Source organism: Jaculus jaculus, chromosome 16, assembly GCF_020740685.1.
Source record: "Jaculus jaculus isolate mJacJac1 chromosome 16, mJacJac1.mat.Y.cur, whole genome shotgun sequence".
NCBI classification, from domain to species: Eukaryota; Metazoa; Chordata; class Mammalia; order Rodentia; family Dipodidae; genus Jaculus; species Jaculus jaculus.
Window position 1 is genome coordinate 75,147,256 of NC_059117.1, and position 482,785 is coordinate 75,630,040.

A 482,785-nucleotide genomic window follows, 5' to 3' on the forward strand; every position below is an offset into this window, starting at 1 on the left:
GGGTGATTTCTAACAGTAATGCGAACCAGACTGCAACACTGGGTCTTTGTCTTCATGACAGCACCCATTCCCTCATCTTTTCTCCTCCTTTGGTCGCCATGTTCAATCTGTTTACTCCCCAAGAAGTGTGTTTGTGGGAGGAAGAGAGTGTCTCCAGTAGGAGCTCTCCACTCGGATGCGGGTTCACAGGGAGGGCAGGCAGGCGTCGACCACGGCTCCACCCATCCTCCCTCACCTGCTGTGTCTAACCCTAACCCAGACCAAGAAAAGGAGCCGGGCTGGCCAGGCATGGCAGCACACAGCTTTAATCCCAGCACCAGAAGTAGGATGGCTATGAGTTCGAGGCCACCCTGAGACTCCATAGTGAATTCCAGGTCAGCGTAGAAGAGAAATCTGGAAGTTTCATCACACTTGGTGCAAACAGTCTGTTGAAACTATTAAGTAAATGGGGGAGTTCTTACCCCATTTTAGGCATTCATTTTGATAAAATTGAAAACACCCATTGGCCTATGAAAGAGTAGAAATGAACAGCCAGGGAAAATGCAACTGGTCCTTTATCTTGGATCAATTGGGTAGAGCTCACAAAGGTGGCCTAGACCCTGTCCAAATCTGTCTTCTCCTATTGTCATCTGCTAGCTGAGCGCTCCTGTGAGGATCCACCTCCCTTGATGCCCATCTCTCCTGAGCTGTCAGAACCCCACCCACGGACAGGCTTTCTCACCACTCTGGCCAAAGTCCATTTCTCCGGGTTTAAAGCTCACATGATGGTGCTGCTCAGAGCCTGCCTTGGGGCCCTGCCTTCCAAGTATCAGTGAGGCCTGGAAACAAGTAGGTACAAAGCTCCCGCCTGAAGGCCGGCCTTGAGAAGGATGACAACGTCGCAAGCTGCACCAGGGAAATGAGTCTCCTGATTGTCACATAGATGCTGACACCCAGGCTGGCCTTTCCCTTCACCTCTCGTGCCAGGATGGTCTGCGGGTACCAATCCTTCCTGTTCCCAGCAAGAGGGCACAGGCTGTGACCTCACCATCCAGGGGCTTCCAGAGGGATGCTGCGAAGCCACTTGGCTCCAAGAGGAAGTGCTATTGAAACAGCCTCCTACCAGGAGCAGCTGGCGTGTAGGTTGGCATGGACTGGGTGCCTGGCCAAGGCTATTCCCGTCCCGCAGGAGCTCTGGGAGAAGACAAGCAACATGAGGTTGCCCAGAAGATAGGACTTCCCGTGTTCATTGATGGTGTTGAATTGAGAACAAATGCCTTGAAGATGGGGGAGGTGAGGCATTGGGGGTCTCTGACAGCTTCTCAGAGCCCTGTCTCACGGCTCAGCCTCACCTGGCCCCTGTGGCTACAGAAATGGCTCACTGTCCAGAAGAGGTAGTGGTCGTCACCCAACAGCTTCTCAGGCCCCCCAACTTAATAAATGGTAGACCGGCAGCTCAGAGAAGACGTGTGCACTGCCAAACAGGAGACGCAAAGAGCTGCAAAGTGGATTTCAAGATTCTGTTTTTCTTTTGTCTTTGTCATTTTTTATGGAGATAGACTATCTATAAAAAGTTACAATAATCATGGAAATTTGAATAAAAATTGAGAAAAAAGTTACAAATCAGGCTGAAGTGTCGGCTTAGCAGCTTAGGCACTTGCCTGTGAAGCCTAAGGACCTAAGGACCCAGGTTCGATTCCTCAGTACTCACATAAGCCAGATGCACAAGGTGGCACATGCATCTGGAGTTTGTTTGTAGTGGCTACAACATCCTCTCTCTCTCTCTCTCTCTCTCTCTCTCTCTCTCTCTCTCTCTCTCTCATAAATAAATAAAATTCCTTAAAAAGTTACAACTCATTGTAAAATACCTAATTTTCATAGACTAAATATACCTGTACTACCAGCATTCAGCACAATTTGCACCACAATCCTAGAATGCCAGAAGCCTTTAAAAGGTACCTGCCATCTAGTAGCCTTAGTTTCATGCAGTATTGAACTTCCTAAAGATAGAGTCATACTGTGAAAAGTGGAGAGATGGCTCAGGGTTAAGTGTATTTCCTGTACAAGCATGAGGCCTGAGGCTGCCCAAGTTCAATCTCTAGATCCCACGGGAAACAGCTGGATGTGGCCACACACATCTCTAACCGACTCCCTCAGGGGAACAGAGAACCAAGACTCCTCAGAGCCCCGCAATCTGCGGAATCAGGAAAAAGAGGTTCTGGCTCGGCACAAGACCAGACAGAGGGAGTGGGAAACCAGCTTTCTACTCCTGACTCCACAGGTGAGTGTATAGGGCACATACCCGTGCATACACCACACACCACATTGCACACACACACACACACACACACACACACACACGCAAAAATAATAATTAAAAATAAATCAAAGATTCATGTTCTCATTTATAGTTGTGCCAAACATTCTTCATTCAACACTGTCAGTAAGATTCATTCATATTACTATGTATAAGTTCATATTACTATGTATAATTTTTAAAGCATTAGTCTTCATTACTGCGTGTCATTCTTTGATGTGATAATTATGTATTTCCAAATACAGGTGGGTGCTGAGGAGGTTTTGCATTTGTGGCGGTTACAACTAGAAACGCATAGAACCTTCTTGAGTCTTTCAGTGATGCAAGGTTGGATCTCACTGTATCTGATGTCCCACTGTTCTTACTGAGAGATGGGAGGCAGAGACAGGAGAAACCCCACAAGCTCACGAGCAAGCCATCCTATGCTTGCACTGCGAGTAGCAGGAGGCCATGCCTCACATGGCACGGGCAGTGAGGACCTGCACCTGGGGCTGCCCTCTGCCTCTGCACACGTGCCATGGTGTTGCTGTGCCTGCGTTCATACGTGTGAGTTCACAAAGGCAGGAAAAAAAGTGAGGCTGTTGTTTGCTTTCATTTCTTCTTTTTAATTTTTTTAAAAACATTTTACTTATTTATTTGAGAAAGAGGGCAAAGGAGAGAGAGAATGCCAGGGCCTCTAGCCACTGCAAATGAACTTTAGACACATGCACCACCTTGTGCATCTGGCTTATGTGGAGAATGGGGAATTGAACCTGGGTACTTAAGCTTTGCAGGCAAGCATCTTAACCACTAAGCCATCTCTCCAGCCTCCACTTCAACTTTTCATTAATTAATCATAAGTACATTATCATGCTGATAACATGATAGAATGTTATGTTATTAGAATTGTATGTTATGTTATGTGATGTTACTAGAATAGAATAGAAGTGTTATGATCCCAGAGTTCCTGTGTTCTTTCTCTCACAGCAACATAATTACCTGGCACCGGAAGTAATGAACCATATCCTTTTGTTATGATTGGTAAATATTTTTACAGTATTTTTTGAATGAATAAACGAGTCTCTCAACCATTACTCTGCATTTGGGGATACAGAGCTGTCTCTAAGGTCCCGCCTTCTGTCAATCTGGTTGGACCTGTCTGTTCCTTCTCTTCACTCTTTGGTGCCCGTGTGAGTATGTGCTTGCTTGCAAGCACGTGTGTGTAATCGGGTATTATGCTGTGTGAATTTTTAAAATTAACAGTATGTCTTACACATGTTAAAACCATTACCACATAGAGAGTTACCTTTTTATGAGCTGTGTTACAGTCTTTGGAATGGATTTATCACATTTCTGCTGTCGACAATTGTTTGGAAGCACGAAGGATGCTGCCATGAACATTCTCACGAGCGTGCACAAGTGTTCCCTGGTGGTGGGTGTTGGGAGCTCGGATCGCTGGTTCACAGACAGCACACATTTTAAGATATCCACTTTGTCTTCCAAAATAGCCATTCCAATTTGCAATTTCATCAGCAACCTGCAAAGTAGCGGCCTCCGTTACCTTTGCAATGATTCTATGGAACAGAACAAATGCTGAATTCCTGATGGAATTTTACACAAAGCCTAAGTTTTACTCAGACCTCGGTCTCACAAGCCTGTGCTGACATTTGTTTGGAACTTGTCCCCTTGCCAAGAAGTTTCTTTAGCCTGAACAAAATGGAAAGGGGATTTGATCCCAACCCTGGGGCTGCCGTCAGGTTCACGTAACCTCTCCTTCGAAGCTGCGGTGCAGGCGCTTTGGTGCCCGGCACACATTCGAGATGGGGTCCCCAGACGCTTCCTAGGTTGGGGAGGCCTGGGTGGAGTGCAGATGACCCTCCAGGGTTGCTTTCCCTGGCTTCCCCACAGATGATGTTCTTGAGGTCAGGGTACTCTTGATTTTCGTGTCCTTGCTGCCGAAGACCCTGCCCTTGTACCACTGGAGAAAATGGATCAGATTCTTGCCTCTTTTCATTAGTAACTCCCAAGTGGGTCATCCAAGTGGAACTCTTGCGGTAAAAATCCTAATGAGGTTTTGATTCGACTTTGCTAGGACTCATTATGTAAGTGGCTCCAACATGAATAGCATTTAAGTCATGGCTATGCCATCAATAGTCCTTCCTTCCATCAGTTTTTTTTTTTTTCCCCAAATTCATGAAGGCTTTTCTAATTTCTGACACTGTGTTACAGTCCATGGGGACAGCCTCCTCCGTGAGGGCACACATATCTCTGCCCCATATAGTCTCACTTGATGGGAGACAGACATTGGGCCAGGAAATATATCCAAAGATGATGAGTGTGATGGAGCGACCAGGAAGGACCCCAAAAGACTGGGGTCAGAACCCTGACATAGCCACCTGAGTCACCTCCCTTTGTGTCCCAGGATGCTGTTCAGTATGCTGCTCCTAGTGAGGATGCTACCTGTTGGGAGGAGTCATGGCTTGCAGCCTCAGCTGAGGACTGCAGCTTAATTGACTAGGGCCTCATTACAATGTCTTCCTTGGGGTTTCTGCCACAAGATCACGTGGTAGGTGAGATCATCTGAAAATGAAGCTTTTCTGTATATTACACCCTGAAGGAAACTTCAAACTGAGACAGGAAGATAGAGGAAGGGGTGCAGACAGACAGTAACAGGAAAAGTTAGGAGAAAGGACAGTGAAAGACTCTTGGGGACAAGAGGGAGACAGAGGACACATGTAATGCAATGGCTCTGAGCTCTCCAAGGAATCTGGGGCCAGATATCCTTCCTTGTCAGGGAGAAAAGCGAAATGGTAACCTGGGACACATCTCCTGGACTGAGGCCACCTCTGTCTCCTCATTTGCACACTAGGGATTGTAATGACTACTTCCCATTAAACTGGGCTGTGTAGGTGCTTGAACACAATTAATCAAGTTAATGCCCATAGACAGCACTTTTAAAACACCCAAATGCTGGGCTGGAGAAGATAGCTTAGTGGTTAGGACGCTCTCCTGCAAAGCCAAAGGGCTCCAGTTTGATTCCCCAGGACCCACATAAGCCAGATGGACAAGAAGGCACATGCATCTGGAGTTTGTTTGCAGTGGCTGGAGGCCCTGGTGTACCCACTCTCTCTTTCTCTCTCTCAAATAAATAAATAAAATGTATTTTTAAAAATCCAAATGCTTAAAAGCCTCCTTGTTATTGGTACCCATAAATAAGCGTGCTTACATATGTGCGAAGGAGCAATCTCTGTCACGGAGGTTGGTAGGGCTAAGAGATCCGCTCTGGGATACCCAGCACAGAGGAAGCTGACATCTTTCTCGACAATGTCCTCTTTCTCGTTATCTCCAGGATGTGTGTGTCCACCGTGTTCCTCATGTTCTGAAGCTCTCATACATCCCCTCACTTCACACTAGCACCTCACGAGCCTGAATAAGCTTGCTATCCAGTGACCACGTTGACAAGCTCGCATGGATGTAAATGCATGTTCTCCAGAACGAGCTCATTGCTGATCCAATGAGTCTATAGGGAGATGGAACATACTTGCAGGCTGAGAGGACCTACAATGCGCAAGGAAAGTCCCTGTAAGCATCCCCCCAGCTCCTAAAGAGCCTTGGAAGCATTGCAACATGGGGATGATGTCAGACCCAGGACGGCCATTGATGAAAGCCACCCTTGCCAAATACTCCCACGCCTTTATGAACAGCACCTCAAGGACACCCTAGAGAGATGCCTAGCTCTTGGCCTCTGGCTACTAATGTTCATTAGTGAGGGACAAGCTGAGCTGGGAGCCCAGAGCAATGAGCCTGTAGAAGGCAAGCATTCTCCTCACCGTGTTTTTGGATCTGCGGTGCGCCGGTAATGCGTTACAGGTTGCTGGTGCTGTTGAAAGCTGAGATGAGACCTTGGGGGCTCTGCCTTCACCTGTGGATGAGTCCACAGATGGTGTCATGTTGTGGTGACCTCATCATGAGTGGTGGAGTCTTAGAGGTGGGGCTAGGTTGGAGGAAGCGGGTCCCCGGTGTGTATCTTGACAATGGCCTTTTCTTTCACCATGGTACAGCACCTTATAGCCTCGGTTTGATTCACCAGTGCCCACAGAAAGCCAGATACACAAAGTGGCACATACATCTGGAGTTTGCACTGGCAAGGGCCCTGGCATGTGCCCATATTATCTCACTTCTCTCTGCTTGTAAATAAATTTTAAATTTTTCCTTAAAAATAAATAATTAAAATAAATATTTGAGAATTTATTGTTTTCCAAGCTAATGAGAGTAAGGAGACAGTAAGTCGTTCAGTCACTCACAGAACATCTGCACTTTCTCTGCCTTCTTCCAAGCTCTTTCTTTATTTTGTGCCTAAACAGATAACACGCATTCTGGGTCCTTTGTCCTCCCACTCGTTCTTATCACCCACTTGTCCAGGATCCACCTGCCATGGCTGATGCGAAACCCAGAGGCCGTCACAGGTCTGGCCCCATGGGACATGCTGTGTGGGGCTGGGATCACGCAGTGTTGCCATCACAGGGCCCTCACCTACCTGTCTTGTGGGGGAGTCAAAACCATGCTCACCGCCCTCAAGGACCTGATGATGCAAGAGTTTCTCAAAACCAGACAAGGTGGGCTGGAGAGATGGCTTAGCGGTTAAGCGCTTGCCTGTGAAGCCTAAGGACCCTGGTTCGAGGCTCAGTTCCCCAGGTCCCACGTTAGCCAGATGCACAAGGGGGCGCACGCGTCTGGAATTCGTTTGCAGTGGCTGGAAGCCCTGGCGTGCCCATTATTTCTCTCTCTCTCTCTCTCTCTGTCTCTCTCTCCTCCTCCTCTCTGTCACTCTCAAATAAATAAATAAACAAAAAAAAATTAAAAAAAAAAAAACCAGACAAGGTTCTCCATGCCAGCAGGCATCTCTATCTGCAGGTGTGTGTTTTGTTTGTGTGTGAGATCACGCACAAGTGCTTTAGCATATGTAAACACACACACACACACACACACACACACACACACACACACACACTGCATCCTGTGAGGCCATGGGTGTATTGTGTATTAAGAGATGCGTAGGTCTCTGGCTCATTGTGGAAGAGCAGCCGATCACATTTACCTAGATCCTTTTCCTCAGAACAGACACCTTGGGCAGATAGATTAAAGGAAAGGGTTAAAGACGAGACCTGCAGAGCAGACTCAACTCTTAGCTGTGCACGGGAACTTTGAACAAGAAACTCGACCTTTCTAAAGATAACCGTGACCAACACTTGCCCCGTGTTCCTGCGCCAGGCACTTTACACGTTTCTGTCTCTTCGCCAGCCACTTACGCAGCCACTTCCTTGTGCAGCGAGCACTGATTGAGTGCCAGCATCACGCCAGGGGCTGCGGACTGGATGGTGAAGAGGGCAGCTCCGCCTTCCAGCTCAGTGAAGTTAACTCCGACGGTGAAAAGCCAGGCGGGTCCATCCCGCAGCCCATGGGCCACCAGAAGCCAAGAATAGCCACGAATACCATCCAACACAAAGCCATAAACTTACCACTTAAGACACTATGAGATTTTTTTTGTAAGTTTTGTGGGGTGTGTTTACATGTGTGTGGTGTGCATGTACACAGGGTGTGTGCCTGTAATTCCAGCTCTGGGGAGCCAGAGGTAGAAGGCTGTTCCAGAGTGGAGGGCCAAGGTCAGTGAGAGTCTGTAAGGATCCATGTTGAATGTCAACTTGACCTGGGAAGGCTGGCCTGGCCTGCATTCTTAGCCTCTTGGCACGCCCATGAGGGCTCATCTGGATTAGGTTCACCAAGGTGGGAAGACCCACGTTAACCAGGGGCAGCACCATTCCATGAGCCCAGGCCCTGGACCGTAGACAAAAGGAGAAAGGGGCCAGGCGTGGTGATGCGCACCTTTAATCCCAGCACTTGGGAGGCAGAGGGAGGAGGATCACTGAGTTTGAGGCCAACCTGAGACCACATAGTCAATTCCAGATCGGCCTGGGCTAGAGTGAGTCTCTACCTTGAGGAACAAAAACAAAAACAAAAATTACAAAGGAGAAAGGGGATGGGAAGATTCTTCAGTGGTTAAAGGTGCTCGCTTGCAAAGGCAGTCAGCCAGGGGTCAAGTCCCAAGCCACCAATATAAGCCAGATGCAAGATGTGGAGCAAGCATCTGGTGCTTATTTGCAGTGGCAAGATGCCCTGGTGCACCCATACCCCCCCCACACATGCACACACACACACACGCACGCACGCACGCACGCACGCACGCATGCATGCACGCACGCACGCACGCACACATACACGCTAGAGAAAGGAGAGAGCTGGCTGAGCCCTTCACTCTCTGCTTCCTCACTGCACTGGAGGTGACCAGCTCCGCTGCACCGCCCGCCGCCACAGCGCTCATGCCACGACCGCATGCAACCTGACCTGGAGGAACGATAAACCAAAGTAAACCTCCTCGCCCTTAAACCGACTCTTTGCCAGGTAGTTTTGTCCCAGCTATGAGAGAGGCATGCAGAGACCCTGCCTCCCTCCGTGTGCACCCACATGCATGTGCATTCACAAGTGAATGTATGCACACACACACACACACACGCACACACACACACACGAATATAAGAGCTCCCCTGGCATTCTGGCTGCATGGTGGATGCATGGCTTTAATGAAAGCACGCTCCGGTCTTGGCTCTGCTCTACCCCACAACTCAGTAACAGCACAACTGGAGAGAAGAAAATGCCCCTGGGAGTCAGGGGCGCCATGTTCCCAGTTTCCTGTGACTCTCAGGGGCATCTGCGTGAGGCAGTGACCACCACATTGCTTCCCAGGCTCCAACTGCGTGTTGCCATCCCTCAGGACACCTTTAACATTGCTCATTTCCGAACAACCACCCCTAGAAATCTCCCTAGAAAGGGCCCGGAAGTAGGTGTTTACTGGAAGCTTCTATTTGATTGAGCATTCTGTGATCTCAGAGGTCCCTTCTGACTTGGAAATCCTCTGTGTGTATGAAATCCATCATCCCTGCCCTGCCTGTCTAGAGACTGTAGGGAACCGGGAGCGGGTGGGGACGCGGAGGAGCCTCAGCTCGGGCGGGAGGTGACGCGCTGCCAAGAGCTGCTGCGCTGCTGCTCAGTATCTTGGTGAGAATCATAACCTCTTTTTCTCCTTCTTTCTGACCGATTTACGTGACCGTTGGAAAGCAGGCCCCAGAAGAGCCTGTCCCTGCCCTCCCCTCCAGCACTAAATATGTGCACGGCCCTTCAGATCCCACTTCTCTGTGTCCAGGAGGTTTAAGGGGCCTTGAAAGCTGGAGGCCAAAGCAAAACCAAAGGGAGAGGAAGTGTTGTCAGAGACCCAGGAATGAAAAGGGGAAAAGGACAGGATGTTGCTAAGAGACAATGTCAAGCTGGGCCACAGGATTAACGGCCAGTATCAAAGCAAGAACTTCATGGTATGTTCTTGTAGTGAGGCCTGCTCCAAGCCCAAGCCAGTGGAGGCAGATTACCCAAGCAACTCCATTCCAAAATGGACAGAAAAGGCCCCTTTTCTTCTAGGAAAGATAAAAACACCAGGTAAAAACTGAAGGATTAAAAAAGCAAAACAGTCTTACAGCTTTGGGGAAAAATTGAGGAGGCCCTTGACTGTGGGACAGCCTGTGGTCCGATATGCTCATTCGTCACTGCCAAGTAAAGACAGCTCATGACAAGCACTGCAGTCCTTGGCAACCTTTGGCTTAGAGGGTCAAGCATTTTTCCAAGATATATTTGGGAAGTTCTGGGATACAAACTGATTATTGCGATATCTAACGTCACTGTGCTGATGTTTTACATAAATTATTTCGTCATATTTAAACAACAAGCTAAGAATTGCTTTTTCCCTCCTTCTCACAAGTAGAGAAATTAAGTTATTGACAGGCTTGGTCATTTGTCCCCAGTGACTTGTCTAGGTGGGGAATGAAGGTGTTTGGGGGAGATCCTGCCTCTGCCATTGGCTGTAAGTGACTTAGCCTCTCACACTGTTTTCCTGAAGGCAAAGTGCAGACACAACTTGAAGACTTGCTGAAAATAAAGATAATATAATGCTTATAATATAATGTTCCATGATTCAGAAGGCACCATGGTGCTGAGAAGAAGTGACAGAGGAGTGCTCAGCACTGCAATATCTCTGTCACTCCTTCCAAGGTTCAGGGTCCATTGTGGAAGAGGTGGCAGAAAGAATGTAAGAGCCAAAGGAAGGGTAGGACTCCTTACAATGTGCTCCCCCCAGACACAAAATGGCCTGGATGTCCATGACCTCACAGTGTCTGACACTATTTACTCAGACCCTCATAATAGGAGGAAAAGATCATGACATCAAAATAAAAGAGAGGCTGACTGAGAGGGGGAGGAGATGGAGAGTGGATAAAGGGGAAAGTGGGGGAAGGAGGGAGGGAATTACCATGGAATATTGTTTATAATCATGGAAGTTGTCAATAAGATAAATAAATAAATAGTAAAATAATGTCCCATGATTGGCTTTAGACATCATCGTCACTACCATCTGACAGTTAGTGCTTGCAAAAGGAGTCTATACTGGTACCCAGTGAAGAATATGAATATTGGGGCTGGGGAGACAGATGATTCAGGGAGTAAGAATGTCTGAAGCAAAAACATGAGGAAGGGCTGGAGAGATGTCTCCATGGTTAAGGCACTTGCCTGCAAAGCCTAATGACCCATGTTCCACTCCCCAGAATCCACATAAAGCCAAGTGCACTAAGTTGGTTTGTACCAACTCAAGGCCCTGACACTCCCATTCTCTCTTTCTCTCTTCTATCTCTCTCTCTACTAGCAAATAAATGAATAAATATTTTTTAAAAAATATTCTTTTGTTTAAAATACAAGCATTAAGGCCTGAGTTCAAACCCTAGTAACCAAATAAAAAGCCAGAGGCGGCATATAACTAGAGGAGCTGAGGGCTGGAGAAATTAGAGAATCACTGCGTTCTATTGACCACCGACCTAGCTGGAAAAATGTTCCAGCAAGATCTAGGTTTAATGAGTGACCCTGTCTCAAGGGAATAAGGTGGAAAGTGAGCAGGACATGTGACATTCTTACCTGACCTTTGCATACTCATGCACCCCCATGCAAATGCACATACGTGCAGTACACACACACACACACACACACACACACACACACACACACACATACACTATTTTAGTTGCGTCAAATGCAATTTAAGCATGCTACAAGCTAGCAAACTGCTAAACCTCTCTAACAAAATGCAAAGTCGTATTTCTTTTTTTCAGGCCAAATTTGCTTGTTGTCAGGCAATCACCAGCCAGCAGTGGAGAGGCTGTCACATCACTTATGAAGGGCTAGGTGGCAAGCTTAGGAGCTTCAAAGAGCAAGGGTCCGGTTTGGGCCAGAGGCTTGGTCTGAGTGAGGGGGAATAGGTTGCCCCTCACAGAATCCTATAGGAGCTGGTTTAAACAGACTCCAGAGCACTGTCACTGGACAGTCTGAATTCATGGGTGTTTTGTGGCTTCTGGGAACATCTGTCCTTTGGGGACTTCTAACTGGTTTTGATAAAAAGCCTGCTTTTAAAACCACTGGACTGGCTGGGGAGATGGCGCAGCAGCTATAGGAGCTGGTCTGCAAGCATCACAGCCTGGGTTTGATTTCCCAGTACCCATGTAAAGCCAGATGAACAAAGTAATACATATGTCTGAGTTTGTTTGCAGTGGCAGGAGGTCCTGGTGTGCCCATATTCTCTCTCCCTCTCCCTCTCTCCCTCTCTCTCTCTCTCTCTCTCTCTGTGCATCTGGCTTTACATGGGTACTGGGGAATCAAACTCTGATTGTTAGGCTTTTTAGGCAAGCACCTTAACTGCTGAGCCATTTCTACAGCCTCCAACCTCTTTGTATAAGAACAAAAAACACAAAGGTTAACCTTGGCCACTGTTATCAAATGACAGTCCTAACATCCATCTTAAAATATTTCAAACTTGGAAATTTCATTCTTTGTTGAAATATCACTGTGATAAGATGTGTACTGAAAAAAATATGAGCATGTGAGCAGTGTCCTCTTTCTAGCTTTGCAATCAGAGGTGGTATTCTATTTTCATTCTAATTCAAGGATAACTACAGGGTCTTGTTTTAATAGTTTCTAGGAAGGTAAAATAAGAGAACTAATGTCCGACACTGGTAAGTGTTAGGCCCAAAACTCAGTGAATCATATACCCATTATCTTTAGTCCAATTCCATTCACTTATGATTTGTGTGGATGTGGTCAAGTACAGGCGCCTCCCTGGGTTTATTGCTCCTCATCGATGAAACAGACATAGTGATATATACTCAGTGTCATAAACATGAAATGGAGGTCTATTGTGCTGAGATGCCTGTGTGTTAATCAGGGCTGGCTCGTGTTGTGTGTCCCTTGTGGACCAGCTTCATTGTCCTAGAGCCTTCACTCAGGGACCTCCAAAACCACAGAAAGTGTTTGATGATATAAGCACGTCTCTGCCCACTTTGTATCCCTGGAAACACAGCAGCTCAAAGGCATAATGTCCCAGCCTCCTCTTCTACAGAAAGGCATCCCTGATGAGGTAGAAGCCTGGAGGCAGGTGTTGAGAAACAAATACTGCACCTCAGGAGTCCCAGCTTCCCTTGCTCTGGGTGCCATCATCTTCCATGAGGTCCACTGGTCTACCCATAGTGCTAACTGCCCCCAGGCCCCTTGCTGGGTGCTAAGGACAGATGATAAACTGTGGGCTTTAGCTCTGTCCACATGGAGACCATGGACAAGAGAAGCCCACTCCTTTCCCTGGTGCTGAGGCTTGGGGAGGCTGTGTGTGGGAGGAAAAGATGAAGACAAAATGGCATGTCTAAAGAGTGCATGGAAGGTAAGGAGGCGGGGTTATAATGGAAAGCACGGGGCAGGGAGCAGAGATGCCTGGGGCCAGCCTGCTGGACTTCCAAACCCATGAGAAAGACGTGTTAAGGAAGTCAGGGACTCACTGCAGAATTCTCAGTGGGACTGCCATGGCTGAAGGACTGTCATGATCAGACTGGAGTATTTGAAAGCACACTCTGCCAGTCTAGTGGTGGGGAAAAAAAATATGCATCTAGAACAGGAGAAAGAAACAAGGTTTCTTATACCTGAAGTCATAATTGTTCCATCCTCTGGGGGTGAATTCAAGGTCAGTGTAAGAGAAGAGGCAACTGTGAAGTTTCATAGGGATGCTCATTGCTGGGCATTTAGCGACAGTAGATGAGGCACTCAGGAGAGATGTCACACACGGGGCTGGGGACGTAATCCTGGTGCCCGTACTTGCATGTCTAACCCTTTTCCCTTGAAGATGAGCTGGGCCTAGCACTTTCCCTAGCCAACAGAGCATGGCAAAAGTAATGAGGTGTTGGGGTTGGGGAGGTGCTACGACCAGTAATGTCCTTGCTACTCCAGCACGAAGACCTGAGTCCAGATTCCCAGCACTCAGGTAACAGCCGGGGCAGCAGGGTGCACCTGCAATCCCAGCTCCGGAAAGTGGGAGAAGGAAGGTCTCCAGGCCTCACTGGCTCATTGCAAGATCAGTGAGTGCCAGGTTCAGTGTGAGACCCTGTCCTAAAAAAAAAGAAAAAGGTTCACAGTAATCGAGAAGACACCTGACATGGACCGCTGACCTCCACCGGGGTGCGCGTGCGCGCACACACACACTGATATGTACATAAGAAAGGAAAGGGAGGAATGAGCTATGACTCCCATGACGTGTTACAGAGACCAGGACTCCCAGCCCGCCAGCATTGGCCCTCTCTGCTCCTTTCTTCCTCTCCCTGTTGAAGTGAAACTGAAGAGGGTCCTCAGCCACCAGCCCCTACCCAACAGCCCTCCAGAGTGAGCCTGTACACAGAACCAGCCCTGGGTTGGGGCTGGTGGGAGCAGAAATCATGGCTCCAGATGCAACCTCCCTATATCTTGGAAGAGATGCCAACCCAGAGGAGCCAGGGCAAATAAATGCACCTAGCTTCCTGCCCCACAGAAGCCCTGAGGTCAATAATGACACTGCTTTAAGCTTTTATGTTCTGGGCTAATTTGCTACACAGCAACACAGCACTAAGATACTGCCATGTGATATCACAGACTAGAAGAGAGGACGCAGTACGGATAAGCGTGAGTGACAAGTATTGTCACATGTGGCAAGGACAGCAGAGACAGCCAAGGACAATAAGGCAAGAGGAAGCTTTGGCTGTGACAAGTAGGCAGGCGCTGGCGTTTGCCAGGAGTCTGTGTGGGTGGGCTGGGTGGCTGGGTGGGAAAGTCCCAGTGATCTCATGGGTTTAGATGTGTATCTTACGTGATGCCAGCAAAGTTAAACTCGAGTCACTGCTGCGGGTGGAAGTAGGACCTTCAGAGGGTGAACAATAGGATCCTCTTTTGCATTCTATCGCGCATGCAAAATTTGTTTCGCTCTGATGGCTCTGCCTTCCTGATGGACCTTGCTAATGGTTTCAGCAGCTGGCACGGCACCGGGCACGCAGGCTCTTCTCCCAGTGACACCCTTGAACTGTGTCTATTCCCCACGTCACCTGTCGTCTTTGGAGCTGTCTTGGGAATGCTGTGGAAAAGCTACACGTGCTGAGCAGGGAATTTGAAGTCAGAGTGTCCACAGACAGAGTGCCTAGTCTTTCTTGCTCTAATTCTTTCCCCTCCATGACTGGGCTGTCACTTGACACTCTCTCCAGCCTTAACTTTTCCCATTCCGCTTAAAGAGGAAGAAATATGGAAGAACACTTAATGGCTGAGTGGATTTGGGGAAATGAGGGGGACCTTTCTGAGTGTCACTTGCACAGCAGTGTGGGATGGCTGGCTCAGGGGCTGCTTTGAGGAGGGTGAGGGGAGCTGAGCAGGGCTTCCTCACCTGCCTAGCCAGCCCAAACCTCTCTAGAAACTGCCACGCCGGCTGTCGGAGACATGCCACGAACAGCCCAGGGAGGGAACTTGCTTTCAAAAGAAACGGGCAGAGGGAGTCACAGACAAGAGAGCCCGCAGCGGGCCCAGCCCTAAATCAGGACAAATTTGGCACTTGGCAGAGGCAAAGACAAGTTGGGCACCGCCCAGAGTGCTCTCTGCAGGGCCTCACAGGCTCACGACTGTCCTGAACCCCGCTCTCTGAGCAAGCTGCGCCGGGGTTACCCCATGGCATGCGTGCCAGAGTTGTCTGACATTCCCTGGCATGGATTTTTTTTTAATGCCTGCCCTTCCTTCTGTCAATAAAGTTTGTTTCCTCGTTAAGCTCTCTGGAAGGGGGCAGAGCAGATACAGGAACTGGATGAGAATGTTACTGCACTGGATGTCAAACAGACGCTCCGGGGACTTTGTGGGACTGAAACTAAGAAAATGATGCCTTGCTGGAGGCTGGACGCTGGTATGCAGGACACTCAACTATGCTATGATTCTGGATAATGGGCTCCTGATCCTCTGCCCTAGCTTGTGCTGGGAGTGGCTCCATTTCACTGTTGGGCTACAGGCTGAACAGATCGTCTCTTCACAGAAGCCCCCGATGACCTTATGCAATCCCTCTCTCCCGATTCTAGGCATAATTAGCACTCGCAGCAAAGAAACCTGTTATACTGTCTTAAGGCATTCTGATATAGTTCTGCCTAATTTCAGGGTCATAGAAAGAGTGGTAACACCTGGATTACAATAAAATACGATTGACTTGAATTGTGGCTAGTCAAAATTGAGAGCTACCCTAAGTGCCAAATACATAACCAGAGTTGCATATGCAGACATGATGAATACCCCTTATCCAACATCCTGGGGACCAGAGTTTTCAGATTTTGAGTTTTCTGGATTCTGGGATATTTGCCAAGGCTTTTCTGGTTGAATATAGCTAAGGTAAAAGTCAAAACTCCCTCACAGACTATTTAATTCTCAAAATATTTTTGAACTGGGCATTTCAGATTTCCTGTTACTTTTATTTTTATTTATTTATTTGAGAGTGACAGACAGAGAGAGAATGAGGCAGATAGAGAGAAAGAATAGGTGCACCAGGGCCTCCAGCCACTGCGTACAAACTCCAGATGCGTGAGCCACCTTGTGCGTCTGGCTTACATGGGTCCTGGGGAGTCAAACCTCGAACCAGGTTCCTTAGGCTTCACAGGCCAGCATTTAATGTCTAACCATCTCTCTAGCCCTGACTTCTAGTTTTTCAAGTTCAACTTGGAGGAGGAGATGGATAAAGAGGAGAAGGACCAAGAAGAGGAGAAGGTGGCTGTGGTTAAAACATGCCACTGGTGAATTGTTACATTGATTACAATATAATGATATGGTTTGTGATATTTGGTTAAATAAAATAGTATTTAGAAATCAATTTCATTAATTTCTTTTTACTTTGAAAAATATGGCTAAGATGAATGTTTAAAATTATGTATGCTGTTTAAATGCTATCTCCATTGGATGTCACTAGTCCCAAGACTTAAAATGTCAACAGACTTGAAACAGGATCTCTGTAACTAGTAGTAATGATAAAATTCAGTCATGCAATTTAGAACCCCCTCTATCAGTTTCAATAGTCTATTTTTTTGAAAAAAGAAGCAGCTGCCTTTTATTTTTCCACATGCATGGATTCTACACGGACCAACGTGCAAAGTGCATCTCCCTTCCGGCTCAACCTAAATGAATCAGGAAGGGGCAGAAGCCTACCCCAAGCTATCCAATAAAAAGATGGACTGCCTCTGGGCCTGGTGGCGCACACCCTTAACCCCAGCATGCAGGAAGCTGAGGCAGGAGGATCTCAGTGACTTCCGGGTCACCCTGAGGATACACAGCAAATTCCAGGTCATCCTGGGCTAGATCAAGACCCTAACTAGGAAAAGAAAAGTCACTGGAAGAGTCACGGGGTACTTCAGACATTTGAAGGAGGAGCTGAGGGAATGATGTCAGGATGGGAGGTGAACACCGGTGCCATCTCTTCATGTCTCCTTCCTCCATTGGCCACGGGCAGAGGCAGGTGCCAGGCCTGCTTTATTGCCTTGGTACCAACTCCAGGTGGCCTGCTCACCAGCCAGTATGGGTCATGTGTGCATCTCTGGGGCCAATGACAGGCGATGGTGGGCCCAGCTCCGCTGGTCCAACGCTCATCTGCAAAGGTGGGTTAAACTGCTGCCAACACCCAGGAGGGCCAAAGCATTAGAGCCAGGGAAAAAGCTTTTCCCCAACCCAAGGGCATTCGTTCCGAATAAGAAGAGGTGCGCTGAGCAGACAGAACGATAGATTTGTGACGTCTTTCTGAGTGCCATCAGCTTCTCTGGGGGACCTCATTTGACATTAAGAAATGGGACAGGAAAATGACTAAATTATAGTGTGTTTAATTATATATTAAAGTCCTCAATACCAATGTGAAAATGAGTCTGGTGGGTGTCTACGCAGGAGAATGGATTTTCTCCTTGTTTGGGATTTGACTCTCCACTGGCTCATCTTTTCACCACAGCCAGCATCCAAGAGCATTTCTTCTCATTGTCCATCACAGGAGGCCCATTTACACAGATCTCATTAAAATCTAGAAAACTGGGCTCTAGGACTTAATTAGAGGTAAAAATGCAGACACTAAAGAGATCATGGAGTAATTTATAAACCAATCCATCCATGCCCTGGAAACCCAGCGGGTATGTTGAAATACATACATATCTCTAGATTAACCTCGTCCAGAGATGCTTTGAAGAGTGCTCACTTTCCTTATTCCGCCTCCATTTCTAGAGAGATAAGGTATAAGGTTTTCTTCTCTTGTTCTCTTTCAGGCTCCTCAGTTTCATCAATACAAAGAGTCAAAACTCTAACATTTCAGCCAGGACAGTGGGGTCTTGAACCAAAGGGGCAGACATCAATCTCACTGTTACACATACCTAAAACACTGTTGAACTAAGTCAGGTTTCTGGGCTGGGAGGATTTCATCGGAGGGAAACAGGTTGGAGAGAGGGGCTGCCTTGGGTGGCAATTGCAGGCTAGTGTGCACTGCACCCAGTAAACCCGCTCCTGGCGGCTCTCAGAGCTGACGCTCCCACGACGGCCCGGAAGTCAGCTCGGCGGAAGTCTTTACGTACATCGGTTATTAAGTCTTCTTCACCTTGCTGTGATTAGATAAGAGTTGGGATCATTGTGTCAGCTCTCATTGACACAAAGCAAGTGTCCCCTGATTTGGAGCAAGTCTCTTCACTATCCGAGCACTGGACAGCAGTTTTCTAACCTAGGCAGCCTCTTAGGCTTGAAGATCAGTGAGAGTATGAAAAAGTGGCCATTGGTGGTCGAAGGACCTGTTTTCCTTCCTGGAAGGTTTTGTGTTTAAGTAAACCTGTGAATTAAGCATTTTACCCTCCTCATTTTCAACCCCTGCCAACTGGGACGGTGCCTCTCTGGCACCTGAAGCACCCGTGCATGTCTAGCTTTGCAGGTAATGGTGACTCATGGCCATACCCCAGGGTGGGAAGAAAACACACATTAAAACAATCTTTTCTCCAACTGTAGAACAGAGTGTGTCATTTCTGGAACAGTCAGTAACTTCTTACTAAACACCACCAGACTGGTCTTAAAGGGACCATGCCACGGTTTTGTTTGTGTGTGTTTATGACTTTTGTGTCTGGGATTATTTCAGAGCAAGGGGAGAGAGTGAAGTTAGTGATCCATACAAGTATTCAACTGTCCCCTTGCAGTTACTTGCTATGTCACATCTCAGTGTTCATGTGACCAGAGTATCACTTGAATACATTCCTTGAACCAGTCTCTCTAATTGGAGACATCCAAAGTGAGGAGAGCGTTTAGCAATAAAATCCTCAGTAAAGTTTTTCCTCTTGTAACTCTAGTATGCTTCATCTGAGATACAAGAAAAAGTTCCTTTTTAAGATGTGCTAGAAAACTTTATCTTCATGTTTTGAGTATCTGGGGGGGGGGGGTGTTTTTATCCTGAGGTAAAAGAAAGGATAGTTTGATATTAAGTGACTAAGGCTTTTTGCTCTGTAATTAAGCACTGAGCTGGGTGAATCACAGTTATCAGTGACTCCCAAAACACTGGGCAGGGAGTTCAGGGTTCAGAATTCCCTGTCCCATTCTACCCCAGGGTTTTGGGTATGCTGTTCCCATTTCTATGCACCGTGTCCAGTCCCAGTCCCTGGGGTATCTCCTACTCATTTCACAGTGTGACGTCCTGTCCCTGAAAGTGCCTGGCAAGCTTAGTCCTGCTGTCACACTCCGACCGTTCATATGACAGCCTGTGATTCACCAGATCTGGTAAGCACCCACACTTCTCATCAGGACTGTTGTCACTGGGCCGCAATGGTGCGTGCTGCGCTTGGTGCCTCATGGGCACTTCATAAAGATTGCATTGAAGGATGAGTCCATTTACTGACGTTCTGTTCTGCCTGGTGCCAAGTTAAAAGAAACTAGAAAAGTGGGGCCTGGAGAGATAGCTCAGCAGTTAAAGACACTTGCTTACAAAGCCTGTTAGCCTGGGTTTGATTCCCCAGTACCCATGTGAAGCCAGATGCACAGAGTGGCACATGCATCTGGAGTTTTTTTGTTTGTTTGTTTGTTTTGTGGAGTGACAAGAGACACTCCCTCCTTCCTTCCCTTTCTCTTTTTTTCTCTGCTTGCACATAAATAAATAAAAAGTTTTAAAATCAGTAACTAGAAAATATATCCTAGGTAGATGCCACATAAGCTTGAAAGGTTAAATAGTCCAACTTTGGCCTCCAGATAGGTCAGTCAAAACTTTTAACCCTTAACTCAGACTCTGATAACCTCTGTCAAGAGTCTAGCCTCTCACCCTCTCCAGCCCAGCTTCCAGGTCAGGCTCCGGAAGCTGTCGGCGTGCTCTGGTGCTGGTGATCGCCCCTGGACCCTCTCTCAGTCTCTGTCTTGTGTATTTGCCTCCCACAGTGAGTCAGGGCTGATCTCACCTGACTTTCTTCTAAGGTTAGCGTATATTGTTATGTGATTCGATTGAGAAATGCGTCCAGAATTGGTGAAGCACACTTCTGACTGTGTCTGAGGGTGTTACCAGGGAATCTTTAAAAGGGAAGACCCATCCTGAATTTTGGTAGTACTGTCCCATAGGCCAGATACTGGATGGAAAGGAAAGAGGAAAAGGAGAAAGCCAGCTGGTGGAGACATTCCTCTCTCTCTGATTCCTGACGATGGGAAGATAAGTAAAGTTCTCTTTTCTTCGCATCGGGGACTGCAATCTCTGTGACAGAGACAAATTCATCTTCCTTCTCTTACATTGTTTTGTTCAGGTGTCTTGTAACAGTGAAATTACAAGGCATTAAAGGTCATGACTGCTGTGAGTCATGATCCCATATGGGGATGGTAAACATTTAGTCATCAGTAAGACTTTTTAATACACAATGTCCAAACATTAATTCAGGGCTGGGGAGGTGCCTAAGTGGCTGAAGGTGCTTGTTTGCAAAGCTTGATGGCCTGGGTGTGATTGCCCAGTACCCACCTAAAGCCAGATGCACAAAGTGGCACATGCATCTGGAATTTGTAGTGGCAAGAGGACCTGGCATGCCCATTCTCCCTCTCTGTCTCTCTGTCTCTGTCTCTCTCCTTGCAAATAAATAGAAAATAAAAAATTTTAAAACTTAATTCAAAGTCAAACACATAATGAAGCCATGGTGTTCCTGGAAGTGCTGGGTTGTTTGACACGACATGACCTCCCAGCAGTTCTGGTTAGGAGCCGCAACACGCGCACCTTACGGCACGCACGCTGTCACGCTGTGCACACCAGGAGCGCCGTCCTAAACGCTCTGGCTCAGGTTCAAGACTGGTGTATATGATAAACTGCATTGTTTGTGCTGTGCATAAAAAGGTTACTGCTCTGACTTAATTAGGGGAAACAAAGACATAACACTTTCCTACTGTCGTTCCTCAGCACGTAAGTTACCTTAGTATATCTTTGGGTTGGGCTGTGCTATAGTGCTTGGTTTTAAATATTACTGTTCGAGCTGCTGACTTGAGCTTCATAAGGCAATTGTCCAATAAATTTTTGTTGGGGGATGAGAACAGAATTTTCAACAATTTCTGAAACAGTCCTAAACAGTTTTCTGTCACTTTGTATGACATGTTTATGAGAAATGCTCTGCTCAACATGATGATTATGACATCCAAATATTGATCAACCTCAAAAATGTTGAACCAGCTCTGTGTGCTACAGTTTCAGTCAAGATTTAATTATTTAAAAATAAACAAGTGCACATAGCTTACTAATAAGTGAATTTTCTTATATCATTAATAAATGGCAAATATATATGTATATATATATAATCATTTTAGAATAATATTATAATTTATTATTCAATGATGATTAATATACCTATTTTATGTAGCTATATATATCCAAGGTCATGGAAAAATATCTCAGGTGAAACATATCACGAAGGCACAATGTTTAAGAAGTTCTATTTGAAAAAACATGTATTGACAAAATCCAGCTACTATGCTGGCAGAGACATATGGGAAGGTCCCCGTGGAAGACAGCTGAGGCCTTGGCTACCACCACCCTTCAGTAGTTGTACAGGCACAAACCACCTTGGGAATGGGTCCTCCAGTCCCTGAGTAACTTCTGAACCCTGAGCTCATGGTTTCCAGACAGAAAGGAAATATAACTGAAATGGATGCAGAGGATTGGTACCTTGTCAATACCACTTTACAGACAGTCAGAAAGTCATTTGGTGATGTGGTCAGTGGTAAAGCATTTGCCTAGCATGCACAAGACATTGGGATCTATCTCCCAGCAACACACACACACAGAAAAAGAGAGAGAGTCAAAAATTCAATAATACTTTGCTGGAGTGATGGCTCAGCAGTTAAGGAACTTGCCTGCAAAGCTTAAGGACCCAGGGTCGATTCCCCAGTACCCACTTAATATGAGTACTGGGGAATCAAAGCCAGGTCATCAGGCTTTGCAGGCAAGTGCCTTAATTGCTTAACCTGGCACACCCATTCTCTATCTCTCTATCTATCTTCTATCTATCTATCTATCTATCTATCTATCTATCTATCTATCTCTCTATCTTTACCTGCTTCTTTCTCTAATTCTCTCTCAAATAAACAGTAAGATACTTTAAAAATTCAAGTATATAATTTTTATCCATCAAATATTGAAAAATTAGACTTTGAATAGTCATCACAACTAGACTAATGCAGAAATTCTTTCTTCCCTCCCTATTCAATTAAAGTCAGTTATCTGGGTCAAGTGATGGTTTCAACAAACTTAGGCCCATCAGCAAATAGCTGGTCTTAATGTTTGTCACAGTTATTTTTCAGTGCTCAGAATAGCTCAGTCAGGGCTGGAGAGATGGCTTAGTGGTTAAAGCGCTTGCTTGCAAAGCCTAAGGACATAGGTTCAATTATCTAGTACCACTACCCACATAAGCCAGATGCATAAGGTGGCACATGTGTCTGGAGTTGGTTTGCAGTGTCTGGAGGGCCTAGCATGCCCATTCTTACTCTTTATATACCCCCCAATAAATAAATGAATAAAATATTTTTTAAAAAGAATGGCTCAGTCAAAGCTAGCTCTCTGAAGGTCCCTGTTTACTTAGCACACATGAGTTAAGCATGTCCTTCAAGAGGGTCCTCTTATCTTTTGAAAACTTCAAACAAGTTAGATACAGGCCAGTCAGTTCCATGGGCAGAGAAGTGAACTTCCCCTTTGTGGAAGATGATAGCAATGACCTCATTCCTTAACACTGAAGTCCCCTGGGGGTTGTACAGCTGCCTCCCACCTTACTTTTGTCTTTCTTTTGATTTCTATCTTTTTTCCTTTTCTTGCAGACAAGGTCTCATGTAGCCCAAGCTGGCCTCAGACTTACTAAGCAACTGAAGATGACCTTGAACTTCTGATCCTCTTGCCTTCACTACCCCAGCATTGGGATTACCATGCATACCACCACACTAGGTTTATACCCTGCTGGGGATTGAACTCAGGACTTCATGCATTCCACACAAGCACTCTACACAAACTGAGGCATGTTCCCAATTCCAAGTAGACTTCCTTTCTTTTGTCATCTAGGCTTGCTTTCTTGGGATCATCTTATTACCTTTTCTCATGGATAACGTAATGTCTTTTAGATCCATTATGTCCAGGCTCTTAAGATCAGAACTTGCTTGATTTCTTACTTTTATACTTTCATAACTATTTTCTTATAATCCATACTATGAAGATGAGAAAATCCCCAAAACACCTAAGTATAGGAAGCAGGCAAAAGTCACTTCTCTCCCCTGTGGTTAATACCTTTGTATCTCTATCTTATAGCCTTCAAAAATATTATTTATTTATTTTCAAGGAGAGAGAGAAAAAAATGGGTGTGTCAGGGCCTCCAGCTGCTACAAACAAGCTCTAGGTGCATGCACCACTTTGTGCATCTGGCTTTAAATGGGTAGTGGGGAGTCTAACCCAGGTTGTCAGGCTTTGCAGGCAAGAGCCTTAACTGCTGAGCCCTCTCTCCAGCTTCTATCTTGTAACTTTTTTTACATTTGTATTTTCTTTGTTGAGTCAGTTTACATGTATAAGGAGGAAGTTTGTATAAATTAGATTATGTAATAACTATCCTATAATTTTAAAAAGTCCCAACCCTATATTACAAATATGTTTATTTCTGATCAGTTGCTTAACATTTACAGAGTTACTTAGGTGCAAAACTTCCCTGATTCTGAAAACAACACGATGGAGAAGTTGCTAGTAACGTCCCGGTGATAGACCCCGCGGTGGCCATGGGGAGAGCGAGCGTCCCATCTGGTAGCACCGCATCGAGCTGGGCTCGCGTGCCCAGCAGTTCCACTTTACGCTGGAAGCTCAGCTGCTATGCACATCGTGGCCTAGCCGTCTCTTGGTGCTGTTGTCAGTTCTCAGCCGGATTCCCTTGAACTTGACCTCTTCTCTCTTGGGCACCTTTCATTCACTCTCTCTCTAAGCATGTCACGGCTTTGTGTGATCTGTGTGCTACGAAAAGCAGTTTTCTTCTCTCAAGGTTTTTATTTTTATTTATTTATTTTTTTGCTCTGATTAACTTTTCTTTGAGGGGTCTGGACTTTGTACAATCCAGAAGTCCTATTCGCGAAACATCGTAAGTCCTGTGCTCTTAGAAGTAGGCAGATGTTAGGTAACTATGACTCGACTCATTCCTAACCTGGTTCATGGTCTCCTGTTGAACTTTCCCGACAGAGCTTTGGGTGTGTTTTCACAGATTTAAATTCGTCTCTGGAGAAAAAAGAAAGCCAACACGCGGGGGGAGGGGCGATCCAGAGGCAGGGAGCGGGAGGCAGCGGGGCTTGGTTTCTAGACGGGGGTCAGTCTACTGAGCACCCTCAGTCAGACAGGGTCGTGGTCTCAGGGCACGGCCGCGCCACCCAGTCACCACACCCTTGAAAGCACATTGTCTCTGAGAGTCAATCTCAACCTGCACACAGGTGAGCCTCGGCCTTGTTCTTGGTGGAGGCTGGTGTGTCATCTTTCCTAATGTGGGAGCAAAAGGCCAGCACTACCCCATGAAGGCTGGCAGTGGTGGCTTCCCAGCGGGCTTGAGGACAGAGAGCTCCAGGCTCCCCACAAGGCTTGTTTTCTTCCTATAGGTGGGATTTGAGCTGCCACCTGTGACACAGTGAGCCCACATGAGCTCCATTTCTGGGGCTTACCGAGAGGTCCTCATCAAGTAGCCGTCATGGTGCCGCTGACCGTGCTGTATTGCCGCAACACCATGGAGGGAAGGGCGTTGCACAGGCGCGCGGGACGTGGCAGCCCCTGTAAGAGCGATGACGGAGTACAAGCTTGTGGTGGTGGGCGCTGGAGGTGTGGGGAAGAGCGCCCTGACCATCCAGCTAATTCAGAACCACTTTGTGGACGAGTATGACCCCACCATAGAGGACTCCTATCGGAAGCAAGTGGTCATTGATGGAGAGACGTGCCTACTGGACATCTTAGACACAGCAGGCCAGGAGGAGTACAGTGCCATGAGGGATCAGTATATGCGCACAGGGGAGGGCTTCCTCTGTGTGTTTGCCATCAACAATACCAAGTCCTTCGAAGACATCCATCAGTATAGGGAGCAGATCAAGAGGGTTAAGGACTCGGACGATGTGCCAATGGTGCTGGTGGGAAACAAGTGTGACCTGGCTGCACGTACTGTGGAGTCTCGGCAGGCCCAGGACCTTGCCCGCAGTTATGGCATCCCCTACATTGAAACATCAGCCAAAACCCGGCAGGGCAGCCGCTCTGGCTCTGGCTCCAGCTCCGGGACCCTGTGGGACCCCCTCGGGACCCATGTGACCCAGCGGCCCCCCATGCTGGTGTGGAGGATGCCATCTACACACTGGTGCGTGAGATCCGGCAGCACAAGCTGCGGAAGCTGGCCCCGCCAGACGAGAGTGGCCCCGGTTGCATGAGCTGCAAGTGTGTGCTGTCCTGACGCCAGGCTCAGAACGTGGAGGTGCCGGATGCGAGGAGGAGGTGCAGACGGAAGGAAGGAAGGAGGAGGGAAAGAAGGAAGGAAGGAAGCGATGCTGGAGCCTGACCAGCCCAGGGACGATGGAAAGAGGTGGCCAAGACCCTCACTGGACGCTTTGCACAGACTGTCATGAACTGTCTCTGTCGCCACTGGCACCTCAGCCCTTGACCCTCCCAGCTCCCTCTGGGTTCCTATTGGGTGCAGGCTGAATCACAGTAAATTATTTGATGCCCGGGACGCCGGGCGGAGTGTGAGATGCGAAGCGCTGCAGAAGATCAGCTGCAATCACCCAGAACTGCCGGCTAAGCACAGCAATGAGGAAAAGGAGTCTGCCTTCATTCCCACACCCAAAGGGAAACAGCTCCATGATCGACCAGTAATGTCTGCAGCATCATGAGAAAGCACAGCAGCACACGTGCCACATATCTGTAAAAGGATGCGCAGTTGCCTCCTACGTGTCTGGGAGGCTGGCTCATTGGCTCTTTCTAGTTGCAAACAGAACCTCGTGTGACTGACTTTATTTTCCCATCCCCAGGTGTCCCACATACACAAGAGAAATTTCACTTCTTGATTTTGGAATGGGATGGTTCTTAGTAAAGCATCTGAGCTAATACAAGGCAAAGGGCCGGGGAGTTGGCTCGGCGGGTGGGGCGCACAAGTATGGGGACCCGAGTTCCACCCCTGGAATCCACATACATGACAGCAGTGATTCCTGCAGTCCCCGCACTGGGCAGGTGAGATACATGGATCCCTGGAGCTTGCTGGCCAGCTACTCTAGCCTAATAGGTGAGCTTTAGGCCAATGAGAGACCCCGTCTCAAAAAAAGGGGGTACATATGTACCCAAGGGTGACACCTGACGTTGTCCTCTAGCTGCCACACGCACATGTACAGAACACAGACTGGCCTGAAATGACAGTAGTGACATGAGTTAAAGCTTTTAAAGTTTCTCTTGACAAGAGGAGGCAGGAGATAGGATAGCAGTCAGGTAAAATATGAGATGTACAGACATGTGCAAACATACAAAAAATACAAAAAAATAAAAGTTGGTAAGTGTACACTATACAGACATGAGTGAAAATGTTAGCACTAGTGAACTGTCACCAATGTCAAGGAATAAAACAAAATACTTCTTATTGCTAAATTTTGAAGACAATTTCTCCGACTGCCTTCTCTTCGCATAATGACTGGCTTTGCTATACTGGGTAATGGTGCCACAGGCTCTTAGGGTGGGTCTTGCTAGTAGCTAACCCTTATGTAGCAGTTTCTTTTCTTTTTTCTGATCTGCTATAGTGTGTATCTCATACTTACTAGAGACCAAAAGTAATACTCTACTGGTCAGTTCTGCTTTGACAAGCTATTTAATGGCTCTGAGATGAAACTCATTCATTGAATGAGTGTATTTATTTTGGAGGATTGTCAGAACTGTCTATTTGAATAGCACACTATTTTCAAGAGGAGAGGGACTCTTCAAGGCACTGGTAATGCCGCAAACAAACTCCAGACACACACACCACTTTGTGCACCCAGTTTTACTTGGATACTGGAGACTTGAACACAACTCGTTAGGTTCTGCAGATGAGCACCTCAACCTCTGATCCATCTCCCCAGCTCCACCGTTATTCTTCTCATGCACGATTATAACTTTGATTGGGTTAGAGGAACAGTTGGAAACAAACGTCAGAATGGCAAGCAATGGCAACAGTGACAAGAGTTAAAGCTTTGGAAATGGCTCTCAACAAAAAGAGCGACATTTGTTCCCCTCCTACCAACCAGGCTGAGCTGCCAGGTGCAATATGGGATGCTTGGTTAATTTTAATTTCAGTTTGAGATCAGCGATCAGTGGAATATGCTTATAATAAAATTGCTTGTAATTTATCTGAAAATCAAACATTATTTCTGTGGTTTACTTATGCCACCCCCTCCAAAGTCCCTGTGTTGGAAACTTAATTCTTAAATTCATACATTTATGATATTTGGGGATGGACTATTCTGTAGGTCATAGGATGCGTGGAGGTCATGAGACTGGGGCCCCCACGATGACAAAAATGGCTTTAGAAAAGAAGTGAGACCAGGCTTGCCTACTTGCTCTGTCCCTTGATGTGACACCCTCTGTAAATTTTATAGCGCAGCAAGAAGGTTCTCAGCAGGTGCTGAAAACAGTGCAGCCCCTCACCCCAGGGGTTCCCAGCTCCTGGAACACTGGGCAACAAAAACATCTATTCTTATAAATTACATGGCCTCAAGTATTTTGTTTATAGCAACAGAAAATGGACTAGAAATAGACTGCGGCGATCTGTGATGTACGGAGCAGGGAAGATGGCATTGAATTTCAACAGTGACCCCAACGACTGGATGGACAGAGGTTTGTAAAAGGGGGAGTTTCATCATCTCACATTACAGCGACATTATAACTCATCATATTTGTATGGACATCTCAATATTTAAGCAGATTGTCTCCTTGACTCATTTTCTAGACTCTGAGGTACACAGAGCCGGCATGATTCATTATTGCTCTTATCAGACAGTGGGGGATTTGAGGTCTAGGAAGACAAGGTGACTTGTTCTGAGCGACCAGGACCGGGAAGAGGACCCAGCATGCCCCATGGCCATGGTTGCAAAGCCCGTGTTTGTCTTCTGACCCATGGTACAGCCTTCTTGGTAAACACATTCCTCCACCAGAGCTTCCAACATGGGCCGTGCTCATTTTTTATTAAATCAAGTGCTGCGTCCACATCCAAAGACAACTGAAGTGTTCTGTCTTATAAACATTCCCCCTATGTTGGATTTTTCTTCCCAGTTTATCTTTAAGAAAATAAAAACAAATAATTCAAACATTCAGGGGAGAGATTACCAAAACAAACCTTGCTGTTCTTTTCCAGCGCTAGGCAGAGTAAGTAAATGCCGTAATTGGTAGCAAATGTTCTATAGCGCGCATTATCTCACTGTACTCAGTTCACCTCTGATATTCTGAGGAGTCACAGCCATCACTTCCCCACGTTACTGCAGCAGTTTGAATTCTCAATTACACTCCCAATGGCCACTTGGCAGTCAGATATAGTCTGTACGTCTCTTTCCCAGCTCCTGAATCTCATGGAGCTTGTCTCCAAGTCATCATTAATGCATAAGCTGCCTGTGCTTGGATTTCTTTCCGCCTAACAAGAAGTAGTAAGATGTTTATGGAAAGTTCTGGGCTTGGAGACTTTACATGGAAAGTGCTCTGAAAGATGAGGCAGGAGTCCAAACTGACCCCAGGCCAACATCTCTATGAAAGCTGATGGTCTCCAGCCCAATGGTCTAGGGTGTGTGGGAGAAATTGACAAAGGGTGGGTGTCATGAGAGAGATTTTCCATCCTCCTGGAACATCTTTCACCAAGGCAGCAGGAGGAGGAAGTCATTTGCAGCCCGGGTCTTCTTTTGCCCTCAGAATGACTTAGATATGGACCTGCGGAAATGCTTGAAACAGGTTCAGGAAGGAGGGCTGGACAAACTATTGAACTCTGCAGACTAAGGCCAGTTTTCATTTAAAAACTAAGTAGAGGGCTGAAGAGATGGTTCAGTGGTTAAAGACGCTTGCTTGCAAAGCCTGAAAGCCTGGGTTCGATTCCCCAGTACCCACGTAAAGCCAGATGCACAAAGTGGTGCACGCATCTGGAATTTGTTTGCAGTGGCAAGAGTTTCTGGTGCATCCATTCTCATTCTCTATCTCTCTCTCCCTATGAATAACTAAATAAAAAATATTTTTAAATGTTAAGTAGAGAGAGTGAGAGGAAAAGCACCAGAGATATAACTACACAGAAGAGTAAATACATAAGTAAGAAATGTTTTTCTGGCACAAGAAGGGAATTCAAGTGAAAGCAAGAAGAGGACGGAATGTGGAGGGCTCTCGAGAGTGTCACTGAGAGCACCGCCCCTCCCCCCGCCTTGTCTTCACCCTGGAAAGTAGGCCACTTCACTCTCCTTTCTTCAAGCTAACTAGGTGCATCTCCCAGATGCAAGAAGACAAACACAGCTTTAAAAACTCCAGTAGAGGACTGGACAGTTGTCTTAGCAGTTAAGGCACTTTCCTGCAAAGCCTAAAGACCCATACTGTACTCTCTAGATCCCACAGAAGCCAGACATACAAGGTAATGCAAGTGTACAAGGTCGCACATGTTTGCAAGATGGTGCCCATGTCTGGAGTTCGACTGCAGTGGCTGGAGGCCCTGGCATGCCAATTCTCGCTCTCTCTTAAAAAAAAACAAAACACCCAGTAGAGCCTCAGGCAAGAGACTGGTGGGCAGGCCTCCAAGGTTCCCTGTCCCATGCCTGTGGTAGAGTCAGCTTGGTGGAAACCATGTGTGTCTAACCGTCTAGAGAGTTACCAAAGGAAAGGATGGAGACAGATAAAAACAATCATTTTCTGTACTCTGACTTTGATCTGCTTTGTACCAGACCATTATTTTCTAATTAACATTTAATGAACTTACATTATTTTGTGATAGAGTTTTATTTGGAAGAGTCCTTTTATGTACAGATGAATCTAGCACCAGTGAGCCCACACTTTAATGCCCACAGCTGCCTTCCAAGTGGACGAATGCCAGCTTACCTAACACATGAACAGCAGCTACTCTGGCCACAGTGGGTGGGGCCATAGATAATTATCCTGAATGTTACAATAGCACGTTGTGTCTTTGTTTAGCAGCCCATTTCAAGTTCATGAAACCTGCCACCAGTGAGGATCATTGATGCCCACCTACTGCACTTGAGGAAACAGGCACCTGCCACTGGTTGTTATGAAGATTAAGGATCGTGACACACAGGGGTCTCCAACCTATGGCCCATGGGACACATGCGGCCCAGGATAACTAGGGCCACAACACAACACGACATGCAAATTGTGCTTCCTGAGTGTGGACTCCGAGGACAACAGCATCACGTTATAGTGCCACAAAATAAACCTGTGGGTTCTGGCAAGCCCAAGGCCATGGGTCAGACACCTGTGGATGGGCAAGGTTTAGAACCTGCTGAAACAGGGAAAGCAACAGGCAAAGGAAGGTAGTGAGGACGGGACAAGGAAGCTTTTCCAGAGAGGATGTCTCGCCTCACAGTCCCCAGGGCTGGGACAAACATCCAGACACCCAACGGGAGCAGCTGACGGAGGAAAGGGATTATGTCAGGCTGACAGATGCCAGAGGAAGCTTCACCAACCACAGTGAAAAAGCTAGCTCACTCCAGCATCCACGAGAGAGAGGCCAGCACCCACCAGCACCAACATCCAGAGCTCACACTGGCTCTCTGCACACCTACTAGGGTCGGACTCACGATTTGGCCCTGGTGACAGCCTCCTCCAACAGGGATCTGCCTGTGGAGACTTACGAAGGAAGTTGAGTAAAAATTACCTGATTTTAGGGCTGGAGAGATGGCTCAGAGGTTAAGACACCTGCTGGCAAAGCCTAAGGACCCAGGTTTGATTCCCCTGTACTCACATAAAGCCAGATTAACCTCATCTCTCTGTCACAGTGGTTCCAGGTGCACAAAGTGGCTCATGTATCTGGAGTTTGTTTGCAGTGATAGGAGGGCTTTTGTGCTCTTTCCCTCCCCCCCTCCTTGAAAATAAAGAAATTAAAAATATTTTTTTAATATCTGATTCTACGGGATAGCATATATTTGCATTCAAACCACCACAGTGCCACGTGGGACAGAGAGCCAGGCCTGTGGTTCCAGCCTTGAGAGCTGGTCTCTTGTCCCACTCACTGCCTGGGTCTTGTCACAGTGCTCTCTCTGCCTTTGCTACATACTTCTCAGAAAAGTCTGTGTTCCCCTGCTCATGTCGGGGTGACGTCGTTCTGTCTGCAGCTCGTCAGCTGTCTAGAAGACTCGCTGCTCCCCATCCCACGCTCTTAAAGTCCGATTGTCTCTTCTGCTGCTGATTCCACCATGCCAGGCGGTCAGACATGGCTTTTGTGGGTGAGGTGTCAGCTCTGTGGCACTTGGGACCTGTGCTTGACTCCTGCCCCAAGCACACAGTTGTCAGCCCATAGCCGACGCTGGGGGCTGCCGCGACAGAGGCGTGGGGTTGACCAGGCTGCAGAGGCCCGATGTCCTGCAGCCTTCCTTCCTCAGTGGTCCTGACTTTGACTTTGACTTTGCATGATGTTAGGAACCAGCTTTCTATACCATTCAAGGCCAATTAATTGCATTCCCCAAATGAAATTTTCACTGTTGTCCTTAGGGGACGCCTGATAGCCGCAGCACTGGGAACCCCTCTTCCAATCACCGGTGGCAGCCCAGGGGCGCGGTGGAAGCCCGGAGTCACCAGGCTTAGATCACAGACTCTCAGAGGTTGTTCCCAGCACAGGTATGCCCTGTTTGCTGGAACTTCTGCCTCTGGAGCTGGGGCAGTAGGGCTCTGAAGAGCGAGCTGACAGCAGCTTCTGGAGATTGTTTTGAAAGCACGAGACAGCCTGCGATCCAGAGACGCCTGTGGACAGGGTGCGGCCCCCGGGGGGTTCTTCTGAAGCTTGATCAGAAAGCCAGGCACGTGGGGCATCACGGGGAGCTCAGGTAGTGTCCTTCGCTGCTCTTAGAAGCAGTTTCCTCAGAAACAAGGACACTGGGAGAAAAATATATCAAATATTTACCAAGAGCTCAGGCTGAAGCCTTCCTCAGTAGGTTTTTCTGATCCCACCCTGTCTCTCGTTCATATTCCCCTAACCCCTTGGGTTTGTGACTGGCACCAGTCTTGTTTTCACCAGTCTTTGTACTCACTCTTCCCTCCTCCAGAGATGCCCTGCTCTCTGTTCCATTGTATCAAGATGCACTCAAACACACACACACACACACTCATGCATATGGAGGATAGAGAAGTCATCCTAAGGAATGTGGTCCTTATTTTCCAGGACAGGGTCCCTCTTGACCTCGAATTAGGCTAGACTGGTAGGCTAGTGAGCCTTGGTGGCCCTCCCGTCTCTGCACTCCCAGCACTGAGACGGCCCGTGCACACTCGACACTTGTACGTGGATTCTGGGCATTGAACTCGGGTTTCATGCTTGCAAGACAACATTAACCAGTGGAGCTTTCTCCCTGGACTCAGCCTATAATTTGTCTCCAACAGGATGGCTCAACCTAACATCATTCTCCCCCTGGCTCTTCTGTGATTCTCTTAACTTTCTCCACAACACTTGCCACTGCTCATAGCTGTTTTCTCTACTGGGCTGAGCCTGCTGAACATAAATCGAGTAGAACCTTGTTGACAGCAAGGTTCCCAACTCTATGTCTCCGCCCATCTCCCTCTCTATATGGCAGCCTGTCTGCACCATGCCCAAGGCTCAGTTAGGGCTACAGCCTTCTCTTGTCTGGCTGTGGGAAAGATGCTTCCCTCTTTCTCAGGAAGACCAACTTAGAACCTGACTCTAAGTTTGGACCCTGCAGAGCCTCTTGAATGTACATCCTACACAGTACAGTTTTCCAAGGCGATTCTTGCTGACCCTTGGGAGTGGTATTTGGTGGCATTTCTAGGAACTTCTTTGGGACCGTTGCCAGCTCTAGAATCATGCTGACTCTGGGAGTGCAGGGAATCACCGCATCTTAGGATTCAGATGTACTGAGCATCCTGTTTTCCAATATTTGTTTCACACATACTATTTCCCCAGGGTGAAAATCTTGCATGAAAAATGAAAAGGTGGAGGAGCAGAAAGGCATCATGCATTGTTCTGTAACCTGTCCCCGCCCCCCTCCTGTGCGAGGACTCCAGGGCAGCCTGTCATGCTTGTGCGAGGGTCCATGTATGGCATCCTGGAAGGGCCATGAACTCAGTTCATGTCTTCCAAAAGAAGCTCTCTGATTACCCTGAGATGGTAGCTACCGAGCCCTCTCCCTCTGCAGACGGACATGTGCGAGGCATGCTCTTCGCAGCTGCCTCGCTGAGCACTAGCTGTTCCAGGGCAAATCAGCCCTCGTGAACTTTGAGTTGGTTTCTGTCCACTTCTGATCTCACTTCCTATCTCCCCTTCTAATACTTCCTATAAATTCACTTCCCAGATAAAACTCCTTGCCCTGAATCCTTATCTCGGGATCTGTCTCCAGGACAACTTGGGCAGGGCTAAGGCCAGTTTCCCCTGAAGGACCTCTGGTTTCTCCAATAGGCTAAGGAGCGTTGTGGCACTCTAAGGCAGGGTTGTTGGCAGCACTTCATTGTTTGAGCATAGAATTTGAAGCAAAAGTACTTTATGTTCCTTTTTTTTTTGTTTTTAAGGACTTAAGTGGAACTGGTAACCTTAGCCTAGCCAGGGGGCATGCAGGAAATATACCTGAAATCCCAGCCTTCTGGAGGATCATAAGTTCAAGGCCAACCTAAGCTACATAACAAGCTGCTATGCTTAAAATAAAAAGGTAGGGGCTAGGGAAATGGCTCTGCGGGGAAGGGCGCTTACTGCGCGAACATGAAGACCTGAATTCAAGCCCCAGCTCCCATGTCATAAGCCAGGCGTGGCTGCATGTGCCTGGGAACTCATTCCCGAGGAGAGCAGTGATACAGCGCTGGTCAGGCTGGCTGCCCGAAAATAGGTCCCGCTTCAACGAGAGACTCTGTCTCAAGGAAGCAAAGCAGAGGAGGACACCAGCTAGTCTCTCCAGCGTCCAAATGCGTGCTCGCACACAGAGCATGCACATTGGACGGTCCCCACACACTAGACACACATTTCACAAAGAAACCATGGTCCCATTTCACCACCAAACATTTGTACTGGGTCATCATCCCCTGAACTTGAAGCTTTATGTCAGTGGAGTTGGAAGGCAAGAATATTGCCTCCACAGCCATCCATATATTTTCTTGGCAAAAAAAAAAAAGCCTCAGGTGAATTCAAGCCTCTATTTCCAAAGGAACTTGCATGACAAAACACTGGCACTCATCTCTTGTCCTCCCACTTTGACATGCTGAAAGCCACGGGGTTAGAAATGAGCTGACGTGGCTGGAGATATGGCTCAGCGGTTAAGATGCTTGCCTACAAAGCCTAAGGACCCAGGTTCTATCCCCCAGTATCCAGGTAAGCCAGATGCACAGGGTGGCACATGAATCTGGAGTTCATTTGCAGTGGCTAAAGGCCCTGGTGTGCTCTATCTATCTATGTATATACATACATATATATATATATATATATATACATATATATATATATATATCACATAAGTAAATATATATATATTTATATATATATTATATATATATATATATTTATATATATATTATATATATATATATATATCTCACATAAGTAAATAAATAAATAAAATATTTAGAAATGAGCTGATGGGAGAAGGATGGTGTGATGGCTTGGCTAGTAAAGTAGCTGCCTTGCAAGCATGAGGACCTGAGTTCAACCCCTAGCAACCACATAAAATACTGTGCATGGTGGCGCACACTTAGAATTCCAGTGCTGAGGAGGTGAGACAGGTAGACCCCTAGAGGTTGCTACTTAGCTATTCTAACCTAATTGGTGATTTCTAAAAAGAGGTGGGGTGGGTATCTGAAGGCAGAACCCAAGCTCGTCTTTTGACCTCCATACACACAGACATACAAACACACACACACAAGAGAAATGAGCTGGTGGGAACGGATATTTGATGGTTAAAGAATGGAGAGCGAGGGCTGGAGAGATGGCTTAGCGGTTAAGTGCTTGCCAGTGAAGCCTAAGGACCCCGGTTCGAGGCTCAGTTCCCCAGGACCCACGTTAGCCAGATGCACAAGTGGGCGCATGCGTCTGGAGTTCGTTTGCAGTGGCTGGAAGCCCTGGCATGCCCATTCTCTCTCACTCTCTCTCTCTCTCTCTCTCTGCCTCTTTCTCTGTCTGTCACTTTCAAATAAATAAACATAAAACAAAAAAAAAAATTTAAAAAAAGAATGGAGAGCGACGTGTGAGCGCCGAGGCAGCACACACACGAGTTCTCTTGAGCCTCGGGCTAGGCCGAGGAGCTTTCCATGACTGGAGGAGAAAGAACAGGGCACAGTGGTAAAGGGAGACCTGGGCATGGTCAAGCTCAGGTGCTTGCTCTGGGAGTTTCCGCGTGTCATGAGAATCATTCCCTTCTTCCTTATCCTTGCCAACAAAACAGATAACACCACCAGCGTCGCTGCATGGGTTCTGTAAGGATGATGGGAAACTAATATGTACAGAGGGCCTCCAACTAATCTCCTTCCATGGAGATTGTCTGAGTCACGGTTGTCCCCTTGACCGGCATATGAAATCATGTCGACCGACCATGCTACTTCTCTTATTTCATGGCAGAATCAGGATTCAAATTCAGATCTTTGTGGCTGGAGTTCTTCCAATTCACAGCTATGGTATGCCTCCTGGATTAATTTTATATAATGTCTCTGTGGACTACAAGGTGACCTTATAATATCAAATTTTTAAACCATTTAAATATTAAATATGCAAGAGAAATGGTAATATTTTTAGTAAGAATATGCATTCTTTAAGTTTTAAATATCATTACCCCAATTTTATTTTTCTGATATATTTAGAATTAGACTAGAGTTTTTAAAATGAAAACGGTAAAAAGGTTATTGCTAAATAATAGACTTGTCAGTGATATAATGAAGCGTTCATGACTGCTCCCTCAAAGGGGAAAAAAAACCTGCTGCAGTTCAAGTTTCCTTCCTGTTCAGTACTGAGGAGTTACTCATTTCCCTGTTTCTGGAAAAGAAAACACATGTGTATGTAGCACCCACCTCTTGCCAGGAATTGATTTAAAACTATGAAGTAAGCTTGGAAAATGGTTAAAAGTGGGTGACTATGGCTGGGCGTGGTGGCGCACGCCTTTAATCCCAGCACTCGGGAGGCAGAGGTAGGAGGATTGCCATGAGTTCAAGGCCACCCTGAGACTACAGAGTTAATTCCAGGTCAGCCTGGGCCAGAGTGAGACCCTACCTCAAAAAAACAATAAAATAAAATAAATAAACTTGTAAACGAAAAAAAACAAAAGTGGGTGACTGTGCACTCAAATGTGAGAGGGTTGCTTTCCTCCACCCAGAAGAAGTCAGTGTGAATACAGGAGGGGTCCATTTCCAGTCCCAGCAAGAGCTCTGCTGCAGAGCATCTGTATGCTCATTGGCTGGTACACGCAGACTCACATGCACATGTACACAGATGCACACACATAAGCAGCTGGATTAGCTCCAGTATCATTCTTTACTTAGGAACTTATAAGGTTCAAATGTTCAAAGCACTTTCCAGAAATCGCTGGACCTAGAACTGGACTTGCGTGACATGCTGGAATTATTTTATTTTTACTTTCTTATTCATGTGAGAGAGATAAAGAGAGAGACAGACAAATAGAGAGAGAGAGAGAATGGGTGCACCAGGGCCTCCAGCCACTGCAAGCAAACTCCAGACACATGTGTCACCTTGTGCATCTGGCTTACATAGATACTGGGGAATTGAACCTGGGTCCTTAGGCTTTGCAGGCAAGTGCCCTAACCACTAAGCAATCTCTCCAGCCCTATTTTATGTTTTTATTCTTTTAAATTTTATTTATTTATTTTCACGGAGAGAGACAGAGTATGGGCGTGCCAGGGCCTCCTTCCACTGCCACCAAACTCCAGACGCATGCACCACTTTGTGCATCTGGCTTTATGTGGATACCGGGGAACTGAACCTAGGCCATCAGGCTTTGAAAGTAAATGACTTTAATCACAGAGCCATCTCTCCATCCCCACACTGGAATTATTAAAGAAACCATATATGCATGCAAGCACATTTTTCTCTTTTACAAGGTGTCAGCCCCACATATTACACCAGCAGGCTGTGAGTAGACCCAACCAAAAGCATTCCTCAAGGTTTGTGAAGAAAACAGCAACACGTGATCCTATTTGAAGTTCTCATCAAGTATCTGTCTGTTCCTTTTCTATTCACAGACGTCGTGAGATCACAATGTGTCTCCCAATAACACATTCTGTGAGAGGGCAGTGTCTGGGATTGAACCGCTGATGAACTGAGTCAGAACTTTGACTCAGAATATTAACCCTGAATGTGAATTATGATGCTGCAAAAAAAACCCCAAACCAACCAAACAAGCAAAAAACCATAAAACCAGAACTCTTGCACATTGGTCTTTGCTTTCCCTGCAAAAGATAAAAGAGATGCACTTTTGGCTGCTCAACCTTTCCTTCCCAACAGGTACCTTTCATAGCAGCCACACAGGATCTAGGGGACCGTCATTTATTATGTGCCTACTACAAGTCCTATGTTTCAAAGTCGTGCTCAGAGAGGAGAAATCGGTCAATTCTATAGCAAGCAAACTCTTGGCAAAGATTTCTGAGGTAGGGCTGGAGAGATGGCTTAGCGGTTAAGCGCTTGCCTGTGAAGCCTAAGGACCCCGGTTCGAGGCTCTGTTCCCCAGGTCCCACGTTAGCCAGATGCACAAGGGGGTGCACGCGTCTGGAGTTCGTTTGCAGAGGCTGGAAGCCCTGGCGCGCCCATTCTCTCTCTCTCCCTCTATCTGTCTTTCCTTCTGTGTCTGTCGCTCTCAAATAAATAAATTAATTAATTAAAAAAAAAAGATTTCTGAGGTAAATCAGGATTTATTTGAAACTTAAGACAGAGGATGTGGGTTCCAGATGGTTCTGTGTAAGTGCAAACTTTTAAGTCAAGCAACGCTGACCTCAGAGTGTAAGGAGTGCACTTCATGCGGATGGCTGGACCCTCTGTCACTTGCGGACACTTGCAGTGTCCTTCAAGGAAGTGGGGGAAGCGAAGTGCCTGTTGCCGAATCTCCTCTTGGAAATGACTCGCTCTCGAGGCAGCTGTGGATTTCAGAAGGTGGACCCTCAGGGCATGCAAAAGGCGCACTGAAACCCTCGGCCTCTCGGTCCCATCAACAACTATGCTCGGTCACTATGGAACGAATAAATAAATAAAGCAACCTTTGTGTTGGTGGAGAAAGCAAATGTACAACCCAGGCTCCAAGCCGGGAACTCTGATGTTCCCTGACCCACTGGTGCTCATTTTGGAAGGTCTCAGCTGCTCTCAGGAGGGACAGAGGTACGCTCTAAGGACTCGGAAGTCAGCGGTCACTGGCCTGCAGTGCCCGGATTTATGCTCACAGGCCTCATCTCATATATCCTTCTTCCCAGATGGAGACATCTCTCTTCTCTTCTGGAGGATTCTTCCCGCTGTGCAAGGTGCCCATGGGCACATCTCACCTGCCCAGGCAGGCCACTCCAACTTCCCTACGGAGCAGCCTTTCATGTGCTAGGGCTGTAAAATGTTTCCTCCAGGCCGGGAGACTGCTAGTGGTAGGGACAAAGTCTTGCTCATTTGGGCACCTCACAGCCACACGGGATGGAGCAGAAGCAGGGGCAGTGGAAAGGAGGGACACTTGTCCAAGACACCAACACTGTTCATTCATTCACTGGAGAGTTTGTATGCGTGTGTGCATGCGCGCACTCTAAGAGGAACAATGAGGCATGCTTAAAAGTTACCTGGGAATGGTTTGGAATGAAACTCGAAGATTGGGGGTGGGGAGATGACTCAGCAGTTAGAGCACTTGCTGATTCCCTAGTACCCATAAAAACTAGATGCACAAAGGGGCACAAACATCTGGAATTTGTCTGCAGTATCCTGGAGGCCCTGGCATACCAATTCTCTCTCCCTCTCACTCCCTCTTAAATAAATAAATAATAAATAAATAAATTTTTAAAACTCAAAGATCACCCTGCACAGTTCTTAAAAGCCTATACAGTAATATAGATGTACTACGAAATGAAAAGGCATGTTTTTTTACTCTTTAAAAAAAAAAATGCTTGATTTATTTTATTTGTTCCAGAAAGAATGAGAGAAAGAGGCAGATATAGAGAGAAATTGGGCACACAGGTCCTTTGGCCACTGTAAACACACTACAGATGCCACCTTGTGCATCAAGTTAACTTTCACTCATTCTTGCAAAATTAAACAAGATCAGGGTGGAGTGTCTGGTTCAATGGCAGCGCTCATGCTTAACACAGTCAAAACCATGTCAATTCATTTTTCTGTGCCTTGCAGGTAGACCTTACGTTGCATAGTTGTACAGAGTCCCAGCCTACAGTGGGCTGACGTAACCACTTTTCAACTTCAAGACGGTGCCCAGGCCGTACACATTCAACAGAACCCTTACTTGGAGTCTGGAGTTTCCATCCCTGCCACACGCACAGCACAGCCCTCTTCTGTGATGCCGGGCAATGACAGTAGGTCGCAGCACACAGGAGGCCCATGGCCCAGGGAGAGAGGATTGGCACACAGCACTGCGTTGTGTAACCAGCACTTTGTGTACTGTGTTTTGCATCTGTGCATCCAGACATCTGTGTAAAAGCCACCTGAATGTACAAGGGATCCTCAAGACTATATTATAAGACAGGCTTCGAGTTAGGTGACGGTGGCCAGCTTTGAGGCCAATGGGAGTAGTCAGTGCATATTAATCATATGTAAGTCTAAGCTGCAATGTTCAGTGGGTTAGAAATGGCAAATATGCTTTCACCATGTGGTATGTGCAACTCCTGGTAGGCTAACTGGAGGTGTGATCCATCGTGAATCAAAGCACATCTGGAATAGGTGGCTCCCGAGTCCTTTCCTGGTAGGCTAACTGGAGGTGTGATCCACCGTGAATCAAAGCACATCTGGAAAAGGTGGCTCCCGAGTCCTTTCCTGGTAGGCTAACTGGAGATGTGATCCACTGTGAATCAAAGCACATCTGGAAAAGGTGGCTCCTGGGTCCTTTCCTGGTAGGCTAACTGGAGATGTGATCCACCGTGAATCAAAGCACATCTGGAATAGGTGGCTCCCGAGTTCTTTCCTGGTAGGCTAACTGGAGGTGTGATCCTCCATAAATCAAAGCACATCTGGAACAGGTGGTTCCTGAGTCTTTATCACTTTCTTAGTTCTGCTGAGACTCGGGGCTGCTTTACTCTCCTAGGCCCCAATCCATTAACATACATGTTTATTGTCTTTCATATATTACAGATAATGAAGTCAGTGTTTATTTATTTTTAGTTATTTGCAAAAGAGAGAGAGAATGGATCTGTCAGGGCCTCTAGCTAGTGCAAATGAACACTTTGTACATCTGGCTTTATGTGAGTACTGCGGAGCCTGGGCCATTAGGCTTTTCAGGCAAGTGCCTTAAGCCTTAACCACTGAGTGGCCACTCCAGCCACAAAGTAAGTGTTTAAGTTAAACTAAAGGACTCAAAACTCAATATTCCTGACTCTTCAGCCCATGCCCCAAGTTTCTAGACTCAACATCCTTAGTCTACAGATATATGTATATTTTTAAATATAATTTATTCATTTATTTGCAAGTAGAGAAGGATAGAGAAAGAGAATGAGAAAGGGAGACAGAGAGTTGGGTACACCAGAACCTCTTGGCACTGCAAACAAACTCAAAATTGATGGGCCACTTTGTACATCTGACTTTACTGTTTTCTGGGGAATCAAACCCAGGCCTTTAGGATTTGCAAGCAAGAGCCTTTAACCACTAACCCATTTCTCCTGCCCCAGATATATGTAGTTTGAATGTTCATAAAGTCAAAGTTGCTTGATTTCTTGTCTTCAGAACTCAACCTTGTGCCTTTGTACAGATCTCGCTGCATCTGTTCCTGCCATCCAGATCTTCACGTGTAAAGATTGACCACATCAGACCATACCTAGGGTGACCTGCAACTTATGCATAGGACAGTGTCTAGCTCCATGGTGACACATAGTCACTTAGTAAGTCATGACTTAAGAAGAAGAAGATAGGTCAGTAGCTAGGAAACATTCCGTGTAGAACATCTCACTGTGCAAGTATCCACATCACCATCTCCAATAGCTCTTCTATGTAGAGCTCTTACCACCAAGGTATTTCACAGCTGTTTGGGAGATTAGCTCATCCTTATGGGGACGCTGTCAGCCCTGGGTGGCCTTGCACACAGCACGTTGAAGTCATGGCACTGTGAGCATTTTTGGAAGGGGGGGCACTTCCTTCTGGGTTAAGTGGACAATAGAACCTTAATTGGGAAATGAGTCAACCATTCTAAATAGGTATGTTTCTTCTCTGCACTACATTCTAAGTTCTTAACTTCAAATCTCTTGTCTACCATAAAAGGACACTTGGGTCCATTTTGTGAACCTCGGTGATTCTATGTAAATTCAGCTCCCAGCTGCCTTATAAAGACGGTTGCTTATAAAACTATAGTTGGAAAACATTGACAGTGCTTACTGCTAAACACTCACATGACTGAGCCTGTAGTGTGAATTAATAGGTGTTTAAAACACATACACACACCCTGTTACCCTAATTTATTTTCTGACTCAAAGACAAACATTACCATCACTTGGGCCTGTGGTTAACATGAGAAGTAGTTCTTTTGCATTCAAAGGCATGGACATAACAGGCACTTGGCATGGTCCAGAAATGAATGTTCTCTAGAGTTTCTACACACACCTTCCGCAGTGATCAGGTTTCACAGAGCTTGGCACACAACGTCACTCAAAATCTGTCCTGTGGATTCTGGTTCCCATCAACATGGAGTAAGTCTGACCCACCATTTTTCTCCCGCAGATTATGACTTGGGACAAAGCATCTGACCAAAAGCAGCTGGAGGGAGGAAAGAATTTATTTTGCCTCACAGTCTCAATGGGAAGCTCCATGATGGTAAGGGAAAGCATGGTGTGGTGGTTTGATTCAGGAGTGCCCCATAAACACAGGTGCTCGGAATGCTAGGTTCCCAGCTGATGGAGATTTGGGAATTAATGCCTCTTGGAGGGAGTGCATTTTGGAGGGTGAGCTTATGGGTGTTATAGCCAGCTTTCCTTTGGCAGTGTTTGACACACTCTCCTGTTGCTGTTGTCCACCTGATGTCGGCCAGGAGATGATGTTCATCCTCTGCTCATGCCATCATTTTCCCCTGCCATCACGGTGCTTCCCCTCGAGTCTGTAAGCCAAAAGAAACCTTTTTCCACCGAAGCTGCTCTTGGTTGGGTGATTTCTGCTGGCAGTGAGAACCTGACTGCAACACATGGCATAAGCAAAGGCTGGACATCGCCTCTGCCGCAACAAGTGGAAAACGGCAGCGGGAGAGTGTTGTGCTCTCACTCTGGCCAGCTAGAGGCCACTAACCCTCCACTTCCAGCCCTGGCAGCCCACCTCCTCCAGGAAGGCTGCACCCCCTGCATTGCTGTCAGCTGGGGACCAAGCATTCGGAACCCATGAGTTTGTGGAGGACACACTAATTCTAACCACCCCATGAGGCAGGAAGGCTGGGAGGTCAGCACTGGCAGGAGGCGTGCCGAAGGAAAAGCAGCACTCCATGTACCAAGGAGACCTGGAGTCTCCGGGCCCTGCCAGCCTGGGCACAGAGGCAAGGTGCACCTGAAGCCAGCACAACTGGCACAGAGAGATCCGCCCGCCAGGGACCCGCCTCTACCCTGAGCTGTGGGGAGGAGGGAGCTTCAAGGGACCAAGAGGAGGCACAGATGACTGTGCCGTGACCGTTCACTGGGTTTTTCCTTCCTCTACTGCTCTGCCCCACGGACACCCCCAGCCCTGGCTGAGACAAGGACCCTGGCCAGTGGCCACCACAGAGATGGGCAACGGGCCTCTGAGCAGGGGAGAGAGAAGGTCCCTGGGGATTTCCTTTTTGTCCCTCTATTGCTCTATGTCCTTGGTATCAGCCCCAGTTGTAGTAGGTAAAGGAGAGACTAAAACCTCTGCTTTCCAGTAAAAAGACCAAGCTAATGGCTCTTAGCTGGGCATGGTGGTGATGCACACCTTCAGTCCCAGCACTGAGGTAGGAAGATCATAGTGAGTTTGAGGCCAGCCTGGGGCTACAAAATGAGTGCCAGATCAGCTAGCCAGGGCTACAGTAAGACCCTACCTCCAAAAGAACTTTCATAAAACAAGCAAACCCCTGTCAAGTGCTGGAGAGACATGGCTCAGCAGTTAATGGTGCTTGTTTGCAAAGCCTGATGGCCGGAGTTCCATTCCCCAGCATCCACATAAAGCCAGATGCACAAATGGCACATGTGTTTGGAGCTCATTTGCAGTGGTAAGAGGGCCTGGCATGCCCATTCTCTCTCTGAGATAAATACAAATTAAAAAACAAAAAAGGATAATGGCTCCTGTGAGCTAGGAAAACTTCAACACAAACAATATATCTTATACAGCCCAGTAGATCTAAAATATTATCATTCCAACAAACTAGTGTATCTTAGCATTCAATTTGTATATGTGCAAATAGTATAAATATTATCACATACATGTATATACCTGTGTACATATGTATGTGCATATGTGATTGTGTGTTTGCTAATCCTGAAATGCCCTAGCTATAAGAGAGTATTGAGCACATGAAATATATCAAAATTGAAATGTTGGGACTAGGGAACTCTTCAACAAAAGCCTGTGAACCCCAGTTTTAAGTCCCCAGCAACAGACACAAAGGACTGGTTTCCATTCTTCAACCACCCATATACAGCTGATGTGGGAATCTGGTGTTTGTCTGCTGTGGCAAGAGAAGAGAACCTGACATACACTCACTCATGTGTACATGCACACACACATGTGTGCACATGCAAATAAATATTTTTTTAATTGAAATAAGCTCTAAGAGTAAAATCCACATAAAATTTTAAAATGTCTTTTGAAAGGCATGCCTTAAAAATCAACATCAGTCATTTCTTTTACTTTTGAAAAAATTATATTTATTGAACAGAGAAACAAAGAGCACACCAGGGCCTCAAGCTACTGCAAATGAACTCAAGATGTCCATGCCACTTTGTGCATCTGGTTTACGTGGATCCTGGGGAATCTAACCTGGGTCCTTAGGTTTGGCAAGTTAGCACGTTAAACATTAAGCCATCTCTCCAGCCCTTCTAATCTTTCTTTAGTCAAATGACTAGCAGATGTAAATAGTGTGCTTCAATCACATTTGTGTTGTGTTTTTGTACTGTTCAAGAAGCTGAGTTTTCACCGTATGGTACAGCTTCAAGTGCTCAGGCATGCTGTCATGGGGTGTCACTGAGCCTTGAGGAACAAGGAAAGTTGGAGTAGGTGGTTCAAGGAGTACCCTGCTTTCCCAGGGGAGCACTTAGGCGCTTGTGTGAGAAGCCCTAGCTGCAGGAGGAGTGGCCAGGCTCCTGCGGCCTCCAGCTGCCTCTGAGACAGCCTGATGGGAGCTTGGGAGGTCCTCCATGGGCAAAGCTGATGTCAGAGGCATCCCTCTTCAAAGCCAGGAGCCAACAACTTTTGGAGTCTCACAGGTGACCCCCAGGTAAGCAGTATTTACCTGTTAGCATAACATAAAGGCTGGCTGGCAGATAGTCTCTGGCCTGTGTGCTGCTGCCAGGCCCTAGTTGAATCCTCACCAGAAAATGAGGTCTTTGGGCTTGATGGAGGGCAGGATGTTTTCCAGCACTACCTTCTCCCTCCCCACCCTGGTCACGCCGCACGGAGTTTCCACAACAGCAACCCTAGCTCATATGTATTAAAGGCTTGGCTTTTGGCGTGCCTGGGAGGGCACTCATTATTATTCCTGGGAACACTAGTTTGTGGATATCACAAATTCCATTTTCCAATGACAGAAGGGAAGCTCAGAGCAGTGAAGAGATACACTCATCATCAAACGGCTAGGCATTGCTACAGCAGAATCCGAATATGCCAGTGTGGTTCCTAACAAGTCATCCCACTTGTTTTCATATGTGCTTTCACATATCTGTGTACACATTTATATATGCATGTATATAAACACATGCATAAGTGAGTGTCTATATACGAATCCTCCAATATTCTGGCCATATGTGACCGTTTTCCACATTAGCGGGGCTGGCAGGAGCTCAGCAGTGAGTTTGTGCCTCAGCTAACTGCCTTCGTCTCACACAGCCTGGAAGATGAAGCCGGCTAGGACTGAGGAGCTGCGTAGCTTGCCTGCCAAATTCTGCCCATGCCACACTTGGGGGATGACGTTCCATGGAAAGGTGCTACTTCATAAAGGTGACCAGAGACACCTGCCCATCCCCGTGTGTGGGCGAATGGAGTCATGTTCTTCAGGAGGCTTGTTCTGTCCAAGGCAAAGGTCACTTAACACTGAGCCTCTGTTCAGGGAGAGGAGACTCCACCCTGAGAAACACGTCCCCAGCCCCACAACCCCTAGCCGGGCTCCAGGACTTCGGGAGCCTGGGAATGGTCTCTTCTCCAAGGCAAAGGGCAGCCACACAGTCAGCCACTGCTGGTTAATTGAAATAGATACTAATTGGCCGGCCCACAGGAAACCAAGTAGGAAATGATACCAGCTTCCTCAGTCAGGCCTCCTAGGAGGAAAAGCAAGGAAAGAAACTAGGAGATGAAGCAGGAAGGACACGTCACCAGTGAGCGTAAGTTGGGAGGAAAATGGAATGTTGGGAACAAGCGATGAGGCAGCCTGAAGTCATTAGGAACAAGGAGATTGGAGTGTGGGAATAAACTCCGGCACGAAGGGCGCTCCCGGAAGCCTTCCTGGAAGGAATTGCATGAGAACCTGGTGTTTGCACTGCGGGTCATGATCCTGGGGTCAGGAAATCATTTTGGTGAATCATGACCGTTAGTTTTTTTTTTAGTTTTTTTTAACATAAAACTTGGTCAAATAGAATGGAGGATATATTGCTGCTTTGCAGCATAAGTGTTTCTTTAGGGAGGTGGTAACTCCGAGAGTTGGAAACACACCATCCTCTTTTCTGACTTCTGAGATGTTGCTCTGTTATGTCCACTTTCCTGCTGAGGAAGGCCTGTTCTGCTCATCGTGGAGATGGAGCACAACTGTCTCATCACACATCACCCTGGAACCTTCTCACCCTGCCGAGAATGAACTGTTGTGAAGGATTAATGAAGTATTAATACATACATCCCCCAGTTTATACACATGGTGCCCATTAAATCGCCCCCTCGTCTCCTTCGAAACTTATAGTTAACCCTACAGGTCAAGTCCAAGATTTCCAATAATGAGAAAAGTGTGGGTCAGGTTTAAAGTCATTGCCAGGCACTTGCGAGGAGGTGGATGGGCTGAGATGTGAACTCTCCCTTCTGATCTTGATAGTAGTGAGTCCCCCTCCCCTGCCAGGGCTATCACAGTCATTAAAAACTAAGTTTATAAAGTAAAATCATGGATATGTACATGTGTACCAGACAGCTCCATGCTACTGGGATGAACATCCAAACCAGACACAGATTATGGGAGGAAGGGATTTATTTCAAGCTTACAGGTCCAGGGAAGTTCCATCTGCAGCAAAAGACACTGGCTCCCCATTCATAAATACAAGCCAACAACATCAAAAAGCAGCAAGCAGGCTGGAGAGATGGCTTAGCAGCTAAGGCACTTGCCTATGAAACCTCAGGACCCAGGTTCGATCCCCCAGTATGCACGTGAGCCAGATGCACAGGATGGCATGTGTGTCTGGAGTTTGTTTGTATTGGATAGAGGCCCTGGCGTGCTTTCTCTCTCTCAGCAAGCAGGACCCCAGAACTCAAACTTCTCTGAGTACCTTTGGCCTGGAATTCAGATCTGCCCCAAACACACATTAGGGCTGTGAAACAGGAATTTTGGGGTTCCTTGCCAATATACCAATATGCCAACATACCAATAACTTTAGGGTACCCCAGATTCTTGTCTTATGAATTTAAATAATTACAATCACAGACCAGAGGGTAAGGTTTAGAGAGACTATTAGATTAAGAGAAGGAAGGAGAAGACAGTGCAAGAGCTTCTGCCATGTGGAGGACAGGAGTGGTAGAAAGCCGGTGTGGGAAGAGAGTGGGGGGGAAGGTCTCCCTTCATTTCAGTCCGGCTGAGCTGAGGCGAGCGAAGGCTTACCAGAACCCGAAAGTACAGGAGCCAGCAAGAAAGCCTGTGCCCCCATGAGGGTCCACCTTACCCTTACTGTGGTGGCCTCCCCTTCCCGCTTAGGGGAGCCAGAGTGAGGGCCTGGGCTAGGGGCTGGCTCCAGAAGAGGAGAGCCTGGGGACAAGTTCTGGGGCTGAGCTTAACCAACCCCAGTGCCAAGACCAGATTTAAATTCTAGGAAAGGGAACTCCCTCCCAGGAGGGGCTCAGGTTGTTCATGGAAAAACAGGTCTAGGAACTGCTTGGGGCAAGAGATAAGAAGTCAGATCATTCTTTGATCTCTAGCAAAGTGGAGAGAGCAAAGGAAGACTTAGGGAATCCCCGCCTTCACTTTGGGGTGGGGCAGTCACCCTAGCGCCTCAGCTGGACCCCAGCCTTCACCCCAGGGCCGTCTCTCCCACCCAGGTCACTGAAACCCCAGTTACACGCTGTAACAGAACACGCGTGTTCATGGGCACATTCCCACCCACACCACCACCACTCATCACCAGTGTGGCCCCGGGGCTGGACATCGCCTCTGCTGCTGTCCCTGGCGTTCGGCAGGTTCTCTCACAAGAGTGGGGTTCTGTGAGGCAGCGGACCCGAGGCCACACGCTAGCGTCCTCAGGGCTCCTCACAGCACCATGGCCTGCCTGTCACCTTCTAGTGGGTTTCTTCAGTGTCAGCTTTATGTGTGTGTGCGCATGTACGTGTGCTGTTACGTGCACAGGCCCGTGGGGTGGGGGGAGTTGCACATGCATGTCGGTGCATCCAGAGACTGGGTGGCGTCTTAGTCACTCTCCATGCTATTTTTGAGAGAGGGTCTCTCACCAGAGTCCACTGATCTGAGACCAGCTAGCTGGCGGGCCCAGCGTGTCCTCTTGTCTGGACTTCCTTGGTTCTGAGATTGCAAGGTGGCGCCACCGCACCCTACATTTTTGTAAGTGGTGGGAAGCTGAGCCCATGGCCTTCGGCTTGTGGCCACTGTATCCCCTGATAAATATTTCAGCCTCTTCTAATCCTTGCCAAGTGCAGCCTGAATAAACCACTGCTTGTATGTTTCAATGACTTCTCTTGCTCTTCCCATGAAGACTTTCTCTATTAGGTGCTCAGATACTGCCACAGACACAGCTCAGCGTCCTTCTCCCTTCCAGTCCCCTTCTGTATCTTTCCAACACACCTCGTCTTCCTTCCGCCACAGGGCCATGACATACACCATTCTTTCTCTTTGCAAACCAGTCCCCTGCTCCCTTCACCTAGAGAGCTCACCCATGCCAATTCATGAACTCTCTATTACTCTTACTGACTCCTCATAGCAAAGTTCTGAACTCCTTGTAGATAAATGACCATCTCACTTCTCAAGGAATGCTGAGGCATTTATTAATTATAACATATATAATATATAATAATATGTAATTATAGTAGTGTTACCTATAATTTTACATGCATTGATGTGATTATTTTTTCTTTTCAGTGTTTTTGAGGTAGGGTCTTACTCTATCCCAAGCTGACCTGGAACTCACTGTGTACTCCAAGGCTGGCCTCAAACTCATGGTAATCCACCTACCTCTGCTGAGATTAAAGACATGGTTTGTTTTTGTTTTTGTTTTGATTGCCATCAAGTTCCCCATTGGACTATGAACTCCATTTGGGCAAGTATAGCATATATGCTCAGTTCAGAATGAATGGTGGATGGCATTCAACTTGCTTGACCTCTTTGGAAGCAGGTATGGGAGAAACCCCAGGTGTCAGGGTTGGCGCCAAGCCCCAAGTCACATGGAGGCATTCAAGAGCAAATCTTCAAGGGATTACCGAGTCTGGCTTCATAGCAGAAAGAGCTTTCTGAGTATCAATGTTGATGTCTCAGAGCCCTGGTATTTACAGTCCCCTCTTTATTTGGTTTGGACACAAGTCATCCCTTCATCTGTGGAGTCTGCTGTTTCCTTGTTTAGGAGTTTAACGAAGTCTGTCCCCGACAGGCTACAAGCAGCCAGGGAGAGGGGGCTGTCTGCTTTACAGCCCGGAGGGAAATGCTCACTGTTCACAGTTGAGCAAAGCCATAGGATTTACTGGGTGTGTAACTCCACACGGCTCTATCCGTGTGTGTTGTTAGCCTGGTCCCAACTTCAAGGTGTCTCCTTGGCTTTGTGTTTTTTCAGGGATCTGAGGATAAAAAGTAAGAAACAAAATCATCCGTAAGATTGCTCCATGAGTGAAGGGAAATGGCCTGTTGGGCTTCTCGTCCCAGCACCCAAGCGTCCACGCTGAGTTCCTGAAATCGACCACAGCGCCGCTGGCGACGAGTGTCAGGCTAGCCGGACGGAGCTCTGTTCTAGTTTAACGGGCCGAGGGTTCTGCCTGCCCTGTCTTGTTTGATGTCCACCACCTACCTAGGAGGGGATCCATTTGGCCAGGGAGGAAACTGCCACAGAGACAAGCCAAGCTTTTTGCTCCAGACCACACAGGCAGCAACAGGTGGTGAAGGGATTTGAAGCTAGGCGCTATCTTCCTGCCCCATCACTCTTGACCACCGTTTTATCTGCCCCTTTGGGTCTCACATCATTCCTTCCATAAATTCTTTTCTCTTCAGGCATTTATTATGCTTGAAGCACTGCGGATGCAAAGAGAGATAACTTATAGGGGGCTCCACCCCCCAGAAGTGGATGGCCCACTGGGGCCACAGCCACCCCAGCTTCCTTATTGGCATTTTCCTTTCCTTCCATTTGGGTTTCTGAGGCAGGATCTAACTGGTAGTTCAGGCTGACCTAGAACTCATGGTGATTCTCTAGCCTTAGTCTCTCAAGTAATAGGGTATAGAATATGGGCAACCACACCTGGTTCCTTGTAGACATGCTAATTGAGAACTCTGTGGACAAGCCCTGGTGCCAGGAACACCACGTCTGTGGTCAGTTCATGCAATCCTTCAGATTACTAACCCCAGCAGATGTTACTACTGCACCCTTGTGTGGATAGGAAAATGGAGGCCTAGGGTAAAATAACTTACTCAGGAGTCCAGCTAGGCACGTCAGGGCTCCTGCATTCAGTAGCTCACCCAGGCTGGCTGGGAGAGCAGCTCAGATCAACCTCACTTGGTCAAATGTCCACACACAGCACCGAGGAGCAGCGATGGGGAGAAGACACGGGGGTGAGCTTAACTCTGCCCAACAAGCCAGAGAAGGCTTCGGGAAGAACTCAAGGGTTAGAGAAGGAAAACATGAGACTTTGTGGTAACGTTGTCCTCTCTCTTTCTGCCTGGACACACTACACGGTTAGCAGCAGGTTGAAGGAAATGCCAGTCCGCGGGTTAGCATCCCAGACCGGCTCTGCTCTCAGGACAGTATAAAGAAGGACACTGATAATTATGCCAAGGACGCTTGAGGAAAAGCCTCGGCACTGAACTGGCAGTTGCACTGGACCAGGGCCTCCAAGTGCGTTGCGCGTGTGATCTACTTGGTAGCTTGATTATCACTTTCGTCACTGTGTGTGTCCTAGACAATCCCGTCTATAATAGGGTCAGCTATCTTGTTCCTTGAGAAGCTGAGCAGCACCGAGTTTAGACCCGTAAGGCTGGCTTTGTCCCTGTCACCACGACTCGGAGGAGACATGGACGACACATAAACGGGCGGCACTGATTGTGCTCCAGTGAAATTCTGTTTATAAAGTAGGCAGCCAACCAGATATGGTCTGCAGATCATAGCTTGTCGATCCCTGACAGAAAAAAATTAGGGTTAGAAAAATAAGATTATGAAAGCTGAAAACCATATGTTTTCATGAGTAATCATTCCACATGTTAGCATCTTCATGGTTCTGAGAAGTAAAAAGATTTGTTCCATCTTTTTGCATATGCATGTCTGTGTGTGCATGTATGTATGTATGTTTATGTACATAGGCACATGTACATGTGTTAGGTGCTGTGTACATGTGTGAGCATGCGTGTGGAAGGCAGAGGTTGACAGATGTTTTCCTCTACCACTTTCCACCTTATTTTTAAACATGTATTTGAGGGAGAAGGTGGTAAATGTGGGTGTGCCAGGGCCTCCAGCCACTGCAAATGAACTCCCGATGAATACACCACTTTGTGCATCTGGCTTTTTGTGGGTATTGCAGAATCAAACATGGGTCCTTAGGCTTTGCAGGCAAGTGCCTTAACGGCTGAGCTATCTCTCCAGCCCCTGTATCTTATTATTTTTGATGTCTCTCACTGATCCTAGAGCTGGCCAGTGGGCCACAGGGACCCTCATGCATCTATCTCCCCAGAATTGGGGTTACATGTATGCGCCACCACACCCAGCTTTTTTTACATAGGGGCTGGGGATCCGAACGCGGGTCCTCGGGCCTGTGTGGCCAGCCCTCTACCCACTAAGGCATCTTAGTACCAATTTATTTAATTATGATCAACCTTAGTTTCTCAATGTTTTCCGCCACAGAACTCCCTACGACACAATCCTCCCATTCTTCAGAACTGTCCCTATGTTCCTTGCGTTCCAGAGCATACACCTTGAAAACCATCACTCGTGCCTTACAATTGGCAGTGCTCAGAGGCATTGACACAGGCGAGCTATCTTCCGATAGATTAGATAGAAAAATTTCCTTTAGAAATCCAACTTTACCCATGTCCCTCAACCTGGCCCGCTAGAGGTGGTGTTCTTTGCTTACGCAGTGAGCCCAGAAGAAAAGGCAACCACTCCCAGTGCAAGTGCTTCTGTTAGGCTCTTTGCTGACAGTGACTAGGTGTTTTGGTTTGTTTGTTTCATTTTATCTTTTGGAGGTGGGGGTCTTGTTCAACAGACCCATGTTGGTCTTAAATCCTTTGACTCAAGCCAAACTTTTGTCTCAGTCTCCAAACTAGCTGGTACTATAGGCATGTACCTGTACAGAGGAATTTTTAAATTTTTATGTCTTGTATTTATTTATTTCCAAGAGAGAGAAAGTGGCAGGTAGAAAGAGAGAGAATGGGCATGCTAGGTTCTCTAGCCACTGCAAATGAACTCTAGATGCATATGCCACCTTGTGCATCTGGCTTATGTGGGTGCTGGGGAACAGAAACTGGGTTCTTAGCCTTCCCAACAAGTGCCTCAGCCACCAAGCCATCTCTCTAGTCCCCAGAGGTGTTCTTGAATGAAACAGAGAACACCTGGTTATTTAGAAGGGAGCAAAGATAGAATAGAATAGAATAGAATAGAATAGAATAGAATAGAATAGAATAGAATAGAATAGAATAGAATAGAATAGAATAGAAAGAATAGAATAGAATAGAATAGAATAGAAAGAATAGAATAGAATAGAATAAATAGAATAGAATAGAATAGAAAGAATAGAATAGAAAGAATAGAATAGAATAGAATAGAATAGAATAGAATAAATAGAATAGAATAGAATAGAAAGAATAGAATAGAATAGAATAAATAGAATAGAATAGAATAGAATAGAAAGAATAGAATAGAATAGAAAGAATAGAATAGAATAAATAGAATAACAGAAAGTGGGATAAAGGGCTGATAAGATGGCTCAGTGGTCAAGTGCTTGGTGTGCAAGTGTAAGAACCTGGCACACACGTGACAGCTGGGCAATGTGGCACTCCTCTGCAATTCCTGTACAAGAGGATCTGGGGGGATGGCTAGCTAGCTTAGCCAAATTGTCGAACTCCAGGTTTAGTGTGAAACCTTGTCTTAAAAAAATGAGGTGGAGGGGCAAGAGAGATGCCTTAGCGATTGAGGCACTTGTCTGCAAAGCCTAAGGACCTGGGTTCAATTCCCAAATGCCCACATAAGCCAGATGCACTAGGCAGTGCTTCTGCAGCTCATTTGCAACGGCTAGAGGTGCTGGAGAACTCATTCTCTGTATCTCCTCTCTGACTCTGTCGCTTGCAAATAAATAAAAATATTTTTTAAAAAATAAGGTGGAGAGGGATTGAGGAGGGTACTACTAAAATTTTCAATACAGTTATTCATGAAGAAAGCAATTTGACTTCTTTAGCCATTCATAACCCATGGATTCTACAAGGTCCTCCCACAGTCCTTCCTTTTACTGTTGCTGATAACAGTAGTTTTGCCCATTACACCAAAAATGGCCACTACAGTGCTCCTTATTAAAACGTCCAATTCTGAAAGCTGCCCGCCGGGGCTGAGCTAGGACTGTCATATCTAGACCACTGTTCACCATCTGAACGCCAGCACCATACTTATCCGCTTTCCCCCACACGTGAGGCACAGGCTCAGCCTTGGGCCTGGAGAGAGATCCCAGGATGCCTGGGGGATCCCAGGAATGCAAAACCTCCCAGAGCGTCCTCTGAGGTGATGGGATCCCCAAGAAGGCAAATTCCTCCTTTTGTAAGCCAGCCCGGCTCCAGTCCCTGCAGGAATGCTGCGAGTGTGAAAGTGGGCTTAAGGGTGTCTGGACAACATCAGGGAGGGACAGTCATTAGCTCTGGTGTTTGGCCAGGGAATAGAAGGAGCTAGAAGGACATGGGGGGCAGCACGTTAGAAAGTGAAAAGCTCCTGGCTCAGTCTCTCCAAGAGGTGGCAGGGGTGCCTCAGGGGCCACCATCAGGGCCAGCCACTGCTGCTGTGTCTCCCAGATCTTCTCTCTGTTAACGAGGAAATGCGAATGTCTTTCCTTTATTTTTACCATGGCTCGATTGAGCAATCCATTTGAAGCAGTTCATGAGTGGAGGTAGTTTCTGGAAATATGATGCCCCGTGGATTATCATGATGCAGTGACAATCCTCAGAAAACATAAGTCACAGAGTGGCAGAAATAGTTCAGATGGCATGTGGTGGCTGTAGCCATCATGACTGGGTATAGCAGAGAGTCACAGAACTCCTGCCACACGGGGTTACTCCTTCCTTCTTCCCATCTTCTTCCCCTTTCTGTTGCTGCTTGATTCTCTCTCCATCTAGACTGACTCTGGTGGTTCAATTATTTCCCAGTGAGAGGACGCTCCCGGAATTGGAGATGGCAGAGAAGCAGCCGCCTTCAGGATGAAGCTTTCATCTCAGATCCTTGAAGGAGTGATCGATTGGCGAGCACCACGTGTGCGATATTCACTCCTATCAGAAGCTGACGAGCAAAAGGACACAATCAAGCCAGGCTGGATGGAAGTCACTGGGCCGCCTCTTCTCAACCAGTAGCATATGAGCAAAGTGTGTATTGCCATGGGCTTGTGAGATGAAGGGGGAAGGCATCTGTCCCCGTGGGACATGTGGACAAAGACAGGCTTATACACTTGTGAAGATTAGTTTGTTGAATAATTTCCCAGCAAGAGCTATGTCAGATAGCATGGATACCTGTGGTCAGTCCTAACTTACTTTCTGTACTAAATCCTCCCATTTTCTCTTCCTAAGTCCGTTTTTGGCAGCATTTCTAGAATTGTAAGAAAGAGGGGGGAAACATCACTGGAAGAGAGAAAGCCTGAGGTTCCCAACTTGGCTCTACCACTTACTGATTGGGGGCTTGGGGACCCGGCTTTCAGCCCTCTAGGCCTTATTTTTCTTGACTATTCAATGAGGAGGTTTAATTTATTTCACTGGTTTCTTGTGAGAAATTTAGAAAGTGATGCATATCCAATGCCTAGAATAGAGAAGGACTCAAAAGTAGTAACTTCGTATGAGCCAAAGGAGAGTGAACTCATGCTCTCCCTGCAGGGAGCTCTGTCTGTGAGAGACCTAGCCCTGCCCCACAAAGGAAAGCTTATCTTTGGTGTGTGTGGTCCCAAGCAGCAAACCAAATTGACCATCGTCGCTTAAGTTAGGTGGACCAAAGCGGGAGCAGGCAGGGCAAAGATGTGAGGCAGGAGCGCAGCGGGCAGTGGGCTTCCAAGAATCCAGAATTGGCTGTGGATGGATGAGGTTCAGAGCAGTTCTTGTAAACGCAGGGTTAATGGCCCCCGGGGGCACGGTGGGGTCTGGCTCCCCTTATCATTGCTTGGTTTCTTAAAACCCATGACTCAAAAGCAAGCCGTGCTTTTAGCCTGGGAAATCCCTAAAGCGGAAGCTGGGAAGGGGTGTGGGGGGGAGGGGAGGCCTTTTGTGATTTGTCTCATAATGATTCGCTGGTGATTAGAGGCAGTTTCAATGCCGGATTCATGGAGCTGTGTTACCTTGAAAAGTGGAAGCACCCTGCCTTTTCCTTTTCCTGGCTCAGTTCCTCTCCCAGACAGGGCTCCCTCCCTCTCCCACACCCTCTACCTCCTACACAAAGACCTTCAGAACCCTGGCTCCCCAGGGACGCAGTCTGCGGCCTGGGCGCCCAGCGCAGGAGTGGTTTCTGGCAGGTGCTGGTTGATTAAGTTTTCCTTCTGAACAATGGTGACGTTGCCTTTTCCTCCTTTACCATCACCCTCATTAGTCAGGCAGGCACCCATCGTTGTTAGCAAATGCTTGCAGGAGGAGGCTGGTCCTCTTTGGCCAAGAGGCTCCAAGAGTCCATCAGTTAATTATGTTTAAGGAACAAGAAAATCTTTCTGCACATTCTTGAATAGGCTCTCATGCTGGTCAGAGGCTGGGGAGGTGGCTCAGTGGATAAAAATTTTCACCTTTCACTAGTGATAAAAAGAATGAAATAAAAAAGTAAAATATATTTCAAAAGGGGGGTGCTAGAGAGATGGGTTAATGGTTAAGGCACTGCCTGCAAAGCCAAAGGATCCTGGTTTGATTCTTCAGGACCCATGTAAACAAGATGCACAAGGGGGTGCATGCATCTGGAGTTGTTTGCAGTGGTTGGGGACCCTGGTGTGCCCATTCTCTTTCTCTCTTTCTGCCTCTCTCTCTCTCTCTCTCTCAGATAAATAAATAATTATTTTTTTTTAAAAAAGCATGAGTACCTGGGGTCAGATCCCCAGAACCCACAGGGAACCACAGTTGCTGTTGTCTCAGCATCTGAAAGCCCAGCCTTCCTAAAGTGCCAAGAGAGGCAGAGGCAGGAAAATCACCCAGCAGCTCCAAGGCCAGGTGCCCTGGGGAGCACAGTTACAAACGGTGAGAGATTGGCCTCAGAGAGGAAGGTAAGTGCTGTCGTCACCTTCTCGCTGCTGGGACAAAGCACTTGACCAAAAGCAGCTAGTGGGAGGAAAGCTTTCATTTTATGCTTTCAGTCTCGAAGAGAAGCTCTGGGAATGCAAGGAAAGGATGGTAGAGCAGAGGCTGGACCCCTCCCCGCCGTTGCCAACATCGGGTGGACAACAGCAGCAGGAGAGTGAGCCGAACTCTGCCAAGGGGAGTTTGCTATAACACCCATAAGCTCAGTCCCAACAGCACACCTCCTCCGCAAGTCTCCACCCCCCAAACCGTCATCAGCTGGGGACCAAGCCTGAAAGAACACAATGTTTATGGGGACGCCTGACTGAAGCCACTGCATTGAGGACTGACAACTGAAGTGTCTTCTTTGCCCTAGCACTGCCACACACAAACATGCACTTGCACACTCACACACCAAGAAAGACAAAAAAGGAGATGCAGATAGCATGCAAAAGTAAACGAAGGCATCTCTGGAATTATGCTAATAGGCTCTGGCATTCGTCCATGCGGATGTGTTGGAGACAGGTGAGCTGGAATATTCCTTTCCACCTTCCCACTTTCTGTCTGTACCTGTGAGCCTAACTCAAAAGCAGGGTTTTAAAATTCAATCGATCTGATCACAGCATTGTCGTCCTGGGAGCTATGGATGTGGCTGGGCCCTGTCGCAGCCCACTAAGAGCTTCTTCCCGGGAAGAGAGATGATCACCAAGTTGCCTGTGTTACAATGTAACTGCCTTTTCCAAGTGACAGTTTCCAAACCCCACCCTCACAAATTTTGGTGTAAGACCATAGTCAATAGGCTACTGTTTTCTAACTATTTTCTTTAGTTCTTTCCCTCTCTCTCTCTTTTTAAACAAAAGCAGTTTCATCTCTGTAGTTAACTTCGTGCTTCTGGGACAAACTATGTGGCCAAAAGCAGCTGATGGGTTTGTTTTGGCTTACAGCTTTGAGAGAAAGCTTCATGACAGCAGGGGAGAGCATGGCATAAGCAGACTGAACACCACCTCTGCCACAGCAGGTAGACAACAGCAGCAGGAGAATGAGCCAAACTATGGCAGGGGGAGCTGCCTAAAATACCCATAAGCCACCCCCAACAACACACCTCCTCCAGCAAGCCTCCACCTCCCAAATTGTCACCAGCTGAGGACCAAGTATTATTAAGTTTATGGGGGACACCTGATTAAAACTACCACAACACCCATCACTCTGCTCTGGGAACTTATGAGTTGGTAACATGGTCACCCTATTACAAATATGCAATAAAATAGATGTACATGGAAGAATGACTGTTCATCTGTGTTCCACATACTCGGGACACCTCCCAGATTCCCCATGGAGTTATCCCCACAGGACATCGCTGCTGGATGGTGTGCTGCATGGAGGCAAGTGACAGAGCTCCCCAGAGATGGAGGGAATAGAACCTGAGAGCAGAGAGAGCAGAAGAAAGCAGGGGTGGTCACCTCCCAGAGGACTTCAAACAGATAATCAAAACATAAATGTGAGTTCAGCTTGCTGGGAAGTCTTGGGGCACAAGATGTTCTGAACCAAAGAGGCAGAGATTGTGAACCTTTAAGTAGTGGGAGAAAGAAGGAGGAGAGGAGCCAATAGGTCATTCACCCATGAATGTTTTATGAGCGGCTACCTTAAAATCACATATCTGTCTGTCGTTTTCTGTGTGAGGTTGGGAGCACTTAGCAGGAAGGGTGGTACATCATCTTTGCTCTCCCAAGTTGCTTCCAATCTGGCTAGCAAGGGAAACCAACCATGGGTGGAAAACATTGAAAAGAAGGAAAAAGAAGAGAAGGAGGAAAATTACATCTATACAAAGCACATGAAGTTTTAAAATTTTCCCTAAATCGGACTGGAGAAATGGCTTAGCCATTAAGGGTCTTGCCTGGAAAGCCTAAAGTCCTAAGTTCGACTCCCCAAACACACACACGTCTGGAGTTCATTTGCAGTTGCTGGAGACCCTGGTACACCCATCCTCTCCCCCTACCACCTCTCTCATAAATAAATCAATAAAAAGAAAGTATTTAACATTTTTTCCCTAAACAATACGGAGAAACAGTTATACCAATAACATTTAGATTGCACTGGGTGTTAGAAGCCAGCAAGAGATAGTTTGGAGTACATGGGAAGCTATGCATAGGTAATGTGCACATCCTAAGCCATTTAACATAAGGGGCTTGAGTATCTGTGGACTTGTACCCAGGAGGTTCCTGGAATCAACCCCCTGCAGATACAAAGGGAAGACTGTACCCAGATAAGCGCTCAAAGAAAGTGTTTATGGACCAGAATAGCCACGCTGATAAGACGTGATGTGAATTCAGAAGAGAAACTTTGGTGGAAAGTTCAGACTGGGGAGGGGCAAAGGCGTTCTGCAAACCTAGGGCTGAGAGCAAGGAGTGAGAACCGGAGAGCAGAGACGTGGATGGCGGGAGGGACAGCTCAGTGAGCGGAGCCAGAGTCCCTGCCTCCACCCTTTGGCATCTAGGCTGAAGGTGGGCACAGCTTCTAATCCAATCTCTTAGCCCTGTACCCTGGGTAGATGTGAAGACATCTGGGAATTTTGTGAATTCGCATGTGCGTTTTCCTGGTGATATGGGTGTGCTGTCTCCAGAGCTCGCCGCATCCTCCAAGGAGTGACTCGCAATTGCTTAGGAGGCTCTCGTCTTGGCTTTTATCACCCCACATATTCATCTTGTTTCTTTAGATGTCACACTCTTTTTTATTATTATTATTATTATTATTATTATTATTTTCATTACAAGGAGAATACCATTTTAACAAACTGGAAAGAAAGCAACATTTCTGAGTGATTAGATTAACTCCAGCTCACACAGCGAAACCAGCCCTTCCACAAAGCCAAGTTCTAACACCCGCTAGAGCTCTCAGCCAACCTGATCTGCTCCATCAGCCTTCCCCATGCAGTGAATGAACCCGCATCCTCCCTGGCTCCAATGCTGCCTCCTTCACTTGGGCTTTGAGGTCTCAGCTCCTCAAAACACAATCTCTGTATTTCCTCCAGTCACTAACCAGCATGAGGGTGTTATTATTTTTTTTTAACTTTGACACCTGATTTTGCCAGCCATTTGGGCTGTACACAGAAGAGCTGGATTTGACCTTGGGAAAGTGAGCGTACTCTAAATGCCTCCAGGGGCTGAAGAGATGGCTTAGTGGTTAAGACACTTGCCTGCAAAGACAAAGGACCTCAGTTCAATTCCCCAGGACCCATGCAAGCCAGATGCACAAGGTGGCACATACATCTGGAGTTCGTTTTCAGTGGCTGGAAGCCCTGGTGTGCCCATTCTTTCTCTCTCTCTCTCACTCCCTATTTCTCACTCTCAAATAAATGAATAAAAACAAAAGCCGCACTGCAGACAGGGCAGATGCGCAGTGGGTAAAGTGCCGCACAAGCCTGGGGACCCGAGTTCGTATCCTCAGCAGCCATGTAAAATGCTGGATGTGGAAGTGAGCACACGCCACTAACACACTAACAGCACTGCCCTTTAAAACTCAAGGTTGTAAGTTTGCTGCCTGTGTGCAATTATTACACTAACTGTTCTTCATGTGACAGTGTGAAGAAGTCAATAAGCAAGCCTCACACTCCCCTCCTGTCACTCATCCTCTCATGGTCACTCTTGGTTTTTCTTAGGCCCTGTTATTACTGTCCCTACTCAGATAATCTTCTTGAAGCATATATAATACAATGTTACCATGCAACATTTCAGCAGTACACACGATCTTTTTATTGTATTTACTTATTTGAGAGAGAGAAGGAAAAGGAATAATTGAATATAACTGAATTTCATGTTCACTTATGCATGACTTTATCCTTGACAAATAGCAGATGAATATAGAAAACAGTAACCAAATCACCTGAAGGTTGTGGGAACACACCACACATGAGCACATACCTTGAACCATCCATCCAAGTTCATGGGTGTAACCAACCACACCCATAGACAGGGTGTTGTAGAGAGCTCCACGCTGTGGAGGTGAACATTCAAACGAGGCACAGAGCATTGGAGGAAGGGTGTCGTTCAGCTTGCAGAAGAAGTTCCATGAGCAGCCCCAGGAGCTGGCTCTCATTCACAGACTCAAGCAGGGAGAGACACTACCAAAGAGCCAGCTCTACAGGCAAGCACAAATGAACATCCGGGACCCCTCTGCATACTGGCAGACCGGATAATAGATCCACCCCCAAACACACAGTAGGGCTAGACCCCAGGGTCTTCCCCCAGTGACACCTCCTCCAGCCAGGCAGCTGGAGGCGAGCTTTAAAATACCTGAGTTTATTAGGGGGGTCATACATTCAACCTACCACACCAGGTATTACACCTTTCCCTGGAACGTCAGGCGAGGCCCCTCCACCATGGTGCAGGAGCCCCTCCCAAGCAGCAGCCATCCATGTCACTGTCAAGGCCAAGTGCAAGACTTACTGTGTGCTACTGCATGGCGAACCATTTAACACAGGCTCAATTATGTTGGTATTTTTATTAGATTTCTATCGTTTTTTTTTCTTCCTTTCTCTTTTCTAGTGCAAGTTTTTGAACATTGAGTGCCAAAATAAAGATGTCTTAGCCACAGCAATACTAACATTTGAGCTGGATACTTCTTTGCCAAGAGTGGGATATAGCCCTGTGCATTTGAAATAACCCTGATATGGCCTTTATTCACTGGAGATAACAGTGACATCAGCTTTCTACCATACTGCAACAACCAAAAACAATTATAGACATTGTAAATGTCCTTGTGGGCAAGGAGCAAAGTCATTGAGAATGATCGCCATAGTTCTACTTCTCCTAATCCCTGGGGTATTGATTGCACTGTCCTACATAACATTTGGATGCTTAGAAATGTGCTGTATATTAGAGCAGAAGCTACTGTATGCATTATACAAATGCCTGTGTACATGAGTTTATATAGTGTGCTACCACTAAACTGTGCATTGAGCTCACAACCTAATAAAATCATTGATCTCCAGCGAGATCTTTACTTCCCAAGTATATAGATCTTGAATCATACCAGGTCTTATAATAAAAATAACCCTAACATCAGTAGCTAGCATTTGTTATGTTTTAAGAGCCAAGCTTGATACTATAAACATCATTTTCTGTGTTCCATTTACCATTCACAGAAGTTCATTCTGGGAGTCACTGTCCATCACTCCCGACCTCAGCCCTGTCAAAGGAGGAAAGCTGAGACTCTGAAGACTGGAGTGACCTGCTTGATGCCAGCTGTTGCAGTTAACTTCTCCTTGCACCCAACCAAAAGCAGCTGGTGAGAGGAAAGGGTTTATTCTGGCTCACAGTCTCGAGGGGAAGCTCTGTGATGGCAGGGGAAAGCATGGCATGAGCAGAGGCTGGACATCACCTCTGCCACAGCAGCAGGAGAGTGAGCCAGCTAACACTGGCAAGCTAGGGGCTGACAACCCTCAAAGTCCACCCCCAGTAACACGCCTCCTCCTTCAAGTCTCCACTTCCTAAATTGTCACCAGCTGGGGACCAAGCATTTAGAACACCTGTGTTTATGGGGAACATCTGATTCTAACCACCATACCAGCCCTTTACATGAGGAGGGAAGTCTTCAGGACAGGGTCTTAAACTCAGAAGTCAACCTTCTGTCCCCCAGAACACCTCACTTAAGGATACCAGCAACTACTTCCTGAGTACCTGGTAACTTTCCTAAATTAGTAACTGTCACATTCTTTGAAAATACCAAAATGCTTACTCAATGGCACAAAGATCAGTAAAAATGATCTATCAAGACTATAAGGTATGAGCTAATGTTAAAAATAAGGCAGTCAAGGTCTGGAGAGATGGCTTAGCAGTTAAGGCACTTGCCTGCTAAGCCTAAGTACCCATGTTCAACTCTCCAGATCCCACCTTAGCCAGATGTACCAAGATGAGGCAGGTTCAAGGTCACACATGTCCACAAGGTGGCGCAAGCATCTGGAGTTCTATTACAGTGGCTGAGGCCCTGGCACACCAATTCTCTCTCTCTCTAAAAAAATTGAAAAAATAAGGCAGTCAAAAAGAAACTAATTGAGCTGGGTGTGGTGGCACACGCCTTTAATCCCAGCACTGGGGAGACAGAGGTAGACAGCGTTTGAGGCCACCCCAAGACGACATAGTGAATTCTAGGTCAGCCTGGACTAAAGTGAAACCCTACCTCGAAAAAAAAAAAAAAATCTAATTGCATGGAAACATACTGGTGCTTTATTTATCCAGCCACATATGTATCTGTGCTACACACACAAAAAAATACTAGATGTTATCTCGAGGAGCATTGTTACTGCTGTATGCTAGCAAAACAGATTTTTTTTACCTTTTCTTTTGACCTAACCACATTTTTGACATGTCCAGCCCACAAGCATGCATTACTTTTATATACTTTTTAAAGAAACACAGTTTTCAAGAGGGGATTGTAGTCCAAGATTGCACAAGAGATAATAAGAGGAGAACTAGATACTTAATGAGTTCAAGTTGGATTAAATACTAGAAAACAGAAGAATTTGCAGATGTGATTACAAAAGCACAGTCAGTAATCTTAAAGAAATCAGAGGCTGGGAGCAAGGCCAAGGAACTGGAGACAGGAATATGTTCTTTCAGTTTTCAAAAATGAGAACAATGTGGATTCTAAAATCTAGAAGGCAGCGATCGTAGGATGTAGACTCCGATTATTTATATCCATTTTATGAATATGGGGACAAGATTGGGAGCCTGCCCAGGTCCAGGTTGTACTGGTATAACTCCACGTCTTCTTTCCACAGTGTCCTTTTGACAGATCAATAAAGTACTCCTGACATGCTACACTTTAATCCCAGCCAGCGCATCTGATGTTCCTGTGGAAAGCGTAGGCTACACGGTAATTGTAGCGGTTGGACTCACCGGTAACTGAGTTACTAATGATCACTACCCATGACTGTGAACTTCTGAGCGGGTCACTGCACTGATGCGTGGTGTGCACGACCCGGGATGATGGTCACCAGAGTTAGCCTCACGTCTACGCATGGAAAAACGGAGATCTGCGGAGGTGGAATCACATTCTAGCAGCTATGCAGCATCTGAATAGCAGAGGTAAGATTTCGACGCGGACTTTGGAGTTCCTGAGAAGTGACAGGCAGTAAAATGAGAATTCTGAGTGCAGGCCTTGGTCCTTAGCCCAGGCAGCCTGTCGCCGATCCCTCTCTCGAAGGACACAGGACCAGACGTGTCGCGCTTGCCCCACGCCCTGCTCGTGGCTTGCATTGAGTGGTCTTTACAACACCAACATGAGGGGCTTGCCCAGATGCCCTGAGGGACTTTAATCCCCCTTTACCCAAAAATACAGCCCCCAAGGCCACCATAAGGCTCATCTCTTGGCAGGAATGTTCGCGAACACATTGCCTCCTGGAGAATAAGGAGGCCTTCCACCCACATATTTCACAAGTTCAGCAGTTTGGGGCGGGGGGTGGGAATCCTGCTGGCTTGAAAACCAGAGGATTTATCACTGTTTTCAACTTGCTGATGGAAGCTGGAAGAAAGGGGAGAAAGAGGGAGGAGAGGGAACGAAAGAGGAGAGGGGAGCGAGGAAAGGAGCAGGGAGTAGAGGCGCAGAGAATGGGAAGAGGACACGTTTCCTTTGCGTGGTAAAGTCAAATTCCCCTTGAAGGCAGCAAAAGGAGCGCCTGCAGCTGCCCAGCTGTTTGGTCTGCGGTGCAGGGTAAGCACGCCGCCCTCAGCTGGCCCCCGGGAGGCTGCAGGCTCGGAGGGAGCCCCGCTGCCAAACCGCCGGGAACCCTCCTGGGCTCGAGTCCCCAGCCCGGCCTGCTGAGTCAGCCCGAGGAGAAACCAGAAGAATTCAACTGTTTCCAATTTCGCTGCTTCGGCCCGTGCCAGAAACAGGGAGGGCAGGTGAAGGGTGAAGTCCTGAAACAATCAAGGTCACATCGGGAACTGAGACACAGCTCTCAGATCTTTCCTGCCTCTGTCTGTGGCAAGACCGTTGCGTACTGGTGTCATCAGACGGGCACAGGCAGCCCTTGGCATGGAACCCGGGGCTTACGGCGGGCTGCCCTCCCTGTCTGCCCTGCACTTGGCCTCATCTGCATCAACAAAACACTCTGTAGTCACTAAAGCTGACACAGGGGCTGGGGGCTGACCTGACAGATGAAGTGCTTGCTGGCAAAGTCTGATGTCCTGCGTTGAGTCCCCAGTGCCCACGCAAACCCGACGTACAAAGTAGCACATGCGGCCGGAGCCCCTTTACAGTGGCAGGAGGCCCTGGCATGCCCATGCTCTCTCTCTCTTAAATAAATAGATAAAAATGTTTAGAAAAATAAAATTAACTATGATACAGACCATGGAACAGGAAGTTCTGTTTGTCATGTGATACGCTCGTTACAGAAGCACTAGTGTGAGATGACAGTTAATGTCAGTCATTTCTAAGCAGAAAGGATTTTTTTTGGGGGGGGTGCTTTTCAAGGTAAGGGACTCACTCTAGGCCAGGCTAGCCTGGTAGTCTCAAGGTGGTCTTGAACTCATAACGACTCTCCTACCTCTGTGTCCCCAGGGCTGGATTGTAAATACTCTAGCTAATGTGCACAGAGAGCTCCTGTCTGCTGGGTGCACGTCAAGTATTTCACACGAAACCTCCCCGGCGAATCCTGGCCAAGGACCTATGCGGCATGTGCTGTTATCTTCAAGTGGCTGGTCTGTGGCAATGGAAGAACGTTCTTTCCCTGTGTTTATTAAGCACAATGACAGAAGGCGAGACCCCAAACACGCACTAAAGACCATCTTCATGAGCACATGTGAAAAGCACAATACCCTTTCTGAAAGTACAGTCAGCTAGTTAAACACAGATGCATTCTGACGATTGGTTAAACCCATTTCTAAATCAAGCACAGCTATTTGAAATGGATTGGTAAGCAAGGGGCGAACGACATGCAAAAAGTGTCCCTGATGCTTGATTATGTGGTCAGGTTGACCACAGGGATCATCCTGGGGTGTGTGTGTGTGTGTGTGTGTGTGTGTGTGTGTGTGTGTGTGTCCTGAGAACCTGAAACCATCAATCCGATGTGCTAACTGCCACTCTTTTAATGATGGGGATGGGATAATTTCAGACTCTTATTTTGATTCATGCTATTCTCAAATTTTCTGTCCTAACAAGTACTGCTTTTGGAGGATGGGCAGGGAGGGGCCAGGATGATTTCCACCCACCTTCCTGGCATCTCAGTACCTGAAACCTTAATCCTCCTTTCTAGGAAGGTTCTGGAATGATTGCTCAGTCTTCTCTTTGCTCTCCCCTGGGAGCTGCAGCATCCATGAGGCCTTCTGAGGTCAGAACTTGAGCTGGTGCCTCGGCAGTCGAGAGCAGAGTGAGCACCTGGCCTCCGCGGGCGGCAGGACCCGGGAGCGAGCATGAGAGCCACACCTTTGCCGTCAGGGTTCGCCTCATCTGCATATCGACGGCTCAGAGGCCAGGGCCTGCTCAGTACACTAAAAAAATCCAGGACAAGATTTCTACAAAGACCTTCTCAAAGTGACTTGGTAATTGCTCTTGTACCTCTTGTACCTAAAGAGGCCATGTAACAGGACTGAATGCCAGCCCAGTGACCTGCCCCCCGCATGGTATGCGCTTTGGCTAGAATCCACTCGGGACATATTTAGTGAGTACCTGCTCTCATCAATGTATGTATTCCGGTAGTTTTGTAGGTTAAATCTGAAATGCCCCCAAGGCCTGTGCTTCCCCCAGCTGCTGACCTTAGGTCGGGAGGCTGTAGAACTTTTCGAAAGTGGAGCCTGGCTGGTGGAAATAGGTCACTAAGGGAGTGACAACCAACCCCTGGTTCCTGCCTCTTTCTCTGCTTTCTGGCCTGCCATTGTTTGCCGGAACAAAGCGCCTGCCCAGAAGCAGCTGATGGGGGAAAGGGTCTGTTTTGGCTCACAGTCTCAAGGGGAAGCTTCATGACTGCAGGGGAGGATGGCAGAGCAGAAGTTGGACATCACCTGTGCCACAGCAGGTGCCAAACCGCAGAGGAGAGTGAGCTGAACTGTAGAAAGGGGGAGCTGGCTACAACACCCCCAAGTCTGCCGCCAGCAACTTATTTCCTCCAACAAGTTTCCACCTCCCAAATAGTCACCACCTGGGGTCCAAGTGTTCAAAATGCCTAAGGGCATGGGGAGTACCTGATCCAAACCACCACAGCCACGACACGAACGTGTTCCTCCACACGCTCCCTCAGCCATGAGCTGAGCAGCTCCACCATGCACCCCCATGTGATAAAGCGAATCATGAGCCAAAATAAATCTTTCTGGGCTGGGAGATAGCTTAGTGGTTAAGATACTTGCTTGCCTATGAAGCCTACGGACCCAGGTTTGATTCCCCAGAACTTACAACTTTTCACCTGCTGTCAAGTGTCTGGAGGCCTGGGTGTGCCCATTCTCTCTTCCCTCCTCCCTCTTTCTCTAATAAACAAATAAGTAAATTAATTAAAATATATTTTTTCCTTTCTCAAATTATTTCTTCAGGATTTTTTTATGTCATTGTGGTGGCTTCAATGTAATGTCCCCATAGTCTTAAGCACTTCTGATTCAGTTTAATCTCCCTATCTAGTCTCCAGCAGGAAGCCCTGCTGAAGGAAATGTCACTGGCAGGGGTGGTGGGGATCTGGAGTCCAGCCCTAGGTGCTCAGGGTCAGCTGGTGCTTGCCGTCCTCGCTCTGCTCTGGATGTGTGGTGAAGTGCGCCAGCTTCCTCTGCTGTTATAAAGTATTTGGTAGTCTGAGAGATTGATTTGCCTTCCAAATATTAGATAAACCTGAAAGAATTTCCAGAATTTTTAGAAAATCTAATGAAACTGGGTCTAGTGGTAGACACCTTTAGTCCCAGTACTTGGGAGGCAGAGGTAGGAGGATTGCTGTGTATGTGAGGCCACCCTGAGAATACATAGAGAATGCCAGGGGTCAACCCCCCCCCAAAAAAAAGGAAGAAGAGGAGGAATAAGAAAAAGAAAACCTAATGAATAAGAGGAATCTGGCAATGATGCTTCTGAATATGAGTGGAGGGAAATCTATAAGGTAGATCTTAAAAGAGCTTTCTGGGAACCAGTAGGCTCCAGAGAACCTCCACTGCTCTCTAAGAGAACGAATGCACACATCAATATATATTCCTAATGGCTACAGTGAACCCCTTTCACTCAAACTGTTCTCACTTTTGGTTGGAGAATCTGTTCTATGTTACAGATGGAAGAGAATGCAGGGAGAACAAGGACCCATCAATACACCGAGAAGACAGAGCCCACTGTACCAGGAGACGGGTCACCTGCACCTCCTCTCCCGGGCCCGGACGTCAGTACAGGGCAGCGGTGGCATGAGTCCGGCTCTCACGCTAGCCTGAAAACCAGTTGCAGGGAAATGGCGACACTGTGGTCCCTTGAACCCCATCAAATCGAGATCCAGAGTATACAGAGAAAGCAGCACCAATCTGATCTCTATCTTGTCCACCAAGGCTCAGGGACAATCGCAGAAGAGGAGGTGGAAAGATTGTCAGAGCCTCAGGGTGGGGGGAACAGCCGGAGACACCACATTTCCCCACCCTGCAGAGACTGACTAAGGCCTCTTGGTTCCCACAATGAATACAGACAACCCCCCCCCCAAAGACCCTCAGCAGAATTAGGATGGGGAGATGGGGTCTATGTGTGCAACTTTTTTTATTTATCAAAACCAGTTTTAAATGTTTTTAAATAAAAAAAGATGGATTAAGTAAAAAAGACTACCTTCATCACTTAAAAGAGCTCTCCAGGGGCTGGGGAGACAGCTCAGCTGGTAAAAGTGTGAGGACTTGAGTTCGATCCCTAACACCCACATTAAAATCACCAAGTGGGACGGCACACCATGTAACCCCAACCCTGGAGAGGCACAGACAGAAGGATCCCTGGGACTCGCTGGGGATCCAGTCTAGCCTAACTGGACAGCCAGACAAATGAGACCTCGTCTCTAACAAAGATGTACAGAGTTTCTGGGAAATGGCATTCATGGTGGCCTTTCCTCCACATGCACACACACGTGAACACCCAGGCTTTCCATGTGGTGGGGAACAAACAGCCCATAGTCTAGTCTCCCTTCCTGAAGCAGAATCTTCTAGATCTTTATTCAGACAAGCTCCATATGTGGCAGCCTCAAACTGTCGGGAACTTGTGTTAGGGCCCAGGTGACAAAGTCCAATGTCCTGTGGAGCTTGAAAGACCATGGTTTCTACAGATAGAACTTAACCAAGTGGCCATGTGTGGTGGCGCACGCCTTGAATCCCAGCACTGCGGAGGCAGAGGTAGGAGGATTGCTGTGAGTTCAAGGCCAGCCTGAGACTACAGAGTAAACTCCAGGTCAGCTCGGGTTAGAATGAGACTCCCTCTCTCCGCCCCCCCCCCCCCACACACAAGAGCTTAACTATGTGGACACAGCAGGAAATCCAGGAGCGCACACCTGGAAGCTGTGTCGTCGTGGTGTGCTGAACCCTGGAGCACTCTTCTGTTCTCTTTCCTCAGCTCCTACATATTTGCACACATACCCATGGTGAACATGAGTCGCTTATCTCATGAAATGATACCAGAAAATCAAGCCATGAGATGGATCTAGAAATAAATCTTTCTAATGAAATACTTTATATGTTGGCCAACCAGTGCGGGTCATTGTTGCACCAACTACTGCATCCAGTTTGCACCCAAGTCCACTTGTTCTTGAGCTGTTTTTCACTGTTTCTCAAGACCTGTCCCACCCTATAATGACACGATGCCATGCTCTGTGAGACAAGCCCACATCAGGCTCATTCCCCTTCAGCCACAACAAATGCTGCCTACGAGGAAGGGCCTGCGTGCTACTGAAGTTAGGAAGCAGTTGGCTGTAGAGAGGAAGTGTAAAATTCACATGCAAGAAATTTGAAAATCATAACATGCCAAGCAACATGGTTTCCTTGGAGATAAGTAAACATTCTCTCAGGGACAGACCTGAGAAATCGGACAGCTGCATCTATTTATGGCCTCCCCTGCATCCCCCCCCCCCCCCCGCAATGAGATGTACCGAATGCGTGTTCTTTGGTGAGCCTCCGGATGCCCGGCGTGGGGCAGAGCAGCCGCCTCGTTTATGTGACTGCGGCAGCGGCAGCGGCTGGAGCCGTGCCGTCTAACTAGCACTCCATTGACTGAGCAGCTTCTATATCCCAAGCCCCCTCATGTGTAACGTCACAAAGTTATTTCTCATAAGCCTCCCAAAAGCTCATAAAATCATCTCTTCACTGGCTTGACTGATGATAAAATAGAGGCTTAGGTGGCTGAAGAGATTTACCACACAGGTAATAATGGGATTTTATTTTTCTCAACTTTAAGCCTGGCTTTTGAAGAAAACCTGGGCTATGTGGATAAAGTTTTAGGAAAAAAAAATATGAAGTAAGTATGAGCTTTTCAGAACTCTTCAACCTCACTAAAAGTTTTGTTTGTTTGTTTGGGTGGTTGGTTTTTTTGTTTGTTTGTTTCAGGTAGGGTTTCACTCTAGTTCAGGCTGACCTGTAATTCACTATGTGGTGTCAGAGTGGCCTCGAACTCATGGCGATCCTCCTACCTCTGCCTCTTGAGTCCTTGGATTAAAGGCGTGGGCCACCATGCCCGACTCATTTAAAGTTTTACCTATAACTTTTTTAAGGGTTAGGCAGATGAATCAGTGGTTAAAGGGAATTTGCTTGGACAGGTCATTGTCCTCCAGTCACTCATGTGGCACCTTTTGGCACTAGACAAGCTGTCTGGGGCCTATGATCTTCCAGATCCCAGCCAGGTCACTCCATGTTCCATGGTGTCTTCGGCAGTAGGGTCTTACCACTGACCTTTGGTGGGTCATCAAGTACCCTGGCAGGACTCTGCCCTCTTTTGGAAAACCTTGTATTTCTCTCTGATCAACAGCTCATTGTGGATATTCACCACATGCTGGTACTGGGAGTTACAGGCCAGCACCAAAGAGAAGAAGGAAGAAAAACAAAAGTAATATAAATGAGAAAGAAGAGAGAGAGAGAGAGAGAGAGAGAGGAGAGAGAAACAAGAGTGCAATAGTGGCACACAACCATGGTGGGTAACCAACTGCTCTTGATTTGGTTACCTGATCCATTCAATGGAACAGAACCCATACCTGGAGCTGGGAAGCAAGTCAGAACCATATCAAAAAAAAAAAAGCCCACTCTCCATTATCAAGCCCCCACCAAGTGTGGGCTACAAGAGGGCCTACACCTAATAAATTCTCTCTAAAAAAAAAAAAAATGTTATCACATTTATCTTGTGCTGACTTCACTCTCCACTGGGAAATTTGCTTCTCTTTTTCAGATGGATGCAGATCCTGAGGAGAGAATCATCCCATGGCACCTCACCAGGGCCTCAGCTAAAACCATAGAGTAATTGGGGAAATGAGCAAGAGTGCTACTTTCTTGGTGGACCTGGTACCAGCACAAGGGTGAAAGAGATAGACACAGAGAACACCCAACTCCTACCAAACCAGAGATCCAGAAACACAGGCTCCCAAGACCTCATCACTGAAGTAGACCTAAAACGAACCCAACATGGCTCAGGGAAATTTGTAGAAGAGGAGGCAGAAAGATTGTTAGAGCCACAAGCTGGGACATTATGCATAGAGACATTGCCTCTTATCCATAACTAATGGCTAATCCCACAATGCATGACCCACATTCCCCAATGAGGAGGGTCCCTGCAGAGGAGGAAGGACAGGGAGGAAGCTAATGATGGTACCAACATGACTATATACACACTGTGTACATAACTAATAATAATACATATATAGGCATATGTGAGAATTATTAGATTAATACAGAGATCATAGATTAATACAGAGAAGTCAAATGTTAAAGGCATGTATATAGAATGATACCATTATGCTCTTTCATCCCTAGTTTTTTTTGTTTTGATAATTAAAATGTATTCAGTTGTGTTAAAAAAAAAATTGCTTGCAAAGTCTGCCAGCCAAGGTTTGATTCTCTAGTATTCATGTAAAGCAAGATACACCGATTCTCCCCCCACCCCACCTCTCTCACTCTCTGTCTCTTTGTATTCCAAAAGAATAAATAAAATATTATAAAATGTTTTTAGTGAGCATACAAACTAATGGGGTTCTTTACAGCATTTTCTTGCATGCCGATCATATTTGCCACACTTTCCTTCCACTCCCCTCCCCTCCCTGCTTTCCTTGTCTCAAGAAGCCCCCCTTGTGGGTTTTCTCACTCCCATTATCTTCTCTCGTGTTTTCCTCTGTAAAAAGAACTTCCTTTTCCTAATAGCTTCATTTCAGACATCATATATATATATATATATATATATATATATATATATATATATATATATGCATATATACGGTCTTTCTGAGCCTGGTTTATTTTGCTTAACATGACAATCTCTAGATCCATCCATTTTTATGCAAGCGACATGCCATTCTTTACATCTGGAAAAAACTCAACTGTATGTATGTCATACTCTAGATGCGCACGATACACATATAGGGGGTAGACCGTGTTTCCTTAGCCGCTCACCTGCTGAAGGGCAGCTAGGTGGGCGCCATGGGCTCTGCTGTAAGTAGTGCAGCCCACGCGGAGCTGTGCCAGAGCCCGTGCCGGGCGGACGAGATGTCGTCACGTACACGCTCAGCGGTGCTGCGCTCAGGCCATGTGGTAGTTGTACTTTGGTTTTTTGGAGGTTTGCCACACTGATTCCCATAATGGCAGCACTGGTTTTCAGTATGCTCCTTTCAAAACACGGAAACACCCTACCATCCTCTGTTAGATTTCCAGCCGTCCCAAGAGAATATTTACTTTCTTTTTTTTTTTAAAGTATTTACATATTCATTTATTTATCTAAGAGAGATGGGCAGACACACACACACACACACATACACAGAGTGAATATGGGCACATTAGGACCTCTTGATACTGTAAAAACCACTCCAGATGCATGTGCCACTCTGTGCATCTGACTTTACATGGGTGCTGGGGAATTGAACTGGGGCCATCAAGCTTCACAAGCAAACACCTTAGCCTCTAAGCCATCTTTCTAGCCTCCCCAAGAGCATCTTTTCTTACTGAGATTTACTCTTGAACCGAAGATTCCCAAGGTCATGAACTCTACAGACAAGAGCCGAGGACCCTGTGAGCCCGGGACAGGGAGGGCTGTGGTGCGCACCTCGGCTTTGGGGAGGGATTCTTCCTCAAGAAGTCTTTGGCAACAGCAGGTAGAGGTTTTTCAACATTTTAACAACACTGCACCCAACGCTCAAGACTTCTCAAAATAAACTGCTGGGCTTGGGTGACGGCTCAGTGGGTAAAGTGCTTGCTTTACATGCGTGAGCACTGGCGTTGATGCAGACATGTGGCCCTTGGTTGTAATCCCAGTGCCGGGGGGGTTAAGATAGATCGCTGGGGCTCACTGGCTCACAGTCTAGACCAATCCAGTGAGATCCAGGTCAATAAGACATGGTGACTCAATACAGATGGACAGAGACTGAAGAGAGACACCCAGGGTCAACATAGGTGGACACACACATGCATACTTTAAAAAGACTACAGAAGCCAGGCATGGTGGTGCACACCTTTAATCCCAGCACTCGGGAGGCAGAGGTAGGAGGATCGCCAAGAGTTTGAGGCCACCCTGATACTACATAATGAAATCCAGGTCAGCCTGGGCTAGAGTGAGACCCTACCTCAAACAAACAAACAAAAAGACTACAGATATCATGTTTTCTTATTTATTAAAACCAAAGCAACAATCCTTTAATGCCACTGCTCTGATTCTGATTCCATAGTGTTGTATTTAGTTAGTTACTTAATTCTTTATCTATGCATATATGTATGCATATGTAATTCTTTTGCCACTGCAAATGAACACCAACCACATGTGCCATTTTGTGTGCCTGGCTTTACATAGGTTCTGGGGAATCAAACCAAACAGGCTGGCAAAGTTTACGAGCAAGCGCCACTAACTGCTGAGCCATCTTCCCAGCTGGTTCCCTGGTATTTTGTGGAGTCACGGAGACAGTTGTGAAAACAGAGTTGTGTAAGGTGAGCGGCTTCAGGTCCCTGCGGGTTCATACCTGTGGGACGGGGTGGTGGTTTTCTACAGCCGCAGAGGTGCCCTGTGGACCCCGGTGTCCTTGTGTCCCCAGGACTTGTCTCCCCTGCACTGGAGTTCTGAAGCAGTCCAGTTGGCAGAACCACAGACTTTCCTCCTGCTGGACTACTGTGAGTTGAGTTTGGACAAGGATTGTTCTGTTTCCAGAAAATCACAGGGGAGCAAGGGAGGGGAGGCTTGGAAATTCAGCCACGGTTTGACACTGCCTCAGGGGTTCCTGCTCTGCCAATACCCCCAAATCGCAGGCTTGGAACTATCTCTCTGACCTTTCCCAAAGTCTGAACTTTGTTGAAGAGCCAGCAGCATGGGATGTTTTTTTCCCACGCACTGTTCTTCATTTCCGGAATGATGGATGTGAACTCCTGGTGCAAGAGACCCTTCACACACCAACCTGCGGAACGTGAGGCGCGGCGAGATGGCGAGCATTGGTCTACCTTTCTTCCCATACATACTTTCTCTTGTTTCCAGAAAGAAAAGCTCAGAACGACATGTCCAGAGTATTTCCTTGGCTTAAAGGAGGGTTTGTAGAAGCAAATGTTCCCCCAAGGGGTTTTCTGTGATAAATATATATATTTTCTCCCTCACTTAATGAATAATTAACATTGTCTAACACGGAGCTAGGCCTTAATGCCAAGAAGTCATATGCACAAAAGCCCCTCCCTTGCCCTTAAAATAACTAGATTTTTTTTTTCTGAACCCCACTAGGAGGACAGCTTAAAATAAGTAAACATTTGGGTGGTCTGTTGATATTCACAGAGTGCATTTGAAATTAACTAATTTGCTTTTTATGAGAAACAGATTTGAATGCTGTTCAAAGAGCCGCAGCTTGGAAACGAAGCAGTGCAAATTGTCTCGGTGGGTTCTCTGACCAGCCTAGGCTGCTGTTCGGACGATGCGATTGCTGGTGTCCCTGTCATCCTTTTCGAGGTAGGTCTCACTCTAGTCCAGGCTGACCTAGCACTCACTCTGGAGTCCCAGCTTCAGCTCGAACTCACAAACTCATGGCCACCCTCCCACCTCCACCTCCCTCCCAGGGCTGGCATTGAAGGCGGGAGCCACCGCGCCAGCTGCCCAGCCTTAGGCTGCTGTTTAATGGCAGCATCTGCTCTTGAAGGGCAGGAGGGTCACAGATCAGGCAGAGCCTCCTCTCCAGGGGGATTTCAGCCATCGGCAGTGACAGCCATTGCACCTTTTTATATTTTATTTTTATTTATTTCTTTGAGAGAGATACAGAAATAGGCAGGTAGAGAGAGAGAATGGGCATGCCAGGGCCTCCAGCCACTGCAAACGAATTCCAGATATGTGTACCCCCTTGTGTATCTGGCTTGCGTGGATCCTAGGGAGTCAAACCTGGATCCGTTAGCTTTGCTGGCAAGTGCCTTAACTGCTAAGCCATCTCTCCAGCTTGTCATTGTAGTTTTTTTCTCAATTTTTATTAACATTTTCCATGATTATAAAAAATATCCCATGGTAATACCCTCCCTCCCCCCCAACTTTCCCCTTTGAAATTCCATTCTTTATCATATCCCCTCCCCATCTCAATCAGTCTCCCTTTTATTTTGATGTCATGATCTTTTCCTCCTCTTATAATGGTCTTGTGTAGGTAGTGTCAGGCACTGTGAGGTCATGGATATCCAGGCCATTATGTGTCTGGAGGAGCATGTTGTAAGGAGTCCTACCCTTCCTTTAGCTCTTACATTCTTTCTGCCACCTCTTCCGCATTAGACCTGAGCCTTGGAAGGTGTGATCGAGATATTACTCAGTACTCCAGTCACTTCTTTCCAGCACTATGATACCTTCTGAGTCATCCCAAGGTCATTGCCATCTGAAAAGAAAAGATTCTCTACCCAAAGTGAGAGTAGCGTTAATATAAGAGCATGAATATTAAGAGAAGTGCTTACTGGGCAGTTTGATAAGTATAGTATATACATTTATCCAGACATCAGCAGATGTTACACCCCTAGGGCTCATGACTACCCCTGTTTTAAGTTTCAGTATCAGGGATGTGTTCCCCCCATGGAGCGGGCCTCCAGTCCAATTGGAGGGCAGTTGGATGTCTTTGTAGTTTTTATGAACAGTTTTATATACGTGTGTGAAAGGAAGAGAGAATAGGGGTGAATCAGGGCTTCTTGCTGCCAAACTCAGCCCTCATGCCCGACTTTGTGGGTCTGGTTTTACATGGGTACTGGGGAATTGAACCCAGGCCACCAGATTTTGCAAGCAAGTGCCTTTAACTGCTAAGCAATCTCCCCAGCCCAAGCTACAGAATTTTTTAAAAATTATTTGTTTGTTTAAGAGACAGAGAGCGGGGATAAGAATGGCACACCAGAGTCTCCTGCCACTGCAGACAAATTCCAGATGCATGCCACCACTTTGTGCATCTGGCTTTATGTGGGTACTGGGGTATCAAACCCAGTTCATAAGGCTTTACAAGCAAGCACCATAAACAGTGAGCCATCCCCAGCCTGGTAGGTAAGAATATGGAAGATGAAGAAAATAAGAACAGGTGTACTGTACTTTAGGTGCTGACTTCCTGAACCCCAAGTTTTCTCTGTGGCTCTTCACTTAGATTTCCTGTTGCTCTATCTCTGCTCAGGAAGGCTGACCCTGTGCACTGAATTCCTGGGGCCCTGTGGCCAGCTGGTTTCAAGTTGGGCTTTACCAGACAGACACTGACCAGGGAGGCAGAGGAGTTAGCTTTGTATCTCCCTTTCCAGGAAGCCAGGTCTCCTTTGACAATACACCTTCCCCATCTCTTCAGCCCAAGGGAACTTCTGGACTGTCCTTGTTAAGTCTCTGGGTGTCTCCCCACCTCTTGTATGTTTCCTAAGCAATGTCCACACCTCCCTTCATTAGTAGCCAGGCTGGGGAGTTCTGACACATTCTGTTTACTGTCAGGATCCTGAAAAACTACCCAGTAAGCTTCGAGAATACTAGGAGTTGGCCCACTTAATATTGAATCTTTTTTTTTTTTTTTTATTTGAGAGCGACAGACACAGAGAGAAAGACAGATAGAGGGAGAGAGAGAATGGGCGCGCCAGGGCTTCCAGCCTCTGCAAATGAACTCCAGACGCGTGCGCCCCCTTGTGCATCTGGCTAACGTGGGACCTGGGGAACCGAGCCTTGAACCGGGGTCCTGAGGCTTCACAGGCAAGCGCTTAACCACTAAGCCATCTCTCCAGCCCAATATTGAATCTTTAATAATACCAGTAGAGGACTGGAAAGTTGGCTCAGTGGTTTAGGCACCAGATTGCAAAACTTAAAAGCCTAGATTCAATTCCCCAGTACCCACATAAATCCCAATGCACAGCAGGGCAAGCATCTGGAGTTCTTTTGCAGAGGCTAGAGGCCCTGGCATGACCCTTCTCTCTCTCCTTCTCTCTTCTTGCAATTGAATAAAATTAAAAAAAAAAATTCTAGTAGAGTTAACATTTCTTGGTGTGCCCATTCACTATGATAAGCATTTTAAGTGAAGACTCTCAGAAATATCCCTTCTCCTACGACCCTCTCTTTACTAAATTCTGTGTATTAATTTGAAATCATATTCAAGGATCCCTTAGGGGCACTAGGTCAAGGCGGACAAGGGGACCATTTTAGCAGATGTACTTCTTTGTTCAGTGGTTGTGTGACTTGGTCATTAACTCTCTGTGGTAGTTGGAATGGATGTCCCCCAACAGACTCAAGTGTTTTTATTAAAGCTTGTAACTTGAATTTCAAGCTGCCTGGCTGGAGGAGGTGTCACTGTGGGTGGATCCTGGGTCCAGCCCTAAGGTGTCACTGGGGGGCAAATCTGTTTCTAGCCTGAACACATGCAGAGGGCCTGAGCTCTGCCTGGGGTCCCAGGGTGTGCTGGCTTGTGGTGCCGGTGGTCTCTCTGTGCGTGGATTTGATAAAGGGCCAGCTTCTTCTGCCATCATGGAACTTCCCCCGGATCTGTAAGCTTCAACACATCCCTTCTTCCCATAAACCGTGCGGGCTTCGGAAGCGCATCCCAGCACGTGAAGCTGACCGCAGCACTCTGTGCATCTCGAGGCAATGCAAGGCCAACACGGCTGCATGGCTGCAGCTGCAGGTGCATTTGTGTTGAAGCGTACGTGTGTTTTAGAAATACTGAGATGTGATTCCCATGCTGCCCAACTTCATGCTTTCAAACACAAATTCCAGAGGAATTTTTTTTGGTTGAGAGTTGTGCAACCACTGCCACTATGAAATTCCAGACTGTTGTCATCACGCCACATAGATACCCCAACCATTCCCTGTGACTCCCAGCACCCTTCCCCCCCAGCCCACGACAGCCACAAACCACTTCTGGCCCCAGGGGATTGCCTGTCCTTTAAGTTCACATCCATGGGACTATGCACTTCCATAATGGGGTTTTTCATGGAGCATGATAGCTTCAAGTTTTATCTTTGTCACCGAAACTGTCCTTCCTTCTTTGTGATGGCTGGACCCCATCCCACAGCAGGGATATGCCTCAGGGGATAGACATGGAGATTATTTTTTCTGCATATTTGGCATCTGTATGTGATGTACACATTTGTGTATAAGATTCTGAGATGGCATGCATTTGGGGGTCTCTGATAAGTGCTCGATGAACCACAAGGGTGATCATTTGATCAAGATCAGCCAGTGAAGGATTAGGTGTTCCAAGTGATTGGCTCATTCTTGGGATTCATTCCAGTGAGCCAGTGCCCTTTGCTTGACTTTTATGGCCCCATAAAAATGATGATGATGGTCCTCCCCCATCATCCATGACTACACGTTGTTGGGCCCAACGCTATGCAGGTCTCATGCAGTGATGACAGCCACTGTGAAGCCGTGCATTCAGTGATCACTTTGTGTCAGAAGACAGGGTTACAAAGCACTCCTCCCCCATCATTTTGTGCTTATATTATTTTATTTATTTATTTTTAAAAACAGCCTTTTACGGGCTGGAGAGATGGCTTAGCGGTTAAGCGCTTGCCTGTGAAGCCTAAGGACCCCGGTTCGAGGCTCAGTTCCCCAGGTCCCACGTTAGCCAGATGCACAAGGGGGCACACGCGTCTGGAGTTCGTTTGCAGAGGCTGGAAGCCCTGGCGTGCCCATTCTCTCTCTCTCCCTTTATCTGTCTTTCTCTCTGCATCTCTCTCATTCAAGCAAATAAATAAAAAATTTAAAAAAAACAGCCTTTTTATTTTTAATATTTTTATTTTCAAGGAAACAGAGAGTGAGCGGAGGAGAGAGAGTGAAAAAATGGGTGAGACAGGGCCTCTAGCCCCTGTAAATGAACTCTAGACACGTGCCACTTTGTGCACGTGGCTGTAACACGGGTACTGGGGAATTAAGCCCAAGGTGATCAGGTTTTGCAAGCATGCACCCTAACCACTGAGCGATCTCTCCAGCCCTGTCATGTTCTCTCTGCCACCTCCTCCATGATAGTCCCTGAGCCACGGCAGGGGGTGACAGAGATGTCTCACTTAGTGCCGAATGCACTCCTCTGTCACTTCAAGTACGTGCATTTTGTCTGACATGCTTCTGTCTTCTGAGTCAACCAAAGTGAAGCTTAGACTTTTATTCTATTAATGTTCTGGAAAACTAAGCCGATTGCTTGACCTGTTTCACAGGTGCCACGCCTCTCCTGGAGCATTATGTCTGACGATGAGCTGAGCTAGTGAAGAGCGGGCATAGTCAAGATCCCCGGGGCACTACTCGACGGAGAGAACCTGAGAAGAAAGTACGTTCGCATCAAAGCACAATAAACCAATGAGGAGAACGCAGGTATTCTCAAAATTAGGTGGGGAGTGATCAGTGTGACTTTTCTCGATGATGACCTTGACTGGATGTTCCGAGGCTCCCGAGAGTGACAAGTGGGTCAGCTGACGTTACTGAGGCCTTGCTGTGCGCCAGGCATCATCGGATTCTGTGACCGCAATAGCCCTGTGCTCTGGTTGTCCTGGATGCTGTGTAGGTGAGGAAAGTGGAGAGCAGAGAAGTTGCACAGCGTGTGGCAGAGTGCTGGCTTTAAACCTGGTACGTGTGGTGCCGAAAGCTTCAAGCCGGGCTGACTCACCTTCTGACACTGTGAATGGTGCTGTCATGGGCAAACATGGTGGGCCACGTCCATGGTAATCCTGGGACCCATGTGGCCCATGGGTGACAGGTTGAACGTGTTGGTAAACTGTCTACCTGTATTGCAACTTTGGTTTTAGTTTTATTTTCACTTTTGTAGCTATTCATTACTTTAACAAATCATGACAGAGTGGGGACATTGTTCAGTGTTTAAAGGTGCTTGCTCATAAAGTCTGTTGGCCTGGGTTTGATTCCCCAGCACCTATGTAAAGCCAGATGCACAAGGTGGCCCAAACATCTGTAGTTCATTTGCAGTGGGAAGAGGCCCCTGTGTGCCCATACATACACACTCTCTCGATCTTATGCAAATAAATAAGTAATATTTTTAAGTAAAATTAAGTCATATAGTATGACTTAATGACCATTCTCATTCTTGTCTTCTCTTTCATTTGTAACTCCTTCTCTCACATGGGATCCTGGCCATAGTCTCATGGATCATGACCACACGGCTAACTTGTTCAAAGCTGACCTGTTCTAAAGCCAGAACAATTTGCCAAATAGTTAGTTTCAACTCTGTTTCAATCACGTTACTATGGGGTGCAATTGCTCAGGGTCTGTGAACATCTGCTTTGTTAGAAACATAATGTTCTTAACATGAAGCAAGCACATATCTAGCATTTCTTGAACTCAGCAGCAAGGGACCCCACAGGCTAACAGACTGGCTCAAGGGGAACCTAACAAGCTGATAAATATTTAGTCAATTAATAATGGTGGGAGAAGATTACAAATTTTGAATCAAAACTGGTTAATGAATAACCCATAGGTTTTTATTTTCTTCAGGACAAAACCCCGCATCACTAAAGAACAAAAATCAATCTCCCCCCCTTTTTTTAACTCTAGAGTTGGTTTTTAATTTTTTTTTAAGTGCTCCCCCTTTTGCTACTGCAAATGGACTGTGGGAATGCAGACAGGTGACAGCCTAGGTGGTCCACGGGCCCTGCTTCTCCTGCCTGTGCTTCCCACTGCCGCGGGACAGTTGGGATCAGGGGCGCGTAAGCAGCTTTGCATCAGGATTTCCATGATGCCTGGAATTAAAGCCCAGGCCGCCTGGCTTTGCAAATAGGCGCCCTAACTGCTGAGCCGGCACCCCAGACCCCAAATCAATCTTCAAGCAACATCCGAGATTATAGCATCTACTCTGCTTAGCAGTCAAGGTTAGGACAAGGCTACCTTCTCTTAGAGCAGCTGTCCAGCTAGACTCTCTAAGGGTGGACGTGTTTTGTCTTTTTGGTCTAACATGATATCCACTTGCTTGTTTTGTGTACCCACTGATCCCTTGGTATGTGGCTAGGGTGACCAAGGAGCTAAAGTTTAATTTTAGCTGATTCATGTCTAATTTTGAAGAGCCACATGGGTCTAGTGGTGATTGAACAGTAAGTCCTGCAACCTCCAAAGACCCTTATGTGACTTTTAAAGGAGTCAATGTAATATGTTTGCCTTATTTCCAAGTTCAAGGACATTTCTCATCATGATTTTTTCTTCTCTCCTACTTTCCCTTCTCTCAGTCTTTATCTTTTTTTTTTTTTTTTTTTTTTCTGCTGCGAAGAGCGGGAAGGGACTGATCTGTTTACAAACGACTGCCCATGGCGGCTCCCTGCCAGCTCTCAGGTCACACTGATGTTCCTCTGGGGACTGGGGACGCGGGCCAGGCCCTGCAGTCAGGGTGGGATACAGGCACAGCTGCAGACAGAGGCTGATGACGTGTTGTCCCCAGGAGCTGAGGAGTGACTGTCACGAGAAAAGCCCGAGAAAATGGTTCTCATCCCCTGTCCTCGGCGGGCGTTCCCGGATGAGCCGCTCTCGAGCCCAGCTGCAGTGTCGCTCTGCTTGGGAAGGGCCAGGGTGGCGGGGCTGCTGGGCGTCTGTCAGTGAAGGTCACCCAGAGACCTTCGTAAAGAGAGGTCGTGTGACGAGAGAAAGGATAAAGAAGGAGAAGGAAGGAGTGAAGGGAGGGAGGGAGGGGAAAAAAGGGGGGGGGGAGAAAGAAAGAAAGAAAGAAAGAAAGGAGGGAGGGAGGGAGGGAGGGAATAAAGAAATGAAGGGAAGGGAAAAGAAGGAATGAGGCCGAAGCTGGGGAGCTGGAGTCCGTTTAGGGGTAACAGCCCCACCCCCACCCCTGGCAAGTTCAAGCAAAGCATGCTCTGAGCCTACCATGCAGTCTTCACTCTTCAGGAGAAGTATCTGGCTTCTCCTAATCTCTTGTTGCCTAAAGGAGTGCCAGGCCTGTTTATCGTTAAATTCTACTGGAGGGCCTCCCTAGGAAAGTCTTCCCCTTTCCTAAAATTAAGATTCCTGGAAGGATTAAGGCTGGACCTGGCATTATGGCTGGTTCCCGCAGTCCCCATTCACAACCTGTGCATGACCCTAATGGGGTCCTGCCTGCTCTCTTGTCCTTCCGTCTCCTAAGCTAGTAAGAAGCACTCTGTACCTTTCCCTCTGGTCTATGGACTTCTTTGAATTCATAAGACAAGAATCCAAGGACACCCCTAAGTTCTCATATTATATTGATGCATTGGCATATCTTGGTGCATTGAGAGAGGAACCCCAATTCCCATATTATATTGGCACATTGGTCAGGAATCCCCCAAAATTCCTGTATCAAAGTGAGTCCTTTGATAAAGTGCTTGCTATGCAAGCTTGAAAACCTGAGTTCAGATCCTCAGCACCCAAGAAAAAGAGACACTGGAGTGCACGCCTGTAATCCCAGCACCGGGACGTGGGGACAGGTGATGTTCAGCTGGCTCATCCCAGGTGCAGCAGCAGACACTGTCTCAAAAAATAAGGTGGAAAGTGACTGAGGGAGAGAGCTGACAGCTGCCCCTGGCCTTCACATGCATGCACACACTTCTCTTCACATATGTACACACACACACACACACACACACACACACACACACACACACACACACACACCACACACATAGACATGCAAACACAAAGGGGGAGAGAGGATACATGTTGTCTTTATTATAAGATAATGTAAGGATTTGTAAAAATATTTATTTAAAAGGAAGAGAAAAATAGAGAAAGTGTGTGTGTGTATATGTGTGTGCGCGTGCGTGTGCATGTGCGTGTATGTATGTGTGTATGTCTGGGGAATTTAATTTGGGTCAGCAGGCTCTGCAAGCAAACTGCTGGGCATTAACTGCTGAGTCATCTTCCCACCCCCCAGGAAACTTTTAAAAAAGGAGAAGCAATTGAAAACCCTGCAGAGGACCTGGCTTACCTCACTCAGAATGTGGCAGGTAGACTTTCTCTCAGGACAGTTTCCTCTTTGGCTGCATGCAGGCATTTTGGCCCTGACGGGACTCCAACCCCTAGGCTGCCTCTGAAGCCTTTGCACAGCCCCTCTGTGGGCTGTCCAGGCCTCTCCCAGTGCCTCCTCAGGTCCGGAGCCCAGTGGTCATGTCTGGCTCACTCTCTCCTGAAATTTACCTGCAGATTGCCAGTGCCGTCCTCTGGATGTGCTGGTGCCTGGCTCTGAAAGGGGCTTACAGCACGGAGATTACCAGCGAGAAATCTCTTTGCCAGACCTGGCAGCCCTGCAAATCGGACTTCTTTAATCTTCTCTTTCACATCATCCAAATAAGCTGAAGCCCTGTACTGGCAGGTTAAGTAAACTTTGCTAAAAGTCACTAGAGGAAAGCTAAAAGGAGAATCCTGATTACTTTCAGATAGTCTTGAAATTCTGTTCTTAAGTATTCATGAAGCCCCTTGGTACTTTGCAGAAAGACTTTTGGGAGTATGCGTCATTTAAACAAGCCAGAATTTACATTAGCTTTTTAAAAAATCAAATATTTTTTAACTTCTAAAAAAAAGAGTTTTATTTATCAATTTGCAAGCAGAGAGAGGTAGAGAAGAGATAGACAGAAAGAACTGGGCACCAGGGCCTCCAGCCACTGTAACTGGACTCCAGATGCATGTGCCATTTGTGCATCTGGCTTTACGTGGGTATTAGGGAATTGAACTCAGGTCATTAGGCTCTGCAGGGAAACACTTTAACCACTGAGCCATTGCTCCGGCCCCTCACTGGCTTTGTTTTTAAGCTAACTGAACAAACTGGCCATGAGTGTGTTGCTCTACTATTTACTAACTCACCTTCCTGCCTCTCAGGTGCCTTATTTATTCCTTTCAATATCATGCACAGTATCTAGGCAAGAATTTTTTGGCCTTGACCAAGCTCTCAGTTTAATTAATCATTTTCAGAGAATGGGACTGGAAAAGGGACTCATACTTCTAGAATGTGGGGGAACTTCTATTTAACTATACACCATCATCATCTCATTTTCTGCTCAGCTAAGGGTTATTAAGACATCACTGCAAGCCAGCCACTGTGTAAAAGCTTTCAACAAATGGTCCCTTTTAATGCTCACAACACGGGTTCACAGTCATGCTCTATGAAAGACGAGGAAACCGAGGCTCAGAGAGAAGTGACTTACGTGACACATCCACTAAGCACGGGAATCAACCATGAATAAACTCTGGGCATATTTCACCTTGCTCACAGTTCAACAAACACCTGACATCTGTTCCCAGCTCTGAATTTTACCGACCATATGCCGTGCTTTGAATCAGATGTCCCCCATAAACTTGCGTTCTGAACGCTTGCTCCCTTACTGGTGGCCATCTAGGAGGCGGAGCTTGCTGGAGGAGGTGAGGTGCTAGGGTGGGCCTTGGGGTTCATTAGCTCCTAGCTTGCCCCTGTTAGTTTGGCTCTCTCCCGCTGGTATTTGCCACCTGCAACGGCAGAGGCGATGTCCAACCTCTGCTCATGCCACGCTGCCCCCTACCATCTTGAAGCTTTCCCTTGAGACCGTAAGCCAAAATCAACACTTTCCTCCTGTTGCAGTCCGGTGCGCATTGCTGTTAGAAATCACCCAACCAAGAGCAGCTTCTGGGAAAAAGATTTATTTTGGCTTACAGGCTCGAGGGGAAGCTCGACGATGGCAGGGGAAAACAATGGCATGAGCAGAAGGTGGACATCACCCCCTGGCCAACATAATATGGACCACAACAACAGGAGGGTGTGCCAAACACTGGCAAGGGGAAACTGGCTTTAATACCCATAAGCCCGCCCCCAACAATACACTCCCTCCAGGAGGCATTAATTCCCAAATATGCACCAGCTGGGAACCTAGCATTCAGAACACCTAAGTTTATGGGGGACACCTGAATCAAACCACCACATTCCACCCCTGGCCCCCATAAACTGATATCCATACATGATGTAAAATACAATGCATTCAGTCTGACTTTAAAAGTCCCCATAGTTTTTATCAATCCCAATGATGTTCATACATCCCCATAGTCCAAGATCTTTTAACTGAGCCATAATACCAAAAAATAACCTCAAAAAACCCATAATGGCACAGAATAAATATTCACACTGCAAAAGATGGCACTGGGCATAGCAAAGAAACATTCAACCAATACAAGATTTAAAATAACCAAGGTAAACATCAAACTCTGTAGCTTCAAGTCCAGCAACTCCAACCAGTGACAAATCTTCAAGTCCGATAATTCTAACCAGCAACAAGTCTCTGGCATTCCAATTCCACCCCTCCAGCTAGGCTACTCACAGTCCTGGGAAACTTCATCGGGGCCGGCAGCTCCTTGGCAGCCATCTCATGGTCCTGGCATCTCCACTGGGTCTCCACTGCAAGCCACGGTTCATCCTCGTGGCCCCATGGGGTCTCTATGCAGGCAACCAGCAAACCCGCTTCACACTGCCCATGGCCATTTCCAAAACACAAGACCGTGTTGCAAACTCAATGACCCTCTTTCCAGCATTTCTTATACTCCATGATACCAGGTAGGGAGCCAATTTGTTAATCCAGGAGGGAGTAAAGCAGACTTTGAAGATCAGGACTCCTTGAGCACTCAGGCCCCTTCAAAAGAGTCAACATTCTTCCTGTTCCCCAGCACAGGTCAGCTAGCCCAGTCTCAAAGGTTGTAATCTCTCAGTTGCAGCTGAACAGGCAACAGTTCACCCAAAGATTTTTCTTTCTGTGCCATATCCCTCTGCTCACACCAGTTCATTTCTACACAAAGCAACCCTGCACAACTTCTCAGGACATGGGCACAAGAGCAAGCATCTCACACAAACTGCTAGCCCAGTCCAGGCAAAGCTTTTTCTCACCCTCATAAGCCAAACCTCACAGTCCGTAGTTCTTACTGCCTTCAGGTCTTTCAGCTCTGACCAGATTAGTCCATCGAGCTGTACTTACAGTACTGCAAGGCATCTCTTAGGCCAAGATATCAAGTCCTTCCACATTCCTCTTGAAAATCAGCTCCAAAAGGCCAAAGCCACATAGTCAGGTGTCTAGCAGCAATCCCACTCCTCGGTACCACTTTACTGTTGCAGTCCGGTTCACATTGCTGGTAGAAATCACCCAAGAGTAAATTCTGGGAAAAAAGATTTATTTTGGCTTACAGGCTCGAGGGGAAGCTTCACGATGGCAGGGGAAACCGATAGCATGAGCAGAGGGTGGACAACACCCCCTGGCCAACAGGTGAACCACAGCAACAGGAGGGTGTGCCAAACACTGGCAAGGGGAAACTGGCTTTAATACCCATAAGCCCACCCCCAACAATACACTCCCTCCAGGAGGCATTATTTCCCAAATATCCATCAGCTGGAAACCTAGCATTCAGAACACCTAAGTTTATGGGGGACACCTGAATCAAACCACCACACCTCCCATCAGCTGCTTTTGGTTGGGTGTTTTAGCCCAGTAACAAGAAGGTAACTGTTAAACCAAGTAAGTGGTTTGACCTATCGAGGAACCTACTTTCTCACTTGCAAAATAAAAGCAATTATATTTGCCTTCCGTGGTGTAGGAACTGAGACTTGTTGAAGTTATTTCTAAACCTTAAAATGTAACACATGCTCCCCCGCCCCACCCCGCCCCGCCCCGTAGGGAAGACGTTGCTACAAAACTTCCCGCCTTTGGACTTGACCCATCTCCGCTCCTCCTCCATGTCAGCAGGTGTCCGATTAAAGATGGCCTTTCAAATCTAGTGTCCAACGCACAGCCGCTGGTGTAACTCCCGGTTTTGGCATGCTTTTTGTTGTTGTGGTTGTTGTTTTAATTTTACAGAATATACAAATTTTAAGTGATCTAACAGACTGTTTATTATGCTGTTTGTTTTGCATGTGTTTAGAAGTGATGATGGTTTAAATTGATTGTCAACTTGAAAAGACGTAGAATCAGTGTGGGATTATCTAGATTAGTCCAGTCTCTGGGCCCCGCCTGTGAGAGATTATCTGGATTATGTTCATTGAGGTGGGAAGACCCACCTTAACCATGGGCTTCGTTAGTTCACAGGCCAGGCCCGGGGAACACACAGGAGCGCGCTGGCGGCATCCATCTCCGCTTCCTCTCCGTGCGGGGTGTGAGGCTCCCGGACCGCGCCTTCCCCACCCTGACGCGCTGTCACCCGGAACTGTGAGCTGACAGATGCCCTTTCACCCCTTCAACAGACTTTCCTCAGGTCCTCTGTCCCAGCAATGAGAGTGTAACTACTACAGACCTGCAGGTACAAGTGTTGGCATGAGTTTAAAGTGCTTCATGATACTCTTTTTGCCTTATAATGAAGTTGGGGATAATTTTTCTGAATTTGTCTGTCCTACACTTTTATCTCCATTCCAACTTTTGGATGGTCTTCATAATGTTGTTTAATATTTTTATTTATTTATTTGCAAGCAGAGAGAGAGAGAGAGAGAAAGAGAGAGAGGGAGGGAGAAGAGAGAAGATAGAATGGGTGCCCCAGAGCCTCCAAGCACTGCAAATAAACTGCAGATGCATGTGCCACTTTGTAAATCTGGCTTTCTGTGGGTCCTGGGGAACCAAACTCTGGTGATTAGGCCTTGCAGGCAAGTGCCCTGACCGCTGATCCATCTCTCCAGTCCAGTCTTCCTAATTTTGAATGTTTTTTTTTAATGACTTTTCTAACAATGGAAGAAGGAAAGCAATAGGGGCTTAATTCACGTCATTTCTGTGTTCTTGGGACACACCAAGGCCATATGCCTAGAAAGAGAGAGATTCCTTTGACAAATAACCTTGTCTTTTAAATCCAGCTTTGCCAGGGGGAGAGTTTTGGAGGGACATCAAAATGCAGCGTTCCATGGACTTGCACATATAGTACTGATACTTAACTTACATATTCTTCAGTTTGGGGGAAAGATGGTTTCCAGCTCAAACAGTGCCTTCTTGAAGGAAAACTGAAGGCAGGGTACTTGGAGCTGCACTTCTAGACAACACTGCTGAATATGCATGAGTTTTAATTTTTAAATCATTCTCAAATGGACTTCTATGGAGACACCAGATTTAGCATCCTACAGGCAGATCAAACATATCCTCAGGTTTTATCAGAGCCTAGGATCCATGGGCCATGCATTTCCTATAGAGCCCCTTCTGAAGAGACTGTGATAGAATCTGCAATATCAAGTAACTTACAAGCAGCCAGAGGGTACTGAAAGATGCTACCTACATAAACATTTGTTGAAACCAGAGGGGGAGGGGATGGGCAGGCTTGAGACTAGTGGAGTTGAGCCATGGCAGGCCAGATTATATTCTTTTTCATTCAACACATTTGGATTCTTTTTTTTTATTTTGATTTTTTAAAATATGTATTTATTTATTTCAGAGAGAATGAGGCAGAGAAAGCAAGAGAGGAAATAGGCATGCCAGGGCCTCCAGCAGCTGCAAACAAATTCCAGATACATGCATCACCTTGTGCATCTGGCTTTAGTGGGTTCTGTGGAATTGAACCTGAGTCTTTTGGCTTTTCAGGCAAGCTCCTTAACCACTAAGCAATCTCTTCAGCCTTGGATTCTTTTTATTTCTTTTCTAGGATGAACTCTTCAGCTAGTGAAGCAGTGGGTTTAAGGAGCCTCTGGGGCACACTGGCCATATTCACAGGCGCACGCACACAAAAGTCTCTGCTTGGTTCTCCTTTTCAGACACCGTCTGAGGTAGTATAGAAGTAAGTGGCTGGAAATGGTGGTCAAGCAAAAACTATCTATACAAAATTTAACTTGGGCTTCACCTCAGGTGGAGATGTAATAAAATATATACAGTTAAGTCACATTTACCCAGCACACCCTGCCTGTAACCAGGATGAACTTGGTATTAAAAATCCCACCCGCATGTGTAGCAGGACACATCCATCAAGCCCACATGAGGTGAACAAAACTGCTCATCTGTTTTCATTTAAAAAGACATTCAACTTTCCTTATTAAATTCTGTAGGTCTGCTTGGAATAGAACTAATATGTGCCTCTTTAGAGAAAAGAAAACTCCAGAAAACTTAAACCCTTAATCGTGGCCACATGCCATGAAAAGAAGATAAACCATTAGAAACTTGAAGTTAAAAAAAAAAAGAAACCTTTTCTGAAGGGGAAAGAATATCTTGATTGTTCTTGCTGATCAGAAAAGCAAGAGCGATTTCCAATCATGCTTGTTTTACTGACGAAGCCTTGATCTTATCGGATGCAACTTCCTCTTTAGTGGGTTGACGCAGGTTGAAAGCGCCGCACGACCTTCATGCCACCCGCTCCATGCCTTCACCCCGACAGTGCCCAGGAGTTCTGGGCCTTAAGGTTTTCTCTGCCATTTTCCTCCTCTACCACGGGTCTCTTGCACGCATGTGCACACTGAGACACTTTGTACCATGGAAAAACAATATAAATAAATCATGTAATAAAAATGACCTTTCCCAAATCACGTTTTGGCTTGAAGAAGCTTTTATAGCTGTCTCTGCTCTGGCTGCAGATGCCAGCAAGAGTGGAATTTTTACAAGCCCCGCTAGAAGGTGGACGTCCAGCTGAATCCAGTTCTGACTTCAACATGCCTCCTCCGCTTCACGGTTTTATTTTTATTTTTATTTTTTGGCAGCTGGAAAAAATGCATGCTGCCAGTGAACCGGCATGCATTCCGATAACTTCCTTGTCATGGACCTTAAAGTTTGCTGCTGAGAGAAGAAAGTTGTCCCTGAAGGAGGGCCTGGGGAAAAGGGATGGCGAGAGATTGCTTACTTACTGATCGGGGCTGTCCACTGGCATGATGAAGAAAGCTGATGGTGTTGTCCTGGGAATCGGTGAGTGCAGTGACATGTAAATAAGGAAAAGAAGGGTAAAATGTGACATGTGGGCTGGCGCAATGGCTCAGTGGTTAAAGGCACTTGCTTGCAAAGCCTGACAGCCTAGATTCGATTCTTCCACATAAAGCCAGATGCACAAAGTGTCACGTGCATCTGGAGTTCGTTTGCAGTCGCTTGAGGCCCTGATGCACCCATCCATCCTCTCTTTCTCTCCTTATCAAAAATAAATAAATAGGGCTGAAGAAATGGCTTAATGGTTAAGGCATTTGCCTGCAAAGCCAAAGGATTCCTATTAGATTCTCCAGGACCCACATAAGCCAGATACCCAAGGGGGTGCATGCATCTGGAGTTTATTTGCAGTGGCTGGAGGCAAATAAACACCCACTCTCTCTCTCTTCCTCTCTCTCAAATAAGTAAATAAAATATGAAAAAAAACCTTATAAAATAAATAAAATATTACTTTAAAAAGTGACGTGGGAGTCCTTTGATTTCTGCTGACAGGCATGTGCGTGTGCAAACACACACACGCACACATGCACACACGCACGCACACACACACAGAGACACACGTGCACACACACATGCACCTAGGCCGCTCTGGGTGGCAGGGGTGGGGTCCAGTCGTGGGGCACCTTTCTTCAGGTGGCAGACTTTTGAGGAGGCATCAGAAGACCCTCTTTTTGCCCACATGGCCTAACCCACATGTCAAACAACATTCCCCTTAGCTCATTCACAAAGTGAATTCTCAGAAAATCGCGAGTAACCCCGAAAGGATGGGACAGGCTGCAGAGGCGAGAGTGCAGCTCCTCCTTCTATTCTTCGTTTATTTACTTTGTTCCTTAATAATTTCCGAGTTTAATTTTGGCTGAGTCCTTGGGAGCAGGACAAGCACTTGCAGAATGATCCAGGTTCTTTGCTTTTCCAGTCTCTGAGAGTTCTTTTAGAAAGGTGCAAGGAGTATGTTATAATTAAAACACCAATAACATTCTTTGTCCTTCTGTTCTCTAAGAAACCAGCCTGTGAACCATGACTGACAGGAAGTCACGAGCGTCCCCACACGTCCCCTTCCCCTCTTGTTCCTTTTCTACAAGTCTTTTCCATTCTTCTGCTAGTCTTTGCCTCTGAATTCTTCAAATGCTCTTAATTCTCCTTGGTTTCCATCTCTTTATAATTCTCAAACTTCTTCCTTCTTTCCTTCCTTCCAGCACTCAGCCTTCATATCTAGTTTATCATTTTCCAGTTTCTAACTGGGTCTATATCTTTTCCATAACGCCCAGCATGCATGCAGCAACATGAGGGGAATGGAAGATGTAACAAGCATGCCTCCCACCCTTCTCTGCTTCTCTATGCTCATTAAGCTAGAATTGCTGCTTTTCAAGGGCCAATACCATTGGGAACTATTGCAATCTCTACAGGAAAAAGAAAAAAAAAAAAAAAGTAAGACAAGCCAGATTGACAAACCTTGAGTTAGCTATGGGTTAGTGGTCAAATTTCCTCCTGAACCAGAAAAATCACTTTTTTTGTTCTTGGGATGAAGTTGTGAAAAATAGAGGCCTATCCGTGTGTTTACAATTTGAAATTTAGTCATACCTTGGGTGGGGTAGGGCCCTCAGTGAGATGGGGGCTGGGAAGAGGGGTTGTAAGAAGATAACGTGAGGGAATGAGAGCTACACAATTTGTTCATACAGTGAAGTACATAATTAAATAAATAAACACAATAAAGATGGGGAAAAAATCAGTGACAACTATCTAACCAATATCATGTATAAAAATATGATACAATAAAGGCCACTGACTTGCTGGCTAAACCCTTCTTTTAATTCTGCAATATTGTCAATGGTTATCAGACTCCTGCAAATTACAAAAGGAGAATGTCATGTGCATCTTCATAGTAGACTAGGTTTATGTAAAATCATTTCGAATATTTTCATTCACTTATTTGCAAGCAGAAAGAGATAAAGGGAGAAAAGAGAGAAAGATAGAGCGAGGGAACGAGAATGCATGAGCCAGGGCCTCTGGACACTTTAAAGGAACTCCAAACGCATGCACCCTTTGTGCATCTGATTTTACATGGAAACTGGGAAATCAAACCTGATCCATCAGGCTTTGCAAGCAAGTGCTTTTAACCACTGAGGCATCTTTCCAGCCCTGTGTAAAATGTTGTTTTGGGTTAAGTATGTCTTTCATCTGCCAAGTCCTGGAGAGCCTACAAAGACTTCATCCTCCTTCTATAATGGACCCTTTAGGCCCCTCAGAGTCGGGTCTTTTCTCCTGATAATGTGGTGAGAGGAAAGTCTCATGGAGGTGACAGTTTCAGCTTAACTCATGCTGGTTTGGTAAGGAACTGCAACAGGAGTCAAAGCCTTGGCCTCAAGGTGTTGTAATAGCCATACTTGAAGAGACACAGGTGGTATTTCACAGATGATATATTGTTCAGGTGAACCAGCCCAGAGCAGTCATTTTCACAAACCTTTCATTAAAACAAAAAGTAGAAAATAGAAATCTAATCACACTGTGAGCAGCATCGGGACCAGACTCTCACCAGGGAGCTCACGGTGTGAGTACTCAAACTTCGGCGCTTCTCTTGCCTACCTTCTAGTTCTTTCTTCTTGCCAAGTCCAACTCAGACTGTACCTCTCTTCAAAAGATGGCGTGGAAGGCAGTGAGATGGAAGCTGGGAACCTGCCTCTTCTTGTGTCATGCAAGCTTATCCCCTGATAACCGCAACTCTTCCAGAGGAAGTAAAGAAACACTGTCTAAAATGGATGTGCTTAGCTGTGTGGTCCAACCAGCAGGGAAGCCTCTGTGGGAAATGACTGTGAGGAACCGTGCGAGGTACAAATGCACTTAGACCGAGGCATTAGACGCCAGCCCCACATGTGCCTGCAAAGGCCCATTTGGCCTCTGCCAGCTTCCATCTCCTCCCCTCCAGGCTGCCCTGGAGTCCGGTCCCTCCCTCTTCAAAGCTTCTCTGCACTGAGAACGCTCTCAGTTTGATCCTACACCAATATTTACTAACCTTCTTTTCATTATCATCCCCAAAGATCTTTCTTTTAAAAATGAATGGGACACATAGAGAGAGAGAGAGAGAGAATGAATGGGTGTGCCAGGGCCTCTTGCCACAGAAAATGAACTCTGGACACATGCCCCACTTCGTGTTTCTAGTTTATGTTAGGAACTGGGGAATTGAACCTGGCATGTCAGGCATTATAAGCAAGAGCCTTCAAACACTGAGCCATCTCTCCAGCCTCCCCTACCCCCAAGAACTTTTGAAGTCATTTTTTTGCTATTTACCCTCGCCTCAATGAAATTTTATTACTAAAGATAGACTGTACATGGGCATCTGTTTATGTAATGTGTACTTCTGTGTTTTGTCCATAAAAAGTAAGATAAAATTGGCTCTAATAAATATCTGGTGGTGAAGGTGCTTGCCTGCAAAGCCAAAGGACCTTGGTTTGATTCCCCAGGACCCACATAAGCTGGATGGACAAGGTGGCGCATGCATCTAGAATTTGTTTGCAGTAGCTGGAGGCCCTGACACACCCATTCTCTCCCCACCCCCATCTCTCTCAAATAAAATAAATAAAATTAACAAATAAAAAAGAAATAGGTGTCTGATACATTCAAATGAATTTTCGCTTTCTTTTCTTCCGCCTAGGGTATTATCATCTGTAAGAGCCCTGTCTGCTCTCCACCACTGAGCCTGGATTCAGACATCACATGGCCTGAGGGCCAAGTGCTTCACTAAAGCAAAAATAAGTACCAGTACGTCAAATGGCAATTCTTTTAATTTCTCATATTAAGAAGTGTTAATCAAGTTGATGACCCAAATGTGACTTATTCAAATGGAAGTCGCCATCCTCGATTTTCCTTTTATAGTTACCCCTGACATTTTTAACTACTAGATTAGCCCTTTTCCTGTTGTTCAAACAAACAAGTGATCTTGGTCACCTTAGAATGAAAAGTGACTAATTTTGCTCCAGTTCTGACTGCTGAATGTCTGAGAGCTCAGATGGCCCTACTTGTTCAGCCTCAGGTGACAGAGGTCTTGGCTGTCTCACTACGGCAGAGGGACAGGAGAGGCCAGATTTGCCAGTTGCTTCTCTATAACAACCCACTCTCATGAGGGCGTACTCTGCAGACCACCAGGAGCCCATTCTAAGACAGAGGAGTCCCTAGTAATCTAACTCCACTACATTACGTGTCTTCTCTTAAAGCCCCTCTTGTTGGCACCCCCACCCTGGGGACAGGCCCCTTTAGCATGTGATCCTTTGGGGGACATACTACATTCAAACAATAACGACTTTCTAGTAAGACTTCATGAATTTGAAGCTGGGGTGACAGTCCAGTCACTAAAGTGCTTGCCTCGAGCCTGAGGACCTGAGCAGTTTTTCATGACCTGAGTCTCATTTCCCAGTATCAACACAGAGCCAGATGCACAGAGCGGCGCATGCAACTGGAGTTCATGTGCAGCGGCTAGAGGCCCTGGTGCACCCATTTTCCCTGTCTTTCTTCTATTTCTCTCTGTTTGCAAATAATAAAGAAAAATGCTTTTAAAAATATATCTTATGTATCAGTCTGTGAAGAATGACTCATTCATAATAGGGGAAAGAGTCAACGTGGACGAGGAAACACGTCTAGTCCCCCACGTCGTGACATCCAGCAAGCAGACCTCGTGAGTGGGGAGGAGTTAGCTGCGGGCTTATCTGTCACCGCGCATGTCCTCGTCATTGATCTGTAGCGAGTGTGATGGTCCTTAGCCCCAATGTCTCACAAAGGTGCGTGTGTTCAAGGCTTGGCTGTCAGAGTGTCACTGTTGGGAGAGGCTTTAAGGAGGTGGGTCCTAGTGGTGGGTCCTTCAACCACGGGGAGTGTGCACTCAAAGGGGACACTGGGACCCCAGTCTTCTGTTTACCTCTGCTTCTCTGCTCATGTTGCCCATGGTCTTAGGTTTCCATATCTTCCCATGTTGAATCTGATCTTGAACTGCTATCCACAGAACCATGGGTTAAAATAAACATTTTCACTTTACAAGCTGATGATTTTAGGTATTTTTTATAATAATATTAAGCCAACTAATAGAACAGGAGACCAAAACTTTGAAATTTTTGCAGACCTGAGTCTTCAGTCAGACATACATCTTACTGGTAAGAAATCCAAACTCTCTGTGCTCCATTTTCTTGTCTTCAAAATCAGACAAAGTAACACTGAGTTCTTAGCCTGAGACCCAATATCCTCTAAGTGCATGCTATTTGGCCAGGTTACAATGTGCAGGGTGAACTTGAACTCTTTTTTGTAGAGAGATGGCTTTTCAGTCATTGAAACATACCTTGAAGAAATGAACTAGTCAGTTGCCAATACCATCACTTTGGACCACGGCAGACTCCTCTGTAGTGGCTGCTGAGCTTGCATCCCAAGCGACATCACAGTTGTCCCAGTTAGCGTAAGCCCCGTCCGCGACTCGCACAATGAAACCACCTGAGAACTTAGCTCTCAACACCTGCCCTCCTGTCAGTCATTCAGCAGCTCACAGCGCTTCTTCTGCTCCTCTCCACGGTGTTTTATCATAACTCACAGTATTTCCCTGCTGGTGGGTAGAAAACGGTGAAAGATGTGTTCATGTGGCTTATCCAGTGACCACTGTCTATGCAGTCAACTCGCTACTGCAAACCTCGGGCACTATCCAGGGAGAGGAGAAGAGTTTGCTTGTCTCGCTGCTCTTCAGCACTGGGGCAAAATATGCAACTGGCAGAAATAATTTAAAGGGTAGAAAGGTCGGTTTGGGCTTGTGGTTTGAGAAGCTTTAGTACATGGTCGGCTGGTCCTGTTGCTGTGAACTTGTGGTGAGACATAAGTGTCACAGCAAAAGGGCCTGACATAAGGAAGCTGTTCACCCATGGCAGTCAGGATAGAGGGAGAGAGACAAGGAGAAAATCAAATAGGGAAGGATGAGGACAAGGCTGGCCACTGTGACCTACTTGTCCAACCAAGTCCACCTCTGGTGTCCAACCTCTTTCCAACACTACCATCAAATATTGAAGGGATCAAGGAATTCATCCGTTGATTAGTGTTGTTGGTCACTTACCAACAGCACTGCCAGACATGAACATTTGGGGGACATTTCCTTTCAGTGAACAAGACTACTGGTGGTTCCTTTGGGAGCCCTATAAAACTAAAACACATGCATTTCGTTTGGCCATGGTAAGGACCCATGAAAACCTAGGATATATCCATTTAATTGTCTCATCATACTAGCAACATGGTAGCCAAAATCTGACATCTGATAGTTCAAATACATATACAGCTGGGTTTGAAATTTCATTTGATGTACTGACAGCTGTCCATTAGATCATTTTGATCATTTCCACTACAAATGCAGTGTCGGGTCTAAATATTTTCACAGAGACATTTAAAATCTCCCCTATAGGCCAATTGCTTTATTATCCTCATGCTACTAAGTTCATCCTGACAACGTGTGGGCAATGAAGTAGCAAGATGGTTTTCTGGATTCACTTACAGTTGTGTTTGTTTAAGAATTTCCAAGTCCCCAGGCTCAGCTGGTCTAAACAAATCCATCAAATATGCTATTGTCTCAGGCCTCAAGATATCTAAACACGGAAGCCCAAGTTTGTAGATAGAAAACCCTGGCCTCCGGGCTTCCAGTAGCCATGTTAGCTAAACCAGAAATCACTCAGTTAAACATAGAAGGGCACATTCCTAATAATCACATTTGCAGTGTTTCCCAAACCATTTATCTATAAAAGCCCTATGAAAATAAGTTCCATTAAAATTGTTTTCTTCTCCCAAATGAAGTTTAAGACCAGCATATTTGCAGCCACTAGCATGGGCCCTCCCTCAGACCACAAACCCTAAGGACTTCAATTTCTACTGGGCATGACTTTGTTCTCCTGCCCATGGTCACTGGACATTGTTTCAAAACATTTCTGGTTGCCACAACTGGGGGACGTGCTACTGGAGACTAGAGCTGCATGGCATCCCACAGGGTACAAACACAGCCCTGGCTGGGCACACGCTGAGCTGGGCAGTTACGCAGCCAGAGTCGCCAAGAACCCCTGCGAGAATGCCATGTGGGGCTCCAGTGCTGGACGACAGAGTCTTTGCCACGTTGGGAAGGCTCACCACTGAAAATGGCGGCTGGTGTGGCCAAGGAACTGGCTCTTCCATTCCGTTCAATGTCAAATATTATGAAATTAAATTTCTCATGTTTCTACCAATTATTGTGTTGGGCAGAGCAGGGCTTCTGCAGTGTACTATTCCATTTTGCATGTCCTAATTGTAGCGATTTCATAGAGTTGTGGTGAGAATTCAGTGAAAGAAGTAAGCAGGTGGGGCTGAGGAGTGACTCAGGGGTTAAAGGTACTTGATTCAAGACTGCCAGCCCAGGTTTGATTCCCTAGCACCGTCATAAAGCCAGACACAAAGTGGCCCAATGACTGTGCTGTGATCCCAACCTGCTCATGGTAATGGGCCGCAGATCCAGGAGAATGTGGAAGCTCCTGGGCCAGCTAGACTGAGGCCCACACAGTGACAAAACCTAGCCTCCAAAAGCCAACAGACATCCCGAAGTCATCCTCTGGCCTCCAGCTATGCGCCATAGTGCTCATGCATGCGCGCGCACACACACACATACACACACACACACACACACACACACACACACACACACACACAGAATGATAGCTTTAAAATGAAGTAAACCAGGACTAGTGGCACATGTATTTAATCCCGGCACTTGGGAGGCAGAGGTAGGAGAATTGCTGAGTTCGAGGCCACCCCGAGACTACATAGTGAATTCCAGGTCAGCCTGGGCTAGAGGGAAACTCTATCTCAAAAAAAAAAAAAAAAAAAAAAAAAACCCAAATAAGAAAAAGTAAAGTAAGTATGCATTAGACTATTAGTTGCCATTTTGGTAATCAAAGTATTTCTGCAGGTTGAATATCCCTTATCTGAAATGGTTAGGAGCAAAAGTGTTTTGGAGTTTGAAATTGTTCAGGTTTTGAAATGACTGCATATTTATAATGAGATGCTTCCTACGTGGGATGGGAGTTCACACTCAAAATTAACTTGTATTTAATGCCCCTCATACACATCTGTTAAAAGTAATTTAATGAGCTATTTTAATGATTGTGTTCATGAAACAAAGTTTATATTCACTGAACCTAAAAGTCAGGTGCTGGGTTTTCCACTGTGTTATTGCGTTTGGTATGAAAAAAAAGCCTCATACTTTGAAGCAGTTTGGCTTTTACATTTTCATATTAGATATCATCATTCTGTACATGAATTCTGCTAAGAGTTTTCATATATACTCCATGCATGCCCATGTCTCAAGAGCCATCTGTTATAGAACAACTGCCTGTTTAGAAATTCACAGCTGAGTAAATGATTAGTGCCTTAGTTCTGCTCATTCCCCACAGATCACCTCATGCCATTGCCACACGTGACAGTACCTCAAATATTGGGGGTGCCTCCCAAAATCTGTGGACATCAAGACTGGAAAGAAACATGTTAGGCAGCCACCATTAGCAAGGTCCTCTACCTCCAGCAGCAGGCTCGCTTACATATCAGTGCCTCCGACTAGAAATATGGGGGATTTTAAATGTAAAACATACGAGGTCTCTGGAAGCACACTTCTCACTCTCTTTCCGTGTTCTGAAGGCCTTCCCTTCGGAGCTTCCCACTTCTGAGCTTCCAAGGCGGCTGTGGAAGAGGTGTGTCCTTCCAAACCATGCACTGACCCCCGGGGCTTGGTGGGCGCACGAGAGCCTGGCTCTTCAAGGCTGACCCGCGGAGCTGGAATCAGACGCCTCTGCCACTGAGGAAGAAAATCAGTCCTTGGATCCCAGGATTTCTGTGCCAGGGAAAGGGTTGAGCTGAGAAAGATGAGGCGTGCAAAGGGGCTGTCGGAATAAAGACCAGCTAGATTCTTCCCGCCCTGATGTTCGCACCACAGCTCAGCTTACTTTCCTTGAAGCTCAAAGGAAACAAGCTTGGGACTAACTAAGAAGTCGGAATAAAGGTAAGCCCTGTGGCTCCTTTGCCCCTCTTCCTTTGGTTTTCAGACCTCTCGTCGTGTTTGGAAAGGTGCATCCCAGCCATTGTGTACACACATGAGACCTTTCCTCCCTCTTACTTATCGAATCACCTTATCAACTTTCTTCATAACGCCTTTGGAAATGCCTAGCTACACCCTTGCAGGAAGACAGTGGGGAAGGGCACTTTCAAATGCTGTCTTCCAGACACAAAGTGCCCATTGCTTTCACAACCTCACAGTGCCTGATGCTACCTTCACAAGATCTGCATAGTGGGAGAGGAAACTATGATGACATCAAAATAGAAGGACTGGTTGGAAGGAAGAAAGTGGAGAAGGGACAGCAGAGGATGGAGAAAGGAGCTTGTGATCAGGGTACCTCGTGAGTACGTGTGGAGGTTGTCAACAAAGCTGTCCAGTAAAAGGCCGTCCAGGCTCTTGTGTCAGATGTCTGGCCTAACTCTTAGCTGAGCATCTCTGTGAACAGCTACTAGTATATTTGTGTCAGATATGAAGGGGGCTCCATCAATCCCAGTCCCCTCACAAAATCCCTTACAATGTAGAGCCGGGCATGGTGGTGCACACCTTTAATCCCAGCACTCAGGAGGCAGAGGTAGGAGGATTGCTGTGAGTTCGAGGCCACCCTGAGACTCCATAGTGAATCCCAGGTCAGCCTGGGCTAGAGTGAGATCCTACCTCAAAAAACAAAAAACAAAAAACAAAAAACAAACAAACAAAAATTCCTTACAATGTAAAGCTTAAAAGGTTTGGAGAAAGAATTCATTTGACTCAACGCACAAGTCCTTTACATAAAATAGTGTGATTGTTTTGTTTGTTTGTTTGTTTGTTTGTTTTTTTTGTTTTGTTTTTGTTTTTTGAGGTAGGGTCTCACTCTGGTCCAGGCTGACCTGGAATTAACTCTGTCATCTCAGGGTGGCCTTGAACTCATGGCAATCCTCCTACCTCTGCCTCCCAAGTGCTGGGATTAAAGGCGTGCATACCACGCCCGGCTTAGTGTGATTGTTTTTTTCAGTGTAACCTCTGTGCAAGCTCCCATATGTTTTAATCTTCGATTAATCACAATACATAAGTAACATAAGGCTATATAAATAGGTTGTTATATGATATTGTCTAGGAAGTAATGATAAGCCAGGCATGGTGGTGCACGCCTTTAATCCCAGCACTTAGGAGGCAGAGGTAGTTGGATCGCCATGAGTTCAAGGCCACCTAAGACTACATAGTGAATTTCAGGTCAGCCTGAGCTATAGTGAGACCCTACTTCAAAAAATCAAAAAAAAAAAAAAAAAGGAAGAATGAAAAGAAGAAAATCTATACATGTTTAGTAAAAATGCAAGATTTTTTTATATGGTTTTGATGAAATGATGGGTTGGTTTAAACTGTACATGTGGGGCTGGAGACAGGACACAGTAGTTTAAAGGCACTTGCTGGCAAAGCCTGTTGACCCGAGTTCAATTCCCCAGCATCCATGTAAAGCCAGATGCACAAGATAGCCCATGAGTCTGGAGTTCTTTTGCGATGGCAAGAGGCCCGGCCATGCCCATTCCCTCTCTGAATCTCTCTCTGCCATCAAATGAAGAAATAAAAAATATTTTTTAAAATCTGTAGGTGTGGAGTCTGTGGGTATGGAGGGCAGCTGTGTTTATACATTACAAAACAGTAACTTCATGGTTTGGCTCCAGACCGAAGGAACGGCAGACCTTGTCTCATTTTTTTCTGGCTCTGTCAGTGCTTCTCTCTTCCTACATATTTTGTGTAATTTATTTTCATTCATTTGTTCAGCACATGATCTACTCTAGTCATTCTCCTGTGTGATCTGGACTCTGCTAGAGAAAACCCCATGGTCTCCATGGTGCTAGATGAGAGAGCCCCAGCCTCAGCAAGTTCTGCTCTGTGCATCACACTGACGTTTGGGAAAACTGACCCAGGAGTTACACCCTAATTCTGCTGCTGTCTCTCCTCACTCTAAGTTTTTATTTCTTTGGTTATTTAAAAATATTTTTATTTATTTATTTACAAGGAGAGAGAGAGAGAGAGAAGGGGTGCTTATGTGGATCCTGGGGAATCAAACTGAGGTCCTTTGGCTTTGCAGGCAAAATGCCTTAACCACTAAGCAATCTCTCCAGCCCAAGTGTGTTTAATTTTGATATAATTTACCCTGCCAGTTGTGGATTGGGATTATCTCTAACCGTAGCCATATTTTATTTATTTATTTGAAGAGAGAGAGATCCAGGGCTTCCTGCCATTGCAAACAAATCCAGCTGCATGTGCCATTTTGTGCATCTGGCTTTATGTGGGTACTGGGGAATTGAACATAGGCCGCTAGGCATTGCAAACAAATACCTTAATTTGTAAGCCATCTCTCCATCCCTGGCTTTTATTTTTAATTAAACAAAATAAAAATTGTTATTTTAAAAAATTATAAAATTCCCATCTACCACCTTCTTTTTAAAAACATAAAAACCTTTGGACTGGGAAGCAGCCCAAAGGATGGTTCAGCAATTAAAGCCACTTGCTAGTAAACCCTGTCACACTGGGTTTGATTCCTCAGTGCCCATGTAAAGCCAGACACACAACGTGGTTTATGTGCCCAGACTTCGTTTGTAATGGCCCTGGTGTGTCCATGTGCACAATCTCTCTCTCTCCTTGAAAATGAATAAAATATTTTAAAAGAAATAATAATAACAAATTGTTGACAACCTCCATTCATATGCATGACGTGCCCTGATAATAAGCCCCGTCGCCCCCCTCCTTTGTTCTCCCTTCCCCGGCCTCACTCCACTGAGCCCCTTCTGTACAACTAATCCCCCTCTTTTCAGATGGCGGTGACCACTGGGGTGACTCAAACCTCACCATGGCGCCAAGAAGAAGTAACAGGGAGCCTTCAGCACTAAGTGAGACGTCTCTGTCACACCCTGCAGGGCCCAGGGACCACTACAGAAGAGGCGGCAGAAAGAATGCAAGAGCCAAGGGAAGCGGAGGAGTGCTGTGGCATGCTGTCTTCCCGGTTCATATTCATGACCGCACAGCACTGCCATTATCTGTACGAGACCTGCTTCACGTTGGGGTCACTCTAGTTTTCAGGGGGGCGCCCCATACAAAAGGTTTGCCCCTTAAGCAGCAGACTGAACTCTGTGAAACAGACAAGCACATGCCATTTCCATGTCTTCATTCAAGGCACCCTTCTCCCGCTTCATGTGCTCCCTTGTGTGTCCACTAAAGGAATGGCCATGGGTATTTAGTGGACAGACAAGGCATGCCCCATCTTTTCAGTAAGTGAATTGCAAATGAGGGTGATAGGTGGCTTTCTACAGGACTCTGTCTCTCCAGTACATTTGTGCACTTCTCACCCGAGGAGGCGACAACTGAGCCTAATTCACAAGTACACGCATCACCGGGCAAGGGTCTCTCAGCTGCTCTCCTCTTTGTCCAGTGTAGAAGGCTTTTCCCTTTGCTTTCAAGGGTCAGAAGCATCCATGCCTAGGGCATCACCCCTCGGAGGAGCAGGCCTCTCTTCCTGGCAACATTACAGCAGCCGGTCACCTCTCCTCAGTGTCAACTTAAGAGAGAGGAGAAACAAAGAAGCTGTCCTTAGAATGCCTGCGTGTGCCCCTCTGAAGGGCACTGGGAGACCAAAGCCCTTCCTCGCCCGCCCAGCCGCGCGATCACAGCTCACGGGCATGGACACAGCTGCTCACAGCTGCACACAAGATGTTAGCGAGAGCACAGCATCCACCGAACGCCCTTCTCTGGTACAGCTTAACTGATTTCCTCTGAGTCTGATAGTGTGCTCGAGCAGGAATCCAATCAACAAATGGGAAGGGCATTCAGAGGGCAGATTTGGGGGACAGGACAAAGGCCTTTATACGATTCTGCACTCGGCTACCCACCTTGACCCCTCAAAACACATCGAGTGAAGAACTAGCCTTGATGGCAAGTGCGTTCTTAATAAGCCCCAAGCAGGCCACGAACCGAGGTGGAGACAAATGTCCTCATTACTGGAGGGAGAACCACAGCCACCCTGCGCCCCTCAGCTCCTTTACTGACACCAGAGCCCCCACAAACCTGCTCTGTGCGATGTAACGGTCGGCATCTCACAAACTGCACACCAAAATGCATAGGCCAAAAAGGGTAATAAGTAGGTTTTCTACTCATTAAAATATAAGTTCTGTGTCTTGCTCCTGAATGCCTTAAACATACCTGGCAAAGTTTAGTCGTTCAATAGAATATAAATGAGTAAAAACCCACGTAGTGAATGTATGGGCTGAGTCTACCCAGATAAATCAGTAGCAGACCCCAAGGACCATCCTGTGAAAGATGGGGAGGCTGTGCCCAAGCCCAGGGAGAAATGTCTCCTGATTGATTAGCGATGTCTGACAAGGACAGAGGAAGGGTGAGAGCGAGTGTCCTGTGTATATTCCCTGCTTGTGCTAAACAGACACCAACCTGTTCACTCTCCCTCTCAACCATTGTTTGTTTGTTCTGTTTTGAACCTTCCCCTCTATTTCTGAAGCTAGCACACAGGCTGCCATGGTCTAAATCAGAAGTCAACGTCTGCTCGCTCACAGTTCACCTCTCTTCTTTGCCCATTCTCTTCCTCTACTAAGGAGGGAAGAGTAGATAAAATGGCTTGAGGATCTGTCAAAGGAAATCTCATTTTGTCACCTTGGCTCTGCCTCATTGGAACAAAATGATAGATCCATAAGCTGCAAAGTCCAAAACACCAAGAAGAACGGGTTTTACATGGCTTTGATTCCATTTGTAGGCAAATGATTCGTCTAAGTAACCTTATTCCTGAGAAATACAGGGTCATTGTGCTCCCCATGTTAACAAAAAAATACATACTGTTCTTCGCTTTCTCTTGATACTTTTTATTGTTGTTTGGCTTTGATTCCTGTTGTTGCTTTATGGGTTTTGTGGCGCATCTTGTCAAAGAGAAAAACCTTAAGTGTTTAGCCCAGTGCGCTCTCGCGCTCCTGTAACCCCAGCATTTGGAAGGTAGGGACAATGGGATCAGGAGTTCAAGGTCATCCTTGGCCATATAGCAAGCTTAAGGCCTGCCTGGGCTACATGAGACCCTGTCTCCAAAGGAAAAATAAATAAATAAATAATAAATTAAAAACATAAGTATTTACATCTCACACTCAGTAATACTGCCCTGATGTATTCCCACTATCAAAGGCCAAGGGGCAAGTCTTAGCATTACTTCTGAGAAGACATTTCAGAACAGTGTGTTTTCTACAGCTTCCCCCATAAGGGTCCCTCTGAGGTAGCATAAGAGCTTATGGGTAGTGCCCATTCTGTTAGTAATTTGGCAAAATAAACATTCACTAACTGCCAACCACTAATTGCAGAAGCCATGCCAGTTTGCCCAATCTTTGGGCAATTAAGTCCAGAAATTTGGCAATAAAACATAGCCAACTTTTTTTTCTTTAATACACTTCATTTAAAAAATTGTAATAATAAGCATGTATTACTTTATAAATGGAAGGAAATAATTCATGTGGAGCCAAGTAAAAATACAAATGGATATATAATAAAAATGTTCTATTTTTCAAATGACATCTTTCTTTGAGATTAGAAGAAAATGAACTGGAGATTCCAAAGTGGACATTTTTTTAGTAATCTTTTAAAGCCACGAACTAGAATGAGGGAAGCTTATATGTAGCTATGAAAATAAGAGGAAGTAAAAAATGAATCTGATTCCCAAGCTGAATCATGTGTGTTTTGGTAAAATTAGCATGTCATAATATTTGATTTGATGAGCGTCCCCTTTTCCTATCTTTTCTAGAAACTACTGTTACAGAAGTAAATAGAGGAGAGGGTCATCTGGAGATATTTTGATTTACGTTCATGAAGCACCCTGACATTCAGAGACACAAACAAGAGAAAGTCCTTTTTGATTTCAAACATACCCATTTGAAAATTTCACAATCAAATGGATATATCTACCATAAAACAAATGTGAAGACGAGTCAATAAAAGAGGTGACAGAATGCATTAGCTAAGATGGTGGGTTTTAGAGAGTGTGTCATAGTTTAAAGTTGCGTGTGCCAGGACTTGGACTTGAAGCCCCATGCCCACATCAGCAATGTTGTTCACACACTGACAGACCCCTTCAGCCACAAGCTGGAGACAATGACAAAAGCAGCTACAGAAATTCAGCGGTCTGTACCTAGACACAATTACCCACCAAGCATCCATCTCAGGCCCTAATTAGTGCCCCAGGAGGCTAATTTCTCAATTAGAGATTTGTTTCCATGCCAAGGACATCAGGGCAAATTTGTAAAATGCACTCACACCCACTTTGGTTGTTGCTCGAGGGTTCCATGCACAAAGAACTACACAAAAAAAAAACAAAAATGAAAGAATTCTTGTAAGATCGAAGACAGGACAGTAGGATGGGTTATATTGATTGTCTCCTAGACAGGACCTCAAAGCACCTTCAAGAAATTACCTAGATTAGGGCGAGCCTCCGGGCAGGCCTGGGAGGGACTGTCTCGATCGAGCTCATTGAGTGGGAATTTGCCCCTTGACAGTGGGCAGAACAGGTCGGTGAGCCAGGGTCACTGAATGTAGAGAAAATGCTGGTCACTGAGGATCCAGTGTGACTGCGAGTTCCTGCCTCCACGTCTTCCCCACCCTGAGGGACTGTGTAACCTCGAACTGTAAACTGTCGTGATCCCTTTCTCTCACAAACTGAGTTTTGTTATATATTTTGTCCTAACAGAGAGAAGAGAAACAGTAAAGTAGATGAGGAGGAAGAATGTGGGTTCCAGACCTATGAAGAGAATTTAAGAGATTTCAGAAGGCTGGAAAGATGGCTTAGTGGTTAAGGCACTTGCCCACAAAGCCTAAGGACCCTGATTCAATTCCCCAGGACCCATGTAAAGTCAGATGCATAAAGTGGCATGTGTATCTGGAGTTCATTTGCAGTGGCTGGAGGCCCTGGTAATCCCATTCTCTCTCCCTCCCTCCCTCTCTCTCTCTCTCTCTCTCTCTCTTTCTGTCTCTCAAACAAATAAAGTATTTAAAAGATCTCAGAAAACAGCCGTGAGAGTTAGGAGTGGTGGGGAGGCTGCTATTCATGTACCAGTCACTCCCAGACACTCAGCCTGGCACTCAAGCCCCACGGATTTGGCTCCAGCCTTGGGACGGAGGATGGGGGGGGGGCTATCATGCAACACAACAACACAATCTGGCTCTGGGTGCTCCCTGACTCCTGCTTCTTGCTCCCTGGATTCCTAGGGTCAGAATGGGAGGGCAAGGAGAAACCTGGCCTAAGAGAACCCCTTGCTGCCTGGCTTCCAGAAAGAAGGTATTGCTTTTACTTTTTTCCTCGTCTTTCATTGCAGGGTTGGAGTGTTCCTGCTCTACTAAACTGAGAAGACAGTTAAATAATCCTAGAAACAGGTCTCAATGCTTCTGATTTAATATGCATAAGAATAACTGGAATTGCTTGCTGGAATACAGATGGCTGAGCCTTAGCCCAGGGTTCCAAGCCCAGAGGGGCTGTGGCCTGAAGATGGCTTTCTGGCAAGTTCTCGGGTAATTCTGATGCCTGGGAACATGTTTTGGGGACCACCATTTTAAAACAATTCTCAAGCTAATGAAAGAAAGCAAAGGTTGTATTTTGTCTTGTTCTAGGTTTCCTCTTTCACCTGACTAATGTTTTTATAAGGCATAATAAAAGAAATTGCTAGAAAAAAATGAAACAAATGTAAAGGTGTATTTAAAAAGTTCCATTTGAAGATTATTGTTTGACTTCAATAAACACAATTACTGTGAAAGTTTCCAAGTCAACTTTCAGCACTTCCTTGTGGCTCAGATACTCAAAGTGAAGGGACGACCTTGGACCTGGGATCTACCTGGACACTTGCAACCTGATTGACAAGCAGCACTTTAGATATCTTTCTAATCCTTCCTATCTCAGAACTTTCTAGAATCCAAAGACTGTGGGCCCATGCCACAGTTTCCCATGCTGGCAACAGTAGTTAGCAGTCTTTTATTGTTTTTCTTGGCTATACTGACAACGAGCAAGGTGGAGGAAGACATGAGGAACAGCCCTGGGGAGAGGGGCCAACAGCTTTTGGTAGAGGTTTTTCTACATTCTGCCTACACACCCGGAAGCTGGAGGAGCAGGACAGAGCAGAGGTAAATATTCCAAGTCTGCCCCCACCACACCCACCTCCTTTGCCAGCCAGGCCCCACCTACTAATGTTTCCACAGCCTTCAACATGGGACCATGAGCCAGAAACCCAGACCAAGCTTCCAAAGTACGAGCCTGTGGGGCACGTCTCAAATTCAAGCCGCAACAGGCAAGAATAAGACCCTCTTCCCATTTGAGACGGAGATCGCCTGCACGTGAGGCTCTGAGAGACCTAACGAGAGACCCCTTTCTCCATGCTTCTGGACCAGAGAATCTCTAGTTTGTACAACCAATATTTTTTATTTTATTTTTGCTTACTGATTAAAATTAAATAATTTTCAAGCATACAGAGAGAAGAGAGCCAGACAAGGAGAGAGAATGGGTGTGCCAGAGCCTCCAGCCACTACAAACAAACTGCAGACGCATGTGTCACTTTGGGCATCTGGCTTTATATGGGTACTGGGGAATCAAACCGTGGTTGTTAGGTTTGGGTGGCATGTACTTTAACAGCTGAGCCGTATCTCCAGCTCCTAATATTATCTTTAAAAAAAAAAATTGAGGGGCTGGAGAGATGGCTTAGTGATTAAGGTGCTTGCTGGCAAAACCAAAGAACCCATATATCCATATAAAGCCAGATGCACAAAATGCATGTGTCTTGAGTTCTCTTGCAGTGGCTAGGAGGACCTAGAACACCCAGTCTCTCTCTCTCTCTCTCCCTCTGTCCTGCCTATCTATCTATCTTTCTAGCTATCATCTATCTATCCACCTACATATCTGTCCCTCTCCCTTGCTCAAATAAATAAAATCTTCATTTTTTTTTTATTTATTTGAGAGAGAGCAAGAGAGAGAATACACTGCCACAGCCCATGAAATTCAGACACATGTACCATTTTGTGTATCTGATTTTATGTGGGTGGCTAGGGAATTGAAGCCAGGCAAACAGGCTTTACAAAAAGTGTGTTTAACTCCTGATCCATCTCTGCAGCCCACAAGTAATCCTTGCAATGCCATGGATGTGCCTGGAACACCATTTTGGAAGCAATACTTGGAAGGGTTTTCCAGTTCCAAAATTCTATGAATCTATGCCATTCTTCTTTCCCACGCAAAACAGTACGGGGGAAAATGCCCCAAAATAATAGCTGTAATGGCTAGTACAGACTGCTAACTGGCCAGGCGTGAGAACGGGCTGTCTTTGAGGGCGTTGCTAGCTGTGGTTACCGGAGGAGGAGGAGGAGGAGGGCAAGCGCGGCTGAACTATGAGCATTGCCGCCTGTGGGACCGGGGCCCAGGACTGGCGGAGAAGGAGCGAGCAGTGTTCCCTGCACTCTGCTGCCTGGCGGAGGATGCAATGTGACGGGCCCCTCGGGTCCCCACTGCTGTGACCTCCAGGCTAGAATGGACTGTCCCCTCTCAAACTGTGAGCCAAAATAAACCTTCCCTCTCTTACTTGCTTTTGTCAGGACCCTTGTCCCGGCCATGAGAAAAGTCACCTGCAAGATGGCTAAACCCTATCGCAAGGGCTGCCATCAACTACACTTCAGACTAGAGACCCAGACGCTATTCAAAATGCCTTAAATTTACGCCCTCGTCTAACACTTGTAAGTAACCACTTCACTGTAATAATGAGAGTCATTTTGCTCAATAATTACCACATACATCATCTTCTCACTTTATTACTGAGGAAGCGGAGACTATTAAAGGAGCAGAAGGGCTCTCCTCTCAAACTGAAACCTTTCAGGGAGCCCTATGATATTTCTTTTTCAGCCCCAAGGAGAGGGTCAGGCGAGGATGATCTAGCCAGCCCAAGCCCATCTCTATGTGTATTTGATTGCCAGTGTGTGTGCTCATTAGCATATCAAAGCGCCCTAATGAGACTGTAATCTGCGCCTTTGAGTGTTTCAGACTTTCTTTTACGGTCCCTGGACTTAGCTTGGCTCATAATCATTACCTTTTTGATCGAGTTACAGACAAAGGCAGCCTTCAAATTAGGTCTATGAAGATTTATTTTTAATGAGGAGATAATTCCTCTGACAACACAGGCCAGACTGGAGTGAGTCCGATTACACAATCTGGGGCCTGCAGAAAGGGAGGAGACGCTCTCCTGTGCCCTTCTCCTCCTGCAGTGACTTCAGCTGGCCATGATTAACCCCATGCCACTGAGAAGCACAAAGCACCAGAGCGGCTGGGAGGCCCCGGATGATTAAACACTCGCCGATCACGCCGCCGCTGCGCTGCTGCAAGAGCCGGACTTTCCCTTTCAGGATTGGAATGTCTTAGGAGTTGTGATGCAGAGGATCTCAGGGCGCCGCAGAAGACGCAGCCCTTCTCTCTCCAGTGTGCACTTCCCTTGAGTCCCTGTGCAGACCCTCCTGCCTTTTCCTGAGTAGCTCCAATGTAACAACTTGATAATTAACTCAAACCTTTTTGGGATCCCCCAGTGTGCTTTTAATTGTTTTTTTCATTTTAAATGTTTTAAATTTTTTAAATTTATTTGCAGAGAGAGAGAGAGAATAGGTATCCCAAGGCCTCTAGCCACTGCAAATGAACTCCAGATGCATGTGCCACTTTGGGCATCTGGCTTTATGTAGGCACCGGGGAATCAAATCTGGGTTGCTAGGCCTTGCAGGCAAGTGCCTTAACCACTGGGCCATCTCTAGCCCTTTATTTTTCATTTTTGATGTAATAAAATTGAAAAATCCTCTCTTATGCTCATTTTATAAACTGTTCTTTCTCATCATCTTTAGATATTTATATCATCTAGCTATTTATTTTTCACCTTGTATTTTAAAAATTATTGTAAATAAATCATCCGATGTTTATATTTTTAACCTGATAATTTATTAATGCCCTTTAGAGTTTCATATATAAAGTTTCAATTATGAGTTTCTCATGAATTTAACATGTCGTAACACACTTGTCTACACACACTACCACTTACATGTCACGGGTTTTATTTTCAGTCCTAATGCCTTAAAAAGACCCAAAAATGTCTGATGAAACACAATTATGTAATTATATTCAAGACATCCTTTTAGGGGAGAAAAATAATTTTAAAACTCAGAGTAATTTCACATATGGCTTGTTTTTGAGATAATTACATGACATATTGATAGATAATTTCCTAACCTGGCACTTGGACACACAGGAAAATGATATAAAATCAAGTTAGCATGTTGCACTCTGTCAACTTTAAAAGACAACATATTGGTATTCAAATAGACAAAACTCTCTCTCTCTCTCTCTCTCTCTCTCTCTCTCTCTCTCTCTCTCTCTCTCTCTGAAGGTGTGTTTTCAGCACTTCTTCCTGAAAATGGTCCATTGACTATCCAATAATGGACGCTTTGTGCCGGGACCATGCTTGGGGGTTGCATCATTTTGTTTTAGTTTTTAAAATCTACCTAAAATATCCACTCACAAATACCCATTTATCTGCAACTCTTGCACCATATAGAACATAACAAGGGGAGAGGGCTGGGAGATGACTCAGTGGTTCAAAGCTCTTCTCCCCAAAGCTGGACAGCGCTGGTTCAACTCTCCAGGACCCACATAAAGCCAGATGCCCAAAGTGGTGCAAGCATCTGGAATTTGGTTGCAGTGGAAACAGATACTATGGTTCCCATGTTCTCTCTCTCCCCTCACAAATAAATAAAATATTTAGTTTGGGAAACGAACATAATACTGGCACAAAGACATACAGATCAGTGGAAGTGAGTAGAAGACCCAGCTCTAAATCTAAGCGGCTATGGCTACCTGATCTTTGACAAAGGGGCCAAAAATACACACTGGAGAAAAAACAGCATTGTCAATACATGGTGCTGGAGAAACTGGACAACCACTTGTAGAAGAATGAAATTAGACACACTTCTCTCATCCTGCACAAAAGTCAACTCTAAACAGATTAAAAGACCTCAATTTAGGACCTGAAACTCTACAACAGCTAGGAGAAAAGTGGGAAGAACACTCTATGAACAGGCATATTTGGAAAGACTTCCTGAGGAAGACCCCAGTGTCATAGGAAATTAGATCAACACTCAGTCACTGGGACCTCATGAAACTAAAAAGCTGCTGTACAGATAAGCAAATTGCCAACAGAGTCAATAGACACTCACAGAATGGGAGAAAATCTTCACCAGCCATACCTCTGACAAAGGCCTCATATCTAGAACCTATAAAGAACTCAAACCACTGAACAATTAAAAACAAATCAAACAACCCAATCAAAAAACAAGATAGAGATTTGAACAGAGAAAATTCTCAAAGAGGACTGGAAGGATGGCTTAGCAGTTAAGGCATTTGTCTGCAAAGCCAAAGGCCCCAGGTTTGATTCCCTAGGACCCACGTTAGCCAGATGCACAAGGGGGTGCATGGGTCTGGAGTTCGTTTGCAGTGGCTGGAGGCTCTGGCATGCCCATTGTCTCTCTCTCTCTCTCTCTCTCTCTCTCTCTCAAATAAAAAATAATTAAAGAAGAAAATTCTCAAAGGAGGAGATAGAAATGGTCATTACACACTTGATGTTGTTCAACATCTCCAGTCATCAGAAAATGCAAATCAAAAGAACTCGAAATCTGTCAGTCCAGTCAGGTTGGCATTCATCAAAAATTGAATGATAACAAATGATGGTAAGGTTGCGAGGAAAACAGAACATTTGCCCACTGCCGGTGGGAGTGCAGACTGTAAAACCACCGTGCAAAGCAGTCTGGAGACTCCTGAGAAGGATGAAAGCAGATCTACCACTTTCCAGTGCTTCCCCACCCCTGGGCGTGTACCCTCGAAACTCCACTCTTCACCACAGAGATACCTGCTCAGCCATGTTTGTTGGAGCTCTATTCAAAGTGGCCAGGAATTGTCATCAGCCCAGCACCCATCAGCTCATGAACGGTTAATGGGGATGTGGTCTACGTAGACAATGGAATTCTCTCAGCAGTAAAGGCAAATGACATAATGAAATTTGCAGGGAAATGGATGGAGTTGAAAAACATCATTCTATGTGAGGTGACACAGGCCGAGAAAAACAAATGTCACAAGAACTATTTCATCTGTGGTTTCTAAGTGGGATCAGCTAGAGATAGTGCAAATAGTAGTCAGCACCAGAAATATGAATCCAGGAGAGAGAAGAACCAGGGAGAGGGGAGAGGCGGAGTTCCTTGGCAGGTTAGGGAGGGATAGAATATAAGTGTGGGCGGGACTTGCGGGGACGGGAGGCAGGAGAGTGGGGAAGGCATTACACAAAGGTGACACATCATGAGTAAGTTCCTTGGAGACCCTCGCTGTGGCTAGCATTCTGCAGTATATAACTACCAATAACGGGGAAGGGGACACAGCCCAGACAGAAGGTGGAATAGGGAGCCTTATAAAACCATGGACTCTGGCTGGTAAATCCCAGGCCCAGAATCTGGTTGTCCCCCACAATGAGCTGCTGGCCAGAGAGAGACCCATGAGGCCCCCAAACCAATGCAGGCCATTGCCAAAACCCTTGATTACCTGCCAGAACTAAAAGTGAAGACCCTGCTGCCGAAGCCCCCAGGGTGCTGTCACAGGACTGGCTCCCTCTTGGTGAGCCGTCAGCGTGCTGGAAAGCCCTGTGGGAGCTGCTGACTGCCAGCAGCCACCAACAGCGTGAATAAACAGGGGGCCCTGAAGACGACGAAATCACCCACCCAAAACAGAAGTACACGTTTGTGCAAGAGTGGCGCACAGCCTCCTTGGGTAACCAGCAGTTCTCTGATTAGACACGAGGCCTACTCAGTGGGAGAGAACTCCTATCTGGTACTGGAAACCAACTCAGAATCTCATGGTCAGGAAACTCATAGACTTTTGAAAGGAGCCTCCACTGCTCTCTGGAGAAGAAGAGTGGGCTTGCAAACCAAAACCTCTACAATAACTTTGCATCTCCTCTTGAACCCAAGCTGCTCTCACTCTTGGTTGGAAAATCTGTTTTGTTTTACAGAAGGCAGAGAAAAGGGAGGAGAACCAAGATCCATTGATAAGACAAAAAATAATAGCTGACTGCCCACCAAGAGATGTGCCACCTCTAACCACATCTGCCAGGGCTCAGGAGAAACTGCAGAAGTGGCAACATGAATACTGCTCTTTCTGCTAGCCTGACAACCAGCTCCAGGGTGACGGTGGCAGACACAGTGATCAATTAAACCCATCAAAGCAGAACTCCAGAGGCTACAGAGAGCACATCAGTAAATCAGACTGCCAGCAGGCCTTTCTTCCATGGCTCAAGGCACATTGCCAAAGAGGGGGCAGAAAGACTGTAAGAGCCACAGAATGAGTGGGAATACCCTGAGGCACGGTCCCCTGCTGCCACACAGGGACTGACTGAGGCTTTCATGACCCCACAGTGAATACCACAACCCAACAGAGGAGGGTCCCCTTGGTAGCAGGAGCAGGGGTGAGGGATAAAAGAGTATAACCTGTCATAACATATATAAAATAAGTTCATTTTAAAAAGTCCTCCCCCAGGGCTGGAGAGATTGCTTAGTGGTTAGTGCATTTGCCTGCAAAGCCAAAAAACCCCTGGTTCGGATCTCTAGGACCCATGTAAGCCAGATGCACAAGGGGCACATGCACTTGGAGTTCATTTGCAGTGGCTGGAAGATCTAGCATGACCATTCTCTCTCTCTCTCTCTCTCTCTCTCTCTCTCTCTCTCTCTCTCTCTCTCTCTGCCTCTTTCTCACAAGCGAATAAACATATTTTTTAAATCCCCCCCCAAATAACACAACAAGGGGAATTAATTCAAGGCATCATGGTCTCTGTGCCCCTCAATACTGACCATAGCTCCATCACTACGCGAATGGTCGGAAGAGCTGGGTGATAGAGTGGTCCTACGTGAATGTGGCGGGAAGCATCGTGTAGCATTGAAGGATCACTCCAGCCCTCGAAAGAATGATATTAAGTGAAGTGTCTCAAATTCAGAAAGACCCAAACTGCACATTCCCCCTCATATGCAGATCTTAACATGTAACATCTATAAGTAAGTATGTGTGTATGGGGGTGGGGAGAAAATGGGAGTTAAGCCCGTAAAAAGAGAACTGAGACCAAAAAGGAATATAAAGAGACTAGCTGGAAGAGGGGAGAAATGGCTGTATGCGATGCAGGGGGGGGGGGAGCTGGGGAAAGAGAGAGAGGGGAGATAGAGTGGCGAGCAGAATCAAATGTGCATAATGGACTAGACAGATGGCTTAGCGATTAAGGCACTTGTCTGCAAAGCCTGAAAATACAGGTTCAAGTCCCCAGAACCCATGTAAGATGCAAATGGTGGCACACACATCTGGATTTTGTTTGCAGAGGCTGGAGGCCCTGGAGTGACCATTTTATCTTACTCTCTCACTCTCTTTCTCGCTCATAAATAAATAAAACTTTAAAGCATGTGATTCTTTCCAGATCTACCCATTTTCCTGCAAATTTTATTATTTCATTTTTTCCATATTACTGATTAGAATTACATTTACTGGTTACCTTTCAATGTGACTCTGATTTATTTGATTTATTCTTTCATTATTTTAAGCACTACTTTTTTGACAAATATTTACTTATTTGAGAGAGAGAAATCCCACATGGGTATGCTTGCTGTGCATCTGGCTTTACATGGATACCGAGGAATTGAACCCAGTCCATCAGGCTTTACAAGCAAGCGCCTTTGGCCACAGAGCCATCTCTCGAGCCTCAACTTGTGTTGAGGGTGTGGATTTGAAGAAAGCAAACACCCGGGCTGGGGAGACGGCTCTGTGGGTAATGTGCTTGCCACGGAGTCCAGATCCCCAGGCCCCTCACACAAATTCCAGGTGTCTTGCGCATTCCTGTATCTCGGTCTGGGGAATGGATGAAGTCTAATTGAACACATGAGCTTTGAGATCAACACGAGACCCTGCTTTAAGCAATATGAGGGACGGTGGTTGAGGAGGACCTCTGACACCGACCCTGGCCTCTACGTACACACGTGCTCACAGCATGTGTACATGCGCCTGCACACACACACGTGCCCACACACATACAAACATACATCCACACATGCAAAAATAAGAAGAGAGATCCTACCCCTTCCCATCTCTCCACCGCATGGAGAGTGAGATTGTAGACTTCTTAAGTTTTCTTTGCTTGGAAAAAAAAGATTTTGTTACTCAAATCTCCTCATCTATTTTGATTTTCATTTCCTGGTATAAATTTCCTTCACTGGAGGCAGCAGCTGAACTTTGTGGAGTTTCCAGTCTGTCTTTTAATAAGTGCTTCCAGCCTCCATTCCCCCGTGTATTTTGAGTGCCATCTTACCCGGGCCTCTCTGGGAATGGTGTAGGTAGAGACACGGGAGCGGACCATCCTTTGAGACTTCACGTAATACTTCTCCCAGATGGACTTCCTGCCTCACAAAAGGGCTTTTTGTCTCTCCCATGTAACGGGCTCTTTGTCTAGGCTGTATGCAGCATCGCAGGAGTAAAATGTCAGGGCTCTCTGTTTAATCAGTGTTTGATTCTTGGCTCATATTTCAATCAGAGGGATGAAATGCCCATTCAAATGTCGTCGCTGAAGCTATATTTTTCTCCCTTCTCCTGGTCTATGTTATGTGAAGCTCAATAATGTAGAATTTATTTTCAATCTGTACAAATCCCTTGGAGAAATGTGCTTTTGGTTTGCTAAAAGACACACAGCTGTGCCGACACGAGACCTCAAAGGCAGGGCTATCTCTCCTCCACCTACAAGGTCATTAGAGTCAGCTCTTTAAAAAAAGTTATTGGGGGGCTGGAGAGATGGCTTAGCGGTTAAGCGCTTGCCTGTGAAGCCTAAGGACCCTGGTTCGAGGCTCGGTTCCCCAGGTTCCACGTTAGCCAGATGCACAAGGGGGCGTATGCATCTGGAGTTCGTTTGCAGAGGCTGGAAGCCCTGGCGCACCCATTCTCTCTCTCTCCCTCTATCTGTCTTTCTCTCTGTGTCTGTTGCTCTCAAATAAATAAATTAAAAAAATTTTTTAAAAAAAGTTATTGGGGGCTGGAGAGATGGCTTAGCAGTTAAGTGCTTGCCTGTGAAGCCTAAGGACCCCAGTTCGAGGCTCAGTTCCCCAGGTCCCACGTTAGCCAGATACACAAGGGGGCACACGCGTCTAGAGTTCGTTTGCAGTGGCTGGAAGCCCTGGCTCGCCCATTCTCTCTCTCTCCCTCTATCTGTCTTTCTCTCTGTGTCTGTCACTCTCGAATAAATAAATAAATAATGAACAAAAAATATTTTTTAAAAAAGTTATTGGCTTGGAGAGATGGCTTAGCAGTTAAGGAACTTGCCTACAAAGCCCAAGGACCCAGGTTCGACTCCCCAGTACCCCCATAAACCAGATGCACATGGTGGTGCAAGATTTTGGAGTTCATGTGCAATGACTAGAGGTCCTGGAGTATCCAGTCTCTCTCTTTCTCTCTCTCTCTCATAAATAAATTGAAAAAAAGAAAAAAGAAAATTGATAGATTTAAGAGAGAAAGAGAGACAGAATAGGCATATCTGGGCTTCTTTTTTTTTAAGTATTTTTATTTATTTATTTATTTGAGAGCGACAGACCCAGAGAGAAAGACAGATAGAGGGAGAGAGAGAGAATGGGCGCGCCAGGGCTTCCAGCCTCTGCAAACGAACTCCAGACGCGTGCGCCCCCTTGTGCATCTGGCTAACGTGGGACCTGGGGAACCGAGCCTCGAACCAGGGTCCTTAGGCTTCACAGGCAAGCGCTTACCCGCTAAGCCATCTCTCCAGCCTATATCTGGGCTTCTTGCTACTGCAAATGAACTCCAAACGCATGTGCCACTTTGTGCATCTAGCTTTAGTTAGTGGAGAATTGAACTCAGAGGCTTTGCAAGAAAGTGCCTTTAATTGCTGAGCCATGACCCCAAACTATTTCTTGTAGATTACTGGTTCCTAAAGTTCATGTTACAAGACACTGACACTAAGTAATCCTTTTCCAAAATAGTTTGAGTGGGCCCAAGATTTTGAGATATCAAGTAATTTGTAAGGCTTACAAAAAAAAAAAAGAATTAAAAAATCAGTTTGATTCATTCAATGCACAAGTGCCTCAAATTCTTTGGCCAAAGCAATGGTTCACAACTAAGGGCTCCCAGGCCGCCTACAAACTTGTTAGAAATACTGACTTTTGGGTACCAACCCAGACCTATAGAATCCAAACCACAGAGAAGAGGAGAGGCCCTCCTGTGTCCTGAGTGACTTTTGATGTGTGCTCAACCTGAACAGGCACTGGAGGGCCAAGGAGATCTCTCAGGTAGAAAATGATTGTCCTGCAAGTATGAGCACCTAAGTGTAATCCCAAGAATTTAAGAAATAATAATAACTGGATGGTTGGAATGTAAATGTCCCCGGTGTTTGTGATTAAGCTTCCTACTTAGTGCCCAGCTGGTAGGACCTTTGGAAGGTGAAGACTGGCTGGAGGGCCGTGTTGCTGGGGCCTTGGGTGACTGGTGCAACCCACCGTGTGTTCAGAGCCAGCTCCTGCTTGTTGGGCTCGCTCTCTCTTGCTCTCTCTCGCTCTCTCTCTCTCTCTGTCTCCTACAGTTGACATTGTGAGCCGATTGCCAAGTTTCTCTGCACTCTGCTGAAACTTCCCTTAGACTGTCAGCTTGAAATAAACCCTTTCCTCCCATAAGCTGCTTCTGGTTGGGTGATTTATCCCAGCAACAGACGATCACTTCCACAATAAGAATAAGAATAGAAATGACTGGAGATATGGCTCAGTGGCTAAGGCACTTGCCTGCAAAGCCTAACAACCTGGGTTTGATTCTCCAGCACCCACATAAGCCAGATGTCCATGGTGGGCACGGGCACCTGGAGTTCACTTGCAGTGACTAGAGCACCTGGGGTGTTCAAACTTTCTCTGCCCCTCTCTACTCCTGTCTCTCTCTCAAAATACTAAAAATGAGTAAGAATAATGAAAAATAGAGGGAAAAGTAAGGAGACATAGAGGAAGTGGAAGTGGAAAAGTGGAAATAAATGTAGAAGAGTAGAAAGTAGAGGAAGAAGAAATAGAAGTAGAAGCAGGAGTAGAAATGGTAGAAGTAGAAGAAATGTATTTTTAAAAATAGACTGGAGGGATGGCTCAGTGGTTAAGGCACTGGTCTGCAAAGCCAAAGGACCCAGGTTCTGCTCCTCAGCACCCACAAAGTCAGATACACAAAGGGGCACATGCCTCTGGAGCTCATTTGCAGTAGCTGAAGGCCCTGACACACCTCTTTTCTCTCTCTCTCTCTCTCACTTTACCTGCCTCTTTCCCTCTCTCTCAAATAAATAAATAAAAATGAAATATTTTTTAAAAGAAGAAATAAGATCAGAAAAAAGCCACGCGTTGTGGTGGCCACTGGGAACACAGAGGTGAAGCCTGAGGTTCACTGACCAGCTGGGCACGTAGACTTGGTGAGCTCCAGACCCTAAGAGATTCTTTCCTCCTGAGAAATGGCACCCAAGGTTGTGTTCTGGCTACACACACACCTGCATGTACCCACGCACACAAACGCCCTCCCCAACACACACAACCACTGGAAAACTGGGTTCTCACATTGGAACCAGCCTCTAACATCTTGAGGTCACAGCATTTGCGTCTCCTGGGAAAGTATTCATTAGGTCTGGGATATGGCCTGGGCCTCACCACATGCCGCAAACGCCTGCGTGACACAGACGTTGTAGAGCAATGGGCACACACTGAATGGCAAGGCCCTACGACACACCTACCCGGAGCAGCACAGGGGACGCAGACGCACGCTTAGCTCAGTTCTTCTCATAAATGTTATGAGCAATGCGTCTCCTGCGGTCCCCCACCAGTCACCCTTTCTACAGACCTGTGAAAAGATCAGTAATCAGTAGAAATGGTAACCAGATGTTCCTCATCTGGCCGCCACACCAGGTGGCCACGGAGGAGGTGAGGCCAGAAACTCTTGAACATGGGAATTAGTCTTGACACTTACAAAGTAAAAACGTAATACCTACATGATATTGGGCAACTTACATAACCCCTGAGAGACTCCATTTCCCTCATCAGTCAAGTAGAACTTTGGATTTTAGTTGTGCCACGTGTTGTAAGTCACATTCTCACAAAATGCTGGGCTGGAGAGGGAGCTCAGCACTTAAGGCACTTGCCTGCAAAGTTAAGGACCCAGGTTCGATAGCCCAGGACCCAGGTAAAAGCCAGATGCATAAGGTGGCACACGCGCCTGGAGTTCATTTTCAGTGGCTAGAGTCCCTAGTGCGCCCATTCTCTCTTTTTCTCATAAATAAATAAATAAATAAAAATAAATCAGTAACTTTTATAAATGTGTATTTTGTGGCAAATAAATAATTAATAAACTGTGCAACTGATACCATTAAAATAAAGTATCTTGAAACCAGGAAAAACAAAGATATAGAAGCCAAAGTCAGGGCGCCTGTTTTCTCCTACACACCGGGGAAACACGGCACAGCTCACCCGGCTTCTCTTCCGACAGAGTCTGCCACCCACCAGGTGTCCACCCATCACTGGCTGTAGACTTAAATATTTAGAATCACTCTCGATCCTTATATTTTAATAGTATGACTGGACCCAAAAAAATGGTGTTCTATAAAGGTTTTTTAAAATATATTTTATTTATTTATTTGAGAAAGAAACTTGGGGGAGAGGAGAATGAGCATGCCAGAGCCTTTAGCCGCTGCAAACAAAATCCAGAAATATGTACTACCTTGTGCATCTGGCTGACATGGGTCCTGGGGAATGGAACCTGGGTCCTTGGGCTTTGCAAGAAAGCACCTTAACTGTTAAGCCATCTCTATAGCCCTGTAAGAGTTTTTATAATTCCTCTTTATTTCCAAAGATTCCAAAGATGAGGCCTTACTGGCTTAGGCTCCCTGACTTCTGTGGTGTGGGTCCAGGTGACGGGCAAGCTTGTCCCATAGAAAGACATCTGAATTAGACAGACCAGAGAACCAAGACTGGGGACACTAAAGTATGATAAAGAAGAGGGGCCTAAGAAGCCAGTGGGGGTTGGAAAATGGGGTCCAGCTTGAAAAAGAAGCAGAACTGTAAGGAGAAAACAGCCAGAAGGATGGAGAGAGCACTTGGGGATCATGAACGCATTGCGTATCTCTGCCTTTCCCAGGGGTGATCTGAGAAAAAAGCTGACCCTCTCAGCACATCTTTGGAGGCGCTGAAAATAAGCTCAGGTCATCTTTAAGTTCAAGGACTATTGCTATTATAGTTGGGAAAAAAAAAGGAGGCAGGCAGGGCAAGCTGCCACTGTTAACATGATTAAGTCTCAATGAAAGTGGAGCATTCTCTCTGCTCTGACAAATCTGTACCAAATAGAATTTGAAAAATAATTAAATGTAGATTCACACACACAAAAAAAACAATGAATCAAAACTAACATCTGTTGGAGATTTTATATATATGTAAATATATACATATATACATACATATGCATATACATGTAATCAGACCAACACCATATGATGAACCATAGCTAGGCCTCATTCATTCCCCTACTACCCCATCAAAACAAGTCAAATATTTTTTTTAAAAAAAGTATAAAATATTTGAATTGACCTCACTGTAACAGAATGTGAGCCCAAACCCATCTTTTTGAAGTTCCCCACACCGATGGCTTGTCCCAACTCTACCGTGATACATGCTAAACAAGAAAGTGGTGACTTAACTGGAGGAAGTTGAGGACAGCGCAAGTATCAGAGACCACAGACATGGTCCCCGCCACCCCCAGGGTCACAAAATGCAGTCCGCCTGCTCAGTTCTCCAGAGATGTCGACCCTGGGCCCTCGGCAGCGAGTTCTTTCAACTTGAACTTGTTGGCAGACTTGCACATATCTGCAATAGGACCTGTTCTCCTCAACCTCATTTTTTAGTAAGAGAGATGGATTGGGGCTACTTTCTTGACATCTACTATCCGGTCCCCACGGTGACCTGTAGCTGGCGTTTTCTGAGGTCTGCAGTCATGCTAGGCAAAGATGTTTGACCTCAGCACATAATTAGAAGTCCATCTTACATTGCTGCCCAGCACGAGGGCACTCAGAACTGCACCAGGCCATGCAGAAGTCAACATAAACATCTCATGAGCAAGTACCCTTATATGTGCAATATAATTTTAAGTCTTTTTTCTCTTCTACTCTTTCCTTCCCTTGTTTAAATGCTGGTCACCATGCACACCATTGCTGCCGTGGCCCAGCTTGTTGTAAAAACAAAAACAATACTGAAACAAACCCACACTTATCTTCAATTCACTTTCCAGTAATAATCCTATTCACAGGTGGAAGGCTTTCATTGTCAGGCAAGCCATTCTCCAGCATGATGTATTCAGTGGGTAAAATGGATCCTGTCTTTCTTCTGCTTAAAATGCATCAGTGGTTCCTCAATATCCTCAGTAAAAACACCTCGATGCAGGTGAACAGGCTCATTGGTTACCACTCAATGCCATTCTGAGCTCTTGATGCCTTCCACTGCCCCGTAACTCACACCCACGGTTCCCCGTGCCCCAAGGTCTCTCTGCCCTCTCTTACTCTTGGGTTTGTCTAACCAGCTCCTTTTGCCAGACCACTGCTCCCAAACCAGGCACTATGGACACTGAGGACGAGGATAACACTGTTATAAGATCCAAGATTAAAATATATTCATTTTATCATGAGACCTTTACCAAAAACAGTAGTGCCAGACTAGTGTTTTATAGACTGCTACAAAAATTGTGCTACTGGCCATGGAGAATCTGAACATTGTTTTGTGGTGGGGGTTATCATTAGTTTTCCAATGTGTTTTGTTTTATTGAGACACTGTCTCAAATAGCCCAGTTTGGCCTCGAACCCACTGTGTAGCTGAGGACAACCTTAATTTTCTGGTCCTTCTGCTCTACCTCCCAAGTGCTGGAATTACAGGCCTGTCCCATCAAGCCCAGTTTATGTGGTGCTTGGGGTTGAACCCTGGGTTGGTTGCATGCTAATCACTTTACTAACTGACCCATGTCACCTGCCCCGTGGTGGGGATGATGAACAGGGGAGATAGACTTCAGGAAAGCTGATCTGCAAACACTATAGCAAGAAAGATATCTGAAGGCCTAGGGAGGCAAGGGGCAAGAATTGCAGTGATTCTAGTAGCCAGGACCTCAGGCTTCCATCACTGGAGACAAAACTGAGAGAAATGTCATCACGTGGTCCTTACAAAACCTCGGTGAGAAGTAGTCATCATATGAAAGTGATTCCTGAGATGAAAATAACACACAATTCACTGTGTATTGTAATATATATAACATCTATATATATAACATATATATATATGAGTGACAAGGGAAGGGCACAGATTAAGTTTCCTATGAAACTGTGGTGAATTTTACATGCCACCATATAACTGTGGTTACAGACTTAAAAAAAAAACACCCTTTAGACAGTATTTATGAAGTATTTGAAGTATTTATGGGAAAACTACATAAACAGAACATAGTTTGGGCTGGAGAGATGGCTCTGTGGTTAGGGTGCTTGCCTGAGAAGCCTAAGGACCCAGGTTTGATTCCCCAGGACCCACATAAGCCAGATGCACAAGGGAGCTCATGCATCTGGAGTTCATTTGCAGTGGCTGGAGACCCTGGTGTACTCATTCTCCTTCTCTCTTTCTCTCCCTCCCTCTCTCTCCTTCTTTCTCTCTGTCTCTCTCTCAAATAAATAAATAAAAACTTCACCCTGAAAAAAAGATTTAAAGAAAAGAACATAGCTTAGGAAACATGCAAACTGACACGGCAAGATGATGGCATGGGTCATAAATTCTATTATTTTCTTTGTTTTTTATATGTTTACACAGCACCATAATAAGAGAGTTTTAAAAACCAATGTGAGAGAGACTGGGAAGTAGTATACTTCACATCTAAGAGCGGGTTCCTGGAGAACTGGTGGGGGTAGAGATTTGAGTAGGGCTGATGGGGAGGGTCTGGAGACGCAGGCCTGCGGGAGGTTGCAGAACCCGGCAGAGGATGAGGAACTGCAATACAGCCAGAAGGAAGGCCTCAGTTCCCGTCAGCAGGTGCTTTGGCCCTCAGTGCTCTTTCTCCCTACACTTCTACCCAACCTACCCATGCTGACAAGTCATCTGGGGGACACCACTCTTGGGGTCAAGTCCTACAGAATGGCTCCAATAGCCAGGACCCCAAGATTTGCAGCATTGGAGGTAACAAGAAACTTAGTCCCTAAGGAAATATCTGAGCTGAATACCATGACATCCATCAATGCACTGTCTCTTCATTCTTGTATTTTTTTGTTTTTTGAGGCAAGATCTAAATCTAGTTCAGGCTGACCTGGAACTCACTCTGTAGCCCAGGCTAGCCCAGAACTCTCATTGATCTTTTATCTCAGCTCCCCTGAGTGAAGGGAATTAAAGGCATGAGCTACCTTACCCGGCTCCATGTCTATATTCTGCAACGTTTACAATGATGGCAGCAGATGAGAGAGAGAGAGGGAGAACATGCTTGTGTGTTGTTTTGTTGGCTAGTATAAAAAGAGGGGCATATTTGCATCAAGAACTCATGTGTTGACAAGACAGATCTATTGCTTTAAATTCATATTGCAAGTGGTTTTCATTGAAATAGCAGGAAACTAATGTCCTTTTAAAACTTTATTAAAATCATCTGGACATACTCAGCCTAATAAGGGCACGGTACCCGACTGCTAGACTTCCTGCAGCTTTAGATACAGAGAGAAAAGGCTTACGTGATACCCTACATTGGAAATTGTGTAGACAAATCGGTTATTGGCCCAAAGAAATACCTCTGAAGCAGTCGACCTACAAAGTGCTTCCTGCCCCATGTCTGGGGTGCGACATCTGGCATCTTTTCATGCGCTCTCCTTGTTACCCTGTGATTATGTACATCTTCACCAGTCAAGACATCCCACCTTTCCATTCAAGAAAAGTTGATCACGAAGCGAGCCTTTATAAAGTACCGTGTAATGACCCCAGGCTTCAAGAAAAATCATTTCTGTTTTCTCTTCCAAACAGAAGAGGTGAGTGCCATGCTCGTAACTGAATGCCAGTTAACCAAGGGCGAATTGTAAAGAAAGCTCTGCTGGGATGGTGCAGCCATATTGAATGGAGTCATCCGGGTGAGGTGCCAGGGCTCTTCAGTCCCTTCCTCCTCCGTCCCTTCTCCCTCTTCTTTCCTCTCCAGGTCCCTCTCCTGTTTTCTGCCCTCTTTTCTTGACCCCCCCCCAAATAAATTCTAGTAAAAAGAAGGATTCTTAGAAAGGTCAAATTGTGCTCACCTTATCGAGTTGTTTTGGAAAAAAATAGCACACATATACAAAAACCACAAACATGCCCTCTGAATTTCCACATAGAGCCTTGATTGCATTTGACTCCAGAGCTTTGAAATGCAAGAGAAACAACCAAACCCAGTGGGGTAAAAAGTCCTTTGCAACAGGGAACTAGGAGGAAGTCTTGAATAACATTATGCTGGCCAAGAAACACAAACTTGGCATTACTTTTTAACCTATAGCCATGTGTATTAAAGATGAATGTTTTGCCTTTGAAAATTAATGTCCCAGAGCTCCTAGAATGGTTGTTTCTTTATAAAATAAAATATGCAAAATATTGTTTTTTTTTAAAACATGCAACCTTCTGGTGAATAGATATTTCTTCTTTAATTGAAAAGATCCCAGAAAGGCTGTTGTACAAGAGCATACAGGTTGAAAAGAACCAATCAGATTCACCACAGTGCAGAAATGGGCAGAGGCAAGCAGGAAGACAAAATTCCACCTTCCTGTAAAACAAATAAAATGCCTCTTTTTGTTCTTCTTTTCTTTATTCCTATCTCCCTTCCTTTTTTTTTTCTTTCTGTCTCTCCTTCTCTCTTCCTTTCTTTTAAATCTTTCAAAACCATGAAGGCCATTGCTCTTCTCTTGACTAACAGATGGAGTTTTGGACAAAGAACTCTCGCGGTGAAGGTCGGAGCATGACCAACGCGGCCAAGGAGGAGAGAGCTGCTCTGGAAGCCCGTGGCTTATCAGACTTGTATCTTGTCCAGAGCAGAGACGGAGATCACCGAGCCTCAGGAGGCCTCACAGCAATTTAGCCTTGATGAATGGCCAGTTTGGTAAACATTATTTACATTACTGCCCAAGCTGGGCCTATTCCATTCCTGTCTGAGCAGTCCACATAGTCTGCTCAGAGGTGGTGTCTCAGGTCAGTCCCCATAGGCAGCCTTTCCCCACTGTGAGTTTACAATTAGGATAATTAGTAATGAGGGAGCTTTGCTTTTGAACTAAAAATGAGAACATGAACTCATCTTCCAACCATCTAAAACTGTAGCAGCTTTCAACCAAAAGGCTGCTAACCCACACAGGTGCCAACACTGGTTACTTTTTAGAGTTTGTAGCTTTCAAAAAAAAAAAAAAAAACACATTATTAAGCAAAATGACAGGATTTAGAAAGCAAAACACATCCCAAGTGTGGTCTGAACCCTTTGAGGCATCTGTATTTTCATCCTTCATTCCTTAACACATGTGTCCGCATAACCGTCCACTCGTTCCTTCCTACAAGGGTTTGTTAAGCACTTCCTGTCTGTCAGCTGATCTTGCAGGCAGTGAGCAGCAAACATCTTCCTCTCACACCAGGTGGTAAAGTTTAGGCTTTGAGGGCCACAAAAAACTTTGACCCAACTGTTCAGTTTTGATGTTGTACAAAAGTTATTGCAGACAATTTATGAACAAAAGGGTCTGGCAGTGTTCTAGTAAAATGTTTTACTCAAAAACAGACAGTGGAGGCTGGAGAGATGGCTCAGTGGTTAAGGCATTTGCCTGCTAAGCCAAATGATCTGGATTCAATTCCCCAGGGCCCACAAAAAGCCAGATGTAGAAGGTGGCTCATGTACCAGGAGTTCATCTGTAGCTGCTAGAGGCCCTAGCATAGCCATTCTCTCTCTCTATCTCTCTCTCTGCTTACAAATAAATAAATTATTTTTTAATATATTTAAAATGGAGCTGTAGAGATGGCTCAGCAGTTAAGGCACTTGCCTGCAAAGCTTAAGGACTGGGGTTCAATTCCCCAGTACCCACATAAAGCCAGATGCACAAGGTGGCACATACATCTGGAGGCCCTGGCATGCCCATTTTCTCTCTTTTTCTCTCCTTGCCTCTCTCTATTTCAAATAAATACAACAGATAATTTTTTAAAAATACATGTAAAAACCCAGACAATGGGTCAGATTCAGCTAAGCTCTGTCATGGGCTATGAGAGTAGACAAAAAGAAAAAAATAGTTCCGGGCTGGAGAGATGGCTCAGAGGTTAAAGATACTTGCTTGCAAAGACTCGCAGCCTGGGTTCAATCCCCCATTCTCATGTAAAGCCAGATGCACAAATTGGCACATTCCTCTGGAGTTTTGTTTGCACTGACAAGAGGCCCTAATTTGCCCATATGCTCATTCTCTCTCCCTCCCTCTCTCTCTCCCTCTCTCTCTCCCTCTCTCTCTCTCTCTCTCTCTCCCCCACCGTCTCTGCTTGCAAACAAGTAAATCAATAACACCTGAGTGACTGGACAGCTGTGTGGCTGGTGAGCATCGCAGCTGGTAGTGCCCAGCCGTCTAGCTCCTGGACTCGCGCCCACCCTGCACCTGTCCGCTCGGGACCTCCTGTGAGACATGAGAAGGGTCCACACGGTTCCTCCACGTAGAGCACGAGTGGACCGAGTGGGCCGGGGCCAGCACACAGGCCTCGCTCTCCCCTTCACTGTCTGATGGGGGCGGGAGGCTGAGGTTGCTAATACAGGGACTCTCTGATAATGTAGGCCAGCCCCTGCATTGACTATGCGTTTGATAATGCATTTAATAGTGCATGCCAATCGCTACATTTAGCAGGTGTAGATAGAAAAGCAATCGAAGTTGCAAAACTCAGTCACTTTAGTTCTATAACTATTATTTTCTTCTCTCCTGCTTTGGCCCCTATATCCCTTTCCTCAAACTTTGGGACTCGGGACTGATGAACGTGACCCATGAAATGGATGTGATCACAAACGGGTGTGACTAGTCCTCACCCAAAGGCCAGGTGTAACACAAGCGTGGATAACGTCCGCAGGGAGAGGCAGCTGGCTCTAACGGGACCTTGAAGGCCTTGCTCAGCACACTCCAGGTGTGCATAATCTCTTTCTCCCACTGATGTAGGTACCACATGTTCTAGAAGGGGAAAGAAAGAAGGATTAAAGAGGTTGCCAAATGGGTTTATCATAATATAAAAGGACTATTTTATTGGCTAGAAGATATATTAATAGGCAAACCTAAGACTTGATTACAGTGATCTATGATGTCAACACCAAATAATTCTGCTTTTCACAGAGCCACTCACAACAGTTGACGCTCAGTATCATCTGGGCTCATTAGAGAGTAAAAACCCCAGAGTTACTGGGCAGAAAACCTCAAAGTAAGGTAAGGTCACCTCATCGCAGTCTCTCTGGCCCCTTGGCTGTCACTGCTGCCTGTCACTAGAGCGACTCACACAGCCCCCCCGGGTGTCAGCCAAATGTGCTCTGGTTCACCTCACATGCCTCCTTTCAATGTGAGAGTGCTAACACGCTCAAGGCCATGGCTCTCCTGCACAGGACGTCCAATGTCGCCCCCTTTGTCTGAGACTCTCAGCACAGGGGCTGGGATGATGGTTTGATGGGTAAAACAACTTGATGTTTAAGAATGAGGACCCGAGTTCAAGCCCCAGTACCTCGGTGAGGGGCCAGGAGGGGCTCCGCGTGCCTGTGACCCCATCCTCTACTGGGTGGGTGGAGGCAAAATGATCACTGGGACCACTCTCATGAAACCATGGTGCATTCTGGGTTCAGTGAGAGGCAGTTTCAATGAACTAAGGCTGAAGAGAGACAGGCAACATAAGATGTCCTCATCTGGCCTCCAACCACATGAGTGTCCATGCACACGCACGTTCTGTTCATACACAGGACTACACACACATGCATGCATACACACACACACACACACACACACACACACACACACACACACACGTTCTCAACATAATCGCCAAAGCTCTGAAGAGTCTGCTTTCACCCCACCCTCCCCCTTTCTGCACTGTGGTAATAAGGCTTCACTTCCTTGGTCCTCTCGGCCCGGTGTCGCTCCTCCTTCCTGACCCCTTCTTTAGCCTGCTTGCCACGTTCGTGTTCTGCCGGCTCCCGTCTCAATGCTGCTCTTTCTCCCCCTCCAGCTCAGAAGAGTGAGCGTGCATCTCAGTGTATGCTCATCTAGATTTGATAGTCATGGAGTTTTTCAGGGTGACTTCATCTAAAACAAATGTCTAAGACGGTAAAAAGTCTGTCTTGCTCTCTGCTCTATTCCTAATGCCTCACACAGAGCCTGGGATATAGTTTTCCTCCTATAGTGATGGGAGGTGGATGCGGTCAGAGACTTGTCTCCGTGTCCAGCCATGCTTCTGCTTCTGACCTCGGGCTGCCATGCACGAGCTTCAGCCATGGTGATTTTTTAAAAATATTTCTATTTATTTATTAGAGGGAGAGAAATGAGAAGGCAGACAAAAATAAAGTACTTTGGGCACACTAGGGCCTCCTGCTACTGCAAAGGAACTCCAGATGAATGTGCCACTTTGCGCAGCTGGCTTTACATAGGGACTGGAGCATCAAACACAGACCAGCCGTCAGGCTGTCAGGCTATACAAACAAGTGCCTTCAACTGCTGAGCCATCTCTCCAGCCCAAGCAATGGTTAGTAATAATATCATTTATCAGTAAATTTAAATGCCATTGAATCTGACCTCATGAATATGGTGGCCCAGGCTGCACAGTGTCCCGCCCCAAGGGCACCACCCCCCCCGGACATGATTTGAAGAACAGTGCTGACCTTCAGAGAATGAACACAGGAACAAATACAGGAAGGGGTGAAGGTGGTCACTGCTGGTCACTGGTACAGAGCTCCCTCACTGGGGAAGACAAGGTTCCACAGTCAGTGTTGATAGAGATGGATAAATGACAGATAGATAGATAGATAGATAGATAGATAGATAGATAGATAGATAGATGACAGATGATAGATAGATAGATAGATAGATGATAGATAAATATTTAGATGATAGATAGATAGATAGATATGATATAGATGTATCTGGATATATATCCCTTCATTTATGTCACACAGAAGCAATTATTTTAGTATTTCACGTGTCCCAAATAAGATCATTTTTCATCTTCATTTTAATTTTACAAATATCTTTTCATAGTCCTCTAGGGGCCAATACAATATTCTGTTTCGGCTTTTGAATCAGACAGGGAACTCATTTTTTACTTGCAGGTGAAAAGGAGCTGAAATTGCACTCTATTTGAGAACTGGAGTACATTTTTTATTGTAGCATTTTTATCCATGGGAACCCCCTGAGTGATAGCAGTGTCTTACGGAGCCCTGGTGAATTATATGCTATCATCAGGGTACAATGATTGCACTTGTGACATCTGAAAGAGAGGCATAGAGTGTGGTGTGGAGAATTCGATTAGATGACACAGGGGGCTTGTGATAACTGCATGTTCACTGGTGACAGCATGTCTTGGCTAGGATGCCAATCTCCAAGTCTGCCACACAGCTGTTTTCTCTTTCTGACCCCAGGGTTCAATGTATTGGAAATTGAGGCATGATTGTAAGTAGTAGCATCTATTAATAAATTGAAAAAGCAAGATAACCTGAAATCAAGCAGGGATGTTGTTCAGCGGTAGAGCCCTTGCCTAGCATGAGTGAGGCCATGGGTTCTATCTCCAGACAAATTGATCAGACTTCCTCTGTCTTGTTTCTTTGGTTCCTCCCTCCATCCCACTCTTTCCTTCCCATTCACGTGTAGTTCAGGTGGTTGAGCCACACAGTTTCTGAGGACTTGTGATGGTCAAATTCTGTTGTCATCTTGATCAGATTAGGAATTTATAGACATTCCTCTTGGGTGGTCTCTGAGGTTGCTTCCAGGAAGGACTTACTGAAGGAGGAATCCTTCTTCCAGAGTGAGCCCTCCCACATGGTGGGCAGCCCTCCTGGAGGGGGCTTTATGTAAGGAAGCCCTGGGAGAAAAGAGCCCTGTCCTTCGGATGGGGACTGCTGAGATATCCAGCCACGAGGACTGAACAGCTAGCTACCAGGTTCCTAGACAATCGAGCCTCCAGACAGCTACTGTTGGACTGCTATAAGCTAATCCAGTAAATTCCCGTTTTAATAGAATTCATTCTATTGGTTCTGTTCCTCTGGAGAACCCTAACTAACATGGGACCACAAATCAGCATACCGTCCCCTCTATCATCACTATTCATTACTCTTTATAACCAATAGTGCTGAAGTCTCCCCAAAGGGCTACACACTTGCCAAAGGTAAGACCTGAGCTTTGGGCAGCAGAGAGGGCTCAGCAGTTAGAAGCACTTCCTGTGCAATGAAATGACTTTATCAAACTGGACTTAACATTACACTTTGCTGAAAAATAGCAGTCCACTGACTTTTCAAGTGACTGACAGAGAGTGATTGGGGAAAATTTGTCATCTGGACTTGAACCATGAACTTATAGAAGCCATAAAACCCCTGTGTGAATGTTAGATTTCCTTCCAGCTGCTGGGAATACTGTAATATATAAGACTTGGCTGTTGGCTCCCTTTGAGCAATCTCAGAGGACTGGGGGCAAGCTCAGTGGCAGAGAGCTTTCCTAGGAGGAGGGAGAGAGGGAGAGAAAAATGAAAGAGACCTGGCCTACTTTTGCACGGGTGGAAACTGGTCAACCCCAGCATGGAAGGCCTTGCCCCCCCTCCAGGTCAGCACAGTGCCGAAGGATCCTTAATGGTCAAGAGCTTCCAGGGTGAATGGGGTCAGCAGAAGCCTTGGCTGTGCCCAGTGCACCATCCCCCTGGCCCATCCAGCCTCTAGCCTCCTCCCACAACAAGTACTGCCTCGGACACCCAACCACTACCCAATACACCTCCTGAGCACAATACTCCCCAAGTTGGCTTCCCCAGGACTGTAACCTGCAACCCATGCTTTGTGCATCCAGTGAGTTCAGCACAAAGGAACCGAGCTAAGGGATGTTTTCCCATTAGAGAGATCAGGTAAGAATGACTTCATTGGGCTGGAGAGATGGTTTAGCGGTTAAGGTGTTTGCCAGCAAAGCTAAAGGACCCCAGTTTGATTCCTCAGTGCCCACATCAAGCCAGATGCACAAGGTGGCACATGGGTCTGGAGCTTGTTTGCAGTGGCTGGTGGTCCTGGCCCACCTATTATCTATCTGCTTCTCTCTCTCTATCTCTCACAAATGAAGAAAATATTTTTAAAAACCAGAAATGACATTATTGTTTGAGAAAGCAATTGGCCCTTGCTGTCGTCCTGAGATTTGGATTTCCGCTGTCTCTGTGATGCAGGGAAGGAGGTTTGCGCAGCCAGGAGAAGCAGCAGGTCTCTCCTGCCTTGCCAGGGAACGCCCTTCCAAGGCCTCCTAAGGAATTTAGGACACCAGCCGCACCGAGTGTTGGACGGTGTCAGAGTTCTTGGCAGTTGGTTGGTTAGCTTTGTGTGTTGAAGATAGAACTCAGGGCAAGCGGTTGCATTTTAAATTAATCTCCAAAAAACCATCTGACTTTCATTCCTAGCTGTTTGTTTACATCTAGTTCCCCCATATAGGCACCAAAAATTCCTCTTTAAGAAATCTCCAAGGCAGATATGGCCTGTAGTCTGGCCCTGGAGAGGTAGAGCCAGGAGGATGACTACTTCAAGGCCAGCCTGTCCTGCTCAGCAAGATCCACTCGGAAAACAAAATAAGACAAAACAAAGTGAAATCACCAAGACACAGAAGACTAAAGTTTAATTCCCCCTCACAACTCATATTGAAGATAACAATAGATGACACATTCTTACAACTACATTTAATATTCTATTATAACACTTAGTGGTGTCCTTTGATAGAAGCCAAGAAGCAAAAGCCCCCAGGGAAAATGCAGGCCACCATGGGCAGAATCTGGCCACATGCCTGCTCTACGGATTGCCATGACTGCTGCTTATACACAATGACAGTACTTAATCCAGCAGCTAATGTCAAAACTGCCCTGTCCGCAAAGACAAACATACAATTTGGCCCATCACACACACACACACACACACACACACACACACACACACAAGAAGGTTTGTCAATCTTTATCTTAAAATAACATGTAGTGATTTAATACAGTATTAAATGAAATAAATTTTCAAAAGGAAGCAAACATCAGTGCAAAATAAGTGTCACCTCAGATGTGAGGGGATGGCCCAGTGGTTAAATGCGCTTGCCGACAAAGGCTGACGGTCCAGGTTTGATTCCCCAGTATGCACGTAGAGCCAGATGCACAAAGTGGCATGTGCATCTGGAGTTTGCTTGCAGTAGGAAGAGGCCCTGGCATGCCCATTCTCTCTCTCCCCACCACCCCCATATAAATTAATTAATTAATCTTTAAAGATGCTATCTCTAAATATTGAAATTAGAGGTGAACTCTTACAGTTTACTCTTATGTGTTTGGCACAAATTGTATTTGTTTTATAAGAAAAGCATGATAGGGGCTAGAGAGGTTGCTCAGTGGTTAAGGCACTTGCCTGCAAAACCTAACCAGAGTTTCATTCCTCAGTGCCCATGTAAAGCCAGAGGCACAACGTAGTGCATGCACATGGAGTCTGTTTTCAGCTGCTGGAGGCCCTGACATATCCATTCTCTGTGTTTATCTCTCTTCTCTCTCTCTCTCTCTCTGCTTGCAAATAACTAAATAAATAAATTAAAATACGTATTGAAAATTACAAAAAAGGACAACATGATAAACCCAATGTGTGTAAGAGAGAATATCACTCTTTAATTTTTTTTGTTCATTTTTATCTATTTACTTATGAGTGACAGAGAGAGAAAGAGGCATATATATATAGAGAGAGAGAGAGAATGGGCGTGCCAGGGCTTCCAGCCACTGCAAACGAACTCCAGATGCGTGCGCCCCCTTGAGCATCTGGCTAACATGGGTCCTGGAGAATTGAGCCTCGGACTGGGGTCCTTAGACTTCACAGGCAAGCGCTTAACTGCTAACCCATCTCTCCAGCGCAGAGTATCACTCTTTTGATGTTTTACCACATCATCAGCGCTGTCTTCACCACCATCTGGAACTCTGCAATGAGTTGTCTGTGCAAAAGCAGCTCTGAATGTGGCCATATTGAAACAGCCATCTGCTAACACGACCCCGGCCCAGGCCCAAGAAAAAGATGTGAACCATGCAGTGCAGAAAAGCTTATGTAGGCCTGAAGAAGGGCTGGCTTGCAAATCCTGCTGGCCTGGGGTTGACTGCCCAGCACCCATGTGAAGCCAGATATACAAAGTGGTGCATGCATCTGGAGTTTACTTGCAGCAGCAGGAGACCCTGGCATACCCATATCTTCTTTCTCTCTCATAAACAATTTAAATAAACAAATAATTTTTTTAAAGAAAATTTTATCTAGCTCCTGGTCAAGCAGCCAATTGGTCATGAAACTTTTTGTTATTTGATTTTCCTTTTTCTTTCTTTTCCGCCCCCCCCAAACAGCATCAATGGGGTCCCTGAATTACATTTGTGACACCTGGCTCCATTCAGCAAGCCTGTGAGCATTATGCTAACAGAAAAAATGGGTCATTTAGCCTCTGAGAAGCGATGTTTTTAAATTCCCCAGCTGATGTAGAAAGACAGCCCATTTCTGGGTGTAAAAACAATGGAGTGATATGTATTAAAAGATAGCTCATCACTTTGGAGTCATTTTCTTAAGAAATAGTAACTTCCAAGTTCAGTGTTTTCATTTTTGGCTTGTTTTGTTTTTAGTAAGATACTTTCAAGTAATTTTCAAGAAAGATCCTGCCAGCCTGAAGCCACTTGAGAAGACGAAGCTTTGAGCAAGTTGAGCAGCAGCCAAAAGTCCACTTACCCAGCAAGGTGTGGCTTCTTGGGGAGCCAGGTCTGTTCTCTGTAACAGGGTTCAGTCTACCCCAGGCTGGCATGCTCCTTCATAGGAACAGGTCCCCAGCATCCATCTCGGTGGGAACACAGAGTGGGCACCCCAACAATACTTGCAGAATGACCCAGAGATTGGGCCCTTTGCCCCCTTCAACAAGGACAAGAGCACAGAGGCATGGCAGCAAGTCAAGCAAGCACATTAGAATGGGTTGGGAGAGCCTGATGCCCCCATGCCAGATCACCGATGGTCCTTCATGAAGGTGGCACAAGCACAGGCAGGCTGATTCTACATGACACAAGGTACTTACCTAGGGGCTGAAGAGACAGCTGAGCAGTTAAGTCACTTGCCTGCAAAAATTAAGGACCTGAGTTCAATTCCCTAGCAGCCACGTAATGCCAGATGTACAAGGTGGTGCATGTGCCTGGAGTTTGTTTGCAGTGACTAGAGGCCCTGGTGTGCCCACTGTCTCTCTCTCTGTCTACCTCTTTCTCTATCCCTCTCTATTAAATAACTAAATAAAATCTTTTTTAAAAATTCTTTAATACACAATTTCAGGAAATGTTTTGCTATAAACCCTTATAAATCTGAACTGATTTATTTAGGTAGATACTGGACTTTGCCTGTAAGTTTCCTTTGGTGCTTGAAATGGTGCCGTGGGATAGAGCACAGCTGGGTCAGCTCGAAGGCACCCACCCATCCCTCAGAGCTGGGCAGGCACGGCGGTCGCCTGCCTGTCTAGAGCTGGGGGTGCCGGGGCGGGGGCGTGCCGCCTAACCAGACTAGCCAAATGCGCGAGTCCTGTGTTCCTGTGCGAGAGCCGCCTTGGGCAGTAAAGGGACAAAGGAGACTGAGGAAGATTCGGGGTGTCAACCTCTGGCTTCCACATGCATTTGAACACACACACACATCCACCCTCATGCAGATACACGGATGCACACACCACACACATGTGCAAAAAAAGTCACATTTGTTGAGTCTTACACTTAGTCTGACATTACTTATTAATGTCACATAAAAACATCAGAAAATGATTTATATTTCCATTTTATTCTGCTCTCAGGCAGTTTTTGAACAATGTGGTTTTGGCCATTGGAAACCTGTTGTTTTCTATTTGAATTAAAGTAAGTATTTCTGAACTAACCACCGTGGATGGGTCTGGGTAGATGCTGGACAGTGGCCATATCGCTTTCATAGTACTTCGTCCAGACAGAATGGTCTTTGACATTTCGAATTTAATATGATTAAGCCACGCCATGATAAATGTCCAGTTATTGCCAAATCCTTCCATTTCATAGGTAGCACTGAAAGTCACCTTGTATCTTTCCACTATCCACCGTGAAAGAGAGAATAAGCCTTGGCATTGGAACTGAAATTGAAATGCTGAGCTACCATCTTACCTGTTTAAATGCCTATTACTAAATACCATATGTATGTAAATGCCAGGAAAGGGGGATCTCTCATACACTCTTGGTGGAAATGAAGATTAATGCACACAGCTGCTGTGTAAAACAGCATGGAACTACCTCACAACACTGTTACTAGAACAACACTGTGGTCAGCAGTCCCCCGGGTGTTCAACAAAGGAGAAAGCATTCACTTTACTGAGGGCGTAACTGTGCCAAGACGTTCATTTTGTGAAGCATGGTTCACAATGGACACGTATACCTCAATCTAAACATCCACCAGTAGGTGAGTGAACAAAGCAAGCATGTTACAGACCCAAGGGAACATTACCCAGTCACAGACAAAAACGATCTCGTCGTCAGTGGTCAGTGGATGAGAGCAGACAATGCTGTGAAGTGAAGTAAGCCAGATGTAGGGAGACAAACCCCAGATGTCCTCATTCATTGTAGAAGCTGAAGAGATGGCGAAAGGTGCCCCCTTGCAAAGCCTTCTACCCCCCCCCCCCGCGCCAGCACCCATGTAAAGCCAGGTACACGCGTGGCACTGCATCTGAAGTTTGTTTGCAGTGGCAGGAAGCCCCGGCAGGCCCATTCCCTCCCCCACTCCCTCTTTACCTCTTGTTTTTGAACACAAATAAATAAATGTTTAAGAAAGAAGGGAGTAGACTTGAAGCCATTAGGGCCAGGAAAGGGTGCAATGTCAAGGGAGGGCACATGGCACCCACCAAAATACAGCCAACCAGAACAAATTGGTTCTTGTGTTTCTGGCACAGTGAGGTAATTATCTACAACAATTCGTGATATATCTCCAAATAACTAGAAGATGGGCTGGAGAGATGGCTCCGCTGTTAAAGTGCTTGCTTGCAAATCCTGATGGTCTGGCTTTGATTCCCCAGTACACACATAAAGCCAGATGCACAAAGTGGAGCGTACATCTGGAGTTCATTTGTAGTGGCAGGAAGCCCTGGCACACCATTCTTAGTCTTTTTTTCTCTCTTTCTTTTCCTCTGTCGCTCCTTGGAAATAAATAAAGAAAATTTAAAAATACAGTTAGACAAACCCAAAACTTATGAAAGCACAGAGTGGGAAAGGAAGAGATGGGAATGCGAAATATTGCCCTGTGTTCACTCTATACTATCTCCATGTCTCAATTTACTGGGTCATAATCCACAAATATGTATGAATAGGTACCATTCAAAAAATTTTAAGCTGATAATTTCTTCTCAAACCATGGCAGTACCCACATGACACACAATAATAAACAAAAATCAAAAAGGTTTTCAAACGTTTACAACTTTCCTGATTAAGCATCAATAGAGGCATCACTTTACCTCTACCACGCTCATTTTATGAAAGAGAAGCCTGGGGCACGGAAGAGTTAAGAAATGCACCAGGGTCACGCAGCTGCCAGGAAGGACAAGTGGACGTGATTTCAATCATCTTACTCTGAGGGATGGGACTCTTGCTCTCGGAGCATTTTCACGGGGCTGGGAGAGTCCTCTGTGTCTCAGGGGCTATAGTCTGCAGTCACTGATGAACGTTACACAGCACCCCCTCTCTTCATTGATACCCACATTGTGACATCAAAATTATCTCCAGACACCCATTTCCCTGGGGATCCAAAGTTTCCTGAGCTCAGAACTAGCCTTAGAACTCCTGTGTTCAGCTCTGTTTTTCTGCCTGCATTTCAAGGTAGACCAAGGTCACCCTTGCCCAGTGGCCACCAGCAAGCTCCTCCCTTGTCTGCACACATCTGGGTCACAGCCAATTTCAACTCTCTCTTTCTTGCTCTCATTTTACCTCCAAAGGAAATGTCAGGCGCCCACAATCTGAGGTATCTTGGGATATGTACCCAAAGCTAAGATTAATTAAAAAAATAATAATAATGAATTACCCTGCTTTCATCACCAGTAACCAGAACTAGAACTGGGCCCATGCACTTAGAGTGAAAATTGTTAAAGGCGAGGGTGGTGGGAAGACTCATCAAGCTAAGAGCACTCACGTAGAATTGCGACGTCATCAAAGATGACAGCTTTCCCTTCATGACCCTTGGCACCAGAACAAAGGGTCTATTTTTGTGGTTTTTGGATTTCCAGAATAAAAGAATAAAAAATGTTTAGGTAATGTTTGGATGGATTGGAGACTGCACTTACATTAGTGATAGGTCAATTAATATCGGAACAGTTCAAAGAAGCAATTGTTTTAATTTATAAATCACTTCAGAGGTAGGAAGCTGCCGTCCATTAATGTGGTTTTTACAAATCAGCATCGTGGCTATGTGTGTTTGTGTGGGCGCTTCTCCCCCCACATCATTCTATCCGGCTCAAGTTTGCAGACCAGATCTCATACCTTCGTGATTATGTAGTTGTCTCTAGGGCCATTCCAAACACATAGAGTATCAAATCTGCAATTTGACCCTCGGCTGAGACCACCCTATGTTTTGAGTTTTCTCTCTGCTGAGAAGTACCACCAGGCATGTAGGATGTTGCCCCCAGAAATGACCTTCTCACGTTACACTCTAAGTGGAATGGCCTATGAGCGAACACTCCCCAGCAGGTTACAGTGCCTCTTGGAAAACGTGCAAGAGAGAGAGAGAAAAAGAGAAGGCTTGTGAGATTTCTGGCCATGTGGGCATAACAGAGCATTTTGAGAGCTGACCACAAGCCTTCAAGTTTCCTGTAAAGCATTATGTCATTTTATTTTATTATTTTTAAAAGATTATTTATTGGCTGGCAGAAAAAGAGAAAGAAAGTATGGGCGTACCAGGACCTGTGGCCAGTGCAAATTAACTCCAGACACATGCACTACTTTGTGCATCTGGCTATTCATGGGTATTGAGGAATTGAGCCCAGGCCGTCAGGTTTTGAAGGCAAGCACCTTTAGCTGCTGAGCTATCTCCCTAACATGAGTATTATTATTATTCCTGACCGACAACAAGGTGCCGAGCCCCACCCATGACACAGGTTACAAAACATGCAGGGTAAATGCCAGCGTGGAGCCAAGCACTTTCAGTCTGCTTATGATCGTGGCCCTGGAAAGCCTCCATCTTTAAGCCACATCAGATCAGGGTAGTTGGGGATGAAAATGTGACTTAGGAGATTTCTACGTCCTTCCTCCAGCTGATAAAGCTTTCATGGCTTTTTTTTTTTTTTTTTCAGATGTCCTGAGTGAGAAACCTTAATGAGCGCAAGGATCATTTTTATACCCCAACCAGGCTGTCAGGCATTGGCCGGTCATCCTGGACAGATCTTTTGGAAGAACAGCCCCCCATCCACTTGGACAGAGGGAAACACCCCACCCAGCAGGACCTGCGCAGGTCTCCAGGGGCCTCCTCGGTAACTAACAAAACTCTTCAGCCACCTGAAAGTGTTCGGGCAATTGAGGCAACGAGCAGAAGTGGTTGTACATATTCCAAAGACCCTGGTGCCATTGCCAGGTCCTCTCCTGGGTCAGCTGGGCAGGTGTCCTATTGCAGTTAGCTTCTCGTTTCTAGGATAAAGCACCCAACCTGAAGCAGCTGACGGGAAGAAAGGATTTACTCTGGCTCTCAGTCTCCGGGGGACACTTCCTGACGGCGGGGGCAGCGTGGCACGAGCAGAGGCTGGGCATCCCCTCTGCCACAGCAGGTGGAAAATGGCGGCAGAGAGCGAGCTGAGCTCGGGCAAAGACGAGCTGGCTATGACACCCCTAAGCCCACCCTCAACAAGACTCCACCAGCAAGACTCCACCTCCCAAACTGCCACCAGATGGGGACCAAGCATTCAGAACACATGAGTTTGTGGGGACACCAATTCTAACTACCAAAGGAAGGAGGCAAGAATTTATAGGCCGAGGGATGTGGGTACACTATCTTCTATGGGAGACGTGACCTGAGGGACAACAATTACCTCGGACTCAGTTTTCCAGGTCTGTAAAACACAGATCACCGTTGGGGCCAGCTAACTTGACACCACATGAGAGGACGTCGGGCAGCTGTGCATGCCACGACTCTCTAGAACAGCTGGCCTCACGTGTATGTGGCGCCTCACCTCCTGGACTCCCCATTTCAGCAGACCATCAGGCTTTGGAGTCTCCAGAGGCAGCCCTGATAATTTTTGGGGAGCCACAGACTTTAGCTGGACAGGAGAGCAAACTGATGTCTACTTGGCTGCCTCCTAGCATCATCAAACGGTGCCGGCTCATCAAGGAACTGTCAAGAAAATCGTGAGATTCTCTTTCTGATAAAAGACTCCCCTAAAGGCAATTGTTTATTATCAAAGCACAATCAGTGTCTAGTGAAATTTAAAAATTCAAAACAAGATGGGGGGGTACGTGAAGCATGAGGAGGAGGGAGAATTCTTACAGACATTAAATTATCTAGCATGTTACATCATACTGTTTTGAAAACATTACCAGGGTATTACAAAACAACTGTGAATATAACATCAAAATTATTATTTGTTGTCCGATGGCAGGATTTCATCGTATTCACATCAGGAGCCCTTGCTACTGTGCAGGTACATTAATATCCATCAGATTTGAGCATTATTTTGTTAAAAAATCATAGGTAGACATTTGACTCATTAATACTATTTGCTGTTTCTTTATTTCTTGGAAGTTAATCTTAGCAAACAGGCAACAGGAAGCTGGGTGAGTTTCAAAGAAATACAGATGGGGACCTGCTTTGTAACTGACTACTGATACTTCACATGACTTGGAATGCAGTTGCCTGGCAAACATGGGGGCTCGGAAATTATAAAGACCTAGATTTGAGTCCCAGCTCCCCCTCTTAGCAGGTCCTTGTCCTCAGTATAAATCACACATGATCTCTAAACCTTGGCTTCCTTCTCCCTAAAATGGGGATCATAACAATGACATTTACCTTCCTTGTTGTCATTACATTTAAATATTTGAAGCTTCATGAAAATGCTTCAAATAGAGTAAATAGAACCTAGTACCTACACAGAGGTGAAGAAAAAGTCATTACCCACCTATGGCATTAATTAACTATGTTGTTTCTAGCAAGTGACTTTACCAACTTGGACTTTAAATACCTCATTTGTGAATAGAAGTCTCTCTCCCTCTTCCATCTCTCCCTCACTCACTCTTCTCCTCTTTCTCTTCCTCCTTTTTCTTTTTCCTCCTCTTCCTCCTCCTCCTCTTCTTCCTCTTTCTTCTTTTCTCTCTGTCTTCTTCTCCTCTGTCTATCTCTCTCTAACAGAGTCTCACTATGTAGCCCAGGAGATGTCCCTGATATCACAGTCCTCCTGTTATAGCCTACAGAATATCAGCAAAATACAGACTTTAGACACAATTGAATACTTACACAGCCTTCATGATATCTGACCATTTTGGAGAAAACGTGTCCCTACAATATAGTGCAGTAGAGGCTGAAGTCACCCACAGCGTATCTGTTTAAATAAATCTGCAATTGAGAATAGGTAAACCAACTGCTTTGTTTGTAGACGAGGCTAGCCTCAAACTCACAATGGTGCTTCTGCCTTCAACATAGCAAGTACTGTGATTGTAAGTGGACACACGCATCTGGAGTTCATTTGCAGAGACTAGAGGTCCTGGTGTGCCCATTTTCTCTCTCTCTCTCTCTCTCTTTCTAAATAAATAAGTGAAAATAAAGCATTAAAAGCATTTCAATGATGCCTCACTTCAGGAAACTTTTAAGGATGGTTCTGTGCAGGGACAGCCTGCATTTCAGCAGCTGTAAGAGCCCTGGCTCTCGACTCCTATTAACCTGCAGCTTTGTGACGGGGCTGAGAAGAACGCCACTGTGAGGACCAGACGTTGATCGGTGATGCTCAACTGCTTAAGCAAAACCATGAGGGAATAGAAAGTCGTCCTATCCCTATCACTTTCCCAACCAGGAACACTGGGGGGAAAAAGATATAACGTGAATTCCATGTGCTCAAATATGCTACAAATCCACTTGGTCATAAAAAGTAAGTCTCTCTTTCCTACAATATTTAAAATCAAATCATCTATGTCTCATACTCAAATCTTTCCTCTAAATCTTCACACACCTGCATCATGTTGACACCCAAAGTAAGCACGATTCTTTGATGCCTGTGAGATTTCTGCCCAAGAGGTTCCAAGAAGCAAAGAGAACCAATATACCCCAAGACTGAAAGTAAAATACCCAGATGGAGTCGTGTGGCAAAGACTCCAGCCCTAGCATGTACTGGGAGAGGTTCAAGGGGACAGATCAAGTGTTTAAATTACTCCAGTTGAATTACTGTGTGCATAATTAGTAGGTCTCACATGAGAAAGTTTTTGAAAACTACAATGAACTGGTAATTATGCTCTTAGACTCAGTGCAGAAAATGTTAATAGACCGCAGAGGCCCTCCACGCTTCAGCTTGAATGGCCTGGGTTTGCTCTGTGATAGTCAAATTCCTGGGTTAGAACTCTGCGTGGACAGGTCCCAACTAAGGCTGTTATAGTAGGACCACAAGCCAGAAGCTAGATGCAGAGAAAATCGTTTTATACAATGGTGGCTTTTGTCTAGCTTGAAAAATGCCCTGAAGCCACCAATGTGTGTGGTTTGGTTTTTGTCTGTTATCAATAGACTGGTTTGGGGTGTTCTCTCACTAGAAATTGCTTAACTTCTTAGGTCCTGTATGTGGCAGTGAGTTTGCCATGTTTGGATCACACTCTGCCCATTTCCAGTCAAATCTAGTCATCTTTTAGGCAGATAACATCTAGTATCACCACGAATTGCTTAGTAACAAGGACAAGTCCTGAGAAATGGATTGGCAGGTGACATTGTCTGACCACCATTATGCTTACACAAGCCTCCATGGTATAGTCCAATAGGCGTCCAGGCTACACGGTGCATAGCATCACGTAAGCTGTCCGTCATTAACGCAAACGCCACTACATGACACCTTCTGTGGCTGGCAGTTGCAGTGGGTCACATTATCCTCCAGCGCCTTCTCTTCTCATCTACTCTACTCAGATATTCACAGGGATGCATGTTTCTTTCAGTAACATTTCCTTCATATAGTGATTTTGTTTCTTCCTCCCACCTTGCCTAGAGGAAGGCAGGTGAGACCAAGAGCCCTTCCTGACCGCTGTTATCAGCTAGCTGATTGGCTGATGCTGGCTCTCTAAGTACCTGTACCCCTTGTGCAAGGAAATCCTAGCTTACCTACATCAGGCCACATCAGCCTGCTTCTTTTGCACCCAACCAGCCTCATAGACATAGAAAGTTAACCAAAATTATCTCTATCTATCTATCTATCTATCTATCTATCTATCTATCTATCTACCTACCTACCTATCATCTATCTATCTTTAATATCTGCCAATTGCTAGATATAAGTTTATCTCATCTCTATGTATTACAAACCATACTTATAAAGACATCATCATGCCAAGCACCATTCTAGGCTCTTAGGCTGTAAGTATGATGGCAGGCTTACAGGTTTATGGAAATACCCCTTTGCAGATTCTTTGGCATTTCTGTTTCTCATTTCTTGATCTATTATTCTCTGTTTTGTATAGACTTGTGTCTAAGATATGCTGTGATATTCTTATCAATTCTTCCTCACTCCCACCTGAATATAAACTCAACGTGTCTGTAATGCCTGGGACAGTCTCTGACATGTGACAGGTGCTCAATAAACTTTAATCATAAAACAAATGTTAATTATACAACTGATGAATGAGGTGCATACTTTAAAAAATATTCCTTTAAATCCACACCATTTTTTGACCCGCCCTGCTGGACTTGCACAGGTGAGATGTCCCCGTCTAAGGCCTTTTCACTGGAGGTTAGGCTTCCACCTCTGCACCCTTGCCTGGCAGCAGCGGGCGAGATCGAATGACCTCCTGAGAGCTCTCCGGCCCTTGACATTCTAGTTCAACTCCACTTAAATGTCCTAAAAGTAATTTGTGCAGAAATTCTTTTCCTCCTCCTCTCTGGACGAGAGTACACATTTATCTAATTATTTCCTGGTAGATTGACCTGCTTTCAAAGGAGCACTGTGTCGTTGCTCTGGCACGCTGTCTGAGCGCTCCCTTCATAAAGCAGGGAGAGTGAAGCCTCTAGCTCTCTAGGGAATTAAATTGCATTCAAATAAGATTAAGGATTTTGACTCACAAAAGCAAGGGCAATCAGAGGCTAACCAAACCAAAGCAATTGTTCAGCAAACTAATCCAGGTGGTTATTCACAAAGGGACTCTCACAACTGGTTAAGGAAGAAAATACTCAGGAAGAAATACTGGGCTGGGCTGGGCTGGGCTGGGCTGGGCGCAGTTAGGGAGTCTCCTTCCTCCCAGAGCGGAAGCCTTGCCCTTGCTTTCAAGATCGCAAATGTGGTTCAGTGGACTGCGGCCCCACGCGTCCCAATGACCTCGAGGAGAAGCTGTGAATGCCGTCTTGAAAGCCAAGTGTAGAGAAGGGCAGCCCCTGCAGCGGCTTTGCTTGTGTGTCACCTGTCGTTTTGAAGCCCGTTTTTTGCACCTCTTAACACTGCAGAGTCCTTCTCAAAATGGTGTTTTCACATCTTCATAGAGTGGAAAATTGGGCCTGGAGAGATGGCTAAGTGGTTAAAGCGCTTGCTTGCAAAGCCTGATGACCAGGGTTCAATTCCCCTGTGTGCACATAAAGCCAGATGCACAAAGTGGTGCATGCATTTGGAGTTTGTTTGCAGTGGCTAGAGGCCCTGGCTCACTCTGTCATATCTCTTTCTCTCTTTCTCTCTCTTTCTGTCTTCTTGCAAATAAAATTACTTTTAAAAAGAGTGTAAAATTACAAGGAAAACGAATCATTTTAAAACCCATTTACCAAACTATATATTTTCTTCTCCAAACAGGTTAGTAACGCAGGCATTTGTTAACACATCAAATTAAAGACCAGTGGTTGGTCTGATAATTACTGTCATTTGATGGTGGTAAGAACTTTAGATGACAATTTTAGGCATCCCAATGGCAGGAGCATGAGATAAAAATGTCTACAATTTATACAAATAAAAAGGTCACAGGTTTGTTTTCTACATTTATAATAGAAAGCAATGTTTCATTTCTGTTAGCTATGGGCATAAATAATGATGGGCGTTTGCTTCATTCAAGTTCATAGTGCCCCTCACCCCGTTCCCCAGGACAGAGCCCAGGGAGAGATCGGCATGAGTTCTTGGAGCCTCTTCCATCGGTAGGCTATAGATGCCCACTGCGCTTGCTTCCTACCCCAGTCTGTCATCACAGTGTTCTTCCACGAGGCTTGGAAAACTGAAAGTCTCTCAGTACCTGCCACACATGTTTTACACTCAGTAGAAAGAAAGAAAGAAAGAAAGAAAGAAAGAAAGAAAGAAAGAAAGAAAGAAAGAAAGAAAGAAAGAAAGAAAGAAGGAAAGAAGGAAAGAAGGAAAGAAGGAAAGAAGGAAAGAAGGAAAGAAGGAAAGAAGGAAAGAAGGAAAGAAGGAAAGAAGGAAAGAAGGAAAGAAGGAAAGAAGGAAAGAAGGAAAGAAGGAAAGAAGGAAAGAAGGAAAGAAGGAAAGAAGGAAAGAAGGAAAGAAGGAAAGAAGGAAAGAAGGAAAGGAAAGAAGGAAAGAAGGAAAGAAGGAAAGAAGGAAAGAAGGAAAGAAAGAAAGAAAGAAAGAAAGAAAGAAAGAAAGAAAGAAGGAAAGAAGGAAAGAAGGAAAGAAGGAAAGAAGGAAAGAAGGAAAGAAGGAAAGAAGGAAAGAAGGAAAGGAAAGAAGGAAAGAAGGAAAGAAGGAAAGAAGGAAGGAAAGAAAGAAAGAAAGAAAGAAAGAAAGAAAGAAAGAAAGAAGGAAAGAAAGAAAGAAAGAAAGAAGGAAAGAGAAAGAAGGAAAGAAAAAAAACTTCAAGTTTCCAGAGACTTCTGGCTTTGGGTTGCCCAACTCACCCAAACGTGCCCACCCACCCATCAGCGCTGGAAAGCAGGAAGCCTTACACCAGGGAACACCTCGGTCCCTGACAAGCCAGAATGACTAATGAATGATTTGGGGTTAGAAATGACAGTGTGATCTCAACCAATTTACTCAGCACTCTGAGCCTCAGCATTTTAATCTCAAAATTGGAATAACGATCTCTTTGCCTGGAGGCTGTAAGAAGAGTTAAGAGGGGTGGATTATGCGGGGCTCAGCGCTGTCTGTCTGTCACGTTACAAGTTGTGGCTGCTGGGTTCATGCTCCTTTCTCGGCCTGACTCTGGCGGCATCGCAGCCCGGAGTGCTGTGCAGTGCGCGGGGTTGAAATCCCCTCCGAAAAAGCCAACTTTCCCACAGAGAATTTGATCATACCATGCGTATAGACAGAATCATGTACTTACGTTGAACGCTACAAAATTGATGGTTTTATTGGACAAAACCACCCAGTGTTAATAAGGCCACAAAGTCCAGCCCAGCGTGTGACACCCACAGCCCGGCTGTGGCATGCAAGAGGCTTTCTCTTTAAGGTGTTTACCTTCTTCCTTACTGATCCTGGTAACTCTGTCAGGACTCTTCTTCTCAGCCCCCCACAGTTACCCCTAAGTTTCAGTTCATTTTCATTCATGATACGCATTTCGACTCAGATAATTTATTAAATGCTTAATAAAATTATTTTCACATGGCATAGACTATATTTTAAAAACAGATTATTAAACCTATTTGGGCATGGTGGCACGTGCCTGTCATCCCAGCCCCAAGGAAGCTGAGGCCAAAGGATTTCATGTTTAAGGTCAACCTGGGCTCCACAGCAGTACCCTGTCTCAGAAATACATTAACACTTCAGAAGAGAGGTCACTCTGTATGGGAACTACATGCTGCCTCCAGATACAGCGGTCACTGGACAGTTGTCACATTGTGGCTGAGAAGAGTCTAACACTCTTCTTGTTCATTAATCATGTGTGTGATCATGACCAATTCATGAAATTAATGTCATCCTGCACCTTTTATAACAACTAGTGCTATAAAGAAGCAGTTAGGGGCTAAAGAGGTGGCTTAGCTGTTAAGGCATTTGTCTGCAAAGCCAAAGGACCCAGGTTCAACTCCCCAGGACTCATGTAAGCCAGATGCATAAGGGGGTGCATGTGTCTGGAGTTTGTTTGTAGTGGCTGGAGACCCTGAGCACCCTTTCTTTATCTGCCTCTTTCTCTCTCTCAAATAAATAAATAAAAATAAAAATTTGTTTTTTTTAAAAAAAAAAAGAAGCAAATTAGGGGCTAGAGAGATAGCTCAGTGATTTCAAACACTTGTCGCAAAACCTAACGACCCAAGTTCAGTTTCCTAGCACCCATGTAAAGCCAGATACACAAAGTGGTGCATGCATCTAGAGTTTGTTTGCAGTGCTTGGAGATCCGGTCACACCCATTTTATCTGTCCATCTCTTTCCCTCACTGTCGCTCTGCCAGCACTGAGGAGGCTGAGGCAAGAGAACTGCTATGAGTCCAAAGTCAGCCTGAGACCACATAGTAACTTCCAGGTCAGCCTGGGCTAGAGTGAGGCCCTACCTCAAAAAACAAACAAAAAAATTTTTTAAAGAAATGAATTAATTGTGAATAATTGAAAAAGGGATTGAGGACTAGAGAAATGGCTTAGTGGTTAAGGTATTTGCCTGCAAAGCCTAAGGACCCAGGTTCAATTCTCCAATACCAACATAAGCCAGATGTACATGGTGGAACATGCATCTGGGGTTCATTTGCAATGGCTAAAGGTCCAGGCCCTGGTGTGTCTAATCTCATTCTCATTCTCTCTCTCTCTCTCTCTCTCTCAAATAAAAAAAAAAGGAAGCTTGGGTAATGATAGAAAGTGTGGTAAATTCTGTTTCCTCATCTTATAAACCGAGACGGGATGTGGCTCACAGGTTGCTTCAAGCCTAACGAGTATGTCTGTTGTCTGTTAAATGAGACGCAGTAACAGTCTGCGGCCACACCACCCAGCACACACCGATCTGCTCTGAGATCAGAAGCTAAGCAGGGTCAGGCCTGGTGAGTACTTGGATGGGAGAAGGAAAACACAAGAAGTGATACCAAGGGCTATTCACTGCCACCCGAGATGTTAGGAGGGCCTTGTGGTGGTTTGAATCTGATGTCCCCCCATAAGCTCCTGTGTTCTGAATGCTTGGTCGCCACATGAAGGCAATTTGGGATGCAGAGCCTTGCTGGAGTAGGTGGGATGGGGGTGGGCTCAGGGGTGTCATAGCCAGCTCCCCCTTGCCAGAGCTCAGTTCACTCTCCTGCTGCCATTTTCCACCTGCTGTGGCAGAGGTAATGCCCAGCCTCTGCTCGTGCCCTGCTGTCCCCTGCCATCAGGAAGCTTCCCCTGGAGACTGTGAGCCAAAATGAACAACTTTCCTGTCATCAGCTGCTTTTGGTCGGAGGTTCAGCGACGAGAAGTTAGCTGCAAGAGGCCTCTTATTTCTACTGAGATCAGCTGTTGTGAAAATGCCAAGACATGCTTCACAAGCCTCATTACCATTCAGCTTACCTGGGCAAAAGCTTATTAGAAAATGCAGCCCTCTGTGCGGACACTGTGGGGAAAGAATTGAACTCTGTTCTATTCCAAGACTTCATTCTGGACCCTTTCCAATCAGCTCACTCAAGAACACCAGCACATCAAGTTACATGGCTTTCCCGAATAATCTCCTCCTGACCCCGCACACGTGTCAAGAAGTGCCAAGCTCGAGAGAAAATGAACTCAGTGGCAGGTCGCTCCAAACATGCCCACCTCCGTCACTAACCCAATCAGTGTGCTTCCATGCAGACCAGGCCGGGGAGGTGACTGAATGCTAACGGCTCTCCCAGGAGGTCTTAGATGGGCAGACTCACAGACAAAATGAGCATATGGGCAGGCGGGCAGCCATGCCACGGTGGGCACGGCAAGTGCTAAGAGAATGCAGGTGCAAGCAGTGTTCCAAATCTTGAGCTGCCACAGTGCTGGGCAGGGCGGGATGGCAACCTGCCGTGAGTCCAGAGCTGTGCGAGCCTTTGGGTACCTGTCTCTGATGGAAAAGCCCCAAATGTGGGCACTGTGTCAAAAAAGTCCTTGAGAGGGGCTGGAAAGATCGCTCAAAGATTAAGACATTTGCCTAAAAAGTCCTAAGGACCCAGGTTCATTTCCTTCTTACCCACGTAAAGCCAGATGCACAAGGTAGGGCATGTACCCAGGGTTTACTTGCAGTGGCTGGAGGAGTGCCCATTCCCTCTCTCAATCTCTCTCTCTCTCTCTCTCTCTGCCTCTTTATTTCTAATAAATAAAGAAAATAAATTCTTTGGGCTAGGGAGATGGCTCATCTGTTAATGTGCTTGCCTGCAAAGCCTAACAACCCGAGTTAAATTCCCCACACCCCACCTAAAGCCAGATGCACAAGGTGGCACATACACCTGGAGTTCAGTTGTAGCAGCTAGAGGCCCTGGCATGCCCAGCGCACCCATTCTTTCTCTTTCTATCTCTCCCTTCTCCTTTCAAATAGATAAATACATAAAAATTCTAAAAATTCCTTTTTTTTTTTTACAATTTTTATGAACATTTTCCATGATTATAAAAAATATCCCATGGTAATATCCCCCCACACACTTACCCCTTTGAAATTCCATTCTCCATCATATTACCTCCCCATCACAATCATTCTACTTACATATATACAATATCAACCTATCAAGTACCCTCCTCCCTTCCTTTCTCTTCCCTTTATATCTCCTTTTTAACTTACTGGCCTCTGCTACTAAGTATTTTCCTTCTCACGCAGAAGCCCAATCATCTGTAGCTAGGATCCACATATGAGGGAGAACATGTGGCGCTTGGCTTTCTGGGCCTGGGTTACCTCACTTGGTATAATCCTTTCCAGATCCATCCATTTTTCTACAAATTTCATAACTTCATTTTTCTTTCCTGCTGAGTAGAACTCCATTGTATAAATGTGCCACATCTTCATTATCCACTCATCAGTTGAAGGACATCTAGGCTGGTTCCATTTCCCAGCTATTATAAATTGAGCAGCAATAAACATGGTTGAGCACGTACTTCTAAGGAAATGAGATGAGTCCTTAGGATATATGCCTAGGAGTGCTATAGCTGGGTCATATGGTAGGTCAATCTTTAGCTGTTTTAGGAACCTCCACACTGATTTCCACAATGGCTGGACCAGATTGCATTCCCACCAGCAGTGTAGAAGGGTTCCTCTTTTCCCACATCCTCGCCAACATTTATGGACATTTGTTTTCATGATGGTGGCCAATCTGACAGGAGTGAGATGGAATCTCAACATAGTTTTAATCTGCATTTCTGTCTAAAACTTCTTTGTAGACATCTTAAAAGTCCCCTGCGGCCAGTGTCACTGCAGGCCAAGCTGAGGACAACCTGAAGACTTCTGCTAGCCCAGAAGTCCTTGCTGCTAGCCCAGAAGTCCTTGCCTGGGGGAGGGAGAAAGAATCACCTATGCACTGGCATGTTTCTGCATTGTGCAGACAACATTCTTATCCCTTATTTATTTTTATTTATGTGTGTGTGTGTGTGTATGTGTGTGTGTGTGTGTGCGCGCGCGCGCGCGCACGCAGGTAGTGAGGTGTGCTGGTGGTGTATGTATGGTACCTGGTGGTACCCCATACGCTCGCCTGCAGGGGTGTCACTTGCCACAGTGGAAATCATGTGTCCAGCAACATCACTCTTCAGCCTGGTCTCATTTATTTTTAATTGGAACAGAGAGAGAGACAAAAAGAGAAAGAATGAATTGGCATGCCACGGCCTCCTGCCACTGCAAGCAAACTCCAGATGCATGCTACTTTTCATCTGGCTCTACATGCACACTGGGGAATTGAACTCAGGATGTCAGGCTTTGCAAACAAGTGCGTTTAAGGGTGGAGCCATCTCTGCAGCTCCCGCCTAGTCTCATTTTGAGCCACTGTCCCTTTCGTAATGATCTCGGAGCTTGCGAAGCTTCGCCAAGAGTCTTGATATCTACTCCCCTGTGGGGCTGGGGTTATGGCTGTTTGATATGGGATGTGGAGATTAGAACTCTGCCAGGCTCAGTGCCCTCACCAGGCCATCACGCTTACACGGGAAGCACACTTCACCATTGAGCAATCTCTCCGGTCCAGCATTTCTGTTGTCTTTGTATGTGTACTGTGTGAGAAGCGTAGGCATGCATGGTTGTGTGTGTGTGTGTCGTATATGTGGGTAAGCATTTTTGGGTGTGAGATGCATAGGTTCGCATGTTCACATGCACATGAAGTGTCTGGCTAACGTTGCACACATAAGTTAGCATGCTCTTGTGTGCACGTGTGGAGGCCAGATGTTGTCACTGAGCGTCTCCATCTGTCACCCTCCTTCTCACGTCTTGAGCTCGGGCCCCTGCTGGAACCAGAGCTCGCTCACTGGACCAGCTCGTCCAGCAGGGCAGCTCACCCTGCGATAGCCGGCGTCCACCTCTGGGGCCGGGGGCTGCAGGGGCAGCCCAGCGCACGCAGCTGTCCGAGGTGCGGGGTCTGCCTCGGGTCCCCGCGTGCATGGCCCGTGCTTCACACGTTTCTGGGACTGGGTAAACGAGCTCACAGCGTGGAAGCATCTGGTCTTGCTCAGGCAACAGCACTATTAGCGCGTCCTAGTCAAGTACTTACAGTGACCGACCCCATACAAGCTGTCTTTATACCCGGCTCACAGTTGGTAACATTACCGGACAATCTCACACCAAACACGTCACGATGGAATTTGCATGACTCCACTAGCTTCAAAAATCTGTCATCCTAACCACTGCACTGCATGGCCTCTCATTTTAAACCATCTGGGTCATGTAGGACCAGATGCTTGGCTAATCTCACCCTTAACAGCCTTCCTTCGCCATCTCAGAACCCTCTGGTAACCGTGGCACTCGTGCAGACAAAGTAAGGGAGTAAGACAAAGAACGTTTCTCTTCTTCCCTCCTTCCTTCTTCCTCTTTTTTTTTTTTTTATTCATTTATTTTCATGTTGTCCTTTGGAGACAGGGCCTCACCCTGTGCCCCAGACTGTCCTGGAACTCACTATGAAACCCACACTGGCCTCCAGCTTGCAGCAATTTTTCTGCCTCAGCCTTCTGAGTGCTGGGATTCAAAGCATGAGCCACTCCACCTCGCCGATGTAAGCTCGTTTCTTGTCTAAAATAAACAGGGGGACCGACACCCAGCACATCTTCCACCACTGGGCCATGAGGGATCTATTTGTATTAAGAAATGAATATGCAAATGTCCACAGAGAGGTGGCCAATTCAGCTTAATTAAGCACTGTACCAGACTTTCAAGGGTCTAATTAAATTTGATTCATCTCTAACTTTATTACCAATGAGCCTATCTTGAAGATTATTTTAAATCTCCTGAGCTTCACAGCAGATACATCCCATCTCTTCCCCTTAGGCTTTCTTCTCCCATCTTCAGGGGTGGGATATGTGAGTCATCTCCGAGTCTCTTCTTAAGTCTTCCTGAGAGCTGAGGGGAGAATGTGGGCCACTGGGGTACTTTCTGGCTATGAGCCACCTCCCTGGATTACTCATGTGGAGCCAAGATCAGTGCGTGGTCAGCCACAAAGATCCAGGACGGAGGCCCAGGGCGGGGAGATGCTGGTCTGGAATCATTGCAGATAGCACTGCTGGCGCCAGGGACTTGGAAGCTCCCGGGAGAACCACCTCACTTCAAGTCAGGTCCAAACAGTCCTTGACCCACTGCCCAGCTCTCATGTTCGCTGGGAGGAGCTCTGGAGACAACATGTTTCTGCAACCTGGCTTCAACCTGTTTTTTTTTTTTTTTTTAATTTTTATTTATTTATTTGAGAACGACAGACAGAGAGAAAGACAGATAGAGGGAGAGAGAATGGGCGCGCCAGGGCTTCCAGCCTCTGCAAACGAACTCCAGACGCGTACGCCCCCTTGTGCATCTGACCAACGTGGGACCTGGGGAACCGAGCCTCGAACCGGGGTCCTTAGGCTTCACAGGCAAGCGCTTAACTGCTAAGCCATCTCTCTAGCCCTCAACCTGGTTTTTGAGCCAAGGTTCTGAGCCACCCTGCAAGAGGTTTTAGAAAATCTTGGAGTTTTCGAATAACCAGCAATCCCCAACCTCTAAATTCCCCCTCTTGTACTCTAGTAATTATCTGATCGGTGTGAAATTGATTGTATGGTTTTAGTAGTCTGAGTGCCCATTATGCACAAAGTGCTGTGAGCATCCTGGCAGGGGTGTCCCAGGGAAGCAGGGCCCCGTCTTGGTCTGCACTCCGCCACGTCACATCACATGGGGCGGCCCTGATCGTGGCTGTTGAAGCTAAGATCCTTGTAGGTGTTCCCGAGCTCCAGAACCACGGGATGGCATGGTGCAATCCTGATGCCACTCTGGCACAGGACAAAAGAGTGGGAAAGCATTCTCCTGACCTGACAAAGGGGTGGCCCTCAACTGTAACTTGCTCATGAGAACAACAGAGAAACAGAGCCACTACCATCCAGAGAGCGCTAGATACACGCAAGAGTGCTAGATACACGCAAGAGAGCGCCAGATCCACGCAAGAGAGCTAGATCCACGCAAGAGAGCGCCAGACCCACGCAAGAGAGCTAGATCCACGCAAGGGAGTGCCAGATCCACATAAGAGAGCGCCAGATCCACGCAAGAGAGTGCTAGATCCACGCAAGATTTCACATTGGTGCTTAGCAGCCACTGAACTTTATATTTTAAGAATATTTAGCATTGTCCCATAGTGGCCACAAGTAACTTTTACTTTTATTTTTAATTTATCGTTGCATGCCTATATGGGGAATTGAACCTGGATCCTTAGGTTTTTCAGGCAGATGCCTTAACCGCTAAGCCATCTCTCCAACCCCAGTTATATCCTTTTCCACAAGACGTTAACCCTAACACACAATAGCTTTTAATTCCAGACTGTCCTTTAACACACAATGCTTAGTCGAGAAGCAAGAAAGGACTATTTTCCCACTCTGCTCCAATTATGGTTTTAAAGAAATATAAAGCTATTTGATATGTGGAAAGAGTAAGATTCTTTCCTGTCCAGACAAATAGCCTAGATATTATCCTTTAAACTGTGCTGGAAACACATTACAACATAAAACAGCAAGAGGATGCTATTTTATTTTATTTTGCTATGTATTCCTATTTGAAATGAAATATTGATTGCTTGTGTTTCTTTTTTTTTAAAGGTCTTTTCTGTGTTTTTACTTGTTTATTTGAGAGAGAAGAAGAGGTAGACACAGAGTGAGTGTGGACGGGTGCACCAGAGCCTCCTGCCCCCACAAACAAACTCCATATGCATGCACCACTTTGTGCATCTAGCTTTACGTGGGTGCTGGAGATTGAACTCCGGCCATTGGGCTTTGCAAGCAAGAACCTTTAACAACTGAGCCATCCCTTCAGGCGTGCAGAAAGGTTCTAGCACATGCCTAGAGTCCTAGCACTTTAGAGTTAAGGCAGGAGAGTCATGAACTGGAAGCCAGCCTAGGCTACACAGTGAATCCCGGGCCAGCCTAGGCGATAGAACAAGATCCTATCTCAAAAACAAAGTAGCAAAACACACAAAAGACCCTTGACAAAAAAAGATAAGGTACTGTAAGTGTCAAAACAAACGTTGTGGGCTCCAGGAAATAATCTGCAGCACTTAATTGAGATCTAATTACATTGCAGCTCCAACAGAAGGGGACACTGGGAAACGCGCTTTGGGAAATTGTGCTGGGGACAGCAGCTCGTGTGCTAGACTATCAGCTGTAAGGAGGGGCTGGCCTGTGACGAGAAGTGTCAGGTCACAGCCACGGGCCCTAGCGGCTTTCCTTTCCAGAAACTGCCAGACAGAAGGGTCTGATCCTTCCAAGAAGCCATTCGTGGAAATAGTGTCTGAGCAGGGAAGCTACACTCATGGGCACGGGGCAGGTGGGGTTTCCTGCGCAAGATGGGGCTTGTCATTATTTCATCATGGATGAGGAAGAGTCCATGAAATTCCACATCTACCAGAATAAACAGTGGAAATATTGCTGAGAGAGGGCGGGACATATCCTTCAATGGTGTGGCCACCGAAGTACCCTCCATTCTCCAGTACATAACCTCCCACTCATGATTATGCAAATAGCTCCATTTATTTATTTGAATATTTGTACCTATTTGAGAGTGAGGGAGCCAGAGAGAAGTAGAAAGAGAGAGAAAAAAGATAATGGGCTATTGCAAATGAACTCCAAATGCATGTGTTGCTTTGTGCATCTGGCTTTACATGGGCACTAGGGAATTGAACTTGGGTCGTCAAGCTTTGCAGGCAAGTGCCTTAACTGTTGAGCCAGCCCAAGTGACTCTAATTTAAATTAGTGAATAAAAAAATGAGGCATGAAAGTAAGATGGGTATCTAGTGGGAAAAAGAAGGGTTTTCGTGGGTGGGAAAAGAGAGGGCAGAGAGTAACGGAGGGGTGTGGGATTGCAATGCATTATATTCATGTATGGGGTTATTAAAACCAAATGAGTAGGCTGGGCTTGGTGGCGCATGCTTTTAATCCCCGCTCTCAGGAGGCAAAGGCAGGAGGATCACTCTGAGTTCCAGGCCAGCCTGAGACTACATAGTGAATTCCAGGTTAGCCTGGACTACAGCAAGACCCTACCCCCCAAAAATAAAATAAAATAATAATAATAAATGTAGTGTTGCAGTCCGGTTTGCATTGCTGGTAGAAATCACCCAACAAGAGTAGCTTCTGGGAAAAAGAGATTTATTTTGACTTACAGGCTCGAGGGGAAGCTTCATGATGGCAGAGGGAAAAGAAGGCATGAGCCGAGGGTGGACATCACCCCCTGGCCAACAGAAGGTGAACCACAGCAACAGGAGGGTGTGCCAAACACTGGCAAGGGGAAACTGGCTTTAATACCCATAAGCCCGCCCCCAACAATACACTCCCTGCAGGAGGCATTAATTCCCAAATATGCACCAGCTGGGAACCTAGCATTCAGAACACCTGAATCAAACCACCACATTCCGCCCCTGGCCCCCATAAACTGATATCCATACATGATGTAAAATGCAATACATTCATCTCATTTTAAAAGTCCCCATAGTTTTTATCAATCCCAATGATGTTCATACATCCCCATAGTCCAAGATCTTTTAACTGTGCCATAATACCAAAAAATAACCTCAAAAAACCCATAATGGCACAGAATAAATATTCACACTGCAAAAGATGGCACTGGGCATAGCAAAGAAACATTCAACCAATACAAGATTTAAACTACCAGGGCAAACATCAAACTCTGTAGCTTCAAGTCCAACAACTCTAGCCAGTGACAAGTCTTCAAGTCCAATAATTCTAACCAGCAACAAGTCTCTGGCATCCCAATTCCGCCCCTCCAGCTAGGCTACTCACAGTCCTGGGAAACTTCATCGGGGCCGGCAGCTCCTTGGCAGCCATCTCATGGGCCCGGCATCTCCACTGGGTCTCCACATACAAGCCACGGTTCATCCTCATGGCCCCATGGGGTCTCTATGCAGGCAACCAGCAAACCTGTTTCACACTGCCCATGGCCATTTCCAAAACACAAGACTGTGTTGCAAACTCTATGACCCTCTTTCCAGCATTTCTTATACTCCACGATACCAGGTAGGATGCCAATTTGTTAATCCAGTGGGGAATAAAGCAGACTTTGAAGAACAAGACACTCCTTGAGTACTCAGGCCCTTTCAAAAGAGTCTACATTCTTTTTGTTGCCCCCGCACAGGTCAGCTAGACCAGTCTCAAAGGTTGTAATCTCTCAGTTGCAGCTGAATGGGCAACAGTTCACCCAAAGATTTTTCTTTCTGTGCCATATCCCTTTGCACACAGCAGTTCATTTCTACGCAAAGCAACCCTGCACAACTTCTCTGGACATGGGCATAAGAGCAAGCTTCTCACACAAACTGCTAGCCCAGTCCAAGCAAAGCTCTTTCTCACCCTCATAAGCCAAACCTCACAGTCCATAGTTCTTACTGCCTTCAGGTCTTTCAGCTCTGACCAGGATAGACCATCAAGCTGTACTTACAGCACTGCAAAGCATCTCTTAGGCCAAGGTTTCAAATCCTCCCACAGTCCTCTTGAAAATCAGCTCCAAAAGGCCAAAGCCACACAGTCAGGTGTCTAGCAGCAATCCCACTCCTCGGTACCACTTTACTGTTGCAGTCTGGTTCACATTGCTGGTAGAAATCACCCAAAAAGAGTAGCTTCTGGGAAAAAGAGATTTATTTTGGCTTACAGGCTCGAGGGGAAGCTTCATGATGGCAGGGGAAAACGATGGCATGAGCCGAGGGTGGACATCACCCCCTGGCCAACAGAAGGTGGACCACAGCAACAGGAGGGTGTGCCAAACACTGGCAAGGGGAAACTGGCTTTAATACCCATAAGCCCGCCCCCAACAATACACTCCCTCCAGGAGGCATTAATTCCCAAATATCCATCAGCTGGGGAGCTAGCATTCAGAACACCTAAGTTTATGGGGGACACCTGAATCAAACCACCACAGGTAGAAAGCAAATGAGGACAACAGCTGACCTGACGTTGACCTCTGGCCTCTACATGCATGCACATACTCACTTGCGTAACACCACATGTATACATACATGTATACACATGCACACACACACACATAAACATGGCAAAAAATAAAAACCACCAGGACGATAAGTCTTGGCTATATTTTCTCTGATTACTGAGTTCCTCATTATCTGAATTAATACCCATAATTCCAAAAGCACCTGAAATGCACTGGTAAAGTAAAAATGTACATGTACATTAACAATTGAGGGCATGGAGCTAAGAGCTGAAAGGTGTATTGAAAGGTTTTAGGAACCATTGACTTTTGACTCAGACAGCAGCATCACAGCATCAGTGAGCTACTCCTGACATGTTGGGCTCAAGAAATTATTTTAGCCTCGCTACCAACTCAGGCACAGGCATGGAGCCGACATCCCCAGACAGACTTGCTTTTCAGCTCCTTGTCTGAAGGCCATCTATAAGATCAGAGAGTCACAAAGTCGGAAGAAATTTTCCCAGCAGTTTTCTCTTAGCTGGTCAACTCATGATCCAAATTATTCAAGACAGATGGACTTGAACTGATGGTTCCTTCATGCCAAGTTCCTCTCCCCATCACACATCTTTTTTATGATATAAAAGAAAGTTTAACTTCTGGATTGCTTGCTTGATCCATGTATAAATCTTTGAAATATAAACAGAGCCTGGAAACATTTTTAGAGGGACAGAGTGGGAAATGGAGGAAAGGAAGCTTTGAAGAAGGAGGCTGGAGGGAGAAAGAGAGGAGAGGAGACACCATTCATATAGACCATTCCTCCATGATCAAGCTGGGCTCATCACTTAAGTTAAGATACAGGAACCTATTCAACGAGCTTTCCCAAGTTTACCGTGAGCGGCAATGAGCACCGCCGGCCGGTGGCTGTGTGTGATGCCATACGGAGAGGGCTCTGAGATCCAGCGTCGCAGTGGAGATTGTGCATCAGGTGCAAAGTCCTCTGAACAGAAAGCTCACCCACCAATGAAGGGAGACTGAACAAGAAACTCCACCCACGAAGCAGCTAGCAGGGACCCAGCGGTCATCTGTCCCCTTGTTTTGTGGCAAGAGAGATAGCAAAAGGCAGGAGAGAGGTTGCTAGTATTTCTTATACATGTGAGGCTTTCTCCCACCAAAATATCCTAACACGCCCAACTGTCTGCAGTATTCCTAGGGTCCTCAAGACACTGCTGAAATGAATCATGGCCTCCTAAATTAAGGAAAAACAGATAACAGGGAGCCTGACTCAGGCAAGGAGCTTCCCTGTGGCAGATGCTTGATGGACATAAAGTGATACCCTTCACAATGGCCATGAAAGATGTGGGTGTGACCCCCACTTGGCACATAAGAACTCAGTATCCCCAAGGAATCAAAGGTCTTCAGAGATCATGTGACCAGCAGGTGGTTAGAGATTCAAAGCTGTCACTTGTTGTCCTTACAGTCTTAGAACTGCAGTGTACCACAGGAATTAAAATAGAGCTTGAGAGAGGAAATAGACTTTGAGAGAGGGGGGACACAAGGGCATTTTTATAAGAAATTGTTTATATTAGGAGCTGTCTAACTATCTAGAAATAGTTGCTATTCAATGTATTATGACTTAGCCATGCAATAGAATATTGTAGAGTATTAAAAAGTCATGTGTTCTCAAAATATTTAATGACATGAGGATATGTTCACAATTGCCAGGTTATAGAAGCAAGATTCACATGTAGCTATTCAGCAAAATTCTTCTTGTATGAAATATATAGGCATGTGTTTGTACTTACCCGTCCTCACACACACACAATGAGAAAATGTGGGGGCTGGGACGATGGCCAGGATAAAGCCACACAAGCATGTGGACCTAAATTCAGATTGGCGGCACTCACGTGGGACTGCAGACACAGCGGGCGTGCCTGAGGCCCCAGGAGGGCCAGGGCAAGACGTCTAGCGCCTTCCAGTTGAACTGGTGAGCTCTAGGTTCAGAGAGACCCCGTCTCAAGGAATATAGTGGACAACTAAGAAAGACACCCAGCATTGACATCTGACCTCCACATGTGCACACACACCCACACCTCCATGTGCCAAAACATACCACACGCACATTTGTGTGTGCTCATACACACACAAAAGAAACATGATGATGTAAAGTGATTTTTGCCCCGTTATTCATCTTGTCACGACCATGATCATTTATCACGTTTATAATCAGAGAAGAGTCAACCATTTTTTTCTCAGTTGAAGTATAATACTTGGACTTGCAGACCATTTTGCAGAGAACAGAGTAAGGATGCCAGAGGGGATGGTAGAATTATGATTTCAGAGTGATATGGAGGCCTCAGTCTGAACTAAGGTGGCCTCAATTTAAATGAAGACTTCCATAAAGTCGGGCAGCAATCTTTTCATGCATAGTATCAACTTCTCCTTCTCCTGTGCCTCCTGGAGGAGCACAGATTTATCTGGAAAATAATATTCTCATGCCACAGAGATGCTTAGATCTCAGCAGCTATTTCCCCACCCGCAAACACATGTGAGGACTAAAGTGACATACTCTCAGGCCCTGGAGCTCTCGCTGCTGTCTTTTCCCTGCAACGTACCTCACCAAGGAGTTGGGGGCATCCCATCTCGCCAAGAAAACAGGGAGCCCCGCTCATATTCTGGAATGTGGGTTGCTGAAAGAGAGCTCTTCCTAGGACCGCCCTCCTGGGTGCCCCAGAGGCAGTATAGAGAAGCAGGAGACTCCAAGGACTGAACTTCCTCTGGGCAGCCCACTAAAAAGAGCTTTTTCTGGCAGTGATTTATAATCTTGGCTTCTGAGGACTATCTAAAAAATGTGTACATGTTTCCCTAATTGCAACAAATACTTGCATTGTCCCTATCAGTTGATTGAATTATGTATTTATTTAGGACTGTCATTTCCAGAGCATTCTCCTTAATTGGACATGAAACAGCTGTTTGGGTCATAGAAGAACACAGCCCGTCCCTTTGACTGGTCACTCGATGTGGGCAGAGATTGCAAGCATGAACTTGAGGATTTCATATACAGGCCTGGTCAGCTCTCCGCAGAATGGAGAGAATTTCTTAGAAATCTTCTGCTGTGACAGGCCATCGAGCTATGAGTGGAAAAGCGGTGATTTGAGATTAAATGGCACTTGTCCCTTGTCACCACTTTGCATGGGACTGAGCACTGACGTAGCTGGAGTTTCTGTCTGAACTGGGCGCACTGGGGTCCTCACCATGGGTGAGTCATGGTGACCGAGCCTGCGGGCTTACAACTAGGTTTTCTCACCAGTTTGCTAGCTAGCAACACAAAGAAAGTTCTCCAACATCCATGTTGGTTCCAAAAGGAAAAATAAAAAAAAAAATCAAATATCTCCTTTAGGTTACTGCCACTAATTCAAACTATGAAACATAAAAATAAAATGTCTACATTTTAACTGGCTAATCCACACTATGTAATATTGCATACAAATGAGGGAAAAGGACTTAAACCAAGTTTTTTTTTAAATTATGCTGAAAGTAAAGTCAGTATTCCTATATTTATGTATAGAAACTATAAAATACATGATGAATATTGGCTTTTCCCACATAAAATGTACTGTGACTATATTCTCAGAGGGGCACTTAAAACAAGGCTACCCTTATGCAACTGTGTTAATATAAGAGGAAATAGCCATGTTTAATAATGCCATAGTTAACAGTGTGTGAAGTTTAATTTGAAAATCATATATATGGCATTTTATTGTTTACAAAATGTGTTCAGCTGAAAAATCTTATAGCGTAGCAGATTTAAATAGATTTCTACCAACATAGCAGTTTCATTCATCATCATTATCAAATGATTTCAGCCTTTCTTCAAGGGCAACAGTTCTGCACTCAGTGATAAGTGGGTTAGTATTGCACTTTGAAGGATGGGGAGGGCTGTGAATGGGAATAGCTGCCCTCTCTGTTTGTGGTGTTAGGCATTTTTGAATGTAGCTAAAGGGTTTCTTGTCTGTGTCAGGAATGTAGTGAGACCGTGCCTCCACTTTTCAGAAGTGAAACCGAAATCAAACTCTTCATAGAATGATATGACAAACTTGTGTCATAGGCCCCAGACGTGGTTCCAGGGCTCTTTTCAGGGTTTCCACATAGTAGGAATGCACAAAAGACTCAAAAAACTGAAAGCAAGTAACCATGGTAAGAAAGCGAAACTTTGAAGATTGCCAGTTGAAAAGACAGGCATGTTGAGGTTCAAGTTCTGGTGAATTCTCTAGACTTGGAGGCTGGCATTGTCCCGGTCACCGGTAGGTCTTGCACATTCGTAGCCTGAGTTCAAAAGCCAGACTTTTACACGGGCCGTGGCCTGCCATTATTCACGCAGTATTTTTCCTGATGGACTTTTTTTAAATCTTTGCAAAAACAATATTAGCACCATGTCCCTCTATTGGGTAAGAAGAAGGTGATGTAATTTTAATATCACATTTATTTCTGTCATTCTGAGTTCAATGTTTGCCTCCTCTGTTAAAAATTAAGTTCCTGGGGCCTGGAGAGATGGCTTAGCAGTTAAGGCACTTGGACCTGGATTTGATTTCCCAGTTCCCACATAAAGCCAGATGCACAAGTTGCTGCATTCATCTGGAGTCCATTTGCAGTGTCTAGAGGCCCTGGCGTGCCCATTCTCTCTCTCTCTCTGTCTCAGAAATAAATAAACAAAAGAATAAATATTATGAAAGTGTTCCTTTAAGTGAAAAGCCCTACTTATCCTTACAGCTTTGGTATCGATGGTATGGCCTGATACAAAGTCAAGTTTTCAAAACTGATATGTTGAATTAGACCTTATTTCAAGAACCAAGCATGTAGCGCGGTGGCAGAGTGCTTGGCATGGCTCACGTGTATAAAGACCTGGGTCTCATCAGCAGTGACACACAAACACACATACACACACACACACACACACACACATACACACATCACACACATACACCACACATACACACACACCACACACCACACATACACACACACACCACACACACACATACACACATCACACACACACACCACACATACACACACCACACATACACACACCACACATACACACACATCACACACACACACCACACATACACACACACACACACACACACACATGCACACACACTTTGCTCTTTATACAATTGTTTAGCAAATGGAGGAATTCATATAATTCTTTTAGGCCATTGTCTGCAACATAGAGCATCTTCATGCGAGAGACCATTATCATTGGTGCTAGATCAATACCTGTGTCTGCGCAGAGAGCAACTGCCTGAGAGGTCCCATTCTCATTGGTGCCAGATCAGCATCTACTAAATGCATTCATAAATGACAAACTCCTTCAACTGCGGCTGGAGAGACTGTTTAGCAGTTAAGGCGCTTTCCTGTGAAGCCTAAGGACTCATGTTCAACTCTTCAGATCCCACATAAGCCAGATACACAAGGTGACACAAGTGCACAAGGTCGCACATGTGCACGAGGTGGCGCATGCCTCTGGATTTCAATTGCAGTGGCTGGGGGCCCTGACATGCCAGTTCTCTCTCTCTCTCTCTCTCTCTCCTGTAAAAAATATGCTGGGCTTAGCTTCCTTCACATGTAATGCCAACACTGGGCAAGAGGGAGCAGAGGATCCCGGGCTTGCTGGCCCTGGTTGGTGAGCTCCAGTCCAGTGACCGGCTGTGTTTCAAAAAAAACAGATAAACAGTATTCCTGAGAAATGACAGGTGAGGACGTCTTCTGGCCTCCACCTGCACAGGCATACACATGCATGCTAACCTGTACAAACACAATCACGCAGACACATATAGACATGCACATGCATGTACTCTCACATGCACTTAGACATCAATTTCATGTTTGCTAGCAGTAGCATATACACATGAGGGAGGGAGGAGAAAGTAGTATGGTAATTACTGAGTATCCATCTTATCCCATGGCATCTCGGGAGAGTCGCAAATGCAATCTCAGTTAATTCTCACAAAGGTGATGTGTGGTAGATACATAGCCATCTTACAGATAAAAAATGTGGAGGCATTTTTAAAAAAATATTTCTCTAGAGGCATACTTTCTTGAGTTATTTGCTAGGTTTTCTTTTTAAAAGACAGAGCAGACTAAAATCTTGCATCTATCATACATTAAAATTTTATACTCAGAAAAAAAAAGCTATTTTTCTCTTGTTATAGACCTGGCAGGTGGCTGACGTGGGTTGATACTTAGTCTGTCTGAACGTGGGGCCGCTGATGATTCCACCATTGCACATATGTCCAGACATATGCATGTAGTTAGAGTGCTGAAAACTTATATATGGGAATATTCAGTAATTCAATGACAGGGAAATATCAGAAATGTCATATCTGTATTAACATTCATGCCTTCAGTACACAATGGCTTAAGAGCCTCCAAAGTACACCATCTCCTTAGACATGGTTAGCAATATTCCACATTATCACCCTCTCCACCTACCACGCTGTGCCTCCAACCTCCCTCACCCCAGTTTTCAACAATCAAACCTCATATCCTTCAAGGCTCATGATAGATGCTATCTTTTCTGAAAAAAAAAAAAAAAGAAAACACTCAATGGTTCCTACAGTTCTCCAAAGTAATGACTTCTTAGCTTCATTCCCCAAATAGTTGATTTAGAATGCCCACCACCTGGGCTGAGGAGATGGCTTGGTAAAGACACTTCCTTGCAAAGTCTCAGGTTTGGTTCCCCAGTAGCCACATAAAGCCAGATGCACAAAGCGGTGCATGCATCTGGAGTTCATTTGCAGTGCAGCAGGCCCCAAAGTGCCCATACGTTCCCTCTCTGTCTTTTCTTCTTTTTGTCTCTCTCACTGGTTGCAAATAAGCACATAAATATGTGTCTAAAAATGCCTATGGCCATTAGACTTAGTGACTGAAGTCTGTGTGCTTCCCCTCTCCCTTGTATCAGGCGTCTGTGGGTTTTGCCTTCTGAGCCTTGGCTCCTCTCTCCCTCCTTTGAGGGTTAGCATGCAGAGTTTCTTTGGGAGAACTCCCTCTCACGTCCCTATGGTCGAGTTAGGGCTGTGTCTACTCCAACCAGAATTGGGCATGTGACCCCTTATCTAACCTCCTCTTGGACTCAGTGACTAGTTGGGAACTAGGCCCATGGCCAGGTCATCATGGATTGTGGACTTCCTCTGGGATGAGCAAGAGGGAAGAGGGTGCTGCTTTTGCACAGCCAGACAAGATGAAATCTGAGGTCTGTATGGACAAGAAGTAAGGTAGAGGGAATTGGAGTAAGATCTGGAAAGGTCAAATCCCAGTGGCATTTCTTGAGCCAGTCGCTTTGGCCAGGGTTACCACCCTCCCACCTCGAGTCCACGAGCTACTATATACTTCAGTTTCACATATGTGCAACCAAAACTTCCAAATAACAGCTTACCCAGCAGAACATCTGTCCTACCGGGAATGTTTGGGGATGTTTATTCCTTCAGCAAATCAAATGGAATCCTTATAAACTGCCACGCGTCCATGTGGCAATTTCCTGAATGCCAGAACCAAGCCAATGAGGGTTTCATCCTTTTCCACCAGGGTTCAGCACAGCCCCGAAATGTGTTTGCTCAAAACTTGAGCTTTATGTTCCCCTCAGCACATGCTACATGGAGAGAGAGGCACCATGGTCGAATCACACACGTGGCCGGGAGGACCACGCCTCGTGCGCGTGAGAGGTTGACCACAGGCACTCACGCTATTAACGGCTCGCAGCGCGCCTGGTGTGAGACACGTGAGATATGTCACGCTGCAAAAGTAACAGTGAGTTCCCCCTTTCTCTTCTGCTTTGTTTGCTCTCCAATAATAGGAGGTGGCCTTTCTTGGTGTCTCTGACTGGATTATAGTTAAATATTCCTTTAGTTTTCACCCAACCTAAAGCCAAGGATCCACAGAGGTCATGTTAGGACCTCTCACAACCAACTGGAACAGGGATGGAGGTCTGCATGCCTTTGGGCTCTGTCTTCCAGGTATTCAGGCTTCTATGAAAGTGCTTGGTATACCAACACGTGGTCCTGGGAGCCAAGGGCGGGCGTCTCTCCCCACCGTGGGAAATGAGAAGCAGAGAACGGGTCTGCTGAGCAAAGACATGCAGCCAGGGGCAGAGGGAAGACGCCGGGCTGGCGAGGTGTGCTCCTGGGTCTGCTCATCTCCGCCTCGCCTCTCCTGAGCCCTCATGTCGGCACTATTCCATCACAATATCTCCTGTAGCTTTATAGTGATCCTCGTTTTATGTCCTTTAAAAAATATTTTAATATTTTTAAATTATCTTTTTTTTAAATTAATTAATTAATTTATTTATTTGAGAGCGACAGACACAGAGAGAAAGACAGATAGAGGGAGAGAGAGAATGGGCGCACCAGGGCTTCCAGCCTCTGCAAACGAACTCCAGACGCGTGCGCCCCTTTGTGCATCTGGCTAACGTGGGACCTGGGGAACCGAGCCTTGAACCGGGGTCCTTAGGCTTCACAGGCAAGCACTTAACCACTAAGCCATCTCTCCAGCCCTAGTTCTTCATTTTTTGAATGGGCTAAACCAAGCTGATGCCTGGTGCATCTTCCCCTCCCCTAAAAATCCCTCATACACCAGTCAACATTTCCTTAAGATGGAGATTTATCTAAGTGACAAGAAACAGCCCACTTGAGGGAAACAAATGAAAAATTCTCAAGATGAGTTGGCAGTAGCCATTCCACGGCCGCTAAAGACGTGTCTCTCAGCACTGGGAAGAGAAAAGTGAAACCACTCTGTCTGTGGGCTGTGCAGAGCTAAAGCAGCGTGGGCCTCCTTCACGGCTTCCCAGAGCTGCGGAATGTGCAGTCCTTTTTGCAGTCTCCAGCCTGTAGCTGAGCTGGGAAATGCATTTCCCCATCAAAAATCCCCTTCCAGGTCCTATTCCATGACTTCGTAATGTTGTCATGGCCCATGAGATGGGTGATGCTAGACTTGTATCACCAGTGACATGGCGACAAAGTGTCCTGATAGCCAGTCAAACAAACGCCTTCTCTAAGTGGGAGGCGCATCTAGCGGTTTGACAATGCTGGGTGCCACCATGCCGCTGCAAATCCAGCCTGGCTCATTAAGAAGAAACCAGCATGATTGTTGTGTCAAAGCACATTAATATACTTTATTCATCCATTGGCATTCGATTGTGGGTTATGAAAGCTACATTTCCGATTTGCCTTGTTTCAAAAATACATGCATCATAAACGTACATGGGGAAAATCATTTAAACTTCTGGCCAGCTCTCTCTTCCCAATGCACATTGAATTGGCCTCTCCATAAAAGATTATTCCCACTCCCTTTTTCTTCCATTTAATGAGCAAATGATCTATTCAAAACAATCAAAAACATGTTCCTTTTCAACCTCAAAAACTAACCTTTTCCTTACTTTAATTGTAAGATGATTACCCACATTGCTTGACATCCTTTTAAAAATCTGGATTAGAGTACAAACATCATGTTAATGGCTTCTACAGATGATACTAAATTGGGAAACACTGCTTTTATTTTTAAAGATGACAGCGTCTCTGGCCATCCATTGAAACAACAGCATCAGTGAAGACGAGAGATGAGGACGAGGGAGTTTCAGTGAGAAAGGGGAGAGCAGCTGCGCACCCGCAAACAGGTCTGAAGCCCAGAGGAGACCGAGCAGTGGGCCAGCGAGCCTTAAGAACATGCCGGACCTACCTAGCAACGGACTGGACACCAGTCAGCGGTCCACATGCCCTGGGGAATGAGAGTTGGGCTATTTTTAGGTCCATAAGCAGAGGCATTGTACCTCAGAACAGATAGCCTTTTCTTCTAAAAACTTTAATAAGACCGCACCTGGCGCAGGGTGTTTACCTCTGGCATAGCACCAGAATGACACACAGAAAAAAAATTCCTCTATATCAAATCCCAGGCTTTTTCTTTTCTTCAAGAAAGAAAGGCAGCCACGTTGGCTTTTTTTTCCTAGCTATTTCTAACAATATATGCATTAGATGTGTTTTTTTTTTTTAATCTGGATCATAACTGAATATATCTGAAAGAAATCTGGATGCTCTAAAGATTCACATGTTTGGGTCCAAGTTGTGCTAAGCTCCCTCGCAAAGCTATCTAAACCTGTACTTTTATAAAGTAATAAAGTCCTCCCAATCTCAGATACTAGACCCCACCCCTCTGGCCCAAATCTTAGAGCAACCCCTGGGCTCTGTGCTTTCAAAGCACCCATCTTCTCTGTACTGGTCAGGGTTCTCGAGAGGAACAGACCAAGAGAATGAATTCGTACTGTCATGGGGATTGGCTGGATTATGTTGCAGGATAGAAACTGGGCAGCCCAACTGTAGCAATGCAGCCTTGAGCCTCGAGGAACCAGGGGCTGCTCCGTTCCAGGCTGGAGGCCTCGGCCATGGCCACCCGGCACCAAAGGCCTGGGGCTCTGGAGAGCTGCTGCTCCGCAGTCTGCTTTGGAAGGCCGGGGCAACACGGCTCCAGTGTTCGTGCAGGACAGTCCGAATTGGATAGGTTCGCACACAGGTGCATAGTGAGCGCAGCCAGCTCAAAAGCACATGTCAGGGGCCTAGAAAGATGGCCCAGCAGTTAAGCCCCTCATGCAAAGCCTAACGACCGGGTTCGGTTCCCCAGTACTCCCACAAGTGGTACATGTGTCTGGAGTTGGTTTGCAGCAGTTGGAGGCCCTGACACCCACATTTCTCTCTGACTCCTCTTCTCTTCTCTTTGCTTCTCTTCTCTCTCTCTCTTGCTCCTTGCAAATAAATAAATAAAACTATTTTTTAATTAAAAAAAAAAACATGGACCAGTCAGTAGCACAGGCAGCCAGGTGAGAAGGGGACCCGGGTCCTCTCAGAGCACCCATGTCTATCTAGTCCGGCACCGGAAGGACCGCCCACTCTCCCAGAAGGACTTCCTCCCTCAGGTAATCCTTCCTGGAAACACCCTCACAGACCAGCCCAAGTGGCTTGTCTATGGATCCCTAATCTCATAAAGGTGACCACAGAACTTAACCATCACACCATCTATAACCAATTTCACTCAGACCTCATGTACCCCACGTCGTGACCTCCATGGCTACCACTCTGATGAGGAACACGTCACCTCCCTTCTCACACGTTCCCATTGAGCCAGTGAGGCCTTACCTAGTCTGGCACATCGCATGGCACGTCTGTGAACACATCTTCTACTCCTGCCTCAGTCGATCCCACCGCCCATTGGCATCCTTGCTGTTCATGGAACATACCAGGGAATCCCATGGAAGTGTTTGCCCTTAAGAGTCCCCATGCCTGAAGTTCTCTTGCCCAAAGAATTCTCATCCTCCTTCCTCAGCGTTTCCCTCCGAAATTGCCTCTTCTCTTCAGGGAGGCCACTCTTGCCCCTTGCAGAGTGAAGTATATTCGTAACACAAGACTTCTCTCCACTCCTGCTTCATCTTCCCTGTGGAGCCTGTTAGCTAAGATGGTCTATGTTTTACTTATCTCTCCTCTGGCACATAGGCCTGAGCATATACCTCTGCTGTTACTCGCTTTTGTCTTTTTAATTTAATCCTTCAGTTAAAATGAAGCCACTGCATGCGAAGCAAGAGCGCCACAAGCGCCAGGAAGCTGAATGCAACAAAATTTGATGCCCGTTAGTGCGAAAGTGATTCTTTCATTCCCCAAGTACCCCAACTGCCGAGCTTATTAACTTCTAAAAAAATAAATAAAGCTCAATTCCAAAGAGTAACTCTAAATACCTGCAGATTCAAAAATGCTTCTCGGCTGGGGAGATGGCTCAGCGGTTGAAAGGCACTTTCTTACAAAGCTCGATGGCCCAAGTGTAATTGCCCAGGACCCATCTTTTAAAAAATCAAGTATGCTTTTACAGAAGGCTCCTCTATCTACAGGGCAAGTAACCTCCACCGAGAGCCATCACCACCACAAAAGGCTCTATGACCACTTTTTCTTTTTTAATTTATTTTGAGAGAAGGAGAATGAGCATGCCAGGCCCTTCAGCCCCTATGAACAAACTCCAGATGTGTGTACCTCCTAGTGTGCATGTATGACATTGCACGCTTGTGCCACTGTGCATCTGGCTTGCTTGGGACCTGGAGATTTGAACAGAAGCTCTCAGGCTTCACAGGCAAGCTCCTTAACCACTAAGCCATCACTCCAGCCCTCTATGAGAGTTTTAATCTTAGGTATATATGAACAGAAAAGGGCGCTGGCTAAGGTAAAAGCCTCTGTAACCAATCTCTGAAGCAAGGAACGTGAAGGTCTGGGGCTGGTTCTGCCCCAAGGGTGGATCTAATGGAAAGGACAATGGTGCAAGAACTGGACAAGGGTCAACAGAGGCCGACGTTGCTCCCAGCACCTGACCAGCACCATCACTGCTCACAGACACCCAAGGAGTAGAACTTCCCTTGTGATTCCCTTCACACAGGCGGACAGCTAAGACCCAGAGCGTGAGATGGGTCTGCTCCCTGTGCAAACTCTCTCAGCAGATGGTGGCCCTGACCACGCAGACAATGTACCTTTATGTCCTATGGCAAACCTCTACACACCTAAAACAGTAATAATAAGAACCCAGAATGCTTTGTTTATTTTTATTATAGCTATCTGTTTTCCCTGTATTCAAAATTAAAACTTGGTCTTAAAATAGGTTCAATGTGTTATTTTTAATAAATACAGTATTAACATATTTTGCAGAAAACAAACTTTATCTCCCAAACAGGAAACACTTGGTAAAACGAGTAGTGCTATTTCACATGCAGCATCCGATTTTATAGGAAAACCCCAGTTATCACCTCTGCTGCTACCCTGGGTGCGTGGTGATGTGTTGTTTGGGTTCAAGAATAAGAAGGCATCCAAGTACACAGATCTTAACTGGGAAAGAGAAGGTAACCTTAACAGCTTTTTAAGATTACTAAGCTGCTTTATCTTAATAGCATGCAAAATTTGACCAGTGATATTTTCATAAAGGTTAGCTGCAATGTGAAAACCGAAACCCAATCTGTGCGCTCTTCATGCCCATGGCAGTAGCATCTGGCCAGCTATTCTACTCGCTCATGCTTGGGTTTTTTGTTTTTTTTTTTTTTTTTTTTTTGAGGTAGGGTCTCACTCTGGTCCAGGCTGACTTGGAATTAACTCTGTCGTCTCAGGGTGGCCTTGAACTCATGGCAATCCTCCTACCTCTGCCTCCTGAGTGCTGGGATTAAAGGCGTGCGCCACCACGCCCGGCTCACATGCTTGGTTTTTTTAACGGTATACAGTGAACCTTTGAAAGATACTGGTTCACTGGGTTTTGCTGTTCTGCCCAAAATTGGTCTTTGAAACCATTTGCTTAACGTCACCGCTGCTCTTGTTTAAGACCTTAACAGCTAGAAAGCTGGCAAGCCCATTGCAGCGGCAGACACAAGGGTTCCAAATTCTTATTTCTGCATAAATCCTTGCATTGTATCATTGGCAACAATTACTTGTAGGTGGTTGCCCAAAAGGTCTTCATAGTCATTGATATCTAGCTTAGAGGCAGTTCTGTTTTCATCTTTTGAGACTGTATATATTGTGTTTATAAGAATTGCTTAGTGGTTACGGTGATTGCCAGCAAAGCCAAATTCCCCAATATCCATATAAAGTCAGATGCACAAGGTGATTCATGAGTATGGAGTTCACTTGCAGTGGCTGGAGGCCCTAGCATGCACATTCTCTCCCTCTCTCTCTCTGTGTCAAATAAATAAATTAATTTAAAAAAAAAAAAGAAATCTCTGGGCTGGAGAATTTGCTCTGTTGGTAATATGCTTGCCTTTCAGACGTGAGGACCTGAGTGTGAGCCCCTGTACCCACATTAAAATGCTCAGTGTGGGGCTGGAGGGATAGCTTAGTGGTTAAGTTGCTTGCCTGAAAAGCAAAAGAACTCAGGTTTGATTCCCCAGGACCCAGATGTAAACCAGATGCACAAGGTGACACTTACATCTGGTGTTTCATTTTCAGTGGCTGGAGGTCCAGGTGCACTTATTCTCTCTCTCAAATGAATAAATAAAAATAATTTTTAATGTATGTGGCATGCATCTACAATCTTGTTGCTGGAAAGGCAGATGCACGTGAATCCCTGGAGCTCACTAGCAAGCCAGCCTGTCCCAGTTCCTAACTGGTGAGCTCCAAACCAATGAGATTCTCTCTTAGAAGAGATGGACAACATTCCTCAGAATGATATCCCATGTTATCCTCTGGCCTCCACATGCATGTGCACACACACGCGTGCATGAAAAAAGAAATCTTCACATAATACATCCAGGGGAAAGCCTACTTAATCCACATGTTTAACATCACTAATGAAACAATTAAATATGAGGCTGGCGAGATGGCTCAGTGGTTAAAAGTGCTTGCTTGCAAAGCCTGTCAACTTGAGTTCAACTGCTCAGCACCCACATAAAGCCATTTGCAAAGTGCTGCATCTGGGGGTGGGGCCAGAAGACTGTGAGAATCCTGGGCCAGCTACACTTGCGTCGTTTCCAAAGACAAGAGACCCTATCTCATAGAAGGAGGAAAAAGAGCAGAGACACCTCAGTGTTGTCCTCTGGCCAACACACACACACACACACACACACACACACACACAATTAAATAACTTAATTTAACATTTTAAACACATTTCTGAGGTGTAGATAGCTTTATTCATCATTGCTCTTGGGTCCTCATTACAAAGGTCACCAGAGTAAGAGAAGGTATACCTTGGCATGATTACATAAGTCTTGACCACTAACCCACTGTAAAGATGTGAGATGTTACAGAGGGTATGCGGACCAGGCTTTGAAAGCTGCGGCACAAACAGCCTCCCAACCCCATGTCCTGTCCTGTGTAAATTGTGTAAATTTTCCTTCTCCAGATTTTACCTGCCTCATGCACATGTCTGTGGCAGTCAGCTCACACTTGCTCAGACAAACCCCCAACCAGAAGCAGCTTACAGGAGGAAAGGGTTTATTTCCCGGTTACAGAGTCCCGGGAACACCACCAATCATGGAAGAAACTGGCTCCTTTCCAAAGATCCAAGCAGAGAGACACCACCAATGGCCAGCACCACAAAGCAACAGAGCTCCCACGGCTCTCCACACACTTCAGGGCTGGACTGCAAGCTCTGTCTCCAGTGACATGGCCCCTGTAGCAAGGATCTGCCTGCTAGGGCCTGCACTCTAATCCAACGTCTGCGTCTGTCAGGCCTCACATTCAAACCACCACACACCTTGTAAATAAAGATGTGGATATATAAACTAATTTTGCAAAATTTTTATTAGAATTTGAAGCATTCACATGTTAAGCTCTTGGTAAATTACTCAGCATACAGAATGTACTGGGAAAATATCATGACCACTATCTTAGCCATCAGGTATATATTAGAAAGATGAGACCTAAATTAAATTCGGATGTTTTACTTTGTTTCTTCACATGAGGAGTGGCAGACTAGATCTGAGCATGCCAACTGTGACAGTAACAGCGGAGTATCTGATTACATTCACCAAGATCACAAAAGCCATTAAGTGACCTTGGCAAGGTTGAATATAACCTGGGGAGATGGCTCAGTAGTTAAAGGTACCTACTTGCAAAGTCTGACAGCCTGGGTTCAATTCCCCAGCACCCACATAAAGTCAGATACACAAAGTGGTATATGTGTCTGGAGTTCATTTGCAGTGGTTGGAGGCACTGATAAGCTCATATCCATTCTCTCTCTGTTTCTCTTTCTTTCAAATATATAAATAAATAACAAACATATTTTTTAAAATTTTTTATTAATTTATTTATTTGAGAGCGACAGACACAGAGAGAAAGACAGATAGAGGGAGAGAGAGAGAGTGGGCACGCCAGGGCTTCCAGCCTCTGCAAACGAACTCCAGATGCGTGTGCCCCCTTGTGCATCTGGCTAACGTGGGACCTGGGGAACCGAGCCTCGAACTAGGGTCCTTAGGCTTCACAGGCAAGCGCTTAACCGCTAAGCCATCTCTCCAGCCCACAAACATATTTTTTAAGATTGAGTATAACTTGTACTTGGGTTCTAAATTTTCTCCTACTTTTCTATGTGGCCCTGGGTTAAATCTCTGAGCCTCTGATGTTCCTACCATAATATTGTGGTAGTTTGAATGGATGGCCCCAAATGTATTCAGGATTTTATTACAGTTTGTAATTTACATCTGCAGCCACCTGGCTAGAGGATCACTGGCCCAGCCCTACGGTGTGGGCGGATCTGGAACTCCGATCTAGAGGCGCGGAGGGCCCGCCCTCTGCCTGCAGTCGTGAAGCGCGCCTGCGTGCGCTGCTGGCGGTGTTGGCTTCTCTCCGCTCGGGCCTGCGAAGGTGGGCCAGCTTCTTCTGCCATTGTGGAGCTTCCCCTGGACCTGTAAATGTCTATAAATATCCCTTCCTCCATGTCTGTGCCTGGTTTAGAAGTTTAGAAGCCTGGAAGCTGTCTGTTCCAAATATCAAACTTGCACAGTTATAATGCTTGCCCTAGGAGAGTGTTATGAAAATTAGAAAATACACAGAAATATATGATTACTCTGTGAACCCAAAGTAAGTCCTCAGGTAATGGTTGGGTGGTTGGTGCTATTATAATAATAGGGGCTGCTGTTACTGACTTCATATCTCAGCTCAACATCTCTTCCTCAGGGAGGACTCTTCGGACCATCCAGCGGAGGCAACCCGCTTTCAGAACCGGTGGCCCCGTGCCTCCTCTGCGTGAGGCCCACAGCAGCCGCGGTGCTGCACCTTCACACGTAGTGGTGTGACCAGGGCCTGTCATGTTCACTGGACTCCAAGCTCCGTCAATGCAGCCTCGGGGCTGCTTGGTCCACCGTTTCATGCCCGATGCCTGGCATGGCACCCAGACCAGAGAACGTGTCAGTACATGAGGATGGGTCGGCTTAATAAAATAACTAATCTTCCAGCTTGACAAAGCCCAGGATTGCTCCATGACATAGTTTACCCAGATTTCTTCTAGTGCTCGTGACTCCGAGTGTGATGTGTGGGTGAGGGAAGGCCAGTGGCCCACCCAGGAAACTTGTTGGAAACACAGCTTCCAGCCCTGGCTCCAGACCCTATAGAGTGAACAAACCTGTGTTTTAACAAACTTCCCAGGTAATTTGTAGGTTTGGAAGTACTGTTACCTGCCCCTCTTCTTTAATCTGGAGGACAGTGGGGAAAGAGAACAGGATAGAAGGACAAGAAGTGAGAGCAAAGGAAAGAGGGAAGAGGAGATCCACTGGCTTCCTGAGTGTAGCGGTTCCCTCCCTCAGCTCCCCGCTAAACAGCACCACTTCCAAACCCCAGCCGCATTCCTTCCTCAGCCCCATCCAGACTCACTCTTATTCCCTATGCACATATGATTTGTTCCAGAAAACTATTTTAGCCACAGTTGAGTCATTTATTTCAGAGATTTTTACATCCTAAAATATTCTTGGGAGGAGGCAGAAACACCATCCGTGCCCACTCTGGGAAAAACAATGCCAACCCTTGAAGAGTGGGAATCACTTTCATGATAGGGTTACAGAGTCGGGATGCCTGCTTGTCCACCATGGCCTCCGAGAGAAGCAGAAAAGGAAGAAAAAACCACACATTGAAACCTCTACTATTCTCGTACCAAACCAGCACTTTGGTATCCCAAAGAAATTTGTGTTTTGTTTTGTTTTTTTTTTTAAATATTCTCGGTGCCTGTTTGACCCCTGGAAAAACGATAGTCTAGCTTCTGAGCAGGAAGGTTACTGCCTTTAGGATCTTGCCCCCACATGCACAGTAAGGCACATCTATCACTGGAAAGACTCCTGGAGCCTTATCGAGCCCTTCACTTTCCAGGGTTCGACTTTACTCTCCTCGTGGGGGTCCAGCCTGGGCTCCCGCTGTGCCAGGCGTCCTCTGTCCCTACAGAGGAAAAGGCCCAAAGCACATGGCTCACTCCCTGGTCCTCTGCCCCTGAGGGTGAGGACCGAAGACTGCATTGGCACATTTGCGGCTTTCCCAGAGCTGTTGCCTTCTTGGGACTCCCTTCTGTTGGAACAGCTTTCTTCTGTGTCCTACAGATTCATGGGGGGGGGGGGTGGTTATAAACGCCTGCTCTGAGAAGTGAAGGGACGTCTGGATCTATGGGATCAACCTTGCGGTGGCTGTGGCCCTGTGTTGTTCTGCACTGCAGTTCCCCTGGGGCCAGAGCACAGACACACTAGGAGAGAATGACTGGGGCTAGTGAGCCAAACTGAGGTTTGAACTATCGGGTAATCAAGTCGGATAAGCAGAGCCGAGGCATCCAAGGCAAATGGTGCTTACCAGACCTGAGATGATGGTAACTCTTGAGTCGCATTGATTGGCAAATCTCTCTTCTATTTTTTCTTTCTTCCTTTTTTTTTTTTTTTTTTTTTTTTGAGGTAGCATCTCACTCTAGCCCAGGCTGCCCTGGAACTCACTCTGTAGTCCCAGACTGGTCTCAAACTCACAGCAATATTCCAACCTCTGCCTCCAAAGTACTGATATTAAAAGGTGTGCACCACCATGCGTAACTACACTATATATTTCCTGGTCCTAAAAATGCTAAAGAAATGCAAGAAGAATTGAAGGATAGGTCGGAGAAAAAGAGAGAGAGAATACAAAGAAAGCTTGAGCTGGTCCTGTCTGCAAGGGTGGCTGTCAGAACGCTTGGTTGTGAAGCTCAGCGCAGCACCAGGCGGGTGAGCAAGGTCGTCTTTGCAACACGAAGCCTACTCCTGGGTTCTCTATCATTTCATCTTTTCCCGTTACCTATTCAGGCTTCACATTAAAGCCATGTGTGCCTTTCTACATGATCACTATTGAAATATGTTCTCTTTCTGCCATCTCTACAGCAGGCAAAAGGATCAGAGTCGGAGACAAGGCTCTAAGTCATTTTTCTAATTGCTCAGGAACCTGTCCCAAGGAGCCATCTTCTTGTCACCATATGCGGTGGTGCTATCAGTCAAGCAGCGTTGAAAATGAGTACTATTTGGGGAGATTAATGGGGAGCCAGGAGCATACTCTTCTTCATCCATGGAGTTCTTGGCCCAGGCATCACAGACAGTCTGTAAATTGTACCTGGAGGAGACAATACCAGTCCCAGGCCTACAGTTGGCCTTTGCTTCCTCAGAAAGTGGTGGTGCAAGCCTAGTCTGTCAGGGAGGGAATCCTTCTCCAGCCCTCTGGGGAACTGGAGATGGGTGAAGATGGTTAGAGGAGAGAGCTCTGTAGAGTGGGGATAGAAATTAAAAGAGAAGGGCCGGGGTAGCTGTGAGCATCATTGGTATGTGATGATCAGGGATGTTGGCTGACTTAGGCATCATTCTATCCCAGAAGCTCTTACCCACCTTGTTGCAGTCAGGTTATGTTGCTGGTAGAAATCACCCAACCAAGAGCAGCTTGTGGGGAAAAAAAAGGTTTACTTTGGCTTACAGGCTCAAGGGGGAAGCTTCATGATGGCAGGGAAAACAATGGCATGAGCAGAGGGTAGACATCACCCCTGGCCAACATCAGGTGTGTACCAGAGACTGTGCCAAACACTAGCAAGGGAAAGCTGGTATAACATCCATAAGCCTGCCCTTCCCCCCCACCACAATACACTGCCTCCTGGAGGTGTTAATTCCCAAATCTCCATCAGCTGGGAACCTAGCACTCAGAACACCTAAGTTTTGGGGGGATGCCTGAACCAAACCACCACATACCTTGAGTGTTACACACCATTGCTCTAGGACTATCATATTACATCCACAAGTCTCATGCTAAATCTGTAATAAAGTCTCACATAAATTTGTAAAAACCACAAGAAAAGGCATGCTCTGTTTATCCAGCGAGCCACAGTGGACTCTCCCTGTTAAGCTTTCTAAAGTGATGCTTAAAAATGTGGCTGCACATGAGACTCACCTGAAGATCCAATGTCAACATTGCACAGTATGTCATCTAAATCTACATCTTGTTTTTGTTCTCTTAGTTTGTTTGTTTTTATTTATTTGAGAGCAGCAGAGAGAGAGAGAAAGAGGCAGAGAGAGATAGAGAGAGAATGGGCGTGCCAGGGTCTCCAGCCACTGCAAACGAACTCCAGACGTATGCACGTGTTTGTGCATCTGGCTAACGTGGGTCCTGGGGAACTGAGCCTTGGACCGGGGTCCTTAGGCTTCACAGGCAAGCACTTAACCACTAAGCCATCTCTCCAGTGCCCGTGTTCTTTTTCTTTTCTTTCTTTTTTATTTTTCTGCACGTACATAGTAAGCATGGTATGTGGGCATGTGTGTGCACATGCGCTGATGTAGTACTCCAGCGTGGCAGCCTGAGGAAAACAATGAATGTCCCCGCCAGCGCTCACCCACCTGGTTTTCTTGCAATGGAGTTTCTGAGTGGTTCCAGGTCTCTTCTCCCCACAGGACTAAGGTCACCGGAGTGTGCTGCCACACGTGTGGGTCCTCGATGGCCAAACACAAGCGGTCTTGGGCCGCCGCACGTCCTCACAGCTGTACAGGAAGCACACTTAAGCACTGAGCCATCTCACCAGCCCTAAACCTGAATCTTGATGAGACACAGGCTCAGGGTGTTTTAAAGTATCCCAAAAGTTAAAGGGGTTCAGGACAGGTCAGTACTCCAGGAGGAGTGGTAGAAAAGCCCAGAACCCATCTTTAAGACTGTCACAAGCACTTCTGCCCACATTCTCAGTACCAGGTGCTAAAGATGTGAGCAGTATGATGAGGGCACTGGCGTCAACATCATTCCAACAGAAATGAGGACTCCCTAAGTGCAGTGGTTTCCATGTCAAGTGTCCCCGACAGTCCCAAGGTTTGTGAGTGAGCCTCATGCCCAGTTCCCAGCTGGTGGCACTTTTGGGGGCTGGAGCCTTGCTGGAGTAGGTGTGTCACTGGGCGAGGACCTTAGGGTTATGAGCCCAGCTTGCCAGTGCTAGCCAGCTCATTCACTTGCTGCTTCCTGCCAGCTGCTGTGGCGAGATATGATGCCCACCCTCTGCTTTGCCAGGCTTTCTTCACTATGATGAAACATCCTCTTGAGACTGCAAGCTGAAATAAACCCTTTCCATATGCTGAATTTGGTTGGATGTTTTGTCCCGACAGCGAGAAGGTAACTGCTACAGAAAGTATCTGTTCTTACCAGGTACCACACTAAGCACTGTCGAGTCACTTACACCGTGAACACTGGGGTCAATACCACGAGCATTTCTTTTCCAGTGTATAAGACTCAGAGAAGTCACATAACTTCCCCAAGTTCACAGAATGAACACATGTCAAGGGAGAAGTTTTAAGCCACAGATATGAACTCTCATTTGGCATGCAGTGATAAATTAATAACTGTTTCATGTTTAAATGAATTTTTTTGTTATTTCATTTTGGTGTCATCGGAATGATCACAACAATCACCCCCATGATATTTTACATAAAACATTGGCTCATGTTGATATTTGCCTATCCTCTCAGCCTGGAAAGGAAAAGACACTTGAGGAATTCAACAGGACATTTAGTAGATGTCACACGTGTTTTCAGGACACAAAGAGTTTTTAACTCGCTTAGGTTCAGTGGATGGTGTTGGGAGGGTTACATACACAGTAAAGTTTTTAAAATATTTACTTATTTATCTATTTATTTGCAAGCAGAAAGAGAAAGGGAATGGGCCTGCCAGGGTCTGTCTCTTACCATTACAAAAGAACTCTAGACGTGTACTCCACTCTCTGCATCTGGCTTTGTGTGGGCGACAGGGAATTGAACCTGGGCTATTAGGCTTTGCAAGCAAGTGCCTTTCACGACTGAACCACATCTCCAGCCTTCACAGGGGATTTTTTTTTTTTTTTGAACTTTTATGGACTGAATGGAAGCCTGCCAGACAGAAACACAAGGCAACATTCACAAGCATTTAGTCTTCAGTGTCTGGGGACATAAGCCCTCAGCCTAGGTTGCTGATTGTCATGGTTGAATCTCCTCAGCTGCATGGAAGGGAGGCTGGGTAGGAACTGAATATTCACATTTCAAGTCAGTTCTCAGTTGGCCTGTAATTTGCTGAGAGCCCCAGCCCTGTGAGACCGACAGACAGCTGTCTGGACCCCCCACTGCCCAAGTGGAAATGTTAAAGGGATCCAGAGTCAGGGCAGCTTGCTCCCCAAAGAGCTGAGTAAAACAGTAAAATTTTACTGTTTTACTGTTGGTTTTGGGAGCAATTCATACCGAAGGTGTCCAGTGGGAGGAAACCACAGGCTGAGCCCAGGGAACCTGGGATTTGGTGGCATTTCTGCCCCCTCAGTGCCCCTATTCACAAATGGGTGAGGCCCTGAGGCGAGAGCGTTGAGACACACTAACCCTTTTGTTGTGTGAATGAGCAGAGCAGAGCATCCAATTTTCAGGGAAATGGTGTTTTTCTCAATTCCATCTCCGTGTCTGGCCCCGGGTCTGGGTCTGAGGAGCACAGGTTCGTTCCTGTGTTTGTCATCCAGCTGTTCTGCTGACCCCGGCCGCAGCCTGGCCGGGAGCCAGGAGGGGTGTGTGGAGAAGGGAGGAAGGCACGCTCCTTCCTTCCGCTTCCAAGTGACCTGGCATGCCTGGCCTCTCAGGTTCTAGGATGGAAAACCTGAACGGTCACTGCTACTGCTGTCCGTCGCCCTCTAAACTGGTGGACAGTTCTGAAAGGTGACCCTCTAAGGGTGGGGTCTTCCACTGACCCTCCACCCACCCATCCAGGACAGACCCCATCCCGCTCTGGATGTCATCTTTGTCCAAGAACAAAGGCCGTGCTTGTCACATTTCTAGCAGTGGCCTCTGAGAACCTTGTTCTATTACTGCCACACAGGACAAGGTAGAGAGGATCACAGCTCCCAAAGATGGGGAAAGGAGATGAAGTCAAGACATTTGGGTTCTGTGACCCATCTCTGTTTCCACCATCACTTCCTGTTATGTTACAGAAGCCTTCTGGGAAGCTTCTATAAACCCACTTGGTTGTTATGACCCTGAAGACATTCAGTTTTCCTTTAGATATTAAAAAAAAACCTTAAAGCTGTGTTTTATGTTTTCCTTTATAATTGATAACTTTGAAAAAATATTTTATATACTTATTTATTTGAGGGAGAGAGAGGCAGATAGAGAGAGAGAGAGAATGGGCATGCCAATGCCATCAGTTACTGCAAACAAACTCCAGATGCATGCACCACCTTGTGCATCTGGCTTATGTGGGTCCTGGGGAACCGAACCTGGGTCCTTAGGCTTTGCTGGCAAGTGCCTTCGCTGCTAAGCCATCTCTCCAGCGCTCCTTCAGATATTCTCACCTTTTTCCTATTGATTAGAGAGGAGTCAGACATGAATCTGAAAGATAACTAAGTGCTGCCTGATTCGGGGCAGTCCTGGCTTCTGCACTTTGAGGAATAGGATCAGTGTCACCCATGCTACTGACCAGGCCCTCGCTTTCTTTCCAGAGATGTAGTAGTTTTGTTACCAGGTCTATTCTTCCCCCACAAGAACCCAATTAGAGCAGACCGCCTCAACTGGCAAGTCTGATTAACATTGCAGATTTATTACAGAACCACTTTGGGAGTTGTGTGAAATGAGTTTCACTGCTAAGCTATCTTGCTTAAAAAGAAAAAAAGCCATGAGCCTGCACCTTGAATTCTCCATCTATAACAGGTCATAGAAAATGCAGAACCTTCCAGGCATTTTACTCATCTCTAGAGAGGCTCTGAATGTTTCTTCCAGGCTCGGGGTGCCTCCCTAAGAGACGGATGACGGGTTACGTTTTATGGGACTTGCAGGGCTCTGACCCTGTGGCAGGGTAGGAGGCAACTCTGAGGTGTCGTCACAATCCAGGGCGATCTTTTGCAGAGCTCCACTCTCGAGGGAAGGGGGGGCCTTGCTTTAGCTGGCTTGGAGCAACGCTGCTGCAAATGGAAGGGCCGTAGACACCCAGCATCCTAGACAAATGCCGAGGAAGGAAGATTTTCAGCTTCAACCCCCTCGCTTTAATGAGGGCATTCGACACAGTTTTAGGTTTGGTGTAAGATAGCCTCTCCCACGTTGTTTCTGGCGGAACACACACACTCGTGCCCCTCGGGGCCTCACATACACCCTTCCTACTTAAAGTGCTATGCCCTTGAGTCACAGTCCCTACGGACATTTAAAATATATTTTATTTATTTATTTGGAAGCAGAGAGAGAAAGAGAAAAAGAGAGAGAGCGAGAGCACGCATCAGGGCCTCCAGCCACTGCAAACGAACTCCAGACATGCACACCCCCTTGTGCACTAGCTTTACATGGGTCCTGGGGAATCGAACCCAGGTCGCTAGGCTTTGCAGGCAAGCATTTTAATGGCTGAACCCTCTCTCCAGCTCCACAATCCTTACTGACAGTCTAACACTTCATGAAAATTTAACCAAGCCAAACACCAACTACCACTATGTGTTTTAACAAATATCAGGAAATATTGAGATAAACATTGTCCCAATTTGCACACACAAGGAGGTTGCGGGTTGGACTGGCTTACTAAAATGTCCAGTTAATGGCGAAAATTGGTTTCAAATCTGTGCATGTTTCCAAGTTTGTTTATAACCACTCAGCTTACCACCTTTTTAAAATACATGTTTATTTGTGCACACACAGAGAATGGGCACACCAGAGCTTCCAGCCACTTCAAACAGATTCCAGACACATGTACCACCTTGTGCATCTGACTTTACATGGGTACTGAGGAATCGAACCCAAGTCATTAGGCTTTGCAGGCAAGCACCTTAACCTCTGAGCCTTCTCTCCAGCCCCAGCTCACCCCCTTTTAACACAGACACCTTAGCTGGCTGCTGTTAATGTTCTCTTATCTTTGCTGTTCTATGCAATTGAGTCCATTCCTGACTGGAATGGTCATCTTTTGCTGGCATCTCCAGGTCTCTGTTGTGGGTGGAGCCTGCTTGGTGTGGCTGTGGGTAACGTGCTCCCCTAGGACCCAGGGTCTCTGCTTCCATCTGCTGCTGTGGGCAACCACCTCCAGTTTGCTCTCAGATTCCATCTGTGTCTTTGTTTGGAAACACAAAGAACTAGGAGATACTGGCTAGGGCTGCGTTTATTTACCCTGCCCTGGAGAAGGTGGGCTTTTGCTAAAGATTCAAGGGTGTAAAAAAAAATTCACAACAAAGAATGATGTGAGGTTATCTTGGTCTATATAAGATACAGATTTTTTCCTACTATTAAAATGTTTTCTTAAAAAAATATTGGATTTTAGTTATTACAGAGAGGGCATGGGAGCGTCAAGGCCTCTTACTGGTACAAACAGACTCCAGATGCATGCTCCGCTTTGTTCATTTGGCTTTGTGTGAGTACAGGAGAATCGAACCTGGGTTGTCAGGCTTTGCGAGCAAGTGCCTTTAACCATTGAGCAATCTCTCAATCTCACACAATTGGACTCTTAATAACTAGTAGCTAGTAAGTTATATGAGGAAAGAGAGGATAGGAAAGGTCCTTTGTCCTAAAGATCAAACACGTTGATTAGGGAGACAGTGCAGTGCGTTAGGTCCCTGCATCACAAACAGGAGGATCAGGGTTTGGACCCCCAGCGCCCATGTCAAAGCTGAGCCTGGCAGCACACTTCCGTAATTCCAGCACTGAGGAGGTGGAGACAGGGGGATCCCAGCAGCTCACTGGCTAACTGATCTAGCCTAATTGGCCAATCACAGACCTTGTCTCAAAAAAGATGTATAAGAGCTGGAAAGATGGCTTAGCGGTTAAGGCATTTGCCTGCAAAGCCAAAGGACCTCGGTTCAATTCCCCAGGACCCATGTAAGCCAGATGCACAAGGTGACGCATGCATCTAGAGTTCATTTGCAGCGGCTGGAAGCCCTGGCCCACCCATTCTCTTTCTCTCTCTCTCTCTCTCCCTCTTTCCTTCTTTCAAATATACAAATAAAAATAAAATATTTTTTAAAGATGGATAAAGGCTGGAGAGATGGCTTAGCAGTTAAGGCACTGGCCTTCAAAGCCTAAGGACCCAAGTTCAATTCCCCAGGACCCATGTAAACCAGATGCACAAGGTGGCACATGCATCTGGACTTAGTCTGCAGTGGCTAGAGGCCCTGGCATACCCATTCCTCTCTCTCTCTCTCTCTCTCATTCTATCTACCCCCCCTTCAAATAAATAAACAAAATACATTTTTTTAAAGTGGGTGTTACTCCTAAGGAATGACACGCAACGTTGTCCTCCGGCCTTCACACGCACGTGCTGGAGATGAGTGCAGTGTGGAAGAGACCTGGGCTTGCTGGCTGTCTTGTCTAGCTGACGGAGTGAATTCGAGGAACAGTGGTAGATCTTGTCTCCAAATTAAGGTGAACAGTGACTGAGGAAGACACTTGGCATCAAGCTCTGACCTCTAATGCATGCACACACGTGCACCCACACACATATGAACACGCACACACATATGTGTGCACACCAAACACACATAGACATTTAATGAAAAACAAAAAGGAAGAGCTGATTAAACTTGAGAAGCAACCTGTGTGCTAATAACCTCCAGTACAGACACTTGTTCAGGAAACAAGACTTTTGAGGGTAAAAGAGTAAAGATGGAAAGTTATTAGCAGTGACCTTATCTTAGCAAGGGCAGAGCCCACAATTAGGCAAAGTGATGGACTGCATACAGCACCTGACTACTTTGCCTTTTACCAGTGGAGTTGACTTTTCTAGTGACAATTCTGACCTCTGTGTGTATGCCTATGATAGATTTAACCTGGCCTTTGCACTTGTGAATAGTTACAACTATTGTAATGAGTGTGGACAAGGCCCTGGGTTCGACCTCCAACCCCACAGGAAGCCACTGAGTAATAAAAAGAAATGAACTCCACAGCATGGAGGAAACTTTAATGCTTATGGTTATGTGAAAGATGTCAGTCATGCTGGCTGTTTGTATTGCCCCAACTTGATGACAACCTAGGAAAGGCAAAACCAGAGACTGAGAAAATGCCAGCGCTTGCCCGGGGTGAAGAGGAAGGAGGGAGGGAGGGAGGAAGGAGGAGTATTAGAGCACCAGGGGTTTTTCAAACCGGAAGCGTGGGTGGGAAGGTAGCTGGGTCCACAGTGAAAGACACTTGCAAAGCCTCCCAGGCCACCCATGTAAGCTGGTAGAAAAGTAGCACAGGCATTGGGCATTTGTTGCCGGCAGCTGAGGCCTTGGCACACCCACGCACACATGCAGATCAGTTTGGAAACAACATGTTCAGTGGTTATCATGTTGCCGTGGTAGGCTCACGTCATCACGGTGGACAAAATGTACTTGCGTCGATAATGTATTGTTACTGCCTTGTCGTTTGTTTGACAAATGTACCCGAAATGCAAGATGGTAACAGCAAGAAGAAACTGGAGGGAGATGTCCAAGAACAGAGGGGGAACTTTCTGGACCTTCCCTTCAATTTTCCTGTAAACTTGAGACCACTCAGCAGATTCCATCAGAATTCAAAGAAAAAAAATAACCCTCAGAATCACACCGCTACATGCCAAAATCGCAGTATTCTGTGGGTGACAGTCCCCTGTGGAGAAAAGGGGGGATATCCCCCATGCATAGAAACACCTTGGCTCTTGGGTTGTCACCACCAGTGAGGATTTGAAAAGCCATTCAACTGCCTCAGTGGGTTGGAAAGACAAAGCGGACTTTGTCCCCCAGTGGAATTCACCCACTGGAACCCTAGCGATGGCAAGAGATAAAACAATACTCTTTATCACAGCAGATTAACCGGCAAGGACACGTTCCCACTCCATGTATCCTATGGGCTTCTCAGGACAATGGGCCTTTTGTCCTTACACCTGATGAGGGGGCAGGAGCCTAGAACAGAGGGTTACGTGAGGCCATTTGCTTCAGATTTCCTACCTGCTTCTCTGAGGGGGTACATCCCATTTCATAATATGCCTTCCAGTCAAAGGAACTTGGAGACCCGGTTCTTGGGCTTCCAAAGGACACAGGCAGGTCCCAGCCTTACTTGAAAGACAAAACATGGAAATCCTCACTGGAGAGCAGTAGAGCCAAGTTGTGGCATGTCCTAGCTTCCGCCAGACACCAGGCCACAGGTGCCTTGGAGGGCTTGATTCCTCGGTGCTCTCAGCTTCGGTCACAGCTCCAGCCGCGGGGCAGGGATGACTCACCCGCGGACTGGTGGAGGAGTGAAGCTTGAGGACTAACCTACAAGAAAAGAAGACAGAAAAGTGGGTTATTAGAATCGATTCCAGATATTCCCTGTACAATTCCTGGTATGCGACTTTATAGGCATGTGTATGCTAACATCATTTGGGGTGTGTGTGTGTGTTGTGTGTGTGTGTTTTGAGATAGGGTCTCACTCTAGCCCAGGCTGAACCAGAATTCATATGTAGACTCACGGTGGCCTCGAACTCACAGCCATCCTCCTACCTCTACCTCCCAAGTGCTGGGATTAGAGGTCCGAGCCACCACACCAGGCTCATGCCCTTTGTCTTAAATCTTCACTCATAATGCCATTAATAAATAAAATATTGTAAAAATAGAGGAAAAGCTAGCTATTTCAGTCACCTTCTCCTTACTGGGACAAAACACTGGGTCAGGGGTTGGAGTGATGGCTGCAAAGCCTGAGGACACTGGTTCGATTCCCAGGACCCACATAAGGCCAGATGCACAAGGTAGTACGTGCATCTGGAGTTTGTTGTGGTGGCTAGAGGCCTTGGTCCACCCACTCTCCCTCTCCCTGTGTACCTGCCTCTCACTGGATCAAAAGCAGCTGGTGGGAGGGAAGGGTTACTTAACACCACACATCTGCAGCAGGGAGAGAACATCGACACATCAACACGCTGACCAGGAACACACAGTAGCTGGACTCCTCAGCTCCAGAGCCCCCCCCCAGAAATACACCTCCTCTAGCAAGGCTCCACCTCCCAAAGACTCCACCAGCTGGGGACTAAGCAAGCTTCATCAAAAATACCTGAATCAGGGCTAGACACATGGCTTAGTGGCTACGGTGCTCACCTGCAAAGCCTAAGGACCCAGGTTCAACTCTCTAGGTCCCACATAAGCCAGATGCACAAGGGACACAAGCGTGTAAGGTCGTACATGCACACTAGATGGCTCACACATATGGAGTGCAATTTCAGTGACTGGGGTACTACACATCAATTCTCCCTCTTTCTCTCTCAAAAAATAAAAATCCCCGAGACAATGGGGGCCAATTCCATTCAGAGCACCACAGTAGCTAAGAAGGAAGAAGAGAAGTCCTGATGAAAACATCTGAATCTGAACCAGACAAGCCTGACATCAGGGGTCCTTCCATGCAGAAGAAGGCGTACCAGGGGCAGGGCGACAGCTTAGTCAGTAAAGTGCCTGCCTCACACACGTGAAGACTTGAGTGCCATCCTCAATAACCACATAAAAACAAAAGCACAGGCTAGAGAGTGGAGAGATGGCTTAGTGGTTAAGGCGTTTGCCTGTGAGGCCTAAGGATCCAGGTTTGATTCTCCAGGTCCCATGTAAACCAGATGCACATGGTGGCACCTGCGTCTGGAGTTTGTTTGCGGTGGCTGGAAACCCTGGCACACCCATTCTCTCTCTCTCTCTCTCTCTTTCTCCCTCTCTCTCTGTCTCTAATAAATAAATTTTTAAAAAATCTTAAAAATAAAAAAAAATTAAAAATTTTTAAATTTAAATTTAAAAAACAGCAGGTATAGTAGGCTGCACTGGGAGGTTGGAGAGAGATCCTGGAGGCTCACTGGCCAGCCAAGGAGAGATCCTGTCTTTGAAAGGGTACATAGTGGCCAGGTGTGGTGTCCTTTAACCCCAGCACTGGGAAGGCAGAGGCAGGAGGATCACTGTGACTTTAAGGCCACCCCTGAGACTACATAGTTAATTCCAGGTCAGCATGGGCCAGAGTGAGACCACCTACTTTGAAAAATGAAAATAATAATAGTAAATAAATAAAAAGGCATATAGTGTCTCTAAAGAATGTCATCCAAGGTTGTCCCTCTGGCCTACACACACATGCACACGTGTGCACACGGGTGTGCATGCGAGAGACAGAGAGAGGACCAAATTCTCAGAAAGTCAATCCATTTTTATAATGTACTAGGCATTAGTAGTATATCTATTTTCCCTCCTCATATTAAAATTGAGAGAATTTCTATGTTCTTCTGGTTAGAATTCAGTAAGAAAATTCTAAATTTTCCAGAACCTCACCCTGTCACACCTCCAGAGATTAAAACATTTTTATCTGGAAACAAAGACTTCTACAAATATCCCTACCAAATGCCAGCAAAAGGCACAAATCCTGGTTGAATATTTCACTACACTGTGAACTTAATTTTTTTTTCTCGCTCAGAGGAAGTTGGCAGCCCTGATGAACAGATTGAGACATCAGGGGAGCCGCCTGTGGGCAGTGGCCGGCGTGCATTCCAAAGTTGGGGTCCTGGGCTGCGGCTCCGCCTCGCCCTCTGCTCTCCACGCGGTCCGTGAGTGAAGTTGTAGAGCCAGGACAGCCTGATGTCAGCAACAGCTCAGCTCTTGAGTGAGGAGAAAGGAACACGGGCTGCAGAGATGGTCTGGCAGTTAAGGCACTTGCCTGCAAAGCCTAACAACCTCAATTTATTTATAAATAACTAAATATACAATATTAATTTTTAAGGGGGAAAAAACATGCCACTGCTCTTCACTTCCACTTTGGCCACTAAAGCTAACAGGAAGGGTTATTCGCTGAACTTGGCTGCTGCATGAGCACATCAGCACCCCAGATGCATGCGCTGCTTTATGTGTCTGGCTTTATGTGAGCCCAGGCAGCCAAGCTTTGCAAGCAAGTGACTTTAACCACAGATCAACTAATCTCAAACATAATCCAAGATGAGCATTCATGTTCCATCCATCACAGACATTAAAAAATATCTTTATTTATTTATTTGCAGGCAGATAGAGACAAACAGAGAGAATGGGTGTGCCAGGGCCTCCAGCCACTACAAATGAACTCCAAGTGTTTTCACCACTTTGTACATCTGGCTTTACGTGGGTATTGGGGAATCAAACCCAGAAATCTGGGGTCATTAGGCTTTGTAGGCAAGCGCCTTATCCACTGAGCCATCTCTCCAGCCCAAGGACATCCTTTTTTTCATGTATATGTATGTGCATGTGTGTGCGTATGTAGGTGGTGGCCAAAGTGCAACCTCAGGAGTTGTTCCTTGGGAACCCTCTTGTGTTTTGAGACAGGGTCTCTAATGGGTCTAGAACTTGCTAAATAGCCTAGGTTGACTGGCCAGTGAGCACTCGGGATCTAGCTGTCTCTGTCTCCCCAGGGCTGACATGACAAGTGTATGCCACCACACCTGCCATTTAGATATGGGTCCTGGGAATTGAACTCATGTCGTCATGCTTTCAAAGCAAGCATTGTATTGACTGAGCTATCTCCCCAGTCCCCTGGACCTTTGTAGCCACAACTCTCTTCCACACTGCTTGAAGCAAGAGGAGCCACGTAGTGGTTGAAAAGAGATGTAAATGAAGTCCATGGATGAACAAATTCACCTGGCATCTCTTTCCCTATTCCAACCCCATTTCTATGCTGTTAGCATTCCCATGGTACCTTGGGCCCGCCTCGGCTAGCTTTTATCCCACTCCTAATGAGCTGGTCAGTGCCTTTCTCACTGTCTAGACTAACTATGCCCAAGAGAGCTGAGACAAAATTACTCCAACAGTGAGATCCCCAGTGCCTGGCAGAGACTAGTTATTCAATGGGCACTGATGAACATCACCAGACCTTGATATTAAGTCCTGGGTATTTATAGATATGGGCTCCTAACCATCATGAGACTATGTAGGACAAATAGTGCCCTGGAGAGACGGCTGAGCAGCTAAAGGAGCATGTTTACAAAGCCTGCTAGCCGGGGTTCAATTCCCCAGTACCTACATGAAGCCAGACACACAATGTGGGGTATGTGTCTGGAGTTCATTTGCAGTGGCAGGAGGCCCTTATGTGCCCATTCTCTCTCTCTCTCTCTCTCTTTTAAATAAATTAAGTATTAAAAAGAGGACATGCTGCATCACATCAAGCATTTCAGCTTCTTCCATTCATAAATTCTCCTTCTAGCTGGGCTTTCTGCCATTTTCTTTGGGCACATCTTACGTGAAATGTATGGAAATCTGTTTCATAGGACATGGATTAGTCATTTTTCCTTAATGTCCTGTGAGCTCCCACTGGGATCTTTAAGATGACAGGTTATACCATCATGCAGGTGGACATCCAGTGTGGCCTCATGATTCTGAGATGCTACAGGGATTTCTAGACACACTGCACCTTCTCTCGGGCCTCAGAAGATGGCCTTGAACTTCCTTTCCCTTGAAGGCAGGCGGAACTCAGTAGTTTATTTCTCATGGTAGAACAGGACAGAAGCCACTTTACTTGGCGTCTATGACTAGATTAGAAAGGGTGACATGAGTTACTCTTGGCTTTCTCATGAATCAATCACCGTGAGGACCTGGAGCCCATGGAAGAATCTTTCTCTCCTCAGGCCATCTTTCTGTGCTGGTCAAATGCAGAGACAGAGGAGCCCCAGCTGCCACATGTTCCCAGCCCACAAGCATGTGAGTGACAGACCAGAGGTCACCTACCATCTGTGCACAACTGCAGAATAGGCTCCAAGCACATGTTCAGATGCCTCAGCCAGAGGAGCTAGGAGACAACAAACGTTGTTTCATGCCACTGAGCTTTGGGGTGTTGGTTACAGAGCAACAGATAATGTGGGGGGTGTCCTTCTTTGTGTTTAGGTTTTTATTCCACTGGGATTGTACTATGTTCATGATAGCCTACTAAAAAGAGTAGAGATAGATTTTAAAAATGCATTTCAAGATTGAGATACTTTTTTTTCTCCCAATAGTTAATAGAGAGAGAAGATCATGGTGTATTGCTCCCAATTTGGGATTTTCAGTTAGCTATAATAAAAACCAATGAAAGCCATCTTTGTTTGGGTCATGATGAGGCAAGCACTTATGGACTTAAGCAAAACAACATTTTTAGGGGGATGTAGAGATGGCTCAGCAGTTAAGGCACTTGCCTGCAAAGCCTAAGGATTTAGGTTTGATTCCCCAGTGCTGATGTAATGCCAGATGTACAAGGTAGTGCGTGGATCTGGAGTTCAGTTGAAGACTAGAGACACTGCCATGCTATTCATCTTCTCTCTCTCTATCTGCCTCTCTCTCTCTCAGATAAGTGAATAAATAATAAAATACTTAAAAAAAACAATTTTAGCATCTAAGTTTAACAACTACACAAGGTTAAATTTCGTAGCTTCATTTTGCTTTAATCTACTTGACTCCATTTGACTTGTATAATTACATCTAGCTTTACATCATACATTTATATAGCATTTTAACAAGTCAACACTCAAGAACTGGGATTATTTTTTCTCTGGAAGGACTGAAGTTTGATAATCAATATGGGAGAATATTTAAGATGTATTTTGAGTAGTCGTGCTGGATAGGCTGTTTTCAAGACAAAGATAAATTATAATCAGCTGCAGGATTTCTCAGTGGTTAAGGCACGTGCTGGCAAAGCCTGGTGGCCTGGGTTTACCCATGTAAACACAGGTGCAGAAAGTGGGTATGGCTCTTGTGTTCATCTGCGGTGCAGAAGGTCCTGGTGCTCCTATTCCACACACTCTCTCTAGTATATATATAAATAGAGGTGTTTTTAAATGTCCCTCAAGTTGACCATTACAAAATGGAGTAATCCCAGTATTTGCTATATCTGTTCTTCCTCAGTAGCCTGTATCTGAGGCTGTTCCGTTGAGATTCTTCGGACTAGCACATTGGCCTTTCAGCCTCAGGCTTGAAAGCTCTCCTGGCAACACGATGCCTTCCGTGATGTCCGCGCGGTGCTGGCTTCCAGCGACGCGGCGCTTTGCGAGATGTGGGCGCGCGGTGCTGGCTTCCCTGCCGGCCAGTCAGTGGACACTCCGGCTCATCTCTAGGTACCAGAGAGAATCTGGCCAGCTTTGCCGTGCCCTGATATCACTTGCTGACATTTTTGTACTCACACTTCATTTCAGACGTGTTTAGTCAGATCATTAACAAATGTGGCAAATGGTTACTCTTCCATTCATATGTTGAGTCAACAAGAATACAAAGACTTGATGTATGCCTCGTGTTCATAATTTTTTTTTTTGCAGCTTTAAGTGGGTAATTGGTAAATACAAAAGCCTTCCATTATATACTACAAAAATACTTATTTTATTTGAAAGAAACAGTGGATAATTAACTTTTAAAAAATAACCAACTATTTTCCTTAGCATGGTCTTGAAATACTTGCACAATGTGCTGTTAAACCTTCTATTTGTGTCATTTAAGCCATATAATAACGTAAGCTTACCCAAGAACTTATCCTTTTACAGCAGGGCCTGGTGGCGCAGGCCTTTAGTTCCAGAACTCGGGAGACAGAGGTAGGAGGATCACTGTGAGTTCAAGGCCAGCCTGAGACTCCATAGTGAATTCCAGGTCAGCCTGGGCCAGAGAAAAACTTCACCTCAGAAAAAATATTTATCCTTTTACAGGAACAAAGATGAACAGTTATTTGTCTGTGGTTAACACAATGAGGGATGGAGGATCTAGAACTGAACCTGGTGTATCCACCCTTACCACCTCCGTTTTCAAGCCTCTGTAAGTGCTCTTGGTTCCTGCACTTGCCATGCTTGTCATATTTCGGCAAAGCAAGGTGTCTTCGGTCCCAGGATGCTTCATTACTGATGGACCAATGCAACAGGCAAAAGCTGAGAAGCTCTGACACGGCCCTCTATCAGAAGTTTTCCTGCACACTGAGCCGGAGTGGTCTGTGTAATGGATGCACCTTGTGAGACGCATATTTTGTATCTGCCACTGTGTCCTGTGCACACAGAGAACAAGGGAAGCATGAATGTGGGTCTCCTGACCTGATCTCCAGTTAGGGCTCCTGGTGTCTGCTTTTCTACCCTTTTATCCACCATGTTGACCGGAACGCTGACAATGTAGTGTTTCTTTGAACCTTCTGTTATTCTTCCTATTAATTTTGGTCTATATTTGTGAGCAAAATCAACTGATCCTATGTATTTTTCATTATTATTAATATTGTTATTTTAGTAGCATTTGTTATTATTGCTATTGTACACCCCAGGCCTCTTTTTACTTTTTATGTTGCAACAAGTGCTTACTAAGTTGTCCAGATGGACCTGGACCTTAAATTCATTCTTTTGCCAATTCAAGCCTTGAATCTCATGATCCTCCTGCCTCAGTCTCCTGAACAGCTAGGACTGGACTCCAGACCCTTGCACAACCATGTCCACCTAATACCACTTACTTAAATGTCAAAAAATACATGTTAGAGCCACTGAAATGTGATGATTCCTGTAGGTTATGTAAAAAATAAACCCTCATAAACTTAAGGTGTATTTATTTATAATTTAGTATTAGTATTTATCTGTTATCCAATTTCAGTCTACAGGGATGGTTAGAAGATGTGGCCAACCCTTTCTTTATAGTCTCTTCCTAGGCTGAGGGACAAGCGTCTTTGCAGGTTATTAACTTAGTTGTTGTGAGAAAGATGTGTGTTGTCCCATTGGAAACCATGTGGTTTAGGGAGTTCAGACAATTTGTTCAAAGTTACACTGATACTTCAGTGGCAAAACCAAGGTCTGATCTTAATGATTCCAGCATCAAACTCCATTCTATTAACTACTGCATAATAGTACCATCCACATAGAGTCCGTTCTACCAACTACTGTGTGACAGCACCATCCATGTATGTCTACCAAGTGCTATGCTACAGTACCAGCTACGTAGACGGCGTTCTACCAACCACTGTGCCACAGTACCATCCATGTATGTCTACCAAGTGCTATGCTACAGTACCAGCTACGTAGACGGCGTTCTACCAACCACTGTGCCACAGTACCATCCATGTATGTCTACCAAGTGCTATGCAACAGTACCAGCTACGTAGACGCCGTTCTACCAACCACTGTGCCACAGTACCATCCACATAAACTTACGCATTTCCAGGCTAAGACTAAAATCATTTCTAGTCTATGCCACATGGTAGGTCACAGAGGCAGCAGTAAAGCGCTTCCCTTAGCCTCCCTCTGCCTGTGCATGAGTATATAAAAGACAGCGACCAGGGACTTCCATCAGCAATTCTCCCCAAGGCCAGACAGTCACAATAACCCCTCAGAGACTGATCTAGAGGTAATGGAGAATATTTATTACAGCCTGGCAATGGATCACTCCCATGGCCATCTTGCCTTAAAGCTGTCTGGGGAATTATCTATAGAAATGACTATAATGTGCTTGTCTTTGGGGGTCTCATAGTAGGTAGGTTTACATATTCCTTCTGTTGGTTTTGTACCAGTCACCAGAGCATTCATCTTGGCCTTCATCCTGCAGAAATTCCTATCATTTTGTTCCATGATTACACCTCACAGTGTGAAAACAGGAATATATTATATGTATGTGTGTGTGTGTGTGTGTGTGTGTGTGTGTGTGTGTGTGTGTGTATATATATATATATATGATTATTTTAATAGTATACCCAATGAAGGAAAGATTCTATTATGGACTTGCTGTCCTGTGTAGCCATCCTTAGGTAATTATTTTGATTTTAAAAAGAAGAAAAATGAACCATCTGTCAGCATCAGGGGGATTGGTTCCCCAATTCTGCACGGATACCAAAATCAAAGGGGGTTCTGGTCTCTTAGATAAGATGTATTTACATAACCTACACTCATCCAGGGCATACGCATCCTCACTAGAGTACTTATAATTCTTAATCCAATACAAATGCTGCCTGTGTAGTTCTGGACTGCATTATTTAGGGAATAGTGATGTCTGTATATGTTCAGTACAGATGCCATGATTTGAGTATTTTAAATCCAGGGCTGGTTGAATCTGAGGAACTGTCAAGACAGCAGTAATCTTGAAGGAGCACTTAGCATATATTATAATCAAGGAGATCAGTGAATAGGCACTTACCAATGTTTGTTTGCTTTAAAAACTTTGTGTCAAATAGGAAAGAAAGAAAGGAAGGAAGGAAGGAAGGAAGGAAGGAAGGAAGGAAGGAAGGAAGGAAGGAAGGAAGGAAGGAAGGAAGGAGGGAAGGAAGCCAGGTATTAGTCACTTACAACAGAGAGCAAGCAGCTTTTGAAACGTTACGATGTGGCTTTTGGAAACTTTCATCAAAAGACTTCTCACATGGTGGCTGTGTCACTCAGCATTGTTTAATAGTTTGGTCCAGGTGTTTAGAAACAAAGAGGACATCTGTCGTTTATAGACCTTGTGTTGCCCAGATGTTGTTGGGGAATAGAATGCCTACTTCATCCGGGAAGGTTTCTCCATGAGCGCAAGCAGGTATTTCACACTATATGAAGATGCGGATGCTCTCGTCCCCAGAACCTAAGTCTCAGTGTCTCCCTGAATGAGAAATCCCGCAGCTCTTCCCAACTCATTTAGTCCCCTCTCTCCAGGCCCTGTCTTCCGTCCCCTGCTGCCGCCGCGACGGCCCGCCTGGACGGTTACATCAGCTTTTACGTGAGCGACCAGATCCTTTAGCCTTGGGTCAGGCTGTTTGCTAAGTGAAAAATCTCCTATCACAGGGTGGCTAAGCTCTTCAATGGCTTCCTGTGGCTCTGCAGATAAAGGCTCAAATCCTCTGTACAGGTGGCAAGGCCCTGCAGAAGAGCCCTGGTTAACGCCCAGTCTCCGCCTGCCGCCCCTCCATCTCTCTGCTTTAGTCAAAGGGAATGGAACCCAACAACTGGGATGGCCCATCTGCAGGAGATCCGCCGTGGGAGGGGCTGCCTGGCGTCCCGACTCCCGCCTCGGCCTGGCCTGGCCTGTTTTCTCCCTTCCAGGTTAATTCCCCGAGGGCAGGAACCGTGTTCTGTTCTTATCCATCAGGGCAGTGGTCTCCATACCAGGCAAAGGCCTTGCAGCTCAAAGGCTGAGGGGATGTGGGGCTCAGACACTTTCTATAAAGCTTTTCAGACTATTTAACATCTTTTTAAAAATTATTTTTATTTGCAAGCAGAGGAAGTTAGAACAAGAGGGACAGAGAGAATGGGCACACTGAAGCCTCCAGCAGCTGCTACTATTACTATTATTGCTATGATTGTTATTTTGGTTTTTCAAGGTAGGGTCTCCCTCTAGCCCAGGCTGACTTGGAATTCACTATGTTATCTCAGGGTGGACTCAAACTCATGGTGATCCTCCTACCTCTGCCTCCTGAGTGCTGGGATTAAAGGTGTATGCCACCACGCCCAGCATCTTTTCTTACATTTATTAAAAACTATGTCAGTGATCACGTGAGGCACTGCTCTAGGCACTGGAAAATGGTGAAATAAAAACTTACGCATGGGCTGGAGAGATGGCTTAGCAGTTAAGGCGCTTGCCTACGAAGCCTAAGGACCCAGGTTTGATTCCCCAGGACCCATGTAAGCCAGATGCACAAGGCGGTACATGTGTCTGGAGTTCATTTGAAGTGTCTAGAGGCCCTGGTACACCCATTCTCTGTCTCTCTCTCTCTCTCTCCCTCCCTCCCTCTCTGTCTCAAGTAAATAAATAAATTAATTAATAAATATCAGGAAAAAAAAGTTAAAATAAACCACCTCACACACAAAGCCCTGATTTGGGGTGTTTCTTTCCATGCTACATACAGAATTACCTTTGGGGCTGGAGAGGCAGCTCAGAAGTTAAAGGCACTTGTTTGCAAAGCATGCAGGCCGGTGTTCGAATCTCCAGTCCCACATAGACCCAGACCCACAAAGGGACACGTGCTTCTGGTTCATGTGCAGCAACAAGAAGAAAGAGCTTGTGCGGCCAGAATGTGAGCCTGAGTCTCATTGCCAGATCCCACGGGGAACGCCGGGCAGGGTGGTGTGTGCAGTCCCAGCACTGGGGACCTGGAAGCAGGGAACTGCCTCGATCCCCCAGTGGAACCCATTGACTCTGGGTTCAGCAAGGCGGGGAGTAACTAAGGATTCCTTGGTCCTTGATGTTGAATTCTGATCTCAACACACATGCAGACATGTGCACCCAACCACATATGTGCACCCACATAAACACAAACTCACACATGTATGCATGCCAAAACATTACCCTACTACATTTCATGTTCATTGTATGCCCATTCTTTTCAGCTTTCTTATATAAATATGAATCTCCAGACAGTTAGTCAGTTTATTATTATAGTATCTTACGTGGTCTTCTAAACCGGCTTTTATCACTTCATTTTTTTTTGGGGGGGGTTCTAGGTAGGGTCTCACCCTGGTCCAGGCTGACCTGGAATTAACTCTGTCATCTCAGGGTGGCCTTGAACTCATGGCGATCCTCCTACTTCTGCCTCCCGAGTGCTGGGATTAAAAGTGTGCGCCACCACCTCCGGCTTCACTTCATAATTTTGTACAGGAAATGCTAGTTTATTTACCTTCAGTCGTTACAGTTTTCTGTTTATTTCAATTGTCTTTCAAATTTTATGGTTGCAAACAACCTTTTTATAAATTGGTGCCACCCACTGCATAAATATATTCTATATATTGATTTAAACTTCAGACATTTCTCACATTAATATCATGACATGCCTCTGAACTGGGTCTTAAGATGGGCATGTGGGTAGCTTTAGTAGATAATGCCAAAGGATTACCAGAAGTGAACATGAGTGTGGTGGGTTTGTGTTGTACTTTTATTTTTATTTACTTATGTATTTATTCATTTATTTATTTACTTGCAAGAAGAGACAGAGTGAGAAAGAGAGAGAGAATAGGCATGCCAGGGCCTCTAGCCACTGCAGATGAACTCCAGCTGCATGCACCACTTTGCATATCTAGCTTTCCATGGGTATTGGAGAACTGAGCCCAGGTCGTTAGGCTTTGCAGGCAAACCTCTTAACCACTGAGCTCGCTCATCAGCCCCATGTTATGCCTTTCATTTCCATTTCCCTGGTAATAAGTGGGAGGGAGGGCTCACACAGGAGTGCATTTGTTCCGTGATGCCATCTTCTGTGTGGGGGTGACGTGGGTGGGAGGTGACTTACTGGAGGGTGAGAAAACTACATCGTGACATTTATCCTGCTACCTTTCAGAATTGATTTGTTAATTCTAATAGATCTCTTGCTTTTGCTTCACAGTAGAACCTTTGAGATTTTCTGCATAAAAGAATCATATAATCTGTAAACACATAATTTTACTATTTTTTGGTAGAGATAAAGGTTGTTTTTTGTTCTTTGCCTAATTTCTCTGCATAGAAATTCCCATTTGATGTTGAACAGAAGAGATAAAAATCGAGCATTATGGTCTTGCTTCTAATCATAGAGAAAAAGTTGTAAACCTTTGGCCACTCAATAGGTCATTGCCCATGAATATTTCATGCATAGTATTTTTTTATGTAAGATACTTCCCTTCTGTTTTGTGTTTGCTGAGTGTTATCATAAAAAGACATTAAATAATTTATCAAATCCTTCTCTGGATCAATTGAAATAGTCATGAATTTCTTTTCCCTTCGTTCTTTTAATGTGGTACATTACATTCATCTGTTTTCACGTGTTGACACATCCTGGCATTCCAGGAATGAATCCTACTTGGTCATAGTGTGCAACCCTTTAACCTACCACGATATTCCCTTGGCTGGTATTTTGCTAGGGATGTTTGCATTCATGTTCAAAAGGAATATTGAATTTTGTTTTGAATGGTGGGACCTTTCTCTGGCTTTGGAATCAAGGTAAAAGTGGCCTCACAGAACGAGTCTGGGAACACAGCCTTCTCTCAGTTGCTTCGGGAAGATCTGGAGGAGAATGGTCTCATTTCTTACTTCCGTGTCTGCTCTCCTTGACAAATGGAGCCAGAAAGCCCAGAGCTTGCCTTTGGGGAGTTTTGATAACTTATCCGGTCTCCTTTCTGGTTAGATATTCCTATTCAATTTTATGTCTCTCTTCATATTTCCTCATGATTTAGTAGTTTGTTTTTTTTTTTAATTTCTTGGGATTTTTCCATGTTATGGAGGTTACCCAATTTACTAGTAATCTTTGGTTTTCCTTGTAGAATCAGTGGTAGTGGCCTTCGTTTTATTTCTGCTTAATGTAATTCGAGTCTTCTCTTTTTTTCTTTTCTAAGTCCACATTGCTAAATATTGTCGGATTTTTTTATTTTTTCATTTTTAATTTTTTCTAGTTAACATTTATTTATTTTTTATTAAGTAGAAACTTTGTATGGACACATCATGTGTATGTACCACCACTTCCCTCCTCCCCGCCCCCATCCACTGAGGGCCCTTTTCAGCAGGATTGCTGGTATCGCCGTGGAGTTGTGGGGTATCACCGTGAGAGCAGCAGTCATTGTGGGGGTGGGGCAATGCCTCCGGACATTCCCTCCCACCCTTTCCGCCCCCTTCTGCAAGGTTCCCTGAGTTCAGTGTTGAGCTTTCAGCAACTTCCGGATTTCTGCTTGGGTATCTTCACTGTCTCTTGCCATCACCCTAGCTACTTTTATTGCTGTACATGATATGTGTATGTTTATGGGTTTGGCACCAGTCACAGCACACATGTAGAGGTCAGAGGGCAGCCTTGTGCTTTCCTTCCACCTTGTTTTAAGGGAGTATCTATCTACCTACCTATCTACCTATCTATCTATGTATCTATCTATCTATCTATCTATCTATCTATCTATCTATCTATCTATCTATCATCTATCATCTATGTATTTATCTATCTATCATCTGTCTACCTGTCATCTATCTATCTATCTATCTATCTATCTATCTATCTATCTATCTATCTATCATATATCATCTATCTACCTATCATCTATCTATCTATCTATCTACCTATCATCTATCTATCTACCTATCTATATCCATTTAATTTACTGATTTACATATTTATTAAGTTATTTGAGGTAGGGTTTCACTCTGGTCCAGGCTGACCTGGAAAATACTATGTAGTCTCAGAGTGGCCTTGAACTCATGGTGATCCCTCTACCTCTGCCTCCTGAGTGCTGGGATTAAAGGTGTGCGCCACCACACCCGGTGTATTTAATTTTTTTATATATACATACACAGAGTGAGAGAGAGAATGGGCACACCAGGGCCTCCAGCCACTTCAAAGAACTCCAGACGCATGTACCACTTGGTGCATCTGGTTTTACGTGGGTCCTGGGGAATCAAAATCAGGTCATTAGGGTTTGCAGGCAAGCACCTTAATCAAAGAACCATTACCCCCGCCTGACAGCTTTTTTATTTCAGTTGAGAACTTTAATATATGAACAAAGTACAAGTTAGACATATTCCTATCAGGTCATACACCATGTCCCCTGTCCCCATCCCCCATTGCACATAGAGTTACTGGTTTTCACTGTGGGGTCATGAATGCACCAGTCTCCACGGGAAGGACAACGTGTCAGAGTGCATCTGCCCATCCTAAGGCCTGTCAGGCTTTGCAAGCAAATACCTTTAACCTTGGAGCTATCTCTCCAGCCCCATTGTCTTTTGATCCCAGCACTCAAGAGGCAGAGGTAGGAGGACCATGGTGAGTTGGAGGCCAGCCTGGACTACAAAGTGACTTCTAGGATCCTGGGCTAGAGTGAGACCCTACCTCAAAAAATAAAAATAAAAACCCAATTATTCATATGGAGCGAATTTCTCCACTTCAGTGTTTATTATTATATGCATCATAGATACTTTCCCTTCATTTCCCATATTACTGTCTTCTTGATTTACATCATATGGTAAATGTGTAAATTCCTCCCATCCCCTGTGCGTGTATTCTACAAATATGCAACCCTTTTCGTAGAATCTAAAGGTCCCTTGTCTATAGCTCTTTAAAAAAAAAAAACAAAAAAACAAAAAAAAACAGACATTTATTTTCAAGCAGAAAGAGAGAGAAAGACAGAGAGAGAGAGAGAGAGAGAGAATGTACACCAAGGTCTCCAGCTACTGCAAACTCCAGGGGCAACTTTGGGCATTTGGCTTTATGTGAGTAACTAAGTTCTGCAGGCAAGAACCTTAACTGCTGAGCCATCTATCCAGCCCTATATTCACTCTTCTCCCATCTTTTTCCTTTGGGTTCAACAATGCCTGTTAGTCTATCTTTTAAGTCAACAATGTCTATTAGTCTCTTTAAACACACTGAAATGATCTTCTGCTCAAATGCTCTGTGAACCCCTGTAGTGAATTTCTCATTTCAGTCATTCCTCTGCTTCAGAACTTTCTTTTGTATGTTCTAGGGTTTTTTTTAATTTATCAACATTTCTACTTTATTCATACACCTCCCATTTCCTTGGTTTCCTCACACCTTTGAGCATCTTTAAGACAGTTTGTAAGTTTTTTAAGTTTTTCTTTTTGTTTATTTTTTATTTATTTATTTGAGAGCAATAGACAGACAGAGAGAGAGACAAAGAGAGAGAATGGGCGCACAGGGCCTCCAGCCACTGCAAACGAGCTCCAGATGCATGTGTCCCCTTGTGCATCTATGTGGTTTACGTGGGTCCTGGGGAATCGAGCCTCAAACCAGGGTCCTTAGGCTTCACAGGCAAGCACTTAACTGCAAAACCATCTCTCCAGCCCACAGTCTTGACGTTTTGATATAAATTGTCACTTTTTTTTCAGGGCCAACTTTTATTTTAGCTTTTTTTTTTTTCATTCTTTGAATGGGCTAGACATCTGTTTCTTTGTAACTTGTTAGCAAAAATTGGGCATTTAATACTAATAACTTCTAACAATGAAAATCAGACTCTCATCCTTCGCCGGGGCTTGATGTCTTTTATGGATATTTTTGTTGCTGTTGTCTTGACTTACTGTAGGCTCACTATATGCCTGTGCGCAGAGTGAGGTGTAAACTTAAGGTCTTCTCAGTCCCCACATTCCCGTGAGCAGTCAACACAGTCCACCTCTCATTTTTCCTGTATATGCAAGTGTACGTATTTGTATATATATGTAGTCTCTGGCTGACCAAAGAAGAAAAGAGAGAACACAAGGAGGGAAAGCACGCTGACGTTTTAGGTCCTCTGACAGCGCCCTGAGGTAGAGGAGGAAGGCAGGCAGCGCTGGGGGAAGGCAGTGGAAAAGGAGCTGCGCGCTCGCCTTCCTGGAGGCCGGGAAGTCCAAGAGCAAAGCGCCATCGGCTTCAGTCCCAGCGAGGCGCTGTCCCGTCTTCTTCTCACTGCTCCCTCACCTGACAAGGGGGTGGGGGGACAGACAAGGCATCATGAAATGGCCCCTCCTCCTAAAACGCACAGAGGTCTTCGTGAGGGTCCCACCCCATGACCCCATCTGAACCTGACACTTCCCAAGGTGTCACCTGCACATGCCCTGGCACTGGGGAGACGCGCTTCAACGCGCATTTTGGTAGTGGGCAGTCACACTGGACTGCAGCAAATCTTAGCTGTACCTAAGCCTGAGAGTGAGGGTTTGCTGGGCCAAACAAGAAAACGACCACAGGGCGATCCAGCTGCTCCAAATGCATGCAGATAAATGCAGTAGGAGTTTTATGCAGCTAATGTTATTTATTCATTTCTTTTAAACTCAGGGCCCCTGAACATGCCTTACCACTCAGCTTCAGGCCAAGCCTAAGTCCCTTCCCCTTTCTAAGCATTTTTGTATACAACACACTTATTCCAATATTCTTATTCTGAGATCAATAAGCTAAGGCACATACCCTAGGGTCACACAGGAAGAGGCAGACTGACATGTAATCTTAGACCCTTAACCCCTGAGTGTTGGCTCACTTCAGTTCTGTGTGTGGTGTTCTGGGGAGTCGGGGGTGGGGTGGGGAGAGACTAGGGTACTGGTCCTCTCTTTCCACCTTGTTTGAGACAGGATCTCTCTTGTTTGCCACTGCAAAGACCAGACTAGCTGGCCCACAAACTTCAGAATTCTCCCAACTCTTCCTCTCACTGCCAAAGGATGTGGCTATTAAGACAAAGTCACTGCTTAAGTCCAGTTTTGCATGGGCTCTAGGGTTCTGTGGTGATTTGATTCAGGTGTCCCCCATAAACTTAGTTGTTCTCAATGCTAGGTTCCCAGCTGATGGAGATTTGGGAATTAATGACTCTGGAGGCAGTGTATTGTTGGGGGCGGGCTTCTGGGTGTTAGAGCCAGTTTCCCCATGCCAGTGTTTGGCACACTCTCCTGTTGCTATTGTCCACCTGATGTTGGTCAGGGGGTGATGTCCACCCTCTGCTCATGCCATCATTTTCCCTACCATTGTGAAGCTTCCCCCTTGAGCTTATAAGCCAAAATAAACCTATTTTTTCCCTACAAGCTGGTCTTGGTCAGGTGTTTTCTGCCTACAATGCAAACCTGAATGCAATAGATTCCAAACTCTAGTCATCAGGCTTTCAAGGCAAGCACTTTTAACACTGAACCACTTCCCCGGCCCTTATATGATCCCTCACAAGTGAAGTTCACATTCACAGTAACCAGCAGCTCTGTTCCTACATTATTGGTTCCTTGATCAAAGTGAATGACTTCACACTGAGAGGCAGCCAGGTAGCTTTGTAAGGCAGTGAGGGTGACTGGGCCCCTGAAAATATTCTTGCATTCTCCACTTTGCTAAGATTAAAGTATCACCTGACTTCTTACCTTTTCCCTAGATCTGTTTTTCCACTAACAACCTTGGGCCCCTCCTGGGAGGGAGGTCTTCTTTCCTAGGATTCAATCCTAACATTGTGGTTGGTCAAGTTCAGCCCCCAGAACTTGGCGTCATGGCTGGCCTCTTCCTGAGACAGCCTCTAAGCCCAGACCACTCAGCTGTCTCTCTGGCTCACCTGAACGGGAAGACAGAGCCCACCACCAGGAGGTTACGAGATGGAGGGCAAGCTCTCTGGGCTGTCTGACCATCGCTCCTGAACATCCAGGTTCTGGTAAGTTTCCCCTGGTCTTGACTCAGCTGGGCTGAGACATGGGGAGACCCCCTGGCCCCTACTTCTCACAAGGTCCCTTTCCCCCTCCTGTCCTCCACATGACAGGAGCTCTTTGTACTTTCTTTTCTTTCCTCTCTAACTCTCATTTCACGCTTTTTCCAAGCCCTCCATGTGGGCTCTCAGACCATGTGGGTGTATTCATTTTCTTTCCCTTGGCTCTGTGCTTCCCTCAATAAATATAATAATTTAATGATTATTCTTCTCGGTCTTATTTCATCTAATTCTTTGGTTAGAAGTGGACATGAACCTATGGTTTGGGGTTCAAGGACTTTCCTAAACCCCCAATAACCACTTCAACATCCAACAAATCACAAAGAAAATCTCTGGTTAGACTAGCATGGATTACTTACTGATAGACCGGAGGTCCCTGTGCTGTGACTGGGTATTCATACTTCCCATAGGAAAAGGGAAATGTTTAAAGAAAGCATCCAAACAAACATATCCCAACATTCTATGTAAGTTTTAGGCCACTGGACAGGAGCACTCAATAGGAGTGAAGAAAGTTTTACCCTAAAACCATAGGCTGTTACTTATAAATCCCAGAGCCAGGAACTGGGTTATTTTTCTCAGGAAGGCCCATGAGGCCCCCAAAACAAAGCAAGTCATTGTCAAAGCACTCAGTTACCCATCTAAATCGTAAGATCCTACTGCTAATGACACCACGAGCAGCAGTGACAGGACACTGAGACATCCTATGCTGACTAGCTCCCGAAGGGCTGGAAAGTGCTACGCAAACTGCTGCTGGATAGTGGCCAACGGCGGGAGCAAGCAGACAGCCCTGCAGGCTATGAAGTCAACCAGCCAGGCAATATGTACACTTCTGCGCAGTAGAGGCACACAGGATATGGGGGTAACCAACTGCTCTCTGATTGCGTATGAGGCCTGCTCAGTAGGACATGCCTGCTACTGAGAACCAAGTCAGAAGCCTGTGGCTTGGAAGGCCATAGACCTTGGAGGGAAGCTTCAAAGGTTCTTTGGCTAAAGGGAGAGGTTACACTCACCAAAAAGTCCTCTACATCTCTGTTTGTCCCCTTTGATCCATGCTTCTCTGACTTCTGGTTAAAGAACCCGCTTTTTACAGATGGCAGTGAGTACCAGGTAGACCCATCTGTACAAGGAACCCTACTGCCAAGCACGAGACCAGTCATTTCAGCCACATCTGCCAGGGCCCAGGAAGCGCGGCCAAGGACGTGTCCAATTACACAAGTGCTGCTCTCACAGGCTGAGAGCTTCCTCCAGGAAGATGGAGGCAGACACCGAGGAGACTCAGAACAGATCAGAGGCTGCTGAGAGCTCAGCACTAAAGACGACTTACAGCACGTCCTCCAAGGCTCACGAACACTGGGGATTCTCCCTGAGGCTTGCTCCCCCCAAACAGGGACTGACTGGTGCGCTCATGACCCTATGGTGAGTGCTATAACCCCACTGAGGAGGCCCTCGGGGGAGTGCAGGAGGGGAGAGGGGACATGAAAGAACTGGCTGATGAGAAGATGATCGAGATGTAATGTCTGCACACAATAAGGTTCTCAATTAAAAAAGAAAAAGAGGGCTGGAGAGATGCCTCAGTGGTGAAGGCACTTGCCAGCAAAGCCAAAGGACCCAGGTCAATTCCCTAGGACCCACGTGAAGCCAGATGCACGAGGTGACGCACGCATCTGGAGTTCTCTCTATCTGCCTATTTCTGTCTCTCTCTCCCTCCCTCTCTCTTTCTCAAACAAATAAAATATTTTAAAAATAAAATAAATAAATACAAGGTCAGTGACCAGATAATACCATCCATTAGACACACGGTAAGTAGGGTGGGAAGATGGCTTAGTCAGGGAGTGAAGAGCTCACCATGTAAACAAGAGGGCCTGAGCGCAGCTCCCCAAACCCCACGTAAAGTGCCTCAGCGGTGGTGCCTGGCTGTAACTCCAGTGCTGGGAGGTGGAGACGAGGGTCCCCAGGGCTAACTGGCCAGCCTGCCTAGCCAAATGGGTGAGTTCTAGGTTCAGTGAAATACCCCCTCTCATAAAAATAAAGGTGGAAAGCAAATAAAGAGGAAGCATGATGTCAAACCCGGCCTGCGTGCACATACGGATGCGTATCCACATACCTAAGAATGCGCTTCACACATACTCACATACATCCATATACGTTCCCCAGCCCCCCACCAAATAACAGACTAACAAAAAGAACCGTCAGGTTAGCTAGTCAACGTGATGGAGGAGGAGGCCCCTCCCCGCTGGCAAATCCTGGTAAAGAACGTAGGACGTTGGGAGCACGGGGGTTCTGAGTGCCCAGCGAGGTGCCACCACGCCTTGGTTTCCTACTCAGAAGCAACTGTCAAAAGCAGCTGCCGCAGACCTTCCAGTACCTGGGTAGCTGTGCCTTTTCTCATTTCACCTTGAATTTTAGAGACAGATTCCTAGATAGCCAAGAACGGGGACAAGAGAGGCATTTTATTGCTGTTTTGAATCCAAATGTGCCTTTTCCAGTCTCCATTTGGCCTTGGGGCGCTGGTTTTGCCTCGAGAACCATAAATCTGCAGCCTCAGGCTCCGGGTTCCGCAGGCATCAGACGCATGCGCTCCAGGTGTGGTGCCAGGCCCACGCTGGCCAGAGTCACGGGGGGGGGGGGGGGGGGGGGGGGGGGGGGGGGGGGGGGGGGGAGCACGGCCAAGGTCGTGGTTCAGTGAGCTGGAGCTGCATGAAAGAAGGCAAAGTAGAAGAGCCCATCCTGGCCAGCATGACTTTAAGGTAGAAAAACTCTAATTTCCAAGCTCATTGGCTCTGCGTAGATGAATAATTTCATAGCCTTTTGAAACCCACGTGGTGGGACACACATAGGTATCCCAAACCAGCTTCCAGAGTCTCAGGCATTTCTACCTCGGACCAACTGCAAAATGCTCCATGGTGAGACTTGCTAAGCATTCTTTCTCCCACTTAAATCATTAAGAAGTTGTTTTTTTTTTTAATTTTCACCCATTCAATTAAAATATGGGTGCTGCTTTCATAATCTGTGCATCCAATCCATCACCCCCCCCCACCATGGAAGGAAGGGTCTGACAATGGCCCAGGAGAAAATGCTACTTTTTGAAAGCCATTCTGGCTGACATTTTTCACTTCTCACTTGGTCTCTTTTCCCTTTGATATGTTACTGCTTTTTCAAAGTCTGGTCTCACTCTAGGCCAGGCTGACCTAGAACTCACTGTGTAGTCTCAGGCTGTCCTCGAACTCATGGCGATCCTCCTACCTCAGCCTCTCAAGTGCTGGGATTAAAGGCGTGCACCACCATGCCTGGCTTGATGTGTTATTGCTGTCTACCTTCTTCAAGTTTCTAAACCCCATTTCCCTCCTGTATTCGCAAGACACAGGTCACGTTTCACAAGATGGTTATGAAAACTCATAATGTTTAAAAGGGTTTGGCGGTTACTTTTGTTGGTATGTAAGTAAATGGGCCGCGTGTGTTAGATGGTAAGAAAGCTGCTCTGTACGGTTGTGCAAGAGGCTCACTGCACTCCTCCAAGGGTTACAAATCTAAGTGCCATGTGAAAGACAGTGCCTCGAATTGTCAGGGGTGGGAAATGGCAGACACACGCACAGGTGCCCGGATAGACTGACGTATGGAGATGTTGTTTTATATTCCCAGGGAGCGCTGTCAGTTATCTAGTACCAGGGTGGGGTGACCGATTTCCCAAGCCTGGTTTTCTGTCCCTGCTGCTGCGCCTCTAGCAAAGCCAGGAAGTTCAAGCCAGCCAAGTGTGCAGCGCCAGGCCAGCAGGATCCTGTCCAGATGAGCTCCCAGGCCAGCGCTGGAACAGGAAGAGCCTTTGTGACCCACACCGAAGAGGACTGTAAAACAGAAGCATCCAGAACAGGCCATGTGAGGTCTTCTGCAACTCTTCAGGCTCCCAAGGAAGGATTTGATACCATTTTAAATATTGATTGTTTAGGTTGGGATTATCCTGGGAACAGCACGCTACTGGTGCCCTAAAGAGAAGTGTCCAGAAGGAAGGAGCTCCTCGCGTTTGTTTGGAAAAGAAGCAAATGCCTGCCCTGAAGCCTGTGAGCTGGATGTTTCGTAACAGGGGGCTGCACCAGGGCTTGTTGGAGAAGTGTGACCACAAAAACAATTGGAAACGATGGGACCATCAGAGGAAAGAGAGCCTGAGGACATTCAATTCACCACAGGCTCCCAAACCATGTGTTTCATGGCATGAAACACTCCAAAAAGAATGTGACATTAAAGAAAATAAAGGGGATGTATGACCAAATCATGTTAGTGTGGACAATTCTAACTGGCCTTTATACTCACAGAAGCTCAAATCCGTCCAACTAGCGGGCATTTATTTCCCACATTAAACACTTGTGAGACAGAGCTCCTCACCTGTCTTTCCTTGCTACCCACTTCTTGCGACCCCAATATTGGCAAAGGGGGAGGGGACTTCTCATTAGGAAATACCTAGGTATTTGGTTCCATCTCAAAGGACACATATTATTTCCCTATCATGCACTGGGTAAATGGGTTGGCGAGAAGGACCAGGATGAAGAGGAGACCCTTCTCACAGAGCATCAGACACTAACAGAAAGGAGTTGCTGGCCCAGTGGCAAGTGTACCCTCTAACAGTGACACCAACACAGTCCTTCCAGAGCGACAGGCAATCAAAGTGAAAAAAAAAAAAAGGTGTGAATCACTGATTTATCCTTATGTAGAATTTGGCCTGGGCTGGTTCACTGCTCTTTAGGCAACCTGGTGGCCCCCTTGCTCCCGGAATGCACCATATTGATGCCAAACTTAGTGCATACACCCAGAACTGCTGGACTCCAGCAACCCTCCTGCCTCAGCCTCTGAAGTAGCTAGGACTACGGGCATGTGCCACTGCACCAAGAGCTTAAAAGGAATTTGGAAGGCAGCTATGCTTACCACCATACTACTAATGCCACACCTTAAAAGGGATTTGGATAGAGCTTGATCATATAAAGAACTCTGTAATTACAGCAAAATCCTTTTTGTTCAGGGAGAAAGATATTCAAGGCATTTCCAGGGAATATTTTCATCCAATTATTTTATTTTATTTTATTGGGGTTTTCTTTCAGTCAATAGAAGTTTCTATCTATGTGGTAAAACTAGATGGCCTCACACCTTCCATCCATTATTCATTAATTAATGAAAGAAATTATACCTTAGCAAGATCTAATTTATTTGTTGAACTTAGTTTATTTGGGTAGAAATATGTCCAGACAAACATCTTTTCCTTCTCAAGTCAAGTGGGAGGGCACACACCTTTAATCCCAGCACTTGGACGGCAGACATAGGAGTATCACCTTGAGTTAGAGGCCACTCTGAGTCTACATAGTGAATTAGTGAATTTGAGGTCACCCTGGGCTAGAGCAAAATCCTACCTTGAAAGACAAAACAACAACGACAACAACAACAAAAAAACCCTTTTATTTTCTAACCACTCAATCTTTATTCTTCAAAAGTAGTTACCACCTTCAAATGTAGATAACAAAAAATGGTAGAATTTGGGTCTGAGTTGATGAAAATTTATTTCTCAGATTTAGTAGCCCTGACATTTTAAAAAATGATCCATTAGGAAGAGTAAGATTCAAAGTTTTCAAATAAGTCTATCAAATGCAGGTAGAACCTAGAATTCAAAACACAGTTCTTCCCCTCATAATTTTCATTAATTTGGACTATGCATTCTGTTGTTATCGTTGGCCTCCCCATCATTTGAGAGGCCTGATCACCCCCTAATTTTGCCTCTTTTTGTCTGAACAGAACAATAGACCCCAGTTCTTTACCTATGAACTCAATTCCATTTTTCTCATTTGAGCTTCAAAAAATCAAACCATTTCTCGGTCATTTAAATAAGAATGATTAGCATTTCTCAAGCAGCTCTTCTGGGCCAGGCATGCCATTTGTGTTTACTCAAAGTCTTATTAGTGGGCTAGAGAGATGGCCTAGCGGTTAAGGCACTTACCTGCAAAGCCAGAGGTCCTCAGTTCAATTCCTCAGTACCCACGTAGACCAGATGCACAAAGTGACACATACATCTGGAGTTCATTTGTAGTGGCTGGAAGCCCTGACGAGCCCATTTTCTCCCTAATTTCTCCCTAAAAATTCTCATTAGTGCTCTCAGTAACATTAGGTGGCAATCTCACTGGGCCATTTAAATATAATAGCAATGGCTCCTACAAAGCCAGGATGTCAATGTCAGTGTGTACCCATATTCTTCAAAACACAGATAAGAAGGGGAAAACAGCATTTTGATCCATGTATATTTTAATCCCAAATCTTTCCCAGAAGTAAAAAGTAGGGCTGAAGAGGTGGTTTAGTGGTTAAGGTACTTGCCTGCAAAGCCAAAAAAACCCAGGTTCGAGTCCCCAGGACCTACACAAGCTAGATGCACAAGGTGGCACATACATTTGGAGTTCCTTTTGCAGTAGCCAGAGGCGCTGGGGTACCCATTCTCCCTCTACTTGTCTCTCTTTCGCAAATAAGTAAATAAAAGTATAAAAATATGGAAGGAAAAAAGAGATAAGGTTGTCACTACACTAAGGAACTTCAAGATACTCTTCCATTGACAATTTTTGCTTAGAAGATGACCCTTCTGCATGAGACAGTGACATTCAGCTGACATCTATCTGTACATCTCCACTACATACAAGGTAATGTGTTGGCTATTACACCTGGAAATATAAGACCCCGAGATGGGAGTGGGGAGGGGAACAAGGCTGGTAATTTTGTCGCAGAATGAGCGATCACCGAGCCAAGCATGAGTGTCCACGGGAGCCTCACATGGGGTGGAGCACAGCTACCCCTCGGCAGTCACCCCTTCAGCGCTGCATTTCTGTGCCTACGTCTGCGCCTGTGACCATTCACATGAAGAACAGAGTGACACCCGCTCGCCCACGCCCTCAGGCTGGTTCAAGGACCCGCCTAAGTAAAAGAGTGGCTGTGAAATCACCGGAATGACCTGAGGCTGCCCCGGTGCCACATCCCTTTGGTTGCTGGGAGGCAATATTGAGATCTAGGGCTAACAACTTCAGATGCCCAAACAGACACACCACTATCCGCACGGCTGCTGGGCTGCCAAGGACACTGCATCCCTCCTGTCCCCAGGTGACCTGCTTCTGTGAAATAGCAGGGAAGGCTTTCTGCAGACACCGTCACAGCATGGGCGTGGTTCCTCTCTGCCCACCTTCCTTCTCACCTGGTCCTTGCTCTCGCCTGTCTCCCATGCCACCTGTGCTCCTCCCCTACCCGTGCTCCCCCATCACCACTGCCCCCTTCCCCTGCCACCTGTGCTCCTCCCCCTCCGGTGGGCCCCACCCCCAGGGCTTCCTCCGCAGCCCCTGCAGTCCAGTGTCCCTCCCTGTGAAGTACCCCTGCATCAGCTGGCCTGGTTCTTCTGAGAGCCAGCCATGCGGGCATCCTCTGCACCGCGGGACAGAGCGGCCGGCTAAGCCTCGGCCCGGTCACTGCCTCCCCGGCTCTTCCAGGCCTGACTCACGTACTGGTCATCAGAGCTCCTGAAGACTCTTCACTGGGCTTCCGCTTAGACTGCGGGCTTGGTAAACATCTTCTCTGAATGCCAAGATGCCCAGTATCTCAGCCTCTGTGGGCACACGGCCTCCGCCACACTGACTCAGCTCTGTCTCTGTGGAGCCAAAGCGGCCACAGGGGACACACGAGCGCACAGGCGGGGCTGTGGTCAGTGACACTGTTGGTGTGGGGCAGTGCTGCTGGGATCCCAGCGCATTTCCACCTGCCGAGAGTGGGTTTTACTTCCTCGCACCCTTGCCCCAACCATCTGCAGAAGTAACCATCGTTAGGAGCTCACAGAATCCTAGCGGGCAGTGGACTACAGGTGAATTGAATTCAATTGACTGGAGCTTGCTGACCCTGGGTTAGAAGATGGATAGCCACCTCTACCTCCAAAAGGAAAATTAGGACTGCCCTTCATACGTGGGCTCTCACAATAAAACCTATTTGCTGGGGCTGGAGAGATGGCTTAGTGGTTAAGGCACTTGTCTGTAAAGCCAAAGGACCCAGGTTCAGCTCCCCAGAACCCACATAAACTAGATGCACAAGGTAGTACACGTGCCTAGAGTTTGTTTGCAGTGGCTGGAGGCCCATTCTCTCTCTCTCTCTTTCTGCCTCAAATAAATAAAAAATGAAATATTTTTTAAAAACTTGTTTGCTGATCTGGCCATGTAAACCTGCTCTCCGTGACTAGACTCCTTCCCACGCCCGAAGGAAGGGTTTGAGTATAGAACTGGAGGAAGAGTGGATGTCAACAGTAATGATCTTGACCAGACATGGTGGTACACTGTAATCCTGGTCCCCAGGAAGCAGAGGCAGGAGAATTTGGGGTACAAGGCCAGCCTGGACTACACAGTAAGAAACAGTCTCAGAAAGCAAAAAAAGAAGGGGTAAAAAGAATAACGTCCCTTACCGGATTTTAAAATCCCCGTGTGCATTTAATCCCTGTGCAGTAGCATTTATTTCAGAATACTCACAAACACCAAAGTCTTATGGATGCTCAAACACCTTATGTAAATTAGTTGCATTTGCATGTAACCTACACACACCCATCTGCATGCTTTCAATCGTCTTCTATATTATTTACAACAGCTAGCATAATACAGATGCTATAGAAATATTAAGTTATATTGTTTCAAGAATGATGATGAAAGTCTGCCATGATTGGTACAACTTCTTATTTTTATTAACAACTTCCATGATTATAAAAATTTTATCAAAACAGACGTTACACCCCTAGGGCTCATGACTACCCCTGTTTTAAGTTTTCAGTATCAGGGATGTATTCCCTCCCATGGAGCAGGCCTCCAGTCCAATTAGAAAGCAGTTGATTTCCACCACATGAGACATGCCACTATTGCACCCGTTGGCTCATTTGGCCTGGCTGGCCAATTATAAGGCTTGCGGTGTCCACTGTTGAGTATCTTCACTGGTGATTTCTCTCTCTCCCATTGAACTGCATGCAGAATGGCTTCTTCCAGCTTTCTGTCAGTTGGTCTACAAGGAGGAGGTTATCAGCTCAGTTCCAGCAGGATTTCTCGGTGGCCTTGCAGCCCAAGTATGTGCAGTCTTCAGCAATAGGATCTTACCATGTATACAAGGGCCTCTGCAAATCAATATTTTCTTTCAAGTTGCACCGTGAACACGAGGAAGCCGCAGGTATGCAGGGCTGCCTCTCTCCATTCCTGCCATCTCTTATTATTTTGCGTCTGTTGCATTGACGCACACCCGCTGAAACCGAGTCAGTTTCCCATTCCAGAACTGTGTTGCTGTGGCCGTTCTCCCACCTCAAGGTACCAGCTAGAGCAAGCCAGTCAGCCCCCCCCCCCGGGGGGGGGCGTGGGAAACTCCGGTCGCTTGCTTCTCTTTGGTTTAGGGAGACAGAATGTGGCTGTGGTCACAGCTTCACAGAAGGGACAGGTGCAGCCATGATTCACTTTACCTGACTTTTTGTCTCTTTTCTGTCCTGGAAATGTATGCTGGGTGACAGTCAGGGGCACTTTTTCCTCCTGTTGTCATAGCAATCTTTCTTAGGAATCTTAGCTCTAGGGAATAATGCGTTCAAGTTCAGACTCTGTCCACCAGAACAGAACCTGGCACTGGAATCAACTATCATAGCTATTTGTGGAGCCAAGATATGTCACCTTCATCTGGAACCGCTTTGGTGTCTTTTCAACAAGTTGGCTTTAAGTACACACAGGTTGGCTCCTGCAAAAGCCTCTGTCGCCCAGGCCACCCCTCAGCTAAAGACTCCTTCAGCTTGCACACTTTTGACCTTGGAAGAGGTCATATGAAAGGAAAGGTTGGACTTAAAAAGAAAGTGATGGTCTGGAGTTCTCCTCCATGCCTCTTCCTTTCTGGAAGCTCTGTTCTGCTGTAATAAAGCTGGAGGCCATCAGATAGACTCTAAGTGGACCATGTCCAGGGAGGGATTTCTGGGCTGCGTTTTTATATGTGCACTTGTAGTTCAGAGTCTCTAACAAGTTCAAACAAGGAAAATTGTGACTTCATTCATTTGCTCTACATCATAAAGTCAGGAGGGTTGGAAGTCCTGTTTATTTCCTTGTGAATGTGACCAAATGGACCTAGAGAGGTTTGACTGAAGCAGGAACACACAGCAAGCAAAGCCAGCCTCCAAGAGCATCATCCAGCAGCCTACACACTCACTCACTCGTGTGACAGAGGCTCCTCAAAACAGGGCTCTGGGGCTGGAGGGATGCCTTAGAGGTTAAGGTGCTTGCCTGCGAAGCCAGAGGACCCAGGTTCAATTCTCCAGGTCCCACGAAAGCCAGTTGCACTTGGTGGTGCATGCATCTGGAGTTTGTCTGCAGTGGCTAGAGGATCTGGTGCTCCCATCCTCTCTCTCTCTCTCTCTTCCTCTCTATCTCGGTCTCTAATAAATAAATAAAATTTAAAAAAAAAAAACAGGACTCTAGAAACATTTTCCATGTCTGAGTGTGCTTCATGTTTTCATAAAAACATGTATTCATGTTTCAAACCTGTGAAATAGTGGGCAGGACTTCTCAAGTAAGGATCAGAATTTTCAGAAAAGGGACCTTAGCAACCACCAAAGTTTGCTTATGCTTTTTATTATATTCAATTGGAGAAATGAGACCCGAGCAAATATAAGGTGTGCCCAAGGTGTCCGGCTCATAGGTGGCAGAGAAACAAGGTCACCTGAAATGTTGTGACTTTTCTGTTGAATCATTTTGGCAAACACACTCCCTAGCCCATGTCAGTGGCAGACATCAATAAGCAAACATGTTCTTCCCTGTCAAGACCAGTCTAACAGCCCTGCTCAACTTTCTGAGCAGCCACAAGTTGACACCAGGAATAAAACCTACTTGCCACCCACACAGCTAAAATGCTTCACATGATATTCAAAGCCATTGCTGAATATTCAGCATTATAAATATATATTACACAGTATTTAATAATCATTTCACAACAACCCTGAGGTTGACGCTATTATAGATATGAAAACAGAAGTTAAGAGAGATTATATAACCTACTCAAGGCCACACAGCCAGGAGGTAGCATATTAAATATTTGAATTTAGGTAGGTCTTTAAGAAAAAAAAAAAGCTCATGCACACACACTCACACAGTTCACTTGAGCTTTCTCTGCATTTTTTGAACACCCCTCTTGAGTAGGTCTTAGGTCATCACCCTCACTTTGAATTATCCTAACTCTGGCTCTCTGGGTGAGTGTGTTTCTTTTCTCTTACTGAATTCAACAGTAAGATCAGAGGCTCCAAGTCCACCAGCTTTGAAGTTTGAAGCACTTCTCTATCTTGACAATCTCACCTTAGTTGTAACTTGCTGCAGGTTAGAAAGGATCTCTTCCTGAAAGGCGTGCTTGGAACAATAGACGAGCTTTTGTTCATGCTTTACTGCAGCGCTGGCTCACGCACACACTCCTGACCTCGTGCATTTCCAAGCCCCTCACACAGCTTCCTGTGCGTCCCTCTCCCGGGATGAACAGGAACAAATTCATCCCTCTTGGGTCTGGCATCTTACACAGAGCTGGCACCAGGCCCAAATGAAGTATTCCAGCATTTTCTAGCAGTTCACCAGCAGGAAGATTAAGGAGGATGGGTAGCAGTTTCAGTTATACATAACTGTCTCCAACATTTTAAGAGAACTGGCATACATTCCGGAACCTTCTGCCTTAATCTTGTTAAGTCACAAGGGGAGAAGTAAAATAAATGCTCTGGAAATCCAGGGAGATAGCTCAGTTAGTAAAGTGCTTGTCTTCAAGCACAAAAACATAAACCCGTTCCTCATAATCCACATCCTTTAAAATATTATATTGATTTATTTGCAAGGACAGAAAGGGGGTAGAGAAGGGCACACCAGGGCCTCCAAGTGCTGCAAACAAACTCCAGATGTACACGACACTTTGTACATCTGGCTTTATGTGGGTACAGGGGAATTGAACCCCGATGGCTGGGTTGTTAGGCTTTGCAGGCAAGTGCCTTAACCACTGAGCAATCTCTCCAGCCCAGAACCTATATTTTTACAAATCTGGGTTGCCTGGCATGGTGGCGCACATCTTTAATCCCAGCACTCAGGAGGCAGAGGTAGGAGGATCACCGTGAGTTCGAGGCCAGCCTGAGACTACATAGTGAATTCCAGTTTAGCCTGGGGGCAGAAAAAAAAGAGCTGGGCATAGCAAGCCCAGTGGTTCACACCTATAATCCCTCTAATCCCTACACTTGGGAGGCTGAGGTAAGAGGCTTGCCATGAGTTCTGGGCCACATAGTGATTTACAGGTCTGCCTGAGTTACTAGGCTAGAGCAATACCTTGCCTCAAAAAAAAAAAAAAAAAAAAAAAAAAAAAAAAAAAAAAAGCAAAAAAAGCTGAGTCTAATGGCATGCTTGTAATCCCAGGACTGGGTGGGGAGACAGAAACGCCTGGACCTGGCAGATCGGCCAATCTAGCCTCATTGGTGAGTTTATGCCCCCCCCCCATAAACAGGTGGTCAGCATGTGAGGAAGGACACCCAAAAGTTGTCCTGCACACAAGCACACGTGGACACACCAGGAGAACTAAGAGTTTTAGTGATTTCCATTGTCACTATCTTCCTGGATTGTTCACGGACACCTGGAGCTTGAGGCGCAAGGAAGCTGGTAAGAGAGCACTCTTTTCTGGGCACTGAAGTCACCCAGGCTCTGGGTCATTTCTCCACCAACGCAGCCAGCCTTGGAAAATTCCCACGTCTGCCTGTCAGCGTTTGTACACGGTGGTAAGCCTGTTTACTAACACAGTGGTCCCGGCTGTACGCTATCAGCCTCTTTCTCTGGCTTCTATTTGAAGTTAAAGGCAATCAGTGGCTCCAAATGATCATCTTGAAAGAGTAAACCACAGTTATCTTCCTGGTAAAGAAGCTGAAAATAAACATCCTTCCTGTTTGCAGATTCTCTTCTCTCGGGAGCAGACCAAGCGTTGCTCTGTGTCCAGGCCATTGAGGCTGAAATGTACCTGGTCCCTTAGGAAGATAAACAGGCTGAGGGACCCCCGGGGCTGCCGCCAGGGTTGGCTTTGCAAGCATAAGCCACCAAGCCACCAAGAAGCGTTGTCCTTTCTGAAGACCAACGCATCATCAATAAACAGTGTATTCTGAACCTTGTTAGTAGCAAGAGGCAGTTAGTGTAAACTCGGGATTATCCAAACCCTCTGTGGCTTTGGAAAACACAGCTGCACCTACTGCCATTCCTGACGTTAACCTTGTTTGGTCTCCATCAAAATCATGTCGCAGTTAGGTGCTGAGAAGAAAAGATAAATCTTTTTGTTGTTGTTTTTTGTTTTTTCAAGGTAAGGTCTCACTCTAGCTCAGGCTGACCTGGAATTCACTATGTAGTGTCAGGGTGGCCTCGAACCCACGATGATCCTCCTATCTCTGCCTCCCAAGTGCTGGCATTAAAGGCGTGTGCTGCCACGCCCGGCGACAAATCATTTGGTTTTACAACTTCTGCACAGCTGTGTTTGTACACGTGGGGCTGCTGGGTGGGGTCGGTAAGTGCCGCGTCAGTCTTTGGTTGCATTGTCGGCTGGCCATTGCTTGAGAGATGCAGTGTGCCCCCCGATGAGGGCACAGAGCTTGAATCGGTACACAAGACAGTGAGAGCTGAGGGAGTGGCTCGGAGCCAGTGCCACAGGGGCGCGGCGCCGGCCACAGAGTGACTCGGAGGATAGAGCTGGACAGCTGCGCCCTGAGAACTGTCACCAGTGGCTAAAGACGCAGAGACTACAGTCCTGGCCTTAAACACCAACTATCGTTTCCGCAGACACAGACGAAGTAGAAGACAGCCGCACACCTGCAGCATGGCGCTACAAGCAAGGGCTTGGCGTTCAATCGCATGTCACTTGCATGTAACTTTTGTATCAGCAACTGTCTTGACCTATCCTGGCTTTGCCTGCGCTCTGTGAGCACGGGTAGGGGTGGCGTACCCATTGTCCCTCACCTCTAATTTGTGTCTGTGGTTTAGTTCAGTAAATACTTACTGATTTGAATTTCAGCCCGTGATGCATTGTTCTTTCTTTTCCATATTCACTTTATTTATTATATAGAAAGATTTTATTTATCTTATTTATTACATAGAGAAAGAGGCGATATGGAGAAAGAGGCAGATAGAGAGAGAGAGTGTGTGCCAGAGCCTCAGCCCACTGCAAACAAACTCCAGATGGACACGCCACCTTGCACATCTGGCTTTACGTGTGCACTGGGGAATCCAACCTGGGTCCTCTAGCTTGGCAGGCAAGCACCTTAACCACTGGCCCATCTCTCCAGCTAGCTATTCATTTTATTATCTAGTTGTGTTTGCCTCCATAGGCTCCTCTCTGCCTCCTGCCTTGTAATGTTCAGCATGGAAGATTTTTGAAGCCTGGAGTAACAGACTTCTAACATGTGGGCCTGATGGGGCTGAGCCCAGCCTCTGTGTTATGTGAGCAGCTGAGCAGCACTGTGAGGCCAGAGCCACCACCCTCGCCGCGCTGCGACCAAAGCAAACCTGAGAGGGGGAGGCCTTTACTCAAAGCCACCCAGACAACATGCAGGGGCCTTCGGCACTTAACTGAAGGGCTCTCCGTTCTTGAATCTGTTCAACTATGACACCATTATTTATTTATTTATTTATTTTTGGTTTTCCGAGGTAGGGTCTCACTCTAGCTCAGGCTGACCTGGAATACTCTATGTAGTCTCAGGGTAGCCTCGAACTCTCAGCAATCCTCCTACCTCTGCCTCCCAAGTGCTGGGATTAAAGGCATGCGCCACCACACTCAGCCATTATTTCATTTTTTTCCAACACTTACAACAAAGCACCGGCTAGACCTCTCCTTCAAAATGCCTCTTGCCCCTATGAAGTACAGAAAAACAGCAGCAGAACGAAGGTTGTCTTAGACGGAGCTAGGACATCAAAAAGATCACAAGCTATGTAATTCACGAATGATAGGAAGCTGTTGCTCACAAGCTCATTGGGGACTCCAGGGTCAAGGGGCTAGCAGGTTTGGTGTCTAAAGAAGGGTTATTCCACATAGTGGCCCAAATTCTTTTCTAAAAGAATTTCTAAAAACAAAATTTTATAAATATTCCTCTGTGTGTGAGAGAGAGAGAGAGAAAGAGAAAGAGAGAGAACAGGCTGCCATGATCTCTTGCTCTTGCAAACTAACTCTAGATGCATACACCTCTCTGTGCATCTGGCTTTACATGGGTACTGGGGAATCAAACCCAGGCCATCAAACTTTGCCTTTAACCGCCGGACCATCTCCTCAGCCCCCATATTCTTAATAATTGGCAGTTGTGTTTCAACCTGTAAACTGTGAGGGGATACAGCCTGTGGTGGCTTGAATAGAGTAGATGGCCCCCAATATATTAAGTTGTTTGTTTGTAGTTTGATCTGCAGCCACCTGGCTGGGGGCAGTGTCACTAGGTGGATCTTAAGGTGTGGTGGGTTTCAGATTTCAATCTAAAGATATGCAAAGTGTGCCTAGCTGGAGTTCCTGAAGTGTGCTGTGCTGTGTGGCTTTTGGCTTTTTGGCATGTGTTTCGCTCTCTCTGCTTGTACCTGTGAAGGCAGGTCAGCTTCTTCTGCCATTATGGAACTTCCCCTGGATCTGCAAGCTTCAATAAATCCCTTCCTCCTTAACTGTGCCTGGTCTGGAAGTGCATCTCAGTAAACCTGAAGCCATCTGCTACAGAACTTGGTACCGAGGAGTGGACTGAAATGAACCAGTCCCCAAATTCTTAATAATTGGCAGTTGCATTTCAACATGTAAATTGTGAGGAGATACAGCCCTCTACAGCAAAATCAAAAGAAAAAGTAGGAGAAGGGAGATTGTGGCCATCAGTCCAGCATGAAAGTCGCTGACACACGCAGGGGCTTCCTCTGTCTCACCTTCCCCGTTCCTCCATGGCTGAAACAATGCAGCAAGTGTAAGCGGGCCACGTGAAGTCTCAACGGGAAAGCAGAAAGTGCTGGGGGATGGGTTGTGGTCATTTCTGAAGGGGTTTCATGCCTACCCTATGGCTGTTTCTGCCCTGGTTTGCTAAGGTCGTGACAGCATAATTAGGAACCTTCCCTTTCTCTACCTTTAAGCCACTGACGCTCCCACCAGGGCTGTTTAATGAGTAACAAGGCTCCCAATGTCTTCCAGGTCCTTGGTCATCTGGAAGGAGGTGACTGGAGGGAAACCTTTCCTCCCCTACCACTCCGAAAGCCCATTTCTTGGAACTGGAGCCATCTTCTGTCTTCAGAACAGGGTCCAAATCCGTATTAGCCAATAGCTTAGTTGTCATTGAACACTTGATAAGAGGCTTATCAGACCCAGAGAGCTAGGTAGAAAGCCCAGCCGATAACCGTGAGGGAGCGACAGTGGGGCACAGAAAGGTGTGACCTGCCTGTCCCGACTGAAACGGACTCTGCTGCAAAGGTCTGCTTTTAGTAAGACGCTCCCATTTGTGTGGCCTCTGTCTGGGAAAGGGAGAGACTTAGACATCGCCAAGAAAAGACTTTCATCAATTTCAAGTTTGGAAACATTTCAGCAAATTTTCGTGACAGACACTTTCTGAGTGAAGAGATCAGAAATATGCCTCGAGCAAGAATATTTTATTTGGGCTGGAGAGGTGGCCCGGTGGTTAAGGCACTTGCCTGCAAAGCCTAAGTATCTGGGGTTCAATTCCTCAGTATCCATATGCAGCCAGAGGCACAAGGGGACGTGTTTGTCTGCAGTTCTGTTTGTAGTGACTGGGGGCCCTGGCACACTCATTTTCTCTCTGCTTCATTCTCTCTCTCCCATAAATAAATAAATGAAATATAATATATACATATATATAATAGTAAAATAAATAAATAAAATAAATATTTTTTAAAAGTTATACTTAATGCTATCACACAGGCTTGGGCATCGTGGTGCACGCCTTGAATCCCAGCACTAGGGAGAAGGAGACAGGGCAAGTGCTGTGAGTTTGAGGCCAACTTGAAACTACATAGGAAATTCCGGGTCAGCCTACCTCGAAAAACCAAAAAAAATATATATATATATATATATTTTATTTCTTTAAATAAAGAATGAAGTTACAGATAGGAATTTTCTAAACACCAACTTGAAAAGAGGGGCGAGCCAGTCATCATTTCCTAAAGGCATATCTCACCCTCAGAATGAAGTAGAAAATGCAGCTTTCCCTCCCTCCGCCTCCTCCTTGACCTTCTCCTCTCCGGTCTGAGCTGCCTCGGTCCTGCTCCGCTGAGCCTTTCACAGAGCCATTATTAAGGGTGCTGCTCCAGTCTGACCCACATGCCAGGCAACATCAACCCGTCATGTCTTCCTGGACCCCCCTCCGCCCAGCTGCCTCACGATGCAAAGGAAGGAAAGCCACTGTGAGAAGAGGGCACTGAGCTTCGCTGCTCTGGGCTCGGCTCTTCTGTTACTATTAAGTTAAACTGTTTACCCAATTACTGCCACTCAGGTTTCCGAGGGAGCTTGCAAGTGCCAAGTGGGGAGATCACATCCCAGGACACCCCCTTCCCCAGATCCCACACTGGGCTGGAGAAGCTGGTGGACCTGTCTCAGAAAACCAGACAGCCTACATCACAGTGATAGCCAAGGGTGGCCAAGTTCAGGTGGTCACAGGTAAGGAACAGAGAGGGATCTGTCACTCAATGGGTGACTTCTCTCTTCCATTGCTGAAGCATGGGGGGGGGTGGTCACCAGGTCATGCGGGTAACCGCAGGCCAACGGGACCACGCTGCAGGATTCTGGGTGTTTACACTGGCTTGATTCCAAGGGGCTAAATAGTTTCAGAAGTGGGGGAGGGGAGGATGAGATGGAAAGGAGTACTTCCGTTTCAACTCATCCAGCACTCCACTACAGCGAACTGGCAGGAAAGCAAATGTGACCAGCCTTACTAGTAAGAAGTGGGCAGGGCCCCTCTAGATCTGTGCATAGCCCTGCTCTGACAAAGGCCCCGCTGCTAGGCAGCCTGGCCAGTCCTGATGTCCCGCAGGCTCCCTGACCTCTTTATTTCCCAGTGTAAGTGGACAAAGCCCCTTTGCCTTGGCTTCCCCAACTCCTCTCATATATTTTATGTCTCAGCCTTCATCTCGCCCCACTGGAATACCTTCCTGGATCCCATCTTTGTATTCTGAATATGCTGTGATCTGCATCAGGAACTGGGAAACTTTCCTGAAAGAGCCACGTAGTAAAGATTCTGGGCATTGCTGCAGTTTGGCTATTGAAAGGAAGATGAAAGTCTAAGCAAGTGTGTATCTGTGATCTAATAAAACTTTATTGATAAACACAAATGGTAGGCTGGATTTGGCTTATGCTATACTCTGACATAATTAAAATTCTCATATTTTCTTTATCTTCAATCTGTCACCTAACCAGAGGTCACAAGCATCTTAGGGACCATCAGCCAGACATCTCCCCACTTCCAGACAGCCTACAACCATGCCTGATGTCCAAGGGCAGTTGTGTGGAAGCAGTTACCCTTGAAGAAAGGGGGCATTCTGTCAATTGGTGCCCCTGTGCCCCTATGGCTGACTTCCCCCTTACATGATCAGTCCCTTCTCCATGATATATGACACAGCATGTTTTCTTGTTTATTGTCATTGTTGTTTTTTTAAGACATTGTTGTTCCAAATGTACTAGGCTGGGCTAGAACTTGCCATGCAGCTGAAGATGAGCTCAAACTCTTTGGGGTCCCCCTGCCTCCAACCCCCAAGTCCCGAGGTTATGGGTGTATACCACTAGGTCTTGCCATCAAATGTTTCCTAAAACACAAAAATTATGGGGCTAGAGAGGTTGCTCAGTGGTTAAAGGCACTTGGCTTGCAAAGCCTGATGGCCCAGGTTTGATTCCTTAGTACCCACATAAAGCCAGCTGTACAAAGTGGTACATGTATCTGGAGCTTATTTGCCCTGGTGTGCCCATTCTCTCTCTCTCTCTCCCTCAAATAAATAAGTATTTTTTAAAAGACACAAAAATTGAGTTTGGATTGGAGGGGAAGAAGTTCACAAGAAGCTTGCATTGGTGAGTTCTCTTAAGGGGAAACAGGGACATAAGGAATTTCTTCTTTCCTACTCTCTAGTCCCAAATCGGTGACTCTTCAGAAAGAACCCTCTAGATTAAAACTGGATGGCCACCAGGTTCCCTGAATGCTGGCTGGGTCTGGTGACAGTCGTTCCTGGAGTGGTGGCAGTAGAGACAGCACCAATGTAAGCCCTCCGTGCTCCTCCTGGGGGGGGGTGTCTCTGCATCACACCCTGCCGGGCTCAAAGCACGCCTGGGCTGTTCAAGCACTTCTGACTGCTTCTCCAAAGCCAAGATGACTGGCTGATGTGTGGACAGGACTGGTATCCTCAGGGGCCGTTAGGGGGTGAGGGCGCTCCCTTCTTCATGCCCACCCCATAGCTCGACACCAAGCAGGTTGTCGAATGGCCTAACTCTGCAGCAGCCACCACCACCACCTGTGCAAAAATCCACATGGTGCGGCCGTTTGGAGAGCCGGAGGGAAGGAAAAGAGAGGTTGGCAAAAGCACAGGGAACTTTTGTTCTTCTTTCCCCCGCCTGGCTCCCGTTGCTTTTGTGTGATTCAATCTCTCTCTCTCTCTCCTTTCCAGTCTCCCCCTTCTCTCTCTTCTCTTTCCCTCTCATCCTTCCCCTACTCCCTCTCTCGCTCTTCCTCTCTTCCCTTTTCTTCTCTCTCTCTTTTCTTCCCGTCCCTTCTCACTCTTCTCTCTCCCTTTCTGTCTCTCTCGTCATATGGTGTGTGTGTGTGTGTGTGTGTGTGTGTGTGTGTGTGTGTGTGTGTGTGTGTACTAAGGCTCAGCACTCTAATCCATGGGAGGAGACAAGGTTGCCCCTGTGCATCCATCTCTGACCTAAGAGATTGTCTCAGAGAGATTATTTTAGAGTCATGGACCCTTGACCTGGCTAAGTCAGTCTGCATCACTCCTGTACTTCTGAAAGCAACACTAGGAAAACCGGTGAACCGAAAAGGTGACATGTAAGTCTGTCACAGGGAAAGTTCTGGTGAACTGAGAAGGTGACATGTAAGTCCCGGGAAAGTTCCGGTGAACTGAGAAGGTGACATGTAAATCAGTCACCGGGAAAGTTCCCGTGAGAAAGTGACATGTAAGTCAGTCTTGGGGAAAGTTCTGGTGAACTGAGATGGTGACATGTAAATCAGTCACCGGGAAAGTTCCTGTGAGAAGGTGACATGTAAGTCAACGGGGGAAGTTCTGGTGAGCTGAGAAGGTGACATGTAAGTCAGGGTGGCCTCGAACTCACAGCGATCCGCCTACCTCTGCCTCCCGAGTGCTGGGATTAAAGGCGTGTGCCACCACGCCCGGCTACTTTTCTTATATTTATTTATTTATTAGAGAGAAAGAGAGAGAGAATGGTGCACCAGAGTCTCCAGCCCCTGCAAACCAACTCCAAATGCATGTGCCACCTTGTGCATCTGGCTTACCTGGGTACTGGGGAATCAAACCTGGGCCCTTAGACTTTGCAGGGAAGGTCCTGAACCACCAAGCCATCTTTCTAGCCCTTTTTTGTTCAATTTTTGAAACAGGTTTTCTCTAGCCCAGGCTGGCCTTGAACTTGCTGTGTAACTGAGGATGACTTTTAGTTCCTGGTCCTTCTGCCTGTACCTCCTAAGTGGTAGGGTTCAGCATGCGCCACCCTGCCTGGCTCAGATCAGGGTTTTAATGGCATTGTTTGGACCTGTGATCCAACCCAAGCTGACACTTGCCATGTTCTTTAGAATTTCCAGGATTATGAGTCAATAAACTACTATTTTTGCTTAAATTTGAGTTCAGGTTTTAAGCACTTGTAACTCAGAGAATCCTCATAGAAGGCATGTTTACACACTGCAACTAAGTATTCTTAGACAGAATGTTAAAACTTATGAAAGCCCGGATTCCCCATTCTGAGAGGGGAATTTTCTGCCATTGGCTTTCCTGATATTTCTTTTCAACACTTCCTTTTCTGATGAGGAAACTTTAAGGTAGTGGCCCATCTTCTTGTATGAGACCACTCTGGAGCTAAAGACAGACTGAAGAATGATTGGAGAATTTAAGCTTATTTATGTATTTACTTATTTATAAGCAGCGGGGGTGGGGGGAGAATGGGCTGCCAGGGCCTCCTGCCACTGCAAACAAACTGCAGGTGCATGCTCCACTTTGTGCATCTGGCTTGACAGGGGTACTAGGGATTAGAACCAGGGTCATTAGGCTTTGCAGGCAAGTGCCTTAACCACTGAGCCATGTCTCCAGCTCAGGAATATGAGCTTAAATGCAGCAGGGATCTTCTCCCAAGACAGACAGCTTATTGTAGTCATCATCGAGCACATCATGGCCCGTGAGGGTCACTGAATGTAGAGACTGCAGACCATCCAACTGGCCCGTGAGGGTCACTGAATATAGAGACTGCAGACCATCCAACTGGCCCGTGAGGGTCACTGAATATAGAGACTGCAGACTATCCGACTGGCCCGTGAGGGTCACTGAATATAGAGACTGCAGACCATCCGACTGGCCCGTGAGGGTCACTGAATATAGAGACTGCAGACCATCCGACTTGGCATCCTGGTTGGATGGAAGAATAAACTGAGACCCAGAGAAAGGATGTTTACTGAAACTATCAGAACGCTAGACTCTCAATTCCTTACTCTCTGGGAGCTTGCACAATTGTCATAATTTAAATGGTCTTTCCCCCGACAAGAGAATGTGACGGTTTCCTTGAAGAAAACTGACAGGGCCTGTAACTGCGTGATTAGAAAGGTGTTTCAGTGAGTGTCAAGAAAACTGGATTTTAAGTCAGGGCTGGATAGATGGTTTAGCAGTTAAGGCACTTGCCTGCAAAGCCTAAGGACCCATGTTCAACTCTCCAGATCCCACATAAGCCAGATGCACAAAGGTGAGGCAGGCGCCAGGTCGCACATGCACACTAGGTGGCGCAAGCATCTGGAGATTGGTTGTAATAGCTGAGGCCCTGGCATGCCAATCCTCTCTTTCTAAAAAATGTCAGAAAAAGCGCTCATGACCTTGGACCAGTCTGGTAGTCCCATGAAGACTCCGTTTCCTACTTGGAAGATGAAGGCTCGAGCTAGGCAGCTCTTCATCTCACAAGGATGCTGTGAGACTCATAAGTATAAATGAGTGTTTTGCAGCCTAGGGAGAAGGTTTGGTGGGTAAAGTACTTACAGTATCAGCATTGGGACCTGAGTTCAGTCCCCAGCACCTGCATAAAATGCTAGGCATGGTGGTGTGCGTGTCTGTAATGCCAACACTGGGGAGGCAGAGACGCGGAACCCCTGGCTGGCTAGTCTAGCCCAGTCAGGGAGCTCAGGGTTCAGAGGAGACACTGTCTCAAAGGATAAGGGGAAGAGCGACTGAGCAGGACCCCCAATGTCGACCTCTGGCTTCCACACACTCCTGTATGCACATGTGTCCACACTCGTATGAGCATGTATGCACATGACCCCCAAAAGAAAGCGGAGTATGAACTGTAACATAAAACGCTTGCTTTCAGCGAAGACTTTCCCTGTGCCTGGTCCACATGTCGCAGCTAAGCTGTGCAGATAGCAGTGGTTGGAACCCCACGGCAGAATTTACAGCCAGTCACTTTTCGGTGTGTGAAATCATCATTACTTCAAGTGGTCAACCCCCAAGTAGTAACTTTTCCCAAATATACACAACCCGACACATGTCAGGATACAGACAAACAGCAGGTAATAATAATAAGCAACTAGGAAGTGGGGCCATGGGTGACTGGAAACTCACATACACTTTCTTCTTTTATTTATTTATTTATTTATTTATTTATTTATTTATTTATTTATTTATTTATTTGGAGGTAAGGCCTCATTCTAGCCAAGTCTGACCTGGAATTCACCATGAAGTCTCAGGGTGGCTTAGAACTCACAGTTATCCTCCTACCTCTGCCTACCAAGTGCTGAGAGTAAAGGCTGGCATACCCTTTCTTGATGGGAAGTTTAACCCTATTTCATATATATCTTTCTTCCCAGAGTTTTTACTTCTGGGCCCTTATAGTAAGAGGATACTATAATTAGGATCTGTGCATAAAGTTGTGTGTTTATTCCAGCATTATTTATAACAGTTCAATGTTGAAGCATCCCAAGCATCCCTCTGTTGGAAGAGGCAATTAAGTGTGGCATTCACTCTAGGAATTCCAGGAATGGCTTAGATTGGGCTGGCTTGGTTCAGAGACCCATCCTTCCTGGGTCTGGCCAGGAGGTCAGAAATCACCCCAGTGAGGGAAGGCACTCATTAGAAATGATGCTGCACACATGTCTCCAAGTTCATCAGAAGGCTTCTGATAGGTGCATTTTATTAGCTCACTTTACGTCAGATGGGCGACTTTTATTATTCTTTTCATTTTATGGTTAGTAAAATTATCCAAACAAAATAAAAAGATAAAATGATCAAAGCTTATTTATGGTCATGAGAGGCTTTTAGTGAAGGGAAAATTTCATTGCAGGGACTAGGGAGACAAGACGGCTCAGTGGATAGAAATTCAGACCCTCAGCACCCACGTCAGGGCTGGGGGGCATGGCAGCCCGTCGTAATCCCGGCACTCTAGAGACATGGGCAATCCGACTGGTTAGTCTGGCCGAGCCACTGCAACCCAGGTTCAAATTGAAAGACCCTGCCCAGTAGATAAAGTAGAGAGAGACAGGAGGGAGGCTCCCATCACCCACCTCTGGCCTTCACACGCATGCATACACACACAAGCACACACACACACATGCACATGAATATATATGCATCCATGCATACACTACAGGCACATACACACGCAAAAACAAAACAGTCACAAAGTGATTAATTTGCGGCATATGTCTGGGCATGGTGGCGCTCACCTTTAATCCCAGCACTCAGAAGGCAGAGGTAGGTGGATCACTGTGAGTTCGAGGCCACCTTGAGACTACATAGTGAATTCCAGGTCAGCCTAGGCTAGACTGAGACCTTACCTTGAAGAAAAATATTGCGGCATATGTGTAAAAGAATTATCTAGGAGGACTTACTCCAAAATATTCTTGAAATGTTTTGAGTTACAGGCCTGGAGATGATTGACTATGTCCTTATAGTAATTTTACTCAAAACTTAAAACCTGCTCTCAGTTTGAAAGAAAATCACCACACAAATAGAATGCAAAATAAGACAACTCCAGCTTCTTCATTTAACTACATAAAAATAGTTTCTTTGGAGGTGGAGAGATTGCCCAGTGGTTAAGGCGCTTGCCTGCAAAGCCTAAGGACCCAGGTCTGGCTCCCCAGTACCCATGTAAGCCAGATGCACAAGGTGGTACATGTGTCTGGAGTGTGGTTGCTGGAGGTCCTGTTGCACCCATTCTCTCTCTCTCTCTTTCTCAAATAAATAAAATTTTAAATAGATTCTTTCTGAAAAATATTTTACTCATTTCTTTGCAAAGCGAGAGAGAATATGGGCACAGCAGGGCTTCTTGCTACTGCAGACAAACTCCAAATGCCACTTTGTGCATATGGTTTTACATGGGCACTGGGGAATCAAACCCTGGCCTTCAGGCTTTGCAAGAAAGTGCCTTTAACCCCGAACCATCTCCCCAGTGGCCCCTAAATAATTTCTTGAGTATTTTTCTAAAGTTTTCTCTGCATACACAAGCACAAGAGGGGCCATTGGGGACTTTCTTGTCACAAATGAGCCTCTTGAATGCATGGAGAGGCCAACCTCTGCTGGCCTGTAAATTGCTTTTCTACCTATCTTAGGTTCTTTGGTACAGTGCTTATGAAAAGATCTATGAGCCGGGCATGGTGGCACACGCCTTTAAACCCAGCACTTGGGAAGCAGAGGTAGGTGGATGGCTGTGAGTTTGAAGCCACCCTGAAACTAGAGAGTGAATTCCAGGTCAGCCTGGGCTACAGTGAGACCCTACCTCGAAACAACAACAACAACAACTAAATAGATGCCATCTTCAAATGTTTATAAATTATCCCGCTGCAGGGATTCCCTATAACTCATTGAACTGGTCTTCTGCAAATGAATTTTACATGGTTTTAGCTCATTTGCAAATCTCAAATCCTATTAATATCTTCTTTCAATGTGCCTCTTTTTGGCCCATTTGCAAATATTGCTAAGTGACAGACATCTGGAAGTAGAATTAGAAATGGAAAAGGTCAGAGGATATAATTATGCTTAACTTCATTTCATGTGCTTGTGTTTAATATTTTCTAAGATTACATGTTGCATGCTTTCTTGAAAAAAAAAAAAAAAAACTAAGGCAGTGTGGTAGTGAATCCTGCCAGCTTGATGGATTCAGAACCAGACTAGAAATGTGGCCACGCCTGCGAGTGGCTTTCTGGATCAGGAAAGTCGCAGCGGGAAGGCCCATCCCAATTGTAGGTGGCGCCATGCCTTGAGCTGGGCGCCCGGGACCACGTGAAAAGGAGAAATTGGGGGCTGGAAGATGACTTAGCGGTTAAGGTGCATGCAAAGCCCGATGATTCAACTCTCCAGAACCCATGTAAAACCAGATGCACAAGTTGGAGTTCATTTGGAGTGGCTGGAGGCCTTGGTGCACCCATTCTCTCTCCCTCTGCCTCTCTCTGCCTCCAAATAGAAAAATAAACACACACACACACACACACAAACACACACGAAAGTAAACTGAGCGCCAGTGTCCATCTCCCTCTGCTTCCTATTGTAGCTGAGTGTGTGACCAGCCGCCTCATCCCCGCCAAGTCTTCTCCACCATGATGGACTGTGGGCCAGAAGTAAAACCTTGCTTTTGGAAAGTGCTTTCATCAAGGCTTTTGTCATGGCAGCAAGAAAAGAAACGGGCACGGTGTTTCACTCAGAGAGCCCACAATGCCGTCACAAGCCCTATCACTGAGCTCAGCCACGGACCCCTGACCTTGATGGAGATGCGCCCTGGCTGGACTTCCTCGGGATCACATTCTCACAGAGCTACCAAATTTGAGAGGATGATGGGCCGAATCTGAAACAACAGCCTTGATCTATACTCCATCCCAGAATATCCGTTTCCCACTGATGTACAGCCATTTCCCAAAGCAGCCGGCCCAGGCAAGCGTTGGCTACAGGAAGTAGGAATGAATAGACCTCTGTTATCTTGGCCATCGAAGTGCTATGAGAGGCAAAATGGTGAAAAGTCCATAAAATTTTCATAGCCTATTTAGAGTCCTATGGCAGGCTGGGCAGAGGCTAGGGACAGAAGTGGTAAATTTGCCCTAAAAGACAACATATATATATGTTATATATATATATTGCAAAGCCCATACTCACTCATTTTATGTCTCTGTCTGCCTCTTTCTCTCTCTCTTTCTTTCTCTCTCTCTCAAATAAATAAGGTGGAAAATGGTTGAAGAAGACACTCAGCATCGACCTCTGGCCTCAACACACACATGCATAAAAACATGCTTGTCCCCGCGACACACACATGCACACACATGCCCCCCAAACATGCAGCTTCTCTTGTCACACTATTTGGTCATACTCAGTGGCCACACATGGCTTCTGGCTTTGGGATTAAGATGGTAAAGATTTAGAATACTCACAGCACCATAGAAATTTCCTTTGGATACCTGGTTAGACTTTGAAAATCATTCTCCAAGTCTGCCCTTTGGGCATCCCCCATTTCCACAGTCCCAACCAATGTCCTGAATGTCGCCAGTCATTCCCACCTTTTCTTCCCCTTTTCCCCTAGAAGCTGGAAGTGCCTGGAGGACAGAGATAAGTCCCCTCTTTCCATGCATAACACAGTGCCTGGAACACACTGGCTCTCACCAAGGGATTAATTTGCTGAGTTGCTAAGGAGGGAACGAGAGAAGGGAAAAAGCAGCTCATGCAAGAACTAAGTTGAGGGGCTGGAGGGATGGCTTAGCCATTAAGGCACATGCCTGCAAAGCCAAAGGACCTCGGTTTGATTCCCCAGAACCCACAGAAGCCAGATGCACGAGGTGGCGCATGCATCTGGAGTTTGTTTGCAGTGACTGGAGGCCCTGGCATGCCCATTCTTTCTCTCCCTCTCTCTGCCTCTCTCTCTCCCTCTTTCTTTCTCACTTTTTCAAATAAGTAAATAAAAATAAAAACAAATTTTAAAAGCTGCTTTAAAAAAAAAGAACTAAGGGGCTGGGCATGGTGTCACATGCCTTTAATCCCAGCATTTGGGAGGTAGATGTAGGAGGATCACCATGAGTCAGAGTTGAAAGGCCTGAATGCAGTAAAAACTATGGACTGTGAGGTTTGGTTTATGAGGGTGAGAAAGAGCTTTGCTTGGACTGAGCTAGCAGTTTGTGTGAGAAGCTTGCTGGTACACCCCTGACAATTTGTACAGGATTGCTTTGCATAGAAATGGACTGGTGTGAGCAGAGGGATATGGCACAGAAATAAAATCTTTGGGCTGAAACTGCTGCTCATTCAGCTGCAATTGAGACATTACAACCTTTGACATTGGGCCAGCTGACCTGCACTGCGGCAACAGGAAGAATGTAGACTCTTTTGAAGGGGCCCGAGTGCTCAAGGAGTGTCCTGTTCTTTAAAGTCTGCTTTATTCCCCCCTGGATTAACAAATTGGCACCCTACCTGGTATTATGGAGTATAAGAAATGCAGGAAAGAGGGTCATTGAATTTGCAAGTCTTGTGTTTTGGAAATGGCCATGGGCAGTGTGAAGCAGGTTTGCTGGATGCCTGCATGGAGACCCCATGGAGCTGTGAGGATGAACCGTGGGTTGCAGTGGAGACCCAGTGGAGGTGCTGGGACCACGAGATGGCTACTGAGGACAGCTGCTGGCCCCAGATGAAGTTTCCCAGGACTGTGAGTAGCCTAGCTGGAGGGGTGGAATTGGAATGCCAGAGACTGATTGCTGGTTACAATTTTTGGACTTGGAGATTTGTCACTGGCTAGGGTTGTTGGACTTGAAGCTACAGAGTTTGATGTTTTCCCTGGTTGTTTTAAATCTTGTATTGGCTGAATGTTTCTTTGCTATGCCCAATGCCATCTTTTGCAGTGTGAATGTTTATCCTGTGCCATTATGGGTTTGGGGGAGATATTTTGGCACTATGGCTCAGTTAAAAGATCTTGGACTATGGGGATGTTTGAACATCATTGGGATTTATAAACACTATGGGGACTTTTAAAGTTGGACTGAATTCATTGCATTTTACATCATGGATGGGTATCAGTTTATGGGGGCCAGGGGCAGATTGTGGTGGTTTGATTCAGGTGTCCCCCAAAAACTTAGGTGTTCTGAATGCTAAGTTCCCAACTGATGGTACTTGAAATTAAAGCTTCATGGAGGCAGTGTGTTGTTGGTGGCAGGTTATTGGTGTTATAGTCAGTTTCCCCATGCCAGTGTTTGGCACACTCTCTTGTTGCTGTTGTCCACCTTATGTTGGCCAGGGGGTGATGTCCATCTTCTGCTCATGCTATCGTTTTCCCCTGCCGTCATGGAGCTTCCCCTCAAGCCTGTAAACTCAAATAAACACTTTTATTCCCAAACGCTGCTCTTGGTTGGATGATTTCTGCCAGCAATGCGACCCTGACTGAAACAGGCATGGACACATCAAGGTTGGTCTCTCCCCTCCATACAGGTGCTGTGGCATGGTGTGCCCACACACACACTTGTGCACACACACACAAATGAATAATTTTTTAAATTTGCTATTTGTTTATTTATTTTCATTTATTTATTTGAGAGAGAGAATGGGCACACACTTACATGCATCAGTCTGTGCACCCAGCTTTACATGGGTACTAGGAATCCAACCCATGTCATCAAGCTTTGCAAGCAAGTGCCTTTAACCACAGAGCCATCTCTCTACCCCAATATAAAAAAATTACTTAATTAGAAAAGCAAACAAAATAAACACTGCCAAGAAAGTGTACTGCCTGTGCTACTCAATTACTCATCTCAAAAAAAAAAAAAAATCACTATTTCCTTGGAAAAGAAACCAGAAAAGGGGAATGCTAGATAGAGATACATCCACGTTGCCAACTGGAAAGCCTAACCCTCTCTGGGATGCCCCTTCCTTATAGGCAAACTAGGGATGAGAACAGTAAGTGGTGATAATAAGTAATGAAAAACAGAGCTTTAAAAAAGAGGGTTGGAGAGCTGGCTTAACAGTTAAGTTGCCTGAGGAGCCATGTTCAACTCTCCAGATCCCACATTAACCAGACGCATACAGGTGAGGCGGGCGCAAGGTCGCACACGCCCACTAGGTGGTACAAACCCCAGCGTTCCATTGCAGTGGCTAAGGCCCTGGCATACCAGTTCTCTCTCTCTCTCATCCTCTCTCACTCTTGTTCTCACTTTCTCTAAAAATAAATAAATAAATTCAGTTAAAAAAGTAAAAAAAATGTTATCCCATTGCTGACTCCGAAGTTGCAGGAGGGCACAGGAAAGGACATAGTAATCAACCTTGCCTAGAGACAAATTTATTTGAAGTAAGAAACTATAGTTACAGAAAGATGTTCTGTGTGTGAGAGAATGGATGCACCAGGGCATCCAGCCACTGCAAATTAACTCCAGACATATGCACCACTTTGTGCATCTGGCTTCATGTGAGCACTGAGGAATCAAACCTGGTTCCTCAGACTTTGCAGGCAAGTGCCTTCACCGCTGGTCCATCTCCCCGAGAATCATTTTTAAGGGTTCATTCATGCATACGAAGGCTGCAAGCAGTCTGCACACATAGGAGTGACAACTCGGCCTCCACTGTGAGTCACGGCTTCACGGCCAATCTGAAGCAGACAGAAAGAAGAGAAGAGAAAGGAAAAACCAGAGTACTGCTGGACAAGATCAAGACTGCCTTCAGAGCTGGAAGAAGTGGCCTTGTGTAGTTCTAATGACTGCTAAATAGAAGATACGAGATCTGTGTCTAAGTTACCAGCTTGGAGGTAAGTCGGGCCACTAAACGATAACGTGGGGAGCAGCGTTCGTGGTGATAACTTCAATACTGTAACCACAGCACACCGCTCTGACCTTGCCCGTTCTTCCATTCCACTTTGCCCCCTCCACGCCCAACCTCTTGGTCTGCTGCTGCCCCAGCTCTGGACTGCTGATCCCAGCTTGTCTGAGTCCTTTCCAGAACAAAGGGCACCTCCTACCTCAGAAATAGATAAACAGACAGGAAAGCCAGCCCCCCCACGGACGCCCACCCAAGCTCACTGCACAGGCTCTTGACAGTCGTCTAAGAGGGCAGGCAGATTTAAGAGGCGTTGCCATTTACTGGTAACCTATGTTGAACAGAAAGACTCATTGGGGCCAGCGACGCTAGAACAACAGATATAAAGGACAAGGAGTCAAGACTAAGCTCGTGCAAAAGTGCCTGCCAGGTCACTGCCCGAATCTAAAGACAGCCTTCAGAGGAGAACCTTGAACACAGCACCACGCTCCGGCCAAACACACCCGCAGCCAAGCTCATGTTCATTCAGCATTCCCGAAGATTGACAGTGATCTGGAATTAAGCACCGAGATTACCTCTGATCATCGTAGACAGAGAGCCCTGGGGTTGCTTTGTCACCGCCTAGGAACAAGGTTGGGGTGAGACAAAACCGGAGCAGCAGATACCTCGTGGGCAGGACTATGGGGCAAACCTGGATTTCCGGGACAGAGGGGAAACACATGGCACTGATCGCTCATTGTCGCCGTCCTCCATTCTTTGTCTTCTTTGTGTTTCTTTTCTCTTTGGAAGACTTTGTTTGGGGTTGCATTTTTAAAGCAGATACTAACTTGCTTTTCTACGCTACTTACCCTCGGAGAGGTTAAAAGGGTACAGAACACGCCCTCCGCAGTGGGGTTTGCCAGTGACTCCTGGATGTATTTGGAACTGATCTCATCCTCACCCTCCCTCTAGCTCCCATCAAAATAATGGATGGCCTAACTTGTCTCTGCTAAAGCCGGTATGCTGTGGTTGGGATTTTTCTTTTTTTTTTTTCATTTTGCCTCTCTGATTAATAGGTATTCAGGCTCACAGCACATTCACTGTTTTCTTTAGATTAGGAGAGAAACTTGGTGTCTAGGACTGGAGTCTGGCAGGGAAAGGACTTTTTTGATGGAGGTAGAAGGAGTAACTGTCATTTGCTTTCTTTGAAAAACTGTTTTATTTAGGGATGGAGAGGTGGCTTAGTGTGTGCTTGCCTGTGAAGCCTAAGGACCCCAGTTTGAGGCTCAATTCCCCAGGACCCATGTAAACCAAATGTACAAGGGGGCACACCAGTCTGAAGTTCGTTTGCAGTGGCTGGAGGCCCTGGTGCACCCATTTTCTCTTTCTCTTTCCCAAATAAATAAATAAAAATAAAAATAAATTTTTAAACTATTTTATTTATTCATGTATTCACTTGAGAGGGGTTGGTAGAGAGAGAAGGGGCACAACAGAGCATCTATCCACTGCAAATGAACTGCAGATGCATGCACCACCTGGTGCATCTGGCTTAGGTGGGTACTAGAGGAATCAAACCCAGGTCCTTAGGCTTTGCAGGCAAGTGTCTTAACCACTGAGACATCTCTCCAGCCCCCTCTTGTTTGGCTAGGATTCTTTTAACACAGCACATGAGTGACTGCTGAGGGCCTGAACATGAGCCAATGGGAACATCACTTCATGTCTTTTCCACCTCAGTCTCCGCTCTCGGATGGAGGAGTCATTCATAATACTCTAGCTCACAGGGGTGGTTGGAGAACCAAATAGCATGAGGTCGGAAAGTCCCTTAGTATCAACATATGGCACCAGACCTCATTCCATAAGATTGTCAGGATAGCTCTTAGAATACCCAGGGTGCCTAGTCAGGTCCCAAAAGGAACTCTCCAGCCACAGACAAGTAGACACTCAAAGGGAGGCCCAGAGGAGCCACCATTTACTCAAGGAAGGGGAAAACATCATTGCGTAAGAATGCGTTCACACATCAGGGACTCTTTGGGTATGGAAACACTAAGCATGGCAATGGAATTGCTCCCCAGTACAGAACTGATAACGGCGTTTCCACGTCTGGGGTCTTGAATGACTGCTCTCATCACTATGACACAATACAGACAGAAACAACTCAAGGGAGGGTTATGCTTTGGTTCATGTCCACCAAGGTAGGAAAAGCCTATGTCACGTTAAAAGAAACTCCTGGCCCATCCCTTGAGAGGGATGTCAGCCTCAGAAAGATGTGAAATGAGCCCAGGAGTGGAAGATAAATCCCTTGTAAAAATGTGCAGAGATTCCATGCAAAAGAAAACTTAGTGAGTAGAAAGGCCCAAGGGGGAAGCCAGAGAAAGTGGAATTGGCGGGAGGGATGAGGAGAGCTTGGCTGAGAGGCGCTTGGGCAGACAGACATCTGAAATGACGGTGGCCTGTTGTCTGCATTGGGGCGGTGGCTTGACCCCCAGGGCACGACGGTGCCCGTTCTGTGAGTAAAGGGGCAGCACCACTTGAGTTGCGGTGCCCAGATTCAGTGTTGTAGGAAGACAAGTCCAGTGTCTCCTTCTGCCAACTTAGTCACCGTCCCTTGCTTTGGGAAGAGTCCACAGAGCCCACAACGGCCATCGTGACACCACCCCGAGTGAGAGGAGCTCTGAGGAAGACAAAAGACAAGCTGACACGTTCCCGTCTCGTGGGAAAGCCCCGCCCCAGCCCCAGTGTGGGACGCCCTTTTCCCTAGCCGCCCAAGCCTGTGATGGGGATGACGTCAGCCCACCAGGGAGGAACGCCGGTCCCAGGCGGAACCCCCCGGGCGTCCTGTAGCCTGTCATCTGACCGTCACAAAAGCACTCTCCTGCCTCCAGGGACCACTTCCCACCACGAGAAGAAAGCCTTCAAGTTCTCCCTTACATGTTCATTTCTGAAACTAAAAGGAGACGTAGAATCATTATAGACGCTATAAGATCTCTCTTTTCTTTACTCCACCCAAGCTGTTAAATAAAGTATACATCTAACTCACAATGTCTTAAGAAAATGCCATCAATGTGATAGTCTTCTCTATTTATTTATTTAATTAATTACGAGAGAGAGAGACAGAATATGGGGCATACCAAGATCTCTTACCACTACAAACAAACTCCATACATACACACCACTTTGCATACCTGGCTTTACGTGGGTACTGGGAAATCAAACTCAGGCTGCAGGTTTTGCAAGCAAGTGCCTTGAACCCCAGATGTGATGTTCTTAATCCTAATCCTTTCCCATCTCTCCCCAACCTCTCCCTCTTCTTCTCCCTCTCCCCCCGCCCTCAATTTAACACAATACTTTCCTCACTGGAGCATAGTTGCCTGTTTAGACCTTTCTCTTCTAAGCAGCAGGGTGGTATTTTTTTCATTCCTTTGCGAACTTTTCCTGTCCCCCACCGGCAAATACCATCAAAGTACATAGTGGGTGTCATGCATTTGTTGAAGGAATGGCTTCAACCAATAAATATACAAATAATATCCTAAATGTAGCTAGTAATATATTTTGAAAGGCACTTTAACATATATGTTCAGGGCTGTAGGGATGGCTCAGAAGTGTACATGTACTCCTTGCACAAGCAAGAGGGTGTGAGACCACCTGAGTTCACATCCCCACATCCCCACGTATATGGCTAGACAGGGCCACGTGTGCTTTTAACCCTAGTCTTGCAAAGAGGAGCACAGCCCTGCAAATCACCCGGGCTTGTGAAAAACAGCAAATTCTGGATCAGTAAGACACTTGACTCAAATCACAAAGGTCAAAGGAGTGATGGAGCCAACACCTGGTGTTGAGATCCACGCTCCGTACGTGGCCGGCACATGGGGTGCTGCAAAGGCGCGTGTATATGCAGACACCACACACACACTTACAGCAGACAGAGAGAGGGAGAGATACAAGTGTGTTGAAAATAAAAATAAAATAAATGTTCACATATCACGCCCCCCTCCGCCCCCGTAACGTGAGAATCTATGGCATGGAATGTCTCTAAGTCATTCTCTGGCCCAAGCTCTGTCTCATTTCACTGGAAAGGCAGTCACACAAACAATACCATTCTCTCCACATGAGACCACATGTACTGAGATCGGGGATTATTTGACCCAAAACTTGAAAGTAGAGATGCCATTTCTCTACTCTCCTCCCCACTCAGTCCACAGCTTGTTTTTATACGCACCACAAGGATATATTTAAAATATCCCAAGCTCTGGTTTCGGTTCTGACTGCCTGGTCTCCTTGGGTAGTGATGGGGGGATCTGACTGCTGAGTCAGGAGTACCTCAGGGTGACTTGTAGCTTCCCTCCAGGTCTTTTGTTGTGTGAAAGCCCAGCTCTGGAGAGATGTGGACACTAATAAGCCCGTCTGCAGAGCTCCATCGATCCGGGGGATCGTCTTTGATCCTGTTTCAAGTGGGTGAGGCTTATCTTCCAACCTCAACACAGAATGCAGGGATGCACTGCCCTACACCAGATACCTCTCTCTTTGGACGGAAAAGTGGGAGGAAGTACAAGACACCTTAATGGGATGATGGTGCAGATCAGCTCACCTAGACATTCATGGGACAGTATCATTGCCTTTAGATATGTCCAACTACAGTCCCTGGAACTTGCTGGGTTAGGGACTGCTAGCCTTTTCTAATGTCTGCTTTCTCCTTTGTCTGCGGTAAGAGAGACATCATTTTGTTTGTTTGTTTGTCTGTTTGTTTTTCAAGGCAGGGTCTCGCTCTAGGCCAGGCTAACCTGGAGCCCACTGTGTAATTCCAGGCTGGCCTCAAACTCACAGCAATCCTACTACCTCTGCCTCCCAAGTCACGCACCACCAAACCTGAGAGACCTCACTCTTAACTGAGTACCTACCAAATAACAATAACAAAAGAAAAAAAATGATCAAAAGCTGTGTTTCTCAGATTGGGGCCACACAGTTGAGGCTGTGTGTCTAAATTCTGTCCCCAGTCTGCTGCCAGGCTTCTCTGGGGACATTGGTCATCTCTTCCTTCTTGATGACTAGAATGCTGGGTGTGGTAGCTGGAGGAGAAACGACCATCTTGGACCATAGTGTCCTACAGAAGGAGACGGGTGCACCCTGAAATAAGACACAGCAGGTCTTCTGAGAGGAGAACCTTCGTTCTCCACTCTGCGCTGCCCAGCTCCAGCTCTGACATGAAAGACACAAACTCCTGTCCTGTATAAGCCGCAGTTAGCAGCAGAATCACTCGAGTCAGATCTAATCATAATAGCCATGTACCACCAGCATTCAGAAAGCTTGTCACAGCAACACACGGCCTGCAAGTACAAATATCAGACTCACACCAGCCTCACAATGGGATCCAGATAGCTTCCTGTAAAGATATGAATGTTCTTACGCAAGTGCTACCTTGAATTATGATGGGAACTGATTATTTCTTAAGGGTTAAGGAGTTACATTATCCTTAAAGTGATAGCAAGTGAAACACGACCCCCCAAGAAAAGAAGCCCACACAACATACAATAGACAGAAAAGCTGCTGAGGAAAAGGCAAGAAAGATAGTTACCTTGGAGCCAAAATAGTAGGACAACAAACCAAAGCAAAGTACATCCAACAGTCCAATCAGAAGGAGAATGTGAGAACAAGCTTCAGCGGGTCCCATGAGATCCACAGATGCATCTAGAACATCTCATCTCCTAGGCCTGTGAGGAGCCAGCCTGGGGAGCTTGTCATGGGATTCTGTCTCCCCCCCTCCATCTGTTTTCTACAAGAGCAGCTCTCTAACTGGACACCCTGTTGAAAACACAAACACTGCTTGCAGCAACCTGAAGGAGTATGCCCCCAAACTCTGCCTTTCTATTTAAAAACAGTATAGACACATAGCCTCTGGGGTGTGAGGTAACAATTCAGCCATATAAATAATGAGTTATGGTCACATCAGGGCATTTGTCATTTCTATGTCCTTAAAAACTTATCATTTCAGGGCTGGAGAGATAGCTTAGCAGTTTAAGCTCTTGCCTGTGAAGCCTAAGGACCCTGGTTCGAAGCTCAATTCCCCAGGACCCATGTTAGCCAGATGCACAAGGGGGCACACGCATCTGGAGTTCGTTTGCAGTGGCTGGAGGCCCTGGCACACCCATTCTCTCTCTCTCTCTCTCTCTCTCTCTCTCTCTCTCTCTCTCTCTCTCTCTGCCTCTTTCTCTCTCTGTCTGTTGCTCTCAAATAAGTAAATAAAAATAAATGAAAAAAAATTTTTAAAAAACTTATCATTTCAGTAGCCAGGCATGGTGGCACACACCATTAATACCAGCACTTGAAAGGCAGAGATAGGAGGATCCCTGTGAGCTTGCCACCAGTCTGGGATTTGAGACTGAGTTCCAGATCAGCCTGGGCTAGAATGAGACCCTACCTCAAAAAAAAAAAAAAAAAAGATCATTTTGAATTGGAGAGATGGCTCAGATATTAAAGACACTTGCTTACAAAGCCTAAAAGCCTGGGTTCAATTCCCCAGCACATACTTAAAGCCAGTGGCACAAAGTGGCACATGTGTCTGGAGCTCATTTGCAGTGGCAAAGGGTCCTGGCATCTGGGGGTTGTTAGGTTTTGCAGGTAAGTGCCTTAACCCCTGAGTCATCCTTCTACCCTCATTATTTCTTTAATGGTGGTATAATGTCCCATTATACATACCTATCAATTTTCTTTCTCCATTCCTTTGTTGAATCAATCAGCTGGCTGAGTCCCATGGATGTTATGAATGGCACGTCAGTAAACCCTGACACACGCATATCTCTTTGGCATGCAGATCTCATTTCCACTAGATAGAAACCCAGAGCCTGACCTCTATATAAGGAGCCATCATACTGCTTTCCATAGTGGATGAACTAATGTATATTCTTCCTCAGCAGCCCAAGCCTGGTTTTCTTACAACCTCAGAATGCTGTTGACTCCACTCACTCATCTCTGGCCCATGTTCTGTTTTATAGAATGGTTGTCTGTTTTTTATCAACAACTTCCATAATTATAGACAATAAACTATGGTAATTCTTTCCCCCTCCATTTTCCCCTTTCTAACTTCACTCTCCATCATACCCCTTCCCCCTCTCAATCAGTCTATTTGTTTGCTTTTGCATGTATTTTCTTTCTTTTTTCAAATAATTCTCTAACTTATTTTTTTTTATTTATTTGATAGAGAGAAAGGAAGAGAAAGAGAAAGAGAAAGAGAAAGAGAATGAGCATATCAGGGTCTCCAGTCACTGCAAACAAACTCCAGATGCATGTGCCACCCTGTGCATCTGGATTACATGGGCCCTGGAGACTCAAACCTGTGTGTAGGCAAGTGCCTTAACTGCTAATCCATCTCTCCAGCACTTGTTTGCTTTCGTGTGTGTGTGTGTGTGTGTGTGTGTGTGTGTGTGTTGAGACACTGCCTCATATAAACTAGGCTGGCCTTGAACATACCATATAGCCAAGGATGACATTAAACTTCTGTTCTTGTTGTCTCTTCCTCCAAGGGGGTAGGATCACAGGCTTGCATCACCTCACCCCAGTTTATACAGTGCTGTATATTGAACCCAGGGCTTCATGCATCCTAGGCAAGCATTGTACCAACTAACCTAGTCCTCCCCCACCCCCACAGTCAATGCATGAACGTGAGTACAAAGATTCCACACAACTGCCACAGAAAGAATCGAAGTCTGATCATGTCAGTCCCCTGCTTAAAACTTACCAGTGTCTGCTCACTGTGTTTGAATTCAAACCCAAACTCGTTACTTTCTCTGACCCTGGTCACACAGCCAAACAGCACCCCTCCTTCCCTTGTCCACATTGCTGCCGCCACAGTAGACCGATTTCTGCCTCCACAGCCCTTATTCCTATATCTCCACCTTGTTCCACTTATTTTCATGGCACTTACCAGCGTCAGGATTCCCTACATATTCCAGGACTAGCAGCGCCCGGCACTTAGTCTATTGTCAATTCTACCGTTTTCCCACACCCCAGAACTGTCACCTACAAGGTATGTATTCAGTACCTGATTAAAAAAAAAAAATGGAACTGCAAAAGAAATAACAAAAACAATGGATCCTGGGGCACAAAATTCTGGTGAGCTGAGTGATGATGTCATCTTCAGTAGCAGCATGTGCTCAGCCTAGCACTCTAGAGGAAGGGACCCCAACATACTTCTGTCCCCACAGTGAAGAGAACTGAAAGTTCACGCCCTGTCTATTGGCACACGGCACACCCTCAGCGATGTCAGACACTTGCGCAAGCTGGGCACTGCCTTAGTGCCTGTCAACAGCTTTGAGTTCCAGGGCAGTGTTTTGAGAATGCTTGTACTGGGGGCAAAGCCCACTGAACAGAAGGCCACCACGTCTGAGACAAACCCTGGAGGGTCACCTGATGAGAGCTCACCATCCCATTTCACCCTCCCACCTCCTGACTGCGTGGTGCTATAAAACCCAAACAAACATGCATCGTCCGGAAGGTTGGCCAACTCGTGCCATGGAAAATGCCCACCCCCTGTGTTTTCTTTCAACTCACCCTGGATTCCTCCCCAAGGGTGGACATAAAACATTTTGAAGGTCTGAGAACATTCAAAACAAGCCATCCTTTAAAAGTAATGGCTGCTTGAGCTCTGCACATAAATAAAAATCCATACTGAGCTTAAATACATTTACAAGCTCTGTGTAAAGAGCTTGTCTTTTCTCTATAAATGTCCAAAAAGATGAATTAAGAGTGGATGACTCATCCATCTAGACTGATTAAACGTACATTTAAGGGTCAGACTGGAAACAATGCCTAGATGCATTACCATACAATTTGCCCACAGTGATTAGTGTATTTATTTTACTTGCTGACAATATTTTTAGAATTAAGTCATTGTTAATCTATGTCTGAAAAGAGACAGGACCACCCAACTCCCCATCCAAGAAGACTTCTCCTCTCACTTCTCAATATGAGGATTCTTCTCCTAACGTTTCAGGCTTCTTTCCAGTTTGGGGCAGGACTGACGCATCACAGCACACTGGGATTGCTGCAAATGTAGCATCCCACGTGTAGACCTGGCCTTCTCGTGCCGGCCTTTGGGGCAATGCCTCTACAACCTCCCCTCAAAATTCTTCACACTTTCCACATTGTCCAGTTATTGTCTGCAAACATTTTGGGGAGTGTGGTATCCCTTTATTTTAATTAATAGTTTACAAGTCTGCAAGTAGTTGAGAAGAGGAACTCTGGGCTGCTTTCACGCAGCTAGCAGGTGTGGCCTCGGGCTTCCAGAGCTAGCTAACTTGGAACATCAGCCTACACTCTGCAAATGTTGTGCTGGGTCTGGGCCAGCTCTATCCCTGTACCCCAGTCCTCCTGTGTGGGGACCAAATCCCATCACTGTCCAGTCCCCTCGTCTAGGCCCCTGACACATGTGTTGGCTGTCAGAACACAAGGTATGTCATTGGCATTTCCCTCTGGCTGTCCCTTGGTTATGGTGGCCAATTCTCAAACTTTATCTAAGCTATGTTTATTGATGTAATTCCTCGGAGGTGCTTTTGGAAAAGCGGATCATACTTCGTGGCTGACAACAAAGTTCTAAACTGGGTCTGCCAACAAACCCTAAGGAAAACGAGGACAAGCCGGCGTGGTGGTGCACGCCTTTAATCCCAGCACTCAAGAGGCAGAGGTAGGAGGATTGCCATGAGTTCAAGGCCACCCTGAGACTCCATAGTGAATTCTAGGTCAGACTAGGCTACAGTGAGAACCTTCCTTGAAAAATATAAGAAAGAAAAAAAGAAATAAGGAAAAGAAAAGGAAAGAAAAGAAAGGGTAAGGAGAAGAGAAGAGAAAAAAAGAAAGAAGAGAAAGCAAGAAGTTTGTGACAAGAACAAAGATTCAGTCTCTCTCACGGACTGGCTGGATGAAGGAAGTCGTAGTTGGGAGCCCACACCATCACCATCACCACCCTTGGGCAGGGTAATTGCCTTCTTTGGGCGTCAAATTGGTGTGTGTGCGTGTGTGTGTGTGTGCACGCGCATAGATGTTCACCTGGGTGACGAGGAGTGCACCACGGGGGGGGGGGGGCTCATCCACGCACTCCCGCTCAGTGCAGATGTGTTGACTGGCACTAACTTTTAAAATCTCTTTCTTTATCTCCCTCTTTCTTGCTCTCTCTTCCTTTCTCTGTCTGTGTGTGTTTGCGTGTGTAAGGCAGGCACCCACATTGCACAGTGTAACTGTGGGGATCAAACGACAAGCTCACATGTGGCAGGTCCTCAGCGACCGTCTGGCTTGAGGCCGCATCTCTCAGTGGCCGTGTGTGCACCGGGCTACCTGGCCCACGAGCCTGCAGGGACCGTGTCACCCTCGCCCCCCATCCTGCCGGACGAGTGCTGGGATACACTCCAAGCCGGCCCACGCAGGCCCACATAGCATCTAGAGGTCCGGACTCAGGCCCTCACACTTCCAGCACAAGTCTGAAAACCACTTGGCCACCCTTCCTAGCCCTTGAACGGTACCTGTGACAGCCTCAAAAGCATGTTGCTTCTTTTAAAGTTTGGAATCATGGAGGGAAATGCTTGGAGATCAAGGCGTCCATGGTATGAAAGAGATAAAGACAATTGTGGGGAATTAATGGGCAGCCTGTTTCCTTGGGTTCTAGCAATGATCACATGGCAGCCTGAAAAAGGCTTAAGAACCTTTGTTTCTAGAACATTCTTTCCCCCAAAGGACCCCGAATCTTCCTTCTATCATTTGTAACCATTCCTCTTTATCTACTTCCTGTGAAGATAATGCTCCTGGCTGGATGGTAATTATGACATTTTCCTTCAGTATCCTCTGGTCTGGAGTTAATAATACTTGCCACTTTGGCTTTTCCCTATAAAAATCTATAAATAATTTTCATTGCTTCCCCACTTCTCTCTCTTATCACTTATATCTTAATTCATATGTTAAATCTCATCAGAAAATAAAATTTGAAGTTCATATTCTAACCTTTCTCTATGTGAGGGCTTGAAGAAAAAAAAAGAGACCAAACACCATAAATTGAACCCTATTTTCTGCTTCATTTTAAAGATTCCATGCTTTTGGTTAGGCCTGGAGTATAGTGGTAGAGTGTGGACTTTGTATGTGTACAAAGGCCCTTGATTTGATCCTCAACCAAGAAAGGGAGAGGAGAAAGAAAGGAATGATGGGAGAAGAGGAAAGAGAGAGAAGGAGGGAAGAAAGGGCAGGAGGGAAGGGGGTGGGGAGGGAGGACAATTAAAAATAAGTGGTGGACATTCCACAATGTTCTAGCAGACAGAGATCTGCAGGATAAAACAGAAGAAAATATATCCACTAACCCAGAACCCCTTTGGGGTCTCTCAAGTTGTCATGGTAGTCCTGGGCTCCCTGGGTTATATTAGGAAGGATGTGTGCCATTAGTCTACTGGAAATTGGGTTTCTTGTCACACTGGTGCCCACGGTGACATTCACTGATGTTTGCAATGAGAAAGTGTGCAGCCAACCTCAACGTGCTGCCTGCACGTAGAGACGGGTAAACACAAGGTGACATGTTCATGCAATGGGACACCATATTGGACTTCAAAAGTAGACTAGATCTTTGCAAATCCACATGGGTAATTCTTAAAGCCATGAGGAACTACGCATGTACACATCGATATTTCCTAAAGTCATCCTGCAAAGTGAAAAGGAAAATTGGTGAATGGTGTGCTCGGTACAATGCAACGAACATACATTCTGAGTGCATGGAACAGTTCTACGTATCATGCATTGGAGGATGTACGCCGACAGAGTTATGAAGGAAACAGGCTTCGGAGGTGGAGGAAGGCAAGGAAATGGGAAAGTGATATTGAAGGTACTAAAAACTGAACCTGTAATACATTACTTCATAAAAGTGGTCAGAGGCCGGGGAGACAGTTCACTGAGTGAAGGAAGAGCTTGCCACACAAGAGTGACGACCTCACTTTGAATCCCTAGCACCCACAGAAACTCCAAGAGGGTGTGGTCGCCCTGCTGGGATACAAGCATTTGGGGTAAGCTGCCTAGATATACTGACCTGATCAGTGAGCTCTAGGTTCAAGAGAGAGAGCTTGCATTCATAAATAAGTAGGGGAAAAAAGAAGACACCTGACGTCAGCCTCTGGCCTTCACAGACATGCGCCCATCCACACATGTGAGCACGCGTCCACACCCACATGAGGAAAAGGAGTCCGTGTTCTTAACAGATCTTAACATGTGAAATTAGAGCTGTGGGCACACAGGTTGACAACAAGTTCTCTGTATTTGTTCTCTAAATTTAACATGCACTACATTCTCAAATGACTGAGGGATCATGTAAAGGAGTGCCACACTGGCAAGTCTATGGGGAGTGCCCAGCAGGGACTTTGGATCCTTTGCGCCATCCAGGAAGGCAGCACTGGGTGCTGAACTCCCTGTGGGTGATGAAGAGAGGATCAAATGGTGGGCTGGAGAGATGGCTTAGCAGTTAAGCGCTTGCCTGTGAAACCTAAGGACCCTGGTTCAAGGCTCGATTCCCTAGGACCCATGGTAGCCAGATGCACCAAGGGGCACATGCATCTGGAGTTCATTTGCAGTGGCTGGAGGTCCTGGTATGTCAATTCTCCCTCCCTCTCTCTATCTGCCTCTTTCTCTCTCTGTCGCTCTCAAATTAAATAAATAAATTAATAACAAAAAATAAAAATGAAAAAGAGGATCAGATGGGAAGATTCAGCTGAAAGGGAAAGGTTAGGGAGGTCATGAACCAAACTTTGTCCTTTAAAACTCCTATGCTGAAACCCTCCCTCCCCCAATGTAACTGTATTGGGAAAGGGTTTTTTGTTTTTTGTTTTTTTTTTTAATAAAGTAGCCAAGGGGGCTGGAATGATGGCCCAGAGGTTAAAGGTGCTTGCTTGCAAAGCTTGATGGCCCAGATTCAATTCCCCAGTATCCATTTAAAGCCAGATGCATGAAGTGGATCGTGTATCTGGAGTTTGTTTGCAGTGGCAGGAGGCCCGGGTGCGCCTCTTCCCCACCCCCACCCTGGAAATAAATTTTTGAACAGAAAGTAGTTAAGGTTAATCTCCAACCCAGTGACATTAGTGTCCTTGCTAGCAGAGGCCGGGATGCTCGGAGTACACCCAGAGAAAGGCCGCCTACTAGCCAACCGAGCAGAGAGGATTCAGGAGAGGTCTAGCCTACACCTTGACCTTGAACTTCTAACCTTCAAGACTGTGTTTTGTCACAGCAGACCTAAGCAGGGGTACATGTAGAACTGGGGGTATCACAGTGAGGCAGATACGAGCTCAGTGGATGAAGGGATATTTTTGGTGTCAAAATCATAGAGAATGTTCACATACCAGCCAGTGAACCGATTAAATCCTCACAATGTGAGCGAAATCTGTATCCCAAATGCTTTCCAAACACCTGAGAGGTTTTCACAGTTTCTGGGAAGGTTTCTGGGAAGGTTGTCTCATAGCAAGAAGGAACAGAGAGGTGAGTGTCCCCCTGACCCCCCTCTAAACTTACCTGTGTGGCCATGTTTCTTCCCAGCTTTCCACTTCAGTGCAGCCTGGCTGGCTTCCAACCATCAGGTGTAGATACATATGTAGTCTATCTAGAGGCACCCTCTCCCTTAGGGTCTTCTCTGAAGCCCTCCCTCTATCCAAGCTAAGAAACTAACACATCTTCCCCACCTGGCAGAAGGGGGTGGGAAAATGCCCCAAGAATGATTTTGCTCTGGGGACAAAAGAACCCCCAGGTTTGTGTTCTTCACTGTTTTCCAGGCCTAGAGAGTGACAGCCAGGCCTCCCACTGTCTTGCTATAACACCTTTTATTAGCATCAAGCCTCCCTATCTACCTTGCCCATAACCCTGCTGGTATTTCCTGAATAGCTCCAGTAAGCTATTTTCACTGCGATCCCTGTCCATGAGAGCTGCTTCAAGAAAGAAAATAAGCAGAGATCCTGCCTGACCTTAGGTTGGTTTCCTTGTGGCTGTGACCTGAGTTCTTTATATCTGTAAAATGGGGTGATGAGAGCTCTTATAGGAAGTGGTCCTGAGGACTTCTGAGATAACGCTAAGAAAACACTCTTCGGTGGGGCTCCTTCAAGTAACCTCACTTCCTCTCTGGTGACTGGTCAAGCACACAGCCTGTGCAGGCCCCTCGTAAAGCGACAGGATGTCATCCAATAAAGAGGCGTAGGAGCCAGCGAGTGGAGAGACACAATGCGTGGGCATTTACTGTGTACACGTGTCCCCCGGTCACGTCCCAGCTGAGATGTCACCAGCCCACGTCACCAGTCCAGTCTGGAGGACGCCATGGCTCCTGAGTTCCTCACTGGCCTGCAGGGCTGGAGCCTGTGGAACATCTGGCCCCAGGAACATGGCCCGGACCAGAAGGAAGAATTGAGTCAAGGAAGTGTGGCAGACAATTGGGAGTAAAAAAAAGTCACATCACTACGCCCTACCGTACGAAGGTGAGTGTGATTTCACATGTGGTCTTAAAAAGAAATAGGGGAGGAAGTCTGCCTTTTCTCGTAGGAACCTGCCCACCTCGAAGTCTGGGCTCTCTGGGATGGCCAATAAACACACCCAACCTGGAGAAAAAATTAAGGGCAGGCTTACTCCTCAGGGACACATTTCATGCGCTCTGGAGTTTCCTCTTCATATTTCACTGTTGTCTCTTCCATTTACCTTACTCATGGTTTCCCAAAGGCATCTGCGCATCTCCAGGGAGAGCTGGGCTTTGAGGTCTCCCTCAGGGGACTCGCGTGGGTGCTATGCCCATGGGAAGGACTCCCGTAGAATGGAGGTGAGGTGGCGTGACATGCAGAGGAGAGCCTGGGTCTCAGCCAGGCCAGGAATCACAGCAGAGCTATAATTACCCTGGAGCTCGTGGAGTGGAAGTGCCTATTTTAGAACCCAAAAACATCTCAGCAGCACGGTGGAGACACTGTCGGGAAACAGCCGTTTTATTACTGCCGTCTTCTTGTTGTGCAATAGCATGTCAGCGTTCGAGACGTTTCCTATCAGAAAACTATCGTGGGCTCCATTTCACTTGGAGAAGCTTAAAATGGTGCCATGGTCTAAAAATATCGATTCTATGGCTAAAAACAATCTTATCATTTTTCTCTTCCAGAAGAAAATATTTTCATTCTAGCACTTGTTAGGTCAAGACAATTAGGAAAAAAATAGAAAAAGAACTTGTGCAATGGTCTTTTTGACCACAGAGCATAACATGTTGGCAGTTTAGAATGTAGGATTCAAGGTTTGGGGGCAGAAGAGATGGCTCAGTGGTTAAGTGTACATCTTATATGAGCGCCTGAGGTGGCCTAAGACTAAACAAGTTCAAATCCCCAGACCTCACATAAACAGCGGGGTGTGGCCTGCACCCACCTGTAGCTCCACTCCCTCACAGGGGAGCAGAGGGGCCAGGGAGCTGTCTGGTCTCTTTGACAAACAGCGTGCTCTGCTATCAGAGAGAGGCAGACTCAGATAAGAACGTGGGAGAGTGGGGCCGCAGAACGCGGGCAGAAGAGTAATGGAGAAGGGACAGCGGCCCCCATCTGGCCAGGCAGGTGAGCGACCCCACCCTCCACTGCCCGCCACAGGCAAGCTCATGGGGCACTGCAAGGGCACACAGATGTGTGCACTCCCCCCCATCCACACACTAGCAAGCTAAAAGAAAAACCATGTAAGGGCCTGTGGAGTTTGGTGGAACGAGAATGTGCCGGGTCCACAGCCCGAGCTCGCTCTTCTTGTACTGCTGGCCTCTCAGCGTCTCTCGGCCTGTATGTGCCTAGCTGACACACCGTGAGCCCTCTTACACTGCATCAGGTATAAGCAATCTAGGCGTGATTTAAGGAGCCAGAGGATGCAAATACTCTAACATTTCCCACAGATTCCAGTACACCCAGAGGTTCTGCACCTGCTACACCCCACCCGCAAATATCAAAGAACAGCTGCCTTGTGTCTACTAACAGTCTCTGAGCCTGCAGGACAGGCAGGAGGAAGAGATGCAGGAACAGAGCTAGGATGGAGACCCTTTGTTTAGGACGGGCTTGTGCAGCATCCTGGATGGAAGCAGGTGCTATCGCAGCAAAGAGCCCCCGTGGTGCCAGCCCGTCGATGCCAGCCCGCCACAGTGCACCGTGCACCCTAACAGTGCATGGCAGGAAGGCCCAGAAGAGCCTGTCAGACTCTGCTGAGCGGGGCCCGGGCTGTGTCCTCTACATCGCTGGAGCGTCTAGAAAGAGGTTTCAGAACAGAAGTGGGGGGAACAGGATTTGTTTGCCAAAGATTGTCCTGGCAACAGTGTGGCAGTGAGAAAGAAGAGAGGCCGGCTCACGGCGGCATGGAAGGAGCCTGGCACTGCTGCAGGCCACAAAGAGCTCCTGCGAGCTGGAGGCGCGCTGCACTGACCACAGAGCCAGGCCCACTGCGTCCTGGGCGAACAGACCCTTCTGCTCCTGAGATCTCCCTTTGCGTTCACCGATCCGCAGTCTGGATGAGGCGGCCAGATGAAGTTAGCTGCCTTGCCCAGAGGGAAAAGCATCTCCCAGCAGAAGCATGGAGCAATTTCTAGCTGGAGTAACTGTGTGCTGGCTGAGCCCTGCTCAAGACTGGAATTTGATGTATGTGGCTACAAAATGCAGTGTGCTTAAAGCTCTAGGAAAGCAAGGACTAAATGCCCAGGAGTAGAAATCGGTGGCAAATAATAATCTAAGAAGACACTGGATTCAAAACCAAAGGACAAACGACTAACCCAGAGATATGCATGGCCTGCCTAAAAACCAGAAAGTGGCTAGCTGGGATCAACCAGGACATATTTAAACTATTTGGCTGTGGAGATGGCTCAGCACTTACAAGCACATGCTTCCAAAGCCTGCCAGCCGAGGTTCAATTCCCCAGTATCCACCTAAAGCCTGACGTACTGGGTGGCACATGTGCACATGTATCTGGAGTTAATTTGCAGTAATAAGAGGCCCTGGCACACCTATAGAATCTTTTCTCTGCCACTCTTTCCTTGCAAATAAATAAAAATCTTTAAAAACAAAAAAACCTAAGGGGGCTATAAACATGGCTCAGCAGTTAAAGGCACTTGCTTGCAACACCTGCTGGCCTGGGTTCAGTGCTCAAGCCAGCCACAAGAAACCAGACAAAAAGTGGCACAAGAGCCTGGTGTTGATTTGCAGCAACAAGAGGCCCTGGCATACCCAAACACACACACACACACACACACACACACACACACACACACACACACACAAATACATAAATAAGTAAGTGAAAATTTAAAAAAAATACTTGGCAAGGGTCTAGAGAGATGGCTTACTGGATAAATGCCTTGTTATACATGCATGAGGACCTGGATGCAGATCTCCACATCCCAAGTGAACTCTAGAAGGCTTGGCGGCCCTCCTGTAATCACTCCGAGATAGACATGAGCTCCCACAGCAAGCTGGCCCGCTTTCCTCACTGACTCACTGTGCTCTGGGTTCAAATTGAGAGAGTCTGTCTCAAAAACAAGGTGAAGAATGATTGAAGAAGACACCACACATTTACACCAGGCTCTGGCTTCCACACATATGTGTACACACATACATGTTAGCCTGCACATACATGTTAACCCTCACTTCACACATACATGTGCACATATATATGTTAACCTGCACAAACACATGAACCCACACTCCACACATTCATGCACACATGTACATGTTAAACTACACACACAAGTTAATCTGCACTCCATACATATATGCACATACAGACACATGAACCTACACACATACATGCACCCACACAAGAGCAAACACATATACATGTGTGCTTGTACACATGCAAAAAAACCCTGATGGAAAATATATAACTTCTTGCATCTGATATATATAGCCTTTAAAAACATTTAGGTTTGCCTTACTATGCACATGACACTAAAACTGCTAGGATTTACCTTAGAATCTGAGGATTAGCTTCCTGGGCCTTCATCTAAGGCTAAACACCTAAAGAAACAGGTGGGGTTGAGGCATCACAGATGAAAATTCCCCCTGGGGTCCAAAGTCCCACTCAAGCAGGAAGCAAAGTGCTCCTTATTCAAGCTCTTTATTCAACCCAGGCCCTCAGTGAACTAACTGGCTGGCACCCCTGTCCCCATCCGTGTTTGTGACAATGATTTTTTGCTGAATCTACTGATTCTAACTCTCATGTCGTACAGAAACACCCTCATAAACACATACAAAGATAGTTTGACCAGCTCTCTGGGCATCCCTTAGCCCAATCAGGTCATATGGTATTAATAAAGTTAAGAAAACAGATCATTGAAGCAGTATTATTTGCAGAATAAGTCAAAACAGGACTGAGTCAGGATTGCCTTATAGCTATACAGGGGCGGGAGAAATTTCAGGTAGGAAGAAAACCAGACTGGCTTCAGGCTCAGCATGTTTTGTTTTGTGTTTGTGCTTTGTTTTATTTTAATACTGGGCCTCAAAGACATCATTGTACAATGGCCCCAGCTGCATCTCCCAAGGTTCCTCTCAACACTCTCTCCTTCGCTCACCTGGCCTCTCTCCCTCAGGGGACGCCGACATGTCTTCTGGATGTGTCAGTGCATTCCTGTCTCAAGCCTTGGCACTCACAATCTCACCTTCCCATAAACAACGATTCCTTCGGATGCTTTCAGATTTGCTTCCTTCCTCTCTTCCTTCATGTCTCTCTTAAATAGGCATTCTGCAACAAGCTTTCTCTGTCTATTTTCTGTTGCTGTAACAGAGTACCTGAGACTGGGTATTTGGTGAAGAAGAAATTTATGTAGCTCATGAATTTGGAAGTGAGAAAATGTGGTGATGGCATCTGGTCACTCCAGGTGGCCTGATGGCATCTCACACTGCTTCAGGTCATGGTAGAAAGCCGGTTGTGTGCAAAGAGGAAAACCCCATGCAGTGATTATGTCTTAGACAGCTATTGAGATCTTGTTCTCTGAGTACTCCTGGAAACTACATTGATTCCCCATGACCCAAAATGCCTCTTGGAAGCCCCATGGTCTCTCACCACTGTTGTATCTCAGGAATAAAATTTCAACATGAGTCATGGTGGCTGTACAAACCATAGCCACCGATAAATAACACTCATTGCTCTTCATTTGACCTTTCCAGTTCACGTCCTGGAAACTTCAAGCATTTCTCTGTACCTGTTATTGCTTTTCTGTCTATTGTCCACTCCTACTGCCCCCCTAGTAGAATATAAAGTCCATGAACATCAAAATTTTGTTATCATTTTCCTTCCTAGGCCTTCAACATGTGTCAGCAAATAAGTTCTATCAATATTTGTAGGAGAGAAGACAGGAGGGACCAAGACAAAACATTTCCATGTTCCACCCATGCGTCTAAATTGGTGGCATAGTTCTAAGTTATTGCCATTAACTGGTTTTCACCAGGCAACTGTTGATTAAAATGAGATCTAGTCATTTGCTTTTCAAGTTCAAAACTATTATTTTGTTTGATTTACTTATTTTCAAGTTGAGGGAGAGGGAAAAGAAAGAATGTGGGAACTGGAAAATCAAGCCTGAGTCCTTAGGCTTTGCAGGCAAGTACCTCAATGGCTGAGCAATTTCTCCAGCCCCCAAAACATCTTTATGTGTAATTAAATACACAGAGCAGTAAACATCTACCTTCACTTATGTACTGATTTGGTAGTGTTCAGTGCAATGGTCACTAACATCTATCTTGAGTGCTTTCAGCTTAGAAAATGGAACCTTTACATCCATTAAACAGCAATTCCTCATTACCCTTTCCCCAGGCACAGGCCACAGCCTCCTACCATCTGGCTGTAGGACTGTGACTCATAAGTGACATCACGCTACTACTCTCTTTGTAATGGCTTGCTTTACTTGATATCCTCAAGGGGAAGTTGTGTGGTAGGAGTTTCAGCATCACCTCCTTTCTGTAAGTGAATCATACTGCATTCTGTAAATATCCTATACACCCACTCATCTCTTTTTCTGTAAACTTTTTATGATAGGGAGGGGAAAGAACAGGAGAAAGACAGAGAGAGAATTGGTGCACCAGGGCATCCAGTCACTGCAGTCAAGCTCCAAGTGCATGCACCACCTTGTATGCATGTGCAACCTTGCATGTTTGCATCACCTTGTGCATCTGGCCTATGTGGGACCTGGAGAGTCAAACACAGATCCCTGGGTTTCACAGGCAAGCACCCTAACCACTAAGCCATCTCTCCAGACCCCATCCATCTTTTGATGGACACTTAGGTCACTGATTGCCATTTCTTACATTAATAATGCCCTTTTCAGGGCTGGGGAGATGGCTCTGCGGTTAAGGTGCTTGCCTACAAAGCCTAACAGCCCCACTTTGATTCTCCAGTACCCATGTAAAATCAGACACACAGAGTGCATGTATCTGGAGTTTGTTTGTAGCAGCTGAACATGCTCACTCTCTCTGTCTGGGTCTCTTTTCTCTATCTCTTTCTGCTTGCAAATAAGTAAATAAAAATATTTTTAAAAATTTAAATAATGCTTTTCTCAGGGTAACATAATATTTCCCAGAAAATCACATTCTGATGATAGCCAGTTGTCAACAGAACTCCACAGATCACGTCAGAAGTCTACAGATAATTTTCCCTTTTTGTGGTCTCTAGCATTTTGGAAAGGCTGAACACCCCACTGTAATTCAGACATGCTCTGCTGCCAGCATAGAGGTCACAGGCTTCCATTTCTTTATGACCCCATCCTAAAGATCCTCCAAATGAATCTCAATACTATTAGAAACAGTGAACTTCTACATAAATGGTGGCCCAAGGGGGTTCTGGGCCTCTGTGATACCTCTAAATATATTAAAGACGTGATAGATATGCTTCAGTTCCGCGCCCCCCCCACACACACACAAAATTGTGCCATATTCCGAAATATTTTCATTAACAATGATTTTACCCTCTGGCCAAAGCAGGATGGCACAATTTACCAAAACACACAAAAGGCATTCACTGTGGTCTAGTACTACAGCGAATTGATGGTGATCTCATTAACTACTTCCTGTCTGGTCAGCAGATGCAAGCAAAGCCTCCGGGAGTATGTCAGGCATCTATATATGAAATTCCTTATGAGTAAGAGGCTTGGTCTAATGACACAACACGATTGTTCCCTAGCTTGAGAGATTGACAAACTGAAATCGAGCTTAAGAAAGGCTGTCACTTTTCCAAGGTCACATCTGGGTCTCCTAACAGCAGATTCTGAGATTTCCCATTATGCGAGGCTACAAAATGGCATTTCTAAATGTAACAGGCTTCCTTTTCCATCTCTTTTTATTATCTACTTTGCTATTCAAAATCATTGTACACCAAAATTTCTTCCTTCAAGACTCATATAAAGTTTTTTTTTCCTTTTTTTTAAAGAAATACCAAAGCCTTGTATTTTCTAGACTAGCATCTTAGCAATAAAGAGACCTTTCCTCAGCAAGCAGTTCTACATGCCACCTGGCAGTTCAAGCCTCACGTTAGGAAACGTAACTTCATTTAATGGGGTGCTAGGAAGAAAGCTCGGGACGAAGCCAGCAATTTAATATAGTTTCTGACCAGATGGTATTCACTTGCGCCTCAACTTATCCTCTTGTTATTGCAAGACTGCTTTTTTTGATTACTGTAGCAATAACTATAGAAGCGAAGGTCGTGGTTGATCCGTGTAGGGGTCGAGTCCCTTTATTCAGCCTTTCAGAAGTTATTGCTGTGATTGGCCCCGCTCCATGGGCAGCTCCGCTGAACATCACAGAGTGGAATGGGGTAGAGGGATCAGTACACATCCATTACCAGGGAGTTGAGCAATGAGTAGTCAAGTCAGGTAAGACCCTGACTCGGCCAAAGGCCATTGTGAAAAATCTAGAATGCATCTGCATACATCCTATGTATCTATGTGACACAGTGGGTGGGAAGATACAGTGAGGGGTGACAAAGTAGGGCCAAGTCCCATTCAGGACTAGTGAGTCTCTGTTATATTCCTGGCACTATTCTGGGCACTGTGGATAAAGGAATAATCAAGACAGATGTCAATGGAATTTATACACTAGAAATATGGTATGTCTGTTATTAGTAGAACAACAGTCAATATCAAGTGGTAGGATCTTACTGTGCACAAAAACTCTGTGGGGGGGAGCTGGAGAGATAGCTCACTGGTTAGGGTGCTTACATATAAGGCCTAACAACCCAGGTTTGATTCCCCAGCACCCACTTAAAAGCCAGTTGCACAAAGTGGCACACATACCTGAAATTTGTCTGCAGTGGCTAGAGATCCTGACTAACCAATCCTCTCTCTATGCTCACAAATAAATAAAATATTTTTTAAAGCTATGGTTCACAAGAATTAAAAAAAAATTCCTGCCTTTAGAATCCCTACATGTAAAAATAAACCAAGGGCGCTGGAAAGATGGCTTAGTGGTTAAGGCACTTGCCTGCTGTGGTGGTTTGAGTCAGGTGTCCCCCATAAACTTAGGTGTTCTGAATGCTAGATTCCCAGCTGATGGAGATTTGGGAATTAATGCCTCCTAGAGGGAGTGTATTGTTGTGGGTGGGCTTATGGGTGTTATAGCCAGTTTCCCCTTGCCAGTGTTTGGCACACTCTCCTGTTGCTACTAGACACCCAACTGTGTGGGTTTGGCATTTTGGAGCTCATTTTCAAGAGGAATGTGGAAGGATTTGAAACCTTGACCTAAGAGATGTCTTGCAGTGCTGTAAGTACAGCTTGATGGGCTACTCTGGTCAGAGTTAAAAGACCTGGATACAGTAAGAACTATGGACTGAGAGGTTTGACTTATGAGGGTGAGAAAGAGCTTTGCTTGGACTGGGTAGCAGTTTGTGTGAGAAGCCTGCTCTTATGCCCATGTCCTGAGAAGTTGTGCAGGGTTGCTCTGCATAGAAGTTAACTGATGTGAGCAGAGAGATATGACACAGAAAGAAATCTTTAGGCCAAAACTGCTGCCCATTCAGCTGCAATTGAGAGATTACAACCTTTGAGATTGGGCCAGTTGACCGGCACTGGGGCACCAGGGAGAATGTAGACTCTTTTGAAGGGGTCTGAGTGCTCAACAAGTGTCCTGCTTATTAAAGTCTCTTTTATTCCCACATGGATTAACAAATTGGCACCCTACCTGGTACTGTGCAGTACAAGAAATGCTAGAAAGGGGGTCATTGAGTTTGCAACACAGTCTTGTGTTTTGAAAGTAGCCATGGGCAGTGTGAAGCAGGTTTGCTGAATGCCTGCATGGAAATCCCATGAGGCCATGAGGATGAACCATGGATTGCAGTGGAGACCCAGTGGAGATGCCGGGACCACGAGATGGCTGTTAAGGAAAGCTGCCAGCCCCAATGAAGTTTTCCAGGACTGTCCGTAGCCTAGCTGGAGGGACAGAATTGGAATACCAGAGACTTGTTGCTGTTTAAACTTATTGGACTGGGAGATTTGTCACTAACTAGAATTGTTGGACTTGGATCTACAGAGGTTGGTGTTTGACCTGTTTAAATCATGTATTGCTTGAATATTTCTTTGCTATGCCCAATGCCATCTTTTGCAGTGTGAATGTTTATTCTGTGCCATTATGGGATTTTGGGGGGATATTTTGGTATTATGGCTCAGTTAAAAGATCTTGGACTATGGGGATGTATGAGCATCATTGGAATTAATAAAACTATGGGAACTCTTAAAGTTGGACAAATGGATTATGGGGGAATGTGGTGGTTTGATTCAGGTGTCCCCTATAAACTTAGGCGTTCTGAATGCTAGGTTCTCAGCTGATGGAGATTTGGGAATTAATGCTTCCTAGAAGGAATGTATTGTTGGGGGCGGGCTAATGGGTGTTATAGCCAGTTTCCCCTTGCTAGTGTTTGGCGCACTCTCCTATTGGTATTGTCCACCTGATGTTGGCCAGGGGTGATGTCCACTCTATGCTCATGCCATCGTTTTCCCCTTTCTTTCCTCTCTATTGTCTTTCTCTCTCCTCCCAAGTAAATTCAGTAAATAAATAAATCAGGGGACAGTGGTAGCAGGTGCACTTGTCAGGTACAAGAAGAAGAATTTGGGTTCTCTGCCACATGGCAAGTTCAAGGCTAGGCCAGGCTACATGAAAGTCTATCTCAAAAGACAAAAAAAAAAAAAAAAAAAAAAAAAAAAGATAATGAGGAAATTAAATTTAAAACACTAGGTAAGCTCTCCAAAGTTATGTGTGTATTTGTGAATAAAATATTTAAATTAATGACATTTTATTAAATTCCTTTTTGTAGCTTATATATATATTCACAAGCAAAGAGATAGCAGAAGAACAGACAGAATGGGCGTGCCAGGGCCTCCAGGCACTGCAAACAAGCTCCAGACACGTGCGCCACTTTGTATCTGGCCTTATGTGGGAGCCTAGGCCGCAAACTCGGGTCGTTAGGCTTCCCAGGCAAGTGCCTTAACTGCTGAGCTATCGCTCCAGCCCTGGCTGACATGTTTTCTAAACAGACAAGTACATGCTCAGGAATGTCAGATACTGTTAATACTGAAAAGTTTTCATACTGTCCCTAAAATGAAGCTCCCAAGAGAGCTTCCCCTTCCCCTCCCCTTTTTATGTGCAAAAACAAGAGTGCAAACTTTCTGAAAACTCCTTTAAAATAATTCCTCTTGGTTTTTCTTGTAATAAGGAAGTGTTTGTTGACTTATCTATCTTAGATTTCTAGGAGATGGCTTTCCCTTTACCTGGGCATAGGCAAAGATGGAAGAATGAACACTTTATAACAGGACCTAAGCTAAAGTAGGTTTCAGAAGGTTATTTTTTTTCTTTTTTAAGAATAAAGTATCAGTTGTAAGCTTATTGGAAGTATCTAGGTCAGAAGAAATTGGGTCACTATAAAGTTTTCTCTCAAAAGAGTTTTATACTTTCCCACAATAAACTTGTTGCTAGAAAAACATAATCGTCAGACAGAAGGTGAGTTTAGAATAGAGAGAGGCGGACCCCCTTGCTGGTCTGATGCTATCAAATGCGGGTATGTGGGGAGATCAGGAACTTGGGAGTCAGCAAGCCTTGGCTTTCAGCCCTGCCTCTGGGGTTCTCCTGCGAGTTGGGTAGTACATTATCTACATTCTGTCGCTGTGACAAACTACATGGCAAACACTTGATGGGAGGAATGATTTCCTTTAGCTCATGGTCTCAAAGGGTTTCAGTTCACCATGGCAGGGAAGGACTGGGGGAAGAACTCATGGCAGTGGGAATGTGTCGCAAAGGTTGTACATATAATAGCAGACCAGGATGCAGAGAGAGCACAAATGAACACTAGGGTGCAGAGAGGCCCCAAGGGCCTATTTCTAATAATTTAGTTCTGACAGCACACCCTACCTCCCAAAGTTTCCTGAATTCCCCACAATGGCATCACCAACCTATGAGCCAAGAGTTGGAAACAGGAACCTGTGTGGGAACATTTCAGAGTGGAACCAGATGAGTAATCTCTGAGAACCATAGTCGTGTTAACTGTAACGCAGGGATGGCTAACCCTACCTGCAAGGCGACTGGGGAGGGTGTCGTGAGCCTGGAGCACAATAGGACATAAGCCATGATGGTGCCAATGAGGGTAATGGGGGCAGCCTCACAGGAACTAAGGAGGTGCTGATGTGCACCATCAGGAAAAGTTTAGTGGGTCTCCTCTCTCTCTCTCCTGACTCCTGCCTCCGATTGTATGATGCCACCCTGGATGTCTGAGAGAGAATTATACTGCAAAACAATAATACTCTGTGGGCTGGAGAGACTGCTCAATGGTTAAGGCACTTGCCTACAAAGCATAATGACCCAAGTTCCAGTCCCCAGTACCCTCATAAAGCCATATGCACAAAATGGCACATGCATCTGGACTTCATCTGCAGTAGCAGGGGCGGGCCGGTGCACCCGTTCTCTCACTCTCTCTCTCATTCTCACTCTCTCTCTCCCTTTTCTCTCTTCTCTCTATCTTTATCTTTCTGCTTATATGTAAATAAATAAATACAAATATTTTTAAAATAAAATAATAATAATGCTTCATATCATTGCAGAACAAATGTCTAAGCTCCCACAGACAATTTGAGAATATTCCTCCATAGTTCCTAGGTCAGGCTATCCTTTAAACAAGTTTGTGATTGTAAGATCATTACTTGCTCTCATAACTAGCTAAATGTCCCAGCTAAAGATACATTTTGAATCATATATTGGTCTCACTATGGATATCTCGTACCCAACTAAGCTAACCAGTCAACATGAAGGATGAATAAAATCCTAGACTAGGGCTGGAGAGATGGCTTAGAGGCTAAGGCACTTGCCTGCAAAGCCTAAGGACCCAGGTTTGATTCCCCAGAACCCACATAAAGCCCGATACACATGGTGGTGCATGCATCTGGAGCGCATTTGCAGTGACAGCAGGTTCTAGCATGCCCACATGCCCATTCTCTGACTCTGATTCTCTCTCTCCCAGAATAAATAAAATAAACTACAAAAGAAATAGAAAAACACTGTTTTAAAAAAATCCCAGACTTGCCCCTGTACTATTTTCTTTGGCTCCATCACAGAACCAGCCATCATAAATGTTTTTATTATTTGAGCCCTTTCTGGAAATTCTCAGTGAGGCTTTGTTTGGAATATTTTCCTTTGAGTTATAATGGCTCAGAGGGCAAAGGCTGGAGAAGGTGGCAACATAGCTCACAGGGACAGAAGGGCACATGGCCCATTGCATCATGATGACCTAATGGGCATAAAAATGCAAATGCCACAATAATACCATGAAGAAGTTGGGCAATTTTAAATCTAAAAAGAGCACAGTAGATTACTTCACTATGAAACTATACCTTCTTGGCAGTATATGTATATACATGTATATATATATATATACACATACACACATATCTCCATGACTCCAGATGGGAGACATAGATACCTAAAAGGCAGTATTTTTTTTCACATGGTTTAGTTGTTAATGTCCCTAGATGGTAGAATTTCAGCCTATTGCATGAAGTCAAAAGCTTTGAATAACATACCACTGGAAATATAACCAAAAAAAAAAAAAATGTTTCTTGATGGCTGGAAAGATGGCTCAGCAATTAAGGCACTTTCCTACAAAGCCAAAGGACCCAGGTTCAGTTTCCCAGGACCCATTTAAAGCCAGGTGCACAAGGTGGTGCATGCATCTGGAGTTCATTTATAGCAGTGGCTGGAGGCCCTGGCATACCTAGTCTCTCTCTATATCTGCCTCTCTCTTAAATAAATAAATACATAAATAAATAGAAATTCTTGTTGACTTACTACATTGATATTCACAAGAAAAGAATATGCAAGCCTCCAAATATTGTAAAAATGAAAAACGCATATGTACCTATGGATATATACATGCACATGTATGTAACTTATTTCACTTGGCACCCTCTAGTGTGAAGACAGGGGAAAGCAATCCCTAGCCCAAAGTACTTTTGCATTTCATTCATTCATCACGACTGACTGCTAAAGAGCAAAGCAGTGTGATGAGCCCTGGTCTGGGTGAGGAGGAAGACAGGCCTGCCTTCAAGTCACTTACCACCCAGTATTAGCCACCCAGCCAAGATTGCAGGTGGGGTGGGAAGACCGCTTAGTGGTTAGACCTCTGGCTGCACAAGCCTGGTGACCTGAGTGCCAATCCCCAGAACCCATGAAACCCACAGAAAGCCACAGGCACATCACTAGGGTCTGTATTCCCGGTGCACCTGTGGAGGGAAGGAGATCAGAGACAGGAGAATCTCGAAGCGCACAGGCCAGCCACGCTGATGAACACAGAGAGACCCTGTTGCAAGACAAGATGAAAGACAGGGACAGACACTTGAAGGCGGCCTTGACTGGGTGTCACCTCAGACACATGTGCCACGGCATACACACACCTGCATTCACACATACATGTGAACACGCATCATACACACGCACAGTAAAAGTGTGTGATTGCTGGCTGGGCTGAGGCCGTGGCTGGTAAGAATTCAGGCCCTGTGATGGGAAGCAGTAGGCTCCCTAGCAGATGAGCAGGCTGGCCACACAACGGGATACGTGAAAGTCCTTGGAATCTCTGGCAAAAGTGTCACCGATGGCTGGAGTCTGTTGAGGGACATGGACAAGCCTTAGCTGGAACGAATCCAGGCTTCTGTGAAGACGAGCTGAGGGTGGCCATCGGGTGGGGGGTGGAGAGAAACAGGTGAAAATGTAGGATGGGACATTGGTGTGGGACTGCTGCGCTGAGAAGGCCTTCCCAGGCTGCACCGGTGCGCAAGGCATAAAGAGCCATCAGCCAGGGTCTTACTGAAGCTGGAGAGACCGGCAGAAGGTTTGGTGGGAGCAGAAAACTAGAGGGTGGTAATTAAGATTGGATCAGATTTTTGGCTGGGGAGACATCTCCTGCAGGAACACTGGCGATATTTGGACATGGGTATGGGATTCAGGGGAAGAATCCTACTGCTGGCCAGTGGAGAGAGAATGAGGAACAGCAAATCGCACTTCACTACCCAGGAAAGACTCTAAACAAGGAATCAACTATCACTAGTATAGAGGGGACAAAAGTAAGCTTGGGCAAAAGGCGTGAAGTCGGTGTTAGAGACAAGCCCACCTTCACTGTGTTTGAACTACGGAAGAAAGGCATTTGAGAAGCTTATGGGGTGGCAAGGGAGGAGAGCTCATGCAGTATGGCTCTCTAGATCTCCTCCTTGGCACAAGGTAGGGTGCCCTTGACTACGATAAGAATGGCTAGAAGAAATCTGCAACAAAAAATCTAACCCACTTCAACACTGGCGCTGTTCAGTCTGAGATGTGAAATGGCCAAGCGGAGACGCCAGCTCCAGTGATTTCTGAGTCTAGCGCTCTTTCATTACCACAGCCGCAGCGATGGAATTCATGGATCAAACGTCGTGTGTTCTCTACCCTAGGAGTTCCCCACACCCCCGATTGTGTTGATTCTACTACTACTGAAAATGAACCTTCATTCTGTGAGCTCACCTGATGTGTACTTAAGTTCTGCAATTAAGATCAGTGGATATCACAGGGCTTGGTGGCATATGTCTTTAATCCCAGCATTTGGGAAGGCAGAGGTAGAAGGATCACTGTGAGTTTGAGGTCAGCCTCACACTACATAGTGAATTCCAGGTAAGTGTGGGCTAAAGGGAGATGTTGCCTCAATAAATAAATAAATAAATAGAAAAAGATCTGTGACCATCATTCAAATCTTTTCATATTTCCTTCTACATAGGGGAACATTAAAAGAGACTAGTAGTAAACTGCCTTTTCTAGTAGCACAACGGATGACAGTAAGGTAAGCCGTCCTAACCATTCCTGCCATCGAAAATACTCCAAATCCTATTGACCAGTGTTCAAACAGCTTCCATTGTTTTCATTTTAGAAAATACCTCAAGGCTGGGAAGACAGCCCAGGGAGAGAGCGCTTGCGGCGGGAGCATGAGGCTCTGCTGAAGACCTGATGGGGGCTGAGTTCAGTCCCTGGGCAAGACCATGGCTGCCGGCAGCCCCACTCCCACGGGAGGTGGGCACTGGAGAATCACCGCGGATCACTGGCAGCCCAGTCTGCCTGACAGCAGTGGCTTCAGGTTCCGGGACAGAGGCCATCTCAAAGACACATGCCATCGAGTGAAAGAGTACATGTGACATTTTCCTCTGGCCTCTGCACACACCACACGGATATGCAACAACAAAAAATTAAAAATGCCACCATTTTCCCCCAAAGAGAACATGAGAACTTGAGCAACACAAGCATGGAGAAGGGGAGGTGGCCGCGTGGGTGGCCGCCGGTCATCCAAGCGTGCGGTCCTGAGCTCAGATCTCGGGTATCTCGGCAGAGTGCACTGGCGTGTGGCTGCCATCCCGGCTTTGGCAAAGCAAAGACAAATGGGTTCTTAAGGACAACTAGCCAAATAAGTGAGCTCCAGGTCCAGTGAGAGACCCTACCTCCAAAATCACTCTGGGGCTGCAGAGATTGCTCCGTGGTTACGGTGCTTGCCTGCAAAGCCTAACGACTTGGGTTTAATTCTCCAGTGCCCATGTAAAGTTGGCACATATGTCTGGAGTTCCATTGCAGGGGCTGAAGGCCCTAACGTGCCCATTCTCTCTCTCTCTCTTTCTCTGCTTGCAAATAAGTAAAAATATATTTAAAAGAAAAATGAATAAATTGGAGTGCCTGCAGAAGATAATTAATGTTGCCCTCTGGTCTTTACATTTGTACCTACCTATACACATGTGTGGGCTCATGCACGCGCACTTCACACGCACGCGTACCTGACACACACGTGCACCACACACACATACGCACCTCACACACACACACACGCACCTCACATGCACACACCCCTCACATGCACACGCCTCACATGCACGCGCCCCTCACAGACACATGCAAAAAGAAAAAGGAAACATAAGCATGCTCTCCAGAAACAGAGGACCAGTCCAAGACAGACTTCTGTCTTTTAATATGTGTGCCAAGCATCTGGCTGTCCGCATGCTTGGCCAGAGGAGACCATGTCTTCAAAACACTTCCCCAGCCTGAGTCGATGCCACTAAGTCAAGTTGGAGCCTGAAGAAACCCAGCATCCAAGTGCTGCGTTACATGACACGTCAGTCAGTGGGCAGTCCTCCTGATGGACGTCTGGGACCACTTTTGCTTATTTAGTCTGAGAAAGAGAATCTCAAGTAGCAGGGCTGTGAATGCGTACATTGTTACCTCTGGATCCCCTGTGGTGGTATGGTTCAGCTAGACCTAGGAAAATGGGACTCCAGTTAGGAATTCGTGAACACAGCCAATTCCTGGTGGGGTATATTTGTAACTTGGCCTGGACCTGGAGTTTCAGGTCAGCTCACCCCGAAGGAGGAGAGAAAGGGCTTTGTTCGGTAGGGAAGGAACTGCTCAGCTCAGAGCTTAGGGACACAAGTGACTCGCAGCGCTATCATGTCTTGGGGTGGTCTACCAGAGATTTTTCTCCTGTTACTTAACCCTGCATTCCACCAACGGCCTGATGGATGGAGTGTCGCCAGGTGAGGAACACTGTGGCCGAGCCTGCGTCCTTAGTACGGATGGTGCCCGTCTTATAGGGGGCTGGAAAGACGGTCCCCACTTGCAAACTACAGTACATATTTTATGTCCTTGGATTCCAGACCTACTGGTACCTTCAGAAAAGAAAAGAATGGGAAAATAAGGAAAAGAAAAGAAGACCTTCCAGAATTTCTAAATTCTGCAGTTGGCTAGACGACATTGAAAATCTCTTCCTAAGAGTCAACAGCTTTTCCTGCCTCTCATTACACAACTTCCTCGGCTGTTCTAAAAGTGGCTTTGGGATTTCCACACCCCTCCCCACCAGGGAAGGAGGAGGGTCAGGAAACTCGGTAGGGAGCAAAAGCCACGGCTGCATGCCAGCCAGCCGTGGCCTGTTCCATACTACAAAGCCATGAGACGCCAGCACAACGCCCACGGTCTATCACCTTGCAAGGGCAGCCCGAGCAGGGAAAGGCCTCTTACTTACCTCTGCAGTTCCAATCTCAGCGTTTCCCACACATTTCATGAAGGTTTTTCTTTTTAAGTATGTGTGGTGTGGTGTGGTGTGGTGGTGGATATACGTGTGTGAGCAGGATCCGTGCCCAGTGCAGCGACCAGGGTAGAATTTGGGGTGTCCAGCTCCATCACTCTTCCATTCTGGCCTTTACGTGCGCACTTTACATCCCTGAAATACAGACTCTCACCTGAAAATGAGGCTGTCGCTTCTCACAAGCCCCAGTGATTCTCTGAGGTTACACGCATGCATGGCCACACCCAGCTTTGTACATGTACATAGGGACACAAACTCAGGTGCTGACAGGCTCTCTCTAGCCCAGCCGCAAGGATATTTTAGGGTACCAAAGTCAAGGCGGTGACATCTCTAACTTGCAACACATTCTTTACATTACAACCCATCTTTCTGGAGGACAATATCTTCCGTTGGAGGGGGAAGGGGGTAACATCTGTGACATTGACAGACCCACAAAATAAACAATTGATAACTTTCTATAAATCAAATATGCAAGCGCATTGCTATATTCACTTTCATGTTTCCTAACCAAGAATTTGTAATCCTGGGACTGCTCACATAGGGTCTTGTGTTTTGGGTGATTTCAGTGGACTATTATTAGCCATTCCTGGGACACCTGTATCCTGTAGCAAGGGTGGAATCAAGGCTGACCAATATGGGAGAAAAGAATCAAGCTGGACCGAGCTTACACTGCGGGCCCCGCCTCTCTGCCAGGGTGTGTATCTAGTGGTTAGCTCACGTCATGAGTAGTGGATAATGAGACTCTCTCACACTGGGGGTGTATGGTTTTCTTTAATCACAAAGTAAACACATGCCTATTCTTTAATCACAAAAATAATAGATGCATATTAAAGAAATGTGGGCAGCAATGAATGTAAGCTAGGGTGCGGGTCACTGCTGTATCGCCCAAGAATGATCATTGTTTACTATCTATCTTTTTTTCCATTTGCTTTAAAAGATATTTATTTATTTGCTAGCATTGAGAGAAAAGGGTTGAAAGAAAGAGACAGAGAGAGGGACAGAGACAGAGAGAATGGGTATGCCAAGTTTTCCTGACATTGCAAATGAACTACAGACACAGCACCCCTTTTTGCAACTTGCTTTACTTGGGTACTGGAGAATTAAACCTGGACTATCAGACTTTACAAGCAAGTGTGTTTAACCTGCTGAGCCATCTCTCCGGCCCTCCAATAGCTTTTCTATTTAGTTGCAATGATACTAAATTTATAATCCCAACACACTACATGCAATCACACATAATTACAATAACATATAATGGTCTTTTCCAGTTAACACTAAAAACACTCTTTGGCTATTATCTTACAGGTATGCAAAGTGCCCTGGTCATAATCCCCTTCCACCACCCTCCTTTGTCCTTCTTTTCTTATTTTTTATTTTTTTATCTTGTTTGGTTTTTTTTCTTTTTTTGTTTTTTTTCGAGGTAAGGTTTCACTCTAGCCCAGGCTGACCTGGAATTCACTATGGAGTCTCAGGGTGGCCTCGAACTCATGGTGATCCTCCTACCTCTGCCTCCCAAGTGCTGGGATTAAAGGCGTGCGCCACCATGCCCGGCTGTCCTTTTCTTTTTAAAAATATTTTGATTAAATTAAAAAATATATATATATATTTTGTATTTATTTGCAAGCACAGAAAGACAGAGAGAGAGTGGCCATGCCAGGACCTCTAGCCACTGCCAACAAACTCCAGATGCATGCACCACTTTGTATATCTGGCTTTACATGGGTACTGGGGAGTTGAACTTGAGTCATTAGGTTTTTCAGGCAAGTACCTTAAGCACTGAGCCATCTCTCCAGTCCCTTTTTCCTGTTTTCTACTCTCTTCCATTGAACACTTCTTTCTTTCCAACTAGCCCCTCTACGATTTTGGCATCTTCATTTTCATCTTCTTTTTAAATAGCTGCATGTATGGTACAATATTTTTATCACTCTTAGACTGAACCTCGATATTTAAAAAAAAATACATTGTTCAAAATGTTCTCCTAGCCGGGTGTGGTGGTACATGCCTTTAATCCCAGCACTCGGGTGCCAGAGGTAGGAAGATCACTGTGAGTTCAAGGCCACCCTGAGACAACACAGTGAATACGAGGTCAACCTGAGCTAGAGTGAGACCCTATCTTGAAAAAAAAAAAGTTTTCCTTATACTGTCTTTTAACTTTTTTTTTTTAAAGAGTGAGATGGAGAGATGACTTCGTGGTTAAGGCACTTGTCTATGAGGAAAGAAGTGAAAACTATTTTAAAATATTAATATTCTTTCATTGCTAAATGATCGTATGGTCTATGCATGACTGAATTATTTTAAGCATGTTAGAATGTGTTCACATTAATAAATATAACTGGCATATATTTTTTCCCTTTTCCCCCTCAAAAATAAATCTTGAGGGCTGGAGAAATGGTTAAGTGATAAAATGCTTGCCTGTGAAGCCTAAGGACCCTGGTTCAAGGACCCATGTTAGCCAGATGCACAAGGGGGCGCATGCGTCTGGAGTTTGTTTGCAGTGGCTGGAGGCCCTGGCATGCCCATTCTCTCCTCTCTCTATCTGCCTCTTTCTCTCTCTGTCTGTCGCTCTCAAATAAATAAATAAAATTAAACAAAAAAATTAAAAAAAATAAGTCTTGAGACATAAATCCGATGCGTTCCACGTGCACTTTGAAAAGATAGCTAAGTAAGTCTTTTGAAGAGACACGGGAGCAAGCTGCTCATCCTTGCCTCTGGTCCTGAGCAAGGGCTCAGACACTCAGTGGCTCATGGTGGATGCTGCCACTGAACTTGGCCAATGCACTTGGTAGAATAGCTGTCACAAAGCGTCACAGGCTGGGAGCGTAACCCAGTGGAGTTGGTTTCCTCCCAGTTCTGCCAGCTGGAGGTTCCGAACTCAAGTGGTCAGCTGCGTGATTCCGCCTAAGGCTCTCGGGCTTATGGATGGCTACGTTGTCACTGTGTCCCCCCATGGTCTCTTCTCCTTTGTGTCTGTTCCCTTCCCAGAACTTCAGTACTGGAGGAGGGCCCCCTTAGTCACCTCCTTGAAGGCCCTGCACTAAACTCTGTCACATTCTGATGTCCTGGGGTTAGGATGTCAACATATGAATGTCCCCGGGGACACAGTTCCACCCTTAACACTTAAGCAAGTTCACAATGAGAAGCTCTCTCCCACTTCCTCTCCTGCTAGGACATCTGATTAGCAGATAATCTTCCTTTGAGAAGAAAAGAAAGAAACACAGATGTGACGCCTCGCTCACACTCCCCAGCCTGCACCACCAAGAAAGAAAGAAAGAAAGAAAGAAAGAAAGAAAGAAAGAAAGAAAGAAAGAAAGAAAGAAAGAAAGAAAGAAAGAAAGAAAGAAAGAAAGAAAGAAGGAAAGAAGGAAAGAAAGGAAAAGAAGAAGTTGTTTTCTTTCTTTGTAGTGTTAGATCACAACAGAATTGGGCAGCTTTTCAAATCTTAGTCAACATTTCGGAGTAGCTGGGGCCACAACTTTTGCACTAAATTCCTTTAAGAAATAGCCCTAGACTTACTGGGGGGAGAAAAAAGAAAGAAAGGAAAAGAACATGTTTGTAACAATACTGCTTCTTGAAGTCATTCTTTTAAACCAGTCTCCTGATACCCGAAGCCCTGATCTGGTAAAATGGCTGACCACTTGCGGCCCCAGACCAAAAATAAACCAGCTTTCTTGGCACATGATTATAGCGTTTCCTACTAAATCTAAACTTCTCACAATCTTCCTCAAAATGTGTCCTCAAAAAACTATAAAAATACAGTGAAATATAGCCCCTAGCTTTGTGAAGATTTTGTTAAACACCAGCCACCTAAAATTCCACGCTAGGCAGCAGTGGGAGCCACGTGGAGCCAGCATTTGGGAGACCCCGCTTTGAAGACATGCCCACTGCCCCCTCCGCTCCTTGATATTTTGTAGGAGACACAGTGAGAGGTTTTTGTATCTCCTTCCCTATCTTTTCGTGAAATCTGATCCTGTTTTCCTAAAGGTTGCCTCCAGTTCCGTGTGCTATGCCAAGGGAATGCGGAAAGCTGCACTTTAACACAGCGTGGAGTTGTCTCGACCTCATTACACAGAGCTGGGGAAGAAAGTCTCTCCGCCAGGGCCCGGCTCCCAGTGAAATATCTACCTTCCTATGACATGTTATCCTGAACGAAGATCATGCCAGAAGATCATGATGTTTGGGGTGAGATGACTGGGTCTTGGCTCTGCTGAAATGAAAATGAAAGGCTATAAAAAGCAGCCCATTGGAAGGACCGCTTTTCCTTTCTTGTGGATGGCGGTGTTTTAACCTGAAGCGCGTGAGGCTTTGGGCCTCTTTCGGGTGTCCCTCCTTGACCTGGGCAGTCCTTGGAGTAGAGAGCTGAGGACAGATGCTCGGGTCTCTTTATCTTCCTCAACTTATTCCATTCACATATACAAAGACAGTACCACAGGTCAGAACAAGTGACCTCACTTGAGGTGTTCTCCTCCTCGTGGCTGGAGGCTATTCTGAAACGCTAAGGTGCTCACCTTGGGTAGAAAACACCACTGTCACAGAGAGACATTTCAGAGTAAATGGGTTCAGGAAAGTTCCCTAGGAAACAGATCAACCGAGGCCCTGCTGTGTCACCAGCATCCACCTTGACAATCTGAAGCAGTCATTCATCAACACTAGCTACTCTCTTCTGAAAACTGTCTGAGCTCCTGACTCTGGGGTGACCAGCCATCTCCGCAGGCCCGCAATGGACAGGGTTGCCAGGATAAAGGATGGGGTACAAACCCTGGGAAAGGGGGAAGCAAGATGGAACTCGAACCCAATGGCTTCAACGTCATCCTGACCCATCTGGTCCTCGCCAAAGCCCTCTTCAATAGATAGGTGCATTTAGGATCCCATTTCCCCCTGAGACGCCGGCGTATTAAGTAACACGAACCTAGAGCGATCTTTGCTTTGGAAGCCTGAGGATTTGTCACCATTGCGCTCTCTTGCCTCACACCAGTAAAATAACAGTGACAGAGACACAGCTAATGGAGCCTCCCTGCACCTGAGACAATGATAACGAACATGGGTAGCACTGTGTGGTGAACCACACATTCTCTCCCTCACCCCTCCATGAAGGGTGGCCACATAAGCCTAAAAAAGTTAACAGTCAACTTTGATTAACCTCTATTGGGAATCTCGTGGTCCATTGCTCTGGGTTCTAGCCAATCATTTTCTCCTTCCTTTTTTTTAATTGTGTGAGTGTGTGTGTGTGTGTGTGTGTGTGTGTGTGTGTGTGTTTCTGAGAAGAGACCCAGAAAATGAGAAAGGAAGGCAGAGGGAAATCAATCTTCATCAGCAAGTTATTTCCTCCAAAGGGACTTTTTAATCATGACTCTAACAAAATGCATTTCTGTTTGCCACAGTCTGAGCTAAGGTTGAGAGAACACGTTTAACTGAGAGTAAATGAGAGCCTTAGAGCCAAGAAGCCGTAAATTACCCATCAGCCCCAAGGGTTCACGGGTGGATGAGTGTTTTTATCCACCTCCAGGAGCTCCTTGATTATCCACCAGACATTGCCCACACTCATGTATTTTTCAGTTAACCAAACCTTGATGTTTCAGGCAAGAGAAACTTTAATGAGCTGATGCAATGAAAACTATAAGAAAATCCTCCCCAGCCATAGGTCAAGCAAGCTTATATACTGTAATTGAAAATAAATAACTTACAAATAGAGCATGTAACTGCATATAACATCTATGAAGAAAAAATGTATGGATGTTTGTGATAAGTGATAATATGTTTGGACATCTCTGGCTCCTCCTTGCCACTGAAATTGGGCACAAGGCCTGAAGAGATGGCTTAGTAGTTAATGTGCTTGCTTCAGAAGCCTAAGGACCCAGGTTGGATTCTCCAGTACCCATGTAAGCCAGATGCACAAGGTGGTGCATGTGCCTGCAGTTAAAGGCCCTGATGCACCCATTCTCTCCCTGTGTCTGCTTCTTCCTCTCTCTCACTCTCAACTAAATAAATAAAATATTTTTAAAAAACAGAAATTGGGCATAAATAAGCAATATTAATTATGAAGATGTTTTATAGAATCTTTGAAGCATTATTTTTTCTATATTTGTATCTGTTCTATAATCTTGCCCAAAGAGCCTTCTACACTATCTTAATTACATGCCTTTATTTAGGATGTTGCTTTTACCTGGCAGACAGTGGTAAGCTTGAGAGCTGGAGTCCATCTTTATCTGTAAAAGTAATGAGCCTATCTGAAAATAACGCCAACATAGGGGGAAAGACAGACCCCAAAATATATAGAGAGAGCAAGAGAGAGAGAGAGAGCGCTCTCTGCAGTGGCATCCTTAGATATTCTGCTCCTATCTGCACCTAGAGCAGAACATCTTGCAACTTTTCGTTGTTTAAGCCAATGTGGTTTTTCCGTTTTAGCCTAAACTACTTATAATTGTGCTTATCTCAGGAGGTACCTCACTGCTGAAGCTCTTCTGGAGACAAAAGGGCGGGGTCCCTTTACTTTAACATCTCTCAAGTATTCTCAGCATCCCCCACAGCACATCTCATCATCTGCCTTGGGTGAATATTACTCATCAGTGTCACAAGAGTGAAGAACTGGAAGACAAGCGCTGGGTCCTTGTGTACAGTGAGTGTTCCTGCCCCTCTGTGAAGTTCATGGGATCAAATTCACTTTGATTTAAAGAATATAAAGACAACCTTACAATCACCTTAAAAGTAGTAAGTTGACATCTACGTTGTCCAGAAGTCAGAAAACACTGAGTCAGGAAAGCCATAGCTGTGACGTGAGAAGGTGAAGGTGAGAATCAGGAGAGTCATAGGTGTGACGAGAAGGTGAAGGCGAGAGTCAGGAGAGCCACGGCTGTGACGTGAGAAGGTAAAGGCAAGCTTACCAAGTTCTGCATCTCGAGAACATGCTCGAAGGATCTTGTCATGTGGTTGGCAAGATAGGATTTTGAAAATTAAGCACCTGCAGAATTTGAAGCAATAAAAAATGCATTCGCCTTTGTCTCCAGGTTCTGACACAGAGTTCCTAAAACTTCTGGAATATCCAGAAGGCAGAAGGCATTCAAAGCCCACAAATGTGTAAGATCGCCGTGGCCCCCAGTTTGTTTTTACGTATGCTTATAGTGTGGGTACGTGGGCACATGTGAGGGTAGAGGTCAGAACACAACCTTGGGTGTTGTTTCTCAGATGCCATCCTCCTGTCTTGAGATAAGATCTCCCATAACTTGGAATTCACCAATAGGCCAGACTGGCTGACCTGAGATCCCCAGAGGTCCCTGTCTCTGCCTCGCTGGCACTGGGATCACAGTGCACGCACCATGCCCAGACTAATGACTGACTAGTGAACTGGTTGAAGTAGTTAGGATAATTTTAAATCATCTGTCAACAGTCCAGGAACTATTCTGGCTATGATAGCACCAGTATGCAGCCACCAATGTAAGGGAGCACCAACTTATTTCCCACATATAACTTTAGAAAAAAGTACAAAATAATACCTTTCTATATTAATATTAATACAAGTATGTAAAAGTAACAAGTATGTCAGGCAACATGGTCAGGAAAGTGCAAAGATAAGGAGCAGATGAAAAGTTTTTATTTTTAAAATCAAATAACTGTTCAGTATGGTCGCACAAGCCCTTAATTCCAGCACTTGGGAGGCAGAGGTAGGAGGATTGCTGTCAGTATGAGGTCAACCTGAGTCTACATGGTGGATTCCAGGTCAGCCTGGACTAGAGTGAGACCCTACCTCGAAAAAACAAAATATATATATATAATATAAATTATAATAATAAAAATAAATAATAATAAAAATCCTCACATAATTGATGAAGTTCTAGCATCCAGAATATATAAAGTTCTTCTACCTCTCAACAACAACAGCCAAAGCAACTCAATTAAAAAAAAAAATGACAAAAGACTTGAACAGATCTTTCTCCAAAGAAGACGTCATCAGGAGACATGTTCAACGTCACCAGCAGAAGAATGACAATCAGAATCTATGAGGAGCTCTTTCACACACACAAGGAGTGTTATTTGACAAACATATAGGGCTGGGGAGACGGCTTAGCGGTTAAGACACTTGACTACAAAACCAAAGGACCTAGGTTCAATTCCCCAGGGCCCACATAAGCGAGATGCACAAGGTGGCACATGCATCTGGAGTTTGATTGCAGCTGCTGGAGGCACTGGTAGTCCCATTCTTTCTCTATCTGTCTCTCTCTCTCTCTTTCTCAAATAAATAATTTAAAAAAAGCATTGTTTGGAAAAGACATGGAGCCATTGTACATTTCTGGTGGGAATGTAAAAGGTTTCTGCCACTGTGGACAACAGTTTGGTACCTCCTTAAATACTAAACTTAGAATTACCATATTGTACCAAAATTTCACATGTTGACATGGACACAAAGCATTTAAAATCTGAGCCCAAAATAAGGATATGCCTACATGTATTCATAATGGCAGTACTATTTATTAATTTGCAAGCAGAGAGAGGCAATGTGAAGAGACACACAGAAAGAGAGTGAGAGAAAGAACAGGCCCACTCGTGCCCGCAGCCACTGCCAACGCACTCCACATGCATGTGCCATTTCGTGCACATGGCTTTACGTGGCACTGGGGGATTTATCCCAGGTTATTAGGCTTTCCAGGCAGGCGCCTTAACCACTGAGCCATCTCTCCAGCACTGTAATTATTTTTGTTTATTTATTTATTTGAGAGCGACAGAGAAAGACGCAGAGAGGGAAAAAGAGAAAGAGAGACAGAAAGAGAGACGGCACGTGCAAGAATGGGCACACCAGGGCTTCCAGCCATTGCAAATGAACTCCAGATGCAGGCGCCACCCTGTGCATCTGGCTTACGTGGGTACTGGAGAATTGAGCATTGAACTGGGGTCCTTAGGCTTCACAGACAAGCACTTAACCGCTAAGCCATTTCTCCAGCCTTACAGTAGTACTTTTAGCACCTAAACTTTAAAAGTAAATGGACATGTCTTTCTCAGATGAAAGGATGAATCATGTTCCATCCAATGAACAATGGGGATTATTTAGTCTTAAGAAGGAATTAAGTGCTGACACATGCTGCAACTTAGATCATGATGAATAAAATGACCCAGGCATAACAGGTCACAGATGACATGGCCCCGTGTATATGAAATCTCTAGAATAGGTGAAATAGCATTAGAATGAGACAGAGAAATTGCCAGGGGCCAAGGAACGAGGAGAACAGGAAGCAGTTGCTGCTTAATGGCCATGGGGTTATTTGAGGAGGATATAAATATAATATAATATAAAATATAAATATAATATAATATAAAATATAGTAAATATATAAATACAAATATAAATATAAATATAAATGTATAATATATAGTTTGTATAGTAGTGATAGCTGTACATTCGGGAAGTATTAATTGCCTCTGAAATATTCACTTTAAAATGGTTAATATATGACATACCTCAACAACAATAAAAGTAACAAGAAAAGATAATAAAAGATAGTATTGTTGTGATTATTTGAGTAGAACCAATTTTACTTTTTAACTTACCTTTTAAATATTCTATGATGGGCTGGAGAGATGGCTTAGCAGTTAAGCGCTTGCCTGTGAAGCTTAAGGACCCTGGTACAAGGCTCGGTTCCCCAGGACCCACGTTAGCCAGATGCACAAGGGGGCGCACGCATCTGGAGTTCGTTCGCAGTGGCTGGAAGCCCTGGCACGCCCGTTCTCAATCTCTCTCTCTCTGTCACTCTCAAATAAATAAATAAGTAAATGAACAAAAAAATTTAAATATTCTATGAGGCCAGAGGTGGTGGCACACGTCTTTAATGCCAGCACTCAGGAGGTAGAGGTAGGAAGATTTCCTTGAGTTCTAGGCCACCCTGACATAACATAGTGAGTTCCAGGTCAGCCTGGGCTAGAGTGCGACCCTACCTTGAAAGAAAAAAATGAAGAAAAGAAAAAAATTGTATGAGGGCTGGGAAGATGTTCACAGTTACAGCACTGGCCTGTGAAGCCTAAGGACCCTATTTCAATTCCCCAAGAACCCACGTAAACCAGATGCACAAGTGGGAACACGCATCTGTAGTTCGCTTGTTGTAGCTTGAGGCCCTGGTGCACCCTTTCTCTCCCTCTCTCTCCCTCTTTCTTTCTCTCATAAATAAATAATATATATGTCTTAAATTGTATGAAAAAGTCAGATGTGGTGAAGTATGCCTTTAATCCCAGCACTTGAAAGGCACAGGTAGAGAACCACCATGAATTCAAGGCCAGCCTGGAACTACACAGTGAATGTCAGGTCTGCCTGAGTTGGTGTGAGAATCTACCTTGAAAAAAAAATTACAAGAAATAATATCTTCAGTTGTCACCCAGGCTGGCCTCAAACTCCTGGGCTGAAATGATCCTCCTACCTTAGCCTCCCAAGTAGCCAGTACTATGAACACATACGCCACACCCGGCTCTTAGAAGCGGTTTTCAAATCGGTTGTTTCATCTTATTAACTGTCATGCATGTGAGGGTATATGTGCACAGGCATATACATTCTTTCAAAACTGAGTAAATATTCACTTGCTCCTTATAGTTCAGGTGGGAGAAATGCTTCACAGAGAACTATCTAATAACAAACATGTTCACTTGGAGACTTGTCCATGATGAGCAAACACGATTGGCAGCTGCCTCTTGCCCTGCCGAGCAGTCTTAGCCTGTTATTTCCTTAACTCCAACAGAACGCAGTCTGTGTTGGACACAGTCATGTTTCGTGGGCCACACTTAAGTGATGTTGGCATGGTTACTTACAGCACACTTAAGCCATCACTCTCCTTGGGCTGGTTAGGTGGCTTAGCAGTTAGGGTTTTTGCCTGCGAAGACTATGGACCCTGGTTTGATTCCCCAGAACCCATGTAAGCCAGATGCACGTGATGGCACATGAGTTCATTTGCAGTGGCTAGAGGCCCTAGTAAACCCATTTCTCTCTCTCTCTCTCTCTTTACAATAAATAAAACTATTAAAAAAAAAAACTCTCCTTAATTCTCTCATCATTAATTCTCAGTTTCCTCTGAAAAATCAAATAAGAAAATGAGAATAGAGCTGGAGAGATGGCTTAATGCTTAAGGCACTTGCATACAAAGCCAAAGGACCTGGGTTCAATTCCTCAGTACCCAAATAAGCATATGCACAAGGTGGCACATGAGTCTGGAATTCGTTTGCAATGAATGTCTGGAGGTCCTGGCCACCCATTCTCTATCTGCCTCCATCCTCTACCAAATAAATTTAAAAAAAAAATTAAGCTTTAAAAGGCCTGGAGAGATGACTTAGTGGTTAAGGAAAGAGCCTGCAAAGCCTAAGGACCCATGTTTGACTCTGCAGATCCCACATAAGACAGACACACAAAGGTGAGGCAAGCACAAGGTCTCACATGCCCACTAGATGGTGCAAGCATCTGGAGTTCGATTAAAGTGGCTGAGGCCCTGGCACACCAATCTCTCTCTCTCTCTGTGTCTTTTTCTTTCTATTTCTCACTCTCTGAAACAAAAGTTTAAGGAAAAAGCTTTAGAAAAAAGATAATGAGAATATGTATCACTCACAATAAACCTGTTAAATATTGGCTCTATGAATACACATGTGTATATGCCTATGTCTACAGTTATGAAGTTTGGTATTGAATATTATGATTCTATACCTGAATATTATGAGCAGTTTTCTATGATTAAATATCCAGATAGCATTTTAAGACATAACTGCAACATTAACTACATAAGCTTTCTTTTCTTATATCTAGCTTTTTTCTTAATATTTCCATAGTGTGGTCCTTACAGTCAAATTCTTAAAAATAAATTCTTTATACTGGAAGCATGTATTCATGAGGAAAGTTTGGAAGCTTTGACACATTCAGACAAACTTCCTTCCTGTTAGGTTATCCCCATTTTTCCTCCTAGTGGCAAATGTTCTCCATCTGTGACAAAACGGCAGGCCTCTCTATTAGCCAAAGTATTATCTAATGCCTTTGAACTTATTTTTAATTAGGTAATACATGATGTGGTATAAATAACAGAGGAATTACAGGGCACACAGGTGGAAGTTCCCTGCCCACATACAGCATCCCCCTCAGGGCTGACAGTATTCACTGTTTCGCATGTGTCCTTCAGAAACAATTTATGCATTCGCAAATACTGGAAGCCTAATGACATTGCTGGTACCTTGTGTTCTCCACCTCTGTGTACGCTTTGAAGATCATAGTTGCTTAATTCTTTCTTACAGCTGTATGTGTTCACAGTGCTGAATGTCAGTACACTGAGCCAGTCCCCTTTTCACAAGTATCTGGTTGCCTTTAATAGTTTGCTATTCCATAGTGGTGAATTTAAATGTAAACATATCACTCAGTTCATGGACAAGTCTTTCTGAATTAAATCAGTAGCTTATTTTTTATTTATTTATCTTTTTAGGATTTCAATGCTGTCTGGTTAATATTATCTTAACAAAAGGAAAAAGGTGAGGCTGGAGCGGTGTCTAACAGGTTAAAGGCACTTGCTTGCAAAGCCTCCTGATGGCCCAGGTTTGACTCCTGAGTACCCATGTCAAGCCAGAGGCACAAAGTAGTGCATGTATCTAGAGGTCGTTTGCGGCAGCCAGAGGACCTGACATGCCTATTCTCCCTCTCTCTCCCTCTCCCTCTCTCTGTTTCTCTCCTTGCAAATAATTAAGAATACTTTTAGTCAGACCTGGCAGTGCATGCCATTAATCCTAGCACTCTTGAGGGAGGCCTAGGTAGGAGGATCACTGTGAGTTCCATGCCAGCCTGTGATTTTCATAGTGAATAGTGAATTTCATAGTGAATTTCAGGCCAGCTTAATTTAGAGTGAGACCTATCTCAAAACACCAAAAAAATAAAAATAAAATAACATAAATAAATAAGAGTATTTTTAAAGGAAAAAGGGCAGGAAATGAAGGCAAGAAAAAGGGAAAGGAAAAGGAAAATTAGGAAATCCAGTGAATTTGGTGGTAGTTAAATGGTGAGAAATACCTTCTGTCATAGTCTTTCCAATCCATTTAAGTGTCTGGAATTCTCGGATAAGGTGTGTTGCAGTCAGGTTCGCATTGCTGGTAGAAATCACCCTACCAAGAGTAGCTTGTGGGGAAAAAAAAAAAAAGCTTATTTTGGCTTATAGACTCAAGAGGAAGCTCCATGATGGCAGAGAAAATGATGGCATGAGCCGAGGGTAGACATCACCCCCTGGCCAACATAAGGTAGACAATAGCAACAAAAGAGTGTGCCAAACACTGACATGGGGAACTGGCTATAACACCCATAAGCCTGCCCCCCAAAATACACTGCCTCAAGGAGGTGTTAATTTCCAATTGCTATCAGCTGGGGACCTAGCATTTAGAACACCTTAGTCTATGGACAACTGAATGAAACCACCACATTCTGCTCCTAGTCCCATAAACTGATAACCATTTATGATTTAAAATGCAATGCACTCAGTCCATCTTTAAAAATCCCCATAATTTGTATCAATCCTAATGATGTTCAAAAACATTCCCATAGTCCCAGATACTTGAACTGAGCCATAATAAAAAAAAAATCTCCCCCAAAGCCATAATGGCACAGAATAACTACTCACACTGCAAAAGATGGCATTGGGCACAGCAAAGAAATACTCAGGCAATCCAAGATTTAAACAGGGCAAACACCAAACTCTGTAGCTCCAAGTCCAACAACTCTAGCCAGTGACAAGTATCCAAGTCCAATAATTCTAACCAGCCATAAGTCTCTGGAGTTCCAATTCCACCCCTCCAGCTAGGCTACTCACAGTACTGGAAAACCTCAACCGGGGCTTGCAGCTTTCCTTAGCAACCATCTCATCACAGTGCTTGTTTTGCCAGCCTGAGGACCTGAGTTCAAGCCCTGGTAATGAGAAGGGCATCACCTCAATGCTGGGCGGCAGAGGCAGGAGGAACCCTGGAGCTTGCTGGCCAGCCAGAGCAGCCTAATTGGCAAGTGCCCATCGAATGACAGACCATGCCTCAAGGAAAGAAGGTGGAGCTGGAAAGTTTGCTTAGTGGTTAAGGTGCTTGCCTGCGATGCCTAAGGACACAGGTTCCATTCCTCATTCCCCATATAAGCCAGATGCCTAACGTGGCTCATGCATCTGGAGTTTGTCTGCAGTGGCTAGAGGTCATGGCACATCAATTCTCTATCTGCCTCTCTCTCTCTCTCTCTCTCTCTCTCTCTCTCTTAAATAAATAAATAATAAGTAAGTACATAAAATATTTTTAAATAATAAAAAGGGGGTGGGCAGTTCCTGAGAGGAAGGACACCGAGGCTGTCCCCTGACTGCAACACACACTTGCACATACATGCACCTGCAGACATGTGGACAGCACACATACACAGAAGCATCCAAGTAGCAAATCACGCACGCATCGTAATTATGTTACTTTATGAACTTTTTCAAAAAGCCAGCCTATCTAAGAAAGGGTCACTGAGATCCAACAATGGACTGTGACCAGCACTGTGGAATCTAGAAGCGAGTCCTTGTACATACTAACCCCAGAGAAGCTATTTCCTACCCCTGCTGGCTGGCACTGTGGCTCTGTCACATTATGTAAGTGGGAAGTGCAGGACATACTCTCCTCTGTTTTCTCAACATTATAGAGAGTGCGTCTGGGATTTCATTTTGATCTTTCTTTTGTGCGGCCTCACTCATCCCACAAACGTGCACTAGGCAGTCCCTCGGTGCTAGCGCCAGGCTAGACCCAGGAACAGAAAGGCAACCTTTTCCGATAAGGTCCCCATACACATGAAGACTGACTTCTAACTCTGAGCATGAAAGCCAGGATTTAAAAGCCACTGCTTTCTAGGAAGGCAAAAGAGCTTCATGTGACCAGGCCACTCAGGGGCTCTGTTGACAACATCACAAGTGCAGTCATGACCGCACGTTTCAGCCCACCACCTTCGGACTCGCCCAGCATCATGGACCTGCAGCGTAAGAGGTGGAGACAGGCAAGCGAAGACCTTGGGGTGCCCTTGTTCCTGCACAGTCCCCTGGAGGAGTAGGTACAGCGTTTTTGTCAGGTGAGACACTAGGGGAGGGAAGGGAATCTCTGAAATAACCATTTTAGGGCTTGTGCCATGACTCAGAGGGCCTGAGACTACATGAGTGCAAATCTCCAGGTCTCATGGAAACAACTAGGCATGGCCTGGTGAAGGACAACCAGCTGCGGTATCCGTAAGAGACTCCAGCCCACAGGAGCGGGGAGCACGGAGCACGGAGCAGGCCTCCTGACCTGCAGCTCAAGCCACTGCAGGACAGGGTCCCGAGCCGCATGGGCACTGCAAGGTCACATACACATGCACATACCAAGCACACCAGAACCCCCGCCACACACAAAATAAGTTATGTTTAAAGTAAAGTAATGGGTTATTCATTCGTTTGCTCACTTACTTATTCAGTTCCTGAATTCTTCTCAGTTTAGAGAATCAATAGAAAGATTTGGTTTTTGTTCGAGGTAGGGTCTCACTCTGGCCCAGGCTGACCTGGAGTTCACTATGCAGTCCTCAAAGTCACGGCAGTCTTCCCATCTCTGCCTCCCAAGAGCTGGGATTAAAGGTGGTGCCCCATGGCCTGCTTTAGTAAACAAGATTTTTCTTTGTGTTCAAAGATGATTTTTTTTTTCAGTTTGCCCTTTGACTTGTGATTTGATGTGACTTGGATGTCCCCCCTAAAATATATATATATATATATATATATATATATATATATATATATATATGATGGAAACTTAATCCTCAAGGAGGTGAAGCGTCACGAAAACCGCCGATTAGGTCAAGAGAATCCAGGAGGGAATGAATTAAGGCCATTACTGCTGGAATAGATCCTTATAAAGAGAAGCATGCCTCCTCTGCCTCCCTCTTCTCTCCTCTCACTTTCTACCTTGTTATAATGTAATAATACATCTCTCGTTAGTTGCCAACACTTGACATTGGATTTCCCACCTTCTCAAGCTCTATTATATTACTGACTTTACTATATATCACCTAGTCTGCGTCCTTCTGTTACAGAAGCACCTTTCTATCCCACACATAGGTCCTTCCACTTCCTTTATTTCAGTCTTGATTTAATGTTTTATGTTCAACCCCTGAAGCCACTTCAAGGTGTGTGTGTGTGTGTGTGTGTGTGTGTGTGTGTGTGTGATCCCACATGTCCACCAGGTCATTTCTTCTACCATATACCAAAAGGTCTGTGTTCCCACTCTAAGAAATAGTTTTACTATGTTTCTGTTTGTTGTTGTTGTTTTCTGGTCTATTTCTTTTTCTTTTTTTAAGATTTTATTTTTATTTATTCATTTCTTAGAGAGAGAGAGAGAGAGTGTGTGTGTGTGTGTGTATGTGTGTGCGTGTGTGTGAATGGCCATGCCAGGGCCCCTAGTCACTGCAAACAAATTCCAGATGCATTTGCCACCATGTGCATCTGGCTTATGTGGGATCTGGAGAATGAAACCTGGGTCCTCAGGCTTCACAGGCATGAGCCTTAATGGCTAAGCCATCTCCCCAGCCCCTTTCTGGTCTGTCTCCTTGGGCTTTCTCTCCATTTACAACTCAGTGTCTCTCTATGGAATCAAGGGTGTGCAGGCTCATCTTCATTGGGAACTTGATTGGAGTCACCTAGGAGACTCATGTCTGAGAGTGTGTTTGACGGGAGTTTCCAGGCAGAGGTGAGTGAGGAGGAAAGATGCTCCCTGACTGTGGGAAGCACATTCCCATGGATTTGGCACCCAAGTTTCATAAACCATACACCATATGCTAGGTCCCAGGGTGCCAAGCCCTTTGCATCCTGAGTACCGCCTTGATGGGACGAGCTGCTTCAAGAACGCAGCTGTGAGTCGCTCCCACCGCCGAGACAAACAGCGACACAGTGGCGTCCTGTCAGGACCCAGCCGCGGCAAAGAGAAACTAACTAGGGGAGAGGCCTTTCCTCTGCCCTCGGGTCTGGTATGAATATTAGGTTCTCCAGGCTGTCCTGGAAGATAATTTTCATATGACAATTTTAAGGTTATTTTCCTGACAGCTGATATGCTCAACCTAATGCCATTCACTATTTTCCATTAATCCTGCCTTACACACATACTTGTTTTTTAAAAAAATTTTTAAACTTTTTTTTGAGAAAGAGGCATATAGATAGAGAAAGAATTGAAAGAGAGAGAGAGAATATGGGCACACCAGGGCCTCTAGCCACTGCAAACAAACTTCAGATGCATGCACCACCTTGTGCAGCTGGCTTATGTGGGTCCTGGGGAATCGAACTTGGGTCCTTTGGCCTTGCAGGCAGCCCCTTAACTGCTAAGCCATCTCTCCAGCCCTTACATATGTACTTTGGACTTACTAGCTACACTATGCTTCAAGGTGCTCTGAGGGTCAGGGCTGTAGCTCAGTGGTAAAGTGCCTGCTCAGCATGCGCAAGACCCTGATTCACATGTCAGCACTGTGAAAATCTGAGACACTTTGCCTTCTCTTTTGACTCCATCCAGCTGATAGCATACTCTTTTCAAATGCAAAGAGAGCACTGGGGGCCTGAGGAGACAGCTCTGTTGGTAAAGTGCCCTGCAAGCACAAGGTCCTGACTTCTGATCTCCATCACCCACATAAAACCAGTCATGATCACACACACACACACACACACACACACACACACACACACACACACCTGTAAAGCCAGTTCTGGGAAGGCGGAGAGAGGAGAGTCTCCGGGGCTTGTTGCCAGCAAGATAAGCCAATGCAGGTAAGCTCCTGGCTCAGTGAGGAGTGACCCTGCCTAAAACCTACATGGAGAGAAACTAAGGAAGACAGCCAACATCAACTCCAACCTTTGGCCTCCACACGCACACATGTGCATCTATACATATGTAAATACACATCCATACACACGCACATCACACACACACATCCATACACCCCCAGGTTCATCCATGCATACATACACACGCACACCACATACACACACTCATACACACATACAGACTTGTGCATGCATACATGCACATCACACACACATCCATACAACATCCGTACATATGTGAACATACATATATACACATGCACATCACACACACACATACACACCCACACACTTGTGAACTCATACATGTGAGCACACATGTGCATCACACACACAGACACAAACACACATATTCCTTTCCCCACCTTCCCTTTAGTCTTTCACAGTTTTCAGCATAATGGAATGAAATTCTTGTTCACATTGTTACGTCTCTTCCTCACTTGACTATAAACCCTTCTTATCTCAAAATATATATATTCTTATTGTAAGAGCAAATATGCAAATGAACGGCACAGAAAACATGCAAGATCTTCGTAATTCCCTAGTCCCAGCAGAGCCATGGGTCACGTTGGCTGGGTATCTATCTTTTCAGACTCTAAGCTGCATATCTTCCTCCAGTGAGACTGCAGTGCTGCGGTTTCATTGCATCTTTTCCACAGTGGAGCCTAATTAGAAAATCGACACTGCAGCCTGGCTGGTGGGCACACATCTTGGGCATGTCCATGTGTTAAGCACAAGGCCTTTCATATTCTTGTTAAGTACCTGCCTCCCATTTCCTTCTGCTACTGTCTCACACACACTAGAATACACAGTAGAACTCCTTTCTCTCCTCACTCGGCCATTGCAGTGACTGGAGAGGGTTTCATTCCCCAGACCGCCAATTCATTAGAAATAGTATCACAGAGTAATTATAAGTTCCCCAAGGCTCAGGTTTCTGTTCAGTATTAATGAGTTGAATCGTACGCTGCTATAGAACCTAGGTGAATTTGCTTTACCTACTGTGACCAGAATTCAGACATGCCTACTGCCATAGTGAAGAAAATGAAACTACTAAATTCTTGCTTTTTGGAACTAACCCCTTTAAGTATAACCCAACAGTGGCTGAGGTTCATTACCACACATACCATCAAGAATGTCTCTGATGGGGCTGGAGAGATGGCTAACTGGTTAAGGCGCTTGCCTGCAAAGCCTAATGACCGGGTTTGATTCCCTGGGACCCACATAAAGCCAGATACACCTGGTGATGCATGCATCTGGAGTTCGTTTGCAGCAGCTGGAGCCCTCATTCTCTCTATCTGTCTGCTCTCTCTCTCTCTCTCTTCTTGAAAAAAAAAAAAAAGAAATAAAATTTAAAACAAAGAATGTCACCAATATGAACACATACACTCAGACCTGTCTTGAATAGGCAAAAGACTGCAAAGCAAGTTATTTTTGCCTACATTTGACAGGGACCCAACAGGGCCCTAATTGCCAGGTTTACATTTCATTTTGGGATGCGACTTATTTTGTCATGCATGCTAGTCAACACCAAAGCCAAGCATGGCGAATCTCCCATGGACACCTGGCATTGCTCTGATGCCACAGTCACTCATTCATGATCATGTTGGTACTCGTGACACATCTATAATCTTCTGCATTTCAAATATCCGCACATTCCTGTGGAAACCTAGCATGCTCTTCCTCACTGCAAAGCCTCCCCCGGTTCTCAGTGGTCACAGAAGCTGAGTTAACTCAAAGAGTTGCTTGTAACTTTTCTCTGTAGAGGAAGCCCAAGTTGGCTCATCGCAGGGAGGTCAGAGCCAGCATGGCTTCAACTCAAGGCAGTTGCTGAGGATGTGCAGGGACCACAGCAGAGCCCGGAAAACAAACACAGAGACCCTGGGAAGAGCTGGGAGCAACAGGAGCTCGTAAGAATGCTTGGGGGAAGCCAGGCCCAGGCACACACCTTGAGCCCCAGCATTCTGGCAGAGGAGGTAGGAGGGTCACATTGAGTTCAAGGCCAGCCTGAGCTACAGTTGAGACCCTACCTCCAACAACTACAACAAAAAGAATGGCTGCAGGGCTGGGGCAATAGCTCGGTGGAATCACCATGCACACGTGAGGCCACCTGGAAATGGCTGGCTGTGGTGGCATGCGCCTGCCTGTAATCCCAGTGTGCGCAAGTGAAGATGATGGATTCCTGGGTATCGCTGGCTAACTAATCCGGCCTAGTGGATGAATCCCATGCCAGTGAGACAGCCTGTCTCAACACCAGTGGACAGCATTTCTGAGTGTAACACCACAGTTTCCTCAGGGCTGCATACACACATTGTGGTAGCTTGAATGTATGTTCCCCATAGATGCAGATGTTTTACTAAAGCTTGTAACTTGGGCAGAGGAAGTGTCACTGCGGGTGGGTCCTGGAGTCCAGCCCAAAGGCGTGTTTGGCGGCGGCGGATCTGAATTCCAGCCCAGAGGAGTGCAGAGCAGCCTGGGCGCTGCCCGGGTCCCTGACACTCGCGGCGCGTTAGCGCTGCTGCTCTTGGCTTCTCTGGGCTGTCTGGGTGTTTCTCTGCCCGGGTGTATAGAAGCAGCCTCCTCCACCACTGACGGGACTTCTCCCTAATCTGTAAGCTTGAGTAGACCCCTTCCTCCCTACACTGAGCCCAGCACCCTGAACGCTGTCTACCATACAGGTGCACATGTGGGCATGGGCACCCGCATTAACACATACATACAAACATGCACACACACGTGTGCCCATCTCACACACACGCAGTTATGAAGATCTGTGCTCCCAAGTCCAGCCGTCTTTGTCTGACACTCACCCTCACTCAGGTAAGGTTGACACCCTGGACCACGCCCTGGGGGTCTCCAGGATCACCTCGCCCTTCATTTACATGGGTTCTGGGGTCAAACACAGGTGCTTGTGCTTGCTCTGCAAATGCTTGCCTATCTCCACAGCCCCCCAAATAACGCGTGCTTGGGGAAAGGTGGGGTACTTGGACTGGAACCTAGGGCCTTGCACATGCCAAGTAGGCACTCTACCTCTGAGCCACGTCCCTAGCCCCAGCTGCTCAAAATCAGAATCCTGCTAATACTTGCTTTTCCCTCTTTAGAATCAGGTCCCTAAGCTTTGTCGTGCATTCAGCTTAACAAGACACTGACATGAAAGATACCGCCATGTGGCATTAGAAGGGTGCAGACCCTAGAAATCGACCTTGATTTCAAAGTTTTATTCCCCGTTCATGTCTACTGGTTGTGCATTCTTAGACAAGTTCTTTTTTATTTTATTTTATTTTATTTTAAAGATATTTTTATGTATTTATTTACTTCAGAGAGAAAGAGAGAGAAACAGAGAGAGACAGGACAGCGGTGGGGAGGTTGAGCACACCAAGGCCTCTTGTCACTGCAAACAAACTCCACACGCACGCATAACTTTGTGCATCTGGCTTTATGTGGGTACTAAGGAATCGAACCCAGGCCCGCAGGCTTGGCAAGCAAGCACCTTTAACCACTGAGCCATCTCCCCCACCTTTTTCTCCTGTGCTTTTATTTCTTCCTTGCAAAATAGGTTAAGGACACTATTTGTTTTGCTGGGCTGTCAGGAGCATTAAATACAGTATTATTCATTGGTCTTAGAAGAAAGCCGTATAAATAGGTATAATTAGGAAGTGTTGCCTGGAAGAGGTACCTAATTTAAAAGTCACCTCTTTTGAATGTATTTAATTGATTTATTATATAAAATCAGTATTTTTTTCAAGGTAGGGTCTCACTCTAGCCCAGACTGACATGGAATTCCGTATGTAGTCTCAGAATGGCCTTGAACTTGTGGCAATCCTCCTACCTCTGCCTCCCGAGTGCTGGGATTAAAGGCATGCACCACCACGCCTGGCATATCAACTTTTTGAATGTTTGTGGGGGGGGGGAAATCATGTTTTGCTTTTTTTTTCTTAAAGCTAAACTGGAAAAATGTTCATGCTTGAGAAATTCTTAGCTTATATGAACTTTATATGAGTTTTTCACATAAGCAGACTGTTTCTAAAAGCTTAAAAAAATTAAAAAGGCTAGCAGGGTTTATAGGAAAGGTGTGTATGAGAAGTATTCATATCGAAGGGCCTTAATTTCTAAGCTATCTCTCCAGCCCTTCATAGCTAAGACATACGAGCACATAGACTTGGGAGAGTGGGAGGTTAAAGTGGGTGTGGTTATTGGAGGTTAGCTGACAAGGGTATCAAACTACTAAGAATCAGGACCCACCCCTCCTAACCTAGTTGGTAGCTGGGTTGTAAGCTACTCATTTGAAAACATAGAGCTCAATGCCTCAACAACAGGCAAGACCCCCGTACTTTCATGGAACATTTTTATGACACCCTCTGAGACTGGCAGCCAGTACTACTCCAAGTTTAGGTCACGCAGAAGCTATGGGAAGTCCCCATAGAAGAGGCCTAACCCTCAAGTGCTGTGCTGGGCAGGTAAAAAGTGCTCTAGGGACCTGGACAATCAGAATCCAGAAGTAGCCACTGAAATTTTCTAATTCAGAGGCGGGGGTCACAATGATTTTGACTAAAGTAGGACTTACTTCACCAACAGAAATTACCTCTGTTGTCCTTAGGACATCTGTGTGAGTATATTTATGCAAGAACTAATGGTTTTGATGAATTAAAAGAAATACTATCTCTGAAAGTGAGAAACAAGCTGGTGGGAATGGTTAACTCCTTTATGAACTATTTATGAAGCATCTACTCTGTACCATGATGATATATCAGTGAGGGGTCAGCTTTGTCCTTTGTCTTTTTGTAGCTTAGAGGACAACATGTGACAATAACCATTGTGTCCCAAGCTAAAACAGGAAAAGTTCTGGGCTAGGGACACAAAGCATTCTGACCCATCCCTAAATACTCCAAAGCGCGTCACATTCCACTTGTCCCAGTTACACTTATTTATAAAGCCTACTTCCAGGACTAATGAACAATATTTGTCATATTAACTCTGACAACCATTTCTATCAAATATTCACTCTAAAAAAATCAGATCTATATAAGTCATGTTGATATCTAATTCTACTTCAATTTAGAGTGGTTTGAATCTAAGCTAAGAGTTTAGCATTTCTAAACTCCATGTGTGGTTATAATGGTGACCCCTCCCCAAGCCTGATGACCTCTTTCACAAGATAGAAAAGGAAGCTGGACAAGAATGTAAGGTGTGGGGCTGGAGAGATAGCTCAGTGGTTTCCAGCCCTATGTTCAATTCCCCAGTAACCACACAGAGCCAGAAGCACAAAGTGGCACATGTGTCTGGGTGTCTGGAGGTGGTTTGCAGTGGCAGGAGGCACTGGCATATTCATTTTCATTCTCTCTCTCTCCCCCTCTCCCTCCAGTATAGATAGATGACAGATAGAGAGAAGATAGATAATAGAGATGATACATAGATAGATAGACAGGTAGATAGATGATAGATGGCAGAGAAATGTAAAAATGTGAGGCACTAGGTATAAAGTCTCTGAAGAAACATTTGTGAGATCCATTTGGGCTCTGAAGCTTGGGCAATAACCTTACATGTGGTCTTTGAATGTGGCAAGGAAGCAAAGTGAATCAGTTGAATATGGGACCTACTATGTTGAGTTTTTATACAATGTTTTGAAGACTTTCCTCACAAACTGGACGATGGACCTTTGGGTAGGCCCAAGAGAAGTTTTCAGAACTTCAGAATTCTCGTTAGAAGAATAAAGAATTCACATGATATTTATCAGGCTAGGTATATAAAGGCTGAAAGACTATGAACCATCAGACAGAAGTCCAGACCTGCTAACTGAGCCTACTTACGAAGACTGCAATCTTTGGAGGTGAACCCGGTGCTGTGTGGGCCCCAGCTGTGCACTCCTAGCTCTGTGATGCCTGGCAGGCCACTTCCATGTGCTGCATCATTTCCAACATAAGTAAACCAAGGAGAATAAAACCCAATGGCCAGCCGGGCTGAGAAATAAACAACACAATGTAACAATTCCAGGCCAGAGTGACAGCCTCCTGTGAAATGCCAGCACTAGGGAGGCAGAGTCAGGAGAAGGATCGTTGTAAGTTGAACACCAGTTTGGTTTATATAGTGAGTTCCAGGCCAGTGAGAACTACATTTGAAAGACCCTGTCACAAAATGAAGGCAGTAGCAGAGGAGGAGATGATGAAGGAGAAGAAAGAAGGAAAAACAAGAATTAACTCAGGAAAGAGAATCTAATGTTATTATCACCAATGACACAAGAAACTCCTTTCTTAACATGACGCTGTGTTCCAGGTGAGGACTATTCCTATCCTACCAAACGCCGAGCAGGCGATGTCTAAGCCCCTGGAGCTCAGCCACCGCCAGTTCCCATGTGGTGCTTCAGGCACCGGGATCCAGGGTGATGGGTCTTGGGTTTATCTTTTCCCTCGCGTCACCTGGTCCTCACCCTGCAGGAAGCCATTCACAATCTGGCTCCCAGTCTTTTAGGTGTGGACTTTCCCTTTTGGTGGGAATGGATGGCTTTGCTTCCTATCTCTTTCCTGCTGTTTCAATGCTATTCGGCAAACAGAGTCATTGCTCATGTAACCTCTCATTTCCATCTACCAGATTATCTGCTGTTAGTGACTAACGTCAAAATCACTCCTCTGGGAGCCAGTTTTCATGAACAATCAGCCCAAGAAGATTTCCACTTTCACGCACTGAAACATTCAATTCCAGTAAAACTTCACAGAGAAAAAAAAAATGGGCTAAAAATGAACTCTCTTGCCAGGCATGGTAGCTCATGCCTTTCATCCCAGCACTCAGGAAGCTGAGGTAGGAGAATCATTGATACACCACGAGTTCAAGGTCAGCCTGGGCTATCTCCAAATGACCTCAAAAAGCTTTACATCTTTTAAGAAGAATTTATTTTACAATCTACATTTCTCTCCTGAATTCAGGTAGTTCTATACACCTGTTTATGTAACCAACCTTAAAGTTGTGATACCTATCTCTCTATCTGCCTGCCTGTCTGTCTATCTATCTATTCATCCACCTATCTGAAATTGAAGGGTTATATTCAATTATTCATTCAGTAAGTATTTTAAAAATTATTTTATTTATTTTGAGTGAGAGAGAGAGAAATAGGCAGAGATAAAGAGAAAGAGAATGGGTGCACCAGGGCATCTAACCATTGCAAATAAACTCCAGACACATGTGCCACCTTGTGCATTTGGCTTACGTGAGTACTGGGGAATGGAACCAGGGTCTTTAGACTTCACAGGCAAGTGCTTCAATTGCTAAGACATCTCTCCAGCCTTGAGTAAGTATTTTTTTAAGCACCTACTATGTGCTAGCCCTGTTCTAGATGTTGAAGAAAATGTAAAATATCAATGAAAATCAGAGAGATTTATTATTAAATACTCAGCATTAGGAAAACAAGTTAAAGCTAGGCTGACAGTACGTGCCTCCAATCCCAGCCATTCCTGAAGCTGAAGCAGGAAAATGGCAAGTTCGAGACCAGCATGGGCAACTCAGTGAGACCCTAAACTTTTACTCCCAACACTCAGATGGCAGAGGTTGGAGGAATGCCATCAAGTCAAGGCCAGCCTGGGACTACAGAGTGAGAGCCAGGTCAGCCTGGGCTAGAGTGAGAGCCTACCTATGGGGAAAAAAATTCAAAAGGGTTGACAATGCAGCTCAGTGGTACAGAACTAACATAGCATAGTCCTGGCCCTGGGCTTAATGGTTTGGGAGAGAGAGACAATGAGTTAAATTGAACAGTGGTTCTCAGGGCAATTTGAGACATCTTTCCCAAAATTTCGCAATTAAATTACTTACTAGCTTTTCTCTTCTTTTTTTTTTTTTTCAATTACTGATACTGCGAGACAAAGCAGTTGTGAAAGTTAAACTCAATGCAGTGTGTGAGCACATGGCCTGCTGCAGGGTAAGTGCTCAATAAGGTAAAATGACCATTTAGAGCTCTTGACCTGAATTAGCTAATTCAATTATCTTTCCTGTTTTTGTGTTTTGAAACACATCTTCCCAAGATTTCCAAAGACTTGTTTATAGATGTCGATGCAGTGGGGCAGGGAGACACAGTGATGGGGAAGGAGGCGCAGTGCGGGGCTAATGCACTGGGGCAAGGATGCAGCACTCATGAAGAGGAGACACTGAGTGGCCCGCAGCTGCAGCCCACACCTCTGGAGCCGCAGAAGACACTTGGTGCCTTCCTTCCCCACCAGCTCTTCTGGAATCGATGTTGGTATTGTCTCAGAAGCAATTTCAAAGCTGTAAACAAAGCTCACTCCTGAGGGAGAATTTGATTTTATTTTAAACATTTCTTTAAGAGAGAAAGAATGACTGAGCTATGCTCCCCTGCCCCTGCGAACAGACTCAAGGTACACGTTCCGCTTTGTGCTTCTGGCTTTATGTGGGTACTAGGGAGTCAAACAGTGGTTGTCAGGCTTTGCAAGCCAGTGCCTTTCACTGCTGAGACATCTCTCCAACCCCTAAGGTAAAATTTTAGAAAGAATACACAAAGAAAAACAAATGTGTCTCTCCCTATAGTCATTGATATGCTGTGTTTTTGTCCACCAGGAAGGATTTGAATGTAAAGAGAGGAATTGTCCAGCACAGCACTTTCACCACTGCTGTGCTTCAGAGTGATTTTACTGGGGAGTTATAATACTTCCAGGTGTGAACCCACCACACCCAGACATCCAGAACTTGACCATTTTGCCATGTTGACATTGTGGAAGTCACGGCTCTGCAGGTGGTCAGTGGCAGCATTCACCAAGTGGGATTATCATTTTACCAGCATGTTCCCTTCTCACTAGAAATGGAGCCATCACTAGCTCCTGGATGGGTGGCATTTTAGCATTCAGCTTAAAACAACAACGTATTTATTTGCAGGCAGAGAGAGAGAGAGAGGGAGGGAGGGAGGGAGAGAGGGAGAACATGGGTGCACCAGGGCCTCTAGCTGCTGCACAGGTACTCTAGACGCATGTGCCACTTTGTGCATCTGGCTTTAACTGGGTACTGGGAATCGAACCAGGGTAATCTGTATCCTCAGGCTTTGCAGGCAAGCGCCTTAATGGCTCAGCCACCTCTGGCTAGCAAGCATCAGTGAACCCCTTTGTAGGACGCTTGGGCAAATATAATTTATTAGTCATATGTTTTACTGAAATTGCCATTTCCTTTCCCTTGAAATTAACACATCCTGTCTTCCTGAGAGCTCAAGGAAAAAGCGCTTTTGAACTATCCAGGATTAAACAGTTCCCCTCTCTTCATCCCTCCCTTTTTCCCTCTCTGGAATATTTCTGACTTTCAAATGTGCATCCCAAAGGAGAGGAAGGTGTAGCTTAAAGGATCTGTTTCGAGCCATTCCATGGATCCCACCATCTTTGCTGTTAAAAGCAAGAGGAAGTGATTGGGAAATCTCTCCAGGGACTGGGGCCTCCCCCTAGGGATCTACAGTTTCGCACTCTCCTTCCCTCCACCCCTCCCTAAATCCCTGAGGAGTCAGGGGCGCCCAAGTCCCCGCCCCTTCACGCTGCCCAGAGAACTTAACCATTTTTGGGCTAGGGACACAGAAACCTGTAGAGGACCCTCTGGGCATGGGGGCAGAAGTCCCGGGAAGTCACAGGTTTAAACTATTGCGAAACTTTCAGGAGTCCAAGGATTTGAAACAAGGGATCAAGATCCCGGTCTGAAAAAAGTTCTTGACTTGGGGCGAAGAAATAAGCACGGCGGGGGCGGGGTGGGAGAGTATCAAATCTGGTTCCAAGAGAGAAAACTGTGGGGCGGGAGGTGGGAGACCTGCTCGGATCCACGTCTTTCAGTTGTAAAGAATGCCCGGAGGATTGGTGCAAAGCAAGGGGAACTGGAGAGAGGGAGGGAGGGGAATGGAGAGGACACAGTGGGACGCTGAGAGCCGACTCAGCGGGGACGGAGAGGCCAGACCCCCGAGAGATGAGGCGAGGGAGAGACCCGAAATGGAGAAGACTTGGTCTCTGTGGGGAAAGGGGAGACAAGTTTCTCGGCACAGGCTCCGGAGCAGGCGGGCGTGGGTGGAAGCCCTCCCCGGCTCTGGGAGGTGACGCGGCCGGTGGCTGAGCGCTGGCCTCGGCCTCCAGCAGCCGGCGGGGGCCTCGGGCTACGGGTCCGGCACGGGGCGGCCGAGGAGGGAGACCCGATCTGCCCGGAGGAGGAGGAGGAGGAGAAGGGAGAAGGAGGAGGGAGGAGGAGGAGGCGGGACGCCTGCCCGGCTTTCTCCACCCCTGCCCTCCTCCTGGAGGCGTGCACCCGGGGTATTTGAGCGGCGACACCCCCCTCCACCCCCACCCTATCCCGCCCCCCCCCCCCGGTCCCCTCATTCAAGAAGCCTCAGCGCTCCCCAGGCCGGCACAGGGCGCCCGGCGCGCCTCGGAGCGCACAGTCCCCGCGCCTCGCTTCCCCGGGCCCCGCGGCGGGACATTATGCGTCCGAGCGGCCGAGCCCCAGCGCTCCTCCCGCATCTCCTCCTCCGCCCGCGGCCCAAGCCGCGCAGCTCTCGGCAGGCGGCGGCGTTGCTCAGCCGAGCGCAGACGGGACCCTCCGGGCGACATCTCAGCGACTCCTAAAAAAAAAAAAGTCCCCCAAAAGGGGGTCGGCGGCGGCCGGGTACCCGGGCTCCGCGCGCTCCTCGCCACCGCCGCTGGCCCGTGCCGAGCCGGCCGCAGGGAGGAGGAGGGGCTGGGGCTGCGGGAGGAGGGGTGAGGAGCACCATGCAGTTTGTATCCTGGGCCACACTACTAACGCTCCTGGTGAGGGACCTGGCCGAGATGGGGAGTACACACGCCGCGGCCACCGTGCGCAAGGACAGGCTGCACCCCAGGCAAGGTAACGAGGCTTCGGACCTTGAGGACACTGAAGTCCCCACTCCCTCCATCGCCACCTCCTCAGACGCGCTCCAGGGTGGGCACCCTGCAGCCCAGGCGTCTCCCTCCCTCTCCCCCCCCCCTTTCTCTCTCCTTTTCCTAGAAAGAATTTCCTCCGCTGTGGGTCATCCCTAGCCAAGAGGGAACAAATGTGACCACCCTCACTTCGCATTTATTTATTTGGTCTGAGTTTTCACCCTCTTGTCCCAAACCCAAAGTGACTTAGCAACCAGCTCTCGTGCACGTTTTATTTTACTCAGGGCCCTGAAATTATCTCATGTGTTATCTTGATTTGGTCAAGGTCTCATTTAGTCTCTAGCGCTCCAGCACCGTCCTGGACTGTGCCTATGACACAGTGGGTGCTCAGCAAACATTTGCCCATTGATGGAGCGTGAAAGAATTGACTGGAAGGAGGTTGCCAATAAGCCAGGACAAAGCCCCCATCTTCCTTTGAAATGAAAACTTGCGGAGAGGGTGGGTGGGTAGGAGAGAGGGGGGAGAGAAGAATGAATGATTAACGCGTACACTCCTGTTTCTTCTTGCAGCGAAGTTACTGGAGACCCTGGGCGAATATGAGATCGCGTCTCCCGTGCGGGTGAACGCCCTCGGAGAAGCCTTTCCCACGAACGTGCACTTCAAAAGAAAGCGCCGGAGCCTTCGCTCTGACCCAGGGCCTGCCTCCGCCGCCGCCTCTACCTCTGCCGGGGCGCACTACCGCCTCTCCGCCTTCGGCCAGAAGTTTCTATTTAATCTCACCGCCCATGCCGGATTTATCGCTCCACAGTTCACGGTCACTCTTCTCGGGGAGCCCGGGGCTAACCAGACCAAGTTTTATTCCGAAGAAGAAGCGGAGCTCAGGCACTGTTTCTACAAAGGCCATGTCAACACCAAATCTGAGCACACGGCGGTCATCAGCCTGTGCTCTGGAATGGTAAGCGGGCGCTCGCCCCCTTCCCTCCTCGCCCCCATCTCCTGTCTGCTTGGGGACTTCATTGCGCCCTAGCCTGAACCCTCTTCCTGCACCGAGTCTCCGCTGTGGCTTTAAATAACAGAAGCTGGCTGAGGTCCGCGGATTTGGAGTTGGTGAGGGGGGGGGGACCACCCGCGGGGTGCGTGCGCTCTGCGCGGTTGAGGAGCGCGCGCAGCCAGCTCGGGAGGGTCGCGGATGCCCTCGAGCTGTCTAGGGCCGGGATTGGGCTCAGCTCGGCGCAGCCCCGGACGCTTTCAAGCCAAGTTTCCAAACTCAGGCAAGAGTTGCTGCAGTAGCGAATTCTCAGAGCCAGCTTGGCCGCCCCGGAGCGGAGCAGCTGAGCGCCTGGCTGATCTGACTCCTCATTGGCGCGTGCAAGAGTCGGGGATGTGGTCTGACCATCCCCCGGGCACCGGGACTCTGGGAGTTTCCGTGTGTGTGTGTGTGTGTGTGTGTGTGTGTGTGTGTGTGTGTGTGGCTTGCGGACGCCTGTGCGTAATCTTAAGTGTCCCGCGTTCTCTCGGGGCCTTTTATCACGTGCAAGGAATTTGGAAACTCAACCGGATTGACAGGGAGCAGGTCCCGTCCCGGGAACGGAAGGGTGGGCCCAGGGCTCAGAGGGCGGAGGGAAAAGGCGGAGCCTCGGCCTCCACCCCGGGCGATTTCGGGTGGAAGCTGCCGCGACCGGGTGGGGGTGTTGCTACGCAGTCCGACTCTGCACCCTGCTGGCGGGGTGGCCTCAGACGCAGGGATAGGGGGGGAAAGGGCCCCGGAGAGGCTGCCCAGAGAGGATTCCGTATTTTCTGGAACCCACGGTGGATCCAGGGAGCTGGAAGGAGGGATAAACGTGCAAGTCCCCCCCCCCAGAGGATGGGCCCTAGGGGACACCACCCTGAGCTGCCCCCCCAAATGTACTTTGCACTGGGGATCCAACTTGGTACCCGGGTCCCCTACTTCCTGAACCCTTCCATTGCCCCCTCCCCATTGCGATCAACTCGACGGCAGTCCCCTCTCTCCGCGACTGTTGAGGAGGAGGGTCTGTGGCAATGCTCTGTCTTCCAAGAGGGTGGTCCCTGACTTTCCCAAGCAACGTGCGTTTCGGCCACGCTCTTGTGACGCAGACACTTTCCCGCTACTGGCTCTCGGCTCTGCGCCGCCGTGCCGGATGCGCAAGTGGGTGGGAAAGTCATTTAACTCTCGTCTGAGTCCCCAATACTACCCTCGTCACCTTGTCTAAGTGGGGGGGGGGTCGCTTGAGTACTCACCCGGGGACTCTCGGCTGCGCCCCTCGACTTGCACGCGGCTAGTTCTTAAGCCTTAAATTCCAGGACTGGAGGCGGCATCCTTTGGGTCTTCCACGGGAAGGACGGGGTGGGAGCGAGGTCAGCCTGGAGACTGGGGGGAAGAGGGGAGGGGTGACCCCTTTTACCGCCCAGCTGAACTGCAGGCATTCGCGTCTCCAAAGTGCGTTGTTGAAATTGATGAAGGGTAGGTAGGCGGAGACCTCTGTGTGGGCAGGGGAGGGGGATGCTTCGTGGAGTCATCCCTGCCTCAAACCTCCACTGGACCTTGGAATGCCTCTGGCTCCTGAGAGGTGACCGCCTAGGTATACCGATGTCATGCGAGTGACCCTCCCCTCCCCCAGACCATCAGCGCACCCCTGTACTTTATGGCAGTAACCCCCAATTCCGGGACCTAGGGCCGTGTGTGTGCATCGTTGGTGAATAGTCTACTCCTCCCCTCTCCCCGCCTCCACACCCGCCGGATCTGAGAGGCCCCGGCAGTTGTATAAATATTTTGCTGGAAGGACCTTAATTTCTATTGGTGGTTTTAGGTGGTTACGCAGCACACGTGGTCCCTTTGGGAACTGAGAACTGAGAATTGGGGCTTCTTAGGAAACCGCCGTCTGGACTGTGCTAACCCCTTTGTAAGGCATGTAATTTGCAACATGACTCTTTGGGGGGGGAGGAGAGGAAAGGGCCTGCTTGTGTCCTAAAGATAATGCCTGCAGGCACTTCGTATTTCCTGCCCCGTTGGTCTTCCATCTGAAAATTTTCTTTCCTCCCAAGACTTAGCATTTCTGTAGCAATCGTGACATAATGATATTCCCCCTGTGTGACCCAGGTCATTTCTCACTCCCTAAGAGCTGGCCATGCCACCCCTCCAGCCATCAGGTACCATGTTGGCTGAACCCCATCTCTCCGAACAATTGTCCCTCAGCCTTCCTGTCTCTTCCTCTTCTTGGAACTGTGGTCAAAAACCTGCTTCCACCCACCCGCCTCTTCTCCAGGTGTATTTTTTTTTTTCCATCCCTGTTACACCGTAGCAAAACGCGCGTGATAACATTTAACCCAGGGAAACCCAGTGTTTTACATACCTGACTTAGCTCTCCACATCCTAGCAACCCATCTTAATCTCCTACATCAAGTATTTAAAGCCACTGACATTAAGGTCCTCTCACCCCTTACATGGCCCCTTGTCCACTTTCATCTCATTGATTTTTCCTTTGAAATCTGTATTTCAGCAGGTAGTTGGTTGTATGCTTGCTTTTCTAAATTCTTTTTATAAAATTGTATTTATTTATTTGCAAGCAGAGAGAGAAGAGAAGCAGTCGGAGAGAGAATGAACGCTGTAACCAAACTCCAGACACACGTGCCACTTTGTGCATCTGGCTTTACATGGGTACTGAGGAATTGAAACCAGGTCTTTAGGCTGTACAGACAAGCATCCTAACTGCTAAGCCATCTCTCCAGTCCCTTTGCTGAATTCTTTTACTTAGATTCTCATGTTCAAACCATACCTTTTATTTTATCTTTATTATTTTCTGGCTGGTGGAGGGAGGGCTGGTGCTGAGGCCTGAACCCAGGTCTTGTACATGCAGGCAAGATATCTACCACCAAGCTATATTCCCAGCCCAAAATACTCTTCTTTTAAGGTATCCTTTAATTTCGCCTCCTCTTCCCCAGGCCACTCTCCAGAGTCTTTCAGAAGGTCTCATCTCTCTGCTCCCCTCCTGGTCCACTGCGTCTCTCCTGTGCTTAGGGTGTGACTAACCTGTCGTTTAGGGTGTGGGCTAACCACAGGTGTGCTTGCAGTAGAAAAGATTTGGGGTCCACGACCCACCCCCTATACACAGTTCTTTTTATTTCTCATCAGCACTGGAGTATGCTAAGGCAGCAGTCAACCCCAGAATTCTGTAACAGTCATTTCTGTGTGTCCATGGAGTGATAGAAGAAGGCTTCTGGCTGTTCTCCAGTGTGGGAAGCATGACAGTGGAGGCCAGGCCAGGAGAACTTGGTTTCTGTACCCCCCGAGACACCACCCTCTGAGCACCTGAAGTGTTTGGTTTTGGTGGTTCAAGCTTGAGGCATCATCGATCATTTGCAAAACTTGTAGACATGGAGCTGGAGGTATGGCTTAGTGGTTGAGGTGCTTGCCTGCAAAGCCGGAGGACCCAGGTTCAATTCCCCAGGACTCACGTAAGCCTGATGCACAAGGTGGCACATGCATCTGCAGTGGCAGGAGGCCTTGGCATGTCATTCTCTCCCCCCCCCCCCAATAAATAAATGAATAAACTTGTAGGCATGTAAGGAGGAGAGAGAGCAGAAAAAGTAATCTTTGCAAAGTGTCTCCTGGTGGCTTCAGGCTGACACTAGTAATGCCAAACCCACCCCTCAGTCCTAAGCCTTAGTAGGTGTCCAGCATGTTACTAAGCACAGGGCTTCCCTTGTCACATTTCATCTGCACAATTGTCCTTTAGAGAGAGCACCTTTACCTCCAATTAACTATAACATGCTAGAGCCCAGAGCACTTCCGAAACATGTTTGGGGAGGGCAGGTGTGGAGCTGGCCTAGAAGTTGGGTATTCCAACACTGAAACCTTGTAGCACATTAGTCTGCTGCTGGCAAGGGAAAAGACTATGTGCCAGGGTGGCAGATGGCACCATGCTGAGTTCATTGTATCCTGCATGTGTCTTATGTATTTGAACAAGCAAGAAGGGTTCTTAGAGGCTCACACTTATTCCTAAGTTTCCAGACAGCTACAGCCTCATACACTCTTCCAATAGCCTCTAGTAACAATCGGGTTGGAAGTGGAGCACCCAGGAAAGGCTAGATTGGGAGAGTGGGTGCAGCAAATTTCAATAATGAGACAGGGTACCGAGATGGCAAAGAGTGACGATGAGCCACCTCTCCCCATATGTCCCGACACCTTCAGTCTTCAGAAGCGGTGGTATGAAATGGTCCTGTCTCTACTTGGAATCGTCCAACTCTTTTGTTTTGTTTTTCTCCCTCTTTGGCTGAGTTATGATCAGTCAACCTCTCATCTCTTCCTTTGCAGCTGGGCACATTCCGGTCCTATGATGGGGACTATTTCATTGAACCGCTGATGTCCCTGGATGAACAAGAGGATGAGGAGGAAGAAAAGAAGCCTCACATCATTTACAGGCACCGTGTTCCGCGGAGGGAGCCCTCGGCCGGAAAGCGTGCCTGTGACACCCCAGGTACTTGCTTCTTGCTTAAGTAGAGCCAGCGGCTTTGGCATGGGTTCACGTCCATCTTACGTGGATTTGCAGTATGTGGCCACAGACACTGTGGCTAACTCAGTCTTCCCACGAGGTTGCTATACTCTCTCGGACTGATGGAACCACAGCGAGGTCAGGCAACTTGTCAAATGTTGCACAAACTCAGAAAATAGTGACTCCTGTCCCTTTGTGGGCAGAGTTGATGTCATCTCTGGAGGCTGAAAACGCAGCCGTTGCCTGTCTTCTACCCATTTGGTTTCACTGCTGGATTTTGAGTAGCTTTTCATTTTAATTTTTAAAATGTGTTTGTGTGTATGTGTGCATGCGCCAGGGTCTTTTGCTGCTGCAAACCAACTCCAGACACACGCACCACTTTGCACCTGGCTTTACATGGGTGCTAAGGAATTAAACCCAGGCCTGTAAGCTTTCCAAGCAAGGGATTAACTGTTGAGCCATTTTCCCCAACCTCATGTGTGTGTGTGTGTGTGTGTGTGTGTGTTTTAAATGTGTGTTGGGTCATTTTTTTTAAGTCCTATAAGTGAACTCACAAGACTTTCTGTGCCTTAACTGAATTTTCCTAGCAGGTTTAAGTATGCTAAGGTCCCATGGTTTTAAGAACTTTGGGAATGGCTCTGTGAATGGTGTTGCTTGGATGCAATTCTGAGCAGATCTTGCGCTCTCCACTCTGTGCTGAAGTGTGGGCCCATTGTCAGGGATGTATTGTGTGCAAGAACATAGGGAATGTGTACTGGTCTGCGTCTTTGGATCTCAGGAACATAGCAGACCCTCCCTTTCTTGGGGCCTGGCTACATTCTACCTGGAGATAGCTTATGGGCAGCCATCATCCTTCAGGTGGTTTTGGGGTCTCAAAATGGCTGTTAAGATGGCATTTTAAAACTTCGTAGACTTCCTGTGTGTGGAATGGAATACTTTTTCTTGGTAAAAATTGCTTCAACAAATTAAATAACCCTTCAGAGATTTCTGGTAGTTCCTTGCAAAACCAACATGACATCTTTTCTCTTCAAATGATTTCAAAAGGTTTTTTTTTTTTTTTTTTTGGTTTTGTTTTTTCCTATTCTGCCTGTATCTGGATTTTTTCTGCAATGACAGTGTCTGCTGTCTTGTTCCCTCTTAGAAATATTCTTTCTAATGTGAATTCTTTGATGAAAGATGATGACAGCTGTTTGAATCTGGAGTTGTCAAATGTAAATGTGTAGGTCTTCTGGCTTAATTGCATCTGTCTCTGCGTCCTTACCATCTGGGCTCGATGGAATATATCTGAAGTTGCCAGCCACTTAGTCTCTCAAGCACCAAAGAGGCCAGGCATGGTGGTGCACATCTGGAAACCCAACACTCAGAAGTTGAAGGCAGGAGGATCATGAGTTCAAAGTCAGTCTGAGCTACACTGTGAGTTACAGGAAAGCCTGGTCTACACAGTGAGGGCCCATCTAAAAAGGGGGGAAACAAAGAACCAAAAGGTTAGTGTTGGGTGGTTTTACTCAGAAACAGTATGCCAAGGGCTGATCATATGTAGGGTTAAGGCTGCTGGCTTCCAGCAAGTTTAACAGTTAAAACATTCTATCTCTTTTTTTTTCCTCCCAAACTAGTAAGATCATTGAAGTTTTCTTTTTGATTTCCTGAATCTGTATTAGCAAGTACATATTTGAAACATGTATTTATGAGCCCTACCATTAGATAGAAAGGAAAGACTTAATTTTTCAGTGTCTAGTTAATACATGCCCAAAAGATACTGACATCATTTACTTACCAATGAATTCATTGAACACTGATGCTTGTGATGCCCTCCTGTCCCCGAGTGGCCCCCAGTGACCACTGTTTTATTTTAGATTGTCACTGGATAGCTGTACCAGTTCACATCATCTTTACCATGGATGTATGAAGTAGGCATACTCCTCTGCCTCCTGTCTGGTAAAGAGAATGGTACTCACAGGTGGTGTCTTCCGCTCAAGGCCTTCTCAGCCCGTCCAGAGAAAATCCTCATCCTGTTCACCTTCTCCAAGAACCGTTTGAACTGTACAGCAGTGTACCTGGGAGGGAGATGGCAACAGAAAGGTTAACACTATCATTCAAGAAAATCCTAAAGGTCATTTTTTAAACATAAACATGACCTGTGTGATGAATCAGGAGCTTGAGAGTTTGGGCTTTTTTAAAGATTTATTTTTATTTATTTATTACCTAGAGGCAGGGGGGGGGGAGGTAGGTGGGGGGGGTGAGGAGGAGAGAGAGAGAGAGAGAATGGGGAAGTCAGGGCCTCTAGCCACTGCAAAGGAACTCCAGGAACATGCACCACCATGTGCATATGGCTTATGTGGGACCATTTTTAACTGGCTTTTCCCAAGCTCAAAGCCTGGCAGGTTTGATTGGTTCTTCCCAGTTTGATTGGCTCTTCCTGACAGTTTTGATTGACTCTTCCCATTTTGATTGGCCCTTCCTGACAGTTTTGATTGGCTCTTCCAGGAGCCTGGCTTTTGTCAGGAGCCTGTCTTAGATTGACTCTTTTTTTTTTTTTTTTTTTTTTTTTAAGAAAGAGAAACTTGGCTTGCCAGGGCCTCCAGCCACTGCAGTCAAACTCCAGACACATCACTTTGTGAGTCTGGCTTATGTGGGACCTGGTGAGTCGAACATGGGTCCTTAGGCTTCGCAGGCAAGCTCCTTAACCACTAAGCCATCTCTCCAGCCCAGGAACCCCGGAAGTTTTAATTGGCTTCTCACGGGAGCCTGGCAGTTAGATTGGCTCTTCCAGAGGGTGCTGCTGGACTTGCCACTGTGGTTCTCTTGCAGCTGCTTCTGCACCCCTTCTTTGAATTCAGATGCAGGAGGCTCAGGACAGTTGGAAGGAACTTTGGAATGTGGCACAAGTCAGCAGCATCATTGGAGGGATGGAGCAGCAGCTCATGGAAGCATCTGGAACCAGGTAGCCTTCATGCAGGGAGTGAGCAGCAGTGGGGATGGGAAGTGGCGTTTCTTCTCAGAGAGGAAAAGGGATGTGTCTAGTGCCCATCCTGCTCAGTGTGTGCCCGTCCAACCAAGACCCGGGACTGGTGACATCTAGCAACCCTCTGTAGATTTTCAAGACCCTCCTGCAAATACATATTCCTTTAAAACAAAGTAACCAACCAACTTATTTCCCAGGCACATTTGATGGCGTTGTTTTGGTCAGTGCCCAAGTGGTTCCCATGCTCAGCTAAATATGAGAGTTGGTGCTCAAGCTGGTCAATTCTAAAGAAAGCTGGACAGCGTCTGACCCATGCCAGACTGGACCTTCCATGGCAATGTGTTCTAGACTGTTCTGGTCTCTGCCGGAGCTGGAAGAAACCCTTAGCAGCCAGGTCTAGTCCGGCACTGCGGGGCTACACAGTGAAGGAAATGGAAGTTGCAGGCTGGGAAGTGAGTTGGTTGCAGTAGCAATAACTTGTGTATTAGCGGGACTTGCTGGAACTTGCCCTTGCCCAAACTTGGGGTTTGCTTCTGGAAGCCCCCCTGCAGGGCTGGGTGTAACCCTTCAGTAGCTGGAACTGTTGGGATTCTGGGTAAGCAGGCCACCTGGCTATTACGCCACTGCATATAGAAGGATTGTAGAGCTTGCTTCTTTCTGATTACCTTTTGAAATATTTATTTATTATTTATTTGAGAGAAAGAGAATGGGTACACCAGGGCATCCTGCTGATGAAAACAAACTAGATGCATGCATCACATAGTGCACCTGGCTTTATTTGGGTACTGGGGAATCAAAGCCAGGCCAGCAGGCTTTGCAAGTCAGTGCCTTTTAATCATTGAGCAATCTCTCCAGCCCCTCCTTTCTCATTATTTTTGTTAAATATTTATTTATTTGCAAGTAAGAGATGGAAAGGGAATGGGCACACCAGGGCTTCCAGCAAAAGAACTCCAGACACATGTTTCACTTGTGCTTCTGGCTTTATGTGGGTCCTGGGGAATCAAACCCAGGCCATCAGGCTTTGCAAGCCAGTGCCTGTAACCATTGAGCAGTCTTTCCAGCCCCTCCTTTCTCATTCTTGTTAGAGGTTCATTTTCAGAAAAAGATTCTGAGGTCATTTAGTTAAAAGCTATGTAAAGGAGCCCAATGTCAGAGAAATTCTGTAGATTTATTAAGGAAGATACACCACCATACATCCATTTATGCATTCACTCTGCATTCACATGTTCATTCTGCCGCCAAGGCACCTCCCGAGCCATGAGGAAAAACAGCAGAAATTGTCTCAGCCCTTGTTCATTGACCGGGTATGGTGGAATACACCTTTAATCCCAGCACTCAGGAGGCAGAGGTAGGATGATCACTCTGAGTGCAAGGCCAGTTTGAGAATACTTAGTGAATTCCAGGTCAGCTTGGGCTAGAGCAAGATCCTACCTTGAAAAATAAAAACAAAAAGCCCTCTCTTGTTTATTGTATGACCTCAAGCACATGTTATAATATAAAGTAAAAATAACGCTGCCCTTCCAAAGTTGTGTTCAGGGCTAAGTATGAAGTCCCCCAGGGCGGTGTTTAACAGAAGACAGGCATTCACTGCGTGGAAGATCTGGAAAAAAACATTGTAAACAAAACACCGTGGTACGAGAAGGGCAAATTGGTACTGCCAAACCCAAAATCTATTGCTTACAGCTTCGTGGTAGGTAGCCAGGTTGTAAAGTGATGATGGGCTGTGCCCAGGGTTACCCTCCAAGCCCTTGGCATGGCCGAGGACACCGTCAATCCACTTGTCTCCTCTGCCCAGTGGAGCTTGTTCCCGTTTTATGGCCACACGTGGGTCTTGAGGCCTGGGGAGATGGCTCAGCTGGTAAAATTGTTGCAGAGCAAGCATGAGGACCTGAGTTCAATCCCGAGAACACGGGTGAAAAGGTCAGGCATGGTGGCGCACGCCTATAATCCCAGCACTGCGGAGGCAGAGGGCGGATCCCTAGGGATCCCTGACCAGCCTACTTGATGAACTGCAGGCCAGATAGAGACTCTGTCTCAAAAACAAGGTGGGTGGCATTTTGAGGACCAAGACTTCTCTGTCTTTTTTCATTCTGCTTGTTTGGGGTTCAGGGTGGAAGGTAGAGCATGTCCCGTGACTTGCAGTATCTCTTCCCCAGTGAATGCAGTTCCCTGAGTCCACCGCCCACTTGTCCCTCTCCTCAAGTGGTGCGGGGACAAGTGGCAGGCTGTGGGGACGCCCTCAGAAGAGGGCGTTGCTTTTGCAAGTTACTTCGTGCTTCTCATTGAGAGCCCAAGGCCTGCTCTGACCCTGAGTCTTTCATAGGAAGGTGGATTCCTAGCCATGAGCTGGTCAGGCCACCAGCTAAATGAGGGAGAGAAAGGTCCAAAGAGGAGAGCAAATGAGAGGCTGGTGCCTATCCACGACTCCAACCCTGCCTTCCTTTCACTGAAATTTCTGCCCCCCCCCATAGCAGCAAGAACAGATGTTTTTGTTTCTGGGGGCATTTAGAATTATATGTTCCTCAACCCACCAAGGCCACTTCTAAGGGAGTAATTGACAGTTGTTTCCAGGTGTTTATGATCTACTTGGTGCTGTGTTATTGTCAAAGAGAACTGTAAGCAAGTGTCTCCAGGACAAGGATAGATTAATACATTATGTTGGAAATATACTATGATGGGATCAATTTATGGTAACTGACACGACTGTTCATAGGAAGTGAATATAGGCAGATGACCCAGAATGAACTATGTGACCTCAGCTTGTGCCCAGAAAAAAGTGCAGTGTGTGTGTGTGTGTGTGTGTTTGTGTGTGTAAAGAAATAGATCTTTGGCATAAATGTGATTGAGGGTAACTATTCCTGGTTGCCAGGGACCTAGGCAATCTTTACTCATAGAGTTTACATTTTTGTGTGGTTTTACTTTCTTGGAATGATTCTGCAATGTTTTTGTAACAAGAAAATGCAGGTGGGCTGAATAGATGGCTCAGCAGTTAAAAGTGCTTGCAGAGCCTGACCTCCTAGGTTCAGTTCTTCAGTACCCATGTAAAGCCAGATGCACAAAGCGGTGTGTGCATCTGGAGCATTTTCAGCGGCAAGAGACCTCAGTGTGCCCATTCTCACTCACTCCATCTGCCTCTTTCTCTCCCTCAAATAAATAAATAAAAACTGGGTTTTCAGGTAAATCAAAATGGGAGTTAGTGGCTTGCAGTTACGTAATAGCATTTTCCATTAATCTCTTGTCATAGCCAATGCAAGATCAGTTCCCGGGAATGGGGGTTGCTAGATTTTATTATTATTATTACCACTATCACTAACATTGCTATTATTATTATCATTTAATTTTATGTGTTTCAGTAATGAGACAGATAAAAACCTTGTCTTGTATCTGTTTCTTTGGGATACTCGTGGCTGCTCAAAGTTGAGTTTTTAAGTCTCAGCTCAACTAAATTCCCCCAATTAAAACAGTCTTGGATTGACTATTTAGTCTCTCCTTCCCTCTCCCTTTATTCCCCCTCCCTGTTCCTCTTTTTTCTTAGACAAGATATCACTCCAGCCCAGGCTTGACTCTGTAGCCCAGGGTAGCTTCAGATGAACTCACAGTGATCCCCCTGCCTCAGCCTCCTGCATGTGGGGATTACAGACAGGCGCCACCAAGGCCTGTCAGCAAACCCTTTCTAACTGAAGTTCTCAGAGCAACCTAGTTTGGTTCGCATCTGCTTTGCCCAGGTGCATTTCCGGTATAGCCCAGGACTTTCTAGATCACATCCCTCATTCCTCCTCAGCCTCCCTTTGGCCGAGGAGGCAAGTGAGACACAGAAGTTCAGAAGGAGGCTTGCCCACGATCACACAAAGCTCACCATTACCCACAACACCCACACTTCTGGCATCTCCCTTTGTGAATTCAACCGTTTCCATATGACTTTTATTGGCTCACAGGAGTGCAGCGTGGCCAGCCCACAGTTTCTGCCTGGCGCTCCATTCCCACCCAGATGCTAATGACTCCCCAGGCCTGCCTTGGTGTGCCTGCATGTTACCCATTAACCCCTGGGAGCCCATTAATAATATAGCATAGATTTGCTGGTCAGATTAGCTGCCCTGTGAGTTGGGCCCCAAAAGAGTGAGAGACAGTGCTCAGTGTACCCTGAGGGGACAGCTGGTGGGTGCCTAGTAATGATTTAGGCTTGCCTCCCCCTTGACTCAAGGCAGCCCCCTTTCCTCTAAGCCTTTTGCTCTTGTGAAGTGAGAATCAGCATGGCTGGGCTGGGGTGCACCCCAGAACCCCCTTCCAGTGCTCTGGGAGACTCAGGGGAGGGGTAGAGCAAGGAAAAAGCTGACACAGGGTCCATAAGAGCTCTGAGGGGTTAACCAGGATCCATGAGACCCTTGGTCAGATGAGTCCGTTTCCAAAGAAAGGTATTGAAGAATTTCTGTAAGCCAGGTAGCTTCCTAAGGGGCTGTTTTATCATGCCATGGCGATTTTGAATTCCAGACTTTCTATCCTGGAGCTTGGGGCTTTCGATAATGAGACTGCAGCCATTGTTACTCTGGTCATTCCTGGGTGAGTGGGTTAGGGCGAGTTTCCCCATGTGTGTTTTGGGGTCTACATGGCTGGTCTATGCAACTGCCAGTCCTTAGTAAACAGAAAGCCTTCAGAGGGTCACGGAGATAGATAGGTGGTGGAAGGTGCAGGGCCTGATGGCCTTTCAGAGGGAGCTGGAGGGCTGGAGAGATGGCTCAGTGATTAAGGCTCTTGCCTGCAAAGCCTCACGACCTGAGTTGGATTCCCCAGTTCCCACGTAAAGCCAGATGCACAACGTGGCGCATGCGTCTGGAGTCCGTTTGCAGCCGCTGGAGGCCCTGGCGTGCCTATTTTCTCACTCTCTCTCTCTCTCTTTTCTACCTCTTTCTTCTTGCAAGTAAATAAGTAAAAATACTGATTTTAAAAATCCTTAAGCAAAAGAGGGAGCAGAGAAAGCAGGACCAACTTGAAGAGAATGCTGGTGTCGCATTTTCTCCTGGGCTGCTCCATCTCACGTGGCAGTCAAAACAGGGCATTTAAAAACATAGCTGGTACTGGGTGTGTTTGCCCACACTTTAATCCTAGCACTTGGGAGGCTGAGATAGGGGGATCATTGTGAGTTCAAAGCCAACCTGAGACTAGGTAGTGAATTCCAGCTCAGCCTGGGCTAAATCAAGACCCTATCTGGAAAAACCAAAACAACAACAAAAAAAAATGCACTTGGCCTGCGGAGACTGTTCAAGCTAAGTCTGATGTTGGTTCAGAATTTCTCTGCTCTCCTCATAGTTCACTAGCATTTCCTAATGTCGCCTTTCCTGTCTTATGTCAGGACACACCTTCTGCGCAGCGGCGTGTCCTCTGTCATTGGTTCTCTCCCCACCTCGTTTGCTGCTCATGTGACATCATGGCATCTCATGCCCTCATCTTTTCCAAAATATCCTCTGCATCGCATCAGTCCAGTCAGTCCTTAGGAGACTCACCAACCTTGCTGCTTTTATTTCTCTGCCAGCCACTCAGCCTTTCTCCTTGCCGTGTAGTGTTCTGTCTTATAGACATGTTGCTCTGTTTTTACCCATCACATACTTAGGGGGCATGGATTTTTTACTGTTGTAAAGGAAAACACCATAATCCCTTATGTGCTTATTTTTTAAACTTTTTATTTATTTACAAGCAGATTGAGAATGGGTGCGCCAGGGCCTCCAACCACTGCAAACAAGTTTCAGATGCATGTACCGCCCTGTGTATCTTCCTGCACACTGGGGAATCAAACTCAGGTCATCAGGCTTTTGGGGGAAAGTGCCTTAACTGGCGAGCCACCTCTATGAACATAGTTTCTAAATTATTTATTTATTTATGTGACAGTGAGAGGGAATGACAGAGAGTGAGAGACAGAGAGAGAAAGATGCAGATAGAGAGAATGGGCACAGCACCAGGACTCCAGCCACTGTAGATGAACTTCAGATGCATTTGCCACCTAGTGTGTATGGTTTACATGGGTACTGGGGATTTGAACCTGGGATCCTTTGGCTTTGCAGGCAAGTGCCTTAACCACTGAGCCATCTCTCCAGCCTGATGAACATATTTTTGCATGACTACAGATATGTTTCAGTTGCATAAGTGCCTAGGAGAGAAATTGCTGGGTGATGTTGGTAAATGTCTACATACTTGATCAGAAATGACCAACTTATGTCTCACCATTCTGCAATCCCACTAGCAGGGTGGGAAATTTTCCATAGACTTGGTTTGATTGGGATTTTGTAGATTTTTACAAAATATTTTATTTATTTATTTGAGAGAGAGAGAGAGAGAGAGAGAGAGAAAGAGAGAGAGAGAGAATTGGTGTGCCAGGGCCACAGCTCCAGACACATGCATCTGGCTTTACATGGGTACTGGGGAACCGAACCTGGGTCTTCAGGACAGTGCAAAGGCCCCTGGGATGAGGAAGGGTTTCTGCTGTAAGCCCTGCGGTGCAGAGCCATTGTCCTGCTGCCTGCAAGCCTGGAGACTGGTGTAGCAAAAGCATTGGGAGTCTCTCTCTCTCTCTCATAAAAATAATTAAATACCTAAAAAAAATTTAAAGAGTTGAGAAATGGCTTAGCAGTCAAAACACTAGCCTGCAAAGCCTAAGGACCCAGGCTCAACTCCCCAGAACCCACGCAAGCCAGATGCATAAGGTAACATGTGTACAAGGTCGTGCACACACACAAGGTGACATACGCATCTTGAGTTTGATTCAGGCACACACACAAGGTGACGTACACATCTTGAGTTTGATTGAACTGGCTAGAGGCCCTGGTGCACCAATTCTCTCTCTCTCTCTCTCTCTCTCTTATTAAAAAATATGCAAATATATAATTTTATTTTAAAAAAAGCATTAGGAGGCATGCTCCTGGAGTTGATCTGGCCTTTTTAAGGAGCTCCAGCCCAGATGTTCTTTAATCTAGAAGGAGACCTGGCTTTCCCTACATTGGACCACAGGGCCACCCACAAGCTGCAGGGAAATATCACCTAACAGGTGAGATCAAGAGTCCCATGGTTCCCTCCACCTCACAACGGGGCTCATGTTAAGCAAAGTCACCATAACTGTGACCTCCTGAGAACCTGTTTTAGTGCTTAATGCATCTGAAGTCATGAACTCTGCCCTCCTCCAAGTAGGCATCCCCATTTTTCAGGTGAGAAAATGAGGTGCCGAGGGCAAATGTCATTGAACAAAATCAACCAGTGTAGATGCAGAAAAAGAGAGGTTTGGGCTGAGGAGGGAGTTCAGGGTAAAGGTCTTGCCTCCCAAGGATGAGAACCTGAGTTCAGTGCCCAGCACCAACGTGGCACGCTGAGCATGTTGGCACACACCTGGAATCCCAAGGCTGGGGAGGCAGAAACAGGAGACTCCACGGAGCTCACTGACCAGCTTGTCTGGCCCACCCAGTGAGTTCCAGGTACTGTGAGAGACCCTTACTCAAAGACGAGGTGGATGGCATTCCTGAGGATAACATCCAAGGCTCTCCTCTGGCCTCCATATGTTTACACACACGTTATATTGCACCTGTACACACACACAAACATGTATTCCCCTCCACACAAACATGCATCCCCACACATGCAAACATGCATCCCCACACATATGCATGCATGCAAAAGAAATCAGGATTGGACCATAGGACCCCTTGAGTCCTCACCTGGCCTCGAATTTCCTATGTAGTCTCAGGGTGGCCTTCAACTCACATAGATCCTCCTACCCCAGCCTCCGGAGTGCTGGGATTACACCCAACTATTGTTTTTAAGATAATTTATTTGAGAGAGAGAGAGAGAATGGGCATGCCAGGGCCTCCAGCCACTGCAAATGGACCCCAGATGCATGCACCACCTTGTGCATCTTACTTATGCGGGTACTGGGGAATTGAACCTGGGTCCTTAGGGTTCACAAGCAAGTGCCTTAACCACTAAGCCATCACTCCAGCCCCCTTATTTTGAGAAACCTTTACCTACTCATCTCCACAGTGACTGCCAGTCTGCACCCCTATGAGCAGTGCTTGGGGAGCCCTCATCCCCACAGCATCACCAGCTTTCCTTGTCCTTTCTTTTCTATTTATTTTCTTTATTTATTTGAGAGAGAGAGACTGGGTGTGCCAGGGCCTGCAGCCACGACAAATGAATTCCAAAGGTGTGTGCCTCCTTGTGCATCTAGCTTATACAGGTCTTGGGCACTTGAGCATGGGTCCTTTGGCTTTGCAGGCATGCATCTTAACTGCTAAGCCATCTCTCCAGCCCCTTACTTTTTTTTTTAAATGACAGGTTGTGGCAGACAGCTTCAGGTTCTCTGAGATGAGCTTCCAGACCAGGCACAGTTATGGAGGAAGGGATATTTATTGAAGCTTACAGATCCGGGGAAGTTCCATAATGGCAGAAGACAATGGCCTGCTTTCACAGAACCAAGCAGAGAGAGAGAAGCACAAGCCAAAAAAGCCAAAAGCCACAGCACACTTCAGGAACTCCAGCTAGGCACAATTTGCGTATCTTTAGATTGACATCTGAAACCCGCCACCACACCTTAAGATCCACCCAGTGACACTGCCTCCAGCCAGGTGGCTGCAGATGCAAACTTCAAACTAATAAAACACTGAATATATTGGGGGCCATCGATTCAAACCACCACACAGACATTGTGACTGATGTGAGATAGGCTCTCAAAGTAATTTTAACTTACTCTTTCCTGATGGTTAAGGATATTGAATATTTCATGAATATTTATTGGCATTTGCATTTATGGTTTTGAGAACAGTCCCATTCAGTTCATTATCCATCTGTTGATTGGCAGTTTCAGTTTTTCTTTTTGTTTTTGGTGTTTAATTTTACAGTTCTTTGAATAGACTAGGTATTAGTCCTCTGTCTGAAATATGACTGCTCACTCTACAGATTATTTCCATTGCTCTACAGAAACTTCTTTTTTCTTCTTATAATATTTTATTTATTTATCTTAGAAAGAGTGAGAGAGAGAGAGAGAGAGAGAGAGAGAGAGAGAGAGAGAGAGAATGGGCATGCCAGGGCCTCTAGCCACTGCAAATGAACTCCGGATGTATGTGCCACCTTATACATCTGAATTTATGTGGGTACTGGAGAATTAAACCTGGGTCCTTAGGCTCTACAGGCAAGCACATTAACCACCAAGCCATCTCTCCAGCCCCCAGACATTTCTTAATTTAATGTAATGTCCTCAATCAATTCCTGGGGTGTTTCCTGTGTGATTGGAGTCCTTTTCAGAAAGTTCTTGCCCATGCCTATATCTTGAAGTGTCTTCTAAACAGACACTCAAAAATGGCATTTCAAGGGGCTGGAAAGATTGCTCAGTGGTTAAGGCACTTGCCTGCAAAACCTCATGACCTGTGTTCAATTCCCAGTACCCATGTAAAGCACAAAGTGGTGCATGCATCTGGAATTTGTTTGCAGTGGCAACAGATCCTAGTACACCATTGTCTCTAGCTTTCTCTCAAATAAAATAAATACAAATTAAAATTTTTTTTTTGTTTTTAATTTTATTTATTTATTTGAGAGCAACAGACAGAGAAAGAGGCAGAGAGAGAGAGAGAATGGACACGCCAGGACCTCCAGCCACCACAAACGAACTCCAGACACGTGCGCCCCCTTGTGCATCTGGCTAACATGGGTCCCGGGGAATCAAGCCTCCAACCAGGGTCCTCAGGCTTCACAGGCAAGCATGTAACCACTAAGCCATCTCTCCAGCCCAAAAATATTTTTAAAAAATATTTTTCAAGCCAGACATGGTGACACACACCTTTAATTCCAGGGCTTGGTAGGCAGAGGTAGGAGGATTGCTGTGAGTTTGAGGCTACCCTGAGACTCCATAGTGAATTCCAGGTCAGCCTGGGCTAGAGTGAGACCCTACCTCGAGAAAATAATATATATATATATATATATATATATATATATATATATTTCCAGCACCTCTTAGAGTCCACATTCATTATTATTATTATCATTGTCATTATTATTATTTTGGCTTTTTGAGATAAGGGTCTCACTGTCCCTCAGGCTGACCTGGAATGTACAATTTAGTCTCAGGGTGGCCTGGAACTCACCTGATCCTTCTACCTCTGCCTCCTGACTGCTGGGGTTAAAGGCGTGCGATAACCACGCCTGACTCAGAGTCATTTATGAATTGGAGGTAACAGTTGCTATCACATAGGGTTGCTGTAAGGCATCGTCACATTAATCTCTACAAAGGGCTTAGTACAGTAACTGCACAAAAGACCCTCTTAGCAGTGAGTGTCACTGTGGACCCATAATAGTGGTGGCTTTTTTCTCCCAAGGGCATGTTCTCTCCCTGAGAGGAGAGAGCATGAACGCGGTCCCACTGTCTTGTGTCCTTTCTCAGAGAGGCTTCCGTCCCCCACCCACCACCTCATGGATGGGCAAAGTTCCCATAACAAATTTTGCAAAAGTTCCCATTTGCAAATGATGTGGTTAAACAGATGTAAACCGGTCCCTTTCTTGCAAGATTTCTCAGAGCTTTTTACATTGCTCATGCGCATGGAGAAAGTTCCAGATGTGCATGTTATGTTGTAAGAAGTGTTTAACAAACCTAATTGATTTGTTTTTCAAGATATCTTATGGGACTTACATTTTGTAAACCACTCTCCCAGAAACATTGTTCAGGAAGGTTCAGGCTAGCCAAAAGTGAATCTTCCCAGCCCGAAGCTCTTTGTGACTATTAGCATACAGCACTTGACACAGGGCACACGCTCTTTTTGTTCTTTTGTAAACATAGCTTATAGTTTGACAAGAGAATTGAGCTTTGGAGCCTGCTCCTAAAAGTATATAGGAGCCATTCTTGCTTTTAAAGCTAGGAAACTTAAGACCCTTGAAAAATAATTAAGCTTTGTTATCATTCATAGCCATTTGAACTTTATACACATGTAATAATTCCCTTTCTTAGTTTTTCCTCCACCATATTTCTCAAAGCACATGATTCTTTTTTATTATTCATTTATTTGATATATATATGCATATATATATATATATATATATATAGAGAGAGAGAGAGAGAGAGAGAGACAGAAAGAGAATGGGCACACCAGGGCCTCTAGCCATGGCAAATGACCTCCAGATGCATGTGCCACCTTGTGCATCTGGCTTACATGGGTCCTGGGGGATCAAACCTGGGTCCTTAGGCTTCACAGGCCAGCACCTTAACTGCTAAGCCATCTCTCCAGCTCAAGCATATGATTCTTTATCAAAACATCCATGGGTTTTTTCACTAGTTTTGGTTTTCTTTATTTTTCTTCTTGATGTTTCATTTTGTTTATTCCTCTAATCCCAATAGAACCCCCCCCCCCCCACACACACACCCGTCTTTTGAGGTCCCTGTAAGAACATAGAGAACTTAGATCGGACTAAGAACCGAGGCAGCAAGCATTGGAGTCATTTTGGGTTTTATTGTCTGTGTGTTTCCCTACCTAGCAGAGCCAGTTGAGAAGTGGGCAGGTCCCACATTGACCCGCTGAAACGTGTTCTTAACTTTCTTCTAAGTCAGTGACTTGAGGAAAGAAGGGTTCAGTGTGACTTATGGTTTATGGGGTGCAGCCCAGCATGGCGGGGAGGCAGCGCAGCAGAAGCAAGAGGCACGGGGTCCTCTTACATCCGAAGTCAGGAAGGAGGGAGAGAGAGAGATGGATGGTCTTGCATGCTCAGCTGTCTTTCGTCTGTTAGTTCCATCTCAGAGCCCAGTTCTGCCGAGCGGTCACCCATACGGAGGGTGGCTTTTCCTCCCTCAGGTACAACCTCTCTGGAAACAAGACAGACATGTCTAAAGAGTATCTTTTAGGTGACCCCAAGTCTAGTCAGGTTGACAGTGAAGATTAGTGACTGTAGTCAGTTCCATGTCAGACTATGTCTTCTCACCGCCATGCACACACTTTTTCAAAAGAATTACTCATTTGACAGAGAGAGAGAGAGGAAGATTCAGATGGAGAGAAAGAGAGAGTATGGGCTTGCCAGGTCCTCTGGCCCCTTCAAACAAACTCCAGACGCCACCTTGTTCATCTGGCTTTATGTGGGCACTGAGGAATTGAACCCCAGTCCTTATGCTTTGCAGGCAAGTGCCTTAACAGCTGATCCATTTCTCCAGCCCTCATGTGCTTTTTTTTTTGGAGGGGGCAGGGTTGAGTTTTTTGGTTTTTCGAGATAGGGTTTCACTCTACACCAGGCTGACCTGGAATTCACTCTGGAGTCTCAGGGTGGCCTCGAACTCACAGCAATCCTCCTACCTCTGCCTCCCAAGTGCTAGGATTAAAGGCGTGCGCCACCACGCCCGGCTCCTCCTGTGCTTTTTAATGTACTGGTAGTTCTTTGCAAGCAGGAATCGGCTCTTCATGCCCTTAAATTTTTCTTCTCTCCCATTTGTCTTCCCTACTCTCTTTACAAAATTCTAGTATAGAATTGCTTTATTTGAGAAATCCTGATCCTAAGATATTACTTTGAAAAGAAAGTGGATATTTTCCAAACTGCCAATAAAGATATTGATAATATTGATTAAAAATAATAATTCTTAGGAAGTTAAATATTTAACGGCGATAGTCAGTGCCTGCCTGGGCCCTGTGCCCTGCGCTGAAGGAACTCGACCCTATCTATTACTTCTATTAACCATTTCAGTTCCTCTGACAGAGATATGAAGCATTGCTCTCCTTCTTTTATTGATGAGAAGCTGAGGCCTCCAGGCTGGACCTTGACCAAAGAAGGGCAGACAACATTGAGCTGGGGCAGGACTGGCCCCAGGATCCAAGTGGGAAAGCTACTGATTCCTCCAGCCTTCCTCTCTGGTCATGGCCAAGTGGAGCAGGCCGCCTTTCCTCTTGCATTCTCCCTCTGGTCCTTGTTGGGCAATTCCTCAGCCCATCAAGATCATGAAGTCATGCTCAATGCCTTAAGGAAAATTCGGTTACATTTTGATGAACCTTGTGAAAAAAAGCAAAAAAACAGGGTAATCATTAACTCCCCAATCATTGAAGTTAGCATTCAGCTCAGCCCCAGCTGGTAGAAACCCTTGGGTGAGTAACCAGTGAATAACCAGGGCAGCTTCCTTTCAAAAATAATTCCCATTCCTTAGTAATGAAATGAGCATGTTACAGCTTTGGGAGATGAAAGAATTTTACCAACAAATGAACAAATATTGAAATTTCTCATCACACTCTTTCATAATGATGCTAGCTTAATATTTTATAATGCTATGTTTTTAAAGATAGAATTCAAGTTTTCTTATATTTTATGGTTTCTCTTATATTTTTAAACGTAGAAGCAAAGTAGGTACTCAAGAAAAAAATTTAAATTCAACTCATATTTTATAAGTCCATATGTTTTCTCTCCCTCTCTCTCCTCTGTCTCTTTCTGTTCCTCTCTGACCTGGAATTCACTATATAGTCTCAGGCTGACCTCAAACTCACCCTTAAAATGGAAGGGGGTACTTTTTAATACTCATTTAGGAGATCATGAAACAGGCCCAGAAAAGCCCCTGTAGATGGTGAGGCAGGTAGAAACCCAGCCCTCAGCACCTCTCCCACTCCTCCATAGTAAGGTACCATTGGGTGTCAGGAAGGCACTGGGGCCCAATCTGCTCATTTGTCCTACTTATAAGAATAAACAACATTTTGAAATCATTACTCTCAAAGCCAGGGAATTATTTTTAAGGACACTTAGTCACTCCCCCTTAAATGGTTCCTTCTAGACCTAACCCGATTACAATCTTATGATTGGTTAAAAGCAGAAACAAAATAAAGGCAGAATGTATTTGGTTCTTCCTGTGCAGCAGGTCGCACGCGTGAACTCCGCGCTGGCCTCAGAGCCACTCTGGAGAAGTAGGCTCTGCCCCGTGCCAGGTGGGGGAGGCGTGGCGGCCGAGCTGTCACCAGGGCTGGGCTGTGGTCAGGCCGACCCCCCTGGCGTCTCGCCCTCGGCGCGTGCGTCCCCAGAACACCAGGGGTGCGGTGCTCTCGGAGCGTCGCCTCTCATCTGGGACGGCATCAAGACCAAATCCCATGTTGACTCAGGCCTTAGTGACCACAGCGAGAGCCACCGTGCCTATGATGTGGCCACAGCAGGCAAAGAAATGACTACAAATTTTCATTGTGTGTGTGTTTGTTTATTTATTTATTTTGGTTTTTCGAGGTAAGGTCTCACTCTAGCCCAGGCTGACCTGGAATTCATTCTGTAGTCTCAGGGTGACCTTGAATGTACAGCGATCCTTCCACCACTGCCTCCTGATTGCTGGGATTAATGCTACCATACCCGGTTCACGTGTGCGTGCATGTGTGTTTTAAGACATGTAACCCAGGCTGGCCTTGAACCTTTGACCTTCCCGCTTCTACCTGCCCCTTGGGATTCTGAGTGCATCGCCATACCCAAGACAGGTTTTCTTGCCTGGGTTTGTTTCTGTGCACAATGTAGGTTTTGCATTGCTAAATACTATGCTTTTCTGGAAAGGCAGACATGCATTTGATTCTTAGGAAAATCAACATACCATTTTAAGATTAATCTAGAGCCGGGCGTGGTGGCACACGCCTTTAATCCCAGCACTCGGGAGGCAGAGGTAGGAGGATTGCCAAGAGTTCGAGGCCACCTTGAGAGTACATAGTGAATTCTAGGTCAGCCTGGAGCAGAGTGAGACCCTACCTCAAAAAAGCAAAAACAAAAAAGAAAAAAAAAAAAAGAAAAAGAGATTAGAGGCCAGGTTTCTTATAAGCTATGTTGGCAAAGTAAATGTGATTAAATTTTGAAGATTCCTGTAAAGCAGAGGCATGAAAAAGTGACATCTTGTATCTTAAGGTCTTATTGTCCTGTTTTTATTCTTTTTTAAAATTTTGTTTATTTTTATTTGTTTATTTGACAGTGACAGACAGAAAGAAAAAGATGCAGAGAGAGAGAGAGAGAGAATGGGCACACCAGGGCCTCCAGCCATTGCAAATGAACTCCAGACACATGTGCCCCCTTGTGCATCTGGCTAACATGGGTCCTGGGGAATCGAGCTTTGAACCTGAGTCCTTAGGCTTCACAGGCAAGCACTTAACCGCTAAGCCACCTTTCCAGCCCTTGTATTTATTTTTATTTATTTACTTAGTGTGTGTTTGTGTATAGATGTACCATGGTCTCTTGCCACTGAAAGTGAACACTAGATACATATATACACCATCTTTTTAATTATCTGGCTTTATGTGAGTTCTAGGGAATCATATCCAAGCTGGCAGGTTTTGCAAGCAGGCACCTTTAACTACTGATCCATCTCCCTGACCCTTATTTTTTCATGTGTGTATAAGTATATGTGCATATGTATGTGGTGTGTATAGATGTACCATGGTCTCTTGCCAGTGTAAATGAATAGCAGGTACATACATGTAGCACATGTTTTGGTTTTTCAATTGTCTGGCTTCACATGGGTACTGGGAAACTGAACTCAGGCTGGCAGTTTTGCAAGCAGGCACCTTTCATTCCTGAGTCATCTCCCTAACTCTTATTTGTTGATTTGTATGTAAGTATATGTGTATGTGGTGTGGGGGGGTCATATGCACATGCATGTGCCAATGAGGCACCCCAGGCACCCCTGTGCAGAGGCCAGAGGAGGCCCTTGGGTATTCTCTGCCATGGCTCTTCGACTGTATCTCCTTTGGACAAGGTACCTCAGGGAAGCTTGAGCTCTCAGATTTCTGGGTAGACTGCTTGACAGGTAAATCCTGGTGAGCCTCCTGTCTCTAGCACCCCGTCCTCAGCTCCAGGGTCACAGTTGTGTGTGACCATGCCCAGCCAGAATTCTGGGTGGGAGCTCGGAATTGAAGCGGTCCTTGGGCAGGCACAGCAGTTGCTTTTACCTACTGAGCCATCTCCTTGGCCCCGTCAGGGTCTTATTTGAACTTTGAGAGGCAAGAACATGGGGTCACCATTTGGAAAACAATTTGGTAGTTCTTCAAAACGCTAAATGACCTAGAAGTTCTGTCCCTATATGTCTATTCAAAAGTACCCAGCACATATCCACCCATAGCCAACTTATGTGTGTCCATGTCCACCAACTGACAGCTGGATCCAACATTATTCCTTACGATGAACCTTTTAGCAATAAAAAGTGATGGAACGGAATGGAATACTGACTTGCACTTCCACATGGAAACATTAAGCTAGAGCCAAGAAGCCAGACACAGAAAGCTGCACGTTCTGTGACCCCATCCACGAGACATGTCAGAATAGGCAAATCCACAGATGGAAAACATAGGTTATAAAAGGTGAAGGCCTGAGCATTGGGGTGAGGGTAAGGGATGGCTGTCAGGTTTAGGGCTTCTAGGAACATGCTTTTTAAAAATATTGTTATTGGAGCTAGAGAGATGGCTTAGCACTTAAGGCACATGCCTGCAAAGCCTAAGGATCCAGGTTCAATTCTCCAATTCCTATATAAACCAGATGCACATGGTGGCACATGTATCTGAGGTTCATTTACAGTGGCTAGAGTATGCACCCATTCCATCCCTCTCTCTCTCTCTCTCTCTCTCTGTGCCTGTGTCTCAAATAAATTAATATTGTTATTTATTAATTTGCAAGCACTGAGAGAAAGAGAGCAAGCGAGCATACCAGGGCCTCCACTTATGTGGGTCCTGGGGAATCAACCCTGGGTCCTTAGGCTTTGCAGGCAAGCGCCTTAACTGTTGAGCCACCTCTCCAACCCACAGATAAGATTTCTTGTTGGGGCAATGAAAGCATTCATCCTTATGTAATGGTAGTGATCACACTGAGTTGGATTGAGGCTATGGTCCAGTGGTCAAACACTTTGTAGCACCCATGAGACCCTGAGCTTACACATGTGCACAGAAGGCCCACTGAACTGTGCATTGTGAGAGGTGCCAAATCTGTTACTGTGTTAGAAATTAGTTGACCCAATTATGTTTCTCCTAACACAAGAGGAGGAAATATGAGGTGGATAGGAAACCAAGGAGTGCCACACATTAGAGGATGTTGGTTGTGGAGAAATAACTTGGATTCTGCATTTTCATGCCATGCAAAGGATATACAGAATTATTTCTATGATACAGACACTATGTATGAAAGAAATGCTCCCAGAAATGTTAGAATTGACATGAGATGTTCTGTTAGGAATTGTGCATTTTTGTGCTTTATTGCATTCTTTTCTTTAGCTTTATTGAAATAATCAACTCTAGGCTCCAGTTAGGGTTTTGATGTAACCCCAGTCACACCTACGTTACATATCTATGGATTTGCCTCTTCTGCCGTGTCATAATGAGGGAGTGAGGGAATATGGGATTTTGTGTATAGTTCTTTGATCTAGCCTAACATTTTGACGGAGCAGCATGGATCAGTGTTTCAGGACTTTTTATTGTCCAATATCCTACTGTAAATTATACAGTAACATGCTTGTCCAAGTCCATTGCTGTGCCCAAGTCCTTTGGATGACTCTGAGAATATGCCTTCCCCATTCATAGTTAAAATAGTGACTTCTGTACATGTCCTGAGTGTCTTTCGTACTGAACACATACATTTCTCTAAGCCAGTCCCGTCATGACTTCATAGTGCACCTCGGTGTGGTTGTAGTTTCTCCCCGGAAGGCTCACGCACGGGAAGGCACTCATTCTGTGTGGGGCAACACGGAAAGCAGCAATAGGATCTTTAAAAAGTGACGCCTGGTGGGGGCTGCTGAGTTGTTGGGGTGTTGCAAGAAATTAAGGTAGTTCTCTTGGGTCCCTGTGAATGCCTTTAAGAATGAGCTGTTTGGGGCTGGAGAGATGGCTTAGTGCTTAAAGTGTTTGCCTGCAAAGGCAAAGGACCCTGTTCAATTCCCCAGGACCCACATAAGCCAGATGCTCAAGATGGTGAATGCGACAAGAGTTTGTGTGCAGTGGCTGAAAGCCCTGTTACAACCAGTTTTTCTTTCTCTCTCTCCCTCTCCCTCTCTCTTTCTCTCTCTGCCCCTCCTCAAATACATAAATAAAAATATATTTAAGAAAATGAATGAGGGCTGAGGAAATGGCTTAGTGGTTAAGGCATTTGCCTGTGAAGCCTAAGGACCCAGGTTTGATTCCCCAGGACTCACGTAAGCCAGGTACAAAAGAGGGCACATGTGTATGGAGTTCATTTGCAGTGGCTGGAGGCCCTGGTGTGCCCATTCTCTTTTCTCTTATCTGTCTGTCTCTCTCTCTCTCTCTCTCTCTCTCTCTCTCTCTAATAAATAACTTAATTAAATATTTTAAAAATAAAATAAAAACTAATGAGCTATTTTAAGAGCAAGTCTGATGCCCTCCCCCAGACCACACCACACACACACACACACACACACACACACACACACACACGCAGCTTCAGTTTACCGTGGCAGCCACCATGGTGCCCTGTGTCCTCATGTTCTCACAAGAGAACAAGTGAGTTTCCTAATCTGGCATTTTCAGCCTCCACAGTCGCATTGTTGATGCATCTCTTTCCTTTACACACCACTCGGTTCCCCATTTTGTGTTGTCAACAGAAAAGACTCATCCCAAATATTTGTCAAGAAATTAAGAATTATTTATTTTTGGCTGGAGAGATAGCTCAGCCATTAAGGCACTTGCCTGCAAAGCCTAATGACCCAATAGTAGGACTCCTATGCTGTGACTTCTCTCAGCCCAGGCTTGGTATTCTATATTTGCAAGCGGAGAGAGATAGAAGAGAGCCAGACAGAGACAATGGGAGCCCCATGTCCTCCAGCCACTGCAAACGAATTCCGGATGCATACGCCACCAGGCCCAATATTCTTTTTTTTTGTTTTGGTTTTGGTTTTTGAGATAGGATCTCACTCTAGCCCAGGATGACCTGGAATTCTCTCTGAAGTCTCAGGGTGGCCTCGAACTCACAGCAATTCTCCTACCTCTGCCTCCCAAGTGCTGGGATTAAAGGCATGCGCCACCACGCCTGGCTTCAGGCCCGATATTCTAATACCATTGGTGTGCACCCACTGAACCTACTCTGAGACGCTTAGCTATTTCCATGAAGAATGTCGATTGCATTCTACTTATACTCCCCATGGTCTGTAGTTTGTTTGGCATGAAATTTTGCTATAGAGGCCTCATTTTAAAATGTGTCAGATTTGGGCTAGAGAGATGGCTCAGCAGGTAAAGGAACTTGCTTGCTAAGCCTGATGATTCATGGTCAAATCCCCAGTCCCCAAGTGTAGCCAGATGCACAAAGTGGAACATGTGTCTGGAGTTCATTAGCCATGGCAAAATGCCCTGGTGTGCCCATTCCCTCTCTCTCTCCCCTACCTCTCTGCTTGTAAATAAATAAATAAAATATTTTAAAAGGGCCGGAGAGTTGGCCTAGCAGTTTAGGTGCTTGTCTGAGAAGCCTAAGGACCCAGGTTCAATTCCCCCACTACCCATGTAAGCAAAATGCATAAGGTAGCACATGTGTCTGGAGTTCATTTGCAGTACCTAGAGTCCCTGGCACACTCATTCTCTTTCTCTTCTCTCTCTCTGTTTCTCTCAAACAAATAAAAATAAAATATTTTTAAAAATATATTAAAAAGTAAAAACAAAAATATGTCACATTCTTGACACAAAATAACCGTGGTGTGACATGTACTTTGTGCCATTTGATTCATTACAGAGCATGACAGTCACTACAGCAAAGGCAAGAAGAAAACCCGAACCAGAGAGTGGGGGAAGAAAAGCCTGGCGGACGAGGTGGCGCTCTTACACAGCGACTTGTCCGTCAGGACATTTTCCGACAATGGCAACAAGACAGACAGCACCAGGGACAGGAGGACTCACAGGAGAACCAAACGTTTCCTGTCTTATCCACGCTTTGTAGAAGTGATGGTGATGGCCGACTACAAGATGGTTTTGTACCATGGAGCAAACCTTCAACACTACATTTTAACCTTAATGTCCATTGTAAGTACACTGAAAAGACGGCAGTGATTCACGAGCTACCTGAATGTGCCAGTGGGGGCTCGGCTTTTCTTTTCCATACTGCTTTGGGGTGTCGTTAAGGGCTAGCATCTCAGCTGCTCAGGAGAACGCCTGGCTGTTCGTTGACTACCCGGTGGAGGTTATCAATATTGAGTATGGATTCTGTGTTAGATGGTGTGCTTTTTACTTAAAAGGTATGATTTCCAAATCTCCACTCAATGGTCTTAGATGGGATCACCCATGCTGGTCTTATTGATAAGAACACTGACTCAGAGGAATTAAGGCATTTGCCCATGGTCAGGCACAACTCACAAAGGGCGTCTATGTCATATGTGACCTTCAGCTCGTCCACTTCCCAAATGTCATAGTTTTTGTCTGACTTAGGAACTTTGCACAGCATGGAAGGACTGTGCGATACTGGCTCAGAGTTCCAGTTCGTCTTGGAGCTGTTTAGAATGCCATAGTGCCATAGGCCAATCTAGCATCTTTATAATTAAGCAGCCCTGAGGCGAAGACTAGAGGTTGTTGTATTTTTCTCTTTCTTTGTTTTTTTTTTCCTTCCTTCCTTCTTTTTTTTTTTTTTTTTTTTTGGAGAAAGGGTCTCACTCTAGTCCAAGCTGACCTGAAATTCATTATGTAGTCTCAGGCTGGCCTTAAACTCAGAATGACCCTCCTATCTCTGCCCCTTGAGTGCTGAGTTCTATGTGCCACAATGCCCAGCTTCTTTTTCTTTTATAAAAATATTTTTTTATTTATTGGAGAGAGTGATACAGAGAAAGAGACACAGAGAGAAAGAGTGAGCGACCGTGTACGGACACACTAGGGCCTCCTATAATTACAAATGAATTCTAGACACGTGCTTCACTTTGTGCATCTTGCTTTATGTGGTTTCATAAACAGCTCCATGCTGCCTGGATGAACTTCCACACCAGACACAGCTTATGGGAGGAAGGGATTTATTTGAAGCTTACAGATCCAGAGGAAGTTCCCTAATGGCAGGAGAAACAGCTCCCTCTCAGAGATCCACGAAGACAGAGACACCAGCAGGAGCAAAGCCTGCAGTCAGACAGCAGGAAGCTCAGGCAGAACTTATGCACTCTGCATACCTTTGGGCTGGACCCCAGGGTCCACCCCCAGCACCACCTCTTCAAGCCATGTGGCTGGAAATCCAAGTTATAAACTCTAATAAAGTCCTGAGTCTCTTGGGGGACATAAACTCAAACAAGCAGAAGTGGTTACTGGGGAATTGAACTTGGGGCATCAGGCCTTTCAAATAAGCACCTTTAACCTCTGAGTCCTTTCTCCAGCCCTGCTCTTCCCTGTTTGCTACTCCCCTATTATATTGGAAACACAAAAAATTGGCATGGTCAGCACGTCAAGCAGAGCCAATCACTACTGACCAAAAACTAAATAGACATCTCACTATATGATCCTTGCATCTTCCCAGGAGCAACCATTTTTAGAACTTCTGCTGCTTCTAACAAGAACTGTTCAATAAAAATATAATCTGAGTCACATATTTAAATTTTCTAGTAGATGCACATTTAAAGAAACAACAGAGTAAAATTAATTTTAATCTAATTTTTTAAATATTTATTTACTTATTTATTTATAAGAGAGAGGGTGGGAAAGAATGGACGTGCCAAGGCCTCTAGCCACTGCACATAAACTCTAGAGGCATGCGCCACCGTGTGCATCTGGTTTATGTGGGTACTGGGGAATCAAAGCTTAGGCTTCACAGGTAAACACCTTAACTAATAAGCCAACTCACCAGCCCTTTGTCTAATTTTTTAAAAATATTTTTTGTTTATTTTACTTATTTATTTATTTATTTGAGGGCAACAGAGAGAGTGAGAAAGAGAGAGAGAAAGGGCACACCAGGGCCTCAAGCCGCTGCAAACAAACTCCAGACGCATGCACCCCCTGTGCATCTGGCTAACATGGGTCCTGGGGAATCGAGCCTCAAACCAGGATCCTTAGGCTTCACAGGCAAGTGCTTAACTGCTAAGCCATCTCTCCAGCCTGGTCTAATTATTTTTTAATCTGTGAAGTTTATCTTTTCAAAAGCTATGATGAAAGATTTTACTTAATTTTAAAAATATTATTTACTTGCAGTAGCAGAGGCCAGTAAGTTAAAAAGGAGACATAAAGGGAAGAGAAAGGAAGGGAGGAGGGTACTTAATAGGTTGATATTGTATATATGTAAGTACAATGATTGTGATGGGGAGGTAATGTGATGGAGAATGAAATTTCAAAGGGGAAAGTGTGGGGGGTGGGGAGGGAGGGAATTACCATGGGATTTTTTTTTTTAATAATCATGGAAAATGCAAATAAAAATTTAAAAAAATTTTTTAAAAATCACAAAAGGAAAAAACTCTTGGGATCACTATTCCCCATTCGGCATGGACACAAATATTAGCAAATCAAATCCACTGGTTCATAAATTTTAAATGAGAGATTCAGGTCTTGAATTGGGGTCTTTGATGCATTTGGAGTGGACTTTTGTTGATGAGAGGTACAGATCTGACATAGTTATTGTATGTGTGGATATCCAGTGTTCCCAGGACTATTTGTTGAAGGTGATATCTCTGTTCTCAAAAAAAAAAAATATTTAATTGCAAACTGAGAGAGACAGAATGAGAGAAAGAGAAAGAGAGAGAGAGAGAGAGAATGGGCATAGTAGGGCCTCTAGCTGCTGCAAATAAACTCTAGATGCATGCATCACTTTGTGCATTTGGCTTTTTACGTGGGTACTGGGGAATCGAACCCAGGTCACTAGGCTTTGCAGGCAAGTGCCTTAACTACTATGAAATCTCTCCAGCCCTACTTTTTTAAAAAAAATATATACTCAGTCTTCAAATTCCAGGGTAAAGCTTACACTTACAGGACATCTCAGTTTGGACTAGCCACATTTTGAGTGCTCAGTAAGCACACGGGGCAGGTGGCCATGCTGCTGAGACTTGGAACATTGCACGTTTCTTAGGCAAATATGTTGCAAATACAGTTAGTTCTACATTCCTGCAAGAACATCATCTTGGGGTTTTCATCCATCAGTGTTCCCCAAAGACTTGGAAGAGCTTCCCCATGCTGGTATTTGACACACTCTCTTGCTCCTGTTGCCCACCTGATTTGGCCAGGCGGTGGTGCCCAGCCTCTACCCAGGCCATGGTTTCCCTGCCATCATGAAGCTTGCCCTCGAGACTCCGAGCCAAAATAAACCCTTTCCTCCCATCAGCTGCTTTTGGTCGGGCGCTTCCTGCCACCAATGTGAAACTGACTGCAACAACATATGTCTCCATTAGGGCTGGAGAGATGGCTCAGTGATCAAGGCTCTTGTCTTCAAAGCCTGATGACTCAGGTTTGATTCCACGGTACCCTATGAACAGCCAGATGCAAAAAGGGCATCTGGCTTTTGTTTGCAGCAGCTAGAGGCCCTGGCCTGCAGGGCCATTCTCAATCTCTCTCTCTTTCCCCTTGCAAATAAATTTTAAAAATGGGCTGGAGAGATGGCTTAGCAGTTAAGCGCTTGCCTGTGAAGCCTAAGGACCCCGGTTCAAGGCTTGCTTCCCCAGGTCCCACGTTAGCCAGATGCAGAAGGGGGCTCATGCGTCTGGAGTTCGTTTGCAGAGGCTGGAAGCCCTGGCGTGCCCATTCTCTCTCCCTCTATCTGTCTTTCTCTCTGTGTCTGTCACTCTCAAGTAAATAAATAAATTGAAAAAAAATGTATTTAAAAAATTTTAAAAATAATGAAAATTTTGAAAAAAGACATGGTGCCCAGCCTAAGAAGTGACTAGCTTACTGCTAACCCAGAGTTCATAATTAACTTGACAAACTTTATTTTGGTTGCAGGTAGCCTCTATCTATAAAGACCCAAGTATTGGAAATTTAATCAATATTGTTATTGTGAACTTAGTCGTGATTCACAATGAACAGGTAATGTAATTTCTTACGCTCATTTCTTCTGTCTGCATCAGAAATAGCGGATGCAATTGGCGTTGATATCACAGACCAAATGTAATTCCTCTCTGTACCTAGGAAGGACCGTCCATAACTTACAATGCCCAGACGACATTGAAAAGTTTCTGTCAGTGGCAACACTCGAAGAACCAAGCCGGCGGGGTCCAGCATGACACAGCAGTTCTGGTAACGAGGTAGATGGCCGTCTGATTCCTCCCTCGGATCTCTCGGTTCCAGTCAAGTCGATGGGAAGGGTCACTGTTGACATTTTGCACCTGATAATCCTTTGCTCTGCTGGCTGCCCTGAGGGTCCCATCCCTGGTCACTCTCTTTCTTCCTCTCAATTGTGACAACCTACTGGGTCACCAAACGCTGCCACATGTTCCCCCTGGGGAACAAGTAGTGGAGAAGAAACTGGCTGAAAACCTCTGTCAGGCCGGCACCAGGTAAAGGCTCAGTCTTTCAGGCAGGCCTGAAAGCAAATTCCCTGTGATAAGTGGGACAGCTGATGCTGCCACACAGTGTGTGTCCAATGATGCCACCTTGTGTGATTTTGCGTGAAGCCACACATAGGGATTTAAAAGAAAACAATAGTGAAATCTTTCAGTGGTCAAATGGTAACTCCAATCCCAGAGAACATTGACACAGTTACACAGGTGACCAGGAGGGGCTCTGACTTTATTATACTTTTCACTGTGGGTCACCCCCGATGTGGTCATAAACACTTTTATTTGCCCCAGGCCTTTGCAGGAGATTAAACCTAGGGCCACGTAGGATCATGAACACATGCTCAACCACTGGGCTCTACCTCCCAGCACCCCCCAGCACCCCCACTGGCTCTTAAATGAACTTAAGTGGAAACAGTGACCACTTTTCGATCTCTTCCTCTAGAGCCCTGGGGAACTCTTGCTAGGAACGGTTCCCAGTGATAGTATGGGAGACTTCTAGATGCAACCTGGAACCCAGTCTTTTGCAGGGGGTTGTAAAACCCTGGCTCTGCTAGTTTGCTTTTGTTTTCTCCCCCTCCTTAAAATGTTTGTCTAGGGGACTGGAGAGATGGCTCAGCAGTTAAGGTATCTGTGTGTAAAACCTAGCGATCTAGGTTTGATTCCCCAGCACCCCCATAAAGCTAGATGCACAAAATGGTGCATGCATCCGGGTTTTGTTTTCAGTGGCTAGAGGCCTTGGCGTGCCCTTTTTTTCTCTGTCTGTCTCACCTCTATCTCTCTTTGCTTGCAAATGAATAAATAAATAAAAATATTAAAAGCAAAATATTTAGAACAAAATGTGTGCTGGCAGAGAATGTTCAGAAGTGTCTGAGGTGTGTGTCTGTACTGACGTCTCTCTTCTGCTCTCGTCCAGACAAGACATCTGCCGAGCTCACGACAAGTGTGACACCCTGGGTGAGTCCTCTGTGTGTGGCCTCTGGGGCTGCAAGGCATGGTTAGAGGTCTCTCTTCCAAGTCACAGTTGCTTCCTCAAGTAAATGCTCCTTGTTTCTCCCTGCCCTGCCCCGCAGGTCTGGCCGAGTTGGGAACCATTTGCGACCCTTCCAGAAGCTGCTCCATCAGTGAGGACAGTGGCCTGAGCACAGCGTTCACTGTGGCTCACGAGCTGGGCCACGTGTGAGTATTCCTCTGAGGAGCTCCCCGGATTCAGAGTCCCCAGAACCTTCCTCCCTTCCCACCTGCAAGCTCTTGCTAGACTTCAGAGGAGGCTAGATGCTTAGATGCGTCCCGAGTCACAGGGTTTCCAGGGTGGAAAGCTTTCAACCCGCTTGGGAGAAATGACTTTGATTCTAGAGAGTTAAATGAAGGCAGTGCACTGACCCTCTTTAGTGCTACTTCTGCATGCCTTCAGCGTAATTTCTTATGCTTAATGCGCAAAGTCTAACAAGACTTTCCTCGGGGCTGCAGAGATGGTTCAGTGGTGAAGGCACTTGCCTGCAAAGCCTAATGACCTGAGTTTGATTCCCCACTACCCACAGATGAACCAGGTAGCACATGCATCTGGAGATCGTTTGTAGCAGCTAGAGGCCCCGACATGCCCGTTCACTCTGTCTCTGTCTCTCCTCCCTCTCTCTCCTTCTCTTCTGGGCATGGTGGCGCACACTTTTTATCCCACCATTTTGGGAGGCAGAGGTAGGAGGATCACTGTGAGTTTGAGGCCAGCCTGAGACTACAGAGTGAATTCCAGGTCAACCTGGGCCAGACTGAGAGCCTACCTCGAAAAAGAATAAAAAAAGGAATGTCTTCTCCTGGGAACAGGGGCAGGAGTTGTTCTTCCCACCAGTGCAAGGATGTCTTAGCTTCGAGAACTTTCCTGAATCAAAATCTTTGTCCAGGACAATGTTCCAACATTGTTCAGGCCCACAAGGTTTTCATAAATTCAGATTTTTTCCAGCTTTAATAAAATGTGGCTGTACTTCAAACAGTTATCATTTAGAACACTAATGTTTCTGTGTCAGAGAGTAAAATGAACAGAGACACATGAAATTACTTCCTAATTATGGTAACTCATTGATCATCTCAGTTTCTCCCATTTTTTTAACTATTTATTTATTTGCAAGAGAGAGAATATACCAAGGCCTCTTGCCCCTGCAAATAAACTCCAGATGCATGTGCCACTTTGTGCATCTGGCCTTATATGGGTGCTGGAGAATTGAACCTGTGTCGTTAGGCTTTGCAGGTAAGCACCTTAACCGCTAAACCACCTCTTCAGCCCCCATTTGTTTTTAAGAGTCAGAGCACAGTTAGAATAGAGTGTAAACCAGTGTAAATTTATTAGAAATTATTTTGATGTCCGGACTGTTTTTCTAAACTAACTGAACTACTGATCATTTATATGTTTTACATAATTTTCTCCCAAATGATTATTAATATAGTAGAACTACAAGCCTGCTTGTGTATCTGATGCTAATTTTATTTAGAGCTAATGTCAATGAAGCAAGCATTGAAATTCAAAGACTTTTTCAAGACCTCTTCTATGCAGCATACCGTGCTGTGTGTGGAGCAAGAAGTTTGCGTACACACACACACACACACACACACACACACACACGTATGTGCACACAGCCATCTCTAGCTCAGCTCCACAAATATGGGTACATTTTAAAATTTTTATTTATTTATTTGCAAGAGGGATAAATAGAAAAAAGCATGAGAAAGAGAGCAAGAGAGAGCAGAGGCACACCAGGGCCTGCCGCCACTGCGGGACGCACTCCACACACATGCGCCACCTCGTGCATCTGGTTTTACATGGGCTCCAGGGAATAGAACCCAGGGTCAACAGGCTTTGCAAGCAAGTGCCTTTTAACTCTGAGCCATCTGCACAGCCCAAGCTGGATACATTTTGGGGGGAGTAATCTGAGGTAGGGTCTCAATATAGGTCAGGCTGACATGGAACTCACTATGTAGTTCCAAGCTGGCCTCGAACTCAGAGCAACCCACCTACCTCTGCCTCCCCAGTGCTGGGATTTAAGGCTTGTGCTATCACAGCGGGCTACGTGGATACATTTTTATATGAGTCCTTTTCAACCATGTTTAAAAATAAGCCCATTTTCTTTTCTCCTAAGGGTGCATGGTCAGGGCATGGCTTTCAATTTAGAAGATTTACTCAACATTTTGTCGGTTTTTAAAAATTATTATTTATTTATTTGAGAGAGATAAAAAGGCAGATATAGGGCTGGAGAGATGGCTTAGCAGTTAAGCGCTTGCCTATGAAGCCTGAGGACCCCAGTTCAAGGCTTGATTCCCCAGGACCCACGTTAGCCAGATGCACAAGGGGGCGCACGCATCTGGAGTTCGTTTGCAGTGGCTGGAAGCCCTGGCACGCCCATTCTCTCTCTCTCTCTCTCTCTCTCTCTCTCTCTCTCTCTCTCTCTGCCTCTTTCTCTGCCTGTTGCTCTCAAATAAAGATAAAAAATTTTTAAAAAGGCAGATGCTTATATATATATATAATGTGTGTGTGTGTGTGTGGAGAGAGAGAGAGAATGGGTACACCAGGGAATCTAGCCACTGCACTGCAAAAGAACTCCAGACACATGCTCCACCTTGTGCATCTAGCTTTATGTAGGTCCTGGGGAATTGAACCTGGGTTCTTTGGCTCTGCAGGCAAGTGACCTAACCACTACGCCATCTCTCCAGCCCCATTTTGTTCTTTCTTATGACCCCTACGACATCTTCATGAGATGCAGAGGCTCCTCAAAGAGATTTCCAACTCTGGCTCCCTGACTGAGAAACCCTATGGCTTTGATCTAGTGATCAAACCTATTTATTGCCTCAATTCCTCATCTACAAAGTGTGGGTGCTGGTACAGTCATCCTTGATTATCGGTGGGGCACTGGTTCCAGGACCTGGCATGGGTACCAACATCCACAGGTGCCAAGCCCTTTGTAGAAAGAGGCGTAGTGTTTGCACCTCACCTCTGCCCCCCTTTCTATTCATGTCCCATCACCGTCTCTGGGGGCCATGTGGTATCTCAGACCCTGTAAAGAGCTGGGGTGCTGCAGTGCTTGGAAACCGTTAGCAAGGAGAAAGAATGCATGTGTTTAGTGCAGACAGTTTTGGGGGGATTTCCTCCTGAATGTTTTCCATCTGCAGTTAGACCATGCAGCTGTGTGACCTCCAGATGTGATGTACTATTCATTATGTCAAATAAGTGGTAAAGTAACGTGTGTAAAATATGAAGCATTCTTCCTAACATATCCCCGATGCCAGACAGTCCCAGTCAGTAATGTTCAGTAAGGGCTCCACAGTAAGTGTTGGTTATCCCCACAATAAGCAAATGCGACCGATGTTTAAATGCAATGTTCATTTATATGATGAAATAAGCTCAATTTTACAACGTTATGGTGGGCTAAAGAATCAAGGCCAGCCACAGAGAATCAAGGTAGGATTTGAATGATTTACTTGTTTGTGGCGAGACTGCATAGACCATTCAGTTAGAACTAGTGCAGACCTTTGAAGAAACAGATTTTAAAACCATTACTGAATTCAACCAAGATGAATCACATTTTGCCATCTCTACTGGCAAGCTAAGAAGCTTACACTTTTTATTATTTATATACAAATGGAAAGAGAGAGAATAAGCACATCAAGGCCACTGCAAATGAACTCCAGATGCACGTGCCACTTTGTGCATCTGGCTTTATGTGGGTCCTGCGGAATTGAACCCATGTGGTCAGACTTTTCAAGCAAGTGTCTTCAATTGCTGAGACATCTCTGTAGCCCCATTGCTTTTTTTTTCAAAGCAAACAAAACAAGACACAAAAAAATTGTGACAAAGGCACGTAGGCTATCATTTTCTTTCATCGGAAGCAAGTCCACATCATTCTATCTATCTCACTCGCGTGTTCCTGGTGCTCAGTGAGAACTGCCTTAGTGCTCCGTTAACCCACACCTGCTCAGTTCTGGGATTGGCAGCAGTCTTAAGAGAGAGGTGTAACCCCATGACCTTGTCCCAGCCTGGGCTGGAAGGCCATGTGGGCCAGAGAGGAGATTGTCACGTTGTGGAAATTACTTACTATCAGCCTTTCCTCTTCCTCTGGTGGAGCCAAGAATGGAAAGTGTGTGTGAGAGCTGCCGCTGAGTCCTGCCTGGGCCAGAGGACGCTGGCCATCCTCCATGGCCTCCTCCCTGGCAAAACCTGGAAGAACTTAAAACTGCTGACTTTCCAAGAGGCTGGTTACTGAACTGTTGGCCCTGGCAGGAAGCATGAAAGCGTTTGCCATTCTCTGAACCCAGCTGGCTGCATCCACGTGTGCATGGTACCCGTGATCACCCAGTCCTCTCCGCTTACTGGCCACACTCTTTGAAAAGGGCCTCACGATGTGCATACATAGGAATAACACTTGTCACCCTGGCCCGGAAGCAGGAGATGCCAAGGCCTATGGTTACAATGCCTTTCACTACAAAGCTTCACTTCCCAACATGGGCTGACTTTTATATTCACTATAGTAACCCCACTTGCCAAAGCCTTCGCTCTAAGGTATGCTAGCTGCATACTCTAGTTCCAACCCTAGTGCATCTGGGCCTCTGCAATTCCAAACACTACATTTACACCAAATAAATGACCTAGCTCCTATTGTATTTATTCTTTTATAAACTAAAGATACCTTATGTTAAGCTTGGTGAGAATTCTCCTGTTCTACGCTCCATCTTGAATTGCCTAAATTTTACTCTGCCCACCAGACTTTGCTTCTTATCCATGATGCAGTTGTCAGTTATGTTTTTAAAAATACATATTTATTAACTTGAGAGAGGGAGGAGGGAGAGACAGACTGAGACAGTCAGAGAGAGAGAGAGAGAATGAGAGAGAGAATGGTGTTCCAATTCCTCCTGCCACCATAAATGAATTCCAGATATATGTGCCAATTTGTGCATCTGGCTTGACATGGGTACTGGGGAATCAAACCAGGACTTGCAGGCTTTGCAAGCAAGGGTCTTTAGCCACCTAGCCATCTCTGCAGCCCCTTAGGTGCATTCTAGAAAGGCTGGCTCCAGCATGGTGCGTTGGCGTCTATTGATCCTTCCTCCCCCGCCACTGTCTTGCATTTAGGTTTAACATGCCTCATGATGACAACAGTAAATGTAAGGGAGAGGGCGTGAAGAGCCCCCAGCACGTCATGGCCCCGACCCTGAACTTCTACACCAATCCCTGGATGTGGTCACAGTGTAGTCGAAAGTACATCACGGAGTTCTTAGAGTAAGGCTTCAGCTTTCTTTAAAAAAATTGTGTGTGTGTGTGTGTGTTCTCCAGGACTTACCGCTGCAGAGGAGAACCAGATGCCTGTGTTGCCTTTTGTCTCTGGCTTACATGGGTGGCTTGGGAATCAACCCTGAGGCCTGCGCGCTTTGTAAGCAAATGCCTTTAACCACTGAGCCATCCTTCCCAGTCTGTGAAGCTTTCTTTGAGCAGGGACCTCTGGAGTGTCTGGTCTACACGGAGTGAAAGATGTGTGGAAAAGAAAACACAGAGTCAAGCATTTCTCCTGAGATTATTATTTTTGTTGACATTCTTTGGAGGAGGAAAGAAAATTACTCCGTGAGGTCCGGTGTAGTTCATAGCGTTTCCCACTTTGGAAGATTACAAGCTGACTTGAAGAAAGAAAGGGTTGCGATTATAAAGGGAATATGCAGATGTTGCTGGGTGTGGGGAAGGCTTTGAAATTTGTTCAGACCCTTGGAAAGGAAGCTTGAATGGAACTCCACATGAAAGCCCTAGGATTACTGCTAACCTAGTAATCTTGGCTTAGAGAACATTGGAAGACCAAAGTGTTCCCAAAGGGTGGGTAGAAATAGCAGCAGACCCCCAGAGGCTGAAGTGAGGACATCGCTCCTTCCCTCTGTCGCTCTCCCTTTCTCTTTTCCTTGTATATGTGTGGTTTTTTTGGCATGTGTACGCATGTGTGTGTATGCATGTCTATGTTCCTGTGGATGAAAGTACGTAAGTAGGTTCATGTGTCCTCCTCAGTCACCCGCCACCTTATTTCTGAGGTAAGGTCTCGCACTGGACCCCGAGCTCACCAATTCAGGTACACAAGCTAGCCTGCAGGACTGGGGGGTCCCTGCTTACAGCTCTGCGGTGTTCAAAGTACAGGCTTGAGCCACTGGGACCATCATTTATGTGGATTCTGGGGACCTCAATTCACTCCTCACACTTGCATGGTCAAGAGCTTTATTACCAAGCCGTCTCCCACCTGTATTTGCTTCTGTTTTGTTTTTCTTAGCCTCCTGCTAGGCCAGTCAAGGATCCAGTGACATTATAAAATGTCCTTGCTTAGCAGACTCCTTGCTGTCCTCTCCCAGAAGTACACACGGTTAAACGATTGTCCCAAGTCACTGGCTATAGATTTCTGTAACCACAAGCAAGAGGGGACTTATTAATCAGAACCCACCCAGCGTGGATTTTCCAAAAGAGTTGTTTGCAGAGACATGAAGGCCCTGGAGGGCTGATGTGTTTCTTCCTTAAGCAGGCGGAGTGAGCTGTTGTCTTGCTGTGAGCGGTGGAACCCTTGCTCACCCCCTCAGCAAACACCTGTTGTGGCCTACCAGACCCTCCCTGCGTGTGGAGAAACAAAACACTCTATGTGGCCTGAGGAAGCTTAGAGTCTCCTGGGAAAGATGATCAAAAATAAACAGGGGCTGGGGAAATGGCTGTATGGGTAAACTGCTTGCTATATAAACATGAGGACTTAAGTTCAGCTCCCTGAGAACCCACCCCCTCACCTGTCACCCTGGGGCCTGGGGAGGCAGACACAGGAGGAGCCCCAGGCTTGCTGGCTAGGTTGTCCAGCCTAATCGATGAGTTCTGGGTTCGGCGACAGACCGTCTCATGAAAATGAATGGAGAAGCAATGTATAGGGACAACCAGCACGCACTGTGACCTCCACTTGTTGGCACACACGTGAGTGTACGCACGCACTTGCACGCGTGCACACACACACACACGTGCAAAACTAAATAAACAGATAATTGCCCTCAGAGATAATCAGTGCTTTTACCGATATTGTATCCACTGTGGCTATCTCATATCATAGTCTATGGGTCCATAATGACTGAACCAGAAATACCGTCTCAGCCTTGAAAAGAATAAGGCATGGCTAGCAAGGGACCTGCAGGTGCCGAGTGTGGCCTTGTGTGACCCAAGCCCTCGGCAGGCGGCGTCCTCACCACCCGCTGCTCTGCTTCCACAGTACTGGCTACGGGGAGTGCTTGCTGAACGAGCCCGAGTCCAGAACGTACCCCTTGCCTTCCCAGCTGCCGGGCCTCCTTTACGATGTGAACAAGCAGTGTGAGCTGATTTTTGGACCCGGTTCTCAGGTGTGCCCATACATGGTAAGTGTTCAGGACTGTTCCACCACCCGGCCCTCCTCTGGCTTAACAGGCAAGCGCCTTAACCGCTAAGCCATCCCTCCAGCCCAAAATATATATATTTTTATAAAAAGACCCTACCTTGAAAACAAACAAACAAACAAAAAGATGCATCGAGAAGGGATGGCACACCCATTGGTAGGAAGCATTTGTGCTAAATATCATTGGTGGCTTCCAAAGTACTTGTACAGAAACGTAGAGAAAGACAGTGAACGCTTCTCAGGACAAGGTCACCTCTGGGGAAGGGGACAGGAAGGGGACCCAGGTTGAATAGACAAACCTTCAGCTTACCCGTAATTTTTTCTTTTCCTCAGCTGAGTGGTGTGTGCTTAAGCATCCATTAATGATGTATTTTTAATTAATTTATTTATTTATTTTGAGAGAGAGAAAGAAAGAGAATGGGTGCACCAGGGCCTCCAGCCACTGCAAACGGACTCCAGACACATGCACCACCTTGTGTATCTGGCATATGTGGGTCCCAGGGAATCAAACCTGGGTCCTTTGACTTTGCAGGCCTTCACTACTGAGCATCTCTACAGCCCCATTAATTATATTTTTAACATGACAGAATTCTATCACAGGATCCCATCCTGTATTTCCTCTAACAACCCTCAATACCTTAAAATTTAAATAAAAACTTACTAGGGAGAGAGAGAGAACGGGTATGCCAGGGCCTCCTGCCACCGCAAATGAACTCCAGACGCATGCACCGCCTTGAGCAACTAGCATTACATGGGTGCTGTGGACCTGAACCTGGGCCGGCGGACATTACAAGCAAGCACTTCTAACGGCTGACCGCCTCCTCAGCCCAATCTTAGAATTGTTGACAGCATGGTCATGCATTCCTGGGACTAATAGAATCACTTCCGACCAACCACACAGACGAGCCAAACTTCATGTCACAGCTAGTCCCACATCTCCGACTCACACAGCGTTGTGATGTCCCGCGGGGTCTGTCAGCCGCCCCCCGAGGCTCATTCACGTGGGGGGCTGTGGCAGAGGACCAGGACCGAATGATAGGGGGAGAATGTCTCGCGTGCGCCACAGCCCCCCTCTGAGCGCCCTGCACGTGTCTCACCTTGCATAGAGATGTGTCTCGGGCTGTGCTTCGGGATCTGTTGTCACTGATCCTACGAAGAGAAAGCATCTGTCTTCAGGCCCCCATGAGGCCCTGGAAGAAAGGTCTCCTTGCCTTGTCTGATCAGCATCTCCGCCTTGTCTTCCCCACTCCCCAACCGAGCAGATGCAGTGCAGGCGGCTCTGGTGCAACAACGTGGACGGGGCACACAAGGGCTGCCGGACTCAGCACACGCCCTGGGCAGACGGGACCGAGTGTGAACCGGGAAAGGCAAGTGGTACCCTGCTTTGTCTGTCTGTCCTGGGTCAGAAATGCATTTGAGTTGGCTGGATAATCAGTGTGATGTGTAGCATGTAAAATAATGTGGTAGCATGTAAAGTAATTTTAGCGTGCATGTTTTTTAAATAGTTTTGTATATTTATGTGTGTGAGAGAGAGTGTGTGTATGGGCATGCTAGGGCCTTTGCCACTGCAAATGTACTCCAGACACATGGGTCACCTGTATATCTGGCTTTATGTGGGAGTTGGGGGACTGAACCCAGTCTGACAGGCTTTGCAGGCAAGGGCCTTTATGGCCAAGCTGTCTCACCAGCCTCAGTACAAAAGTTTGAAGAGGAAGGTTTGTCTGACTGTTGAAAACTGTGAAGTTGACTTGTCAATAAATGAGTCTATTTTCATCTCTCTTCTGAGGGTGGTGCTGGAAAGCTATTATGCAACACATTTTAGAACCAAAGAACTATAAAAGTCCCGTGGACCTCCTGTATCCATTACTGCCCACCAGGCTTCTTACCAAGTATGCTGTTTCTTTTATGACATCACCGGGGACGTATCTAAATCCAGATTCTCATGAACTGTCTTGATGGCTCCCACTGATTTGTTAATAACTAAACAAAACCTGCTGTCTGTGTGGGCCAGTGACAAGCATCCCACGCACCCAGGAGTATGATTAACTTAACCTTCTGCACCTGGCATGCATCTAAAAGTAACGGTGGTATGCTAATGACGTCATCATTATCCTCACCTCTGTAGGGAGTGGGTGTGGCAGCCATTCCAAGATGGCGCGCAGACGGCTGCCAAGTCGTTTGATTTGCACCTGACTTCTTCATACACCCCTGAATAGCCACGTCCACGGTGCGCACTGCGCAGACTCGTTGCTATAGGAGATCAGACCATCTGACGTTGTACTGACTGAGCCTATGGAAGAGACTTACGCGGCAGACTGTGAGTGGTGCAGTTTATTCAGGAACCTTTACCGCGTGCAAAGAAAGAAAGAAATGAACCCCGAGCCCTTCCCAGTCCCTCCTTAAATCCCTAGCCTGCACCACTCACAGTCTGCCGCGTAAGTCTCTTCCATAGGCTCACGTCAGCACAACGTCAGATGCTCTGATCTTGCATAGCAACGAGTCTGCGCAGTGCGCACCGCGGACGTGGCTATTCAGGGGTGTATGAGGAAGTCAGGTGCAAATCATACGACTTGGCAGCAGTCTGCGCGCCATCTTGGAATGGCTGCCACACCCGCTCCCTACAACCCCCCCAAAAAAATTTGTCAGTAAATGATTTTAGCTATGGTCCCTGGTATGTTTAATCAATATGGATTCTGTCATTGACAGTGTTAAAATTCCTAGACTATACTTCTGAAATCCTTCTCCTCTTTATATATTTCTTCTCTCTTTTTCCCATGCTCCACTTTATTTACTCACTTTGAAGACATCCTTTCCTTTTGTTTTACCTTATAGAATATAGGGCACAATGGTTCCTTGATCATGGCTCTAGAGATGACTGCATTTTATTCTCCCTTCTCTGAGTTTATACACAGGAGACCATAAATAAATAAAAATAAAATAAAATAAAACCTACGTGTCTTACCTCAAGCTACTCAAGTCACTTGGGGAAGAGCTTCACCACACCCTGATGGGTGGACTTTCGCCACTGTCGTCCTTTTCCTGCCTTCTGAAGGGACAGTGGGTTGTGGGGACAAGTTTAACTCAGCTTCCTGCGCCCCTTCCTTGTCCACTGGCCACACTCCTGTCCTCACTCACCCCTCAGCGCAATTATGATATGAGAAGCTGAGGTTGTGAAAGTGTTTTGTTAAGCCGTGATGGTGACCTGCTACTGGACTTCAGCTGCCGTCCCGTTAGCTCCTTCCCTCATTTCCCCCCAGAGCTGGGACCTGAGCGGCTCATTCAAAGTGGGCTGTCCCTGGAAATACCCTAACACAGGCATCATATCTTCTAAAACTTTCACTGGATTACCAAACAAAGAAAGTATGTCTTTTTGTCCAAAAAGTAAATCTTATATCTTTTCTGGGACATTTAGCTTAGTGTGTTGGTGACTGTAGGCTCATAGGTTTGTGTGGGAATATGATTCTTGGGCTTGCATGTCACTCATTAAAAATTAAATAGGCCTGGTGTGGTGGTGCAAGCCTTTAATCCCAGCACTAGGGAGGCAGAGGTAGGAGAATCACTACGTGTTCAAGGTTAGCTTGGGACTACAGTGTTTGCTCCAGGTCAGCCTGGGTTAGAGTGAAACCCTACCTTGAAAAACCAATAAAAAGAAAAAAAAATCAAAGGACACTCGTTCTTTTACACAGTCATCTAGATGTGGCCCTCTAGACAAGAATCTTTCTAATCCTTCTAGACACAGTAACCCAGACAGCTGCTACCAGTTGACAGGAGACGGTAGCAAAGACGACGCCTACTTGACAACTTAGTTGGCTGAGGCTCAAGCCAGCCAATTATGTCACTCACACTGAATCTGCCTGGTGTCAGCTCTGGCATGGTTAGTCACTTTACTGCGCACACCCACCCACCCTGCTTGTTTCTGACCCTTGTTCTCAAGAGAAAAACCACAACAGAGGAGAATTCCCAAGAATATTGATGACCGACTCCCACTGAGGCAATTCTCGAGCTGTAGTCTTTCCTCACCCGTTGTGGAATCAGAAAATCTTGGAAGGAGGTCCTCTTGGTCTCTTCCTAAACTTCTGTTTGTGCAGCAGAATGAGAAGAGAGGGAGTTAAGGGGACGCTCACAGTTTCTCAGAGGTGGAAAGTCTTGGGGGACTTTTCCGAAGAGCCTGTCTCAGCCGCCTGTGGTCGACTCAAACGTGGCTTGTGTTTTCCATGGGATAGGCTCTCAATAGATCTAGAAAAGAACCGTTCAGAGAAAATGATAGATCTAACTTCAGTTGTTGGAAATGTGGCCTCTTTGAACAGGTTTTATTAAAGATGCGGCTATATATAAATACAATGAAGGGTGTTTTTGCATTTCACAGATACCACACGAGCCGTGTGCTAACACAGAAGCTCTGTGTGATTTTTGTTTGTTTGCTTGTTTAATGTCGATCCCTCACAAGTGACCGTGGGCATCTTTTATCTGTGTGCCACTTTCTCGTTCCCTCTACCATAGAGTTCTTTTTTTTTTTTCCTTTCTTCCCCTTCTCTCTGCCGTGCTCCCTCAGCAGCAATCTATCTTGAGCTGCTGACACAATGTTATTTTGAAAAATGACTCACTAATGTCTCTTTATTTTCTCCATTCTCCAAGGACATTTTCATGTTAGCCCTGGTTGTGAGCCTAAGGTTGAAAAGTCTTTTGTGTTTCAAGTCTCCTTGAAACAAAATTGACATCCATATCCCCTTTCCAACCTTAAAAAAAAAAAAAAAAAAAAGATGCATTTGTGAAACATGCCAGTTTTGGACTCTTTAAGAAATGTTGATTTCATTTCACCTGTGAACCCACAGCTACTCGGTGTTTGGTTGGGTGTCACGGCTATCCCAATGTGTGATTATAATTTGTCACATTTGCCTGGTAAAGTGGATTGTCATCATGCATATTTTCCAAAATACCCCCACATCCAGCCTCTTGCTCCAAGGTCAATTTTGGATACTGTTGATTGTCAGAACAGTGGGAAAGTCATTCTGATAATCCTACACTCTTACTTTGCTGTGAGGTTTGTGGTGACGACTAATGAGAATCATGGTCACTGCGGTGTCTGCCTTGGGAGGCGGTAAGGTCTGGTGAGGAGATGGGTCCGCGGGCCGCGGTCTGATGCAGCAAGAGGGAAAGGCATATTTTCAAGGCATTTCTCATGGCTGAAATCCAGGTCCGGTTGTAGAAGTTCTCTGCCCATTTCATATAATTTATTAACAGGTATTTAGCAGTGAGGGCCGAGGACTGAATTGGGGTAACAGCTCGGCGTTTTTGTATGTTGGTTAGGAGTTTTGTTCAGATCAGATGTGGCTACTGTTGATTCAACAAACTGACTGTTTTTTGACACACAATGAAATAGTACATGCGCTAAGCATAATGTGGAACTGATCGCATCCTCCAGGTCACAGCAGCCTGCTGTAGCTCCGCCCTGGATTCTGAGTTCCCAGCAGAGTGAAGGCAGAGCCGACAGAATAGAGGGCTTCCTGATCGATCTTTTTTAAAAATTTTTAAAAATTGTTTTGTTTATTTTTATTTATTTATTTGAGAGTGACAGAGAGAAAGAGGCAGAGAGAGAGAGGGAGAGAATGGGCACGTCAGGGCCTCCAGCCACTGCAAACGAACTCCAGACGCATGCGCCCCCTTGTGCATCTGGCTAACATGGGTCCTGGGGAATCGAGCCTTGAACCAGGGTCCTTAGGCTTCACAGGCAAGCGCTTAACTGCTAAGCCACCTCTCCAGTCCTTCCTGATCAATCTTGTGCCTGGAATTCCATCGACATCTCTTTGTTCTCCTCTGTTTGTAGGAAAACACAGACAAATGCCGGTTCTGAGGTAAAGAAAGGGCGATGGGAAGTAGCTGTCAGGCTCTAGGTTTTACCTGCCATTCCATCACCCTTTCTGTCGCTGACAATTCCAGGCTTTCTGTGGATGTCATCAGCAAGCTCCGTTTGGGCATGGGTGGAAGGCACAGTGTGTCAGTTAAGGCTGGAGTGTGGCTCAGTAGGTGACCTGCTTGTCATGCACGTACAGCACCTGAGCGCAGACCCTCGGTAACATGCCCGTCCTGGTGGGCTGTGCGCTGGGGAGGTGGAGACAGGAGACCCCGGGGCTCTCTAGCTAGATGTTGCAGCCCAATCGGTGAGCTCTCGGTTTAATGAGAGACACTCTCAAAAACTGAAATGGAGGGCTGGAGAGATGGCTTAGCGGTTAAGCGCTTGCCTGTGAAGCCTAAGGACCCCGGTTCAAGGCTCGGTTCCCCAGGTCCCACGTTAGCCAGATGCATAAGATGGCACACGCATCTGGAGTTCGTTTGCAGTGGCTGGAAGCCCTGGCGCGCCCATTCTCTCTCTCTCCCTCTACCTGTCTTTCTCTCTATGTCTGTCACTCTCAAATAAATAAATAAATAATGAACAAAAAAAAATTAAAAAAAAAATAATAAAAAAACTGAAGTGGAGGGAAAAAAATGTAAAAAAAGGCCAGGCAAGGTGGTGCACGCCTTTAATCCCAGCACTTGGGAGGCAGAGGTAGGAGGGTCGCCATGCATTTGAGGCCACCCTGAGACTACATAGTGAATTCCCATCAGCCTGAGCTAGAGTGAAACCCTACTCAAAAAAATGTATCCAATTTTCAACTTTTTTTTTTGAATTTTAGTTAGTGTGTGTGTGTGTGTGTGTGTGTGTGTGTAAAGATCTTGGAGATGGGATCCAAGTGAAAACTTAAAATTCATTTGTACTTATCTACACCCTCTTCACAAAGTGTAACAACAATTTTACAGTTTTTCCTTGTTTGGACCCATACTGTCACGTGAGATCAGATGTGGAATTAGAACTTGCAACATCGTGTGGGTCCCAGTTTTGGATCTTGGTTTTGTGTTGGAGTGTGCCAGCTCGCTTGGACAGCGCCTGGGCAGTGTGAAGTGCATGCACATGCGTGTCACTGTCCTTCCTCTCATCACTTAAGCCGTCTGGCCCACGTGCTGAGCTGATGCCTAGATGTCCTGCCTCAGGTTGTTCTAGGGAAGACTTTGGCAGGTAGCTGTCCATTTAGCTGTGCAAACAGGCTTCATCGACTCGCCCAAGGCCATGCCATTTACGCAAGAGCCGCCTCTGGAGCCAAACTGGTTTAACCTGCTAACCTTTGACCCGCTTGACCTGCCTTGTCTGGTGTGGCCACTGAGCCCTTGAAGTGTCATTGTGACCTGACATGTACTTGCACATAAAGTAGGTTTCAAAGGCTCAGTGTGAATAAGAGCATTTAAAAGGCTTCTTCACAGCAGCCCCCTTATCCTGCACAGACATGGTACAGAACGTGTAGTCTATTACCTATGTGCTTGCTCCTGTATTACAGATCTGGGATAAAGTGCAGTAAACCAGGTGCTGTTGTTTGTTTGTTTTCCGAGGTAGGGTCTCACTCTGGCCCAGGCTGACCTGGAATTCACTATGGAGTCTCAGGGTGGCCTCGAACTTACGGCGATCCTCCTACCTCTGCCTCCCAAGTGCTGGGATGAAAGGCATGCGCCACTACGCCTGGCTCAACAAAACGGAATATTAATAACGTTATTTTGCTGCTTTTAATATTCTGTTTTGTTATTAGAATACCAAATTTAAAAATTTTTAATTGTTTAAAAATGTATAAATTGTTTATTTCCAGAATTTTACTTCTGGAATTTTCCATGCAATACTTTCTAACCATGGTTAACTACAAGTAACCTTGGAAAGTAATGGTGTGGATAAATGGGGTGCTTATAATTTTTATGCTGATTACATATAGAAATAATATTATAATTTTTACATTGTTTGCATGTAAAAATAATAGCGTTTGAAAGCATATTAACAGTAACCTCAGCTTTTTAGAGCTTGCTGTCTCACTTGTGGAGATCCCAAGCATGGTTCATGTCCATTTCTGCTAGAGCAGGAGACTGTAGGCTAAGTTACCTGTGACTGTCATGCACATGTACTCTGAGAAATGTTGACAGCCACGGCAAAGCTAAGTATAACAGGAGTTCCAGGAGAGGTGTGGTTTTGCTGTCTGGGTACACATTGCATCTTGAGTGGGTGTTGAGGCCAGGGTGTCCCAGGCTCAGGTACAGTCCTCACAAGCCTTACTACACAGCCCAGGGTGAAGGGCCAGCCTCGGGCCATCTGTGAGAGGATCTGGACAGGGGAGGAGGCGAGTGCAGCTGGAGAACCAAATGGCACCCTTCCTTTCTTACACCAGCTCTTTCACGAGAAGAGCAGTGTCCTTATCTGTCTCCTCTTTTGTCGCACGCCTGGTGTTCTCCATCGCCTGCCTCCACCACTCCCCTCTCTTAAGTCCTCCTGCAGACAACCCCTTGGTTCCCCTTCAGAGATCTGAATGAGCCCCAGGACACCGCCCTCCTCTGCCCCTGGCGCTGTTCTTCTTTGTCCCTGCTCAGTGGCCTGAACTTTGTGTCACGACTTGACACCCCAATAATGACAGAGAGCTGGAATGGGTTTATCCACTCCCTGCCCTGCTGGGGGAACTTTATCATCATCATTATTATTATTATTTAGCATTATGACCCTCTTCCTGCTCCAGGGTGAAGAATCAGAAAGTGATAGTAACAAAAACGTAATAAAGTTGAGGACTCTGTAATGTGTCCCTTTTGGTTTAGTCTGATACTAAGAGCTTTCTTGGAGTGAGTTTATAGGAATCATGTAACTAGCTTCCACCCTCCATTTAATTAAAATTGAGTGTTTCAAACCATGGGGAACAAGAAAGCATTATAGTTTAGCAGGCTGTAACACCTCTAAGCCTTGTTAATGGAGATTCACACTACGGATTCTGAACTCACTTTAGTTCCTGTCTGCTACGAGTCTGCCCATTTACACTGCTTATCTTCTCAAGTATGTAGAGTAATTGAGCAGTTTTAAAGCTCGTTGTCAGAGTCACTCAGTCACCTGGACTCAATCACTCACTGGCCAGTTTTTTATTAATTTATTTTTAAACATATTTTTATTTCCTTATTTGCAAGCAGAGAGAGAGAGAAAGAGAGAGGGAGAGAGAAAAAAAATGAATGAATGAATACATCAGGGCCTTTTGCCGTTGCAAACAGACCCCAGAAACATGAGTCACTTTGTGCATTTGTCTTTACAAGGGTACTGAGTGGGGAAAGGGACCAGGCTGGCCAGCAAGTGTCTTTATCTGCTGGGCTCTCTCTCCAGCCCAGGCCAGTCTTTTCCAGAGCAAGGCTTCAAAGGAAGGCGCACCGAGTGGGCCCTCGCAGGGCCCGAGTGCCCGCGGAGCCCGTGCCCGCACACGCGCTGCTTTGACGGCGTCTCTGAGCAGCGCGTGCGGGGCACCACCGAGCGCGGCGCTGCAGACGCGGCTGGTCCGGTGACGCTCCCGCTCACTCTGCCCCTTATTGAACGCAGCACTGCAAGTTTGGGTTTTGTGTTCCCAAAGAAATGGAGGTCCCCGAGACTGACGGATCCTGGGGGAGTTGGAGTCACTTTGGAACCTGCTCGAGAACCTGTGGAGGAGGAATCAAAACAGCCATCAGAGAATGCAACAGACCAGAGTAAGTTCCAGAAGGTACTGCCGGTATGGCCGGGGCAGCAGGAGGGAAATATTCCCAAAGGGGACCCTTTGCTGTGGAGGATGATGAAGAGAGAGGGCTGGCTGGACTAAAGGGCACCCCAAGTCTGTATGTCCAAGTACCTCACGTCATGCTTTTATTTTTATCTACCTATATCCTTTGCTATGAATTCTGTGCGACTACCAAACAATTGATGTCTCTTATTTTTTAATATGCATATCAATTTTAATCAAAGCCAGCTGGGTATTTTATTAGAATTGCATAAAATTCAAAGATTAATTGAGGTGAACCAACATATACGTTTGGAGTCCTTCAGCTTATGAACATAGCTTATTCCTCCATTTATTTAGTATTTTTCTGGTGTTATCAATTTCCTTTGGCTATGCTTTATATTCATTTAAGAATGTTTATTCTTATGAAGCATTTTGAAATTTCAAGTGTGTATCTTATTAGACATCCATTTTTAAAATATTTTATTGGGAACTTTAACATATGAACACACTGTAGTTTTGTCCTGTTCCCATGACGTTATCCCCTTTTGTCCCCTCTTATTCCACTGAGGACCCTCCTCTTTCAAGGTCCTCCTTCCTCTGTTTTGTGGTCTTCCTCCGTTTTGTTGTTGCTGTCATTTGCCCTTCTCTGCCCTCTATGTCAACATGTTTATCTGCTCGAAACGGGGCAGGCCTTGTAGGGGTATTGGTGCTCACTGTGCAGTCAGGAATGGACAGTCTGTTATCACAGTGCCCGGCGGTTCTCCTTCCCACCCTGTGGCCCTTGAATTCTTTCCACCCCTTTAGGTCTCCTTTAGGTGCTGAGCTCTTGGCAACACCTTATTTTCTGCTGTGATAAGTTTTGGGTCTACAGCCATCTCTGAGGAGACAGTTCTCAGGCCAGCAGTGAGAGCAGTGCTCATGTTTAATCCACCACTTCCTCTGCAGTGTCCCTGAGCTTGGGGAGACGGGTTCTAAGTCTCCTCCAGTGCTGAGCTCTGAGCAGCCTGTGGTTTCTGCTGGGATGAGTTTTAGGTGTCCTCAAGTGTCTATAGCCATTTCCATGGAGGAGGTTCCCAGGCCAGCAGTGAGAGCAGCGCTCATGTTTAATCCTCTTTGATGGGTCCTGGGCCCTGGCTGGGGCGATAGAGATGACTCATCCAGTGCTCGCCTTTCTCTTGTCATTCTCACGGGTCCTGGACCACCCGGTATTTGCCGCCATCTGTAAAAAGCAGGTCCCCAGGGATGTGTGCTGAGCAGCCTGGCTCTTCTGGTTCTGGGTGTGCAGCCGACACACGTCGCAACTGACACTTTTGCACTGGTTGGAGTTTTCCCAAATTTTGGAGCTTGGGACAGCATGTTCCTGGAGTGAGTGAGTGAGCGAGCAGAGAGATTTGCAAAAGGAAACAAAGAAATGGACAATTCATTCACCCTATAGGTTAACACACACATTCGAGCTAGCCACTAAAATGCTGAGAAGAGCTTGCAGTCCTCTGGAGGTGACATTAACAGATCCCTGGGGATCTGGGGTCCCAGGGAGACAATTCGTTTTCCAGTCAGTATAGTTTTTCAGGTGAGATACTGAGGCTCCCAACCCATGCTGACAGTTTGCAGGCTGGAGGTTACCTGGCAGGCTCCACCAATCCAGTCTTGCTAGGAATTACATGTTCAAATAAGGCCAATGGATTTGTTTTTTGTTTTCTTTTCTGGCATTTGTCATGTTGGACATGTGTTAGTTGGCGCTATTGATAATCAGTGTCCATCCTGATTTTTTATAAATATTTTTATTTATTTATTTGAGAAAAAAAGAGGAGAAAGAGAGAATGAATGGGCACGACAGGGCCACCAGCCACCACAAATGAACTCCAGATGCATGCATCCCCTTGTGCATCTGGCTTGTGTGGGTCATGGACAGTCAAACCCAGATCATTTGGCTTTGCTGGCAAATGCATTAACTGCCAAGCCGTCTCTCAAGCCCCTCCATCATGATTTTAAATAATGATATTCCATTCTGCGTGGACCCAAGATGTTTAAGGGAATAGAAAATAATATGGAAGGGATTAGAGTAAACCATAGTTTGTAAGGCATCTTCTCATCCTTGTCGTTGAAGCTGTATAGGGCCATGTCTTCATAGAATAGGCATAGATGTAGCCAGCAATGTTTCTCTTTTGTGTATGAGGCAAGTTGATGCTGTGTTGCCCAGGCTGGCCTCAAACTCCTAGGCATAAGCCACCCTCCTGCCATAGCCTCCTGAATAGCTGGCACACCAAGTTGTACCAACTCCCGATGCCTGTATTCAGACCCCAGGTTCTCTGAAGTTATGCATAATGATTTTGTCTAGGAGGACACATTTGCTTTTAAAAAACAGTTTGGATTAGGGTGGCAGAATCTATTATAGTGGAGCACACACGAGGGAAGTGAAGGCATGAAGTGGCTTACGGAGGACAAAGTTTACACTGAATTGAAGCCATGCAAGTGTGTTCAGACGGGCTGGCTCAGGTTGGAAAGGAGCCTCATGCTAACAGCATCTTTGGTCTATGACAAAATCTGGGTTGTATGATGCAAAACAAAACAGCAGCAGCAAAAAACATCCATGGATCACCAGTTTGCAAGCCCAGGTCTGCAAATACGTGCTGTAGATCAAATTACAAATGGTGAGCAATTTAATTTATTTTTGTTTACATATCAAATTTGATATCATATCCATGTCATCATTGTCTCAAACAAAGACAGGTAAAGACCCCTGAGATACAGAATCTGTGTAAACTAATACCATAGCTTTGGTTAAAAAATGCAAAAGCAGGGGGCTAGAGAGAGAGAGCTCAGCAGTTAAGACACCTGCAAAGCCTACCAACCCAGGTTTGATTCCCCAGTGCCTATGTAAAGCCAGACGCACAAAGGGGCACATGTATCTGGAGTTCATTTGAAGTGGCAAAAGGCCTTGGCACGCCCATTCTCTGCCCCCATCTGTCTAATTCACTCTCTCTCTCCTTAAAAGTAAATATATAACATATTTTTAAAAACGAACCCTTGCAATGACTGACTGCTGCTTTCACAACTCATAGCCCAGAGTACTATGGTGGCTTCTAACAGTCCAACTAAGGAGGGACCTCAGTGGAGTGGGAGCAGGGAGGAGAGAAATGAGGGTACCAACACATGATGAATTCACATAAAGTCTCTACTTAATAAGAAAAATGTAAAAGCTTTAGATTTTCTGTATAGCCAACACTTGGTCTTAGTTTTCTTTAGGTAGCATGCACAATAATGATTTCATTATAACATTTTCATCCTACACATATATGATGGTGTTTTTCTCAATTTGCCATCCTCTAGTTTATAGTTCATTTTCAAGGAAATTCAGAAACAAAAAAACATATGATATAAACATTCTTGACATCATCAGACATGCTAATTTGGGCATAATTATTTTTATTCTCCCTTTAAATACTCCCCACAAGAAATCATCCCTGGAAAATAACTTGTATGTCAGTTCAAATATTTTAGAAGATTTTAGATGTAGTATAAGTGGCATAATGTGTCATTTAAAATAAGGACCATACTGCTTTCTAAACTAAACTGTATGACTTAGCTGTTTGCTTGTTGAAGTTTATATCAAATTGCAGATATGATCATTTTTACAAATCAAAAAATGTTGGTATCTGTATTGATCAAGTTTCTTGTTTTATAATAAGGGCCCTATTTCAAACAGTAGATAAATATTAATGCCTTTTTTTCCCCTCCAATTTTGTTTCAAGAAGATCCTGTTCATGTTTGGCACCTTTTTGTTTGTTTGTTTGAGTTTATTTCTTTTGTCTTAAAGTCTTAAAGCAGTTCTAGAAGTGCCGTGAAGAGTAGGAAGAGATAAAGCACCTCTGACTGGCATGCGATAGACAGTCTCGGTGTGAAGCTCTCAGCAGGAAGGGTCCTAGGCTTCAAAGGGAAGAGATCCCAGCTTTCAGAAGTTAAGAGGCGACCAGCAAAGACCTCCATTAGAGGCCTTGGTCCTGGCTGTGTGTACAAGAGGCTCAAGGAAGATGCAGTGCCCTGGTGGAGCCCCTGGAAGTGATTGCACCTTAACGTGCCTCTGTTTGTGGAGGGTGGCGTCTGCCTCCAAACACTGTGGGTTCCATAGCCAGGGACCTGGGACCTGGACCAGTTGGAAAAGGGGAAGGGACAGCAGGAAACAGTAAAAGCCAGACCTCTCTCTCTCTGGGAATAATGTCTCCATGGAGCAGAGGCTCATGCTGGAGAGTGAAAAGGGACTTTGAGGGGAGCAGTCCCCCACACTGGACCTGCACCCAGTCCTCTAAGGAGAGGATGCCAGTTCCACTTGTGGGATGCAAGGCATGTCAGCAGATTTTCCCCACAGCATTAATGTCATTTAAGAATATACTTAGACTTTTTATTCTATGCTTTTAGAATCTTTTCCCCTGAAAGCAAAAAAAAAAAAAAAAAAAAAAAAAAAAACAGATTGAATGAATGAACACACCAGGGCCTCCTGCCCCTGCACATGAACTCCAGACTTATGCACTTCTTTGTGTACCTGGTTTTATGTGGGCACTGAGGAATCCAACCTGGGCCAGCAGGCTTTGCAAGCAAGTGCCTTTAACTGCTGAGCCATCTCGCCAGTCCTTGATCTCAGCTTTGACCCATGCTTTTATGGATAAGCCCTGCTTTGCAAGGACCATGTCAGTTTTTGTCCGTTCCTCTGTAAAAGTATTAATAGCTCCCATTTTCTCCCTTAAAGTGACTGGAATTGGACAATCAGTCGCATGATCTCCTGATCATGAAACATATGATAGAGTAAAATTTAAATAGAGCCCACACGTCGGGTATCAAATGAGACCTTGTATTGGTACATGGAAAAGCACCCACAGGCCGTAGGGCCTTATGGTTTTGTGCTCAAATTTGGCTCTGAGCTTCCTGGGAACAAGAATAAAAACATGTAGAACATTCTTAAAATTCATCAAAAAAAGAAAAGAAAAAATAGCCTAATTCTTTAGAAAGAGAAGAATTTTCTTTTCCTACCATGTCAGTTTTGTTTGTTAAGTTATGACATAGGCTAAATTTAAAATGAATAATGCATTCATTTGTTTAGAAAGAGAGGATTACATGCTAGATATCTCTAATACAGGCTCCAACCATAGCAACTGCCGATGAAAGCTTACTTAAAAAAAACTAATTAATAAAAAAATTAAAGTAAGAACACACTTTTAAAAATCAACATTTTGGGGCTAGAGAGATGACTTAGTGGTTAAAGCACTTGCCTGCAATGCCAAAAGGACCCAGGTTCGATTCCCCAGGACCCACATAAGCTAAATGCACAAAGGGGCATATGCATCTGGAGTTTGTTTGCAGTGGCTGGAGGCCCTGGTGTGCACCTTCTCTCTTTCACTTTCTCTCTCTTTCAAATAAATAAATACAATAGTTCTTTTTTTTTAAATCAACATTTCTGTTTTATCAAAAAAATTTCAGTTTTGACCGTCAATTTGATGGTCTCTTTTCATAGTGTTGAGAATTGGTTACTAGAGAAGAGATAGCCACTAAGTAATAAAAAGTTTAAAAGTCCCGTAGATGGCCCCATTTGGAAGCATCACTAAGTGGATGGATAAAATTCCCTCCCTTCTCCTGTAAGCCTTGAATTCCTTTCCAGAATTCTCTCCACCTACCCTCCAGACTCCTTGGATAGCATAGGAAGCATTCGGATTTCGCTCTGCCATTCGGAGTGTGTTGCAGTCCGGTTCGCATTGCTGTTAGAAACCACCCAACCAAGAGAAGCTTCTGGGAAAAGGAGATTTATTTTGGCTTACAGGCTCGAGGGAAAGCTCCACAATGGCAGGGGAAAACAATGGCATGAACAGAGGGGTGGACATCATCCCCTGGCCAACATAAGATGGACCACAGCAACAGGAGGGTGTGCCAAACACTGGCATGGGGAAACTGGCTATAAAGCCCATAAGCCCGCCCCCAACAATACACTCCCTCCAGGAGGTATTAATTCCCAAATATCCATCAGCTGGGGAGCTAGCATTCACAACACAAAGTTTATGTGGGACACCTGAATCAAACCACCACAGAGTGTGTGCTATCCTGGCTCTGACTGCAGTAACCCATCATAAGTAGACAAAAAGGAGGTTGGTATCTCTGCTTCAACCCACGTGTAGATCAATTCCTTGCATTCCTCAAGGGCAGAATAGACCTATGAAGGCCTCTGCCAACAATGCCTTTGTAGCCTGGACCATATGCATCATCCCCCAGGTCCTGCATGCTAAGTGGCCCAGTTATGCTCGGCAAATCTGAAGAGAAGATCCAAATTGGCTGTACCTAACAATGCTTAACCTCGCAACTGCCTTAAATCCTTTCCCTCCCCGCTTGGCACGTGATAATCTTTGGAATGTTACTAGTTGGAAAATGTGGCCAATATTATTTTTAAATGTGAATTGCCTATCATTTTCAGTATCTGCCTACAAAGGAAAAAGTTCTCATATCTAACTGAATGTTTTAATTATGAAGTTGTTTGTTTTTTCTTTTTTCCACGCTGAAAGGTACATTTGCTGGGCTAAAACTTTCCTCATTTTATTACACAGTACTTTCCCCTTTGCCAGAAGCCACTTTGTCTAGGAGAGAAAAAAAGACCACAGAGGTCAGAAGGGCACGTTTGCATTCATTAAAGTCATGTGCATGCTAAGGAAGAAACTATATTCTGCTTTTACATTAAAATCAAGTAGGGCTTGAGAGATAGCTAAATAGTTAAAGATGCTTTCTTGCAAAGCCTGACGTCCCTGGGTTCAGTTCCCCAGTACTCATGTAGAGCCAGGTGCACAAAGTGATGCATGTGTCTGGGGTTTATTTGCAGTGGTAGGAGGCCCTAATGTACTGTTCCTTCTCTCATTCTCTCTCTTTCACTCTCACTCTCTCTTCTTGAAAATAAATATATTTTTAAAACATCAAATAAAGTCATAGACCAAGTTTGATATGCAAAAGCCTGTCGAAAGAGAGACTGTGGAAACAAGGTCAGACCATAGGCTGTAGGTCAGGGCGAGCTGGGTGCTTTAAGCATGTCTGGTTCAGATCTCTCAGTCATATAACAACCCACGGGCTCCTGCCTCCCCTTGGGATGGTTGGGCACTTAGATAGGAACTGAGACATGGCTCCAGATACGTAATTCCAGAATAGCATTGGAACCAATGACGTTGTTCCCTAAAGACTGAGAGAGTAAATTTTTAAAATATTTTTATTTATTTATTTATGAAAGAGAGAGAGAGAGAGGCAGACAGACAGAGAGAATGGGTGTGCCAGGGCCTCCAGCCACTGCAAATGAACTCCAGACACATGCGCCCCCTTGTGCATCTGGCTTATGTGGATCGTGGGGAATCAAACCTGGGTCCTTTGGCTTTGCAGGCAGATACCTTAGCTGCTAAGCCATCTTCTCCAGCCTGAGAGTAAATATTTTAAATTGAATATTTTTATTTATTTATTTAAGGGAGAGAAAGAAAGAGACAGATATAGAGAGAATAGGTACTCGAGGGCCCTCAGCCACTGCAAAGGAACTCCAGACGAATGTCTCACCTTGTGCATCTGGCTTCACATGGGTAGTGGGTAATCAAACTTGGGTACTGTGGATTTGCAAATAAGTGCCTTAACCACTTAGCAATCCCTCCAGCTCAAGAAAGTAACTATCTTAGGCTTTGCAAATTATGTAGTCACGACCTTGGCAATACAGTGAGGACATTCACGGGCATTGTGTATGTAGCTATGTCCCAATAAAACTTTATTTCTAGTCCTTGCCATGTGGGTTTCATCTAGTTCTCACAAGTCATTTTAATATTTTTCCTTTTAATTCTTTTCAAGTCTTCTCAAATGTGAAAGCCATTCTTAGCTTTGAGCAAACCAAAAAACAGTCATTGAGCCAGATTTAGCTCCTGGCCTGTATTTTAATGAAGTTTGCAATAGCTAAACAATTACGAAGGCTTTACTGCGTGGCAGTTCTGGCTCAGTGCTGCGTGCATGAGCAGGCTGACCATCTCCACAGCCCTGTGAGGAGGAGGGAATACTGTCCCCTCTTACAGATGAGGGCACTGAAGCGCCTTATTAGTGGCAGGGCTGGGACTGCAACCCTTTACTCTCAGAGTCCATACTTATGACCTTCAGCAGTATTACCTCTCTCATAGAGTGTTTTCTGTGTATTGTTTATAGAAAAAAAATCCCAGAATGTTTTTTTTTTTTTTCCATTTTTATCACCGTCAGAGTGAGCAAAGGTGGAAACCAGTACCACCTGAGGGAGTCCACCTTAAGGAAGAGCTGCTTACAGTCTAAATATCTACAGAATTTAATGCATGTAAGAGTCAGCTAAGATAGATTATATAGAGAACCAAGAAGCTATTGGCTTAAAAAATTATTTGTTTATTAGTTTATTGTATTTTATTGTTGGGGGGCTGATAGGTAGAGAGAATTGGCATGTCAGGGCCTCAAGCTACTGCAGACAAACTCCAGACACATGCACCACCTTGTGCATCTCACTTAAGTGGGACCTGGAGAATCGAACCCGGGTCTTTGAGATTGGCAGGCAAGCACCTTAACCACTAAGCTATCTTATAATGGGGTGGTCAGGGTCCAGGAAAGTCATTGAATCCCAAACCCAAGTTTGTTTCTAATTTTAATTAGAGAATTGAATAAAAAAGAAGACTGAAAAGGATAATTATTAAATTATTATATTTATTGTAGGACTTACAGAGCCAAGGAAAGGCACCCACATGGGTAGAGTTCCCATGTGGAGGGCCTGAAAAAATGCGTGGAAAGAAAAGAGAAAAGAAAGTTCAAGGAGCTTCTGCCATGTGGGGAGCTGGAGGGGATAAAGAACCCATGTAGAGAATAAGGGCTAGGGGGCCTCCCAACTGGGCCTGGACCTGGTCTGAGCCAACCTGGGCCTAGCCAAGGAAAACTCACCCAGAGCTGGACACTCTCAAGTGGTCAGAGAGCCTGCCCTCCCCTAGCCAAGGTATTTAAAACCTTATGGTGGTGAGCTGTCTTCCAGCTCCGGTGAACCTAAGGGACAGCTGGTTGGTTAGGGCTAGGGGCTCTTTCAGGAAGAGGCTAGCCCTGACACCAAGTTCTGGAGGCTGAACTTGACCAACCACAATGTTGTAATCCTATGAAATACCTCCCTCCCAGGAAGGGTCTTGGTTGTGGAAAAACAGGCCTAGGGAAATAGACAAGAGATAAGAAGTCATATCATCTTTGATTTTTAGCAAGTGCAGACTTTCCTGCCTTTTTGACCTTCAGGGGTCCAGTCTTCCCAAGTGTACCCCCCGACTCAATTTCACAGGTCCTCCACTTAATTTTTTTTTCTTTGATTTGGAGGCTAAGGACATGGCTTAGTCAGTAAAGCACTTGTCTTGCAAGCATGAGAGCCCTAGTTGAATCCCCGGTGCCCATGTGGTGGCTGGCTGTGGTGGCAAGCTCTGTAATCCCAGCGCTGGGAAGAAAGACAAGCAGGTCTTGGGATCTCTCTGGCGAGTTCGTCTAATGTAACTGGTGACCTCCAAGTCAATGAGAGACCATCTCACCAAGAAGTAGACAGCAGCGTCCCTGAGGAATGATACTCAAGGTCATTCTGTGTCCTCCCACATGCACATGCACACATATGCAGCCCCCCACACGTGTGTCCACACGTATATGAACATACGTATATAGACATGCATACCCCACAGATGTACAGAAAAAGATATTTTCAAAAGAAACTTGGAGATCTTTATGGACAATGAATAAATGGTTTACCTAACATAGTAAAGTTAGACTTTTTTGTGTGGAAACTTTTAATGCTAGGAAGATGTATTTTCACCTACCCTTAGGGAAGCTGTGGGGCTTGGCTCTGCTTAGTAAGCCACAACCCCTACCTCCCCCTCGCCCATCCCCATGTCAGACCCTTAAAAAGATTCTGTAAGGATAATTCATCCTAAGGAAAAATTAAAGAGAGTCTTCCTCGTGGTGCATTTAAAACAAGTTTCACCTAAGCAATTATATAGGACTTATGAGTTTTGGTTTGGTTTGGTTTTAGTTTGTTTGGGAGAGAGAACGAGAAAAAACGGGCAGGCCAGGGTCTCTTGCCACTGTAAAAGAAATGAACTCCAGATGCAAGAACCTCTTTGTACATCTGGCTTTTCATGGGGAATTGAACTCCAGGTCTATAGGTTTGCAAGCAAGCACTTTGGATCACTGAGCCATCTCCCCAGTCCCAGATTAGGTTTTTATGTGAAATCTATGATAATTTTACACGTGAGTTTTGAGTGTCTTAACACTAAGACCTTGATCATCAGGAAACCAAGGCTGAATCTTTAAATGACCTTCAATGAGAAAGCAGCTGTCTTGGAGGCACATAGCACAAAGACCTCAGAGCAAGAACCAGGGCAGCTTGGGTTCTAGCTCTCACTCTGATCATTCATTAACTGTTGGACTTCTGGTAAACAACATCTCTGAACCTCTTGTGGCTCAATAGAAAAGTGCCTCTCCTGTCCCTGTCTTGGGCCAGAAATGCAGGAGTCATGGCTTATCAGTGACACAGCGCAGCTACCGCACATGTGGACTCCCTTGGATGCAATAGGGAGATGCTCAAACAGACTCCATGGCGCTGTGTGTCAGTTTGCATGGCTAGATGTTGGCTTCTCCATGGTAAATGGTGGCAGATGTGCATCAGACCACGTGTGACACGCTCCTCCCACCCATATCAACCCTCCCACAGGCCCAGCATCATGGCTGGTGGCCCTGTGAGTGATGAGCTCAGAGAAGCCAGGACTCTTACACAGCGCCACGTCTTAGAACTATGAAGCCCATGTCCCTCTCCTCCTGTCACACGGCTGGCCAGGAGCGCATGATAACAGTGTCAGGAAACCTCTTCCCACCGGGACCTAAGGCCCAGGACCCTCTGTGGGCACTCAGCACTACCAAGCCCTGGGCAGCAGAAGGTTAGTTGACAGGATAAGATCCAATCAGATTCCACTGGATAACACTGACATGTAGTTTTAGTAGCTAGTTTTCTCCAGTAGTCATTTTGCATGCTCTTTTTTTTTTTTTTTTTTTTTTTGAGGCAAGCCCAACAGACTGGCCTTTGAGGGAAGGAGCGAGGGAATGAATTGGCATGCCAGGGCCTCCAGCCACTGTAATTGAATTCCAGACACGTGCGCCACCTTGTGCACATGTGCAAACTTGCGCATACATCACTGTGCATCTGACTTACATGGGACTTGGAGAATCCAACTTTGCAGACAAGCACCTTAACTACTAAGCCATCTCACCAGCCCTGCATGCTCATTTGAAAGAAAAGGAAAACTGGAGCTCAGAGAGCCTAAGCAGTTAGATTAAAGCACATAGCAAGGAGAGGGCAAGATTGGAGCTGAAATCCAACTCCAGGATCTTAACAGCTTCTGAGCCCTCATTTTCTGGCTGGAATGTATTTCCCAGTCCATAAAACCTTTGTTTGAAAACACAAATCCCACTTTTAAAAGAATTTCTTTAAAAAATATTTCTATAGGGCTGGAGAGATGGCTTAGCGGTTAAGCGCTTGCCTGTGAAGCCTAAGGACCCCGGTTCGAGGCTCGGTTCCCCAGGTCCCACATTAGCCAGATGCACAAGGGGGCGCACGCATCTGGAGTTCATTTGCAGAGGCTGGAAGCCCTGGCACGCCCATTCTCTCTCTCTCCCTCTATCTGTCTTTCTCTCTGTGTCTGTCGCTTTCAAATAAATAAATAAATAATGAACAAAAAAATAAAAAAACATATTTATATATCAGGCTGGAGAGATGGCTTAGTGGTTAAACGCTTGCCTGTGAAGCCTGAGGACCCCGGTTCGAGGCTCGAACACATCTGGAGTTCATTTGCAGTGGCTGGAGGCCCTGGTGCGCCCATTCTCTTTCTCTGTCTGTCACTCTCAAATAAATAAAATATTTATATGGCTGGGCATGGTGGTGCACCCCTTTAATCCCAGCACTCAGGAGGCACAGATAGGAGAATCACCGTGAGTTTAAGGCCACCCTGAGACTACATAGTGAATTCCAGGTCAGCCTGGACTAGAGTGAGACCCTACATCGAAAAAAAAAAAATTATATATGTGATGGAGTATATGGACACACCAGGGCCTTCTGCAAACCAATTCCAAAAGCTGTGCCACTTTGTCCATTATATCTGGCTTCATGTGGGTATTGGGGAATCAAACCCAGGCCATCAGGCTTTGCAAGCAAGTGCCTTTAACCTCTGAGCCAACTCTCCAGCCCTAAAACAATTTCTTTTTAAAATTTAAAATAAATTCATTTTGGATGCTACATAAAATGATTTTTTAAAAAAAAATCACATTTGTGAGATACCCTGTGATTTTTTTTATTAACAACTTCCATTAATGTAAACAATATCCTATGGTAATTCCTTCCCTCCCCCTACTTGCCCTTTTGAAATTCCACTCTTCCATCATATCCCCTTTTGATATGTTCATAATATTTCTTTCCATTGAGAAATTTTATCTGTGAAAATACTGTAAATTTTATCATGTGTTCCATTATCTTTTGTTGTCCTCTCTCCCCTACCTCCATGCCACTAAGTATCCTCTCTTGCACGGTCGTCCTCCCTCTGTTTTGATGTCTCAGTCCTTCTGTCCTCCTCTGTCCTTCACATCGATGGTCTCACACTAGTGCAGGTCCTGTGGGATGGGGTCAGTAACAAGTATGGGAAAGCCCATAGGGTTACTATAAAAAATTCATTGTAAAAAAAAAAAAAAAAGTGAAATTTTCCTTTGAGACCCCTGGTGTCCTGAGGTAAGGATGTGTTCCGGGCACGTCAGGCCCTGGTGGCTGAGCTTGGAAGCCCTGCAGTTCTGGGGTCTTCCCCATTTCCATGACAAATTTGGCCAGCTGCTGACAGCTGGGGGATGTGCTGTGTAATTTGCACTCAGTCACATCTGGAAAAGACAGGCATGGGGCTGCGGGCCGAGAGTGACTCTGCTCAGCCTGCAGCACAGGCCTCCTCCCCGCGCGAGGGAGGCTCACGCAGGGGTGAGCCCGGAGTGCTCCTTCCCCTCTTCTGCGCCTCCCCTTGAGTCCAAAGGTCGGCCCACTGGGCATGGTGGCACAGCCTTTAATCCTAGCAGGTAGGAGGGTAGCTATGAGTTTGAGACTAGCCTGAGACTAAGTCTATGTCAGCCTGGGCTAGAGCAAGACCTTACCTTGAAAAACCAAGAAAAAAAAACAAAAGTTAGTCACGTGTCCCATGTTCATTTTGTTTGTACAATAAGCCAAACCAAAGCTGGGGAAGGGGCAGGAAGGGGCAGAAGTGGAGGCATGGGCAGGGTACGTGTTCCCATGAGTGGGTTAAGGTGTGGAAGACAGAGAACAAGCGACATAATAGCTAAGTAGAATCTTTCCCTTCAATACTTTTAAAGTTACAAATGTTTAGTTGGGCATGATGGCACAGCACTAAGGAGGCAAAGGTAGGAGGATCGCTGTGAGTTCAAGGCCAGCCTGAGACTACATAGTGAATTCCAGGTTTGCCCAGACTAGAGCGAGACCCTACCTTGAAAAACCAAGATAAATAAAGAAGTGAAGTTACAAGTGTTTGAAACAAAGAGGATAAAAAAAAAAAACAAACCTGGCCTTATACATTCAGGCTTTGTGTTTGGTGCTTCCCTCTGTAATCTCTAGACAGACTTACATGAATGCCATGCAACCCATTTTACAGATGTAAATGCCAAGGCAGGTGGAGATTGACCAGCTGGCTCAAGTATAGCCCTCTCATAGACTTGAAGGCAGAAAGCAAACCTAGACCCTGGAGCCCCTGTCCTTCCCTCTGTCATTTGTCAACCTTGATTTCCCTTGGAAACTAAAACTCAAGAATGAGGGAGTGATATGCAGAGAAACAGGTTATCTACGTCAAATGTGCTATAACCGGAGTGGGTTGCGCATCACATGTATTCCTTACATCTCCTCAGGCCAAAAAACGGTGGGAAGTACTGTGTAGGGCGGAGAATGAAATTTAAGTCCTGCAACACAGAGCCCTGTCTGAAGCAGAAGCGAGACTTCCGGGAAGAGCAGTGTGCCAGCTTTGATGGCAAGCATTTCAACATCAATGGTTTGCTGCCTACCGTGCGCTGGGTCCCCAAATACAGTGGAAGTAAGTGCGTGGGGCAGGAGCCTGCGGCTGGAAGGCTGGCAGTGGGTCCCGGCATGGGAGCCACATCTTGTCGCGACTCTCCTGTCTAGTTTTGATGAAGGACCGGTGTAAGCTGTTCTGCAGAGTGGCGGGGAACACGGCCTACTACCAGCTGCGGGACAGAGTGATCGATGGGACTCCTTGTGGCCAGGACACAAACGACATCTGTGTCCAAGGCCTTTGCCGGGTAAGAACTCTGTGGCATGTCCTCTGCAGAGCTGTCACACTGGCAAGCCAAGGCTTGTGGCTTTTTGTTGTTGTTGTTTGTTTTTTTGAGGTAGGGTCTCACTCTAGTCCAGGCTGACCTGGAATTTACTATGTGGTCTCAGGCTGGCTTCTAACTCACAGAGATCCTTCTACCTCTGCCTCCCTGGGGTTAAAGGCTGGCTTCTTCGATAACAGCTATTTCACTGTGCGCGCTGGCTCCTAGGAAGTTTTCCTCAAAGCTGGACCCTGGACCAACGTTAGCATTTACATCTCTTCCTTCCAATACCTGCTCTTACCAAAGATTGAGAATGCTGCCCTAGATTTTTCTTGACATGTTTAATATCTGGGGGGGGGGGGACCAATACAAAACCTCACCTTGAATATTAATTCTACTACTTGACACACACATTCTTTTATTGTCATTTGAGCGCTTAAGATTAAAACCAAATGAATCCTAGATTTTTTAGATTAAATAGCTATGTTTGAGAAAGATGTAAGGGAGAAGACTAGCCTCATTCAGATGTCTCTTTATGATTTTTTAGAAATATCTATTTATTTAAGAGAGATAGAAGGAGGGAGATAGGATGGACACACCAGGGCCTCCTACCACTGCAAACGAACTCCATATGCCTGTGCCACTTTATGTATTTGTCTTTGTGTGGGTACTGGGGACTCTAACACGGGCCATCTGGCTTTGCAAGCAAGCGCCATTGACCACAGCCATACCTCCAGCCCCTTGTCTCTCTTAACCACAGTCACTTCATGCCAATAATGCTTGTGCATGATTCCTGGAAGGTAAACTGAGACATTCCCAGCAGAGAGCCATGCATCAGAAGAATGATTTCTCCAGGGCTCTGTACTGGTTTGCTATTTTTCAGTGGTCATACATCACTGCCAACTCAGCCAGGCTCTGGTCTGATCCATGAGCTCATTACGTGTGGCCCAGAGGCCAACTGGAGTTTCTAGTCAATCAAATCTCATTGAAAAAGCCAATACCAGCCTGGCTCACCTCCCATAGCGCACCTGCAGGGAGAATTTCCTCGCCATTCCTCTCCACCTCAGCCCACTGAGTTTCTCCTCCAAGGAGTGCGCCCAGAGACCAAAGACTTAAGAGTCTGGGTTCTCTTCAGCTGGCGTTTTGGGATTGCCACCGATCTCCTTAGAACTCTTGGCCTCTTCTTCATTATCGCTGTAGGTCAGGAAGTTGCAGAGTGAAGCATTGTTAATACCTGCCAAGCTGATATCTAAACATGGGTGATTTCACATCCAATCAAATTTCCCAAAATCTCCTGGAAAGTGTGGAAAATGTCAGCACTGGGCTTTGGCTGTTATGTGGCAGCAGCAGCCTGGAGAGGAGAACAGCTTGTCTTGTGGGATGTGTGCAAGCTTCCTCCTGGGATACGGCCTTGGCCTCATTTTCTATGCTTCTCCCATTCCTGAACAGAATTTCTCATTTACTGTGCTCATCTGTAGACCGTTGCCTCTCAGACTTCACTCTGCCAGTGAGCTTTTAAAAATTCCAACTCTGAGACAGGTGTGGTGGCACACGCCTTTAATCCCAGCACTTGGGAGGCAGAGATAGGAGGATTATTGTGAGTTCAAGTCCACCCTGAGACTCCATAGTGAATTCCAGGTCAGCCTGGACTAGAGTGAGACCCTACCTCAGAAAACCAAAACCAAAAACAAAAACAAACAAAAAAATTCCAACTCTGATTTCAGCCATTGTTGCTGGGCTCAGACACTTTCCACACCTTGCAGCCTCTTTGATGCTGTGTGACTACAGAGCTGAAGACCATATTTTAAAGAGCACAAGTTCTCAACCTTTGCCAGTCTTAAGGGCCATCACTTGCTCGTCTTTTTTGGATGCACATCAGTGAAAGAAACACATTATGTTGCCATTTTATTGTCTCTTCAATACTTACCATTGATTTCAAATGTTTTCCTTTTAAAAGCAAGCTGGATGTGATCACATTTTAAACTCCAAAGCCCGGAGAGATAAATGTGGGGTTTGTGGCGGTGACAACTCTTCTTGCAGAACAGTGGCAGGAACCTTTAACACGGTTCATTACGGTAAGTACCTGCTCCCAGGAGCCACGGGAAGGGAGCACTCAGATATTGTTACCTACACGTAATGCATAAAATTATTAATGCCAAGCGTGAAATTTGTGTTGCTGTGGTATATTACCCCTCTGGCTATGAAGCAGTATCTTATTTCCATGGCTCCTTGCAGCGACAGACTACCTCCTAGAAGCTACTTCAGTAGGAAGGGTTTATCTGGGCACAGGGCTAGAGATTCCTGTCTGCCCTGGTGGGGGGACACGGCGGCAGGAGCATGACTCGGCACCCCGTGAAGGGGCTGAGGGCTGGCTGCTCTCGTTCAGGCCACCCTCCAGCCCACGGCACGACACTGGCCGCAGTCAGCGCGGGTCTGCTCACTTCGGTGAACCTGCTCTAGAAACTCCCTCATGGACACGCGCAGAGGTTTGTCCTCCAGGGAACTCTGGAGCCTGTGGAGCTGGCAGTGCAGACGAAGCGTCTGTGAGCGGGACGCCTGTTCTGGAGCGCGTGGCCCGCTCGTGGGCTGCTGACTTCCGGCTAACTGCTTTGCAGGTTACAACACCGTCATCCGGATCCCAGCTGGCGCTACCAGCATCGACGTGCGGCAGCACAGCTACTCGGGGAGGTCCGAGGATGACAACTACTTAGGTGAGACTCAGGCCCCCAACTTCTGCTGCTGATTCCCTTTCCCCTGCCACCTGTGCCAAACTTCTTCCACAAAAGATCTCAAAATTCGCTATCTGCTTATCCTGCGCTTCTGCAGCCACCCTTGGAAAGATTGATTGAGGGGTTATGTGATTTGCATGATTCAATACCCAAGGATTTTCTGTGGATCTTACAAATGCAAACAGGAGCAAGCCCAGTGTTGAAAGTACTCACTTTTGTAGCTTTCCATAAAATCACAATACTCAGAGAGGCTTTCAGAAATTCCGCCTTGTGGGTAACCGACTGACAAATGTTTTATTAGCGGTATTGCTTAACTTTTAGGTTATCAGCTCGAACCAGAAGCAGACCCCTGGGGAGGCTGTTCAATACTTCATTGTGCCGGGCATGCATCAGCATTATTTTTCTGAGGTTATCATGAAAATGGTCTCTTTTGTTCCTTTTACAGACTCTTCAAACTTCCTTGGAATTAATTCATATCTACTCCTTGTATTTAGCTACATAAGGATTCATAGCTATTCTTTACATTTAACTACATAAGGATTCATATCTATTCTTTATATTTAACTACATAAGGATCCAATCTATTCCTTGTATTTAAGCCACCTACACAAAAACACTATGTTGGCATTTAGCAGTTTTTTCAGCGCAAACAACTTGAATTCATTATTATTTTTTAAGTGGCATTAAGTGATCATGAAGTGTGCCCAACTTCTTTGTAAAAGGGGAATCTGGGAAATAGTGGGATGACTAAAAAAGTGTGAATTGGTCACTTTGTACAATCAAGCCACAAAGTCTGGCTGGGAATGTGCTTGGATCTAGAAGAAATCAGACTTGTCTTGCTGAGCAGTCATTTTTTTTTTAACGAAATTAATGCACTTTCCCTGTTATAATGTCCAGGCAGGAACTCTATTTATCCATCTGAATATAGCCTATGGAGGCTTAATCCAAGCATTTGGACGTGCTGGGCCAGTTAATGAGCATTTGTTGAATCAAATTATAACCTCCATCTGCATTTGGAAATGTCTTCATGAACCTCATTCATTCATGGACAATGACCTTTCACCCAAGCATGCTAATCATGCTTACTTACACATGACCCTCTTACAGCATTTTCTGTTGGGTGTCACCATTCCTCCCTTAACTCACCCACTTAATATGCACCAGCATTATTTTTAGCACAATCAACAAAATAGACCCAACCTTATTCTAGAAAATCCCTAAGTTCTTAGGTCCCTTTCTGTCCATGGGACGAGAAAGACAATCAAGCGGTAACGTAATAAACAAACTCTGTACTGTTAGAAGGTGATAAGTGGTGTTAGAAATGAAAACACAGCAGAAGAAAAATTGACATTCCAGAATAAAATGGAGGGGGCCTGGAGAGATGGCTCATTGGTTAAGGCGCTTGCCAGCAAAACCTAATAACTTGGGTTCGATTCCCCAGGAACCACATAAAGCCAAATGCACAGAGTGGCACGTGCAGCTGGAGTTCATTTGTAGTGGCTAGAGGACTGAGTATACCCATTCTGTCTGTCTCTCTTTTCTCTATCTCTGTGTACAAATAAATAAGTAAATAAAATATGTTTTTTAAAAAGGGGACATGGGGCAGAGGGGTTGAAATATTTGTAATGTAAACAATGGGATATCTTAAGGAAGATCTTTCCAGGCAGAAGGAATAGTGTTTGCAGGCATTTGAAGCAGGAGTGTCTGTGCACCGTTTGAAGAGCAGAAGGAGGCCTGTGGACTTGTTTCTGGGTGACATGGGAGCGAGTCCTAGCTGGGATTAGACCAGAGTAGGAGACCATAGGGGACCGTGTAAGCTTTGTCGGACTTGGGCACAAACTCAGAGAGACACGGGGAGCTATTACGGCAATAAGCCCATGTATGATATGATATAATCATATTCATGTTTCCAAAAGAGCTCTCTAGCTAGGCGTGGTGGCGCACACCTTTAAGCCCAGCACTCAGGAGGCAGAGGTAGGAGAATTGCTGTGAGTTTTAGACCAGCCTGAGACTTCATAGTGAATTGTGAATTCCAGGTCAGCCTAGGCTAGAGCAAGACCTACCTCAAAAAAATACACAAACCTCTCTGATAGCTATTAGATTAGGCATGGGTGTATGGTATAACATAGGTTAGGAAATTATTTCAAGGATCCAAGAGAATCCTTGCACAGTGGCACATATCTGTTAGCCCAGCACTGGGGAGGCTGAGGCAGGTGAACCGTGATTTTGAGTTGCATAGTGAGACAGAACTCAAAAATGGAAAATAAAAATCCAAGGAGGGGCCCACTGGAAAGAAAACTGTGAGTGGCTTGGCCTCAAAGGGGTGTGTGGAGTAACTGTGTGTGGTCAGATTCTGGGTGTCTTTTGAATGGTGGTCATCATGGTTTGTTGATGGATGGAGCATGGTATGTGAGAGGAAAAGGATAGAGACTTAAAGAAATTGCTCAGTTGGTGGAGTGTTGGCCGTATGCACGAAGCCCTGGGGTCAATCCTCAGTGCCACATGAGCCGGCGTGATGGCCCGTGCCTATAACGCCGACACCTGGGGAGGTAGAACTTAGCTCCTCATGCTTCTGCCCCTTCCCCCCCCCGCAGGCCACTGTCACTTAATGGCAGCAGGACTGACACTATTGCTCATGGACAATGCATGTGTTTACCATTCACAGGGTCCCGGGTTCCATCCCTATCAACACACGCACGAAACTAGTACAGTTAAAGTTCTGAGACACACCTTCAAAAATATTTTTTTGAGAATCTCATTGTGCTACTGCTCCAAATAGGTCAAACATTTTTACATTTATTCTTGGTCATAAATTTCAGCATGTGACAAAACTGTAAGTTGAGCACATGAAGCATCCCTTGTAAATGATAGCCTGAGATCTGAAAGCCACATTTGGGTTTTCCTTTCTTCTGTCTCAAAAAAAAAAAAATTACCAGAAGGATTCTTGTCTATTTTCCTAGGGAAAATGACATCTGTGTGGCCTCAATTCCCTTCCACTTAATCAGTGCCTGTCAGGTATCTGAATTCAGGCAGAGTCTCCTGATCATTTGTCTTTCCATCTTCCTTGGATAATTCGTAATTTTCCCTTAAAGAATGACGACAAAATTTGAGAATATGCATCACTGAGATTGGCAGTGTGGGCCACCATGACTCCCTTTTTTGGGGATGCTCTGGGAAAGTTATCTGTTGGCCCAAGCAAGTCTCTCTGAAAGCAAATGGAAAGTGTGCCCACACTGATCACAAGTCACAGTCCACTGAGTGTGAAAGCTGAGACGGCAGAGCCTTTGAACCTCGCGGTGGCTCTTTAAGAGGTTAGGAAGGATTCAGTGGCATCCAGTGTGGTGTGTGAATGTTTATTCTTGGCTTGAAGCCCCTTAGCAGAGCCCTCGGGAGACTCTACAACCCATGCTGAGCTTTGCTGAGTCCACCCTCTGCTGCTGTGTTGCTAAGCAACCTTCATCCTCATCCCCGAGGGCTGCGTAAAGGTCAGTGAAGCCACACTCTTCCTGTGGGTTTTGCTGAGGGAATGGTTTCCAGGAGAGAGGGCAACCCCATTCTGATGGGTGCGATGGGAGGGAAAGCAACCAGGAAATTAGCTCCCCTAATCGCATTAGCTGGAGGTCAGGCAGGAGACTCTAGTTTTCAGGAAGCTATTTGTTTCACAAGGTACCGAAGCAGAAAGTCTGCCTGTCAAAGGTCGCCCTTTCACAAAGATCCCTCCTTCTTGCTGGGTTAAAGCCAGGTTGTGTACTCCAGCCACCATGTTCCTATCTCTTTAGGAAAAATAAACACGCAGCCATTTCCATGAAACTTACTTATCTCTGGGATCCTTAGCCCTTGATTAATTGTGGCAGTGGGAATTCAGAAATTGATTTGGTGTGAGAAAAAAAAACGAAACAAAACAAAAAACATGGGACTTTCTTTGGCCGATGACTTTACGACATCGGGGCCAACCACATACAGCGCAAATCTGTAAGAAGGGTCTTCCATCGCCGGAGCTCCTGTCCCATCGTGTACTCACCACCAGCAGGGATAAAGGGCATCCAGTGAAGGGTGAAATGTCCCCACATCAGCAGAAGCATGGGAGGAAGCCTGAAGCCATGGGAAAAGACCCCTGGAATTAACCCAGAAGAGACCATCGTTCTTTGTGAACAAAGCCAGATTACTGCTTAATTTGGAGCTGACATGTGACATTTCATTTCCCCTCTTTTTAGTGAAGCATGCCTCTTAACTTGGGTTAGGTGATTTTGTTGACAGCACATCATGCTGTCACCATGTAAGTGACCCACCCTAGCGAACGGCCTCAGGAGGCCCGAGGGACCACGGAAACAACCTCGTTCCTAGTCAGTGACCCAGGGAAAGCCCTGCATCTCGCATGGCTGCCTGGTGTCCTGTTGCGGCAACTGCAGGCAAGACAAGGTTGCCTGAGGTCTACGCTGACCAGGATGCAGGATCGGGGAGGGACGTCACCTCCAATCACTCATCCTAACGTGATTCTTCTGCATGCCTACTAAGGGCAGCTTTGGGTTTAAAAGGCATGTTTGCATGTGTATCTGTGTGGGGGTGTTCATACACATGTGAGCGCACACGCGTGGGAAGACGACAGATACTGACGACAAGTGTCTTCCTCAATCACTCTTCACCTTTTTATTACTGGTTTTGAGAGTCCAGGGTGACCTGGCATTCCCTCTCATAGCCCAGGCTGGCCTCCAACTCATGCTGGTCCTCGACCTCAGTCATCCAAGTGCTGGGATTAAACACATGTAGTGTCGGGCCAGGCTTCACCTTATATTTTGATATTTTTGTTTATTTATTTGAGGGAAAGAGAGAAGGGGAGTGAATGTAGACATGCCAGGGCCTCTTGCCACTGCAAATGAACTCCAGATGCACGTGCCACTTTGTGTATCTAGTTTTACATGGATACTAGGAAATTGAACCCCAGTCCTTCAGGCTTTGCAAGCAAATGCCTTTAACTGCTGAGCCATCTCCTCAGCTCCACTTTAATTTTTGGAAACAGGCTCCCTTGCTGAGCCTGGAGCCCACCACTAACTAGCCAGCAATAGAGATCCTCTTGTCTCTGCTTCCCTGGTGCAGAGGTTATAGGCATGTGCTACTAAGCCCAACTTTTATGTGGGTGCTGGGGATCCAGACTCAGGTTGTCATGTTTGCATGGTGGCCACTTTATCTACTGAGCCATCTCCCCACTCCAAAGGTGAATTTTGAAATGTTTTTTTTTTTTTCATGCAGTTCAGCTCAGCAAACTAAATTGTTAAAGGCACAAAACCCAAGCATATTATGTTTCTATTTATAAACAGAAGAAAACGCACGGATTAGTTCGCTCATGTGACAGATATTTGCTGACTCTCTTCTTGGAAAATTTCAGTGGTTAACGAGCTCTGAAGCTAGGTTTGCATAATAAGAAGCCACCTGGCCTTGAGAAATTAGCAATTTGTAAGTCATGTTTTTCTTGCTTCTAAATTCAGTACATAGAACAGACCAGCTTCACAGAGGTGTGATAAGAAGACACTGTGTCTAAGGCATTACAATTTGCCATGGGAGGTAGCACAAAAGTGCGACTATATCGGAATGACACCCAAATACCAAATTTTGACTCATGTAAAATAAAAACCAAAATTTTGTAAGAAGTCTTAGAAGGAAAAGGTATCACTGGAATTCTTTGCTTGAAAATTAACCTAAAATATGAAAACATTTTATTTTATACCCGACCAAATTATGTTTTAATTTCGTTCACAAGAAGGGGTTTCAGAACATAAAACAAAATGTTCCGTAAAAGTTTTGCATGTGTTGTCCAGTCAAATCATCTGACAGAAAAATAGCATATTCCTCACTTAGCTCTCAGATTTAACTCTAAAATCTGAAAGACAGTTATTTTAGCAAAATCAGTTCCCGGACACCAACCATAGTGGCTCACATCTTTAATCCCAACACCCGTGAGGCAGTGGCAAGACTATCACAAGTTCAGGGCGTGGTGAGTTCCAAGCCAGCCAGCACTCCATGACAAGGCTCTGCCTCGAAGAAGCCAACAAGCCAAATGTTCTGGGCCTTTCTTAACTTTCCTAGAAGGATCTCATGAGCCCTTTCCCAGTAAACAATTATCTCACTCTCCTAGCTAATTTTTTGTTTTTGCTTTTCAGCTTTATTGAGGGATACTTTTAAAATATTTTTATTTATTTATCTATATTTGAGAGGGAGAGTGAGAGAGAGACAGAACACCAGGGCCTCTAACCACTGCAAATGAACTCCAGACACATGCACCGCCTTATACATCTGGCTTATGTGTATACTGGCGAATTGAACCTGGGTCCTTAGGCTTCACAGGCAAGTCAAGTGTCTTAACCACTAAGCCATCTCTCCATCCCTATTGAGGGATATTTAACAAATAAAATCATATGTATTTAAGAAATACATATTGAAGTTTTGACATGCATTGTAAAATACTCCCCTAAGCCAGGTGAATTGACATGTCTGTCATTTTACATAGTTACCATTTTCTCTCTTCCTTTCTTCTCTCTCCTTGCACATAAATAAAAAATTAAAACAAACCTGGGACAGCATAGTGGATAACCCATTATCTTTGCCCTCATGAGACTCATGTTCTTGTTTATACATAACACGTCATAGAGATAAATTAAGGTAGGACAAAGGAGACATTGGGATGGCATTTGCCTTTTTCAAAGAAATGGTTCTAGGTAGATGTGTGAAGCTTTTACTGTGTAACAGAGTCTCTCAAGACACGTCTTAGAGCATCCAGTACAGTCTGCCTCTGTTTCTTGTGTCTAGAATTGGGTAGCAATGGAGTTGGCTGGCTATTTCTGGCTTGAGGTCTGTCATGAAGTTGGAGTCATGAAGGCAGTTAAGGTTGTCATTGAAAGGCCCAGCCCAAGCTCAAGGGTCTCCCTCTGTGTGCTTCTCTCAGTGGCTACTGACAGAAGACCCCATTTCTTCCTCCTCATCGACGTTTCCCTCCTGGGGACGTCCTGCCAGCCTAGCAGCTGGCCTCTCCCCTGGCCACTCAGGGATGGGCATGGTGGAACACAATGCCCTTGATCTGGCCTCGGAAGTCATCTTCCTCATTTCCTCCGTATTCCAGGGGTTTCTGTCTGCCCTTGGCATCATGGGAGTGGCTTCCAGAGTGGCTCTAGAGAGAGCGGGTCATTGCTGCCGGGTTCTGGGGGCTTCCTAGGAAAGGTGCTGTATGAGCAGACAGTGACTGCATAGCTTCAGAATCCATGTGGAGAACAATGTAAGAGGGTTCCGTAGTTGTCAAACATGCCGTGTATTTGTCAAATCCTAATGCTTTGGCCCCCCATTTATAATTCAGTAACTGTGACTATTGTAAAGAAACCCTGTGCGAACTGGGTCCCCTGTATTATGTTTTTCTTAGTTTAGACATGCATCATACAGGTAGGTGTTTTTATCTCCGTCTTAGAAATAGATAAATGGAGTCAGGGAGGGTAAGTTGTGCCACTCTCAAGTGACACCACTAGCGTGGGCATTTGTGGATATGAAATCATGCCAATCTGGCTTAGAAGCCCCCAATATCCCCCACCCCTTTGCCTTTCAAAACATGCCTTCCTCTTTGACTCAGCTGGTCACTGACAGCAGGTCAGCGAATTCTCTTTTCTCATCTACAGCTTTGTCAAACAGTAGAGGTGAATTCTTGCTAAATGGAGACTTTGTTGTCTCAATGTCCAAAAGGGAAATCCGCGTGGGGAACGCTGTCATTGAGTACAGTGGGTCCGACAACGTGGTGGAGAGGGTGAACTGCTCGGACCGCGTCGAGGAGGAGCTTGTGCTCCAGGTAAGTGCCGCAGCGCGATCCCGGCCCCAGGTCTGCCGCCCGCGCCAGCTCTCAGCCCTGCGGCTTCTCCCATTTTGTCCTTGCACCGCAGGTTCTGTCAGTGGGAAAGCTATACAACCCGGACGTGCGCTACTCGTTCAATATTCCCATCGAGGACAAGCCCCAGCACTTTTACTGGAACCGTCACGGGCCGTGGCAGCCGTGCAGCAGGCCCTGCCAAGGTATCTGCTGAGGGCTTCACTGTGACACATACGGGTGTGTGTGTGTGTGTGTATTATATGTATATGCTCTCTATATAAAACCAACCAACCATACATACATATATGTGTGTGTGTGTACACATATATATATGTGTATACATATATATATACATACACATATACTTGGTTTTTCAAGGTATGGTCTCACTCTAGCCCAGGCTGATCTGAATCAACTCTGTATTCCCAGGGTGGCCTCGAACTCATAGCAATCCTCCTACCTCTGCCTCCCAAGTGCTGGGATTAAAGGTTTGTGCCACCACACCCAGTGCTTAAATATATTTTAATTTACTTATCTTAATTTTAACTGGACTCTTTAATATATAAACATACTGGAATTTGACCCTGTTCTTATCACGTTATCTTCTTTTGTTCCCTCGCTCCCACCCCCATTCCTCTGGAAAGGTAGTCCTTCCTCTGTTTTGTTTTCTCATTCCATTTGTCCTCCATGTCGCAATGTTGAGGGGCTCAGAACGGTGCAGGTCTGAGGGGGTCGCGAATGCACTGGGTGGATCATGTCAGGAGTGCCCTGCTCACAGCACGCCTTCCCACGCTGCGGCTCGCACATTCTTCCTGCTCCCTCTTCCAATGTTCCCTGAGCCTCCGAGGACGTGTTATAAGCCGCCTTTAGTGCCGAGCTCTCAGCAGCCTCTGATTCTCTGCTGTGATGAATTTTGAGTCCCCTCTGCATCTCTAGCCATCTCCCTGGAGGAGGTCCTCAGGCCAGCACTGAGAGCAGCGCTCCCGTTTAATCTGCCTGCAATGCTGCCTGGACCCCCGGCAGATGTGACAGGAATGACTCGCCCGTGATGGGGGCTCAGCTTTCTGCTCTTGTCATTCTGATGGGTCTCCCCAGTTTTCTCTGCTGCTTGTAAAGAGCTGTTCCACTTGGGGGCATACACCCTAAAGACTGCACTTTCCTCATTTATTTTTTATGTGTGCATCTGCAAGCCTTTCTACTTCGGCCTACGTGCATCTTCTCAGTTCTTTTATTTGGAGTTTTCTGGTCACATGGGGCTGACATGTTGCTTTTTAGGGATCCCAGTTACCCTGGGTTTCCTCATCTTAACAGGTTTGTTCACATGTGTGGAGCAAAAACGCAAACCCGACTATTCCACTTCAGTTTTCCAGAGGCATGGCTTTAGTAGACATAACATTATTTGTTGTGTTTCCTTTTCTTAAATTAGGATAGGCAATGGGGCTGGAGAGATGGTTCTGCAGTTAAGACTCTTGCCTGCAGAGCCTAATGACTCATGTTCAGTTCCCCAGTACCCACCTAAAGCCAGATACACAAAGTGGCCCATGTGCCTGGAGTTTGTTTGCAGTGGCTAGAGGTCCTGATGTGCCCATTCATTCTCTCTCTCTCTCTCTTCCTCTCCCTCCCTCCCTCTCTCTCTCTTTCTCTCTCTCTCCTTGCAAATAAATAAATTTAAATATTTTTTAAACAATTATGATAGGCAAGTTACAGCCACAGGGCCAAATCTAGCCCGCCATTCTCTTTTAGCAATAAAGTTTTATTAGAATGTGGACACACCAATTTGTTCATTTATTGTCTGTGAGCAGCTACTCTTGTCCTGTAATGTTCTGATGTGTGACAGAGATCATATGGCCAACAGAACTGAAAATGCATGCTGTCTAGCCTTTTACAGAAAATGTTGGCAAGTCTTTGGTCTCAGTAATTTATATTATAGGTTATTTCCTCTGGGTAATTGTTTTTTTCTTTTCCCCCTCTCTGCTCAGGGGAGCGGAGACGCAAACCTGTTTGCACCAGGGAATCTGACCAGCTTCCAGTCTCTGATCAAAGATGTGAGGGCCTGCCCCAGCCAGGACCCATCACGGAACCCTGCGGCACAGACTGTGACCTGAGGTGGGCCCCAGTCTTCGTTTCTCAGCCAAGTGGGCTCTTGTGGGGGATGGGGAGGAGAGTGGCGCTGATCTTCACTAACTCTTTCTTTCTGTTTCCCTCACACACGCTATTCAGCCACCCTTCTAGAACTTTCAGATATATGTCTTTGGATATCTTGATCTCATAATAATTAAAGATAGTTAACGGAGTATGGCACATGTCAGAAAATATTCTCATTGGATCCTCATAGTTCACTGAACGGGTAGAGACATAGCTCATGCAAAAATACCCACGCTGAGAGCTGGGGAGGTGGCTCGGGGGATAAAGTGCTTAGCTTTCAAGCCCAAGGACTTGAATTTGGATCCACGGCACCCACGTGCAATCCTGGGTGTGGCAGCATGCATTTATAACCACCGGCACTGGGCAGGAGGACACAAGAGATTCCCCAAAACTTCTTGGTAGCTTGTCTAACCAAATTGGTGAGTTAATTCAGTGAGAGACTTTGTCTTATAGAATAAAGTAGATAGCAGCCACCCTAAGTCACCTTTTGGCCCCCACATGCACACGGACACACACGCATACACACACACATGAGCATGCATACGCACACGTACGCACACCATATACACATGCAAAGACCCCATGCTCTTCTATGTCTACCTAGAGCACACACTACCCAGTAGAGGAATTCTTGGGCACCTGAAAGTCACCTGAAGATCACGGTGCACTAAGATAGGGGCATGGAAGGAACAAGGAGGAAACCTGTATGTGAGTATCTAGGGGCTCACACAATTCCGTAGCCAAGGAAGGTGTGACATCCGAGGTAGGAAACGCTGAGCAAGTGAAAAACCGTAAAGCCTTCTCACTTGCCTGCAAGGTTGACTGCGTTGTACTCAGTGGCTGGAGGGTCGCATTGTGTGATCTGCATGCCAGGTCAGGGCACTTCCCTAAGGCAGCTGCTCCTTCCTTTGGTAGTGGAGATGATCTGCATAGAATGCTGGTCTGGAACTTGAGGAGGTCTTCACATTTCTAAGTAGCAGAGTGAATAGAAACACCTTTGGAAGGGGCGACACCACTGTTGCACATCCTCACCGGTGGCTTTGGTGACTTGAAGTGCTCAAGTACAGACTACAGGGCCCTCTAGAGGCTCTGAGGGAAGAGTGAACAAGTGGCCATGGGAGTGAGGAGGGCAGTGGTGATAAGTGGGCCACACCTCTGCAAGTCCTGACCTGAGTGAGGTTCTGACTTCAAAGCCGGGACCCCTCCACCTAACCACACTGCGTGTCCTCTTGCCACTGCCCTGCTTGCTCACTGGCTTCCAAAAAGCCTGGGCAAAAGTCACTGGAGTCGGGCGCGGTGGCACACACCTTTAATCCCAGCACTCGGGAGGCAGAGGTGGGAGGATCGTCGTGAGTTCGAGGCCACCCTGAGAATACAGAGTGAATTCCCATTTTAGGTCATGTCCTTCTAAGTCTATTTGCTTAGGTCAGCTGAGTTTAAGTAGTTAAGTCAGAATTACAGGTACTTTCAGAAAAATAAAATAGTATAAAAGTGACTATTAACCTGGATAAGGACAACTCTGAACAGCTTCGAGACACAGCGTTAAAACTCTGAGAAAGATCACTTTGCGGATTTACCTTATAGCCAGTTTTCACCGTATTTTCCACCACTCTGCAAGAAACCATGACAAAGATTTCTCTTTTTTTAATTTTTTTAATTTTAACTAACTAATTCATTTATTTATTTTGATTTTTCAAGGTAGGGTCTCAGTCTAGCCTAGGCTGACCTGGAACTCACTCTTTAATCCTAGGCTGGCCTCGAACTCACAGTGATCCTCCTACCTTTGCCTCCTGAGTGCTGGAATTGAAGGCGTGTGCTACCACACCCGGCCATAGATGTGGGAACTAGGTTTTTGTTTGTTTGATTATTGGAGTGGGGTGTTGTTTTAATCCGTTTGTTTCATAGGTTGAGCCGAGGATTCATACACACTAGGCAAGGGTTTTATCATTGACTATCCCAAGCCTTCTTTCCACATTATATTTTGAGATAGGGTCGCACTTAGCTGAGAACTGTTTTTAATAGGTACCTATTATCCCACTCATGTCTGCATACTGGGGGTTAGGAAGATTGCTCAGTGGTCAGAAGCCTTTGCTTGCAAAGCCTGTTCACCCAGGTTCCATTCATTAGCGCCCACATAAAGCCAGAAGCAAAGTGGTGCTTGCGCCTGGAGTTGATTTACAGCAGATCCTTGTATGTGCATATGCATGCTTACACATGCGAATACATGAAAAAATAATACTCCTATTAATCAAATGATTTATAGTAAATCAAACATATCTCCCTGCTTCTTACTCATGCCCTTTCAAAAATATTTATTTATTCACTCATTCATTTATTTGTTTATTTATTATAGAAGAAGAGAGAGTGTGGACACTTCACTTCATACATCTGGGTTTTGGGGGTTACTGGGGAATTGAACCAGGGCTGTCAGGCTTTGCAAGCAAGCACCCCTAACAGCTGAGCCATTTCCCTAGCCCAGGATGATTTGTATATCATCCTCTTGTCTTATGTATAGTGTATTATCTTATCAATATAATTAATGGCCTATTAATTTTTCAGATACTACTATAACATAGGTGAGATCACCATTTTAAAAATACAGATCATGAAGTCTGAGAGATGTTACACAAATTCCTTAAAGTCAGAAAGCTATTAGTTTTAAACAAGGTCCATCTGTCACAAGAGCTTATGTGCTTAAACTCTGGGCAGAAGCTGTTCTTATGTGAGTGATACTCTTTGGCCCCATCCTGTGGAGATTTTCTTCCCAAATGAGAGGGATAACTCGTACCAGTTTGTGCCTCATCCCTATCTCCTTCCCTCCTTGCAACTTACCAGTGTCCCAGTCAGCAGGGAGCTGGTCATGTCCCAAAGGATAAATGCAGACAGTGCGGGACTGCGGCCTGCAGCAACATGTACCGAGCGTTTCAAGAAATAGAATGTGATCATAAAAATAAATAAATGATCCTTTTCTTTTCTTTATTTCTCTCTCTCCCTCCCCCCCACCCTCTTTTTTGTAGGTTCTCACTCTAGCCCAGGCTGACCTAGAATTTAATATGTAGTCATGTAGTCTCAGGTCTCAGACTGGCCTCAAACTCACAGCTATCCTCCTACCTCCGTATTCGGAGTGCTGGGACTAAAGGCGTGTGCCACCACACTGCTCTAGAAATGATTTTTATTTTTAAAAGAAAGTATTTTATTTATTTGAGGGACAGAGAGGCAGATGAGAGAGAGAGAGAGAGAGAATGGTTGTGCCAAGGCCTCTAGCTGTTGTAAACAAACTCCAGACGCATGCACCTTGTGCATCTGACTTACATGGGTACTGGAGAATTGAAATTGGGTCCTTCCGCTTTGCAAGCAAGCACCTTAACCTCTAACCCATCTTTCCAGCCCTATAAATGATCTTTTAATGACCCATTTTAAAGTTTGCCCAAGGAACACCTACTTCAGAGTGGGGGTATAGTTTGAGATGCTACTTCAAGAAACCAGTATTTCTCGCTCCTTGCCGTAGGAGCCACGTTGTAGTGTAGGGTGTTCACACACATCCTGCGAAGTGAAGGAGGCACAAGGGGCGCCATTCGCGTGTGGACGGCAAAGGGTCTTCCCCGTCTGTTGGTGTAGCTGGGTACGGTGGCACTTACCTATAGTTCCAGCAGTAGGAAAGTGGAGGCAGGAGGATTGAGAGATGGAGGCCAGCCTGGTTACGAATGAGACCTTGTCTCAGAAAGTTAGCAACTGGGGAAGTAGCCTGGGTGAGGGCCTGGGTTCAACCCTCAGCTTTGCAGAAAAGGAGGAAATGAACAAGTTCATATTAATACCTAATTTCTTGAGTAGCTTCCATAGGCATTAAACGCTGCACATACCTTGTTCCACTTAATAACCCTCCCAGGTGATCATATGCAGTGTGGCAGGTCCTCTCCCCTACCCAGTTTCACCCTTGAGGTGGCTACAGTGAGGCGAGATGAGTCACAGAGGCTCTCTCCAATCATGACAATGAGAGCTGTCATTCCCACCCAACATTTGCTGATTAACTCACACCCAGATTTTGGTTGAAATTCACTTTACAATACCTACATAAAGTCAGGGCCTATCTTTTCCTTTCGTGTAATCAATGTTCTGTTTCAAAATTCCCATCTGAAGTCAACTTTTTAAAGCATCGAGTGTCTTCTTTTGTCACTATTGTTATTATAAAGAATGACGGGGAAGCTGCATTTCACTCTGTGGTGCTAGAATGCCAGCCGAGGCCCTGCTCAGGCTCACATGTCTGTCTGGAATAACTTGAAGAATCTAAGCATAGAAATTGGTATTTCATTTTCCTTTCTGTATGAAATTTGTTTTTAAATAAAATGCGTTATCATAGAAATCTATTTTGATGCATAAGTATAATTAGCGTATCCAAGCTTATGACCCTTAATTTTCCATATCTGAAATTAGTTTTTAGTGATAAAATTGAATCATCAGGAAATAATTATGACCAGTGTGAGTCACAAGTTTATTCTATAACTTGTAACAGCTACCCATTCCTCTAGAAAACTGCAGTCATCTTTATTAATACGTACATATGGTTTTAGAAACAATATTGGAAAAAAAAATCACAAGACATTTTATAACAATTTTAAGAATATGATATTTATCACTTTTGGAAAGGAGATTACCAATTAAAAGCCAACAAGTGTAGAAGCGGACAGGGGAGAGAAAAATGTGGACAGCTAATTTTTTGAACTTTCTTCCTCCCAGATCTCTAAAACATCACAACCCTGTGGAGACCCAGTGAGGACCACAGCCAGGGGCCCGGGGCTTTGATGACAGTCGCACCTCTGATGTAACTAGAGACCAGAAGGTGAAGGGCCTGGTAGTCATGTCTTTTTATTGAAGTGACAGGCTACTGTGGGCAGGAATTAAAAAGCAAGTAGATAGAGAAGCAGAACTTTAGGATTAGCTTAAAAGACCTCATAAGCAGACAAGTGTATGTTCATGGTACAAGGCAATAGAAGATTGTGGCTTTGGGTCGGCACTCAAATTCATCTGTCTCTTATTGGCTTTTAGTGATTATCAGAGAAATTAACTTGTCCACTAAAACACAGACGCAAATCAAGCCTAAAGACACGCCATCCTTTCTGTCAGCTTGACGGGCAATATAATCACGATTTATACTTCTTTCATAGCCCAGTAGCTGAGTGCAGAACTGAGACACTGCAAGGGGATCATTACGAATGGTCAAACTCCAAAATAGTTTCCTCCGAAGCACGTTTATGAATAACTAGTTCTGTGAGATGCCCTTGATCAACCAGTGTGTCTGAGAAGCCCTTCCAAATAGCTCTTTCTCCTTTTGGAAATAAGTAATGCTGATTACAGGGCACATGAGAAGACCAGGCAGGTAGCATGAGTCGATATTACAATGCACAAGCATATTGAATATGTGGGTATGCATGCATTTAGGTTGCCCCTGGAAGGGCTGAGCATTCTGGGGGAAGGTCTCCCTCCACTCATTCTCTCAGACCCACGCGAGAGGTGTTTCTCTTACTTGATTCCTGTGCTGACCAGTTGATATCAGAAGTTGACCATCACGCTGATTCACATTTGAAAGTTCCTAAAAAAGATAAATAATATATGAACCTGTTTAATTTAGTCATTCTCAAAATTTATTCAACAAGCTCCTACATAGACAAATTCCATTTATTATCACATTGGAGTATGCGTCCCCATCCCCCACCCCGCCCCCAGTGTTGTGGACAGAAGCCCAAGACTTTTTGCATGTGGCAAGCTACATTCCTAGCCCTTGTTTTTTTCTTTTTTGTTTTTTTGTTTTGTTTTGTTTTGTTTTGTTTTGTTTTGTTTTGTTTTGTTTTGTTTTGTTTTGTTTTGTATTGAGGCAGGGTCTCTCAATGTAGGCCAGGCTGGCCTTAAACTTCCAGTCTTCCTACTAAGATTATCAGCATGTGCCACCATGCCTGACTGGAAGATACTTTTCTGAAATATAGTCATTAAATATGCTTGTATTTTATTTCCCTTGCAACCACTGTCCAAGAGGAGAGTCTAAAACCGGTGATACCATTCCAGGAGTTTTTCCTTTAAGGCGCACCACGGCTTTCCAGAGACTCTTCAGACCCTGGGGGTTTTGTGACCATCAGGGAAGTGACTTTGGCAGGCTGGGCTACTGACATGTTTTCCTGTGGGGGCAGGATGCCTGCCTCCCTTCTCCCGGATGGAACAGAACCTTTCCACAGGGAAATGGTGATGAAGCCCAGGAGAAGGTAGCCAGGAATCAAAGGGCGGATGAAAGTTCCAGATGCCTCGTTGAATCGATCCACATTTCTGCCTTACTTCCTGTAGGAAGTGAGTGTTTGCCCCAAGTGCACAGTGACGGGATGAGATAAAGCACTGCTTGACACAGTAGAACAAAATCCCCCAATACTGCTTCAGTCCAGTGGAGGCCCCGGCAGCCCATCTTACTGGCCCGAGTCAACTCTGACCTACTTCTGAGCATGGCTGAGAATTCCCCTGCCAAGCGTGCGGCTTGCATCTCTTGCGCGCGCGCGTGCGTGCATGCGTGCGTGTAAGAACTCTTAGAACATGGGAAATAGGGTGTACTGCCCTGAGCAACAGAGAATTAACAATGAAATGAACAGTGAAAACCGAAATCAACTCAAGATTGAAATGTGGTGGTTTAAAAATTTCCAAATACATTTCAAGATCACTTATTTAAGCAACTTAAACTGAACTTTTCACTTATTTCTTTAAATTTAAGCATGACTGCTATGTTCCTGGCATTAAAAGTACTGGACAATTAGTCAGCACATACTAACCACTTACTGTGTGCTTGGGACTGTGTTCATGATGGCCAGGACTTATGGATTCAAGTCAGATTTTAAAGGTGCATAATGAATTTCTATAGTACATGGCTACTGTCTTCAAGGAATTTATTGTTTTTTTCATATCTTTATTTATTTGAGAGAGACAAAGAGAGGGAAAGAAAATGGGCATACCAGGGCATGTGCCACTTTGTACATCTGGCTTTACGTGGGTACTGGGAAATGAACCCTGGCCATCAGGCTTTGCAGGCAAATGCCTTTAACTGCTGAGCCATCTCTCCAGCACTGAACTTACAGTATTTATTCAAAGATAATAAAAGCAATGTACACAGAGTAACACAGTTGAAATTCTCCACATCATTCATTCCTGAATTAATTTTCAGAGTATTCACTGAGCACTTTCTAACCCAGATAAACCCGATGGGATGTATTCTGAGGATGAGTTTCTGAGATCAACTCTCTGTTCCAAGAAGTCAAATGAAGTGTAGGGTTGCATGAACTTTTTAAATATAAAATTGCTTTTCTTGCTCTGCCAAATCCCCCCACCCCAGGCTTTCTTTTTAATCTTTTTGGCTGCTTGAATTTCAAACTATATCAGGGAGATTCCTCACAGAGGTGAAGCCTCTGGCTATGGTCCTGTGACTTCCACATACATTGGTAGCCATGAAAAATGCATGGCTATGTCAGTTTGAAATTGGATTTTAGTACCTGGCTGCGGCTTTGACCTTCATCATCTGAGAGTTAGGAACTGAAAAGGAGCATGTCTCTAGTGCTAGCTGGATATGACACAGACATTTAATGGAAATGTTGGTGTTCCCTCATAATCTCTGCCTAGGTGGCATGTCGCCAGCAGGAGTGAATGCAGTGCCCAGTGTGGCTTGGGTTACCGCACGTTAGACATCTACTGTGCCAAGTACAGCCGGCTGGATGGGAAGACGGAAAGGGTTGACGAAAGTTTCTGTGGCAGTCATCCCAAACCAAGCAACCAGGAGAAGTGCTCCGGAGAGTGCAGTCTGGGAGGATGGCGCTACTCAGCCTGGACAGAGGTGCGGTGGTCCTCACTCCAGAACGTTCTCTTCCATGCCAAGTGTGATGAGTTGAATGATGGTAATCCCTTCCAGGATTGTGATTTTTTAAAATATTTATTTATTTATTTGTTTATTTATTTGAGATAGAAAGAGGTAGAGAGAGAGAGAATGGGCATGGCAAGTCTCTAGCCACTGCAAATGAACTCCAGATGCATGCACCACCATGTGCATCTGACTTAACATGGGTACTACAGAATTGAAACTGGGTCTTTAGGCTTCGCAGGCAAGCACCTTAATCACTAAGCCGCCTCTCCAGTCCCAGGTTTGTGTTTTGAAGCCTTTAGGCTGTATGGAAAAGTGAACATGCTTAATGCCTGACCCACACCCCTCCAACCCTTGCAAACTCTGTAAGACCCTACCTGGAAAAGCAAAAAACAAACAAACAAACAAAAAATTTTAAAGGAAAGCAAGAAAGAAGGACTGGCATGATTGATCTGTAATGTCTGATATAGGTATAACACTCAGAAAACTTGAGTGGAAAACAAATCAACTACCTTTCTAGACCCCGAATTTCATTTCCCTCTGCCAATGAGATAGGACTGACTTGGGTATCAACCTGATAAATGGTAGCATGGGAAAAAATGTCCCTTAAACAGAAAGTGGAGTTGGTTCGGGCTGGCTGCTTGCTTCCGGGGGGTTAAAGAGACAGCGCAGCCAGGCCTTCGGGAGGCTGGACTGGCCGTCTTGTCCTTGCAGTGCTCCAGAAGCTGTGGTGGGGGCACTCAGCGAAGAAGGGCCGTCTGCGTCAACACCCGCAATGACGTCCTCGATGACAGCAAATGCACGTATCAGGAGAAAGTCACCGTGCAGAGGTGCAGTGAGTTCCCTTGTCCCCACTGGAAATCGGGAGAGTGGTCGGAGGTGAGCGGATGGATGGGGGCTTGCTGCTTTAGGGTCTCCTTTGGGTCTCCCCTGGTCCGTTGAGGTCGCGGCCTGCTGCGCAGTCCTTCCCCGCCTCTCTGGGGAAGCAGGGGGCATGGCCATCATCCCTGAGTCTACCAGGGACATTAGAGCCACTGTTGTCTTGGCTGAATTGACCACCTCAGTAGCTTCTGCTGCTGACTAGAAGCAGAGTTCCCCAACTTCCCTCCTCGTTGAGTCTCAGCGGTGTTGCTGATTAGAAATGAGGCTTTATGGAAGCACAATGCTAACCTAGCTTCGATATGAGCCCGACATGAGGTTTCCATCCCCCTCATCTTAGAAATAAGAAAATTAGATGCCAGTGAGAGCCGTTTGGGAACCAGCCTGAACATTCTAGATCGATGCCTTTCTCATTCCTTTGCTTCTGAATCCCAAGCAAAGCCGTGCTTGCTTGTGCCCTGGGACAGACAGCAAGGGGAAGTCTGGATGCTCTTTCTTGGTCCTATTGCAGCAGTCACATTCACTGTTAACATAATAGCCCAGTGCTCATACAGCCTGGGGAGGGCCTCACCCACAGGCAGACTCCATCGATGTCCCTGGGGCATGTGGGTGGGTGGGAAACACTGCCTCCTTGTTCACTGGCCAAGCCAGCAGGGTGGGGAAGCCATGAGCCTGCAGCTTGTGTCCCTACATGCCTGTCCTGACCTCATCCATGTGATGCAACACAACTGTTCACTTCGCCAGTGAGCAACGCTGCAAGGAAACTGTGAATGTCTCTGGATGGTGGGAAAGTGGTGCCTGCCCTCAACAGGGCCCGATCCCTGGACCAGTAACCAACAAACCCAGGGCTCTCATGCTAGGTTATACACTAAATAGTTGTGTTTTGGAAGGGAGGGAGGGAGAGAAGGGGGAAGAAAGAAAGAAGTTTGTGGTTTTAAACTTCACGTACGTAGCTAATACTAGTTAAAATGTCATTTAGAATTAAGTGGCAAACTTTCGTAGCAATACTTGATGGAATGGGGGCTGGGACAATCTAAGTTTAGTTTGATTCAGGGTTGCTTAGAGAAAAAAAAAAAAAAAAACTGGAAAGAAAATAGCCAAGTGTTGAAAAAGAGTACTCTAGCAGTGAAATTTTTAATAATTTTAATGTCTTTTATGCATTCTCAAATTTTCTAAAAGTGAGCATAACTATATTTAACATTTTTTGGATAAAACTATGCCAACCACTTATCTGGAATATTGTTTTTCTTCATTTAGCTTTTACAATCCTTTGTTGTAAGTCTTATTGCTACACCCATTTTATAGCTAAAAATATTCAAACGCAGAGTCCGTGAGACTTGGTTATACAGGGATTAAAATTCTGGTGGGTCTGACTTGTAATTCCCCCATTTAACCTCTGTGCTATGAAATACGTGACTGTTGTTTCTCAACATTCAGAACATGTTGCTCTGTTGAATTCACTGTGTGTTTAAAACTGGTACAGAGACTATAAACACAGAGAGCAATAAGAGGAGGAGAAAGAAAACAGAAAGAAAAAAGGTGGGAGGGATGAGAATGGTGGAGGGGAAAACTGAGCCAAGTACAATGATATGTATGTATGAATGTTCGTAATGAAATCCAATGTTGTCTATGCTGGCATTATTAGAAAGAAAGAGGGAAAGAAAAGGGAGAGAAGAGGGCTGCAGGGAAAGCGCAGTGGTAGTGCGCCTGTCTAGCATGCTCAACGCTCTGGGCACTGGAGTGGGAGTTGGAAGCTCAAGGTCATTCTCAGCCATATAGGGAGTTCAAGACTAGCCTAGTATACATGAGGCCCAGAGTGGGGCGGGGAGAGAGGGAGAGGAAGGAGGAGGAGGGAGGGCAAGGAAAGAGAACAGAGAGAGAGATAGAGAAAGAGGGGGAGAGACGGAGAGGGCAAAGAAGGAAGAGAAGGAGAGGACAGAGAGAGAAAGAGGAAGAGGGAGCAAGGAGAGGGAAGAGGAGGAGAGGAGAGAGGACAGAGAGGTGGAGGAGAAAGGGGGAGGGGAGGAGAAGAGAGGGAAGGAAGAGATAAGGGAGAGAGGAGAAGAGAGGAAAGCTGGGTGTGTTCCGGCACTGACTGGCCTGCACTGATGGGAGAGGCTGGTTTTGGCAAAGGGCCAGCTGCACCGCCTGCTCGGTGATGGGTCCCCACAAGCCACATGGCACACTGGTCAGAAACGACCCTGAGTGCCTCTGCTTTTATTCCAGTGCCTGGTCACCTGTGGAAAGGGACGGAAGCACCGCCAAGTCTGGTGTCAGTTCGGTGAAGATCGATTAAATGATAGGATGTGTGACCCTGAGGCCAAGCCGATGTCCATGCAGGCGTGTCAGCAGCCGGAATGTGCGTCCTGGCAGGCGGGTCCCTGGGGACAGGTATTCTAACCAACAAGATTCTTAACTGCATTCTTTGCTGCTTATCTGGAGAGGGCCATTCCGGCGAGGAGCATGCACCTCTGTGCTGGGTGGCACGCACTGTGCCTCTGTGGCCAGGCTCAAGCACCTGGGGCTCCCAGCCAGCCACCCCATTGGAAGGTTGCCTTGCTGTGCTGTGGGTCAGCCCTCTGGTTCAAGGCCGAGCCCAGCGTTTCAGCCTCTGGCTCACTGCTCACACGGAAACCAGTTCTCAACAGACGTGGTGCACCCTGCTCATGTTCTCTCCCCGGTGCCTCTACAGGGTTGTCGAGGGCATATGATCCCATACCAGTCCGGATTTGACTGGAGGATCTGAGCTGGAATTTGGAAGTGATATTCTTTTGGCTGCTGGGGTCTGGAATCCAAAGCTTGCTTGCCATAAACAAGTCAGATCAAAGCACACAGAGCCAGACTTAGAAAGACTCTTTCCCCAGGTCTGCAGTGTGTAGGATCTGCGTTAACTGCAGCCATGAGTAAGGGCAGGGGGTGGGAGAGCAAGAGAGAGAGAGAGAGAGAGTCTCCCTTGGCCTCCAGTTTACTCTGGGAGTGGAGTCTTTCCTAATATAGAAGCAAGAGAGCTCCGAGGATGATTTAAGCAGCACTCCGCGTTCCCAGTCGAACGGGGGCAGCTGTGTGCTGTCACTTGCGTAACCTTCTGAAGAACTGCTCTCCCTGCACTCTGACCAGCCACAGGCCTTCTGTCGTCATCTGCAAGCGTGCGTGCAGCTCAGGGAAGCGGCTTTGTGACGGCATCCTGGCTGCCGTCCGTCCCCCTTTGTTGGCGTCATCTCCTTCAGGGCAGCCTAGTCCAATGCCTATTCGTGTGGGAATAAAAGGAGAAAGTCATTTTACCCTCCAGTGCCGCGCCTCACAGTCATCTAAATCTGCATGACATTTAGGGATTGAGAAGGGGCCAGGACAGACCTCAGGGTTCCCGTCAAGATAGGAACATAACATATGTGAGAAGACGGGCCTAGTTGGCATTGCTGTCCATACCAGGCCATCGGGGCCATTGCCTTACCAGAGGCTGGGTCTTTTTTTCACTGATCTTCCCATGCAGAGTGCTCACGGTTTCTATCCCTAGAGAATTGTTAAGTCGTCGTAAGAAACATTGTGGGAATTATGCACAGCATAAAGAAAGGAGCTAACACCTTGCAGTGACGATTTCTATGACATTTTTAAATTTGCCTTTAATAGTTTTGAGACTTGCATTGCAATTCTACTCTTCCTTTTTTTTTTAATTTTTAATTTATTTATTTGAGAGCGACAGACACAGAGAGAAAGACAGATAGAGGAAGGGAGAGAGAATGGGCGTGCCTCCAGCCTCTGCAAATGAACTCCAGACGCATGTGCCCCCTTGTGCATCTGGCTAACGTGGGACCTGGGGAACCGAGCCTCGAACCGGGGTCCTTAGGCTTCACAGGCAAGCGCTTAACCGCTAAGCCATCTCTCCGGCCCATACTCTGCCTATTTTTTAAAAGACTATCTTGTTATTCTTATTCATGAGAAAGAAAGAATGGGCACCTGAGTCTCTTGCCACTATAAATGAACTCCAGACACATGCGGCGCTTTGTGCATCTGACTTTGCACGGGTACTGGGGAATCAAACCCTGGCTGTCAGACTTCGCAGGCAAGCATCTTAACCGCTGACCAGCCTTCTCTCCAGCCCCGTGCTGTGAGATCTTTACTCACATGGCCACACGCAGCTAGTGGTCTCCTGCTCCCACGGAGCCTCTTACCTTTTCTTCCGTCTTTTTCCACATTCATTCCTTCAAGGTGTTTCCCGGTGTCGCCACAACTGACTCTCTGACTGGCTGCTTGTTGAAGAATAAAACGTTAGGCCCCGCGCCCTTGGGCTCTGTCCTGTTTTGCTTTTGCTATTGATCTTCTTTTTGGATGCGCTGAGGCCTGTCAGGTCCCCACTTGTTACATATCTTAGAAAATGTGGGAAAGCAAAGAGTGCCGTGACCTGTCACCAGAGTCTGCCAGCTCCTTTCCTTGTGAAGTTGTCACTTTAAAAAATATTCGATCCTTTAAAAGTCAACAGATGTTGACCTTATTGGTTTGAGGCAGCTGAACGATTGTTACAGCTCTCACTCTACCTTATGTGGCATGCCAGCCACCCCCGCCGGGGTGTCACCCACCCCCATGAGGACACCACTCATTCCCTGAGGACATCACTCACTCCCATTGGGACGTCACCCACCCTGCACTTGGATGTCACCCACCCCTAATTCTTACTTCTTGAACCACAGCCTCTAACAGCGTGCCTGGTCATGGCTGCATTGCTGCTGTCCCCCACATGTGGTGATGCTTTATAAGAGTCGGATAAGTTCCCAGAGGTCTGCTGCATTTGTGTCTCAGCCGTGATTCCGGGGGGTAGAGTGTGACAGGTGTGCGTGATGAGCTGCACCTGTCCTTCCCGGAGCTCCCTGTCAAGGCATTGAGCCCATTGAGCCCCGACAGTGGCAGCTGCGGGAAAAGCAGCGTGATTATAAGAAACAATAAGTGCATTTAGGAGGGGATTGTCTACTTTCACCAAATTTCTTTGGGTAGCTCTTGGTGACCAAAGTGGTTTCCTCTTGCACAATGGTGTGGGGAAGGTGAGCAAAACAGAGGACGTGATGAGTGTGCCTGCCTTCCTCTCACAGTGCAGCGTCACCTGTGGGCACGGGTACCAGCTCAGAGCAGTGAAGTGCATCATCGGCCCCTACATGTCTGTGGTCGATGACAATGACTGCAATGCTGCCACCAGACCCACGGATACCCAGGTGAGGCTCCTGCTACCATCTCAGGTCCTAGCTTTGAGCACTAAGAGACCAAAAGGTGCCAGTGGGTTTAGAAATAGTCTCACAGATAAGTATATAGATTGACTTATGTGCTATATACATGTAGAATCTAATGGTTTGTTATTTTTAAATTGGTTCTATTTTTTTCTCAATTTTTATTAACATTTTCCATGATTATAAAAAAAATCTTATGGTAATACCCTCCCTCTCCCCCCCCCCACTTTCCCCTTTGAAATTCCATTCTCCATCATATCCCCTCCCCATCTCAATCCCCCTCTCTTTTATTCTGATGTCATGGCCTTACCCTCCTCTTATGATGGTCTTGTGTAGGTAGTGTCAGGCACGGTGAGGTCATGGATATTTACTAAAAAAAGAGAGGGGCCTCTTGTCACTGCAAGCAAACTTCAGAGGCAGGTGTCTCATTGTGTATCTGGCTTTATGTGGGTGCTAGAGAATCAAACCCAGGCTGGCAGGCTTTGCAAGCAAGTGCCTTTAACCACTAAGCATTTCTCTCCAGCCCAAAATCTAATGTTATTTTGTTTTCCTTCAGTTACTTAAAATTCCCTAGGTTAGATTGTGATTCTTGCTGAGTGACAAATGTCACTTCTTCTAGTTGTTGTGAAGTCAGATGTTTCAATGGTTTCTTTGGAGGGCTTAATAATTTATGTCCTAAGTTGAGAAAGTGGGTATTGAGGTTAGGTTGTATTAGCTCACAAGAGCCAACTAATAAATTTTGCAGGTGTTTTGTAAGCTCAAGGTTAAAGTAGCCATTATTATAAATGGAAAATATAGGGCTGGAGAGACAGCTCAGCAGTTAAAAGCACTCACTTGCAGAGCCTGATGGGCTGAGTTCAGTTCCCCAGCACCCACATGAAGTCAGCTGCACAGAGTAGCGCATAGATCTGCAAGAGGCCCTGGCACACCCAGTGTCTCTCTCTCTCTTTCTCCCTCTCTCTGTCTCAAATAAATTAACAAAAATATTTTTACACATAAGCTGGGCGTGGTGGTGCATGCCTTTAATCCCAGCACTCGGGAGGCAGAGGTAGGAGGATCACCATGAGTTCGACGCCACCCTGAGACTACATAGTGACTTCCAGGTCAGCCTGAGATAAAGCAAGACCCTGCCTTGACAAACAAAACAATTTACACAGACGATGAAGATGTCGGTGTTGACCTTACTACCAGTCAGTTAACTTACCAAGCGCAGCGACCCATGCCATCTGTATCTTTATTATTTTACTGAAGTGTCCAAAATGACAGGGTAGTTAGTGACTATCCAGAAAATGTTGGCCATATGATCTGACACAAGAATCAAGTGAAAACAGCAAATTGCTTAGAGATTCAACCTGTGATTCCTCTCTCTGTTAGTCTATTAATCCCTTTGGCCATCAGGAAGCTCCCACAGCGACCACGTGTCCACACGTTCTCCGCTTTGCAAAAGGCCCTGGTGGCTTCCTATGGACCACCGGTACAGGCACAGGCCGGGTGTGAAACCGCCCACTCCACTCCACGGGTGAGGGCTGAAGGGAAGGAAGCTTCAGTCTCGCTCAGATCCGTGTGCACACACCCCCCCATGCACACCAGCTCTCAGGGCCTTGGTGGAAATGTGTTAATTCCAGGAGTCTGTGGCAACTGCTGAGGCTGGGAACTAGTGTGAGTAGGTGTGTGTTTTTGTTTCCCATCTGTGAATCTGAAAATAGCGTCCACACCAAGATGGCTGGATTCATGATAGTGACTTTCTCACTGATGGAGGGCTATGATGCAAATTCCCAGCATTGATCTGCTGAAAATACCTTTTATATCTAGATTTGACCTTCAGGGTCTGAGGTGTTATCTTTAGGTAAACTAAGAAAGCGAGTTAATGGTTGGCAAATTCTGATTAGGAAACGACATGAAATGTGAGAACACAGGTTAGCCTTGGGAATAACAGTTAGTGAGTTTTAAACATTATCCAGATATGCATACGACTTCACAGTGGTTTCTCTCTTTTCCCATGAACACAGATGAATAAACATGGCTTTAACAATCATTTATGTAGATCCTGCCCTGTGTTAAGGCATCTCCCAAGATGGCTAAAATTGTATCCCATTTTGCAATTGAAGCAACTGGGGCTAAGGGGGAGGTCATGTGACTTACAGAAACCTGGAGACATCCGCGTGCTTAAAAACTCACTATGGCATGCTCTCTGACACACTCTGACCATTTAAATATGTGTCTGGTTGAAGTAACAGTCTTTTCTTTCACATCCAGGACTGTGACTTGCCATCTTGTCACCCTGCTCTTTCACCCCCGGAGCCAAGGAGGAGTGTACACAGTGTGCCAAGAACGCAGTGGCGATTTGGATCTTGGACACCAGTAAGAAATGGACTGGGAGAAGTGGGGAGGGCAGGAGGGCTACAGGGAAGGCAGACATTCTCTTACACACCTATGGAATGTGAGCTAAGAAATGTTGAGAAACGGGGCTGGGGAAATGGCTCAGTGGATAAAGGCACTTGCTTGCAAAGTCTGACCTGGATTCAATTCCCCAGTACCCACGTAAAGCCAGATGCACAAAGTGGTGCATGCATCTGGAGTTTGTAGTGGCGAGAGGTCCTGGCATGCCTACTATCCTCACCCCTTGCTTGCAAATTATACATAAAAAGATTACAAAAAAGAAATTTTAAGAAACTGATCTTAAAAAAAACCACCAGGAAACAGCTATTTGAAATTCATGTTTGCTCTGTTTTATTCCAACACCCAGTGCTCAGCTACTTGTGGGAAAGGTACCCGGATGAGATACGTCAGCTGCCGAGACGAGGATGGCTCAGTGGCTGATGAGAGTGCCTGTGCCAGCCTACCCAGACCCGTGGCAAAGGACGAATGCTCAGTGACACCCTGTGGACAATGGAAGGCTCTGGACTGGAGCTCGGTAAACAAGTGAATTCTGTGGGCTTGGGTAGGCCTGTGGGAAACAGTGGGAGGGCTAAAGAAATTGAGGGACCCGATACCTATTTGGGTAGTATTTCAGAGTTGGGTTGAGTTTGGGATTTAAATTATTCTGTTCCACATACATGCATCTAGTTAAGTGTAAAAGAAATGCTAAGCCAGGCGTGGTGGTGCATGCCTTTAACCCCAGCACTCGGGAGGCAGAGGTAGGATGATGGCCATGAGTTTGAGGCCACCCTGAGACCACAGAGTGAACTCCAGGTCATCTCTGAGCTAGAGCGAGACCCTACCTCGTAAAAAAATAAAGAAGAAGAAGAAAGAAATGCTAGTCAAAGGTCCAAGGAGGGCACATTTTAAAAAGAAACGTGTACATCGATTGATAGTCTACTTGAGCCCAGTCCTGTTGAGTGGGTATTGAGCCCTGTTAGTATACAGAGCCCCCAAAGTAGCAGGGTAAGGAAGAGTGGGGGAGCATTCTGACTTTGTCTGATGGCCTCCCGGATTCTCTGGTCCCCTCAAAGTCAGGTGGCTTTTGGTTCTCTTCTAGGAGTGGGCAGTGGGAACCCTCCTTCTCATGCTGTGAACCCAGCCCCTAAGCATAGGAGCACCATCTGAGCTTTTATAAACGTTGATGAGTCTTTTTTTTCTAGAATCTTCTGCTTCCTACCCTGCTGCACTCCCAGAATCCAAAAAATAACTTAGAATAGGTGAAAAGTGGGGTTGAGGAAAATGAAGATTCACATTCCTGGAAAGATGGGTGTGGTGACACCCACCTGTAATCCCAGCACTCGCTTAGGAGGCTGGGGTAGGAAGATGCCAGGAGTTGAAGCCCACCCGGGGCTACGTAGTGAGCTCCAGTCAGCCTGGGCTAGAGTGAGACCCTACCTTGAAAACAGATCAGGAAGCCGGGTATTAATGCCGGCACTCGGGAGGCAGAGGTAGGAGGATCACCATGAGTTCGAGGCCACCCTGAGGCTACATAGTGAATTCCAGGTCAGTCTGAGCTAGAGTGAAACCCTACCTCAAACAACAAACAAAGAAAAGAAAAGAAAAGAAAAGAAAAGAAAAGAAAAGAAAAGAAAAGAAAAGAAAAGAAAAGAAAAGAAAAGAAAAGAAAAGAAGATGAGGAAACATCACAGTATTGGTCTGAGTGTAAAATAGTGCTGTGGGGAAACCCAAGCCTTGTCATCTGTTGGCTGCATGATATTGGTCAGTGTAAAGTCTCTGCACATCACTTTCTCCTGTGTTCTTGAAGAGAGTCGATGCATCACCTCTATTTGATGAGAGTTAGGTTGAAATTACAGATATTAAATGCCTAGCAGGAAGTAGATCATTGAAAAATGAAGGATGATCTCAACTCTCATGCCTTGAACCTCCAAACATCTATCCACTTGCCTGTCTACCCACAATACATACATCTATCCATCCACCAATCCATTCATCAACAAATCCACCCACATACCAATCCATCCATTCATCCATCCCTCAATCCAACCATCCATCCATCCATCTCCCACTCCACCATCTACCAATCCATCCATTCATTCATCCCTCAATCCATAGATTCATCCATCCCTCAGTCAATCTACTCATTCATCCCTCAATCCATCCATCCATCTCCCATTCCACCCATCTACCAATCCATCCATTCATCCATCCCTCAATCCCTCCACCCATCCATCCACCAGCTCATCTTCCCACCAGATCCCTCTTGTCTACTCAACAGGCATTTGTACTAGTGATGGGGCATTTGTGGTCAAGTGCGTGCCTCGGTGGCATCCCACCAGGGACCAGATGCGTACATGATGCTAGGAATAAGGAGTGAAAGGCGCTGGGGAAGAATCCAAGCACAGTAGCAGCACAGAGGGATGTGAGGCCGTCATCAGCAAGGTGGTCAGACATGGTCCGTCATGGAGCAGCGCCTAAGGGAAGGGAAGGAGGTTGCGGCAGGATATCCACGGGATGTAGCAAGCTGCAGGACTCCCATGAGATGGGAGTGTGTTCCTGTCGATCAAGATGTGATGTGTGAAGAACGATAGCTTGGTCGGGGTGCTTACCAGTGACTCCGTATTAAAGGACCTGGCAGGCCAGGATAAGGATTTGAGAATGTTGTTCTAAGTAAATTAAGAAGTCACGAATGTATGCATGAGCTGCCTTGGTGCAAAGGGTGATGTCTTGTGACAGGTTGACAACACCCGTGTGTGGGCAATGCTGAGTCATACCAGCTGGTAGCCATGGCGTTAACCCTAACAAGGAAGGATGATATCTTTCTTAGACAAGGGAGATGAAGGTGGAAACCAGGAGAAGATGGATTCGGGATGTAGTTTGACATGATTTAGGGGTGAAATGGATACTAGAAGGGAAGAAAAGAGAACTTCAAATCACTTCAAAGTGATTCTAAGACATTTGGCTCAGCAACTGGGACAGTGGTGGGCCACTTCAAGAAATGTACACTCAAGGCCTTCAGTCGGATCCCCAAATGACCATCCTTCTTTCTTTCTGAACATTCACCACAGTGCTCTGTGACATGCGGACAAGGTAGGGCCACCCGGCAAGTGGTATGCGTCAACTACAATGACCACGTGATTGATCAGAGTGAGTGTGATCCGGACTATGTCCCAGAAACCGAACAGGACTGTTCCATGTCACCGTGCCCTCAACGGACTCCAAACATGGGCTTAGCACAGCACTCTCTCCAAAACGAGGACTTCCGACCCCGGAGCCCCAACCCTAGCCGCACCCATGTGCTTGGAGGAAACCAGTGGCGGACTGGTCCCTGGGGAGCAGTGAGTATCCCAGAAAATTCCACCCCCCCCCCGCATGTTTCTCTTGTGCCCCCAGTGGGATTTGGGGAGAGGAGACTAGAATTGCCCCTGGAGTGGACTTCCCATTCCATCATTGTGCGGAATGAAATGGGTTCATTAGGGGGCACCCTACCCTCATCCTGTCCCTTGGCTCTTCTCGGCCACCATGACTGGTGGGAGAAAGGGATGTCGATGCTGGGCGACATGACCAGGTGACCTCCTGGAAGATACTGTGAAAGTCTCCAAGACTGAACCTGAAGGGTCAGGCAGGTCACAGCTGGAGGGAAGAAATCAGACTTTTCTGAAAGGGAGCTCTGACTAGAGGTAGGTTCCCAACCCCTCTGTGAGACCATTGCCTCATCTGAAAAAATCATGACAGCATTCACTCCTGCTTTCTTTGCTTAGAAGATTTTTTTAAATTGAGAACTTTACCGAATGAACATATTGAATATTGGTCATATTCCGATTGGGTTATACTCTTACATCCCCTCCCCCATCCCATTCCCCTGAGGGTCCTCCTCAGTGGGGCCATTAGTGATCACTGTGGGTCCTGAACTTAGTCTCTTAGGGAGGGTCAATGCCTCAGGGTACTTCTCCCCACACAGTGGCTCTTTCCCCTCCCCCTCTTGCGCAATGTTCTTTGAGCCTGGGAGGACATGTTCCAAGTCCCTTTAATGCTGGGCTCTCCTCAGCCTCTGATTTTTCTGCTTTGATGGGTTTTGGGTCTGTCATTGTCACCGTCTTCTCCCTGGAAAAGGTTGTCAGGCTAGCAGTGAGAGCTGTGCTTCCTTCTTTGAGTCTCCTTCCTCATGAGAAATGTTTGGACTTCTGAGGAATAAAATGTGGTCAGGGAAATTATTACTCAATATCTCATGGCTTTTCCTGGTTGAAAATAATTCAGAAAGCACTCATATATGTCCTAATGATACCAGGAAGACTGTGTATATGTGTGTGGGACAGGACATTATTTGTTTAAGGTTGGCTGACCCTCCCCTTAGGCAGAGTCCCCAGTCAAAGAAGATTAGATAAACTTTTGGCAACAATGGGGAATCTGTTTTCATTAGGATGTCTTTTTTTTTAAGTTTACTTTTTTTCCTTTCTTTTTTCCTAAATGAAGTGAGGCTTAAGCCAGACTTTGTGGGGTTTTTTCCTGCCTCATGTTGTCATGTCTGACCTCCCAGGAAAGTGAACTCTTTACATGTGTCTTTGCTATGTATGTGACAAGCCATTTGGGACACAACTTACGGCACTGAGCTGTCCTTCTAAGTGGAGCAAGACAGTTCACAGGTGACATACTAAAGGAAGAGTCTGAGACTCTCATCCAAAGAAAAGCTCAGAGGCCAAAACCCGTATTACAAATGCATTTGCAACGTGGAGGCCTTTTGTAACATTTGAAATTCTGCTCTTCAAACAAATCTAATTAAAATAACAGTTCTCCGAGATTTTTATTATCTATTCATTCATTTTAAACTGAAACAAAAAACACATATTGTTAGGTTTAGAGTAAATATACCAGATACTTCAGGAAGAAGAAGTAGAATTTATTTCTTTTTTTAATTTAAATCTGTTATTATTATTATTAACAACATATTTCATATGGATACATCATGTGTTGGTACCTTCTTTTCCCTCATCCTTGCCCCCATTCCATTGAGGACCCTCCTTAGTGGGGTTGCAGGTATTCCTTATGGGGTTGTGGTTTATGCACTATGGGAGTAGCAGGCAGTTATTTTGGGGTATTGTCTCGCTCTAGCCTGACCTGGAATTCACTGTGTAGTCGCAGGGTGGTTTCAGACTCACAACAATCCTCCTACCCCTGCCTCTGGGATTAGAGGCATGAGCTACCATGCCTGGCTAAGAGGTGGAACTATTATAAACTGAAATGTATCTTAATGCTTTTCACATGGAGCAAATAGATTTATTATCCTGGTCTGGATTAAACAGCTAACCAGTATAAAATGAGAGTATAGGTAGCAATACAGCCAATTTTTTTTTAATATTTTTTTATTTTATTTTTTATTTTTTATTTATTTATTTGAGAGCAACAGACACAGAGAAAGACAGATAGAGGGAGAGAGAGAGAATGGGCGCGCCAGGGCTTCCAGCCTCTGCAAACGAACTCCAGACGCATGCGCCCCCTTGTGCATCTGGCTAACGTGGGACCTGGGGAACCGAGCCTCGAACCGGGGTCCTTAGGCTTCACAGGCAAGCGCTTAACCGCTAAGCCATCTCTCCAGCCCAATATAGCCAATTTTTAACTCACTTATAATTTGACCAGAAAAGACAAAAATCATGTTTTCCAATTGAGAAATTGAGCTGTATCCAGTGCAACCAGCAACAAAATACCTTTGCCTCTTGATGCAGCTGAGCAGAGCAGCCAGAAGCAAAGGTCTGAGACTATCTTTAAATACTTTGATGTGAGCTGGGGCTGGGTAGGAAGTACAGATCAGAAACCACAGGAAGAAGGTGACACGTCTTTGCAATGTCCTGAATGAGTTGGAGCCAGCCTGGGCTGCATAGCAAGAAACTCTCTCAGATAGAACAGAACCTGCAACTTAAGCCCAAACACTCCCTTGCTAAGTGGATTGAGTTACATTGCTTTAAGGACTGAATGGTAAATTTATATAGGCAAACCCATTTTACAGCAAGGGGCAGTGTAAAAGAATGAAAGTCAGCACCCCAGGTTAAAAAGATAAGAGAATTCTGGAAGGAGGAAATGCTGCAACTGTAGATGTGTGAGTGAGCTATGAGAAGAGCATGGGAACTGAAAGTAGACGTGCAAACGGAGAGGGAACCTCGGGACTGAAACGTGGCTGAAGAGGTTTGTGGGGTGGGAGTCAGCGAGGAAGGACAAGCCAGGTAAATAAAGCGTGCTTTGCCACTGCTCACCTCTGCAGTACAGGGGCCTGTAAAGCAAGGGCTGAGAACATCCGCCCGCTAGGAAATGATGTCTGGAGCACATTCCTTGGCGCCATTAGGAAACTCCTGAATGGGCCCCTACGGAATCCCAAGTTCTACCACCAGCCGCTCACGAAGCTGGCTGTTTGACCTCTGTGGAAAGAGAAGTCAAACATTGCTTCTAAATAAGCTCTTGACATTTTGAAAAGAATTTCCAAGTCAGCTGTGCCACTGAGTCACACTTCTGTCCCCTCCCAGAAATGCAGCAAGGATGGAGGGACAATAGATAGAGCTGCATTGGAGGTCTCAAAACCATCAGGCGTTGGTTGTTGAGCTCCTCCCCGCCTTGGGGAGGTGGGTTCTGGGTTCCAACGGCCGTTTTTCCTCTGGCCTTTCTACTCGTGGAGCCGAGCACTGACTGGTTGGCTCATCTGCTTGCTTAGTGTTCTAGCACCTGTGCTGGCGGGTCCCAGAGGCGCGTGGTGGTGTGTCAGGATGAAAACGGGTACACTGCCAGTGACTGCGTGGAGAGAATCAAACCAGACGAGCAGAGAGCCTGTGAATCCGGCCCTTGTCCCCAGTGGGCTTATGGCAGCTGGGGAGAGGTAAGATCCCATCACGGAGCTGTCTGTCCTTTGGAAAAAAGAGGCATTATATGACTCACTGTTATTTGTTAAAATATTTATTTATTTATGAGAGAGAGAGAAAGAGGGAGGGAGAGAGATTGGGCGTGCCATGGCCTCTAGCTACTGAATTAATTCTAGAGGCATGCACCACCTTGTGTATCTGGTTTTACATGGGTTCAGGAGAATTGAACCTGTGCCTTTAGGCTTTGCAGGCAAGCACCTTAACTGATGAGCCACCTCTCCAGCCCCCTGTTATGTTTTATAATTTATTTTAAAGAAGAATTAACTCTAGTGGAATTTTCTAGGCTTGCGGTCTCCTAGGAGATCTGTCTTAATTCCATACTGTGTTAAAAGTTCACTTATTACCAGCAAGAGACAGCTTGAATACATAGGGGAGAAAAATTAGGAAGGCATGCCCATCAATACAGACTTCTGCTATGTATTAACTAACTTCTGATGATTAAGAAGTAACTGCATATAAATGATAGAAATTAAGTATTAGACCATGTCTCATCTTTTTCATAGTTTCGAGTGCATTTCAAATTCCTCATGAAAGCACAATGAATGGGTATCATTATTCTAGGAATGGTGACTTACATGTGGTTGAGGAGATCGTTCAACCAGTAAAGCCTTCTAAGCCTGAGTACCTGAGGTCTATGGTTCCCATGACAATGCGAGTGTGGGTCGGGCACCTATGACTCCAGCCCTGCAGAGGCAGAGACAGGTGGACCCCGGCTTTTCTAGCCTAGTTACTCAGCTTCAGGCCACTGAGAGGTGCTGCCTCATAAGAGGGTGGACATCATTCCTGAGGATGACACCTGAGGTCATCCTCTGTCTTCTACATGCGTGTACATGCTTGGCCATATGTACCTGCACACACACACACGTGCACCCACCACACACAAACACTCATACACAAGCAAAAGTAAGCAGAAGCCATGAATTGAATAATACGCTACACACACACATTATATATTATATATATATATATATAATATATATATAAAATAATATATATATAATATATATTATATATAAAGTTGAGGAGATGGCTCAGAAGTTAAAGGCACTTGCTTGCAAATCCTGCTGCCCTGGGTTCGATTCCCCAGTATCCACATAAAGCTGTGCAAAGTGATGCATGTGTGTGTAGTTCACTTGCAACAGCTAGAGGCCCTGCTGTGTCCATACTCACTCTGTTCTCTTCTCTTAGCTCTTCCTCCCTCCCTCTCTCTCAAGTAAATGCATAAAATTATTTTGAAAAAGCTGTGTAAAGACATTCTTCAAGTGTCACACTGCACAGTCCCCTGCTTTGACTGGTAATGCAATGCAGTATTTGGAGTGTGCAGAAATGGGTCCATTTCCCTGCTATAGCTCTCACCAGCTTTGTGACCTTGATAAGTAGCATGACCTTGTCCAGTGTTCACGTGACCATCTGTAAAGAATAATGACAGCACGACCTTCGTAGCATTTGTGACTGTCATGTGAGACGGTGCCTGTGTTACCGCCTCACAGGCAGCCTTCAAGAAGTCAACTGCTGTTATAGTGTAATAATCACCTATATTCTTCATGTTACAAAATAACGACTAGCCTTTGTCATACTGCTATTTGATTGGGTTTTGAGCCAATCTGTGATACTTAGTATCAGGACTTATATTCTTCTTGTTTTATGCTGAGCAAGAATAGGTCTGTCTACTGTGCTATCTGTAGGAAAAGGACAAACTTAAAGATTGTCGAGTTTTCTATCTCGACTGTAAATGTCACCATGTAAAACCTGATAACGCCTGGGAGGCCCCAGGGCCAAGAGGAAGACAAAGAAATGAGGTGGATGGGCTCCCGCATCATGGTTTCATACCCATTACCTGGTAGTCACATGCAGCAGTAGCAGGACTTTTTGCTGACGTTCTCTTGACAGTGACATCAGGCTGGATAGCGTTGCCAAAGGGAAGGAAGGAGTGAGGCTTTGAGGTTTGGGTAGAGCAGGTCTTGAAAAGCACTGTCCTGTGAGGCCCAGGATTAAGCTTCTGTCACTTGGATGCTTGCCGGGAGAGAACACGCCCTTTGCTAGGATGCTTTCAATCAACACAGGCTGAGCCCTTCCAAGTCCCGTGGGAGAGCTGGCCTTCGCACAGCAGGGCGACCAAACGTCTGTGTTCCTGGACGTGAGTGCAGGAGCACCAGCCAAGAAACACAGCTTGTTCCTGCCTCACGGCATGGACCTTGCCAGGAGCCAGAACTTCAGCTAATGTTCCCACCGTGGCGGTTCAGTCATCACAGGGACAAGCTGCAGTTGTCCTAAGATTTGAAGATAGACTTAAATAGTTCGACATTGTGATGGGAGTCAGAGACTCGCAAAGGTTAGGGACAGCTTCCAAAGGTTGCCAGAACGTATGAGCTGGGATGTAGCTAAGGGGGAGCAAGCCTAGCATGTTCTAGGCCCTGCCGTCAAACTCCAGAAACGTGGAAGATTGCTTACTCCTGTCTGTGATGCCAGCACTCTGGAGGCAAAGGCAGGAACATCATGAGTTCAAGGTCAGGCTGGGATATAAGGGTAGTTCCAGGCTAATGAGGGCTACAGACTGAAATCTGGCCCAAAAGCCAAGCCAGAGAGAGAAAGGGGAGGGAGGAAGGGAAGAAAAGAAAAAACAAAGGAAGAAAGGAAGGAAGGAGGGAAGTGCCAGAAACAAAACATGCTGTCATTATCTCAACTTATTTTGTTTCTTTTGTATACCTGAAGGAATCCTTCCTTAGCTACCTGCTAATGGGATGAACTTGATTAAATTAATTAACTTCTTAACCTCTATTTCATATGTGGCACATGTAGAACTTTCCACTTGGTAAGAACTATATGAAGACTAAATTTCAGGGATCCTTTCTGTAGTTCTTTACTGGAGAAGAGCTATATTAAAGGCCTTCGCACAGATGTAGAGGAATTTTTCACAGAGTTACCTATCATTCAAGGCTGCGAACTTTGATCCACTGAATATATCAGAGCTGGTGATGTGCTTAGATTTTGTCAGACATACTGGAGGGCAGCCAAGGAAAGTCTCCACTAAGCAAAGGCAATTTGTCATGGGCCTTTCAGAAGAAATAATGACAGCTTTCACGCTCCCCTTCCTAGTGTACCAAGCTGTGCGGTGGAGGCGTGAGGACACGACTGGTGGTGTGTCAGCGAGCTAGCGGTGAACGCTTCCCGGACCTGAGCTGCGAAGTTCTCGACAAACCTCCAGACCGGGAGCAGTGCAACACACGCGCCTGTCCGCCAGATGCTGCCTGGAGTACTGGCCCTTGGAGCTCGGTACGCACCTAACTGTTCATGCTTGTTGCCCAAACTCTCTAATTCCAAGGTATTCCTGGGGGATTCCCCCTCTAACAAGTGGCACTCAGACTCACTAGGGCATCCTAGAAACTGTGCTGTGAATGGTTCTTATTTCCCTCCCATTGTAGCACTGTATGGTATAACCAAAGTGACTTTAGAGAATGCATGCACCTCAGACAGGAGGGAATGCCAACTTTTCTTTTCCCGGAAGCACTATAAGCTTGTGCATCAGTAATGCCTTAAGCAGAGAGCCCTGGGTCAGCCCTGTGTCTTGCTAAGCCATGGTAGTTCAGACCGTTGGAGCCCAGTGCAAATTTTTCTCCAGTGAGTATAATTTGTCACTTTGTGACTCGGGTACACCTCAGTGCAATCCCCATAAACCATGTGCCCACAAAATAAGACAAGTCATTTTGAAAATATAAATGACCAGAGCGGAGCCAGTGACCTGGTGCCTTTTAAGGTCCCTGAAACCACCTCTTCCCTCCACCCAGAAAAAGATGTCCACCCAAGACCTGTTTCGATCTGATCCTAGCTGGCTTTCCTCTGTTACCTGCCTTAGCCAGCAACTGACATGGCAAGACAGGGTTGCCACCACAGTAATGCTCTGCAAACTCCTGGGGCTGCTCTTGGCAAACAGAGGAATCAGCTGTGTCAAAAGGAACACTTGGTTAAGCTGTTACATAAATTTTGGAGCCAGTAGGGCTGTCGCATGCAAGTAAAGATTCCTGTAAATGCGCTCATCCATTGCATGGAAGCTGGGTTTAGTGTGTAAAGTTATGTCCAGAAGCCCTTTAGTCATTACAGTTCTGAGAAAGGAAGGAGCAAATTAATGGAAGGGGCATGATTGATAGATGCTGGTGTTTCTCAGAGTCAAGGGGTGACATGTCTGTGGTCCTGCCTGCTAGCTGGAGGGCCACTGACTTTGTATGAAGCAGAAACCTCGACCCAAATGAGAATGTTAGCGTGAGTCACGATGCTGGGCTGGGAGGTAGAGTCTTGTTCACGAGCGCAAGCTGTGTCGCCCTGTATCACGCATATGGCTCCCCAGGAGTGTCTCCCCCGCCAATAGTGACACCGTCTCAAAATGAACACTTGAATAAGACCAAACATAATGGAAGGGCATCGGGGAGGCCCTTTGAGAGTCCCAACTCTCCTCAGTCACCTGTGACTTGGGATTTTGCATGAAATTTCCCTTCCTCGGCTCCAGAACTTTTTCACTGTGGTTCACTTAGCCAATAGTAACAGCCACACCAGAGTTAAGTTTTATTAATTTCAGTCATTCCAAAGTGGCCTGTCACTAATTTTGCCAGAAATCGCTGGCAGGCCTTTTGTGAGAGCTCTGTGACTTTTCTCATGGCATACTCCTATGGTTTGGTGGGGAAAAAAGGTCTCTTTTACTTCTCTAGATTCTAACCCCTTAGAATCATCCCATGTTTTGCTTTCTAGAAAGAATTTCTTGGGAAAATTAAAAAATAAAATAGACTTAGAGAATTATATAATGTAGAAATATATCTATGTGCATATATGTACATACATGTCTGTGTAGTATGTGTGCTTATACATATATATGTTAGTTTCTCTTCTTTCAGTAGTCTCTATATAGTTTAATTTTGTTTGCACAAGACCACCACCCTCCCTCACTGATCTTTTAAGGGCTTAAAGCTTAAAATATTGCCATTTTATTTGACATTATAAGCATGTTTAATAGAGCTGTTCTTCCTGGGGCTGGGTGCAGTTTTCTGAAATATAAGACAGGAGGAAGGAGAGAGAGGAAAACGCCCGTGTCCTAGTACTCAAAAAGATGGGTTGAAAAAGTAGCCTCGCTGCCTGTGTGATTTCATTGTTTCCCTTGTGAAAGCAATCATTAGTTGAACATATTTTTAAATGCCTGCATAGTCTTAAGAGCAAGGCCACCTCTACAAAGCTTTTAAATTGTGACTTAAAAGAAAATTAAATGGAGAGCATTTTGTTTATGTAGACACATTTGTAATATATTACCTTTCCTCCGTGTATGAGGGGCTATCATTCAGACTTCACCGTAGGATGTTGGTGTGAATTTTCTGTTCATTTCCGTGGGTGTTTGGTACGACGTCTTAGTCGGTCTACATTTAAAGCATACCTCATTGAACTGTGCTCACAGCCATAAAATCCATTCTGTGGTGCTTTACCATTGTAACTTCAGTGTTGTTAATTAAGTTGTTTAAAAAGTGCATTTGAGGTGCTAACATGCTGCTTCCAACAGAAAGCAGCTTGCATTGGTTAGAGGCCAGGGTAACAATGGCTCTTTCTGACGTTGGTTGTGGCCCACAGGGTCTCCCACACTTAGCCTGTCTTACACAGAAGCAGTTATGCACATGTGAGGCAGCCTTCTTCAAGGTCAAGGGAAGGAAGGCCTTCTCTGAGGTCAAAGAGGAGCTAGGCTCCTTCAACACTAGCTGCTCAGAGGCATTATTTAGGAAAGAAACTCCAAATCATGGCTGGCGTGGCTTCCAGAGTCTCTTATAGTGAAGCTTCCTGGAACTTAAGGTTTAAGGACCTACACTTTCCGACTCACACCTATGATCCCAGCACCGAGGCTGAGGCAGGAGGATCACTTTGAGTTTGAGGCAAGCCTGCGCTATATGGTGACTTCCAGGCCAGCCTGGGTTTCACAGTGAGACTGTTAAACAATAAAAAAAAAAAAAAAAAAAAAAAAAGGAAAGGAAAGGAAAGGAAAGGAAAACCATGATTGGGAAAAATATCTTCCAGTGATTCAGCTTCCCCTGCCCTTCTCAAAATGTGAGGACTCTTTATTTTTAATAATTTATGAGAAGAAGTTCTTCTTTGACTCCATTGAACACTGAACCTGTCCCAGGAGCTCACTAGGTTATGAACGCACTTGTCCTGGGACAAGGGACACGAATTGGAAAGGGAACCCTGTTGTGCTAAGCAGGAAGTAGCTTATACATCCGGAGCATTCTGGAGGAAACTAATTCATCCAGACAGCAAAAGTCACATGAGCTAGGGAATGCCACCTGCCCAGGGTAGTTCAGTGACATTTCTTGTTGCATAGCCCTGCGTAGCTCGGCTCACTTGTCACCTTAGAGACTCATTCCTGTCCTTGGGAGGAAAAAAATATTTTTTTTTAATGTCAAGCCTAGAAGTGTTCTCTGAACCTGGCTTCAGGTGCTTGGGACCTTGCCAACCTGCGTAATGAGAATTTATGAGCTCATGAAGGAAGTGTGCTTTTGTCCTGGCCCAGCCAACTTGAGAGTGTGTCTACCTCATTTCATGCTAAGGTTTGCAGCTTCTATAGGTAGGAAGAAAAGATGTTTGACATCAGTGTTTTCTGACCTCACTCTATGGCTAAATAAATAAATAAAGATTGTACACAATCATATTTTCTGAACACAGTTTTAAGCAGCCACACCTAGGATTTTCTGAATATTTTGAGCAGTACAGATTTCTATGTGTTTATATAATAAAGCTTATTTATTTTTCCATGTTATTTAATTTTATAAGCAATGTTTAAAAATCAGTGTGTATCTGTAAAGACAAATAGTCTATGTGAATTAGAAATAAATGCACGTGTTTCTTTTGGTTTTAAAAAGATACATCTTAATTTTGTAAATTCTCTTCTGTTGCCCTCACCCTAAACCTGAGTAGCCAAGTGTTAAACTTCATGTAATTGGCTAGTTTAAAGTGTACATTTTAAAGAACTACTTAAGAGAAATCTTTCTGAATAAGAAATGCTGTTTAGTTCTATAAACAAAAATATATGAGGCTTACTGTTTTGTTGGTTATTTTTTTTCTCCTAATACTGTAGTCCTGACCCATTGAGTCTCAACTTTGAAAGATGAACGTTCCACTTAACTGAGTTTACAGATAAGAATAACACAGGCAGGAGAAAGCAGCAGAGTGATTAGAAGAGATGGTTCTGAGTGCAGCAGTGAAGTGGACCGTAGCAGAACAATCCACAAATGTGCAGAAATTTGATTACACTCTATTCTTTCTGTTCAGGTAGCTGCTAACAAATTACATTTGCCAATTTTGGTATTTTTCAACTTCAGTGCATTTCAGAAAGTATTTCTTATTAAAGAGAAGGAATACTCTATCAACGAACTTGGAAGTTTCAGGATGTAGCTTGTGTTAATAGATAGAGGATTGGTAGATTGGATGGGTAGGTAGGTAAATGATAGATAGTTGGATGGGTGGGCAAATTGATGATAGAAACTTGGGCGGATGGATGGATGATAGATTGTACGTCAGATGTACATATACACATATAAAAGGGGCTGTAGATTCCTCCTTCCCTATTCCCCTTCCATTTGACCATGTGGTTTATAGTGGCACCCAAATAAGATGCAAAATAAGAGAACATCTGAAAGCAGATAATGAACAGCAGCTAGTTTTTATTGAACACATACAGTGTTCCATGGCAAGTAAGTCCACAGGATGCCACCCCTCCTGACATCCCACAAGGGGCTGCCCTCAGCAGCCACGGGGCCATGTGGTACATACACCAAGTAAGTCCACATGATGCCACCCCTCCTGCCGTCCCACCGGGGGCATGTGGTACATACATGAGTGACAAGTGGCACTCCCCACCATGTGCTGACTCTGGTGATCTTTCCAAGTGAAAACAGCAGCCTGTGTTCACAGCAAACCTTGAGACTCCTGTTTGCATTCAGTAAAAGATATGCCCCAAACTAAAACATCATCAAATCTCAGGATTATTGAGTTCACTCTGGGTGTGGTGGTGCATACCTTTAAATCAGCACTCAGGGAGGTGGAGTGCAGTGAGTTCAAGGCCACCCTGAGACTACAAAGTAAATTCCAGGTCAGTCTGGGCAAGAGAGAGAGAGCCCACATCGGAAAAAAAAAAAAATATATTGAGCTCATGTTGACATTCTACATTTGATTCCAGTATCAGTAAATCCTAATTTATTGTGGCTATCAGGAATTTCCCATAAATAACAGTTAAAAAAAAAAAAGAAAAATCTCCCTACAATTTTTGTATTTAGGCACTGGCAACACCCCCTCTCTTTTATATTAAAGATTTTACTTTGGCTAGACCATAGCGATGACATAAAATTTTTGACTATGAAAACAAATTAAAAGAAATAATTTTTGCTAAGTTCAAATAATTTTACTAAGATAAAGCTCTATCACCGACTATTTTTACTAGGATGAAGCTAGATCACCAACTATTTTTACTAGGATGAAGGTAGATCACCAACTATTTTTCTAGGATGAAGGTAGATCACCAACTATTTTTCTAGAATGAAGGTAGATCACCAACTATTTTTACTAGGATGATGGTAGATCACCAACTATTTTTACTAGGATGAAGCTCAATCACGAACTATTTGTACTAGGATGAAGCTCGATCACCAACTATTTTTGCTAGGATGAAGCTAGATCACCAACTATTTTTACTAGTATGAAGGTAGATCACCAACTATTTTTTCTAGGATGAAGGTAGATCACCAACTATTTTTACTAGGATGAACTAGTAGATCCCCAACTTTATTAGATCACCAACTGCTAAGATGAAGCTAGGTCACCAACACATTGCTATACTTGAAGATGAACAATCTCCTTTCTTTGTGTGGTGTATGAAAAATAAGATTTTTTTTGTCTTGCTTTTGAGATAGCATCTTGCTATATAGCTCAGGCAGAACTTAACTGATCTTCCTATCTCTGCCTCCTGAATGGTTATTTTCTCATTTTAATTGAAACAGTATGAAAGACTTATAAAGTCACAACATTGTCTCTGAGCTCAGTGTAGATTAAAACTGTGTAAAATAGCAATGCTCAACATGTTTAGAGCAATCATAACATTTGCCTGTGCCCGTTTAGTGGAGGTAAAACTTAGCAGGCTTTAAATGTTTCTGTTTTTCACTGCTCTCTGGTGGCTGCATGTCTGCCAGAGCCTCTGTCATGCCTTTTCCCTGGTCTTTTGTGGCAGTTTGGCAGAATCCAATTTTATGGGTTTAGAAGTTTAAAGGTGGGAGGCACAGGTTTCAAAGGGTTATTCTTCTGCTCAGAGGTGACTGTGTCCTGTGCTGACTCATATCCTGGAGTTGTCCTCCTGAGTGGAATGAAGTGGAAACTATGGAATGTGAAGAGGAAGATAAATAAGGGTTGTATCCAGGAAGAACCTGAGGATTAGCTAAGAAAGTTCCAGAAGATTTATCCTGGGAGAGGATAGGGAGGAGCAGCAACCTCAATCTCACTCCCTTTCAGACAAAAGGCATTCATTTTCCAAGAAATACTCTCAAAATCCCTACGGTGGGGTAGGGACTGTTCTCGGTGCTACCGACACAGTGAGCAACAAATTGGTATATCACTTTGTAAAGGACAAAGAAAAAATATTATGAAATAAAAAATAAAAAAATACTCATGGAATTAAAGTATGTGACAATTCGTTTCACCTCAGCCCATCTCCGTCCCCACATCAATAAAAGTATAAATTGCTACTAAATGGATGGTGTCAAGGTTGCTGATGGGTCTGTTTAATAAATAAAAATTAGCAATAGTCCTAATGTACAGTTATCCACTCATTTTTTTTAATAAGAAATATGTCCCTGGCTGAGGACATCTAAACTTTAAAAAAAAAAAAAAAAAAGACAGAGAATCTGTTTTGATTTGCTGCTATGTTACAATCCAAATGTGGGCTCAGTGGTCTGAGAGCCAAGAGCCCCAGATCTCCAGAACCAGACCCTCTTGCCTTGCTGGGAGTCCAAGCCTCCTCACATGGGGGAAGCTGTGAGTTGAGAGTACATTTTTCCATTTGTTATTGAGTGGATGCCAATAAAACCAGTGTAAACCTGTGGGCTGCCACACCATCTTCTGTGTTTTGTATTTCCTTTCCTCTGGGATCATTGGGATGAATGGCTTAAAAGACCAAGTTGTCCCTTTCAAGAAACATAGACTATAGGAAACAGGTAGTCAAGATAAGTATGTGCAGTCGAGAGCAAGGAAGGTAATTTGGTAGGCCTAATCCAGTCCACAAGCCATTTGTCCTGTAAGGAAGAGGGTCTACCTCGATCCACACAGCCCAATGACCTCCTACAATGATGGGAACAGTCTGCATCTTACCTGTTCAAAGTGGGGGTCACTAACCAACTACTACTCAACCCTTATCTGGGCCTAGTGCCATAGGCCTATGATCTCAGCACCTGGGGAGACTGAGGCAGAAGGGTCCCAAGTTCAAGGCCAGCTTGGGTAACAGCAAAACTTCGTAAAACTTAGTAAACTTCATGTGGCTAAGAGACAATGAACTGTTCATTATTCTCTTTTATTAGTTAAAATTAAGAGGAACTGCATGGACACTAAGTTTGAATTAGCTCCCTGTAGCCGGGGGATGCTGCACTAGATAGCAGCCCCAGGTGATTAGCTACAACCTTACCAAGAAATCAAACATACAAATAAGCCACAGAGAAGAGCCCTGGGTCCGCAGGGGAGAGGCCCCTGCGTAGGATGTCCCTGGCACTTAGCTCTCTCTTGCCTTTCTAGAGGTGTGTGCCCTTGTTTCACGGAACATCGGTGGCCACAGCTGGGCATTGGGAAAAACAGCAGTGTAAAAACAGGTTCTCAGAAACAGCCATCGTGAGAGTGCTTACCTCCCAAATTTCCCCTACAGCAGCTGTTAAAACGAACACTCCTCAAGTGGGCCTCGGAGTCCAAGTTCACGGCCATTGACATTCACACTGAGAGAAAGCATGTTCGTGCGGGCGGTGGGTGGGAAGCCCTGATTAATACTCCTGAGGGAGATGGCAAAATGTGGAACCCAGCAGGTAGCCACCTCGTAGGATCTGGACTCCCAAGCCATCATTGTCTATGTGAAGAAAAAGCATTAGGAAGAGCGCCTTTCATATTCAGTGACCCCAGTATGTGCCACTGGAGAGGACACTTGTTTTGAAGACACCTCAGAAGGAACAGAACCATGGCGAGGTCTCCCCCATCCCTGTCATTGTGACCAGCTGCCTTTGCAAGCCTTCTCCTCTGTTAAGGAAACCTTTATAGATCCATTCACAGTCATAGCGCCTACTTGAAGTCCCCCCCCCCACCACCACCACCAGAAGTTTAAATGAATGCAGTGGCATTCGCGGCAGATTGACTCAGGAGACCTCCAATTCCCTTTTACAGGGGCCAGACAAAAAATCCTCTCCACACCCACATCCTGAACTGAACTGCCACCCAGCAGGTGGGCTGAGTTTTAGAAGTGCCCCTTCGTCTCCTGGCTCATCTGTCCGTCTTTGATTCAAGGAATTCTCCCTAAGCCCCTTCTGAAATAACCTCAGTGAGCCAAGGAATTGAGATCCTTGCTTCTACAGAAAGACACTGACTTCCGCCCACGTAATTTTGTTGAGAAATTGTTCAGGAAAGGACAAATAGTGAAGGCATTTATTTAGACAGGACGAGCCAGTGAAGGAAAAGGGTGGCAATTGGGGGGCTCCTTGGCAAGGAGATACAGGAGACTTTGGTGAGGGCTTTGCAATTTTTTTTCTGTAAATTTAAAATTTTGTAAAATCCGTTACTCTTCAACTTTTTTTTTTTTTTTAAATAAATCTGCTTAGAGTGTGTGTTTTTCTTTCATAGAAGGATAAACAGTGGGTCTGGGTTTGTTTGAGGACTTCTGAATTTCTGACATGTTTTAGGAGCTGTTTGTAAGCCTACTTGGGTAACAACAGAAGCACTTTGGCCTTCAGAGTTCAACTGGAAGTCTGTCTTCCACCCTCCCTGCCTTTCTCCTGGATTTTCTCTTTCCCGGTCTCTCTTCCCGCCTGCACTGCGCCTTGCTACTCCCTGCTACTGAAATAAAAAGTCCCTAGGCCTCTGGGAAATATATAAATAAATACATATCCTCCCTTTCCCAGGAAAATCCCAGCTTTCTTTCAAAACAGGCATGCTTTTAAATTCTGATAAATAACTAGCAATATTCAAAGTCTTCTTTTTAACATATTCCTGCCCAAAGTCCAAATTCCTTTGAAAACAAGAGATTCCCCCCCCCCAAAAAAAAAAAAAAACTGTGTGTTGTTTGTTTCTTTTGAGTTAGCCAAAAGCTCTCGCCCAGACAGCTCATCTAGTCCTGCAGCTCTGGGAGAAGGGGTCGCAGTGATGTCATATTTCCTTCTCTGGGCTTGTCTTTGAATCTGACGTGACATATCCAGGAACTCCTTAGGTGGTCGGTCACTGATATCAGGGAGGAAGTGCTGTCTCCAGGAAGCTGTCTGTTCATTGTAACTGGCAGCCTTGTTCTGCGTGACAATGAATTTCACGCTGCGCACGTCACGTTCTCTGTAGAGCAAGGCTCCCCAAGCTGTTAGCCTAAGTCCCTGGTTTTGCTAGAGTGATGAGCAGATGGCTCTGCCACTCCCATATGTCCCGGTGCTGTGTGGACCCATGCCTGCCACTTCCATTCAAATCAAGCCACTTTAGCAAACATGAAGAACTTCCTAGGAGTCTTGGGAGCATCCAGCCATTGTCAGTTAGGGACCATCTTGATCCTCCTGGGGGCTTTTAGCAGTGTCTGGAGACAGTTTTGGTCACCACATGTAGGGATGGAGGTACTCCCGTTACTGAATGTGTTGAGAACAGGAATGTACAAACCGTATGCAAGAAAACATCACACACCTCAAATCCCCCAAATAGTGCCAAGGTTGAGGTGTCAGGGAATGACGGAAGTTCTGTGCCAAAGACAGACCTGAAATTCGCAGATTCAGGCTGTATGGAATGAGAGAAGGCTGGTGGGTCTTCTCTCTGGAAATCTGAATATCAAACCCTGTGTGAGATCCTGCTGAGGTCTGTGAAATTCCAACAAGGTTTTCACTGGCACTTGTTGCTGCAAACTGAATCTGCTACAGTGTTACTCATCCCTGGTGGAGGCAGGGGAATGGCAGAGATAGGGAGGGGTGGAAGGCAGCTTACAAGTGTCACCACGGAATACAGTCAAGAGATGTTCTGCATGCAAACTTTGGCATGAGCAATCAGTATTTAAAAAAAAATTCAAGTGTAATTGGGCTGTTCCTCAACACATTCTGGACAGTAGGATCATTCTGACAGCTTGGTTAGTTCACATGTTGGATTCTTTTTCATTTGATGTTCATGTAGCTTTCTTCATCAGTGATAAAAACAATATTGAACCTGGGAAACAGTCTAGCAGGACCTCGCGTTTGGTCAGGCTTCAGTGGCAGAGTGGAAGATCTAGGTTGACTCTTTGAGAGACTGTTTCAAAACAATGAATTCTAGTGACATCTTGTCTGAGGAAGTAGAACACCTGATTTCTGTGAGGAGCACACTGACCACCCTATGGATACTTAAAAAGTATGAATCAGGATTTCCCTAAATTGGCATTGTTGACATGGGCACCTTATAATTTCTAATTGTGGGTGACACATGTGGTTCCTTCTGAGCCTTGAAAGATGTTCATCAGCACCCTTGGCTGCTGCCCACTAGGTGCCTCTAGCATCCTCTCTCCACGTGACACCCAAAGCTGTTTCCAGTATCACCAGTTATCCCAAGGGCAGGGACAGGACCCAGTGCCCTCCCACTCCATCGCTCCATGACTTCCCTACATCAGACGTCGTCCTTTTATAAACCCACAACTATGGAGTCAGTAACCTGCAACATTTCCCAAATATATTTGATGACAAATTCCTATTTTTTAAGTCAAAAAGTCTTCGACATTATAAAATTACTCCTTTTCTTCTCTCCAATAAGAGAAGTGGCTATTTTGTAGAAGTTACTAGGCTTTCATACTTTTCTGATGTTGGTGTGTTGGTTATTTGTTAGTTTTCTTTTCTTTTTAGCTCATCAGAGGGTTTTATTCATAGGGTCAGCTCTTCTAGGCATATGGTTTTATGTCTATGTGTTTCTGGAGAAGAAAATTTCTGAGTCCCACTTCCCCATACCACTGTTTTCCCTTTAGCAGATGGTCAACATTACATGTTTACCAGCCCAAACTCTATGTCACACCCCCCACACTCACACATGTGCTCACAACACAGGTATAACAGCAAGTGACATCATACAGGCAGAGAATATTTTAAATGATGCAGCTCTTGGACCTAGAAGGAAAATTATATAAGTACTGTGTGCTGATTACATCACCGAAGCTCCTAGAAGGAATATCAATCTTATTTCTTCTCTTTTAAAAAGCTCACCATCATGACTGTTGACTCCAGAGGGACAGCAGACAGTGGGGGTGCTGGGAAAGATGTCTGTTAGTAAAGGAGAGACAGACACACTAAACCCAAGACACCATCAGCTTTCACAACCATAAGGTGGACCCTAACCAGGAATGAAACAGTACATTGCTCCACAATCTTTAAACTTTATTTGATGGAAGATTATAAAAAAAAAAAATTTACTAAAAACAGACATTCACACTGGTGGCTCAATGTTCATGAGATCTTGGATATCCATCTTGGTAAATGGGCGCCACCTTCTAGAATTAGACTTAGATTATCAAAAGACTCACCATATCAAAAATCTCTTTAAAATAGAATTTTGACTTTTTATTACATAGAATCTTACCAATGTTTCTAGGCTATGAACTGAGCATAAGTAAATCTTCCACAAAACCAATAAGTAATAAGGCCATTGGTGAACAGCTCACTTTTGTGAGTTAAAGGGTTTTTCCGTTTCTGTTGTCACCAGTTGATGCCCCATTGGTTGATTTACATTTCTGATATGATGCAGCCAGGTGCCCATCTGTAGTTGGCCAGATGGCTTTAACTGGAAAGAGAAAGAATAACAAATACCCCTTGGGTTTGGAATATCTGTGAGCTTTGGCCCCGGTCAGAGAATTGGTGACTCTCACATAATTTTGCAGAATGGTCTTAGCATGTCCATTGTGTAGAAAGGAAAATCAAGATTCCAAATGTTCAGTATATTTCCCTACTTCATACAATCAGTAATGTTGGGATCTATAACTGATGCAGTTCAGAGCTCCGAGTTTTCACACTGCCGCGTGTGGCTTTCAAACCTTCTAGAAATCCCAATTTTGATTGGTAACACATCAAAGGAGCAAGCTCTTGCTCGTGTGCAAATGGGTTTGCTCTCGTCCATGGTGTCAAGTTTCCTGTAAGATCTGAAATGTCCCCCAGGAGTTTTCTGTCAGGTTCCTACTTTTGTTTATTTTACTTATCACCATTTGGAAAGGGCTGAATGTTTGCGTTTTTGAATTGGATCTTTATATACTTTCTCTAGAATGGCTTTCAAAGGACCTAGGCAATTGAACTTGATCCCCCCATTCTTAGATAGTGGCTCTGAAATGGGCCAACTTCCCCACTGGATGTGGATGGCCCACTGCAAGGGTGGGACTAGCCCATCTGTCAGCAAAGATCCTCCTGAGCTAAGAAACCTCAGTCTTTGTGGACATGACGTGGCTCTAACATCTGGGTAACAAGGACCCTGCCTATAATTGCACCCACATGGGCTCTGTGTTGGCTCCATAGTCCTGCATGGCCTATACCGTGAGAGCCTTGTGTCTGAAGAGATGGCTTAGCAGTTCAGAAGCTTGCCTACAAAGCGTAAGCACCCCAGTTCGATTCCCCAGTGCCCACATAAAGCCAGATGCACAAAGCACTACATGCATCTGGAGCTCGTTTGCAGTGGCTGAGGCCCTGGGCTCCCTCCCCCTTCTCTCTCATCTTGCAAATAAATAAATAAATACATTTTTTTCTAAAGAGAATGTTACTAAATTAAAACATGTCATTTGGTATTAGAAGTAGAAGTTCTCAGCTGGTTTTGCTTTTGCTTTTTGGGGTGAGATTCCTTTTTTTTCCTTCTTTTACTCTTTCTTTTTTTCTTCATTTGTTTGTTTTAGGTTTTCTAGTCAGAATGGAGATAGAAACTTCCTGGATTAGCTAAAATTCATTCTTGTCAACTGTGTCTTTGTAGTCTGCTTAAGCCTGTGTGACACATTTTTCCACGTGGAAGCAGAATCAGTCCCTGTTGGCATTTTGGAGTAGGCGTAGCGAGGTTGTGGGCACTTGGGGTGTATGTTGACACCCGTGGCTTAGAGCTCCACTTCATTTTTTCTATTTTGTTATTGCTTTGGGGTTTTTTTTGTTTGTTTGTTTGCTTGCTTGTTTTATTTGGGACAGAGCCTCTCTCTGTAGCCCAGGCTGACCTTGAGTTGGTGATAATCCTTCTGCCTCTGCCTCTCCAGTGCTGAGATTAGACATACAGCTGAACTTGCTATCTTGGTTTCACATTTGCAGCATCTGTAGTATGCTGAATTTCTACTTTCTGCCACTTGCCGTCTGTTTGTCTGATATTACAATCTCAGATAAACTTCCTCTTAGCTAACACCCATGCAGTATTTAGCTTTGCACTTGAGAGGTCAATACTGAACCAAGAGAGTGCTCAGCCAGTTCTCGACTGAATGGACTGGGCCAGTGAGAACCCTGTCTGTTTATTCTTCCTCACGATAAACTTAACATTGTGCAAGATGTTTGCTTAACCCTTAAATGTTCCTGTGGGGTGAGGAGCTGTTGTTTCTACGCAGTGCCAGTAGAGCCTGAATTCCCCTGCACCATGTATGAGTAACTGACTGTTTCCCCTACACTAGACATGTTGCCGTGCCTTTGGGATTGAACAGCCAACTAAAAACCCTCAAAAATAAGTAAATTTGTATTGGGGGGTACATATAAAACAAAACAAAGTGGGAAAGAAATGGTGATCAGTTGATAAGTAAAATTAATCTAAGCAAGAGGAGCAGGGAATACGGTAGAAATGGGAATGGAAACTTAAGGAGATTTGAGGCAGTCTCCGGTAAGCCTCTGTTGGAACACAGTTCAGGGGAAATGCGAAAATGAACTAGGTCGTATCTGGAACAGGTATGTTACGGGTTAAGATCTGGAGGCAGAAGTGCACCGGGCATATCTTACTGGTCCAGAGAGGTCAGTGTGGCAGAAGAGTTGGTGAGACACAGTATGAAGTCACTGAGGGAAGGAGGGGTGTGGCAGTAACTGCGGCGCAGGCAGCCCAAGGACAGGCGTAGGCAATTGGAGGGACTCCTGCTTTCAGTTACATAGGAAGCTCCTAGATGGGGAGATGGAGTTGAAAAAGAACGTCAGTTTGTTTTCAAACAGTGGCTCTGGCTTCTGTGTTCAGGGAGGAGGCAGGAGTGCCACTAGGAACACATTGTGGTGACTCAGAGGAATTCAATAGTGAGACAGACAGCCGTGGTCACAGGGGCGATATCAGACATGGGAGGGTCCTGATGTCTTTTGAGGTATTGCTGAATGGATGTGGGGTATGCGAGAAAGACAAGAGGCAGCGTGCCTCCAGGTTTAATGGACTGGGAAAAGGGAAGGGTAGTATTCCCATGGTTGAGATGGAGGAGCTTGTAGGAAGAAGAGCTCTGCGGAGGGACGGAAGGACTTCTGCTGGGAACGTGCTGTTTGCGATGCATGCTGGACATCACTTTACATCTCTGTTGAATAAAACTGCAAATAGACGCTCGCAGTGTTAGATATCTTGGAAAGTTAAAAAGGCAAACTTGAGATTCAGGTCATTGCCTCACTCTTTGGACATCCACTTAAATACATCTGAGCACAGTCTAAGAATAATTTAAGTGTGTCAAACACCAGGCTGGAGAGATGGCTCAGCAGTTAAAGGCACTTGCTTGCAGAGCCTCCTGGCCCAGATTTGATTTCCAAGTACCCAGGTAAAGCCACATGCACGGTGGACATGTGTCTGGAGTTTGCGTGCAGCAGCAAGAGGCCCTGGTGTGCCTCTCCTCACGCTCTATCTGTGTGTCTCCTCCAGTGGATAAATAAAATGTTTAAAAGTGTGTAGAACACCATTAAGCATAATTTTGGTTCTGCCTACTAGCAAATATTCTATGTTGTGAGCAGTGTACCTGTTACCTTTTATTTCTTCTCCTCTCGTCCTTTCTTGGTGACACTTCTGAGAGATATTACCAAAGCAAGAGAAGGAATATGATTTCAATGAGAAGGTAAAGAACGTAAATGCAGTATGTTAAGACTGACTGAGTTCTGCCAAAATTCGTAGTGGAACAATGCAAACTTGGGGGATTAGCAGCTGATGCAATGTTGTTTAAAATGACCTTTCCCCCATCCATAAAGCTGTGTTTCGCTGAATAAAGGCTCAGATGGTTACACAGTTCTGGTGTCCACACCCACCCAAAAACCAGTTCATTACATAGGCTACTTCCCCCCAAAGTGGGAAAGTGTAGTTCTCCCTTGCTATGCACAGGGAGTACCCAGGACCAAGCTCTATGTATGTGGAAGCTCAGGTCCCCCGTAGAAAATGGTGTCAGGGCTGGAGATGGCTTAGCGGTTAAGGCACTTGTCTGTGAAGCTAAGGACCCAGGTTGCTTCCCCAGAACCCCCGTAAGCCAGATGCACATGTTAGCACAGGTATCTGAAGTTTGTTTGCAGTGGATGGAGGCCTTGGCATGCCTGTTCTCCTCTCTCTCTCTCTTTCTCTAATAAATAAATAAATAAATAATTAAAAACATGATGGCCAAAATATTTTTTTTAAAAACACGGTGTGATGATTGACTATAATCTGTGCATATCCTGAATATTTTAAAACATCTCCTGATTATTTACAAAATCTAACACAATGTAAATGCTCTGTTAGTACTTCCGTAACATTTAGGGAACAAGAGAAAGTCGCCACATGTTAGGTAGAGTTGTGACATTTTGTTCCATATATTTTTGACCCAGGGTTGGTTCAATCAGTGGATTCAGAGGCGAACCATACAGCCTATTTCACTGCCCTGTCAAATGATTCTTCTTAGCCCGGAGAGATGGCTTAGTGCTTACAGCACTCACCTGCAAAGGCTAAGGACTCACGTTCAACTCTCCAGATCCCACATAAGCCAGATGCACAGGGATGTAGGCACACAAGGTTGCACATGTGCACGGGGGGCACAGGTGTCTGGAGTTTGATTGCACTGGCTAGAGGCTCTGGCATGCCAATCCCCCCCCACACACACACACATGAAGAAAAAAAGATTCTTCTTTTACATGTAGCTTTTGAAGGGAGGACAGAAGGAGTAAGGCAAGATGGATAAGGCAATGAAAGACAGGCACTCTGTCCTAGTGTTTTCTTTTTCTTTTTTTTTTTTTTTTTGTTTTTGTTGTGGGGAGGCAAACCCAACAGACTGACCTTTTTTGAGTAAGAGAGAGACTTAGCACACCAGGGCCTCCAGCCACTGTAACTGAACTCCAGACCCATGTGCCACCTTGTGTGCATGTGCAACCTTACGCATGGGTCACCTTGTGCATCTGGCTCACATGGGATCTGGGGAGTCGAACATGTGTCCTGAACCTTTGCAGGCAAGCGCCTTAACCACTAAGCCATCTCTCCAGCCCTCCTGGTGTCTTTTAAATGACTGATTAATACACTGTTCAAGAAAGTGCCATTGGAGAGGCAGGCACTGGTTGGGTACATCAGAGTCTGGGGACAACCTAATGAACTGCGTTTCTGGAAGAGCATTCCCAGTGCTGGCATCGCCTTCTGCGAGAGGTCCCTTGCTGCCTCAGACGCTAACATGAGTCCCTACCTGGCTCTACTACTTGCCGACTTGCTTGATCCCTGGAGCCTGGACCTTTGATCACTGACCACCTTCATTTTCCAAGACATTGTGGTCACTGACCCCACCAGCTGTAGCTTTGCCATTGATTAGTTACTCAGACACCTCTGAACTTACCTTTGGGACAGCCGAGGCTAAGGTCTTACAACCCATGGTTTCCTCTGTCCTCCAGTGTGCTTTCATAAATACTCCTGTGGCAGACACCACTGGCGCTATCCTCACTTCTTTCCTGAAAAAAAATGCCAGCACCATTATTCTCCCAGAAGTCTGGCTACAAGGGATTCCTGTGGATATCCTTGAAAGGGAAAGATGGCCTACAAACATAGTGAAGGGCTGCAGAGATGGCTTAGTGGTTAAGGCGCTTGCCTATGAACCTAAGGACCCAGGTTCAACTCCCCAGAACCCACACAAGCCAAATACACATGGTGGGTGGTGCATGTGTCTGGAGTGTGTTTGGAGTGGGTAGAAGCCCTGATGTTCCTATTATTTCTCTCTCTTTGCCATAAATAAATTAAAAAAAAAAAAAAACATAGTTGAGCATCTTGAAAACGGGGAAGCAAAGAACATCTTGGGTAACAGGGCCTGGTGAGGTAATGTGGTGACATTGGTATGAAATGACCATGATAGGATTCACCAGGTGCCATTTTCTTGCATTTGATTTCTGTCTTGATCAAGAGAAAAACTGCAATTATTACATATATGTAGAACAAAATGAATGGCAGTTTAGGTGTCACAGTTTGTGTGACAGACTTCAAGTACAATGATGTGCAGTGTCAGTATTGGATTTACTTACAGAGAGAGAGAAAGCATGGGGGTCCCAGGCCCTGTTGCCTTTGTAAACAAACTCCAGACTCAAGTGCCAGTCTGTACATCTGCCTTCACATGTGTAACTGGGAAATTGAACCCAGGGACTGAGGCTTTGCAAGCACCTTTAACAGCAGAGCCTTCCCTCCAGCCCCCATGTAATGCTAAAATATATTTCTTCCTCTTTTTGTAAATTTTTAAAAATTTATAGGCAAGGGAAATGGACACAGCAAGGCCCCAACCATTGTAGCTGAACTGCAGACACATGCGCTGCCCTGTGCATCTGGCCTATGTGGCTAGTAGGGAACTGAACCCAGGCCATCAGACCTTGTAAGCAAGTGCCCTTAACGGCTGAGCCACCTCCTCAGCCCTATGTCCTCTTGTATAAACTTGTGAGCATGGAGGTGGAGGAGGGGCCCCTGGAGAGCCCTCACTCTTGGGGGATTATACAGCACAGGGCAACTTTTCCAGTCTGTGCTGTCTGCCTGCGCCTGCCATTCCTCTTGTTCAGAAGGACCACCTACTTGGCTCTCATATTGACAGCAGTCTTGAAGTAGGGTCCAATAGTTGACATGTGAACCATAGTTGCTTTCCTTACATCTTTTAGCAAGGCAGGGGGGTGGGGCAGAGAGATGGGAGGGTGGCCCAGTGCCCCATCCGGCTTGGGGTGACTGTGACTCCTGTGTCTGCTCTCTTCTGTAGTGTTTCCTGCCAATCTCGTGTGTTCTCAGATCCTTTTCATAGTACTAAGTGCCAGGGTGGTCCTAGACATAAACAGCCATCCGGCAGGCCTGTCACAGCTGGCTTGACGCCCTGAAGTCACAGCCCTTGTTTCCTGGTAAAACTTTCACTCTCTTCAGTGGCCCCCACTCAGAGCTGTTCTGATTTTGTGAAACGTTTTATCAAAGCTGCCCCAAGTGCTTCACAATAAAGAGATAATATGCTGGACCCAGAGCTGTGACCACTCCCAAGCATCTGAGCGAACCCGTGCTCAGTAATGCTTATTACTGCTGCTAAGTCCGGATGAAGGACACTTGAAGAAATATCACCAGCGAAGTCAGAAGAGGGAGTGGAAGGCAGTCCTGGAGGGAAAAACTGCAAAAGAGATGTCATTCCATGCTGCGTCTGACTTTCTTACTCTAGAAAAAAGAGACCGTTCTAAACAGGTAGCTGTCTGGAGACAAACAGAGGCTTCCAGAAAAGCTATCTTCCACCCTCAGGTCTGTTCTGTGCATTTCTCTGCGCTCTTTAGAAAGGAAAGGCCCCCATACCTGCAGCCAGCTGGAATTTTGCCACACTAACTTCTTCCAGTGTCCTGCGGAATGTCTCTCAAGTTGACAAATGCAGATATTTTTTAAATGTGCACCTTTAATGGCATAGTAGGAGATATCCTAAAAATTCCACTGAGGAACAGTGGTTATGGTGATGGCTAGTATATATGATTTATTGATTTATTTACTTTTGCTGTCTGGCCAAAATACTACGAGGCTTGCAAGCACAGTCTCCTTTAATCGACACACAACTCTGCTGCTCAGAGCTAGTTTGCTTGTCCCGTCTTACAGAGAGCCAGTCTCAGCGGAGAAGTCGCTTGTCTCCAGTAGCATGGTGGTGAACTGGCGGTTAGGATTCTGACTCTGTCTCTGCTGCGTGTTAAAGCAAGTTGAGCACGAGGCCCCGCAGACAGGGCTCACTTCCCGGGGTGGCTCTCCTGCTCAGCCCCCCTGGAATTTGCTCCTCCGTGATGTCAGAGACCCACGGGTCATTACACGCACGCACGCTTGTTCACGTTGGTGTTGGAAGCCCCTGAAGTGTGCCACCTCTGTCTGCTTTCAGTCCTCTCTGCCCATCATGCCAGCTCTAGGTGGCATGCCCACTGTGAGATGCAAAGGGAGAGAGAGTCTGGCTCCTGAGCTACACACAGAGCCCCAGGACACTCCCCCCCCCAACCCTCTCCCGGTGTGCTCGGCACCAAATAATTCTCTGTTCTGGACACAAACCATCATAATCTACATTTTTCTTACAATGTGACCATAAGCTGTCATGAGACATCCTTTCACTAGTCTTGAGTCTGTGACCTTGACAGGTGGACTGAATAACCCTTAGAATGTCACATACCTCAAGGATTGGAGAAACCAGCCCTCAGTGGATTGGCAGACCCAGACTTAGAACCTTTGTAATTATGCCACAAGCCACTCATGAGCCAACAGGGATAATTCACTACAGGGCATCAGGCCCCAAAAGTTTAAGGAGCCCTCAAATTAGCCAAGAAACAGAGTGAGGTTCCAGCAGCAGAGAAATGTGCCCCTTTATTTGTGTGGTTGTATATCTGCTCTTTGTGATGTCACTCCTTTCCAAGATACTGAAGATTTTTATTTATTTAAAGAGTTGGAATCACTGTGAGTCCGTGGCCAGCCTGAGACTACATAGTGAATTCCAGGTCAGCCTGGACAACAATTCCAGGCATAAGTTCTGCCACTTCCCGGGCTGGTGATGGCATTTCTTGCCCCTCGGCCAATCTGTCTACAAAAGAGAACATTAGTAATGCCAGAGATACTGGTTACCTTGGGATTCAACGAGAGAAACCAGCGTGTCTTAGCCCAGAGTTTGCTCATAGTCACAAGTGAATGAAAGATATCCAGTCTAGCATTTGGCAGATCTGGTGGAAAAATATCTTTTTTTCATCAAAGTAACTTGTAGCAAATTAGTTCAGCATGAGCACCAAGCCATCCTAGGTGCTTCTTTCTTTTTGAAAAAATCACAACATCAAGTTTATGTTGCAATTCTGTGATGACTATCGCTTCCATATGCTCATTGCTTCTATAAATGTTTGCTAACTGGCTGCCGGGTTAGTGCAAAGAATGAGCAATAACATATGGGAATTGTAGCCCCTCGTCTTGTCTTCTTTTTGGTGTGTGTCGATCTCAAAAGGCTTTGCAAACCTTCCATTGAGCCAGTGTTTGAAACTTTGATCCCGAGTCTATGGCCGCGTAATCACCTTGTTTGTTTGGTGGGACGGTAGCCATTAGCAAGTGTCCATCTGTCCTTACTGAGCCCGTGACCCTCATGTCTTTCACTTCATTTGTCCCTGAAGTTGGCAGAGGGAGTCGTGAATCTTGCACGTAGCATTGTACCCTCCCTGATAGCGTTATTTCTAGGTGACGCCTGACTTTGTTTGTTAAAGGCAAAAGGAAAGTATCATTAAGATGAGCTTTGTGCTACTATCAAAAGAGACACGCAAGCATTCTTTAAAATGAAGTAAATTAGAAGTTGTTTCAGATTCTAAAGAATCAAAAGAGGCCATTAGGGCTGGAGAGATGGCTTAGTGGTTGAGGCACTTGCCTGCAAAGCCCAAGGACCCAGGTTTGATTCTCCAGGACCCACAGAAGCCAGATGCACATGATTGCGCATACATCTGGCATTCATTTACAGTGGCTGGAGGCCCTAGCACACCCGTTCTCTCTCTCTCTCTCTCTCTCTCTCTCTCTCTCTCTCTCTCAAATAAGATTAAAAAAGAAACCATTAATACTATCTCCATTTTCCAAAGAGAAATCGAACTACCTATCTCAACGGATGGTCCAAAACTCTCGGCACAGTCAGAAGGCCAGAAAAGTCTTGAGGTAGCTTGGTAGTGCGTTCTAGTGCATGACTCGGCTTTTCGCTGATTGTCATTTCTAACCTGCTATCGGCCAGTCCTGGATTTGGAAATATCCGTTAGCTGCTCAACACCCCCCCCCACACACCCACATTTCTCATAGGTAGACTTGCATCTGCCGAGATTGCAAATTAGCTCTCCCTGGACAGCAAATGAGGGCCGGTGTCTTCCAAGACCACCGATTAACCCATTTGCTTCAGTCACGGGGTGTAGCTCAGCCAGTCCTGGCCCACCACCACCACCTGCCCAGTGCTTCCTCTGAGATGGGCGTCTTCTCGCTCCACCCAGATGGGTCCCACAGCCTGGTCTGTGACCTCCCCTCTCCCCTCTTCTTACCTCCATCGTCTTCGTCCTAGCCCTTTACGATGAACTTTCCAGCTCCGTCTGGCTGGGCGTGTCCACGTCCAGTGCAGCCTCCCAGCCCGGAACCCATCCTCTCCCGTTGTTCAGCCCTTACCCATGAGGCAGGCGCACGAGCGTTGTTGGCAGATACCTTGATGACTAAGAAGCCGTGGCACTTGGTGTAAATGAGAAGACAAATGGAAGGACTCACTGAGTTCAGGGCCAGAGCACTGACCCTGAGTCTACCTGTGTCCCATCCAGGACTTGTCTCCAGAAAGCTCAAGCTTGTGAAGCCTTTTCTTTTCTTATTATTAATTTTTTTTTTTTTTTTGGTTTTTTCGAGGAATTCACTATGTAGTCTCAGGGTGGCCTTGAACTCATGGCGGTCCTCCTCCTACCTCTGCCTCCCAAGTGCTGAGATTAAAGGCATGTGCCACCACACCTGGCTTTGAAGACAATTCTTGATGAGAACACACTGCCCACATCTCGAGTTGCCTTCCCACCAGCTGAGTTGAAATACATAGACATTAAACTTGTAGATCTTGACGAGTAGAAAGCCCCAGAACAGGGCTGGAGATATGGCTTAGCTGTTAAGCACTTGTCTGTGAAGGCTAAGGACCCCGGTTCAATCCCCCAGTACTCATGTAAGCCAGACACACATGGGGTGCATGCATTTGGAGTTCGTTTGCAGTATCTAGAGGCCTTGGTGCCCCCATCCTCGCTCGCTCGCTCTCTCTCTCTCTCTCTCTCTCTCTCTCTCTCCCTCTTCTCTCTCTCTCTGAATTAAATTAAAATACAGAAAATGCCAGCACATGTCAGGACAGCTCAGCCTTCCAACATGCCCTTGAACGAGCTCACAGAAGCCACGGCTTGAACATCCAGGCACGGGAGGCTGCCTCTGTGCTTCTAAGTAACGAGCTGAGGTTACACTGTTCAGAGCTACTCAGAGTTGAAGGGAAAACCAATCTGTTACATAAGTTGAGCCATTTCCCATGGGCTTTTGTATACTAGGAGACTAGTTCAGCTGCAAATTTAAGGAATTAAATGATCTCAAAAGCAAGAACTCTCAGACATGCGTGTAATAAACAATGCAGACCAGGTAATGCACTGGAAATAACCGTTGTATCACAGTGACACACACTGATGTAAATGCCGTCTTTTGCCTGGGCCAAGACTGGAAATGATCAGATGGAAATTTCCCTCAACGTAAGAGCTGAAACTTGGGTTTATTTGATTATCAAAATGACATCTCCTTTATGGATTCATAATAGACCCATTAATAACCCTGTTAGATTTGAGTATTTCCATGAACAGCTGCTTTTCCTCATTGGTAAGTTAGAAAGCATTAAGTGAAAAGTATGTGCTGTCAGATCAGATACCTTGAGAATTTCCTAGTCACTTTTAGATCTTAATCATTTCAGGCAAATCATATCTGTGGGGAGTCATGCTAAAATATCGCATTCTTTTTCCTAAGTCAGTTATATTCAAGGTCCCCGAATAAAATAGAGCTAGCCTAGATACTTGAAAGGTATTTAAGGGATTGTATTTAGATGGCCATCCCCTTAGCAAAAGATGTTGGTGGGTTAGTGACAGGCCTCAGAGGAGTTACTGACAGGAAGATTCTTTTTTAACTTTTTGTTTTTTGTTTTTTTAATCTTCATTTATTTATTTACATGCAAAAAGATAGAGATAGATAGGTAGGTAAGTAGGTAGGAAGAAAGAAAGAGAGAGAAGGAGGGAGAGTGGGCATGCCAGGACCTCTCACCACTGCAAACAAAGTCCATATGCATGAACCACTTTATGTATCTGGCTTACATGGGTACTGGGGGATTGAACCCAGCTTGTTAAGCTCTGGAGGCAAGCATCTTAACTGCTGAGCCATCTCTCCAGCCCTAGTTTTTGTGGGTTTTGAGGTAGAGTCTCACTCTAGCCCAGGCTGACCTAGAATTCGCTATTTTGTCTCAGGCTGGCCTTGAATTTACAGTGATCCTCCTACCTCTGCCTCCCTAGTGCTGGGATTAAAGGCATGCGCCACCATGCCCAGCAGAAAGGATTTTTAACAACTGAGTTGTTCTCATTGGCTTTTATTGCCCCTGTCAGAAAAATACTCACTTGCATCTGAATATGTGTGAAGAGGTTTTTAAGCACTGTCATGCCATTTTACAAAGGTCTCTTGACTTGTCTAATCACAGTACCTATTTCTGTTATCAAGCTCTGCTGGGATATGGGGAAGGCTAAATGAGATAATATAGACTCCTAGCACATACCACATTTTAGGATGCTGCCTGGCACATGATGTGTGTAAGCACGTAGAGCCTTTTCTCATTCTGCATTTGCGATCACACTGTGTCATCTGAGGATTGCTACCTTTCACATCAACTCGCTTTCTTTCATGTCAAGGCCAGCTCAGTTGGACAGTGTTCATGCTGAAATAACTATTTCTAAAGGTATACTTGCTTAAAATTCATCTGTGTCTTTTGGAAGACTCTAAGACAACTGTGCCTTCATTCCCAGTCAAGGCAAAAAGTTACCACCAGGGCTGGGGCGAAGGCTCAGCCTTTAAAGGCACTTGCTTGCAAAGCCTGTTGGTCTAGGTTCAATTCCTCAGCACCCTTGTAAACAAATTCCAGATGCACAAAGTGGAGTATGCATCTGGAGTTTGTTTGCACTGGCAAGAGACCCTGGCACACCCATTCTCTGTCTCTCCCCTCTCTCTTTGTCCCCTCGCTCAAATAAAATATTTTTTAAATTTTTTATTCAATTTTTATTTATTCATTTGAGAGAGACAGAGAAAGAGGCAGAGAGAAAGAGAGAGAGAGAAAGAGAATGGGTGTACCAGGGCCTCCAGCCATTGCAATTGAACTCCAAATGTGTGCGCCCCCTTGTGCATCTGGGTAATGTGGGTCCTGGGGAATCGAGCCTCGAACCAGGGTCCTTAGGTGTCACAGGCAAGCGCTTAACCACTAAGCCATCTCCCCAGCCCAAATTAAAATATTTTTAAAGTTAATGGCTGTGTTCCTACATGCTTTATATCTGACCCATTTTATGTAAGTAAGTAGTCCCTAAACTACCAATGCTGACTCTCCCAGTAGCCTTTATCTTATAAAATGTGTTTTATTTATTTTTAAACGTTTTTCCAGTAAATGTTAGCATTATCTGTACAGTTGCTCATACCTGAAATCTTAATGCTATCTTTGCCCTGAACCCTTTTTGTCCCACAGCTGACCCATTAGGGACTAACATTTCTACCTTAAAAATAAGCTACCTTTAGGTTTGGGAAATTGCTCAGAGGCAGGCAGGACTGCCAAGTAGGGCTGGAGAGATGGCTTGGCAGTTAAGACACTTGACTGCAAAGCCTGACAAAAAGGGTTCAGTTCCCTAACACCCACATAAAGCCAGATGCATAAAGTGGTGCATGCATCTGGAGTTCATTTGTAGTGGCTGGAGGCCCTGGCACACACATTCTCTCTGTCTCCTCTTCTCTTCTCCTGTCTCTTCCCCCTTGCAAATAAATAAATAAAATTCAAAAACCAGCCTGTCAGCTGAGGCGGCACGCACCATGTGTCCCAGCTCTGAAGAGGCAGAGACAAAGCAGCTCCCTGGGCCTGGCTGGCTCGCTGAATTGGTGAAATCTAGAAATCTAGGGTCAGTGAAAGATTCTGGCTCAGAAACAATGAGATGGAGCGCAAATAAGGAGCACACCCAATATTGAGCTCTGGCCTCCACACACGTGGGCACAAGCATCTGCACACACACACGCACACGCACACTCCACAAACATACACCCTTAACCCGCCAACTTTCCTCATTTCAGCTACCACCATGACTACAACCATTTCCCTTACTTTCACTTACATTCTATCCAGGTCCAGCACCAAAATAGAACTTTTAAAACAAGAATGTCTCCCTCTGAGTTAAATCTCCTTGGCAATGACCCATTGTGTGCAGAACAGAATCCAAACCCACAGTTATGGTCTGTGAGCTTGGCTGGTCGGACGCCATGGAGGCCTGCAGGGCGCCCTCTTCTGGTCATCCCAGCCTGTCTGCTTCTTAGTGGTTATCTCAGTGAATAACTTTTGTCATCATGTAAGCAAGCACTCTTCATCTTCAGTCTAGAAGCTCCATGAGGGCAGGGAAGAAATTTTGCATAATTCTTTAAAAAGAGCTTTGCATAATTCTTGCAACATGATAGGCATACAATAAATGGTCTGTGAGCAAGTGAACTTACCTGTTTCTAATTCTGCCCTCAGATTATTTTCTAGTAGAAGTAGCATTTGAAAATATTAAAATGGAGTCGAGTGTAGTGGTGCATGCCCTTAAATCCCAGTGTTCAGGAGGCGGAGGCAGGAGGCTCATGCCAGCAACTTATAATCATTAGGCACTCTCAGAGATTTATAAGGGTGTCTTTAGGGATGCTTCTAGGAATGTCATCCTGAAAAGCCTTTGATAATTATAACCCAATCTATTTTTTACTTTTCATTGACAACCTCCATACATATACACAATATACCATGATCGTAATCTTGTCCCACAACTTTCCCTTTTCTTTTCCACTGAATCCCTTCTTTCCAACTAGTCTGTCTTATGTTTTGATGTCGTCATATTTTTCCACCTATTATGCATCAGCCACTGTGAGGTCATAGATATCCAGGCCGCATTGTGTCTGGAAGACAGCATTATAAGCGCTCCTTTCCTTAGTCTGGCTCTCACATTCTTTCTGCCACCTCTTCTGCAGTGGGCCTTGGAGGGTGTGATAGAGATGTTTTACTAGTGCCAAACACTCCACTGCCACTCCCCAGAACTTTGGTGAGTTTTGAGTCACCCCAGTGGTCACCACCAACTGAAAAGAGAAGCTTCTCTAACCAAACAGTGAGAGTAGCATTAACATCTGGGCATGAACATAAGTGTTTAGAGAACATTTTGGTGGGATAATATATCCATGTAGCCATAGGCTTTGGATGGGGTTTTCAGTACCAGGCAGGAATTCTATGCCTCCACCTTTGCCTGCTCCAAAGCCCTGCAGGTTGCTGCATGCTTTTGTTCAGGACAGATATTAAGCTGGACTCCCTCCTTCCAAACTGCACACTATTAAAATTTCCAGAATAGCTATTCTAAATCCTTATATTCATGAGCGATCAAATGAATTCTTCCACATCTTAAAGTTAAAAAGCTAAGCCCGACATATTGAATTTTTCTACAGCTACTGTTGAAATTTTTATAATGGTTTGTGTTTACCAGGGTTAAAAAAAAAAACCATGTCTGGCACATTTATGAATGGTATAATGTTGGGCATGACGGTAGTCATGGTTGAATTAGTGTTAGGCTCCTTGTTTTACATAAAACAATTTATCTACTGGGCAGAAAGGAGCGCTTTGGTAATTTAAGCTAACAAAAATCGCAGTTAGTGGAGGAAATAAGAATTGCTAGGTAGAGGGAAGTAACACGTGAAATCTGTTTCCATTATGTTTTTACACTTTGGTCTTCATTCTTAAATTCATCTCCCTCTAAAAGTCGAGAAAAACTTTTATATTGGGAAGCAACGTGTCTTAAAATATTTCAGCTAGCAGCTTATGATCCAAGTGGTAAGGACTGCTATAGCTAATGAGGCAATGGCTGGTAAACGTCTCGGGGTGCCCATTGGGGCCAGCCTCTTGCCTGTTCTGCGAGAAGCTGTCAGATCAAATTTGCATCCAGACTCCATGGGCACTTTGATTCCTAGCCTTTTCTGAGAAACCTAATCTGAAATCAAAGTAAAGTCCCCGAGATGTGGTCAGGACAAGGTCACATTTAGAACAGTCCACTGAGCCTGCAGATCAAAGTTGAAGGGTAACGCCTCCCCTGAAATTGGCACGGTCTTACCTGCTAGCTCGCCTTTCCCTTTCTAACCTGCCTTTTTCACCTCTTCCCAATGGGCTGGACAAAATGAGAGTCTTTTATCTTAAAAAAAAAAAAAGCCTGGATTTTTTCATTAAGAAATTGACACAGTCATAGTTTGGGAATGCACCTTTCTACCAGTCAATGAGAAGGCATTTTGTTGAAGATGTGCCTTAATATTTGATAGTAAAAATCCTTGCAGTCAAATTTTCATAATTTCAGGTTCATGAGTTTTCTTTTAAGTTTAAATTATCAGTATTTCCCCATGTTATTCTATAAGCCAATGTGCCATATGGGATTGCTGTTGTCATGAGTGGACATTTTTCCCTCCACTGCCACCTTCCTTCTTTGTTAGGCTTTGAGAATTACCCTGCATGGTGCTGGAAAAAGAAGTAATGGTGGCTCTTATTAGACATGGTCATGACATCTCATTAAACTTTTTCTTTTTTTTAAATCAAACTCAGTGTGAATAAACAACAACAACTTGCCATTGCTTTATGTTGCAGTGTTCCGCCCCTTGTGGTCGAGGGCATAAACAACGAAATGTTTACTGCTTGGCAAAAGATGGAAGCCATTTAGAGAGTGATTACTGTAAGCACCTTCCTAAGCCACACGGGCACAGGAAGTGCCGAGGAGGACGATGTCCCAAGTGGAAGGCTGGCCCGTGGAGTCAGGTGAGCGCTGCTTCTCCCTACCCGGCAATTCGGCCACGCGCCCCACAGAACATTCGCTTCTGTTTCTCTGTGTTGTTCAGGTGTTGCAAACTTATGTCTTACATAGCCAAGACACTTCCTAGCTGGGTGACTGTGGGCAAGGGGATTTAGTCATGAAGTTTATTTATTTTAATTTTATTTGTTAGAGAGAGTGGGGGGGCAGATAGAGAGAGAATGGGCACACCAGGGCCTGAAGGCACTGCAAAGGAACTCCAGACTCGTGTGCCACCTTGTGCATCTAGCTTTATGTGGGGACTGGGGAATTGAACCAGGGCCCTTATGCTTCCTAGGCAAGTGCCTTAACTGCTAAGCTATCTCTCCAGCCCCTTATTTTTTCTTTTTTAAAAATTTAGTTACTTATGTATTAAAGAGAGAGAGAGAAAGAGGCAGATAGAGAGAGATAACATGAGGTTTGAATAGTACTTACAACGGTATGGCTGTGAGATGAGTTTCACGTACTAATAGGTCTCATAAGCCCGGCCAAGAGAACTTTCTCAGCACTTGACTGATGGCCCGACATTATCATAGACCACTTCACAAAGTGCTAGCTTATATTAACTGAAGCTAATTGTTGTCACCTGACAGAAATTCAGTTTTAATTTACCTTGGAGGTTTCCAAGGGAAGGTCTGTGAATAAGTAACTTTCTCGTGTTTGTGACAGAATTCCTAACAGAAACAAAGCGAGGGAAGGGTTGACTGGGCTCACAGCTTCCAGTTCTCTCAGTCCACCATGGGTAGGAAAGCTTGGTAGGTGGGGTGGTTACATCCTTGAAAGCAGGAGCTTAAGGCCCAGGTGGTTCACCCCGATGGATGAGGTAAGAGATACAGGGCTGAAAGCAAAGATTACCTTTAACCCTCAAAGGGCCCACCCTCCGGCCACCCACCACCCATTGACACCTCCCACCTAAACGTTCCCCAAACAGCGCCACCCCTTGGGAACCAAGTGTTTAAACATATAAGCCCATGGGGGACATTTCATTTTCAAACCTAAATAGGTTGATGATATAAAATATTAGACAGTATTTCTCTGACTAGTGGCTTGCTTTCAACTGAGTCAGTGACCTAAGGGCGAGAGTTCTCTGTCATTTTTTAGTTATGCAACCTTGAGTGATTGGTTTGACCTGCTCAAGTCTACTTCATATGGTTTTGATGAGAATTTAATGCAGTAACGAATGCCAAGTGCTTTGTTCAGGGGTCTTGAGTCCAATAAGCTCTCAAGAGCTGATATTTTGTCTGGGTGAGGGTGGTGTGGGTTTCAGGTGGGGATGGCAGTGAATGCACAAGACACTGATTACAGTTAGCTTAGACTCTGCTGGTTCTGAACAGAATGGGTAGCTAGACGGAAGGGCATTCACAAGTTTTCCTATTGAACCTAAAAAAAAAAAAACAGACCTCAAAGCCTAGCTTTGCATGGAAACACTGGATTCAGGAATGTGAATTAAAGTCATTTATATCCAGGCCTTAAATTAAAGTAGATTTCATAACCCTACACTTGCAGCTTTGCTCACCTTGGTTGAAAGTGTTTAGTAGAAAGTAACAAGGTTTGATTTCATTTCAAATATTCTCTTCATAACGTCAACCTGTCTCTCTACTGATCTGACTCAGAAAGCCGGTAATCTATCAAGCTGTGACTCCCGCGCATCCATGGAAAAGCAGGCTTCTGGGGTGGCCTCTGGAGTGCACTCTTCCAGAGCCTTGATCTTGCCTTCTAAGGCTCGAAGGAGCTCTGCGTGCAGCCGCTTTAACAGAAATTCTCAGTTCCACATTGTAGTGGAGCATGCCCTCAGAAACCTGGATGTCGCTGAAATGTCCTTCCTCGTGTCGCTGTCCTCCACACCCTTGTCTCCCTCCCCAAGAGGGTGATGTACATGCCATCATTGCCTGGGACGGCAGCCCTACCCCTCCCAAGGCCTATATCATGATAAAGTGTGGGGGGTTGCTTATTTATTTTAATTTAATAGTCAAAGGACCTGTGTGTTCCTCTTTCCTTTGGCTTAAGGGCTCATTCTCAAAGCAGCATGTTACACTGGTCACCCTTCTTAACAGTTTCTAGGTGACCAATGTCATCTGTTAACTTCCAGCCCTTTTCTTTTTGGAGTTATTCGGTTCATGAAGAAGCTTACAGGTCGTGTTATTTAAGATGCCACGCTAATTAGCTTGTCCTCATGGGCACTCTTCATGCTGCCACGTTTCTTTATGCCCCTTGCCCCATTCTGATCTAATGCATTTCCCCCTGAATATTAAGCTTGCAGCATCTAAATGATACTCATTTTAAAGGCCAATTTATTCACTAAAGAGACGATGAAGAGAATCTTTTGCTTTTTTATTGGCAAGCACAAAATGAGCTTTGCTCCAGTATCCTGTAGGCATGAGGAGAAGTCTGAAATTGTTTACAAAGCCGACATGATTGGCCTTAAGCCCTGTTGATTTGGGGTGTTTTCTTTCCAAACCCAAAGTAATAGGATTATCAGAATGTCTCCCCAGAAAGAAACCCACCTGTTGAAAACAATGACTTGGAAGTCGTGCCTTGCACGTCCGTGAGCAGACCTTGCAGTGGTCTGCGGCCAGCTTGATCGTGCCCCGATTTTGATTTGCAGCAAAGTATTATAGCAGCAAACAAGACAAGATTCTGAATAGGTAAAAGCTGAGCAGTACAACTTCAGTGTGCAGAAACAGGTTAACGTGATTAAAGATTATTGGCTTACTAAACAGGAATGTCCCCTAGGTGGGGTCAGGCAACAAGAATGGTTGCCAGGGTGCGACGATATTTAGAGGGTTTGGTATCTGCCCCTTTCATGTTCTGAGTCTAAAGTAGAAGGCGACATGTCAGCATAGTTTAAAATATTGACACTGCAGGAAATTTCTCACTGAAGTCATAAAGGATTTTGTTTTTCCCCTCAAAAGTTTATGTTCTATTTGTTTAGTTTTTTTTTTTTTTTTTTTTTTTTTTTAGATCAGGAATTGAGGGATGCTGATAGAATTTTAAGACAGAAATCCCCATGGGCTCTTTCATTCAACTTGATGCTGTACAGGCTCTATATACAAATAATGGCGGGGCAGGAGAGATAGCCTCGTGGTTAAGGCACTTGCCTGTGAAGTCTAAGGACCCAGGTTCAACTCCTCAGACCCTGTGTAAACTAGATGCACAGGTGGCACATGTGTCTGGAGTTTATTTGCAGTGGCTGGAGGTCCTGGCACACCCATTCTCTCTGTCTCTCTGTCTGTTTGTCTCTCTCTCTCTCTCTCTCTCTCTCTCTCTCTCTCTCTCTCTCTCTGTCTCTCTAATAAATTTTTAAAAAGCATTCCAGGGAACAATTTTCTAAGGGTCTCCCCCCACCACTTATAGTGAAAAATCAGATGTGGAAGTATGAGTGGTCAGATTGGAATGAAAGGAAGGCTTCTTCATTCAACAATCACGAATTCCTTCAATCGGGTCATTCATCAGCTCTGAGCCATAGATTTCTGTCATGGTTGGGATAGGCCTTACAGATCATGGAATGTCACGATTTAATTCATGACCCTGGTTTTCTTCTTCACTCATACAACATGTAATCACATGGCTCGTAGTCTGTGATACGTTAGATTCAATAAAATAGAATTGAGTTTTACACGAGCTCCATTGCCAGTGCTGAAACGAAGCTGGCAAATTGCTTTATGAGTCTGCCAGCCATTCTTGCTATGACGTTACTGTGACAAGAGAAGCGGTTTAACTAAGGTGTCTGACATGGAAGCATTCCAGGGGTTTGCTAGGAAATGTGGCCAACATGTCGCTTGTGTCCACTGAGAAACTGAGGAAACCATCGCTTCAATATGGGCAGTGAGGAGAAATAGAATTGCTTTCTGATCACTTGGGTTTTATCTGAACCATATACTTTGTTGGGACATTGTTTGCATATTGGGCCTCTTATCCACACTTTTGCTTATATACTACAAAAAAAGATAGATAGTATCATGTTACCAAACTAGGAGCAATTCTGCTTCACAGTCAGTCTGCACATTGCCCTGCCAAAAATTGACTTTGACTAGATTTTTTTTTCCTTGACCTAAGGTGATTATCTTTTCTCTTCCCTTGATTCATGGAGTATCTGCTTAAAAGATTTATTAGGAAATTAAAAGGTTGGTTTGATGGAAAACGCTTAGCAAACTGCCAAGCTCTCAACTGGAGGTAATTTTGCACCCCGTGAGACAATTGGCAGCGTCTGGAGACAGTTTGGGTTGTCACAGCTTGGGGCGAGGGGAATGGAACTGGCATGTAGCAGGTAGGAAGCAAGAATGCTGCTACGGCTCCTGCAGGGTGCAGGACACCCCGAAATAAGCTCGGGTCTGTTGAGTTGCCCTTAGACTATGTGGTTGATAAAAGTTCGCAGTTTATTGTTCATTTATCAAAGTTGGTTTATATAGTTATTTCTCAAGCTAGTCTGTCCTTTGAAATGTTACTGCTATCATTTCAGCAGTCATTGTAGAACCAAGTGGGTGAAATTCTTTCCATTCCCCCAGTGTGTGTTGACTCCCCAGAGTTCCAGAGAGAGACTTTGTATCCATGTAAATGTTTCAGGTTGCTTCTTGAGTCAGGGAGTCCTACTCAGCAGGGCACACAAAGAGACCTTACAGCTCATTCATTCAGAACGAAAAACACCTCTCTTCACCCCCACCAAAACAGACTGGCCTGCTAAGATGATGAGGTGGGGGAGGCACATCCATCAGGTGAGCCTGCTCAAGGCTGGAGAGATGGCTCCGTAGTTAAAGACACTTGACTGCAAAGCCTAAGGACCCGGATCCAATTCCCAAGTACCTACGGAAAGCCAGATCCACAAAGTGATGCATGCATCTGGCGTTCATTTGCAGTGGCTAGAGGCCCTGGAGTGCCCCTTCTTTCCCTTCCTCCCCTCTTCCTCCTTTCTCTGATTGCAAATAAATAAATAAAATCTTTTTTAAATTTTTATTTATTTGTTTTGAGAGAGAAGAGGCAGATGGAGGTTGGGGGAGAATGTCCGTGCCAGAGCCTCCAGCCTCTGCAAACAAACTTCAGACACATGTACCACCTTGTGCATCTGCCTTACATGGGTCCTGGGAATTGAACCTGGATCTTTTGGCTTTGCAGGCAAGTGCCTTCAGTGCTGAGCCATGTCTCCAGCACTAAATAAAATATTTTTAGAACTAGGGGCCGCACTAGAAGACGGGTCTTCTTCTGTCTGGCGACGAGAGGGCGCACTGAGCAGAGCTAGAGCCAGGGGCTGCAGGGGCCCCTGGCGCTGCTTCACTCAGAGGGTTTCCGCACAGATCCCTCGCTGTGCCCCGTGCCTGGCTGGCGGGATCTGTCTGTAACTTGTTACCTCCCCTGGGACGGCTCAGGGAGAAGGGCTGAGAGGAGGGTGAGCGCCGAGGCAGCCCCCTCCCTCTGAGCAGGACACTGACCGCTGCAAGCGCCTTACTGAGAGCGGCAGAATCTGCACCTTCAGTCACGCAGTCGTTTTGAATGTGTCATCTCAACACTGCCTTTGGCATTTTCCTAACGAAACCCAGAAGCATGTGGTATCCCTGACGGTTCTGCTGTCATAATTTGTCCTGGGAAAGTCATGGAACGTTGTAAGACGTGGTTTGAAAGCATGTGTAGACACTGAAGACCCTCGGTGCCTTCCCTTTGCTGCACCGTAAGTATTTTATTTAGTAGTGATGACCTCAAATGTAGCCTGAATAGTTGAATATGGCCTAAAGGAATTAAAGGTTTTCTGTGTTGTTAAAATGTTATGAAATTTGACTGTATATCTGCTTTGCATCAAGTGGAGACATGTTTATAAAATTATTATTCTTTCTTTTTATTTCTGTTTGGGCACATTGCTCTATAAATGCACTCTTATGTTTAAGAGCCCAAGTCCAGATAGCCTCATTTGAACATTTTTGTCATTTGTGGCTTAGCTCTTCTACGCCTTTGTCAGTGCCTTCCAGTCATCCATGAGAAATATGACTTGTGTGAGCTTTAAGTAGATATTCCCTGGATACAAAGCCACTGTGGGCATTTTTACCCAGAAAGTGATGACTCTAAAATCTACTTTCTTGGGGGTTACAAATACCTTCCGTCCACTTAATCCACTTCCACACACACAGTGGTAGCAGTGAGGTCGTGAAGCGGTCTCATCTCCTGGGCCCACTTTGAGATGAACCAGGGGCCCCCTCCACAGACACGGCTGCGTGTGAGGCAATGGCCGTCCCAAGCTTCCTTCGGAAAAGAATCACCTGTTTTCTTAAAATGTCTAAAAGAGCAAGAGTTCTGAGTGAGAGGGCAGCTCGCTTTGGTGTGCGCCTCTTGACAGAGAACTTCTGTCAGCCTCAGGGCAGCTTAAATGCACCTGCATGTGGGTTGAGGAAGCATGAATTTCTAGCTTAAAGAGTGTGGGGTTATTCCTTAGGATTCTCCAGCACACATTAAGCCAGATGCACAAAGGGGCACATGTATCTAGAGTTTGTTTTGCAGTGGCCAAAGGCCCAGGTATGCCCATTCTCTCTCCCTCCCCCACCTCTCTCTTTCTCTTTCTCCTTATTGCAGATAAATAAATAAAATATTTCTTCTTTTTTTAAAAAATGTCCCTAGACTGGCCATGGTGGGATATACCTTTAATCCCAGCACTCAGGAGTCAGAGATAGAAGGATCGCTGAGAGTTCAAAGCCAACCTGAGACTATATAGTGAATTCCAGGTCAGCCTGGGCTAGAATGAGACCCTACCTTGGAAAACCAAAATAAATAAATAAAAAGTCCTTAGGAATATGGCTAACCTTGTTTTCTCAGCACCTGGCAAATTCATGGAGGCTGAGTTATCACAAAAAAAATGCTAATAACTTTTCATAAAAGTACAATGTTATACAACTTTTTTCTAATGAAAGGTTGCTGTTAGTCCCTGACTGTCTAAACCTAATAAAGGCAATCATTCTTGAGCTGACCATAAGTGAGGTTATGCAACCCGGCAATGAGGAAACCATCAAAAAATTAATTTAGAGGAAAGTTAATTGCAGACTTAATATGGTGTTTTGCAACTTGGTCAACAAAATGTTTCAGCATGATTAACAGTATTTTTCACGGGCTGAAACCATTAAGCCTGAAGAAATGCTTTTTCTCTATGAGCTTTTATTCTTCATACACGCATTCGAGATGGTAAAGTGTCACAAATACTTAAGTGAATTCCATAATTTAAAAAAAAAGCAAACAAAACATTGCCCTGTCTCCAGGTTTAGAACAAGAAAATAAAGAGGCTAGAGAAAATAATTCTACTTTTAAGCCCCTCGGTGTCCCGTGGTAGCTTGCTTTGCTTGGGCTAGACTCTGAGTGTGCTAAGCCATTCCTCTTGTGCAGGGCGCGCCTCCCTCCAGTTTGCCTACTCCTCACATCTGCCAGGTGGAAGTCAGCGCCGTTTCTGCCCGCACTCGCCATTTCCGCACCATCTCTGCCACCTCTGTGGCCCTCCCAGAGTTCCGCTGCTTCAGAGACCCCCCCACCTGTGCTGCCTGCTCGCTGCTGGCACTGGCGGCAGCGAGTTCCCAGCTCTTAGACATCATCTTGGCATCTCTTCCGTTGCAAAGGAGGAGACGGTGGGGTGGCTGTGCAAATCATTGGATCAGGAGCGCTTGCCCTCCTCTGTGACCCACCCCGCCCTCCCCGCCCTGCAAAAGGAGCCCAAGTGTCCACTTACGTCCTCTGTCTTCCCAGTGCTCTGTGACCTGCGGCCAAGGCGTGCAGCAGAGGCATGTGGGCTGTCAGATGGGACCCCACAGAACTGCCAGAGAGAGCGAGTGCAGCCCGTACGCCAGACCCGAGGCAGAGCGCGCCTGCCAGGCGTCCCCGTGTCCTCTCTACGCTTGGAGGGCAGAGCCGTGGCAAGATGTAAGTAGAACCCTGAAGGGCACACCTGCTGCCATCTGCTCCACCCCCAGCCAGCATCGCTCGCACACCCTATGGAGCCCGCCAGGCCAGCACGCACGATGGCGTTGCTGCTCCTGCCCAGAAAGTTTACTGTCAGGGTCCAGGCAAGGGAGGAGGGGCTGCTGTTTAAAAGCCATTTTATCTGTGTTCTTGAATGTTGTGGTGCTTAGTAAAAAAAGTTCCTAGGCCTTGAGCCAAGGGCATACAGACAACTCTCCCAGGAAGAGAGATGAGAGGGATATTTTTAATATGTGTGGCCAGATTTGGGCATTCTGTGCTAGTTCACGTAGCCAGAAGCCACTAGACCGACTAAGGGTATTTTTCCTCTTTCTGTGACATTAGCTGACAGGCACGCAACAGGCTGTCCTGGGAAACCTTGATTAATTAGTGTAGAATTCCAAGGGTTTCAAACATTGACAGGCTCTGAAGGCCTCACTCAGTTGGGGCAGAAATCAACCAGACTTATGGTTCCCCTACTCTTCAAGTTAATGAGTGACGACAGAAGACACTGTGTCCTTGCTGGGCTGCTGACCTAAAAGGGTGAGCCGTTAGAAGGGGATGGCCTCAGTTTCCAGAGCAGACTCCCAGGCCATAGAGAGTGGGGGTTAGGGTTGAGTGTAAGGACCAGGCGCACTGCTGTCAGGATGAGATGAAATGTGCCTACTGTTAGAAAGTGGGTGCAGGAGAAGTAGGAGACCCCTCCACCCACTGGGGCAGCGGTCCCAGCACAGGGGCCGTGTGGTTTGGGGACGGTTGTCATGTATCCTGACCTGTGCTGAGAGCTGTATCATCTCCCTCTCTTTCTCTTTTGAGCCACTATTTAAGGTTAGGATGATTGACCTGTTTACTTGTTTTACAGATAATAACACTAAGGTTTAGAGAGCCCAGGTCCTGGGTCCAGGTATCATGTACTTGGAAAATAGAGGAAAGCAGGTGTAATGCCAAGTTTGTGCTTTTAAAAATTATGTGTGTGTGTTCATGTACAGGTGCATGTGTCTGCATGCATGCATGTGTGTGCACATGAGCGTGGAATCCGAAGGACCATCACAGATGTCATTTTCCAGGAATGCCACTGACCTTTTTCTAAAAAAAGAAAAATTATTTAGAGAGAGGCAATGAGGTAGACAGCAAGAGAGAGATAGTGATTATGGGCACACCAGGGTCTCCAGGTACTGCAATAAAATTCCAGACACACGTAACACTTCGTGCATTGGGTTTTTTGTGGGTACTGGGGAATCAAACCCAGGCCATCAGGCTTTGCAAGCAAGTGCTTTTAACTGCTGAGCCCCCTCCGTATCCCCTGCCGTCTTTTGCAAGCAGGATGCTCATTAGCCTGGATATCACCAATTAGGCTAGACTGGCTGGTCAGCAAGCACCTGGTATCCTTCAGTCTCTGTGTCCTTGCGGCTGGAATGACAAGCACACGCCACCACGGCTGGCTGACTTTCTTTCTTTCTTTCTTTCTTTCTTTCTTTCTTTCTTTCTTTCTTTCTTTCTTTCACAGGGAAAGAGGAGGTGAAAGAGAGAGAATGGGTGTTCCAGGACCCCCAGCCAGTGCAAACAAACTCCAGATGCATGCACCTCCTTGTGCATCTGGCTAACATGGGTCCTGGGGAATGAACCTGGGTCCTTCGGCTCTGCAAGCAAATACCTTAACCGCTAAGCCATCCCTCCAGCCCCTCACCTGGATTTTTTTTATGTGGGTTGCTAGGATTGAACTCAGGTACTCATGCATTCATGGCGAGCACATTACCGACTAAGCTATCTCCCCAGCTTCAGTCTGTTCTCTTAAGTCACCAGATACCCAGCTACCTTCTTCACCCAAGGGACCTGCCTCCTGCCCCTGTCTTCCCCTCTCCTCGGCCTCTGATGGATTACTTCCATTGCAAAGCCATTCTTTTGTTAGGAATCCCTTCTTTCTGTGCTGGAGAGATGGCTTAGTGGTTAAGGTGCTTGCCTGCAAAGCCGGAGGACCCAGGTTCTATTCCTGAGTGCCCCTATAAGACGGATGTACAAGGTGGCGCATGTGTCTGGAGTTCATTTAAAATTGGTTGGAGGCCCTGGTGCAACCATTCTGTCTCTCTCTATCTACCTCTTTCTCTCTCTCTCAAATAAATAAATAAAATATTTTTTAAAAAAAGAATTCCAGCTTCTCCCCCTACTCAGTCATTTGGCTTGCTTTCTCTCTCTTTCTCTCTCTCTCTTTCTTTCTCTGTGTGTGTGTGTATGTGTGTGTGTGTGTGTCTCCAGTTACATGGTAATTGGAAGCATACCCTTGAGCCATATACGTGATTGAGAACCCAGGTACTTAGGGAATAGATCTGACCCATAGCCATGTCAGCCTCGAGTTTGCCATCTGTAGAATGGGAATAACGATGGTGATGGAGAGCAGTTGTCTGGAGGAAGCTGGACAGAACTGTCTGCCGTCAATTACTGTCTGGGCTGCCAGTGTGAAATACAGAAGAAAGAAAAGGTTCCTTCTCCTCAAGGCCTCATGAGTGCACTTGCAGTTCCCCTTTGCGACCTGCCCCTGCCTGTTTCTCCCTTTCTCTCTTTCTGACAAACCTGACTGTGTGCCCCTGTTCCAAGGAGCAGGAAGGAGGAAGCGTTCACAGATGGTCGGAAGCTGACTGTGAGGGCTGTAGCCAGCCTTTGAGCATACTAGAGCCAATCACGGAGGTGTAATCTGGGCTTCCGAGTCCTTTTGAATTCCGAAGTGTGGAAAACCACATAGAAAATATGCATAGAAGATTACACCTCTGCACAGTCCGTGTCCACAGCCCTTCGGAAATCCTTCCTCAAATACTGCTATCAAAGCCCATGTAAGAAGGCTTAGGGAAGGCTGGGAAGATAGCCCAGTTAGTCAAGTGCTTGTATGAGGACCTGAATTCAATCCCCATAGCCCATGTTTAAAAAAAGGGAGGGCTTGGAGATAGCTTAGCAGTTAAGCGCCTGTCTGTGAAGCCTAAGGACCCCGGTTCAAAGCTTGATTCCCCAGTACTCACCTAAGCCAGATACAGAAGGTGGCTCTTGCATCTGGAGTTCGTTTGCTGTGGCTGGAGGCTCTGATATACACATTTTCCCTCCCCCCCTCTCTCTCCCTCTCTCTCTCTCTCTCTCTCTCTCTCTCTGTCTATTACCCTCAAATAAATAACTAAAAATAAATTTTAGAAGTCTTACAATGCATATGTGTAATCCTAGTGCTGAGGAGGCAGGGACAGGAGAATCACCGGGGCTTGCTGTCCAGCCAGTCCAGCCTGCTTGATGAACTGCAGGCCCCCGAGAGACCTTTTATCAAAATGGGGTGGACAGCATGCCTGAAGAAGAATGGCCAAGGCGTCCTCTGGCCTCCACATGAACATGCACACAGGTGCACACACATACACACACATGCACACACACACACACACACACACAAGACTTAAGGAGACAGCCTGTCAGAGTATGTATTTAAGAGGTATTACAGAGGTTAATCATTCTCACAAAGGATACATGATAATAAAACAGTTGGGTTGGGAATATGGTTCCGTGGTTAAAGTGCTGGCTGGCTTGCTTAGCCCAGGGTTCTGTTCCCCACTCCCCATGTAAAACCAGATACACAAAGTGGTGCATGCCTCTGGAGTTCATTGCAGTGGCAAGAGGTCCTGGTGTGCCCATTGTTTCTGTGTCTTTCTCTTTCCTTCTCTCATCAATAAATAATAGTAAGGAGCAGGGCATGGTGGCACACACCTTTAATCCCAGCACTTGGGAGACAGAGGTAGGAGGATCGCCATGAGTTCGAGGCTACCCTGAGATACATAGTGAATTCCAGGTTAGCCTGAGCTTGAGTGAAGACCCTACCTTGAAAAACAAAAACAAAACAAAACAAAAATAGTAAGGCTGGGCATGGTGGTGCATGCCTTTAATCCCAGTGCTTGGGAAACCAAGGTAGGATGATTGCTGTTTGAGAACATCCTGAAACTACATAGTGAATTCCAGGTCAGTCTGGTCTAGAGGGAGACCCTACCTCAAATAAATAAATAAATAAGTGTTAAAAAATCTCAAAGGCAGTGATATTAGTCTCCCTTCTGCCAGTAAGCTTTCTCGTCTGCCGCCCCCCCACCCCGCCCACCACCACCAAGAAGGAAAATTTAAAAAAACACCCGAGGGCTGGAGAGATGGCTTAGCGGTTAAGCACTTGCCTGTGAAGCCTAAGGACCCGGGTTCAAGGTTCAACTCCCCAGGACCCACATTAGCCAGATGCACAAGGGGGCGCACGCGTCTGGAGTCCGTTTGCAGTGGCTGGAAGCCCTGGCACGCCCACTCTCTCTTCCCTCTCTCTCTGTCTCTCCCTCCCTCTTCCTCTCTCTCTCTCTCTCTCTCTCTCTCTCTTTCTCTCTCTCTCTCCCTCTTTCTCTGTCTGTCACTCTCAAATAAATAAATCATAAACAAGAAATTTTAAAAGAACACCTGAGTGACAAGGGTGGCCGGAGCACTCAGGAGGCTCTGAATGGCAGACACTGAGTGACAGGTAGGCTTGGGACAACAGGAGGAGATGCCCCACCAGAGCCCTTCAGCGTCCCACGTGCCAGGCGCGCAGGAGTCTGCCCAGAGAACATGTCTGCAGCAACACGGTTCAGAGAAGAGCTTGCAAGCCAGCCCCGGGTCGGGAGTGCTGTGGCCACGGGCTCAGCTGGCCAGGGGAATCTGAGTGTAAATTATGAATTGCTGCTACTGTGCTGGCCAAAGATGTCCTCGGTTAAATAGTGAGCCAGGTGGTCACTAGATAAACACCCTTCAGCCTTCCCCCCACCCTCACCTCCACCCCCTGTTCTCTAAGAGCACCTCTCATCTCTTCTCACACCCTCTGTCAGCTGTCATTTGATCTGACACCATTCCTGTGTGGGCTTGTGTCTAGTGACCCCTGACCACGAGATTTGTACTTGCTGCCTCATGGCCTCCTAGCCCAGCAAATGGGACACACTCGATCCCCTATATAGTCAATCTCCCTTTTGGCAGCTATTTCTTAAGTCGTTTTTGATTTTCACATATACGTTGTTCTTTTTGCTTTCTCCCTTGTGAGATATTGAAACTCACTAGTCTGTCATCAAGATATACTTCATACTCGGCCCATAAGTCAATGACACTTTTTAAAAAATATGTTATTTACTTATTTGAGAGAGAGAGAGAGGGGAAAAAACAGGCACAGAGAATGGGTGTTCCAGGACCTCCAGCCACTGAAAATGAACTCTAGACACGTGCACCAACTGTGTATCTGGCTTATGTGAGCACTGGGAAATCAAACCTGGCTCCTTAAGTTTCGCACACAAGCACCTTAACTGCTAAGCCATCTCGTCAGCCCACAAATGATACCCATCTTAAGAAATAACGTGTGCATCTGCCTTTGAAGCACAGCTTGTGCACACACACTCTGACATGATCACCAGCACCATTCCAGGACACACCATTCCTCCAGACCACAGTGTGACAGATATCCATCTAGGCATCTGGTTCGGAGGCCCCAATACTGATGATAATAACCCCCCCCCAAAAAAAAACAATGTCAGTAAGCTGTCAATGAGCTCCTATGATGACCATTTTTGCATGAAGTAACTCCCTCCGGTTCCTCAACTCTTGGATGTAGTCATTGTATTCGACCCTGTTTCGCGGGAAGAAATGTGTGGCTCAGTGGGTTAATTTGTTGGGTGCCGTACCCACGGGGGTCGTCTTGGAGCCCAGCAGCATGACCTCTGGCACACACACTCTTTGAGCGTCTGTCCTTGGCACATCGTGTCAGCATGGCCCCCAGCTGAATTACTTCATGTCGTTCCTGGTGGCTCCTTGAGCCTCCTACTGGGGAGTCCATAGCAAATTAGCCCTCACAAGACTGAGGAGATGCCTCAGTAGTTAAAGGCACTTGCTTGTAAAGCCTGATGGCCTGGTTCGAGTCCCCAGTACTCACGTAAAGCCAGATGCACAAAGTGGCGCATGCATGTGCTGTTCCTTTGCACTGGCAGGAATGAGTAAGTAAAATATTGCTTACTTTCCTGGGTCACAACCGGTACCTGCTTATAAAAGAGACGTCTCAGTACAGTGCTTGACTGTCACAGCCTTTAAGACATGTCAGGGAGGCCCCGATGCCCCTTTGCTCAGCGTGAGGCCTTTGGCCTATTTAGGGAGAAAGAGAGGCAGCTGTTGCAACATTTGTCACAGCTGTTCCTCCTCGAGATGCACAAACCTAGCTCATGGAACTGATTTTGTCAAGTTCCTGATTTGGTCCGGGACTTTACCCATCTGTAGCCTATGCAGATGTGGTAATCTAGAAATGACAAATTCTCCCATCTTAAAAAAAAAAAAAAAAAAAAACCTTTAATAATTAGAGCCTGTGAAGATCAAGTGATTTTCTTTCCCTTTTGATTAGAAAATCACCCCCAAAGGTATATATTATTTTTAAATATCTTTTTTGTTTGTTTGTTTTGTGAGGAAGGGTCTCACTCTAGCCCAGGCTGACTTGGAATTCACTATGCAGTCTCATGGTGGCCTTGAATCACCGCAGTCCTCCTACCTCTGCTTCCCAAGTGCTGGGATTAAAGGCATGCGCCACCACTCCTGGACAAATGCTTTATTCATTTATTTTTAAGCAGAGAGAGACAGAGAGAATGGGCATGCTAGGGCCTCCAGCCAACTGCAAATGAACTCCAGTTGCATGTGCCACTTTATACATCTGGCTTTACATGGGTACTGGGGAATGAAACCGGGGTCATTAGGCTTTGCAGGCAAGCGCCTTAACAGCAAAGCTATTGTTGCAGCCCACAAAAGATATATTTTAAAATGTAAAGTAATTTGATTAGAATCTTTGAGGATAGACGGTTTCTGCCTATTGCATTCACTGCACCAGTGTGGGCCATCACCCTATGGCCAGTCTTCATGTTGACTAAGGTAGGCGCTTTCTCCTTAACTCCAGGGCTCCCTCCTCTTCGTGTTTAGAAAGCTAACCCCACCCCTTCCCGTTAGTTACAGCACGGCTGAAGGCAGGCAGCCTGCAGAACAATGCATAGGGCCCCGCTTAGCCTGCCACTGTCACTGTTGTCTTTGTGAATAGCAGTGCGTGCTGAAACTTACAGAAGCTGCTATTTTTATTTATGCAGTTGGTAGGGTTTCCCCCACCCAAGTCCATGAGAAAGTTTGAGAAACTCTTTTAGAAGTCAGAAGGAGACTACTGGAACTTCCTAGTTGTTTTCGAAGCGTTTTAGATCACATTCCAGGACAGGCGTTGTGGGTCATGGGTGGCTGGGAAGGATGCTGGGAGAACCATATAGGGCCCACTCTCATGGGCTGACTTTATTTCCTGATTCCGCAGCCCTCTGGATTCATTAAGGTTTAAGATTCTGGGAGAAAACCTTATCATGTGATCTTCAGACCTCTGCTGACTTGCTCAAGAATATGGAGCAAGTCACTTATTACCTAGTTTAATTTTAATTTCCGTATATATTCCAGGAAAGGTTTATCTGCACGCTTCCTCATCACTCGCAAAACAGTTTTTCTGATGGTTAACCATTCTTCAAGGTGGGGAAAAAAAAATACTAAGCAAGCAGAAACCATTCAGGAGTCTTGGCACTTCTGTTGGGAATGGTTACTCATTGACACCCATTCAGGCCGCATGGATTAGGGAGAAGGCACATGGACGTGGGAAGATTTAGTCTGCTAGATAGCTTCTTGGAGTCCCCAAAGCCCTCCTTTTTTTTTTTTTTTTTCCAAGGCAGGGTCTCACTCCAACCCAGGCTGACTGGGAATTCACTATGTATTCTCAGGGTGGCCTCGAACTTGCAGCAATCCTCCTACCTCTGCCTCTAGAGTGCTGTGATTAAGGGCATGCACCACCACTCCTGGCTCTTTTCTTTAAAAAAAAAAACTGTTTTTATTTATTATTTATTTATTTGAAAGAAAAAGAGGCAAATAGAGAGAAGACAGTGAGTGAAATGGGCATACCAGGGCCTCCTGCCACTGCAAATGAACTGCAGACTCATGTGTCTCGCTTTAAGTGGGTGCTGGGAAATCAAACCCTGGCCATCAGTCTTTGCAAGCAAGTACCTTAAACTGCTGAGTTATCTCTCCAGCCTCCCTCCTTTTCTAAGGAGTTTATTTCATTATTATTTTTTCTCTTTTGAGACCTGATCTCATTTAGCTTAGAGTGGCCTCACACTTGCCATGCAGTCTAGGATGACGTTGAACACCTGATTCTACCTCCACCTCTGCTTCCCAGGTGTGGTCTGCATGGTGCTGGAGATCAAGCCCAGGGCACCATGCTGGGCAAGCACCGAGCTGACAGAGCAGCATCTCCTGCCCAGGAGTTGTCATTTTTCCTCAGGGTAGATAAATGTTCCTTCAGAGACACGCCTGTCACACGGTGACATTTTGCTCTTAATGTTCAGCAAAGCCATCCTAATCTCATGGTCATTGCCAGTTTGCTATAGAGAAATGGACAGGGGGCTGGAGAGATGGCTTAGTGGTTGAGGCACTTGCCTGTGAAGCCTAAGGACCCAGGTTCGATTCCCCACTACCCACGTAGGCCAGATGCACAAACTGGTGAGTGTGTCTGGAGTTGGTTTGCAGTTGTTGGAGGCCCTGGTGTGCCCATTCTCTCTCTAGCTGCCTCTCCCTCTCCCTCTCCCTCTCCCTTTCCCTCTCCCCCCCACCTCTCTCAAATAAATAAAATATTTTTAAAAACAAAAAAGTAAATAGAACAGAGAAACTGACAGCCCCCAAACCACTGAGCTGGGGTGGGCCGGGGAACCCAGTTCAGCCAGCTCCCTTCACTAGTTTGAAGTGTTTTTTTGTCCCCTGCTCTCCTTGCCGGGACTTCAGATCCTAGAGACTCATGAATGGGTCCACATTTGAGATGCTTCCAGGAAGCTAAAATTTTAGTTTGCAAGTGATTAGGGGATATTAGAAAGATCCAACATATCCCTTCCATTTCCCCAAAACACAGAATAGCTTACAAAAAAAAAAAGGCAATTTCATATGACCCCATAATTCCAACCCTAGGGAGAGCCTCAAAAGAATTGAAATCAAGTATTCAAAATGCTACCTATGTGTTCATAGCAGGACTATGCAAAATAGTCCAAGGGGAACCACTCAAATGTCCAACAGAGAATGAATTAGCAAAATGTGATTGATCCAGACATTAGGGTACTACGCAGCTTGAAAAGGAATGAAGCATTAAGATGTCCTATGACGTGTCAGGGCCTCGAGGGCGTCATGCTAAGTGAGAGAAGTAGGTGGAACTTGGCGGATCCCCGCATGCAATAGTGCCCAGCAGGAGAGCAGCTCTGCAGAGGCAGAAAGCTACTCACAGTTGCCAGGGCCTGGGGGATGGAAGAAAGGTGAATGGAGCTGGGGCCATTAACTGTAGTGGTCACTGCACAGCACTGTAAATGTGTTCATGGTCACTGACTTGGAAATTTCAAGATGCTTAAAATAATGATGTTTATGTTATCTTTTTTTAGTATTACTTATTTATGTGAGGGAGAGAGGCAGAGAGAGAGAATGGGAGTGCCATTGCCTCTAGCCACTGCAAACCAACTCCAGACACATGCGCCACCTTGTACATCCAGCTTATGCGGGTACTGGGAAATCAAACCTTGGTCCTTAGGCTTCCCAGGCAAGCGCCTGAACAGCTAAGCCGTCTCTCCAGCCCTGTTAATTCTCTTTTAACACACAAATACACACACACACACACGCACACACACGCACGCACGCACGCGCGCACGCGCGCGCGTGCGCGCGCAGAAGACACAAGGCACATTAGGGAAGACATTTTGAAGTGAGTTAGTATCTCAAATTCAAATGTCTCTGAGTCAAGGCAGATTTAAAGGAATACTACTTGTGATTAAAAAAAGAGAGAGAGAGAGAGATGTCTTTGTCCCTCCCTACAGAGTTTAAACTGGATAATTTTGAAAGGAACTGTGTTAATAACACACCCGAAAAACATGCTGATGTTAGATAAGCCAAGCGTGACAGGCATTGGATCCCTGTGGTAAGGGACATAGAGACTGTCCACAAGAGAGATGTCACCCTGCTCCCTGCAGCTTTCCAATGTCACAGTCTGAAAATGTCAGATGAGGGCCTGGGGAAACGGCTCAGTGAGTACAGTGCTTGCTGTGCAACCATGAGGACCGCGTTCCCCCACACCGGGCACGGGGTGGGCACGGGCAGTTCCAGTGCTGGGGAGGCAAAGATGGGAAGATCCTTAGCTCACTCATCCAGCTGGGTCAGCGAGCCGCATTTTAGAGATTCAGTGTCTTGGTGGGTGTTGAGTAAACAAGTTTGAAATTCCTTTCCAAGCCTGAGACTCGCCCACCCAGATGGCCAGGTATGGACGTCACATCCCATGCCAGGAGGATGGTCATTGACTGGTGGCAGGTGTTGCCAGATGGTCTCTGCCAAGAGGTCCCGGGGAGTTCAGTGAGACTGAGGGAGAGAACAGTGTAGTGTAGTGTGAGGAAACTGGAATGAAAAGGTTAGTAAGTATAAAAATGTCAAAAAAAATAGATCGGGGCTTGGCTTGGGAAGATGGCTCAGCAGTTAAAAGTGCTTGCTTGCAAAGCCTGCCAGCCTGAGTTCAATTCTCCAATGCTCACACAAAGCCAGATGTGCAATGTGGTATTTGCATCTGGAGTTCATTTACAGTGGCAGGAGGCCCTGGTGTGCTCCTCTCTCTCTCTCTCTCTCTCTCTCTCTCTCTCTCTCTCTCTCAAATAAATAAATAAATAAATAACACATTTTTAAAAAAATAACAAATTTTTTTTTTTTTTTTGGTTTTTCAAGGTAGGGTCTCACTCTGGCCCAGGGTGACCTGAAATTAACTATGTAGCCTCAGGGTGGCCTTGAACTCATGGCAATCCTCCTACCTCTGCTTCCCGAGTGCTGGGATTCAAGGCGTGCGCTTTACAAAATAATTTTTTAAGAAAACTTTCTAGCTCAGTGAACAAGCCCACAGGGTAACTAGGGTCTGGCAACTATGCTCACCGCACTCGGTTTGTCTCTCACAGTGCACCAAGACGTGTGGCGAAGGCTCCCGGTTCCGCCGGGTGCTGTGTGTGGCCGAGGACCAGGGCGAGGTGCGCAGCACGCACTGCGATGCCAGCCTGCGGCCCTCGGACCGTGAGAGCTGCAGCATGCGGCCCTGCGAGTATGTCTGGATCACCGGAGAATGGTCGGAGGTACTGAGCCCAGGGAGCCGGGTGCTTCTCAATTAGCCAGGGCCACAAACAGAGGCAGGAATGGCCTTCCTGCTAGACCAGCCTCTCCGCGCCCCTGCATGCTGGGACAGGGCCCGGTCAGTCTACAGTGGATGATTGCCCTGCTGTGTCCTGGACGTGGCTGACAAGGACTCTTTCCAGGGCTGTACATGCATGGGGCATTTCCAGGTTCTTGAGGAAGGCTAAGCAGAACCTTAGGGGTTGAGGAGATGAGCCAGTGGGCACAGTGCTTGTGTGGGCATGAGCCACCACACCCAGCCCCTTCTCTGGCTCTGCCTCGCTTCAATGTGTTTATGCACTGTAACACACAGATCAGAGACAGGTAACACACAGCTTCCTTCTCTATTCCTGCCTTGTATGAATGTGTTTATGCACTGTAACACACAGATCAGAGACAGGTAACACACAGCTTCCTTCTCAATTCCTGCCTCATATGAATGAGTTTATGCACTGTAACACACAGATCAGAGACAGGTAACACACAGCTTCCTTCTCAATTCCTGCCTTGTATGAATGGGTTTATGCACTGTAACACACAGATCAGAGACAGGTAACACACAGCTTCCTTCTCTATTCCTGCCTTGATTGAATGTGTTTATGCCCTGTAACACACAGATCAGAGACAGGTAACACACAGCTTCCTTCTCTATTCCTGCCTCGTATGAATGGGTTTATGCACTGTAACACACAGATCAGAGACAGGTAACACACAGCTTCCTTCTCTATTCCTGCCTCATATCAATGGGTTTATTGCCCTGTAACGCACAGATCAGAGACAGGTAACACACAGCTTCCTTCTCTATTCCTGCCTTGATTGAATGTGTTTATGCACTGTAACACACAGATCAGAGACAGGTAACACACAGCTTCCTTCTCAATTCCTGCCTCATATGAATGGGTTTATGCACTGTAACACACAGATCAGAGACAGGTAACACACAGCTTCCTTCTCAATTCCTGTCTTGATTGAATGTGTTTATGCCCTGTAACACACAGATCAGAGACAGGTAACAGACAGCTTCCTTCTCTATTCCTGCCTCGTATGAATGTGTTTATGCACTGTAACACACAGATCAGAGACAGGTAACACACAGCTTCCTTCTCTATTCCTGCCTTGTATGAATGTGTTTATGCACTGTAGCACACATATCAGACAGGTAACACACAGCTTCCTTCTCTATTCCTGCCTTGCATGAATGTGTTTATATGCTTGCTGTACACTTAACATAAGAGGATGTTACAGTCGCATGATTAAAAAAGAGGAAAGCAGAAAGGTGGTTTGGCAGTCAAAACGGGGAGAAGAGAGAAGGAATCAGAAGAAGGCACGTGTGTGAAACAGTGTACATACAAGGACACCCCGCCCCCCAAGTCCCCTTTGCCGAGGGTTTCTATGTCCCAGTCTGAATGTGACTCCCTCGATGGTTTCGGGCTCTTTTTTCCCTCCCTCGTTGGTTTTCTGCTGGGGACATTGCCCACCTAGCAAAGGGAACTTTGGTAGCAGCTGGCTGTCTCGCACCTCTCCCTCCAGGTCCAGAGAGGGGCTGGAGGTTACCATGTGCAGAAGCCTCAGTTCAGGCCGCATCCTCTCAGAGCTGGTCGAGATGAATGAATAAAAGTGGAGGGCACACTAGGGGTGGCGGGTGAGGGTCCATTTTGGCTGCTGCTGGAAGCTGATGGAACGTCCCCTCTCAACCCCTCTCTCTCCCCCGTCTGCTCAGTGCTCGATGAGCTGTGGAAAGGGCTACAAACAAAGGCTGGTCTCCTGCAGCGAGGTTTATATGGGGAAGGAAAATTACGAGTACAGCTACCAAACTACCATGAACTGCCCTGGCACCCAGCCGCCCAGCATCCACCCATGCTACCTGAGGGACTGTCCAGTCCTGGCTACCTGGAGAGTTGGAAACTGGGGGAGTGTAAGTACCCCACTGGATTCTTAGCTCCGAGGTCCCAAACGTTGTCTGAAACCCTCCCTTCCTGCCTGCAGCTTGGCAGGGCTAAGAGCAAGAGGAGAGCCTGTGAGGCCAGTGGCCCGGAGGTGAATCTTCCTGCTGCCTCCCCAGAGAATGAGGGGGTGAAATTTTGTATGCTTTTTCATCTAAAACATGGGAAGCTATGAAGATGAAATGAGTTAATGTATAAATGGCTCTTAGGTTATGATGGTACATTTTTATTCTGTGTGTATTTTAAACACAATTTTTTAACAATGACTTTGAATCTGATGCTTAGGAGTTACACAAGGGTGACTGTGTCCTCCTCCTGTTGTTAAAGAGACTATACATTCTTGTCTTTCTGTGTTGAGATAGCACAGAAAAAATGGCTAGACAAATTTGTATAATGTGGGGCTGGAGAGATGGCTTAGAGGTTAAGGTGCTTGCCCGTGAAGCCTAAGAGCCCAGGCTCATTTTCCCAGTACCCACGTAAGCCAGATGCACATGGTGGTGCATGCATCTGGAGTTCTTTTGCAGTGGTTAGAGGCCCCAGAATACCCATTCTCTCTCTCTTTCTCTCTCTCTCCCTCTCTCTCTCTCTCTCTCTCTCAATTTCTCAAATAAATTAATTAAAAATATTTTTAATGTATAATGTGTGGGAAATTATTAGGGTTAGAATCCTGGCTCCACCATTACCATGAACAAATTTCTTAATACTCAAGCCCCAACATTTCATATATATATATATATAGATATATATAGATACATAGATATTTGCCTTTTCAAAATTTTGAAAGTATTTACTTATTTGCAAGCAGAGGGAGACAGAGAGATAGAGAGAGAAGGAGAGAATGGGTGCACCAGGGCCTTTAGCCACTACAAAAGAACTCTAGATGCATGTGCAGCTTTGTGCATCTGGTTTATGTGGGCACTGGAGAATCAAACTGGGATCATTGGGCTTTGCAGGCAAGGGTCTCAACTGCTAAGCCACTTCTCTAGCCCCTTTTCAAATTAATTTTTAAAATTTTATTTATTTATGTATTTATTTATTTGAGAGAGAGAGAAAAAGGCAGATAGAGCAGATACACCAGGGCCTCTGACCACTGCAAACTCCAGAAACATGAGTTACTATGGGCATCTGGCTTATGTGGATCCTGGGGAATCAAATCTTGCTCCTTTGGCATGGCAGGCAAGTGCCTTAAGCAGTAAGCCATCTCTCCAGCCCTATGCTTTTCTTTTTAATACAAAAACTATGTAAAAATTAAACATTTGAGGGCTGGAGAGATGGCTCAGCAGCTAAGGCACTTGCCTGCATGACCTATGGACACATGTTCAATTCTCCAAGATTCATGTCAGCCAGAAGTACAAGGTGGCACATGTGTCTAGAGTTTGTTTGCAGTGGCTAGAGGCCCTGGGGCATGCCCATTCTCCCTCCCTGTCTCTCTCTCTCTGTCTCTCTCTCTCTCCCTCCCTCCGTCATTCTCTCTCTATCCCTCTCAAAGAAATTTTAAAAGTTTAAAAAAAGCAAAGCATAATTATCACAAATTACAAAGGACGAGTGCAGACTAGAATAATAAACAACTCACGTCAGCCTGGAGAGAAGAGATCCTCAATAATAATATTAATGTTAATCTATGAGCTCATTAATAATAATATTAATGTTATTATATAAGCTCATTGCAGTGTTTTCCCTTTTATATCCTTTGAATGGTCACTCTTCAGCTTCCCACTCCAAAGCACTTCATCCCTCTAGTCTGAGAGGTCCAGTCTGGCTCCAGTCTTTCATCTGTAATAATAGTAATGGTTGTTGTATCTCATGGGATTGTTGTGCAGTTTAAATGAGAAAAATGTGTTTATATAAGTACATATGATTATATAAACATGTATATGTATGTATGTGTGTGTATATATATATATGGTATGTATAAATGTTTTACATATATAGGCATCCTTGTAGTCTGTTGCGTACTGTTAGGAGACCCAAGTTACAAGCTGAGTCTATGGGGGACACACATTCAAACTGCCACAGGCAAATTTACATATATGTTACATATGTATAACGCCTAAATACATGCATATAGAGCTTCGCAGAGATTGGTCACAAATGTCAGGACCCTGAGGCTGCGTGATCCACACCAGCAAAAGGCCATGCCTCCCAGACCCCAGAACCTCCCACCAATGTACTGATGTTCCTTTCCTTTCCAGTGCTCTGTGTCCTGCGGCATGGGAGTGATGCATAGATCCGTACAGTGTTTGACCAACGAGGACCAGCCCAGCCACTTATGTCCCACTGACCTGAAGCCAGAAGAGAGAAAACCCTGTCACAATATTTACAACTGTAAGTTGTCTCTCTAAAGCCTCCTTCCTCCATCACAAAGAACAGCGGTTCTCCAGTTTATGTATACCTGCTCACCTTAGAAAGGCAGATGTGGGCTGGAGAGATGGCTTAATGGTTAAGGTGCTTGCCTGCCCAGGCTTGATTCTTTAGGCCTCAAGTAAGCCAGATGCACAAGGCGTAACACATGTCTCTGGAATGCATTTGCAGTGCTAAGAGGCCCTGGTGCACCCATTCTCTCTCCCTCTCTCATTCTCTCTCTCTCTCCCTCTCTCTCTTAAAAAAAATAAAATTTTTTAAAATGTAGATATTCTTTGAATTTTTGTTTAAATACACCCCACTGCTAATTAGATGTGGATGGTGCAAGTCATTCCACTGGGGGCAAATTGTGTGTCTCATAGCGTTGATGCCCTTGCTTGTGGTTCATGGTCCAGGTGAACTTCCCCAGAGCTGTAAGGAGGCAAAACGACTCAACGGCGCCCGTGAAGACGGAGAATACTTCCTGACCGCCAGAGGGAAGCTCTTGAAGGTAAGTGCTGAACATCCGCCTTTGTTCAAGAATGTTTTTAGAGCCCTCACTGCTCCCTTTCTGAGCGTCTGTTTTCTGGTCTCTCCAATGCGTGTTTGTTTGTTTGTTTGCAAGAAGGGGGGGGCATGCCAGGGCCCCCAACCATTGCAAATGAACTCCAGTTGCATGCACCTCTTTGTGCATCTGGCTTTTCCTGGGTACTGGGGAATTGAACCCAGGTGGGTAGGCTCTGCAGGTAAGCTCTTTAACTGCTGAGCCATCTCTGCAGCCCTCTAATGTGTCTTATAGGTGTTCTGTGCGGGGATGCAGTCTGACCATCCAAAGGAGTACGTGACACTCGTTCATGGTGACTCAGAGAACTTCTCTGAGGTTTATGGGCACAGGTAGGCAGTGGGCCAGGCTCAGAACACCTGGAGGTCCCCAGAGAAACATTCCCATCCTTACCAGAACCTTCTCTCTTTAACTTAGGTTGCACAACCCTACAGAGTGTCCCTATAACGGGAGCCGACGTGATGACTGCCAGTGTCGAAAGGATTACACGGCCGCTGGGTTTTCCAGCTTCCAGAAGATTCGCGTAGACCTGACTAGTATGCAGATAATAAGTGAGTGTGCTGCGGCGCCCCATGGGAGGGTGCTCTTGTTCCCCTCGGTGGGCAAAAGGGCCTTATGGGTGGTTGAGAGGCTGAGGAAACCAGAGATGTCACATGAGGAGCTTCCAGTCCAGCAGTGGCCATCCTACTGTAAGCTCTAAGGGGCTGGGGCCATATCTGCCCTTAGTGTTTTACACACAGGGCAGCTCCATCTGATGTGTGTTGAGCAAAGGAAGAGAGGGAGGGAGGGGAAACGTAAAAAGGAGGTAAAAGTGCACAGAAGTATTGCGTGTGGATCCACAGGCCAGCACCCCAAACACATGACGTTGTGACTAAGACCTCAGGCGGAGGGCAGGGTGGTGGTACACACCTACCACCATTATTTCTGCCAGCACTCGAGAGCCGGTGTGGAGGTTCTAGCAGGGAGCTGAGCAGCTTCAGGAGAGGCACACATAGAGCAGTGGGAAAGGAAGGGACGCCTGTCTCACCAGCCAGATCAGCCCTGGCGATCAGCGGGGTGACAGATGTCGCAGCCAGATCGCCCTCACATCCTATGCCAACATTAGAGGTGGAAGTAGGAGGATCAGGAGTTTAAGACCACTCTCAGCTATATGGCAACTTTGTAGCCAGCTGGGCTACACTGAGACCTTGCCTGAGAGAGAGAAGAGAGGAGAGAGAAAGAGAGAGAGAGAGAGAGCAAGGCCTTACAGTTAAGAAGGAGCTGAGGACCCAGTGTTGATATGGTTAGGCTAAAGATAGCAATGGATGTTTCTAGAGCCAAAGAAACAACAAAACCCCCATAGCAAAGCAATTTTTGGGACAGTAATCCCCCCACATTGCTCCCCCAGTACATTATGCACGCATGCTACACACACACATGCACGCACACACACACACACGGAGAAAGCTCATTTTACCTGATTGCCCACTTATGGAAGAAAAATGGAGCCTACAATTACGTTTCTTTAAAAGCCTGCTCACAACCCGATTTTATACTCTGGTCCACACTGTGTTTCTGCTGGGGACATTAATCATGGGGCTGGGTGAAGACAGAGGAGCTGTCTAAACATGTTCCCGTGAACAGAAGGGAAACAGAAATAGTGGATAATTAATTTTTTCTCATTAACATTGCACCCATAATATTACATTGGTTTCCTCTTGAGGGAGATTAAATTTGATTGTACTAAGGTGATTGGGGGGTGTTTTACTTTTTTGTTGTTGTTGTTTTTACTGCTGCCAGGTAGACTGATGAGAGCTAAATGCACAGGGGACTGCTGGTCCTTGCTGTGAAAAACATCCTAGCTGCTGCAGTAGACACAGGGCCTCCTTCGCTGGCAGAACGGAGCTGTTTGATTTTCCTCCCACCAAAGTAGGGGGTTTGCTACAGAAGGCTTTAAGTGTAAGACCATTCCTGAAAGGCAGAAAGAGAAAAAAACAATTAAAGCTTATGTCACCCCGCAGCAAGCCTCCGTGACCTTCCCCAGTGCTCTCGTTCCATTCTCCCTGGGCAGAGATGATGCTGAGAGCAGCAACAGCGTTCAACACATGAAGTGTGGTCAGCATTGTTCTCAATGGCTGTTCTCAGAAATGATAGGCTCGCCCCAAACTTGAGAAGCTACTATTAATAATTTCAAGATGCGAATTCTAATTGCCCCACATTTTGGCAAGAGCAGTTGCCTAGGAGCCACGAGAGGACAGAGGAAGTCTCATGGACTAGTCCCAACGTAGCTGGAAATACTTGCCTGGCTTTTTGCCCCCCCCCACCGCCTTAAGCCTGAGACACAGCCCAGCAGGAGGTTCCCCAGCACAATCACACTGTGCTTAGCCGAGTCCTACTTATGTAGGAATTGATTCCAAAGTCATGTTCGCCCTCTTTTTGGCTCCCATCCTCCAAGGAGACAGTCAGTCGGTGCTGATAAAGAAATGAAGCTCTCAGGACCACAGATGTAGGGAAGAAAACACATCTGGATCCCATTGCTCACTAAGCATTCATTTTTTTTCTTTCTCTCCCATTCCTTCTTATTATTTTTCTTACTCTTCTTCCATTCGGTCTCCTTGTGAACATCCTGCCCCTTCCCTATCTCTCTCCCCTCTTCTTCCTTCCTCTCCCTTTAACCCTTTCTCCACCCCACAGCCACTGACTTACAGTTTGCAAGGACAACTGAAGGACATCCTGTCCCTTTTGCCACCGCCGGGGACTGCTACAGTGCCGCCAAGTGCCCGCAGGTATGTCCTCAAAGCTTTACCCCTTAACAAGGGCCCATCACTCAGTCCACCTCAGTTCCTCTGTCCCTGGGTGTGTAATTCAAACCACCGCTGTGTGGGTCACTTTGGACACACTGAGTCAAGGTGGTCTCCACATGCTCAGAGTCCAGTTCAAGCATTTGACTCCAAAGAGTGGTATCTGGGAAAACACAACCACAGGCCTGACTGCCTCATTCAGAAAGATCCCGACTAGGGCCTGGGGAGATGGCTCAGCCAGTAAGGCGCTTGCCTCATCAGTATGAGGACCTGAATTCGATGCCCAGCCACAAAGAAAGTTCTAGGTGTGGTGATACATGCCCGTCGTCCCAGCTCTGTGGAGATGGGGGCAGAAGGATCCCTGAAGCTCACTGGCCAGCTGGTCTAGCCTAACTGGTGAGCTCCAGACCAAGGAGAGACCCTGTCTCAAAGGAGGTGGATGGTGTTTCTGAGGATGACACCAAGGTTGTCCTCTGACCTCCACAGGCATACATACACATATGCACACATACCCATACACACATCAGGAGGTACATATACACATATGTACACACATGCAAAAACTACAATGGCCAAGACTTAGAAACAAATTAGATGTTGGATCCAAGGGCTTGGATTGATAAATTATAAATCTTTTTTTTTAATTTATTTATTGGAGAGAGATAGAGAAAGATGAGAGAGAGAGAGAGCAAGCAAATGGGTGCACCAGGGCCTCCAGCCATGGCAAATTAACTCCAGACACATGAGCCACCTTGTGCAACTGACTTACATGGGTACTGGGGAATTGAACCTGGTTCCTTAGGCTTCATAGGCAAGCACTTTAACTGCTGAGCTACCCCTCCAGCACAAATTATAAATCTTAATAAGACCAGTAGTGCACAGAGCTAGAAATTCTTACTGATAGACTCTCCCACAAAAACCTGGTCTTGTGGCATTTTCCAGTATCTGTGGTATACATTCTCCTCATGGCTGATTTAAGCTATCAAGTACATGTTGTTAGATGGGAAAAAGGCACACAGAATTGACTCCACAGACCAGTTTAGAGCCAGACATAGTGGCCCAGTCCTATAACCCCAACTATGAAGGAGGCTGAGGCAGGAGGATCACCAAATTTCAAGCCTACTGGGCAATAGAATGAATTCAAAGCCAGCCTGGAAAGTTACTGAGACCCTGCCTCAGACACATTTGACGCAGCCCTGGTACCAAGCAAAACCTGATAGAAACAAAAAAAATAGTACAGGCGGGCCAAAATACACCACAATGAGCTGTTAAAAATTCTGAATATTAGCCAGGCATGGTGGCATGTGCCTTTAGTTCCAACACTAGGGAAGCAGAGGTAGGAGGATGGCTATGAGTTAGGGGCCAGCTTGTAACTACACAGTAAGTTCCAGGTCAGCCTGGGCTGGAATGAAACCCTACCTTGAAAAATCAAAAACATTTAATATTGTACAATATAGTAAAATACATATGGGGATATGGAATAAAAAAGATGAAAATTACTGTATTTACTATAATGTGTTTTGAATTGATTTCAGCTGTTTGTGTGCATATGTGTGTGTGTGTGTGTGTGTGTGTGTGTGTGTGTGTGTCTATATGCATGCATGCACATGTGTGCTTTATAGGACAGAGAACTGATATCAGGGCTCCATGCATGCTAAGCACTTGTCCTATTGTTAAGCTACACCTTCCACGTCAGCCCGTATTTTTAGGAAACCGAGTAAATAGAGAAAATACGTGAATGTGCTTTATCAAGCTATTAGTGGGGTGGCGTGGTAAATGTAATGCTGCTGAATGAGCACATTTTGGGCCTGTGGAGATGTGAGACTTTAGCACTTTCTAGAGGCTTCCTCCGTGGTCATAGGTCTCCATGCTGTGCATATCTGTTCTCTGCAGTCGTAGCATTGACCATGACTTCATCCACCTTCATGAGGGTGGATGTTCTCTGGCTCAGCTGTTAGGCACGATTTCTACAACAGCGTTTCCTCTTACTTGGTAATTTCAGTTCCCTCTTTGGTCCTAACATCTCTTTTGGAAACCTCTGTGGAGTGTTTCATGTATGTTTCACTCTCTCCATTCCTTTTGTTTTAATATTTTATCTTTCATTTGCAAGCAGAGATATACAGACCCAGATAGACAAACAGACAGAATGGATGCTCTAGGGCCTCTAACCACTGCAGACATACTACAGGTGCATGTGTCAACCACTTTGTTCATCCGGCTTATGTGGGTAACGGGGAATCGAACCCAGGTCTTTAGGCTTCGCATGCAAGTGCCTTAATCTCTGAGCAGTCTCTCTAGCCATAGTCTTAGCTGATCAGCAGACATTGCCTGAGAGCTCACTCTGGGCTAAACACCATCCTTGTAACTGGAGATTCTCCCATGTCCAGCCCCAAGGAATCCATGGCCTATTTCAGGCATACAAAGTAAAATGCTGTGATGTGATCATACATTCTAGAAATCCTCTTGGACTGAGCTTGGGGCTCTGTTGATGTCTTGCCTTGGCTGGTTACCCTCACAGCGGCGCTCACATCCACAATGCAGGCTCAGCATCTCCTCCCCTTCCGTTGTTTTGGCACTGTGCAGTTGTAGGCTCTCTTCAGAGGTGGGTCCCCTTGGAACACACTGGATTGTTCAACCTGGACCAGGGTTGCCAAACAGCCAGCGGCCTTTGCGAGAAGTGCAGTGCTCGAAGGCAGGGCGTACCTCATGCATCTCGCCTCGCGGACAGGAACCTTGGCCCCAGTGTTGTCTTTGAGTTGTTCAAGGCCTTCGCATAACCCTGTTCAGCTGTATTACTGGTAGACGCTTGGCCAACAAAAATCCTGCCTTGTAGCAAGTTCCCAATTTTCGTGGTGTAAATATCCTCCCCTGGGCAACTGAAGCTCACTTCATGAACCTTCAGAAGTGTTGGGGGGTGGGACTGGAGGACGCCTTCACGATACCAGGCACTGTCTCTGTAAGATGGGTTGCATTTACCCCCGACCACAGAATCACCCAGAAATAAATTATCTTCTAAGGAGTAAGTATTACATCAGCCCCAAGCTTTAAAGAGCATTGCTAGACATTCTAAAGAAATGGAAAAGAAGCTTGCCAGGAGAAAGACAAGACGCCGAGGACCTAAGGGTGGAAGGAGCCTGTCTGGGGTGGGGGAGGATGGCTCAGTCGGTGAAGGCTTGCTATGCAAGTATGAGGTCTGAGCTCTGATCTGCAGCACAGTCCTAAGTGCTTAGCGTGGCAGGCCTGGAGCCCGGTGCTGGGACGGTGGGGGCAAGAGAGTGCCTGAGGCCAGATCGGTGAGCTCTGGGTTCAGCAGTAGACCTTGTCTCAGCAAAAAAAGTGGATGGGCTGGAGAGATTGCTCAGTGGCTAAGGTGCTTGCTTGTAAACCCTGACGGCCGAGGTTCGATTCCCCAGTACCCACATAAAGCCAGATGCACAAAGTGGTGCGTGTGTCCCAAGTTCATTTGTGGCAGCAGGAGGGCCTGGTATGCCCACACTTTCTCTCTCTCTCACTCTCCCCTCTCTCTACCTCTGTGTGTGTATTTCAAATAAATAAATGAAGTATTTTTAAATAAATAATAAATCAAGGTGGAGACCAACAGAGCGAGACACCCAGTGTCAACTCGTGGCCGGCACTCACATGCCTACATGTACACATGTGCCTACACTTGTGTGCCCGCCACACACAAGCACCCGCTCTCATATACACACACGCACGTGGAACGGCACACAGGAGGTCTTTGCTCCATCACCGGCGCATGACAGCTTCGGGCGTCCGGTTTCTTTGGAACATCAGATAACCTCAGCACCCCACCAGTGGGGTCACCATTCAGTGGGAAGTTAAGAGATGACCCCGTCCTGCCTTGTCCAAACGCCTTGGGATTTTCTCCTGGCTTTGGGCACGTCCATTGGGAAGTAAATCCTTAAGTAAACGAAAGGTCATTTTCTTTCAGTTCTTTTGGTAACATGCAGACACATGGACGGGTTTGCTAAATCCTGATGAGACAGTTGGGCAACTCCGAGCCAGGGAAAACTTCCTTTGTGCTGTGGTCTTTGTGCCTGGCCATTTCTTCAGAGTCTGCGGAGTTCTTTTAGGGTGCCTTCCACATTTATGAAGCACCAACTGACTCATTAAAAAAGAGGCCTCTCTGCGCCTCTCCGTTCTTCCCTCTGGGGATTTATTTCTCAGTAAGACTAAGTTCCCTGAGAGGCCTCGCCTCAGCAGATGGCTGGAAGCTGGGTTTTTTCTTTCTCATCACAGAGTACTCAGCACTGATACCAGTGACACCAGAATTAATAGCCACATGTACCAAGCCTTTCCCGGGCTTTAGGCTCTGCGCTCCGCGTGTCTAAGACAGGAGCATGGCGTCCTCACAACGTCCCAGGAGAGGAGGAAGGAACGACACGGCAAGGCGGCTAAATCACTTGCCCAAGCCACACAGCTGGTCTGGATTTGACCACAGACATTTCTTAGATTACTTTTATGATAGTAGATGTGGCTCTGATTCTGCTGTTGGGCAAGATTTCTGGATTGTTTCCTCTTGTTAGATTAGAATGGGGATCCCTCTTTGGTCCAAGTACCTCTTTGGCAAACCTCTGTGGACTATCCCATGTGTGCATAACTCTACATCACTGTATTTATTTATTTATTCACATGCATGCATGCATGTACCAGGGTCTCTTGCCACTGCAAATGAACACCAGACACATGCACCACTTTATATCTGGGATTTAGGTGGGTGCTGGGGAATCAAACCCAGGCCGACAGACTTGGCAAGTGTCGCAGTCAGGTTTGCATTGCTGGCAGAAATCACCCAATCAATAGTAGCTTTTGGGGGAAAAAAGGTTTATTTTGGCTTACAGACTCTAGGGTAAGCTCTATGATGGCAGGGAGAAATGATGGCATGAGCAGAGAGTGGACATCACCCCCTGGCCAACATAAGGTGGACAATAGCAGCAGGAGAGTGTGCCAAACACTGGCCAGGGGACACTGACTATAACACCCAATAGCCTGCCCCCAACAATACAGTGCCTCCAGGAGGCTTTAATTTCCAATTGCCGTCAGCTGGGGAAAGTAGCATCCAGAAGACCTGTTTATAGGGACACCTGAATCAAACCATCACATTCCACTCCTGACCCCATAAACTGATAACCATCCATGCTGTAAAATGCAATGCATTCAGTATGACTTTAAGAGTTCTCATAATTATCAATCCTAATGATGTTCAAATATTCCCATAGTTTAAGATCTTTTAACCAAACCACAATACCAAAAACAGCCTCAAAAAAACCATAATGGCACAGAATAAACATTCACACTGCAAAAGATGGCATTGGGCATAGCAAAGAAATACTCAACCAGTAAAGATTTAAAACAACCAGGGCAAGCATCAAACTCTGTACTTCTAAGACCAACAACTCTAACCACTGACAAGTCTCTAAGTCCAATAATTCTAACCAGCAACAAGTCTCTTAAGTTCCAATTCCGCCTCTCCATCTCTAGGCTACTCACAGTCCTAGAAAACTTCACTGAGACCAGAAGCTTTCCCTAGCAGCCATCTTGTGGTCCCGGCATCTCTACTGGGTCTCCACTGCAACCCATGGTTCATCCTCATGGCTCCATTGGGTCTCCATGCAGGCATCCAGCAAACCTGCTTCACACTGCCCATGGCCATTTCCAAAACACAACACAGCATTGCAATTCTAATGACCCTCTCTTTGCTGCATTTTGTATACTCCATAATACCAGGTAGGGTGCCAGTTTGTTAATCCAAGAGGGAATAAAGCAGACTTTGAAGAACAGGACATTTCTTGAGCACCCAGGCCCCTTTAAAGGAGTCTACATTCTTCCTGTTGTCCCAGTGCAGGTCAGCTAGCCCAATCTCAAAGGTTATAATCTCTCCTATAATTACAGCTGAATGGGGAGAAGTTTCAGGCCAAAAATTTCATTTCTGTGCCATATCCCTCTGCTCATACCAGTCCATTTCTGGGCAATGCATCCCTGCACAAGTTCTCAAGACATGGACATAACAGCAAGCTTCTCACACAAACTGCTTCTAGCCAGTACAAACAAAGCTCTTTCTCACCCTCATAAGCCAATCCATAGTTCTTATTACATTCAGGTCTTTCAATTGTGATCAGAATAGTCCATCAAGCTATACTTACAGCACTGCAAGGCGTCTCTTAGGCCAAGTTTTCAAATCCTTCCACTTTTCTCTTGTAAATCACCTCTAAAAGGCCAAAACCACACAGTCAGGTGTCTACAGCAAATGACACCACTCCTCAGTGCCAACTTTACTGTTACAGTCAAGTTCGCATTGCTGGCAGAAATCACCCAACCAAGAATAGCTTTTGGGGGAAGCTACATGATGGCAGAGGAAATGATGGCATGAGCAGAGGGTGGACATCAACCCCTGGCCAACATCAGGTGGACAACAGCAACAGGAGAGTGTGCGAAACACTGGCAAGGGGACACTGGCTATAACACCCATAAGCCCACCCCCAACAATGCACTGCCTCAAGGAGGCATTAATTTCTAATTGCCATCAGCTGGGGAGACTAGCATTCCGAACACCTAAGTTTATGGGGAACACCTGAATCAACCCGTCACAGCAAGCAAGCATCTTTAGCTGCTGAGCCATTTTCCCAGTACCTCTCCGTTGCTTTTATGCTTTTAAGATGTCAAAAACAAGGACTTTATGGGTAAAAAGATCTCAGAAGAGAGGCAGGAGGAACATCTGGCCCTTATTCCTCTGGGTGGAAAGCGCACATGAGCAGCTGGGGTATGTTCTGAAGAGCTGGTCCCCGGGAGAGAGAGGGTCCGTGTGTTCCGGCATCTGCATGCGTCCCCGCCTGGGAAGACACCTAGCAGGCTGTGTGGAGCATGCCCGGACACAAGAAATCCCATCCCTGGTGAAGCTGCTGGACTAGGACTCCAGTCAGCTGCAGAAACCTGTTAGGATCTTCAGTGACAAGACAGATCACATGTCTCCTGTGCGGTGCAGTGGGACAGGCCATCGCAGTGGGTGGCAGAACAAGAGAGTAAGAAAGCAGGGCTGTCCTTGACAGCAGAATGGCCATGGTTGTGGTGAGAGGCGAGGGCCCTCCAAGTAGCAGTGGCAGTAAGAAGGTGGCAGGGGCCTAGAGAGATGGCTTAGTGGTTAAGTGCTTGCCTGTGAAGCCTAAGGACCCCGGTTCAAGGCTTGATTCCCCAGGACCTACGTTAGCGAGATGCACAAGGGGGCGCACACGTCTGGAGTTCATTTGCAGTGGCTGGAGTCCCTGGCGCGCCCACTCTGTCTCTATCTGCCTCTTTCTCTGTCTGTTGCTCTCAAATAAACAAACAAACAAAAAAAGTCTTAAAAAAAAAAAAAAAACAAGGTGGCAGGGCAGCGCATGTCAGTGTTCCCAGCGCACGGCTGGCTGAGGCAAGAAGATGGTTGGGTTCCAGGCATCGGGGATATACATTAAGAATTTGGTAATAAATTAATTTTTAAAATGGCCAGCAACAGAACAGTATATGCAGCTGCCCGCAAAGTCCTCGAGGACTAGAGAGACTGCGCAGTGGGTAAGAGCACTGCCCATGGCAAGCACGAAAGGCGCCAGGCAGTCTGAGCGCTATTGCCGCAACCTCCCTGTGACTCCAGTCCTGCAGGGGAGCAGAGACCTGAATTTCGGGAGTTTGGGAAAAAACTGACAGGCTCTGGAATCATTAAGAGAACTCGGCTCAAATAAGAATAGAAAAGCTAACCAAGCATGGTGGTACACGCCTTTAATAACAGCACTCTGGAGGCAGAGGTAGGAGAATCGCCATGAGTTCAAGGCCACCCTGAGACTACATAGTGAATTCCAGGTCAGCCTGGGCTAGAATGAGATACTACCTCGAAGAAAAAAAGAGAGAGAGAGAGAGAGAATAGAAAAGCTGCCAGGCGTGGTGGTGCACACGTTTAATCCCAGCCCTCCTGAGACACAGGTAGGAAGGTCACTGTGAGTTCAAGGTCAGCCTGGGATTAGAGGGAGTGCCAGGTCAGGCTGGGCCAGAGCGAGACTTGACCTTGAAAAAGAGGAGGAGGGAGGAGGAGAAGGAGGAGAGAAAAGCTATTGAGCAGGGAGCCGCTGCTGTTCTGTTCAGGCCACCGCAGGCCAGTGCCCCCTGCCACGGGGTGGGGAGCACATGGGACGCTTCATGGGCACATGCCACACGCACATGCCCACACCACACATGCAAGAGAGGGCCTTCCGTCGCATCCCCTCACTTGTTTCCCAGGTTTTGTCATACTAACCTAGTTTGGAAATGGGCTCAGGAACTTAGGCCATTTGACCATAGTCCTCTGAAGAAGCTGTGTGAGCAGACATTCCAGAATAAATCCGCCCAGGCTTTCTCACCCTCAGTGCTTTGAACATCGGGGGCTGGAGCTGGATAACTCCCTGTAGGGAAGCTGTTCTGGGACATGCAGGCAACCCCACCGCATCCTTGGCAGCCACCTGCTGCACGCTCCCTCTGCCCTCCTCTGCCACCAGTCAAAGTGACCAAAACTGTCCCCACCAGACACGGCCCACTTTCCCTGAGTGCATATCATCCCTCCTGAGGCTCCCTGACCGTGACCACTGCGTGTCACCAGGCTGGAGAGATGGCTCGGTCAGTAAAATACTTGCTGTGTGAGCATGAAGACCTGAGTTTGATCCCCAAAACCCACATTAAAAACCAGGCACTGGGCTAGAGAGATGGCTTACGGTTAATTGCTTGCCTGTGAGGCCTAAGGACCCCAGTTCGAGGCTCGGTTCCCCAGGTCCCACGTTAGCCAGATGCACAAGGGAGCGCATGCATCTGGAATTCATTTGCAGTGGCTGGAGGCCCTGGCGTGCCCATTCTCCCCCTCTCTCTCTCTATCTCTTATCTGCCTTTCTGGCTGTCGCTCTCAAATAAACAAATAAATAAATAATTTTAAAAAAATAGGCATAAGCTGAGCATGGTGGTGCACATCTTTAGTCCCAGCCCTCGAGAGACAGAGGTAGGAGGATTGCTGTGAGTTTGAAGCCAGCCTGTGCTATAGTATGACACTACCTCAAAAAAGAAATAAAACAGATATGGGGCCTGGAGAGATGGCTCAGCTGTTAAGGCACTTGCCTAAAAAGCATAAGGACTTAGGTTCAATTCCCTAGTACCCACATAGAGCCAAGTGTACAAAGTGGTGCATGCATCTGGAGTACATTTGCAGTGGCTACAGGCCCTGGCACACCCATTCTGTCTGTCTCTCTTCTTTCTATCTCTCCCTGCTTGCAAATAAATAAATAAACAAGTAAATAAAATGTTTAAGCTGCATATGGTGGTGCACACCTTTAATCCCAACACTTGGGACACAGAGGTAGGAGGATCACTATGAGTTCGAGGCCAGCCTGAGACTACATAGTTAATTCCAGGTCCAGAGTGAGACCCTACTTCAAAAAAATAAAAATAGGTATGGATGGTAGCATGCACTGTAATGCCAAGCACCAGGGAGACAGACAGGAGGTTCCCTGGGACTTGCTGGCCACCCATCCTGGCATACTTGAGGAGTTTCAGGCCAGAAAGAGACTCTGTGTCTAAACAAACAGCAACAACGAGAAAGGTGACTAGCACCGCCATTGTCCTCTGACCACACACACACACCAGCCTGCACACACAGGTCGGTAAATCTCCAGTCGCCTCAGGAGCAGAACCCTCTGTCCCATTTCATGTGTGTGGAGCCCCAGAAAGGCTTGCACATCCTATTAATACGTATTTATGAAAATGACACGGAGTGGAGACCCCTAAGCTGCAAGTGGCCCCAGAAGTCTTAGCTGAAGACCCAGGATGTGATATTTACTGAGATGCTCTGCAGTGCCCAGGTGTCTGTGGCAACCCATGGTTGATATACTGGGTAAAGCAACACTCGCTAACCCCTTACCTTCAATTCTCCACTGTTATGTGGAAGAAACAGAAGAGAAACTTACAAAGCAATTAGCAACGGCAGGACAGGTGCTGGTGTTTTTGCTACAGATGTCAGTGTTTCTTCTAAGTTCCAGCCATACACATGATTTATTTGTTTACTTGAAGTCATTTATTGTTTGTTTATTTTTCAATACTTTGTGCGTGTGTGAGGGGGGGGATGCCAGGGCCTCCAGCCATTGCAAACAAACCCCAGACACGTGCACATCTTTGTGCATCTGGCTTTATGTAGGTACTGGGCCGTGAGGTTTTTGCAAGCAAGTGCCTTTAACCACTAAGCAATTTCTCCAGCCCTGTTTTATTTATTTAGTTTTTTTTTAATATTCTATTTTTTGTAAGGAGAAAGACAGAGAGAATGGGTGTGCCCGGGCCTCTAGTCACTGCAGAAGAACTTGGGAATCAAACCCAGGTCGTTAGGCTTTGCAGACAAGTGCCTTAACTCCTGCACCACTGAGGCAAGGTCTCACTATGTAGCTTAGGGTGGCCTGGAGTTCACTGCCATCCTCCTGCCTCAGCCTCCCAGAGTGCTGGATTACATACCCACTTTATATGTGGCCAACTTCATTTCATCCTCACCACAGAACAATGGGGCGGGGCAGGGGGGAACTTTGATTACTTCCCATTTTTCAGATGGACAAACAGGTTTTGAGAAGCTGAAGATCTGTCTAGGATCTAATCACTGAAGAAACAGCTAAATTCCCACTCTGTTTTGGTTGTGAGGGCCCTCCCTCCTCCTCCTCCTCTTCCTCCTCTCCTCCTCCTCTTCCTTGTCCCCGTCCTCCTCTTCCTCCTCCCCCTCCTCCTCCCCCTCCTCCCCCTCCTCCCCCTCCTCCTCCCCCTCCTCTCTCTCTCTCCATAATAAAAAGACTTTTAGTAGAGTGCAAAACCCTCTCTGTTCCCTGGGGGAAATAAACAGGCACAGCTCTGAGCCTGCCCATTGTGGGGGAGGTTTTGAAAGAGAGACTGAGGCAGAAAGCAGAGGGTAGCGTGCCTTAGAGGTAAATAAAGCAGACACCCTCAGGGCTGTTTGCAAATCTGTGCCCAGACTGGAAGAGGCTGTGGGGACCCACGTATTCTTGAGCGGGCCAGGCGCGCCCTCTGCCGGCCGCCCTGGTGACTGCGCCTGTGCTTTGAAGTTCCTCCCTGCTGGGCTGGGGCGGGAAGAGCTGCTCCTCGCCCCAGGGAGCTGCGAGCCCAGGAAACGTTGGCAGCTAGATCTTGTTAGAAAAATTACATGGCGGCATTTTGGTTCTGAAGGAATCTGATAATTGTGAACAACATGACTGAGACCAAGTGGAGGAGTGGGGAGGGGGAGGGTTTGAAGTCAGGAAGATAGGAGCTGGACGCTAAGTGTCCTGCAGGAGTTAGTCACCCGTGGGCCTCAGTTTCTCTGTCTGTAAAGAAAATCCCCTACCTAGTGAGGATTAGTGAAATGATGAGTGAAAAGTGCCTAGCCCTGACAAAAACAAATTGATCTTAATTAACAACCATCATAATTAACCAAGCTACTGCCCAAAATACCTCTGAATGTGTCGCGTTTGCCATCACGTGGGCTGAAAGCCTGTTGTGCTTGACCATGTGTTCCAGGGGCGTTTTAGCATCAACCTTTATGGGACTGGCCTCTCCTTGACCGAATCTGCCAGGTGGATCTCACAGGGGAACTACGCCGTCTCCGACATCAAGAAATCTCCGGTAAGGCCACCAAGGGCTAAAGGGTGGGTGCTGCTTTCGCATGTTGTGACGATTTGGTGGCGGTGCTAAAGAGACCAGCTTGGGTGGTGTCTCGCTTCCTCAAGCCATTTCTGCAAAGTGTCAGGCAGGGAAAATTTAGGATGTCAAGTCCAGGGAGGAGTGTTTATAGGTGGGTGTAGCAAGAGGCCCACTTACTCAGGAAGCTAAAAGCAGGAAGAGTGAAGCCTCCAACTTGCATGGGGCTCAGACATTTTGTAGCTAGCTAGTCAAATGCAATTTGTTTCTATCAACCTAGAGAAATGATGTTTTGTTTTACTTTGCTTTAGAAATAATTGCAACTCAAATAAACCTGGAAGAAAGCAATGCCTTCACAGGCGATACCCCCACACACACAATTGGGGATCCACACATCTTTCTGGGCATATGCCTGGGCACAGCACCACAGAAGGCTTGCTGCAGTGCAGGTCGGGGGACCCCAGTGGGTCAGGGTCTGCAGCCCAGCACGTCCCCGGTGCCTGAGAAACACCTACCTGGGTATATGGAGTCCAACCACTTGGGAAAGTTTAAATGCACGCTCAGGTCCCTCTTGCCCAGGTTTAGAGGGGGCAGCATAGAATGACTGTCCCCCTGCTTTTTAATTTAAAGTGGGGGAGGGGGCAAAAACTGACTCAAAACTCCACCCCTACCGTCCGCCCAGAGAGTCCTCAGACTCAGACAGGAGTAGCAAGATTCCCAGTTTCCTTCAGTCATCCCTGGAAGCGTGGGTTGGATAGGAAGAGGAAGGGACCTTGGAAGGTAGTCTTATTCCAGAACAGTTATCCAGGGAGAAGGCAGTGTGCTGGGTTCTGTTAAAATTTCAAGCAAACAGCGAAGAAGGTAGGTTTGGTTTGTTTGTTTTGATTTTCTTTATTTGTGCCATTTGTTTGGTTGGTTGGTTTTTCCCCCAAGGTAGGGTCCTGCTCTAACCCAGGCTTTCCTGAAATTCACTATGTAGACTCAGGCTGGCCTCAAACTCATGGCTAGTCTTCTACCTCTGCCTCCCGAGTCCTGGGATTAACGGTGTGCACCACCATGCCTGGTTTGATTTCTTTTTTTCGTTAATAAATATTTTCAAGCACAGAGAGATCTTACAGATTGCATAGGGCCTTCTCACGTTTTTAGAAGTGATATGTCCCTGGTCATGGCAGTGCCTGGGTGTGACCTTAGCACTTAGGTGGAGGCAGGAAAAAACTCAAGTCTGAGGCCAGCCTGGGCTAGTTAGTTAGACCCTTGTCTTGATAATAAATGGAGTAATATAAATGTTTAACTGAAATTCAAATTTAACTGTGCCTCCTGTATTTGTCCTTGCTAAATATGTCAACAATATTGCCACCAACTTAAAATGAAAATACCAAACTCAACCTGCCAAATCCCAGGATCAGTCTGAGAAAGGGAGACACCTACTTCTAATCCTTTTTCTAAATGCCAGGATTAAATTTGTATCTGTGAAGAGAAAAAAAAAATCTACTCAAGCCATCTTTTCTTTACAAAGCCAATCATGAGGCTCAAATCTGCTTAACGAGCAGATAGATTAATCATAATGTGATCAGTAAATATTTCCCCTGCCATGGGGAAAAGTAAAGTAGATACCTGAGGTAGTACACTGACTTAGAATGTAGCTTAGCATTACAGCACTATTTCTCTGCCACTCCAAGCCTAGACTCAGTACATTATGAGGGGAGAGTATTGAAAGTATTTTATTCTAAAATTTTATTTTGCACATTAGTATGTTATTTTGAGATATAATTAATATATATTATTTTGGTAACCATTATGTTTAAGTGACCAAGCAAGAAGAATTTTGGAAACTTAATTGTCCAAGGCTGTATGAAAGGTTTCATACCTCAATCAACCCTCAAGTTTCAGCCAGAAACTGAAAATACTTTAAGGCAGGCGCGCCACCTTATGGACATAGTGAGAACTGCAGGGCCCGTTCACCCTTTGGGAACAGTTCCGCCTGAGCTGGAAGAGAGAACTGGTTTGACAATTACCTGTCAGAGTGGTTTTTTAATTTAATTTTTTTTCTGGTGTTCTATGACAGCTCAGAGAGCCTGAGCTCAGAATTAATCCCCAGGGCCTGTCGCGCACTTCTCATGAATACCCGGGATGAGATGCTGCACGCTCCCCTAGCTTCTGCCCGCCTGGAGCCCTGGGCTGTGGGCCGCTCAGCAGCGCCCCTAGCGGAGCTCCGGGTCCTACTCCGCCCATCCTCCTGGAGAAATGGTCCACTCCACTCCTGAGGGACGCCACCAGCCACAGGCTGCTGCTTCTTCTTTTATTTCATTTTTTATTATATTTATATGTATATTTATATTATATTTTTTATTTATTTGAGAGAGATACAGAAATAGGAAGGTAGAGAGCTAGAGAGAGAGAACAGGTATGCCAGGGCCTCCAGCCACTGTAAACGAACTCCAAATGTATGCGCCCACTTGCGCATCTGACATACGTGGGTCCTGGGGAGTCAAACCTTGGTCTTTTGTTTTGCAGGCAAGCGCCTTAGCCGCTAAGCCATCTCACCAGCCCACAGAGGCAGGCTTCTTAAAAACAGTCAGTATGGGTTAATGTTGTTGGTTGGGTGGTTTGCTTAGTTTCTGCTCCCCCTTATATACTGGGGTTCAAAATGAGTATCTTGGAAGTGCCAGGCAAGTGCTCTACCTCTGGACAACACCCCAAAACCTTCAGTTCTTTGTAGGAGAAATGAGCAAGGTTCTTTGCCAATGGTTTCCAGGGTGACACCAAGGCTCAGCCATAGCTGCGTTTTGAGAGCCACTGATCTAAATTAAACTACCTTTTCAGACTCTTTTCCATATCCGCAACGACCGTGTTCCCTGGGACACACTTGGAAACTGTGTGGTATCTGCTCCCACTTGGAGCTCCCACCACCATTTGGGGGAGTGCACCCACGTTTCAGAGCTCAGAGCGGAGCTGCTCCTCGCCTGCCACACTCTAAGGGGCGTCACAACAGCTGGCTTGCCAGACTGCCCGCCTGGATTCAGTGACTCTCAGGTCTTTGCTCTTCACTCCCTGTGCTTTTCTGCTGGGGGCTCCCCCCGGGGGAAACAATGAAATCCACATTTTCTCCAGTCCTACTTGGCAATGAAATGTTTTCTCCCAAGCAAAACCAAAAGAAATTCTACCGATTCAAGGTCAAGCTGGGTCTACAGCACCCTGGAGCTCGGAGGCACCAGACTCACTATTGGGGCAAAACTCGGTGAAATTGGTCTCTAATTCAAGTTTTATGCATTCCCCCTTGTGTGTACTCAACAGGACTTGTGGGCCTATCTTTACCTCAGGAAAATAGCCGTTTCAATGCAATGGTCCCCTCGCCCCTTATGCTAGTGATACATTCAAAAAACACAGCAAGGTACCTGAGACTTCAGGCAGTACCTAATGCTAAATACAGCAGGTTTTCCCCTACCCGTTCATTTCTATGATTAAATTAGGTACAACAGTGACTACTAGTAAAGTAAAAACTCTTGTTTTGTTTTGGTTTTTGAGGTAGGGTCTCACTCTGGCCCAGGCTGACCTGGAATAACTATGTAGTTTCAGGGTGGCCTTGAACTCACAGCAATCCTCCTACCCCTACCTCCAAGTGCTGGGATTAAAGGCGTGCGCCACCACACCTGGCCAAGTAAAAACAATTATGACAGTATACTACAATAAACAATTAAGTGAGTGTGGTCTCTAAACTATGCTGTAATCATAATCAACCCTTTTCTTTTTTATTTTTATTTATTTATTTTTTTGAGGTAGAGTCTCACTCTATCCTAGGCTGATTTAGGATTCACTATGTAGTCTCAGGCTGACTTTGAACTGACAGCAATCCTCTTACCACCCCTGGCTCAACCCCTTCTTGTGACGTCACAGATAACGCACGTAGATGAAGCAGACTGAAGGGAATGACATAGTGACGCTGGGCTACTGCATCGGTGTTACTTAAATACTGCAGCAGCGTGACAGCCAGCGTGACATCCAAGATGGCCCTACTTGCTATCGAGCTGGTGGGGTATGTGAAGTGGGCATGTCAGCCAAAGGGGTGACTCGTGAATACAGCGGCTACAGGGATGACTCATGTGGGACGGGGATCGTGAGGGGTTTCGTAGTGCCCAGGACGGCACGCAATTTAAAGCGTATGGCACTCAATTTAAAGCGTATGAATTGTTTGGGAGATTTTCGGTTTAATATACTGAGGCCACAGCTGACCACACATAGCTCATCGTGGAAAAGGAGGCCCTGGGTTCAAGCAGGATGTCTGTAGCTGCTGTTTATTGGGAAACTCCTATGTTCATGCCTGCTGTTCCTCGGAGCTGGGCTCCGCCTCGCCTGAGCAGGCAGCCCCTGGCACCGCAGCAAAGACCCTCAATAGCTGTGGAGGAAACGGGGGGTCTTTGCTCTCTCCATCCCTACAGTGGGGATCAAATGTCCCCGTTCACTCCGCTTAGATCCCTGCCTGAAGGCCAGGTGGACAGATGGGACCACAGCCCAGAGGTGAGGGCCAAGAAAGTGGTCAAAGTTCTGAGCGCCTATGCCAGGGACATTCTTCTACCCTCAACTGCCAGAGACGGCCAGGGTGTGACAGGGTGCTTTTAGCCCAGGTACCCACCCTCGGGGATGGCTGAGGCTCTTCTAGAGAGATCTAGGCAGTACAAGACAGAGTCACTTCTGTCTGGGTGGAATTAGTACTCCAGATGCCTTCAGTCTGGCACGCCTGGGGAATCTGCAGAGGCAGGGGAGCCAGGGACCACGTGCTAAGGCTTGTCATATAGCCGACATCCCTTGATCTAAGGCAAAGTCGATAAATCAAAGAGTTGCTTTGACATTATAAACTAATGAAACAGATGGCTCAGATCTGAGTTCCGAGTCCCTTTGCAATGACTGAGTTCATACAATCTGAGGCACAGACATGCATGTGTGCGCACAACGCTCACAGCAGTCGACCCTCACTGTGCATGGGCTGCGACTAGCCCACGAAAATCCACTGGTCACCAGGCATACAAACCACTGTATAAACCAGTAAAGTACTGGGGGCTTATATTTTATATATTACTTACATTGTGTTTTTTGCTTGTTTCAAATATTTTATTTATTTAGCAAGCAGGGACAGGGAGAGAGAGAGAGTGAATGGGCACACCAGGGCTTCCAACCACTGCAAAGCAAACAACTCCAGATGCATGCACCACTTTGTGCATCTGGCTTTACGTGGGTCCTGGGGACCCAAACCCAAGTTGTTAGCCCTGCAAGCTCCTTACCCCTGCGTCATCTCTCTAGCCCTATTGTGTATTGCTATATGAATTAGTGTTCACACACATATATGTGTCCATATAACCAACTGTAAGGTTATGTGGGTAACCTTACAAGTGTATGTAAGCTTTGTATTTGGAAAAAACCTATATATTTATTCTGTGCTTAGAGCAGTTTTAAGAATAATCAAGGGCTGGCAAGATGGCTCAGCAGTTAAAGCACTTGCCTGTAAAACTTAATGACCCGAGTTTGATTCCCCAGTGTTCATCTAAAGCCAGATGCCCAAAGTGATGCACGTGTCTGGAGTCCATTTGCAGCAGCTGGGGGTCCTGGAGCATCTCTATCATTATTCTGTCTCTTTGCTCACAAATAAATAAATATTTTTGAGAAAAAAAAAACATGACCAAGGGTTAGTTTGATTGCATGCATTATTAATACCAGTAGCAGCCAGCTTCATGTCACGAAGATGAACCTCCAGGCCAGACACAGGGGGTGGGGGAGGAAGGGACTTATCACAGCTTACAGACAGAGGGGAAGCTCCATTACACATCAAACCCACAGAGGGGCAAGTGGCCCCTCCAGCGCACGCAGGCACACGCTGCTCACCTTCAGACAGAATCCAGATCTGCCCCACACCGCAGGGCTGGACCACAGGACCCACCTGCAGTGACCCCTCCTGCAACCAGGCAGCTGGAGATCTAAATTACAAGCTTAATAAACTTCTGTACCTACTGGACGACATCCATTCAAACTTATCACAACATTAATGCTTGCTTTCTTTTTAAGCCCAATATACCTATTCATTAGGGTCTGTAGATTTCCTAAAGCAAATCTGCACTTCCCTCCCCAGTTAGAACGTTCTCCCACCACAACATGCTCCAAACACATACTCCCTTCAGGTTATGCCCTCCCTAAATTACAGGCACCAACTTCCCCTGATCCTATTGACAGAAAAAAAGGGGAGGGGTGCTGGAAAGATGGCTCAGTGGTCAAGTGTACTTTCTGAACAAGCAGGAGGGCCACCTCCAAGTTCCACGTGAACAGTTGGGTGTGGCCACCCACACTGAACCCCAGCCCCACAGAGGAGCAGGGAGCTGAGAATCATGGGAGCCCAGCAAGCTCCGGCATCAGCAGAGGCTCTGGCACGAATCCAGACTGGGCAGAAGAGCCGTGGAGTGGGTCACCTGACCCTATGCCATGGACCGCCGTAGATGAGCACCCCACAGCAATCAAGCATGTGGGAACCCCCCCCATATACCATACTACACACACACAAACCAACCAAATACATGACAACAACATGCACAGCAAGCTATTCCTAATGGAGCAGGCATTCGTTCATATGCAATAGTTTGAATGTCACTGAAGAATATTTGTCGGGAAGAGAATTCAGCTGTCATGGAGAAAGGAGGGTGGGAGCGGCCCGGCTTGAGAGCAAGCGTATCTGAAACAGTTCTTCTCTAGTAAGAGTTCTGCTTCCGCGGACGTGGTGGCGCACGCCTTTAATCCCAGTACTCAGAAGGCAGAGATAGGTGGATCACCATGAGTTCAAGGCCAGCCTGAGACTGCATAGTGAGTTCCAGGTCAGCCTGGGCTAGAGTGAGACCCTACCTCGAAAAACCAAAAAAAGAGAGAGAGAGAGAATTCTATTTCCATGGTAGGAAGGCTTCTCTTACTGTGCAGGGTACCTTTTTTTTTTTTTTTTAATTTGTAGTAAAAATAAGTTCTAGACCACCTTTTCGTGTTAGGTCTAAATGAGATTAGCAGAGCCCCAGTTAAGGAGATAGTATGAATGTCGCAAAGCCAGTATCAGCGTTATTTTTTAAAAACATATGAGCCAGGTGTGGTGGCACACACCTTTAATCCCAGCACTCAGGAAGCAGAGGTAGGAGGAACACCATGAGTTCAAGGCCACCCTGAGACTACATAGTTAATTCCAGGTCGGCCTGGGCCAGAGTGAGACCCTACCTTGAAAAACCAAAAAAAAAATATATATATATATATATATCTCCCCAGGCCTTTATTCATTTTCATGTATTTAGTCTGGTACACATACAAAAAATATCCCTTTAGAAGAATGATAGCAAACATTTATAGCTAGCATAGAGATGAGACTGAGTCCTGTGCAAAGTGCTTAATGTGTTGTTGTTATAGAGTAAATATTTTTTCCCTAATTTACAGATGTAACAGGAAACTAAGACTTAAAGGGCTTAAACATCGAAGACACAAACAAATAATCCATAAAGAATCAAGGCATGTGGTCCAGTTCTCTCCCCTGGTGGGCGAGGAGAGCCTTGGTCGTGTCTTAGCACATTGGCCTCCTGACAGTCGCCAGACCTACTTACTGACACGCACTAAGAATGATGCTGACAAGAGAGCCTCAGAGTCTGGCATCAACTCCAGTCAGTAGTGTCACGGACCAGTCTAGAACTACCAGGGTACTCTGAAACCAGGACTGAGCAGGTGATGGAATTATCTTTCCTAACTCAGTCACACACATATAATTAAATGCGCGAGAACTTAAAAGAGAAAGAGAGAAATTTTATGTATGTGTGTGTGTGTGTTTATATGGCTTGTTTTTATTGTTAAATTGGCACTATTTTTCTTTCTCTTTCTTCCCTCTTCCTCCTTCTTCCTTGTCTTTTCTTTTCCTTCTCCCTTTTTGCAGTCAGCTTCCCATCACGGACAAACACCCAAACAGAAGCAGCTTGTGGGAGGAAAGGGTTTGTTTCAGGCTCACACATTCCAAGGGGGAACACCATCAATAGCAGGAGAAGTTGGTTCACTTCCACAGACCGTAGCAGAGAGACCACCGCACAGCCAGTGGACTCGACCAGCCAGAGCTCCGACTGGCTGTGGACGCACCTTAAGGCTGGACTTAAGATCTGCCCAGATGACACACCCTCCCAAGGCGCTTATTGAAAAGGCTATGGGGGATGTGATTTCACATTCAAATGTCACACCTCTCCTCTTTCTTTCTCCCTCCCTCCTTCCTTTTCTTCCTTTCTCCCACCCTGAAAAGAAACAATGACATTATCCAGTGTTTGTAAGACTTCAGAATTGGGCTGTGTGAGCTAAACCTTCATGTCCTTTGACCCAGTTCCCAAAGAGACCCTGAAATGGACATACAGGTCATATGTTTATCCCAGTAGTGGAAACGGTGTGGCTTTGAGCTAGAGTGTAGCAAGAGGCGTTTCAGAGCATGCAGTGCATTCGGTGATGTGATCAGCAAGGGAGTGTTCCGTAGTTCCAGATTCAGCCTCATCTTCATTCTTCATCTAATGCTGACTTAGTCAGCGTGTGTTTAGTAGTGCTGTGAGCCCCACTTACCATGCTGGGTTCTAGACACTTCGAGATGGTGACAAGGTTTTTACATGACTGGGCTGGCATTCTAGCAGGAAGGTAAAAGTTAAAGAATATTTCCCAGTTACAGGGTGCTTCCAGCAGGTAACTGGGCTGGGAAGATGTGTCAGGTTTACCAGGTTGCGGGGGGGCAGTAAGGGGACCACAGGAAGAACAGAGAGGGTGCCAGCCAGAGAGAGTGACGTGTGTAAAGACCTCGTGGAGGAAGGGACGTGTCAGAAAGGTGACTCAAAAAAATGCAAGGATGGAAACGCGCGTGACACTGGAGAGCCAGAGCAAGGCGGCCTGTGTGGGGCTCGAGTTATGTTACATATGTATGTATATACAGAGAAAAATACTGGTCTGGAGAGATGGCTCAGTGGTTGACGGCACTTGCCTGCAAAGCCTGAGAGCCGAGGTTCAATTTCCCAGTACCCACGTAAAGCCAGATGCACAAAGCGTTGCATGCAATCGGGGTTCATTTGCAATGGCAGGAGGACCTGGTGTGCCCATGCACACTCTCTCTCTCTCTTTTTCTCATAAATAAAAATACTTTTAAAAAAAGAAATAAAAAGCATATACAAAGAATTTTATAGTTAAATTCAAGATTGAGCACAATTCAGATCTACCAGTGAGGAAAATGAAATGCTAGAGGAGCAAGTTTTGTTTCATTACTGTTTTGTATTATCAGAATTTGTTGTCCGTGTTTATCTAGTGAACTGTTATGAGAGTTGATGTACTTAATATTTCTAAGTGTCTTTTTACAAGGCAAGAGGTGCCAGACACTGACATCTGTCCACAACCTATGCAGTGTAACTGAGCGTGCTGCGCTCTGGGAATGGCAGGAGTTTATAGAATTCTGTTAGAATTTTCTTTTGATATTTGCTTTTAAATTTGTGACTACAGTGCGGCTTAATCACTTGTGATTGAAAATGACAAGAAAGCTTCTCATTTAATTGCTGAGCTAAATGGATCTTGAAATATAAAAATTACTTCCTACTTACATCAAAGTCCAAACCACACTACGGGAATGGCAACTTAGGCTCAGACAATGCAACCACTGCGAACCTGTGTGGAATGGAGATGTGGCTTATTTTATAACTTGTCGTTTCAACAGTGTTTCCTTACCAACATAGCAATATTGCCTACAAGAGCAGTTTTGCTTATAATTATAGATTCACTTCCTTGAGAAGCATGCTGAATTTTGTGGCAAAGCCATTAAGGGTTCACTTGCAGTGATTGCAAGACATTTTATTCTTATCTCTGAGCCCAAAGAAACTCAAAAATGTTACTGCTGCTAACAATATATCCAGGCCATTTTGTGATCACATGAGTCAAGGTATCTAGCTTTTAGTTCTCACAAAACCCCATGATGGGGCTAGAGAGATGGCTTAGCGGTTAGGGCACTTGAGTACAAAGCTTAAGGACCCAGGTTCAATTGCCCAGTACCCTCAAAAACCAGATGCACAAGGTCTGCAGTTCATTTGCAGAGGCTGGAAGTCCTGATGTGTCCATTCTCTCTATCTGCTTCATTTCTCTCTATTTCTCTCTCTCTTTCTCTCTCTCTCTCTCAAATAAATAAATAAAATAATGTTAATATAAAAATAAAATAAGCCATGACGGTTAAGTCCATGGTAGCAAATCAAATTCACTATTAACACTACGAGATCTAAAACTTATATTTTTTTTCCACAAAGTAACTGATACAATGGAGCAGCATCTACTCTAAACCTCTTCCACAAGCGTTGCCAATATGTTCAACTAAAATGTTGCCACACCACATGTACTTTTAGGTATTTTTAACTTTTTACTGACAACTTCCATAAATATAAACAAGGCATCATGATTTTGACCCTAATCTTTCTCTCCCTCCCCTTCCACCAAGTCTCTTCTTTCCAGCAAGCCTTTCTTCTTTTCTGATGTCTTAAGTTTTCCCCCTATCATGCAGGTCTTGTGTAGATACTGTCAGCTGCTGTGAGGTCGTGAATACTAAAGCCGCTTTGTGTCTCGAAGACAGTATTTTTTTATTATTTATGTTTTTATTGCCAACTTCCATAATTGTAGACAATAACCCATGATAATTCCCTCCCCACTTTCCCCTTTGAAACTCCACTCTCCATCATATACCCTCCCCCTTTCAATCAGTGTCTTTTTTATTTTGATGTCATGATCTTTTCCTCCTATCATGATGGTTTTGCGTAGGCACTGCCTGGCACTGTGAGGTCATGGATATCCAGGCCATTTTGTGTCTGGAGGAGCACTTTGTAAGGAGTCCTGCCTTCCCTTTGGCTCTTACTTTCTTCCCACCACCTCTTCCACAATGAACCCTGAGCCTTGGAGGGTGTGGCAGAGATGTCTCACTAAGTGCTGAGCACTCCTCTGTCACATCTCAGTACTATGGTGAGTTTTGAGTCACCCCAGTGGTCACTGCCATCTGAAAAGAGAAGCTTCTGTAACCAAAAGTGAGAGTAGCATTAATATATGGGCATAAACATCAGTATTTAGGGGTAGTTTGGTAGTTTGGTGGACATAATATATCCATTTAGCCAGACAACAGTAGTAGTTTTCCCCCTAGGCCGTATGACCTTTCCAGACATAGGCTTTTAATTGGCTTTCAGTACCAGGCATGAACTCCCTTCCTTGGAAAGGGCCTTAACTCCAATCAGAGCAGTTGGTTTCCCCCATAACAAACATGCCACTATTGCACCAGTTGGTACATGTGGCCTGGCCAACCAGCCATACAAGCCTAATGCTGGTTAAGAGTGCTGATGACTTCGGTCCCTCAGCAGGCTGCATGGGTTTTCCCAGCTCTTCACAGCTATTTCCACGGCCGTCAGTTGTCAGTGCACCTTACTGAAGTCTTCAGTCATCTATGATAGCTTTCTCTCCACACCGCAGCAGGGTTCTCACCTGAGCCTGTTGCACAGGGACTACGCATAGTTGTTAACTCTTTAGTCCCTGTAGATGGAGCACTGTCTCCTTAGATAAGCCCTCAACAGTAAAATCTGAAGTGACTACACAGAGATGTTAACTCTTTAGTCACTGTAGACGGAGCACTATCTCCTTAGATAAACCTGCAATAGTAAAATCTGACTAATCAGGAACCAGTAAACAAACACTCAAAATGATTTACCTTATTTTTGTTTTTCCATTTTTTAATGACACACAGAGAGAGAATTGGCATACCAGGGCCTCTAGCCACTGCAGTCAAATTCCAGATGTGTGTGCCACCTTGTGCACATGTGTGACCTTACACTGTGTCACCTTTTGCATCTGGCCTACTTGGGTCCTGGAGAGTCAGACATGGGTCCTTAGACTTCATAGGCAAGTGCCTTAAACACTAAGCCATCTCTCTAGCCCAGCCTTACTTTTAATTAGCAGTTGAGCTGGCTCCATTGTCTGCAACATTGTGAGCAACTGTTCCTGCCAAGAGGGTAGTGCTTTGAAACAAGTCTATCTCCTCTATCCACATTTACATATTTCTTCTGAGGTCTAGCTAAACAAGATGGAATGAATTCATATGAGGTTGTTATATTGCTGGCCTGACTCACAGATGAACTACTGGGAAATATACTTGGCCCCTTGTTTTTCACGTTTGTGAACAAATGATGCTCTAGTGAGGGATTTCTCTTGACTCTCTGTCTACATTTTTCCACTGTTTTCCTGTGAGCTGGAAATGCTGTGGTGAAGGTATAGAATGGCCGGAAAGTATCTGATTCTTTCACCACAGCCAGTGTCATTGCCTGATAAACACAGTACTTAGCTCTCTAAAATTGATTGCAGAATAATCCCCACACCCCTGCACCTTAAAGGTATGGTGTTCAAAGCCTGCCAGTCTCTTTTCTTTTCTTTTAAAAAAATTACTTTATTTTATTTGTAAGCAGAAAGAGAGTATGGGTGCACCAGGGCCTCTTGCTGCTGCAGACAAACTCCAGATACATGCACCATTTGTGCATCTGGCTTTATGTGGGTTCTGGGGAATCAAACCTGGGCCAGCAGACTTTAATAGCAAGTGCCTTTATCCACTGAGCTATCTCCCAGCCTTTGTTTTCTCAAGTTGCCACAATGATAAACATTGGGGGTTTTGTTACTTTTTGTTGTTGCTGTGACAAGATACCTGACACAAGCCGCTTTAGGGAGGACGGGGTCACTGCTGCTCACTGCTGTGTGTCGCAATGGGTCAGGGCCCTCAGTCGCAGTGCTCCCAGGAGGAGGCGGGCACACCCGGCCATCGAGGCAAGAGAGCGTGCGTGGCATTGCCATCAGAAGGCTTGGGTGCTGGGTGGATCTGCTCTCCTTAGTTAACTCTTTCTGGAAATGTCCTTACAGACACCCAAAGGCTTGTTACTGCAACATGAAAGCAGTCATATGCTTCACATAAATGAAAATGCACCTAGCTGTGTGTGTTCCAAGAAAAATGTCAGTGGATGCAAAAAAAATATTGACTTTCATACAATTTTAAGGTAGCAATTCAATACTGCTCTTGGTTTGCTTTCTATCAACCATGTAGAAATATAAAAACTGGGCTGGAAAGATTGTTCAGTGGTTAAAGGTTCTTGCTTGCAAAGCCTGATGACCTGGCTTCGATTCCCTAGCCACCCATGTAAAGTGGGACCCAAAAATTGGCACGTCTGATATTCTGTTTGAAGTGGCAAAGGCCTTGGTGCACATATGCACATGCAAATAAATTAACTAAAAAGTTTAATTTTTTAAATTTATTTATTTGTGAGAGAGTTTGGGTATACCAGATTCTCTTGCTACTGTCCACCAATTCCAGACATATGTGCCACTTGGTATCACACTTTACGTAGGTGCTGTGGTGTTAAATACAGGCCAGAAGTCTTTGCACCTTGAACTGCTGAGCCATCTCGCCAGCCCCTATTTTTTTTTTTCAAAAAGAAATAAAAAACCTGGCCAGGCATGGGTGTACATATCTATAATTCAAACCCTTGGGAGTCTGGGCAGGGGGTGGGGGTTACAAGTTTCAGGCCAGCCTGGGTGAGATAGCAAAACCCTGTATCAGACAAATAAACAAAGAGGTAAAACCATTGTGCTTGGGAGGTCTGGATTTGCCCAATGGACCATAGTTTGCTTAGCTATGTGTGGTGCCTTGAATTCGTGTGTGCTGAATGCTTGGTCTCCAGCTGGCAACTTGGGAGGCGGAGCCTTGCTGGAGGAGGTGTGCCCGTGGGGGGGGGTGAACCTTGCGTTTATCAGCCCTGGCTTGCCAGTAGTAGTTTGGCCTGCCACCGTCTTCCAGCTGCGGTGGCAGAGGTGGTGCCCAGCCTCTGCTCATGCCATGCTTTCCCTGCCGTCATGAAGTGCCCCTCCAGACCGTGAGCCAGAACAGACCCTTCCCTTCCGTCAGCTGCTGTGGGTCAGCACTTTTATCCCAGCAACGAGACGGCAACTGCAATGCTGTGCTTTAGACCATGAGGCACCTGTGGGGTTTCAGTTCAGTACCTCCTGTGAGTGCAGCAGGAATTCCTACGAAGCCACTGCAAGCCTCCCACACAGTAGCCAGGCGAGTGGTCTAAGACGATGCTTGCTTTTGCAGGATGGTACCCGCGTGGTGGGGAAATGTGGTGGTTACTGTGGGAAATGCACTCCGTCCTCTGGTACTGGCCTGGAGGTGCGCGTTTTATAGCGAAGGTAAGTGCCCCTCGCATCTTCCATTTTCTTCTGTAGCATTCTGAGGGCAGCTTTGGGTGGGTGTGCGTCCCCCAGGCAGGGTTACTGTGAAGCATCATGAAGCTGATCCAGAACTGTTTGGTCTTTTACTGTCCTGTCCATCTGTCCCTGAATGACTGTGGCCATCTGTCCCTGGGCATTGCCTGTTGACATTGCTGTGTCCTGGGCTCTGCCTCGAGAAGTCCTACTTTATCTGCTAGATCCAGAGAGTTACAGAGAATTCTAAGGCAGGGACCTGAGTTCCCTTTCGATAAATGCCACCAGAAATTAAGTGATAACAATCGCAATGGACAGCTCGTTAAGCAACCCACAGGCATCATTGCATTGGCTCCTCACTCCTGAGCCATGAAACAGAGCTTTGGTCCTGACCTCACAGCGGAGGAAGCCAAGGACCACCGTCATTCAGATGCCTGAGGCTCACGCAGGGTTCCCAGCCCAGTGCAGCCCGGCTGCCCACACCAAAGCAGTGCCCGCGGTCACCCACAGCGCCGCCCACCCTGACACTCAGGCAGGACCAGCAGCTCCACACTACCCGGGAGCTCGTGACAAACGCAGAACCTCAGACCCCATGCTATACACGTGAAATCAGAGTTTTCCCTTGAACAAAACCTGCAGCAGTGTTCATGAAGTTCCGAGATCCCTAACTGCGCCCTCTGCTGGACAATGTACTGAATTGGTCATTTTTCTTTATTCCCATGGCTTCCAGTAGGCACAGGAGCTCAACCAGTACCTGGGACCCTCCTGTGTCTTCCTTTAGCTTCCAGTGGCCCCTTCGTAACCCTGTATAAATCTTGACACTTATATGTTAGTACGTTGATGTTTAATTAAACATCACTATTCAGAATTATAATCTTTAATTTTTAAAATTAATTATTTACAAACAGGGAGACAGAGAAAGAATGGGCATGCCAGGGCCTCCTGCCACTGCAAACCAACTCCAGATGTATGGGCCACTTCCAGCTTTACGTGGGTAAAGCAGTGCAGTCAGGCTTTGCAAGCTAGCACATTTAACCGCTGAGCCATCTCTCCAGTTCCACCCCCCCTCTTTTTTATTACTCTTTGGTTTATCAAGGTAGGGTTTGGCTGGAGAGATGGCTTAGCAGTTAAGGCACTTGCCTACAAAGCCAAAGGACCTCGGTTCAATTCCCCAGTACCCACCTAAACCAGATGTACAAGGTGGCACATGTTTGTTTGCAGTGGCTGGAAGCCCTGGTGTGCCAATTTTCTCTCTCTCAAATAAATAAATAAAAATAAAAATAAAGGTAGGGTCTCTCTCTAGCCAAGGCTGAGCTGGAATTCACTAGGGTGGCCTCAAACTCATGGCGATCCTCTCATCTCTGCCTCCTGAGTGTGGGATTAAAGGAATGTGCCACCACACCCAGCTTAAGATCCACATTTTTATATGTATTTTATACCTAATAAATTTTATGTGTGCTATTTCTCATAAAATTTATAAGTACACAGAGACAATATTTAACTGTATAAACATGCACATAAAAGACTGGAAGGAAACACATGGGCATCTGAATGTCATCTCAGATGAGAGGTTTCTGGGCATTGAATGTCTATTTTATTCTTTATTACTGCCTTGGAATGTCTCTTTCTTTCCTTCCTTCCTTCATTCCTTCCTGCCTTTCGTCCTTTCTCTCTTTTCTTTCATTGTCTTTTTTCTCTCTTACTCTCATTCTTGCATTCTTTCTCTATTTTTCTCCCCCCCCCCTCTCGCTCTCTCTCTCTCTCTTTCTTGGTAATGGAGTTCTAACCCAGGACCTCACACAGAGGAGACCAGTGCTCTACCACTGAGCTATATACCTAGTCCACTCCTGTGTTTCTTGCAAAATCTATACATAGAATAATTCACCTTGGAAATCTGTAGAGAAATACCAGTGGCATTTGCAAATTCTACATGTAAAAATGCAAATTTGTCCAATATTAATGCATACATAACATCTGAGGCAGAAGTCTCACATTTACTGTTTTGTTTATTTCAGGGGCTCTAAAGAAGCCATTTATGTATGGGATGGATGAAGGATCGTAATGCAATACCTCCACCTTAAATTTGGATGTATGTGTGTATGTGTGAGGACCTGGGTGCTTGCGTGTGTGAATGTGTGTATAGGTATGTACATATGCATGTATATATGCAGGTTGAATACCCCTAACCCAAAATTCTGAGATCTGAAATGCTCCAAACACTGAAACTTTGTGAGTGTTGATGTGACATCTCAAGTGGAAAATCTCACACCATGGAATTTCGTGCCGTGCACATAATTATTTAAAGTCCTGTGCAAAATGACCTTTATGCCACATGGATAAAGGTGCACGTGAAACATAAATGCATTTCAATTTTAGATTTAGGCCCCATCCCCAAGATCTCTCATCATGTGTCTGTGAATATTTCCAAGTCTGAAAACATATCCAAACCTTGAACACTTCCGGTCTGTAGCATTTCAGATAAGGGTTACTCAACCTGTGAGCTCTCCTAATGATGTAAAGTTTAATATTTATGTCTGAAATTATTTATTGTGATGTAATATTTTTGTACGTAAAATGGTTTTATTGTGACTGCCTTTGCGTCATGTGTCCCTTGCAGTCAGATCACTGCATTTTACGTGCTCTGCATTATACGTAGTACTACGACAAAAGTGACCAGCCCTTCGTTATCACGGTACTATTGTTTACTTTTTATCTGTAAATGTCTTACTGTTACCTGTTTTATAAAAAAAAAACTGTAAATTTTTTTTAAACAACCTAGCCATCAATGAGGTGCTATGAGAGTCACATAAGGGTGTTTTTGGCAGTTGTAGGAAAGGATCATTAGCCAATCAATGTTAGTGATATCACAGTTGTACCAATTGTTATATTGTCTATTCCGTTTCTTGTGATCTCTGGGAAAAAAAAATGCTGTCTTGGTGCTAATATTGTATGTTTTTAAGTGGCCTTCAGAGTGAAAATATAAATACTTTTAATAAAAGGGAGTCACAGAAGGACAATCTTCAATGGACAGAGTCACCTGGCTAGAATAAGACCAGCTATTTATTTACACATGTTTTGGGCCATCTTTCTGGAATGATAGCTGGGCTCTGCTCTCACTGTAACTGTTGCTAGGACACTTTACTCCAGTCCACGGTGCTTGGGACTCCCTGCAATCAAATGGAGGGTCCCCCAACAGCTTTGTTACAGAGCAACACTGGGAAAGAGAGAGAGGATCTCCCACTGTTTTGCCAGGATCTTCTCCAATAACGCCCAAGTTTACCAGTAGCAGGGCACAAGGACGCCCAGCGTGGTGTGGCCTTCAGCACCCCTCAGCACATCGGGAGCTCGGTAGCCCACTGTGAGCCAACGGAGATCGCGGTTTGCATGAAAACATTGGCCAATGATAGGACTTGCTTTGGGCTGTGGGCCTAGTACCCTGCCGGCTCTCCCGCAGCCCTCAGCATTTGTGTGGAAAATGAACTCGAGAGTTTGAGACACCCGTGTCTCTCCGATCTCCCGTGATCTCCACTTTCTGGTGCTTCTTTCCAAAACGGAAGTACTGAAGTCATGATGGTCCCTACCCAAGCCTTCTGAAGCCAAAGAGAGTAGGAAAACCCTGGCAGTATTCTTCTGCTCCGCACACACGCCAGAGCACATCAGGAAAAGGTAGATTCAGTGTTTGAATAAGTGATATTCTGTATCATTAATACATTGTGAAAACACATTATGAATAAATAACCATGACCACATCGAAACTATCTATATATGATTCACATGGTGTCTGGACTCAAGTTGAAGTATGAATGACTTTAGGTTTTTAATTCCAGTATTGAAATGAACTGTAGATTCTGTTATAGTCAATATTACTGAGAAAAATATGAGGGGATCTGGGCAAAGAGTTGTCACACTCCAACCAGTTAAATATTTATTCTGAAAGTCAGGGAAACACATTCTCATCTGTGGGGTGGGAAATGAATGGGCCAACAATAATAGGAGATGTATGTGAGATTTGGGGTGCTTAATTTATTAACAGTGGGTCCCACCCTATGGCCTAATTGTGTCCAGAAAAATGAGAGCTTTGTGAAAACATTTCATTCATTCATTTATTTATTTATTCATTTATTTACTTATTTAAGATTAAATGAGAAAGAATGGGTATACCAGGGCCTCTAATCATTGCAAGCAAACTCTAGATGCATGTACCACCTTGTGCATCTGATTTACATGGATACTGGGGATTCAAACCTGAGTCCTTATGCTTTGCAAGCAAGCAAGCGTCTTAACTGCTGATCCATCTCTCCAGCCCTGAAATGAGAGCTTTTTAAATTTTATTTATTAGAGACATGAGGGGTGGGGGGATTGGACTGCCAGGGACTCTAGCCATTGCAAACAAACTCCAGATGCATGTACCACCATGTGCATCTAGATTACGTGGGACCTGGAGAATTGAACCTGGGTCCTTAGGCTTTGCAGGCAAGTGCCTTAACTGCTAAGCCATCTCTCCAGCACTAAAATGAGAGCTTCTTAAACCTATCTAACATCAGGTACTGGTCACTGGACACCCAGCACATGGAGGCCCTCCACTTAGACCAGGTG

General features: G+C 45.9%; 2 protein-coding genes and 2 long non-coding RNA genes across 4 annotated transcripts; 2 read left to right on the top strand and 2 right to left on the bottom strand.

Moving 5' to 3' along the window:
* Window positions 1-25,015: 25,015 nt before the first annotated feature.
* Window positions 25,016-25,938, top strand: LOC101611158 (GTPase HRas-like). Its single transcript, XM_045135848.1, has 2 exons — window positions 25,016-25,480; window positions 25,564-25,938. The coding sequence occupies exons 1-2, from the start codon at window positions 25,031-25,033 to the stop codon at window positions 25,681-25,683; spliced, it is 570 nt and encodes a 189-aa protein (XP_044991783.1). The 5' UTR covers window positions 25,016-25,030; the 3' UTR covers window positions 25,684-25,938.
* A 147,219-nt stretch (window positions 25,939-173,157) lies between these two features.
* On the bottom strand, window positions 173,158-295,770 carry LOC123455309. The gene is made up of 4 exons (XR_006633817.1): window positions 295,311-295,770; window positions 184,819-185,127; window positions 177,305-177,445; window positions 173,158-174,040 (listed from the first exon to the last, which is right to left on the bottom strand). It is a non-coding gene; the product is annotated as an uncharacterized LOC123455309 (long non-coding RNA).
* On the top strand, window positions 292,611-481,938 carry Adamts9 (ADAM metallopeptidase with thrombospondin type 1 motif 9). Its single transcript, XM_045135846.1, has 40 exons — window positions 292,611-293,037; window positions 293,621-294,006; window positions 298,384-298,546; window positions 321,180-321,466; window positions 325,334-325,417; window positions 325,520-325,635; window positions 326,804-326,844; window positions 326,961-327,066; window positions 332,000-332,146; window positions 334,137-334,278; window positions 335,558-335,662; window positions 343,711-343,856; window positions 357,833-358,014; window positions 358,104-358,240; window positions 360,213-360,330; window positions 360,871-360,966; window positions 368,640-368,806; window positions 368,898-369,027; window positions 370,804-370,930; window positions 378,614-378,824; window positions 379,563-379,727; window positions 381,954-382,118; window positions 384,809-384,928; window positions 387,197-387,301; window positions 387,687-387,854; window positions 390,388-390,657; window positions 394,017-394,178; window positions 397,318-397,494; window positions 425,258-425,425; window positions 433,164-433,337; window positions 444,407-444,577; window positions 446,335-446,529; window positions 448,750-448,882; window positions 449,314-449,408; window positions 449,697-449,791; window positions 449,877-450,010; window positions 452,133-452,224; window positions 463,793-463,897; window positions 478,080-478,174; window positions 480,205-481,938. The coding sequence occupies exons 1-39, from the start codon at window positions 292,923-292,925 to the stop codon at window positions 478,167-478,169; spliced, it is 5,790 nt and encodes a 1,929-aa protein (XP_044991781.1). The 5' UTR covers window positions 292,611-292,922; the 3' UTR covers window positions 478,170-478,174; window positions 480,205-481,938.
* LOC123455308 lies at window positions 392,815-433,371 on the bottom strand. Its single transcript, XR_006633816.1, has 4 exons — window positions 433,147-433,371; window positions 414,197-414,308; window positions 396,059-396,491; window positions 392,815-394,206 (listed from the first exon to the last, which is right to left on the bottom strand). It is a non-coding gene; the product is annotated as an uncharacterized LOC123455308 (long non-coding RNA).
* Window positions 481,939-482,785: the final 847 nt, after the last annotated feature.

What these genes read in the sequence shown, in the direction of transcription:
- LOC101611158 (XM_045135848.1), top strand. Translation starts at nt 25,031, where the DNA reads ATGACGGAGTACAAGCTTGTGGTGGTGGGCGCTGGAGGTGTGGGGAAG. An exon ending in CATCAGCCAAAACCCGGCAG is followed by an intron (nt 25,481 to 25,563) that starts GGCAGCCGCTCT and finishes GCCCCCCATGCT; the next exon opens with GGTGTGGAGGATGCCATCTA.
- Adamts9 (XM_045135846.1), top strand. Translation starts at nt 292,923, where the DNA reads ATGCAGTTTGTATCCTGGGCCACACTACTAACGCTCCTGGTGAGGGAC. An exon ending in TACATCACGGAGTTCTTAGA is followed by an intron (nt 332,147 to 334,136) that starts GTAAGGCTTCAG and finishes CTGCTTCCACAG; the next exon opens with TACTGGCTACGGGGAGTGCT. An exon ending in GTGTCCAAGGCCTTTGCCGG is followed by an intron (nt 358,241 to 360,212) that starts GTAAGAACTCTG and finishes TCCTTTTAAAAG; the next exon opens with CAAGCTGGATGTGATCACAT.